The sequence below is a fragment of the Falco cherrug genome, chromosome 4, assembly GCF_023634085.1.
Source record: "Falco cherrug isolate bFalChe1 chromosome 4, bFalChe1.pri, whole genome shotgun sequence".
NCBI classification, from domain to species: domain Eukaryota; kingdom Metazoa; phylum Chordata; class Aves; order Falconiformes; family Falconidae; genus Falco; species Falco cherrug.
In genome coordinates this window covers 69,725,657-70,275,205 of record NC_073700.1, presented here as the reverse complement: position 1 = coordinate 70,275,205, position 549,549 = coordinate 69,725,657, and the positions used below count along the sequence as shown (strand labels likewise).

The window sequence follows — 549,549 nt, the reverse complement described above, 5'->3', positions numbered from 1 at the left end:
TCTGCCTGGCATATATGCCCTTGCACCACCTACTGCTATCGCCTGCCAGCTCTGACCAGGAGGCACATGCTCAGCCTGCTCAGAGCTCTAACCACAAGTCTTCACAGGTCATACAGAAATCACCATCCTCACATGCTCCGAATCCCCTATCCCGATACACTTTCATTCACTGTTTGGGGTTTTTTTTTTTCTTAAAATCTATCACACACCTACAGGAAAGGGGGCTTGACCCTCACAGGTATTCTTCAGTCAGGCAGCCCTCTCCGTCTCCTCACCTTTCCCATCAGGAGAGGGTTGTCTCAGAAAGGAGCATGACTAGGTGTCCCCAGCTGGGCTCCTGTGTTCAGCCAGGTGCTAGTGAAGAAGCCAGCACCTACCTAAGTATGAGGACTTTTAGCTAGGATACCAAATCAAAATGCTCCTCATTTCTGCAAATCTCAGCAAGTAGGAAGAGAACTGGCAAAATACCTGTTCCTTACCTTGTCGCAGCACTCTGCAAACTATCAAGCCGCAACAATGTCTTTCACCACCTCATACCAGCACACTTTTCATACAGTCCCTCTGCTACCTTCTCCTTGTCTCATCCAGGGCACGCTCTCTCTTCTCTTGTCTCTTCCTCAGCTGCTCTCTCTTCATTGGCTCTCAACCACTCAACAGAACCAGGCACACCTGCACCTCATCTACATCAGCCAACTCGCCACCTTTGAAGCCAACCCACAGTTGGCTAACCTATTCCTCTACACTTCCCCCCCCCCTTTTTTTAACATTTCATACCTTATGTTTTTAACAATCATTACAACCTTTTTACAAATAAATTTTTCATACAGTCCTCTATAACTCCTCTACGTTACCTGTCCCCACAGATCAAATACCAGGTCTCGCTGACACCGTCTACAGATCAGACCGAATGCCATGCAAACAAAACAGACCATGGAGCTGACAAAACAAGTGTCCACACACAGATTTGTGTGCAAACCACATTCAGTTTAGTACGTCATATGTACATGGTTGGTGGAGACCAGCTCTTGGTCAACTGGCAAGTTGGTAACTATTACTGACAGAGGAAGCTTGCCTGAGCAGACAGTGTATTTGTTTTACACCTGTAAACATCACTGTATACAAATGGACATTTAGGCTAAGCAACAGCTGGTGCCTCCTCACTTATGCAGCAGGATGACCTGAAGAAAGAGCCTGGTAAGGCCCCAGTTCGGCTTGCGCAGTGTTAATTACAGATATGTAATCATATGAACACACTCATAACTTCAAGGACAGCACCTGGCCTGACTACAGCAATATGTCACCAAGCAAACGGCATAAAGCACCACTCTGCTGTCCTGGAGAACCCAGACACCCAGTTAAGCAATCTTGTTCTGGTTATTCAAATGAAAATGGGGAAAAGAGGAAGGTTTGGCTTTCGCCATGTGTGTAAAATCAGAGTAATGGCACATCACCTTTCAGCGTGGCTGAAGTTTGGAGTAGCATACTGAGAGGTATTTGACTATCCTGCCCCTTAACAATTCTTTGTAAATCTAAAAGTGTTCAGGTGTCTGTGTATACCCACGTGTATGTATCAGTAGGTGAAAAGGGGAAATAGTTTTGTTTTGCAAGTATGACCAATAATCAACTTGGAATATTTTATCACTCCCAGCCCTCCCCACTGTGGGTAGTTTGCACTTCTTCTATTAAAAATACAAATGAATGATGCAGGATTGAGCAGAGAAAAGGGAGTGGGGTAGGTATGGGAGGACTGAGTGGACAAAATGGGTATGAGCTTCTTGAATTAGTTCTTCTGATGGTTGGTTGTTTTGGTTTTTTAGCAATGTTTGACTCTTACTTTCTCTGCTGTATCAGATAGTGGCTGGAACTGGTTGCACAGCAGTCTCGAGTAGTGTGGTGGGGATAAGGCAGAAGTCTCTTAACTGATCCATCTTCTTATAACATTATCACTCGTGAAAAATTATATGGATCAAATGGGTTAAAACGGCCTATTTGACAGCCTTCTTTTCTATTGTTCGTCTTACAGTGCAAGATCGGGGGGAAGGACCATGTTCATTTGGGAATAAATTAATTATCTCTTGAGCTAAGCTAGCTTTTTATCCTCTATATATCAGCTCAGACAGCTATTTTTCACTTTTAAGATCCATCACAGCTTGATCCCACCTTGTGTTTTGTCTCAGACACTCCGATGGTACTGGCCTGTGCTCTGCTAGTAATGTCTGCCTGTGTAAATGTAAGGTCACATTTTCATCAAATACATTTCTGCTTTATCTTGGCCCACAAAAATCAATGAGGAGATCGTCTAAGACTCTGCAAGGCTGCTTAGTTACCCTGCCTCCTCCTGGCCTCACATCGCTCAGTATGCACGTAGAGCAAGAGCTATCTGGTGTACTCTGACAGTTACGCCTGCCGTAATGACACCACTGTTACCTTGTGTTTCATGCATCTGCCAGGGGAATCCATGTGACATTTCTCATCATGTATTTGAGCTTACCACCCATGATGATGCATTTACATGAACTAATTTTATGTCTAAAAACACAGCTGTTGACATTTATGGTGTCATCCCCACATGATGTAAACTACTGGACATTCAGCACCTCTGACCATAAGTTCTTTGGGGCAGGAAACATCATTATCTTCTGTGTCTATGCTACCATCCACACCAGGAGAGATCCCAGCTAAAGGCCCAAAGTGTTATAAGGTCAAGAATAATAGAGTCCAATAATAATGGAAGACACTGTTAAAGAGTATCATAGGCTACAAGAATTTCCTCATGTATCTTCACTGACTTTGTTCCACCATAGGGAATAAAAAGCAGTTGCTTCTCTGAGCTGAATATACTGTGCCAAGCAACTACAGATTTATGTTCTATCCTTCACATCTGAGAAGTTTTTCAACACTGTTATTTCATTAGTTAGTTTCAATGATGATTCTTTTTATCCTATTGTGTTTTTAAATAACCTTTTCATAAACCCTAATTGAGGTTTCTATAGAATTCTTAAGAGATTTTAACATCTTAAATAAACTATTTAAAGATTTCCTTAGTCTTTTTAGCATCTCTACAAGGCAAGTAATTATTCTCAATTTTACTGAGGGAAGACTTGATGAGAAGAATTTAATTGACTTGCTCAAGACTACAAATTAAATTTGCAGCAAAGCCAGAATTAGATTGTGCATGGCTCCTAACAATGTCCAGATCTTCAGACCTTGCTTTTTCTAAAACTTATTTTGGTACTCGATTGTTTGCAGGGGTGAATTATTGAAAGAAAGAAGGTAAAATTAACATGTGCTTTTCCAGCTACGGTATTAAAACCAAAACTAAGCCAACTAGGGCAACTTTGGCACATAGAGAGCAATACTTGACCTCTTTCTCAGAGCAAAGGTGATACGGGCTTGGTTAGGAATTAGCCCACTGTATTCTCTGGCTGCGCTATGTATTGCCACACAGTCTAAAATGAACCGACATTCTTCATGTTCCAGGATAGCTTTAGGTAGAAATGACAGAAGACAGCTTGCTGCCAGTAACTTCTTTGCTTGGGAGGCAGCATGGGTTTTTTGTAAGCGCAGAGAGAAGATAGGAAAGAAGGAGCAGGTTACTCTTATATTACTAGCAGCTTCACACTCCTTTCACCAGAAATCATAATGCCCATTATTTTAGCCATGCATCCACAGAACTGTAGCGATGCTCTTTTCTGTTGCGCCACACTGCAAATCAGTTGGATTCTCTTTTAAACTTGTTGAAAACCTAGTCTTGACTCCGGTCAGAACAAGGAAGGAAGAAGGGAGACTTTTCCCTGAGCAAAAATAGGATTTTGCCATCCCAGAACATCTCCAGCATGAGGTTGAATCAGGAGGCAGGCTGCGTGAGAAGGAACTGAAAAAGTCTCACTTCGGGTTTGTTTTTTTTCTGATTGGTGAGGACTTAGCTTAGTACTCCTAAGTATTTTCTGATCTTCAGTCTTGGTCCTACTGTGTAGAAGAAATTAGTCCTGTCATCACACAACTGAACTGCCTCCTCTTCCATTCACTCCACAACTTCTCCATTTCTCGCACTGGGCAGGGAAATGTTTTAAACCATGCTCCTGTGCCTGTCCCACCTCCTGCTACACCCAAGCGATGAGCTGTGGTAACACTACCCTCTCAGCATGTCATATAATGCTCAGCATCCCATCAGCCTCGTGGATTTCACAGCTCTTTACACTCAAGCCTCTGAGGTAGTGGTGAGCTACATGTCACAGAATAGGAAGCTGAGGGACAGCTGTGGGAAGTGACTCGCCCACAGTCCCCCGGGGCAGGGCAGAGAAATCTGATTACAGAAGGGGTTCTCGAAAGCTCTCCAAGTGTGAGCTGCTGCCAAAATTCACAGAGGCAAAGTAGTTTAAAAGCAAAGCCCTTTATTGAAGAAGTGCCCAGAATTTTTCAAGACTAAAAGAATTTGTCTCAAGGCAGGTGTGCCCATGGGGACTGGTTTTAGTAGCACTGCGGAATGTGTGTGGAAAGGATTGGCATCTTGCCATGGGGCAGAAGAAAGAGAAATTCATGCCCATTATTGCACTCCTTTTTACTGTCTTATCTTTTGTTAGTTTGGGGTTTTTTTCTTTGCTCTGTGGTATCCCTCCTCTCTCCTTCGCAGAAATCCTTTTGTAAAATCCCCTGGGTTCTGGCTTTCTTGACTGCACTCACTCTCACCTTGTGCCTGAACTCTCCCAGTTCCATACCCTCAGTCTGCTTCCCTTGGTGCCAGCGAGATATCAAACACACAGTCCTGCGCCCACATCTGAGTCAGCAGCAACCTGAACATGCTGAAGGTGACTGGGGGGATCTGGCCTGCAGGCTCTGGGGAGGCTGGCAGAGAGCACATCAGCTGTGCTCATCCAGCTCACCTCCTTTGCACACACAGTTTGACAGCATTTACAAAGTAACTTCCAGAAAAACTTGTCAGGGACAGAGGAGCTGCCACAGAAATCAGGAAAAAGAAAATAAGAGTCATCAAGGATGCTCAAGTAGCCTGCTTAGTTCTGGAAACAGAAACTGTGCTGACCTGCCACATCACTGATGCATGGGAAGCAGAAATGTGGACCACAGCCAGGTCATCTTTGCTCAGGTGTCATTTTTAGAAGCTCAGAAGATGGATACAGACATTTTATGATAGGAGGAAGGAACAAGAAAGAATAGCAAAGTATTTTGCACAACTGTTAGGAAGGAGGCAAAGGCAACACAGAGGAAGGTGCTGAAGTCAGAGAGACTACAAGAATGAGTGTTTTCCTTCCAGAAGGAGTCAGCACTGAAGGATGAGGACACAGCTGGTGGACTGAAAGCACGTACATGATGCCAGCTAAAGAGCTAGTTGTGAGCTCTCAGGAATGAGGGAGCTGAGATCAGTGCTCCATGGCACAACAGTCTCTTGCAGACAGTTCTGACAGAGCCATGGGACGCCTATGCATTTTCTTGGATTACTGAAGGAGAAAGCCTTGTGAAGGGCTAGGATCTGAGCAGAGCTAAAAGCAGGTGCTCATGTTTGGGAAGTTCAGGAGATTGACCTGTTAATGAGAATACCAGGTGCAAAATGAACCCTCACACATTCACTGCCCCAGGAATGACCCTATCCCCAATCCAGAAAATGTTCCCTCCCTATTTCAGGCTTTACATTACCTCTTAGTCCTGGGCCTCTCCTGAATGCACTTGGGTATTCACACTTGGGTCCATTATGAGCAAAGGTCATTAAACCTTGTCATGTACTATATGTCTAGCTGGAGTTTCCTCAGGCCCCCAGAGACAGAAAAAAAGGGCCTCCATAGCACTTCTCTTTGGCAATAGCCCAAATAGCCTCTGCCTCTGGGCTTGGTCTGTAAGAAGGGCATTTTCCAAAACTGGATCACATGTAACTTTCTATGACCTTGTAGCTTTCACTTTACTTTTATGAATGAATCTCTATTAAAAGCAGGGGGTAAATGTTTTTCCTTTGTCCCTCTTTCAGTTTACAAATTTGTCTTCTCCTATAGCCAGCTGTTAAAAGATTGGTTCTGCCCCTGCTTTCACCTTTCCTGTTTTATCAGCTGAGACGTCAAACTGAGGGCCTGACCACTTGATGTTAAAGATCCATGGCTCTTTTTGTAAGGCAGTGGCCTGGACAACTCTAGACTCTAAATACAGCCTTGTCTTACAGTTTGAGTTAGCCTCTCACACCCTAAATTGCAAGGCGTCATTCCTTGAGCAATGAACAGCTTCTCTGTCCTAATTCAGCAGCGACAGCACTTAAGCAATAGGTGAAAGAAACTCCATATTTCTGACGTTTGACATCCATGGATGAAAAGGGCCATCTGTAGAAATGCTTATGATGGCTTATTATTTTGGTCCGTTGCTATTCTTATTTCTACTAGCCCTGTGCCAATTCATCTTCTTTTCTGCAAGATTTCACCTTCTTGCTCTATACCTGCCTCAAGAATAGGCAGAAACTTCCAACAAAAAAACATTGCTCAAAACAGAAATAGCAAACGAACGGCTGCAAAGAGACACAGTAAAACTGCTCCACTCTGCCCATGCCGTAGTACTTAACTAAGCTCATTAAGCACCTCTCCACAGATAACTACAGCAGATCAGAGGTGTTCAGCTGTGCTTGTGATGACTTCCCAGCCTGTGGCAACCATAGCAATGGCTTCAGGGACCTACCTGTTATCATAACCGTTCTTCTGGCTGGAGAAGAACAAACGAGACTGTTTGTTGGGACCATGGAGTGGGGGAAGCTTGTGTGTTTTGAGGAGATGTGATGCAGACAGGATGATGAGGTTGGGCTACTCCACAGTAGGAAGACCTCACGGAGTGAGGTGTGGTATAGGGAGTAGGTGGGAATATGAAGTGGAAGATGCAGCATGAAGGGGGTGACATTCTGTCTGAGCAAGGTATCCTGCTCTGTGGAGGTATGCCATATGGTTGGGTGGTTTTGGACAGGGATGGACAGTGACTACTCAGACTCACCTCAGAATACTTTTTTTTTTATTATTTACTTGAATATTCCAGAATATTTTGACAATTTTCCCTCAGGACATGAAGCGGCTGAAATGGCTGCCTTGCAGTGACCTCTAGAGTATGTTTGCTTTCAAACCTGCTGCAACCTTAGATCACCTAGAAAAAACAGCTTCTCCCAAAACAGATTATATAGACCCACTTTCTCTTCTAAGACTGGATTGTGCCATTGCCAGTCTCAAAGTGTTTCTCCACATAATGCCTCAGGTAGGGCACGTATGGAGAAAAGAGGCTTGTTATCTCCAGTTTGCTAGTGCATCAAAGGAAGTTGCAGATGCTCTGTATGGATCTGATCCAATGCTCTTTGAAGTCAGTGAAAACCCTTCCCTCGACCTCTTATTCAGTTCCCCTCTCTCAGTAGCTCTTTATGCAAATCGTAGTCTATTTTGTGTGTCTCTCCAACAAAATCAACATGTTTCTCCCAGGCATATCCCTTTGTGGAAACTGATAGCAAACCTTTCAAAATTCTTCTCGTTCTCTTTTTCTGATGAAGCGTGACTTGAAAGCAGATAAGCACTACCCAAAGCAGGGGAAGAAGCAAGCCATGACCCTACAGACCTGTGGAAGTACCAATTACTGACAGCTATTATCACTCTGACTGCAGTGGGTCTGCTTACCTGGGTAACAGCCAGGAGAAATGGGCCTCAGATAGGGACCTGCTGAAAATCAGACACAATGCAAATGAATGCAGGCCACTTGACAGCAGAAGGTTGTCAGGAAGCCAAAGTGGAAAAAGCTGGCCAAGCCTAAAATGAAATCGACCACATTTGCAAAAATAAGTAAATAAATAAAATCATGGATGGAAGTATAGTGTACAGAAGTCCTAGAAAGCTCAGGATGAAACTGTTTAAAAATGACACTGAAATACACAGCAGAGGCTACAACTAAAAAAATGGGCAGCCCTACTCATGATGACTGGGGTGCAATCTTACCGCTTTGTGCCTTTTAAGATGGCCCTTACGTACGCATGTGCCAACAGCCTCCGCTCTTAACAATTAAAAATCCAGGATATGGATTAAAGCGATAGCAGGTGGCAATCTAATTGCTATCAATCTTCTATCTGAACCTCTCATTTGTCATATAAACTCACCAACAGCTGGCTCTCAACCCTGGTTATCCTCACAGCTATTATACAAGGTTCAAAGGAGGTATGGATGTTGGGTCCTCACCCGCCTGCGGCCAAGGGGAGCAGAGGGGTGCACAGGTGCCGTGCTCTGCAGCAGCAAGATGAAGGGAGCACTGGATAGCCCCCCTTTTCGTTCTTTTCACAGGAGTTGTTCATGGCGGGACTCAACATTCACTATCTGGTACCAGCTTCAGCCTCCACACTGAAACAATATGGGCCAAAGAACTTCCACCTGCCTGGGCCGCAGCCAGGAACCCACAAGCCACTGAGGCAGCAGCACAGCAAATGGGAAGTGCCGTTATTAGCGAGAACTAGCAAGAAAGGAAATTTCCACCGTTTTCAGGGCTGTTTTAGTCATATCGCAATGTTTCAGGCACTGCCGCGCCTTGGCGAGCCCGGTTTTTCGGTGGGGGGGTTAGCCTGCGCCGGTGTGCTGCGCTGTGGAACGGCGGGGAATGGCCACGGCAGCGGCCGGCCAGCACCGATGGGTGTCCCCCGGCGGCCCGGTGTGCCCGCCCGCCGCCTGCCCGCCCAGCGCCGCGCCGGGGCCGCCCGCCAAGCCCCCCCGCCGGGCGCCCGGCGGCAGCGGCAGCGCCATCCCAGGGCCGCCCCTGCCGCGCCGTTCCGCGCGGCGTCACAAGATGGCGGCAGAGCTCCGAGGCCGGGCCCGCGCGGTGCGCGCCGGCTTCTCCCGTGAGGAATCACCAAAACTGGCAGGAGCTGGGGAGCTGGAAAAAGGTGGAATTGTTGCGTTGTGAGTTTTGGGGATGCCTGTGTTCATGTTCAGCAGAATCTCGGTCGATTTTGGCAGGCAGGTACACCGTAGTTTCCTTATGAACAGGTCACGCTTCAGCCCAGGGGTGCGAGGTCTAGGCACGCATTTACTTCTATCCTTGAACGGTCTCTGTGGCGTTGGCCTCCGGAGTTAAAACGGGGAGACCGGCCGTGCCATCTGTGTCTTCTCTGCAGGCGTTTGGGTGGGAGACAGTAACGTGTGGCTTGAAGAGGGGCAAAGCTTGGGAAGGGAGGGAGAAGGGGGAACAAAAGCCAGTGACTCCAGGCTCCCGGAGCTGAGGTGTCAAGGGCAGAGGCGAGTCTCGGGCAGGGGAGGGAGGGAATGAGGCACTCACGGAGGTGAGCAGCTTCAGCAGGAAACGGGGGTTAGTGAGGGAAGAGACTGGGGTCACATCGTCTCTGAGGATGCACTAGAGTGTATAACCCGGGTGCCTTTGTGGCTCAAGCTATCGTTGCTAACATGACACTTCAAAGCAATGGGAATATGTTCCCCAAGTAAACTCAATTTATGTCTGATAGCAGGAAGGACCTGGTGACGCTACAGCCAAAAGTATACCTTAAAATGTATTCTTGCCCCTCAATTGCTATTCCTGAACAATTGTGGACTCCAAGAATCCACAACATAGGGAGGCAGCATCTCTGCCCTCTAAAGAAAGGACAATCCAGTGTGTGAAAAACCAGGCAGAAGCCCTGGGAATGAAGGAGCTGAGCCGTGAAGACCCGCAGAGGATTTGCAATGAATGTTGGCATGGCATAAAGAGGGCAATGAATTCACACGCATTCCCCTAAGCCTTTGTGTGCCAGTGCGCAGAGCCAGCTCTCACTGCCCAGCCCCACAGCCGTAATTAAGGGATTCCCACTTGGCATGAACAGGTGCAGCCCCACCCAAACAACAAGGCTGCAGACAAAAGATTACAAATAAGGGATAAATCCCTCTACTGTACATTGCAGTGGTGATCAGGGACAGGTGGCCTAGGGTAATTTGGGTTCAGTCCTCATGCTGGGGTGGGAAACTGCAGCAACTCATTTGGATCTGAACTATTACATGATAACTCCTTGTGGGCTCTGTTGATGGGGAGGCTGATGGAGACATGGATTTAATCAAATAGACTGTAAGCTACTGGCAGTGGAATTACTCCTACAAATTTCTGACAGCTTGAAAATAAAGGCACAGATGAGGGAGAAGCTGCTTTCTCCAGCTGCCCCTTCCTCACCAGGACTATATGTCATTCATTCGTTCAGCTATAATTGATCGTAAAGATCTTGTACATCAGATGAGCATGAATGTATGCATGCAGTGGATTTACAGTGCTCATGTACGTTTGGGGTGCGCTATGTCCAGAAGAGGTCTTGAACGTTCGGTAATAAAAATGAAGCAGTTGTCATCTGGTGTGATCTTTGATGTTTTCTTAATTTACCGTATTTGTTGTTGCGTGAGACATGTCCTGCCATCAGTGTCCTGTCTGTACATCTAGAGGAAGGTCTTAACACAGCTGAGGGCTGTGGGCAGTTCAGCTGAATTTCCAATATTGCAATCTGTACTTCATGGTGCATCAAAACCTTCTGCCTTGGGTGCATGTGGCTCTGTTAGCACAGATTAGAGTGCCTTGCAAGCTTTTCATGTGGTTATCCTCATAACACCTGAGAGTGAGTGAAGGGCTATTTTCTGCACTTAATAGTTAAGTCTGAGTTATACAACCCTGGATTCCTCTCAATCAACAAAAACACCAAGGCTACGGTTTAATCAGTGCAGGTTCTCTTGGTAATTGTTAAAGAGCTGTAAGCATGTAAAGAGGGCACTACAGATTTCAGGAAGCTTTGGAATAATTAGCTTCCTGCATTGGGTATCTTCAGTAGTGCTGAAAATCAGCCAGAATAAGCATGGGCCAGTCTGGGAGCAAGGCACTTCGGTACTTCAAAACTCTTGCTAGACATTTAAACCATTTAAATGTCAGAATGCCTTGAAAAACATGTAGCTGCCTAGATATTAGTCCTGTAACTTGAAACTAAAAATTTTTGGTTCCTTCTGCTGCCAATGAAACAGGAGTGGCATCTTCAAAGGCCAGCAGACTCCATCTTAAGAAAGCTCTCCTGAGGGTGGTTTGTTAGACCCATCTTTTCCCCTTGATTATTAATAAACAGCTTATACCTAGGAGTGCAGTTACTTTAACATAGATATAGGTGCTCTCTTTTGTTCTAGATGCTCTCAGGTATCCCTTTCCCTCATGAATGGCCTGCGTGGAAGCTCTAGCAGAGCTTCCAGAAAGGTGCAGCTCTCCTGTGGGTCCTGTGTCATATCTGCAAGCCCCAGGAAATGTCTTGGGTGCTATATAGTACTTAACATGATACTAGACCATATGTGTCATACTCCTGCGTGGAAGAAATTGAATCCCTCTCCTAATTAATGTCTTATAGCTTTTGACTGGCTGAAGTTCAAGGCAATGATAACTTACACACTAAGCAACTTGCTTGAGGACATAGATGCCAGAGACATGTGTTTACAAGCCCCAAAAAGAGAAAAGAAGAGGATCCTGGGAAGTATAAATCCATCAGCGTAACCATGATAATGAGAGTCAATTATTAATCAATTTGTAAGCACGTTAAGTGATAAGAAGGCAGTAGAACTCAACATGGATTAATCAAGAACATACCACTTCAAATTAATTCAGTGTCCTTATTTGAAGGACTAACTAGCCAAGTGTGTAAAGAGATAGATGTGATATATATTGACTTTGTTAGCGTCAAAAGCATTACCCTTCTTATAAACAAAACTGTAATGAGATCTAAATGAAATTGGTATTAGAATGAGCACCTAATGTTTGAATCTTACCAAAGCACTCATCTGTGATTCACTGTCAAAGCTGGATGTGCCAGGTGGGGTCCTGCAGGCATCTGTTGTGGCCCCAACGTTTTCAACAATAAACAGGCTACTGGAAAAAAGTACCTCATTCACGTCCTGAGAGCACTGGCTGGGAGAGCCTGGGAGAGGTTGATTTGGAGAGCAGGATCAGGACTCACATTGATCTTCACAGATTGGAGAGCTTGCCTGAAATCAATAAGTTGCACTGTAATAAAGACAAGCACAAAATGCAGTCTTGGGGCAAAAGACAGATCACATGCTTGGTTTGTGAAATGAGGAGTAACTGATAAGGCAGCAATAGTGCAGGCATGGATCAATTGGCTGTTGTGAACCATGCATGAGGTAAAGTGGGATAAAACCTATGCAGAAAAACAAATGTCATTTGGGGATATATTAACAGCAGTGATTTGGGTAAAACAGTGAGGTAATTATTCTGCTCTACTTGGCACTGGTGAGGCTTAGCCTAAGTACAGTGTCCGGTTTTGGACACTATACTTGAAGAAAAGCTACAGGGAAATTAGCAGCAAGCAGCTAAAAATGTTAAGATATTTAAAAAGCGTGCACTGAAGGGATATGGATTTGCTTAGTCTTGGTAAGAGGTCATTGAGAGGAGACATGAAAACAATCCTTATTGTGAGAAAGGTTCTTGCAGAGCAGAATGAACAGTGTTCTCCCATGCCTACTGAAAGGTGAGCATAGAAGAGCTACCAGACCAGGTGAAACAGTACTTTTCATGTGTGGACACTTTCCAAAGAAAATGCAGCATCTCCTTGTGTAGACGGTTTTCATGTCCCTGACTTGGTTAATAATTCACCACAAAGATAAAAGCCTCAGGGCTAAATGGATACAGAGATGTGGTTTTGCAATGCCTAAGTTATAGGTGCTGGGCACCCAGCCCCAAGGCTCCTGGTATGGTGAGAGGCAGATGATGAACAAAGAATGCAAGAGGGAGCCAGCAGGCTCAGTGGGCAGCCAGCAAAAGTAAGGTGTCTACCTCTGGGCTGGAGGAAAACCTAACTGCACTTGGAAGTGGGGGGGGAGACCTCCAGTGGAAATCCTTTCCTGGAACTGAAAACCATGGCAGGTCAGCTCTTCCTAGTTAAAAATCATCAAGATAGTTTTCACATCATATTACAGACAACACTACTCAGCAAAACACCAACCATGTAGGATGTCTGCTCAGGAGAGGCACTTGTAGGGTTAGATGATAGCTGAGGAGAGATTCTTGAGGAACGTGGACCCCTAAGGTGCTTCTAAGTCTCTGGTTTTACTTGCATCTCTAAGTCTTGCACTGCTGTCCAAGACAGGAATCATTAATTTAAAACTCAGCTCTACTAAATAGTATCTAATAATTTTAATAATACAACTTGCTGCTTGGATTATAAAAGCCATTAGACAAATTCATGGAAGAGAAAGAGAGAAGTTTATCAAGAGCTCTTAGACACACAGAAACAGTCTCTGGCAAAAGAAGTCCCTAAGCTCATACCACTGGCACAGGTGGATAAAGGAACTGGATGAACCCATGCCATGGCCCAGAATAGTTTTTCTCTTTGCTTTTATGGACTCAACAGAAAATTTTCGTGAATGGTTTTAGAACACAAGAAGGACACTACTAACAACACCTTACAATCACAGAGCAGGAAGAGCATCCCAGCATGGAGGAGGCTTGAAAAATCATCAGGAGGAAGCCTAGAACTGTGAGTACCAGCGTGGCAAAGAAGGAATGAAATCCAGTGTTAAGAGGTCACACGTTTGGGATGTAGGGTAAGAACGTGTGCTATGGTTGTGGTCACAGTATTCCTTGCCAGATAGTGGAGGAAAAAGACCTTGGGGCACTAGTTAATGACAAAGGAACAGGGCCATGAAAAGGGTAAATACAACCCTTGCAGTACCAAGTGAGGGGTTTTGGCAGAAAGGCAAATGCTGGTGGGAGCTGTGAGGACTCTGCTGGATGGCTGCGTGCAGTTAAGGTTCTGGACTCATATGGAGAAAAGGGCAGGAAAGGTGATTTGGGTGATAAGCAGGGAGTCTAATCCTGAGCTTGCTTTGCTTGCCTTGGGAAAATGAGAGCTGGGAAGGAACATGGTGGCTGTACATAAACCTAAGGGAAAATCCCGTGGACACCTTTCATGGGCAGAAGAGATCAAGGGATGGGGTTAGAAAACAGGAGTCTCTAACCCACAAAAAGGAGCATTGACTGGAAGACTTTATGTAATCTAGAACTGGATGTATTTATGGAAGAGATGATGTAACATGGTTGTTTACTGGAATGAAAAAGTGCCCTGTTGTGTCCATTGGGACAGAACTCTCAGTCGTTGGAAGTCGTCAGGAATAAAAACCCTAAAACCAAGTCACAGCTCCTCCTGCCAGCCGGTGTTAGGGAGCCTTATTACCCCTTTTAAAGCTGTACAGTGTGTCACTAGCACTGTATCACAAGTCATCTGCTTTGCTTTGTTTCAGCTAACCCTTCTGCAGTTATGGTGACGGTCACATACGATTTTTCAAATGAGCGATCATCTGGATCAGCGCAGAGTGTCGTCAGGACCTGGTCTCAAGGAACCATTCCCCCCTCACCGTGAGTGGTTTTGTGTCTTGGAAAACAAGGGACCCCTCCTCAAACGTGCTGCTTTCCTCCGGCGGCCTTGGCCACCAGTCCCCCACGGGGGAGCGGGGAGGGACACCCCGCGGCCGGTACCGCGGCGGGCGGGCGGCGCTGAGCAGGGCTCGCCGGGAACACCCCGCGGGGTGCCGGGGAACCCCGGGGGAGCCAGCCTCTGCTCCCAGGCTGCCCGCGCCTGCTGAGGCGGTCACAGCCCGTGCAGGAGCCTGTTCGCCGCGGGTGCCGGTTGTGTTTCTTGCCGTTTCATTCCGCTGCGATGCCCTAATGGAGTCACTGCGCCCGCCCCATCCAGCAAAACCAGCGCCCACCCGGCATCCCCCACCCCGCACCGTGGCGGCCTTTCCCTCCAGCCGCCCCTCGCCCCGGGCCTGGCCGGGCAGCCCGGCTGGCCCCGCGGCAGGGCACGGCCCGCCCCCCTCGCACCTGAACCACTCCCGCAGGAGAAGCCGAGCGGCAGCCGCGGCCCTGCCGCCGAGCCTTGAACTCGGCCATGTCCGTTGATTTAAATTATATTAGCTTTGAGCCCTTCTATTGTCGGGCCAATTTAGAAGCTGATGAAACAGTAAATTGTTGGTGGAAACGTAGGCAGCTTTGTGCTTTGCCAAGCAGGTGCCTGGCGGTTTCAGTCAAGGATTGGTAAATTTACAAGAGTGCAGTGGACGTGCCCTCCCCGGGCTATTGTGAAATTCAGGGGCGAACAAAGGAGAACGTGAATATTCACACAGCCGCCTTTCAGCGTGTGGCATTGCTCCGCAATGTTTAAAGCGCTGCGCTTTTTTTTTTCTTTTTTTTTTTTTTGTTTAGGGGAAAAAAACCACCAACAACACACACCCCCCAGTCAGAAAGTACCTGTTTGCGTTTTAAAGCACATGGAAATCATCCGTGAGCAACCATATAATTTGATTTGCTAAGCAATCTGCGAGGCGATTGCACATCATTTATAACGTTCATTGAGCATTTTGCTTAATTGTGTCTCTTTTTGTAAAGGAAGCACAGCCCCCTCCCGGCTGCGGCCGGCACAAGTGGCCAGATTCCCATGGACGCGCAGACAACCGCCGGCCTTGCGCGGGGTTTTTCCCAAGCGGAGCCGTCCCCACACGCACGTCTGGGGGGGGCGAGATAAGGGCTCAGGTACGAGCTCCCTGTCTGAACCCCCTAGCTCGCAACCCGCCGCTTCGGCAGGTGCTGCCCGGCCAGGCTGGCGGGTACCCGGCTTTCCTCTCGACGGGGCGGTGCGTCCCCCGGGCGGCGAGCCCCGGGCTCCGCAGGTGCGGGACAGGCCCGGCGGCGGGATAGGGCTGCTTCCCTTTGCCAGCCCCAGGCCCGGGAGAGGCGCTCAGGGCGGGAGACCTGAAAGGGGCACCAGAAGGGGAGGAAAGGCCTTTGATGCGCGACCTAGCTGGAGCCGCGTGTCCCGTCCCGTCCCCCCAAGGTGTTGTGCCGTAGCTGTTCCCGCCTCCGCACGCCGCGCAACGAGCGCGCAGGCCGGCAGCGGGACCGGGAGGCCGCGGGGCGCCTCGGGGCGGGGAGGCACCGGCCGGCGGAGCCGCGTTTAGCGGGACTGGGGCGAACTCCTCGCAGGCGGCAGTCGGCGCAGCTCAGGCCCCTCCATGGAGCGGGAGGCGAAGCTTGGCGGGCACGGGGCTGGGGCTGGGGCTGGCGGCCCCTCCGCTCCGCGGAGAGCGCGCCGGCGGAGGGAAGCCGACCGCACCTTTTGCCGGCCGCGGCCGCCCAGCCGCACCATATAATTTGATTTTCCCCCGTGCCCGCAGATCGATTGCAGCTCATTTGTTACATTCAGCGGCTCCTCGGGGCGGGGGAGGGGGGAGAAGGGCGGGCCGGGGGAGCCGGCGGCACAAGTGTTGGGATTCCCATGGGCTGTGCCTGCTCTCCAGCTTGCCGCGCTGGCACCCCGGCCCGAGCGGCCGACAGAGGGGGGTTTGTAGACACGGTGACCTCCGCGATCTCGGTTTGAAAGAGCCTGAAAGGAGGCTGTTTATGGTGCATTACCAGCCCAGCGCCCAGGTACCAGCTCGGAGGGGAGGGCGCGCAGCCGGGCCGACCCCGGCTGCAGGTGCCTCCTCCTCCGCCGGGCGTGCGAGGGCCCGGGGCCGCCCCGCCGCCTTTGTGGGGCCGCCGCCCCGCCGCGCCGCGCTCGCCCCGGTAGCGACGCCGAGGGGGGAGCGCTTCTCCCCGCCTTACTGATGGGCCTCACGTGGCGGCGGGGGAAGGGGCGGGCTCGCCGTGGCCGAGTGGCAGCGGCCGACGCCGATCCGCCCGCAACTCCCGGGGCCAGTCCCTGCTTCGAGGAGCTGCAGACCTGCCCGGTGTCAGGGGTGCGGTGTGATGCCCTGACGCCCCAGCGAGGCGTGCGGGTCTCCTTCCCTCGCCTTCAGAGCAGGAAAGTTGTATGAAAGTTTATTACCAGGAAACACACAATTCCACAAGATTGCACTAAGCACAGCTTAGTTTAAATTATGCTTTCAGTGGTAAAGAGACTGGAGGAGATGTGGTATTTTTCAATTAAATTAAGTGCCCTTTCAAATCAGGAATTGACGTAGGGTCTAGGGGGGTTTAATCCTTTCCTGATAAAATATCAGCTGCATAGGTTTTTGGGCCAACTCCGGTTCAGCCTTTCAAAAGCCCCCTGCTTCCTTTCCGCATCAAACATTGCATGTCCAAAAGAGTGCAGCACGCCGAAGCAATCCCAGCGGGTTAGCTGGTGGGTTTTAGAGACTTGAAGGAAAAAATGGCCATACTCGGTATTTGCCTCAATGTGATTTTCTGGACTCTTGTTTGGTTAAACACTGACAGTGTGGAGAATGTTGGGTAGTGCCTGCGTAGAGGAAGGGGGAACTCTCACGGCTTGTCTTTCCATGCCTGTGGTTTCATGGCATTGGATCAGCGATAGGAGTTAGGAAAAACATGCAGGTAACATGTAAGTAAGAGATGGATTTTAGGCCTGGATAGGAACTAAACAGGCCTGTGGACCTCGGGGGTCCTGGGGTTTTACTTTAGCTTTAGCTAACAGGCTTCGTTATTCTGGAGTATCACATGAGTTTCCAGCCTAAATGATTCTATGATTCTATGTGTTTGGAGCTACTTCCAAAGACACTGGACTGGGCTGGAAAGGTGGAGTGCAAAGCTCACCCCTGTCACCTGCAGCTCCTCTTCACCTCGGACCCTGCTGCTGCTCGCTTAAGTCCACCTTTTATCCATTTTCCGTCTCCCAACTGTTCAGGGCAAAACGTGGCAGAAAGTAGATGCCAGGGCACGTACGCATGGGAGGCGTTGGAGGTGGCAGCCGGGGATGCTCGGGGGCAGCGAGGCGGGGGACCCGGCTGCCTCTTCCCGCTGGGGGCGAGCGCGGGGCCGCGCTTCCCACGCAGCATCCCCGGGGGCCTCCGCGGGCGTGGAGAGGCAAAGAGGACGAGCGCTGCTGCTTCTGACCGCGGGGCTCGTACCCTGCGTGGGTGTCTTGAGGGAGCCGCTCGCCGCTCCGCCGCCGCTAAGACAGCCAGGAGCGTGGGTTTGCGGACGAAAAAGGTGTTTGTGGGAGGCGGGACAGATCCCTAGGAGGTGCGAAGCCCGCGGGGGCCCGATCCCTTGGGCATGGGCCGCCATGCTGAGCGCCGCCAGCGCTGGGGCACTCAGCCGAGGTTGTCCTGCGCTCCATGCAGAGCATCGGCGGGTGTTGTCTGCGCTTTGCAGCCCCGTCGGGGCGACGGGCTGCTCCCTGCTGCCCGGCCCTGCTGCGGCCCCGGGAGACCCCGAGATGAAACCTGTGAACGGGAAGGGATGGGCGCCGGTGAGCCAGGTGCTCTTCTTGCCTTAGAGAAGTAGAGCCGCTGTGGATTCTCAGCTGTGGTGCGCAGCCCCTCGCCCACGGAGGAGGTCTTTACCGCCTTCCCGAGCCAGGGTCGGGCCCCATCCCTCGCTGAAGGCTTGGTCTTCTCGGGCCGGCGGGTGTACAGCGCCGAGCGGGGTACCCCGGCAGAGGCAGGGCCGGAGGACCTGGCAAGCTCCGGGTGCCCTCGGTGCGGGATGCGCGCCCTCTTCGTGTTCCCCCGGCGGGGGGCGCTGCATGGGCCCACGGAGGGTCGGGAGTGGGGGCTGGTGGGTCAGACCCTGCATGCAGCTCTGCCCTGGCCTCGTGTCCTGCCCCATCTTGGAACCTTTAGCGACTCCACGTCCTCGTGAAAGTGGCTGCTAGCTGTGCTTGTATGCTCATTGACTCTGGAGGGAAGGCGGAGTGCCCCTTGGGGTACCCCCACTGGTTCCTGCCCTCCGGGATGTGAAATAACGAAGTGTCAGGCGCCGGTCATACATTTTCTTTACTGGAGAGTAGTGCGGGGAGGTGTCGTTCCCGTGAGCACGCCGCGGGAAGGGGAGCCGGGTGAGACAGTCGGGCAGGACAAATACTGAAAGAAGAGCGTTTACGACGCAGGCGGTGCTGGCCCAGGTGCGTTCCGTGGCCCGGGCTGCACAGTTACAGGTTCCTGGTTTTCGCAAGTTTCCTTTTCGTAACATCTTAGGCAACCCGAGAGGATCCTTCCCGCGCCTCAGGCGGTTCCTTCGGGCACGGTCCGTACTCATTTCTCAAAGGCAGATGTACAAACATGAAATCATTGGTCTTTAAAGCCACCGTTGCCGCAGGGGCGAGGGCTGAGCTCGGCACAGTAAGGGAATCGCTTCTGCCCCTGAGCTGCGCGTCGGACGGGGCACCGAGCGCCGGGGATCTATAGGGACAGATGTTTCATTGCCTTCGCACCCCAGCGCACACGCGGAGCGCTAGCTGTGCCCGGCGAGGGAGAGAAGGGCTGTACGAGACCGTTCCACCTCCCCTGGGGCGGTGTTCGCAAACTTTCCAACGATCTGCTAGGTCTGAACGGTTTCAAGCCAGGGTCCGAGTGCCCAGACAGTTTGGAAACAGTAGGCACCCAGAACGTCCCTCTGCTTCCCCAGCAGCGCGCTCCCATCATCGAGAACTGCCGGGCAGCCGCGGGAAGACCCACAGCCCCGACGGTGTCGCGAAATGCCCGTCGGTCCTGACGGAACTGCCTCGTGGGGACGGACAGACCGGACAGACTCACTTCCCAGACCACCTGTCTGAGTTTTGTGGCCCGCTGGTGTCGTGCCACCCGCACAGTGTGATATTCACTGCCCAGCGCTGTAGGGCTCACCCTGGCTGTGCGGTCCCAACGTGTGCCGGAGCAAAGCGGGCACCGCCAGCTCAGGGGAACAGGGAAAGAATCTGGGCATGGGCTGGGCTCCCCCTGCCTCTCTGGGCACGTATTGTTCTTAGATCAGCAGTGGAGCTCCTGCTTCTCCCGCTTCATCATCCCCTAAAGCCTTCAGACTTGGCCGTCGGGAAGATGCTTCACCACCACGTTAACCTGGCGCCTGTCTCGCTCCCAGGGACAGAGACAGACCGTGGTCAAAATGCTGCGCTGGCACAAGGCTAGTGGCAGAGGCTTTGGGGAAAAAGAGCCTGTTTCGGGGGAGAGGGTGGGGGTGTGCGTGGGGTTGCCCCCCCTCTGGATCTGGCGGCGCTTGGTCTGTCTGACCTAGGGGAAGTGCTGCCAGGCGGGCCGTGGGTCAGCGTAGGAGTGTGTGTGTGTCTCAAGTGGGTGCGGTGGTGACAGGGACCACTCGACACGGTTTGCTCATCGACTTTGAACTCCCCGGCTCCAAGCAAAGTGTGGCAGGAGCAAGGACTCGCCATTCCTTGCATAATGACTCCTTGGGCATGCAGGAAAGGAACAGAGCCAGCTCAGTAGCCAGGAAATCTCCCTGAAATCACCTCGGTGTTGTTAGGACTTAGGGTTTTGCTTTCTTTTTCTGGGTGTTTCGGAGTAGGAGTGACATGGATCCGAGCGGATGTCATGTGCCAGATTTATACTTGTGCTTCTAGATGCGATGCCTTCACCCGTAGCGTTCGTTCCCCGGCTGCATTCATTGCGCGTAAGGCCATACCGGCCAGGGAGGCAGGAGCTGGCTCATTTGCTCTCGGGAACTGGGATTCTCCAGCCGCAGGCGTGGCCCGGCGTCCCCGGTGCGCCCGGCCGCGGTGCGTGGGACGGTGCTGGGGAAAGATGGACACGCGTCCAGCTGAGCCAGCGGGGACAAGAGAGACCGCGGGTAGAGCTCCTGTCCCCCGGGACCTGCACAGGACTGGGGTGCTACGGGTTGCGGGTGACATAGAACAGGGGCGCGGGGACCGCGCCTCGGCTGAGCAGCGCGACTGCGGGACCGGCTGTGGCTGAGCGGGCGGCTCCTGGCGCCATGGGGATGCGGGAGCAGTCGTGGGCTGCCCTGGGCTACCCAGCCCCTCCAACCCCGGCAACAGCCTCGGGGGCCGGGCACGGCGGGTCCCTGCCCTCCCACCAGCGCCTCACGCCCGGCTGCCCCGGCACAGCCATTTATCTACCCTCCCAGCGCCGGGGAGCTCCAAGGGGCGGACAAGTGATGCTCGCGGTGTAAAGGGGAAGCGCGCCCCCCCGGGGCGGGGAAGGGGAAGCAGCGCGGTTCCCGTGCGGTGCCGAAGCTAGCTGTTCGCTCTCCCAGGTGGGTCCCTCGGGTCGGCGGGGCAGGGTTGCTCAGGAGGAGCGGTCCGGCGGCGAGCGATGCATCTGCCAAGCTGCGGCTCCGCGCCCTGTGCCGCTCGGAGCGGTCCCCACCGAGCCCCGCTGGAAGTGCTGGGAGTGCTGCTGGCAGCGAGCTGGGTGTGAGCCAGCTGCGTGCCCTGGCCGGACAGGATGCCAGCAGCGTCTCTGGGCTGCATGAACACGATCGCGGCCCAGGAGACCGAGGGAAGGGATGATCCCCCGCCCTAGGCACTCCTGAGACCGTATCGAAGTACAGCGGCCGGTGTTGGGACAGCCGGTACAGGAAACACTCTCACGAGGGGCGGAGGGCCAAGGAGGCAGCGGAGGCTGCACGGGGCGGAAAGGCTGCAGGAGCGGGGCTGGCTCAGCCGGGGGCAGAGGCGGTGTCGGGGGCACCTCACAGCACTGCGGGGCTGGGCATCCAGAAGCCCGGCTCTCGGCAGCGGTGTATGGTGCGAGGTTGAGGGACAGTGAGCGTGAATGGAAACAGGAGTCCGGGCGCACGGAGAACCTTTTCCACTGTGAGAAACAGGAGAGGTTCAAACTTTATATCCGTAAGGTATCAACACTTCCTTTAACCGCGAGGTGGCTGAAGTAGCACAGGTTGCCCTGGGAGATTGCGCAGGCTCCATCCATGGAGGTTTTCAGCACCAGACCGGCTAAAACCCTGAGCAACCTGGCTCGGCCTCGCAGCTGCCCGGGCTGCGAGCAGGAGGTGGCACTGGAGCCTTCCTCTGGTCTCTCCCAGCCCGGGTTCTCGCTCCCACTCAGTGGGCAGCACAGCAGGGCCCGCGGGGGTCCCGGCCACGCACGCTGGGCACGGACGTGCTGCGGAGCCCTACGCGGAGGGGAGTGGGAGAGGGGCCTGCGCCGTCTCTCCAGCCGCGGGCAGCCGGGCCGGGCTCTCCCAGCGCGGCGGAGAGTACCGGGCGGTGGTGCCCGCAGCAGGGAGCCGCAGCTGCTGGAGGTCCTCGGCTATCCCGGTCGGCGAACGCTCCCCTGGCCCGCAGCCCCCGCCTCGTCCCCTCATCCCAGTTCTTCCGATCCCGAGGTCCCCGGTCCCTCTCCACGGCTGGGCGTGAACGGGGAGCCGCTTGGCCGTCACATCACCCCTTGGTGCAGAGACTCCCTCAGTTTCCCCGTCGCGGGACGGTGGCAGCGGTCCCCCAGCCACGCGCGGGCGCATTCCTGGCTTCGCGCGAAGGTTTCCTCCTTCCCTTTCTCGTTTTTTCGCGTGGTCCGTCCGCAGGCAGGGCTTTCCAAGGAGCGGTTCTTGCAAAGCTCTTTGTTCCCTCCCGTGACTCACAAGTTTCCCTGCCGTTATCACAGCGTTGTCAGCGGCTTTGAAGTCGAGTCATTTATTTCCCGGAGCTGGCCCTGTCTTGCTGTGCTGATAGAGCGGGGTACGTTTCCATTCGGGGTTTGATCTCTGCCCATGCTGGTGGCACACTGTAAAGTCACTTTCGATAAACCCCGATAGACTCTGCCGGACAAACTGTTGCAGCGCTAATGACAGAGATAATCCTCCCCTAATCTGCCGAGTAATCCATCTCACCCCAGTGAGAATTTTTAAGGCTTTAATCAGTGAGAGTCAGTTAGGGAATTATTAACAGAGCCTCCGCCGAGCGAGCTCGTCCTGAGAGGGCACTGGGAGTGGGAAAAGGAAAAACGCAACAGGGCCCGATGCGGTCGAAATCGACGCACGGCCGGGCGCGAGGAGCTGATGTGATTTATTTTGACGTTACGGTAGAGTTCTCTTCGTTTGTAAATGCCGCAAGAAGCCCCGCGCCACTGATCCACCCGATGCCCGCTCCGACAGCGGCTCTGCCGGCGGCGGGGGCTGGCGGGCCCGAGGGAAGTGCTGGGGGGAAGATCCGCGGGGGTGAGCCCTCCCGAGGCCCGGAGGGAGGCTAAGCCGGTCGCTGCGAGCGCGCGTTTCGGCCAGCGACATGTGGGGAGAAGTGCCGAGGCGGCCCGGGGCCGCTCGCCCGACGTGCGGGGAGCGCCGCTCCGAGCGGCTCCGCGGGCTCCGGGCCCGTCCCTGGAGGGCGAGGCCGGGCGGGGCCGGGCGGGGGGCACTGCTGGGGCCCGCCCGCTCCCCCGCCCCACACCCCCCCCCCGCCTCGGTCCCCGCCGCGGCGCCGCCCCTCGGCCGGCGGGAGCTCCGCGGTGTCCCCCCGACGGGGGAACCCGGCCCCCCTCGCCCGCCCCCCCCCCCCCCGGCGTGCGCTGATTGGCTGGCGGCGGCGGTCAGCGGCACGCGCCCAGGGATGTCGTTATAAGACTCCTCGCGTGCCGGCCCGCCGCGCCAGCCGGCTCCGGCCTCCTCCCCGGAGAGCGGCGGCAGCGGCCCGGCCTCCCGGCCACCCAGGGGCGGGGAGGGCAGGGCAGGGGCGGGGGCCCCGCCGCCGCCGGGGCGGCTCGGCGAGCGGGCCGGCGGGAGCGGCTGCAGGCGTGTCCCGGTGGGGCTGCCCCCCCGCCCCGTCCCGTCTCGTCCTGTCCCGTCCCGTCCCGTCCCGTCCCCGCCGGGGCCGGACGCAGCATGGAGACGGTGCTGCTGGAGCACTTCCCCGGGGGGCTGGACTCCTTCTCCTCGCCCCCCTACTTCGACGAGGAGGACTTCTTCCCTGAGCCGCCCCCGCGGGACGCGCTGGCCGCCGACGGGCTGCTGGAGCCCGACGTGGACTTCCTCAGCCGGCAGCTTCAGGAGTACTACCGCGACGGCGGCGACCCCGAGAGCGGCTACCGCTGCCCGGCGCCGGCCGCCACCTTCCCGCCGTCGCCCGCCTCGCCCGGCTTCGCCTACGAGTGCTGCGGAGCGGCGGGCGCGGCGCTGCTGTCCCCCGGGGGGCGGCTCCAGGCGCTGGGCTCGGCCAAGCGGCGGCGGCGGGTGCGCTCCGAGGCGGAGCTGCAGCAGCTCCGGCAGGCGGCCAACGTGCGGGAGCGGCGGCGGATGCAGTCCATCAACGACGCCTTCGAGGGGCTGCGCTCGCACATCCCCACCCTGCCCTACGAGAAGCGGCTCTCCAAGGTGGACACGCTGCGCCTGGCCATCGGCTACATCAACTTCCTCAGTGAACTGGTGCAGTCCGACCTGCCGCTGCGCAGCGCCAGCAGCGAAAGCCCCAGCCAGCCCAAGAAAATAATCATCTGTCACCGCGGTACAAGTAAGTGGTGGCCCGGCCCGGCCCGGCTCCGCGGTCCGCAGGAATGCCGGCCCCAGCAATAACCCCCTGGCTTTCTCCCCCCTTTCCCCCAGGATCTCCCTCCCCGAGCGACCCCGACTACGGACTCCCCCCTCTGGCCGGTCACTCGCTGTCGTGGACTGATGAAAAGCAACTCAAGGAACAAAACATCATCCGGACAGCCAAAGTGTGGACCCCCGAGGACCCGCGGAAGGTGAACAACAAACCCTCCCTCAACGACATCGAGAACGAGCCCCCCTTCGACTTCGTGGCGTGAGGCGCCGCGCGGGTGGCCCCCGCCCCCGCCCCGCCCTGTACATGCTGTATGTAGAGACCTATATTGTAAATGTAATTTAAGATTCAGACTCTAAGGGCAATCAACTTTATTTATCTATTTATTACGGAGTAGTGATAATGAGGTAGAATCGTCTGTTTTGAATATATAATTTATATAATTTATCCTGATTTTTTTAAGATATGCAATAGGTTTATTCCACCAGCACCTTGGGGAGGGGGCGGGGGAAATGCCAGAACCTGTGAAAATAATTTATTGCCGCACGTGGACTCTTCCTGTGTTTGTTAATAATAAACCCGGATTGTACCTTGTGGAGCGGTGCATTTGTGGGGAGCTGCTTCCGAGAGCCTACGGCATCCCGAGGAAGCCCTGCAGTACCGCGCGGGCCGGTGCCCGGGCGGCGGGGTGAGCCCCGGGGCCGTGCAGCCGGGATCTCGCCCCAGCCAGCCCCCTCCGCCCAGCCGCCCGCCCCGCAGCCCCGCCGCCGCCTCGGGCTGCTCTTATACAGCCGGGGGGGACGACGGACGGACAACGGGACGGGACGAGGACGGGCGGGGGGACACTCTCCCCTTCTCTCCACCCCTTTTGACGTCCTCTCCTGAAGTGCTTCCAACTGATGTCTTTGTCTATCTCTAGGAGGTCCCCTCCTTTCAGTGCCTGTGCTCCGCTTGTGGCTTCCAGCTGAAAGACCCGAATCCCCAAACACCAGCCTTGCGAGGGTGGGGGGGTGTCCTCGCCGTTGCCCCCCGGCCCCGCCGCCACCGGGATGGGCGCGCTACCCGGAGTCGGACAAAGCTGTCCCCAAAAGTGCTGGGGAGGGGGAGCCAGACTGGGGGCCGGGCAGGCTTGCCCCCTGCGGGTGCGTGGCCCCGCGCCTGCCCCCCGCCGGCTGCGCCAGCCTTCCGCGGGCCGCGCCCCGGCCGCGCCTGGGAAACAGCCCCCGCAGCCCTCGCCCTGGGGATGCTGCCGGGGAGGCGGGGGGGGGGGGCGGGAAAGGGCGGGGTGTGTGGAAAAGCCATCGTGCAACTGGTGGCAGAGTCGCTCTGGCAGCCCCAGCTCAGCGTGCCCGGCTGCTGGGGGAGGCGGCTGGGCTGCACCTGCCCGGGGGCGAGGGGAGGGGGCGGCCGGGCCTGGGGGCTGCAAGTGCTACCGGCGAGGGCGGGGGGGAGGGGGGGCGGCCCAGGGCTGGGGCGGGGGGCTCGCCCCGGCGGCGCAGGTGCTGATTTTCCCGTGGCACCCGCGGCTCATCCCCGACGGCTCGGCCCCCGGGAGAGCCCCAGATGCCCGGCCCGGCTCACGGCCGGAGCAGAGCTGTCCCCGCGCGGTGCCCAAGCGGATGGGAACGGCCCGGGTGAGCCAAGGTATAATTATTACTCATCATATACTGTACATCTCTCCCTCTCTCTCATTTTTTTTTTTCAAAGCTGCCGCGAAGTGGGAGCAATATGTTGCATGCATGCTAATTGCATTAACCTAGTTAGACACATTTAGTTCCCTAGCGCGGATGGCATGGATCTATTCCAATAGCAATTAGAGGAGCTACTTACCCACATAAACACGCCGAGGCTGAGTCGGGGAGGGGAGCGGGGAGGGGGGGGGGCTTTGCTTATTTATTCGTTTATTTTTCGAGCGAGCCCCCACTGCCGGCAGGGCTGCTCGGCTGCAAGCCTCGCCCCGTCCAGCGGCGGGCGGGAGGCGGGCGGCACCGGTGTCATTGAACTTAAACAGGGCTCTTTGAGCAAGAAAAAGAGCCGACCTATAATTCGATCTTGTCCTGTATTAGGACCTCATTAAACACAGAAAGTCGCTTTTGCACAAATGCTTCCATCAGGCATGTAATCTCATTACACTCATTAGAAAGTCAAATGTTAGTCGGACTTCAGCTTAATTATAAGTTATGGAAGTGTTGTACCGTTTCCTTCTGTGCATAGCCCCGTCCGTCTCAATTGGCTTTGGCGATGCGGTCCCCCACAATTAAAACACTACAATCATTGTTATATGGCACCTTTTCTTTGCCGTGCCACTTTTTTTGTGATTCAATGCTTCAACACATCCTTTAGTATGGTGCAGATGAAGCGGAAGAGCCGGCCTTCGCATGTAAAACACCAGGGTCTCTATCTTGTCACTCTCCCGTCTTGACTTGGCAAGTCCCTTTAAACGCAATCTTCAAAGAGACTGACAGCTCCTTTTGACTGACTCATCATCCATTCACCCCAGCGCCGCGCCTCTGCGACAAAATCCCGCCGCACAGGGCAGGAGGGAAGTGCCTGTGCAGATCCCGCGGCCCGGAGGGACCCGGCGGGACCCGGCGGCTCCCGCAAGCCCGGCTCGCAGCTTCTGCGGCAGTCCTGGGGGGTTTGCTGGCGGGCAAAACGGCTGGGCGCGGTAGGCCCGCAGCCCGCATTCCTCCCCGCGGCCGCAAGCGGGGGGATCACGGGGATCGCTGTATCTCCCCGCGCTGACCCCCGGCGCGCCCCGGGCAGCGGCGCCCCGCCGCCCCCGTGTCCCGGCCCCGCTCCCGGAACCCCGGCCGTCCGCCTGCCACCCCGCATCGGCTCCCGCGGGGGCCGCTCCTCCGCAGCCGCAGTGCCCCGACGGCTCCGCGGGGGGACGGGGAGGCCCGCCCAAACCCCGGCCCGGCCTGCTCCCCCCACCCCCGCCCCGCATCCTCGCGGGGGCCGGGGGCTGCAAAGTGAGGCACGAGAGAACAAAAGGGAGGGAGATCCCACGTCCCGCTTGGGGGCTGTGGGGGATGTTAGAGGCACTTGCAGGCAGCTCGCTTCCCGCAGGCTGCTGGGGGGGAGGTGCGGGCTCTGGGTGTGCGGGCTGATGCTGTCCTCCAGGGACCAGCGTCATTCGTGATGCTCCAGGTGAAAAGACAATTTAATTGTCCGAAACCAACAATCTCCCATTAAAACATAAACCAACCCAAACGGAAAACAAAAACCCAAACAAAAACCCCAAGGGCAACAAACTCCCCCCCCGCCCCCCCCCCCCCCCCCCCCCCCCCAAGATCAAAAGACCGGAGGCATCAGCCCGCTGGCCGGCGCAGCCAGCGAGGGCTGGGAAGGCGTGCGTGACTCCTGTGCAGCGCGGTGCGCAGGCAGGGGCTGCCGCGGGCACTGTGAACCCGTCCCGCCGCGGTTCCCAGGGCCGCTCATCTGCCGCAGCCGGGCGAGCGCCCTGCGAGGCGCGGGGCGTGAAGCCTCCCCAGCCCGGGATCTCATCCCTCTTTCATTCACGCATCTCTCGCTGGCACCGAGTACCAGCTGCGAGGTCGAATAAACACCAGTTGAGTGTCCCCTGGTAAACCTCCCGCTTTCCAAAGCATCCCGCAGCCGGTGGGAATGGTCCTAAATAACTCCACAACAAACCGCGCTGCCGAGACCTGGAAGCGTGGGCGGGAGGCGATTCCCACGACGGGGCCGGGGTCTGGCCAACAGGTGCTCGGGTTTGGCGGAGGGCGCCGGGGGAGCCCGGGGAGGCAGAGCCTCCGCTGCCAGAAAGCAGCCTGCTCCGGCGCCTCCAGCTTTACATGGCGTGGAAGCCGCAAACAATCGCAATGATATCTTTATTGCTAGGTTCATGTCCTGGGCTATAACATATCAATCCCTGTCGTGGTTCTCTCGGATGCACCTGGTATTTCAAACTTGTTCTTTTTGTGCTTCTGGGTCCTGGACTGCAGCTGCCTAAAGCGAGCAAAGAGAGAGGCCCTTACAATGTGTCCAAGACGTGTTGGCATGGTTTGCTTGTCTTTAATGTACCATTAACTATTGTCTTTACACAATATGGGAACTGTAAAGCATGACATGTGTTATAATAAAACACATTTTCAACGATACACTTGGACTGGGCGCTGGGATGCAAGCAAACAAACAGGCCCAAATCTTGTTTTGTCTCCCTCGCTAAGCCTACTGGCAATTAAACTTAAGACCACTGCTTTCCCCTGATCAGCCAATTAAATTTTATGTCTCCTAATTTTTCACATAGAAAAAAAGTCTCGGTGCCGGCCCCTAAAGACATTGATTTTCTTGCTATCACCTGGCGCTCAGACCTTAGTTCCATTTATCAAGAAGGGAAACGTCAGGCGTTACATAAAGTGACTCTGTTACCATAAGGCTCTCACCATCCTGCCCTATTGTTTTCCCTTGTTAATAACTCATTACCAGGATTTAACAAATCAACCATTACATATGTTTTGTGTCTCCATATTTTGATCCGTACGATTAAGCAGATGTTACGATTGAAAATTGAAAAGTCCAAGGCTACTCTCGTCTGAAAGAAAGAGGGCAGCCTCAAACAACGAGCTAACAATGAGATTCAGAAGATCTTCAGAAAAACATTTACGACCAATAAACAGACTCCAACCTGCTCCATTTCAACCATTGTGCGCCTTGGGGGAATAATTAAGTTGAATAGGAAGAGGTCCGCGGGGTTTTCAATGCCAAGCCCACAGGTGCGGGGTGGCACGATGAATGATCCGCCTGATTTTTGCCAGGCTCAAGGGCCCTTCTCCTGGCCGGGCGCGCAGATACGAAATATTGTCATTTCTTTTAATTCACGGCGTTACTCTCAGGGCGAACAAAGGGGCGGGGGATGAATGGCTCCGGCTGCAGGCGAGGCGCGCCCGGCCGCCGCTGGCCTCGCCGGAGACCGCCCGGCGGGGACGAGTGCGCCGCCGCCGCCGCGCCCGGGGGCCGCCCCGGCGGGCACGGAGGGGTGCCCGGCCCCCCCCCCGCCGCCGCCCGACCCCCCGCGCGGCCCCGCGCCCGCGCGCGCCTCGGCCCCGCACCGCCCCCGCGCCCCGCGCCGCCGAGCGCCTCGCCGCGGGGCCGGACCCCGCGCGGGCGCGCGTGCGCCCCGCCGCTCCCCGCCGCCCCCCGCGCCGCCGCTGCAGCCGGGAGGGGGCGGACGGGGCGGCCCCGCGCCGGGGGTGGCTCCCGGCCGCCGCCCCCGCCCCCGCCCCGCCGCCGTCGGGGCCCCGGCGAGCGACAGCGGGCGGCGGCGGCGGGGCTCTCCCGCCCTCCGACCCGCGTTGCGCATGGAGGTCTCCAAGAGGGGGCCCGGCTGTCGGGCGCCCCCGGGGACCAGGGCGGTGCCGCCCCTGCGCGGCGGCCGCGCCGTGGGCGGCCCCGGGGGGGGCCCCGCGAGGAGCCGCCGCTCCGCGCCGCCGGGCCCCGTCTGGCGGCGGCCCTGCCGGGAGGAGCGGGGCTCCCCCCGGGCGGCCCCTGGGGCGGCGGCGCCGGCGCCGGAGGCAGCGCTCGGCTGCCCGGCCGCGGCCACGGCGCCCGCCCGAGCGGCGCGGGGCTGGCGAGCGGGAGAGCCCCGGGGACGCGCCCGCCCCCCTGCCCACCCCGGCGCCCTCGCCCCCGCCCGGTTCCCCGGCCCGGCGCGGACCCCCGCTTTCCCTGGGCACCTGCTCCGCGCAACCCGCCACGCCCGGCGGCTTGGAGAGGGCAGGGGAGGCCCAGCCCCGCCGCGCCCGTCCCGCTCCGGGCGCCCCGCGGGGCGGCGGCGGGAGGCTCCGGCCGCGCTGCCCGGCCCTGCCCCGCCCGGGCCAGCCGGGCCACGGCCGCCCCGGTCCCCCCGACCCTCGCCGCCCCGGGATGCCCGGCTGGAGCGGCGCGGCCGGAGCCCCGCGGGCCCGAGCCGGGTGAGGGGACTGCCCGCTCCCCGAGGAGAGGCACTGCGGCGGGGTTGCACGGACGGGCGCGTGCCGCTGCCCCCGCCCCGCGCCCCGACGGGGTCCCGAGCCCTGCGCCGCTGCGCGGCGCGGTGAGCAGGCCGGGCGGAGGGGAGCCCTCGGCGGCGGAGCTCAGCACCCGCTGGGCGGGCGGGGGCGGCTTCACATTCAGGGAGATGTCTCCGCCGGGCGCCCTGACGGCTGCCCTACCCCCGGAGCGCACCGGGGGCCGGGGCCGGTTCGGAGCGGCCGCTCGCCGCCCCAACCTCCCGCGCTCCGGCCCCGGGGAGAAGGATGTCCCGGGCGAGAGCCGCCGTCCGTCCCCGGTGTGGACGGCCCCTCCGCGGATGGCGGGCGGGGACGCTCCCCGGGTGAAAACGGGCACCCCCGACCGCGCCGGCCCCCACTCGGGCGAGGCCACGGGGACCTGCCCCTCGCCGCCGGAGCAGGGAGCGGCCCGAGGCGAGACGGGGCGGGCGGGGAGTGCCCGTGCGGGTCTCGGCACTGCTTGGGCAGCCCCGCCGCCGGTGTCTTCGCGCCGACGGAGGTTTGGGAAGAGGGTGAAAGCACGGAGCCCTCGGGACGTGTCAGGAACCTTCGTGCCCGCCGACATGGGGAGCGGCCGCGGGTGCGCCCCGACGGCGCGGCTGGCGGGGCCGAGGATGCGCGGAGCGTCGTGGGCCCCCCTCGGCGGAGCGCAGTCTGCGACACTGACCTTCCTGCGGGGGGGACGGGGACGCGCCTTTCACGGAATTAGCCGCACAGGCGTCTCGCTATGACTTTTGTTCCCCACCACCGCCCGGGACACCGCGCCCGCTCCGCCGCCAGCCCGTCCCGTCCCGTCCCCGACGGCTCTCCCCGTGCCCTGCCCCGACAATGCCGCGAAATGCATCACTGTCACCGGGCGCGGGTGACAGATGAGGCGAAGGCGCGGAGAACTCGCCAAGGTCAAGTTGAAGATGCCGGTGGCAGCGTGGCCGCCGCCAGCACAAGGCCCGGCGCGGGGCCCTGGCGGGGACCCTCCCCGACGTTATATTTTTACCTCTCCCCCTTCCCCTTTTCCCCTCGGCTTTGCCAGGCGTTTCTGCGGGGGCCTGCGGAGGCCGGGGCGCGGCCCGAGGGAACGGGGCGCTGCGCGGTGCTGCGCGGGGGGGCGCGGAGTGCCGGAGCTGCGGGCCCTGGGGGAGGGCGCTGGGCCGGGCCGGGCCGGGCCGGGGAGCTCCGTGCGCGGACACACGCGCGGTCGCCGGCTTCAAATAAATTGCAGAGCGCTCCGGGCTGGGTTCTACCCCGCGCTCAGCTAAAGTTTTCCAAACGGAGTCTGATTAAACAAACACTTCGCCCTTCTTCTGCTCCCGCTCTCCCTCGCTCTGTGATGATTGATATTTTTTATTCAGCCAACTTTTATTTACCTTGCAAAAATGTTGGGGACAAATGTGATAAATTACAGATATGCAAATTTCTTTGAATGGTGTTGTAAGTGTGTCTCGCTGGAGCTGAATAAGTCCTTGCAAGTCGGTCTGCGCGCACTCAGGACCCCAGGGAGCTGATCAAAGCACCCTTTCTCTTTCATCCCCAGTATTCTCCTCCAAACTATTTCGATACAATATGTTTCCATGATGCACTTAATGTGCTAGGGACACAGAACTCATTACAACCTAGCTAGTTCTGCCGACCCCTTTGTTCAGAGGCATAAAGTTAAAAAAAAAGGAGGGGCGGAGGGGGGGAGCGCTGCTAGTTGCCAGCTTTCTGAAATGTTAAAGCATGCGTCATTTTTCACCAGGTCTCGTCTTGATATCCTCAAAAGACAAACTATGAAACCGGCCTCAGCCCTTTCTGGCATTAATTACACTGCTGTCCAGCCGATCTGTTTTTCCTATTATATGCATTTCTCAGCAGGGATTTTTTTTTTTTTTTTGCAAGACTAATGCAGCTGCAAGTCGAAGTATGAATGCGTTTTATCGGTATAGAAAAAAATCAGTGGAAAGGCTGAAAAAGATGTCAAAGTCTATGCTGACGGGTTTTTTTGGTTGCCCCGTATTTGAGTCGGTGGCTTTGGAAAAGAGTTTTGGATCGCTCTGTTACGTTAATTGGTTTTGCCTCGAATTATCAGCTTCTTAAACGAGACAAATCTCAGCCAGAGGCTGCTGAAAGCAGGTTACATGCTTACTGAATGCCGATGCGCGCAACAAATCTTTTCTTGCTGGGGAAACGCTTGCAAGTGTTTGGGGAAATAGCTGGAAATTAGCAGCCCCGGGTTCAGGGCGATCCGTTTCAAACCCACTGCGATGTGGCGGCTGTTTGGGGAAGTGACTCCAGCGGGATGACAGTAAGAAATAAACTCTATTTCAGCGGATGGCGCGTTTGTTTACGGGGTTGATTGGTTGACGGAAATGGCTGGCAGCCAGTTCTGGGAAAGATTCCAGACCTGACTCCGATTAACCCTCTCTGGTGAAACTCTGCTGGAAACCAACTCACCAGCAATTGCCATTAATCTACTTACTAATTAAGCCAATTCATTTCTAAAGGAGAAAAATTCCTTTCTTTGGCCAAACTGATGGGAGGAAATTTGAAAGAAGCGCCAAACTGTGTAACTGTAATTCAGCCAAGGACTGCTAAAACAAGGTGTTGATATATAGCTGGAGATTTAAAACAAGTTTCTAGGGCAACAATCCTTTGGAGACGGTGGTATATAGTGCATAGTAGATGAAGCTCGAATAATGGTGGACTGCAGTGTGCAATTGTACGGACATTGGTTGGAACCAGGACTGCTTTTCCCAATTAAGCCGCTCAAGGCTTTTAGTCCTAATAATTTATCTGCCCCGTTTAAACGTTTTAGCCTTGGGCGACAGCTACAACGAGCATCTCTGCCCGGACCCAGTGAGCACAGTTGTGGAAATAGCGTCGAACTTTTGTCCGACGGTGGCCGCGACACCCCAGCTCCCCTCGCTGCCGGATGCGGGTCAGTCCAAGAGGACACAGGGACACACGCTGCCCTCGCGGCCCCTGCGCCTGCGAGGACCTGCCCGGGGTCCCCGCGGCAGCGCTGCGCCCCGGCGGGGCCGCTCCGCAGGCTCTCAGTGGGGCGGGGGCATATTTTTTTGAGGTGTCATCTTTAGACCAGCAATGTTTAGCTTCTAAACACGCGGTCTAGGCCGGGGAGGCGAGTCCCTGGGAGACCCGAGGACGCGGAAAGCCGGCCCGGAGGGCAGGGTGCTGTTTTCAGGGCAAGCCGCCACCTCTGTCGCTGCCGGAGGCAGGGCACCTGCTAGGTGAGGGAGAGAGGTGACGGGGAGGGGGCTTCGCCCTCTGTCCCGGCACCTGCAGGAGGAGGAGCTGCCCCGGGCCGCTCGCCCCGTCCTCCGGCCCCGCCGCCAGCGTCCCTGCCCGCCCCCGTCCTCGGGGCCCGGCACCAGCCCCGCCAAGGGCACCCGCCGGCGGGGGCAGACCCGGGGCACCTTCGCCCCTCGCTTGTCCCACTCAAACGCCCCCACCCGTGCCCCTCCGCTCTTCCCTCCCCAGAGCCTTTCTCCATCCCGCACCGCTCCCAGAGCAGCCCCGTCGGGGCCGGAGCGCTTTGTGCCGTCGGTGGTGCCACCGGTGACCGGCAGCGCCGGCGCTCCCGAGGCAGCGCCGAGGGGTGTGGGGCCGGTGGCAGGCACAGAGCGGGGCAGAGGCAGGGAAGGGACCGCCCGGTGCCCAGTCGCCGGCCGCAGCGGTCGGCCGGACCGCGCCGCCCGCGCCCGGGCTCGGTGGATGAAGGGCGCAGCCCCCCCGGGTAAATGGCGTGCGAGAGACGACAAATTCAAGGGCACATAGCTCAAAAAAAGTGGAACCGTTCCCTCGTGTTTCGTTGGTTTTTTTTTTTTTTTCTTTTGGGGGTTTGGTTGGGCCTTTTTTTTTTTTTTTTTGGTGCACGGCGGCGGAGGACAATTGCAAGAGTAACAAATTAAGCGTTCAGTGAATCCGTCTCCGGACAAGGCGGCAGTGGTCAAAGCGCTCGGCGGGAGGTGGGAGGATGCTGAGCCCTGGACATGAACAAACCACCCTCCCGGGAAGCAGCAGCCTCGTGTCATTTCACTAAAATGACGAGATCTCGTGAAATACACGGTACCCCAAACGCTGACAGCAGAACTATGAACACAGCTTGGAGAGGAACGGGGACACGATTCCTCCGGCAGCTGATGGCAAAACGTAGTACGTGGCTATAGGTAGCGCGGTACGCGTTCGGATCTCAAGCAAACACCCAACTTCTTCATTTAAGTCTCTCTCTGAGATCATAAAAAATAGGATGCGATATCCTAAAAAGACTAATGACATTTCACAGGTAATGCAATTTAGAAAGAAACACTTCCATGTTTTCTTTTCCAACAATGTGCATTTTTGTAAACTGCTATAAATTGCAATTCAAAAGCCCTGATCTCGCCATCCCCAATCATTTTTTATACTGATCAAATGAATGCAGATACTCCCATTTGGGAGGGGCGACATGACATTTCACTTGGCAGTTCTAAACAGGTCACGGACCTTTCACAGACCCTAAGGCAGTGGGAGGGAGCTCTTTACGAAACCGTGTAACCAAATCAAACCAATGGTTACCCCTTTTCAATACCATTGGAATGGTTTGCACAATGCTATTCACATAGCAGCAGAGAAACTGAAAGGATGGTCATCCAATGGAAATTTCTTTTCTTTTGTTTAAACTTGCAGAGCTAAAAAAAAACCCCTAGAAAACAATTACTTTTTGTATGACAAAAAGATAAACACTTCTACGTACAGCCGTACGTGTACACCACGGCCCTCGGCGCGCCTAGATGTTTATACACATATAGGCACACATCTGTGTGTGTGGATGTACATTTATTGGAGATGTTGCTTTGTTTGAAACCATAGGCACAAAGACACAACATGGCTGCCCTGGAGATGACCTATTGCTTTCAAGTTGCTTGAACACATCAGAATTTCTATTGTTGAGGTTGATTAATTGAAACTGATAAGTTACCATGAATAAAGATTGTTTTTCTGTTTAATGTGGTGGGCCTGATTTGGTAAATGCTTCATTCATGTAGCCTTGCAGTGCAGCATATGGGCAAGATTCATTCAGTATCGCAAACATATACAATTTATTATGCTTGTATGGTCACAACCAAAAGGCCTTTCTATTTTAATGACAAAGTTTGAATGAAAAATTCCATTTAAAGAGTCACTAACATTAAACGCGGGTTTGTAATTTATTCGTGTTGCCGGCTGCCGGGAAATCGAGCGCCTTGGAAAAGCGGCGGCGCGGCGGGCCGAGGGCAGCAGCCGTGCTGCGGGGCCGAGCGGCCGCCTCGGCGGGCCCCGGCCGCCCCACGCGCGACAAGGACGCCCCGCCGCCCCCGCGTGTCACACGCCGCCGGTAAACTTATGGCCGCGTAGCTCCCGCTCCCCCGGCCTGAGCTCGACGGGGCGGATGGTGAGCACCCGCCGCGGTCTCCAGCGCCTCTCCGGGCAAAGCCGCCCACGGGCCCAAGGACGCCGCTGCCCGAGGCGGGAGGTGGCACACCCGGCGTGCCCGCCCGGCTCTGCCCGCGCCGCCGGCGGAGCCGCACCCCGGGAGCAGCGGTGCCCTCCCGGCGCCCTCCCCCGCCGCGCTGCCCGCGCCCCGCTTGCGCTCGGGGGCCGGAGCCACGCCGCGGCACGCGTGGGCGGCCGGGGGGCTCGCCGGGTCCCTGCCGCAGCCCCTCGGAGCGCAGCCGGGAGCCGGCGACGGCAGGGCGGGCGGCGGGGAGGCCCGGCGGGGTGCCCGCGGCCGCCCGGTGCCTCCCGCGGGTCCGCGGACGCCAGGGGACGCGGGTGGCCGCTCTGGCCCCGGGCGCCACCGCGGAGGTGGCTGCTCGTAAAGGGTGCGGGAGAAGCAGAAGGGTTCGTGGTCCCCGTCCAGGCTGGAGCAGGGGGTTGTGCTGGCGCTCAGGGGTGAGGTTACGCGCCGCTGCGGCCAGGGGAGTTTTGCCTCAGCACCTCTAAGCCCAGCCTCGCTCCTTCCCCGCCTCTCGCTGGGTAATCGCTGTTCTCAGTACAGACAGCTCCCAACCTTGACCTCACTGCTTCTCACAAAGCCCGTCTCATTTTCTGCATCCTCTTAAAGTCAAGCAGCTCAAAGCAACAACACAGCCTCACCCAACAGGGGAAAAAAGATGAAACTTGAGATGAAGGTGTGATGAAGGCCTGTCAGGAGCTACTGTGGGGCAAACCAGTACACTGCGGCCTGTGTGGGGAGGGTCTGAGCCTGTTCTTGCCTCTTTGATGGGATTTGTAAAACAACGTTTAACAAAATCAGCGTATTTGACTGTCAAAGTAGAGTTTATGCACCATCACAAATAAGTAATTAAGTATGGGGCTGAAATTCATGAAAAATCCCTTGAAAGAGCTCTTTCAAGCATTTTTTCTAAAAAAATATGACCTCTTAACCTCTTCTTCCTCGATTGACAGAAAAATTTGAAACAGAAACAATGTAATCTATCAAAATAAGTTGTGTTACTTCTGTAAATCAGATATTTATGTTTGAGCTTTCTCTTACTGACAAGCTGTAAAGGCTCACTGTTATTCCAAGGTTTTATCTCTGAGATTCTTGTCTTTTCTGCTCATTAAGAGTCTGTCTACAGATTACAAAGTCAATAGATGCAAACAGCGGACTGTGAGAAAACTCTCCCTGAGTACATAAAAATCAACAGCAGTGGACGCTATACAATGGAAAGCATAGATGTTTTTAGGTGCTCGGCTTTATCATCTTTAAACAAGGAAGAGAGTAAATATTGTGGCAAAGCTTCACCTTCCAGCGTTGCACACTTCCTTTTGCTGTTCCTAAAGGTGGATCTCTAGGCATCATCATTTCTTAATGGCAGATTGAAGTTTAAGTGAAATACAGTTTACAAGTGTTTCGAGTTTTCTACTCATACCTGCAGCGCTAACTACCAGCCCTCCTACCGGGCGGTGCACCTGGACGGGATGACTTTACAGCTACTTTTGCGGATTATCCTGTAGAGGGATGGATGACTGAACTCCGCGGAGCTCTTACACTTCATGGGGAGTCTGGGGGATTCCGGGCCCTGGACAGGTTCCTTCAGTCGCTGAGAGGTGCCTCTAGGTGCAGATTTTCAGTATTTCGTGCCCTAGCAGCCCAAGTTACTATATGCTTATTTTTTTAATGCTGCAATTTGTACACTCCCAATATTCCTCCGTGATCGCACGTTGAAGTGAGACTAAAATAAAAAACAACAACCATCAAACAAACAAACCAAAAACAAACAGGCAAAACTCTCGGCTTCAACTCAACTCACCGAGAGGGCTCTGGGGTACGAGCGGGCTGAGTGCTTTCACACCCCGCACACATCTAAGTCACGCTCCTCTAAATACCTGCGGGCGGTGGTTTGGACCATCTTTAAAACCTGGCAAAAAATAATTTCCCGAAACGTTCTTGTGGACACCAGCAGGTCTGTGGCGGGGAGTTACTCCAGAAGAATCTGACGCCTGCCCCGGCGCGGCGGCTACTGGCCACGGGGACCGGGCACTCGCCCACACGCCTTCAGCGCCGCCCGCCGCCAAGCAGCGGCGAGCGGGGTCCAGGCTTGGGCAGCACATCTACCCATCCCCGGCACGTAAGCAGGGAAAGGCAGCCAAAGCCCAGGAACAGCCTCCCGCTGCCCACGACCGGGCGGCCCTTGCCCGAACCGCTGCCGCGGGCAGCTTGGCGCCGGCACGGGCCGGGCCCGCTCCCGCTCCCGCCCCCGGGCCGGGGACACCGGCGCGGCTCCCGCAGCGGGCTGCCGCCGCACGGCAAGGCCGGGAGCACCAGGCCGCGGCTCCCCGGGCTGCAGCCCGTACCCACCCGGGGCCGGCCGTGCCCCTGGGGCGCGGAGCGTGTCCGCGGTGCCGCAGGGCGGCGGGCGGGGGCCGGGCCTGCGTGGGAGCTGCGGGCGCCCCTTTCCCCGCGGGGCTGGTGCTCGGTCCGACGCTACGAGCGATCGTTTGCAGAGGAAGCGCCCAGCCGGGCTCAGCCGGGCTTTTGAAGGCTCACCTAGGTACATTCTACGTTTACACTAACCCATCGCTCCCTTATTGTACAGAACGCACGCTACAAGAGCACGTAAATGTCAGACCTAAGCGGAACCAACACGTTCTCGTTCCTCCCCAGCCGCATGGTAGACCTGGCAGCTGCCCCGCCAGGCCGGGTCACTCGGCGCGGAGGACGGCAGGCGGCCGCCGGGCGGGTGTGTAACTGCCCGCGCCGGGCCGCTGCCGCCGGCCGCTCCGCTGGCTCTGCCGACCGAACGCTCCCCGGCCACACACCGCGTGTTATGGACACTGCCCCCCGCCCGGCTGTGCGGTGCGTTTCCTCTTCCCGCACACCACCACGCGCTCGCCGCCCGCAAACCGGGAGCAGCCGCCGCTGCCGCCGAGCGCATCGTCACACGTGGGTATGTGTGCCCGGCGAGGCTGCCCTTGCAGCTCACACCTGCAACTACTTTACAAGAATAGCACAGAATTCAAAAAGCTCTATTTGAAAAAAGAAAAGGCTACAGGTAAGTTGGGGGCAGGTGCTGATCTGGAACCTGTCTAGGATAAAGAGGTTTAATATGTCCCCATAGCATTTATAAAATACTTCGTTTTGCAGGACGTTAAAATATATTTTTCTCTTTTATTTTTAAAAAGGGTTGACATTAGACGTCAGAAAATTTAAATAACAACATATTTGTATAGAAATAAATAATCTATATTGAAGCTAATAAAGTGACAATTCTTTTTACTACAGATTCCATTGTACTATTAAACTTGTATGCAGAGTCAGACAATCGGGGGAAGTGATGCAGCGCTTGAATCCCAGATCCAGGAACTTCATGAACAGATAAAGGAAACAGTTCACTTCCTAAAATTTACTTCATTGAGATTATCATACATTACTAGGCCCCTGTGTTTTCATGTCTTTAAGTAATTACTTGTTTTGTTAAATGTCAACGAACTTATTCACAGAAAAAACCTATGCATTAGAGCACTGTGTCATTTTCTTCTTTTAAGAACAATTACCCTAGCTGAAAAAGATCCAAACAATTAACTCACCTGAGATTTACCACAACTAATTCTACCTTAGTATATGCAATTCACTGGATTTATCCACATATGTGTGGATGCAACCAACAGATGATTTCACTGAGGCTTTGATGTGGAGCACTAAAACTGTTCTTACTTCCATACTGTTTGCCAGAGTCACCAAAGCAATGCATTTCACCATTTTAGAAAAGAAATTAACATTCACTTTACTAAGTGAAAGTTTATGAACTGCTGTCAATAATCTTTCCACAAGTTGTCAGCTTGCAATAAAATTGATCAAGGATATTTTAAATAGGAATCATATACCTGAAGCACTTTCTGTTTACATCAGTATTGAGGGCTTCAGTATCCTGAAAAGAAATTCTAGCTTGTTATCCTTGACATAAACCTGATATTCTAAAAATCGATTACATTTATACCCTGTAGATATTTCTTTCTTGAACTGGGGTAGCAGTGTTCCAAGTATATTTCCTTGGAAAGCTTGAACATACTATTTTCAGTTTGGAACTTACCAGTTTTCCTCCCTGAACATCTGATCAGATGATTTGAAGCAAATCAAGTAAACTCCTTCTATTATTGAAAGAGTAAATCCTTGCCCAGTTTTGGACAGACTATCTACTGTGTTTAATAGTTTAAAAATATTATTTCAATAACCCCTATTTTCTGACTGGTACTTACTTATTGCTGTTACTGTAGATATACAAACCCAAGAACTCAAGAGTGGAATGTAGGGAAGCCCTTTCCTCATCCTCGGCTCACAGTTATAAGCTCTGGGAAAGTACATTCTGCTTGGCTTTTTCTGGAAAAGTCTTCAGAGGACTGAGAAGGTGAGGTAGGAGGGCAGGTTGGACCGTAGGGACCTGTATATGCACATGGAAGAAATTAATCTGAAGACAAACAGTTACTGATAACTTTCTTCTTTAGGTGTGTGCTTATGTATATCTGTTCACATGGTTTGTGACTCCAAGCACTGAACCTCCTAAAACTCCATATATCTAGAGAAAGCTCATGCAATCAATATTGAATAAGGACTCTGGAACCGTCCTCCAATGTGCAGCACTGTGTATCAATAATTCAGCAATAACATAGGTGGAAATGGGATGTTCTGCAAAGAAGCCGCTTACACCACTTGAAATCTAACTGTACGTACTGCAACAGCCTAAATGTTCAAAATCTTCAAGAAAGCCTGTGGCAAAAATCCCATGAGAGATGAAAGGCAAGTGTATCTTGCAATTAAAGCTAGGTAGATCAATACTTAAAGTTGGGAAGAGGTAATAGTTTTTTTTTCTTCTTTAAAAACTCTTAATTTTTTTAGTACCTTTTGTGTCTTGTTCATTCCACCAGTGGCAGCATCCATGGCAAGAGAGTGTGTAGGGGTACAAAACAGAAAATGTTATGACCAAATAGACTGGGCGTCTTCTAATAATTCATTCAGATATGGAAGCACAGATGAGGTTTGTTACTACAGAATATTCCACACAGAATTTAACCGTTGTCAAGAAGATACTTTCCAGAGCAGAAGAGTAATTGAAAACATCAAGGATTCCTTCAGAATATCCCATATTCTCTTTGAGGGGAATCTATAGGGCAGACATCACCCAGCAGTATGGGTCTGTACCTGGAATGACAATATATAGCATGGTAATTAGAACAATTATTTCTGTATAGCTTCAATTATGCATGCAGACATTACACTCTACAATCTAATCAACTATTAATGAGAAAGATATCAAGCTCTATGCAGAAGACAAAACATCACATTGGAGGAGTCTTCTGTTGAGTCACAGTTTCGATATACTTCACATAACCAATGAATTTATTCCATGTTTCAATCATTTTAAAGCATCAGGGTTAGTATTGTTTTAAAGTAAATTAATCAAGAATTTTGTTTCTAATAATTTTCTCTAGTTCAGGGAGTATTTTCCTTTTGGTAAAATTGATGCTGCAGTGAATACTTGTTTGCTAACCAATGCCGCCTGCACCCCCTTCTTTGTTTCAGAATTGCTGAAAACAAAAAAAACCAGTGCAACATCAAAGAAAATGAGTCCCTGGAGTGGCATGTAGAAACTCAGTTTGTCAGACCTTGGAAGCATTTTCCAGTAAAAGAATTCAGGTTACAGGAACATTTCCCACTACTGCTTAGTGAAAAACAGTTTGCTTTTTAAAACCAAGAAATCAGAGTATATTAACATGTAGACTGCTATGATGCCAGAGGTGGGTCCTATGAACAGCGGGATCAAGTCATCCTCTTCCCCAGCTGGACACCTTGTGTACTCCACAAAGTTACAAAAGTAACCTGAACTCTTTAACTTTGAACCTTGGTACACATAACATCTAAAATAGCTTAGGGCAGGCATTTACAAGGTATCTATGAATGCTACAAATAGCTTCATATAATATAAACACTGAGCATCATCAGAACAGGATGAGCAGACAAGCTGGTCTTGTTAAGGCAACAGTTGCTTAAGTATGTCAGAAATCGGAGTATTTTCCTTTGTGCTCCATGTTGCCTCACTGAAGCTAGCAACAATTCCTTTAAACCATCAGCAAAAGCTGATAACCTTGTTGCTGAAAGTGTGGTTTCTTTCTACTTCAACAGACTCAATTCAGCTGATCTTCCACTATTTAAAAAAAAAAATTAAATTTTGTTCTTCATTCAGCCAATATTCAGTAAGAATGGTAGGTTCGAAGAATAAAAACAAATCAATATAACTATTCTGTAAGCTGAAATGTGCTTGTGTTTTGTTAAAAGAGAATGGAGATGAATTTTCCATGAATTCTTGATCACATTGAAATGCAATCACATTTATGCTTTGCTATGCTTTGTTTGAAGCCCCATAGCTTCCTTCTTCCCCTGAGACTTTGGTAAGCAAAAGATTGCGAAGACTGTTAAATAATGTTTTGCACTTAGGTATGTGATGGAGTCATAGATTGCACTTGGAAAATCAATCACAGGCTCTCTTATGCCTGGTTTTCCTCTGTTCACCATCAGTGAAAAACTCAGGAGGAAATTACTGTAGTGGTAGAAAGAAGGCAGCAGCCAGTCAAGAAACTCTCCAGACTAGTCCCAAAAAGACTAGTCTCAAAACTACAGTTTGCTGTGCATATTAGAGGTTGAAGAAAGGAGAAAAGGAAGGCAGACAGTTCTCTAGAAGTCCTTTCGCATAGATGAACTGTCTTTTTTTTTTGTTGAGAAAAAAATGATACAGCATTTGGCTCAAATTCCCAGAAACACTGGCAATCACCAAGAAATGTTAGTAACAGTGCCTAGTTGGAGAAATTCCTGCTCGGTAGGTATCTGCAAGGCTTATTATGTATTTGTTAGACAGTCTTTGTAGAGTAAAGGAAATCAGTGTGAAACCTCCAGTCACTGAAGCAATCAGACTTTTATCTGCATATCAAGAACAGAAACCACTTCATTTGCAATGAGTCATAAATACTCAAACATCCCAACCATTCCTACCTACGTAGTCACAATAAAATGTTCTCTTAGAGGCTGCCTCCTGCCTCCAAGCCTTCTGAGTCCTTGTCTTGAATAACTGAATCGAGACAACCATACTTTAACTTAGAATTTGGAAACAAAGAACTCTTTTCCTTGCTCCACACAGACTCTTTGGCTTGAAATCTGGGTCAGATAAAAGTCACCAACAGCATGAATGCTACCACATGTAATAGATCAAGTCCATTTGAATGTAACCACCTCTGCTCTCTTTAATTTAATTTCTTTCTTGGCCTTCTGCATGGGGAACAATTTTACAGACTGACACTGAAATCATGCTCCAAAACCATACAGAGCTAACTTGGCTCTCTGGTCATAGCCTCAGCAAACAGCTGACCAGAAGAAAAAAAAATGATTAATCAGAACGGTAAAGTGCTGTGATGTACAATGTATTATCTCTTTCTTTGTGGTTGTCCTTATCACTACTATTTTTCAATCACAGCACAGCCAACGCTAGCTGTAAACCAGCAAAGATGACTATGTTTCCAGGATCATGAGTGTCCCAGGGACTGAGCCTTGTCAGAACAAACACCGTACCCATGCTGCCTCTAAGTCATTCCAAAATAAAAGTAGCTTTTACATACAGAATCAGAAACAGGACTGGAGAAGAGCTACAGAAGCAGAACACAAGGAGTAGAGCAATGCCCAAGGTAGATGCTTGCATTGGTTAAAGTATACCGCAAGGCCAAAGAGAAATGTTTAAATTATATATTCGTGCATTTAGAGATACAAATGTAGAAAACGTAGCAATTCCCTACATTTATAAAGTCAGTCAGAAATACATATGTGAAGAACTACAAACCATTTCAGAGTGCATACCTGGTTTTAGCCCTAAGAATACACTGGGCTAAAAGGGTGCTACCCAAATGCTTGATATTAAGCACATGTTTTTAAACATCTTGCTGGAGAAGGAATCACAAGGCTTAAGTAAAGAAACTGTGATGTCGTATGTCAAAACAAAATCCCCACTAACCAACATTCTAAGAGACATCGCAAACAGTGTTTTGCTTAATGGTTATTATGCTTTTTATTTTTTAATAGCAGAGATATTGAAAACAAGAGAGGTTAGTATTACAGTTTTGATGCATTACTGTTGAAGTATGGTTTTGATACCCACCCTATAGCACACGTAGAGGCAGAGGTTAATAAAGTTCTTATAATGTTCTTCAAATACATAATTTCATGGTGTATTGAAATGGAATTAAGTTAATCTGTGATTTCTCATAGAGCGAGATGACAGTACCTCAAAACCTTATAAAATCTTACAAGAAAGAGAGAGCTGGAGAAATATGATCATGTTCAACTATACACTAAGCACTAAGAAGAAAAGACTTAAATAGCACAGTAGGTTACTCTGCATCACAAATTTCAGACTCACCATCTTCAATCACTGTCCATTTTTGTTGCATTTGGAACTCTAAGGAAATAATCTTCGTCTTCTTTCTGGTCTTCTGTACACTGGGAATACATTGGGGGCTAGAGGAGAAATATTTTCTTATCAAGGTTGATTAGAAGCTATTGGTTGACTAAATAACTAGAAAGCCAAGTTACAGTTAAGTTCATCTGAATTCCAGGAAAAAGAAATAAAATTAAAACTGTTCTTAGAACAAAGAAACATTATGAAATACAGAAATGAGATTTATATAAACAATTCTAATGCTTAGCTTAGTAATGTGTGCTTGAAGAAAACCCCAAGAGATATTTTAGCTACCAGCATTTAAGCCAAATATAATATGGCCTTAATTCTTGAGAGACTATTTTAGGACCTGACTCAATTTTAATTAAAATAAGCATAAATATTTCTACTGAGTTTTGAGAACTGGAGTTGTTTCATACATGCCCTTTTTGCAGGACAGGACATAATGAATGTAATATTTGCATGCATATTTACATATATATATATATAAAAGATATATATTTCAGACAAATATACACAGACAAGTCAGGATTTGTGTATTTATCTATATCTATACTTACTTGTATTTCTGACCAGCAATTTGTTACAACATGAATAAGGCACATTTCTACCATCTTGCTTAATAAACTAGTTTTATTCATTTCCATAATTTAAAGAAGGTCATGTAATCATGGGTACAGTGAATTTGACTTCTGTTAGAAACAGACACACTAGTGTACTATGTAGACTATTAATACCCGTAATTCTAAGCACTTAAGCATCTAATATTCCTTTTAAATATTTCCACAGTTTTACAGAATTGCTAAGAGATTTTCATGTTCTCTTCTGAGAGAAGCATCTGAAAGTCAATTAATCCTTTGTTATTTTGCAGAGACTTGTTTAGAAAATTGAGAAGAGACACTTCAGGATGCTTTTCACTGAAAATTGTGCTTTATTATCTTTATGCGAGTTGATGGTTAAAATGGAAAACGCATTATTTTTGTAACCTTGGTGTCTTTTCCGTAATTACTTGTAGCAACCTGAACAGTATCTTACTCTTCATTAGCCTTTACTTAAATGTAATTTTTTCCTCACATGAATATCTTCTGGCACTACACTGGCCCCTGGATCCCTGTTATTTTCTGGCATAAATAGTTGTATCATATAGGCTTTTATGTTCGTCTTGCATTAGATATCAGCATTTCAAATAATAATCCCAGTTGAGTGACATGTATTTATTTCTCTTAAAGATTCTACCTGTGTTCACAAACTGGGTATAGAATTCTCCATCACCTGAAGTAATCTGATAATTTATCTGTGGAGGTTGAGGTATTAGGCCTAAAAGGTAACAAGACAAATTAAGCCCTTACCAGTTAGGCAACTGGAGGTGTTCATAGCTTTAGAAACCCACTCATTTCTTATTTAAGTCATTTTGCTAATCCCATTTATTTTAGAACTGGATGAATAAGGCTTATGCTGGCCTTGCTAACCACTGAGATGATACTACTCCAGTTCATATGCTTAGAATTAGGTGGTTAGAATTGCAGACACCTAATTTGATTTTTTTTTTTTTTGTATTGCAGCTGGCTTTAAAACTGAAGCTGGCATGCTTTTCACGAATACTTGTTATTACATGCATTTGAAAACAAACAACTCAGAAAATTTGAATATATTAAAGATTTAAAAAATAAACAATAATATAAAATGCATGTAAATAATCATGATTCACATTGTAGAGAAATGGGAAATTCCATATATGTCTGCAGCAAGTCACTGTCCGATGTCAAGAAACTCCCATTGAAATGGGAGTTCCCAATCTTCCATTATGCAAATGAGAAATGTTGACTCTTGACTATATAAAAGTCTTACCCTATGCTTCACAAAATTGTCAAAAATATTATCATTATTAAGTACAGAACATAATTAAATATTTATGTTTAGAAAAAAATGTTACATACTAAAGTTGAAGGCAAATATAACCCATCTCTGAATCCCTTCATACCTCTTGTATCATTTTCAATACAAACAGGACAAGCCACCTGTAATAGGCTAATTACATACTAAACACATTTCAAGAAAGTGTAGCTTAAGACATATAAGCTGATAAGTGAGAAACCAACATTAATAAAATATTTTAAAAAGGATATAACATTTTGCCTAATTGAATATGGAATTGTCATCACTGTATAATCATTCCTAAATCAGGGGGATATGTTTTAACTTGACCATATCTGAATTGTACATCTTTTACATTGAGAGTTGAATATATTTGCAACAAAATTTGATATATGGTTTCAATCAGGAAAAAAAAAATCAATGGAAGACACCATTTTAATGCAAATCTATGTTTGAACATTTATTATGCTAGTGATGGTAAACTCAAAATGTTTTCAATTTGGCAAGCTCCTTTCTTGTTCATTCTCCCTGGAATTCTTACTATGCTGTCAGAACAGCACAAAATGCGACAAAACACAACTCTATATGAAGGAAATAAATGCAATTTTTCTGTTTAAGATCAACTGCTATGCAACAAATGTATTTTAAACATTTATATCTCCCAATTACGTTTTGCCAAAATAATTTTCTTAAATCCCTCCAAGCACAGTGTAGCGTGTGTCTAACTGAACAGAGACAGAGACAATATGAAGTTGCGCTAACCCATGCCCATCCAAAGGATTGTCTGAAGACATTTCTGAAATCTAGAGCATTTAAATTAAATCCCAAAGGACTTCTGAGTTATTATGGAGCCCTCTCCCCTGATCCAGGAAGTAAGCAGGCTGTGCTAGTCCTGTACCTAGACTAGACTGTATCTTCCCCTGTTTAACTTCCCAGGAAAAAAGGACCCTAATTTCACTCTTGCCTGCTGTACCCACTTGCATAAGAGACAGATGACTTTTTTGTGGTGGCTCTCCCTGCCATGTTAGGACTTAAAATTTGAGTAGCCCACAGAGCGAGTAATACACCAGACCTCATAGTTCCTGATCTCTCTGTCAGGTGGCTACAAGGGGCGACCTACAGTCCAAGTCTGAATTCACAAACTGGCTGAAAAAGTTATCGTTATGGTTCACTCATATTCTGCAGATGGACACTATGTTTACCTAGCGAAGGCACAATGTATGTGCTATATGTATCCACAGATTATGTACACAAGATTGTACTGCATGTGTCCGAGCATATCTGACTTTGACAATCTGCCTCTGTTGGACTTATATTTCATAATTTTTACTATCATATGGCATGAGCTGGCTTCTATGTCTTGTTGTATTAAAAAGGGTTCTTTCAATAGAAACGAAGCATTAAATGAAATAAACCAGTTGTCTTCACTTACTGTCTCACTGAGAGATGTACATTTAAGTGCTAGTAACTGGTGTTGCAGTTTTTTTCTAAGAAGCATCTCATCCTTAATTGCATGCAGAAAAATTGATTGAAAGATTTTAACATTGTTAACCTACATTAACCTGTTCTTAAGAATTAAAATACATAATTAAAAACATACTGAAATGGAATTTCAATTTACATCAAAATAACTATAATGAAGCACACATTTGATTGATATTCACTTGAGAGTTGTAAATATAAGAGACTCTTAAATATAGATGGAGCGTATTAGTTCTGGGTAGCCTCAGCCTATCTCATATGATCATTAATCAGTCGAATTCAAGTTCAGAGCACTGCCACCATCATTATCCACCATCAGTGGCTAATCTTAGGAGACACTCCCATTTAAAACAACATTGAAGGCTGGTAAAAAACATTGAAGGTAAAAAACCACTGCAGCGGAATTCCTCTTATTTAAGAAATCTATCAGTCTATGAATTATTACCCATTGCTCTGTCCAATTAATACATGCATTCATTAAAATTTTGAAAATGAGAAACTTACCTGATTTCACCAGTAATGAATGTGAGGTTTGTCTTTTTTCTCTCCTCACTAAATTCACTAATCTTTGCCTCTTCTCTGACATATTTTCTACAAACTCCTGTGTATTTCCTGTGCATGTAATTTCTATAGGGTATTAGGTACTAGAAGCCTTAAATTCTGTTAATTCTACAGTCCAAAGAGTTCCTTGGGAGTTTATATTAGGGATGCAATGATAAAATTCATTTTAGCAATGAACACCAAGCATATTTGTGAATATGACATCTCTTTTGATTTATGAATATATGTTACATTGTTTAGGAAAAAACCAGATACAGCGTAACAGAGCAAGAATTAACAAATATACTCCAGTTTTAATCTGATTCCATACTACTGAAAATATTGTGATAAACACAAATACAAATAGCAGAAAACAAAAATAAAAGACCAGATTACACCAGAAAAATATAAATAGATGTGTTGATAGTTTGCATTTCTTTAACATACATCTATAGCTGTGTCATAAATAAATAATTTTACACAAGTACCTCAAAGACCGTGATACAGAAGATGGTTAAGATATTGCAATCAATACTCTCCAGTACAACTTCAAAATAGCATTATAAAAAAATGTACTTTTTTTATCTTTTTCAGGCCTCAGGGGAAATAATTAAGCAAACACTATCAGCAAAATTAGGACAAATAACCAGTATGCATTCAGCAATCCATGGGACATATATGCATTAAAATGCCATTAATATATTACATTACATGTATAAGTAAAGTAACAGACCTTATGCAGCAGAAAAACCAGAGGAGTAGAATACACACTTTGAATTTAAAATACCATCCTTTTCCTGCCTGCAAATTTACTGTAACTTTAAGCACAGAGTGCTGATATTTTATCTAATCAATGAAAATTGCTACCTAATTTCTCAAGGCCCAGTTCAAGAGGTAATTTGAACAGCTGTAAAATTTTTCTTCTTTCTTTACAAAGAAAGGTATTACACTGCAGAAAAAAGATCTTTTTAATGAAGGGAATCAAAAAACCTTGAAAAAGATGAAAATTATTGTATCATGTGATAATTCTTCTGAAATAAAAATATGTAATTTGGATTATTTGCCCTTGAATTTGTGAAGAGTGGTAAGTGGCAGTGAAATATAGTCTCTTCTGCTTCATAATCTCCACAGAGTTCAGCTCCAGTTCATTAACAACTAAAAGACTGACAGTCGTGGTTGGTCCTATGTGATTCAGATCATTGATATATATGAAGATTTTAAAGTAAAAAAAACCTTGTATCATAAAGAAGATCTTCATGAAACCCATTTTACATTAACTATCATCTTTCATGGCAATTACAGCAGAATGGATAATGTTATCAGCAATCTTGGAGTACTGGGCTCTGTCTGCAACTGGTTACAAAACCAGAACTTCATGGGCATTTTAGCTACAAACAGTAAATTAAGAAAGATGTAAAGGAAAACTTAAATGGATTTAATTGTTATGAAAAATGAAAGAGAACTGGCATTAGAAGTACTAACTAAACAGATTTACATTCAATATTCTGCAGATATTTTTCAAGTACTTCATTCACCAGGCCGCACAGTCTTTGATGATTTCATGACACATAGAAAGTATTTTGGCCACAAGAGGGCTCACATATTTTATAGTTATTTTTTAAAAATATGAGTATAATAAACAGGCAAAATTCAAGGCAAATATGCGCTGCCCAAATACTCACCTGTTGTTAGTAAATAATTTCCGTGGTTCTTTAATAAACTATCTGAAAAAAATGAAGTAAAAATAAGGATGTTCCCCTAGTCTATTTATATCTCACCATTAATTGGCTTTTCATCAAAATGAATCTGTTTCTATGATGTTACAATGACTAGCGATGTAGAAAATTACAAATTAATCTCTTATTTAAACAAATAATTTTAATGGTCTCTGTTAAAAAAACCCTCCAGTACTTACCTATTCAGGCAATACAGTGTGTACTCATTAAAGTAGACCTGGCAAGAATAATAGAACTTTATTTTTCTACAGAGACTTGCATTATTACTAAAGGCACTGATAATGCTGTCATTATATTATCAACGTAGTGTATTCTCACCATTTTCAGATGAGAAGATAACTTGGGGCCTATTTCAATGAATACTATATTTAATGAGAAACTATCCACTGACCTTAGAAATACTGTATCAGACTAAACAAGCATGAAGTACAATACAGAGCGTTTGTGGTGCAATGAATGTACCTTCATTGCAGTTCACCAGTTGTAGGACAGGAATTACTGACTGCATTTCCACACCTTTGATGAGTGTTGAGGAGATTAAAAAGTGCAGGAAAAAAACTGTCTGAAATACAGCAGAATGTGAAGTTAGTGGGAAATTTTGTTCCTTAAAATTTGGTATCAGTCCAGATGAATTTGACATAATCTTGAGATATGGGGGGGGGTGGTGGGAAGCTTGAAAAGAACGAAATACAGTGTTTACATGATTACATAGGTTCCTTCAGGACTCCATAAATTTGAAGTTAAAGTTTGTCTGATTCATCCCTACAACAGTAGCAAAGATATCACCAAGAACTATTAAAGTCATTTGGCATCTGCCAGGAGGGATCTTCTATTCTGCCATTCCAGGCAACACGCACATGCAAACTACCTCTGGCAATAAACCCTACAGCTTCCACATCTTGTTCCAGACCTTTCAGACTCATTTTCATAGTAGTTCTCAGGTTCATAGTTGGGACTCTGACAACAACATAGTAGGGAAGCTCTGACAGCCCTTGTTAGAATGGAGGCTAACAAGGTTTTCCACCCTATTTGCGTGCTGTGGAGTTCAGTCTTAGTACATCATGTTTCTTCAGACAATGAAGATGCTGAGTGCACTATGTAAGATATGCACTACCAAAATGTTTTGCTGCAAGGAGAAAATCATAGACCTAAGATGTGTTGCACAACTTGCCGTCCACACTGACGTCCAGGGCAGACTGGTTGCATTCATACTGGGCCAGGCTGGATCCTGTGGGGCATGTGTGGATTTTAGATATTCTTAGTCTGTATTTTTCTACCTAAAATAGCCCAGGGCTATGTCATGGCCTATGAGAGAGGTGTTTTTATAGCATGGTGCCAAACACATGTTGCATGTTCTGAGATGTGGCCTGATGTTATGTGGGTATGCCATCTCCTCTGTACTGCCTACAGGAAACAAACTAGCACCAGAACTGCTCTAGGGTTTTGTCTAGAGGAACTGTTTTCTCTATTCCAGAATATGAGTGAAGCAACAGGGACACTCTGGGGCTCGTAAGAGAACCAAGACCCAAAGACAAATGTGAGTATTTACACCATTACAAATTGTTAGTATAGATGTAGTTCCTGGCACATCTGGCTGGCTAAGTGCTACTTGCCCAAGAAACAGCATAAGGCTTTTTCAATGGGCGAGATTTATACTAGGACCAGCTTTAGGCCAGCCAAGAGAACTAATAGCTTTACAAGTTTTTCAATCTCAGTCATGGCAAATCAGAAAGATGTGTCCCAAATCTGTGCTGGAGCTGTGTGACCTAGAAGCACTACAGTTCTGAGTCAGTCTCTATGACTCTCAGCAGAGCTCCATGGGAGCCTCCACGTTCTTTTGCTAGAAATTCTTTGCGTTTGATGATTACAGGGAATTTGTGGGTTTCAACACAGCATTTTCCAGCCAAAGTGTTTCAGAATATAGAGAAGAAAGATGAAGATTTTAGGGAGGATGGATAGAGCAGAGAAGAAAACTGGCTGAGTAAAAGAGTATGGACAAAGGAGAACTGTCATCACATGAGGAACAGAAGAAAGCACTGTCGTTCTGAGACAGAGAAAGTGTAGTGACAGAAAATGGTGAAGTATGAAACAAGGGAGATGAAAACGAATTCTGGGAAAGAGAGGCACTGGGAAAGAAGACAAACAGGTTTAAACCCCCATGTATTAACAGCTTAAAATCTCATTCCAGACTGCCATAAACAAGACATTAAAGAAAATGTAGTCTAACAGCACACAAGTTTTAAGAACTCTGAGTACTATTAACACAATTGTACAAAATTACCTGTCTGAAGTGTTTATCACTGCTACAAACACATTCAGTATATTATTCAGTCTATTAATATCTAATGCCAATTTCTTAAATCTAGCTGTTACATCCTTAAATGCTAATGACTAGGTAACTGAAAAATGTATATCGCTACCTTAATTTTCACAAATGTAATTTTCAAAATTTATAGGTCTAAGTGTTTTATCAATGCAGTCAGTTCAGTAATACTAAACTGTTCTGTAAATCTGGAATTTCTTTTCCCCTATTGTATTACTTTGCTCGGCTTCTTTTCTAAGATAGAAAAAAAAACGTGTAAAGAGAAGATGTTAAATCAGCACAGAGGCTTCTTAAGTCTTCAAAGCCACATCTTAAAAAATTGGCCAGTACCTTTCTGTGGTTTGCCTTTCCTGACCTTTATGTTTCTCCAGTTTCTCAGTTTCAGCAGTCAGGGTTCTTTCAGCAGCTTGCTGCTCAGGTACTACATATGTTATCTGAAACTAAGCAAAACACTGTTTATTTCCTTCATCAACTATGCAAAAACAAATACAAAGTTTTGCTCATACATACTGCTGTTCTTGGAACAAGTTTCCCTGTTTGGGGCTGTTAGCTATTTCCAATATCCTGTTAAAAACTGTAAGGTTTTGTAACCCAAGCCAGTAGTTTGAAGTTGGATAATTTTTTTTTCTCTGTTTCTAAGGGTTGCAACAGTTAGGCAACATTTTGGCAATTAAAAAAAAAAAAAGTACTGTGGATAATTAAATGAAATCTTATCATATGTATATGTGTCTGAACTTCATCTTAGTGCCATTGCCTTAAATGGATGAGGACTCAAGACCTACCATTACAAATTCCCCATGGCAAAACCAGTAGTTTGTGGAAAGTATATGGTCAAGTGATTAGAACAAAGAATTGAACTCCTGAGTCAGACCTAACTCTGATTTTCATGATTATGTCTATACTTGGGGTCCAGGAATGCTTCCTAATCTTTGCTTTTGTGCAGGTGCCCTGCCCCAAATCAGTCCCATGTCAAGTGTAATGCTAGGAAAATCCAGGTACACAGACTAGAAGGGAGCTGTGGCACATTTCCAGTCTGCCTGATCAGATGGAAGTACCTATCCAGGTGCTTACAGAGCATCCATGCCATACAACTTGGACTCAGCCTGTGTGACTTCAGAACCTCGCTTTCCTCTCTGGGAAGCTGATTCCTATTTCTCTCAGGAGAAATGTAATGAGAAATTCTGTAAGGTCCTGGGATAAAGCTGCTACATAAATAGCTAGTACTACCATTACTTTAGCAACTAAAATGTTAAAGATGCAGTAGTTCTGTGAGATCCATAGACTTTAAAAACTCCTGTATATAAACATATATAAAATATATACCCAAATGTATTAGCTTGTGATTATTAAAAAGGCACCTTGTCAGTAAGTTCTGATTTTTAAGATATTTCTGTTTTGTAAGATGTTCCTTTTCCACTTCTTTTTTCTCCTCAGTCATTACTGTTTCAGTCTCACTTTGCATTGGCAGATTGGTCATTGTAACTTCTTTTTCTTCTACTTGCAGTGCTGAAAATTGAAAAATAAAGTCTAATGAGCACACAAACTGGTTTTAGTTTCCTGTAATGTTTTTATCATTCAGGAAAAGAGAGCATCATTGACCAGGCATGCTGTATCAGAAATCTGAAAGAAACTAAACAACCTCAAACCTTCCATTCTCTCTCTGCACAGATTCATATATGCTACTTTTCCAACTGTAAATTATATTCCACAAAGAAAATCTGAAAAAATCCAAAGCTGAGATTCTTATTCAGTTCTCTCCCTAGTCCTTCTGCTTCTTCACACCTCACACAAATACATATTTCCTCTTCCAAGAGACATTTCATCCCTGTTACATTTCCACAGCTTTTCACACACACACACTGGACATGAACCTGGTAAATCAAATACGTTATCCACCCATCTGTTTGAACAGAAATTCCAAGTTTTTCGTAGTGTTTTGTATTGAACCCTAGCCCTATCCAGATCATGTCCTCATTTTGTTTTTTCAGCTGTAGATACATTCCACTTTCTCTCACACACACATGCTGGTAGTTATGTGGCTAGTTCAGAGGTGTAAACACCAGAGTTAAAGAAGAGATAGTATTGCAGACACATTGCAGTATCCGGCCTTTTTAGATAAAGAAAAGTAATTTTATCTACCTACTATGAAAGCTGCAAATGAAATTCACTGTAAATATTAATTACTACTGAATGACTGCAAAACCAGTCACATGGTCAAATTCTCCTTACACACATGGATTTTATATAGATATGTAGATTTCAGTGACAATATACCTGGGTAAGCGGAGAGTTTATAAAAGCAGAATCAGGCCCATTGCAGCTATACACAGAATGGGCTAGATCTCAAGCCATGGGATAATGGCAAAGAACAAAGCAGCTCTAAAGCCAGAACATTTGATTCGCAGCTGCTTGAAATATAAGCATAATAGGGCTTCTGTAACCCTTACTGGTACCCTCATTGACTGCTGGGACATGGCAGGGTAGAAAAGACCATGTCTACAGACTTGCCACAATTAGAAGATCCCCAGCTCTTGGGATGGTCCTGTAAGGAATCAGTGGTATTTCCAAACTGCTGTTCAGTATGGCAGTCCAAAAGAAATGAATGACAGTTGCACTTGTGCTTCCTGTAACATTTGCTGTGAAAAGATGGTGAAACCCTCCCACTTTAAAACTAATGCTAAGGGCAGATAATTTCTAGGCATCAACCGTATCAGTTTTAAATATATAAATTCTCTCCATTATATTTTTTCAGCTCACTCCTTTTCCTCACTGCAAATCATTACCATGTTTTTGATTCGATTGCTTTAGTCCCTTCTGTGTTTTGATATTCTTTCTACTGTGTTTTTATTTACTCCTCTGAAGTCTTTGTCATCACATGTATCTCTCAAAACTATGCTCTTCCTGGATGAAAAGAATGTGGAGATGTGGAAAGCAACCATCAACTGGATTAAAATTCAACTTTTGAAGATCCGTGAGACTTCTGCCCCTTTTCAAAAGCACCTCCAGCTGATTGAAGCCTGTTGTTAATACAGGAGGAGTCTTGATCAATATCTTGATCAGAAAAGTCCATGCTATTTAAACTGCATTTCATATCCTTCAGCTTTAAAACCTCGTAAGATTTTATTCAGTTTTTAATACAAAACTGATAGGAAACACTATACACTAATGTAATAACCATCAGTGCGTTAGTGCATTGAAATTTTTGCTTTTCAGCAGTTGGAAATGTATAATTCTGAGTATTTATTCCTGTTACTCATTCAACTAACTGCAGAATGATGCTCTAAAGTTTGCACCCTCTTTAAGCCGACTGAGGCTAATGAAACAAGTTTCTGCCTGCTCTTGATCAATCCAATGAAACCTGGGTGAAGGGCCTAGAAATTATTGCTTTCTTCCTTCCATTCAATTTAAGTTCTTATGTGCCTTTGATTTTTTACGTTACTGTTGTTCAGAGTAGGACACCAGGGCACCCCATAGCCATAAGCCTATTGAATATTCTCCACTGTGAGCTTCAGCTTTCAACAACTACCCTTGGTACATATGCATGGTCTTCGGACTGCCTCAGCACAGGACCATCTGTCATGATTGCATGGTGCCCCTCCACAACTGGGTCGGATCCTTGCCTGAGGGCATTAGGTTCCAGACAATGCTGGTTTAGATGAACAGTTTGGTTAACACTACAAGGGCCATCTGTTCTACAGGAAATCCTTTCTCTGTGTCATTAATGAAGTGTTCCCAGCACATAACTATATATTTGTCTCCTTATATACACTTTGATGTAATAGGAATTATGACAGCATGTTATTTGCAAATGAATAGTTCGTAAAAATGCCAAATTTCATTGCATAAGTTTGCTTGATACACCTCAGTACAGATGAACACTAACCACATATGTGGCAGAGGAAGTAATTGCTTAGCTAGTGTTTCAGCATGGTTACAGCACCTCAGTACCTCAGGCAATGTAAAGGAACTGAAACTCGCCTTGATTTAAACCTTGCAAATAAACTCTGTTGCTTCCTGGAAAGCAATATATGAGTCCTATTGAACAGGATTCCAAAATTTAAATTTGGTAAGGAATTTGACCTCTGTAGTATAAGATAGGATGCCGTGTATCAGCATGGTGATTATAGAATTACATTTCAGGGAAGACCTTTAATATATTTCAGATACGTAATCAAACACATAATTAATTTTTAGCAAATTAAGCATGTCTAGAATCTAATAACTAAAGTTTTTCGTGTTCACTAAGATCTTCATCCATTGTTCAAACACACTTAGCTTTCAGACACTGTAGCTGTAACTTACTGATTAGGAAAGAGCATTCTGCAACTAATCTTTTGGTAACGTCTCCCTGTCCTGCCAATCTCATTTTCATATTATGAGGTGAAAGTTAGAAATACAACACATCCTACTTATCTCAGTACAAAAAGCTACTTATAGCTATATTACTAACAATATTATTACTACATGTCAAAATATGATTAGATTTCACCCTCAACAAGACTCCTGGTTGCCTAAAAGGTTCTAAAACTAAACACTGTTGGCTGAACAGCCACCAAGGCCTGGAGATGGATGAAGATACAATGGCTTTATAGACTTGCTCAGAGGGCTTGGTAGGTTTTCGCTTATGCCTAATGTAGAAGAGTGTTGTAAATATCAGACACAGTGACCTGTCTGGGAATCTTCCATTTTGGGGAATTTCAGGAATACTCTTTCCTCTGTCCAGAAATTACAATTACTTGAGCCATTTAAAAAAAAATCTAGAACCTTAAGATTTACGTGCTAGCCAAAAGTTACTGTCCTCTTTTTTGGATATAGTCATAGCTTCCACTACTTAAAATATAAGGGGTATCAAAACGGTTTTATAAATATCAGTTCAGATCATATAGAAAATTCACTCATTTTAGTCTACTTAAGCTCAGAAATATTTGGCAAACTTGAATGAGCCTCAACAGTATTAATAGGAGAGGTTTCAACCCTAATAAATTTTTTCCCCATTAATTATGATATTATTATAAAGTTTTGTGATAATAACAAGTAAATCTTGAAAAAGAAATACTAAGGAAGAAAACCATTCAGTGTGTACTAAATATTAGGAGTTAAAGGATGAATTTAGGCAAGTTAGAAAACAGAACGAAAACAAGAAATTGAACTAGAGACATGCGGCTATGAAACAGACTTTGGGGAACTGTGGCAATCTTATTACCTGTGACACTATTTTTGCTATTCTATTGTACCCTTCCCATCATGATATTACTTGGATATGAATTATTTGCTCTAAGTGAAGAAAAGAATAAAAACCACTCAATAAAAAAAACCTCGCCATTGAAAGGACTAGCTAGAATGGTCTAACACACTTTTCCATCTCTAGTCTCCTATTCATGTAATAAACACTATTTCTTATTGCATATATACCCAGTTTTATCAACAGTGCAGTATGCAGTCATCAGCTACCACTGAAACAGAGTATAAACAGATATCCTATTATTTTCAAAACCTTAATCTATAACAAAATGGATTTTCCAGTGTAAATATAATCCCTATTTAGATACATAAAAATTTCTAGAGATGAATGCAGGTGTCCTGCTCCATTTACAAAACAAAATTACACAACCAAACCTGCTGCAGTACAAACACTGAGTAAAATATCAGCTAACACCATATGTGTACTTAATAGTAATTTAATAGTAATTGAAAACTAGTTGAACTTTATTGAACGTGCTGTTGTGTGCTCCTTCAAACCTGCATCCAAAAATTAAAAAACCTATACAGCAGAACCTTCCAATACCATTTAGTGTTTTACTCATTAACAGTAGATTGTATCTTGAAAGCACTTCAGGCCATGCAGTCGCAGGGTTTCTGAGAGGCACCCCCCCCCCCCAGGACCGTAGAGCTATGGGCAGGATTGCTAGGTGAGGCTTGCAGGATCAATACACTACTGATCAGTATCAATACAAATCCATACAGCTCTAATAAATTAATTTTTAATTCACCAGGTTAAAATCCTATTATCTTTGATGTGTCTTAAAGCACAACAGCAATTAAAAAAGGCTGTAGGCCCTAGAAAGGACAACAGTATGAATACTAGTAACATACCAAAACTATGGTTATTATGGATGAGATATTCTTAAAAATTCAGCTAACAAGGAAAAAACCAGATTGTGAAATAGCAGCAGTAAACTGGTCAAAACCAGTATACAGCCAAGGATAATGGAAGACAGAACAGGAGAATCAGGTATTAAAGGAACACAGAAAAATGTAAGCTGTGTTTCAAACTCCTCAAAACATTTCTAACGCAAGAACTAGGCCAGGTAATTTTAAAGGTGAAACTATATTCAAGGGCTCCTTCAGTTCCTCAAGTATATTCAGACAGGTACAGACTTGGTCAATGGATAGTGGATTTTTGATATACTTATAACAGGAAAATTCACAAAATACTAGAAAAAGCAACAGGAAAAAAGAATTTGCAAACACAAAGATTATACCTAATAGAGTTCTGGAAAACCTGAAATTCTTATTTTATCAAATTCTACTAGAACAAAAGAGGAGATCTAAAGATCTGTCCTTAAAAGGACAGAAAAAAAGTTTTGGAGGTAGCGTGGAGGCTGATTTTCTGTTGAAATTTTACGTTGCTACTGAGACTGAAATTTTATGTTGTCGCTGCTGAGATTTTACTGTATCATTAAAGCATTAGGGCAAGTAGACATCTGGGCAAATGTCAAAGCAGTAGTTAAATGATACTGAATCCCTTAAATATTAAATTCTTGATTAAAGAATATTCCTCTATGCCTATAACATTTTTGTGCCATAAGTCTAATAACAAATAGATAATTACTAACTGTATACTAATTTTTTGTTTCAGTAAAAGCAAATACCACTTTTAAACATCACACATATTTCAACTAACCTAGATGTGCTCCAGTTCAGTTTATCTCAGCATATGGCTTGTTCTCACCACATGCCATAGATTTCCAAATCTAACTATGATTAATAGGATATGTCAAATAACTGTTGAAGGAAATCCAGCTTCAAAAAGTGAGGCTGATTAACATATTGATTTAGACATTAACTTCTAAGCACTGACTTTTTTTTTTTCTCCTATTATTTGAAGTTTTAGGAAGATCAGGGATATCAGCAGTGCTTTACTCAAAAAAAGGCATTGTGAAACCTAAATTCAATCTAACCTTAAGGATAATACAACAATTAAAAAAATCCTTTGTTCTTATAATGGTTCACTACATTTATTCAGCTATTAGAATAAAAATATTCTGCAAAAGTTAAAGAATCCACAAATATGTATCTCTCTCTACATTTTTGAGGCAATTACTTTCTAAAACTATTAAAATGTAATTCATAGCAGAAGAGAAATCCAGTTTAACTGTCCTCACACCTTTGGTAAATGACAGGATGTAATAGTAAGTACAGATGACAAATTACATTTTTATTTGGTTATATCACATTCAGAAAACTTATACTATAGTGAGGTTTTAAATAGTTCAAATAACTAATGGAAATTGGTTATAGATTCTTAATTGCTAATCATTCTTATGAAGGAAGAAAGAGCAATTTTTAAAGGCAAACTTTCAAATGCTATTAAAATGTTAAAGCTTTTTTCCTTATTACTCTCACATGTTCTTTACTTAAAGGATTCCAAAGTTGGCAACTGTACAGAAGGACTTACAAGAGTAAATCTTTGGAAAGGAAGGATGACTTCTGTAAAGCAGACCACGCTGTCTCTCCATAAATCAAAGAAGCATTGTTGATCATTCAGGATGAAAAAAGGAAAGCATAAATGGAGAGTTACTCCCTAGACATTAAGAATAACACAAAGACATAAAAATTTCTTACAAAATCAGTTAGGCCACTGGCACTGGAATCCCTTCCCATGGCATTTTAAATGAAGCTAAAATTTCATGAAGGACAAATGAAGGCCTTGAGTGAACTGCTTTGTGGAGTTAGTACATTTACTTGACCATGGGCATATTTTAAAGTGTTTGGGAGATAGATTACTTCTGAAAATTACACTAAGCACTAAAACCACTTAAAAACTTAGTTATGTAGTCATGTATACTTCATTTGCAGACTGTTCTCTATTCCAAAAAACATTTCTTGAGATTTCAACGATTTCTTAATATCCTGAGTACTGACAGCTACAATGTAGTAAGATCACTTTATATATATATTTATGTTTGTCAGATTCCCTTCAGCTGTATATATTTATAATGCATACATTATTGTTCCTTGAAGGCTGGGACAAGTTAAGTGCATACATTCACAAGAATAAGCAACCCTACCTCGTATCAGGTATAAAACCATAGAGGAACTAGAGGATCTCCATGAGAGGTATCTTAGTAATTTCTCAAGAGCCTCCTAGCACCACTTAGGATCCACACACGATTTTCCTGAGAGTTACTAACTCAGATGCCAGCTTTACCCAAATGCCCTAGCAGCATTATAAATTCTGCTTCTATTTCCACAGTCCCTTCAGGATCACATCCTACTTAGTTAATCTTGATGAAGTACAGGAAATATTTTTTACATGTGGATGAACATGATTCTCAGCTTAAGCTTCAGAAAGAAAAGTCTATTCAATACCTGAGCTACCTTTTTTTAAAACTTGCTGTGTGAAGACACTGTTGTAGCACAGTAAGTTGCTGGTCTTCTGCAATACTATGGCCTGTGCATAAGGTAGAATTTGTGCTGCTTTTGGTCTTGAATTATGCCAAATGGTTTTCTGTCTCTGTGATTCATGTAATGTATTTTTTTGGCAAAGCACTGCTGCCTGTGGGAAAAACAAGGATTTGAGGTCTAGTGTTCAAATGTTTTTCAGTATTTTTAGCTATGTATGGGGTAAAATGGTAATAAAGGGATTTATTTCTTCAACCAGACTCAGCCAAACAAACCCAGAGTTATGCTTACTCATAATTACAGCTGTCAGATATGATGCCCTGTGATCTGCCATGCTCATTCTCTCTAGATTAAAGGGCAAGGAACAGTGAGTACATGTTTCAGTTCAAAGGGATAGTGAGTAGAAGATAAGGACCTAGTATAGTAGTGATGTTACTTAACTCCATATAGATTAAATGGAAAAAAAGACTACAAGTGTATAGTTGTAATGAAAGTAGACTTATTAGTGCAGTGTAAGGGAAGTATTTCATTACTCAGTTAAAGCACAAATGTAGGTTTAAGAGAAACCAGTGGAAAAAGAGAAAAACTAGTCTAAGACAAATAAAATAGAGGTATAACACAAGCAGAGCACTTTCCAATACTAGCTAATAAAATCTATATTTTACTTGGAAAATAAAGTTAATTGCATGTTTTTTTCTGTGCCACACCTAGGACACTTTGCACTTTCGTCTTGGTTTCTTCTCTCTTCTGCTGCTGCTAAAAGGAACCACCAAGAGATACGAACAAAACTATAGGCATAAACTTTTGGAAAAAGTCTAATATTAATGAACATTATAGTTTATTGAAAAATTGTATCAAAATGAGAAATGAAGAATTCATCTGTGGATGGTATATTCAAAAGGCACATGACTTTTTCCAGATTTAAAGCTAATTGTATTAGCACTTTGATCTGTGACAGTGAAAAACAGTTCACCATCTGGGGACATAGTAACTAGAAAGAGAAATACTTACACTTTTTCTTCAAAACCTCTGTTGAATATAAGCTGGGACTGTCAAAAACAATAGAAAGTGACAGCAGCTCCTTGGCTTGCACAGAGTTGTAACAAAGCCAGTCATTTCTGTGTTACTGCTCAGCATTGCTCACAAATTTGTACTACTCAAATGACAGGAAAGCAACAATATTGTTTACAGACAATGAAATGAAACTGAATGTTGATAGAATCATTAAAGATGATAAAAGGGGAAAATGTAATGAATTTTTTCCCCTAAGATTTGTTCCAGGATTTCACTATTGATTCAGTTTTGAGTACTTTGCTACTTGATTCTGCTTTGTAATTGTTTATTTTCATCTAACATTGTTACATTTTCCAGGATTTAAACCACTAGGAAATGTCACTTTATATCACTAACATTTTTATTTATTGTCAAAATAAATAAATCAAAATATGCAAATTGTATGGTAACAGAAAATATTACATTATGTAATAATCTTCACAAAATCCTTTAAAAAACTTGTTAAAACTCGAAGATCTTTTGAGAGCTTAAATGTTCAATTCCAATCATATGTCATGACATTTATATTTTCAGATTCAACCTTACTTACAAGTTACTTTTTGCATTCGGTGTTCATTCCTCTTTCTCTTGAGCACTATGTACTCTGAGAGTGTTTTTATTCTCTTGCTTGTCCATCTTTCATTTCCACATTTGTATGCACTCAGAGTACCAACAAGAAGTCTCGGTGAGCAAAGCATTTAAGTTCTCACTGAATCTACTCCTTCCTTGATGTTTCCCCAAGGATAAGCATTCTATTTTCAATGTTATTTCCCATGCAGTGTGCACATTACTACTCTGACTTACCTGAATTAAACGCATTACTGCTGTGCATTACATTCCTTTGTGCTTAATAGTGATTTGTTTGAAAATATGCAATGAAAAGATGAGGCCATAAAACGTTGCATGTTAACTAATATTGGGTATTGCAGAGTAGTCAAGGTATCTTCATCACATTTCACAATTAGTTGTGATGCATGCTCTCTGTGTGTCGGGGCACTTAAAGACCTTAGAACCAACCTCCCAAATATGTTCTAGATGTTTGACAACAGTGTGCTTGATTTTAGAATTAGGAGGAGAGGGAAGAGGGAGGCCAAATCTCACTCAACAGCCTTTGCAAAGATTGGACTCCCATGTACTCATTTGTTTTGAACTCAGACTATTACTACATCCGTGCAAAGAAAGGTTCCCAATTCATCCACAAAGATCTACTTAGATGAAGCATTTCTAGGTAAAAACCAGAACTAACTCTGGAATAATAATAAAAAGAAGTAACATGTCCAATAATTAATATTTATTTAAAAAAAAAATATTTTGAAAACTTATTTTTCTCCTGAAATAATAAAAGCTCTCTAATGTCTTTTGTAATGTCTGTCTAATGTATTTTTAATATACATTAAGGATATATCAAAATTGACTACTTAAGCTTTGATGTTAAATGTCCCACTGGGATTTTTAGAACTATCACAACTCAATTTGTGACTTAAAATGATTTTTCTAGGTGCCTCAGCTATGATCCAGAAGGCAATCTGAGCTGTTTTCATGTTACATATCAGTTCAGAAACAGACTACAAAGCTGAATCAAGCTTCAGTTATATCATCTCACAATAATGCCTTCAAAAGCTTTGGTAAATATACAAATCAGACTGTGTAATTTTTAATGTTAGCTGGGATTCTCTGCTGGCACATTCTTATCCCAAAAGATTTTTCTTGAAAGAGCAAAGTCTATTCCCTGGCCTAAATTTAGACCATCAAATTTTAAAATCTTTTATTTATAATTTCCTAGTTCCAATACAATCTTGCTTACATATTCAGGTTACATAAATTTTCTTAAAATGTGATGAGAATTATAAACCATTTTCATTATGAAGGTGCTTCTTACAATTTATTTAATAGGCAACTTGTTTGTTTTTTGTTTGTTTTTTTTTTTAACCTTCACAAACTGATTTGAAAGACCTACTCTGCAACATTATATTTTGGTTTTTTCTCTAATTTTCAAAAAATGCAGTCCTATAGTACTTAGCCAGACTCACTGAAACTGAAAACTGAGTAAGTACTGCGGGACTGGCCCCCTGTTAAAAAGGCCCAAGGCACATGGTGCTGAGATTAACAAAACAAAGTAAAGCAGCTATGACTTGGCACAAAGTTTGACAAGCTGCAGAAAAGCAAATGTTTAAATAACTGAAGTGGTACTGATTTTCTATTCACAACCTTTTCTCTTCTAAACAGTATCATATTCTTTTCCAGCACATTTAGATTGCAAGTCAAGCTGTGTTTTATTTTTTATTATAATAAACCCAGTCAGTTTACTGTAACAAAGACATACTAGTGGTGATCAGTGTGAAAGCCAGTCCGAAATCAGGCTAGGAAAAAAAAAAAAAAAAGTCAAATGGTAAAATAAAGGACCAGCCGTCTGGAAAGTTCCTGGATCATGTAAAAAGAAAATAAAAGGCAGTGTTCTTATGAGACTAATGCAGAATACAAAAATATTTTAAGACAAAACTCGGCATCATCGCCTATGACATTTGTAAACAGCAGCAGCAAATCCTTTCAAATAATGTTGCATTTATTAAATATTTTCCAAGTCCTTCTAAAAAAAATAGTAGTGTTTTCTTAAAAAAATATTTCTAGTAGCATTGTTTACATCTGTTCCTCTCAAAATACAGTAAGAACAAAATTAAACTGTACTGTATTTTTACTATCTTTTTTCACATGTAAATAAACTTCCCTACTTAAAAAATAAGTTTACTCAATCTATGGGCTATTAAAAGTTTTTTGCATATTTTATTAGATTTGCAGTAAATGATGGTTTGCAAAAAATAATGTATGCATAAATATCTTACCAGATTTTTATCTAATAGTCTTTCATTTTCAAGTTCTGCCTTCATTTGTTCTTGCATTTCAATCAACTCAAATATAAACATGTTAGAATTAATGTTGGATTTCATATCACAAACAGGCATAATTCTCTAAAAATCCTTTCTAATGACAGTCTCCCTGATCAACAGACTACATGTAGATGTATGCATATTTTTGTATTATAACTGCTAACAGATAGACATCTTCACTTTGAGCTAGATAATTCCTTGTGGTTTTTAATAACGTCACAAGAGTCACACATGCAAAGTTCTTTTGACAAGCAAAGTTGAGTGTGATGTCACAGGAGGCAGGCATTTTTCTTCCATTAGAAACAGAAACTTCAGTGACCTAAACTCTCAGGAAAATGGATATTTGTGGAAAGTTGTTACAGTCAAACAGCAGTTGCAGTTCGGAACCATAGAAGCAATGCCACTGTTCTCTTGTAAATTTGTAGAAAGAAGTGCAGACATCTATATTATCTGCAGCAAGTTCTAATGTATCCTTGTGAGGTAAATATTGTCAGGCAAATTACACATCTAGTCTCACCGAGGACAAAGGATCATGCCTAAAGAGCAATTTAAGCAGAATTTCTTTATGAATTCTTGAGAAGTTCCAGAATCAAACTCCCTTAAACAGTTACATTGCATGGCAAAGCTTCCTTGATTCTAATGGGTTTGAGCTGTCTGGGACTTCTGTCAGAGCTACTGTCACTAGGGAGTTGAAAGTTAAACATCTATATTTCTCAGTGTCACCAGGAGCAGAGTTTGTTACTTACCAAATTTGCATTTTGAACATATTTTAAACCAGACAATGCTGAGTACAACACTGACATTAATTTTCTTTCATAAAAATGGAGAAATGCTTCCCTTCAGCATAATAACCTAGAAGCTAGAATGCTCAGCCACAAATCAGGGCAGCCGACATTGTATGCCGCTGGGAGTTTTATGGGGCTTGATTACAATATCCGAAGTCATGGAAAAGTAGCCTAACTACTCCTCTATGATGAGAATAAGCCACCAGTTCTGTTCAAGCTGTGCCATTGGACACAAAGAATATGAAATTCATGAGACTAGATACAGAATACTCATGCATGAGCTTGATGACATACCAAAGCTGTGACTGCATGAGAAAGGGACAACCTTGTGTTTTGACTTGCTAGTTCATTTATGCATTTTACATTAGACCATGAATTTCAAGAAAACAGTATACAAAACATGCCTCCCCCACCCACCCCTAAATCCAAGCAAAAATACTCAGCAAAAATCTGAAGAATGAGAACAAACTATAGAAACGTCCCTTCCTCTATGCTGAGCATCCTAACATGCAGCCTAGAAATTATGGCTCTTCTATGCTTGTTCTCCCTGTATCCAGCTTTAAAGAGAGTATTTTCCCACCAGAACACAGTGTAAACTAGCAATTAAATCATTGGTATATGGAGCTACAGGTTTGAAGGTCCTCAAGTTCAGAGATCAGAACCCTGGGAAATTGTTCCAGTCCTTATGAAAAACTCAGTCCTTGTCATCCCTTATGATGCTTTGAGAGAAATTAGAGAGAACACAGGTAGTGCACAGCTTGGCTGCCTGGGCACAGGAGGAAGATCCAGACTCCAAGTACCACCTACAAGAAACCAATCTGATTTCTAGTTAGTCCATGTAAGAGACAGTGCTTTCAACATGTTTCATCATCATTTACTACTGACTGTGGCCGCTTTGAATCCCATTTTTAAGTGTTAACTTTTCTTTATTCAGTGTATGTTAGGTACTGGTGTCTGTATCAACTTTGTGAACTCCACTTCTGGAGTGAAATGTCCAACTGCTGGGCACTACAGCAGTGTGTGCTTTCATGCCCAGCTCCTCTTTGTAAAGATCAAAGCTTTTTAACCACAGAATTTAAGAACAGAACATCTTTCAATGGGATGGAAGGGGGTGGGGGGTGGAGGAAGAAAATAAATGTATTTTTTTAGAATAGTAGTTTTTCTTTCAGGAATGGAAATACAATTAGACTCATTATCAGAATTAGTATGAGAAGAGGAGTGCTCCAAAGATTTCTCACAGCACTTCTGTCCTACAATTTAGCTCACCTGACAGACTGCAGTGACTGTGAAGGGTTACCTATACAGGTAGCTGTACTGGAGACAGTTTGGCAGGAAGGGGCATGATCCAAATTAACACAAATGTAGCACTTCCAAATCACGTGAGAGGCATACAGAAACAGAAAAGAGTTCCTATGCTGATGCTCAAATCCACTGACTGAGGTCGTACCTATGGGCAGATACTAGATGTAAGACAACGTCCTCCATTATATCGAGATGAAGGGAAGGAAAGGAAAATATAGAGTAAGTTTCAGGAAGATTTTCTTGTGAGTGAAAAGATCAAAAAAATGTACCATTAAAAATACTCTTTCAACTTTGCAAACGAACTAAGAAGAAACGTTCAGTACAGGAACAGATGACTGGCCCTTTCTTTCCAGCATAATGAGACTTCAAACTTAAGTGGGATTCCTGAGCATTGCCAAACCTAGATAGAAAAAGAGAAAAACTAACAGAAGACACATACCTTCTTTGATAGACTACTGCATTAGACAGGCCAATTAATATTCCACTTCTGCTTTTGGATTTCATGTACTGAATCCTAACGAACCTACCCTTTCAATGCTACTGTAAAGATAAGTAGGTATCACGATTTTCGGAGTGGGAAACTTGGTCATAGAAGAGAGATTCATCTAAGGTCACACGGAAACGCAATGAAAGGGATGATTTGAGAAATCCAGTGCCTCAGATCCCACAAAAAATATATATACTTTTTTAAAATATGAATTTGCATGAGAATTTAGTAATTATGGAATAGCTTATAGAAGCATCACTATCACTTCCCTTATATTTCTCCACAAATAAGGGAGTTACCTACAAAACATTTTGGAAATAGGTCACAGAAGGAATGCTTGTTATAGGAAGTTCTGTGTCTATTTCTTAATTTTCAGAATGAGAACTATACGCTGTAGAAAAAAGTCACTTGAGAACTATCACAAGATAGGAAGCCCACTGGAAAGACACCTAGATGTTACCCTGGGAAAACACTGAGGGCTGTCAACCTTTTATTGAGATAATATATTAGTTAACAAACATTGGTGTTGAAGAGTTTTTTTAAGAAGTTGACTTTTATATCTTGTTCAGCTATTGTTTTGCTCTGATAGCATATAAATAATAATTCACATACACTAACAGCTCTACCCAGGAATAGTGGAATGTTTAATAAGTCACAGGTTACAAAAAATAACCATTTTATTTTCTGAAGTTATTAGCTATTCACCTATACAAATCTTTCCCTGCCTTCAGAAGCTTAATGAATGTGTTACTTTTTTTATTAAAGTATTCAATCATTTTACTGTAGTTTACCAAGGTTCAGAATTTTCACTGTGTTTTAACAACATTATGAAATATGACAGGATGAGAAAATCAAAATCACTATATTCATTAAAGGAATACCAATCCATTGTTACTCTACAGTGAGTTATACTACCATAAACCAAAATGTAACATAATTCAAGTTAAAGTAAGTTTTCTAACATTATTTGGACTATACACTTCCATCATTACTGTTCTGCCCAGCGTGTAGTTTACAGAAGTAAAAATTACCGTACCTTTTGAACAGTTGCTCATCTGTGTCCATTTTTGATTGCATTCTTTGAACTTGCTTATCTAAAAACAAGAGGGGAAAGAGAAAACCCATGAAATTATGTGCCTACATTAATGTATTCAAAATGTTTGCTTCAGCTCAGTCTCTAAACCCAGCGGAATGCACCAGGGATGAGAGTCCTGGCAGAACTGTGACCTTCACCACCGCCCTTGACATTCACAGCCTTCTTCCTGCTGTTCAAGCCGGCTGGTCAGATAGAGATGAAGAAGTAAGTTCAAGAGCCAAGTGTGACCGAGTGCCCACAGCTTTTCATTAATACTAATTCTGGACATCCTTGCTGTTAGTCACAGCCAATACAAAGTGTTTTAGCAGGTGGTTCTTTATTGCTCATACAAAACTACCAAAGATAAGAAACACCATTGAATCAGATGATAAACAGGAATCAGGAATACTGTCTGTGTCAAATTCATCTCGCCACTGTTAAAGGTGATACTGGGTCTAATCTATATGGACACAACAAGGCTCAATAGCCAAATTCTACTGTATTGCCATAGTTGCTAGTCCTCCATTAAATATTTCACGCTGGCAATATATGAGAAGTAAGCTGCAGGTAAAGACTGTACATTGTACTTAACACAACCCCCCTCTCCTTTTAAGAACTGTAATAAAGCAAAGGTATTAAAACTAGCGATGGCTTGTTTGAGAGAAACTGATCCCATTAGAAACTTCCACAGAAACACAAAACTAACTACAGGAAGAAATGCACATTCAGATATTTTGCAGAAGCTCAAAAACTACTAGAGAGAGAGAGTAGGTTTTAATACGGTTCCTTTAAGATAAAATAGTAGATCATAATTTAAAAATACAGCCATCTACATATGACACTTTTCTATTTCAGTAACTTTACAGTATGTATCTGTCACAAAATATGAACCCTAGCCACATTGTTAGGCAATATTAGAAGTCTCAAAAGCCACAGCAAATATTCCTTTGTCATAATTTAAAATTATGTAAATATATGCATTAAAATTATAATAAATATGTATTCATTTCTCTACAAATACATACAAAATTAGCATTCAATACCAGAAAAATACAACAGTCCAGAAATAAGTCACCATCCTTCTGAAGCGTGTTAACAATTCCAAGTGACATTTCTTCCATGCCACATTTAAACGAATCATCTTGATCTAACATCAGTTTAAAGCTTTACCTAATAAATAGTTTCTTTTTTCAGAGTGTTTCAGAGCATTTTCGAGACGCGAAATCTCATTGTGCAGTTTAAAAACCTCTTCTTTGAAATCCTCATTCTCTTTTTCAAACATTTTTTTTTTTCATGGTCATCATCTTCAAAGACAACCTGAAAGATTGCTATGCCTTGAATTTATAAGTAAGGAATCGGGGATTTAAATATGCTGCACTGGTATAATATTATACAACACAGTATCATATAATTTCTGAATTCTATTACAGAGTCATAATATGAATAGAAAAAAGTCGAGACTCTAAATAGGTCCCTGCTAGAAGAAAGGCTGCAGTACATTATATACAAAGACCATAACACATGGGGACATTTTATTGACAGGAATAATGCATATCATACTGTTTGTGTGCCCTCATCATTCAGGTCAATTTATTATGGAGGCTGTGTCCAGGAAGGCAGCTGGGGCCTATCCACCCACACTTCCCCCCGTGTTTATGAAGTGCTGTCCGTAACTAGGCAGGCAGGAGAGACTGTGGACAGGCAACACCAGGGGGTTGCAAAGTGCATGGCTAAGGAGGGGGGCTTGTTGCCTTTGTGCCATTTCTCAGTGACAGTGCTGCCAGTGTCATGAGGAGCACATCACATGTCAAAGCGGTGAAGTTTTCAGGCTGGGAGCCGCATGGAGTCCATCAGGCCTTCTGATATCAACACAGTTGGTTTTCTACTTGGTGTCGGAGCCACCCAGAGGCAATTCATATTCTGAACATTAACATGGCTTTGCATGCCTGTCACACATAGACCGTGCAGGGGTTTAATGCTATTGAAGACTACGGTTTAAATCTCTATGCAAACAGTGATTACCTTGTAAGAAGGTTTCAGGATAACATGCAACAAAAGACTTTAAAGTTATAGTTTTAGTAAAGCAAACTCATTTACATTTTTATTATGCGTGTCCTTTGTTTAAATCTTGCCACGTCCATTATGGAAAAGACTTCTTATGCAACTGAAGCTTATTGGGACAGCTACTCTTTTTTTCTTGTTGGTTTCAAAGCTATTGAAAACATTTGAATATATTGTCTTATGGCTGTCTAGATTTTACTGCCACATATTTCTTTTAAAATTATAGAAAAGCTTTCAGAGCTGGCACAGATCTTTATAGTAATACCAGAATATTAAGTAACTCCCCAAACCATTTAAAATATTAACACAAAAGAGAAGATTCAGACAGCAGTTTCTTTGCTTACTAAAGAAAATTTAGGATATTATTTGCTTTGCTTAGAAAAAACATGAACTTTTTTTAAAAAAATGCTTCAAAATAAAAACGTTCAAGAGCTTCAAAAATAAAATTCCATGGTTTTCAAATGGCATGTAAACTTAAAGTATAATGTAATGATGGGTAAAATTTAGTCCATAACTATTTGCTTTCCTCAAAAAAGACGTTTGTGATCTTCAATTTACCAGAACAAGTTATCAATGTGCATAAAATTTTGGCCACAACGTTTTCACTGATTTGATAAGAAATCATGTAAATAAAATCCCAAGTGCTCTGGAAAGTAATCATATTAGTTTGTGGTTCCTCTTCCTTTACTGGAGAAACAGTAGCAGTTTACATAAAGAGCAAGTATGATTAACAAAAATGTTACTTTTAATAATGGAAATTTTTAATAAATTCTAATAACATCCTTCAATAGTATTTCATTTTAAACATTCTTTATGCAGTAACAGATTTAAAATTAATATTCTGAGATAATTATTAGAGTGCATGCTGTTACTGAAAACTTGTTACCAAGTCCTGTGAACAGAGGAGCACACTCTAGGGAAAAAGTAGTGTTAAGACAACAGTGTATGCAATATTTAAGTAATTAGCTAACACTCCGCTCTGGCAGTGGTCAACTCTAAACCACTGCAAAACAAACTCAGAATTTCTAAAGACCTTTTAAGTAACTGTTTCAGCTCTTAATAGGCTTAAGTATTTGTTCCTTTGCTCTGGCTGCATTTGAGCATCAACAGCTGATGCACAAAGAAGAACTTTTACATAAAATAAAAAGAGTTTAATTAATCCTGTGGCTAAGTTTTAAATGGTATCTCAAAAACAAGTGTCATCATAACCTTTTAGTGTGCTAAGGAAAGGATATAAAAAACCACAAAAGACATTTTTTTCCACAAACTTGTGCTTTGCACATTACTTAGCTAACCTTTAGCTCTAGCTCCACCATCTGCCCAAACCAGGAACTGCAAGTAATTAACTATTCAGTCTCCTGCTGCAATGAGGACACTCATTAGCAAAATGAACAAAGGGACAATTTTCTGTAGCTACAGTCATCTGTTACACTTTGAGTGGCAGGTTTTGTAGCAGTGTTCTCTCTACCATCTGCCCACAGCGGCAGCGTTTGGCTTGCTTAAACTAGGGAACTTTTAAGCTGTAAGAAAAAAGGGTTAGAGGTTGGAAGGCGATAATAACACGGCTTATATAGGAGGCTTCAATATTTCTCACCTCTTCTGTTTTATTGCCTTCATTCTAACAGTTTTATTACTTTAAGTAAAAAATATGCACATTTTAATTTTAATAAATTCTATTATGTATTTGCTAAGGTTATGTATTGTAGACTTACAATTACTTTTCTAATAATACTAGACAGATATACATACATAATTTTGGAATATAGCAAACTTCAACTAGATTCATCCAGCTATACTCATAGTATTCTAGCCAAATAGGTAAAGGTGAGAGAATATAGCTATTTATTATGCAGATGAGAAGCATGCATTTCTGTTTGGTACCCTGCAGTATTTAATATACACTCAAAATAATCAATTGGCCTTTTGAATAACAGCTATGATTTTGCACTCTTACTGCAAAGAAATATGATGCCTATTACTGATGCTCTCCTATGACATGAAAGAAGAAAATATCTGAGCATGTTCTAGTTATAATTATAAACTGAAGTTACTGTTGTTGATTTATTGGCAATTTGCCTTGAAAACAAATCCACTCAAAAATCTGTCCCCCAAATTACTATGCACCTTTCAATTTCTAAGCTGTACTTTAGGTATTTACAGTCCCCATTATGTGCACCACAAGAGGGTGCAATTGTACAAGCTGTCATAAAAACAGCTCATTTACAAATACGAGTTTTTAGCTGAAAGGGAAATTATAATTTTGATATTTGTATTTATTGTTATTATCCATAATGTTACATTTGTTTGTTTGTAATTTTCATTCTTCCACAGTTTGTATCTGTACATTTCAAAGAAATGCAGTTTAAGGCTGAACATGGGAACCTCTAGTATGGCCACTGGTTGAATACAAGTATTTACTTCTCAGTCAACCACTGTTACTACACCCGTAACCTTCAATTCAGCTAATGCATATAGGGTTTCCAGGCCTCAAGATTTCAGGAGATCAAGATGCCATCAATCCTTTGACAATATGTTCTAATCACCAATCATTCTCATAGTGGTTTGATACTGTAGCTGCTGTATTTGATTTTGTCATCTATGGAGGTCTTTAAAATGTAACAAAATGTAGACACCAGCCAGGCAGGGACTGGCAAGTTGCTACTGGCCCAAATAGCTCCATTTACCTTTCAAGGCATGTCAGAGCCAGAAAAAAGATTAAAGACAGCATAGCTTTTGGAGGAAAAATAGGCATTTAATTGCAAATTCTGTGCCAGCAGAAAACAGCGAATGTTTGTTTCTGTTTTGTATAAAGGCAGAATTCTGGGAGAAGCAGCTGATCATGACAAACTTTTACTGTATGGATCAGCTAAAGATTGCATAGATACTGAAGTAGTCCTTGAAGTGCAGTGTGAGGATGAAGGGTTAGCAGCCAGTTTAACACTAATTTTTTATTGCAACCAACCTTCTCTACTTTCCCCTTTTTCATCCATTCACAAACATGTATGGGGCAAAGATGAATTAGAGGAGTCTTGTGAATTGTTGTTGAAATGCTTCTTGTGACCTGGAGAGATGCTAAAGTTTTCGTGTACAGTACTTCTTAAAAGAATGCTGTATAGATCCCAAACCCTAGGCAAATAACCCTAAGCCCTCTCCTTGGCAAGGTATCCAGTTTCTGTAATCAAGTTATCTCAAACTATTTGGTAAACAGATTTAAGCTGTGTTTTTCAATTTAGAGTATTGCCTCTTAAAAATGTTTGGACACTTTCTTGTTCACTTCCCTAACTGTGCAGGCTAGCACTAGTACTCACAAGATTCCAGAGGTTAAGTCTAATAATTGAAGGATTCCATCAACCCTTTAAAAAACTGTTGCAAACTATGAGTCTGTGTTCAGTTGCCAGTGTACTCCAACACTCTACCCACCCCCATCCCCACTCCTTTTTTTTTTTCCTAGACACTGAAGCTAGCTTCCCATTCTAGGTATGAGCTGCATTCCTTGCTTCTAGCGGTATAACTAAGAATTTCTTTCAATAGACCCAGTGCATGACAGGTTGTGACAACTGCCATGTACTTCATTACTTACCTATCACTCTGTGTTGCCTACAAGTTTAATCAGCAGTATCTTACATTAATTCCAGGTCACTGGTGAATAATGTGGAACCTTTATTAATTATTACAGAACTTTACTAAACAAAGAACCAAACAAGACCTAAACAATGTTGATTTCTCATTTACAGGTATTTTTTTAAATCTTTCATTGTTGAACAGGAGCTTTGTCCAAAGAAAATGTCTTTATCTGGTTCATAAATTATACAAACTGCAAGACCTGGACAGCATCCCATCTTACCGGAGTTAAAAGGACAAATGGCAATAGCAGATATTTATCCTACAAGCTCCATAGTCTACATAATGTAACTTTGACTGAAGTTCTTGAAGTGAACACTTCACTGCTGTGCCTCCTGGTTTTGCCCTGTAGGCAAAAAGCCTACCTCTACCCAAGGTCTACAACTACAGACTTTTAGGAGCTTCCAACCCCTTTAGTGGAAGATCACAATGCTAATTTTAAGGCATGACATAACTTACCATAGCAAAATAAATACTGCATTTTAAACAGTGCTACTAAATCAAACACCTTGCAAAAGTCTTGTCTTCACAGGTACCATTCAACTAGTATTCTACTGAAATAATGAAATCAGCTTTGTTGGAAAAGATCTATTCTGTATAAAACTTTTAGTGCCATTAGGAAAACCCATATTAAGTTTTCCATTATGTTAACATATCTAACACAAACAGGGCAGCAGCCTCTGGGGTATCCCGGGATCTAAGCTATCTTGGTTTCCTCATCTAAAAATATGTACTCTGTAAACTTGTAAAATCTTTTCTGGAGGTTAATAAATCAGAAAGTATTTATTAACCTGGGATACAAGCACCTTGTTTTACCTCCTCCTATATACAGGACATTCTTTTTTAAATTCCCCCCAAGATTCTCACATCATTAACGATTCTATAATTTTTACCTAAGAGTAAGCTCATACAATTGCAGCCGCTTCCTCTGCTCCCAATACAATAAGATTATTTTGTTTCTAATGGTGCCATTTATAGTTCCTGCCTTGATACACTGTCTATTTTATACCCTTCAAACTCTTCTAATTATATTAATAGCTATATTTTTTCCACATTTGTTGTATGTTGCTTTAATTTTTGTCATTTGCTAATGTCATCCTGCCATGGAACTAAACCAGAACTTTAATAAAAGCTGTTGTCCTTCTTCATTATGAGACTATGGCTTTTTGATCACATAATACTGTTTTCTTAGAGATTTCAGCATTTTTGTTTGTATTATTGTGTTCAGATTGTAAGCCTTGATCAGTTTTCCTCACCAATGTAAATCAAGCTTTTGAAATATTGCATGTATGTGTATAAAAAACCAGCAGCACACACAAATGTGTTCATATACTTACGGCACAAGCCACTAACTTATCTTTAACCTTGGGCTCACCTTGAGTACTGTGTGCTGTTTTGGGGCCCACAGTTTAAGACTCGAATGCATCCAGAGGAAGGCAATAAAGCTGGTGGAAGGGCTGGAAGGAATATCCTGTGAGGAATGGTTAAGGACTGTGGTTTGCCTAGCTTGGAGAAAAGGAGGCTGAGGGGAGACCTCATTGCTCTCTACAGCTTCCTGTGGAGGGGAGGTGGAGAGGGAGGTACTGAGCTCTTCTCCTTGGCATCCTGCGATAGGATGCATGGGAACAGTTCAAAGCTGCACCAGGGGAGGTTCAGACTGGACGTTAGGAAGCATTTCTTTACTGATAGGGTGGTTAAACGCTGGGACAAGCTTTCTAGAGAGGAGGTTGATGCTCCAAGCCTGACAGCATCTAAGAGGCATTTGGACAATCCCTTAATAACATGCTTTAACTTTTGGTCAGCACTGAAGTGGTCAGGCAGTTGGACTAGATGATCACTGTAGGTCCCTTCCAACTGAAAACTACTCTATTCTATTCTCTTCTATCAATTCCTTAGAAAACTATTATCAGCAATAAATAAGAAGGCTGAAAGCAGCATTTAGCTATGCTAATTTAACGAGTTTTGATAGAAACTCTAATTTCCTAAACCTATTTCAGGAAGAAAAAAATTCTAACATTACCACCTGTCTCTTCACATGACATGAAGAAGTGCTTCAAGAGTTACTCATCCTCTTCTCCAGCTTGCTGCTTGTAATAGAACCTGACCTGTGAATTACACTAGCACAAGTTCAGGATAACAAAAGTCTTAATGTACACTTACCAACAATTTCAAAACCAAATTGTTCTCTGATATTGAATACCATTCCTATAATTTTTAATTTTTTTAAACTACTTCATCTTTTCTCTAAAGCTGTTTTAGCCAAAGATTTCAACTTTACAGGTACAGGTCTACCATATTTCAGCATGTCCCTTACAACACATTTCTTGATGGGAATATGACTATGCTATCAATTTGTTAATAAGTTAAGATTGATTGACTTTATTTGATTGATTATTTGATTTTATAGAATTATTTTATAGAATAGAAATATAGAAGGATAAAAATATATTTTGGGGAAACTTATAATTGCTCAGTAAAAGCTGCTATGAGACCCTCTGTACATCCTGTACCAAGGCCAGAAGAATGGGCTGGAATCATTGTTGAAACTTAGGTAATAATTTAGGGTTTGAAAGGTTTCTTTGTATCTGACCAGTCTTCTGTATGTAGAAAGTGTATTGAGATGTCAGAATATGAGATTAATGGGAACTGGGGAGAGTCAACTGGAACAGCTTGTAGTTGCCTGCCAAGAAACCGTGAACTTTAGTAAAAGGTAATTCCGGCAGGGGGAGATCGCGACCACCGACTCATATACCACCTACCCAAATCGTACCCCAGACCCATTTCTAGACCTTTCTAAGCTCTACTGCGCAGAATTGGATATGGGAGGAGAATATTAATGATTCATGGGAAATATTGTGATTATGCATGAATACTTAATGAATATGTATGAATAAGTTTTATATATGGTATCTGATTTTAAGCTTGGTGTGCGTTGATCGTGAGAGGACTCGCTCACGCACCCAGCTGTCAATAAAGAAGTGTCTGCTTATCTACATCACATTGGTGTCGATAAGTTTTTCATTCCGAGATTTCGGTAACACCTATGGCCATATCTCCTCCCTCTTACTTAAATCCTATAATTAGTACAGTCGGTTAACATTTTGTTTTTCTCAACATTCTCTGTCATTTCAAACTAGTGTCATTTGCTTGTAACATAAAAAGCTGGAATACTATTTAGCTTCTCAGTTTGTTATTAATGAGAATCTACAAGTATGATTTTTTTTTTCAAGGCAGAACTCAATTTTTTAGATACAATGCATGCATATATATCAGTATACTGTATCTGGCTCCAGAGTGACCACCAGGTGATAGTTTGGGTGTCTTTACAGTGGGTTTCAAAGCCGCTACAGTGGGTATACACATGCCATTTGGTCAAGAGGCAGAGTCCAAAATATGTATCAAAATCCCTGATGATGCACTAAAGAATTCTGCATTACAGCACTAAAATCTACAGCCACTTCAACTTGTACCCCTAAAAGCTGCAAGACAGTTTAAGTACTGCTGCCAAACTATTTTGAACCCTAATAGCAACAAAATGTTTAACATCTAATTTTCAGTGGAAGTTACAAATGTTTCTTCACAAGCTGCTTTCTGATCCAGCTAGGTGTTCTGAAAGTAATCCCACCAACTCAGAACTTTAAAAGATAGTGAGGAGGTGATTCTGTACCCTTAGAATTCCACAGCCTATTATGATAATGACAAACCTTGTTCACATATAGCCGCCTCCTCTTTTGGGGAAGAAATCTGAGTGATAAAGAATACAATTACAACCTTAGTATATTCACATGGGAGCCTGGACTCAAGCCCCCATTACAGAGAACATTTAAATATACATATTTTCATAAAGTAAAACAGCCTCCCTGGGACTTACTCAAATGAAGCAAAAAAGAAATAAGCCATATCACTGTTGACTGTTGTAGCTAACAGGCTGTTGCAAGATGGAATTACTATCACTTCCTTCCTACGTAGGAATGACTGACCTGGCTTAACGATGCAGTTCTGGAGCAGGTTGCATAGCTGTGAGTTCCAACTGGGGAGAAACAGCTAGTTTTGTCTGAGGGTACATCTAATGCTAGCATAGTTAGATGGCATTTTCAGATGTCATTAGTACTACACATCTCAATGATGCGTAGAGAGCAGAGATGAAAAAGCAATCCAGTATCAGGCTTGGCTAGAACCTCTTTAGAGCCTGTGACTGCTTTTTATCAGCCTAAAGCATATGTGAAGTTTGAAAAAGCATTACAGATTTCTTACGCTTCAGTGAACTGCTGACGAATACAGTTAATTTGGGTAGAAGAAGGATATGTTTATATTTCAGAAGAGATACAAAGATGATATATGGACATATGCGACTGAATTATGTTTCCCATTTGAAGACTACAGACTGAATAAGTAGGAGAGTTCTTAGCCATTATAACTACTCTGTTTGGGTGAGGAAAAAGATTCATAACTGAAAAGGGCTTCTTGTGTCTATTAATGGCCGTACCCAAGTACCTGTCATATTCCATGAACTTCTATTGCAGGAGTTAAGAAAAATAAAAAGAAAGAGGGATTTTGTATTTAATTTTTATATTTTAAGTTAAGATAATCTTCAGTGCATACTCAAAATGCTGATTTAAATGATTAACACCACAATTCTGAGGAAAAAAAGAAAATATTTATTTTAGGAGTAATTTAGAGAGAGTAGGAATGAAGAGAAGCATGAGAAGATGCAATGTACGTACTTTTCTAAGTAGCAGTAGAAACGAGGTGGACCTTCCTGAAACTAAGATGTTAATACATGGAATGAGAATAGTATTGAGAGTAATATTTTATAAAAGTTTTAGAAAACTTTTTGAGTTTATTTTTTGGGATGTTTCTGTTAAGTTTTTACAAAAATATTTTATAAAATATTTTAATTTTACTGAAAAAGAAAGATCAAAAAAGGTAGTACAACTGCCAACTCGCCAGCTCTTGGCCAGATTATCACTGGTATAAATTTGTGTGACATTAATAGAGTACTATAAATTATTCCAGTCAAAATACTTAAAATAGCAAAGGATAATCCCAAATTGCATTCCAGTACCTTCCCAACCTAATGCTTCCTATCAAAATAAATGCACTAGAAATACACTACATTAAATATGTTTAAAGCTTTCCACATTTGAGTAATGAGTTTATGATCTTTTACAAAAACATACCATTTTAGTCCTTCTTTTTTTTTTCTGTCTTCCTGCAATTTTTTCTCCAGATCTTCAACTTTGGACTCTGCCTCATGCAGCTAGTTACGTAAAAGCTTCAGAAGTTTTTCTGGTAAACATGTTGTGTCTTCTCCATTTATGTTGTAATACTTCTATTACAAGAAAAGATTCTTCAGTGAGACTCTTGCATAAACTCCATAACCCTTTTTGAAAGCTACAGAATATTTTTTTGTAATTTGGACACATCATAATGCATATTTTACATTAAAAAGTTCTGTTCCAGTATCAAAAATAGAATTTTACTGTATCTGACATTTCAAATGCTTAAACAAAAGGTGTATTCTATCTCATACATAATCTATAACACTAGAGAATTCAAACACACAACAAAGAAAAAGGAAATGTGGAAAAAATTTCCATATCCTATGTATTTCAAAACTTTCGAATAAAGTATTTAAAAATGTAAGATATAAAATAAGGAGAAAATACAGCATAAGTGGAGAATAAACAAACTATTAAAACATTAACTGCCTTACTGGTATTTATTTGTGCACCTTCTTGATCGCACAAGCAAAGTGTTTAATCGCATTAAAAGATAAAAGAAGAGCACCTACAACGATGATTTACTTGTCATGTAGTAAAAAAATAAAAATAAGACTTTCAAAGAAAAGTATGTGCAGTCTCCCAGTATACAGAAATGTCTCTCAAAGGTGGCGGACTGCCAACAGCTGGCCAGTAGGAAACACTAAGCTCAAAAGTGTGTTTGAGCTCTTCCTTCAGGAGCACCTAGATACCTAGTTCAAATTTCCAAGGTTAGATGATTAAATATTGGTTAACTTCTTTAAAATATTAGTATTAGCAGGAAATACTCTCTGTTGTATAATACATTAACATTTGTAGCACTTGCTGACGAAGTGAAAGAAGTAGGGTTCAATTATTCCTCAGGCACAGTGGAGTCAAACTCAGTTCTCCTTTCCCAGAGCACCCCACCTACTTTACCAGAGCTATACACAGGCCTGGGATGGGGCCAATTTCAACCTGGTTGCTGAATCTGGACCAGAAGAATCCAAAAGTAATGCAAGATCTTCCAATGACAAAGCAAAGCAAAGGGAACCTGACTCCTACAAACCCCTGGTGAGAACACTGCTACCATATGCTCCATGGAATTCATAGGCATTTTTTACCATGGAGTAATTACATGAGCTGGATTTGGGAAAGAAAACTTACCACACACAAAATTAAGTTTGCATTATTCTAGATGGTCTGTGCAGAAGTGCTTGACCACATGTAGACATTCACGTTTTAGCTAGTAACACTTTGCTTTTTTAATAGTCTGTAGAGATTTGGTACATTCAGATGAGTCCAGAGGACAACTCAATTCACCCTTAAGTAGGTATCTAAAATAGATCTGATGAACTGTGTTCTAAAAAATACCCATTTCTCTGCCTTGACTATCAAGAAAGCAAGGTCAGCACAGCTGCATCATAAACATGTGTACAGCAGTGATTAAATGCTACAGGAGATAAACGCCACTCTCTTAATTTTTCTCAGAAGTGACTAGCTCCCAAAAAGGAGTGTTTCAGTATCTAATTTTAAAAGGGAACACAGTTCTTCTTCAAAGAGTCTATATAATCTACAGTGCTTTTAAAATCAACTCTGTTTAAACCATTAAAGTAATTGCTAGGAAGATTCCATAATTCTCATGGGAAAATCCCTGTTTTACACTTGGGTTTGGAGCACAATTTCTTTCTTCAAGTGATGGTGCTACATACATTATTCAGGAATAAAGAAGAACAAATGTATAAAACTAACTTTTTTCACTCTCTGTAAAGTCTTAATAAATCTTGTAGCTACTTTCTTTACAGAGGCTACCCTTTCCTTCAGTGCTAAAACCTAGCTTTTGCCTTCTAATTGCCCACTTTAAGCTATGCAGCATTCTTGAAATGCGTATCATCTTCTGTTACTTGCTCAGTGTTTTCAGCATTCTGATTTCCTCTCACATCTTTTTAAAATTCCTCAGCCTCACAGTTCCTCACATCTTTTCTGTGAACTTTTCTCCTTTGCTTCACATTTCTCTATCCTATTCTCTGAAACATCCACATGATTAATGCTGGTTTGAACTCATTCACAAGTGCACCTGTTCTCCTGTCCCTTCACATGTCTAGGAGATCATTCATTCTGTGGAAACGCATTCTTTTCTCCTTCCAGGGTTCTCTATGATTTTTTATATACTGTATTATACATCAGATGATGTTAATACACTGTACACACTTCCCACTATATATCTCCACTTGACTGTGCTATGTATAAACAACAGTAGAATAATTATAACTAAATATTTTTACCCATCACATTCTCCACAAAGTAAGTGAAGCTTTTTATTATTCTTTTTAATACTGAATTTGTTTTGCCAGGAAGTACAAAATTGCATGCTCCATTTGAATGTGGGGGAAGAAAGATGAAATTTAAGTTCCATGCTTTCTAATTCGGATTATTTTTACTGTTCCAATTACATCCCGAAATCTGTTAATTAGGAACATTTGTAGCACAGTCCCTAGGGGGCAGCAGAAAGCCACCTGGAGTGCCCACCATTGATCATCATTCTGTATTTGGTAACCTGAGTTCAATTACTGAACTTATCAAGACATTTTCATTTTTAATTGAACTAAACAGCATTTTATGTGACTACTATGTTTCTGCCTCCTAACAGACCCAATCACAGACTGTCCATTAAAGCAAGTTCCCTTCTTTTGCTGCAAATTAAAAAAAGTTCATCCCTTCATTTGATTTGACTACCCTCAGTAAGACAGAAAAGTAAGCACTGACTGCTTATTTGGGTCTAATCCTATGCTGCTTGAGTATTTTGTGGTCAAATGTTTTTCACTTGTCAGGAAATTAAAAACTGTGATTTTTGCTTCATCCCACTGGTATCTACTAACATACCTCATTCATATTGTAGTAACTATGATGTCACTAATCTAAAACTATACTCAAGTATGTTAAACTGCATAAGGGGGGAAACAATACCTTAAAAACAATTATATTTTTGTGTTAATTATTTTGTTTCTATTCAATATAGTTTAAATGCTTCGTCTTCATGAAAAATTCAAATACAAAGCTATTCTCTGTAATTAGTTTATAACATGTTAATACGCAGACCAGCAGTCTACTACCACATTAATGATTAAAACCCACCTCAATGCTCTGCAAACAGCCCATGCATCACAACTGTTACTTGTAGCTCTGTTGATTTTGGACCTCTTTCTGCAATGGAACTTCTAACACATTGCTGACAACTTTCATGTGCAATAAAAGGACAGGAGCAATTACAAAACCAAATCAAACCAAACAACTCTTATATAATATAATTCTTTTTCATTTAAGAAAATTAAATGCTATCCAAGCTCTTGGACTTAAAACCAATTATAAGCTCATGTTATTTTTCTATCTTTTTTTTTTCTGCATTGACTTTTTTATTATGTTTTTTTAATGTTCATATCAGAAGCTTGAAAACGACTGAGGCTTTATACATATTTCTCCCTTGTAGTGAGTGCTCACTAGTTGTAACATGATTGCCTAGGAGTGTTAATGCTGGCATGGGCTGTGAGTTACTGCCTAAAGATCACTGGCTCTATATTTGCAAAGAAACACATGGGAAAAGAACTGTAAATAATTTATACACACCAGAAGTGTGCTATGTTTCTTGCTTATTAAAATATTGTCATAAAGTATTTTACTAGAAATAACCACATTTCAATTCAAGTTTTCCTAGATATGGTTGTTAATATGCCAAGTACAATGTAATCCATGTTCTGTTAATTGCAAGTTTGCAAAGACACCTTGGATATGCGCTTTTAAATCTATATTAGCACTTTAAAAAACGTTCTTACTTTCAATACTTTTGTGGATTACTTTTCATTAAGTAAAATATTGTATTACTCTGCAGAAAGAGGGTATGTGAACGAGAACTGGAATCTAGTGAAGATTAACATGTAAGTGAATAGCAATTTTTCTGTTTACCTACTTGTGTAAAAACTCAATGTCTGTCAGTCGATCATTTACATGTTTACAAAGATTTGAAGCCTGCTCTTCAATTTTTTCTTCATATGGTGCTTGAATGATGCTTTCGTAGATGAACAAATCTTGCTGGAGGGAGTGAATGAGCTAAAAATTGAAATCTTAGTATTACTTATTTTCATACACAAAGTAAGCTAGTAAAAATAAAAGCTTTTTCTTTTTAGACTTTTTTCACTATTTTTAGTGGACTTCAGACGATTCCACTACTTTGTTCAAGATGCTGATAGCTAGATTCATTCATCTAAACACAAGCATCTAATGCATTTCTATGCCCTATGGTATCCTCTTTGGTCTTACAACAGCCACTTGGTCACGGGTCATGAAACTGTCAGAACTCACAGTTTCACATCCATACTTTGGACATCTTAAGATGTCAGCAGGAATTTCCATCTGCAGAGTAAAACACCTAAATTTAGGTGTCTACATAAGAACTAGATAAGTTCTGTTACAAGCAATGAAGTCAATAGAACTTGACTCAGTTGCTCATGCACACATGAGTAGTGTTTATTTACTGTTTATTTAGTGCCACAAGAAATGTGGTATGAAAGACATCTTATGCAGGACTGGCATATGTGACCCAGGGCTAAAGGAAACCTGTCCCTCTCTGAAACCAGAGACAGGGCAAGTAGCATATTTTTAGATATTTCAAATGACAACACAGACAGATCTGCACTAACTATATGGGAAGTTTAGATGACCTGCTCAGACAAAGATACCCCCATGAGACACCTACAATGTAGGTTTCTTAATCTGTGAGCTGATTCTCACCCCAAATAACAAGTTAGACTATTAAATAAGGAGAGCCTTCTATGACGAAAACATGAAATATTGCACCATAATGTTCTCTGATGAAATTTACAAGTAATTATATGAAGAAAATGGTAATTACATCTGCAGAACAAAATTATAAAAATGTGCCAAAATAAACATATATTGCCATGTCAGAAGTATCAATGATATCCTTGTAATGTTTCTTGTAAGCACTACTCCATTGTATCACTCCTGTGGATATATAAATTTAAAACTGACATTAAGACAACTGCAACTCATGAAATGGAAGATCTGGATATACAATATTAAGCGTTTTACTTGTCCCAGGCAAGGAAAGCATCTGTTAACTAAAAACTCCCCCTCCAAACCTTCGGTACTGCAATTTTTAAAGACATTTTGATTCAGTATTTGATGGACAGAGAATATTTATGTAGGAAAGATATTTAGCTTTCTCAAAAAATAACTAATTTAGGAACATTAAAGTATCTGCCAGACAGGAACTAGTCCAATTCTGCAAAGGAGACCCATACACGTGTATCAACACAGGTATCAAAATGTAAGCCCAGAAAACTTGTTTATAAATCCTAATTCAACAGTCTGTAAAGTATTATATGGTAAAAAGCATAAAAATGTCTCTATTTTAGCAAGAACTGAGAGAGGAATTGTTAAAGGAAATGCATTCTGCTTGCCAGTGGCTCAGATGAGCAAAATACTCTGAAGTCTTTCAGTGGTGTGAAGTACAATGAGATATTGCTTCCAAAAATAGTACCAAATGCATTTATTTTTAGTTCTATATATACCATCTAAGGACTAAAAAGGAAAGCTTTTTTTTTCTAGGAAATTCACCTTTTTGTGCACATAATTATTTTATATTCTAAAGCACCTTCCTTTGTAATTTCTTACATAGTAAAGGGACAGATAGAAACGCATTTTGACAGAACATATTTCCCTCTGCAGGTCTCTAGAGGCACCCGTCTTCCATCAGTAATTGATAAGGCATTTATGTTAAACAGACAGCACTGTGCCTCTTTATGTACTGCACACTCCCTCCCAAGTTTAAACATCAAATTTCAGTGAGGTGCTGCTTAAAATACACATATAATTGTACAAAAGTAGATAATCTGATTTGGATCCTCTTTCTAATTTTGCTTTTATATGTGATTTGCAGAAGCACTGCACTGTTTAATCTCCTTAATCTGATGTGTGACATCTCCTTAGCTAGACTCATAACTGATATCAGGTAAGTATCAATGGAACTGACAGGCCCAGATTTATTTCCAGACTCTTAGCCACTATTAGATAGGTTTAAACCCTCGGAATTTTCACTTATTATTTTTTGTACATTAAACAATGTTAATCTCTACGTAATTTTCTCTGATTCAGATAGCCAAGTAATCCAGTCTCTAATTCATCTATCAATAGTTGTACATTATTCTATTTTGAAAACAGAAATTATATAATTTAGTTGAAATAGGTATATGAAGACAGAAGAAAAGCCAAAACAGATCCCTTAAGAATTACACAAAACAGACATGACAGCGACAAAAGCACATGTTCTACAGCTTGAGGAAGACTCTGTTATGATACTTTTCTAATTTACCTCGATTAAAGCTTGTATAACAATAGCTAGCTCCTTTAATTCTGCTATTTCTTCGAAATCTAGTTGCATAGCATGATCTGTGCTGTAATGCCCTATTTTTAAGTAATCCGAAATGCGGTCTACAAATCCTGACAGAATTGAAATAAACACTTGCAATATTACAGTACTTGCATTAATCAAGTTAATCAATCTTCTGTAATTATGGAAATTCAGAGGCAAAGTGCCTATCTATTTTTTAATCATTTTACTTGTCTGACTTTTTAAAGATAGATGGGAGTTTAAAAGCATGTAATAAACACTTGTTCCTGTTTGTTTCATGAAGACAAGTTTTTTTATTCAAATAACAAAAGTTAAGAAACACTAAACATTGTACTAAAGAACATAAAAGAAAACACTAAAGAAAAGAATGTCTTTTGTCAGTAAATAGATTACTTCCAGCGTTCTGCACAGAAATATATCAGTCCAGGAGTTCTAGATTTGGTTAGGAGCTGGGTTTTCTGTCTCACTGACTATTTGGATACTATTAACATAGTCTAAAAGACACTCAACATTGTTACATTTTTAATAAAAAATCAGAACATTGAATCACTAAAAGCACATTTTTACTTTGTCAAAATTCTTTTCTGTTAGAAATGGATGGCATCAGAAAATTCTTGCCCCAGTCTACCTAATAAACAGGTCATCCTAACTGGGCAAAGAAGTTTAAAATTTTAATAGCATTCAATCGGAGCTGCTCCAAAGAAAGGCCAATAGAGCTGGGGTTGTGCAGCCTGGAGGAGAAGGCTCTGGGGAGACTTTATTGCATCCTTTCAGTACTTTAAAGGGGGCTTGTAAGAAAGATGGGAACAGACTTCTTAATAGGGCCTGTTGCAATAGAACGAGGGGCAATGGTTTTAAAATAAAATAAGGCAGATTTAGACCAGATATAAGGAAGATATTCTTTACAAAGAAGGTGGAACACTGGAACAGGTTGCCCAGAGAGGTGGTAGATGCCCCATCCCTAGAAACATTCAAGCCAGCTTGGATGGGGCTCTGAGCAACCTGATCTAGTTGAAGATGTCCCTGCTTGACACAGGGGGGTTGGTGACCTTTAAGGTTCCTTCCAACCCAAACTATTCCATGATTCTGTGTGTGAAACTCCTCACTGACGCAGTTGTGATCCCAGCTGTAACGCTGCCCTCTAAGACGCACAGCACAACCAACTCTGAATTACCATGGGCTATGTTAACCTTAATTTAGTGCACAAATAGATTACTTACAATCAAAAGTACAAGTAGATTCTTCCAACACAGAAGAGAGAAGTGTATACAAGATAAAGCCTTGCTCTTGTCAGTCTCTGGAACAGCAGCAAAATACAGCGAATGTTGTTAAATAGGTAAGACAGGTATTTAGGTGAAAGTTGCATGTATAATTGTGGAGTGGCTGGAAGACAACCGACATATTATGAGCAATCCAGACCGAGTGGCCTCATTGTAACAGTAGGCTGCAGCTGTTGCGAAGGACATATGCAAGGCCAAGAGAGACAAAGAAACTGTGTACTGGCAGAGAGATAAGAAAGTTGGACTATTAAGGAAGAGCATACATGGGAAAGAGATAAAGGAGTTGGACTGAAAAATAAGAAAATAGAATGTAGGCGAGGAGCATGGATACCACACTGTGACCAATCATAAGTGCAGGAGAGTGAATAGACAAGCAGCTTTAGCCTATTAGCAATCTAGAAGCAATGTGTGTGCTTTGTGCTAGTGTATAAACTGCTGTGCATCCCTTAATAAAGTGGCACTAACTTGATCACATTGGTCGTGTAAGTTGTGTCTGAGGCTTCTGTGTCATATAATCCCTCCAGGAGCATTACCAAGAGCAAAATTTAGGTGCGTTCGGTTTCATGCTCGAAAGACCCGTGAAACGGGGCCGTTAACGACGCCTGGTATCACCCGAGACCGATCGGGAACCGTCCTCCAGCTGTAAAACTGCAGCTTCACCCTCCTGCAGTTGTACAGCCAGGCGGGGTCTCCACAGAAAGCAACCGTGCCCATACCAGCCCGGGCTCTGACAGCAACCCGCCTCCGCCGAGGGGTGCCTGCGGCGCCGCGGGACGCCGGGCCAGGCCCCGGGCCCCGGGCCCCGAGCCCCCCGCCCGCCGCACCTCAGCGCCCCGCCACCGCCCCTCACCGGCGCTCGGGCTCCGGCTCCTCCAGGCAGCGCCAGCAGCTCCAGCGCCTGCGGGGCCAGGCGGGAGGCCCGGGGCCGCGGGCCGGCAGCCCTCCCTGGCGGGACGCTCACGGCCGGCCGGGCCCGCCCTCCGCCGCGGCGGGACACCGCCCGCGCAGCCATGGCAACGCGCAAGCCCTGCACGCGGCGCCGGCCGGAGCAGCGAGAGGCGACACTTCCGGCCGCGGCGACAGGAAGTGACGCGTGACGCCGGGGCCGGGGTGCGGTACCGCCCGCCACGCCGCGCCTTCTCCGGCGGGGGCGGCGCCTCAGCCCTCCCGCCCCTGCCTGCCCGCGGGACGGAACCGCCGCCGGCCCCGCCGCCAGGCCCCGCTCTTCCGCGGCCCGCAGCGGCGCTGCTGCCGGCAGCAGTTGCTGAGAGGCCGCCCGCCCCGGGGGCATGCCCCGCTGTCCGGTTCAGCCTCGGAAACTCGCCCTTGGGGAGCAGACTGCAGCGTCCCAGGGGCCGGCAGGCAGAACGCTTTTCACAGATTGCTATGTGCTGCCAGGCAGCTGTTACTCCACAAAGAATCTCACTCACTTCTCAATGCTTTTCTCGTGCAACGCGCATTAATCTACTACAGTAACCCCTTCCCCACCTCCAGCCAACTTCCTCACTGTTACAAGGATCCGGCTAACTCAAGCCTATTAAGGCTAGAAGTGCTGATAAGTTGAAAATGCCTGTGGTTAGGTACTCACTGGAGGTTAATTATCTGAGGAGGGTTCGTGGGCTCCAGGTAAATTTTGAGTGCAAGAAAGGTTTTCCCCACACTATGGCATGTTTCAGAGAATATTGCATAGAATGAGGCACCCAAATGCAATGATTCCCACCACACATTGACCATCCTGACCTTCATCCACCTCTCCCTTATCCAGTCTGTTTGAAAACAGAAGTGAGGAGTTCAGATGGGCTGTTGAAGCTACACGAGAATTAAGAAGAATGTGGAGGAAACACAGAATAGCATTTTAGGTGCTGGAGGTAGAAGAAGAGATCTGAGGCAAGTTGATGACTGCAGGCCAGAAGAAGGTGATGTCAGACATAAGTATAAGCCATTATGAGTGGCAGGCATGTTTGCTTTCATTGTAATAACAAACTTAGGCTTTGACATTCCAGTTTTCACATGGTTAGGAGGCAACAGGGTGATATCCAAAAGCTAAGCATAATTTTCTTATAACTGCCCCTTGATAGAAGTCCATCAGAGAGTCTGAACTAGCTGGAAAACCTGTAAAGTTATGATTCTGTCTTTGAATACGCTACTTGATGTGTAGTGCTCTTTCAGCTCAATAGTTATTAGCATTTACACTAAAAATCACTTCAGTGTTGCTTGAACTCAGCTTCCAGCTAGATAGATGGCAAGCATTTAATATCAAACATCACATCAACACGGCACAACTCTATAAATATAGAAGCAAAATAATGTCTTATCTAATACAAACTGTCGGGAGTTTTAAACAGGATGATTGCTTCTAATGGAATTGAATTTTGCTAGGATTGACACCTGTGTCTGTTCAATGTGATACATAATTTTTATGAACCAGGTTACAGACTCAGTTTCCTTTATCCAAAAAGAGTAAAAGACCATTTGCAATATTTGGAGTGATTAGCATGGGTAAAACCATTTCAACTTTTGTGAATCCACAGAAGTGTCAGGGATTCATGTGGCTTACAGAAAAAAGCGGGCCTTTATTTTCAAGAATGAAAGAATTTTTATTAATTGAACCTTTTCTGCATGCTTTAGGTGCTCTCTCTCATTTCATCCAAAGAAGAAATGAGGAAAGCGATACAAACTGCCAAGATAAAATTAAATGCCTGATTTGTTTTCTTCCTTGAGCTCAAGCTGAAAAAGGGATAAAACAGCTATCTCTCTATATTAGTGAAAAGTAATTGGTAAGAAGTTTAAGAAGTTAGATATACTGCAGGAGATAAGTCATCAAGACATTCACAAATATTACCTAAAAGACTATAAAAAGGGAGATTTCATTATTAAGTCACATGTGCTGAGTAATAGTTTAAACTGATACTTGTAACTCAGGTATTCTTTTCAGATATTTTCTTTTGGTTAGAAAAATGGTAAGGGTAATTGAGTGAAAGGCAGAAATTGGCATAAACACACCATTTGTAAAACCTGTCTTTTACATCACCTTCCAACAATGATAATGTAGAGAAGAGTGCATTTTGTTTTGGGAAAAGGTATAATTTGCCATTGGAAACAGAGAAAAAGTTTATGAACATTGGCTGTAGTGTGATGTGGCAAAAACTGCCAAAAAATTGCATCAAAATTTTTATGACATGTAGGGATCAGATTACAGAAGACGACTCATTTTCTTAACCCCATATATTGCTTTGATACATATGAAAGAAGCAAGCTGTATGCATTAGAGAATCTGATCAGAAGATTCACATTTATTTATAAACACCAGAAAACACTGAAAAAATCAACACTTTGTTTATGATATATGTAATTCTGTGTCGGTTGTTTTCTTATTTTTGATTACAGTCTGGTCATAACTATTCTAACTACTATCTTTATGTTAAGTAGCTCCATGCTTCACACCCTAATTACCTACTGCAGTCATAATAACCTTGTTTATTTAGAAATGTCTTTACTGTGTAGCCTGGGCAAGGCCAGCTATTGATTCTTTTGAGATAATAATAAAAAGTTACTTGTTTATAGTTTTCATTTACCAAATTCCCTGAAATGGATTTTATGATTTTTAATTCAGTTAGGAGCTGCTGAAAATGGATTTGGAATAGTTTGGGTGCCACATCTTACAGAATAGTATTTATGTCGTGATAGAATACTGGTTTTAACTCTGCAAAATTAGTTTAGTTGTAATCTTTGAAAACAAGATCCTACTTGCCTCTGACTGGTGTCCTGTCTGTCCAGGAGCATCGCTGTTTTGCTGGCCAGGGCTTCTGCTTTTCATGCGAGGAAGTGTGGCACCACAAGCAACCACAAGGAAGAGACTGGGCTTCTGCATAAGCATGTCCTTCTCACCAGGGGTTCCCATTCAGCTTAGATGAACTTGACCACTAAGGAACTGATGTTTACATTTGCACATAACATCTTTTAAAAACAAGATACCCTTTTATTGCTTAATCAAACCACAGTACTGAGGGTCCATTAAGTTGGAATGGAACAACAAAGCTTCTGTGGCTGTTGTGATGTGTCTCTTCATCTCTTTGGCCTGAAATGTTCCGTTTCAGGGACAGGACAGAATGGGCAACACACAATAAGGCTCTTCCTTTCCAGCTCTCTCAGGTTTTTGCTTCATATTCTAATTGTGATCATTTTACACATTCAGTCGCCTTTGACAAAAGTCATCAAGAGTTAATGTTGGCTCACTAACTTCTGACCAGGTCTCCAAGGTAACCAGATTCATGTACTAACAGTTGTTTCTTCTTACAACCCAGAATCTCTTAGTCCTGTATTTCAGAGAAACAATTTTCTAAGTTAGAGTGGGTCACAATACAAGTATGACAATCATATCCCTACACATTTCCTATTTTTCCTCATTATCTGAGCCATGTTTGTTGACCTAAGAGTAATACAATGTATCTATTTTATTCTCACTGGCTTTGTTGGAAAAAGTGAACAGATCTTTGGGCATATAGATCCTTCTGCAAGTCTGATAAAGCAGCTGCAAACTTCATAAGAGAGTTGCTCTTTGTTTAAACTACATTAATTCCTTGGACAATTTGGAGGAAGAAAAAAGTGTAACCACATTTTCAGAAGAGAGCTGTATTTGCAGGGAGGGAAAATGACAGATTATAAAACCCAAGGAAAGAGAGATACATGGAACAAAGAAGTAGGACAAGACTTGAATGCATATTAAGATCAAAGTCTTTAACTAGCTGTTGCCCTACTGTTATCATTAAACTATAATAGTCCTCACATTCATAGGCCATCCTGATTTCACAATGCTGCTGCTACTATTTTGTTACTAGGATCCTTTCATAAAATTACTTGCAATTATGTCATATCTGAAAGCCAAGGCTGTGAGTCAAGACTAAATTTATTCATTGTCAGTTTGTATCCATTTCTTTTTGGCCAACACTGTCCTTTAACTTAACAAGCTCTTCTCACTGGCTAGCATTTCATCTGTGCTGTATTTACAGAGTTCCCTTCTCAACCTTCCTTAGCTAATGCAAGCCAAGAACAGTTAGTCTTCTCTTGTTAGACAGTCACCGGTGCCCTGATCATTTTAATTCCCCTTTGCTCATGTTCCAGCCAAAATTCAACATCCCTAAGCAACGTTGACCAGAAATGCATATGTATGCCAAATGAAGCCTCACAAGTCCTTTCTACAAGAGATGCTTATTTATTTTGGATATGTTCTCACCTGCTGTGTTCTAGGATCCTTTTTGTCCTTTTGAAAGCTGCATCATATCAGAAACTGCAGTGGTTCTCCAGTTGAATAGCATGTGTGGGTTCTTCTCCTGTCCTGATGGTCTCCCACAGATGAGATTCTGCTAATAACAGAAATACTGACCTGCCACCAGGTGGATGCTCTTTCATTTTGCACTGCTGAATTTCATTTAGTCACATAACCAGTTCTTCCTCTAGTCTTCAAAAGTTTCCCATATGATGCTTCAAAAATCCTCTTTCTTGTAAAAATCCTGCTCAGCTACTGTGAAAATCAGTAGCGCATTAAGTGCTGGTGTAATTAATGAAAATACTAAAGTCGGTCCCAAGATGGGTATTTGAAGAACTCCACTAGCAAGTTTCTTTCAGTGCAACTATTGCTTTAAATTATCTTCAGTTGTCTCTCCTCTAGCCACGCCGATTGCCACCTTTTATTTCCTGTTCTAATCCCTATCTTCATTGGTTTGGTAATGCCTTGGACTATGCAGTGTCAGAAACTTCATTTACATACAGCAAGAGGAGGGATACTAAATTTCCTATAGTTACTTTCTATGAAATTCAGATAGACATGAACAAAAACCTCTGTTCAGTTGAAGGGCCCTGGTCTGATACTGTAACCTGATTCTAGTTAGCATTCCGAGTCTCAATTACTAATTAATGCTTAATTTGCATAAAATTGTGCTTCCATATAAATCACAACTTGAAGAGTATTTATATTTCCATGTAAAGATAATGTAACTCTCACAACTAGTGATTCTTTGTAACAATTGTAATGTTTCAATTACACTGGAATGAGTACTGAAACTCTCAAATTACTAAAATATGATTTAAAGATTTCTATATATGCTCACTCAAAGCATCAGGAACACTACTTTGTATTTCAGGCTAACTAAACTGAGTTAAGATTTTGTTCTAATTGGAGTTTTCGATATAAATCCACTAACTGTAGTGTAGCTGTTTCTGACTTCTTCCAGTGAAAATTACTTCAGATTTGGGATCATTGTTATAAATGCTCTTTTAAATTATCTCTTGCTGTATTAGAACTTGGAAAATGTCAAATCAGAAAAACAATTCTGTATTGTAGATTTAGCTGTGGAAAACTAGGTTAGAAATATTTTAATTATTTGCACAGAGTAGGACATCAGTCAGGATGAATTGATGTCATCTCTGCTCTCTAATGGCTCTACCTGCATTATTTTTTCTTGTTAGACAGTGGAGTTACATAGTTGTGATCTGACCTTGCCCTAACAGTTAGCTCTGTGCTACACAGATGGAAGCAGAGCAGGTTTTTAATTGTGGTGAGGTAAATTGTCTCCCTACATTTCATCAGGGCTAGGACATGACTTGCTGAGCTGGTTACGTAGTACGTAACCACAGCCCTTTCTCACAGGAAGGACTCAGCAGTGGAACAACAAAGCTGGTTAATGGAATTATGTGCTATTCCATGACTCTCAAAGCATGAATGATGAAATGTGGTTTTCTGTGACACTGACTTCTCTGTGTGAAGTGGTGATTCCTCCTTTTACTGCTTACTGATGGCAGAAGGGTGGGGAAAGGTGTGCATTGCAAGGTTGTGGAGAACAGAGGAGATGACACTTCCCATTGAATCAGTCTGTTCCAAAGCCTTTCTGTTGCGAGGCCACACGTAGAAGTGCTGGCTACTTTCTGTCTCACTGCAGTATTTTTTCACTTCAAGAGTAGGCAATATTGCACCTTCTTTTCTACCACAGTTATTTTATGCTTACAGTTTTTATCAAGATTAATCTATTAATAATATTTCCTGTAATTGTGAGTGGTGATTTCCTGCTTCTGGTATTTCTGTATTGCCCACTTTCCCTACCTCCTTCACAGTCTGTCCTCGTCCGAACCCTTTTCTGCTCTTGGTATTAGCCAAAATATCTACTTTCCACAACCCTAAATTTGCCATTAACCAACATGAAAGGGAGAGAAAGTGACTATTTAATTTCCTATAACTGATAACAAAATATAGACATTACAAACACTTTTATATCTTGTAAGGTTTATTAAAATAGGGAAGATAACTCTTTCTAAATGTCATATACATTATAAGACTTGTTTATAGCACATTATTACCACTAGTTTTTTTCAGAGGAAACAGCATTTCAATCCCCTTTTTTTCCCCTGGTTGCACCTTAAGGTTCTATGCACAATGACCACCACAAATGCAGTCTACACTTCTGAGTAGAAATGAGAGACTTGACCTGCGTCACTGCTCACATTTAGAGACTCACTTACCAAGTGGGATACCACCCGACACCTTGAGATATGAGCAAATATCTATATTTATCACTAGCAGCCCTTTTTCCACAAACTCTTGCCACATGATGTCACAGTGTGGGTTACATCTCTAATGACTGGTGCACCCATACAGCGAGTAAGATTTTAATAAGATTTTAACATGACAGTGTAGCAGAAGCTGCAGAACAAAAATGTAAGGCAAAGCTCTCTGACACAGCCCTTGTTTTATGCAGCATATTCACACCTCAGAAGTAAGTGTGGATACACTTACTCTCCTTTTTGTGTTGCTGGTACACTCAGAGCTGCACAAATTAGGTAGTCTAGTTAATACCAACACTTAAGCCATCACAAAGCAGCTGACATCAGGAGAAGAAAAAAGAGACTGGGAGTTGGGGAAGAATTGTTCCTTTTGGCAGTGGTGGTTGGCTGACAGGTCAGTTGGCTCCTGACATCTTTACAGGTTCGTGAACTATACCCTGAATAAGTTATCTATAACTTGGTAATTTTATTAAAGAAATTATATGATATGATGTGATCACCTGCAGGCAACAGAGAGTAAAACTGATGGTACAGGAAGTTCCTTTTAGTTCCAGCTTATGTGTATTTCTTCCCTGTATTGGAAGATCCTTGATACATATTTCTATTTTCTATTTTTAATTTTTGTCCTTGATACACCACTTCAAATTATTAATAAAATTTAAACATTTCATTTTCCAATTATCTACAAAGATCTATTAATTCATTAAATACTTCAGCCAGAAACATCTTTGGCTGAAGCGCTGTTATGCTGGCATAAAAAAAAAGGCAGTGGAAATGCTTATTCAGTGTCATTCAATACATCATTTAAGCTAACTTCTCCCTTCTTTGCTAACAAATATTCCTGGTGATGTAATTAATTTGTTCCTTCTATGTCAATCATTTATCTACTACACATTAAAGTTAAAAGTAGTTCCACTCTCAGGCATCTAGTTTTACGTCAGTGAATACCACTGTTGTTCCACAGCTGTTTCTCTGATCATGGTTTGCCTTCTAAACAATCTAAACAATTCCTGGAATGTGCAGTGTAACCAGTGATAACAGTCACGTCAGGGGAAACTTTAACCACAGAAGATGTTTATGCTTTATTACTACACAGATTGTTTCCAGATCTATTCTGTATTAACCTATAATGAGTGAACCAGAAGCCAGGAACATTAACCTGTGGAAGACAGTGAAAGGCTTCTCTATACTGTGTTCTCCTTGCTTTCCAAACCCCTCTACTGCCTGTGAGGCCACAACATGCATGCAAAAGTAACAGAAGTGGCAAATGCAGGAATATTCTGGAACCAATCAATCTATGTGTTGTGTTTTATCCGCGCCACACTGAGGCAAAGTTTAGCTTTTCCCTGGAATCAACAGCAGCTCTATATGCAGCTCAGGGAAACAGCAAACCCCCATCTTCCGGTAGCAAAAGGCCCTAAAGGCACAAGCACATGCCCCTGGCTTTTACAGATACCCTTGCAATGAAGACATTCAAATTCTTCCTTGATTTTTTTTTTTTTTCCACAAGAACTGGATTCATAGTGCTTGTCCATTGCTCTCTGGAGTAGGCCATGGTTTAGGACATTGCTGTTAAAACCAGATGGCAGACATCTAAGAAAATGACCTTTTAGGTTAGTGCTGATTTCTGGTAACTCCTAGTACGAAAGCTGAAAACTCGCCATGAGATGCTTGTGCTGCAGCAGTTCAATGGGATTTTTGTCATTAATTGTCCAGAGAGACTGGATTCCCCCCAGGCCAAGTGCGTGTGACTAACTCGGGATGCTCACTTACGGAAAATGTTGGTTACGTTACATTGTCAGTATTTAATAACACCACAGGTAAAACACACCAGGGTGAGCTTCTCTTTCCATCTGCTTCATATGGGAGGTAATAAATATGTTAATAGTAATATACTATTAACACTAAGACAGTGGTATAAATGTTTGTTGTCTCTCAGTTACCTAGTAACAGATTTTGTTACCTAGTAACAGATTTTGATTGTATTTTAACCTTATTAGCAATCCTCCTGTGTGCATTTTAACTGAAAATATAGGAAAAACATTGTATCTATTTATAAATGAAAACAGAATACAAGAACAAAATATCTGCTACCATTATGAAAAACTTGGGCATATTTAGCATGTATTTCAGGATACTCTTCGGATTTTTGTTCAGAGATAAACAAGTGTTTTGTCCAGAATATGCTATAGTAGAGAATCAGAATACTAACATGATGGCAATTCGGGTGCACAAAATAAATCTGTTTCTTTCCTCAAATGAAGCACCACAAGCATTGTACCTCATTATAGCTAACAATCAGAATTAAACAGCTGCCCATCTGTTAATGTACCACTGTTCCAAATAACCTATGGTTTTGGAGAGGCAGAACAGTCATTAGTGGGAGCTGCTATAATATCCTAGAAGAAAGAAAATTGCAGTACTGAGTATTCAAAATGCAGCACTCACTTATGACAAAGTGCTCTTAGTCTGCTGGATCCATTTACTATTCTCTTAACAGAAAGAGCTGCCTCTCCCCCACCCCCCTTTTACCAGACTATTTAAGACTCTGAACCCACCATCCTGTAGTCAGCTCTGGCATTTACTAGCAGAGAGAGAAATTCACTATGTAAAACCACAGAGATACCCTTTTAAAACTAAAAAATAGTAGGTAGAAGGGCTAGTGAGCGTGAAGTAGTGTACATCTTTATTGTAATAACAATGAACAAACCCACAATGAACAGCTATTAGCACATTTAAAACCCCCTAGGACGGGGCAAACTTTCAGAGATTTTACATTAAATTAACGATGAATATACTACAACATATTTTAACTTGGAAATATACCTTGTCAAGTTTTTACTAAGAAATAAAACTAGACAGGAATCTTTCCTCTGCTCCAAGCCTTCATTTCAAGGAAAGAAGATTTCAATTTACCACTATTTGATCAATATATATTCCTCTCTAAGCAATGATTAGTCCAGAAATAGACTCACTGACTGATCTCACAAGCTATATTTAAAACAAAGTTCTGAACATTCTGAAATACTCGAGTCACTCTGTAATTTCAGAGCAGTTGTAATACCTTATTCCCCTGTTACAGGCTGCCAGAAATGCTCCTGGCTGATGCCCATCACCACTTGTTCTAAAGATACCAACTTTCTCACTGTAGCAGGTAAGTCAGGACATTTGGGCTTTGATTCATATCTGATACACCTTTTACATTTAAGCTTTGAGGGCAATAATTTTGGATATATATTGACTTTGTAAATTTTTATTAAGAGGTTCCCAATAATGCATGGAATTAGCAGCCATGTTTTATACAGAATAAAAAAGGTAGACATGAAAACTTTTCTCATTAATATCCAGTTTCTAGCCTGAAGGATTTCAGCATCTTCAACATGCAAGTTAGCTGAAGGGATCGGAACATGTTTTCTGGGTAAAAAGAATGAAATTCTGTATTGTGTTGCTGGTAGCCCTGGAATCAGCTGCAATTGAAGGCTGGAAATAGACCCCTGGGCATGGATCCAAAAGACAACCAAGGCTCCAAAGAAACAATTATTTTTGACGTTGCAGTCTGTTGCAGGTGTCTCTTAGTTCTGTCTTTTTAATTAACGTAAATTAAGCAAGGAAAAGAAAATTTTTGGAATATTAAAATCAAGGGGGTTTGTTCAGTTGGTTTTTTAAAGTGCTGCAATCTGTTCAGAATACTATAGCTTTTCTGAAGATATTTTGAGACTGTGGGATGGAATCCAGCAAATTTTTAAAACATCACTTTGAAATTACATATGTTGATACCTTTTTTTTTCCATTTTGGTAGGAATGAAAGGTTGTGTTAACATTTAATCATAGTGTAAACTGGTGTTTCTTGGTCAGCATGCCTGTCAAAACATAATCAAATCCAGTGTGTACAGATAACATCATTATTCATGGTCAAAGGGTTAGATACAACTTTATTTATAACACAGCTAAGGCTAAAAGATATGGCTTAATGTTAAGACACTACAGGCATTAATAAACCAATTAACAATGATCTTTATGAGACCTATATTTTAAATCTGGTCTCTCCTGTTATTATATGATTATTTATAATGTACTTCTTATGTATGCATGCACTACATTTTCCGAAGTAGGATGGCAGGTGGACAAATAGCAGCTTGTGCCAGTGACTGTCAGAAAACTAATGAATATTATTCCTACCCCAGCTGCAAATTATGAATCAGAACACTGATTATATGTAGGCAGAAGTATCGTTTCTTTTCAGCAATAACATGGATACAACGTAGCATCAGTCAGCTGCAGGCAGAACATCCCCAATAATTTGTACTCGATGGTCAAGTCTAAAAATCAAACCGCTTGGCTGACCAACTGTCGCGAGATACGGCTTTCACTGCTTTCTGTGGCAAGCCCCAGGCCGGCCCCGGGAACACCCAACGCAGCGCTCCCCTCCCTGAAGGTTCTGCACCACTTCCCGTTATCAAACGCTTTCACAGCCGCATATTAGAGGTTTGGCACCGCCAGCCCGGCACGGGACACCGGCATTTCCCCCAAAACGCTCCTCAGGCCCAGGACCCCGCTTCCCTCAGCCTCCCCGCGCCGCTCCCCCGGCACCGCCGGCCAGGCAGCGGGCTGAGGCAGACCACGGAAGCCGGCCCCCAACGCGAGAGGCCAGGCGAGGCGAGGCGAGGCCAGGCCAGGCCAAGCCAGCCCAGCCCGGGCCGGGCCGAGCCCACCGCACACCGCTCGGCCCTGCCCGGGGACAGGGGAGAGGACGCCCTCAGGCCCAGACCCCCAGGGCACACAGCAGCGCTCCCACCTCCCTCCCCCCAGCCGCCGCTAGGGTGCCACTAGCCCCACCCCTCCCCGCCACATCCCCTTCCGCCTGAAGGCGGGGCGCGCGGCCAAGCCCCGCCCTCCCACGCATTCCAACGTGCCTTGGCCCTGAAGTAAACACGGGCGCGGCCCCGCCCCCGGGCCCGGCCTCCAGCAGCTTCCAGAAAGGCCTGAGCGGCGCGCCGCGCGGGCCCGCGGGGGGGCCGGGCCGGGGCAGGCGGCGGCGGGGCCGCGCGGAGCTGGTGGCGCAGTCGGAATTGCCGGTGCCGCGGGGCCCGGCCGGCAGCGGGACGAGGGGCGGGGCGGCGCGGGGTGATGCCCTTGTTTATTTTTACCCGGGCGGCTCATCTTCTCCGGCAGCCCCAGCGCGGCCCCCGCCGCAGCTCCCCGCCCCGGCTCCGACGGCGCCGCCTATAAAGCGCCGCCCGCGGGGAGCCGAGGATGCAGCTCTACAGCTCCGTGATCACCCACTACCCAGCGGGCGGGACGGCCGCTGCAGCTGCCGCGGCCTCGCCGAGCGCCGCCGGTGTCTTCAAGGTCTCTCTGTCGCCGGGACCCCCTTCCGCGGAGGCACCGAGCACCGCCGACGCCGCGGGCCCGAGCTCCGCCGCCGAGAGCTCCGCCAAGGACGGCTTCATTCCCGGAGGGGGAAGCAGCAGCAGCAGCGCCGCCGCCATGCCCGCCTTCTCCTCCTGCCTGGAGGTGATGCCGAGCGGCCCCGCCGCGGGCCCCGGCAGCCGGCCGGCGGGCGGCCCGCAGTACAGCTCCTGCGCGCAGGTCACCGTCAGCCGGCGGCGACCGCTGGAGCGGATCGTGCCCATCCGCATCGTGCAGCGAGCCGAGGCGCCCGCCGAGCTGGTGCCGGCCTCGCCGCGCAGCCGCGCCTGGCTGGAGGGCATCCTGGAGAGCATGCGGCAGGCCGGGGGGGACGAGGCCGCCGCCCTGCCGCCGCCCGCCGAGGAGCCCAGCAACCGCAGCCTGCGCCTCAGCGAGCACTGCCAGGCGCTGCAGGCGGCGGCCGCCGGCACCCAGCCCGGGCTGCTCCCCGGCTGTCGCCCCGCGGAGAGGAGCGGCAGCCAGGCGCTGCCCGCCGCCGGCCCCCCGCCCGCGGAGGAGGAGGACGGAGCGGGCCCCGAGCAGCGCCGGGAGGCGGGCGGGCGGCCGGAGCGCAGCGAGAAGCTGGCGCTGTACCTGGCCGAGGTGGAGAAGCAGGACAAGTACCTGCGGCAGAAGGGCCGGTTCCGCTTCCACATCATCCCCGACGGGAACTGCCTCTACCGCGCTGTCTGCAAGGCGGTGTACGGGGACCAGGGGCTGCACAGCGAGCTCCGCGAGCAGACTGTGCACTACATCGCCGACCACCTGGACCACTTCAACCCCATCATCGAGGGTGATGTGGGAGAGTTCCTCATCGGCGCCGCCCAGGACGGGGCCTGGGCCGGCTACCCGGAGCTGCTGGCCATGGGGCAGATGCTGAACGTGAACATCCACCTCACCACGGGCGGCCGGCCTGAGAGCCCCACCGTTTCCACCATGGTTCACTACCTGGGGCCCGAGGACCCCACAAGGCCCAGTATCTGGCTGAGCTGGCTTAGCAACGGGCACTATGATGCCGTGCTGGACCGCGTGTGCCCCAACCCCGAGTACGAGGCGTGGTGCAGACAGACTCAGGTACAGCGCAGACGCGATGAGGAGCTGGCTAAGTCCATGGCGGTGTCCTTGTCCAAGATGTACATCGAGCAGAATGCCTGCTCGTGAGACCACCTGGGCTGCAGGCTGGGAGTTTTGCTGCAGGGACTGAGACAGACAGAAGGTGTGCTGGCTGTGATGGTGATGCCTTAATCCTTAATGAAGCAGCAGCAGCAGCACCCCAGACAGAGAAGGACACTAGATTTTGGGGGATAGATACAAACGTGTTTGTAATATTTTGTTGTAAAAACTTAGCCTCGGATTATTTGCAAGCAGATGCTCCATCTATGTGTCTCCCCTCCCCACTGGCTCTGTTTTCTATAAGAATGTATTTTTTTGCACAATATTTTTAAACTGTTACCTCCATCTTCTACATCTTGCATTGGTATCTGGCTTTCAGCTGTACAGCCAAAAACATTTGTAAACAGTTTTTGTAAATAAGGCTTATGATGTAACAGCTATTTTTGGCTGTGTTTTTTTTACCCATAAACCTTATATTTCTACAAAGTGAAGTTGATGTCAAACTGACCCTCCCTAATTTGATGAAAGCATTGTGGGTATTTTCTTGCAAAACTAAAACAATGGTTTTTGTAAAAGTGCAGCAAAGTATGAACAGACTGCTTTTCAGAACAGTTGCTTTCTCTGCCTGGAGCACAGAACAGGTCCTTTGAGCCAGTTGGAATGCAGCTACACATGAACAGTACAGGGAGCAATTGACTCTTCTGTATTTAATTACTGTTTTGAGTAAACTGGCCTCTTGTTGACTGGTTGGCTTGCCCTCTGCTCCATTTATATTATTTATCTGTAATAACAGAACATTAACTTGCAATAGAATGTTGTGACTGGATAATAGTCTCCTGCTTTGGCAATAATTGCCTTGGCTGCACCTCAGTGTTTGTGTTCTTGTTTCTGGGGTTATGGTGTCTTTTGTGTAAGCCCTGCTTCTTTTTTGGCACTGGTTTTGCACCAACGAATCATTATCTGATCACAACATTTTATTCACTTGATGTTATTTTCTAATCAAGCAATCAGGAATGGTATTCCACATTGTGGTTTAAAAGAATAAAAGTATTTAAACTGAGGTTTGTATGGTTTGCTGGGTCAAACATTTAAATGTTTCCAATCCAAATTCTCTCTTCTACTTTCTGATTAACTTGTTAGATATATTTATTAAGTAATGCAGTTTGTACTTTTTTATTTTGTAATATATTGTGATTTTGGAATTTATACTGTTATTTGTATAATAGGACTATTCACAGCTAAAATGGAATGAATAAAGTCTATAATTTTATTTGTGCTCTTTCTTGTCCACCCTTTGCATTCCTGGTGTGGTGAGGAACTGTGAGTGAATTCCCAGGACCCTTTATTTAGCCTCTCTGCCTTGGTTTACCCAATTAAGAGGCAGGAAGAAGAGGCATGGTACTTCACAAGTGTGACTTTGGTAACTGGGAATCTCCACTCTGCAGCCAGTCCCAAACTTGTTTTACATTTGTGCTGTCACCAGAGCTACCTCGGCAACCCTCTTTTTATTACTAGAATAGAGATAATGTCACAAGGAAATACAGCTTTTTGCTCCCCTTACAAGATGGAAATGCCTTGCAAGTTGTTAAACAGTACTCTGCATGTGTGTGGGCATGCATGTATTTACAAAACTACCCCTAATCTCACTAGGTCATCCTTCAATGACATAAGGGTACTGGGTTAAAGTTGGGGTTAAAAATGAACTAAATAGCTGAAATGGAGCAGTCTTAATTGAGCACACTTGTAATGAAGAGCTGCAGAATTTATTGTGTGTATATTTAATACTGGTTTATGTGATGCAGAGAGTAGATTTAATTAAGTTTATTATGTTATTTCCAAAATACTTGTAAATGCGGGCTATGCACATGATCATGCTTTCCCCTTCATTTAAAGGTCAAATAATACTGGGAAAGACCAGTCTTGCCAGTCCACCTGTTGCTTAACTTTACTGAATCTCTGGAAAGCTGAGTTCTGAGGTGAGAGCAAGGCAGAGATGCAGACATGGGTGTGTTCGTGAGGAACAGAGATAGCCGATGACGAGAACAGCTGCTCAGGTCGTAAGCACAGAAATATTAATACAGCATCACTAAATATCAGTGATGTGCTCGACTGATTAAAAATGTTGTATCCAGACTGCTGAGGTTTCAGGTTAGACATGATGGATTAATTCAAAGTTGTCAATATCTCAAACTTTTTAACTTTTAGGTCTTCTAAAATTAACATTTTCAGCTGTCTCATGAATTGTGCTTACAAATTTTGTGTCTTGTGGCACAAACCTTAGAAACACTCATAGGGTAAGCTAAGCAAAGAAGGATTGAAATAAAGTGTTCACTCTGTAAGATATAATTTATATTAAAATATCAACAAAAAAGTAGTTTTAAAAATGAACAGTGCAGAACCCTGGGATATGTTCTCACAGGATTCCTTAGCAATTCTGATGCTACTGCATGAGTCACAGGGGCATGCAGGTAACGTTAAGGAATTTGAAAAAACTAGGTTACTTGTTGAACTAGTTTGCAAAGACATTGAGGATGTATTGCTGAAGCGTGTAACGAGGCAATTGTTTTTGCAGCTTGCATTACACACTGTGTTTATTCTAAAATGAAATGACAAAAATGGCACGTCAGATGTTTCAGGCACGTGGAAAGTGAAAACTTTTTTTACAGCTCTGGTGGTTAAAGTTCATCTGAGATTTAAGTTCAGATGCAAGCTAGTGGTGTCTTGCTTGAGTAACAGTAGAGGCTGTTTTATGCGGTGATCCCAATGTGGACAAAGCTTTACCAAACTGCTTGTAACATTGTTACTTGCCACCAGCAAAAGCACTAGTAGATAGTTGCAAGTTTTCACTTACTGTTCCCTGTTCAACAATTCCAGTAACAAGGGAAGGACAAATGTTGTCCTTGCGCATTATTTCAGTACCCAAATATTTTAACCTTGGCTAATCACTTGCATAACCCAGCTAATCCTTAGACCTGTCTGGGGACTTTGGTCAACAGACTTTATTATTGTCAACAGGCAATAAGTGAGAAGGGGAGCTTGATTTTCCGTGTTTGGTTGTATGGTCCTTTAAGTCAGGTAGAAAACGCTTTAATTCTTAACTGAGTGAATGTGAACTGGAGTCTGCGGGACCATAAGCTTTGCAATACCATCTTTGCTTGTATTTTATAATACAATTGTGAATTAGTTGACAGGTTGGATGCTTCATTTCAGGAGTTTCTTAGGTTGCCCAGACTATGACATTCTGTCACTAAATGTGCAATGGATATGTTAGAATTTTCAGGTGTATTGAACAGACTCTGTTATACGAGTCAAGGTTTGCAAGAACCAAGTTGGTTTGTATGTACAATGAATGCATCCCAAAATAAGGGTGGTGGGAAACTGGGAAAGGGAAGATTTCTGTAAGTGTTGTTGTTTTGTTGTTGATGACTCTTTGTGCTTAGTAACTTAATTAGTCGCATAAAAGTTGCCTAATGCCAGCTTACTGGGTTTATGTCTCCTTGTGCTTGGCTGGTATATTACGTGTGTACAAGATAAAGGTTACATTAATGTCACTTGTAAATAAAAGTGTATTTCAGTACTCCTTGTACATGTACAAAACCACATGCATCCAAATATTTTTTCTGGCTGCTTTTGCTTTTATTGTGTTGTAATTAGTTGATAGGATTTTTGAGGGTAAAATTCTAATTTTGGTTTAGTGGTTTGTCAGTGTGCACATACAGGGCTTCTGAATCCACGCAAAAAATGATGACGGGTATCTTACAACAGGGACAAATACCTGACATTAACCATTTTTTGCTTATTTTTTGCTTATACTCTTTCATACATATTTAGCAGTTTATTGATATCCATTGATAAGTGTTCCTAAGATGTTGGTGCAAAATAAAAAAAACATCAGCTTTGGTTTTAAAAAGATTGTTACATTTCTGAGTGGCGTGGTTGTATGAAAGTGCGCAGCATGCAGAAAGGTTGTGAGTAATGGTCTGAAAGGACAACAGCTCTGCTAAATGCAAATCTGTGGTCATCAGGACTTTTTTAAAGAAGCAGAAAAATTTTAACTTTGAACTTTTTACTAATATACAGGCTGATTTATGACATGTGCACATGCATTTTAGTTGAAAAGAAGTGGCTTTGATATTTCCTGTTCAATTTTAGTTTATAATCTGTCTTTTTTAAAAGCAAGTTTATAGTATTAATGGATAGAAAGATATAGCAATGCAGTACTATATTGTACTTCAGTCATATTTTTCTGGAGTTAGTATTTAAAATCCTTTTAATACTAGGAAACCTATCCATGGTGTTCAGACTGCAAGTTGATAGAAATAAAACACTGGTAATTTCCAGGATTCTGTTGCACGAGTGATTATTATTCCATCTCCTCATACATTTGTCCTAGTTACTGAATAAAATCAGGCTTCTCTGGAGAAGATGTGAGCATGCAGTTGTAGTGTCGTGATGCACATACACACGTAGAACTGATCTTTCCTGTGTGATCTTAAATTTGGCATTTCCTGCCTGTTTAGTGTGTCTTTTTAAACCATTGTGCTTTTAATGCGTATTTTATTTCCTACAGTTTTTTTACTGGAAGTTGTAGAAAACAAACTGTTATGTCCTTCCTACAAGGCATGGTTAATACTGTTTGAACCCTCAGCACTGTAGCACAGTTAAGCTGTGTGAAGGGCGGCATCTGCAGTGAAGAAGGCTTGTAGGAGGGGAGGGTAGCTGGGAGGAAGGCTGGAGCCGGGAGATGGTTGTAAAGGAGCCTGGGTCATCTTCTATCCTTTTATCTCCCATGTTCACCCACATCCCAAGCATGGGGAGATCCCAGCTCGATGTGATGGGCAGTGGGCCTGTGCTGCTGGGCCAGGGCCAGCATGCATCAGGCTCACTGTGGTTGCTCATAGGTGCTTAGCTGCGAAGTTCTTATCCTGCCAAGCTGCTGGGGGGTGGCAAATGAAAGAAGGGATGCAACACTATCTCAGAAAACACTGAACAAAATTTCACAGGCGAAGACACTGCATTTTTTATTGCCTGTGAACTTTTGTTGCTAAGTATCAATGAGCTAAAGTGTGGTTGAACATCAAAATGGTTTGCAAGGACCAATATAATTTTAAAAATTACAGAAAGCACGTTAGCAGCTTTTTGTGACTCCACTAATGCTTGAGATACCTTTTTAAAAATTAATCCATAGTTTAGTTATCTAGACCACATTATTTTCACAGGTACAAGGATCCAGCATTTTTCCTTCATAAAACTTTTTTTTGCTGAGTATAAAACTTCATTTTTCAGCTATTCAACTAACTAACATTTCTGGGAAAGAAAACACATGGTTTCAGATCTCTGGGTGGGATTTGGAACTTAGTAAGCTGTGTCAATTTAACCTAATATGGCTAAAAGCAATACTTCTTCCCATTGCTGATGCTGTACTCAAGTTTAGATGGCTGCTTTCAGAAATAACATGATCTTTGGAACTCCAGCTGAGCTTCTGTTGATATTTTTTCAGAGAGAGCCTGTCGTCTAAATGTACTCCTTTTGTAAATACAGTACATTTTATATCTAAATTGCCTGTCTTCCATATGACTTAAAGACTGAGCTTTGACTAAGCAATTAAGCAATTAACTAATGTGTTTATATGACTTGTTTGCTTTCCTACCAAACTTCAGCTCCACTGGATTAGGTTACCCACAGGGACTGACCTTGCCTTTTGTGTCTTAAGGTAGGAGTGATGACAAAATTATTGTCTCATTAATTATTGACACAATTCCTATTACTCCTGCAAAACCCTATCTTCAATCTTTTAATTTCATTTAAATTTTTGTTGATTGTCAATTATTTACCCGTTCAAGTTCAACCTTGGGAACTAGTTGTGCTGTAAACCAAAACCTAATTAAATAAGACATTTGAATCAGTTTAGGAGTTGACAGCTGTTTTGCTGCTTATGTATAATTGAGGGAAAGGTGGTACCCAAAATGAAGAGGTTGTGAAAGGACTTGTTTTGCTCTGAAAGATGGTTATATCAGCTTATAGATCAGCATTGTGACTGCTGATCTAAAAGCTTTCCTGTGCTTGCATTTATTATTTCTTTATAAAGAAATAATGTTATCTTACAACATATTACATTTTTGCCAAACTGAGAGTGGAGGCCACAAGAGACTAACACTGGTAGATTAAAAAAGAAAGTAATGTTTTGCTATTAGTACCCAGGAAATAATGACTTTTTTCATTTATTTCCCACCATGTCTAGTATCCAGTGAAAGAAATATTTGGCTTTAGGTTAGGAATGTTTGTACATGTGGCCTGCATCCTTCCTGAACCTGTAAGTTGAATATATGTAGAATAACACCTTTTACTTCAGATTTATGCTTATAAAAGTGATGAATAGGAAGCTTCCTTGGCTAAACAACTCTTTTCTGCACTGTAGAGCATTTAGCACAACAAAGCTGCAATCCCACTGGGACTTTGATGAGAAGCAGTATTACTAACAGCACAGCCTTTGCAGGTATCTGAAAACCTCATATATATTTTTTTTTTTTTGGCATGCAGCTTATCTTACTTATTAGGAAGTAAATATTTATGGATGCTTTCTCAATTAGGTAGCTGTCCTTTTGTATATACTCACAATAATTTATGTAAAACATTTATGTGAATGTGATTCCTAGTAGATTTCCATTTTTCAGCTAGTATTTTACAGCAGTTGCCCTGAAGAGCTCCTGTAACATCTGAAATTGCTAGAAATGGTATCAAACAGTAAAAAATGTAGTTATTTGGTTATGTATTTGATAGCATTTGTATAGTCACTCTCCTCTCCTTGTAGAAGAGTTTTATATAAGTCTGGCCAGAGGCAAACGTGTTGCAAAATGGACAAACAGGACAAATCTGGCCTCTGTTAGGTAAATTAAAGAATCTTTTAATGAGAAATTGTGGAAAACTTGACCAAATATCTTATTGCAAAGGGGACTGTTGGGATACCCTAGTACATATGCTCTTCAAAACACTTCATTGTCACACTGAAATTATTTCAACAAAATCCCAAAAGAACATCATCTTTTACAACAAAATGTTGCCTAAAATGACTGGACAGGATTGCAGTGTTTCTCTAACTGTTCTATCCTGTATGGCATTGTCACAACAAATTTCCTGCTATATTTGCTTCCAGGAGTCCTTCAGATTGTCAGTTAAGTGATAATTAACACATAGGATAACATTTTTCTTTAAACTTGGCAGGCTTGGTGTGTGGAAGTGAGGGGGCAATATGATTCCTGAACTGACTAGCGCTCATCTGCCCATTCATTAGCTTTCTCCAGCTAGCACCACAGCACATTAACTGCTGCCCAAAAGCTCAGTGACATTTAGGTTTATATGCCTATCACAACAGCCTCTGTAATTTCAATTAAGAAACTTGGCAGAGATGCATGGCTAGACCAGAACACCGCCTAACTGATGCAGGTTATATGCCACATTGGGTATTAGTTGTATGCTAACACTTGGAAGTTGTAATGTCTACCTGAAATACACTTCGGCTGCATGGAGGAATCACCAGGCAGTTACAGCATTTGTCTGTGCAGCTGTGTCTTGGGTGATGTCTGATTCCTTTGGGCAGGTTTGACCCAGGTTGTCTGGCCAAGCTGCTGTCCCTTGGAGAAACCAGGCATGTGCCCCCCAGGAGCTGGTGTCCGAGCCCAGCATCTGCTGGCTCAGTGGCTGGGATGGGACAGCTTGGAGAAGGAGCGGGGTCAGAGAGCCCTGAGCTCAGTGGGTCAACACCACTCCTTGAATTCCCCTTTGAAACTGCTGATTCCTGTGGTATTACTTAGTGAGTAAATAGCAATAGAGTAAATAGCAGAGAAAATCTGTTTTTTATTGTTACCTGGAAGCACACATGATATATTGCAGTAGACCCATCCCCACGTGACAAAGAAATGGCTCCAGGTAGGCTGTATTTGTAAGCAACCATGGCATCCATCGTTCCTGAGACGTGAACCTTGGCAGTGGCCTCAGCCTTAACATCTACAGGAAATCATTCTGCCAACTTGGCCTCTAGCCTGTGAGACCAAGTAGGTGGTAGTACATGCTCTACTTCAGTCAAGGGATTGAGTTAATCTTTGCTAAGACTTTTGGTGCTTCCTCAAGCCTTTGAGCTTTATCTCAGTGCTCTCTGGATTGAGCTTTAGCCAGCCAGCAGCTATATAAAATCTCTTTCGGTCACTTGATATTGATAGAGGAGGTAGACAAGAAGCAGGTACTGTCACAGTGTAGGGAAACTTGTGCTCCAGCATCTCTCATTGGTTCTCCTAACAGTGACCTGTATCACTCCTGTCTTGTATGAAGTGTAAGGAAGAAGAAATGATAACACCACTGGAACACGGAATCAGTTGTCTCTCACTACTCACTTAAGATCTCTCAGACAAGAAACTTCAAACCTGTGCCAAGCCAGTTATACTTACTTTTTTCCCTATGAACTATAAATATATATCACTAGGAGTTTATAGCTAGCCATGGAGCCATTTTACAGCTCTGAAAATACTGCAGACATTTGGTCACATGGAGATATTTAGTGGGATGCAATTAGATTTTCTACCAAGTTCAACCCTGGATCCAGATCTATCTGCTGCTCAGGTATTTGTTTCAGTCTGTTTACTACCACCATTATGTATTTGATCCCCCCTAAAATTTAAGAGTTTATTCCCATAGCATATGGAGGAAATATTGCGGATTTCCAGTGACAGTGAATACTATCAAAGCTAGAAAGGAGGGGAGAATAGCACCTTATTGTAGGGAATGTTCCATGACTGCTTAAAACCAAGAAAACAGCTCCCTGAAATCAATTCTTGACATGGACCTTTTAACTTCCAGTCTTCTTTTTCTTTAAGTGAAGTTGTGACATGAAGCCGGATCTTGTGTATAGATCCCTTTTCTGTGCAGATATCTGTAGTGATAGTGGATGAGGAAGGGAAAACACAAGAAAATAAACAGACAAAAATGTTTGCACATGCACTAAAAAGATTAGGAATGGATTTCTATCCTCTCACTACTAAAAAGACTAACACTTGGAAAAAAATCATTTCAGACTGAAAGCCTTCTTTAGAGACCCTTTTTCTTGCTAAACAGTCCTTACACTGAGTGCATGTTTATGCATTTGCTAAATGCTCTGAAGAGAGTGTCAGGACTATGCCGACAAGAACGGCCGTGACGGGTCTGTCCTTGAGGTCACAGCGTAGCGTGCAGGGAAGGCTTGCTTTTCCAGGGCCTGCCCTGTGGGCTTTGCACCTCCCTTATAACTTTGCCTTCATTTCCTTGGCACAAAAAATGCTTTTCACATTTTTTTGCAAAACATTACTGTTTCCAAGCCAGAAATTAAATATGAGTAGAAATCTTGGGAGTCAAATATATTTTAGAAATTTTACATCTGATAAGATTTGATTTATGCGTTGTTTTCAATTTCACAAGCTTTATGGTGTAATTCAAGCACACAGTTGTGAAAAGTAAGTTTGTAAGGAAGTCTTAATTCCACCTTTACAGACTTTTGAAGTAAGTGTTCACAGCTGTCTTAAGTTTGATAAATTGTAAGGGAATTCTGAATGGGAAATATTATGTGAATAGGGTGTTACAAAATCTGTCATTTCTTGTTCTTATGTCCTTCATTGTAGATTTCCAGATTTAATTTCTTAGGGGGAAAACAAGACTTGAGAATGGAGCTTATCTGGGCTCTTTCCTGCTGTGCTGATGGGCCAGCTTGTTCCAGCAGAACCCTGAACCTTGTCACCTGCCTGAAAGAAAAGCCTTTGCCTCTAGTTTTTGCAGACAGGGAATTAAATGCAGAGTCTGTTTACACAAATACTTGAAAGAAGATCTTTGAAGGGGAGAATGTAATAGCCATGGCTCTACAGAGGTTAGCATCATCACCTGTACAGTATTTGAAACGCCATTTCCTGACTTCCTTCTTCCATGCTACCCAGTGAGATGAAGAAAGAAAATTACTCTGCTAGTCTTTTTGGGGCATGGTAGGTCTGCACTGCAAAACAGTGCCGGGTGGAGATGCCTGTTGAGCTCAGCAGAGGCAGTAGCATCGCAATGGCAGCACGGTGCTCGTTAGGTAGGAGGAAAAAGCAGGTCTTTGTAGGAGGGTAGTAGGATCCGGAGCCACATGATTGTTTTGCTGTCTCTCCTGGTGCACACACAGGGTTCTGGGCACTCTGGTGAGGTTCAGCATCAACACTCTAGGTCAGCCTTAAGGTATTCAACTCTGTGGACTAGATTTCAAGGTATTTTAAATTTCTGCAGAGCTGCCATGCAACAATCTTGTAATACCAAGCTGCAATAATTCTATGAGGAGTATGTAGCCCAAGGAGAGTGTTGAAGATACTGTATTACAGACATAAAACTTCCACATATAACAAAATTGCCATTTAAGAGGAAGCTGTGGTGACTATAAGCAGGAAAATGGCATAGCAGTTATAAATAACATAAACCACTTCTCAGCAGTTCTTGTGGAGAATTACATGACAACAGCTCATTTCCAACCTCAAGCTAATATGACTTAGCTGCTTTGCTAGTCCTTGGGACTTCAAGGTCTGGATTGCCACCTCTCAACCCTTCTTGGACCATGCTTATAAGTGCTACGCTACAGCTGCATAGCTCAGAAGGGTGGCTTAGAATAATGAGATGTCCTACAGTCATATTTCTGTGAAACATTTAAACTTTGTTCTGTTTTTTCTGAAGGTTTAGGAGGAAGTTGCCTGTTCCTATATCAGTCCCAAATCTGTTTTCTAAAGATCAAAACGCAGCCCCCGATGCACATGCAAAATAAATTTCTTTGCTCCGGCTATTTGAAAAATATGGTTTTTGCTCCCCATCATCCCAGGCAGGTCTATCTATCCCACCAGTTTGTATTCCCATCTCTGTCTCCTGCATTACCTTCAACTTTGCTCTTACCCTCTCAGTCCCTTCTCCCTCTCCTTCTGCTAACCTATCACCGTCCTCTGATCCCAATGCCTCTGCCCTCTCCCTTGCAGCATGCATCACCCACAGTGGTGATGACCACTTTTCACAGCATCTATCCTAGTAACATTGGATCTAACCCCCCTGACCCACAGAGTGGCAGCTGTTTTTTGAGAGAGCAAAGCAACACTGCTTGTATTAACAGCAACCCCTGTTTTTACTGGTGATATCCTAACAGGAACTAATTCTCTTATTAATGATGGGATCTAGTGGCCCTTTGGAACAAGGCAGTCTTCCTCTTGTTTTCCTGAGGAGGTTAAAGAAATCGCAAGTTTGAATGCAACCACAAGCCTTTGCAGCCCTGCAAATCTCGGAGCTGCTGGCAGCAAGGCTGTTGTGGAGGGCAGGGAGTGGGGCAGAGTGGAGGAGCGGCTGGGGCCAGGGCTGGTTCTGCACAGGCCCTGGCAAAGCTCAGCTCTGTCCTGATCCAGGGACCAGGAGGCTTAGGCAGCAGCAGAATGGTCTGAAGACCATTCTTATTGTGGAACCTGCATTTTCTAAAACTCTTTAGTTCTAAATAACTTCATTTCATTGCATAGTAGCTGGTAACTGCCAAGAACTGTAACAGAGGCTATTTTACCATGGCACTTTGCTCCGCTTGTATTGCCAGAGGGAGCAGAGCTGTAGACATTGCAGACAAATCAGCCCACTGAGAAGGCCACCAGCTACCCCGATGGACCAGATCCCACAGCCTGGTCTGAAAGCAGGCGAGTGAGGCAGCCGAGAGAGCAGAGTGGTTGGTCAGCTTGCTCATCCCTTAGCTATCGCTCCCGGGAAACAAGCGGTCTGACAGGCTATGGTACCTCCCCACCATTTGAAAACATGGTGTTCTGTGAAGTCCATATTACTTTACGGTTTTGAAAAGCTGTGTTAGCTGCAAATTCTTCTGTGTTTGGGCCATCTTGTATTCTACACAGCACCCTATAAAACTGTCACCCTGACTGGGAACTGTAAGTCAAAATCCCTGTGGCAGCACAGCTTTACCCACAGCTTCATCAGTGGCTGTGGCTGTGACAGTTGTGCAGCTGCTCTTGCTCAATTTCTGCATATCAGAGATGCAAGGAACAACTTTCTCACAGCATTAGCACGCCATGATCTACAACTAACAGGCTTTAAGCAGCAGAAAGTACAATAGAGCTGCTATGAGTCATGGTAAATTTGATACATGCACTTTTTTCCCCCCTTATTTTTCTCTGCTTGTAAATTGCTAATTCATGATAGATGTGATTTAAATATTTGACATTTCTGGTTTTCCATTTTGTTAGGCTCCTTTCGCTGTTTTCCTTTAGACTGTAACCCTTTTCTGGCAAACGTGCTTTGCATTTGTTTTTGAGTAGGTACACGTGCATATGTCTATTTATATACTAAAATATAACATTTATTCTCAACATTTTGGTAGGAGAGAAATATAGCATTTACTCCTGCATCTGTAAGTGTTTGCAGATTAAACAGAAACTTACACAACAGATCCAGTTATTAACAGCTCTGCTAAAAACAGTCTTCATAAAAAACAAAAGAAGTATCTTATGTTCAACATTATTATGTTATGTTGTAATTTAATTATGTTATAACAATTAAAATCGGTTTCTGAGGGTAACATTGTAATGCTAGTCTTTCCTTTAAACACAATGATGTCTCTGACAAAATTTCAGTTTAAAAAGAATATCTACATTTCATATAGCTATCATTAAAAACACATTTATTTCAGTGACATTCACAACTTTCAAAGTGAGAGTCTCACCATCCATTTCTCTGCATGTACAGCCCTGGTAGGACCAGTAATGCTGTTTGTACTTTGGCCAAGGCAGAAGACTGTGCCAGCTCTTTGATTAATAGTAATTTGCAAAATAAGTTCCCTTCTCTCAGGCTATTTCATATCACTAATTCGTTTTAATTTGCTCTATGAAAGATTTTATCTCTATCCCAAGTATGATTAGGGATAGAAACACGCTTACAAAGCTTTTTGTCCCTAAATTTATGTGTTGTTTATTGTAGTATCTCTTCAATGCCTTTAAAAAACATAAGATTAAAAATCTCAGGATGTTATTTTGCACTGACAGATGAGATTGACTCTTTTTTGTCTTGCATAACTGGATGAACAGTTTTGTAGGAAAATAACATTACCATCATATGTTCTTCTCTCAAGCAGTAGGAACATAAATAATCTTCAACAGAAATGCCTTTAAAAATAGAAAGGGAGAAGTGTGTTGTGCTGTGTACCTTTGGCTTTCGGTTCTACCACTACAGATACATATTGAAAGGCTGCGATGCTGTGCTATTTTAACCCTGCAGAAAAATTGATCCCCTGTAAATAAGTGTCATGCATATGACTGTGTATCATTGTAATAATAAGTTGTGCTTACTTTTCCAATGTTCAGAACTCTTGTTCCTTGCAGTGCTGAACGTGTAAATAAATGAATCAGACACCTAAATAATGGGAATGAGAGTAATAGTGATGTTGTTCGTGATGTGTCTCATGTTTCATTACCCTTTGCTGTTCATCGCAGGTTTTAGTCAAGCAGAAGTCTAGCTCAGTTGTAAAAGCCAGTGTGAGCTAAGTGTGCTTTTGGCTAAACTTCATTACCTTCCTTCTTCATTGCTTGCAGTAAGCACACCAGAAAAGTTCACCAATCTTGAAAAGAGACACCATCTTAATTTGTTACACATGTCACTACACACAGATGCTTATGATGGAGGAATTCTGTAGCTGCATAAAGAGATTAACAGCTTACATTACAGTTTGAAGTGAGCATTATTAGAGGATTAGAAACCTCTCTTAACGACTAAGATTAAAAGCACTAGCAATCTAAGGTGTTACACTGCTTGATTTGCAAAGATATTGGTAGTGTGGGTGTGCACTTTCTAACCATACACATAGATGTGGTTTTGTTGATGTGGAAAGTGTTATTGGTGCCAGAATCCTAAACACACCCAGAACACTTATTATAAACACACCAAGAACTCCTACTGTTGCTGATAGGGAGAGGATCAAAGTTTAGGTTTACAACACACAGAAAAAATCCCACTGATGTGGTGAACTGTTTTTAAGTACAATGTTTATTTCAACAACAACAGGAATCTACATGGAAAATGTTTTAAAGTTATTTTCAATTGTATGTTAATTAAAGAATGCAATAGACTTACTGAACAGTGTGTTTTTAATACTGTATGTATTCTTCTTAAAGGCCATGATTTTTTTAAAAGCTATATGAAAATGCTTCTTGTAATGTTTGTAAAGTAAAAATTACATCGTAATGTAAGGCTTGTCATGTTTTCAAACTTCTTATTTGTATAGTTAAGACCAAGGAACTCCATTCCTCTCCTGATGGGCAAATGTGTATGGATAATGGCAGTTGTTGTGGCAGTGCATGCAAAAGTTATTGCAACAGGAATCACTCTGAAGAAACCTAACCAGTTTGCAGTGTAAAGCTGGGCCCTTGCACCCAGGTGAGTGGTATATGAGCTCAACATTTTCAATAATCAGTTCTACAATGTAAAAAAGTTTTTACCCCATAACAACACCTCCCTGAAACGATTGCATTTTTCAGAGCTATGGTTTCAATACAAAACTGCACCCCTAACAATTCTATGCTCTTGGTAGCTTGGAACCTGTTCAGAAAAATATAAGGTTTATTACCTATATCAGAAATAAATAATTTCCGGAATTTTTCCCTGTCTTTCCAAGAATTGCCCCTTCAGCTTCCAACATGTCTGTGTCACTTAACTTGCCATTAGGAAAAAAGAATTACCTGCACTGGATGAGTCCAGACTATGCCTCAGCAAAAAAAAAAAAGTAGCACACTTCTATGGTTGTGACAGTCAGGATCCTACATCTGCATTTTGTAAAATAAGAATAGAGGAATAGCAGAATAAGAATATAGGGATAACAGAATAAGAATACAGGAGCAGCTGTATTGATTCAGAGTGAGGGGTCAGCCGCTCCTGGTATTGTCTCTTCTGTAGCAGCTAAAAGCAGACACCTGGAGGAGGACTAAGAACAAGCTGAGCAATGTGATATTTCCCCCTAAAATTTGCCCTACACCTGCCTAAGCACAGCTAAGGTGGGTGTCTGTTGGGTTGGTCTGTTTGGTAACCCCGTCTCTTGTAAGCATGTGTACCCCAAGCAATGGGCAATCTCCCATGAGGTTGCTTGCACCTCCAGCTCCCTTTGGCCATGCAGGGTACCCTTTGCGTGTCTCCTGTCTCACACCATGCACCACATGGCCTCAGGAACGCTGCATGGGTGCAGCTGAACCCAGCTCCCTGTCACCAGCACTTCACACTATCAGGCATTGCCTTCCTGGACCTCCCAGGCCTGATCAAGAAAACCTGTTAAAAAGATGAAGCTGAACCTGCAGAAAAGCAACTACAGCTGTCAATGTAAACAGAGAAAAAGGCTTTCCTTCAGGTTCCACAGGTGATAAATGACCCATCACCCTCGTGTCACTGTAGGAGTTAAATATGTCACCACCTGGCCTTGCCAACACTGTCCTAGAGACTGCAGTTACCTTTTCTTTCAGATCATTAGCCTACCTGACTAAACTCAGAGGAATTTGTTCAGCTTGTATTTAGCTGTGGATATCACTGCTCTGTCTGAGGAGAGGCTCGCATGGCTGCAAGCTTTTCCCCCCTCTGTATCAGTTGGTCTGTGGGAGATTTTCCCCTTCCCACCAACTCGCCCTTTCTCATTGTGCCCTTGGACATTCATCGTAGTAACAACTACTGCCAAGGCAATGGCTGACAAGGGAGTGGAATTGTTTGAATTACTGCTCGCTCTTGGTTTTATTTTTAGGTTGTATTTAGTGTCAGTAGCAAAGTCTGCAGCTTTACTAGCACTGAATCCCAAGCGGAAGTCAAGGCTGTAAGGTTGGGATAACTGGGTAAGTAGGCCAATAAGTAATTACGATAAGAAGGTTAGGATAATTAGTAGCAGCAATAAATGGCCGAAGTTATCCCACTTGAGTTCTCCATTCTACATTTTGTCAGTGATCCTTTTCTTAGGACTAATTATGAGAAATAGCAATAACTTGTTAAACCTGTTGCAATCACTGAAGTTAAAGTTAAATGACAGTGATGGGGAGGGATAACTGTTGTTTGATGTAAAAAAGATAATGTAACTGGTATCAGTAAAGTGGAATATTTTACATTGAGTTATACAGTAGATGGACATTAATGAGCAGTCCAAACCCGATGCAAACAGAAAGATAAGAAAGGTTTAATCAGCAACACATTCAAAGTGACACAAAGAGAACACATCACAGCTGCATATTCTGCTTTCTTGCTATTGCTGAGGTTTTCTTTTCCTGTCTGCATTATTCTAGAAATTAAAGTCAGAAGTAAAGGCTATATCCTTGTCCCAGAGATTCATGTCTGAAGAACTTGTAGCCTGAATTACAGTCTCGTAGCCTGCCAGCTTTTGTTTTCATCTATGTTCATACAAGTCACTAAGCAAGGATTATACTGTAACATTTTCTTTAAAGATAAGGAAAATAGTGATTACTGAGTGTGTTACTACATACATGTTTTTCTGAATATGCTTTAACAAGTTCACTTGCAGCAGGGAAGAGAGGACCAGAGGAGAGAATATTATTGTAACGTGCCCCTCAGCATCTCCTGACTTTGCAGAAGTGCACAATTTTTTTCCCAAAATGAAACAACCAGCTTCTGAGATGGGTCTAAATTTAAAGTTTGCAGACTGGAGGAGGAACTGAGAAATTTTCCTTGATGAAAGGGAAAGTATTGGTGACAAACTGGTGACATGGCACTTCCTCATACTTCACTCTTTGGTCCCCTTGTGATACAGTCATAGTCAAGGCTTGGGGAAGTCCACTTTCTTCCTAACATATTCTTAGTTCTGTTTATTTAAAATACTTTCTTTTTTTCTTGTGATATATTCTGCACAAGAATATATCACTTTATAGGTGCTGGGGATGTGTTGAAGCTTTCAGGAACTGAACAGTACACTTTCTGCAGTTCTTTGTGGAACTTCTGACAGGGCAGGGTAACACTCTGCTGATTCAGCTGCATTACTTGGATTGTGGAGGGCCCCCCGCATTTTTATCTTCCTCTCTCCAAAACTATCTAGTTATGGAAGGTGCATTTCTACATCTGATCTCATTAACATCCACTGGGGTTTCCTTGAACCATAAATGTTGTTGGGCTTCAACTTGAAAACTGAATCTGCATATGCTAGTTTGATTTCAGTAAACATTGTTTGTTGGGGTTTTTTTTCTTCTTCTTTTCATAAAACAGAAACTGCAGGATACATCCAGTTCTCAGAGGGATAATATTTCCAAGAAAAAATTATTCAAACCACAGGTCTTCCTGAATACCTTTTATTTTGCAAGTGTATCTTTCTCTTTGAGAAGACAAATACAAACTCTGCAGGGATATTAGACCTGCCAGAGTAGGAGTAGGCCTGATCTGAATGGTGCATGTCTATATGGGAACAGTTTTCCATAATTTCAGTTTAGCTACAGTCAGTGTTCATCAAGACCTGCAGGGAAGTGTATATGTATGCCTAAACATGACCTCAAATAAATTGGTGGTTTGCATGCCTATACATACTATGTATAGTAATAACATCGGCACTCCTGACAAAGATTGTGTTAGGCACTGTATAAACAGATAACAAAGCCAGTCTGTGCTTTACAGAGCGAGCACAAATGCAAAACAAGTTGTTGCAGATGGATAAAGTAAGCCAGATGATTTTTCTGTGTTCTGAGAAGATTAGAATAATGAAATGAATAGTTCAGTCAAAGAACCAGCCTGCTGCTTGGGGATGCGCTTTATAGCTGATGTTGTGGTATCCACACTGTTGAAAACAAAGCCTGTAAGTAATATGTATCATAAGATGTTTATCCAGGATAATAGCACATATGTGTCCATGCATACACACATATATATGCACACTCATGCACAAATACTCAGGTGCTTATCATAGGTCAAAATATATCACTGACAGTAATTACAAGTTCAGAAATAGCATGACATTTCTTCAACTTAATAGACCCATAAGCAAAGTGAAATACAAGCTTCATATGATCTTTCCTTTTGCCAGATCTCATATTTTTCTGAAGTTTCATCTTAAAAATTCTTCATGTCTTCTGCTTTGTCATGAATCAAAAGGTATCCTGCGTGACTAGTTAAGGAGTGATTCACCTGAATTTTTCATGCCTTGTGGACTACAAAGGATTCAGCAGTGAAATATATTTTACTCAGCTAACCCTTACTCTGAGGTTCATTAAGAGGCTGGTGGGTTTCCAACAGGGCTTGTAAGTTTGCAACATGAACTTGAATTGTGCATCCATAAGGTGTCTCGGCACTTCAGTCTCCCTTGTGCTGTCCTTGCTTCAAAAGCTGGGGTTAGGACCTTTGGCTTCTCTGCTGAAAGCTTCTCTTATGTTCCCATTTAGAACTTTTTGAGAAAAAAAAACATTTTTAAAGAAAGTGTTGAGAAAAACCTCTACATTTTTTTAAAGGAAGCTTTTTCTTCCTTTAAACAAAAAAAGGTAAAGAATACTAAATGAAATTACGTGTTAAATGCTGCCACTCCTTTGTGTAAATAATAAGAAGCTTGGTGGTCATCCTGAACAGCCTAGATGAGGTTTCCAAAATTATTTGAGTCTGCTAGGGAGGAAAGGTAATTAATAATCCTAAGTACTGGTGCTATTGCTTGGACAGACTCTGCTTCTTGCTGGGTGGCTCTGCATATCACTATGGAAATAAACTGTTATAACGGGAGTCTTGTGTACTGTTTGGATGACTCCTCTCTCAGAGACTTGTAATCTTTCAGTAGTGGGATGCTTCACTAACACAAGAGAAGCACACAAGGCAAATCAGCCAGTTTGGAAAGCAGACTCATTTAGTTTGTCACACTTTTGTTTTCAAAAGGTGTTTTTAAAATCTTCAACTTTGAATGGAGAAATGACAACCAGCAGCTGTAATTCTTCCCTAATCTAGTGTGAACTTCATATTTTCCAAGTTGTCCTTGAGCCTGATTCTGCCGACTGTCCCAGTGCCAGCAATACTTTGTTCCATGTACCCACTACATACTTTTGCAGTTCAAAGTCATTATTGTGTGGCTTTGAAAAGTTCAGACAATGGCTGTACGTATTTTAAGCTTCCCTTCCTTGGCTGATTCTTCCTGCATATGCAGATAAGTTCCTGTATGTCACTGAAGGAAGAGATGTTTGAGTATTTGATGGATAGCTGTTAGAAAATTAAATAGCAGAAGCAGTGGTACCGTGGTGGCAGTGGTACTGCAGGGGCAGTGGTAAATAGTTCAAACAGAAGGGAAATGTTGGCTGAAACCCAAACAGTAGGAAAAAGTCTAGACAAACCTGTGTACAAACAAATCTTCTGTGTACAATACTCTTGTGTTACAAGCAGTGCTCGTTTCTGTGAATGCTTTTTCTCTCACTTCTTTGTTATTTTCTTTCCTGTGTTCAGGCTTGCCTTTCCTGCCGTAGCCCACCCCATTGCTGGCCGGAGTGGCTGTGCTCGTGGCCAGGCAGCCCAGAGCGTGGCTCTGCCTGCTGTGCTGGCGGTGGTGCTCCCTGTGTGGCAGCTCCTGGCTGTGCTGTAGCTGCTGTCCGAGCTCCATGGGGCAAATAGTGACCTGGAAGCAAACTGTAGGGATGGATGAGTTGTCAGGAACCCTTGGGAGCTGCCCTGTAACCACCCAGAGGTCCAGGTCCGGGCTTCTACTGAGGCTGGCAAAAAGGGGGGTGCTGCAAACACCGCAAGTGCGATGCCTGGAAGAGCTGCAGAAGCACAACCATGGTGGGTCCAGGAAAGGCAGCGGGAAAGAAGAATGGGATTCTCCAGGTCCAGTGCTCAGTGTAGTCATTTGAATCCTATTGTACGTTGACCTGGGTGACCGTGGAGAGTGGGGACCAGTTAGGAGGGGTAGCTGGGGATGGTATTCCCTTGCTTGGCTGCCCCAAGTCCCGGCATACGGACAGTCAATCCGAGCACCGTAGCTGAGGTGGGCAAGAAAAAAGAAAGATGAGTAGCAGAAAAACCAGGGGAAAAAATACCCTCCTTTTGCTGCTCTCTTCTGATTCCATGATTGATGTTGCCTCTGGGAAACCCGTGACTGACTGAAGCCGTGTGTTGGGCTGAGCAGATCAACCACAGTCAGTGGCTGGGCACTGTGCAATGGAAGTGTAATAGTGACTGCTTTGTGAATTAAACTTGCTTCTTAGAAAGTTTTTTCTTAATGTTGCCAGCGAGAGAGAGAGAGAGACACACACACACACACACACACACATGCACGCACACGCGCGCACACACAGACACACACAAAAGCGCAGCAACCTGGACCTAAGCTAACCACAAAAAAATAATAATTTCTTTATTTTCTTTATTGTGCTTACATATCAAGGGAGGCTAATCCTGATGGGACAGGTGAGGTTTTGGCATGTCAGTTCTATTTAGAGGACTCTGAATTGAAGCCTGTGCATGTTTGCAGACTGAACAAGAATGAAATACTAATCTGGTAATAAAGCCTCTTATTCTAATGTGTACACAAGAGTCATAGTAAAGGTCTGATTACAGAAGGTAGAAGTGTTAAAATAACGTATGATTTAAAATAAAGAAATAGGTTGTTGTATTTACTGGATTTTGCACAGGGAACAGAAAGTACACGAAGCGTATTGTGTGTGAATCTTAATTCGATGGAGGATGATTTCAGGCTGTGCTCTTCAACATGGCCAAGTGTATTTCAACATTTGTGGCATTGCTAACTACCAAAGTTATGATTTGGAGTTTAAAGTTGATGAGTATAAGAAAGAGTTTAAAAAGTACATCATAAAAGATCACATCCATGCAAAATATTTTAATAATCAACAACGTTGTGAGAGGAAAATAATATGTATGACAACTTAATGTGATTTTTGTAACCCAATTACATTTTTAAAGTTTGCATAATGCAGTGAGAGCTCTGCAATCTGCCTCTGCTCAAAAGGTTGCTCAACTCATTATCATCACCATTTCTTCAGTAATAACAATAAAACATTTGTCTTTTATGTACAAAGTGCTGGTAAAAATTGTTGCTGCTACCAAGTGTATATGGAAATGAGATTAGTTTGTTTTTATGTGGTTATGGGCAAATATAAACAAAAATTTTAAACCATAAATGTCAGTATTAACCTTTAGCTTGAAGGTCTCTCTCAGCCTGGAGGGAATGTTGAATAGAAGAGAAAGAAAATTGAAGTAGAATAGAAATTCTTAATAAAATGTCATCTTTAATGTAATAATATTATAATTTAAGACACTAGCAAAGCCATACAAATAAGTTGATATTAACATTAAAGGTCTCTCAAACTTCGCTGCTTAAACAAAAGGCCATTGCAGACACACAGAAGGACTGCATAATGAATTAACATTAAGAAAACTAAGGTCAGTGTCTCAGATTCAGCCAGCCGCTTTCTCCCTTGAAACAAAACCACTCAATAAGCACGAGAACCAAAATAAATCAGGAAACAGAGAACTCAAATTAAGGAAGATATAAGAGGAAACATTTTTTTTTCCACAAAGAAACAACTCCATCTGCAAAAGAAGGCAAACTGTTACACTGCCAGCCTTATTAGCTGTCCATCAGTGCATTATCATCATGCTTAAGAATCCTGCCTCCTAGAATCATTCAGCTACCACAGAGACTCTTCCGGACATTCTTAAGCTGTATGAATCATTAAGCATCGTATTTAAAATCCACAAAATAAAAAAATTACTATTTGAGTTAATTTTTTAATGGAACAGTCAAGGCCTATTAAAGTTATGAGCTCTTAGGGTAATGTAAAATACTCTTTAATAAGCCGCAGCACATTGTGACTCCCTGTTTCATCTGTATTACTTAATGGTCTTAGGTCTTGCTACCATTAGGCTAAATTGAACAAATGATTGGAAACTTTGTTAATTGGGAGGAAAGGGGGAAATGACAATCATTAATCATTAATGATTTTATCTTTCATATTTTCCTTTACAAAAGCATTAGCAGAGTGTACTGGACACTAAGTATCTTTTAATTAGAGAGATAAAGCCATAGCATCATGTTGAAAGAGAGGTGTTTTACCTTGACTTTTGTGAACTTAAGAGTAACAGGGCGTTAAGACAATTTGTGTTAGGAGGACCCTTCTAAAGCTAATATTCTTAAGGCTTTCAGCTGTTCAGCAGTTGTCATGTGTGAACTACTTGCACCAAATTTAATACCAGCTTGCTTGAGATGAAGAAGTTAGCATTAAATGCAAAAATACTACAATGTTTATAAAACATAATCAGTTACCCTTCTTGCAAAAAAGCAGCTTCACTGTGTTTCCTCAACTGATTAAATACATGAGGCTTCCCAGGTTCCTGTAGTAGCTTTAGCTCACAGCAGATGGTAGAAAAAATGGAGGTTGTAACAGAGGTTCAGGAAGGGGAGATTTTGCAACACAACTGATACTGCAAGCACTGCTGTGTATAGTGTTGCATGCACACCAAAGTATTATCAGGATCTGGTTATAGTGATAAAAATCCATCCCCAGTCAATGTCCTGTCTTTTATTGCCTCTCCCAGCAGTGGAGCTGTGCTCTGCCAAACTACGTGCAGAGAATGGCTGCTGTAGAAAGCAGAACAAAGCATTCAGTAGGAAATGAATGATGGAAAATAAATTTCTTCTTGTTCTTAATGATTATTCATTCTTGAGTGCCTTGATTTGGCAGCCTGCCTACTCGTTGTTATTCCACAAGAATGCTGCGTGCTCTGCTCTGTGGGATGGGACAGGGCAGGATGGGGTGGGATGGGTGTTGGAATGGACTTTCTCATCCAGGAGTGCTGGATGCTGTTTTTTCTGCTCCCTCTGATGGCAGCTGCTTTCTACTGCCCACCGCTGTGAGAAGGCAACTTGTGACGTCCAGCTAGATGTCCTGTGGTAGGCTGTCACATTACTTGTGTGATCAGTCATTTAATTTTCCTTGTTTCATATTTCAGCAATGAGACAATGCTAGAAAACTTGTACAGTAATCACCACCTGAATATTTAGACTTCAAGACAGTGGTTCAAACACCTTTCCATTCCAGGAGATGGATCCTCAAATGATAAATGTTCAAATACATGTTTTTATTCATGGTCACTTCCCTGAGAAATGTGCAGTTTGCATGTCTTTCTCAAGAAGTACTGAGCCTGAGAATCAAGTTTAATGTTGTTTTTAATAGAAAGGTCAGTGATGGCTGGCTGTATTTCAGAAATTCCTATGAGAAAGGACTCAGCTTGTCTCTCGACAGAGCTGCAGATGAGCAATGATCCAAGCACAAGAGAGGTCAGTTCAGCTGCCCACGGGGATCAAGATGGCTCAGATAGTAACAGGGATTTGTGAAAAAAAATGAGCTGTGGCTTTCTACAGATCAGTCAGCTAGGCCTGCTGTCTGTGGAGAAAAAAGAACATTATTCAGAGTCTGAGGTTTGGCTGTGGATTTTCTTTAATGGTCATCATTCTTCAGCTACTCTTGAGCACCGGCTGCTGCACTGCTGCTTCATCCACACCTCGATCTCTGCAAGCACTCTTTCTGTCCATCTCTGCTTCACCTGTTGGTCACCAGCAAACTGAATGCCCTCAGCTTAGATTTGGTTTCAGTTCACTCTGAATTTGCTGTGATACTGTTTATAAATTTTCTTTTCCAAATACCCTCAGCTCAGTCCACCTTTTCAGTTGAGGAGTATTTTTATTCCACTTTTTGATTACCTCCACTTATTAGAGGTCTTTTCCCAGCATTTCCTAGTTTTTCCTTTGGGGAACAGGCATCATATTGCCTCATCCCAGAAGGAAGGTATCAGATAGGTGGGAATCTCCTCCTGGGAGGAGGTCTTTGATATATTTTGTTCAGATTAATCCCGTCAACCTCCCACCTTCCCTGCTGTTGCAATATCCTGTTTTGGATTCTAGGCATTAAAGGAACATTAGTTTCAAGTGTTTTGTTCCCAGAAAGGTTTAGATGAACACAAGGGCATGCAAGGTTATGACCTTGCATGTGGTCCTGACAGGAACTGCTAGCTGAAGATGCTAAACTTGCATGGGGAGAGCAGGAACCCAGTGGGTGTTTAGAGAAAAATCTTTCCAGGGGAAAATTGGCTCTTGGAGGGTAAGCAAGTGTTAATAAACTCATCTTTTTGTGGATTACTTTCTGTTCTCCCTTCTCATTTCCCCACCTCTGAAGAAATTTTCTTTCTCTGATTCAGTGGTCATGGAATGCTGTAGGGCAGTGGAAGATAAATCTATTGTGCATTGAAAAGTAGCTAATATTGTATGCCAGCCAGGGAGGTGTTCTGTAGCGTTGGTTTGTCCTATTTGATTTGACCCAGGGACACTTCAGTCAATCAAGCAGTGCATTATCATTTCAAGCTGAGGGAGAGATACACTATTAATCTAAGTGAGCTGCAGTCAGTCTTGACAGGCAGGGGACAAATCCCTAATCAATCTTTTAATCACCCACCTGGGGTGATTTGAATGAAGTCAATTAAGGGATCTTTCATCAGCAGAAAAAGCTGTACTCAGCTGGCTGAGGAAACATATGTAAGTTCTCCTTTGTGCAGATGTCTTTAGAATAAAACTCTGTGGGTGTTTCTTCCCTCATTTATTTAGTGGGGAGTAAGCTGGATGAGAAAGGAAAGGCAAGTGCAGGATCACTGTATAAAGTTTCTAAATAATATAATCACAAATATGTATTTGCAATATAAAGTTTCAAAATAATATAGTCACAACTACATATTTGGAATGAATTTCCTCATTTTCCAGAAGTGTTACCAATATTCCAGAAAATGCCAAACTGTAAAGGAACATAAAAATGGAATATTTATTTTCATTAACCAACTCTATACAGCATTGTGGTCAAATAATTGGGTGAGGTGTTGAAAGGACTTTTGCTATTGTAGATAGTGAAAAAATATATTTTACAGAGATTGACTTTTATAACTTCCTTTTTCTCTCTTGGCTTTTCTGATATAATTTGTTACTAATATTTTGTATTCAAAACTCCTGCCAGAGCTAGTGAAGCACAGGGTGTCCAGAGAAAGCAGAACTTGGCTGCAATTTATAAGCAGAGATATGTTATTTTAACTTGTTGGGATATGCCTTTAAGTTTTGAGCACAAGGTGATTCTTTTCCATTGAATCTTGAATTGTGTGATTTGTTTACTGAGAATTAATATTTACAGATCTTTGAACATGTGACCTATTGTGCAACTGATTTGGTTCTGGAAAAGGTAGGGCCACAGTGTTGTAATCTGTAGTGTTTGTCGTTCCTGTAGTCGTACAGATTTGAAGTTCAAAAGCAGCTTAATCTTAAAACCACCTGACAGTCTACCCACATCATGACTGTGAAAGTGTGATTAAAACTAAAAAATACCTTCTCAGAGCATCCCTAGTGGAGCCTCTATTAGTGAGAGAATAAAATTGCTGAGGAAATTTTCAGGATAAACATGTTAAAACAACTCACCTGTTGTGGTTGCTAGACTTTTTACTTGGTCTTGTTTTAGGAGCTTTGTTAGGCAATTTGAGCTCTTCATTCTTGTTTTAAATATGTCCAGGATTAAACATCTGTCACTTGTACATTGGGAGAGATCAAACCTCTTCAATTCTGTGATAGTGGTTTTTTTCTTCCCCAGCAGAGTCATTTTAGCACTGCATTAGGGACTTAGCGGTAAAGGTTGAGCTGACACTTAAATCATAAACCTTTATTTTTCTCTCTACTTAGATCTTAAATTGAAAAAAATCACCAGCTCCTGGTAATGTTGTCTCCCAGAAGTCTTGAGATAAATTTCAAAAGAAACAAATAAAATCTACTTGAGAGGGACCTGAGGGAGGTGCAGGATTGCAGTGACATTTTCTGTAATCTGCTTTGGCATGCTTTTGGTACTGTCTTGTGTGAGCATCTAAACCCACTTCCTTTCTGAGTTGCAGTTGTCATTGCAAACTGAAGCCCAGAATCATGGGGACACTTTGAGAACCTGACTTGGACACCTGAAAATGAATCACATTGCAGCTGATGTGTGTCAAGCCTGTTGAATGTGAGCCACCTTTACACATCTGGGAAAAAAGAAACAGACCTCTTCTATACAATTGCACCTACATACTTGCTTTTGTGGTGGTTGCTCTGGTCTGAATATGTGAATTTTGGAATAAGAGGTGTAATTTGCTGGTTGCTGCGCATGGTTAGTGGGGTATTAGCTGCTGTTTCAGGTATTGTTTTCCAAAGGAAGGCAGGACCCAGCATACAGGATTTGACTCTGCTTCTGTTGAAACCATAGGAGAAGACAGAGACCACCATGAAGGACAGCTCAGAAATCCCCCACAACTAACAACACACCACAAAGCCCATGGGAGCCATTAGCTGCATGGAGGAAAGGTCAATTAAGGCTTATAAAGGCAAAGTCATTTTTCAGTTCTGGCTTAGCTGTTTCTGCTGTCACTGATTTCAGACAAATTACTTCATAGTTGCACCAAAGTAGGAAGAAAACCAGGAGTTTGCACAGGGGTTCCCATATGCAGGATTTATTGACCTGGAGGAGCCCCAAAGCCAGTGTGTCTCCTCACTCAGGACCACTTTCAGCACAAAGGCTCCCTGAGTGTCCTCAAGCTGTTGGTGTGCCCTCTGCACTCCCTGCAGGGACACGTACCCCATGCCTGGGGGCGGGATGGTGGATCAAAGAGCTGGGCTCCTTTTGCTGTGCCCTGGGTGGATAATGTTCCCAGGCTGCTCTGTAGCAGTGTGACACAAAGCAGAGCAGCCCCAACCTGTCTTTGAGCCTGAACTCAGGTTAGGTCAAAAGCATGTCTTGCAGCATGCAAGTGTCTTGCAGCACCTGTGAATATCTATATGCCCCAGCATGTCCCAGCATCCCACTGAACGGAGATCCCAGTGTGCACTGTCCCTCTGCAAGGTCTGGATTTCCACAGGAAGGTGATGGAACCCTTGGGCCAAAGGGGACCTGAGTTACACCTCACCCCCTTCCCACTGCAGTCTTCTGGGACGTCAGGGCATGGGAGCTCAGATATAGCCACAGCCCCTCACTCCCTCCAGACTCGGGAGATAAAAATGATATTTTAACTTTCACAGGCGTGGTTCTTACAGTCAGAACCCCAACAGGCAAAACCTACATGCTGTAGGGTGTTGCCACCCTCTGTTTGTACAACAGCTCAGATGGCAGCTGCCTTCATGCAGGTTGGGAGAAGAATCACGGGAGCAAAACAGCCTGATTAAACCTTTCTTCTCTTCCAGTCCACAGCAAGTTTTTGAATCCTGAGGAGATGATAATTAATGCAGCTCTTTAAATAGCTATTTGAGAAAAGCAATCCAGGTTGCGTGTAGTAGACACAACTTTAATAAGTATATGGAAACAGATTTACTCTTTAGAAGGAGGTTAAATTTCATTCTTAATTACAAATGTCTGTCTTTTATATAACAATTTTTAATTACAATTCCTTGAAGAATGAATATTCCATAAGGTTGGATAACAAGGCTATGCCTAATTTATGTCATTTAGATGCAAATGATTACTCTGGTGTGTAAGTACCCAAAATCAAGTGAAAGGTAGGCAGATGATGAGGGCATGAATGAGCAATATGAAAAAAAAATAAGTTTTTGATTAGGGTAAAAGTTTACAGGGTTTTGCTCCTCAAAGCCCTTTCTCATGCTAGTCCATTGACTTTACTAGGATGCTCTCACAAGAGCCCACGTCGCTGGGAACATTCCCATGAGAAAATGGGGTTTCAAATTAGTGTAGCTTTTCTATTCTTAAACAACAAAAATCTGAGATGATATGTGCAGCTGACCTAGGATTTTTGGAAAGCAGAATTGCAATAAACCAGTAAGATGCTACATAGGAAACCAAAAGATTAAATAAACCAGGAAAATCTGTGTCAGCAGCACGTAGACTGCTTCAGAACAGTATTTTAGAAACATGGAGTAAATGTATACCACTACCAGAGAAGATTGTTTAAAGGACTGAAAGGAAAAAAAAAAGTTGGCTTGGTCAAACATCAAGGCAATGGAATCTACTAAATGACATCAAAGGCATCTTCTAAAATGTGGAAGTATTATCTGAACAAGGAAAACAGGAAAGAGAAATTGTAGCAAGTAGAGTGTCACACTGCAATAAAAGTAGGGCAGTGAGGATTTAGAGGCACAACCTTGTGAAGGTGTGAAAGCTGATATAAAACCTTCTTGAAAAACATCAAAGGAGGAAGCTGACCAGAAAGTCAACTGGGCCAATAAATGGTGAAGGTGTGGAAAAGGCACCCTGTGAAGACAGGATCTTGCAGCAGAGCTAAAGGATGTGTTTCTTTTAGTGCTGGTTACAGGAGAGACCAGTGAGGCTCCCACTGGAGTCATTCTTTGCGGAAGATGAGACTGAGAAACTCTGATTAGAATAAACCAGTAAACTGAACCTAACCAGTTCCCAGGACCAGAACAAATTCAGGCAGGAGCTTCAGGTGTATTCTGCTGTGAAAGTATGGAAGCACAGCTGTCCAGTTTGAGTTACTGCTTAAAGGACATAACGACAAAAAAATGGAGGGCTGTAAATGGGACACCGGTCTTTAAAAAAGGGATAGAGGAATAATCTGAAAAGTTATGGACTAAGAAGGCTGACATCCGTAACAAAGGCATCTCCAGAAGCTATTGAAAAGGTAGTGGGAGATCGAAGGAGCAGCTTTCCCACTTGTAAGGAGGCTCTTCCCATGGATCCTTGTTTTCATTAATGGCCCAAGACAACAAAACAAGGACCTGATAGCAAAGACACCTCTAAGCACGGGGACATCGGGGCAGCTAGAGTGAAGTGCTTCCCTCTCTCTCACAGATGTTATGCAGCTGGCCTGGGCCAGCTTTGCTACTGTCTCCTCATGCTGCTGGTAAGAAGTTTCATGGATGTAGTTTTAATGTATGCTGATGGGGGCTCTGGGCCTCAGCTCACACTGCTGTGCCCCCCTCCCCCCATTTCGCACTGCACCACACCCAGGAGAGAGGACGGCAGGTGTGGTGCAGTGCGGAGCAGCATGGAGGGCTCCTGCATGGCTTTCAGAAGGACTCTGAAGAGGTGAATAATGAAATGGGTGGCAGTAATGCAGATGATAAACCAGAGTATTTTCTCAGAATAGTCTGATCTGAAGTTAGCCGAGCAGATTAGCACACCGATTAATGAAATGGCGCATGGAATTCAATGTCAATAATTATAAGGTAATGCATACAAGAAAATGCTCATACCTCTAAGTATAAACATAGTCAGCAAGGGATTTAATTCCCTAGTACCACTCAGAAAAGAGGCTTAAGAATTAAAGTGGATAGTTTTCTGAAGGCATCAGTTCAATGGTTGTCAAGAGTCAAAGGCAGATTGAATCAGACAAACTTTTAGGGAAGGGACTCACAACAAACAAGAGCATAAGATTGTGCTCCAGTGCAAAACTGGGATGTATCTGCACTCGAGGGCTGTGGTTGAGGCTCCAGGACCAGGAGTTCCTGTCTGCAAAACCAGAGCGGGGATAATGCCAACCCAGGAGGAGGGTGCTTGGCTGCCTGTAGGGAACAACTTGGAGATTTGGTTTTACATGTATGTCTTTGGGCCTTCATATCACATACTGGATATGTGGCTGATTTCTAACACTGTTAAAATCTGTGGAGCTGATATGTCTGAGGCTCTGTCACAGGAGAAACATGTATGCAGAGTCCCATGACCAGTTTAAATGTAGGTGCTGTTATAAGGAGGGAATACAGAGATAGTCCCCCTCTTGTAGATCAACAGCCCAGTTACACACTCAAACCATGGCCAAGCCTTTTACATGCAATTGCTGCTGAGACCTGGGAAAGTGGCTTTTTGGGGAAACCTTCTCTCCACAGCACATGGTCTTTTGACCTCAGCATGGGATGAGACTTTTTTTGATGTTTCTCTTGCCTTGGGGAGGGAGGGAGGGAGGACAAAGCAGTCTGTCCAGCATGTGCTCATTTCCTCCTCCCATCAGGGTCACAGTCCTGAGCTGTTTGACCTCTGTCAAGAGGGATTAGCTGGGCTACCAAATCCAAGTTAGCAGTGACATTCAAGCGTTTCTTTCACAGACTTCCTGCAGCAAAATTGTATGCTCATTTTATTCTGCTGCTGAGTGCATGCATCTTTCTGTATCTCTCTTTGTATAAATATAATGGGCTTTGCAGGGAACATTTCTCTAATTGCTGTTGCACAGAATACAGACAAATTACACTAAGTCTGTGCTGTATACTTGATATAATATAATGCCATTTTTTTTTTTTATTTTGGCTAGATTATTTTCCTTAATCTAGAGGTTGACTGACTGTGCTTAATTTTTGTATTAGTATCAGTGGTAACCTCTTGCAGAGACATAATAAATAGAGAAATATTAAATTGCTAATAGTCCAAACGGATTAGCTAGGTGAATATAATGTAAAATTGCTGCAATAAGGTAATTCTGTGTGGTGTCTTACATTGTGCTGTTTTACCATTAATGGTCTGCTGTCTGATACTGTGATTGGTACAGAAATAGAACGCTAAGTTATGTTCTGCTGGACAAACATTTACATATTAAAAATGAACACCCCAAACTCTATTACAAGTAAATATATAGCCTATTTTCTCTACTGATAATGAAACAGGCAGTGTCATCGGTTAGTTTGTCCTTTTCTCAGTACTTTAAAATTGTTGCTCATGTTACGCTGCAGCAGGTTTGAATTTTGCAAGCCAGGGACTTTTGTTGAGCCCTTCATCTTCAAAAAGTGCCCTTGAGCTGAGCTTTCAGCTAATCTGTTGAAACCCAGCTTCGATTACATTTTGAGGGATTAGGAGCTGTTTGTGATGTCTGTGGGCACAGCACCAGGCTGTAGCAAGGGTGTAAGTGTGCTGCTGTCTCTGCTCACTGAGGTAGCTGTGTTTTGTGGGCTTTAAATTTGTATAAAAGCTGAAAGGGGTGCAGACCTTTGCTATCCTGCCAAAGTGAGCAGACATGCTCACAGGAGTAAGGACTGCACAGCCTGACTTACCAGCTTTGCACAAACGAGATTCAGTGATGAGACACTTCCATCCATTAGATCATTATTTATTAATATCACCTTGCTGCTAAATTATAAGCAAGAACATATTTATTCTCCATAAAAATGCTAATAAATTCCTCTTGCGCTAATGTAAACACCAGGCAGAAAGCTTTATGTTCCACAGTGACACTTAACATATCAAGGTAACTGTTTTACTGCAGTGTGTTATCTACACTCTGAGCAATCAGGTTTGCCCTGTACTTGTCACTTACTCAGCATTTTGCTATGCTGAATGAACAGGATGTCACTGAAAAACTTGGGAACCTTTAGTGTTTTAAAAGACTTTAGATGGAGGAGCTTAAACTCACCTCTGTATGTTTTCGTATCTGTTCTCGTTTTTTGCCCTGGAGCACCAACATTCATACTTTATTTACAGATCTCAACAGGCTTTGCCTTGTCAAATATTTTGAATTCCATAATGAGGTGTGTAATGTCTCTTACATAAGCTCTGCTTCGTGCTCTCCTAGGAAGCCTTGCCTTTGTGCTTAAATGGATTTGCCTGTGGTCACTTCAATCATTTTGCTTTTTACTGAGAAATTAAAAAAAATGACATTTGGTTTCTCTTCTCCCACCATGTCCTAACTCTGCTGTCGTCCCCCCCCCCCCAAAAAAAAAAAAAAAACCCAAACACCTAACCCAAACAAACCACGACCAACCCCCAAACATCAAAACACCCAAGCAATCACTGCTTCAGATCATCGGTCTGGTTCTTGGGAACTAATATCAGAGATTCCTGTTTTGATAGCAAATATTGTAATGAGGACAGGAAGTATATATCCAAAAATGGACTGTGAGCAAATCACATCTCTTAAGTTGTCAGCCAGGCACTAAATAACGATAACTCTCTCTGTTACTCTATTGATGAGAGTTTGAGGTCAGAAAGGACCTTTTTGAACGGCAGGTCTGAACAGCTGTAGGGCTGTGCCAGAGGCCACAGATAGTTACTTGGTAGCAGCAAGCCTGTACCTTCTCACTGATGCAGGGCCTTTCCCAAAGTTTTCCAACATCAGTGTAAAGGCTCTGGGTGGTGGTGGCTCCCCTTGCAGGCAGCTGGTGTGTGCGAGGGGCAGGGGCTGTGGGCTGGGGGAACGGCACGCGCGGGCTCCATGGCTGGTGTTCAGGCCACCTGTGTGGCACGTGTGTGCTGCAGCCAGCGGGTCTGCCTGATAGGTTTTTCAGCCCACAAATATGGCATTTTTGGCTTTCCCGAAGTAGTTTTCCGTTCAAGCCTTGTCAATATGAAATAGTATTGAAATATATGATCTCAGAAGATGTTGAAATCATGTGCAAATGTGCAAAACTGGTACTACTGAGAGGAAGAGTCACATTCCAAGATGCAAGTGGGCTGAGTTAAAAGTGGATGAATGTCTCCAGCACAAAATGGGTGCACTTATTTGTCTTGGATGAAATCTTCCTTAACACTGTGATACAAGCTGAGCAGTTTCTATGTATGGACTGGCTCTCCATTTCATGTTTTATGAGTTTCCTCCCAGGAAAAGCTGCTCTGGTTGGTTTATTAATGTCTTGTCAGAAAAACAATTGGGAGGATATTAATCTGAAGCTCAAATACCATGTCAATTAGCAGGCAGGGCTTTTGTACTGTGGAGTTCAGAATGTACTTGGCAGAAAAAATGCGAAGAAAACTTTTAGTAATGAGAGCGCCTTAAAGCAGTAGATACAGGCACTTCAGCCTCTTTTCTAAATACGGTCTTAAAATAGTTTGCACCAGATGCCATCGATGAATGACACTTTGTTAATCTCATGTTTTAGATGAAAATATTAGAACAGAACTTCACTTTCATCGGATATTTTGATGACATATTTTGGAGACAGAAACAAATGAGAAGTTGGTTCTATTTTAAAATACAGAGGCAAATGAAGAGAAAGGTCACTCCTGAAAGCTGACAATAGTTAGATGCACCATTTTAAAAGCCCCACCGTGAGTGTGGAACATATTGGTAGTAATATACTGTGGGAGAGTCCTGTTTTATTGGCGGGCAAAAAATCATAACTTCTTCATGCGGTCATCAGTAGCATCCATATGAAGTCATTTTCTTTCAGCACAATGGGATAAAACAGTGCACTTGGGAAACTGTGATGGGGGTTGAAATCCAGGGATGATGGACATGTGTGTCAGGTCCGTCTCACCTGGTGACTTGGCTCTTGCTGCTGGGAGGAAACAACTGAGCCTTGGCAGCTCTTCTGGCAATATGTGCCACATTTGGGGGAAGGGCTTCCATTTTTAGGCTCAGTTTCTAAATGTTTCAATCCATTAGAAGAAGCTGGCTTTGATGCAGTTGCATTAAGGTCTGAACTAACAGTGCCAGAAAACTTTTTCAACCACTTATGCTGGGTAGTGTAGGCATAAAACGCTAGTAAATAGAAATTGCAGTGTGTCACATTCATTTTGTACATGCACATAGCTACCCTAGCTTCAAGGCAGGAGACAACTAAGACATGAATTTCTTAGCTAGAAAAAACAGCCACACCTGCATGAGATTTTAAACCACGGTCTAACTGGCCATGTGTGTACTGCTTTATCAGATTGCTGCCTGGGGACAGACCCAGGAAGGCGTCCCAAGCTGGAGTTCACATGCACATTTCAGACCGTTACGATACTCTCCAAATGCCCCAGCTGTGTCCCCACAAAGCAGCACTGAGTGTCCTTGGGATCTCCTATCCTGCAGTGCTTTCGGCACTATCAGCAGGAGAAATGCTTTCTATGTGACCTACCATGTAGCTGTAACTAAGTGTCCCTGCTTGCCTCTGTTCATGATTGCCAGCAGCAAAAGCAAGGAAAGAGCCTTTCTTTTGCTTGCCTGGATCTCTGGATTCCCAGCTGGTCCCACTGCTTCCCCAGAGCTTGCCCAAGTTTGAAGCAAGTAAGGCGCCACTGGCTGAGCCCCCACCGGGTTCCCTGGGGCCAGGACAGGCAGCAACCCATGCTTTCCTTCTTGCTGTGCTTGTCTTAGGCTCAGTCTTTCCTTAGTTACAGCAGAGGTCCCCAACACCCACACTTGGCAGCACAGCCCCCTTGGGAGATGGGGAAGAAGAGACCCTTCCTGCATGTGTGTTGCAACTGGATTTTTACAGCTCCTTCATGGAACTGAGTCATGAGAGACAATGTGTGTTGCCAAGTGATAATACTTTGGGCAGGACTCAGCCTGGGACACTGAAATTACTCATCTAATGGATGTGTAGATGAGATTTCTAAGCTCCCATTATAGATGGTGAAGAGACAGTCCACACATCTCAGGGGAGGTATGTTCAGCAAAGATGGCGGGGTCTGAAGACCGAGTCTGCTCACAGTGAGCGGCTCTATTCAGTTGTCCTCTTAATAATAGTGATAACTAGTAATTCAGAGATGCCCAAGGCTATCTTAGGCATCTAGGTGGGGCTTGCAGATGTAATACAGGACCTACAGGAGACCTTAGGTCCTCTGGAACAGCAGCTGGAGGCCAGCCAGAAAACTCCGGCACACCTTAATGGTACTGGACACCAATGCTTTGGCAACTGAGTCAAGGCTTGGATCACTACTGACTACAATAGGAACTGAGATGCCCAGCTCACAAATAAAGGTTGGCAATTAGGTGCTTAAATTTAGATACCTCAATCTCAAGCTGAATCCCACTTTGTTTTTGGCAGGAACCAAAACCCATTTTTGCACTCTGAATAAATTTACATCTGTAACACATACGAAACACAGATCAAAGACAGTTGCTCATGGCAAGCTTCCAAACCAGCATCCCCTTGGCACCTCTCTCCTCTGGCTTTAGGAATGGCCAAGCCATGGGGATGCAACCCTTTTCCTTCCCAGCCTCCTTGGAAACCTCTGCAACCCCATACTGAAGCAAAGACAGTATAAGAGATGAGCAGCCTCAAGAGAAATCTCTCTAGATTTGACACTTCACAAAGCATTTTTAATTAGCTGTGTCCCTATAGAGCAGTATTTGGGCATGAACATCATCAGATCATCAAGGAAGGGCACCCTGCACTGCCCTTCCTTCAAAGAAGTGCAGGAGAGAGCCTGGCTGAGGGCAATGCTTGCTCAGTTGACTCACATGGAGCAAGTAACCTCTGCCACCTCCTTTCCCCACAGGTGGGTGACCAACAGGTACTTTCCACCCTTGCCCTTAGTTTTTGGCTGGGGGCATCTGACAGACCTGGCCTCTGCCCACCATGCCAGCATAGGGCTGCGGGAGGACATTCATGCTGCTTCTGAAAGCTCAGAGTGTTGAAGAGGCAGGTCCTCCCATCACTCCAGGGAAGACACGGGCTCTGGCAATGGTCAGCACCGGGCACAAACCTCCCAGTGAGGCTCTGCCATGAGATTTACCTACGAGGCAGGAACTTCTGCTTCCCTTATGTTGTGGCCTTTTAATGGCCATGTGGTCACTGTTGGCCATGGCTAATAATGTATATTAATAATAATGTATTTCACATTCCTTGTAGATTCTATTTATGCACTTGTTAAAAAAAAGAAATTACTATAGTTGCACTGAATTATCTGGGTATAAAATGTGTTGGTACGGAGGACAAGCTCATTCAGTGAACTGTCAAGCTGTACGTGACATTGCCAGTGAAACCAACGCAATGTTATGTTTGTCATAATTGTTTGATAACTCCAGTGTTTGATTCTCTGACAGAAGAACCTGCGTTTGTTATTGCTTATATTCGTTCTTATTATCACAAGAGACATTCAGATCCATATCTTATATACAGCAAACACTGAACCTACCAGATCTGTTTGGGCAAACCCCCTCCTTCTTAACAACATACCAGCTCAGTGTACCCCTCCCTACTCCTACTTACCCATTACCTTCTCAGCAAACAACTGGTTGCCTTGCCAGTCCAGAATGTGGTTGGTTGCAAGGAAGACAACTAACACTGTTGAGAAATGTTTGAGTATTACCTGCTGGACCTGAAGAGCGTTGTGTTTTAGCGATACAAGCTACTATCAAAGAGAAATGCACAGATATGCTTTTGTTCAAGCATTCATTAACAGAAATAGTAGTTCAGAAAATGAAACAATTTGATAAAATTGAGACTGTAAGCAAGAAGGAACTGAAGGTGGCACTGTAGGAACAGATATTCCACTTTTTAGAAAACAGAGATGGTAAGTGCCTGCTTGCTCTTTCTCTTTGCAACAAGGTGAAAAAAAAAAAAAAAAGAGAAGCTTATCAGACACCAGCCATATTTTCCCATACCTTTTCCTCACTTTTTGCTAGTGAATATATATTCCTCTCCCTTGCTCAGAGTGGGAGGGCTCTGAGGAGCGCACCAGGCACTTGGTGTCCTTTCCCGCAGAACAGACGCACTGCACGCCCCGCAGCGCGCAGGCTGCACCGCAGGCAGGGCACCCAGCTGAATGTGGGGAACCACAGCAAGTTTGATGCCAGACTGAGGAGCCATCAGCTACCACACTCTTCTTTCCCAGATGCGTCAGGCCTATGGCAGGATATTTACTTTCCACAGTTCTACCCCTAACGCTCGCTAGAAGGGCACAAGGAGAGGCTTGTCAGAAGCACATCTAAACCAACCAGTCTTTACACAAAAGGCTGAGGGTTACGGCTCACCCCTGCAACTCTTAATTCCAGTCAAGCCTTCAAACTCTCTTTGCCTAAACTAATCATCCTTTTCTTTGCCCCTTTGTTCCTACTCTGCTGTAGGTGGCAGCCGTGCCGGGCTGCAGACAGGAGGGCTTTCCAAGGGCAGCCCCTTCATCCTGTGAGAAATCGTGGCTGTGTTGCAGAGGTTTATGGTTTCAGAAACTATATCCTAGAGCTCCAGAAGTGCCCAGCACCCGCTCTGGGGGCAGACAGCAAAGACAAAATCCTGAATGGCTGCACAACCTGCATAACCGATTTGACCACAGAGTAAATGCTTGGGTTTGAAAATATTACAGGTCAGACGCACTCATCTCAGAAGAAAGCTTGTGGATTGTAACCAGCATCTACATCTACCATAGTGCTGTTTCATAGTACTCAACAGTTTTTAAGACCAAGATCTGCCTTCCCGCTCAGCCACAAGAACCAGACTCCTGTGTTAGGAAGCAGCCAGTGACCTGGGCCGGGAGTCAGCTCCAGTGGTGAGAGCACAGACGTGGGTTTTAATTTCATTTGGATTTGATGCAGCTAGTGGATATTTTTGCTTTGTTTTGGACTTGTTTTGGCTTCTCTGAAGGTTCAGCCTTTTCTGGTCACAACTCTGCTCCTATTGATCTGCAAAATAATGTGGGTTTTGTTTTCTTTTTTTTTTATGAGAGGGACAAAATCATTTATCACTGTAGGCCTAAGAAGACACAGAGGGCTTGGAAAATCAGGAAAGGAACTTTGAAGTGGACTCTGTGGCAGGAGTAGAGTGCAGAGCAGTGCACCAGTGCACTGTGCGTTGAAATGAGACAGACCTTCAAGCAGCGGTAGCTCTAACACAAGTTAGCTGGTGGACATCCAAAAAGTTTAGCAAACTTGTGCATGTGCACACATGCGTATAACACAATGGAATCTCAAGACAACAATATTGTACATTATACATGTATTCAGCATACATTATTTGTTACCAAGATACTACTGAAAAGATGAGAGCTTTCGTATGCATACGCTGGAAACCAAAAAACACAGCTGTTGTGCGGGGGATGTATGATTCTCCTGTGTGCCCCATTTGTGTTGAGCCCAGGATGCTCCATGCCTGTCTCTGTGGACCTGGGAACAGCCAGTGACATCCCCACCAAGGACTGTTGCAAGGTTTCACAAATGCATGAGAATACTGTAACTTCTGCTGCTGAGCAGGGTGTTGTACTTGGAGCCATCTAGGGTGTCTTTGGGCAGAAGCTTTGTTCCAGGACCAAGGGTATGTGAGCGTGCCATGCATCTCAGCCAGGAGGTGAAGCTGTCGTGTGCCATGATGACAACTCAGGTAGAAAGCAGAGTGTTATCCCCAAAGGGGAACTTGCAAGGCACTTTGGAAGATTCTGAAGGTGCATCTGGTTTAACAGACTGATGCCTCCAACTGAGGGGTCTGTTGTGAGGGAGGGGTGTTACTCTGCATACTTCCTTCATGTCGGCATTGCTGCTCTCTGAAGGCCTTCCTCTATAGGAAGGAAAAGGCAGGCTTCTTCCATCACGTTAGTAGGAGAACCAGGAGCTTTCTCCTTCCAAGGCCCGAGGTATGATGGTGTGTGCTCCAGGGAGCTCCCCTTGTCCAAGGAAACATCCAGGTGATGTACTGCAGCCTGACACAGATTTTGGGGCCCTCAGCTTCATCTCTGCTTCTGACACCACAGCGCCCTAGGTCTGAGTGTGCCTGGTCAACGATGAAAGACAATCAAAACAAGCACATGCTGTATATTTGTAGAGATGCCAAGGAAGACTATGTAGGTGGGAATCTGGTATCAGCCTGGATATTGTCCTCTGGGACACTTCTCTCTATCAGTAATTCTCAGTTATAGCCATGATGAGCACATGTGGATCCCAAAATCTTTGTCAGTGAGCTACCACATGAGCCCATGTTTGCTGTCCAGGTGTATTTTAGCTGCCCAGATTATAGCCTCTGTGAAAGTGTTCACATGGGAAATGTGAGGACCACTGTGAGGAGGGACCCATTGTGGCTCATACTCCGTCTTGTGTCGTGTAAGAAATGGGAGATTTGCAAACAACACTTCGGGCATTTGAATTATGAGAAAACAGAAATCCTTTTTATGTCTCTCTTTTGCTCTGTCTGACACACTCCTGTTTAACAAGTCCCATCATCCTCAACAGGAAGCAATTCATATGTCAGTGATAGGATAAAGGCTGGCTGTAAGGTAACAGGTAACATAATCTGCCTCTTGAAGTTCTAGAGAAACAGTCCTTTCTATTTATTTTACTTGACCTGGAAAGAGCAAAGTGCTGTTAAGCCAGTAGGTTTGACTGATTGCAGATATATATCTATACCCAGGAGCCTTGCCTACCAGTAAGTTACTTTCAAGTAAGGATGGCTTTTATTTGCAAGCTTTGTCCTTAATCTAAAGCAATGTGTAATAGAAAGTTAGACCTCAAGTCATAAGCTGCTAACAGTTACAAATAAAGGTAATCTCTGTGAAACAAAACAAGTTACTTGTTCAGATGATTTGTTAAAATAAATTAAAATATAATGTGGTGCTAAGGCTGCTCTTTAGATGCTTTTGAACATTCTCCATTGGTCTCTGTCAGCTGGTGACTTCACTCAGTAGCAATTGATTTTAGGAAGGAGAAAAACACAAATTATTCATTTGGATGTTGCTCTCCCACACATTCACAAGCAACATCTGTCTTTAAGAGCTATAATGTGTCTGAGGCTATGACAGCTCTGCTTTCTCAGGGGAGTGTTTACCACTAACCTGGGGAGCTTGACAATTTATAGAAAATTTTGCAGTATGACAATTATGAGAGAACGCTTACTAGTCTTTAAATCCTGTGTGTTTATTCTGATCATAGATTGAGCAGTGGTGTATTACGCCCTTTGATTTTGAGCCACCTAGTGGTAACATAAATGGGATACGTTTTCTGTGCTTAAGAGTTGTCAGCTATGTACAATTTAATGGGACTAACCAAAGTGAACTGAAACCTCAATGTTTTGTCTTTTTTGCTAAAGAACACTTTGTTTTGGTTAGAAAATGTCAATGTTACCTAATAACAAGGAGCTAAATCATTACTTCAGATCGATCCTGTCAATGGGCTGCTCCAGGACTCTGCTGAGACTGTTTCAAGCCACTTTTCCCTCTGGGAGCCTTTCTGTCCACTGTCCGACTCACCAGGTATTCAAATGATGCTTGGCAGATGTGATGACAGGGTGCACCCAATGCCTCCCTCACCTCACTCCCTGTGCCTTTTCCACCGGTGACCCAGGTCTGCATGGAGAGCCAGGCAGCCTTGGGCTGTATGGCTTTGTGGCTCTCAGGCAGAGGTGGTTTGAGAGTATTGCCCAAAATACCTTTGTGTTGGGGTCAGCAGTGTGAATGGAACCCCCTGCCTCTGATCCTGGGCTTTGCCATGTGCCCTCAGTGCTTGTAGCTAGCTTTCATTCCCCAGAACATTTTTATCTAGTGTATTCTAATATAAAAATCTGATCTTAAAAATAGTATTTTCCAGAATTGAGCAATTTATCTAAATATTATACCATATAACTGAACTAGAATTAGCAGGGAGCATTATATACTCATATATCCATGACAGAGCTGCATTTTCCAGGTCTGTTGTCTGGATGATAATCAATCACATGTCCCTTTTGCACTCGGAGAACCAAAGTTAATTACAGACCTGCCCAGTGGTCTATGAGATACACTCAGCACCTCAGATATACTGTAGCTAATTTTAGGGTTTTCTAAATGGGAACTGTAGATCAAAGTATCTTTCATTTTGCCTGTGTTCTCATGTAATGGTCTCAAGAGCATCTAGATCACTAAATCCTTATTGCTAATCTTGCAGGTTAAAACCCAGTCACCTTTCTTTTCTGTGCTGAATTCTTAAAGCCTGTCTAGTCATTGGCTATTCCCTGATGCCAACATTGCATACATTTTCTTTTATGTTCATATATCTCTCAGTTCCCTGAATATAACTTCCAGATGCTCAGACTATGTAGCACTCCAACCCCCCCCTAAACAACACATTTTATATTCTTGGCTGGATTACCAAAATACGCTTTCAGAGCAATCATAAAAAATAAGCAAAATAGTTCATCCTCTGTTTTTAACATACAGTCTAGAAAAGCAGAGCTCTTCTTTAAAGAGGAGAAAAACCTTTGAATATTATGTCTTTAGTCCTTCCTGAAGGTTAAGATGTTCAAATGATTCCCAGAGCATTAGCAAGGAGAATATACCTTGCCTTCAATTACAGACTTCCCTACCCATTTAGCATTTGTAATTTCTGTGTGATACCTCGATCTTCTGGTATGTCACATTTCTATTTATTTTTCTTCTAAATAGGGCACCGGAAGCAGTGGGCCTTTTAAGCGGAAAGATAGTTACAGGCGGAGTACGGAGAGAGGTGCTTGTTAATTCTTGTTAATTCTGAAAACATGTAGAAAGGATTATAAGAATTTCTTGTGAAGCAGGAAAGGAAGGAAATGTCAGCTGGGACAGGGAAACCACAGGAACAGCTCAGATGGGAAAAGAAATTCAGCCAGATGTTTGTTATCATGTTGAGTGCAATGAAACCAAACATCAGGTTGAGGATGAGCCTGGCCAAGGAGAGGGATTTTCTCTCTTCTGCTGAAGGGCCGGATCCAGAAAAAGATGTGTCTTTTCCAGATTACCGCCTGTGTGGTCTGAAATAAAGCTCAGTGCTCACTGTGCTTTTCCAAGGTCGGAGCAGGACAGCTGGGCTCCAGCTGCCTGCACAGCCAGCAGGCAGTGACGGAGGGAGGTCTGGGGACCACTGCTGGCAGTGCCACCCCCTCCAGCGAGGTGTGCCCTCCTCAGACACCCCTCTGAATGCCCAAGGGAGAGCAGCCGGGCAGCCACTGCGGCCCCTAGATGAGCAGTGCTGTGCCTGGGGGCTGCAGCGCACGACTCCGAGCAGGAGTCTTTCTCCTGACCTCTGCTGCTCCCAGGAGCTTTCCAGCTTTGCAGGGATGATGAGGGAGATGGGGAGAGGTGGGCACGGGAATTGACACCCTGGCTGCTCCCCTGAAGGGGTGGTGTAAACCAGCCCCTCTTCCAGTTCTTATGGAAGAGCTGAGTGTGAAATAGCAAACCCCAGATCACTGGCAGTTAGATCCAGAGAGGGATGTAGGAATGTCATTCAGACGAAAACCCTAAGAATAATCAGGCTCTGCAAGTGACTGAGGAGGACAAGCTCCATCGATTTTCTGTGCTTGTAAGACAAGGCGGCAGTTCTTTAAAACCTGACTTTATCTTTTGCCAGGGTTTGTTGGCTCAGAGGAGACGGGAATTCCTCAACACACCCCTGGGGCAGGCAACGGGATGGAAACATCACTGCCTCCCTGGATGGGAGGTTTTGGAGTCACAGCCATCCCAGGTCTTGTGGCAGAGCAATGGCAGTGGTGGTTCCACCTGGCACAGCTTTGGGGTAAACTCTACCTTGTTCTGACTAAAGAACGTGGGGAGTGTCTGTGTAGAGAAGTGTGCAGTGAACTTGGGCAGGCAGTTATGGATGCAGAGAAGGAAGATAGATCTAGGAGTTTGCCACCTGGCCTCTTTACACACCATGGAGGTGCATGCACGAGAGCCTGAGCCACGACATTTGCTGGGGACCTCCTGGTTTCTCTTTTAGGGCGTTTCAGCAGAGAAGGGCTGGCAGGTTTTTTAGGTAAGCCCTGCCTGATAGAAGTATACTGAAACCACTGGGGCTTTACACCCCTCCTCCAGCCACCTCCTTCCTCCCAGCTGTCCAGGTGTCCCCTGCTGCTCTGCACTGGAGGCAGCAGCGTGAGCTGGTGCACAGACTGGCATGGGTGCTGGGTGAGTCCTGGGCTGGCAGTGGGCAAGGAGATCCATGTGGTACCCATGCTGCTACTGCCACCAGGTCCTAAGAAAACTGTCTGAGCTGCACTCCTTGCCTTTCCATGGCTACAGGGAGAGCCGTAGCCATGGTTTTGCGTGGCACCTTGCTGCGGGGCATGCCTTTGGCTCACAGTAGGCAGCTGAGTGGCACCAAGTTTAACAGGCAAAGCTAGAAAGGGGCAATAGCTGGAATATCAGTCAGAAGTGTGAGACTGGGTCTTCCTGTTCAAGAAAACTGTGTGCTGATAGAAACAACGTAGCAGAAGATGGATTACTTGAGGCAAAGCCATCAAATTGCTGTATCTGCCGGTCCACGCAGATCTGCCTGTAGTTCAGCTGTGTTAGTCCGCAGCCGAGCCTGACCTGTGGCAGAGTTGCTACTGCTGTGCAGCCTGGTAAGGGTGGACGGGTCCTGGACTCGTGCTGGTACCTGTGTAGTGCACCACCCCCGGCTTTGTCAGCTTTGTCATTTCAGGTGTCCTTCTACCCCATATGCATTTGCAGGGCACAGAAAGGTCACTTTCAACAGACTCATGAAGTTTGTCATGCAGGATGCATGCTCAAACCTTTTAGATGCAGCACAACTGCTGGACTGTATCCACCAAGTGACTTCTATTTGGTCATGAATAGAGCTGTACAGACCCTCCAAATGTGTCTAGGCAAGGAATAAAGTTTATATTCCCATGAAAGACTAACACAGACTCATAGGTAGGTATGTATGTATTTATCAATCAAAAAATCACAGTGACACTTCAGATGACATTGTATCACTGGGAGCTCATGTTCAATCAGTTATACACAATGTCCCCTGCAGGGCAATTATTTTCCAGAGAATTTTAATGCATAATACAGGCCACCTTTTTTTACTTCTATTTGTATAATTTTGCTTCGGTCATATTCAGCATGTGTGCTGCCTGAACCACCTGCTTTATAAATCGATCCACCTTGCTCACTCTGCATTACTGACCTGTCCCCTTTCTTTATTCCTCACCAATTTCTCTCAGCAGCAGGATAAACTTTACATTTTCTTCCCAGAGATGATAGTGTACAGCAGCTTTGCAACAAGAGGGAAGGAGCAGCCATGCCAGCCTGTCAGAACCCTGTTTATTAACTGCAGCAGCCAAAAGCCCCCGTAGCTGTAGAAAGGCTGCCTGGCCTTCCCAGCGCTGTGTCAGCAGTAACGCCCACTGTAACCCGTCTCTCACAACTTTACTTTCCCTGCAAAACATTGATAACGATGCTTCAGTTCACGGTCACATTCCCAGCAAAGTGATTAAGCTTAAAAAAAAAAAAAAAAAGGAAGCCCAATTGTTTAAAGAGGGATTGATTTCATAAAGGGAGTTCACACTTTTCTGAATTGCAACTGAAGAACAAAGAGAAAGAAACAAAATAATGTGCAGCTAGTTAAGAAATAGCTTTCAGACTTCATTTGGTTGGGAAATGTTTTAATGTTGCTAGTCATGGTTAGACAATAGGGGCATGACCTGAACATCCTAGGAAAATACCAGCTGCTCTGAAAGAAAAAAATTACAAACATATGGTGAAACCCATAACATGAGGCCTTTAACTTGACAAATTTCACATAAGTTAATTTTGGTGGTAATGTAGTTTCTTAGTTTCTTCCTGGAACGTTTATTTCTTTGCACACTGTTTTTCTAAGTGAGTTACATCCAGGCTTTTCCACTGGGATTCACTGTCTCTGGGGAATGTAATTCAGTTTAATGGGGCTCAGAGTGGTCTCCAAATATGCTGCTCCAACTGTGTCTTGAACGGCACAGTTGTGTCTTTCTCCAAGCTCCCCCTCCCACTCCTCACTGCCTCAGTTTCCAGCCTACAACAAAATCTTACTCCCTTTCTGAAGGGTCTTCCTCCTACCTTAAACATTTTTTAGACTGTTTCCTTCTCAATTATATGTTTATTTCCCTTAAATCAGCCTTCTTCTCCGTTCTCCAGGCAGATGTCTTGAGTCAGCTTTGACTTGGTGTGCTTTTCTCTCAGTTCTGTCTGATGGGATGTGAGTTGCTGTACTGAGACCTGCACCAGCTGCTGCTGTGCTGAAAACTTTTGATCATGGCCACATCACCATGTAACTTAACCATTGCATTTTTCATTTCTGGTTCTCCTAAGTCTTTGGTGTCTAAGGTCTGAGGTTTCTGGGATGCTGCAGCCAGGCTCCTCTTGGTCCTTGAACAATCCTGCTTCCAGCATTGTGAGTGGCTGTCAGTGCATTATTTTGCTTAATATATTACATTAGGTAATTTTGTGTGTCCTTCGTATTTTCTACTGTAGATTAGTGGCTATGTCTGTTGTAGACAGGTCCTGCTCCACAGCACTGTGGTACAGCCTGTGCGACATTAGCCACCAAGTGTTTATTGTATTGGGAACTAAAAGCTGGATTTATGCTGCACTGTTAGAGGTGATACTGTTCCCTCCTGGTTTGGAGGACTTTTATTGCTCTGCTTCTTGTGATCTGTCCTAGCTGAAGTCGCTCCTAGCCTAGCTGGTCCATCAGCACAGGCAATCCCCTTCTTCTGGGAACAAAACCTGCCTCTTTGCTACTGTCCCTGCCTGTAAATTGCACATGGTCACCTGCATGAGAAAATGCATAGCTTTGTAAGTTTGATAACGCAGTTCTTTACATATCTGCCCAGCATTTGTCCTCTGCATAAGGACATGTTGACTGCCTTTTGATATTTTCAAGTCAATCATTGAGATACTGAGTCCATCTATAACTACAATTTTGTTTGGCTTTTCTCCTTTGAAAATTTCGTGGATACTCTATATTCCTTTCCTGCCAAACACATTATTAAGTTACAGAAAAATAAGACAGAAATTGGAGGTCTATGCATAAGAAAGATGGCATAGATCTGTATATAGAATGCCAGTATAAAAGAAAGAGCAGAAGTTCAGAGTAGAAGTTTCTCCCTTGCAGTTTCCTTTATATTATAGTCCAAAGCTGAGGCCAGGAGAGAAATTAACACAAGAAACATGGGATGGATAGGAAAGCAGGTGGGAAAGGCAATGACATGAGAAGCACTGGTCAAGATGAGGCTGGACGGTGACTCTTCCTCTCTTCTGGCCTGCACAGGCCCTGAGATCTGCATGTGATGGGGAAGAGAGATGGCAGCCAGCCCCAGAAGCTGGGATCTGACACTAACACCAGGCTCTCATGGGCCTCTGGGGCTTCCGAACGAAAACAAGAAGTTTAGCAAGCGTCTACCATAAACCTCACTTAATCTCAAACTATTTCTTTCAGCATATGGAGTGCATTAAAAGAGTATAAAACCATTCTCAACGGAGGTTTACTGTGTATTATACAAAAATTGAATTGTCGTAATAGCAACTGCAGCCGACTACCACCTCTAAAGATGTGGCATAAATCTGAGTTTTAGTGCCCCATATAGTAAACACTTAGTGGGTAACATTGCACAGTCTGCACAAACAATGCTATGGAGCAGAGCTTCTCTGCTAAAACAAACACGTTGCCAATGATATACATTAGCAAATAGGAAGACCACACAAAATTACCAAAATTATATATTAAACAAAGCAGACCACTATTAGACATACAAATCTAAGTTGTTGTGAGATGTTTCAGCTATAGCAGCATCATAAAATGATCTTAATAGCCTGTACAGTCATTTGGCTTGATTTAAAAATACACATTCCTTTGACATATATAGGAGTGGTGGACTGTTACAGTAATTACCTTAATCTGGCAATTGCCATAAATAATTCTCCTTTTCAAGGGTTTGAAGATGTTCCAAATAGTGACTCTACTTTGTTCTTACTGTAGCCTTTTTCTAGTTCTACAAGTCAATTATTCAGAATTTAAATGTGTCTAATGAATCTGCTATATAAATTGTATGCAATTGTATATAAATTATTAACTGCTGCTAGAAAGAGGAGAAACAGAAAAAAATGAAGACAACATACAATTGTGGTCATGTCTCATATAATATCTAAGCGTACATTTTGCTGATTTTCCAAATTTGATGTCATTTTCCCACATTAAAAGGAGACCGAGATATCCTGATTCTTCTTGTATTGGACTGTGATAGAGTTAATTTTCTTCACAGTAGCTGGTACGGGGCTGTGCTTTGGATCCGTGCTGAGAGCAGCGCTGATAACGCGGGGCTGTTCTCGTTCCTGCCGAGCAGGGCTTGCGCAGCCCCAAGGGCTTTTCTGCCTCTCACCCCCCACCAGCGAGCGGGCTGGGGGGGCACAGGGGGCTGGGAGGGGGCACAGCCGGGACAGCTGACCCCAGCTGACCGGAGGGACATTCCGTACCACATGGCATCATGCTCAGCATGTAAAGCTGGGGGAAGGAGAAGGAAGGTGGGACATGCGGCACTATGGCATTTGTTTGCCCAAGTAACTGTTACACATGATGGAGCCCGGCTTTTCTGGAGAAGGCTGAACCCCTGCCTGTCCATGGGAAACGGTGAACAAATTCCTTGTTTTGCTTTGCTTGCACATGTGGCTTTCACTTTACTTATTAAACTGTCTTTATCTCAACCTATGAGTTTTCTCACTTTTACTCTTCTGATTCTCTCCCCCGTCCCACCAGGAGGGAGTGAGCGAGCGGCTGCACGGGGCTTAGCTGCTGGCCAGGGTTAAACCATGACAGCAATATGTTTTTAACTTGTGATTTCTGCTGGAAATATACATAAAATCAAACATTCAGGTTTCTTTAAATTAACAAGTAAAGATAAACAGAGAAAAAGATTTTTCTTAGAAGTCTGATCAATGAAAAGAGAAAATATCACTGAATGCTAAGAAGAAAAATGTCGACACACACAATCAATCTTTTTTAATCCAGCAACAACTAAAAATTTCATTAATAGAATAATGAGGTAAAATAAATAAAAAATGTCACAGGGAAGAAATGCTTTAATATGAGGAAGAATCTTGCAATTTCATATCTGCAATACTAGAAACACTCCACTGTGTATGTATGTAGTGATTCTGTAGACTATGAAAACAGTGACTCCTCTGTCATTTATGATCCATAAACTGTAAAGTGAAGTCTTTCTCATTTCTCAGATGATGAGTCATATTCACTGTTTCAGTATTTCAACATCTGAGGTTGTGACCCACTGAAAAAATGTGGAGGAACATTATGAGGACTTGGCTTATAAGGAGGTACCTGAATAAATGAATGAATGAATGAATGAATTTGGAGTTCACACAAATGAATGAGGATCTTCTGAGCGTGGACCTAAGTCATGGGTAGGAGGACCCAACCTACAAAGATAAAAGTGAACATCATAATTACTACAAAGATTTGAGCCAATATTAGAAATAATAGAAGACATTATAACAAATAATCCATTTACTGCTCTGAGGATGACACCGTTCTGGATCTATATGATAAGTTCTTGCATGCTAATACCTGTAAGAAGTTTCTGAGAATGCTCAATCGGAACTAGCTTCTGGGAGCTTAAGTAGACTGGGCAAATATCAGTAAAATTAACCAGTGGAATTTATTCTCTTCTGAAACTTACTATACATTGAAAATAAACCATAATAATAATAATAAAATCCCCACTAAGCAAGAGGAATGGGGAATAGGAAGTTGACTGCAATGTCTTATAAAAGCTGTGTCTGAACTCTTCAACCAGATGTGCCCGGGATGGTTCCTGGGGAAGAGGGCAGTTGCCGTGAAATAGCCCATGTCTCTGCCAAATCCCCCCAGGCCTTGGGGTAAGGTGTCCCACCTGACCTATCTGACAGGAACCAAAGCTGTGCTAACTCCCAAAACGTGTCTAGGGATGGTTTGAGAGAGCAGGAGCTGGCACAGGCCAGCCTTGAGCTGGAGGAAACTCTGACAGCTCCAGTGCCTGGGAATGCTCCCTTGAACTGTTTAACTTCCTGATACTGACATAACGAGAGAGACAGTCCTAAAATAATAGCTGACTATGTGTGTGTATGAGAACTGTAACGAAATCTTGATGTCCAACATTTTTATCATATTTCTAAGTAAATCCTGCTGTCATTCCCTTGAACCACAGTCACCAAGGGCCTGGTCCTACAGATGGGGAGGATGAAGCTCTCAAGAGCAATTAAGCGAGCAGGTATTTGCAGTAATCAAAAAGTGTCAGCAGGATTAATAGCCAGGCACCTCTGCTCACCATGCCAGCACGCTGGCATTGATAAGTCCACTCCTGATCGTGCTAGTACCTATTGTCCCCAGGGACAAGATGTCCGTAGCAAACCAGTGACACACAGACAGCTCAGAGCTGCTGCGTGTCTCCTGCCGAGGCTGCCCGGAGCCCCTGCGCTGCCCGCAGCCCACCCGCCCAGCCCTGCTCCTGCCCACCCTCAGCTCATCCCACCGCTGCTGCAGCGCTCCTGGCGCCAGTCTGGGCAGCCAGTTGCATCTCCGATCACCCACCCTCTGCCTCTGCAGCTGGTTCCTGCTCTCCTGAACTCCCCATTACCCCTCCCTCACCAATTAGTCACGTCCTTCCTCCACGGTGCTTTTTGCCACAGACCAGTTTTCCCTCTGGCTCAGCCCCAGCCCCTTTGGGCAGCCAGTACACTTTTTGCCTTCAGTGTCGAGCCTCAGCCTTTCCAGGATCCTCGTTCCTCCCTTCTTCCTCTGGCCTTCGAGTCATCTCTGCTCCGGCACTGAGAAGCAGGAGAGCCCAGAACACCCATGAAAACCAAATCTGCCTTGGCTGGGTGTGCTGGGGGCTGTGACTCATGCTGAGGCACAGTGCCTTCCCAGTTGCCGAAGCAGCTTGAGTAAGACCAAAGAAAAAGAAATTCTTGGAAACTGTGCTGAGAAAATAAAAGTCTCCACCCAGCAAGAACAAACTGCATTCCACCCCCCACCCCCACCCCCCGCCCAGGAATTTAACAACTGGCAAAATCCAGGCAGATTTATCACAGGCAGAAAAAGTGAGACTCAGAAGCAGGAAAGAGCTGTTGTGTCAAAACACGGTAGTGCCAGATTTGTCTCTTCTGCTGCCAGAAGTTTTAACACTGGTAAAACAACAGATTTCTCCAAGTCTTGTTCCCTGAAATGATAGAAACATTTAGGCAGTAACACTCAAAACAGACAGCCCCAGTAACAAATACAGCCTGAAGCAAAAACCCAGCATAGAAATGTTTTTTAACTGCACGGACACACTTCTGGAAGAAACTGAGAAAAAGCGTATATCGAACTGCCAACCCCACCTGGCATATAAAAACATTCTCATAATGTAGGTTATATGAATTGCCAGATCCAATCCGGTTTGATACTGAGTGGGTTATCTGGTTCAACACTACATTTGAAACATTTATACAAATGTTGGATACTCAATAAAATTCTGTCACTTCTTTTAGCTGATTCTCCCATACCAATGCTGTAACATAGCCTAAAGCAATTGAAATGATTGACTAGCAAAATGTGCTAATAACTTTGATTAGCTTCATTTATTTGCATATAATTATTTGCTAATTTCTCTGCAGTAATTAGGACTGTGGCACATTGCTGACATGACTTTTTTAAATAAGAATGCTTTTAGTAATACTCAAACCTGTTTGTGATTCCAAGTGATGTTTTCGATAAAGAAAAATCACCTTCAGGAAAGATATTTCTGACACAAATATGTACTTCTAGATTTCAAGCAATCATTACAGAGAGGTTTTGCTATGAATGTAGATATTCAAAATCCAGAACACATTTCTCTTGAGGTTATATCTCAGTCAGGATAGATCACTGTTGCCAGTAAGGTAGGAGCTGTTGCCCAGGAAATACAGAAATGATCCAAAGTTCTCCACTCAAAGCCCCAAATAGGTTGGAAGAAAATACTGGCAGACAGTAATGCACTGCTGTATTTCCCCAATAAATGTATTTCAATTTGCTGCTCCACCTGTGGCATTTAAGTAAATTTACTGAGGTTAGTAAATTACTTACTAATTATGCATGTTGCATTTTGGTCAGCAATTCTCCCCGCCAAATCTTTGGTCCTTTTTGGGTGCTACTTATGATCATGCTACTCTAGTGAAAGTATTTAAATGATCTTTTTCTCTTTTGCCATCTTAAATTGCATCTATACTGTGCACTACTGGGTAATAGGCACTGAAATCTTTTTTATAGAGCTAGTCTGGATATTAGCGTCTTATCTCTCATTAACATCAGGTTAGCGTACAATTCAGAACCTGGTTTTGTGCCTATGTCCCTTCGAGACAGAAGAATAAAAGTCAAGGACAAAAAACCTGTTCTGAAAATCATGATTGGGCAAATGTAAACTTTTCTGAATGCTTTGCCAGCCACCTGACAATTTTAAATAGAAGACAGTGAGCAGGTGAAGAAAGCAATCAAAGTCAGCATTAATGCTGCTGCCTAAACAGTTTAGCTGTCTTTGCTCCATTTCTTCCACAGCTATTGCTGACTGTGACTACAGATAAGTTGAACAAGGATGGAGGTCACCAAAACAAGAAATGCCTTAATAATTAAGGGCTCAATATGTTTCACAAATGCACCTTCTTCTGTGTCTGCTGCCAAACAGCTGTGGGTCTGTGATATCTTGTAAAAATAAATTAAGGAACCTGAAAGGCTCTGCTCGTAATCTAAATGTGGAACTGGTGATGCAGAATGAGGATGAAACTACTAATTACTCTCCCCAAGCCCATACTTGCAACATAATCAAATCTGTCCACTGGGGCAATCTGCACTTAATCAATTGAAGTGTGATACAACCTTGCACTTCATGATAACGTGAAGCTAGAACTAAAAAAAGCCCTGTCATTGTTATAAGTGTATTTCCAAGGCACTGAATTATCAGGCTTTGCTCTCCAAAACAAGCCCCTTGACTTTTAATTACCTGCAGTAATGCTGCAAATGTTTGTTAAGGTCTGTGCATAGCTTACAGCTGAGCTTGCCTATGTCAGCAAGTCCTTCCTCTGCTGTCCTGGGACTGGTTTGCTGTTGGGATACCTTCTTTCAGCATGCTTCTCTGTTGTTAAAATGTGAAGTACTCTGCTTGTTTTAATGCAAATGATGACTTACCAAGTAGGGAAATGAAGCATGTTACTTTTTCCACATTGCTGTATCTTAAAGCCTGAAGAAAAGGCTAATCCTGGAAGAGAAAATATTTTTTTTCCTTTTGTAACTGAGACTATTCTGATAGCCAAAAACAAATGTATAATATCAGCAGCCATTTAAATGCTGTGTCTGGACAGATTGCAAAATTTTTTTGGATATGTATTCAGATCTCAGGGGAGCTCCTCTGCCTGTCTCATCAGTTGCTGGTGGTTTGAGAGGCAGGCTTTTCCTCAAAGATTCACTTGTCCTTCAGTTGTGGGGAAGTGAAATAGCATCTGCCTGGGGTTTTTTATGACTTCTACTTCCAGATGAAATGGAAATACAAGGACATGAAAAAGAGAGAAAGGTCTCAGCTTTCTGAATCTGTAACACTTTGGTTAGGAAATTCAGTGAAGAGTCAGTGTCACCTCTTGTTTATTCAGATGTGTGTATGCTGCCCTCATAACTGGTACTCCTACTCCATGCCCATTTCCATATTCCTTTCTAATCAGCATTTGAAACAGTCAAAATATTGGCAGAAAACACTTTGCTTTTGTTTGCCATTTCATTTTAAAAATTATTTAAGTCCCAAACTTAGATTTGGAAATGCTAAGCAAAGAAAAAAATAATTCATAACAATGCTCTATTCTGAAATTCCCAAAACAGAGTTTAAGGATCATTCCTCTCCCTAAAGAGGCTGATAAAGTGGCTGTTTGTTCTGTTCAAAGATTGAAAAGAGAGATCAGACTGGGGCTGCAGGAGGTTGCCTGTGTATGGAAAGTCTCCTGGCCTAATGCTTACAAGTTCCCATCACTCAGGACAGCTGTGGTGTCACCAGCTTGCTTCCCTTTGCTGGGTGCCTGATTTTTCTCCATTTTTGCTCTGGACACCACCCACTGTGGACATGGCTGTTGTCTTGACAAGCTGCAAAGAACAACTTACTTGCGTGTTACTGGCATTTCATCACTCTGAGGGATTCTTCAATACATATTTGTGTTGGTTCTTCATACTGCATCTTTAGTTACACACCTTGGGTTCTGAAGAGAGGAGAGAGGAGCTAATCCGGTACTGTCAGTGGTGGAGAAATGAGGGCTCTGGCAAGAGGAGCAGCTCGGATTGAACCGGCTGTATTTTGCAGAAGGCAAAGTGCGCTGGATGAGTCCTCATCTGCTGTTCCAGGCAGGTAATTACTTGCACCTGTGTAAAGCCAGGGCACAAGCCCCAGTTCTCCCGCTGTACTGTGTCCTGCTCCACATGAACGTACATTACCGCATAAAATGCAAGAGGGAGCATTTGGCCTAATGACTGTGTTTCTGCTGAAAACAAAATCTGTCAAGTGATAAAGACAAAACACTGTACTGAAAAACCTTCACATTTTCTGTGTCAGTTCATTGTGAAGTCTGTCTCATAACGGAAGGAAGGCCACCAGTACGCCACTGCAGAAATGAGCAAACTACGTCAGCCAAGTCCAACACAGCCTGTGCTCTCAGAAAAATATTCTACCAGTAAGCAAAATGTGAACACAAAGACATGACACAAAAAAACTTTTCTCCCTCCTATTTTGTCCTATCACCTTCTGTCAATCTTCAGACAAGCGAAACAATCTTTGCAATCTTTAAAAAAGAATATGATTCCTTGTGTGCTTCCTCCCATTGATCAGGAGGATATTAGAGGAGGTCAGCTGGCTCCTTGACTTTTTGTCAGCAAAAAAAGAACATCAGAATTACAAAAATGTCCATACTCAATCAAGTGTTCATTAGCATTCTGGGGAGTCAGTTCAATTAAAGAAAACTCATATTTTGTCTGCCTCACTAGAGAAATGTGGACTAAAATTGGAATGTAAATGTGGCTGTATTTTATAATGATTTAATGTGACAATCTTCCTATTTGCAAATGGCCCAGCAAAGGGTCACAGTTTAACATCAATTCATAGAGTAAAACGCAAGTGCAAAAACATGTCAGAACAATTTTCAGGATGTTTTTCAATTATCTAGCAAAGGACACATGGAGATTTCTTATATTATTTCATTTTCCTGTGAGACTTTATGTGCTGCCAGTTCTGAACCACTAGTTGTTTGAACTCTTAAATTCCTGTTTGGGAAGTTTGCTAAAATGCTAGCAAGAAGCTCTAGCGAAGTTCCCCTTCATTTCCAAACCACTCCAGTTTCTTCCCACTGATGGGATAAATGGGCTGAGTGTTTTCAGCTGCATCTCAGATAAAGCTAACCAAAATCAGGCCCTTAAGGCTTTGATTTTCAGAGTGCTTGACACCGTAACTGAAGGTAAAGGAGCTGCTGGGGCACTGCATCCCTGAAAACTTGAAACAACACTGTCTTTCTGATGAGGATGGTCCTTGGGTTGTCAAACCTGCCTGGAGAAGGGAACAAGGTAGGATGACTTGGCACATACTGCTTAGAGCAGGTTTATGCTTTAATTCTGTCTGGAATTTGGCTGATCACAATTGAATGGGCTGTACACCCCCCCTGTGCAGTCAGGGTTAAGAAGGTGCTCTAGATACCCAGTGAATAGATAGAGAGGCTCTGCCCCCGTGGGGAGGTCAGGTGGTGGGGAGGTGCCTGGCAGCTGGCCAGTAGCAGCCTGGTTGCTGGCGTTCCCGTTCCCCCTTGCTTGGGGATGGGCTCCTGCGTGCACATGTGTGCGTGTACTGGGCTCCTGTGTGCACAGGGGTCCTGACCTTGTGGCACTGCACATCTCCCAGCCAGGCCCTGCATGCCCACCTATAAGGAAAGCAGCACCTGCTCCATCATGCACCATGCAGGAAGCAACAGAAGCAAAGCAAAGCCAAGGATGTTTTGTAGCTCTTAATTTTGTCTCTGGAAAGACATCGAGAAGTGGTATTCCTGAGGTCTCTTTTTGTTGTTGTTTTGCTTTTAAACCCCTCTAGATTACCCTGTCTTTATCAACCCCCAGGACAACGTGTATGGAGTTTTTTGCCAAGTTCCAATGTAGCCTGGTCTATTTAACAGCAAGATCTTGAAACTCTGTTTTTCAAAGAGCTGAGAACTTTTTTCTGTAGCTGAACATCACACAGAGTGGTGCCAAACGTGTCTCTCGGTCATGTCTGTTACTATGAGACCACTACAAAATCTCAGGCTTCCTGTACCTCTGCCATTGATGTGCCTATTCATAGACACTTTGTTTCTCCCACCTAGGGTTCCAGGAAAGGACCAGGACTCACTGGCATCAATGCCAGCAATTACTACCACCCAGTATCACTGAAGTCAGTGGTAGCAAAGCTGGGTTCAAACTCTGAGCTCCATAACTGGCAGTCTGTGGTTACTGCAAAGTGACAAACCAAGACTTAAACCGCCACCTTAGTATTTGATGTAGATAAAACCAAGGAGTATTGTGACTAAGACGAACATCGTTTGCATTTAAATCAGTATGCCAGGGTCAACACAACTGGCTGTCTTCAGCTGTCATGAAGGCTTGAGGACATGCTATGGTTAGACCTCGTGTTGAAGCACTGCTCCTCTTGTCAATTTGTTCACTTATTTCTTTCATAGCTGATCTTGCAGCTTTCAAGTGCGAAACTTCAAGGTGTCACTGAAAAAATATCATCATTTTCATAGTCCAATGGGGCTCTGTGCTCAGTATGTGTCAGTATGTCCCGAACCAAATAGATTTATTTTATTAGAATAAAACCCAGAAGTTTTTTATTAGCTGTCAGTCTTAGAAGCTGGAGTGTATTGATTAAGCACATGATAAAGTCTAAGCCTGTGCAGCCAAAATATTCATTCAATCTATTATCTTCTCTCTGATAGCAACCAACTGTTCACTGGGATGAGTACAAAGCCAGGGAAGCCATAAAACCCTTCCCCAGCATAATGTTGCAGCTTCTGGTGACCCACGGTTCCTGGGCTACACATTTTTCTTCATATTTAATCTTAGTCTTAATATTTAATAGAGCTGGATGGATTTTTTTTTTTCTTGCCTTGATTTGATTAATCACTGTCTGAAGCCATGGAAACTCTGGTGAAAGCCTATGGGGAGACTTTTCACAGCTGTCTGTGTGTTTTATTTCTGCTCTTTGTTTTGAATTTGCCATCTTCCAACTTCCTTTGATACTTTCTGGTTCTTGCATTAGAAAACACAATGAACACAACTTCCTTTGATACTTTCTGGTTCTTGCATTAGAAAACACAATGAACACAAGGCCCTTATTTATGTTCCCTATATGCTTGTGGTTTCATAGACCTTTCTTATAGCCTTGTTCAGTTACCTCTTTTCAGACTGAAAAAGCTTAAAGCCTAATTATTTAATCATTTCTGATGCAGAAGCCATTTGATACCTCTGCCATTCTGGTATTCCACCTCTGAACCCTTTTTTTCAGACCTGCTATATGCTTTGGGGATGGGTGGACCAGAACTGCCCGCTGTATTCAAGGTGAGGGTGCCCCAAATCTGTGCAGTGTGTGATGACATTCTTTTCCTTGTCTTTTCCTTTCCTAATAACTCCTAACACTCAATTCACTTTTTTATTACTCCTGAGCATTGAGCTGACACTTTCATATACTGCCTATTATATTTCCAAGATCTTATTCCTGAATGATAATGCTAATTCAAAGACTGCCACTGTGTATGTAAAGTTAGGATTGTTTTTCTCATGCATGCTACTTTACATTTATCTACTTTGAATTTCATCTGCCACTTAATCATCCAGTCTGCTTCCTGCAGTTCTCTCTCTCTCTTTTTTCTTTTTTAATGATTACACTAAAGAAACTCTTATCAACAGAAAACATTGCCATCTTACTATTGACCTCCTTTTCCAGGTAATTTAGAAGTGTGTAGGACAGGGCAGACCTATCACATACCCCAATAAGACTCTATTGGTACTGCCCCAGCATTGAGAAAATTGGTTGTTTATTCCTACCCCTCATTTCCTAAACCTTAACTCTTTATTTATCCCTGAAAGGAATCCCTTTCCTACCCTGTGGTAGCACAGGTTTTGAAGTTTTTGGTGAAGGATGTTGTCAAACACTTTTCAGGAATCCTGACAGATTAAATCTCAATTATTATGTGCAGGATGGGGTGGGAATTGCTCGTTCACTGGATCTTCTTGTACATGAACTAGGGGACATTGAAGGATGCTGCCAGAAGGCATACTTAGAACAAAACCAGCAAAGTGAATCTTCATGCAATGTGTAGTTAAGTTTCAAAATTCATTGCCACATGTAACGTGGATAGTATTTGTGGATTCGAGGGACAGACTGGGCCAGTTCACAGGTGACAAATCCATTGGAGGTTACTAAATGCATAGAAACAAAGGCTGCCTAAAGGAGTCCATGAAACTCAAAATGCTTGGAAGCCCTGTACTCATGAGGAGCATTCTGTACATCTGCCCTGGTCATCTTCGCTTTCCCAGGCATTCACTTTTGGAGACAGGTTTCTTAGCAAACCCAGCACAGCCATTCTTTTGCTTTTTTGTGCACATGTTTTTAATTGGATCTCTTCTTGGATGCCTTCAAAGAGCTCTGCCTGGTTTGCAAGGCGTGACTCCCCTTTTTGAAAGCTGCTTCTCCAGGGTACTACACTTTCCCAGTATCTGCTAATTTAGTTCCTACCAATTCCTCCAATACAGTTGTCAAACTAGTAAGTGCTACAGCTCCTAGACTGTAGCTCTCCAGATACACCTTGCAACTGCTAAAAATCTGTCATCACATTTGCCATCCTCCATTCCTGCAGTGCAATGGCAGCTCTAAATGCCTTGCAGCTTTCTTTAGTAGGTCAGCTTTTAAATCATCCGGGCCTGACAATTTGTTACCTTAATTTTGACAATTTCTTCTATAGATTCTTCTAATGAACTCTCTCTAAAATAGTTCTTCTGATGTATCACCTCTGATGTATGAAGAAGGGTTCCAGCCCAGAAATTTCCCTAAATGCCTTCAAGGCTGCAAAAAATCATTTAATTTTCCTCCTTTGCTTTATCTTCTCTGAGAATTCCTTTTGTATTTTGATCAATTAATAGGCCTACAAACTCTATAGCTTCCTGCTCCTGACGTGTTTGAAGAAATGATTAATTATGAGGTTTTTATGCCTTCTGAAAACTGTTCTTCAAACTCTTTTTTACTGGCCTGAAACCAGGAACAAGGGAAGTTTTGCTGAAGGCATTCATTTTGATTTTTTTTTTTGTATTTGTACTTCAGCAAAGAAAGGAAAATTCTTATTGATTTTCATAATCATGCACATATATGGATTTGTAACTGCATATAATTTTACACCAAATTTTTTCCTCTTTTGGCCCTATATATATATTTATTCCAGCAGTTACATACTGTTACCTGCTGTTTTCTGTAACAACATTTTTACATTTTCTCTAACACATCAGTATACACCAAATAACTAGATACCTTTTTTCCTTGTGATTGTGCCAAGTTGCTTCTGGATGGAAAGTGGATTTCAATTTAAATTGCACAAAAGCAGTATTTTAGTGTTCTCTTTCTTTAGCCAAATAAACTGTTCTGATGCCTTTCCATTCATTTGCTTATGCCTGGCTGATTTGCAGCTCACTTTATGCTTAAGCCAGTTGGTTGCTCCATTGTTCTTCTGCAGACACTTTTCCACCCCTGTATTGGCTTCTATCTGCTATTTGCTGTTGAACCTTATGTACTTCTGGTTTGGTACTTGCCCAGTCCCCGGTCAGTATGACTATTTCTGGTCATTAGTATCTCCTTTTTTTGTTCATGTGTTTGTATTTTTGTAAATTTGCCACTCCGTTCAACTTTTGATATAGAGGACGTTGTGAATTAAGATAATTTCTTGACTCTTGTTCTGTCTAAGGATCATGTTGTGGTTGGGCTTCTGTTCTGCCTGCTGATGGCAATAGTTCTGTGTTGTTGTAGAGCTTCACCTTTGTACATGTTGCTTCCTGCCTTACCTGAAATGTTTATATTCCCAGAAACTTTCCCTGTTCATACCTTTATTTCTGCTAATTTCTTGTTATTCACAATGTAAGTAAGTTTCCCAGAATTCCATATTTGCTTTTGGTTATTCGCAGTCATTGAAATATTGCCAAAGTTGGCTTTACTGTTAAAGGATGTTGTCTTCCCTATTACTCCAGGCTTGGGAGGTTTATCTGTATGTGCACAGAAACTGGGAGGAGGGTTAAGTCGGTAGCAAAACATGGGTCTTCATGCTTCAGTGAAGGAACTTCACCTTTCAGTGCCATGAATGTCACAGTGCCCTCTGCCCAGGGCTGCCTTACAGGCCTGTCCATGGGCAGCCCATAAACCTCTGGCAATAGCACATAAACTTGTTACTTTTCACTCCTGTTGCACTCCTTTTTTTACTCCTGATTTTCTCCTGGCTGCCAGCATCTGCCCCCTCACTACAGGACTACCACTTCTAGCTAATTCTAACTCTTTTGAGATACATGTTCCATGAAGTGTCTCGTAAATTTCTATTATTGGAGATCTTGTGCATTTCCAGGATTCTTAATGACATACATTTTTGTGAAGTATATGATTTCCCTTCTCTGAAACCTGTTTGCTCTTAACTACTTGCCTGTGTCTGATTTCATTCACCATAATATCACCTGCATTAACACTTTCTGGCACTGACACTAACAAATACTCTTTTTCTTGTCTTTCAGATTGCCATTCTTTTGGCAGTTTGACAGTAAAACCAGCTTTGACATTAGCAGAAGTAAGGTACCTGGCCTGTTGGGCACATCTAAAATTTTCACCATAATTCTGTAGTTTTAGTTGCCTAAATGTATCTAAGACTTTGGCCCCTACATTTTTCGAATTAGTGAATTCCATATCCTCCCATCTGGTTTTATTTACTTCATTAGAAGGAGAAAACACTAAGCCATTTTTTTTTTCTTAAAAGCAAATGCATCTAATGTAAATAATGAAGTACAGTTTAAATACTTACCTACATTTTCAATTAAGCAATTATGTATTTGCCAATAAAAACCTCAAAACAACTGTGTTAGAAATTAAGCATGGATCTGAGTGTCAGAATGAGATTTCTAACTTTTTTATAGCCACTGGCTGTTGGGATTCTGTTGAACTTCAAGGTTCTTGAGTCAAGATGTTTCTAAAAATAAATTTGGAGAAGTTTAGGGGCGTGCTTTGAAATGTGTGACAAGAGAATGCACTGAAGAAACATTAGTTATACTGCCTTTACTCCTTCCCTTCCACTGCCCGTGGATGTGCTACGCAGAGCTCAGGAGACCTGTGCTTCTATAAAATGACAGGGGGGGATACTGCCCATACAACAGTTCAAGCATTGTTCTGTATGGTCTGAGAATCTCTGCTGGTTGCCTCTTAAGGCTAAGCATGTTTGCTCCTTTGCCTTTGTAACTGGCTATGGAGGAGTGGTTTTGCTTTGCTCAATTGGTAAGCTTAGCGGTGCCTATGCCTGGCAGTAAAAAACTCCCACAATAAACAAAACCTGTTTGAAGGAACTAGCTTTAGTGCTTATCCATTGAGTGTTGATTCAAAACCAAACCAAACTGGTGTAAAACACAATCACCACCTCTGCAAGGCAGACGTTTCAAGGTCAGTCGCTTATCTGAAGCAGGAGAGTGCTGTTGAGCTCCATCTCTCAGAGATGCAGCCCACTTTCATCTTGGCTTGTTGTCCAGCCCCTCTTCTAGTGCTCCTTTCCCCTTTGGAAATCTTTCGCTTGCTCCTAGAGTGCCAACTGTCGGAGCAGCTCAGTCTCAGCTGGGAGACATCTCCTCCTGCCAAGACCCCGCTCAGCATAATGTTTTCTGACAGGGGGAAGCTGCTTGTGACTCCCTCCAGACTTAGCCATGCTGTTCTGCTCATCTGCATAGAGCATCCCATGCAGTCATTTTCAGATTATTAGTTAGCTATTCCTACAGCATGATCATTCTTGGACTGTGGATGAGCTTTCTTTTATTGCTTTGTTCTTCACTGTGTGTGATGCAGCCTGAAAGGTCCAGGGTCCCGTTCACCTGGGATTCGTACAAATCTTTAATGAGAGGCAGTTCCCTGCTATGCAGTTTACCATCTGCAAATGTCTTATGATATACGATGAAAACCAATCTACAGAGTATAAGCAAAAGGATTTAATTGAATGTCATATCTGCAAACGCCAAAGGGCAAAATCCTGGCCTCATGGAAGTCACTGGACAAGCTCCCGTTGGCTTCATCAGCGCCAGGCTTTTACCAAGAGTCTTTGCTGTGCAGGCATTTGTATTCTGTTCATGTTGACCTATTTCAGGTTGAAATTCTGTTTAGCACTGCTCGCTAAGCCATAGGGTTTGCTGGTAAACCTTAACATGTTTCACCAATGCAAGCTGACAAGGGCACGACATCATTAGCCAAGTTTCACATCCTGCTGACCTTGCCATCATGGCTTAATCTGCTGGGGTCTGTCATCCCTAATGGTTTGGTCTGACAGTGCTTCACTGCACTTGTTGTGTATTCACCTGCTGCAGTCTGTTAAGAAAATGTGGATATGCAGGTGGTGTTCTATGTATCCTAAGACATATGAATTATAACAGAGTTTAATGATACTTTAGGTAGTTTGCTGGACTAGCATATTGGCAGTTCTGCTTTGTCTTGTTTTCTGGTATTTGAATTACAGATTTTCAAAGCCTGGTATTATGTGAATTGTGGCACACTGAAATAAGCAGGTTGTGAGAAAACTTGGTATTTCCACTCAGAGGGTGATTTATTATATTTGCACATCTATTGTGTTTGTCTTTCAAATTTTCACACTGTTTTATAGGCATCATTACCCTGATATTTAATTTTAATAGACAGAAACAATGTTTCACACTGACAGGTTTGACCAGAAACCATTGTCTTCACTGGTTCAGCCCCCCTATGCCAGGAGAAGGAAGAGTGAGTGCCACATTTCCAGTATAGAGCTGAAGTATTGCAGGACTGCTCTGCAGATGAAGCTCCAAGCAGCTTACCTTCCACTAGGAAAAACAGGAGCAAGTACCATAAATTCCAGAGCATCATGTGTACTCTTCTCTACATCCCATAAAAAGTTAAAAACAAACCAAACCAACCAACCAAAGAAAACCAGAAAAGAGAAGGATCAGCACCACCTAAACTAAATGATTTGGGCAGCTGGGGGAAAAGAGGGAACATATGGATCTGTACCTCAGGTACTTTGATTTGAAACATCTCTCCACATTCCAAGGTTACCCCCTCTAGTCCTACCCAACAAGCTACATCGTGGGAAGGAGAGTGAGCATTTTACTGCATAAAAGAAGAACTAAGCTTTACAGCTATTTTGCTGAACGTAAATTTATTCCATTAAGAAATTGTCTGTGTGTGGGAGTTACGGCAGAATAAATTTTGGGGGTGAATTTAAAGTGCAACATCCAGTCTGTACTTGCTCCTAGTGTGGATTAAGTTAAACACACAGAGACACTTTCACTATGGATTAAGAATGTCCGCCTGAAGAGTTAGTATGCAATAACTATTCCAAGCTATTTCCACAGGTAGACAAGCCTAAACATCTGATAAATAGGCCTATTACTTTTTCTCTTAACCAATTAAGTACTTATTTTAGAAGGATAAAATGAATTATCACATAACTATTTCACTTCAATATGTCTTACTTAGTACCTTAATGTCAGAAAAGGCAAACTACTGTCCACAGGTTGGAAAGAAAGGTATTAGTGTTTTGCATATACAAGCTTAGAGATGTCTCTTGACCTTATTATCTTTTGGGTGAGGGTTATGATGCATTGTTGTTTTTTCAACACTTCACATTTATTTCACAAAATAAATCACATAATGGACTGTCATAATAGCCCCAGTAGCATGACAGGAAAAAAGAATTGGTAGAGCTACACTTCAGTGCACAGTGAAATAGCTAACAATTTGTTAAATATCCCATGAGTGGATTAAATAGGCATATGATCAGTTATGCGGCTGCCAAGCCACAGCAGGAACCAATTAGAATTCACCAAAAATAATGTAGATGAAAACTGATGAATCTATCAAAACCTAATTAAATTTATGGAAAAAAGCAAACATCTCATTGACAGATGATACAACCAACAGGTTTCTCTGTAAACAGCCTGCAAAGGATGGCTGCTGAAAGCAGCACTGTGCAGTTTAATCCCGTTTGGAGAGCACTGGGTCCTTTCACGTTTAATCTTCCTGTACCAGTTTTGGGTAAATTGGTCCCATAGAAGGGAGTCAGTCACACATGAAGTCATCCAGCAACTTTTAACTATTGTTAATTATTTCATGGCCTGTCTTACGTGAAACACATAAGAGTCTGGGGAGAAGGGATCTGAACGGAGAAGAGAAATGCTGTAGACTGGGAGCTCTTTAAGGATCTGATTTTTTAATCAGGAACTAGAAAAGCTGGGGAATACAGTTGTTGGAGGTAGAGCTCTTTAATCTGGAGGCATATTCTACAGTATAATTTGGGGGCAGGGTATTGTTTTTATTGGGTATTAAGTCAGCAAACGGTGAAGCAAGCCCATGGGGGAACGAGCACGGAGATACCGGTAACAAACCCCAGGAGGCATCAAGGCAAGATGCCCCTAAGTCAGAGCTTTCAGCTCCAGTAAATAGACCGGCTGTCTTCAGAACAGAAAGACGTGGACTTGAATGGTTATTCGCATTGAAACCCTGCAATGAATTTGCCAGGAACAGGGCTGCTGATCATCTTACCCCAGCAATGTCAGGACAGATATTTCTAAAATGTCCCTTACGCTCCAATTTTTTCTCAGATTCCTGCACTGTTCATTCTCCCACTAAACTGTTGTACATTGTGGACTCTAACCTGAGGTTTCTTTTAACTTCAGTTTTCCTAGTGCACTGATGCTTTTGTGCCGTATGTGTTTTGTATGACTAATCAATACAACAAAGATACAGCTGAATATTACTTACGATGTGGATCCCTCCCTCCCCCCCCTCCAGTATTCAGAAGTAAAGCTTTCAGCTGCCAACAGAAGAAAGGTGATATACGCTTCTCCTCTGTACCTGTGCTTCTTTTTGGTGGCCACCTGGGAAAGTGCTAGGACAATGTCTGATTCATCTCTCTTGAAACTGGGAAGTTAGCAATGGCTTTCCTTTTTTCTTTTCCCCAAATTGAAGACAAGTGACCTTAATACAGGTAATATTTTTCCAACCCGAAGAGTCTGAATATTTACAGGCTAGGTATCTAAAAATATCAAAATACAGAAGTGTTTATGTTCTGTCATCACTGCTTTAATATTAACGTTAGCCAGATTCTTGTGTTACATAAAGATGTCTGAATTACCTTGTATAAAATATTCTTACAGTCTAAGGAGACATTTTAAAATAAGCCTGTCTTAATGCATAGATTCATGATACAAAGATCTGTTTACTTTCTTTGAAAAGAAGCAGTCACATGCCTCATTTTTCTGATGTTTCTCTCTTAATATTTAAGTTATTCTTTGAAATGAGGCAAAACTAGAATTGGACTGTAAGATCTGAAGTAATTTAGGTTTTTGAATTAACTTTAATTAAAGTTTAAAAAAAGAAAAAAAGAAAAGGCAAATGGGGAAAATCCCCAACTGCAGATAGGAATCAGGATGGTTTATTCAATCCACTGTTCTGTTTCTTCTAACTAGGAGCTACCTTCCCGATATGAGCACTGGGCTGTGTGATGAGGTCTCAGCACGAACCAGAGGAGTTTCCCTGAGGCTGGTGGCTGTAGGTCAGAGTGAGATGATGCATTTGCTACTGCCACATTTAGCTGTTTGGTTTTTTTTTTGGGGGTGGGGAGTGGGGGATGGAGTGTTTTTGGGTGTCTGTGGGTTTGTTGGTTTTTTTTGAGGGGGTAGGTGGGTTTTTTTTGGGCAGAGGGGTGTTTGTTTGGGGGTGGGGAGGGGCAAAAAGCAGGAGAAGCAGCCCACAGGGCCCTGAGGAGGCACCAAAGGACACGTTGTGGCTTTGGGCACAGTACTTGCTGTTGGTGGCTTCTGTGGTGCTCTGGGGGAGGAGGAGATTTTGAGCATGCCTACCCCGGGCAGCACCATGTGTGTCAGCACAGTGGGCTACAAAAATGACACACTGGGTCATACAAACAGATGATATCCTATGCAGCTTCTCACCATGCTTAAATAGCTGTGTGTGAGCTTCCTGTGGAAACTACCCAGCAGACAAGCTGTGAATGTGTAACACTTTCTCAGCACTTAACAATACACCACCTCAGAGCCAAGGAGGATTGCCAGTTTTCCTCCTTGTTCAGACCAGTCCCAAACCATAAATAAGCACCTTACACTACTGCGAGAAGCACCTCAAGGACCAGGACAAATTGGCTTTTGCTCAGGACATGACAAAATGCAGGAGCACAATCCCTCACTAGTAGTTTCTGACTGGTCAATTTTTTTAGGAGGGCTGGGTAGCCAAGGCTAACAGAAGCATCAGAGATCCTCTGAAAATGGAGCTGTTTGCTCCTGCACCTGACACCCCAAGTTCCTCCTGACTAATCATAGCATCTGTCCAACTCTGTCCAGACGTAAAGGATAGCCTACTTCTCTGTAACAAGGGATTAGATAAAGATTTGATGTGATTATTTTACAGCGCCAAGCTAATTGCTAATGCCTTGTTTTCCTTGATGTATTTTGAATTTCTGAATATATGAAACAGAAATGTCAGACATTTGCATTATTACAACTCAACTGGACCTTAAAATATTTTTTTCACATAAATATGAACTTATAGGACGCTACTAAAAATATGTCGTTTCCAAATCCAAGGGTTAAATTCCATGCTTTGCTCCTAAAGAGTGTGGCTTAGAAGGACTGTAAGAAAACCCTTCTAGACCCCTCTGAAACATTTGAAACCTTTCCTGCTGGGGCTGGTGTGGGGAGGTGAATAAGGGCTAAGGCAGCAACTGAAATATGTTTGTGTCTTGTGGTAGATTTCATATAAGATGCTGCCAATGTGTCTTACATTTATCTCTGGCCAAAATTGTTAATAGTTCTTGAAGACTTTGCAGTTTATCTTGTTAATGTAACCCTCCTATTTTTTAGTATCAGCAAAGTGGATCTCAAAGCAACAACACTACATGCTAATAATATTCAGCTGATGCTTATTAAAAAACATATAGCTTTGTTATCTATTTGCAAAAATAAGCAGGACCAGCTTGGTTACACGCACAAATGTTAATATAGAAAATTTCAAGAAGTCTCCTTGATAGAGGCACTGCATGGTAAGGTATAAGAATGTAATACAGGGCATCTTTAAATGAGATGGAAATTGTTTATTTTTGAAAATTGCTGGATTATACTCCTGATAGGGAGCTTGATTCGTACCCAATAACATCAATAAAACTATAGTCATTGGCTTTGTTGGAAGCACGCTCAAACATTATTTGTTGCTGGTTTTACATCTGCGAATAATTTTGGACTTAATTTTCAAATGTACTAAGCACACTCCCATAAACCATTGATTTCAAGTAACGCTTTGGGTGCTTGGCACTTCAAAAAATGAGGCTTTGTTATCTACACATTCAGTCAAATTGATAATCCACATTGGAAATAATGGACTAAGCAAACAGAATCTGCAAATAAATTGGAAACACTGAACTAGTGTGTCTCCTGATGGCTGTGGAGAGGTGCCTTATCTAACCAGTCTGATCCATTTTTTCACCTTCTCTGACAATGGGCTTCCAGGCGTAGGCTGCCCTGCACAGCAGGAGACTTCTGCTAATGCACTTTATGTCACCCAAAAATATACTCAGTGCTTGAAACAAGCATTATTAATAAACACCGGCACATCTCAGGGGTGGTATTCATCTTAGCATTATCCTTGTATAAATCTTTTTACTCTTTGTGTGATACATTTTCATGATATTAACATTTTTATATGGCTGAAAAGAGAAGAAAATCCCTGAATTTCACTCTGTGAACTCAAATCCTAAAGTGGCCAGTGCAGAAACTGCATAAAATCGGATAATCTAATTACAGAAAGAACTAGATGGGTAACCGAGTTGGCAAAGACACTCAGCTTTTACGTAATTGGCTCAAATACGTTCCAAGTCAGCAGGGTCAGCAAGGCTTTACTGCCTGAAAGTTGCTTTGCAAAACCTGTGAAATAAACTGCTCATCTGTCACGTTAGGGACGTTGCCCACTGCAGGAAAAATACCAACGTGTGTAATGATGGCTGGTATCATGGAAAAACTGTCAGGATTAAAACCAGAGGCAGCCAAATGAGAAATGGGGTTTCAGGTACTTTAAAGGAGCCTAAAAGATCTGGTGTCAAATGATGATTGGCCTCACTACCCTAACGGAACAACCAGTATTTGGACACCTCTATAGAGAGCAATAAACACGTTTTGTTGATTTATATATATAAAAAAATAATATTTCAGCAAAAACGTGTGCATTTTTAATGAACTCTAGATTGGAATAAATATTCCTTATTTTTAATGTTATAGACTGAAGTTCCAAAACCAGCATCTCCAAATATTGCTGAATAATGTCCTAAACCAAACTTTGGGTAAACAATTTCTGTAAGAGCTTTAAATTCTGTATTTTAAAATATGAATAAATCTATTGGTATAATAATAAATGGAGAAATTAGATGGAGGCTTAATAAGGAAAGCTGAAAAGACATGAAGTGTAGAGTAAAGCCATATTTATTTTTCCTGGTTGTTCTGGTATATTAAGCTACAGAGCAGAGAAAAGCTAAGCCCATACTATATCAATAAAGGTTAAATAGAGACAAGTTACCAAGTAACAACAGAGAATAAGTGAGTAAAAGGGATGGAACCTGGCAAAATACAGCAACATGTGTCTTCAAGTTAAAATGAAAGCAAAGCTTTCACGTATGTATAATTTCCCAAAATAGTCTACAATGGTAAAGAGTTTGTCATTGTCTATGTGTAATGTTGGGACAAAAGTTACTTAGAAATGGGTTTTGATTTTCAGAAGTGCATGCAGTGGAGATGTACAACTTTTCAATTTCTTATTGTTGCTTTGCTCTTACTGTACAGAGAAAGGAAGCAAAATCCTTTGAATATTGAATATGCAGCTATAAGTCTTTCTGCAGGCCATTTGGCATCCTTGCAGCTGCGAGGGAATCACATGGAGACCCAGGTAAGTCTGGCTGAAACAGACTGCTCAGCAGGGACTTTGGGACTTCTCCATTTGAGCGCTCCTAAGCTACAGGATCATTTTCCCTCTCGTTTTTGCTGTTGCTGTCCCACACACAGGGATGGGGAAAGTTCAGGTTGGATTTCACTTTGTTGTGTGTCCCATAGAGTAAGAAATAACATTCCTGGGTCCACTGCTTCCCAATGATACAAGGGTGGCCAGGGCTTTAGTTTCCACCAAAATGTGTGATGATGGTAATGAAGAACTGAAGGTATCCTATCGCCTGTAGCAATTACAGCTTTTGTATTGAAGCTTTTACATCAGCGATATCTATTAGGCACAGATCGTTTTAACAGCAGTTATCACCTATATGTAGCCATTGCTTTCCTGTTTCTTACCTGCCTCATATGTTTAACAAAAGCTGTCCATATTTATAAAAGTTCCTGCTGAGAAAGTCCTGCTTAGCCATGACGTGAATAACAACCTCAGACCTGAGTCTGTGCTTGGAACAAATGTTTTCCTTAGTGGAAGTTCTCCTCAGACTAGGTAGCGGATAAGCAATAGAATTCGGACAGATAGGGGTTTTTTTCGGTTTTCTGTAAGAACATCACCTCCTGTTGTGTTATTTTTTTTCTTCCTTCAACAGTAGAAAATATATTTTTAGGGGAAAAGTCACTGAGAGCATCCAAGTAATCTAGCAGGTCACAAAATTCTGAAGAAATGCAGTATTTGCATGATTTTTAGTAGTCCCGTAGGAATGTTTGACTGAATTTGCGATGCACGGTATAGCAACGAATATGTCTGTGTCTGGAAAAGATTTTTAAACGACAGAGTGCTACCCTAGACAACATCAAGGTGAGTTTGCAATCAAAACAGGGGACAGTGCAGTGAATTTTATCCTTTGCAAGATATTCTGTAAGCCAACAGAACATAAACAAGCAGACAAACAGTTATGTCTCTCTCCTTTGTATTAAGCTATGTAGTACCTCTTGGAAGGCCCTGCAGCAAAGGATGATTGATGCACGTAACAGTGAATTTCATCCTGCACCTGGAGGACACGAGCAATTGCTGTGCCTTTGCTCTTCATTTTGTGCAGCACACTGTACTCTTTGCTTCATGCTTTTCAAGTCCTTGAGCATAATCAAAATAGTGCAGGCTGTCTGTAATCCTGAAGTAAAGCAGACAATTTAGAAAATGTTTTCGCATATCCTTTCTTAGCTGATTTTTTCTTTGACCTCAGATTAGTTTGTTTTTTCCTTTAGGCAGCCAACATATTCACATCTAAAAACAAAGACTATACAGCTAAAGTCAGCCCCTTCAACAGGTATAAGAAAGACGGCCCATATTGTCAGACTGAGAAAGATGCTTGACTGGATGGCATAATTTAAAAAAAAGTCTCATTTGCCTGTAATAAAATATTAATTCAATATTTTGCATTAGCTGTTCTTATTTCCCTGTGTGCAGCATTCTTTCATAAAGTTCTGCTATGTTCTTATAACTCTACAGACCTAAGAGGAAAAATATGCCTTCGCAAACTTCTTGCTAATGGAATATTGAAATTACCAGTCAGTCATCTTAAAACCACTGAGTTACAGCACTTTCCTGTTTTCTAAAAACACTGTTTACTCTTTTCCAAATGGCTTTATCTTCTTGTTACATTTTCCATCTTAGCCTGCTCTCCTGTAAAAATAAATAAATAAGTAAAACAATGTGTTGTGGCCAAAGTTTGGGTTTGCATTAGCTGCCTCTGAGAAGCCTGCACAAAGTTTCTATAGTACCAGCACTCGGGTGATATCATTATAATTTCAGTAGGGTTGAGATCGTTGGTGCTTAAAGCTAGGTCACAGTATTATTTATTTATCCATGGCAATTGCTGAATGGCAAAATAAATAAGGTGAGGATTAAAAAGCAGGAAAAAGCTTGTGTGTCATCAGTTTGCCTTGAGAAACCTCATAACCTCTACAGTTTAAAAAGAGCGTGGCATGTATGCAGCGTTTCCATGAAACCTTGTGTGCACAGGGGGGCTATCCCAGATGGCTAAAGTCTTGGCAAAATAATTTGATTTGCCAGGTGACATGGGAGCCATGGCAAGGTAGCCTGGGCATATGAAACTGCTGGAGTTTCTGGTGGTGGGAAAGATTTCTTTTTGTTCCCCCTATCACAGTGTGCTGCTGCAGCTTTCAGCTGGAGGAAGTGTTTTATCTGGGTCCTGATACAACTTTTATTGTGCAGTAAGTTTTAGAGTGGATAGTCTAAATGGTGGGAAACATGGCCTTTGCTGCAAGTTTACAACTGGTTTGTTGGCTGCCTTCTGATTTCAAATGGTATGTTGTTGGGCAGGGATGGTGACCAGACATGCCAGTGCAGTTCTCCAGGCAACAGTACATGTTGCATTTACTGACTTCTGGGGATGAAAAAGTCTAAGAACCAGTATAAACCGCAGACCAATACAATAGAGTATGGTTATTGGAGTGCAAGCCCTGCCTGTGAAGTGTTTCCGCTTTAGCTCCAGGCGTGAACACAATTTAAGAGACATTTTCTGCTTAGAACCTTCTGAGCTACTTCAACATGTAACTATTTGTTTTGGAAGTCTAATCTACATTCTTTTTTTTAGTTTTGAATCATTTCATCACTGTCACCGTTCAAAAGAAAGCATATCATCTTGGCTTTGTGTGTGAATTATGTAGAAACATAGGTTTAGTACTTATTTCCTAATCACATACGCAGTCTTGACATACTTAATTTCTCTCTTTAGCCTTTTGGAAATAACAATCCCTATACACCAAGCAGGTATTGTCAGTATTCATAAACTATTCTGAAATGTTCATCAATAGTTCATCACAGAATATATAAAATTAAGCTCATACCATTAGCCACTTTTACAGGAGTATATTTTTTGGAAGCTCAAAGTGTTGGTTCCATGATTTCATGTTTCTGTGATGGCTCTGCATCTTCAGATGTTTGCTACACAGAGCATTAGCTCAGTTACTTGAAATATAAAACAGAATACTCTATAAATCTAGAAATAAATTTATAAACCCATCATTTTATGCCTGATGTGTCTGTAAGTCAAAAAAGACACCACCAGCTTTAGCATTTTATCACAGGTGCTTCTGTTTTGATGGGAAGTGCTGATCATAATGTCAGAACAATCACATTGGATGAGACCAAAGGCCCGCTCCACTCCACATACTGTCTCTAATGGTTACCAGTGCCAGATAACTATGAAGAAAGTAAATATAAGCAAAAATGTAACCAATTCCTGTCAGTTTAGGGACTTCTGTGCCAAACATTACACCCACAGCGCTATATTCAACAGCCCTCCTTGGATGTTGGTTGTAAAAACTAATTGATTTTTAAAAATATTTGTATTTTAGGCTGTCTGACATTGTCTTACTGAGTGCCTCCATCTCTTTATTTTAAACTTGAAGCTGGATAATTTCAATTGGTGAACTACAGATCTTGAATTATGAGGGAGAGCAAATAAAGATTTCTTATTTTCTATCTCCATATTGCCCATGATTTTAATACTTTGGTGATATCCTGCCAGTTGTCTCTCTTCCAGACTGGAGACTTCTGGTTGTCATAGTTTCTGTTTGCAAGGAAATTGTTCTATTTCCAGTCAGAAGTCCTGCCAAAGGCATAATTCTCTGTGAGATCCCTGTAGGATCGCTGTAGGGTCATTATTACAACTCAGGCTCTACTAGGTTTCAAAGCTTGTGAAGAACCATCTACAAATTTACTCAGCACCTCTAAAATCAAACCATTAAAACCAAAACAGTTAAAAGTGATTTTAGCTTCCTACCAAAAGTCACTTATGGTTAAAAACCCATGGCTAAAAGACATGGCTCTTTCCAGAGGGAAACCAGACGATGTAAGTACGGATTCACATGTTAGGTAGTTCTGGAACTTTTCTTAAACCCTATTGTAGAAGTGAGGAGCGGGTGAGTTTCCTTTTTTTGCATTGTCCTCTATAACCTTGTTTTATATTGAGTCTTTAGCTGTTCTTCCTTCCTTGGCAACAGGTATATAAACAAGAAACACGTAAACCAAACGTATATAAATGACAGACATGTCAACCAAGCGTACATGCACCCTTTCCTTTCAGCCTGGCATCTTGCCTAACCTGCAGAACAGTTCCTTGTCTGTTGCTGCTGCAAAACCATGACTGGCAACGCTTCGGCAGCACCTAACAAGTCTACGGGCCAACAGTTGCTAGTGAAAACAAGGATACATCATTTGTCCCCATCTTCCGACTTTTGCCAGGAAGATGGGCCACTAGGAGCTTTCAACAGCCTACAAAAAATTTTAGTTGATTGTCCAATGTATTCCCCTTATTATTCTTCTCAATTACACATGAACTTCTACTGAAGCCAGCAGCAGAACGCCTGACTTAGCTGGGAAGACTGCTGAGGATATTTGGCTTGCCTTCCTGTTAACGCTATGTGTCATTGTTAATTTCCATTTTATTGAAATGTTATGACTTTCAGCATTTTAATGTAATTTCAGTGGGCAAAGTCCAGTACAGAGTTCAAGCTAAAAGGTCATTTTTATAAGAGCTTTTATTTTCTAATATATTATTCAATATATTTTATTCAAAACCAGAAGATTCCAAGGTCATGAAGCATCAGAAGCCTCTTTTTCTTCTTCAGCAATGCATAGAAAACATGCAAGTAAATTAAACCGTGTAGTGAATGAAACTGAATTGTGATCAAGGGCAGAAAGTGGCCTTGCCCCACTTCAGTGCCAACGTGGGTAGGGTCGTCAGTTTGTTCTCTTTTGGCTAAAGCAAAACCAAAAGAATACTTGGGGTGGGGGAAGGCAAAAAGAAGTTTCAGTTCTTCGAGGGATCCAAAAAGCCCACTTGGTGTTGAAACGAAATACTTAGGGGCTTTTCCCAGCAGAAGCAGAGACAAATGCATATCTGAAATTAGGTTCACAGGGGCAAACCACGAGTCTGTGGCAAACACCCACATTGGAGATATTGATGATAATGGCACTAGAGCTGGTGATCCTCCCCTGGCCCCCCAGCCTGGACTCTCAGCTGACATGTAGAACCCTTTGCTTACAAACCCAGACCTGGGCACTTGCCACAGACTTGACTTTGTGTTTTCCAGCAGTTCACATAGCTGCCCTGGGAAGTGACAGTGTTCCAGGACACCTCATAACTCAGGGAAAAGCTACCATGGGAAACGCTGCAGCACTGGAGACAAGTTTGCTGGATCCCACCTGTCTTGTCCTGGGTGTGAACACTCAAGGAGTTGATTTGCATAGGAATTTGATTATTTTTGAGACCTCTCTCCTGTTTAAAACATCATTGAAATTGGCTGAGTGCTCTGCTACATTCTCTTACAAAACCCTGCGATAGTCTTTGATAAACAGAAGTGTTTTGTGTTTATTTTCTTAATTTGTCTAAAAAACTCTTTTTTCCCCTGCTGCTTGTAGTTTCAAGAAGAATTATGTGCTCCAAGACCGGTGAGAATGTTGCCAGGATGAGACAGTGTCTTGCGGTATTCCTTTCTTTCTAAATGCAGAAAGTTATGAAGGACGTTTTTTCTGCAGAGCTCCCTGAATTAAATCCAGAAAAATATAAATAAAGTCTAAAGATCAGTCCATAAGAAATAAATGAAAATAAGTGCATGCTATAACCATGGAAAATGTAAAAGATCAAATTAAATCCTCATTGATGTGGATGCCAGGTTGTGCTGCAAGGGGGATGAATTTGGCTCAGAAGCCAAACTGCAAGTTCGCAGCCTCCCTGGGGATTTGGTTCTGTTGCAGTAGCTCTGTGTTGCCGTGAATGGTGTTTTCTGGGAACTCTGCCGTCCCTAAGTAATTCTGCAGCAGCACAATCCTATATTTAATCAATTCAGGTATCTTGAAATGCTTCTTCTCCCAGCATGAACGTCACTGCACAGACCTAGAAATCAAGCAAATGTACTTGGTCGCCGTTCACGTAAGTCAGCTATTCCTTTGTAGAAGAACAGAAGGTGGGGCACAGATGCAAGAAAGAATGAAAATATTGTGCCAGACTTTTCTTCCCTTTTGTTACGGGATAAAACTTCGGGGAAGATTTTTGTTTTGGTTTGGTTTTTTAATACTCCCCATCTCGGAAGAGACTCTTGGAAGACAAGAGGGATTATTTAGGCATGTTGTGTTCAGGCTGAACAGTTTTAGAGGTAATGGTAACTTAAAGCAACCTCATGTTTGTCTCAGGAAGACAATAGAGCAATAAAATCAGTGAACGCAGAAGTTTTATGGATATAACATCTACAAAAACACCCTTCATTTCTCATGGTGCGATTTGGAATGAGAACTTTCTTGTAAATGGGATACTTAGTGAAGCACAACACACTCTCACAAGAACACTATCGCAATACCAATTATTTTTTAAAAAGTAAATCTTTGTCTTAGTATGGAGTATCTCCAGCTGATTCAACAGTTTGCTTACTGCTTTCCACTTGTGAATACAGGTGTATCAGTGCCTTGCTGGTTGTAACCATTACAGAAGCTGTATATTAACAGCCACCAGATATCAAATAAATAACTTTACATGAAGACAATGTTGAAAAGGGATTCCTTTTGAAAAATCCCACTGAACAGGGAATACTGAATAGGGTGCTTTTAGCATCTCCAAGACCCTTATTCTGCCTGCAGGAAAAAATATGTTTACTTCAGCAGAAGTACATGAAAAATTAGTGCTTGTCAACAGGTGGAAATGCAGTATTTTCATGTAAGGTATTACTTCACAAGAATTCAGTGAAGACCAGGCATATACTTTCTTAAGATCATCTTAAGTTGATCAATAATGGGTTTGAATTAACCAGGCAAGGTTAATTAACCCAGACAAGGATTTCTTCAGTGCAGTTTCCACCAGTGTAAAAAATATTGTCGCAAGTACATGTTTACAAGGCTGCGGGCTGTAATGTGCTTGTTAGGCCAACAGACAGGGTGCCTTGGTCCTGTACTAAATCTTATGGACATCACTGGGATTTTCCTGGAAGATGAAATAATTTTCCCTGTACAGATCACTGTGTAAGACTGGGACCTGCAGTCCTCCCACTCGTCAAGGCTCGGGGAGCATCCTGTGAGACAGCAGGAGACACTCTGCGGGTGTCAGTGAGAGCAGAAATCACCCAGGACCTCTGTGGGTGCTGTGAAGCAGTACCTCCACAGCAGCATCTCTTCCTGCAGCACGTGGCAGTGTATAGATGGGTGCTTGCAGGGCAGCAGCTCCCTTTCAGCCCCTCGCAGCTTCCTTCTTTCCTTTTTGGAAAGAAATGACAGAGATTTGGTCTCAGCTGGACTGAATAGCTTCCTTTGAAAATGCTGCAGTAGATCATTTCAGCTATTTTTGAATGAAAACATCTGAAACATCGCTAAATGCAAAGGCATTTTTATTTCCTGGTTTATTATAATGATACTGTTAATATTATGATTGCATCCATTACAGAAGTTTCCTTTAAAGCCTCCCCAGTTTGGACTAATCACTGTTTTGTTAGCTGTATAAAAGCACACTCTACTGTAGGAACCTATAGCCCAAGAGGCATTACAAGTAATGGTAATAAACAAGTCCTTAAGATTACTTCAAGTGACAAATTCAAAGCTGGCAAAATGTAGTTAATATTATGATCACGAACTAAAGTACCGTTATTGTAGGTACTGTATTTTACATAAGGGCATATAGGGCATAAAGGTACTTTTATTTCTGGCATGTAAAGCCAAATGCCATTCAAAAATTATTCCTTTCACAAGTATCTTCAGCGGAGGGGCAATAATTTGTGCTAATGCTTGGGAAACCCAATCTGAATGCATTAATTTTGTGGTTTAGCAAGAAATGGGCAGTGTTAGCAAAAGCAAAACTCCATCAAAATAGCCTGACTTCAGGACACCAACAGGAAATTGTAATGAGTATCTTTTGCTGCTAGTGCTTAGTGCTGTTGAGGAGAAGCACAAAACCTCGATAGATTCATGCACCGTAACGACAAACAGTCTTACTAAAAACACAGTTTGTGCGTTTGATTTTCAGGACTGTGATCAGTTCATCATTTAAGGCAATGCTTGGCATTGCTGGAGCTGTTGTATGGGCTGCTGAATCAGAGACACTGGCTCTGCAGCCAGAGCTGTTAGACCTATTTCATGGTCTTGGGCAAATTATTTCACCTTTCTATACTTCTGTTTCCCCTGCCATCTCTTGCCTGTCTTACCTGCTTAGTCTGGACTGCAAATCTCCTAGACAGGCATTCTCTCTCTCTGTGTATGTCCAGCGGAAAGCCCAACTGAGTCTCAGTTCACCTGCAGCCCCTATGCATTGCTACGGTACAAATACAAATACTCATCATCAGCAGAAGTGCAGCCTATCATACTTAGCAAAGACAAAGTCCTGGTAATAAGATTTCCTTCTAAAGCATCTACTCCAAAATCTCATGAGATGGGCAAAATGCCAATTAGTTATTTACTTACATTAGCAAGCATGAAGTTTGGAAGACTATACATTAATGATGTTGCAGCTCTAGCTCATGTCTAAGTGGTATTGTTCAGCTTCATAGAGGCCATTTCCCCCCCAGCATGCTATGCAGACAAGCTACATGCTTCATGACAGAGAGGTCAGGCTCAGACTGTCCGCTTCCCAGACAGAAGTGTGTGCTTGTTGGGAGCAGGAGATGCAGAAAAGCAGAAACCAAAACCATGTTATCAGCTGATTCCATTTCGAAGATCAACTGCAAAATAAAACCACCATCCTCTATCAAAATAAACCAAGGCAACCTCGTGCCTTTGTAATCGGGGTTTCTAAATGCTGCCTGTTTTGAACTTTCTTGCTCTTACTAAAATTTCTCAGATAAGCAAGGTTTACAAAGATGGCAGCTGTTGCAGGAGGTATTGCAAGCTTGGGGAGCTCCTCTCAATGTGGTGCTATGCCACTCAGCATCGAGTCATTTTTGTAAGGGGGAAAAACAACAAGATTAATCTAGTGTATTTCATTTGTACACATTTTTTATGCTTGAGAGACCCTGATGTTTTTGGGTTTTTTTTAAACATGTATGCAGTTGTAGAAAGTTTCTATCATTTCTTATCCTCATTTTCTAGATGGGTGACAGAGTTAACTGCATCCAAGATTAGCTTCTTATTTCAGGGCTCTGTGCATGTTCGGATTTTTGCTCATGATCTTTTTCACAGCTCAACTGGAGCATAAAAGCCCAGTTTGTCCAAACAGGTCTACTAATGCAATGCTGCCACAGAAGATGATGGTCACCTCCCCGCTGATGGATGTACTCCGATGGAAACCACTCAAGCCAGCAGACACTCGGGTGCCCTTAGATAGGAGGAAGGTTTCGGGGGTGCCGGGCCGCTGCCCTGGGGCGAGCCGCTGGCCGGGGACCCCTCCCGCTGCGGAGCCACCCGGGCACTGCGTGCGCGAGGTAAAATGCAGCACGTGTAGGGCTGGTTTGGAGGTCTGTGTCACAGGAGCGACACGAATAAAGTGCTCAGCTTGATGCGGCTATTAGGATGCCTAATAAATATTTATAGCCCCTCACCGGGGAGGTGATTGACAGCACGGGGGCAATCCCCACCCAGCAGCTGCAGGCAAGCAGCCGCCTCGGGGAAAGGGTCCCCGGAGGGGTGCGCGCTGCCTCCGCACTCGCGGAGGGGCGTGGGACAGCCCTGGGCACCCCAGAGGTCCTGCCTTCCCGCCCCGGGTAGGGCTCGCCCCGTCCCCCGCCGGGACGAGCGGCCGCTGGGCTGCGCGGCGGGGCCCGCCCCGCCGGCCCGGCTCCCCCCGTGGGGCGGGGAGGGCGCTGCCGCAGTGACTGCAGTCCCGCGGAGAGCTGCGGAGCCGCCCGCCCCGCCGCAGCCGGGCTGCCTGCAGGTGAACTGAAAGTCGTCGGGCAGAGGGAGGCGGCGGCGGCGGAGGAAGCGTGCAGCCCGCCCTGCGCGCCGCAGCCCGCGGAGGCTCCGCGCCGCCCCCGGCTCTCGGCGGCGGCTGCACCCCGGCGCTGCGCAGCGCTCCGCGCAAGTGAGTGGCACCCGAAGTTTGCCTTCCCGGGGGGGGGGGTGACCTTGGGGCGGCTGCGCCGTGGGCAGGTGGGGCTGAGCAGGGCGGGGGCCGGGCCCGTGGGGCTGCGCCCCCCTCCCGACGGCGCTGCCCGGGCCGCCAGCGAAGTTGGGGAGGCGACGGGCCGGGCGGCGCGGCCGCGGCGGGGAGCGCGGCGGGGAGCGCGGCGGGGAGCGCGGCGGGGAGCGCGGCGGGGAGCGCGGCGGGGAGCGCGGCGGGGAGCGCGGCGGGCCGGGCTGGTTCGCCCGCGCCGCATCGCTTGGCTGGGCTGGCCGGCCCCGTGCGTGCCTCTGCTTGTCTTCCGCTTGTGAGTAAACTTACACGTATGTCAAACTTAGAAGTTACTTATTGGTAGGCATGGAGTACCACAAAAATTACTTTTCCTCCAGAAATATGAAGGGGAGGGGGCGTGGATATTGTGTGCGTTGACTGTAGTCAGAAGCTTTCCGCAACAGAATTACTGTGCTCTTTGGAGGGGAACAGCACCCCCCCGCCACCCCCCCAGCCCTTAAGAACCTGCCGTTTGAGCCCTGCGGCCGAAAGCGTAGCTCCCCAGGGACCTCAGGTGCAGGGTCCCGAAGCCTGGACCCCCTGCCCTGCTCGCAGGGACCCGTGAGGGTGGAAGATGCTCAGTGGGATGTTTTGTGTGTGTCTTTTTTTTTTTTTTTTTTCTTCCGTGTGTTTGCCCTGAGGTATGATGTGCTGTCAGCTGAGGGCCAACTTCTGCTGCTGCTTCTGGAGTTAAAGCAAAACTATTGTTAACTTCCAGAATAGCAGAATTTGGCTTGTTGGTGTTTGGCAAAGTTCAGCCCCTGCATTGGTGAGCATGGGGATGTAAATTTCTCAGAACATTTAAATGTCATCTTTAGTGGTGGTTGGCTGGGTGTTTTTTTGTCTTTTTTTTTTCTTTTTTTGTGTGCGCTGCGGTTTAAAGTCAGTCATTCTTAATTTGCTTTCATTTCTTGTTCTTTTTCTCTCCTGATACGTTCAAAATACTTGTGTGGAGCTCTGCAGATGAGCGTTACGTACTGCCCAGGGAAATCACCCGCAGACTGTTTGCGTGTCTTGGGTTACTCAGGCTGCATGGACAGTAGCTTTTTCTTATTGTAAAAGCATAGTTAGGCTATTAGACAAAGCAGTGCCTAATATCAAATATTAAGATGTAATTTTGTAGACTTTTAGTAAACTGACTTTCTGCAAGTTAGAGGAAAATCAAAACCAATTTATTTTTTTCTTCTGACCTTGTGAACTGTGTGAAGCAAAGCGCAGCGAGTATGCAGTGCGTAGAAGTCTGTATCACCTAACAATGATGTTTTTACACAGTGACCAAGCTAGAAGGTCTCTGACTATATATAACCAGGGCTTGCTTTCTTAACTGTATGTTTACCAAGAAATAAAACCTAATCTTGAATTCCTTTGAAAGCACCCAAACTAATGCATGTGGGAAGTTCTGTGCACTTAGCTGGTCTTGCTGTATGTACGGTGTCCAGGGTGCAGCGTTGATAGTGCACAACTCTTTCTGCAGCCAGAAACTTCCTCTGACTTCGTACTGTGTGTACCTGGAGCTCTGACTGATGTGCACAGGCCCAAAGATTTTTATACAATGTCATAGTTCAGGCCTGCGGGTTTTAGAGAACCTTTATCCACAGATCACTGCAAAATTAGAGGTTTAGTACTTAGTATTTTTAATGCTTCTGTGCCTGGAACTATACTGTTTTTTCCTGTATGGCAGATGAACTACTGTTTTGACAATTTGTTATAGTTTAGACCGGCTGTGTTTTCTGAAGCATTCAATGTACAACAATAAAACTACTGCATTTAGTTATTTTTTTTTTCCCCTGGAATATGCTTCCCCCCTCCTCTGTAGAAGCACTGCCTTTGTATTCCTATTCATCATGGGTTTTGTGTGGGTTTTTTGTTTGTTTTTGTTTGTTTTTGGCTTTTTTTTTTGAACAGATAGATGTTCTGAATAGCTAACTTGCTGCCTACCCGCTTATGCTATTTGAAATTGCAATCTCCTGTTTATTGCTTTGTGATAAATTACTGTTATTTAACTCGTATAACTGTGCTGTTACTCCATACATGTAGCTTTGGGCTTCGGCTATAGGAAGAGGTGGGAAATGTTAGCTTGCCTTTTTTCTGACATATTCCTAAGGAAGCCAGTGCTCTGGTATGGCAGAATTATTTCTTGGGAGAATAAATTCATTCCTCTACGCTGAAGGTTAAAGCTTGGCAGCTCTCTAGTGTGGAGTCTTGTGTAATAGCTGCTGTCTGGGCAGTGGTTTTGTTGGGGCGCAGATGACGTCTAGGCTGCTGTTGGTAATAGTTTGGATTTTGTAAGGTTGCCCTTAATTGAACAGCTCTCTTGTGTTTGACATTTACTGTGACCTCTTGCTGTAAGCAAAGGGAGACAGTTAATGATTTTGAAGCTTGTCTTTCACTCAGAGTTGAAAATGAGATGTTTAGTTCTAGTTCCTGTTCTCTCAGCCATGGTTGAAATTTCACTTTTTTGGTTATCCTATTGCATCCCTATTACACTTAGGATTTTTATATACATCCGGAAAAATTTATGCATGTACTGAGAACCTAGGTACTTAAAGGTTGTTTTGTAGATACAGAAATCTTAAAGATAACAATTATAAAAATAAGCAAGTCTTATGTTGATTAATCAGTTACTGTTTGCAGAGGACTGATAGAAGTTAGAAGCAGTGAAGAAAATGAGGAGAAAGTAGACTATAGGTGGCAAATATGGGACTAAGAAAAAGGACAACACTGAAGCAAGAAGCAGAGGACACAAAGCAAGCTGAAAGGGAGGGAAATGAAGAAAGCTGGGAAAGTGGGGTGGAACTAATGTTAGCTGACAGGGAAAGAGGTAGAATGTGGACTTTCTTTTTCTATTTGATCCGTCACTTACATCCAGTTGTAATGAGTTAACAATCTGATGGAGGATGAAAGGTTATTTTTACTTACCACTCCTTGTGCTGAATCTGTGTTTGGCACTGTTGTGGTAGGCAGAATCTCAAGCCTGTAGAGAGGAACTGTATTGCAGACCCAGCTAGTTATCTTAGTCCGCTTCTGATAACTGATTAATCAGTTTTGTGTACTACCTCAGTACTGGGCTTTTCTGCTCAAGCGGTCCATGTGACTGGTTTGTCATGATACCTGTACGTGTTTGCACCCCAGCAATGGTACCAAAACTGGCAACTTGCGCATTCGAAGGATGGTTGATGGTAACTGCTTTCCCTCATAAATAGCCTGGCTGGAATGCAAATTGCTGACCTGGGGTGAAGGTCTTTCCAGTCCATTGCAATTACTTGGGCCTTTGGACCTCTTCCAAAACAGTGCTTTTCAACTAGGCATTGCTGATTCTTTAATTCTGCAAAAAATAAATTGCTTTTCCTTGAATGTGTTGTGCAGTGGTGCAAAGGGATTTTCTTCTGTCATACCAAACATCTAAATCCTCCTGACTGAAAGAAATGAGGTCCTTGGTCTTGATCCAGTGAAGACGTGCACATAATGCTTGACATGAAGTTTATCTGTAAGTCTCTCTAGATTTGTATTTGTAGATTTGGATTCATTAAAGATGTCTGGGAACTTGTATACATGGTTTATATATGCAAGACTGCTCCTATTTTTTTTTTCTTGACACAGTTGAATAATAGTGTTTCTTCCATTTTTCGTCTAATAGAAGCTGGAATTGGCTATATTCTTGAATGCCTCAGAGTTCATTAAATAATGGGATGATAGTTTTCCAAGCCAGCATGAAATGAAGTAACTATAAACATGTACATAAAAATCAAGAAAAACACTGAGGTATTTGTTGCTAACGCTGAGGTATGCTGCTGGATCTTGGCGTAGTAATGTTATTTGTGCCAGGGTGATGGGTCATGCCAGGAACAGTAACAGGTTCTGTGGCAGGGACAGAATGGATTGGGGCAGTGCAGTGCTCCCTCCAGAAATATCCCTTGATGGATGGTAAAGTTCATGTTTTTTTGATTAAGAGGATATTAAAATGATCAGTTGTTAGCTCTTTTGTTCCAGTTTCCTTGGGTGGGGGAAGTGGAACAAACCCTCTTTTAGCTCCCATTGGAAACCTCTCAGGAAACCCTTGTCTGATTCATTGGAGTATCTCCAAATCACTTGATACGGTGTTTGAGTTTGTGCAGTTTAATGGTAAGTCTGTAAAATCTTGTGGACCCTGGGTGGTTTTTTAGTACAGTGTAGCTTTTGTATTTGTTACTGTATAGCTCCTTTCCTTGTTATCTCTTCCTTCTTCCTGGTAGCATTCTGCATCTTTTTACTTCAGGCCCCAAACTGCCTCTTTCTGAAGTGCAATTTGTATGTTGCCTTTTTTCTTTTTATGCAGTAGAGGCTAAAATCAGTTTGTAGATCTTATGAGGTGCAGGGGAAGCTGTTACTTTTCTATGTCCCTTTTTAGAGCATGGTGAGATGTGAAATGGTGCCTATGTGCAAGTCAGTAGGGATTTGGTTGAGAGCACCATGGGATGGTTGAGGTTGGCAGGCATCTCTGGAGGTAATCTTGTTCGGCCTCCCTGTTCAAGCAGGATCACCTGGAGCTGGTTGTCCAGGTGGCTTCTGAACATCTCCAAGGATGGAGACTCCAGAGGCTCTCTGGGCACCTTGTGCCAATGCTCAGTCAGTACTGCTAAAAAAGATATGAGTTTCTTTGATGTGGAATTGTAGTGGAGTCCTTACAACTTTTGTGACTGGGGATGAATATTATGAAGGATGAAATTTAAACTAACAAAACCCACCACAACAAAAAACTTGTGGTGCTGCTCAGACTCACAAGAGTTGGCATTTTACTCTTCAGCTTGCCTACCTGGTGCTTCCCTTTCATTCAGTCTCTCATGATCTGTATCCCAAAGGAGGATTTCAGTGTTTCTTGTGCTCATGCTCGTTTCCTTCGTAAGGATGGAGCAGGAAGCCCTGCTTGCACTACTGGCTAAAGGACCCCTTAACTCTGGAAGAACGCAATTTAGTCTTGTCAGATTTAGGAGTTATGGACAACATGTGTCCCAACATACATACGTGTGATGCTAGGGCTCACCCAGCTCACGCTGGTGTGTGCTTCATCTTGCTGTTCCCACATTTGGATATGCAGTTCAAACAGACCTCTCCCTAGCTGGAGTCCCAAGTCTCACAGGAGATTTTCTGGGGAGCAAACACAATATGTATTTATTTATTAATTTGCAGTTTGTGATGTGTTCTTAGAATTTAAAAAAAATGTTACAGGTTGTGAAATGTGTCACTGCATGACTAACATTGCAACATTACTCTTTACTTTCCTTAGAATTCACTGAAACTATATTGCATAAATCCAGTCTTGCTGCATAACTAGGGTGTAACGTACATCATCATATGCATGACTGCTTATAATTAGACATTTACTAATTGTGCATAGCTTTCAACCTAGGAAGGTTCTTAAAAGTGAAATGTAGCAGTATTAACTTTTTCTTACAATTGGCTTACTAGTTCCTGTTTAAACCAACTTTTTCTTGCAGTATTGCATAAAATAGAATAATAGAAGATGCTCTACAAGCATGTCAGAGTTCAGCATTATGTTGTTGGATATTGGGATGCCAATGGGGGAAAGCTACAGGGTTCTCCTGGGGTCACATAGAACAGAACATGGACGGTAAGACAGTTAAAACTGCGCATTGCTTTAGTAATGATGAGTCCTACCTTGGAAACTGCATTCTGTTTGGCAAGAGGTCTAAATTATGTGCTTAGGAAATATCTTCTATCTTTTATTGCTATGACTTTGTATGGAGGTTACTTGGAAGTGTTTGCTGGAAAAAGTTTTGTGGAATTATTTGTCTTAATTTTTAAATCCTTAAGGATGGATTATACGTGTTTGTCATTTAGTCATAGAGTATGCAATTAGTACTTTGGCTGAACACTTATTATGCATTTAGCACGGAAATGCTTTCCATTGTAACATTTATTCTAATAAACCACATTTTAGTATGGATAATTCCCTTTTAACATAATTGGAATATGGAGCTAATACTTAGACATCTTCAGTTCTGAGACTGATGGGATAGTTGTAGTATGCTACCGCAATATCAGCGAAGCAGAATTGGAAATAAATGTGAAGGAGTTGTGTATTATAAGTATAACTGTAAGATTTTTGTACTCCATCCAGTCCTGTTTCTAGCAGTCTCATATGTGGTGGCATAGTCATTATAAAGGCTTTAATTGGCTAAAAGCTTGCCAGCTTGCATTTGCCAACTATGCTGATATCATGGCCAAACTTTTCAAGAGCATGTAGTAATCTGCAGTTGGCTGAGAACAGCGGATATAAATAGATGATATGGTGCTGAATTACAATTGATTATTGAAATTCAGCTAGTATGTACTAGATAGCCATAAAAAGGCAACTTTGTTTCCCTAATATGGGACTTCAAGTGAATGCAGTGTCTCTCTCTCTTCTTTTTTTTTTTGGGGGGTTGGGTTTTTTTTTTATTTAGCAAAGTTAATGTTTATCATAAAATCTAGCTCATAGTTTTGTGACTTTTTGCAAACACAAATCTTTTTCTGTTCTTAAAAAGAAAAGAGTTGTGGTCTATCATCTGGTTGGTTTCCAGTAGAAACAGTTCATTATTTTATTTTAGGGTTAGGCAAAAGTTGGATGAAGACTGTATTTTATACATAAATTGCTTTTCAAGCATCTTGCTTCAGAAATCATGTTGGAGAACCGCAGTATCTAGCTGATAGCCCTTTCAGAATTATTTGCATTGCCTCCTCCCAGTAATAAAGAATATTCTGGAACTTTAAAAATGGTAAACCACAAAGTCTTATTAATTGAATCAGTTTTTGCTAATCTGTGTTTTGCTCCATAATAGCGCCTTCCAGAGATTAGAATAACATTGAGATCCAATTGCATGACATGTTGTGGCATGTATTGTAAGGAATCATGGGATAAATCAGGCTGGAAGGGACCTCAGAAGATCTCTAGAGCAGCCCCCTGCTCACAGCAGGGGCAGCTGTGGTATCAGACCAGGTTGCTCAGAGCTTGATCTGGTCACGTCTTGAAAAAATGTAAGGATTGAGCCTGCGCAGCCTCTCAGGGCAAGCTGTGCTGCTCCTTGACTCTCCTCACAGGGAAAATAGCTTTATGGGGTGCATGTTTCTCCAGCCTGCATGATTGGTGTGTGCTTCTGCATTAGATCTTACCTTCATTGTGTTGCCTAACAGGAGGTTTTACAGTTTGATTTTGGAAGAAGAGAGTCAGTTCCCTGATGTAGGGTTTGACCTATGTGCTTGGGCTGTTTCTTATGCATGCAGAGAAGTTGGGTGCCTCAGAATCCAAGCTAAAAAGCTAAAACCCACTTCCTGGGGCAGGAGGTGCTGAGAGTAAGGAAATGCTGCATATGGGTTATGTTTGATACCTAAGCTCCATGGAGACAGGCTGTCGGAGGCAATGCCAAGTATTGGGTGTGCAAGAAGTCCAAAGTCTAGCATTTGCAAAGCAGTACGTGAGGCTGAGATGATGACCTAGTTCCTGAAGCTTTGTGGCTGTGTTGTGCAGCTAGAAAAGCCAACATTTAGTTGTTGACTTACCTCTGCTCCTTTGAAACTTGGGAACTGATTATGAATAGTTTGGGTAATTTTTAGGTCAAAGACAAGCAGGTTAGTTGGAAGTACTTTCAGTAGTGTTTCAAGTTACTTTGTACGTTGCTGCCTTTCAAACTAGCAGTTCTTCTGTAGTAGGTGTCATGTGAATGGTGATCTTGAGCACCTAGTTCCCACTTCCAGCATCACTTGGCATGAAAATGGGAAAGATGCTCAGCAATGCCTCAGTCTAGGTAGATTTAAACCTGCATCTCCTAACCTAGTATCTTAAGTTGCTGAGGGCTATTTATGTGTCTTCTGTTGAAACTCTGCAGCTGGATGGACAAACTTCAACATTCATGGGGGCAGGAAACTATAAAGCTATTTCCAGTTTTTAGTGAGATGATGATGATGAGGAACAGGGGCCGATTGAGCACTGATACCACTGAGCTAGTGCTCACCATTTGGAGATGCAGTCTCTCAGGCTTTATCAGTGCTGCTGTGAAGTTTCTCACTGCTGCTGTATTCACTAATGGCATTAATGATGGATACATCAGCTGTCGGCGTGCTAATAAGCATCATTAACTGTCCTCAAAGCAGCTAAATGACACAGCTGTTGAAAAGGCAGGGGTTGCACGCAGCCTCGTGTCTGAGCTCCTCTCTCAGCTCTAATGGATGGAGCTCACAGAGGGAAAACTTGGGGGCAAAAACTTGGAGGCAGATGAGACTGTGTGAGATTCTTCCTTTTGATGTTTGCCTTAATGTTAACAGAGCACCAGTGTGCACTAGAGTTGTTTGACTGGCGTATTGTTTCGGTGTTTCTGATGTTAGTGTTGAATTGCAATATGATACCTAAAAGTTTCCAAACTATGCAGTAGGCACATTAATTCTCTTTTAACTTGTTTTAACTTTAAAAAGTGTATACCTAACATGAGAAATGTTTCTTCTGTGTCTACCTGACAAAGGTGTCTTCCTTGGTTACTTGTAGGTGCAGATTTACTGGTATGTTAACTCATATTTTACTGGCTTCAAGGTGCTGTCTTGTTAATGCTAAATGTTACCATTTTTCTTGTTAAACTAACTGCCTCTGGTAGGTATTAAGTTCCTATTACTGTACTTTTGTAATTTCATAATGCAAGTCTTATAACCAATTCTTTTATGGGATTCTCTTTATGGTCTCTGGCACAGAACTTGGTCTGTAGATTGCTCAGTAAAGACCAGACCTCTGAATGCTTTATATCATTCACAATAAATTAGACTGTTCACTAGGATCCAGCAGAGCAATTAACTGCTGAGTTGTTTTTTTTTTTTCTTCTAGGAAGGAGCAAACTCTGCTCATGTTTTTGGGAGGGTTGAGAAGCGGCACACTTCTGCTGGGTGGCTGCCGTTGCAGGGCGGTGGGGGCTGGGGGTCTGTGGGGTGGGCGGGAGGTCGGCATCGCTGCCCCTTCCTAGACATGGGGTGCGTGGGCTGGGCGGCTGCCGAGGCCTCGGCCATGGGGGGCTCTGCCCCAGGGGTGGCGGCAAGGGGCTCTGCCCCGTGCCCGGCTGCGCCCCTTGCCACCCTCGGCTGAGCGCACAAGATGGGACTTGTCCTTGGCAGGACATCTGCGCCGTAGCGCTGTCGCTTGTGGGGCCCTGGGGTCAATGCCATTGTATGTGTCCAGCAGAGCTGCAGAGGTTCGGTGGGGCGCTGTGTGCAGGGCAAGAACAAGGGTCCCTTTCTTATGCAGGCTGCGGGCATGGAGCAGGCTTCTGGAGTTGCTGGCAACTTTTCACGAACGATGAAGTTTTACTTTTTTCTTACTAGCTTTGTTTTTATGGCTCACATTTTAAAAATTCTGAACAAATATCTGTAAAGGGCACTGAGGAAGCTGAAAATTATTAAGATTTAAATATATGAAGTATGGTGATGTAAATATTTAAAATCTAATAACATTTTAAAAAATAAAATATTTTTAAAAAAATCTCATTTATTCTTTCCCTCCTTTGGTAGATTGTTCTAGTTGGAGGCAATCCTGAATGGGGTTCTGTTGCTCACCCCCGCAAAGGGAACTCCCATTTTCTGCAAGTGTTTAACTGCTTGTCTGCTCTGTCTTACACAAGAGGAATTCAGTAAAGGTGTTCTTTATCCCAAAGAATTTCAAAGAACAGCAGAGATCTAAACCGTCTAAATTTATAATAGCTTTATGGCTTTTCTGTTTGCTGAAAACAGTTCTTTTCTTGACTAGATTTCTGATTTCAAGGCACCTAGCTAAGTGCAGATGTTCTTGTGCACAGCAACTGATGTACCACTTGTGTACGTGTGTGTGTACGCGACTTACCCATCTGCCTGGGGTGTTAAGTCCCTGGGCTTACACCTGAAGTGGTGTCAAGGGTGCAGAGATGTGTAAGGAACAGCATTTGGATGCTTTCACGTATCCCAAATGGAAGCTGTTCTGCTTTACTCTTCCATTTGCTGGAATTAATTTCAAGTGGAAAGTATGTTAAGAGCAACTTCTGTTTACAGAAGCACGCATCATTGCTGAAGAGACCTGGAAGCATTTTAATCTGCCTGTTGATTTCTCGTGTTTCTATTCCTCTGCCTTTGCTCTGTTGCTGCTGTGTCTGTTTCTGCAGTTTTCTCATTATGTTCCTCCCGTTTGTCCCAGGAAGAGTCCTTGAGCTGTTCCTGCCTGCCTGGGTAGCGTACAGCATGCCCTGTGTTTTGTTCTGCAGCTGTTGGCATCATCTCTGCTTGGCCCACGGATGGGAGGGAAAATGGGCTCTTCCCAGCTTACATTGTGCTATGCAGTTCCATTAGTTACATATCATATAGCATAATGCGGCATAACTTGCCCCTCAGCAGAGTCCCCTTCTCTCAGGGCAGTTCTTGGACCTGCCTCTTGTATGTGCAGTGGCAGATTTTTGCATCATTTGCCCCTTGTGTGAATTCTTGTACTTCAGGGAAGGGGAAGCAAAGAGGGAAAAATACACTTTAGTTTTTCTTTTTCTTTTCTCCTGCTTATTGTGGTGGTGAGTAATCTTCTCCAGATCCCAAATATTAAAACAAAAGCCTGCATCTGGCCCAGACCAAAATCCCGTTCTGGTGCTGGGAAGAGCAGGGTGGGAGGTGATAGCTGGGGCACATGGGCGTTTGGTGAGCACCCTGACTGCAACTTGGTGGGGATATGCTGGCCTCTCCACCTGGCTGCCACACTCAAACCCTTGCACTTTCCAGGGCTTTGCACTGAGAATGGTGTTTCCTTTGGGGAGCCTTAATCTGAGTCTTAAAAATGCATGTGAGCTAATGGGGCAGGAGAGTGAAAAGCAAAATGTGTGAAGGCATTGCAGAGCCATGGAAGAACTGGGCAGCTCATGTTTTCTGAGGTGCACGAAAAAGCTTTAACATTTAGAATTTAATTTTCTTTGATAATCTCCTTATTCACCATTAAATTAGTCTTCAGGTATTCTAACCTGTGTTGTTCATCACCTTTCTTTGCTTTCCGCATCGTGTCATTTAGGAGCAGACTGTGCTGCCCAGTCACAGGAGTATCTTGAGAAGGAGCTGGCTTCTGCCTCTTCTGAAAAGCAAAATCCTGAAATACATTAGTGTTTTTAATGCAAATTTTAAAATAGCTGGACTTTTATTTTTCTTTTGCTTTTTTTTTTTAATATACCTAAATCTCAACATTTTGACCGCAGATTCTCTTATTTGAAATCAATTTTCTGATTTCTGTCTACCTGTTTGTTGGCTATATCAGGAAGTGCTACAATCTAAACAACTGAAGTTAAGAGGTCTGTCTTCTACCAAAAGACTGGTGTTTCGGGTAGGAGACACACAGCATTAAAAAACACAGTTTGATAAATATTTGAGGGGAACAAGCTTCTAGACCTTTTTGAAGGTGAGTGTCTTAGAGGGGAATCAGTTATAGAATGAAAGAGTAATAGGAAGTATATATTACAAATTAAAAAATGTGGGCATATATTTTTTTCCTAAATGAAAAGTTTAATTATAAAAATTACCATGGAGATTCAGAATACAGCATTTTACTCCATTTCATTGAGGTTTATAATTTGTAGTCTTGAAGTTCCAGCACAAGAAGCCATGTCATATAAGAATTTGAATTGTTAAGAAATATTTTCGTCCAGTGGAAAAATCTTCAAATACAAATTATATATTCAGTGTATGTCCTAAATAGAACATGAAAAGGTTCTAAGATGATATCTTAAGAGACAGTAGTCTTCCAGATCACACTCCTTTTTCTGTAGGTAAAGAGATAATTTATGGCTTGTTGATATTAAAGGGATTTGTGGTAATCGGTGTTCCTCACATAAAAGAATGTATAAGCAACATCAACTAATAATGCAGGTCTTTGATTGTCATCTGTAGCTTTACTTTAAACATTATGAGCATTGCTATTTAGCCAGTCTGGGATTAAATTAAATCTCTGAGCTAATTTAAAAACAAACAAACAACACCCCACCCCCCCACCCCCCACCCCCCCCCCCAACAAAAATCTAGAAGAACTGTGGACTGAACGTAAGTTTGGCAGTACAATGTTTTCTTGTCATATGGTATTTAGAAAGCTGAGTTTTCCCAAAGTTGAATCTTTGCATGGTATCGTGTTCCTTTGAAAACTTATTAGGAATGTAAATTAGGTGCATTGCTCAATTTTGCACAAGGGGCTCACCGGAAAAGTAATTCTCAAACCTAGTAGAGTTAGTCTGAAATACTGGGGGTGGTAGACATGTGGCTGGATTTTTTTTTTCTTTTTTCTTTTGCTATTCAGGATCTGTTATTTAAAAATTCACTCTGTAATAAATTCTCCAAATCAGACCTATAAATGTTGTTGGTTGAGCTTGTAATCCTTCACTTCAGTATTTCATTATTACATTTCTCTTTTTTTTTTTTCTTCAATTTCAGAAGCACTGTCTCTGCAAAGACAGGATTCCATGATAATTTATAAACAGAATGTGTGTGTGTGTATATATATGTTTGTAAATGTGTGTGTATATGTATGTATGTAAAATTGAGCTATATGGGTACATATTTCATTTTGTATTTTTATACAAATATATTGACGCTTCAAAAAATTCTTTTGGATTAACAGTCTTATTCATTCAAAGAGTGCAGTTATAAAATGGACAAATATTTTGATGGTCCAGAAACTTTTATTTTTAGGAACTAAATTAAGAATAGTGAGGCTGTAAGAAAGAACTGAACAATCCCTCCATCCTCAGCTCTCTCTGCTTCGGTCCCCTTGAATCTCCTTCGAAAGAGAGCTTGCTGCCTGCAGCACCTTCCTAGCCGAAAGTTAACCGCTTCTTCCTTATTGTGGGTGGTGAGAGATCTTGGTGAGGTCATTTGGGGAGCAAGTCAAGATCCCTGAAGTTGGTTTGTGGAAGACTGCTTGAGCTCCCACCACTGGGGATTGAAGGGTACCCTCAGAATCCCTCTGCCCGAGAGCATAGAGGTGGTTCTGTTCATGTCGTATGTGACTTCTCTGCTTTAAAGTTGAAACTGAGTTCATGTTTATTTCTTTGAAAGTTTCATATTTAAAAATGAAGAGTAATTACCTGTAGTGGCACACTAAATAAACTGCTTTTTTCCTCTTCAGAAACACTTTACCCCTGGAGTATTCAGCAGCGGCAGTGTAAGTCAGTTGCTGTGTTCAGATAATATGATTTCTTTCCTGGCCCTGCTTTCTTGCTGAACTTTTATCTTGCTAAAATGAATATTTTACGATTAAGAACACTTGGTCACATCTGGTACTTCTTGAAAATGGTTGCTTTTCCAAGAATAGCATGCAAACACAAAATCGGAATCGTAAGCAGATGTTTGCTAATATGGCCATAGATAACCTTTCAGCTTCATGCTTAATTTTCATAAATAACCATCTGTAAAGAATGCAGATTAATGGAGAACAGAGATAATCTCTGTCAGTGTTAATATGTTAACTTTACTGTGTTGCTGATGTTGTACTTGTTACTATAAAATAGCATTATTTATTGTATAAAATTGTCAACTGCTGTTTTCAGAAAAGTGACATTTTGTCTTTGCTTTTTTACAACCTGGAAATGCTTGCCTTTTTTTTAAAGAACACAAGGTGACTACCTGGGTCAATGAGATTGCTAATTATGGCTTAATTCTTCCACCCATCTACATGTTGTTTGTCAGAGTGCTGCAGAATGGAGGGAATTTCTGGCTTTTTGTTTGTCTTTGCATTTTCAGTGAGCTTGGCATGGCTTTCGCAGCAGAGCTGGTAAAAGTAGGCATTGGCTCCCTTGACTGCTGACTTCAAAGCAGCACATTTAAGCTTATTTAAAATAAATACAAATAAATCTGTTCATAAGGCAGGCCAGTATCCTTTGGTTCTCTTCTTACATTATTCCCTTTTAAAATTATATTTAATAGTTTTGGATAGTTCAGCTTACAGATGTAGGTGACAGTGGTTTTCCTTCACTGAAAGGTCTGCTGGTCACCACTGGAGCGGGAGGCAAAGGAGTAAGCTGTGCTGCCCACTGCCTGTTCCCTTCTGGAAGGGTCCTTGTCATGGTGGGGCCTCAATTAGTGGCAGAACGTAGTCAGATGCCGTCACAGGGAAGGCATGACATGGGACAATGTCAGAAGTGTCCCTTAAACAGTAGGAGCCATGGTGCCTGGATGCTGTAAGCAGGAGGCAACTGCTACCTGTGTTCTGCTGAGGCACCTGGTATGTCGTGTCTTTAGTGCAGCTCTTGATGGTGGGTTGGGAGTTCAGGATGGGGGTAACTACTTGTGCATCTGAAAAATAAGTGTCGGCAGAGGCAAGTTTGGAAAGCAATGTGAATTACCAAATCTGCTTGCCCAAAGGATGAACCTTGTAAAGGAGAGGTGTGAAGCACATTGGTGTGGTGCTGCCTGGGCCGTGCCACCAGCTGGATCCTGGACTTTTTAGTTTAGAAGCTTTGGAACCTCTCACTTGATAAGAATATTGACATTCCTCAGAAACAGAGCTGCACATGAGCATAGAAACTACCTCTCAGCTTCCAAATTTGTAGATGATGTAAAAAACTGTTTTGGGAAAAATAACACAGAGCTGAGAATTCATTAGTGTTGCTCGCATTATAGTTGAAATACCTTCAAAGAGAAGCTAACAATTAAAATAAGTTCAGAAGCAGAGGAACCTTGCAGGCATTAGAGAAGGGGTGGGTAGAGGCTTATGTGCTAACAAAATATCCCCAGCTAGAATATTATTTTACATCCCCTGTTCTCTAGTTAGTTCCCTTGGTAATTTACAATTGAAAAATAAAATTTACAATTATAGCTGATTAGATATTATGAGTTTTCAACAAAGCATGTTTGTGTTCTGTATGCAATTATTACAGAGTTGCTGGGCACAACTTGGTAGTTGAATTTGCGTTATCTTTTGTGTTCAAGCAATTTAGCCTCTTCTGTTTTGTATGAAGAATGAACTGTGTTGTCCTCAAACTACAGCAGTCTTTGGATAAATGATATTTTATATGATTTTTTAAAAACCAGTTATTCTTTTCCAGCTTTATAATGAAAAATAACCTAATTTAGTCAAGTATAGTCTATACAAAATATTTTGATTATGCCAGTGGTGATTGCGTAGACTGCATTCAGGTTTAAATAAGCAGTGTTGCTCTTCTCCATTTGGAAGACATAAACCCAGCAACACTTTCTGGCTCCTCTTCCTTCTGCTGGTTCACTTACCTGTATGTGTTCAAGTTCAGCCCTTTTAAACATAGATGTGAATCTGTGGTTCTTCTTAATGGATTGTCTGGGCTTGTTCTGAAAAATGCTACTTGTGCATCTTGATGTGGATGTTGGAGGCAATAATAAAGCATCTTTCCAGCGTGGCGCTCTTTCGCTGGGAAACTGAAGCAAGGAGAGGCAGAGGCACTGAGATTCTGCCTTTTGCTTTCTGTTTGGGTAGTTTGAGACTCACTAATGCAGCTACTGGGTTTCAGATGTGACCAGAGATTCCCTGCTGTTAAGCAGTGTTCCTAAAACTACTTTTGCTTTGAAGTTTTGAGAGAGCATAAGCTGCAATCATCAACCTACCAGACTTTGTGAGTATGGACTGTTGGTCTTAAGCTTAGGAAATATCACTTAAATCACTGTCAGATGCAAGTTAAAGAGCAAATTGCATAATTATATCTCAGCCTTCTGGTAGATTCACATTAATTGGTGTACTTTGAATAATGCTTATTGTTTTAAGGTATTATCACCTTGGACCTAAATCACATCAGTTGCATAATCTTTAAACTCATTATTCTTGAATGATGGTAAATAATGTTACTGTTCTTCTAAACTTTCTTGCTTCTAGGTATAACATTTTATTTGAAATGACTAAAAGTAACTTGCCCGTTTCCGGGATTCATTCATTTGTTTTGGTGAAACAAAGCTGATAGTATTACAAATGCAGAGAGCTCACAATTTCTTCAGGCATGTATCAACTCTGCCTTGTGATGAGACAATAAAGGGTAGCTGATACTTCAAAATTCGGATCGTCTGTTTGCTAACAACTCTGCAGGGGATTGCTGCTGGGTTAAAAACGTTTGGTTTTGAGATCAGGGGGTTATTTTCTGGTGTGTATAGCTGTTAAATTGCTCATACTTCCAGCTTTAATTGCATTTTAACAAACAATGTTTGGTTAGTCAACGTTGATGTGTTTTGCAGGGTTTTCAGCTGTGGTGATGCCACAGCTGTGTGTGCTGCCGGTTTCAAAAGCGGCTTCGGCACATTCACTCTTGACTCACTTTTTTTCTGTTTTAGGTTTCCCGAAGCCACAGCTTGCTGGCAGCCACTGTGCTGGGATGCCCCGGCATGCCTCATGGCAGAGCTACCCGGCCGCCCCGCTGGAGCGTGGCGCTCCCCTGTAGGGAGCTGGGTAAGTGTGAAAGCTCGTCCCTGGTGTAGAAAACACTGCCTGCATCTCTCCTGTGTTCGGACACAGTGGTATCTGTGACAAACCTGGCGATATGGGTTGTTTTGATCGGCCCCTTCTAGTGCATCTTACCGTGCTTTCCTGGCTTCATGTACATCGGAAGAAGGTCTGCTAGCTAGTGATGGATGCATGTGTGGCTTTTTTTATTTCTGATGTGCTTGGGAGACAGCTTCCTCTGGAGAGGTGGTTTTGTGTTTGGTAGATGGGGAGGATATAGAGGCAGAGTTAATAGGCGTTGAAAATGTTTCCTAAGATGTGAGTTGTCCCTTCATTGTCCCCCCCCTTTTTTTTTCATATACAAAAGGTAAACGTTGGGGCAGGGAAGATAGGTTAGAGGAGGTGCATCTGAAACATCCTCCAGCTCCCCTCTTTTAAAAATAACGTTTCTTGAAGACTGTTGTGGTTTTCCTGGGTTTTCTGCCATGAACTGTGTTGATTTGTTTCACACACTGTGAGCCCCATCACATCTTCCATGTACTGCTAAAATTTGTTAGGGGATGTTACCTGCTATAAATAATTACTCTCTATGTGGTACTCCGGTTGAATCATTTCGCTTCTGCAAAACTAAGGTGTAGTGGGTAGCTGGGACCTCCTGTCTGACCCTCTAAGAAAGGCATTTGGCTGTGTTTAGTGTCTGAATTGGAACAGGGTCGTTTTTATGATTTTATCAGCGTATAGATCAGTATGTCTGCTAGGGAGCCTTGCTGAGCCACAGCAAATGTGGCTTACAGTTCTCATCTTTGGGCATAAATCTAGGTATTTACGTGTCCAGTGGTTGTGGGTTTATGGATGGTTATCAGCTGTTAGACACAATTGTGGACTTCCAGACCTGGATCCTTATCCTGATAGTCCTGACAAGGAGTCCCAAGGGTCTAAGGGGAGTCTCTAGGAATTAATCCAGCTGTGCTGTGTGTCCAAGGGGGAGGACGATTAAACTACCGATTGGCATCTGAGAGTTTGCTTTAACTGCATGTATGGGCAGGAAGGAGAGATGTATTCAAAATGAAGAAATATTAAATATGGTTTTGTATAACAAAACCCAGTGCAGCTGAATCCTCTTGAACAGTCTGGAGCCTGAATACAGCAGGCAGAGCTGAGAAGAAATTAACCTGTTTTATGTAGATAATACAGGCCAATGCTGGGATGGTTCCTCAGATTTTTGGTTTAGGAAGCTTGTAGATTACTGATGGACTGTTGCCCTTTGGATTTAGTTTAGACTCTGACAAGAATTTATTTTGATTCTCTGAATTCCCTGAGGCCAAATACTTGCTTTTTTGGTCTACCACTGTAGCTGCTTTACTAAGTGCCAGCACATTTATGCAGTGATTGTCATCTATTGTCAGTGTCTGAATTAATGGGGGGAGATGCTGCTGGTTTTGAAAAATAGTCTGATTCTTGGGAAGGGATCTTTTGAAGTCATGCTATTAACCAGTTATTTTCCATCTTGTCCTGTCATCTTGTTTGGAAGAATATGATTGAGAGGGAGAGGCTTTTCTGCCTAGAAGCCCATGAATTCAGAGGGCAGTCTGTTGAGCCTGCCCTGCTTTCCCCTGGAATGGAGACTGCATGGGCGAGGAGTCTGTCTGCACGATCAGGGCTAATAACTTACTTTGTTGAACTGGACCACTTTGGTAGATCTTGATAACTCAGACTGAGGCTGGTTGTTGTGGTGCCAGAGGGGTGGTGCGCTGGGGCAGCTCCTTCGGGAGGACCTGCAGCAGTGGCGGGTGATGGCTGTTGCTGTGAAGCGGTGTGAATTGCTGTGCCGCAATGTGAATTGCTGTGCCACCCGTGTTGAAGTGAAGCAGCTTGTGAAATCATTGTCAGCAGAGCACCACCAATATGCTGGTAACAGTCACTTTAACTTCTGGTCATGTCCTGTTCAGGGAATAACCATGTTGAGGGCCACGTTTGTGCTCTGTGCCCCTGGAGGGATTGCGCTCTTACTTGCCTCTTCGGTAGGTGGTGGCAGCAACCCCTGCTCTTCTCATCTTGAGTTCTGATTGATGGAGTTGCCTTGTCACTGGGTTTTATGAGACTAAACTATCATCATTATCTCAAGTGCTTGAAGCTGTTTCTCTTCATCATGCTTTGCCCTTGTTATTGGCTGCCTTTAGATAGACTGTTTAAATTCACCTTACTGCTATTGCTGTGGTTGTGAGGGCCAGGTGCAGAGTCTATGCAAGACATCTTCCTTGAATCTGAAGTACTACTATTTTTTTTAAGTAGGTTTAGTACTCACAGGTGACCTCCCATTTGGATTTTTGCTATTAACTCAAGCTGGGAGACAGTAAAGCTTTGAAGTGGAGTGTGGGAAGGTGGTGTCTTAGTCTTTCCCTCTAAATCTGATTAATGCCACTCCAACCTTTAGTATCTCCTTTAAACACATCTTTTCCAGATTTTTTTAAATGCTTTCCACAGTTGATTGTTCGGTTCATTTATTTTATTTAGAATAGTGTGGGTTTAATTCAGTAGAAATTTGCCTTATGATTGTTTTTAATGGTGCTGTTACGTGTGAGCACTTTCCAGCGGTAGATTTTTTTTTGGGGGGTGTGAGGTGTGTGTCGGTTGATTCGCATCCAGCCAAGACTGGCATTCATGGCAGGTTGATTCTTGATTATACGAATAAGTGGTTTTTAGCTAGTTCGGCTATACCAAACAAAAGGAATCTGTTAGGCAACCTGATCTCACAATGGAAACAGTTATGTGGCTGGGGCACTGCAGCATACAGTTTGAAGTTCAGTTTGAAGTTTCCCAGTGCTAAGCTGGAGTTTTGCTGCAGCCCACTACGGTGATTTTTAGGAAAAGAAGCCACTGCAGTAGCTGGGTGGCTGGGGGTGAAGGCTGTTGAGCAGCTCAAGTTTTGTCAACTTGGCACTGCTCTACCTCTCCATCTGCCACGCTGCTTCCAGGCTTGTATTTGGAGAATCCTGTAAAAATGAGGAAGTTAAAGGGAATCTTGTGATTGTTTTTTGCTATTTATTGCTGTTACCCTTGCTGCTGGGGATATTCACTACATGTATTTGGCTAGCTGCACTAAATGCTCATCACTTACCAAACCTGCATGTTCAGAAGGTGTTATTGCTTTCACTGCTGTTTTTCAGATTTATTGTTTTTTCCTGGGGACGATGGGGAATGTGTGTGTGTTACTGGGTCACATCATATTTTTCACTTCACGTTTTCCTTCTGAGTCCTTATCGCTGCATACATATTCATGTTGGGTGTTTGTTTTGCAAGTGCCCAACTTGGAAATGGGCTTTCCTTGACAGTGTACATAAGGCACTTGCACCCTGCCTTTCTTATGCCAGTGTGCAAAGCATACCTGATACATAATTTTCACTTTCTCTTAGTCATTTGAATGAGGCAGAGTTCTTTTAATTTACAGATTCTGCCTTTGCCAGTGTGTTGCTCTCGGGACTGTTTTCTCTCCATGATCTTTTGTGTGTGTCTGGGGTGTGTGGTTTCTGCATTTCTTTTCTGCTTTCACCTTCCTTTGGATGTTAATCAAGAGGGAACATCCTAGTTGTATGGCACCCCTCTATCAGCCCATCCCTCCTTTTTATTAATTTTTTTTTTCTTTCTGGGATGACTGTAACCTTTGCCCATCCTGTCATGGGATACTTATATTGCAGATATTCTCGTGAGGTGATTGTACTGCATGGGAGGAAACTGCATGCTGAGGAAATGCTCAGTTTTCTGACCTTTTAAGCTCTACCCTGTTTCTTAAAACATTAATAGAAAAGTATTTGTATGTGCAAACTTGGTCAGTCTGGATTCCTTCACAGACCTGGCAAGTGAAGAGACTTGGCACTGAGAGTATTTCCCGATCTCTGCAGCCATTTGTAAATATATATATATATATTTATGTGATTTTTTTTTTTTAAAGATAAAATCTGCAAAATTATTCTTCTGAAGACTGCAAGATCCTGAGAGATGCAGATGGTCTTTAACAAGAGTACCGCAAGACCCCTTAATACCTTCTTCTGTCCTCCAAGATGTAGTTCTCAGGAGCTCCTGGATCCTGACATGCTGGACACAGCTGTGATGAAGAGTCCCCATATTCTTCCTTATTTTTTCCATGCTGGAACATGGAAAGTATTTTCTACTTACTGTAGCCTCCATTCTGTAGCCCTTAGCACTGCCCTGGTACGTTTTTTGGTGAGAACACAAAGATGTCTATTGTAATTGGAGACATAAATGTGTCTGGTCTCCGAGATGATAGTTCTACACCCTCTTCCCCAAGCTGTGGAAATGCTGTGTCTTCTACTGAAATCCCAGTAAGGAAGCTGTCTACCATTGTATTGTCCTGAGAGGCTGGGCTCCACACTAGCAAAGTCTCTTCGTTCTCCCTTGAAGCTCCCTCCCAGTTTTCTGTCAGCATACCAGCTTCTTTCTGGGTTTTCTGTTTGTTTTGGGGTTTTGGTGTTGGGTTTTTTTTGTTTTGGTGCGTTGGTTTTTTTGGTGTTTTTTTTTTTTTTTTTTTACTCCTAAGATTTTCACCTGCCTCTGGGCTGAAATATTCCTGCAGCTTTTGGGCTTTTAGGAGGGCCCAGGGACCTGCTATGAAGCTGCTAATGGGTTTCCCATTGCTGGCAACAGCTTGGGAGAGATCAGCAGCATCGCTTCACCTCTGCTGATCACTGGGAGTTTCTGCCATGAACTGAGCTGTTGCTAAGGGATTTAGAGATTATTTGGCCTTTGAGTGTTGGGGGCGAGCAATTATATTAAACTTTTTTCTTTAAAATGTCTGGCGAGGTGCAAGGGCTGGAATGCTGTGCTGTTGGTGCCACTTGGGTGCAGGAGAGCATGTGGTGGAGCAGAGTGATGCGCAGGCAGGCAACATGTTTTAAAAGGCAGCAGGTATCAGTCAGCCACCACTGTGAGTGTTTTCTTTTAAAACTAACCTTTGGCATATCCCAGCATTCAAAAAGAGGAAAAAAAAGATTCAGTGCTGGAATTTTGATGATGAGACATAATGTGGGGAAAATATAGCAGTGAAGTTTGTCAGTGCTGTTCAAATACTTTTCTCTGTACCACTTGTACTGCTATCTTAAATAAATTGTTCCTGTGGTATATATCATGGCTACTTTGGATTCAGTATGACATTAGGAGAAATGTCTTCAATACAGGGATTCTGTCTGGCCTAATTTTTTTTTTTTTTTTTTTTTTTGTTAGATTAATCAAGGTTTAAAAAGAATGTGTGAAATATGGTCATTGCTCCAGAATACAACAAAGTGCATGTGAACAATCATCATGGCTGTGCTAGAAAATTCTTGTGTAGATAAAACATGCTTTCTTGGGTTTAGTATGGGTTGGGTTTTTCTTTAGTGTTGTTTTAAAAAGAAAACGCCAAAAAACCACTAACATCCCAAATCAGGTAGTTTTAGAAGGCTTGGCAGCATCTAGACTGTACTGATTATGAGGAGCAGATTATTTTATTTGCTCCGAGGAGAATGTGGTTAGTAGGGACTTTGTCTTGAAAATTACTTTTTTAACACGATGAAAAATGCCTCAGTTATGTGTCACTCTTCCCTGACTGTTATTTGTGATCTTTCATTCCTTTTATTAGTAAATGAGAGGGAAAAACGTGAATAACATCAGGAAATAGATGAAGGCACACTAAACAGTAGTATGAGAACAGTAAGTTAAGCATCTGCTTTTGGTTTTTCTGGGAAATCAAGAAGGAACTGGAACAAAAAACCAGTTAGATTTTTTTTTCCCCCTTGGATTACACTTCTATCTGCTGTCAGGCTTCCCTCTACTCCTTAGAGTTTCTTTCCTCTTCTCCCCCCCTTTTTCTTGAAACAGTTACTCCATTGACATCAAGACTGAAGCCTGCAAAGGCTCCATAGTGACTGAATAATAATAAAGAGCAGAGGTTCCAAATGTTTTGATCTGGGCTTAGTTTTTCTGTTGCATTTGTGCCTGATTTGAGACATGGATGTGACCCTTCCCAGCAGCACGCACCTGCGAGGCTGTCACGCCGGCTGCAGGCGCATGGTGAAGCTGGTGCCTGCAGCTGTACAGGCAGCACTTACTCTTAAGAAATTAATATAAACATGACATGTAGTGAAATATTTTCACAGGTGGAATGGGTCTGTGGCATAATGTAAGGATGTAAACTATAGGATTGTTTAGCCTTTTGCTCAGTCATTTGTTCTTTGGCTCTCCTCCATCCCCTATTTGCACACAGCTTAGGTCTCCTGTTATAGCGGAGTAGTCGATGTGGGGCTTTTCAGCTGCTTGAAGCGTTCCCTAATCCAAACGCGCATCCTGTTTTGGGGGCTACGTTCATGACTGGCAGGGGCTCATGGTTAATCCCAGTCCCTGACCGTGCGGCAGTAAGTAAAGCAGTGCTAAGGGCAATGTAGCAATGTGTAGAAGAATGAAGCTGGGTTAATTAACATTGATAATATACAGCGGTGGGTTGGCCGATGTAGATAAGGTGTAGGTGTGGCTGGTTAAATTAAGTGGTTGAGAGTCAATGAAGAGAGAGCAGCCGAGGAAGAAGCAAGGGAAGAGAGAATACATGCTCTGGATGAGGTGAGACGAGGAGAAGGCAGCAGAGGGGCTGTATGAAGAGTGTGCTGGTATGAGATGGTAAAAGACCTTGTTGCAGCTGGATAGTTTGGAGAGTGCTGCAACAGCAGTGTTTGGAGCCAGGGTGCAAACCTGATACAGCTGCGGTCAGCGATGGGGGACCCCCAAATCCCACTAGTCTCAGTGACGCACTTCCCGATGCCTCCCTTCTCCTGGGGTATGTAGTGGGGTGCTTGTGGCTAGTGGATGTATCGTTTATGGCTTGTGGATCAAGGCTTGGCAGCATGCTATTAGCGGGGACTCTTACAATGTTTCAGTGGTATCATGGAGGTTTATTTACTATTCCAAGCTTGTCACTCCAAATGGGTATTAAATATGAAATAAAAATAGAAAGGTTTTTAAAGCACGAAAGAATTTAAGCAAAACCCATAAATCTGCCTACCGACTTCTGAAGTTTTATTCCTTAAGTATTAAGGGCTAGAAATCTATTGTTTTTTTCATGAACTTTTTGTAAGTAAGTGTGGGTCTTCTGCAAACACCAGACTTCAAGAACTAAGACTCTGAAAGGGCCAGATGATATTGTGAGACTCTGGGGGAAAAAATATGACGCTTATAACACTGTAGATAGCCCCCTTAAAGTACTCCCTCTGCTTCCACATCTCTTTATTCTGGGACATGAAAGAGAAACCTGAGCCAATACAGGATTACAGAACTAGGTTACAAACCTGGAGCTAGACTATTTGTAGTTAAAGCATCAGAAAGTTATTTTATATGCTTATTTTGGTTTAAAAATTTCATGCATTTGGAAAACTCTTTCTCCCCCCATGAGAGTTCTTTCTTTCAAGTAATTAAAGCAAGACTATAAGCAGCAGAGACAATGAAATATAAAAATTCATTGCTGGTTACAAGAATTTGAACCTCATCCATCTGTCATCAAAAAAAAAAAAGCAGCCTTTCAAAAAGCAGATGGTCTTGTAACTAAAACAAATCTGGATTCTGGCATACAGGGTGAGAAATGTGCCTTGTGAGAACAGGGGAAACACTGCACTGGGAACTGTTCATCCTGGTGGAGTGCTCTAGTTGTGAATACCTCTGCTAATGCTATCACACATGACAGCAATCATCAGAGGTCAAAACTAGTAACTTCAATTCTATCTGCAGGCTCCCAAGAAATGAGTATTATGTCTGGAGCACAGCTTTTATGTGCTTTTTCTGAAAGGTGCCATCTCCTAATAGGTATTTATGAGCATTTTGTGGATATTATTAACGAGGGGTTCTGCATAGGAAAGATTTAATCCTAAAGTGGAGATCATGGGTTAGCACTGCAAGAACCTCATTCAAAATAAAACTCTGTATTTGTAGCACTATGCTTATGCGCAATCATTTGCTCTTATGGGTACAGTCTAGCAAGATTCTTAAATTAACAACCTGATTAATAAATAATGCCACCTCTCCATCATTTAATGATACTTTAGGCAAAGGCAATAGCAAACCCACCCCACCCCCCCCAAACTACCTTGCTAGAAGTTTTTTTCTGCCTATTAACTCTTCTGTGTGTTTCATGTAGGTGAAGTTGTAGCTGTATGACTTTATTCAGGACTCATTCTCTCTAGAAATCCCCAAGTCATTGAATCAGCTTCGTTAGATTCATTTGCTGCAATAGATAAGTAAAACTCAGTGCTGCTTGCATGCTTGCCACAGGTACTGTAATCTGTGGCTGATAATTGAAATTCCTAGAGGCTGTGTGTACTTCTTACATGCGGCTTGGACCTGAGTAGCCCAGCACATTATTAAAAACGTTTTTATAGTGACTGACTGTTCACTTGAAATCACATCGAGCCTTCTCTCAGACAGCAGAAATGCTCTCTGTAGTTATTCTAGCCTCTCCATCTAGAGCTATCAGCCTTTTCAATAGTACGTAGTGGGAAATTCTTGAATGCAGTTGAAAAATATAGTAGCTAGCTCAGACACATCCTCATTTACAGTAGGAAGATCATTACGTACTTCAAGTCCAATCTTAGGTCTGTCTTACGTTTCAAAACAGATTAGAAATCTGAAATGTTTCGAGAACTGCACAATTGTTACCTCCTTATGTCCCCAAAAGCAGGAAGATGATTGTGAACAGGAAGGTCATTAGCATCACATGGAGTCTTCCCAGTGGGAGCCTCTTTTCTGCTGTGGAGTACTGGTTTGTGCTGTTGGCTGAGGCAGAAAGGAAGGGTTGCTATGTGTAGTCCTTTGAGATGGGTTTTATGCCCAAAGTGGCAGCACTCACCATGCAAATACAAGAAGAGCAAAACAAAAAATATTTTGCAATGATTGGAGATTATGTGGTTTGGTTTAAGTGAGTCGTCTTCCTTCACCACTGCAGTTACATTGGTACTTTTCTTTGTGTTGTTCTGTCTCCTGCATGGATGCAACATGAATGAAAAAAAACCCCAACTTTGCTAGTCATGGCAAACGGCTTTAAAACAGTCCCCAGGGAAAGGAATATAACTGGCCAACCTGGTAACTCTGTCTTCTGTCTCTTTAGACCAGAAGATGGGAAACCTTGAAATAGTGCTGTGTGTGTAGGGAGGGTTCTTCCAGAGCCCATCAATCTTTTTAATTTTATCCAAGATCCTCAGAATAGTAAGAACTCTTGCAGTCTTGATCCTCATGCATATCCAACGTTACATCTTATGTGAATCTTAAAGTATGTGAGCTTTTAGTCTCACTAAAATATATGAATAAAAGATGTAAATGTTGGTGTGGGCTTTTGTTCTGAAGCACTGGTGATACTGTTCCACAACTATTGTATTGATGTGCTTTAAAAATATTTCCTTTTAATGCATGTAATTACAGTTCACTGACCCACAGACTGAAAGTCCGAGAATGTCATTAGCTTGATAAGTAAAATACTAGAGGGAAGAAGTTCAATTTCAAATCCACTCTCTGCCCTGCTCACAGCACAATTTGAACCTTGGTTTCTCACCTTGGAGAGGTTTGTGTAGAGCTGGGCTGGAGGGTCTTCCTTGACGCTGCACCGTACCGAAGGTGTGTCCTTTGGCATCAGTAACTGCTCTGTTCCAGAAGCTAGGTTGGACTGCTGGGGCACTGCCTGGGACAAGAGGCCTTCCTGTCCCATCCCTGGTCTTAGCAGGGTGTCTGCATCCTAATGCAGAGCCCCAAAGGTGAGGGGGAAGGTGGAGTCCCTGTCCAGGAGCATTCTGTACCGGAGCCTGTGGCATTGTTGTGCCCCCAGTACAGGACCCAGCACTTCTCCCTGCTGAACCTCCTACAACTGGCCTCGGCCCATGGGTTCAACCTGCCCAGACCCCCCTGCAGAGCCTCCTGCCCCCCAGCAGATCAACACTCCCTCATCTTGGTTTATACATGTATATGTTAGATAACTCAGATTTGCTTATTGTCTGTTTTACTACTTTAATATTACATTTGTTTAAATGTTTAGTGTTAGTTAAGATGGATCTTTTTCCTCTTTGGGATGCTTGTACATGTTGAGCTGCTGTGCCGCTTCTTGTAGCGATTCTTTGCTGCTTTGTAGTGGGCAGAAGAGTTGCAGCTGCCCAGGTTACCGCTGCAACACTCAGTTGTGTGACAAAGGCATACTAGGTTTTGTTGAGGACCAGATAATCGGAGAAGCTTGTCTTCTGCCAGGATAGAGCAGCATCCTCCATCTCCTTTGGCTTTGCTGCTAGGACGTCACCGCTGCTGGCTGTGGGAGGGCTGTAGGGTGTGAGGGCAGTGAGCCCCGTAAGGCTGCTGCGGGATGCAGGGGTCAGCCCCAGACAGGCGTTGTAACGCTGGCGTGGCCCCTCTTCCTGGATGCGGACCCTTATCCTTTAGTCACGTCCTTGGCACTCTGCGACAGTGCTTATGCCGAGCAGTGAAGCTACTGAATTCAGAACATGTGGCTGCTGTGATCTGAAAATCACCTCTCCGTCAATCCAGTGTGCCAGTATAAACGTTGCTGTAAGAAGCTATTTTATTTCCATACAACTCTGGGAGTGCCTTTAGAGTGTGTTTCAGTGTTGTATTTTGTGGTCAGTGAGAATGTATTGTGTTTATCAAAACTTATTTATTCAGATCTGCTAATGGATTCGAGAAGAAAATTAATTTTGAAATTCTGTGCCTGTCTTAGACTGATTTATCAACAAGTTTGAATCCAGCTCCCTGTCTGTAGTTGTTCACGCTGCTCAAAGGTGCCTTTGTCAGGCTGTTGATGCAGTAATTTCTTAAAAATATTAGTGGAGAAACTGGGTTTGAAGGGAAGATCAGGCTTATAGTCTTGAGACAGGAGTAGTGAAGGAAGGAATGAAGTAGAAATTCACAGGCATTTTCGCTATCATAAATTTCAGTGAAGTTCTTGAAGGAAAATGAGTTCTAGGTCATGTTTAGAGGGGCAGGGGGGTTCCTCCTTTTTTTAAGAGGAGGAGATTGAAACCTTTTGAAGATCTGTAAAAAGGAATCAGTAAAAGCAGGATGTCCGAGAACCACAGCTCCCGAAGGACCCCATCTCTCATTCTAATTTCTCCATGACATACATTATATTTAAGATCTTTCTGTGTTAAGGGGTCTTTGATGCATCCAAGAGAAATTTTTAGCTGCTAAGTAAATAATACAGAATGTAGTGCTGTTTAGAAATTTTACATCTCTAATATATTTTATAAGGACACCCTTATAGTAAGTATTCAGTGTAAGTTAAATTATGGATTGGGAAATCAGATCCTGCATTAGCAAGCCAAAATTCTGCAAGCTCACGCTTGGCTAAGCCCCAGCCTTTCATGCAAAAGGCAGTTGAAATGGGAGAAAACAAAAGCTGTGGCTGTCTTACAGCAATGGATTAAAATTATCCCACACTGGTGTGGGGAGCAGTGTGGCCATGAGGGAAAGGGTGAATAACTTCAGCTGACTTTAATTTGCCAGAAGCCATCCTGCCCTCTCCTTTAATATTAGCTGTTGGAGAGCTGTGATTAAGTGTTCTCCTTCCTGATACCAGCTCGCTGAAAAGTGGCTGACAGGTGGAAACAGCAGCCAAGCTGCTGCATGTTTTAGAAGGTGTTTGCTGATGCACAGGCATCCCTTGTCAGTACTGCTGATAAGCTCTAATGCAAACTGCCACCCAGAATTTCTTTGGCATCCCAGTGAACAGCCAGATGAATTGTGCTATGCACAATGTGCTAATTGCCACAAATTGGCTACACTTGGATGGGAATGACAGGGTGACTGTGTATGGTGGGGTTTTTTTATAATCTAGTTCTTGTATATAAAGCTTGTACCATTTTTGTTCTAAGAACAGGCATTTAGACCTTTCTGGTACATTGGCAGCAAAGGGAGTTTTCATTAACCTCAGAAATACTGTGGATTAACTACAATACTATATTCAAAGCAATTTTATTTAAAACTAATTGCAAAGTATAAGAAAATGTTCTGGATTACAATACAAGGACCTTTTATATTGTTGAAGTGTTTTTTAAATATTATAGCAAATATTTAATTTTCCCATCAAAGACCTTGTAAAATTATAAGTACCTTCTGTATAGCCAAAAAAGAGCTGGCTTCCAAAAGCTCACAACAGTGTCCCTTTGCATCCCCTCAGAGATGGGTAGGATATCTTCTCATCCTTCTTCTCAGTGGGCAGTGTGTATTGTTTTTTCGTTTTCTACCCTCCCCTGTCCACACGAAAGTATTTATTTAACTGTTAGAACAGTGCAAGCCCACAAGATGGGGGTATAAGGTATCATATACAGAAATGGGGAGGAGAGTGAGTGTATGTGTTCCCTACATGAAGGTATTTAGGAGAACTAAGTCCTGTTGAAGGGGCGAGCTGGGTCACTGTTGAGCTATCTTTAGCAGTGGATGGAGATGCTGTGGTTTCCCTAATGCAGAGGTTGCCCCTGTGGTACCTTCTACATGGTGGTGGTATTGGTGTGGTACCACCCAGCAGCTGCTACCAGGAGTGATGGCAGCGACCCATCAGACTTTGACAACATTCACCTTTAGGCTGCAGGGCAGCTGCTTCTGAACCTATCTTTTCACAGTCTGGACCATAAGGCATGTCTAACACTGTCCAGAGAGGCAGGAATGGAGAAAGGAGACTTGGTTGCTGCTCCTGTACAGCATATAAGCATCCTGGCACAAAACAGGCTGCTTCTGCTTGTCCCAAACTAAGGACACATAAGAAGTGCAGGTTCATGCTAGTATCTGCCTGTCCTTTCCCAGCCAATTTATGATGTTGATCCTAGGACTGTGCCGGGTACACTCATTTCTTTTTGAAATACAAAGCTGTTACCTTTCTGCCTTGCTCCAGCCGCAATTTGGAAAGAAGGACGAGGGAGGTACATAGGTACGGGAGTTGTGAATACAGATGTGATGGCAAGAACATTTCATGGTATTATTCTTTGCTATAGTATATCAAATAATGAAGTGCTCGGTAGTCGTAACACCACCTATCACTGTGCTGGAGGAACTGGCAAAGACTGAGAGAAGAATCCATATTAAGAGAGAACAGTATGTAGGCATTTGGTTTCTGTCCAAGCACCCCAGTAAATGAGGAGAGTGAATAAATAGCAGGGAGAAGTTCCTGTATAGACTTTTAGTCAAATTGGGCTGAATTGCCTTGTCAGTTGGAGGAAAGTGAACAGAGAGGGCAGGAAGTTTGGAGGGATTTGAACAGCACCTAAGGCAGGAAACAGAGAAAGATGTTTAGAGACTGAAAGCTTTGGGTTGGTTGTTTGGTGTTTTTTTTTTTAAAATTTATTGTTATCTTTTATATTCCTCATGGTAATATCCTGGATTGCTCTTTCATCCAGCAGAAGTGATGGTTTCCACTGTAATACTGTGTGAAGCGTGAGATAAATGAGAAAACAGTCTGAAGGAAAGAGTATGTTTATTCTGATTAAGAAAATCAGTGGACTGATTGCCATTCAAATTCCTGAAGCAGAGCTGCATGCACTGCTTATGTACTTTTTTTTTTAAAAAAAACCAACCTTTTTTTAAAAGAATGTATTAAATGTCAGGAAATAATTGTTATATAATCCTTGAAGAATCATGCTCTTTAGAGTTATTTAACTTTTTAGATTTCATCTGTTTTAAATCGCAATGAAACCTTACGTGAATGCATGAAAGTACTTCCACAGGTATCACTGGCTTTCTTATTTATTTAGTGTTTGTTTTTTTTTTTTTTTCTTAATGCAGACTTCCCTTTTTTGGTTTTTGACTTTGGGGTTCAACATAAATAACACACAGATATCAGAGATGCACTCTTAGAATAAACCTGTTTATCAGCTTTCTTGGCTGCTTGATTCTGAATTAACCCTCTGTGGCCTTTTTTTGCAAACACTGCTGAGATGGCTCTGCCAGGTCAGTAGCTGTGGCCCTCCTTTCATGAGCAGTGGGTTGCTCTGTGGGCTGCCATCTGAGCCCCTGCGCATCCTCCTGTTATGATGGACCACGGAGAGAACTGAACCGCTTATGTTTCCACAGTGTGCTTATATCCCTCCCAGCTCTGTGCTTGGTGCCTGTGAGTGGATCTTATGCATGTGGATTTAGCTGCCCAAGTCAGGATTTAATGCAACTGAGATACTGTTGGCCAAATATATTTGAGTTGGGGTTCTAGCTGGGATTTTTTTTCCCTCAGCAGTTACAGAAGTTCCCCTCAGCAGCAGAGGAGATGCTCTGGGGGGCAGTCAAAGCTTGGAGGTTGGTACAGAGAGATCTGGTTTGGGGAAGATGCGGCATTTTTTACTCACACGGTCATAATATTTGGATATTAGAGGGAATTTGCTTCTCCCCTCCAAATTAGGTATCTTGGTCCATGTGGTATCCAAGAGCCGGTATCTTGGTCATGTGCTGGGTCTCTGGTCATAGCTTGTCAGTTCTCCATCGTGTTACAGCATCAGTGCCATCTGTGTACTACAGGCATTTCACCTGTAGGACAAATATTTTCTGACATGTCTTAAAGAGTCATTGGGCTTGAAGTGGGATTGAGGGAGAAATGTAATGTTTCATGAAATGTGGGTGATGGGACTAGATGATTGAATAGTCCCTTCTGCCCTTAACCCCTATGAAATAGTAGAGCTGTTTCACTGAGGGCTTGACTGAGGACTGATTTAGCACCATGCCCCACAGAAGGATATGGCATGCTTTGGAGGCATTTTCCAGGCTAACCAGAAAGATGGAATAATTACCAGTTGCACAAATCATTAGAGGCCTTCTGTGGTATTCAGAGAATACTAAAATAGATGGAATAAAATGGGTCTTGTCCTTTTGTAGCTGCTGAAAGATTGCCAGGAGACTTCCTGAAATAAAACATAACACCACCACCACCCCCCCGCCCCCCCCCGCATCCGTCTTTTCTGCAGCTTTAACTTGTAGATTTATGTTGTCAAAGCTGTACATCACTTTTCCTTTTTGATGAGATTATTTGCTGCTGTTACAATATATCTATATATTTTTAAAGATTTTGGAGGCTTCCAAATTTTTGTACTTTGATCAGATGCCAGAAATAATTAATGATAACTTGCTGCTACTTTACTGTAAAACTAACAAATGCAGGAAGTAATAAATTTTACGTCTGAAATGTCACATTAGCTGGTTAAATTTCACATTAGCAATGAAGTGCATGTTCATTGCAGTGTCCTTCAGAGTGCAGTACAGAGTAAACTGCTTCAAAGCAAAACCAGTATGAAGCGAGGCTTTAGCGTAAGGGGACCCTTCTCCCTTCCTTCTAATGTACGGGGTGATGATGTGTTCTGGGTGTCTGGTGGGAGCTGCAAACTCCTGTCCTAATGGTTCTCACATAAAGCCAGTACTGCTTCCTCAGTTGCAGTGCAGACACAAAAATTCAGGTTTAGGTTATGTAGCCTCCTGTCAGACAGTATTTAAGTTTGGTAATTAACAGTGGTTTAAAACACTTTTTCTCTCAGTGCTGTTTCAGACACAATTTTGCAAGGCCATTTCAATATTTTGATGGTTTTCTTTCAAAAGATTACATTCATGTCTCTTTTTAAAAAAAGATCTTCTGAATGGAGGCCTCTGTGCAATAATATTTACATCTTAAACTGTACAAAAATTTCTACTTCCCCATTAAAGGAAAGGAGAAAGTGCAGATCACTAGGAAGAAGGACTGATTCTATAGGCTTGCTTTATCCTGACGTGAGTTTGCAGAAATTGAATAGCTGCATCAGCCAAAACCAGTTTTTAGTGGAACTGAAGACTCTCTGTCTGCATGAGTTTGGTTGTTTGGGGTTTTTTTTACTTCCTAATGTTCTGCATCTTGCATTGTTTAAATGAAGTCAACCACAAATTTTGCAGGCCTTCTGTTTTCCTGGCTTTGTTCTGTCTGTCTGTCTTTTTAAATTTTTCCTTTTCCTACTGATCTCCTGTGCTGTTCCCAGATGCAACAGAAAGGACTTGTCTTCCTGCTCTTCTGCTGGTTACTGTAACTTGAAGCAAGAGCTGGCCCATTGCATGGGACCCATGGAGGGAGAGGTGGTGGTGAAGTGCTGCATGGAACAGTAACGACTCTGCAAAGGAGCGTGATATCACCTGCAGGTGGCTGCTGGGAATGGCTGTGATGGGGATCTTGAAATGCTTTGTTTGATTATTTTTTTTGTTAACTATTGAGATTTTATCCAGTTGCCTTGTGTTGCTATCTGCAGCTTCGTCTCCAAGTCTTGTGATTGTGGGACATGCAGCCTTAGCTCTTCAAATGCCAGTAATCCCTTTCTTTTGTCATTATTGCAGAAAAACATGAAGATGTGAACCATGAAGGGTGAAATCTCTAAGATCAAAAAATAAAAACCGTCTGAATTTCCTTCTGTAATAACCGTGAATCATCTTTTTCTTGGGTCATGATTTTTTCCCAATGCTTAGGGTTTGGAGCACTGTTCAAAGTCAGTGAACAGCATAAATGTGCTGTGGTGTCTGCTTATTTTGTGACTTGGAAACCTGACTCCTTTAATTTTCAGTGAATAAATAGGTTTATGTAATGAAACTGCATAATGGGAGCTTTTTTCCCACTTGATGGGAAACCATTTTTGTTCCGTCTTGTTGTAGCTGTGACTCTAGCAGAGTCTCAAATGTACATTTTGTATTAGATTTATGATTCTACTTTTAAATTATCTAGTTCAGGTACTCTAAAATAATGTAAGTAGAAAATAGGACGTGTATCAAGTGTATTATTATGCAAAGGATAAAGTAATCTTCTGTGCCATACATCAGCTTTGTAGTCTTGCACCCTACACACGCCAAATCTCAAAGTAAATATTATGAGGTCTGGTCATAATTTTGTTCACATTCTCAAAATGTGTCTGCAGTTTGAACTTTATGCATTCTGAAATGATATTTTTCCAAAGACAGTTTCACTTACAAGCTCTCTAACATGATAAAGACAGGCCTAGTATAAGTTTTGAGAGAAACAAGGTGAAGTGAATTGTTGAAAATTGCTCTGGAAATTACTGTAAATACAATGTAAATGTTACGCAATTCTTGGAACTTTCAATGATCCTGGTCAGCAGATTATCTTTTGATAAAAAGTATCTACTACACTAAACCTGTTTTAAACCCACCAATTTTTTAAAAAAGTGTAGTTTATGTAAAACTATCAGTCTTGTAAATTACTTCTTGTTGCCTAATCTCTCCTTAACTTAGGTACTATGAAGTGCAAGTAATAAGAAGCATGGCTGTATGTCACAGTTAAAGGGCTCTGCTGTTGGTGTGTGTACCCGAGTGAAATGGGAGAGCATTTACCAGTGTTGTCCCTTTCCTCCCTTTTTTTAAATGCATTGATGGGGGGCACATGTAGCACATGATCTGTCTCGCTGGGGCATGAACTAACTTCTGGTTAGCCAAATTCCACGCTGATACGCAATGACAGGAGTTCATCATTAGATCTGTCGGTCTTCTTACCCAGAGCTGATCTTGACCTGATTTCTCTGTGCAATCAATTCATATAAAACCAGATGCCAACAATCTGTATTAACTGTGAATTAAATTCTTATCAAAATGGATTGCCCCAGTTTGTGGTGAAACAAGCAGCCCATGTCTCTTGTTCCAAAAAATGCACCATCTGGCTGATAAAGCTGATTATCCAGAAGTGTTACTAAAAATGTCTGCGTGTCTACACAGAGGAGCAAATAAATTTGCCTTAGGAAGAAAAAAATTTCCTGCTGTTACTTCTGAAAGTTATGCTGATTGATATGGTGATTTGTTGTCCCAGAATGCCTGAAGATGAGGAATTGGTGGGGGGCAGGGGGAGGTTGTTTATGGGATGGGATTTCTTCTCCTGCGGGTACGAGAAGGGCTGTGTTCTGAACCTTGTGTGTGCGCTGTACTTCTAGTCCTCTTGCATTCCAGCAATGCTAACTTTTATAACCATAAAACATAATTATCCCTAAGACATGTATGATACTGTTGTGGGAGCAATTCTGAAGCAAAATGACTATAATATAGTTGAATGAGGAACTCAGATGGTTTCTCTTAAAATTGCAGGGCAGATCATGTTCAAAAAAGAATTAAATATTAAATGAGGGGGAAATACACTGGAGCAGAGCCCAGATTCTAAAAGTAAATGGTTGAAGACTATAACCTGGTTTCCTCAATGAGTATTAATCCAAATTGTGTATAGCAGATATGGTGCTGAGTAATAGTAGTTAAGCTAAGGATCAAGAGTCTAATTTCCTTCACTTCTTTCTAGGAAATACAAGACCTAGTGTTGCATAGCAACAGTCAAAGGTATAGCAGTATTTGCACTTGAAAATGTTTAGTGCTTTGGGAAGCATTGGATGGCTGATGAGATAGGTGGTGAGGAAATGGTATTATTCTCTCTTAGGGTGCTGGTTTAAATTCAGTCTTGATTGTAGTAGCTGAAGATCATTAAGATCTGAATAAGTAGCTAGAGGTCTGCAAAATGAGTGATTGGTCTCAGTCCAGTTTTCAGAGCACCCATATTCACATTTCAAAAACTGTTCCTGTAATTGGCAATGCTGGTGTGCTCTGAAGGCAAAACAGATACGAATAGCTGCGGAGGCAGCCACAGAGCTCCCTGCTTCACAACACTTCTGCCCCATCTTACCGGGCTCCCTGCTCTGGTCGTGTGGCCAAAGGAATTTCTGCTCCTCCTAGCTTATGACTTTTCCCTACGGCTGTGTGGTAAACTTGAAACCACATTCTTTAAATTGCATAGGATTCTGGTATTTTCTTTGCATTTTGTGTTAACTAAGTGTTTTGAATAGAAGATGCTGGCTAGGACTTTTTCAGTCTTCTGAGATCCTTCTAAATTATTTGACATTGAAATTCTTCAGAATCAAATGTGACTTCCCATTAAAGGTAAGAGTGTTCCAGAAATCCACAATCTCTGTGACACCAGTTTTCAGAAGATCTGGGTTATTCTTGCCTGGCACACCTGGAAAGTAGTTGGTCTGAAAACCGGGAGAGCATAAGCAGCAGCAGAGGGGTATAGCTGCTGAAACCACATGACAAGAATTTGGAGTGCCTTAAATGCAGTTTGGTGGTGCTGTTCCTACATTAGCTGTTTATTGCTCAAAATTTAGCAGCCCTTTGTCAGAACAGCTTGTCAGATGCTCAGGAATCGCCTGAGTGCATGCTGTAGCTGGGCTAAGGGTTGTCTGTGCTAGAGTATGAGCAAAAGGCATAAAAACTGGCATCTAACAGCACAGGACAGTCATAAGACTAGTTGCTAGATTTTTTGTGAGCATCTAGTTTTACCTTATTTTACTAGTATTTAATATGCTTTAAAGGATGGGTGTGTAGTAGAAGATCTCCAGGGTAAATCCAGTTTAGCAGAGAAGCGTGGAAGGGTTTGAGGATGTTCTTTACCACATGCAAGTTTCACTCAGTGCTGGTGCTAACTCTTCGTTTTCTTAATTGCCTAAGGTAAGCTTGGTAATGATCTCCATAAGCACATTTATAACGAGAGAGGTCCAGATTTAAGATCTACTGATTTTTAAATAATCACCTAAGAAAATATCCTGTCATTGACTCTAGTTCATTGCTTTAATATAGGAGACCTCAGGACATACCTAAATTAAATGAATGACGGATTTTCAGAACATCTTAAACTATTTTTTCTGTAAAAATGCATCTTTGATTCTTACTACAATTTTTTTAAATTACTGTAATTTCTTGATAAAAAAGGTCTATAACTATTCTATTTCTGTTGCTTTTCCTAAAGGTGAGAAATTATGCCTATGGGATTTGACTGTTAGGGTAGTAGCAGGGGTGAGGGAAGATGTTTATTAGTGAGGTTACTCGTATTAGCCAAGTAAAGAAAGGAAAACCCAACCCACTGGACACTGGTCATGAGGCTAATTCTTGTGTAATAGGGAGTTTTGAAGGTCTGTGGTAGAAAGCTATTCACCATTCTTGAGCTTACCTGTAGTACCTGAACACTATGCCAGCATGTTCAGAAGGTCAGAGGTTTCTGCCTGCTTGTATGTGAAGGGGAAAGGTAACATTCCTAACACAAATCTGGGAATATAGCAGCAGATCCAAAATAGTTTGGAGACTGCACCACCTTGAATATAGTCTCATGAATTTTCCTTATTTTCTCTAGGTACTGCACAAACCATGTGCTTGTGCAGATGTGTTATCTACCTGTTAATTTTAAAATATGTGGATTTAAAATTACATAGAGCAGAAAAGTTCATTTTTCTATCAATAACCTGAGGTTATTTTAAAAGATAGTCCCCTTTTTTTTTTTTTCCTCGTAAGAGCCCAATGGCACTTCTTAAAATCATTTCTTCCCTGAATATTTTATTTTTCTCACATTTTAAAATCATGCAGCAGGCACACATGAAACGTGTTTTGCTGGCAGTGCATGAGAGATTAATGTGGGGCTGGGACAGATGGACTGTGAATGGAAGCAGGTGGTGTCCATAGTTTTTCTTCCTTCCTAAGGAATTCTGCAACAGCCTGTTTTAAAATACGTGAATGATTGTGAACTTACTAATATTTTATGGTACTTGGAACCTAAACAACTTACCATGTATTCTTAAGTATGTTATTTTTTCCAGAGCTTCTACTGTGGTTGTTTTGGTGTTTGGGTTTTTTTTTTCCTTTGGACTGTAAAACTTTTTATGGTGCACTGTTTTAAATATGCTTTGTCCGCCTATTAAATGCGAGACAAGGCAATTTTCAGCTGTGATTTTTAAGAGGGAAGTGATGCCTAAAAAAGAATTTTATAAAATGTTGGAAATGATTTCCCATCCAAAATGTGTGCTTTTTCTTGTGAAGGAAATCTGAGCTTAATCCAAGAGATTGTGGAATTTCTATTACTTTAGTGACACTTGTATCCCCATCAACATGGTTAATTGTGATCTGCTTTTAAATCTCAGGATCTGGTTCAGTTTTCCTTTTTATTTCAGGACCATTCATATAAAAATTGGAAGCTGAAAGGAATGTACCTTATATGTACAGTTAGGGTCAGCATCAGCATGTAAATGCTGAAGGGAGCACCTCTTACTACATGTCGGTGTTTTTGTTTAAAATGTATTAACCTCTGTGATGAGAATTCTGCATCTCCCCTATATTTGGAAAACTAGTCATGTTTACATATATTCCTAAATACAGTTTTGATTTAAGTACTTATTTTAGGTACCTTTGGGCCTGACTTCTAAGTAAACTAGATCCAAAAAGAGACTGAATATTCTGTGTGCCAGTATAGTATCTTGTATACAAAGCAGGTAAGTTGGTGCACAAATCACTTCGTTGTTTTTAACCTTGGCTGAAGAAATTTGGTAGTGCTTCATGACATTTACAATAAAAACTGTTAGACGTGTTTGCAACAACCTGAGGAGATTCATAAAACGCTTTGTTTCTTGGCTGCTACTGTACTTCAGTTGTGTTTTCATGAAGTACCCTAACTTTGAATTAAGTTTTGAAGGAAGCTATTTGGAGCTAGCATTTTTAGGTTTCATGTGTTTTCACCTTTTTCAATCAATTTTGTAGCAGAAGTAGTTCTTGTTTGCCCAGTGTATACCAGGTATTATTTCATGCCTTATATATATATGCACACACATATATATACTTAATTTAACTTTCTATATATAAATGTAACTCAAGCTCTGTTATTTGTAAGGAGAATTTGGTTGTGCATCAATGTATCTGTAGGTGGCTTTCTCGTATGGGACTAGTGCTTAAATATCTAACTCTAGGTCTTCTGAATTTACAGAGTGAAAGGAAGATATTTTCACTGAAATGAGCTACTTCTAAAAGCTAAACAATCCCCTGCTTCTTAGTGCATTAAGCCTATTTGTGAGCTTTAGCACAGAAATAATATTTTTCTTTTTTTTCTACATTCTAAAAAAATAGGTAAAAAGTGATGATAGCTATCCCTTTCTAATTTTGCATGAGTTTTCATATGATTCTATCACAGAAAAGAAAAAAGCTATTATTTTTGCTTTGAAATATGTGCTCATGTTGTTTTTGAAAAATTAAATGCACATATATCAGATGAAAATTACATTTAATCTATTTGGTATTGCAGAAGACTCATATCAATGAATTCCTACTCAGAAAGCTTGTAAGATAAAATATGGTTTTCTTGGTACAATGGTATGTACATATGGTACAAATATGGTACAATTTCTATTAGCAGTCAGCTTAAGAACACACACACCCCTGCCCCCCCCCCCAAAAAAAAAAAACCCAACCCAACCCAAAAACCCACCCAAACAACCAAAACAAACCACCAAAACCCTCAAAACCCTAAACTTCAAACAACCAAAACCACCAGGAATTTGTATGTACTTTTGTTGATCTCTAGCTCGTTATACAGATTATTAACAAGATCTTAATGAAAGATAAGACACATAAAGACCTTGCTAAGCAGTGGCCAGTATTTTAGGGCCCAGCACTGCAAAAGCAGAAGGATGCTTTGGTATACCACATTTCCATTGTGAATTAAAGAGTGTGTGGGACAGAGGGAAGTTTTAAATGTTGTGCATATGAAGTAATCTGTACAAAACACACTAATGAAGGCATTATAACATATTCTGAAAGGTTCTTGACTTGATACATCTCTTGATGCTTCATATCATTAGATATATCGAAATGGCTGAAGTGCGGATTATTGAAAGGCTTTGCATGAGAGAGATTTAGGACCCAAAATACACACTCATGAGCTCTTGGTTGTGTTTCTCAGCATAGGTCTACCTGCCTTCTTGAGGTGTCTGCCACCAATTCAGTGACTGTGGGGTTTGTGTGTACGTACATACGTACACAAGGTTGTTAATATGAAGGTTTATCTAGGATTATGCTTCTAAGAACATCTTCCTCAAAATGAGCTGGGAGTTTTCAGCACTATGCTGTATGTGATTTTTGGTCTTGCCCTTCTGTAAAGGAGCACAGAAAGAGGGAAGATTGAGAAAAGAAACCTCACTTTGAAGTCTATAGGATCGTACAGTTGGTTCTGTCAGTTCTCCGGGGGTGCAAAAGTGGGTAAAGTAGCATGTGAGGCTACTAAAAAGTGGTCTGGATTCCTACTGCCCTCCAACAGCTGGGTCGTGCTCTTTCTCCAGTGCTGCAGAGGCTGGAGATGGCATTTTGAATCTGCACAATAAAAAATTTGTGTATGAACCAAACTTGTTTCCAAAGCCCTGCCTGGATCTGTGCTTATCAAAGCATGGTGCCACCTGCAGCCTGGGCTCCTGGGGCTGGTTCTGCTTTTGGGACGGGGTTCCCTGAATGCAAATGGGAGGGGGTTGTTGGTAAGTTGGAGTCCTTTAAGCATTACAGGGAGCTTACAGAAACATGCAAAGCCTTTGAGGAGCTTTCAGGGCTCTGTCCTGTGAAACCCAAGGGAATTGGTTCTCCCTGTGAATTGTTGCGACATCACACTGGCAGCGTCTCCACCGACGGGGGATTTACTTTACTACCAGGGCTTGATGTTACGTGGGACTTGGCAGGCAATGGTCAGTGCACACCAGAAAGCTGAAAAATCCTCAGCACAAAATCCTGAGGCAAGTGGCAGGCAGGGTGTCAAACTGAGGGATTGAACCATAAAAAGAAGCGAGTAGGTGCCTGTTTCCAAACAGCAGTGCCGTATAAATGGCAGCTCACGGGGGAGTCTGTGAGTGCAAGGATAAAGGGCTGTGGGTGTAAAAACTGGCAGACAGAGAGAAACAGAAGTATGTTGAAACTGTGTAGAGGAAGGAGCATCCTGCTCGTGGGAAGGTGATGGGAAGGGTTGGAACCAACAGGAGGAGGTGGTGGTGAGGGTGGACAGGCCCTCATGGGTCCAGGCATGCTGCAGTTCTTTGTGTGTGTGTGCTGACATTTACAGGCCGCACACCTGATCTTGTGATGTTTATATTTCCTCTAATCCTGCCCTTCAGCATTCAATTCTTCATCCCTCGGCTCTGGGCTGTGCCTCTATGGCTTCTTGCTATAGCTTTCCTTCTGGTTGTGGTTGGCTGCAAAGCAGTGCTCCAGCTGGGTCGCCCTGGCTGAGGTACTCCGCTTAACTTGCGCTAATATCCTCTCCTCATCAGTTTTCTGCTTGGCATAGTGCTTGCCCTCTCCCCAAGCGTGACTGCAGAGATGCTGATTTGGGGCAGATTTTCTGCCTGACCCCTCCTGGTTTTCAAAAAAACAAACAAACAAAAACAACAAAAAAAAAACCAAAAAAAAGAAAAAATGGGAAAAAAATTGTTGGCAAAATGATGTCACAGTTTTGAAGTGAATTCCTGTCTCTGTAGACATCAGAACAAGGCTGTTGGGTGAGTGTAGACAGGGCTCATCCCAGCTGCTGAAGAGGTGGGGCAGAGGCCGATGACTTTTTTCATTGCTCTGACCTCCGCAGTCACTGGCTGACTTCAAATGGATATTTTGTTACCAGATGTTGCAAATAATTAACTGTCTGTAACAAACTACTTGTGGGATTCATAGGAGCATCTACTTTATTTAAGAGCACTGCAAGTGCAGGAGCGGGTATGGCAATGGCAGAGGGGAAAGCATCATCCAGGGTGCTGCTAATGAGTCAAATGAAACAGTTAGCTAGCTCCTTACATTGATCAAAAACTTCCATCATTGTGTACCTCTGTGAGACTTCCTTTGTTTATACTTCAGTTTGCATTTTGGTGAACAACTGACCATATCACACAACCTGAGAAAATTAGAAACCTTTAGCACCCTCTTCAGATGCTTTAAAGAAAGTTGATAAAAGCTTTTGGAGATGGGTCTTGTGGAAGCATAGTCCAGCCAAGCATGAGGTGCCGTAGGGTGGGGAAATCATTCCATCCCAAACAAAGGATTTAATTTTCCAGGCATAAAAAGAACAAGCTTGAATTTGGAACGACGTAGATCAGTTGGCATGGTTATACTTAGTTTGCTGATGTCAGTACTGGAATTCAAAGCCAGTGGAATTATGTGCATGGATATGTGTCTACAATGTTCAGTTCTGTTTAGAGATGGGTTGAAAAGGCTTCCTGGAGAAAAAAGGAACCTGGATTCTCTAAAGTAGAGGTGCTTAAATGGCTTGTTGGGGGAAGGAGGGTCCTGTGGGTGACTTTCTTATTTTTGTTTTGTTTTTACAATGGGAGACCCATGGTGGAGGTGAAGCTCAGGGCTGTGTTTGGTGGGACCGCTGACAGTCATGGGTGTGAGAGGCAGAATACCAGGGCAGTCTCAGCTGGCAGCTCTGGAGCAGCTGTCTGTGTCAGCTGTGCAGGGTGAACAGAGCTGGTTATATACATGTTCAGCAATGTCCTGAGAAGCACTGGACTGTGCCCTAAATTGGGTAATAGTTCCATGGATTAAGGCGAAGGATGAACCATTTCAAATGAGATTTGGCACTAAGTAATGTCTTTCAGATGCGGCAGCACAGTAGCTCTTAATTTGCAGATGAAGGGCCAGCTACTCTTTCCAGTCTGAAGGTGAGTTTCTGCTGACAGGCTGCCATTGTGATCACAGAAGAAACCGCTTAATTTACTAACTCGGAAATGTCTGCCTGGTGCTGGAGTTTTGTCTTTTCCTGTTTCTTTAATCCTTTGAGTAGCAGAGTCGACTGCCTTGATGTGTTCAAGTGTGGTGCACATCCTACAGCTGGAGGGCCAAGGCACCACTGATAATTTTTTCCATCACTTCACATGCAGAACAATTGCTTTCCTTCAGGTTGTTGTTTGCCTGTGACTTGAAAATCATTAAAACTCTCATTTAGAACCTTAATGGCTTTCAGTTCGTCCTAGTATACATGCTGCCTTTTTGAATGGACTGTATTACGTGCACTGAGTGCTTTTTAATATTTTTTTTCCCCCAGATATTTTGAGCACTGTTTCTTCCTCCCTTCAGAGCTATGTGCTATGCACGCGGCTCTAGCACTTGATCTTTTTCTGACATTCAGTAATTTTTAATGCAGTAGTACTTTTACTAAGTACTGAGTACTAAGTTCTCAGCCATTGCAATTCCTTGTTTCAGTCAAACTAGGACCACTTCTGTCACTGTTGCAAATATGTGTGTGTGCACTCTCCCTCTTTTTTTTTAATAAGGCGAATGCATTATTTTAATGAACTTTGCTTTCCTCCATAGTAGTTTGATGAGATAAAATGTATTTTAACTCGTCCACGGTCATATTTTATCTTACTTGAAACTGCTGTTTCTAATAACTGTAGAATCATATGAAGAGTCATTGAAAACTTTACTAAACATTTGTATTTATGCTGCTGAAAAGTTTTTTTTAGTGAATGTTTCACTTTAGCCTCTTTCTGTGAATAGAGAAACACATTTGTGACACTGGTTTTCCGTGCTACTGAAAATAAATATGACTGGTTACTGCCTTCCATTTAGATCTACTTTCCATAGGTCTAAACCATTAATTAATTTTAGTTGTTATTCTAGGAGGGAATATCATAAATTTAAAATTACTTGGAACATTTCTGTGAGGTTTTTTGTTCCTTTTTCCCTTTGTAACATTTCTGGGGAACTTTAAAATGTTAGGGCAAACACCCTGTCACAGCATTTTTCCAGTATAAAGTCTGGAATTTATATGGCAGGTTGACCCTGGCTGGATGCCAGGTGCCCACCAAAGCCACTCTTGTCACTGCCCTCTTCAGCTGGGCAGGGGAGAGAAAATATGACAGAAGGTTTGTGGGTTGAGATAAGAACAGGGAGTGATCACTCACCGGCTACCATCGCAGGCAAAGCAGACCCGACTTGGAGAAATTATTTTGATTTATTACCAATCAAATCAGAGTAATGAGAAATAAAACCTAAATCTTAAAACACCTTCCCCACACCCCTGCTTTCTTCCTAGGCTCAGCTTCACTCCTGATTTCTCTACGTACTCCTGCTGAGCAGCACAGGGGGATGAGAAATGGGTGTTACTGTCAGTCCATCACACGCTGTCTCTGCTGCTCCTTCCCCCTCAGGGGGAGGGCTCCTCACACTCCTTCCCTGCTCCAGCATGGCATCTCTGCCATGGGATGCAGCCCTCTATGGACTTCTCCAACATGAGTCCTTCCCACGTGCTGCTGTTCTTCACTGACTGCTCCAGCGTGGGTCCTTCCTCAGGGTCACAAGTCCTGCCAGCAAACCTGCTCCAGCATGGGCTCCTGTCTCCATGGGTCCCCAGGTCCTGCCAGGCGCTGGCTCCAGCACAGGCTTCCCATGGGGTCACAGCCTTCTTCAGGCATCCCCCTGCTCTGGCGTGGGGTCCTCCATGGGCTGCAGGTGGGGATCTGCCCCACCATGAACCTCCCTGGGCTGAAGGCACAGCTGCCTCACCGTGGGCTTCACCAGGGGCTGCCGGGGAATCTGCTCCGGCACCTGGAGCTGCTGTTCTCACTCCTCTCCTCCAGCTGCTGTTTTGCAGCATTTTTCCCCTCCCCCCCTTCTTAAATACATTATCCCAGAGGCTCTACCACCGTTGCTGATGAGCTTGGCCATGGCCAGCAGTGGGTCCATCTTGGAGCCAGCTGGCATTTGGTCTACTGGACACAGGGGGAGGCTTCTAGGAGCTTCTCGCTGAAGCCACCCCTGTAGCCCCCATTACCAAAACCTTGCAATTCAAACCAAATAAATTTAAAAAAAATAAATAGAACTGTGACAGCTTAATTAATGAGAGACAATAAATAACATCTTTTTTTTTATCCCGGGAATGTTGATCAGGTTTTATTTTTTTTTTAATTGATACTTGTTATTATCTGGCCTGTCCTGTAGGCTCCTGTTCATGAAGCTGCATCACCAGGAAACGGCAGGACATTTGTACATGCTGATGGTAATTTCCAAAGGAGTGTAAATTGGAAACCACTCAACTGTTACCAGCTTAAGTCTGTCTGGCATGTGGCTTGTGGAGTTTCAGAGATACAAGTGCTGGGAGGGTACAGATAAGTTTGGAGCTTAATTTTAAAATAAATATTCTGTGTCAACTGAAGTGCTTGTCTTTTAGCCTGGTGTAAAAGGGAGAATTTGGTTATAAGGAATTATTGGTACTGGCACTTGAATGAGTTCAGTATTTAAATTAGAATTTTTGGGGTGTTACTGTTTGTTCAGTATCCTTGAACAGATCCCTTGCAAGAGCTAGGAAGCAGAAGCAATGTTGACTAGGATTCATTTCTGCATATAATATCCTTCTGCATTCACTGAAGGAAATCCAGTGGAGACAGTCTGTTTTTATAAGTAAATTTTATTTGTGTATTCATTTTTGTAAATTTATTCACAGACTGATTTTTGTAAATTAAGGACACTTTGAAATGTCTGTGCAGGTAAATTGCTATCCATTAAATTGTGATTTATTTTTTTTCCCCATACTGTTTTCCCATGCAGTGTATGTTTTCCTGTGTATGATGAAAATACCTTTGTTCCAGGTGGCATGTTCCACCATAGATTACAGCACAATAACTTCTTCCAAGCACAGGTTGCAACCTTGTGCCTGCTGTCCTCCACACATGGATCTTCTCCGAGGAAAGTTGTTTTAGAAGTGTGGCTCTGTGATTTTGCTGGTGGATGTTGATGGGGCAGAGGGGGGAAACACAGACTTCTAGTACTATGAAGAAAACTTCTACAGTGTCCTCCAGTTGCGTAGGTGAGTAGAGAATCAGCTGTAACCCTCCTTTCATTATTAGGGAAACAATAAGCAAACTGAGTAACATCCTGCCATGGAGTAATTCAGTCTGACTCCTTACAAAAATTGAGGTACTTTATTAACAGTTCGGGTTTGGGTCTAAGTATGTAGGTTTTGTGTCAGCGTTAACCTGTTAACAACAGTTAATTACTTACAATGTTTTCTGTAACCTTACAAGATGTAGGTAGTGCTATGTAATTTAGTTGTCATAATTGTGTTAAATTTCTTGACATTATCTGTCATAAGACTTTGCAGCAAGCAGCGACATAAGTAGCATTTTGCTAATGAACTTTTGAACCTTTGCTAAGACGTGTGAAAAATCCTTAAAAGGTAGAAATAGGAGCATGATAGGAAAGCAACCCACAAATAAGAACAGTAAATTCAAAGTATGAATTCTAGCAAATGTCTGAAGAAGGCACCCTGAGAATGAGAAGTGTAAATATTACTATTTTTTAAAAGAAGATTAACACTACTTGGAACATGAATAGTTGATAAATATGCAAGAGACCCATGGCAAAGTTGGTGAGATGCCTGTATAATGGGCCATAAAAACTGAGCTTTGAACTGGTGGGAACTTGAGAATATTGTTTGGATAATATCTTTAGCTGTTGATCCATGTTAAGAAGGATTAATTTGATTTTATCTATAATAAAAACTGAAGTAGTAAATCCTGGGCAGCCTTTATTTGCTCAGGAGGAAGAGGTAGGGTTGGGGGAGCCACCTGCAACATGTCCTAGTGAAGAAGAGGAGACCTCTCTTATAATTGTAGCTCTTTAAATAGTTGTCTCTGCACAGAGAGTTAATTTCTTCTCTCTTTCCCTAACGCTTTAAACTCTATTTGTACTTACTTTCATAGCATGTCCTGTTGTATGCATGTGAGTGCCTGAACTGCAGGGGTGCCAGTTTTGTTCTCAGGTGGCTCTGCATGGTGTGGATGTGTCCTGGTGATGGAGTGCGTTCCACACTTCTGAAGAGTAACTGTGAAGGAGACCTCTTTCACCTGTAGTCAGTAGCAAGACTTCCATGATGACTTGCTGGGTGTTATGAGAAATTCTTGAAGGAAATAGTGGATTTTCATTTTACTCTGGCTTGTCCCTGCTGGGAGCCCATTCCTGGCTCCTGGGCTGGTAGTGGAGAATGGGGGCTCCCCTCAATGTGCAGCCACTGTTGTGCAAAGCCATGTTTCTTTGTTATGGTGAGTACAACCCAGAGTGAGAGAAACTAACTTGCATCATACATGAGAGAGTTTTTAGACCATTTAATTGTTTTCATGGTTAACAGAATCTCTCTATTGGTCTAACAGAATTTCTCTATTGGTCTACCAGAAATAAGCATCTCACACCATAGTGGTGTTGTAGAAGATCATATATAGGACCTCAGAAATGTCATTGTTCTAAGGTAATGGGAAAAGCTTGAAGTGTCAAGCAGTTTAAAAACCGTCAGCTGAAATACTGTTCAGAGGTGAAGGAGAAATTTGGTTGTTGAAATCAGCTCAGGGGAATCACTGGTCTGTGTGTCTTGGATATAGTTTGTAATAGTTATGTGCACCTTTATAGTAGCAGTTATGCACAGAAGCAGAGTTTCTTATTTCTTGCTCTTTTGGCTACCCCCTGCCTGATGCATGGCTTTTTTAATGACTCACGTTGTTCTCTCCCATCCCATGTTGTGTTTTTCTTACTGCAGTGCTTTGTTACCTAACCCATCAGAATTGATGGAAATACAATGAAGGGGCCAGCAAACGGAAGGCTGCAGGGAGGCGCATGGTGCAGAACAAAGCTTTTAGGCCAAACTTCTCATAATTTGGACTCCTTTTTAGTGTGATTAAGTCCAGATTACTGTTTTCTAAAAGCAGAACTGGAACAAATTGATACTGTTAAACAGCTTGAACTTCCTTATTCTTATATGTAATTTTCATTGTTTCCTAAAATATTAATTTTAGGCCTTGAATAAATAAATAAGACAAAAATCTTTCTGACTCGGTTGCATGTCAGGGTGGGGTTCATTCTCTGCTGAAATAAAGTAATAGTCACTGCAAAACAACTGGCTGCATGAAAGCAGGCACCAAAGAAGGTATTTTACCTCAGAACCATCCCATCCTGGGCTTTCCTGGAGAACTCCAGCCATTCCCATCTGTCTGCTCAAAAGCCTGATTTTTTGCAATCTTTTTGTAAAGTAAGCTAGTCAACCTCCGTTGTCAGGAAAATGAGCTTGGACTATGAGGGAGCTCATCTTGGGGTGCTCTGTGGCCTTTCTTGGCACTCCTCTGCACTGCAGTGAGCTGGGCTGAGTGTCTCCATTTAGCTGCTGTGGTGGAAAACCACTGGTGTCCTAGCTGATGGCAAAGTCCATCGATTGGAGCTCTTGTTTTGGGAAGGTAACAGGCAGAAAGTGCTCCGGTGTTTGAATATATCCCGGGGTTTTTGCTTGATTTACCACGAATTCCAAGGTTTGAGCCTGGAGGTGACAGGGTACGTGTTGTAGTGGTAATGCCCATGTGTCTGAGCAGTCACAATGTTCTTGTTAGTGGTGGGTGGAAAGCAGGAACTCACTGCTGTTCTTTAATCATCCGGAATTGGAGAATCCAACCAGACCTTCATATCACTGAGATAGATAATAAAATGATAGTTATCCTTTGTCATGGGGCCTTGTAGGAGGTTCAGCCAAATCCTTTGGCAGCTTCCCCAAGCTTATTGAATGTGCGTTTGGGTAAGTAATGAGGCCACTAAAACAGCTGGCTCTAGTAAATAGACTTAGATTGAGTTCTCACAAGTTAAAATGAATGGAAAGATAAGTACAAACATGCACGTAAGTAAAGTTTTGGGTTTGGAAAGGACACACTACATTAATCTGATTCCTTAGTTTATCCGTCTGTGTGTTGTGCTGCTTGAATATAAAGTGGCTTGAATATAAAAGTCTCCCCCCCCAAAAAACCCCTTAGATATACTGCATGTCTGGAATGCATATCTGAAGCCAAGGGAGACATTTTGGAGAAAAAAGTGTTGTATTTGAGTGACATTTTAAAATAGAAATAAAAAAAAAATCTCAAAAAAAATATTGGGGGGTAGTTTTGTAATGAATGTGTCAAGGATAAAAAATGTAAGTGCTTGTAATATGGAACTCGGGAAATAAATTTAAAGGAACTAAATACGGTGCTGGAGATAAGCAGGGTACTGGGCTTGCTTAGTGAGTTGTTCTTTATCCAGTTGCCGTAATTGTCTTGGCGCTGTGGCACCCCCAAGGCTTGCGCAGGCATCAGCAAAGCAGATCACACCATGAGGTACAGCTTTGTGTTAGCTCAGACTGGAAAGTGGTCCCGTGGGCTACACCTGGACTAGTAAGCGGGACCAGGGCATAGGTGTGAACACCAGCAGCTGGTTAGGGCTTAGTATGGCCTGGAGCAACCAGCAGTGGCCCCTGCGGCTGACCGGTTGTTCCCAATCAGCAAGAGGTCAAGCTGTTTGGGAGATAAAGGGGCCTGACCTGCGGGTGCTGGGCTTCACCAGCTTCGGAGACAGCAGATGGTCCCTGCCAAAACTGGTGCAGAGGGAAGGGACTTGGTGTGGAGCGGCTGCCATGGTCCACAGGCTGGGTCAGGTCCACTGGCATGGGGCACTTACATGCTCCAGACTAACGCTGAAGAAGTCTGCAGATGTTTCCTTTCTGTCAGCCTTATTTCTGTGGATATGATTTTCTCTTGATGTATACAAGAGCTAATTGAGTCAATGATTTTATTAGCATTAATTGATTTTAAGTGCCTATATCTTTGCGAAACATATTGTGAGTAGTCTGATGGTACAGGAAAAAGGAAATGTTGTAGCGTAATATTCTGAGGTAATTAAATCCTTTATAGAGAACATATGTAGAGATTTAAAAACTATGATTTTTAATGCTTCTCTACAGCTCTACTTTGCTGCCTGCATACTAGCATCTTACGATGCTTCTCCCCTTGTTGCACCAAGCTGTATTGCATCTCTTTTCGCTGTCTCTTCCCTCCCAGTCACTGAATCTCTTGTGTTCTCAGAGTGTCCTTTAACTCTTATCTGAAAATCTATTCACCCAGGAGTCCTAGGCTCTCTAATGCTGTTCACGTGCCAGTTCAGTGTTTGTTTGGGCTTGAAGGTTGTCCTCTGCTTCTGCTCCAGCCATGGTGCCAGGGTCCGGCCCTAGGAGATGCAGTGGCCACTACATGGAAAGTGTAAAAGCAGGTTATAGGTTGCCCTGTGAGGTCGTCTTACCTCCCATGTTTTTTTAAATACATGGTATTTTTAAAACAGAAATGCATTTGCTTCTGGTTTTCATAGGCAAACCACTGTGTATTTTTTGGGATAATTGTGTTTAACAGAAGCTGAAGGACCAGTGGTCACACAGGGCGTTGACCCTGGAAACTTCCGTGTAGGTAGGACAGTAATAAGTTTGCTGTCATTGATGTCCTTGTGAAGGACAGCAAGTCAGGGGCACAGGGATGTCCAAGAAACCCTTTAGAGGGCTGTATATGATAAATGAAGAAAAAGTTAAACTTGATGTATGGCGTAGAGTACCACAGAGGAGCGTAAAAATAGTGGTTGATGTTCCTGATTTTCCCTGTTAGCACACTTTATAACAGGAGTGGCAGCTGTAACCCACTTGTGTGTGGCTTTTTAGGATGCTCCTCTCGTAGCCGGTGCCTGACAGCTGCGTGCCACAATCCCACGCAGCAGGAGAGAGGTGTCTGTGGCACTGTCGGAGGCTCGCTGGGTTGGCTACATTACACCAGCCCCTCCTGAGGTAGATACGGACACTGTTTGCAGTAGTTTAAACCGCCTTATTATGAAATGGCTTTTTTGTTCCTCCCTCCACCTTTCTTCTCTCTTCTTTGAAATTTACTTGTAACAATGATTTATGAGAGTACTGGGCAAACTCTTCTTATGCTTCTGTTGGAGCAGGAGAAGCAAGTAACTTTTATTTTCTTCTCAGTTATCTTTTTACAATAGTTAATTCTAAAAATGGATAAAATCACAAACTCCAGATAGTTGTTGATAAGAATGCCTGATAAAGTAATTCCGTGCATCTGCTGCCAGATAGTCTGGCTCCATAAGTATCACTTTCTTGTACATGGACTTTGAAAAATAAAGCTGAATGACCTCTTGATTTGAGCCTGTAACTGACTTGCTTGGCATTGAGTTATAAAGTAATAATGAAATACCCTCAGATGTACCTCCTAAATAATTCTGAAATGTAAAGCCATTTTCAGATTCCCAAGGAACTGCTCTCTAAGGCTGGGCACCTCGCTGGGAAAGCTGCAAGGGAAGAAGTAACCATCTGAGGAATGAAAAAGCAGAGATCAGCAGACACTCCAAAGCAAGAGTTGGGAAACTAAAGGTAATAAGGAAGGGAAGAGGCAGAGCTTCACCTGAAAAGAAAAAAAGAAAACAACCAAAGAACAGGAGCAGTAACAGGAGAGGGATACTGCGAGAATGACTTTCCTAACCACTCTTCCATAGAAAGAAGAGACAAATTAGTTTATGTGCAAGGAATTATTTCCTAATGATCACTAAAAAGTTGGAAAGACCATTCTAATCAGCATCATAAGTATACAGTAATGGTACTTTCTCGTGTTTTTTATAATGGAAACTAGTCAGATGTTTATGTAATTCACGCTTGTACTGAATTCAGTGTGTTGGGAAGGAATAACTGTGATTTGTTACTGTTCAGAGGTAAGATAATGCATTATCAGTCTTATGTACTAGTCTATCAAACACCCTAATTCTGATTCACGTTTTCAATGTGGTAAAACACGAATATTCAGTCTTCAGTTTTTTTAAAATTTTTTTTTAAGCTTTTAACCTTTTAAGCTTTATTCAATTGAACATTTTTCCCCCTTCTTCTAACCTTTTTTTTTACCTGTCATTACTATCATTTTTGTTTGTGGAGTGGGGAAGGCAATATATTTTTAAATAAGTGTGCTTGTTCCAACATTCATTTTATGTTGTATTGTTACTTCTGTTAAACAAGTCACTTGGATTTACAAGGTTTTCTTGAAACTTTGATACGGTCTTTATGAGATAATTATTCTTTTTTTGTCTTACACAGTAATTAATATCCTAGTTGTCAAGGGTTGGAAAGAAGATTTAAAATATGTATGTTCTTCTCACAGCATACTCTCTCCTATTTTTCCATGTCCTTTCAATGTTTTTTCTTGTTGGGTACAGTTCTGCCTCCTCCCTTTTTTGCCTTTCTTTCTTGGTCCATTTACTTGATCATTGCTGGCTATCTTATGAGCAATCCTATCTTCTGCCTATCTTTTCATTCCCAGGTGGTTACTTCTTCCTTTTCAGTTTCCTTATGAATTTAATTTTGTCTGGATTATAGGAAATGTTAAATGATTTGCTTTCCGGGAGAATTGAGAAATCGGGGTTTTTTTTGAGATGGCTGTGGGCTAGTCTCTTATGGGAGAATGGAAGCTTGGTATCCCCATACACTTAACTTTTGTTGGAAAAAGCACTGTTTGTTACCCGTCCATGGGCAGGAGGGGAATCTGGTGGCAGCAAGTCAGTCTAGTCAAATGAGAGCTTCTTGCAGCAGCACCTTTCAGAGTGGACCATCCTCATTACTGCCTGTAATTCAGAAGTTGGCTGTAAGAGGTGAAGCTAAATTGAAAAAAAAAAAAAAATCGCCTTCTGCTTATTTGACATTATAACTGTTTTACTTTGTTTGCCTGATGTGGGGTAGGGGACAGCAATATAGCTGCTCCATGTGTGGGGCTCTCCCCGGTGGAAGAGCCTCGCTCCAGTTTGTTAGGCGTTCCCTGCCGCCCCGGTGAGCTTTCTCCTGGTCACCCCCAGAAGGTCTCCAGGGTGTCCCTGTTCCGCTGGTCCTGCCCGCTCCCTTCGCTTTTGCACCGGATTTTGTGTGTCAGCTGTGGCCTGTTTTCAGTTTCTCCTTGTGCTGTACAACATGCTCAGTAGTATTTTGTGGCATAGTATTTTGTGCCACTTCTAATTTATTCAGTTGTTTCTGATTATTAGTCAGTGGGAAATGAATCTGTTTCTGCTTTAGATCGTGTGCTTGCTTCAAATTTTTTCAACAGCGTATAGACTTAACATGCTATTCAGCACTGAATATTGCCTAAAAATGTCAGTGGGATTTAATGGTTGTTGTGTCCTAATGGTTTCTATTTTAATCTGTGCCTAGGCTAAAAATAAGTGAGGATTATGATTTTTCTCTTTTTGATTCTTGTTATTTATTCCACACTCCTCAAATTCATTCAGTGATCCAAGAGTCAAGCTGAGTTCATTTCTTCTCATTCAAGAAGGCAAACGTTTCTGAAGAAATGATGTCTTAATTAATAATTGTATTGTACCCAAGTCTTATCAGGTCCTCGGCAGTAACAGTGCAGACCATCTGAGACTAATTTTTACAAAAGAGTAAGTGTTGAAATTTGTGTAGCAAATTTCCTCCCCCCTTCTGCAGCTCACACTGTCACGGCTCTGAGGAGGGGGATGGAGTGCTGTGCCATGCCATGCCGTGCCAACAAGGCTGAGGGCCAGAGAAAGCTGAACTTGTCATGTCGTGTCCCCATTAGAAGATTCCCGAGTAAGCTGTTTTCTCATAGTTACAGCTTCAAAACACAACAGCACTTCAGTTGTGCGCTGAAACAGGGCTGATCAAACCTTAGGTCTTTTTGCATTCTTTTGGACTTCCTAGGTTGGTTTGTTTTTTGTTGTTTTTTTGTTTGGTTTTGGGGGTTTTTTGTGTGTGTTTTTTTTTTTTTAAGGGGAGGGGGGAAAAAAGAAAAGAGAAACTTCTCACTTTTTTTTTCTTTTTTCCTTTGATTTTTTTCTAGTTGAAGTAATAAACTGGCAGACATAATTTTTAAGGCAATTCACTGGGTAATAGGATTTCAGGGTTACTGCTTTTATCCTCCTGGAGAACCAGCGTGCACGCATCTTGGGCTGAATTAAAGCTTTGTGAGGTATGCAGTTTGGTTTTCCAATAAACTAATCCTCTCTGTTGGAAGGGAAGAGAATTGCAACTGAAACTTGGGGAAATACTATTTACTGCATGTATGTTTACTAATAATTTAGTTACATGTCCTACATATCCCACACCATCTAGTGGAAATTTTTTGCATCAACAGTGTGAGGTCACGGACCTGAAGGAATCCAGAGATTTGTGAGTGTGAGATACTCTGAAGAGTGTGAATATGCTTTCCCACAGGTGCTATGTTAAAAGTGTCACATGCATTAATGATGGATTTTTACTCCACCTCCTTGAAAAACACTTGTGATGGCTTATAATTCCAGAAGAGGGAACCTACTGATGAATATTTACCGTTAACATTAAACAGATCCTTGTTGAAGCCCTCATGGACAAACATAAACTGGAAAAGGTAGGGGTGGGGAGAAGAGCCAGGCAAAAGGTTAGAGCCTGTTGTCTTTAAAACCCTGTGAGTTTTGGGTGAGGATTGGCCATGCCGTATCTTCTGATGTTCTGTGATAATTCTTCTGAAGTCTTCAAACCATTTTTATTACACAGGAGGGATGCTGACATGCACGTACTGCAGAATTCATGTAGATGGGCTCGCTGCTGCACGGCATCTCTGGCTGGCGCTCCAGTGTAATAACTCAGGACAGCTGGCAACGTGCACCGCGTTGTTTTCTTGCAGAACGACTTAGGGGAATATTATTTCATCAGCAATAATATAGCCCGTGATTTTTATGAAACTGTCACTGGGTTTCTGGCTCAAAGCGATGGCTAAGTACTTTTCAGTATGTAGCCATCTTAATTAAATTTGGATTTTATCTGAGCAGTCATATTGTTTACTCCATAGGCATGCAGAGAGCACAAGTTGTACATCTGATGCAGTAGAGTATCCTGCCATAGGGGTAGCTATAGTGATACGTTTTAGAAATAGTCACATTTTTCTTGTGTAATAATGGGCGTTTTGGGTTTTTATTTAAAAAAAATGTAAAATAATTTACATTCTGAATTTTGTGACACATTTCTGATACGCTTTTCACCTGTAAAGGTGAAGTGGTTTTGTCAATCTGTGTTGCTGTCAGAATGTAGAAGATGGGCTACTCACTGTGAAGATCCGAACAGTTAATTCCCTCTGTTCTGAAATTTGGAAGTTTAGTTTGACTTCAGATTGTTTTCTGAAAATTTAATCTTCCTATAAACAGAGAGAAAAAACCAATGTACTCAATTTGAGGAAAGGAGTGACTGCTCTGTTTTGTGCAGTACGGGAGATGCGGGATAGGCACTTGGTGGTTGTGGATCAGTGATACTCTTATTCATGCTTTTGTCATAACAATACAGTTTCTCTTCATGTATCTTCAGCTTTTCTATTCATGTACAATTTCTTCCTCCAAAGCTATTAAAGTAAGTGTAGAGTTGCTAGTGGTCTGAAAAGTAGCTTATGTATTTGTTGCTGCTTTGACATACAGCTTTATTTCTTGTGATGACAGTATATGTGCATTTTATTAGCTAAGCGTTAAGCAAGAATGTTTTGGATGACCGCAAATGAATTTTGGCCACATAAGGAGGATATAGATTAAAATCACCGCTCCCCGACAAATGCCAGACATACGAAAAGAGCTGACCGAGCTAAAACAAGGGAGCTGTCCTGCTTGTGCATATTATATAGCTGCAGTGTTTTCTCTCTTGCTCCATGCCAAAGCAGGACGCTGCTGGAAATGTGCAATGCAATGACCTCAGTCTTCTGGCTTGAGAAGACATGTAGCCCCTTGAGGCATTTGGAGGTTACTGTGTCAAACCACTCTCCTGTCCTGTCACCAGACACATGCCCCCCATCACAACAGGCATGTTAGGTCCTACCGGTGGATTCAGCATTTGTGTGCCATCCTGCCTTGTGTCTGGATGTGCAAGTGCAAGGGAATACCTGTGTATTTGTTCTTACACTATGGAAATCTTTGGTTGGGGTGGGTGGAGATGTGTCTTTAGCACAGGTTTTTGAGCCTGGGTTAGTTGTTCTAGGGACTGCATCCAGCCTGGGTACGTGTAATGGTGCAGCAGGGATACAGTGATGAATGCTGTCCTGCGCTTCATCCCAGGACAAGAGACAGAAACGCTTTTGCTTTGCCAGCTGCAGCCAGCTGGTATGGTGGCATTGGTTAGGAAGGGGCGACTCCTGAGAAAGCTTTTTGGGCGGTCTCTGATTCAAGCATAGAGCCTCTGGCCAGCAGCAATGGTGACCCTTCACATCTGACTTGAGGAAGCCACTTCTCTCTTGAATAATCGCTTTGTCATCTTCTTGGATATAACATAGGCGGTGGGACTTAGCTGCAATTGCAAAAGTAGCAATGAGAGCTGGCTTTATATGGAGAAGACAGGAGGAACAGCGACACTTAGACTGAATTTAAGATCAGATTTTATAATCCTGGAATTTCTGATTTTTTCAAATTGACTTTTACTTTGTTGTGCTTTGGAACATGAATTACTCGTTATCCTTTAACGTCACCCAAGTGAGCATTTTAACTTACGAAATTCCTGTTACCGGTAACGTTCTTCATGAGTGATGCCTTTGGTTCTTCTTCCTGAGTGTTGTAGCTTAGACGTGTAGCATTTTTTGTCATAGGTCCTGGGTTTGGCATAGTGTTCGGAGTTGTATACGTGCTTTGAGTTAGGTGAGTAGGCGGTGTGTGATCTCCTCTTGGCTGGACATGTGGGCTGCTTGAGATGGACTCAGTAGCTCAAGTAGTCTCTTCTGATGGTAGAATATGGTCATACTGGACTCCATGCTGCAGAGTGGCTTTGTTGTTAAGTCTACTTGTGTGTGTAGTTCAGAGAAAGATGAACTACCCTTTTTATAGCTCTGTATTAGAAAGCCTGGTTTCTTACATGGCTAGTATGAAGGTGAGCCATGTGGAAAAGACCAAGAAAACAAAACCATCAATTCAACAGTAAACCAGTTAGGTATTTCCGAAATATGAAATACAGTTTATTAAGCAGGGGTTTTATACCATCTGTGGGTTTAACAGGCTCTGTTTTAATACACTTTAAGCCAAGAATGTGTCCGATTGGCAAAGTGTGCTGACTTTTGGGGTCTGCCGGTGCTTATTTGAAGATGCAACTTTCTGATATTGAGGGAGAAGACGCTGACTTGCAGGAAGGGCAGTCCCTGGTAAGCAATTGCTAAAATGGAGACCTGCCTGAAGTGGTGGAGGCTGTAACAAGTATACTCTGCTGGACATACCTAGATACATCTTTCCAAGTGTTGTGCACTACTGGTAGAGAAATAGTGGTGAGGACTCACACACACGTAGACATTACAGTACAGACATTACCTGTCCTCAAATTTGGATTTTGTTTTGAAGAAGAGTCCTCTCTGCTCTGAACAGCCTGAGCTGAGAATGGAAGAAGAAATATAAAAAAATAAAGTGATAGTTGCAACTTGATCATTCTCCAAATAACAGCTGTTGTCTCCTCCCGTAGCACTAGCAGAATTCATTTGTAGAAGGCAAGCCCAGCTGTAACCCAGGTCTGTGTATAGATATTAGCTTGAAGAATAAGAAAAGCTTTAGGAGGTTAGGAAGGGATCTCGCACACACTGGCTGTGGCAGAAAATCTACAGGACACTACAATGAAAACATTGATGTTAGGATTGAGGGATGTGGGGACAAGGCAGATAGAAACTTGCACTTATACTATGACATCTTTTGGGTTTCTGAAGTGGAAAAATGGGGTTACACTTTTTCTTTACTCTCTAAGCTAAAGGATTTTGAGTCCTATAACTGGGAGAATTGAAAAACCCTGAATGTAAGTTTCAAATTTGTTACCTTTAAAAAAAAAAAATATATATATACATACACACACAATTTTTATGTATATATAAGTTTACCTGGCAGCATGTCTGTGGACTTCATTTTCTTTTTCTAAATAAGACTTGTACTTCCCAGAGAATTTTCTATTTTGCCATGTATTTTCTCAACAGAGGTTTCTGAAGAAAATTAGTGTTGGGAAAAAATGTGCTAACCACAGGCTTCAAAATGCAACAGCTTGGTGGAAATGAAGCTGCCTGTACTTTGATTTCCATATCTGAACTTGTGCTCTGGATGTGGAATTGTCACCTTCTGGCAACGGAGTGATTTAGTGGGGTGAGAATATGGGGGAGGGGGTTTCTTTTTCATGTTTCTTCCCTTTAGAAACATAGCTTAGTTCCTGAGAGTTATTAATCTCATTCCTCACAAAAGAAGAATAGGGTTTATCCCATGGTTTTTCTGAGCATGGCTCATTTTTTCCTCTGATAATGTTGACAACAGACCTGCAATTTAATATTTGTAATGGTAAGCTAAGTTGTGTTTTGCTGTGTGCTACCTATTTCTTCTGTCATGAAATAGAGATGAAGATCTATTTCTTTTTGAAGAAGTTGATAGTACCAGTATAAGGAAAGTTTTTTCTGACTCACATCAAAATCTCAGAAAACTGTTTTTCAGGAGATTTTATTTTGCTTGTTTCTGTCTCTCAACTCACTGTCACACAAACACAAGTGTAAAATTTTCTACATTTACATTTTGTAGCACTCCAAAAAACGTGCTTTTTACCTCCTCACGCAACCCCCGGCCATTCCCCGTTGAAAGCTCAATTAATCTCTGTTTTGTGTACTGTGATGTCTCGGAGTCTGTCATGAGCATCTGTGGGATGGAAAAGGTCTGTCAAAAGATAGAGTAGATGGTCTCAAAGGGCTCGGAGCTTTCTGCCTCCAACACATTCTCCTGGTCATGCGTTGGCCAAGGCTGGCTGTAGCCATGTGTCCCAGACCGCAGGCAGGGAGTTGGGCCGTGCTCTGGGGTTTTTAATCTGGTGTTGGAAGGTTCCTGTGTAAAACAATCATGCTCTTCAGCATTTATTAGTCCCTTCTGAACACGTAATAATAAACTCTTGCTTAGTTTTTATTGGGCACCTCTTGCTATAGATCTAAAATGACCTAATTTCTAAAATTGCCCCCTGAATTTGAAACTGAGAGTGGTGCTTTCATGTGGTGAAGCTAATTTCCAGCAGAGATCTGGCTGCTGTAGCCTGTGACTCTGCTGGCTGCAATGTCTGTTCCCTGAATTCTGAAACATCCACGTGGGGGTTCCCCAGTGCCTCGGGGGCCGCTTCTGGGCAGGGAACTTTGGAAAGTTTGTGGCTGTCTGCAGACTGGCAAAGCCTTGTGAGACCTGCATGTTTTAACAGTTCTGGCTAGTGAGATTTGTTGTTAATACGGACATTGATCCACTCGATAGCTATTTTTGTTTCATAATAAACTGCAGTTAAAAAGTCAGTGTTTAGTGATGGAAGAGTGAAGAGTTTGAGGGAGAAATTCAGAAGCATGAAGTTCTTCTGAAGGTGAGTAGCTGGATGTCCCTGTTAATAGCCTCATTTTAGACTGATTTCTAGTTTCAATATATGTTACCTCGAAACATATCATACTTTTCTGCCACTTCAGGGAATACACAAATTGTGAATCTGTAGGTGCTGATTTACAGAGAGTGAAATGCCATGCATTTGTTACACAACCTTGGTGTCTCACACATTCATCTATGGAGGGAAAAGCAATTGACTTCTCATTTCCCGTGTTTCACATTCTTTTATGAAGCAGAAAGAAGCTTGTGATGAACTGTTACAACATCTTGTTTAATGCATATATAAAATCATTTTGCTGAAAGTTTAGGCCAGTAAATGTTTCAAGGATGGTTAGCTACAAGTTGTGTCGGCATCAGTCAGTAGTTTTGTGACACACAGAAATATTTTTGACCTCGATGATGGGCATAAGAGACTTTACCATTGTTTTAGCTTCCTGGGCTTTTTCACCAGGTTCAGTAGTTGTTTGGGAGCTGATCAGTCTGCACAGAACTGCTAACGGGTGAAAGTAAAAGTTAGATTGCTTTTCTGGAGAGAGCTATTTATACATGCAGGTATGGCTGTGCCTCGGCTTGCTCAGATCAGATTACTTGCTGGATAACTCTGGCTTTGCAAAACAAATTTGTTGGAGGTCAAGGTGGGTGAGAGTGATTTACTGTAGGTAGGGAGTGAAGGTGATGTATGCTGTCCGTTCTGTCCACGTGGCAGCTTGTGTCATGCCTGGTGATTCCACTGCTTGTAATAGCTGGGGGGTGTACTTGTATTCTTTGCAGGATTATTTCTCCTAGTTTTATCTTCACATGCTTTCTCTGCAGGAAAGGCACAGAAGAAAAGGTTTCTAAGTGAGTTAATACATTGCATGGATAGCTGAAATGAAATCCACTGTTGTAAAGCCTGTTTTGTTGTGCTCTTCCTCTGACCCTGTGATACATCTGATGTGTCTCTACCTTGTTTATTTCTGAGCAAATATAGATTTAATTTATATTGTGGATCTAGTTATGGTCATGTATCGCTTTTTGCTGCTTATAAGCCCACGTGTGCCACCTCCTTGGTCTGAGTTGAACCACTCAGCTGCAGGACGTCCTGTAGTGAACTCGGTGGGGAACATACATTTTATATGAGTTGTCTGTTAAACATTTTAAATAATTAATGCGCAGGAAGAGTGCTAAGAGTTGTGTATGCTAGTGATCAGGGCAGGCGTAGGAGAACCAGGGGTGCTTGCTCCCTGGGTTCAGGAAGGGAGATGGGTTTGTTTCCTGCAGAACCCAAGGGTGCTGCAGCCACTGAACAGCCACCCACAAAACAGCCACCCACAAAGGATGGAGACAGGGCGGGTGTCGTGGATGCTGCTGTGATCTCCTGCTTGCTGCTGCTTTGGGACCAGTTGTCCAGTGGATGAGGTTAACAGGACCTCCTGCACTGGGCTCTGTAGGGATGGTTATGGAGCAAGTCTGCATTTGGGAATTTGTCCAGCACTCGGGAGAGAGGGCTCTGAGCAGCTCTGCAGCCAGGAGGTTGAGCAAAATGGCAAGGGGGCTTCACATACTTATGTGCTTGTCAGTAATTACTTACCTAGGGCTTTCATTGCTGGCCAGTGTTCGTTATTTTTGTGCTGGAGCTCCGTGTCAGTGGTTGTCACTGCTTTCCTCGCTGGGTATTTTCCAGCAATCTCTTTAAAAGTTGTAGCTGGTTTTCGTTTTCTTCTTCCCATTCATTTATTAGTTCAAACTAAAGTATAAATAAATAAATACTAACAGTTAATCAACTGCTAGTTCATTGTTAACATTTGAGAATATTTACATGGAAGATGGAAATATGTATCCCTCTACCAACAGGAAAGAAATTGATAGAGCTCCTGCTGTGAAAGAAATAACTGGGGAGAAAAATGTTAAAGCTTACTAGTCATGCTAATTAGGTCAAAGAATCCTCCTGTAGTGCATTAAGTTATCTGTTACCTTCTTAATAGAATTTAATGTGAAAAAGTTTAAGAATAGGAAACATTAGAATCTTCGTCCATTCAAAGGGTAAGGAAATCAATTGGATGTAAAAAATTAGTTTGGACAAATTTAATTTAATCAGTAATCTTATGAAAAGAAGCAATACTGTTCTGGTAGTTATAACGCAAATAATTGTGGATTTTGTCTCAAGGGAATATTTTACTCTACTTTAAATATTTGTGAGCGTTAATGTTTTGTTTCTAAGTTTGTGACCTTTTAATTGCATTACACAACAGCATTAATGTTTACTCAATGTCCACTTTGAATCAGCTGTGTTCTAATGGAGAAAGGATTCTACTGCATATATGGGAATAAAACTAAATCTCATAATTTAATTTTCAGAACCAAACAGTTAACCCTTGAATGATGTTAGCTATAGCTAGGTTTGGCATACAGTCGAGAACAGTAACCTGACTTAAGGAAAATAAAACCTCAAAGTATGAAGTGCAGAAATATCTAATTTGTCTGATTACCACACCTGTATTACTCAACCTGTCTTCTGCTAAAAATGATACATTATCACTGAATGTATAAAAAAATAGTATTTATTCCTACAGTTTACCTCTATTTTATTAACTTAAGTTGAAGTAATCTTACGTGGGACAAAAATTGTGGCTGTCTAGGGCTAGAATCCATATTTCATTTACTATGTTTTCCTATTTATGTTTCCCGAAAGCAGACAAGATAATTTTAAATGTGATTCTGCACTGTACCTGAAGAAGTAATGTTAATTCTCACTTAGTGATTTCATTGACCTCAATAGGTTTAAATATATGGCAAAGGATGCGTTTTGGCTTTGCAAATCAAACATGGCCATGAATTCTATTCATTACTATAGTACAAATCCGGAATTTATAGGTTAAAATTATACTGATGCTCTTTGGAGCTGGATGGGATCTTGGCTGTTAATTTGGTTTATGACTGACTGGAATCCAGCTCAGTCTTCTGTCTTGATGTGGTACAAAGTTATAGAAACGTCTCTTTCATCAAAGTTAGCAGATAAACGCAGGAAACAGATGGGAGATTGTCATGTGCTTGTTGCATGGTTTTGGAGAAGGAACAGGTATTATTACTCATACAGGATTTCTGTGTTTGTGGAATTCACAGCAGCACTACGTAGAAACCTGGGTGCGTGGGTCTTCTGCTCAGCTCCAACTCTGGGCAGTTTTTCCAGGACATCACCAGTCCCTGCTTGCTGCAAAGAGGACCTCCATGCCAGCCACCCGGAGGCATGCCTGGGAGCTGGCTTCATGCTGAGTCAGAAACCACTCAGAAGAAGCAGTGCTAACCCTTGTCTGAAGAGGTTGTTCTTGAGGGAGCTAGAGCAAGTCTTCCAGCTCAGGCAAGATGCAATATGCCCTTGAATATATTTCTTCTGTTACCTTGAGTGACCTCTGTTGGCATGGTCATCTTAGATCATACTCAGGCTTTACATCAATAGAGAACTTTGAAGTATTTGGTGGTCATGCACTGCCTTAAAAGCATAAGGAGTTGCAAGTGTGGTCCTGGTGAAAGTGGGTGCTGCATAATCTCCTAATTTAACCAAGAAATACACAAGAGTGCCTGACAGCAGCTGCAGCTATCTTTCACAGCAGTATTTTCATTCCTACCAGAATTCTAACCCAAAATTATGTCTTGATTGTAAATGTCAATAATTTTACAGATCTTAATGTTAAATGGCCAGACTCTCTCCCAGGTACAGCAAGCCTGGCCAGGCAGTTGTGGTTCACCGTGTTATTTTGAAATAAATATGCAAATTCAGTGAAAAACAGATGCAGGAGGCAGTTTTCTTTTTTTTTAGTATTCTTGTACTATATGTCAAAGAAGCAATTCCCATTTTTATCAGTTTGTAAAGAAGATAAAAATGAAGGCAAAAGAACCCTGCTGAACTAGTTGTACTACACAAAAACATTCAGTTCCCTTTTGACACCCAGATGTTCAGTGTAATTCTGCAGTTCGTTTTCTGGGAGGGGAAGAAAAAAAGTAGTGCATAGCTTTTTTTGTGGTTGCAGATTTCTTTCCCTTACTGAAGCAGTGAGACATGTAATGGCTGTCATTTTTAATAAGATGATGCTGAATAAGGGTAAAAGAAGTTGAAAAAAATTACTCCTGTAAAACTTGATACAATTTTATAATTAATGTGACAAAATGCAATTTTTTTCATTTCTGAAATACTTTACAATAATCTTAATGGAGGTGGAGTGTTAGACAGTTTAAATATATAATAATGGAGAAGATTCTTCCTAATAGCAATTTAGGAAAGTGCTTAGGGAAAAAAGTGTTGAGGGAAGAAGGTGTTACAAAATTATTGATAGAACATTTGGAGAAAAGCACTGGTTTTCTACAAATGAAAAGGAGCAATGACTTTGTTAGTTGTGGAAAGATAATGCCAAATAGGAAAAATATAAAAGCACCTTCCCTCCATTGGTATTATACACCCAAACAACTAGGAAAACTCTTTAAGAGCCTCTAAGGAGCACTGTAGATAACATTTTAAACCTTGCTTAACCTTACCCCTGAAGACTTGTCAGGATAGTGACACAGTTTAGGAAGCTGCCTCAGGACATCTTAGGAAAATTACAGGCATTCAGTTGTAAACTAAACTGTTAAAAGCGATTTTAACTTGTCAAGTGGGAGAACACTTAGGCACCCACAGCTTTGTTAAGTGTGGTGGCTAGGTTAGGCAAAAGAAGTGGTTTTAGCTAGGGGCAGGGAAGTGGAAGAGGAGGTGCTAATGTAATTTAAAAAATAATTATTTTTTGATAGGAAATAATCGTGAATTATCAGGAAGTTTTCAACACAGCAGAACAGCCCTGCGATTTCTTTTAAGATATTCCAGTTGGCTTTTGTTTTTCTTAGGAAATTATACCTGCCAAAACTGTCAGATAGCTACACTGTTTACAGTGTATATCTGGGCAGAGGAAAATTTCACTTTCCCCTCCTGAAGCAGAAACCTGGAGTAGGCGTATATGAAAAGTCCATTTTTGTGCACTTGTCAACCGTTGCAGCTTATACTGCTCTGAAAAACAAAGATGATGTGTTTAGGATTGACAGAAATCACTTACAAATGTATGAATGAGAGTTTAATAAATATTTAATACAAGGGTGTTTTCTAACAGGAATATAATTATAAATTAGAATCCTAATCAGAAGATGCTGGGTGCATTTTGTGCTCTTGTAGTTCATGGCCAACTGCTAAAGAAGGGGGAAGCACCACTGGTAGCTGTTTTGGAGGGTAAAGAAATTATATTTAAAGGGTGGCAGTGAACTTGAAGGGTAATGTTTACTTTTAGCTGCTTTTCTAAAAAAAAAAAGATTAACGCATTTCCTGTGTCTGAGTCTTTTTGCCTGTTTTGAGTTTGTAATAATGTTTTATTGATGATATATATATATATGTTTGTGTAGGTATTTTTTTCTGTATCAAAATATCTCACCATTAGTAAAATGTGCATAAATTCCAGTTTACAGTGTAAAAGAACCAAACCCATTAAAAAAAAAAAAAAAAAAGAGGGAAAACTACATCAATTCCAGTGAGCCCTGAAGTCTTAACGTTTGAATATTCAAGCAGATTGGATGTTCTGAAGAGCTGTCAGTACTTCACAGCTATGGATGCCAAAGCAATTATGTTTGCAAACCTTGAGATGCATCAGTCTGTTTTTTTACCCTCTGACTTGGGAGCAGGGAAGCAATTTGGCTGAATATTTAGGTAATTAATGTTGAAATTAGCTCCAACTTCTGAATTTTAAGAGGTTTATAAAACTATAACCAGATATAAATGAACTTTCTGGCACTTTTGAAAGAATCCCATTTTCTGAATCAGGCATTAGCTTCCAATCAGCAGAAGTTGGACTGCAAAATGGGGGTGAAGGTAAAAGCAGGGCTCTGACAATCCTGCCCCTGCCTGAGCTCAGAGCTGTTGTGGGGCATGAAATTCTGGAGCTCCTGCCCCAAAGTCCTGCTGACAGCACCTGGGACCTTGCAGCTTAGGGACAAAGTGAATGGTAGGGTCCAGGGAAGATTGCTTGGGAGATGGAAATTTTCTGACCAGTATTCACTTTGTTTCTTACTCTGCCCTCCCTTTGGAGATAAACTGCTCTCTCTTAGGTGTCTTCTCCAATGTTGACATGGGTTGTTTGAGTTAAAGCTTTGTAAAAACATCCCATCTGTTGGCCTCTGTCCTCCAGGAAGTGGGATCAGGTGCCAGGCGGGTTTGGGCTGGATCTCACTCAAGAGGGGAGGTGGCAAGGCATGACTGTGGGAAGGGGTTTGTGTTCAGTCGTGTCAAAATGCTTCTAGTATTTTATTTTGAGAAAGAACTGAAGGTTTGTAAAAGTTTACATCTTCCAGAACCTAGAAGGAAAAGTTGCAACATGACAGAAGGTGTACATCTACAGTCAAGGCTTTGTTATTGTTGAATTTCAAAGCCCTACTGCACGCAACAGAGAGGCAGGGTCTTTAGAGGAAGGTTAAAATATATGCGTAGGTAGAATTTTAGCCAAAACACCAAAATGTGAGCTACTACTCATTCTGGCTTTACCATAAGTGATGTGAATGGTGAGGTCCTGCAAGGGTGTCTCAGTCAGTTTCCTAGTTATGAATTGCATTCTCCGTTTTTTTTTTTTAGTCTGATGATGAACTGATGTCCAGGAACAATTTAAAAATAAATACTGAGACATTAAAAATTGAATTAATTTGATGGTTGACTTCCAGTCAGTTGCAGCAAGGAGCTATTGCATCATTAGAGAAGACAAAGATCTTGTCAGAATGGTTATTACTCTCAAAATTTCAGATTCTGTGTTGTTGAAAAGGTGCTCCCCTCCCATGCAGGTTTTTAAGCTGGAAACACTTGAAAGCTCCATTCAACACTTGCTCACCTAACATTTGTCTTATGAATGATTGTACGGCAAGAGAAACCTTTACTAAGCTTGCTGAGGAGTTTGCTGTCAATACAGGCTGCCTTAGATGATGTGTAGCAGTCTGGGTGTGAGTAGGTTAAGCAGAGGTTGATGGAAAGCAGCTTAATTCAAGTGTTATCTCTGATTTCCACTGAAATAAGAAGGCTGTAAGTGGGAGTAATTTGCACATTGGGGAGAGTAGAAGGAAGAATGTCCACTGAGCCTAGACAGATCCTCACACTCATTTTCCTCCTCTTTGAGTATTCCATGACATAACTCGCATCAGCTGAGGTGAGGTGTTTAAGATGGTCACGCACGGCAAGTTGTATGGACGCCTTGAGCCATACAGCCGAGCAGTCAGGGTGTCCCGGGAGGAACGGTGGGGCAGGTCAAGCTCCTGCACCAACACCCTGTGGTGCTGGTAGGCCAAGGCTGTGAGCTGCCTTGGGGCACCCTCTGGTGTGCTCTAAACCACCAAGGTCTGGGAATGCATTCACCCAAAGCTAGAAAGGGGTGTTTGTCCAGAGTAGCATTCCTGAAGTATGATCTTGATACATGGGTTAGTTGCCTGTAACGTTTAAACCCCAGTAAGCAACCAAGTACCTACCATATAGTCTGTCATACTTCCCACCCCTCCCCGCCTTGGTGGCATGGGGAGGAGAATCATGAAAAGGTAAAACCTGTGGGTTGACTTAAAAACAGTTTGATAACATGAGTAAAGTAAAAAAAAAAACCCCAAACAAACCAAATGTGTGTGTCCGCCCCCCCCCTCCCCCAAGTAATAATTGTAATGAAGAGGAGAAAGAGAAGAATAAAATCCCAAAGGGACAAAACCACAAACAAGCAATGCACAGCGCAGCAGCGCACCACTTGCTGACTGGTGCCCAGCCAGTCCCCCAGCAGTGATCAGCAGCCCCCAGCCAGCTCCCCCCAGTTCATACACTGCATATGATGGTCTGTGGTATGGAACATCCCTTTGGCTGGTTCAGGTCAGCTGTCCTGGCTCTGCTCCCTCCCAGCTTGCTGTGCAGAGCATGGGAAACTGTAAAGTCCTTGTCTTAGTATAAGCACTACTTAGTGACAACTAAAACATCAGTTTATCAACATTATTTTCATGCTAAATCCAAAACACAGCACTGCGCCATCTACTAAGAAGAAAATCAACTCTATCCCAGCTGAAACCAGGACAGTGCCTTGTAACGTCCTGTGAAGGGGGCTTCACATTTCCTTGTATTGGCTTTTAAGACTGTAAGTTAGATTTTAATGTATTAGTGCTAAAGGCTTGGTAAGTGGGTAAGTAGATCTATACCTAAGGAATTAAGTGTCATTTGATTGCAGAGCTTACTACTATTAAATACACGCTTTATGGTTTAGCTATTTTGGAGTTTAAACATAGATGTTCTTAGAAATAATTTCAACTCTTTATTTCTAATAGTAATTTCTCCTTTTATCATTTAGACAGTTCTGAGTGTCTGTAGTATTTTCGCAACAAAGTCTAATCACGTTGCTTTTAGGTATGTATAGTCCCTGGTGGTTTTTGTCTTCTTTTGATTTTGTTTTCTTTTAATAGAACTAAACCAGTGCAGTACAAGTCTTATTTGCCTGCTGGCTCTTTCAGTTCAGGAGCTCATGAAATATGGCTGTGAATTACATGGAGATCTTTTGACATTGATCAGCAAGGAAGGGATTAATACCATCACATTTATTATCATCAATGATATAAAGAATGATCTCAATCTGATCGTTTGGGCTCAAACAAGCCTTGCAGGAAACACTGCCCATTCTGATCCTCTCTCATAGCTGGTTCCTAAGGTAACTCAGAAAGGTGATGATCCTCATATGAGAAACAGAGAAGGTATTTCTGCTTTTCTACTCAACCTCACAAATCACTTAGCAGCAATTGGTGAAACATTCTGGTGCAGAGAAGCCATTCATAATTTTTGAGGGATGAAGGTTTACACAGTTCAGGCTTACATTGTTTTAACATACTATACAGCACTGGTGACAGTGGAGACAAATGACCATTTATTTATTGTTCTGCTTTTTCCATTATCCCATGGCCAAAATAAACCATAGGCTCTGGTGGCCAATATGTTATTTCCTCAGTACTAGAGCTGCAAGTCCCAGGCAAACTTTTTACATGGATATGATGTGATCTTCTAAGATGCCCAAGTGAATTGTGCTATTTAGTTGATTTTTTTTTTCCTTTTAATCTCATTAGAGGCTTTTTGTTTGAAAGCAGGGCACACAGAACTAAAATAAACCAGGCATTGATACTAGGCTTGGACTTCATAGATTTAGAGGCTAGTATGTTTGAGTTTTGGAAGGATGGAGAAAATTTCAGACAAATTTTGAGTACAGGTTTTGAAAGAAGTACTTGAAAAATGTAAAAAAACTTGGACCATTTTTAGAGAAGGGTGTTAGTATACAACAGCTCTGAACAAAGTGATTAATGATTAAAATACAGAACAAGCTGTCAGTATTGGCAAAATAGACATATGGCTGCAAGTAGATTAGACATTATTTATGCAGTATACAATTATACTTTTCTGGTGGATTGTGTTTGTTTTATTTGCAGTTTGATTTAAATTTTTCTTTCCAAGTTCAAGACAGTGAAAGTTTGACTTCTGTGCTTAAGTGAGCTCTGGTGATTTAAGGTTTTATTCCCATTTCTGCTGGGCACTTCCTGCATAACCTTGGGAAAGTAATTTCATCGTGGTGTAATTTTAGTTCCTCGCTGAGTTCTTAAGGGTAGTAATGTAACATCTGTAGCTGATACCCTATTCTGTTTAGGTGTAGGTGTTGCCTGTAGATACCTATATCTAAACATAAATTAATTATGCAATAGAAAATGGAAGTCCATTTTGGCAAACAATACTTGCTGAAGAACAAGTCTGTATATGTCTCACAGTTTTATATGATGATATATAATGTTATAAGTAACCTGATTGCATTTATGAGAAATACTGTGGAAGGGTATTTTGAATGTTTTTTGTTTGATCAGAAAAATTCTGATTAATCCTTATCATTGATGATAGAAATTATATGTGGAATTTGTCAGTGCTGCATGCAAAACGTACCCTATAATGATTTTTTAATATTTTAGTTTATTCCAAAATACCTGTGATCCACCAGACTATAAGCTTACAAAATCATAATTAATTTCAGTCAAGGAATAAGCACAATTTCCTTTTGTAACATTTGGCTTTACACGAGTGGGCAGTTATACCTCTGAAATCTGAGAGACTGTGATTGATGTGAAGCAACAAAGAATAACATATTGAATACTGTTACATTGAGAGGTATTAATAATGCATGTAAATCACTTGCAATTTTCTGAAGGCTCAATTCCTTTCCTATCTAGAAGGAGGGAAAGAACAGAGATTTACGGTATTGGCAGGAATAAGTGGTAGATGGTGCTTGTAGGACCCTGCTCTGAGTGGAATTGCACATGATGGATTTTTCCAATTCTGGATTTTGTGCTGATTCTGTTGCGTACTAGGAACTGATCTTCAAGAAGGAAGGGGGGCTCGTTTCTAAGTAGAAAAATACCTGGGTGATGCTGTATGGAGTTTCAGGAGTGAAGAACCACATAGAGAAGCACAGATTGGTGCACATGGCTCTGTCACTTGGAACCTTTCCTGTTATACTCCAAAAGTTCCCTTTGAGCCTCAGAAGTGAGGTGATGTTATATGGCAAAGAGACGCAGTAAGAAATCACAGATCAGGGGACAGAGTGCTGTTAGGGCTGTCTGGTGGAGCCAATATAATCTGCATAGGTTTTCAGTATTATCTGAATATTGTTAGTCTCCCCACATGCAGCAGCATGCTTGGAAATTGCTGCTGGTGATTTCCAAGGGATCTGTGATTTATTTCTGACCACAGCAAACTTCTGTCATCCCTGTCGCACACCATAGCTTGGTTCTGCAAAGTGCAGCATCGCAGTGATCCAGGTAGACGGTCCTTCCTGAGTGTGTGTGTTTTGAATTACCCGATGTTTTCAGTCAATTTTATGTGGAAAAAAGAACAAGGATGAGGCTTTTGGTCAGTGCAGCTATGGTGCAGGAGGTCAGGGTGGCATCCTAGCCTGGTAGATGTCAGAAGAGTTTTCCGCATCTTGCTGTATGCAGTGAGGTAGGACGTGAGTTTACTTCATTGGTATCTGGAACTGAATTAGTGATCCAGGGATAGTACTGCTAAAAAGTTGTCTTCATAATTGTCTTATACCAACTTCAATCAAAATCTGTATATTATCCAAACCTGTTATAAACAATTCATAAAAATTGAGGGATGGGATTTTTTTTTGTTAAGGAGTTATGGGTGTGGATTCCTTGTAAAGGATTTTTTTATTGCTCCTTTTAAATGGCCCTTTTATTTTTCTTCTCCTAATTTAAACCCGAACTTTTCTTTTTGCAAGTGGTTTAAATACATATCGTTCTAATGATTTTTTTTTTTTCTGGAAACATATTGTCATAGAACAGCCATGCATTAACAGTGCTTATTTACAGCCTATAGGAGGCTAAGTGCCTGGAGGGAAAGGTTTCTTAGTTCTATATTTATGGTGTTTTATTTACATCTGTGTAACAAAAAAAACCCATGCAGTGTATATTTTCTGGTCATATGTATTATTTAAAAACATTTGTAAGCATGTTGCCACAACAGAAGCGTATGACGTGCCTTCCATTTGCTGACATACCCTTCAAGGTACGAACCAGTTTGGTGAAGGGGCTGGGCTGTCATTGCTGGAAGTTGCTACATCCCGGTGAGGGGTGAGGCAAGCAGGAGCGTCTCTGCTTCCTCCCCTAATGTGTCTGTGCATGCTTCCTCCTGTTGTTCTCTCCCTGATTTGGATTCTAGCTGATAAGAGCTGCGGAGTTTCTCTTGGGGTATCTCCAAAGGTAACATTTGAAAAGTTTCGGTAAGTGCGTGGCATGTTTCAGCCTGTTCATGTTTAAGGTTTTTTTTATCTTCTGGAATGCCAGTGGTGGTCAGTAGCAATCTGGGTCAATTGGGTACTCTTTTTGATAAAGGTAGGCAAAGGTGGTGGAGTAAAGATTTACTGCATGCTTTAAATTGTTGATAGGCATCAAAACTACCCAGAACTCCTCTTATTTCCTATAAGGGTCTGGATAATAACAGTGTGCAGGGTGGGAGGCTTATATTGCCAGGGAAAGGTGCAGCTTTTACTAGTTCCCGCCAGTCTGCAAACAGATTTCCTCTGGTTTACTTAAAATACAGGAGGAGCTGTATGGAGAAATCCATTTAACTGTCCTTTTTAAATCAGAAGCGATACAGAGATTTATCTGCACCAGATAAGCTGTTGCTGCTACAGTACAAATACCTGAATAATAATAATGGCTTTGTGGCAAGAAGGAACTGCGGTACTGGGATTATTTCTTCTGCGGTGGCTGGTAACTTCTGATTTTTTGAGCTAGCTCAGGGTTTCAAGCTAGGAGAGCTCGGGTTTTGAGCTAGCAGAGCTCAGGGTTTTGAGCAACAGAAGCTGTGTTACTGCTGGGCCTGTTGTACTGGTTTTGGATGGCAACACCTGGGGCTGGCTCTGGACGGACTCTGCGCTGGTCCCGGTGGGTGGCAAATGTTTTTTAGTCTGTGGATATTACTTTTGGCAGGTCTTCTTTCTGGAGTAGTTCTGATTTTGGCTGCTTGTATTCTAAAACATTTGGAATTCTTGAACAGAGAAACAATAATGGTTCATATACTATTCTGAAGGAATTAGATGGAAAGAACTACCAGACTTCCCTCTGCAGATGGATTATAATGTTTGCAGATGGTTTAGGTAATTTTGCCCCAGTCAGAAGCAGCAAGCTGGGAATGAAGTAAAAGGTAGGCAGCATGCTTTCCATTTGCTCTCATAGGGGATTTGTTGAAGTAGGAGACAGGGAGTGATAGAGCTGTTGGACAAACAGCATGGCATATTTCTTGTTATTGCTACAGGAATAAGTTTGGAGAAAGCAATAGTTTGGTGGTTTTTTTCATGCTGCTTTCTCCCGGAAAATGTAATTTGGTCAAAATCATGTTTCCCTGCTGGAAAAATCAGATTTCCGTGATGCTTTGGGGTTTTTTTTTGGTAGGTGGGGGACCAGTGAGCAGGGAGACAGGAGCAGTGTCCTGTTGTGCTGAAAACACCAGGTGCAAGGTGGTATGTTTCTATATTTGTATTGACTTTTATTTTGAGTGTATGCACCTTGACTCTAAAATCAACTGAAATAAAACCTTCAGTTTTACCATACACAATGATTTAATTTACCTGAAATCCCTTTTAATTATTCTGTCTTTTGCTCAGAAAACCCTACTTTCATTAATCCTGATTTGGAATGTTGTTGCTTTTAAAAAAAAAAAAAAAAAGAGAAGAAAATGGAATTTTCCACTGAGATGAATCCCAGTCCTAGAAAATCTTTCATCTTCTCTGTATTGTTCTAGTGTTGAAATAATTAAGTGCATGGTTGATTTATGTCTTTAGTATTATCAGGCTAAGTGCAGACTGCATTATATTCTAATAAGGTAGTAATTATCCTTTTGTATTTGTTCTGATCCCCACCTGGGATGGGCATATCAAAATGTTCCATATGACTATATAATGTCATATCTAAGCCACACCCTTCTTGAATTTTGTTTTGTGGACATGTGCCAATGTATTAAACTTGCTGATTTAGAAGTTCTTGATCCCTGCTGAAGACCTTGGAGCTGTGCATCACCCCAGTATCAAGTGCATGTCATCAGCTGTTGGAAGGATTTATACTCCATAGGCTTATTTTGTAGGTACTTTATTTGGTGGATACCTTTAATGGGTCCAGATTAGTGACGCTGGGAGAGGTGCACTGTATTTGTGACAGCAGACCCAAACACTAGTTACTTTGGAATACTTAACTCTTTTGGAGTTAATTATCTTGTACACAGAATTCTTGGGGTTTTGGGTTTTTTTGGTCTTTGGGCGGTTTCTGTGCACTGCCTTAGACCCTGGCACAACAGTGGGCCTTGTGTCCAAATACTGCCACGTTAGTTGTGGAACAGTGATTATGGATGGGAGACTGCTAAACCAGAGTTGCAGTCTGGAGCTGAGAAAAGTAGATGCTTGGACTCTTGTCTATCCCTTTCATGCTGCTGCCTGTAGTTATCTGCTGAAGAACAGTGTGAGACAGTAGCCACGAGGCACAGATCAGATGTAGAAACACAAAGGACTGGAAAAGAGCTGTGGAAACATAAGAGGTTGGTATTACAAAAGAGGCCAGAAATACACACACACACCCCCTTTTTTTTTTTTTTCTTTTATTTTTGTTTTTTTTATTTATTTATTTTCTGGGGGCTGACAATTGCAAATTCTGCTTGGAACTGAGTTTGCTGCTGAAGTGTGGGATTTGTCCAGTGTAGGAATAAGCAATACACTGTGCCTTGAGAACAGCACTTTAAAAACTGAAGCACTTTGCCAGTGGATCAGATGGGAATTCTGAAACTTTAGACAACTAAGGTCCAAGCCTGTGTGGTGCTAAGCACCTGTGATAAAAACACAGTCACTTGAAACTGAGGGTCTTCAGCATCTTGTGGAAAGAGATCTGAAGTTAGGCACCTCTCTTCAGTGTCAGCATAAGTCTCTCTGAAGTTTTCTTTTTAAAAAACAATTCTTAAATTCTTGCTGGTAACCAGTAGTCTTAAGCCAAACCATTATGCTTTCAAGTCAATGTGCAAGTATAAAAGAGTAATGATAGTTTTGCCAAATAAAACTGGGGGAAAACCCATCAGACCGCCACTAAAGTAGTAATCTCACTGATGAGTAGGTAGGAGTTACGGTCATAAATTGTGCTGCTGTCCGTATTGGAATTTTTGCCAAAGATTTTCTAAGTTTGGCCCCCTGAAAACCAGACATAGGCTGTATTTGTATCTGGATGAATCTGGATAAAGAAGCGGTTTGCATCATATCCTTGGTGTATTTGAAATGTTATCCCTTGAAAATTACTGGGCCTATCTATACTTTAAGCTTTCTTCTTGTTGGCTTGTGCAATCAACACTTATTTTGTGCACTTCCAGATTCTCCCCTCTCTCTACCAATTTCCATCCTCTATTGATTTTCTCTTCTTTCTTGCTTCCATTTTCTTTCTGCTCTTTGCTTCCCTTTCCATTAGTTCCAAGTCACATGGCTACCTAAAGCAACGGAAGTCTAATGTTGATGCTTTGCTCCTTTCAGTTCAGCGATACCCTTGCGTGTCTCCTGGTGGTTGCCTCTCTTCTTTCAAACCTTAGTAGCAATTTAGACCAATCTTAAGTCTATGATGACGGAAACGGCGTACCTGTGAGCCACAGCTGCTGTGTGGGGCAGCAGAGCATCCTACTCCCATGCAGGCTGCAGTCAGCTGGTTTTGCTGTTTTTCCCCCAGAATTTGGCCTAACAGTTTCATGCTCTTAACTACTTGCTCTGACTATAATAAAATGCTCACAGATAACATGTTAGTGAACATTAGTAATTTTTCCCTCTGAATGTTGCCCATTTTCATTTAAAGCTGATGGTTCACAAATACCCAAGGAGAGACACCAGTGTATCCTGAATTAGCGCAATGCACAATGCTGGTGTTCTTGACCGGACAACTCATCCACTTGACTGTTGATGAATCGCATTTTCAGTCTGGCCTGTGTGTATTTGTATTTGTCATTGTGTTTATCTATCCGTTAGCCTGCTGTGGCACTGTTGATTCTGAGCAATAATTTGCTGAGCTTAAATAACCCCAGTATTGAACTTTCTGACCAGTATTATTAAATGCTGGCAGGATTGGTCAAGGAGAAAAAAAAACCTGTTCTTGACAAACTGCCCTGATGGTATTGAACAGACTAAAATTAGCCCTGTCATTCTTCTTCTTGCTTTCAGGCATCTCAGGGTAATTATAATTGGCAAAGCCAGACAAGCTATACCTCGAATAAGCTGAGGTTTTAATGCAATTTTTTTGATGATTTGCCTTTCTCTCCAAGTGAAACAAAGACAGTAAAGATCAAGTTAATGGTTGCTTTTCCTAACAGACTGCATCTCAGGTAAACAATGAACCAGTGGTAAATTAAAGGCAAATATTCAAGCAGAATAAAATAATAATAATCAAAAAGTGGAGTAGATGGCAAACGCAGCTGATGCTAAGGAGAGTTGGGTCTAGTCCCACTTCTGATGTTTTGGTTAGTTAAAAGCTGTGATTATGTTCCACATGAACTGCAACTTCATATATGCATTTTGCATTTATTAACTATGTTACGAAGATGATACAGACAGAGACAGAACTGTTATGGAGGATTTGGAATGGAACAAGCATGCTAATGAGCCTATACAAAAATGCATCTATTAACCAGATGGTGGGTTACATTGGCATTAGCTTCTGCTTACCATCTGTTTAATCCTCAGAAAGAGGCAGGAAAGGAGCTGGAAGTGGTGTAGAGGAATATAATGGTGTAGTAACCTTCACAATATGTCCTGAATGTTGCTTTTCTTAAGTAGTTAGAGTGAACTACCGATTTCTTGTAGTGGCGGTGGGTACCAGAATACTGTGAATTCTGTAAGTTTATCCAGTGCTCAGTTCTCCCCTGCATCCCCGCCATTCCCTGTAAAAGGAAGACAAGCAGTCCCTCATCGTAAGCAAAACACCATCGTTCAAAGCAAGTTACACGTGAAAAAAACTGCCTTTGGACCACCAAACGATGTGTATCACTGGGAGAAAAAAGATAAAGGTCCTGAATTTGGAGAGAGAAAGACCTTAAGGTCAATAGTCCAATCACCACCTCAAAAAAAAAATTTTTTAAAATTCAGTTTGCAGTCTTAAACTTCCCAAATTATGCTGTGACAAAGTCAGGAAAAATAATTACCAAAAGTGGTATTGGCAGAGGTCTGTATTTTAGGCTGAAACTAGAAAACTGAATTGATTAACATTGTCTTTATGCAAAGGCACTTGAATCTTACAGTTTATTTTTGCTTGTTCACTAGAGGGTAGCAGAGGGAGCAAGTGAGAGCATTTCAGCACAGCTTGTGCTCAGTAGAAATGAATCTTTTGCTACTGTCTGTATTCTTAGACAAATCAGGTGCCCTTCAGGCTCCTTGGCAGAGCAGAAAGGGTACATTTGATGCTGTAAGTGTAAACCAACAGCATAAAACTTAAGAGCGTTCTTAATGTGATTTGATACAATTCTAAATAATTCCAGATTTTAGAATTGTTAATAATTGTAATTTTTTTAAGCTTATAAATATAAGCATTTTCAAGGTGTATATTTTTCAGGAAGAACTATTTCGGGGGGGCTATGTTGTGCATAGGGGACACTGCCAAATTTATGTAGGCAGGTAATTTTAAAATAATACCTGGACCTTAGAAGGTTACTACTCTTCTAGTCTGTGTTTGTACACATTCCACTGAAATAAAACACCTGCAGTGCAGAATTTCCTGCTGCCACCACATTAAATACCTGACAAAACAAACTTATATTGTGCAACAATAATAGAGATCTTGTTGCATGTCTATCATCTGCCTGAAAATTCAACAGATTTCAGTATGAGTTACATATACCCTTTCTGGGTTACAGATCTCCAGCAGAATATCATGAGAAGAGTTTCAGAAAGCTGTGCTGAAGTGTGGCCATCTACTCTTAACAGCATTAGTAGACAAGGCAAAGATGTTGCCCTATAGCAATACACTCCTGTCATCAATATTTATTGCAGTGTTCACTCTCTGGCATTTGAGATAGATTTTAAAGTTACGCAGTTTTATGAGGTGTTCTTAAAAGTAATACTTAACTGGCTGAGGTTGATGTCACTATGTTAGAAATCATTCTTTTTTTTTCCAAAATAATTCATATTGTGGTTTGCCTTGATTTGCCTGTGATGTTGTAAAAATTGGATCAGGAAAAACCTGCTTAAATTTTTTTGCCCATCTTTGTTGTGGGTAATCTATTGGGCATATAATAATAAAAAGGGACATTTCATTAAGTAGTGGGACTATTTGCAAACAACAGGGACCATTTGAAGTATTGCTTATTTCCCAAATAGCACTTAAGGTCCAAAGAAATGCCTTTTTCTAATTTGTTTACATTGTGCTTGTAAAAGAAGAGTATGGACTGAAAATCTGTGTAGCCATCCTCCCTTCCCCCTTCCTGTCCCCATACACATGCAGACGTGAGATGTCCCCTGGTGTGCCCACTGCCCTTGCAACCTTTGAAGCTTTTGTATGTGCCTTTGTGCCAGCCCTCCATTGCAGATGGAGAGGCGGGGGTGGGGAGTGAGTGGGTGGGGGTGTAGTGGCTTCATAGGTGTTGCCCAGCTTGATGTTCCACCCATCAAGTGGTTTCTGTAGGGAAAAAAAAATATTTGAGAAACCTTTGGATGGCTCATCCCATTGCATTAAAACCTTTCTCAGTTTCTACCCCACTTCTGGTCTGAATTCCACAAAGAGACTGAAATCCACAGAGGGGATTCATAAATGTGGTCCTTATTAAATATTATGGAAAACAAAAAGGAGAGCATGTTGATGTAGAGAACCATCCTCCTTGTTTTGCTGATTCAGATACTTCATGATTAAACATTTAGAAACCAAAACTGAAATATGAACTCACTTTGTACGCTGTGTAAGAAATTAAATATGATCCTTTTCATCAAATTGAATTACCACATCAGTCTTCAAAGACTTCGGAGGCTTTGGAAGCTTCATGTTGCAGCACAGCAGACAGATGTCCTGCCTAGGGTTGGAACTTTATTGTGTTTCACTTGTGTGATGGATCATGACTATGCTCGGTTCTTATACCTCTGTTATAGAAGGCCTTTTGGACTTTGATTCATACTGGGGAGTGTAAATAATAGAACTGCTCCTGATGAGCTCCAGTGAGAGGGAGCCATCAGACAAGCAAACACCCAGATAATACCTACCTGAAATCTAGACTGGAATTAGCTGCAAAACCAGTTATATTGCCCATTTTCAATGAGTTCTTATGCATTTTTATGAATTCTTTTAAGACAACTTTTACAAAAAATTATACAAAATCATGATATTAGTTTTTATAGATATACCCCTAGGTATTTGTCTTTACTGTAAAGCTGCTCATGGGATTTGAATAGCAGTTCTGAGACTGCCACTCCACCACAGCCGTAAATAGTGCAGTCTTAAGCAACTTCTTACTACTTGTTCCTTCATCACAAGAGGCTCACATCTGCTTTTCCCCAATTGCTTTAAGTCTGTGGTTTTCAGCTCCTCCTTCTTCTCCCATCCAGTCCGCAGATTTCTGTATGGCAAATGTACAGGAACCTGCCGACTCTGTGTTTGCTGGTCTTCTCTGAGGGTGAGAGGAGCCCTAATACCTCCCATTAGTGTACCTGTTCAAAAAATGTAAGCAGCTGTGACGTGTTGGTAATAAGCACTCACTTAGTGGGTGCTCATCTTGAATTGGGTAGGTTTAAGACTTTCCTGGTCCCTGTGTCTGCGGTCGTGTGTAGTATTCCAATTAAAAATAACTGGTTCATATTTGTTCAGGATCCTGTTAGCAGTTGTACAACATGTACATGTACAAATGCTGTCTACCCCATGCCCCAAAACAGCATGAGCACCCGTCTCTCCCAGTGCCAGAACTTTGATATCTCAACCACTTTGGTGTTCGGGGCTGTAGTGATTTGGGGAATCTCTGTTAGGAATATTACCACCTGCCTCTGTTCGTGTTTTATGGTCTTCCATCCATTCACCCTGTGCTTTTTGCCCAGAATTTGCTAAAAGCACCAAGCTGCTGTGTTTTCAGTCCTGTCACCTGGGTTCTGAAACCCTTCAAGTAGGCTGAAACACCCTCCATTTCTTTGCCTTCTCAGTGGTTTTTCTACACAGAAGTTTGTTTGCATCTATTGTTTAAGGACAACTTTTTCCAGAAAGGGCTGCAGAATACTTTGCCGTTGTTATGCATGCCACAATAATATCACCTAGATGACGTTAGGACCATTGGCCATTGGAGCTTTAAACTGCACTGCTCCTGAGGTTTGGGATTCCCGTTTCTGTAGTGTTAGCCCTCTGGCGAGTCTGCCAGTTTTTCTCCAGAAGTTTCCAACAGATGTTGTCTCAGTATAGGGGGAAAAAGGAGCCTCACCTTCATAACCAAAGGGCAGCTCATGTAGATAAATGGACCAGTCTACTGTAAGTATTAAATAGATTTTATGCAGTATTGAAGTACTGAACAGAGATGAAGTAGAAATGTAATGATTTCTCATCAACTTTGCTTATTTATCTCATCTGTTTTTTCCTTTTGTTATATCCTTTTTCACTGGTCGGTGTGCGTTGAGTTATTTTTGAGATTGGGCTTGCTTGTCTATTTATGTTAGAAAATGCCAATCATTTTCTTGATACTATCAAATCATAAGTAATAATTGTGTGATTCAATGTGCATAGCATATGCATACCAATATTTAACAATTTTACGAATTTTCTTACACCGTATGAGCCCCCAGAGTATTTTACATTCATTTAGGCTGCTTCAGTTCCTGTGCTTGATGTAATTGAACTGGACTATTAAATATTTTTTTTTAGCTAATCAACCTTGATAACCTCTCATTAATAAAAAAACTTACTAAATGATAAATTTTTGCAATAATGGACTTATTATTCAAGAAGCTAATGAAAATAATAGTTTGGAAGGTACAAAGCCATCTACAAATTTACAGTTTGTGTAAGCATAGCCTAGGATATGGAAAAGTTTCAGAAAAGATGGAAATGTTTTGAAAGTAGAACGACCATGCAAAACCACACAGGGATACAAACGGCAAGTGTGCGCATTATTTCCATGAGCCATTCAACTAATTTTTGCTCAGCGCCAAACCTTGCATCACTGTTATTTCTACCTGCAAATGTATGCTAACCTTGCTGGCTTGAGAAATATCTTTGCCTTTCCCTCTCCCCAATACATTGGTGACATGGAAACACCACATCTCTCCCTTTCTGTGTATCAGTTCATCAGAGATGCGCAAAGTCTGATAAAATTGCATGGTGGATTTCAGCCTCCTTTGTGATACAGTGATAGAACTGATGCCATTTGCTAAATATTTTGATGCCTGCTCCCGTGATTATCCTCTCTGCATGACTGTGTACTTATACGGGGGGAGAATGGTGTAGAGGTAAAGCCAGGATTAATCCTGTCACGATGGTGCCCAGCTCTTGCTGCTGACTTTGTGCCAGTGTGAGGCACTAGCTGTGACCCTTCTCTCCCTCCTCCATCTTTTTGTTCCCCCCAAAATTGTCTTCTGTAAACTTCCTCCATGGCAAGGTACAAGTTACATTGGATTGTAAGGAAGAGGAAAAGAGAACCTTAGCTGCACAAACCTCTTTACCCTTTCTTAGCCTTACCCACGAGAAACTACAGCAAGTTACTTTCAAAGGGTGTTATGTATTTACTTGACATGGGTAGGATCTTGTGTAAATTTAATACACAGACACAGGTACGTGGTCACGCATATCCAGCCTCATGTCTGAGGTGCCTGCTCCAGCTTGCTGAAGTTCCCTTTGTTTTGATCCCTTGTTACAGTGTGACTGAGTAATCTTACAAAAAATTATCCAAAGCCCTGGAGTTTAAAATAGTCCCATTGCATTGCTTTAGGTGAATATAGATACGCCCTGGATATAGGCATCCTAGGGAAACTAGGACAGTGTGCTTGGTGAGTGTGTGCTTCCATGTAGTGTCTAGAAACTGAGTTTGGACACTTAATTGATACCAGTAATGTAACAGATTATTTCAATATTTAATCTTTGAGCATGTTAATAATAAAACCTGCATATACTGTGATCTATGAGTGCCTTTATCATTCACTGTTAAGGCCTTTTTCTCTCTCCCCCACTTATGTTTTTGGTTAAGAAGAAATGTGGGTTTTAAATCTAGCAGCTGATTTCATATAGTCTACATAAATGAGAGTTATGAAAGCACAGTGTGTTTAGCGAGGGGAGGCCTGTGCTGACCTGCCTCCCTGAGGACAAGGAGCATTCTGGATGCCATTCCACAATCTTTCATTTTTATTGGATATTTGGAATAACTTCATTGAGAAGTTACTGGCCTTTGTTATGGATTTTAAGGCTATGACCTATGAGGGATGGAGGCAGCATGGATTGTCCGCAGGGTGCCTGGGGATTTTAATAATTTAAAATGTTTAATATATCCTAGCTGTCAGGAATGTCTAGGGAAGGGAAGTCACCCTTACCAGAAGTGCTTTCTGTGCAGCCCTGGAAGCCCTTATTCAATGGGGATGAGAGAATATTTTGACCATTTTGGTTTTTTTAATCTTCCTTGTACTTATGCATGGGGAAAGTATATTCGGCACATTGTAAGCACTGATTTTCCCAGTAAGAAAAACAAGACAGCATCAAATGAAGCTGCACAACGGACTCCAATCCCTGGGGTTAGATCAGGAAAGTCCCCTTTGTATCTAAAGGGAAAGGGGGTATTTAGGTGCAGCCTTGCCTGCTTTGTCTCAGTTGGGCATGCAAAACCATAGGATTAGCGGATGCAGTTTAAGTGGCCTCACGCTGGAAGTGGCACAATAGTTTGTTGGTGCATAACTTGTGTCAGTTGACCTGGTCGCTGGTGCCTCGGTGCTAATGCCCAGACAGAGGAGTCAGCAGTCACTTTCACTGTGTCTGCTTTGTAAGAACAGTCAGGGGAATAAAGCAAATGCCCAGCGGAGATTAAATCTATACGCATTGAGTCTTCATTTGCAAAGTCCTAACGGTAGTGGTAGAAGCAGGAGGGGGAATGACAGGTTTTTACAGAGTTATTCATCCTCTTTTGCTGAGGAGAAAGGTAAAATGCAGTCTCAGGAACTTTGCATCTTGCTGGATGGTTTCTCATTCTTATACGAATCTGGTTGATTAATAGGGAATGTGGGCAGCGACAGCTTTCTGGTGCACCTTCTGCCTGCCAAAGCCCTGATATGTGAGTACACGATGTGCAGAGCTTCCACATCAGCTCAGAGTTTCAGCAGTAATTTGTTTTCAGTATCTCAAGGTAGAGCTAAATATATTAATGATTTTAATTTTTCCTGAATATTTCTGAATCCGGCCCTCATTTATCTTAATGATTTGTTGAACCTTCGGTAAGTTTTTGAGTAACTGTGTAGATTAGAGAAGCCTCAAGAGAGGTAAGGCAGTTAACTTCATGGAAACTTCGTGGAGTTTGGACACATGAGTTATTTATGCTGCTTTGGAAGTCTAATTGGCAGCACTACTTGTTATTTTTCTGTTTTCAAAAGAAGCACAAAGTAACACTGGTAAGTTTTATGTATTTGTGTTTTGTGCAAGATGCTGTATTGAGTGGTCTCTTGGGGTCTGTGTTGCTGCTTTGACTGCTACGCCGCAACAAAGAAACTGCTTAATAATGTTAATTCAGTGTTTTGATCGGAAATACTTTTTGTTTGTTTGTTTGTTTCCCAACAAGAATGAGCTTCTTCCTATGTTTCCTTGTAGTCCTCTTGTAGCATTAGGGGCTCCTTTGTTCTTTTCTGTTCTCGCTTGGGAACTACCCCAGTTTCAGCGGCAAGGCGGACTGCTTGCCAAGCCAGCTCCTCTTCGGCTGAGCTCTGGTACCGCAGACCAGCTTTGAGTGCGAGACGAGGGAGCTGCTGTGTGACGGCGGGCGAAGGCACAGCAAGCAGCAGGAGCAAAAATGAACTTTTTAAGGCTGTGTTTGAAAATCTGCTGTTTGAATATGCCAACAGATAGGATGCATCCAGAGAAGCAGCAAATACATTTCTTTAGATTATTATTCACAGTTGGCTTTAGCAGAAGGTTGTGCTCTATAGACTGTTTTCAGAGGTTACCTGTTGACAGTATGGATGACGTTTATGAATAAGTACAGTGAGTGTAGGGGAAAAACAGCAGTGATATTTGAAACATGCATTATTTTTCAGCGCTTTTTATTAGAGTGGGTCCTCTTCTTTCTCCTCAGCTTTCCCGCTGCCTTCTCAGCCCCGCAGAGGCATCCCTCCTCATTGCTGCCAGCAGCATGGGGAGGGCAGCAACTCCACCTACAAAGGGGATACAGCAGGGCCTTTGATCTCAGTCTGGGGGGCATAAGGAAAACATTGACGAGAAGTATCCAAGCAAAGACTTGAAAGAGGTTGCTGGCCATAAAAAGGAGGTAGGGAGAGGAACTGGAAGAGAATTTACTCAGAAAAAGAAACAAACTCAGCCAGCTCTGAGCCCTTCTGTGTAACCTGGCTTCAGTGAACTTCCCATCTGCAAGATCTCCTTCCCGTTATGAGGAGATTAGAAAGTAATTAGTGAGTGTGCATGTGGGTTTTGGGGAAAGAGAGAAATAGACAGGGATCCAACCTGTTATGCTCTTCCTTGCATGGGATTTTCAGACATTTAAGGGACCAATAAAATACTATAGACACTGTTCAGTGTCATCATTAGTGCTCTGTGCCTTCAATAAACCCTTGGGCAAGTCTAATCCACTCTTTTTTTTAGGCTTTAGGCATTCTCACATTTTTGTTCTTAGGAGCTGATCATTCTTATTGAACAAACATTGTTTATAATTATTTACATGCACTTTTATTTCTAAAGCAAAGCGTTAAAACTTGCTTGTAAATAGGGATAACGTTATACTTCCTTTTAAGTACAACTCAGTATTTCCTGTAACTTGTGCTAGGCTTACAGGAAGCAAATATTTGTACCTGTTACATGTGCAAGTGCAAGAAGCAGTTAAAAAAAATGACAATGGTGGGCAGCAGCTTTTTTACTTTTTGAAGAGGAAAGCCTCTGATTAGTTTATTTCAGAATAAGTTTTTCAAGAAAGCAAAAGATTTAAAGTTAAAGCAAAGTGCTTTATACTTCTTTAAAAGTGTTTGACCAGATCTGGTAATCTGATGTGATGACTGCTTGGAATGCTGGGGCTATATATCTATGTCTATGTCTGTATCTATATCTGGGGCTATATTATTTATATATTTTTTAAAAAATAGTATTAATATCATTACAACAGCAGAATTCAGTAAAAATCCCTGATGCAACCATTAAAGATATGTTAACATAGTATATATGCAGATATATTTGGCAAAGATTAATGGTGTTTCTCTAGTCTACTCTTGAAGTGCTCTTAAGTTTCAGAAAGTACTTCATGACTGGGTTGATACCTAGTTCATGTTGTAAATTAAGTCACTGGAATATAGATACCAGCAGTTCATGTTTACATCTTGAATGACTTGGTGTCAAAACAGTTTCAGAAAAATGTCCCTTAAAAAAAAAAAAAAGAGAGAGGAAAAAATAGCGGTATCAGGTCAGTTGTGTGCATCAACTGTAGCAGCCTCACGTAGTCTATGCCAATAGCCCCCTGCACAGAGGCTGCTGCTTATCTTCAGGAAAAGGAAAAATGACTTCAGATAATGGATGAAAAAAGATGGCATGAGGCTTCATGAGTCCCATAAATCTTCATGTGAAAAGCCTCCCTAGCAATGGCACAGCTTTTTTAGATGCAGTTCTAAAATGTTCTAAATAGGTCACCAATTGTTTATATTTTGGCACAGTTAACTGAAGGCAGTAGTTTGAGATCTTAGTTGTGCCTTTACTGATGACACTAACAGTTCTGATAGTAAAGATAGTAAATTTTATCAGGTAAGCCCGATTTAGGAAGTGTTCAAGAATGTAAATTTTAGTTTCTTCCAGCACTTTTCTTTAAAACTAAGAAAACAGTTTTAAACAACCCACTGAATTGGGATTTTGGGTATGTTTTACTTTCAAAGTTAGACATCTAGTGTTTAGCACTCATCTCATATACCAAATGTTATCTATTTCTATGAATCCCAAGGACTGGCAATTATTCTGTTACTTTCTGAGTAAAAGAAAGTAGTGTGAAATTATTTTAAACAATGCAAAAATAATAATAAAAATACCAATTTACACTTGATTATGCCTTATTTGATGCTAGCCTGCCAGCAGGCTAAAATCACGTAGCAGAAGTTGAGGTCATATGAAGTGTTCACCTATGTGAAGTAAAAGCATACTTAAAAACATCAAATAACTTTGTGCATCAGGACTGAGTGGTTGAAACCTCTCCAAAATTGAGTTCTTAAGACCTCTCTGAATGAAGTTCTCATCATGAATCCCTGGGGCTGGTGAAAGTTTTATCAATGGTTTTTAGGGATTTTGGGGCACCCTTGGTGTCCTGTGGTGAAGCTGCTCAATGCCGAGCATCTCAGGCGAGCAGAGTTGCAACAACATGGTCAGTTCCTTGGAAGAGACCCCAGCATTATCTGTGTTAATAAGCAGGATTCACTCTGCTGTCACAAAAAAGGAGAATTTTTTACCCTTTTAACTTTGGATTGTAACAAAAAACACATTTTGATTGAGAGAACTAGGAGTTGAATGCCATTTACTGAATGAAATTATACCTTGCATCTGTCTGTTCAAATATATACATTTTAATTTCCTGATTCAAATTGCTTGGGCCAGACTCTGCGTCTGACAGGTAACAAACAGAACAGAACCATTCAGCATCTTTTGAGGATTGGTCCTGTATATTTGTCTGTCTTTTAACATAGAAATCAGAGCTGTGCCACACTGAAGTGCATAAATGGTACTTTCCATTGCTGTTAACAGTGTACTTTAATTACTGTAATGGATTGTGTCTGCATTTTCCAGCGCTAGGGTTCTTATTTGTTGTGTTTAAGTATGTATTTAATACAAGGATACAAATATTTGCAATGTATTAAGCTTTAGATTTGCAAAATATTTGGAAACAAATGTAAGTAGACATAAAAGATTGCAGTATAAAATAAATAAAAAAATGAGTAAAATATGTTAAGGTTCTCCAGTGAGCTTATGCCTCATCAGTGCCATTCCTGAGGCTCGGGGGACCTGCAGTGATTCCTCACTTGCATTAGGGATACAGAAATTCTACCAGAAGAGTAAAGGAGATTAAACAGGAGATGAAGCAAGAACTCATTTTATTTTGCGACAATGTTTTTTAGCAAAACCCTGGTTTTATCTGTGCATTGGAGAAAACTTTTTCATCTCTGCTTCTCTATGATTTGCTTTCAATAAACTGCAGATAAACGTTGCAAATAACTCAGTGCATACCACTGTATGGGGGAAGTGCTTCTTAGATTATTTTTTTTTTTGTCCTTCAGCCATCATTCACGTTCCCAATTCATGTGAATTTAATACAGGACTATTTACTTATAAATTTGTGGGATAAAGGTTTTTTAAGGTGTTTTGTAAAACAAATACTAACAGAAATTGAAAGCAAGGCTTGGGTAGATGTTAGAAACCACTAGGTTTGCAGCATCGCTCTTCTCTTTCCCTCTCTAAAGAACTATTTCATTATTTGATGCAGACTGTAATTAGTTCACCCAGAGACCTTGTCTCAGCATGTCCCACAGTGTGTTGGTGAAATCTTGGTCTGGTTGGTTTGGGCTGTGGGTTCAGGTAGGACCTGGCAGAGAAGGATATTTGAACCTACCTCTCATGCCTCCTGCACTGCTCATGGTCTGGGGCTTTGTGGTAGAGACAGGGCATTGTTGCAGATGAAATAGCTGGTGTGCATGGAGAAAAGGCTGGTGCACATGGAGGAAAGGCTTGTGTAAGCACCTCCTCTCTCTTATTCTGCATCTGCTGGCTTAGACTTGTCCTCTCTGAGCATGCTGGTGTCTGCGGGTTCTGCCCTTCACAAGTGGAGTTTCCTTCCTTGCTGTGAAGTGACCTTAGGCGTCTTCACTAGGTGTGGAGAAGACAGGTGCAGTAACGCCCAGCGCTAGGATCTCACCCTCCTCTGAAGCTGAATGTAGGGCTAATAAGCACTAGGTCATTGTGCTTTTCCCAGCAAATGAACGAGCAGATCTGGACTCTAACTGAAGAAGCATGTGGGAGTCTCTTGTATTTATTGAGTTGAATGGTGAGATTTAAAAAAAAATCCCCCACTATTTACTGTTAACAGATTACCTTTTATAATAGCTAATCCTTTTGTAGGTTGTGTTGATGCTTTAGAGTTGCGTGTTAGCTCCTTATTTTAAAAAAGTATTATTTAGCAGTTCACTTGCATATGATGAAGGTTTGTGGTTGGCTGCCGTGCAAAAGGGGTTGTTGATAAGCCGTTTTCTCTACCATGTGTAAATAGGTATGTGATGAACTAGTTCAGGTAGTGATTAAGACTGAGTTACTTAGGCACCGAGGCATGTAAACACAAGGTGAAAAAATGAGAATTTTGGAGAGAGTTTTCTTGGTTTTTCTTATTGAGGTGGGGTTTTTTTGTTTGTTTGATTTTAAGATCAATGTCTATAAATTACATATTCAACGCAAAAATTGAAATTCAGGAATGAAGGTAGGAACTGTTATTTTGACATGACTACATTGCCTCACTAGTCCTCTTACATATTATATCCATTAGTGAATCAAAGGGATTTTTTTGGGGGGGCGTGAAGTGAAAAATGAAACAATTTTACTTTCCTCTTTTTGGATTCCTGTAGTTATATATCTTGTTTTCAGTAGAAAATGTAAAAATATCTTGGTCCAATTAACTAATTGTATGCTTCTGCTCTGAAAAATCAGTCTAAAATCTGCAGTAAAAAAATAATAAATCAATGTTTTATTTATAGGGATTTTAATCAACATTCTTAGTGATCTAGAAAAGGGTGCAAGCAGTCAGTTTCTGTGGCTAAAGTAGTTCAGAGGCCCTCAGCTTTATATATATTAAAAAAAAATTTCCCCACAAGGCAGTTATGATATAGCACACATTAATTTTGTGTGACCAGGGATAAATAACACTAACATCTGTTCCAGATGTTAAAATAGCTAAAACTTAAAATATGGGTGAGGCACTGTGACTCAGCTGTGACTCAGCTCTCCTGGGGCTGCATGGGCATCCCGTGGGATGGCATCTAGTCTCTTATTTGGGTGTATCATCTAGGCACTGCATCACCAAAATTTTGGATGCCTTTTCCAGGAGGCTGATCCACTCCCATCCAGCTCAGCATAACTACCTGCGTTCCCTGGGCAGTTGTTGGAGATCTGTATCTCTACAGACATGCAATGAGAATTGGGCCTCCTTGCCTTAGGCGTTTGCTTTGATATGTCAACTGTATGAGGAGCACAAATACCTCGAGTGGTCCATACAGTTTAACTTGTATGAATGCCTGCCTGCCACATCTTGTGCAAGCATCTCAGCCAAGGGAGGATGAAGTTGTAAGCACTGTCCGCTCCTTGAGTTGGGGCCACTCTGCAGCCAAGAACTCAACCGTAATGGAACAACCAAATGTGGAACCAGGTTTCAAAGTAGGGATTGGAGTGTCTATCTGTCTGGTTGGCCACTGTTTCTGAGACAGTTCTTGCTTTTAAAATGCTTATCCAGTCATCAAAAGTGTAAAATGCCTACGTGTGCTTCCATCATTGCTGCCGCTACTGCAGCCTTGGCCACATTAATTTTTCAGCATTTTTAAATGAATTAAGCTGGTTGCTGGAGTCTGCATGTCTTGGAGCACATCTGATCAGCAGATGCCTATCTACTATAAACAAATGTGTGGATAATTAAGGTTAACGCACAGGGACCTTTTCCTAGAAACGTTAAGTAAGGAGTCAGCCTACTGAGTTTTAGTGCCTAGAATTTAGGTTGTTCTGGATAATAAGTGAATTATATCTGTCCTACAACTTAAGTAGGTTTTAAGTTTCACCTTTGTATTTTATTTCCTTGGCACTTTGTCTTTCTGCTACCTCCAGGCTCCCTGAGGAGCTCTTAGCATATGGTGACCTTGTGGCTTCACCTCTCTCACCAGCAAGTTACCATCACTCCCACCTCTTCTCACTGAAAGCTGAAATAATTGTATGCTTCAACTGGTACTATCTAGAGTTTTGTCAAACAGGATATTTCCTTTTTTTTTTTTTTTTTTTTAATGCAAGGGATAGTCAAATGAGGCACATCTCGGAGACATTTCTGAGCTGATATTCCTGGCTTCACTGGCATCTGTCAAGGAAGGGTTGGTTACGCCTTTTGTCTTGGCCTTGGCGGTGTTACCTGTTACCATAAGTATGTGTGGGAAGGACTGAAAAGGGGAAAATGGCAGGATAGGAAAAAGGGATTTTCTGTTGAGCGAATATCAGAGCTGACAAATGGACATCGCTTGAATTGCACACAACCTGTTGTGTCTCTTATCTTCTTTTCTCACCAGCATGTGCTGAGAGTGTTCAGGAAAATTAATTGCCTTTCCCCATTATTAACTACTTTGTTGTCATATGGGGGCAGTGTTACCAGGTCATGGCAAGTAAAGTAGTAGAGCTGGCAGACTTCTTTCAAATTGGAAGAACGCAAGAAGAGAAGCAGCAGCAGAGTGTGGGTGTTCCTGCTCTGCAGATGCTTCTGGTTTTCCTGCACTGATGCCCACAGACACTAAAACCAACATCACAGAGAAACGAATAAAGTGTGTGTGCCTCCATGCTTGTTCAACAGCCAAGGGCGCATGTAGTACAATCGTTCAAAGTTATTTATTTTGTGATTCACTGAAAAAAAAAGTATTTTGTTAGTTGAGGCTAACATTACTTGCTGTAAAGTTACAGTTTCAATTGTGAAACATTTATAATGTATTGACATATACATATTAGTAAAAGTAATAGTCTGAAGCATCAGATTTTGGAGTGATACTTACATATTGTGCCTGAAGAGTCACCTAAATTGATAATATATTAGTTGAAATAGCAGACCCTGATGTGTGGATCACTCTTAGGATGTGTATTTTTGTGTTAGGGTCTGTGAACAATATGATGTATTATTTCCTGAAGTCTCAGCAATAAAGTTTCATCATTGTTAACCATGAATTGTAAAACTTATTTCAAGAGTAAGGTGTATATTTGATCAGTTGTATGTGCTTACTTTTTATAAATAATATTAACTTTAAAAAGGTATAATGTAAATATATTTTATGGGGAAATAGGTTATGAGCAAAGCTAGGATCTGGTTATCAAATAGTCTTTTAGCTAGATAATATGCCAGAGTATCAATCTGACAAAAAGCTGAGTAGAAAAAGTGAGATTTAGTTTGTAGAGATGTAGTTTGCAAGATTTTGTCCATCTCCAAGCAAAGAGAGGCCAGATCAGACATCAGGTCTGTGGTAATGAAGTTTTGTTCAATTCATTTGCAATCATTTCTCGTTTATAGTAGCCTGGAACTAAAAAAGCTTAGGAGAGGAAAGTATTTTTAAAGAAAAATTGCATTTCAGACAAAGTGAGAAATTAGTACATAGGAACTATTATAGGGAGGAATGGAGGGAGGAAAGGGGAGTCTTTTAAAATAGTAATAAAAAAATAATGAAGTGAGGCCCACAAAAATACGCCATTTGAAGCACAATGCTAACTAAATTATTACGGACAGCAGAGACTGGGACAAAGGAGTAAAATTGCCACTGTTTTTTTTATACCTTAGTTAAGGAAAATAACCATAAATATCCCCAGTAGCATTACTGCCTATTTAAAACCCACTTGATATCTGCAGTAAAAAAACCAATGCATAGATGGATTTCCCTGCCTTGGCTCTGCAGGTGAAATTTATGGTGTAAACACACGTGGGTGTTACAGAAAACTAGTTTTGTCTTACGCAGTCTCATGAGTGAGTGTATAGAGACTGCGATGATGCTAAAGTCATAATTTCTGAGTTGTTAGCGTATTCCCCTTTGGATATTGTTGGACTACTAATCAGCAGCTTGTGTCGTAAGAACTTTTCAAGGATGATGTAGCTACGATTGATTTACTGGTATAACAAGGTACAAATACATTATGTTTAACAAATATTCCAGTATTTTAAAATATAAAATATTAGTAAACCAGAGAATAAAAAATCCACTCCACAAACCCTATACCAGAGTTCACTAAACAAGGTTATTAAGTTAATATTTTCAGTTTCTGTCTTGATGCTTTCAAAAGTAGCATCTAGTTCATCACCCTTTGGACAAACTCTCTTGGTACTGAAGATTGCTCATTAAAAGCAAACCTTTTGCTTCTGCATTTCAAAAAGCCAGAGAATTCAGTCATTTGTTTCAGGACAGGGATATTTTTAACTTCACAGGCCAGGAGTTGCTAGCTTTGTTGACAGGCTACAAAAAGACGCCCTAGCAGTATCGGAGATCTGTCTGTGGATGGTGAGATGGCTCCTGCCTGAGCACCGCAGTGCTAGCACAGGTGGCATCCCAGGGCGGCTCAAGCTCTGTTCCCTTGGCCGTCCATTAACATCCAGCTTTGCTGGTCCTGCTGCAGACTTTTTTCTTTAGGTATCCTAAACTATATCCACCATTATTTATTCTTCCGATCTATTAGATTATTTGAATTCAAATTATGAAGGGAATTCCTGGGCAAATGTTGGCCTCCACTTTGAAACTACATTGAAAATAATAAAACACCTCTGTAAAAACAACCTTGGGGAAAATTGCCAGCTGTATTAAAGAATCAGTTGAATTTATTTCCCAAAACACAGGGCACTTTGTGGATACTTCCTTCAACCACAACCAACTTGAAAGGGAGAGAGACTTTATTCATGGGAATGTAGGTCAGTCAGCAGAACAAAACCCTTTTTTATCCACAAAGGCCCCATATTTGACAGTCTGTGTGTAATGATTGCATGTGGACAAAACAAGCTAAACAAGTTATAAAACTTGGAGGAAAACCAGCTAGACAGTCTAGGTCCAGTGAGTGCCTCTGATTCACTTTGAGGTGGTCTCCAGAGCCTCTACTACAAAAAAGAGCGCTCGTTCAGCACGCCTGCAGCATCTTCCCCTGGCTCCCAGGCCAGTGGCCAGCCACCTCACGTGTTCCAGCTGTGTCTGGGCTCAGCACAGGGCAGGACCATTTCACCTCCAAGGCGGCTGCTGAGGGGAGAGCCCAGAGGCAGCCAGCTCACGGGGCTGGGACACGGGGCAGGCGTGCTCGACTCCAATTTCCCATTTGCTCTCCATCTCTGAGAAGTAACAACTTTATCTTAATGAGGATAATGAGGCAAGTCGAAGTATTTGAAGATGGCAGTGATGTGACCCAAGAGATGGGAGAAGATGAGCTGCCACATATTTCTTGATGACTGTTTTTTAGGAGGGGAGTGAAGGGAACTGGGAAGGTGAAGGCTGTGTTAATGTGGGGCAAGGCATGAATGGAATTGAAAAGGTTGTGTGAGTATCATAATTCAACTGGCTAAACTGTGTTATGTTGCTTCTAAAGGTCTGTCTTAGCCCCATGGTGCTTTTTCGTGTTCTCCATGATAGATGACTCCATCCCATTAAATCTCATTTGAGTGAGCTCTTCCAAAAAGTCTCCCTCTGCTGCTTCTGAAAAATGTGATTTACACCCGAAGGGCAGTGTTTTCAGAAAGACTTTTTTTTTCTTGTAAAAATACTCTTCTCTTGGCCAGTTTTGCATGTCACTGCATTCAAATCCAGTGATTTATCCAACAATAGATAGATATTACTGCTCTGTAAAGTGTGCTATGAAAAAGGCGCCATGTAAAATGACATATAAATATGTATTTACACACTGTTCTGTAAACTTGCCCTCATTCTAGAGTAACTTCTAGACTTAATCTAACTGGACAAGAGCTACTGTTAATGGTTGTGTGTCACATGCTGTGCCTTTTGTGACAGAATACACGCGTGATGTACTGAGATATGCCTCTAGGACTGCTGCGCTTTTCCTTAGCAGGTCACGGCAACGTCCTGTGAGCTAATGGACAGCAAATAGATGAGAAAATGTATGAAACTCATGTGAATCTGCAAAGTGACAACTCTGTTCATCCTACCCCATCTCAGACATTATTCCCTGCTGCTCTCAATGAATTGTGCCAATTTAAAGGGCAGTTTTGTGGTACTAGGATAATGTCAATGTGATGATATCTTCCACTGAAAGCTTTGGCAACAAAATCTTAACATGTCTTTAGCTAGTACTCTCCCAATGTTATGGTTGGGTTATTCCCTGCTTTTTCATTCTTTCTTTTTTCCCCTCAAATTATGTATAAATTAAAAAAAAACACCTCATAAATCTAATGCATTATGGCCAGTCTTCATTCATGTGTATTTCAGTGGGTCTGTTCTACTCAAGGTGAGAAATGTTAACATTTCCAAAAGGTGAGCAAAAAATGATGATGAAGGGAAAGAAGACCTTTTTTATTTACCCTTTGGTTAAGCTTCATCTTCTGAAAAACCTCTAAGTGCATTTGTAAATGCAAGTATGTGATGCCCAGGTGTTACTGTTGGTGATATCTAACATGTTAAGAAACATCTATTAGAAATTCATTTTTTTAATCATGTGCAACTACAATGATAGATTGTAATCTACGAACAGGAGTATTATACAACCCTTTTAAATTTATGACATCAATTACAGCAACTCTAGTCTTAGCCCGTTTGAAATACTTGATGCAATCGGTAGATCATGACTAAAGAAATGAAAGAAATGAGTGAGTTCTCTTTTCCCCCCTTGAACTTACGTGAAACAATTGCTACGTTCCCTTGCATGCCAGGCAAGGCTTTACAAGTTCTTGTAGACCGTAAGTAAATGAATATGTGGCTGAGATGGTGCCTCGGGGCTAATGCTCCTGTAATGATAAACCTGAGCAAGGAACAAAGCAGCCTGTCAAAAACAGCATTCATTGTTAGATGTTGATGCTTGAAGGCTGGAAGGGATGGGTTGCCTGAGGAGTGATAAAAATGACAGTGTTCACAAGAAGACACATTAAGTAGTGTAAAATTGTAGAGGAATGAAGCTGGGTTAATTAATATTGATAACATACAGCTGTGGGCTGGCTTCAGGGGCAGGGGGTTGCCTGATGTGGATAATGTGCAGCTGTGGCTGCTTCTGTTAAGGGGCTGGGCAGCCAATGAAGAGGGAGCAGCTGAGGAAGAAGCAGAGAGAGTGAAAGTGTGTTCTGGATGAGGAGAGACTAGGAGAAGGTAGCAGAGGGACTGGTGTGAAGAGTAGGTTGGTATGTGATGGTAAAAGACCTTGTTGCAGGTTGATAGTTTGGAGAGTGCTGCGACGTCAAATGACTACATATTTCAATGTAGGAAATTGCACTAATGCAACTTTAAGGTTGCACAGTTAAAAATTGTAACAATTCAAGGCATATTAAAGTTAAGTGTCCCACAGCAAAATCGGTTCAGGTTCCCCATGTGCCTGTTTTATGGCCCTGTGTGCATTCAGTAGTACAAATAGTAGCCTAACCTACCCTGCATCAGGTTATGTGCAAGAGGCAAAGCAGGAGTGTAAAATTATACAAGAGCACAGCAGAGAATGCAGCTTTAGCAACCTTTTATGTTTCTTGCTGTAGCAATTAAACAATAAATGTCCCATTACTATATTAACATCGTTTTAGCTTGTCTAATATCCTGCTTCTTCTAAAGCAAAAGAAAGTGATTGCTGCTTTCCAGGAAGAAAGTGATATTTTTTTTTTTTAAATAACAAGTGGTTATCTCTGGACAGTGTTCAACCATTATTGCTCCACAGTTAGTGATGGTGTTGCAGTACTGTTCTCCTGCCTACCCCATCTGAGAGGTTGCACTCCAAATTCATTTAATGGTGGATTCCCTCAACGTGTGCACTGTAACTGGGGGGCCCTTCCTCATTTTGGTGGTCTAGACTTGAACCCTTTGCAATTGCTTCCCTTTTTGTGATGACAAAGGTGAAAGGAAAACCCGTATCTACCTCTGGCTTTGCCTTCCAGGCTGGGAAGAGCATTGCAGGCTGAATCCTGGGCTCCCCTCATAGCTTGCCAGCCTCATGGTGTGGCCAGGTTCAGCCTCAACCACTGAAGCTTTTATGGAGCAGGAGTCAGGCTTAAACTTGAATAAAGGCTTCCAGACCGGAGGGCGATCTGTCAGGGTCTTTGAAATGTCTGGAAAAACCACTGTCCTACAGACTCTGCATAGAGTTTTCTGACATAGCTTGTACTTGGATCTCCCTTTGTTTCTTGCCTACACCTGACAACTGCTGTGCCTTCATTTGTTTTGTGCCCCAAAGCCACCATTTTTCCTCCTGAAATGTTTCTGTCCATTTGCTGTGTATTTTCAAAGCATTTGACCACTTAAATCAGGTATTTCATGTCCTACAAGGGCTTCTGGAGAACTTAATTTGTGCTTCTGCGTTTTGGATGATGGAGTACAGGGCCTCTGTGAAGCCTCTGCTCCATGGATGAAGTGTAGGCTGTAGGTGATATACAAGTAATTTTCTCTGCTTTCTCAGTCAACAAACATTTCCAGCTTCTACAAAGCTTCCCTCAAAACTCTATTACTAAGACGCGTATTTCTCTTGAGTTGTATAAACTGTATTTGAACTATGTATTTAAAAAAAAAAGTTTGATTCTAATTCTTGAAACAGGTTTTGATGGTTGTTCGCTGTGCCGAGAGGTAGAGTTATTTTGCTTCTATCTGAAGTTTTTCAGAAGTAGTCTATAAATGTTTCTTTTTCTACTCAAGTGTTGCGCCTTCAACATAAATCATGTGTATTTGTAAATGTAATTGTTCAGGGGGGATTGCTCTTGGCAAAACTGAGAGTCTCATTCTTGTGCCAGAAAGATGTCTGCTGAGATAAAACGTTGGGTTGGGTAGGTATGTTAAAACTGGTTATGCATCTTTGATAAAGAAGCTGTTGTGTTCTTTTAGACTAGACAGCTCTAAGCAAACACTCCTGGATGTTGAGACAGGCAATTCTGCTTTGATCCATTTTTTGCCCTCCCTGCAAGGCTGCTTTGAACCCAGACACTAACCACGTCCCTGTGCAGCCACGCAGGGGAGGAGGACGGCACGGGTGCATGTGGCTGGCAGATGGGGACGATTGGGTGGCTTCTCTCTTGGGACAAAAATGCTGCATCTGTCTTTCTTTTTGATGATTCTTTTTACCTGAATGGTGTAAAATTGCAGATACACAAATTCAAATACCTGGGTAAAAGTGCTAAATGGAAATTTCATTTTAATTTCGTGGAGAAGTATGGAGGTAAAGTTTAACTTCTCTAGAGACTAATTTTTTAGGAAATTGCATACAATATCTCTTCAGTGAAAAGCAACTTTTTCTACAGTATGCTCATTTTTTTATAATGTGAAGAGGTTGATAGCATGACTTGTGTCGTGAAATTAAGTACTAATTTAATCATTTGTTCTTTGTGGCCTGTAGCTGAAATGTAGTTTAATTTCAATGACAAACTTCAGACTTCTATTTTATCCAAGGCATTTTCAATTAAATTGGAGCATTCAAAGAATAGGAAGAAAAGAAATACAGGTGCTTGACTTAATCTCATTGGTTAATAGTTTATTCTGGAAGGTTGATGAAGCAGGCTCTTCCCTGGGTTCTGTTTGGAAAGAGACGAAGTGCTGTGGTTGATGATAGAAGCTTCTACAGATTGTCCTATCTTTCTGTTACATGTCTTTATGCCTGATTGCTTAGGAGGTAAACCTTACGTCTCCCATGAATAGATACATTTCACCACTTACGTCAGTTCTGGCATTTAATGTCAATACTTTCCCTCCTATACGAAGATCTATTTAGTGCCATTTCTTTTCTCTGGTCTTTGTGTTGTGAACCTGGGTTCTGCTTAATCACGTACATAACAGAGAGTCAAACGTTTGGAGTTTGCTTTGGGTTCTTACCCTTTGATGTAATGCATAAATTTTGTTTTTACTCACCAAGATGCAGCAAACCCAAATATAATATTTTACTAGAATTAGTGGGGATTGTTGACCTACTGCCTGGGATTGCCATGGAGAAACCCTTCTCTGGAGTTTTTCACTCTTTTACCAAGTGATACACAGTTGTGGTTCTAAACCAAACATGGAGTTTTGTTCCTGAGAGGCTGTGAGTGATGATAACTCCCACATCTACTTGAAGACCACAGGTCCCATCCCAGGTGATCCCGGAGACACCACCAGGATGGTAGGAAAGCTTCTGCATTTCACTGCGTACCACATTGCCCTAACTGCATCCTCTTGGGAGAAGCGTTAAGTGTCTCTAATTATAGTAGCAGGAGGTGGTAACCTCTTTCTTGTTCTGTTTGACTTCATGAAGCTGTGGACTGTGCTGGTGTTCAGTGGAACACAACGACCAGACACCCTCTGCAGGTCTGGCAAGAAATAGCTGGTAGTTGTGGTGCTGTCCTTCCTAAGGAGAGGTTGCTGCTCAGCCTTGGAGGGTCTCCTGCGGCGTTAGCCCTTAATGAGTTGAAGAGCTGCAGGGGAAGCTCATTAATGAAGTTGATGAGATGGAAGTGAGTCCCCGGTTTCTGGAAGCCCTCCATCAGTGTGGTTGTCTTCCTGGCTGCTGCTTGGAATAAACATAACGTGATGGTGTTGGGAGTATTGCCACCCGTCCCCCTGCCCCTCTCTGAAAGGCCAGAAAGATGAATTGTCGCAACAGGTGCTGCCAGAAATTGGTATCCTGCTGTCCTGGGTGCAGAAGGGAGATGCAGCTGTTGAAATGCAGGGAAGCCTGCTGGAGGAGCCAGAAATTAGGCTAGCTGATGGTGAGATGGTCCTCTGGCATTCACAGGTTTGCTGTCTAATAGAGGAATGCGGAGGAGGGTGGTTTGTGTTAAATGTCACTTCGTGAACACTGTGATTAAAGTGCTTATACTGGAAGTGAGATTTTGGTGAAATGCTTTTCAACCCACCTCCTCTAAATTAAATGCTTTAGGAATTAAGTAATTAGGGTATTCAGAAATCAGTGGAAGTGTCAGTCTGTGCCATTCTCTGCTGCCAGGACTGCTTCTGTATTTTACATTTAATAATTAACAGACTACAAGTCTATTCCTTTATTTCACTTCAGGTTCATGAAACTTCGAATCCAGACAAGCCAAACGTGAGAGGTTTTTGAAATAAGCTAGAAATGTTCACGTACGCTATCCATCTAGATATTAATGCTATTCATATTCCTATTGTATTGGTGGCTCTGACATATATGAGTGTTTCTCACAGCTGTGCTTCTCCATTTCATTCTGGCTGAGAAGTAATGAAGGTAAGAAGGAAAACAATGCTGTTCTTAGCGGGCAGGTTTGGAGCCCTTGGTATTGATGAGTTGTCCTTGGGGCTGGTGTGAGCGTGATTGCTTGCGTGGATAGGGCCTCCTCAGTCTGGGCAGCGGTTCCAGGATTTATCCCTAGAAGGTGGATGAGCTTGGCTAGGAGAAGCAGTAAGTTCTGAGGGGTGTTGCAGAGGAGTATAAAAGGATTTTGATATTTTATGTGCCTAGGTTAACAGATGGCAGATGCAGTGGAGTACACATTAATGTAGAATAAATAATGAATCTTAGAGAAAAGAATAAGAGGAAACATCTGCTGAATTGAAACATGATGTATCATATTGACCGAGAGAAGAAGAGCAAGTTACCATGGAGAAATTCTCAAAACACGCAATTTGAAGAGCAAAAAGCCCTGCTACTGCAATTGTTTTGTTTTGTTAGAACACAGAATGTTCATCTAGGGGTTTATCATTCCTGTGCAGGAACATATGTGTTAGTTTACTGGTTTAAAGAGACGCCCCTCATGTGGACACAGAGTTGTAGAGCCTGCACAGCTATACCCCGCTGCCCCCCAAGGGCGTGTTTCTGAGAAATGTGACAGTAATTCAACAGAGTGAAGCAACTCTTCCCATCTGACTTAACGTAGCAGAAGTGGGATGGTGCAAGGGCTTAAGAAATACACAGCTTCATGTGTAGGGGCAGGATCTAGTAACTTGCTCTGTTGAATCCTTTTGCATGAACATATAAATGAGCCGATTTCTGGCAATGCTGCTTCGCAGTAACTGGGGAGGGACTGATTTTATTATAAGCAAGCAAATTGCTTGAGTCTTTAGTTTGGTGAAAATGTTGCTTCCTGGGGAAGCAATCTTCTGGTTCCTTCCAGCGCTGCTTATTGTTGTATACATGTTGGCAAATTTTAATTGTTTCTTGGTGTTTCTATTTTCAGATTGTGAAGTGAAAGGTAGGATTGTTATGGTTGGCAGGTTCAATCTCTCCCCTTTCTATTACTGTATTTAAATATCAGTGCTGTAGCTGGCTCTATGCAAGGTAAATGAAAAAGGGTCAATTTCCATCGTGCAAATCCTATGAACTAACAACAGAAATACTGGTGAAAAGCTTTTTTATTTTTGAGCCTTAATGTTTTGTTTTGTTTTAGGAATATTAAATCAAATACATTTAATACAATTCCATTTAATGTTAAACTTGCATGTTAGCCTGGAGAAGGTATGTATAAACTCATAAATGCTCTACAGCTGTATATTGCTATACAAATTTGAGTAGTGATGTTAATATGGTGTTTCAATTCTAATATTTGTCAGAAAGACAATATCAATATTTTTAACCTTGTGTCCGGAAACTGTACTTACTTGCATTTGCAGAATAAATGATCCAGAAATCAGTGAGACTGTGTTATACTGACTGTGTGTATTTTATAAAGATACACTGACAGGGATTCTGAGATTCCGGTCTCATTTTTTTGCATTTTAAAAATAAATTGAATGATGTGACATTTCCATTAGTATACCACTAATTATTGCAGTTCCAATACTTAGGTGCTTCTGGGAAAGTGCCATAGGATGGAAGGGAGATTTCCTGGATTAAGTCCAGTGTGTTGCAGTGCAGGACAGCAGCACAGTGGAGGGGTCCACACAGCGTTCATTTGTGATACACGTTCACTCAATGACAGGACCAAGTACCTACAAAACTGAAAGGTGTTAAGATGACCTTGGTAAGTCAAATGAAAATATGAAGTTGTCTGCAGAGCTAAAGATACCAAATAATTCTGGGACAGAGCTACTGTTGGCAGAAGTATTTAAAAGTGCTTGTTTTAGCGGTTCTTTCCTGCCTTTGGCTTAAAATAAAACCAGGAATTAGTTTTTAAAGAAATGAAAAATATCACGACACCACTACAATAGCCAGAGAAATTTGCATCTCACTTCCTAGGTCCTCTCCAGTCTGCCCCCTGGACCAGGTCAATGAGGAAACACAGTTGTTCGACAAACATATTCTTACCCCCTGCCTTTGCAATTGTTGGTTTTTTCCTACTATCAGGTTTGCTTCTGACTGGTTCCCTTATGCTTAGGCAGAATTTGGATGTTGCAATACCAATCTTTCTTCTTTCTTGAAAGCTTAATGTAAATTAATTTCTTCATTTGGTCTTCTAACAAAAGAAATACCATTAGCTGCAAAGCTATTCACTGTTATCGCTGTAATTTTATGGGCTGTTGCAATTCTGCTATCTAATTTGACACATTTCAAAAAATAGGAACCTGGTACAAAAAAAGGGATATGGTTTAAAAAAAAAGTGAAAATTGCTGGAAAACTTGCTATCGAATCACTGTCATGTTTACTTGTCTGTAAAGTGTCCACTTAAAAGAAGATCAGCAAGCAAGCAAACAAATGTCTGGGATGTCATTAATAATAAACATGCATGAGCATTGGACTTAACATTTAAAGAAAGTAGGCACTTTATGGTATTGGGACAAGAAAAAAAGAAATAAAACTAGAGAAACAATATGCTTGGAGAAAGCCAAGCTAAATGCAGTGGAAACTGAAAGTTAAAAATAGTAGGCTTCTCTGTATTATGAATGTTATCATGGTTAATAAATATTCTGACAGAAATACTAGAAGGCAGTATAGGTTCTGCTGAAAGTTGTGAAGTTTTCCTTGGAAAGCAGGATTTGAAACTCTTTGCATTACGGTAAAAGTAAGAATTTTCATGGGTTACTACAGACCCCATAAAATGAGTTTCCACCAAATGTTATTCTATTTTGAACTGTTAATGTATGTGAATTATTGGCAGCTGTGACCTAACGATTATGCCATCTTTCCTTATTTACATTTCCTGCCTGATGTAAAATCTCAGCAGTTATTGTATATCATTTAGCCTTTTTTAGTGCTTTATATTTCACATCCAAGTCACAAGAAAAATATTTAAATTGGCATTACAGAATATTCCTGTAGCACAACGTTTGAATATTCCTGTAACACAAAAATGTTTGCTGATTGAATGTAGAGAAGAGTGACTAAGACAAAGCAGTTGTTTTAAAATATCCCTTTTAATGTAAAAGACATGCATTTACATTTTTTAAATGTTGTGTTATTTGGGTAATTCATTTTGTCATGTGGCTGTAAGTTGGTTAGTTGAAGACCAAGTTGCTTTTGACATGGTCTGTGTGTATGTACAAAGTGTATTTTGTAAGTGTATATGTGCATTGCAGCAAATGTGATAAATAGCACAAGGTATATACGTACTTGTATGGTTTTGGCAGCTTCACTTGCAGTGTTTAGGCCACTAGGCTTATATTTCACATTCCAGATATCAGAATGGCTTCAAAGAACTGCTAATTATAAAACAAGCCAAACCCCTGCTTGCTTTGATAGGTATTTGAGAAATGGCTATGCACTCCTTTTCCGGAGGAGAAACCCTGTAATTCAAAGTGCCTGAGCTGGTGCGGCAGGTTGGCAGCAGACCCAGGAACTGGGGTTTGTAGTGCCCTGGTCACTGGTGCCGAGGCCAGGCTGCCCATGGGGCATGGGCTGCCAGCACAGCCCCCCGCCCTGCCCTCTGTAGGCATGGAATGCACTGAAGCCAGGATTATTTATTCCGGCAGCAGACACTTATTCTCAGTCACTGTCTTTTTCCGGAGATTCTCCTTTACTCCATCATCTGCAGCAAATTCAAAAATTTCATTCATATAATGGGAGTCAGGCCATGGCTGCCTGAATAAGCTGTGTTGCTGGTGTAACTGGAAAGAGAAACAGGTTTGTATTCAGTAAAACGTATCACAGTATTTCCATATAGATATTTTTATCTTCTTTTTTTAGGGGCTCCAAACCATTTGCTAAAATGCAGATGGCCTAATTATACCTCAGTAAGGAGCTGGAGAGTTGCTATCAGGTGAAGTAACTCAGTCGTAAGGTAGCTACTTTACTTTATTGATACTTTGCTTAAGTCAATTAAGGTGTGCTTAAAATTAGGAAAGCTAAATATTTGGCTATAAGTGAAAAAGGTGTGGGTTTTTTGATCGCCTAGTGCTTTCATTTCCATGATCAATTTAAACAAGGGTTACACTGGTGAGTTTTATCTTATACTGTGAAGCTCAGTGTCTCAAAAGATCAGGCTTGTTGTTACATAAATTTATTCTTGTTTTGCTACCTGGATTTTGAAAGGGGGGGAAAAACTGTAGGAAAGTTAGGTAGAGCCTAAACCTCAAGTTAGGTAGTGGATGAAAAACATTACGCATAAATACATTATTTTTATGCCCAATGTGACATTTTACCATTCAACCATTGAAAGGCATATTAAATGAAAACCTCTGAATGTGTGCAAAAATATTTGCAGTTAGAAGGTACTGATAACATTCACATATTTAAATAGTCGGTGTTTTTAATGTATCAAGCTTTGGTCAGGGCTTAGAGATACAAGATCTGCTTTTGGTACTGCTACTGACCTTCAGTGAGATTTTGACCAGCCCTTGCTCCTGTTCCTTTCCCTGTAACTTTAGGTTTCATACAAAGGATAATGTCTCTGCGTCAAATGGTTGACCTTCAGCATGTCCAATAGAAAACCATCCCAGTCTTGACTGGAACTTCACTGCCGTGTGAAAACACACATTGTTATTAGCCTTAGAGAAGTTCCTGAAGCTGATTTCGGGTTTAAAGGAGGAAATGCCTCCATACACTTCCTTTTGGAAGTTAAAAGATTGTTGTACATAAGCTTTAAAGCCAGCAGTGTCTGGGAGCACAATCACTCACATTTCAAATAATTAATTAACGTTCCTCTTTACTGCATTCGGTGCCCATATACAGAGGCAGCTCGTGCCACAGCCCAAGGATTTTAATGACATTACAATAAAAGTGTCCTTGACTTGATCAGGCGGTTTTACTCAGGTGTCCGTTCTAGGAGCTTGCCGGGTTGGCAGGCTCCTGCCACCCCCTTTGCAGGAGCTCTTCCCAGTGCTGCTTCAGTGCAAGGCCACATGTGGCTCCAAAAAGGCCACAAAAGTCCCTTTGGAAATGGGGGGGCAGCTGATTTGGGAATTTCCCTTCTACCTGTGCTTGTCCCCCAGTTTCATTTTTCTAGTGCCGAGCATAAACCAACCCTACTGCATGAGGCTGTTATGCTGGAGCCTGGTGTGTGATGGCATTAACCTGGGAGCTAGGCACTCCCTGTGCAGGCATGCAGTGAGTAACAGGCCCACCTTCTAGGGCTCAAAAAATACTTGGTGCCTATTTAGGATTTTGCTGTCTTCAGTCTGGTGCCAGAAATTCCCCAGCATAAGGCAAAATTAAATTGAAGAGTATTAAACATTGCATTGCTGTGCTGCTGGTGGTGCAGCAGTCTCCGTGCTTTTGCAGATGGTGACACCTAGACAGGCATTACATAGTTGTGTGGATGAAACCTATATCTCAGATTTTAATGGGGTTGCAGTAAAGGAAGTCTGTCACTTAAAAGCTGTTTAAAATATGTTTGGAGAGGATAAATTGTGGTTTGCGTACACTTTTTATGAGATGTTTTGGCTGCCAGAACCTGCTTCTACTGTGGCCTTAGTTGCTTCAGGCTTTGTCCCGAATACAGTTGTCGGCACTTCAGACAAGTGCTGCATGCTGTGTAGTGAGTCAAATGAGAAATGGTCCTCAAATTAGCTAGGACACAGGGTTTTTTGCAGCATGGATAATCAAAATGTTGGATTCTCATCCTAGTAACAAGCTAGTAGCATAACTTGTTTCCGTCTGTCACTTCTGTGTTATACTGGTATTCTGGGGGATGATCTCCTGTGTTTCAGTTGTGCATCCTCTGCAGAGCAGCAGCCCATGCATCTGTAGGCTCAGCTCAGCAGAGCCAGCTGCCATGCCCTTCTGCTGGAGCCATGGAGGCGAATCCCTGTGGTTGTGTTTTCCCAGAAAAAACACACAGTAGGTAATTTTTGTGCATTTTAATCCAATGCTTCATCATCATCTACCCAGGAAGATTGCAGGAGTGTTTACTGTCTTGTTAGAGCTGTAGTAATTTTCACTGGCTTTGAAATACTACTTATTTTTTGTAGGACCAGATATTTACTCTGATAACCGCTTCTTTCAGTGTCTTAGTTTTGAAGGTGTTAGTCTTAATTTTTGACTGCAGAAGATGATGAGACATAGTTATTTCCCTGTGTTACCTATCTAATTTCAGAATCCCCAGTGGGTTTCTGTCTTGCAGGATGTCAGGCTATTTCTTTCTTCAGTTGCCCTCTAAACTTCCTCTCTGACGTTGCTGGAGAGGCTTTGGGATCATTTCCGTCAGGAGTTTAGGTAACACATGCTCAGTGGTTGTTCTTTTCAGTGCTGCTGTTAGAAACCTTCATCTGATAGAGGTTAGAAACTTATTTTTAGAGATGTAGGCCTGACCTAAAGGCAAAATATAGAAATCAGTAGAGCTCAAAATTGTCTTTGCTGCTTTTGCCAGTTGTCTGCAGGTGCCACAATCCCTGCATTTCGCTGGTTTGCGGGGGGTCAGAGCGCTGGGTCTGACGAACTCATTGCTACCCTGTGAGAGGCTGCTTGCGAGGACAGAACGGAGCCGGTGGGGAGAGGGACAAAAGGACAGCATGAGGTGCAAGCCTGCTCGTGAGCATGGAGCCTGCACCTTCAATCTGTGGGTTGGCTGCTTGCCTAGCTGGTAACTTAGGCCAAGACAGCCTAACCTTTGGAGGCATGTGAACTGTCTTCAGATTTTGGGGGTTTCCACTTTGCCCTGCTGACACCTCCCCAGCGCCAGGGCGGCTGCTCCCCTTTGCTGGGTGTCCCCGGGGGGGGTGCCAGGGTGGACTGACGCTTGCCCTGGGCTGCCCAACGCTGAGGTAAGCTTTTAGCAGTGCAGCACTCTGTGGCTTGAAAGTGATTACATTTTTGGCAGAAACAGGGTATTTAAGGTTAATTTGGGACCCAAATCATTAGTAGTAGTGTTGCAGTGAGATAGTGTTTGTGGGGAAAGTGGTACTTTTCAAAGTTACCACAGCGCTACATGAAGGGGAGGGGGAATCACTGGCATTACTGAGCAGCTCCTAGACTTCAGGCTTTTTTTTTTTTTTTTTTAAATTGGTTCTAACATCCTAAGTAGGTCAGTGCATATTTTGAACATTTCACAAAATACTAGAGCTCTTAAAGCCTGATTAGGAGAGGTTACTAAATGCTTGCTTTCAACGTTTGCTCCTTCGTTAAATGCGTAATTTTTTAGTCCGTGTTCTTTGTATCTTAATATTGCTTTGTTGCATGTGGAACAGACTTTTTTTAAAAATCTAAATAGCTTGGAATTTTTTTGTTTGCTTTGTATTTTTGATGTGATGGCTTTCAATATTGGCATAATTTTTTTATAGAGTGAAGCTTTCTATTGTTTCATCATTTCTGTTTCATAATATTTTGTCTTTTAAAAATGTCCATTAAATGTAATGACTTTGCTTTACTTATTCCCTCTATTGGACTGCTGAGACTCATATGATATTTTCCTTTTCTGTTTTCCTTTTTGGACATTGCCTGTCTTTAGAAGAGTATCTTTCATGCCTGACAGCTGCCTTTGCTCTCTTTCTTACACTGTCTTTTGGAGCTTGGAGACTGTGGAGACCTATCAGACTGCTTTTCTTGTTTGGGTTTGGGATTTTTTTACTGTCATGCTGTGCTTTTACTCTTGCCTTGCTTATATGGCATCTTCATAGAGTGTCCCGGCATGTGCAATTATTTTAGTCTTTTAATCACTCTCTTAGGTCTTCTTTTAGCTAACTTCCCTGTTTTTATATAATTCCTCACTTCAACAAGTAAACCAAGGACAGGTTCTGCACAGGGAGACAAGCATTTTCTTCAATGCTGTGTTGAGCAGCAGCTACTGCAGGTGGAGAGGAAGAGCTGGGCTTGCCAAGGGAAGTGGGAATGCACTGTGCAAAGAGGAGTGGGATCGGAGAGTTGAACAAGTAGCAGTAGAAAGTATCAAGTTCAAATTATTTCAAAAAATACAGGGTGTTTTAGCCTTTATGGGAAGGGAGAGAAAGATGGAGAGAAATCAAAAGTGGATTTGGAGAAGGGAAAAGTTGATAAAGACACTATGTCTGTTACAGTGTGGATGGATGCGATGTGGGAGCTATAGGAATATGTTGTCATCCCTGCTGATACAGAACCACTGGTAAGACTTCGATGCAAACAGATGGGCTTCCTCATAGCAGTTGCCCTGAATCTAAGCTTTACATAGTATGTCTGCACACAACCTTATTTATATTTGTCGTGAAGGGAAGAGCAAGAAGTATTTGCATGGCCCAGGTTAGTAAAGGGATCCTTACACTTGAATTCTCATCCCTGCATGAAATGCTGTTGGTCTGACTCTAGAGTTGTAGAAACTTGGAGTCCTCTGGTCTGAAAGCCCACGAGGGGAAAAAAAAAAGTGTATGAGTAACATATATACTTTCATAATATTTATACAGCTGTAAGAGTTTTACTTTACTTAAAAATTTCAGCAACTGCATGTAATCCAGAAATATTTCCATCACCCTTTTGAACACGAACTTAAGGTGTTGTAAGTGAAAGTCCAACAATCTTACCCCAAAGCCCATGCACATAACACGTGTTGTATTGTGTTGATAAATCTGAACACCTGTTCCTTATTACTACCATTATTTTTTCTTTCTGAATAGTATTTACTTTGCTGCCTTAAAACTGATAGAATGAGCAGCAGAACAGCATCAATCTGTATTCCTGAAAGATAGGACAGACATATTGTAGCTGCAGATGTTACGAAAGTTTGACAAAAAATGTCTGATAACTTCGGTAGTGTTCAAGGTCATAGAACAAAAATTTCTCACATACTGTAGGAACTTGGCTTTAACCTCTGAGTCGTAAAATAGAAGCTGTAAAACAAGTCTGTGAAATATAGTAGAACATTGTTTTCAACTGACAATTCATTTTGTAGGTACTGAAGTAGACTCAGCTGTGTATCAGTTCATTCCTGGGGAGAGGGAAAGTGTATGGTCAGCATAGACTGATGTCTTTTCATGAGGAAAGGTTTTTATTCCATTAGTACAGTAGGTTGTTGAAATAATAAAATATGTACTCTTCACCTCTTATTTTCATTTCCTGATGTATGATAGCTTGAACTGCTGTTGAGTAAAATTTGCGGTAAATGTTCTTTCTTGTGCTCATTTGATATAGTTCACACTCCATTAATGTCCTGATAGAGAGAAGGACATTACTGCGTAACTTTTTATTTTCCTGTACCTCTGAGATGACTTTGGGACACCATACTGTGACTGCAGATGACTGCAGAACATCACACAGGTTTCAGGTAGTGTCAGTGCAGTGGGATGGATCCTGCAGTGCTATACACAGACTCCTAATAAATCCAATAATCAAATGCTGAATTAATTGTTTTGTTTAATATTTTAATCATTGGCTTATAGCTAAATTTATCTCAGCGTGTGCACACTTACTGGAGCATTCACACTGTGAATGCCATTCTGGTTCTGGCAATTACTTTAGCTAAGCACATCTGCAGCCCCCCTGTTTAAAACAAATTATGTCACATTGTTAGAAAACCCAACCAACCAAAAAAAAAAAACCCAAAACAAGAACCCAGCAAAAATCACCTGTCCATGACATTGCAATAGAAAAGTATTTTCTGTAAAAACAGAATTTATTTTGTCTTATTTCAGGTTGTTTCATGCAGTTAAATATTCTTTATTTTTCAGATTAAGCATTTTTTGCATGTTTGTTTTTAGTCATTTCTTCAGCAGCAGATTATATGGAGGCAGTGTTTGTATTTGAAAATTTGTCTCTTACACAGGTAGGACAAAGCTAGACTAAGTCACCTGATGGAGAGCAGATACTGAATACAAAATTAGTTTGAATACAAACAATTGTTAAAGAGGTAAAGATCTCAAGACAGATACTAAAGGAGCTGTCTGGGTGGAAAAGATAAGGTGACATAGATCACTTTAGTGAGCGTTTCAGCTGAAATTTGGAATTGGAGTGCCTAAACTTGGCACCAAGGAACCTGAATGCTTTTCATTCTTTTTAACTGAAATTAAAATAGAAACTGGGGGGAAGGGGGTGTTGCCTGACAGGGTTGTGTTTATCAATCTAAATACGTGGCCTGTCAGAAACAATAAGTATTTGCAGATCCCTTTGAGGTCACTGGGAGTTGAGTGTTAAGCAACCTTTTAAATCTACCCTGAGTGTCTGTGACAGAGTGCATGAGCCTTGGGGCTGGTGGCGTAAGGAAAGGGTTAATTAACCAAATCTCAGTGGAGGGGCCCTAGCAGTTTATTCTTATCAGAGGATCTGCAGGGGTATTGGGTAGGATCTGTGGGTGTCTGTGACTCTCTCCAGTCTCTGTCAAGTGAAACAGAGGAAAAGGGAGTAAAATGAGGCTGGAAGGAGTCTGGCTGTTACTGGGGAGGCTGAGATCAAGCAAACTCAGGGACAGCATTGCCCACATTATTTATCTCATTATTTAACTTAGTCTTTAAATGGTCATCACTCTGTTACAATAACAAGGGGCTTAGTATCTGCAATAAAGTGTTCCACAGCATCACATTGGCCATCAGACTGTATTTTATTCCTTTGATTCCTTTGTGATTTGAGTAGTGCAAGATGAGCTGCGTGTGCTCAGAGGAGACTTGAACTGATGCTATTATGACCCTTTGCTGTTTTGCCGTTTTTTAAAACTGACTTTAAGGTACAGAGGCTGCAGACCAGTGCCAAACTGGGCTCCTTATCATCTGTTTGATCCTGAAGCAATGTGTAGAAAGTGTTTATTGTCTGCAAAACAAACCATAGAAACAGGCAAACCCTTGTGTGAGGTACCTGTGCTATTGTAATGTTTGAGTGTGGGTAATATAAGCAGATTTCATCCCCAAGGTATGAGTTCTGGCAACAATTCTGCAGTAACAACACTATTGGTAAGAGCTGCTGGTTTCCAAGAAGAGTAAGAGGGGGGGCAAATAAGGAGCTGTAAGTTAGTTTTTGCGTTGCTAATAAATGTTTTCATTTCAATTGTTCTTAAAAGTATTTTCTAGGATTTGTATTTTTCTAATGTCCTATTCTTATTCTGACATTCCTAATGTCATTTTACAACAAGCTACTCTTAATCAGATTTGAGAGTCCTGAAAATCAGATACCAGTATTTTTGGTAGACAAAACATGAGATATTTTTTGCTTGTGATTTAAGCTGGGTTTTAGCTGATGTATTTGAAGACTGACCTGAGTCAACCCCTGTAGGAATAAGTCAGAAGGTTCTGATGTGGGTTTTGGGTCGGATTGTGCTCAAGATCATCTAATTGTGTAAATTGGGAGCCTAAGAAGCCTCGGTTCATGTTAGCAGTCATCTGAAGAAGAGATGAGACTGTCTCAACACCTCACGGAGCACTGTAGCTTTTGACTAACTGTTTACTTGGCACCTTTCTGAGTCTGCCCAGTGTGAAGCACTGTGAAGGAGGGACAACATCTCCATCAGTTTTCTTGATTGTGTTCCAGTTCCTGTTCAGTTAGTTCAGAAAACATCAAGATTTTGCAAACTTACTTGTCTTGACTTGTGTCAGTTTTTCAACCTTATTCCTTAAAACCCAGCCAAACAAACTGAGGAGGTATCCCAGCCTCTTACTCATGTGACACAAAAGCAAAGACATGTGCAATGAATGCCTGAACTGTTGTTGAGGGAGGGTGTCCTAAGCAATGTGTCATGGACATGCTCATGAGACTCAGGGTAACAACTTAGAACATACTCAGGATAAGTCACTTTAAAGGCTGTGGAGGCTGTAAAGAAAGCTTTTATATGACTTCAGGGGTGTGACTGAACTGTTAGATGGGAATGTGGTTTGATCTTGCACTAAAGATGAGCTGCAAATTTTGTTAATGAACAGAACATTGCGTGAAACTTCTGAAGACGGTAACGGACTATGCAGACACCTCTAACTGATCTATGGCTTCTTTGTCATTATCTTAGATTTCTATGCACTTCACAGGGATAGGTAAGAAATAGAAGGTGATGTCCTGATTTTTTAGAAGCAACTTTCTGAGTGATCAGGAGATGGGGCAGACCGCCAATTTGAGCCAGTTTTATCAAGTAAAAACTCAGTATTTGTTATGCCTAATTTCATTCCATATATACAATGATATGTTTGCTTTCCTCTCTGGAAATTTTACTTTTTCATTATTTACTCATGAGGAAAAGTAAATTAATTGGTGCTTCTTGACAGCCTCCTGGATTTTGAATACTTGCATTTAACTTGCAGTTCATATATTCTTCATGATTTGAAATGTTTCACAGTACTTCTACTTCCTTGCTCTCCTTTTTGTTTTGTCTCTCTGCTGTAGGAAAAATTCCACCAGTTTTATCTGGTGTGATCTTTTAGGAAGCTTCAGTCTCTTGAGTCGTTCTTTAAATTGTTTAGTAAACAAAAAGTGTTGAATTGTATTTGGGTGAAAATTTCTTTTCCTCTTATTTTTGTATAATACAGAATTGCATTTTGCACAATATGGTACTATCTAGAAATGGTAGGTATAAAGTAGGCAGCCTCAAAGTGAATGGTGCATTTGCTGAGACTGCAGATTTTGAGTCCATGCTAATGAAATAACTGCTGTCCTGGGGCACATTCCTCCCCTTTCCGTGACAGTCTTTACTTTTCCTTTCCTTTGGAACATCTCAAAAAATGTAGCTCTTTCTTCTTGCTGTACCAACTCCAGAGACTTTCACTTGCTCAGAAATTCTTGTGTGTTCTGGAAGTTGACAGGCTCTTACTTGGATGTATCTGGCTACATGTTTTTAGTAGTGGTGCTGTGTTGTGACTCATCCATCTTCCACCACAGTAGCACAGACCAGACCCCCATGCGAGCAGTGTAGTTGGTGGGAATGACAAGCTGGTAGCATGCGTTCGGTCCTGTTTCCATCAGAGCACTGGGGTCAGAGTAGCACTAGCTTGGCTCAAACTGAGTGTCACTTGTTTCTCCAACCTTCCCATATGGCATTTATTGTGAAAAAGGGTTTAAATGACCATGTATGTAAGATGTTGCTGAGCAGCCACGTGGAATATGTCAAACCACTAGGAAAATGACCATTTTTCATAAGATTAATAATGCCAAAAAAGGAAGTGCAGGCTTTGTGATTGAAGACAGCTGTTTAGTGGGGAAACATAATCCTGGGGACAGCTTATAGGAGCTGAGTGTAGCTCTGGTTTGTCAGCATGGCCTCTACAGCAGTTCGTTGTGGAACGGGGGCAATGTTCTTGCCTAAAGTCACGATGCTAAACTTGCGGAGTGTTTTTATTGTCAATGTTATTCCTAGTGACCTGGTGAAAAAGGAAAGGGTGCATATGAAGTAACAAGAAGTGGTTGGACACACCGGATCTTGCTGGTTTGCTGCTGCCCTGATTACACAGAAAGCAGTCTGCAAACTTGTGGCAGGAGCCTCGTGCCCTTCTGTCTGTCCTGGACTTGTAAGGAGCCCTTTTTGAAAGGGAAGTGAAAAATCTGAAGAACTTTGAGAGTGCCTCATATCAGAGGAAAACATACACTTCAGCTCCATACCCTAAAGTACTGGCTCATAGGTTTACTTGCAATTACAGCATTGTATATTTTACTGAGGTGACTGGTAAATGTACATTTCAGGCAATGATCTATCAGTATGCTTCTGTCTGTCTACTGTTTGCTGACAGCTGAAGAACAGAGTAAAAACCCCAGAGGTACATAAGCTTTGTGCAGAGTTCTGCATGTAATACCACAAAGTAGATCCAAATTCTGTGGGTCTATATTTGTGCACATATGTGTGTTAAATAGGAATAAATGAGACAGTGAATTAATACAGTGTTCATAATGATATTTTTATGTTACCTTTATTGTATGTCTCCTTGTAGTCTTGCATGATTTTCATTTTGCTGCAGAATTTAACAGTCTAGAGACTGTTGTCTGTGTAGAATAAGACAGAGTATTTTCAGTTGGAAGGGACCTGCAATGATCATCTAGTCCAGCTGCCTGACCACTTCAGGGCTGACCAAAAGTTAAAACATGTTATTAAGAGCATTATCCGAATGCCTTTTAAACAATGACAGGCTTGGGGCATTGACCACCTCTCTAGGAAGCCTGTCACAGTGTTTGATCACCCTCTCAGTAAAGAAATGCTTCCTAATGTCCATTCTAAACCTCCCCTGCTGCAGCTTTGAACTGTTCCCATGCATCCTATCATGGGATACCAAGGAGAAGAGCTCAGTACCTCCCTCTCCACCTCTCCTCTGCAACATTGCTCCCTCCACCTTCCCTCCACAGGAAGCTGTAGAGAGCAATGAGGTCTCCCCTCAGATTCCTTTTCTCCAAACTAGACAAACCCACAGTCCTTAACCACTCCTCATAGGCCATTCCTGTGTAGAGAAAGCATGTATGGTTTGTGGCAGTCAGTGAGACTGCAAAGTTTAAATCATGGTATTTCATGGTGGATTTAGGGAGCAGACTGATGTTATATGTAACTTGATGAAAGTACCGTCTGTGGAGAAAACAGGGGTCCTATTGCCCTTATCTGAGTAGTCCTCCAGCTTCCCTTGTGGTGCATCTGGTGCTCGTGTGGATTCAAGGTAAATCAGTTAGACCAGCCAGGCTGGTGGGAAGGCGGCCACCAAGAGAGGGATCTAATGTTTTGTGGCTTGCTTTGAAGGTCAGATGCAATGTCTGGGTCTGTCTTGGAGGAAGGAGAGAAATCAGATTTTGCTTTTCAACATTCACCATTTACACTGTGAAGTATATGTAATGCAAAACTTCACGGTTACAAAAGGAACAACATACTTATGCACTGATTTGTTGTCCAAATGTTACCCTCTGAGTAAAGGAACTATAACCCTCCTTCCTGCTCCATTGAATGCAGTTGTTCAGCCACATCTGGTGGTAGTGGTCAGTTCCAAGGTAGGGAATTTGACATTATCTGTCATGCTTGCAGTTTAATTTGAGAATTAAGTAAATAAGCTCCATTTGATCTTCATTTTTTTCTTTTTTTTTTTTGGTTAAGTTGTTATGATAATCATATCTTACCACATTTTTACTGTCAGATATATACCTATATATATATACGCTTTGAAAGCTTCTTATACTACATAGTTCAGCAAGGCATTTGTAAAACTTGCACAGTCAAACCACGAAACATATAAAGGTTCAAAGCACTTGTGCTTCTATGCTGCTGGCAAAATAAGAATAGCTCTTCAATAAATTCTATAGAGAACTACTGTTTTATGAAAGAGATTCTTGTGGTTCTGTGGAAAAAAATGTCCTACATATTACAGAAATCACAACTAATTTAATATATCAGAGTTCCATTTGAAGCAAAATATTAGCTTTTAAAAAAATCTACCCGTTTATGAGTTCTGAGTGATAGCTGTTTCCTCCTCAATAGCAGTTCTTTTCTCACACTTATACATAAAACAAGGAAGTTGGAACAGTTCAGATCAGATGGTCAGCTTAAAAACCCAGCTCATCCCCCAGTAATGCCAAAGACACAAACACAAAAAACTATTTGTCATCTGGTATCTGATACTGGTCTAGCAGAATTGTGTAATAGGAGTCTTTCCTCTAACAGTAAAGGCCTCATTTTGAAATCTTTTTGAAATTACTTTAATATGCAATGCATTTAAATAAGGCCATAAATAATGGAAGATCTGGTTTCAGAAAAAATAAAAATAGTCATATAAAATTAGTTTAAGTACAGCCTTATTTTATATATGGTTTAGAAAATTTTTTGGATTTTTTTAAGAACTGTGATTCACTCAATTGGAGTATTCATAAGACTCTTATTTAACACAGACAGGAGATATATCAGGTGCTGGACCAAAGACGGAAGAAAAATATCTGTAATTAATATAGCTAAAATGGATACCAAATAGTTCTCTTAGTAAAAAGATTTATGATTTTTTCTTAGAGCTTGAAATTTGCTTCCTTATTGGCTGTTGACATGTTTAAGTCTACACTCTAGCCTTGAAATACCTCTGAAAATACATAACTGTGTGAGTGCTGGTTCTGGGCAGTGCTTATTTGTTCGTCCTCTCCAGCTCTCCTACAGCTTTCATGCTTACTGCTACGATAGCTCCATTGAAGACTGATTTCTTATGTCACCTTTAGATTAAATGAAAAAGTTACATAATAGTAACTGCATAAATTACCCAAATGGAAAAGTGGTTTGTCCCTTACTTCTGCTTGCCCTTTCAGAAGTTTTTGGTCAGGTGGAATTTCTGCCCTACCAAAATCAATAGTAAAAATGTGCACCTACTTGCTTTTTTTTTGGGGGGGGGAAGAAACCTTTCCCTGGCCTAATTTTTCATTTCTGCTATTTTGCTTATCTATCTGTCATTATCATAGCAGACACATTTTTGCTCATTTTATTGAGGTCTGTAGCCCATACAAAGGCAGGTATTTATGCCTGACCAACCTGTCTTCTGTGGCAGAGTGACAGGATTTGGGGACAAGGGCATAGCCATGAACGTTGTTTATCTTATTGTCAGCTAGGCTTTCTGCACAGTCTCTGGCAGTATGTTTTTGTCTTCAAGCTGGGCCTCAGTCTGGGTGGCAGAGCAATGGTGGGTAGTGGTTAGTGCTTCGCTCTGCTTGGAGGCTGGTGGCAGGGTCCTGCATGGGACTTGTGTTTAACTTGCCCATCGGATGCCTAGACGAGGTGACAGGGAGCCCCCTCATCGAGTTCAGAAAGGGTGCCCAGCTGGGGACACCTGGGGGACAGCGCTGCCATCCAGAGGGACCGGACCAGGCCAGAGGGATGGGCCTGAGAGGAACCTGAGGAGGTTCAGCAGCAGCAAACAGCCCCTGGGGGGGAGAAGGCCCTTGCCACGCCCCAGGCCCTGGTGGCAGCAAGTGACAGCAATGCCCTAGGCCCCACGGACAGAGGCATGGCCAGGAGATCGAGGGGAGGAATCAGTGCCCCCTGTTTAGCACTCATTAAGCCTCATCTAGATGCTGTCTGGTTTTGGGCCCGCCGGCACAGGAAGCAGGCCCAGGAACCACAGGGCCACCGAGGTGGCGGGGGCTGGAGCAGCTGCCCCGGGTGGAGAGGCTGCAGGAGCAGGGCCAGCCTGGCCAGGAGCAGAGGCAGCTTGGGGGGACCTTGCAGGAGCCTTTAGGTCACAGTGAGGAGGTGACTGCTGCTTGCAACAGTATGTGGTGAGTGTTCGAGAGACAATGGACAGAAGTTTAAACGAAGGAGGTTCAGGGCGGGTATAAGACAACCTTTTTCACCCTGAGAAGGGTGAAGTGGCAGCACAGGTTGCCCTGGGAGCTTGTGCGTGCTCAGTCTGTGGAGGTTTTCAAAGCCTGCGCAACCTGGCCTGACCTTCCCGCTGCCCCTGCTGTCAGCAGGAGATTTTGCTTGGTGAAGGATTTCCTGTATCTCTAGTCTTTGTGCCCTGCTCTTTGGTGAAGGTTCAACTTTATTTCTTCTTCTCTGTGCCTTTAGCATCTCAGGTTCTTGCAAGGTCTTCAGCACCACTGCCACCCAGTTCGTGAACCCTTTTGCAGCTGAGATGGTGAGAGGTTGGCTGCACATTTGCAGTCCAGGCATTCATGAATAATCTCCACCTATCTTTCACAGTTCACTGTCTTTTTTAAGTCTGAGTGGTGTTACATGTTATCTTAAAAGTTACATCAAAGCTTTAAAGTGTATGTAGAATCAATTTAAATGAAGAGTCATGGGTTTTTTTCTTATCATTGATTGATGTGTTGCTGTGATACAGTAATGGCATAACTGGCTAAACACAAAGAGCTTCCACAAAACAAAGAAGGTATCTAGCATCTAACATGGGGTGCTGCCAACCCTGGTACCATCAAAGACTTGCTGTTGCTTTTTACTAAGCTTGAAGTTAATGAAAAGTTAATGCATTGTAATTAAGGACTGAAGGAACTCAAGATTCTTTATTGAAGTTCCTGAATTCTGCTTGGTGAATAACAGTAGTCGATAAATGCAAACATATTGATTTATCCTTTATCCTAATTGCTATTCTGTGAATGAAATGGGCATTTCCCCTCTAAATTAATTAAAGAACAGTTTTGAGGGTTTGATTAACTGTTCTTTGAATTTTTCATGTGTCTAAAATGAAACATGTGACAATTATGCAACTTCAAAAAAATTTCTTCTATGTAGTGTAAACTACAGAGGCATACATTGACTCGGCAACCCACTATTAGCTTGCAAATTGAAAGACTTATGGCTGGAAAAAGCCAGCTGCACCTGTTGTTTTTGCTGAACAAATCACCCTGAAGTACACCGTCACTGCAGCCTGCCACTCTGTCATTTGTGTTGCTAGGAAAGTTTTTTCTCATCAGTAGTATATAGCTTTTAGAAACGAGTAAAACCACACTGTTCCCTGAAGTCCAACTGGTATATTTATGATTTTAATAGGGTCTTATGGAGCACTGGTAAAATAACACCCTTTGATTAATGAATAATATTAGCTATAAAGAAAAATGTCTTAAATAAGGTTTCAGGGTGTGGTGTGGTGGTTTGTGGTTTTTTTGTTTTTTTTTTTCAACTCTGACAGAGCTGGTCTGAGATTTGTGCTTTGCAGATTGCGTGTGTCCATTAGCCCCATGTTGAAATTTGACCTTGTTTTTTCATAGTAACCAAAATAAAAAGATTATCCAATTATAAGCTTTCTGGAAATAATGGATTGTAATCACAACTGTGGTCAAGGAGCCTTAAGGAGATTACATTTGGGTGTCACCTGAGCATAGTTTTAAGTGAATCTTATGCTGACCTGGGCTGGTCCTGAGGGTTGTCTAGGCTAGGCCTGTGCTTCATCAGGGATGGAGGGGTCAAGGGAGCCTCTTCTGTAATGCTCTGTCAGGCATTTGGAAAGGGGGGAGAGGGCTGAAGCTGCTCCATGAAGAAAATCGCCAGCGCAACTACTTGCATTCATGTTAGCGGGCAGATGGGCATCTCTCTCGCATTTCCACAGAGCCCATTTCTGTAAAAGCTTATCATCATATATTCTTTCCTACTTGGATATATGCCTAATGTGGTACAGTCATGATAATTGGCAGAATTTGCCCCCTTTTTCTTTTATCCTCATCTCTGCCCTCTGACTGCTGAATCTTTGCTTCTTTCCCCTCTCCTCTGCCCCAAATTGCCTCTCTGTTGCCAGCAGCTTCCCCAGGCTGTCCCAGGGGACTGCTCTGTGTGGGTGCTTGCCAGGCTTCCTCACCATCACATCTCAAGTGCACCTGAAGGGTGATAGATATAACCCTGCAAACTGCAAGGCTTCCTTTTTGACAGGCTTTGTAGCCTGTTTAGCACAGTAAAACTTGATGCTCAGTCTAATAAAGAATAATCAGAGCAGCAGCTCTAACTGCAGAGACAGAGATGGGACCAAGGCTGATGTATAGTATAACAGCTGCTGTAAGATAAATATGCCATAGTGCACTTGGGAAGTATAGGATTAAGTCCTGAATCTGGACAAGACTCGTCTTATATGGTTAGGGTCTACTGAATTAAAATTACCTGTGGAATTACGTTTGAGTGTAGAACCCTAAACAGGTGGATTTAATCGCTAGAATGAAATTGGTGTGGCTAAGGGGTAAGTGACTGTGATCTTATTAGCTGCAGAATAGACCAACAGAGGTAGTTGCTGCTAGTATAAGATGGCTAATTTGTGCTGTAGAAGATTGTGGGGAAGCTTGGGAGGAAAAGTTTAGGCCGAAAATGTTCCAAACCATTGTTAAAGAAATATTTTTCTTTTTTTCTGTTGTATAATATTGCTCTTCTGAAGTATTAGGATGTGTGTCATACTACTTGGCAAGTGACTGAGAAAGGGATTATTTTATTTGGTTGGAGACATCGCCATATGTGAAAGGTATATTGATTAAGGGCCTCATCTTTAGACCTGGAAAGGTTACTTGCTTGAAGATAGCTTTGCGGTCACTGCCTCCATTTTTACGGTATTTTATGGCTGTTAGTATTGCAGCATTGTTATATGTGTAGGAAAAGGCAGTAGTCTTCTTTAGGTTCATGTATTATCTGGGAGCTATTTGAATTCCCAGTTGCAAAACTTAATGTTGACATGGGAGTGAATCCTTTACAAACTGGTCTTTAAAGGCCAGCAGAGATGGAAAAGACCCATTTAATTCTAATGTTAAATATGGAAGTTACTCAGATCCTATTCTTCCCCCTCAAAGGTGTCTTTATTGAGGTGAGAAATCTGATTTTCTTGACCCAAGTTATTCCAGACTTCTCCCCCATACAGACCTTTTCACTGAAAGGCAATTTAAAGGCTATTAAAATGAAGGACATCATGAAGGGTTGCTCTCAGAATTTATAACATTAATTTTTAATAGCTTCTGAATTATTCTGTTTATTTTATGGTTGTATAATAACATGGTAGATTTGGTGGTCATATTTCAGGGCAGGGAATTTGGGTCAGACTTGCTGAAGCCTCCCTGGTAACAGATTGGTGCCTGTTAATAGCACAGGAGGGCTTACTGGAGGGGAATTATCATCCTCCTTCCCATTCTTCTTTTTGCCTATTTTCTTTCTGTCTGTTTTGGTTTGTATGTGTTTTTAAGTACATGTCTGTTTGCTCTTTATGTAGCAGTCCTTATATAGCATCATTTTTATTTTAACCCTGTAAGATCAATAAAGAATGTATTGAAGTTAAATTTTTGTTTTGATTAACACATCAGTACAAATGAAACAACTTTGAACAACGGTATATTTTTAGCTCATTTAGCCATTACAGCCAACCATTATAGCATCAAGAACAACAGTCACATCACAGAACACTGTCTGGTAAAGCGTAGTAAATAATGTGCTCTTTGGGACATAAAGTATGCATTCAAAACATAGTTTTACCAGTTTCCTTCATGGTTCTAGGTGGAAATGCTAGTCATGCGGTGTCCTCTTTATTTTAACTTGTGTTAACCTGCCTTCACAAATGGCCATTGAGCTTTCTTTCAAAGGAGATTTTGTGTTTATATATTGCACTTGGCATGGTTACTAGTTTAGTGTTCCATGCAGAAAATAGTTTGGGGTTGTTAGCAACATACTTCACAGGCCCTTACGTTTTAATGGTAGGGTTATTGGTTCTTTTCAAGGTTTTTCTTGGCTGGAAAGATGACTGTTTCAGCTTTCTTTGCTTCATTGCCATCTACTATTGTCTGTTGTTTGATCACTGTGTTGGATTTTTCCCTTTATTTTTCTGATGAGCAATACCTAATGATGGAGGCTGGAGGAGCCATCAGGGTAACCTGGACACCACCCCAAATATATGCCAGAAATAAAGAAAACAGCAGTTGCTGCATTCCTAAAGCATGCTCTGTGCTGCAGCTTTTTCAGACTTAAGTGTTGGTAATTGGGACCATTTGTTGTCATTTATGTAAATAAGGTAATGAATCATCAAATATGCAAAGCAGGATATTAAGTCATCTGCATAAAATCTCCAGATTTCAGAACATTTAGTCTCTACAAGTATGGTTAGATTGAAACCAGGAAATATCTTTCCAGATGGCTTAAGCACATGAGGATGCACTGCCTGAGTTTTTTAGGGGAGTAGTGGTAAATTGAGATTACCTGAACTATCATCTTATATAGCTATATAAACACAAATAAATTTAGTTTGAGATTTCTTTATTGTTGTTTTAACAAACATGTTCATCTCTCCAGGGCTGCTCAGACAGCAAGGGATTGAGTAGCTGACTGTCTAGACCATTTACTCAAACCCTTGCAGTCAGCATTATGGTACGCTTGTTACAGTGCTGTACCGACAGTAATGACAGAAGGGATCGAATTCAACACCAGTCACTTGAAATTTTGACACTGAAGAGAACCTCATGCATCATGTATGTTGTATTGAGTTAAGTAACACAGTGCAAAAAGTAGAGCCTGCTGTAGTGTGATGATGCGCATCTGAAATGGGACTCACAGGGAAGAGACTTTTTCTTCTTTTCTGTGGTGGTCAAAAAGACACATGCAAAAATACAACTCTCACGTTTTCTCACTTTGCCTCTCCCCAAACACTGGAAAAGCACAAAAATCACAGATGACTGATCAGATTAGTTTCTTGAAATATTCATTAATGGGGTCTTTGAAAAAAATTGCATCTCACAAATAGACAAATACATTTTTGTTCTAGTGTTGGCTAAGTCACCAGTCCCAGGGCTGCTTCTAAGAAAAGGACACTGAATTGGTGAAATGCTCTCTTTCTGTGCCTGTTTGGAGTTTTGGCAGTGACTGGCTAATTATTTTTGCTTTTTAAAAAAAGCTTCAAAATGAATTCTGGTCTGAGTTATTATTTTTCTGTATCTGCCTTTTCTGCCATCCCATTTCCATAGACTTGTGGAGTTTTTCTTTACATCCAAGGTCTGTGGTGCAAAAAAGACTGTAATACTCCAGCCCAGAGTGCCAGAGCTAAGGCTGCCCCAGACAGCTATTCCTTCTCACCACCGTCTTCAGAGAATGGCCATTATCTTCCTGTTGTTCTCTTTTCTTTGTAGTTTGCCTCCTTCTTATGAGAGCATGGATGGCAGTACCCGGTCAGGTGTGTTATTGATGGGACTTTGCTGGAAGAGGAGTAGTTAAAATTCTTCCATATATATCCTCCATAGCAGTGGATTACCTTCACAACTGAAGTTTGTCCTCCTTTCAGTCAGTTCTTTTACTTGCTTTTCCTATTTTTTTCTTCCCACGTGAGTGGTGTAGAACCTCAGGATAAAAGAGGAATATTGACACGGTGAAAATGGTTTATCTATGCTTTGCCCATATGGGCAGGATTCTGCCAATCAAGGATTGTGTTTGTCTCCTGGCATATACAGTCTGTTCTTGTTTCCTACCTGTTTTCTGTTCATTCCAAAATTTCATTCAAACCATCATATGGGCTGATTTTCTGTAAGGCATATTTTACCTTCTGTAAAACTTTAAGCTCTCTGTGTTGTATTTTTGATGTGTTAGAACTCTTTAAAAGGTTATTCTTTTACTAAGAAGTGGTCATTTGAAAACAATGATGCAAAAAGCTAGGGCTGCAGCAATGCTAAAACAAATCAGCAAGTAACATCTGAAACTAACATTTTCTCCAGAGTAAAATGTCAGTATAGTGTTTCTATTCCTTCCCCTTTTTATAGTGGCATTAAAGACTAAGCCAGCCATAGTTTTACTTACATAATTTCAGAAGAGATTTTGAAACTTGGACACTTTTCTCTTTTATTAAAAAACTACTAATGCTATAAATTTGACAAAAGGTAATTTTTGTGCACATCTTTAAAATACCTTAAGAGTCTAATGTGAAATAACTGCAGATGTGGAAGGCAGTATTCTTATGTTATTTAACAGTGAAGTAATACTGGTAATGATCCACTGTGATTTATAGCTAAGGGGTATTCCTTTAGGAACATATTGAGCCTAAGTTCTTATCTGATTTGATTAAAACATCAGAACAAGTGAAACAACTTTGAACCAAGACTATATAAATTTTAGCTCTTTTAGTCATTAGAGCCAACCAGTTTAGCACCAAGAACAGCCAAATCACAGAACACTGTTTGGTAGAGTTTAGTAATAATTTACATATGGAATAAATCTTTGAATTTTGTATTCTTCTGTGAGTAGTTGATATATAGAAAAAGATCATATTCTGAAAAAAAAGTATTTGTTACGAGTTGTGTGGGCAGCTGCTTGCAGCTGATTGCTCCTTCTGGAATTGTTTAGTGATTAACTTCATCTCATCAGGATAATGTACCCAAGCCTGCCATCACAGTTGGCACCAATTGGAAATCTTAGCAACAGTCTTGGCAAACAGTTCAAACGTTACTGGCTGTGTTTGCACGCAGATGCCCTGCTGCTTTGTTCTTCTGTACCATCCATTCATGAGTAGATGTAGTTACGTCTGTGCAAGTACACTTAGACTCGTATAACCCTTCAGGTGGGGAACAGAACCAAGTGCAGTCATCAAAAGGCACCCTCAGGACAGAACCACTAGACGAGGGATAGCAGCGATGTAACTGAAAAACCATAAGCATGATACAGTTCAACATCTGTAGACACTTCATTGGTAGGCCACAGACCTGTGTACTAAGGTAAGTACAGGACGTTGTAGGTCTGGAACCAAAGCAGAAATGATAGATTAATAAAGAAAATTCATTCTGCCCTTACTGATGGTATTTCTGTTTTGAGGCTGAATAAGGTGTTCAGATTCCACAGCTGTTACCATCTTCTATCTTTAAGAAAGGTTTTGCTATGGTTTAATTTTCTAAAACTTGAAGAAAAGGAATGAAACCAGACCTGAAGGGGTTTTTTTCTGATTTTGATTTTTTTTTTTTTAAAGTCTTGGAGCTGAGATTAAATTTTTATTGCTGAGTAGTAAATCTCTGGAACAGGGTTTCCTGATAGAAATGACAACTCTGCTTTAATTACAGCATCTTCTAGGCAGCTGTTATATTACAGCAGGACCCTTAACAATTTTTTTCTTTTTAAAACCATATTAAAGAGTAACATGACTTGCTCTAATTACAGCTTGCTTTCTGTTGGGGGGGCCTCACCTGTCATTGAATGACTGACTAGGTTCCTTTTGTATGGCTTATTTTTCCAGGAAGAATGTTTTTAGATTTGTGTGAAATGTTTTAAAATGAGTCTCAATATATTGAACATGAAGCACCTTCTTCTGTATTATGCAACTATTTCAGAAATCATATATGGAAAAATAAAGCACTGGCACATAGTTCTAAGAAGGCTTTAACATCTGCAAAATTAACTTGTCACTAATTTTGCATGCTTCAGTTACTAGAAAATGTACCTCTCTGAAGCACTAAACTTTTTTTTGTTACATTACATACCTATCTGTGACTTGCATCTGAAATTGTTTTCATCACTGATCTTGTTCTTTTGGTGCCTATACATTTATTTCTCATTTCATGCTGAAAATGTTACGCCATCTGGCTACTTGCTCAATTTTGTAAAGAGAAGACTTCATTAATTTACGGTTTTAACTTCTGCACCTGCAACTTCCATTTACTGGTATAGCAGTTGTTGCTTCTCAATAGTTTAGAAGCAGTCTGCTGGAGTTGAAATATTTGTGTATACATGTGTCTCTCTCTTTAGATAGTTGCAGGCCAAAACATGGAAGGGAATTTGGTGAGGCTGAGAAAGCACCACATCCTAAACTGTGTGGCATCAATTTTTCCTGGTTCACAGACAAGGGATCTTTTTTCCTCCCCAGCTCTTTCTGTGTGAATGTAAACTAGAACTTCGTGGGTGCCCAAAAAAGGAAATTTCAAGCTTTGCAAATGCTTTGCTTGAATTAATAACATCTCTAGTCGTGTTTCTTTTATCCCAGGGGGCACAAATGTTGCTTAAGTTAATAGCAGTATAATAATCTATTTAATATGCTATGGTAAAAATGCCTTCTGTTAGTTAACTCTTAACAAATTCTTGTTGTCATAGTTAAGCAGTAGTTTATTTTCTAGGGAGGAAAGAGGAGACACTCGTTTTGGAAAATAGGACATTGCTTTAAACTGTGTATGGAAAGTGTATGGTATTCTAAAAATATTACTTGGTTTTGTACATAATATGATTATTCAAAAGTGTAGACTGCACTGTTGGTCATTTAATACTAATTTCTGCTGTGCGAGGCAGTGATGGGGAGTTTATTCATTGACCCAAAGCACTAGAAAACTTCCCACAGCACTTCACGAAAACCTGACAAACTGAATTGCTTTTTGCGTAATGTTATGTTGCATCGATATGATGTCTCTACCTAGCTGAAGTTGGCTCTCTGAAATCTAAACAAAGAGGGGTTGGGTTTGTTTTTGTTTTGTTTTGTGGGTTTTTTTTTTAAAGCAGTTCAAAAGAGTACCTTGGGGCTTCAGAAAGCCTGAGATATGATGAAAGACTTGCTGCCTGGGGAGCCTCCTTGGGAACCTGCAGTGGAGGGAGTGGGATGGCAGGGAGGGGCCTGACCCACAGCTGGGGGATCCCAGGGCTTCCAGGGAGCTGGAGTGGGGAGAGGACCTGTGCAGTCAGGATGTGGGTGATGGGGAGCTGGCAGCAACCCTGGGCTGCATGCTCTTGTGCTGTTTGAGTGAAGTGATTTACTGTGCCTACATCCAGCCTGAAACACAATCAACCTGGGCTTATGTTTTGGGGTGGGTTTTTTGCCAAGTTTGACACTCACGGCTGGAATCAGCAGCTTCACATCTCAGAGCCTTTAAAACAAACCAACAAGACCTTTTTTGGGAACACCATGTCACAGACTGCAAGAGGCTAAAAGGAAGTAACCGATCTGAAAGGAAGCAAATCTTCCCAGAAACGGCAACCAGGCATGGGATAGTTTAATTGCTGGGACTTCAGAGAAAGAAGGTTGGGCATCTGGTGTTGGACAGATGTAAAGATATTTAAGCTTCCAGATTATGAATAGGCTCTGAATGTATTTCATTATACAGAATGACAGAACAGGGTGAGAATGCACTTCTGGAGCTCACCTAGTCCAATCCCCTGCTCAGGCAGGCTCAGCTACAGTGGGCTGATCAGGGCCATGCCTGGTGGGGTGTTGGTTATCTCCAAGGATGGAGGCTTCATGACCTTTCTGGTCAACCTGTGCAAGTGTCTGACCAGCTTTACTGTGTAAAGAGCTTTTTCTTCTGTTCTTTGTTTCCTGTATTTCACTGTATGTCCGTTGCCCCTTGTCCTGTTGCTGAGCACTATGAGAAGAGCCTGGCTCCATCCCCGTTCATCCCCACATCAGATATTTATGCACATGGATAAGATGCCCCGAGTCTTCTCTCTGCTAGCCTGAGTAGTCCCAGCTCTTTCAGCCTCTCCTCACATGACATAATGTCATTAGGCTATTTAGGCACCAGGATATTACTGAAAATGGTTATCTTTGGCTGGAGTGTTCTGGGACTTTCCTGTGTTTGAGAAGCATGTTTGACTCACTTCATTTCTGCATGTTTGTGTCTCTGCTGTGAGACAAAGGGCTTCTTCCTTGTAAAAAATGAATGTCGATCAGGATGTTGCTGCTGTCTCACAGTGCAGAGGCGTCACCTTGGTGTCTCAGTGGACAAGACATAGGGGGCACGCTTTTCCTATCAGAAGCAGATGGATGAATGTATCTCTTTTCCCATCTTTTCTTGCTGTGTTGCTGTAGAGTAGAGAGCACCTTGGGAAAAACTTGAATTCATTACGTCCTTGCTTTGCTTAGAAATGAAATTATTTTAAGTTTACAGGTAACGTGACCATCTGGTTAGACTCCTGTTTCACAGATGAGGCTGCTCTTTCCAAGAGCACCCTCTGCTAAGGGTGCTCAGTTTGGGTGAATATGCATTGTGCAGTAATCTCATTAGGACTTCACCTTAGCAGTATTGATATGAAAACAAAACCACCGTTGTTTACGTTGTCAGTCAGAGCTGGATTTAATATCAGGATTCTCCTGTGTTTCGGAGAATTAAAGTATGTCCATGTAGTATCAAAGGTATTATCGTCACTGCTCAAAAACTCTTTAAGCACAGAGTATTCACATTTGGTGAAGAAATCATAGTGGAAGATCTTCAAAATAACTGTTTGCAGAACAGTCTGAGATCTTTAGAGGGAATGACTACTTCTTAGACTTGGTACCACTGAGCTCTCATGTACTTACTGGCTTTCACTTTTTCTCCTCCTTCTTCACTCATTCCTCACTCCAGTTGGACGATTAACTGGCCATTCATCTTGTTTCACTTCTGTTCCTGTTCTCCATCTTATTCTGCATGACCTGCTGTGCCTGAGCACTGCTAATCAGCCCGGAGTTACTCTCCTGTCTGTCAAGTTCCTCCTTGAGAGCTGAAGTCTTCCCACTCACTTAAAGCTCCTACTGTGCTGATAAAATAATATGCAGTATTATTGATATTATGGCAAGGCTTGCTGTATTCCACTTAATCTGTCTTATTCTTGATGGGGCAACAAAGCAATAGACAGCATGTGTTATGGAGGAAGCATAAACAATTACATTTTTAATGTGGGACTCTTGAAAAAAATATGGAAATAAAATGCAAAAATATTTTACCGCATTGCACAATTGCCATCTCAGAAAATAAGGAATGTCTGCAATAGTAACATTTTGCTTGTTTGCCTGTTAAGCATTTCTCCTAAATAACTATTAGTACTTTAGCTCTGGTAGTATTGATTAGCTTATGTTTGTTCTAGCTTTGAAATAACATGGCCCCTCATATTCTGTTATTGGTATAGCATGCTGGTTGCCTGGGATATTGAGGAATAAATTTTAAAATTCAGCGTGAAGATTTTACTGTAACTGTAGCTATGATGTCTTCTCTAGTATCACTGTTTTTTTTCTTTAGGAGTTGTTTGCAAGATCACGGTGGATGGAATTTTCTTTTCATGTGACCAAATACCCTGTGTCTTGGCAGCATTCACAAGCTCAAGGCTGGCAGAGAAAGTTAGGCAGGCTTTCCTAGGCATTTTCAAAGAAAAGCACCCAGGAACTGAGTTTTTAAATAATGTAGCCTGAGGTCAGGATTTTTTTCTATGGAGAGTCAGTAAAGAACATGGGGTTTTGTAGTGTGCAAGAAGCCGGGGAGGGGGTGTGTGTTGGTGTGTATATATATATATACACCAGCGAAAGAGGAAAGTATAACGGGCAATACTCTGTGCAGTGTTATTTCCTAAGTAATGGCAGTTAATAGTAAGGGATTTATGCCTTTTTTCAAAAAGAGATGATATTCACTGTCAAACTTTCATTTGTTTTGGTGAGTTAGAAAATACAGTGGTGGGAGAATATGCATCATGCAATCCAGTTTAAGCTTGCACCGTGCTGAAGTCGGAGACAAATAGATTCTTGACATCAGGCATTTACTGTATAGTGCCGAAGCGGTGTGGTTTTGGCAAACAGTGAAGAAATCTGAAAAAAAAACAAGAAAGCATTTGTTCAAGAGAGAGGGTTGGGAGAGGAATGCGGGAAGGTCTCGCATGCAGAGGTAACCCTGCGCCTGGGTGGTTTTTCACATTGTACCTGTGTAGGTGGGGTATTCCCCTCCTGCTCTGGTGCTGCCCAGCGCCTCTTCAGTGCACGCTGGGAGCTTGAGACAGTCCTTGGAAGAGCATCTGCTCCCCATGCTGTGGTTGGACTCAGTGCTGGAGCAGAGTCATCTGTTTTACCCCAGCACACATTTACATTCCACAGGTCCGGGAAACTGTCTGCGTGACCACCCAACGCCTGGTGTTTAAAACTGATCGGACTGGCAGCACAGCACTTCACATCCAGCTGCGCTGCACACACAAACTCCCCAGCCTCTGTGCTGGAAAGTGAGCTGGGAAGGATTTTTTTAGAAATTGCTTTTGGAGCAGGTACATTTCTGCACAGGCAGAATGTCCAAACCCTCTCGCTTGGCTCGACCTTTGTCAGCTAATACAGCTCCTAAATCGCCTTTGTCTAGGAAAGAAGATTTTAACAGCCGAGCACGAAAAATTAGGCTAGGTGAAAAGATTTTGAGAGCTGGCAGCGAAGGAAACCTGGTTAAACAGCATCAGCAAGAGCAGGTGGAAATCACAGAAGGGCTTGTGCCACGGAGGGCTCCTTTCCTGAAAGGTAACCAGTTATTTCATGCTGCAAAAGAAATAATTGCATTTGCAGTTATTACCTTTTTAATAAACCCCAAACATCAATTATTGTAGAATAGGGTGTGTGTGTGTGTGTGTGTGTGTATGTGTGTTGTTTCTAAATGACAGATTTTGGTACATAAAGCATTTGTTTTGAAAATAAAAGGACTCAGAACATTTTTGTTGTTCATTTGTGGCTGGGTGCTGTATATACAAGCTAAAAATACTGGGCTGTCAAAGTGGTAAATCACAATCTTTTACAGTCTAAATGTGACCCTGTATCATGAAGCTTTATTTGAAATGATAATTTGAAATTATTAGCAAGCTTGAGAAAGATTAAATAACGTGAGAAAATAGACATCAGTGCAGGCACAGAATCTCATTCAACATTGCAAGTAAAACTCCTGTTTGTGGGTCCTAACAAGGCAGCTGTGAGTTGATTTCTTGTATAAAAACTAAACAGATCAAGTGTATTTGGAAAGGCTTATATGTTTTCAGAATGCAAACAAATGTGGAGGATAACGTAAGATTACAACCTACTTTCACTGATCTGTTGAGCAATAAGCTGCAGGAACATTACCATTGCCTCTTTTAACTTAGTTTTTGTGACAATACTCCTTAGAACTGTGTTTAAAAGTAGCCATTTAATCTGCACGGTGAAAAATAAGGGTAAGTTGCCATTCCATTAGGAAATAAAAGTAGTAGTATTCTAATTAGACTTTTTATCGGTTTTATATTTATGAATGAGAAGCAGAATCCTTTTAGTCCAGAATGCCCCTCTGTCCTAAATCCATAGGAAAAAGAAGTGTAAATTGTAGACTTTTGTAACTTGAAACTGTGTATTTTCATTTCAAACACATGGCACCAAGGTCACAGTTTTTATTCCTGGCTGAATAAGGTTTAAAAGATTATTTTTTTCCCCTGCAGTATGACTTTTATTATTTCACAAAGAAGGGAGAAGTGATGACACCTAATCTTACTCAGGGAGATGGATGATCTGTTTGTTTCTGCAAAGGAAACTGGGTCTGAAGCACTTTATTAAAGGCAGAAGAGAGCAAATAGAAAAACTGGAGGTGGGAGGGCTTAAACTTCTGGTCTCACTCACAGAACATTTTGCTTATTTAGCGATGTAACGTGGAAACTAATTTTTGATCTTGTGATGTATGCAAGAAATTAAAACCTTTATTCCAAGAAAAAGCAGATGTATGAATTTTTCTGCCCTGGTAATCAAATATTTATTGTTGTTATAGTAAATTATGTTTCCCAGTCAAGTTTTTAAAATGTGAAAGCTTTCATAGAAAACCCTGTAACAGTTCTTTTCCCACCAAGTGAAAGGTTTTTAAACAGTGGTTTGTCCCCTTTGTGTTCCCTTATTTATTTGGTGCCATGTGAAAAGGAAGTTACAAGGGATTTACAGAATAGCAAGTGTGTCCTTTTAAGGGATGTGGTTTTTATGGACCTCTCAGGGCCTGCTTTTACTTATTTTATTTAAATGGTTTTGGGCTATATAATGCTTCACAACTGAAAACAAGGGTTACACTCACTGTTTAGTGTTCTAGGTGAGATTTGTCTAAAAGAAAAACCTAGTGGCTATCAGTACTACTGCAACCTGGCATGTGCTTTTAGTATTTATAGCATTATGCTTAGTTGTCTGGAGCATGAATTAATCCCTGTTATGTACTGGCTCTCTGCATTGAGATGATTTGTATACATTAGGCAAGATGTAACTGTGAATTGTTTTTGCAAGAGATGTTGAAGAACAAATATTGATACTTCTGAAGAGTGTGTTATAAGGGTGATGGAAATGCAGAGTGTGTGGCTTTTCTCTGAAAATGGGACTGGCTGGATGGCCCCAGTGGAGTCCAAGTGTTGGCCAGAGTGATTTGGAAGATGTTTTGTGAGAAGCAGGTGCAGAGCTGGATGGTGGAGGGGTGGCAGATACAGCAGAAGCCAAAAGAAATAGTGAAAGTGAAAAGAGCCCCAGGGCAGTGCACTGGGTACAAGGCTGAGAATCACAAGACAGTGTGAGCAGCACCAAAGGGTGTTCATGTGGTCTTGAAGAGGAGAAGAGGGGAAGTGGGAGAGGTGCCAGAGGGCTGAAAGTGATGGCTGAAAGAGGGAGCATAGTGAGGGGAAGCTGAGAGCTCCCGTGGGAAGAGGACTGGGGCTTGGAGGAGAAAAGAATAGTAAAGGAGAGCTGGATTTTAGGAATGGGTGGATCAAAGGGGCTGGGATGGGGAAGTGGGATCAGGAGGCTCTGTCAGGTGGAGAGTGGGGTCCTGAACAACCTGACGTGGAAGAGGGGGATCTGTTTGACCAGCCTTCATCTGTTGTCATGTAATGTCAGTGAAACCGTGTGGCCCCATGTGTGTGTTACCTCTTAAAATCCTGCTCCATGCACAAGAAGTCAACCTGTGAGTGCTGGACTAGTTCCTACTTACATGTCTTCATGAGCAATATGATGGCATTTCTGGTTTCTTTGAAATTCTTTTAAATTACAACCAAAGAGATAACATGCATGAATGGTGTCAACAGATAGCAATCCAGCAAAGCTCAGTGCTGAACAGATAGAAAATCCAAAACTGCCGTTACAATTTTAATGGACTGCAAGGCATGATGAGTCATTTTAATTATGATTATATGTTCGCTTTTTTCCTACAGGTTTCCTTTCCTGCGTTGTGCATGGGATAAATTGTACTTAACTGATAAGTTAGATTGTATAGGCAGGGAGGCAGCTTGCAGAAGAGAGGAAAGTAGTCCTTACAGATAAAGCCACCAAAAGCTGTAGTGGATCTCTCTCTGCCTCTGCCACAGAGGTCTGTGTGCTATTGGACATACTGCCTCAGCTTTCACAGGGGAATGCTGGCTGTGTGGATTTGCTTTTCCTTTTAGTTTTTAGATGTGCAAGTCTGAGACCATGGGTTCTGATGTGCAGTGTTGAACACACATTACAGTAATTGAAGTCAGTGTCAGCTGTGATTTTATTGCATGAAGTACTGTCTAATACAAAGGACTCAAGAAGGTCATCTTGTACTTATCTGTTACCCTTCACCTGAACTTAATGAATGTCTTTGACCATAATTTCTCTGGATGCCAGCATCTCATCTTGCTAAGAAAAGGAGAAAGGGGTAGAACAAGATGCTCACTTTACAGGGACTGTTGTGAGAGTGGCATTTCACAAATATTTGCCTACTGTAATACAGTAATGAGGAATACTGAGGCCCAGGCTACAAAATTTGTTGCTTGGTCTTCAGACCAAGGTCTGACAAGCACGTGGTATGTAAACCTCAAGTCCACATCCAGAACAGTTAAGATGAAACATTTGTCACTGTATGTGCGAAATGAGTCCTATTTATTTTGTGCGGAGAACAAGATGATGGCCCATATGAAGGACAGGGGGTGTGCAGCAGGCAAGGAAAGACTGTACTGCAGGGCATGTGCATGTGGCTTGGGAAACAGGGTGGCAGAGGCATTCTTTTTGGCATTTCCCATCTGGCAAATGACTATCTTTGCAAACTCAACATGATTTTAGGATTTGCTGATTTGAAGTAAAAATGGACATTTTTCATTTTTCAGTTTGTCTTTCAAGACTGAATCAATTAAAATACGATTTTTTTTCACCTCTGGGATGTGTTATTGATAGGAGAGCTTTATGAATTTCTGTCACCCTTGCTTTTCTCCAAGAAAAGCAGAGAATATACTAATGACTGTCTTTTCAATTTCCTTTCTCTGTCCTATTTTATTGAGTTTTGATATTTGCTTTATTATTTGGCTTCACATCATTTCACTTCGCTTTATTTTTCACTCTATTTTTTACATTAGATTTTCCTCCCTGGTTTCGCCTCTGCACTTTACTTTGCAGACTGTGGTAATTGCAATTCAAGGCTAATACTTCTAGAGTAAAACTCTTGGTGTCTCATATTCACTTGGATCCAAAACCAGACAAAAACCTGTTTGCCCCATTCCTAGTTATTAGATAGGGGCCAAAGGACTTCAGGGATATAGTGAGATTCATATCTGTGGGCTCTTCATGCAAAACAAGCAATAACAGCTCCATAGAAAGTCAAATTATAATTTCCCCATTTATTTTCATGACAGCCTCCAACATAACAAAGACTATATCATCCATATGTGTATTACTAGTTATCCCCAAGTTTGTTATGGTTTTTAAATAAAGAAGTATAGAATCATGGGCAAAGTTTGGAAATTATTCTTTCTGACATTCAAGTAATGTCTGTGGAACGTTTAAGGCCAAGAACTTTTAACTGTCACAAACTTCCATTTCACAGCATTTCCTGACAGAGGGGTACCTACAAATACAGAACGCACGTAGGGGTTAGCCTTCCAAGCAAGTTCATTGTTAAAAGAATAGCAAAGCAAAGAATGTTTGTATTTAGCTGACAGTATTTTTGTTTTCTCTCATCAAGACAGCAAACACAGATCTTATGAGTACTTATATATACAAATGTTCATTATCTCAGATTTAATGCTAGCTGTCGTCTTTACTGCCAGTATGTATTTTTTGCTTTTAAAATGCAGGTTTAACTGTGATCTTAAAATAATTAAAAAACCAGAAAATGTACTGTCTTGCAGTAGTCTGAAAAACTATAATGAAACTAGGACTGGTATCAGATGTGTGCATCCTAATATGGTTAATTGCTCAAGATTTTGAGCTCGAGACACATAGCTTTGCAAATCAATATGGAATGCATTATTTCATTTTAGTATATTAGTATTAGAAATGAAGAAAAAACATGGACTGTTATCAAAATACAAAAGAAATTTAGATAAAAACGTTTCAAGCTGAAAAAGAACATTATTAAAATAACTCCTGGAATTTACAGTTGCATTGCAGAAGTGGGGGTCAGGTATGAGACAGTAGACGTTCCATCATCGCCTGTGTACATTTATTTCTATAGCTGTTGAGGTATGACTTCACCTGGAGGATGAATAGGGCAACTGAACATGGTTCCTTCCAATTAAGATTATGCAGTATATAAACTGGAGTTACGGTTATATTGAAAAGTGAATGTTTGGACATTTGTTTAGGTAAGGAATGATAGGCCAACCTCTGTTCTTACTTGCTGCGAGATCGTGACTGAGACCCAAGCATAAAGTATACTTTAGCTTTTTTTAAAGCACAGTTTCCTGCAAAAATTAGTCATGTCAAAACACCCTGGCAGGCTTTCCTTCATCGGTAACCTTTTTGCCCATTATCTGAATTTGTGCAATTATGGTGGAGAGGTAAGTGTCTCAAAAATGCTGCATTTCTATGATATACTGTATACACTGTATGCTGTATAGAATACTCTGTCCTGTACCTGTCAAATAGTACATGTCTATATTTTTCTATATTTTTGTGGGAAATTGCCAGCTGGGTGGAGAAGGCAGATCTCATTGATACCATGTTCAGGAAAAAGCTGTAGTGCATGCTCCACTCTTCTTACACATCAGAGTTCATGGGTGGGTGAGACCTCATGAAAGCCATACCCCAGGGACAACCTCGTGTTGTAGCTCATGACTTGGACAATTCACCAGGCAGGCAAATTCAGACTGTGGAGGAGATTGTATGAATTCTAATGGGGAATTTGGAGCTGAATGCATGCTGCAACCTAAGTATAATTCAGTTAGCAAAGTCAGTAGTCAATTAGAAAAAAAATAAAAAAATCATTGGAAACCAAGGTAAAGTAGTTGCACTGCTTACATAACTACTTTTCAGTTGCAGAAGTATATCCAGTTTGAATTCTCTTCCTTTGGAACTTGGCAGGATTGGAAGGAGAATACCATACATCCTCTTGAAAAGCTCAGGATCTTCTGTTTCTTATACTAGAAAAATTAATAATAGGGGATGGGGAAAAAAACCTCCACCAATTCCCCTCACAACTCAAGAGAAGCTTAAACCATCTAGATGAGGGAATTTTGGAGAGGCTACAATTTTGGGGGAAATTAGGGAAAATCTTTTTTAAGATTGATTTTTCTTTAAACTGTGTCTCTCTGAAACCAGCCAGAGGTTTTGAAGTTTAGAATAAATTAAGGAAATGAATAGGTGGCACAGATTTTAGGTACTTAAATGTTCCTGGTTAATAGATCCTTGTTCCATAACAAATCAATCACTTTGCCATATGTAGGATGTAAGTGTGTATTTCATACGGAGTATATAGCTTTTTATATATATACAAAATTTATAGTGGTTTAAGAGTGTAGTGCAATACCTAAGTGCCACAGCTGAATTGGAACCATAGTATTTCAGTATTAGAGGTTTCAATGGATCCCAGTCGAACAGTACCGTATAAATGTGGACTAATTTTGCAAAATTTGGATGAGAAGGCTCAGAAATATTAGTCCCACTGTCAAACCTGCCTCAAGTCTGGTTGTTTGGGCAAAACACTTTTTCTGTCCAGAACTGACCCTATAAATATAACATGTTTAATTTTTGAGTGTGTCCTGTTATCTATACAAGAGCTAGGGTTTTGAATTGAAACCATAACTTTCAGATTTATGCCCGTATTCAATGTTGTGGATATTCTAGCAGATCAAAATGTTACTTGTGAGTTCAGTTTTAGTAAGTTTATTTGTATGATATCAAGACAGGAGTTGTTCTACAGTTGAGAGATTCTTGTTTAAGAGTTCAAAGAATGTCATGCAAATGTGATAAAAAGAAATAGCAATGCCCATGTATTTAATATCCCTTGTACTTGATATACTTGCGTATCTTTTCTTTTTTGGTGGATGGACTAGTATTCTTCTAGGCTGAAAGTCAGCTCCTATCTTTTGTTGTTGTTCTTGCCTGCTAGTTAAGTGATAAGATTGATAGAACTTTCTTTATCCAAATTCCCTTTATTATTTGAAGCCCTACTGCATGGGTTTGAAAACCAATGTGAAAACTGTAGAAGAGACTTTGGTTAAGGGTGCCTGTTGTATGGCAGGATTACCCAAGCAGCACCACAGCTGTGGATGGCTGTTAGAAATTGGTATCGGGCAGGGTCAAAACTTTTCAGATCAGTTTCTCGGGGAGGTGCCAATTCCCTTTCAGTCTAAGCAATCAATTTGAAACAATTTGAGTTTTCTTTGTATGATCTTTCCTAGCATTTGGATTCTGAGTAATCTCAGATGACTCAAAGTCTCTTGGTGAAAACAGGCCCTGGTATTGATAAACAAAACAGTGAGTTTGATGGAAATGTCAGTATCACTGAGCTTCTGAAGTTACTCAGGTTAGCTCACATCTCTGCTGAAGTGGGATTTACAAAGCTGGACATGGTACTCCACCACTGAGTGCAGTGGATGGATTACATTACATTTCTTGCAGACAAATATTTGTAAATCCTAGTCTAAGTACAGGTTTTTGCCCTATGGCATGGTAATGTTTTAAGCTTCTGATATATTCCTAGAGTCGTTTTTGCTGTTAATCATCTTTTAAGTCTTCTAGGCATTTAGAGCATTTTGCCTACCCCAGAAAGATGATCATCCTAGCTGATCTTAATGCCTAAATCCTTTCTTGTATGTTAATGATAGATACAACATTGGCCCTTTTCAAATCTTCTGGTATTTCACCCATTCTGAGTGAATTCAGATAAATATTAAGAACACAGAAATTTTCATCAGTTAGTTCCTGGAGTGCCCTAGGATGAGATTCATGAGACCCAGCACACTGTCTGGTTTTATTCCTTCTCTATTTAGATTTTGTTGCCGGTATTAATTACAAAAGACACATGGTCACAGCTGACCCTCTTGGTGAAGTCTGATATTAGAATATGAGAAAGGCACTAAAAATTCAGCTTTCCCCATGCCATTTGTTAAAAACTGTCTTTTCCCATTGAGTAATGGATCCATCTTTCCTTTGCCCTTCCTCTGACTACTCAGGCATTTATGCAATAAATAGTCACGCAGGCCTGCTGCTCATTTTAAGCAAAGGGAAGAGACTGAGGGCCCAGTCATGATTTCACCTTATTTTCTCTCTCTGAAATAAAATGAAGCAGTCGTCAGTGCTGCATTTAAAAAAAAAATAAAAGAAGAAAAGGCAAAGCTCCAAAATCAAAACATCTGGAATGCACAGTGACCTGGCTGGACATATCCAGGGTATTGATATATCTGGATACTTAAGAACAAAGTTGTAGTGTTACTGGGGAATGCGTGTCTTATGATGGCTGTCTGTGGCTGACGTAGGCTGCGGTTGTGTCCTGGTTTAAATAACAATTATCTCGAGCCTGATACTTTGAACAGGCTAATGTATTTACTGCAGCTCAGACACATGGGAAGTTTCCTGGGTAGTGAAAACTTTGGAGAGAGACCTCCTCAACATTCTGTCTTCCAAAACTCAGATTTATCTGCAGCATCAACATGTGAGATAGAGAGATTTAATTCAGTTGTTTGAAACCAAACTTTGTAAGCACCTCTTGTTGGAAGACACAGGAAAAGAGATTTAGCCAGAGAAGGTGCAGCTCTGCTGTGTGAGGTGCAGGCACTGCCTGGCTACCACACAAGTTTCAAAGAGCTGTCCTGCCTGGCTACATCTTTGCCACGACCTTGCAGAGCCTGAGCTGGCAAGTAGGACCTGGAACATGCATCACCTCTTTTTGAGGCTGCAGATTTATCTTTTGGCGATGATGTTCTGCCTGGCTGGAGATATTCCTTCTCTCCCATTACGTATGGTTGTGAGTACCCGGTGATTAGGACCTGTCTCCCTTTCAAATCTCAGTTTCATTAGGGCAGAGGATAGATACCAAGCATAGCGTTGGTGTGGGTGATCAAATAACACCTAAAGGGTTTAAAATTAATCCAGTGGTTTGAGACAGAAGTCTATCCTCCCCTAAAAACATTTCCAACACAAGCCCTGTGCTGCCCTATCATTATTTTTGTGACACAGATTTCTCAATGAAGCCATGAGTGCATGATCAATGACCTTATACACATGCTGGACGTTCCAGGCCATGTTAAAATCATGCATTCAGTTCATGCACTAGCCATGTAAACTCACGTTATACTTGGACATTTTCCAGACTGCTCATCTCACTGAGCAGTTTGCTTTTTGTACTGACCACATGCACATCATTTGTAATTAACTGAAGCTCATCTGCCACCTTTCTGTGTATGCCATTGTTACACAGTACACGGTTATGTGATCCAATTTACCTCTCTGCTGATTTACCTCTTATATTACCATTTGACTGGAGTCCAGGTAATTATGCTTCCTGTTCTTCAAGCCTGAATAGCTGAGGTATCACTTTGAATGCCAGCCTTGACCTCAGAGGTACCTACTGACCTCTTCCTTTGCAGGGCTTAGTAGCTCACAGCCCTGCGTTCTGCAATGGTTTGTGCTGTCCACAGTTGGACAAGAGGCTTGATGTGGGGGAGAGCTGCAGCTTTTGGGCAAACTAGACTACTGACATAAGAAGATATGTGTACGTAACCTCAGAAGTCCTTCAGGTTCAAGGAAATTGTTCAAATTGTATTGCCTTGAATGTTGGTTAAAATAAGTAATTCTGGCACCAAAACATCCTTTATACACTTGTGTAATGCTTATACATGAGTATGTGGCGTGTACACAAGTCATCCACCTGCAGCTGGAGTAAACAAATGCAGCTCCCGGGGAAGTTTCTGGGAGACACGGTAGTGATATTAATTGCCATGTAGATATCAGGTTGGAGTTAGCTGGTTAGGAGATGATTTTAAGTAGAAAACCAGTATACTAGAACATACCTGCTGATGACTAAGCATGTAAGATACATAACTGACAAAGCAAGTGGATGTTCTGTGCACTGCTTGAAGTGCAGAGAGGAAAACCTTCTCCTGGCCACTTGTGATGTGTAAACAGAATTGGTTTTGTATATCCACTGAATGCAGAGTATTCCAAGCTAAGAGGCTTATTAATTTATGTGCAAGCTACATGAGTTGTAGGACACAGCTCAGCTTGGTTCTTGAGTTAAGTACAGGACCCGCAAAGTCAAAGGATCAGAGGCTGCAGTGAGTTTTCACTCTTACTTTTTATTCTGCTCCAGAAAGTTTCTGCTATGTTAATCTCCCACATAACACAGTGGAAGTAAAAGGTAAATGGAGGACACTGAAATAGCTCTGGAATGATCTTAAATATTGAAATATGATTTTTTTGTGTTCTCAAGCTTTCTGTCTACAAGATGAATACCAAAAGTTCACTATTTTCTTCTTGAAAGTTTGCAGAATGGCTGCATACCTAATAAAGAAATCAAATTGAGAGGTTTTTACTGTATATAAAGTTAAACAGTGACCTGCTAATTTCAGCTGAAAAATAATGTTTTCCTGCTGCCTGAGGAAATGTATTTAAATGAACCTTATTGTCTTCATTTTATAGTTTGTTGTTTGTTTGTTTTTTCAGTAATACCATCAGTCTGATGCATGTTAAGTAAATAGAAGTGCAAACAATACTTGTGCCAGGTAAGCTAGTTCTGTATTTTTAGAGGAGGTCAGAGGCTTATCAATCATACAGGTACTTCTGGAAAGATATCTCTGTTTAAATGCTGCTATGCCCTTACACAATCAAAAGGATAGCAAAGAGATGTTTAACTGATGCATACTTTTGGGTTTTTTTCCATGCTCTTACAAATTAGTCTTTGCTAGAATATTGTGGCACAGTTTTGGAGAGATATTGTAATTAACCCACTACCATGCTTGTTGTCTTCACAACTGGTGAAATTAGGGAACAGTCATACTTGGCATCAGGGCAGCTGTTGCTAGTTAGCTGTATGGTTTATAGCAGACAAAACAATTGCTTCCTGCTTGACTGGCAAGTTATTTTAACACAGTGTAAATTAAAGATTTCAATGGTATTCCTAACTGCATTAAATCCCCTTGGGTGCCTTACTGACATGACCTCCTTGACCATAATGCTGATCTTGTTGCTTGTTCTGGGGGTGTTAAGGGTTTCTCTCTGGTCCAGTATGCCATGAAGCTATGCCCTGAAATCATCTAGGAGCTTCATTTAGCAATATCCTCCTGTTTCAAGGACTCGGGGCTGATGGTAATAGCCTTGATCTCTCCTTTTACTCATGTGCTAAATCTATACTATGGATCCAGAGATAAAAATGGCTGCCTTTAGTCATCTTTTATTTAGTTATTCCTGTTCAGCCTTGCATGAAAACTGTAATTTTTCAAGAAGTCAAAGTGGACTGCATTTTCTTTTTTTGATCAGCTAATCACTGAAAATGCAGAAAATCGTCTTTTGTCAAAATGGGAAGTGTGCTTGCTTAGAGGACATTAAAAGCAGGTACAGATCTACTCACAGTTTGGATCAGCTTCCACACATATGTTTGCTGTGGCTGCCATGAAGATATGGATGAAGGTAGAAGGGGCTGACCTGCAGGCAGTGTCAATATGGAATTGCAATCTGCTCATTGCCAGGTCTGAGGATCCATGGTCAAAAGATGCATTTGAAAACCATGTGCTTCAATATGTGAAGATACAGACACAGCCTGTGTAGACAGAACAGTGAGGACTCCCTCACCTTAGCATGCGCTGGGGTGCCTTAGGGGGAATGGGACTCCAGCAGTCACAAGGTGGTAAGTGAAGGGCTCTGTAATGGAAGGGAATGAGGTGTATGTCAGGAAACTTTAGAAGCTGAATCCTGACTGAGTCAGAATTGGTGGCAAAATGTTTCTTTTCACCATACTGATATATGGTTAAAAATACTTGAAGCCTTTGTAAAGGATTCTGAAGTTTTTAAATGAAAGCTGATACACATGAAGACAACACTATTGATACTTTCAATGGAAAAAAATCAAATAAACATCTGATAACACTTGTGTTGGTAAAAATACTGTATAAAATATCTTTTAAATTACTACAAAATTACTCCTACAGGAATTGATGCAAATACATTTTTAGTCTTCAGTGATTTTCTAAAGAACACATTCAGTAACATCAAAACCGGTTCTAACTACTTAATCTCTGATTTTCTGAATTATGAGAAAAATTAAATGTTCACTTTTTCCAAGGATTGAAAGAAGTATGTCTGAGCCCTGGGCTTTTCTCTTTCACTTTTACTTCAGCTCACTGCAACTGGACTTAAAACAGACTTGAAGTAAACAAAGCAAGCACCTTCACCATTTATTATATTGGGTCATCTTAGCACAGGCAAGTCTTGTAAAATCACTGGTGTGTTTAAGCCCTGGCAGCTAGGGAGAGGTAAGCAAGGTATTTGTACATTTTTTTAGAAGGGGAGTGCTATGAAACTGTCAGAGCCCTTCTCAGTTTCAAAAACAGCAAGAAAACCAAAGAAAACATTGGGGTTTGAATGATGGAGTATGAATTGCATCCTGCCTGCATTGGTAATAAACATTATCATAAACGTTGTTAATTATCAGACAATTTTACTAAACCCAAGTGATGTGTATTCAGCAGTTCTATTAAGTGGCCACTGTCAGTATTCATAGATAGGTGGATTTCAGGTTTTTGATGTATCTTGATGTATGGGACCAACGAACTCTAAGGAGGGGAAGAAAAGCAACTTGCACTAGCTAATTTAACTGATTACTCAGCTGTTCACTAACCAGGAAAATTTTTGGACTCAGTATACAGGCAACACAGAGTCTTTAGGCTTTGTTTGATAGTGAACAAGAATTTTGGTTTCTCCTAGCCTTAAAAAAATATTTTACAGCAGGAGTAATGCAATTCCTTATTCATCTGTCTGTTTTGGCTCTCACCTTCATCAGTCCATAACCAGAGTTGGGGTACCCTTCATTTGCCATTAGCAGGCAGCCTGAGTGCTCAGTTGCTGTGTGTAATTAGCACTGTTTCAGCCCTTCTGTGAGATCAGGAGCTGGGGAGCATGTTTGCTTGTCCAGTCATCTCCTGATGGCTGCACGCACCCATTTCACCGGCTGAGGGATGCAAGGGCTTGTTTCTGTGTTGTGTCCCATCGGCACCAGTGAGTTATGTTTGCAGCCTGTCCAGCTTGCCACAGTTTCATCTGCGCAATTGATGAGCTGCAAGGTTGAGCTATGATGAGGACACTAATGCTTTATTGGATACAGGTGTGTACGTAATGATAGTAAATAACATTGACCAGGAACATACCAGGATGCTCAAAGTGTCACAATAATACAACACATTCTGGATTAGGATGTATTTACTGTCTGTAACATTAGTTTTTAAAATTCCAGCTTGGTTAATCTAACAGTATGACTGTATATTTTGAAAGATTTCCTCTTAATATGGTAATGTGAGTATTACCTTTCAAAGGTTCTGTTATTTCTTTCACCCTGTTTACAATGTTTGACTCCAAAGAAAACCTTTTTAACTGTTTCTGCAGTTTATAAAGAAATGTGTCCGCTTATTAGAGCCAGACATGTCATTTGTTAAAGGAATTGCATCCTGTGAGGCATCCTGGAGAACGTTCCTTTAATCTTCTAAAAACTGCTACAGCTAAATAACACTCAGTCTCCCTGAGTTTACTTAATGAATGTTGTAATGCTGATTTAAAAATAAATAGAAATTTGGAAAAAGCATGTTCCTCCCCTGCTATGCTGAAGTACTGGTATTTTCAGTATGGTGCAAGATGCCTTATAAATGTTGTATCTGGACAATTCAGCATAATGCATCTAAAGACCACTCTTCTGGTTTCTTGAAAGTCTCCTTGTAAATCTCTACTCCCTGAGAAGTCATTATGGAGGGCATTTCCCTGCCTCCCCCTAGTCTGCTAATAGCAAAGTAGCAAAGCAAAAGTTGTAACTCATTAAATGAAATTCAACTGTTGTTTAATGCCTGCGAAATGTCATTGTAGATGTAGGACTTTATGATAAGCAACTTGAGGGAAAAAACCCCAACCAAACCTTGAGTTTTGCCCTGGAAGGTGATAGGCAGCTTTAATTATAAGCAAAAATACAATTTCACTTCAATGAGAAAGCCATGTAGGCCACATAAATATATTGACTGTCTTATTATCTTGTGGGCTGTCTGTGGCACTTTCATCTGAAGATAAAATGGTGTTCCTGGGGCCAGCAAGGAGAACAGTATGTTTTCTTTCAGAACTACTCCTTGGCTTGGAGCAGAGCACTAGAGAAATGCATGTTCTGACAATGACTTCCTAGTCAGCTGGGTTGGTTTCATCCTGTCTCCCCCGAAACCCAAATGAAAATGAGGAGTGGGAGCTATGGGATTTGCTGAAAGAGTACTTGTGGTAGGTCATAGGATGTATATGGAGCAGGCTGCCATAAAGTTGGGATGTGAGGTGTCAGGGTGTCTGGAAGAGGAGCTGATGGGCTGCACTGTTTTCATTTAAGTGGGTGTTCTGAAACTACATGAGTATCTGTGGTACTTCTGTAGGCATTCACAGCACTTCAGTGGTTGTTAGATCCAGATGCAGCATTAAAGCTCCCAAGAATCAAACCAGTATTAAACATTTTCTGTGGGCTTGTGTTTAGAAGAATACAGACAAAAAGATGTTTAAAGGAACAGGGAATAATTTTTGAAAGATCAGTGGAATGGTGGCCCTCGTGCATCCCAGGTGAGCAGTTTGTGATACACCCAAACTTAATTCCTCATCTGTGTGATGGGAGCTGTTTTTCTTCTGACTCTTGCAGGACTGTAAAGGTCTGCCCAAAGCCTGGCATTCATTGTGGAATGGATCATCTTTAGTAAGGTATAAATGTCTGGGAATTGAATCAGGGTGGGGATAAGTTCAGCTTAAACTAAAGTTATCAAAATATATAAAACAGTGGGCTGGTAAGACGTATTTCACAGGAAAATCCAGTGGCTCTAGCGGTACACCAGTAAGGGCTGCCAACTTAAGGTGTTCAGAAGCTATTCATTAGAGACCCCAAAATTATTAAACTGCTGAAGGTTTATAATATTTTGAAAAACGTACATGTTGGTTTCTTCATTATTTGCTCTCTGATTTGGAGGTTTTGCTATGCCTACTTGAGAATACCATACATGTAATTCAAGCATGATATGCAGAAGCTTACTTTAAAATCAATAGGAAGCTGATATCTAGCATAATCACACAGCTTACAAGTTTAAGCTTGAAGAAAAATGCCAGATCCTTTAAGGCTCAGGAAGAATCACAGGAAATTCTTAGTACTGTAACAGAGCAAAACCAGAAAATGCATGGCTACATTCACTAAAATATTCTACTTGCATTTTGACTATGCATTTAGCAAGAACAAATTTTCCATAAATAAATTCTAATGTTTTGTAGTTTTGTTTGTACTGTTTGTACTGTTCTGTCTGATGTAATTTGTATAATGCAGATTTTTTCAACATATTTAAATATAGAACATACTTGAATGTAGCTGAGTGTATGCTGAAGCCATTGCTCTTGGGACATATGAGCCCAGATAGATGCAAGAATTAGTATTTTTAGTTCGGTTGATCAAAATGGCATGGAAATCTGAGAGGAGTTTTACTTTGGATAGTAAGTAGTAGAAAGTGTGACTGTTTCGGAAAAGGTAAAATAATACCTAGAATCAGGCAGTATAGATTTTCTTTCTTAGCCTTACTTTGAGAAACCTGGAGGGTGAGGCACTACCATACATTTGCAAGTGTAACCTGAGCTGGACAGTTGTTCCGGGTGATGGAGTAATAGGTGGTTTTGCTGGAAAGTTACACAGGATTATTGAAGATAATTGCTAAGTAGATAAGGGGCAATATCTAGGACTCCAAAGAAAATAACTGTAGAAAGAAGCCAAAGAATTATTAAGGTTTTAGGGAAACAAGAGATGGGAGAAGGCTTTGGGATCATACAGCTAATTACATCTGATAAAAGTCTGGACTGTATTGAAGGGATAGTTTGAGATCTGGGTTACTTTATGACAGTACCAATAAACGACAGTAATTGGACTCAGAGACAGCATGATGAAAAAGAGAAGTAAAGAGGATAGAAATTTTTGGCTGGGCTGTGCATCTGTTGTGATGGTATTGTTAATGCATTAAAATGTTAATACTTACTGTATATTAATAGACCCATTTTTTAAAATTATTCAGTGTTGTTCTCTCCTGTTGACAGCATTTTAGGTGCATTAAATTACATAAGAAAAAACCCAAAAATCTAAGCACAGGCATTTAGCTGAGTTCTTGCCTGTCAGATGGATGTCTAATACAAATCAAAGCACCAGTTTGGTTTACATTGTGATTATTACGGATTACTTGCAAATTACAGATGAGAACACCTAAGGTGTTCCAGAGAGCAAAACGCTTGCTGCTTGCAAGGGTACGAGATACCTGAATCTGAAAAGAAACCAGAGAGGAATGGGAGAAGTCCTTAGGAATGCGGTTTTGAGCAGTGAGTGACTTTGTGCAATGCCAGTTACAGTAGATCCAGAGTGACAGTAAAAAGATGATGAGTGGCACAGGTGAGATGATCTCCAGTAAATCTGGTCAGCCTCTAGAGAAGACACATGAAGACATGAGAAGCTTGTGAAATGAACTGTGCAATGAAGAAAGTTTGGGGCAGTTTCTTATTACATGTCAGTAACAAAATAAGGTTATTGTCAGTGAGTGGACAATATGCAGCTTCCTCATTTTATGGGATTGATGTGAATAGTTTTAAACTGATGAAATGGGATACATGAGAAAGTACGAGAGAGACCTGTGTGATGCCTGCACAAGCCTTGAGGGCACAGGGAAATTAAAACTGGATAAATGAGACTAAGAGGTGGATAAAGGAACAACATTATTAGGTAATAGCTAGCAAGAAAAATCAAGTCTCGCTGTTGGTAAAAATTGTGACGTGAAGATATAGTTAGTGAAAGGATCCCACTTTATCTGGCTGGGAGTTTGTGTGAGGTCAGTGTGAACTGTGGAAGCATTGGTGCGTCAGTGAAAAGATCCAGGCAGGTGCATGGAAGCCTGAGGGCTGTCTATGCCAAAGGGATCAGAGGCATTACCCAAAAAATGGCAGTGTGTCCAGGAAGGCTGGTGTTGACAAGTAGATTCATTTGAGTGTCTCTGCACATTAAAGGCATAAAGCTTTGAGAAAGGGAAGATGGGATAAAATAGAACCTCTTAGAATAAAAAATATGTGGAAGAAAAACTAAGATAAAAGCTCTGCTGAAGTAGTGTTACAGTCAAGCCAAAGGTAGACAGGAATAAGGACAGGGAGAGAACAACTTAGAAACCACCACAGGTGCGTAAGGTTTCCAAATATTTGAGAAGTTGCAGACTTAATCTGGAATAAAAAGTGTAGAGACTACTGTGTAAAGCAGGCATGAATACCCTCTTTAGTCAGAGGTTCAAAAAATGCTGGAATTAGTATAAATGCATGACTGATATACATTCCCCGTATTTCACTGGATAAATAATCCTTCTGAAATAGTATTAAGCACATGCAGGGAGTCTGTAAGAAATGGAAAGAGGATTGACCAATACAGAGAGCTGTATCTTAAAAATCAGAAAACAGGGGAATGAATTGTAAATTTTTAAGAATCCATCTATTAAAAAAATTAAAATTATAAAAAAATAAGAATGGAAGTGCAGTTGGTGTAAAAAGATGAAAGTGTTGAGATTAGCAGTGATATAGATGGATAGGTTTTAGATGTGATAGGTGGCGTTCCTCATATTTTAATGATGCTATCAAACCTGGGACAAATGCAGAGGGCAGCTAATAGGAATGATTACGCAGAAATGGAAATTCTCACCTCCAGGGGGAAGCAAAACTTAAATTATGTAATTGTTTAAATCAGAAGACTATAATCCACATCCAGGAACTTGCATAACATAACTGTAATTCCAACAGCAAGTACTTTTAATAACTATATCACATCAGGAATTGGTATTACCTGGGGGAATAAATTAAAAATAGTACTTAAATTGGAAAAAATGACTCAGTTAAAGAGCATTAGTTTAAAGAAGGAATAAGCAGATGACACAAAACATGATAAATGAGTTAAAATACAGTGTAGGATCTCCACAAGAAAATCATGCTGTACTATGCTGGTATCTTTAATTGAAAAGATAGCTTTGCTAATTCTCTAAGCAAAAGAAGTAATCCTATATCAAATCCATATGGACTTCAACAAAATACTGTGTCATCTGCTGTGTAGAGATTTGTTAACATAGGAATTCAGAATGAGTTATAGGAGAGGAAAGAGGATGAAACAATTAACTAGAGCAAAACTGGAGCTGGAGGGCAAGTTGGAGGTCACCAAAAGAGTTCCCAAGGACTGACTATGGGATCAGTCTAACATAATGTTTCCATGATTGGTTGTACCACAAAAGCAACAATATTTAAAAAAATATATCTTGATGACACATGTTATCAGAAGTATTATGCTGAAGACTGGAGTTTCATGTAGAAGAAATGGGATGAGCACAGGAACTAGAAAAATAGTGCAAGTGGGCTGCTGTCAAAAGTGGAGAGTTGTGCAGCTGGGGGCTCCTACTAGGGTTGTGGGGAGTGAGGGGACAGACACTGGAGTGGTAATCACAAAATAATTGAGACATCAGAGTGATACATTTTTGGAAAATTGAGAGATTTGATTGTAGCATAGATCACCTAACACCTGGCAGTGTTAGGAAGTATGTTTTCAATGCAAGGAAGCCTTATTGCTGTTTTGTATAAGGTATGTGTAAAGTATAATGCAGAAAAATCTATGCCAATGTGATCGTAAGTACTTAAGAAAAGTGAATTCAAACCAGATTAGGTGCCAAGGCAGGTTTCTGAAATGCCTTGGGAAATGGAGAGACTATTTTATGAGGGGAGATTAAAATCCTTGCTTTGTCTGACTCTGTAAAAAAGACAATTTAGAGGAAATATAATTGCTTTCTCACACATAGGAGGATTTGTACATAAAAGATAATATTAGCACAAAAAGAAATAATTACAAACTGATCTTCAGAATCTGTGGAGTGGAAATTTAGGCAGCTTCCAAATATGAAGCATGGTGGGACAAGGCACCTGACTAATTTCAGATGAAGCTGTGTTGATTCATGACAAAATTTTATATGATGTACTGTCTACAGTGAATGGCTTTGGTAATAAAAAGGATTTATCTTCCCAGAAAGAGAGACACTGGGAAGATGGGGAGGTGTCATGGTTTAACCGCAGCTGGCAACTAAGCTACCACGCAGCCACTTGCTCGCTCCCCTCACCCAGAGGGATGGGGAGGAGAATCAGAAGGAAACTTAAAACTCAGGGAGGGGTTGAGATAAGAACAATTTAATAGGTAAAGCAAAAGCTGTGCATGCACGCCAAGCAAAACAAGGAATTCATTCACTGCTTCCCATGGGCAGGCAGGTGTTCAGCCATCCCCGGGAAAGCCAGGCTCCATCACATGTAACGGTTACTCGGGAAGACAAATGCCATAATGCCAGATGTTCCCCCCCCCCCCCCCCCCCCCCCCCTTCCTCCTTCTTCCCCCAGTTTATATAGCAACATGACATCATATGGTATGGAATATCCCTCTGGATACTTCAGCTCACCTGCCCTGTTTCCCCTCCCAGTTTCCTGTGCCCCTCCAGCCCTCTCACTGGCAGGGCCCAAGGAACTGAAAAGTCCTTGATTTAGTATAAACATCACCCAGCAACAACCAAAAACATCAGTGTGCTATCAGGGTTGTTCTCACATCAGAGCCAAAATGCACCACTGTACTTGCTACTAAGCAGAAAACTAACTCTATCCCAGCTGAAACCAGGACAGTAGGAAAGAGTGCTTAAAATAGTACTGGTGCGGTGATGTTCTTGTAAAATAAGAAATTCACGTGGTTTTGATTCAGAAGGGAGGAAAAACCTCATGTATTTCTGATGTCTCCAAAAAATACACATCCAAATTGCTTTTTAAACAGCAGTTTGCTTGTCTGGGGAGGCTTATCCTAATGTGGCCCCTTTCTACTATGTGGATAGTTTTGTTAAAATAAAACCTATTTGTATTTCTAAATATTTTTAAAACGTTTTTTCTACTTTATTTGGTAAAAGTGATTGTTACGCTGTACCACTGAAAAAAGCAAAACTACACTGCAGCTGGCATTGCACTAAATTTTTCACATAAAACCTTGATATGTGCCAAGTGTGACTGTGTTTTACTGTATGTTTATAACAGTAATTATTTTTGATGTTAGCTTTCTGCAGTAAAACACAATTTCTTGCAACTTATGGGAAGCATAAACTTTATGGCTCTCATATTTAGTATAGAGAAGAAAATCCCACAGCAAATGAGTAGTTAGTGTCTTGTATTAATATTTCTGTGATTAGTATGAGTAGTTGAGCTGATTATTTTTATAGCCTGATTAAAAAAATAGAATGGAATAAATAGGCTTAGTGCAGTGCTGTGTAATGTAATCCTCATGGCAGCAAAAAAGAAGGAAAGGTTTCTGCTAGAAATGGTGTTTGGTCTAGCTCAGTAATGCAGTCTTTCCTTCAATGCACAGAAAAAAATATTGGCAGCCTTAGGCTATGTTTCGTATAATGTCACTTCAGTTATTCAGGGGTTTTGGGCTTCCTTTTTCAGCTTGAAGGAATTAAGTCACATTGAGATGGGAAAGATCCATATCTGAAATAGCGTAAATTGTTGAGTTTGTGAAATGTGTAAGTCATAACTATGGGAACAAACCCAAATCTTTAACTTTGATGACGTGCTGTGTGCTTTCTCCCTCTGCCAAAATATTTGTCCTCAGAGGTGATACATGGTGGAAGCCTTCTAAAGCCTTCTAAAGGTAAAGATAATGACACAGTGATGTGTTCCTGGGACTAGAGTATCGGGTTCAGTGTTTTGCTTGTTTGTTTTTTTCTCGATTTTTTTTTTCAAGTAAATGATGATAATTTATACAGACTTATCAAGTTTAGTGAATAAATGAATCCCAGGAAAATGTTAGGCTGTTGCTCATAGCCTTGTTTAGAAGAGTGAGCATTTTCAGAAGAGCAGGATGATTCCTGCCTGGAGGGTGGCATTTGTGACTGCTTCCATGGGGTGGGGAGCCAGCTGTGAGCTCCTTGCCTTGCTATGCTGCTTTTATCCTGGTATTTTCTCTGCAGGCGGGTAGTCCTGCATCACACACAGTTGCCTTTTGAATTTTGGCTATGTCAATGCAATTGCATTGCTGTCAGCTCAGTTATAGTGGTGTAGCTGAGAAGGGAATCTGGTGTAGAGCTCTGGCGAGGGGAGGATGCTCTGACACCTGCTGGCTTGGCCCTGCTGCCCAGCAGCAGCAGCAGCATCCCTGCTGAGCTGGGCACCGCTAGGCAGGGAAGTGACCCGTGTGCAAGGCAAGTGCTCAACCCCTGGAGAGGTGCAGAACTTGATGGAGCATTGTCCTTGATTCACACTATTCTCAGACTTTCTGCAAGGCTGCCTGCAGGTGTGAACATGGGGAGGCTTTTCTCTGGCAGGCAATGATGAGTCACCAGTGGAAACCACTGCAGGTGAGAGTCTGCCTATTTCAGGAGTTACAAACAATAAACCAGTTAAGAAATCTAGGTGGAACAGGAATGGGCCCACTATGAAGCTAAGCTCTGCAAGTTTGTGATCTCTCAGTGAATCTTTTCCCTCAATATTTTTTTTTTTTAATATTCAGCCATCTCTGCATTTCGTAACTAAACATGTTGGTGGTTTTGTGTTATTTCCTGCTTAGACATAACTAGGGCATGCGGAGGATCTTGGAGAAGATCTAAGATAGATATCATCTGAGATTTCTATCCTCAGTTTGCAGACCATACTGCGGAACAAAATCTGAATATTCATTTTGAACTTTTGGGGGTTGTTTATCCAAACTATTTGAAATTCGCCAATCATTATCAAAGCTTAAATCTTCTCTTTGCTTCAATTACTGAAAAAGATTGCAAATTCTACTTGGGAGAGTAGTCAGTATGGGGAAATGTACTAAATAGCTCCAACTTTGAAAGTGGAACAGTTCAAGTTACATGTTCTATTTTTTGTTTTAAAAGACCCCTAAAGGGATGGAGAAAGGACATCTAAGGATTTACATTTTCTTTTTGGAATTTATAAATAGAGGCGATCCTGCCTTGGCAAACTGTAATAGCCAGCTTTGCTATTTGCTTGTTTATTTGAGCAATGATAAAGTTACATAACTTTTCTTTAGCTACTACACTTGTTGATGTAAGCCGTCAGTTCCTGTCTTTTATGGCTGGATTTACAGCTTTCCCATTTTTGTCTACTTCCTATATATGAATTACGTAGGCTTCCCATATTAGAATTACATGGTCTTTGCCCCTGAACAACTGAGCCTCAAGAGCAGAATGTCGTATCAGTGGAGCACCCAATTCAGCATCACCCTGTGAAAATAGGTTTGTATAATAAAATTTGTGGTTGCACATGTCACAAGCTGTCAAAGTTTGTCTTTTATTAAAGATTTAAAAGTCTTATTTCTATTCACTGTTGCCATAGGGTTTTTTTCATCTTACTCTCTTATCCTGCCTCCATCCTCCCTCAGCTTTCTCACCTATTATTCTTCCCACTGTAAAAGGTTTTTATTTCCCCTTGCTGCAGTGCTGCATCTGGCTTCAGTTTTTGTTGTTCTTCCTGTTCTCTGCACATGGTTGTATTTCTATCATTAGTGTTTACCCTACGTTTTTTTGTGGTATGGACCACTCTCTGTGTTTGGATGCATTGAGAATGCGTGAACACAGTCCTGAGGGTGAAAAGTTAAAGCTTCTTTGATGGCCAAGTCTGTAACTATAAAAATAATGCAGTCAAGTTAAGTGCCGTGGAGGCCAGAAGACCACATCATTCTTAAAATAAGGGGTGGGGAGGCTTGCCCGGTTTCCCCCTGCCATTGTATACTATAAAGTTGTTTGCTCTTGAGAGCAATCTAAATGGCTGGATGGATTTTGTCTGTGGCCCAGGTTTGGGCAATAAAGGAGCAGAGGAGCACTTGTGTGACAAAGGAAGCTGGTGGTAGGGAAAGAAACCTTTGAAAAAATCAGAGTGGAGGGCGTTTGCCTGATTCCTCAAAGAAAAATTACTGATTCTTGTACACAGTAGGATGCTGATACAGGACAGTAGAATGAGCCCCTTCAGGACAGAAGCATGGAGCCCTCTTTGGAAGGGTTTCCATTGCACTGCACCATGAATTGGAAGGCAGGCAAGGAGCAGTTTTTCCCCCTAGTTTGTATAACTGCATTTGAAGGACAGGCCTTTGCATGTAATTTCAACTCTGTTCAAAATATAAGGGAAAGGCATTTAATACTGAGTCAAAATGAGTGGTAGAAATTTCCTATATTTTCAAATGGCCAGGCTAATATTGCAGACTAGAGAATGGGGAAAAAAAACCCATAAAAGTATGACAATGCCTGCAGAAGGCGCTTTTTTTTTTTTTAAAGAGGAATTGTTTTGTTTGCTTTCTGAGATTTCAGCTGCATCAATATGACAGACCATGTTACTTAGGGATTAGAATTATTTCTGCGCTGGGCTGTGTGCAGCTCTGCTTTTGCATGGAAGAGAAATGCACCTATATGCCAGAGCAGGCAGCGCCCTTTCTGTTTGCAAAATGAAACGTTGTTTCCAGAAGCAGAAACATATTTGTGGTGGGAGGGGAAAAAACCATTAATCCTTTCAAGAATTAATTTTCCAGACCATGCTTTTGCAAGGTACCGGGTGTGTAAACTGAAGCTGCTTATCTTAGATAAGGGTAGAGGGGAAGGACAGATGTTTGTGGACAGGAAAGAAGAGAAACAAACAGCTAAGCACAGACTCTAGGTGCAACACAAGTATATTTATGTTTTTCTATAAACTGAAATGTGATTAGAAAGATGACGAAGTTGTGAATGTGAAAAATGTTAGAAGGTAGAAAATGCCCCTTTGGCCTTAGGGATGAGCATCGAATATAGGACTGGGCGATGGTATGGCAAGGCAGCGAGCGCACCCCTCCGTTGCTGGGCTCATGCTCTGGATGCCTGCAAACGGACATCCCAAACAAGTCGATTCCTCACCCCTTGAATCTGTGCCTCAGTGGGGAGGCTGCAGCAGGAAATCCTTTAGCACACACAACTTCAGAGCCTGTTTCATTTTCCTTCAGATGTCGTCACACTGCTGTAACATAACTTGAGCTTGGTGATGATAAGTGTCAGTGGGAGTCCAAGGAACCTGTTCAAAGGCTCAGGGTGATTCTGCTGGGTTAATTTTTTTATCCATTAGAAAGAAATGTATTTTTAATTAAAACCTTTTTATTTTATTTTTTTAAGCTAGAATGGGGTATGATGAGAAATGAAGTTCAAAAGATTTCACTATCCCCTAAGGAAAAAGACCCACAAAATAACTCTCAGATGTTTTATTATTTGTTTACTTGTTTACTAACTGGAAACTCTGGATTATTTTCACAAGACAATTACAAGTAAGTACTTCTTCTGTGGACTTCTGCTACTGTAAATAAGATGTGAAATACTTTCCCTGTACAGGAAATAATTATTTTACTGATTCATTAGTTTACTTGTGTTTTGTTTACTGAACTTGTTTTCACTTTTCTTATGATGAAAATGAGTAAGTTCCTTCAATCTGTCTATATACGTGTATTCTTATTTTTTTATTAGTGACTTTTTTTTTTTTGTATGGGCTGTAAGCAGCTATCTGAACCAAAATATTTTATCCTGAAGTTCTGTTCCAATCATTCATGAGTAATTTCTTTCCACTTTTTTTTCTAAGTAGGTGATTAGAGGAATAGGCACGTACTGGTAGTTTTTTAATTATTTTGGCTTACAGTAAAATAAAATTCCATTTAAAAGGAAAATGTGTTTAATGTGTCATTGAATAAGACTGTAGCTATCTCAAGATAATGGTCTAAATTTTACTTGCAGCTGTATCCATCAAACACAAAGTAGAAAAGCAACGTGAAAAATTAGAGTAATAAAAGAGCAGGTACTTCGCTTTAGTGAGAGACTGTGTGTGACCTGCCTTGGTGAATATTAAGAGAAAATTGCCTTCCTGCAACTACTTAACATTAGTGTGGTGTGTTAGCACCATCAAACCAATCCAAAACAATAGACATTTGGGCAAGGAATTTTTTTTTTTATTAATTATTAATTTATTTTAGTATGACTGTGAACTCATATGTGTATTTTTTAAAGTAAGCTGTCTTTGGTGTTGATAGAAAAAAATCACTTGCCTTTTTACAGCTTTTGATTTTCTTGATGTTCCAGCTCCTGGAATCCTAAAAGTGGATTTAAACCTCTGAACTCAGGAAAAGAGAAAAGAATCTTGACATTAGAGTTACAAAAAACCACCCCCCCACCCCCCCAAAAAAAACCCCAAACAAACAACAACAACCCAGAAACAAACAAAAAAGCCCACCAACCAAAAACCTCTGGAAACGTTACTTCCCTGTAATTTAAATGCTCAAAATCCAAAAATCAATGAAGAGTCCAAAATTTATTTTGGATTTCACTAAGGATGAGAACAGGGATGTGCTAAACTCAAGAACTTCTTAGCTCTTTAGGTTCAAAATACCACAGAGTATTTTTAAAAGCTTCTACTCTGTCTCCTTCTCACACCTCCCAAGGAGGATGTGGAATTGTAATAAAATCTCTGTGATAACTGGCAGAAGATATAGCTCTGAGTAGCTTTAATCCTGTTCTTTGAATTCATACAAAGCAGCTAGCTATTTGTCTTTTCATTTTTCATGTTGTCTTTTTACCTTCACTAAACACACCACTGAGCAGCTTCACATCAGATCTATGTGTGAGGAAAACCACAGCCTTTCTAAGAGGCAGTGTCAATTGTGGCTGGGAGGGTCTGGGGGAGGAGAAGGAGCCATCCTGTCAACTTGTCTTACCTTGCTTATCTTCCCTTTGAAATGTCATCAGCTTTGCTTCTCACCATTCCTCTGACGGCTGGGGAGGAAGGAGATGCCATCCTCTTCACAAGTTGTCATGATGCCTGGTGCCTGTCACATGTAACATGGCAAAGACAGGCAGAGCCTGCAGTATGGTGGGGCCTGGGGGCTGTGGTGATGGACGTGGTTTCAGCCTGGCCCCGAGGAGTCCCCCAAGCCCAGCTGAGCCTGCTCTTTCAGCGAAGTGCCGCAGTGCCACCACTCCTGGCAGTGGGGCTTCAAAAACTGGGGTTCTTTTTCCCCAAGTGGGTATTTTCTTCATAAAATATGAGCAAATTATTAAGTGCTCCCAAATTCAGCCACAATTACTTGTTAGGTATAAAGAAAGGAGACTGAGTTAAGATTTCTGTAGGAGGGAGCTTTTAAGAGAAAAGTTTGGCTTCTTCCTGTGCTTGGCCCATAGCCAACCACTTTTGGTGATGCTCAGGTTAGGAAGCACAAGGCCACTTCTCCCCTCCTTCCCCCTGCCTCCTGGTGCTGTGCTGGGGTGAGATGGGGCAGGAGCTATTCCAGCTCCTTACCAGGACCCAGATCCCCAGGGCAGAGCAGGGGGTGCAGAGGTGCTGGGGATGTGCCTATCACCTTGGCTCGTGGCCCCATTAGGTGGGTTGACATCACTGAGGGTAAAGGATGTAGGGATATGCTGGGGAGAAAAAAGGGCTGCAAAAGAGTGATGTTCCCACTGTACTGGAGGAGGAATAAGCTCCACTGATTTTTTTTTTGCCAGACCCTGTGTAGGGAAGAGTTGTGGTTCCTGCCGGGGCATGGGAGCTGCTGTAGCCATGTGTGCAAATGGGATCCCACTGCAGACATGTTGCTGTCGGAGCTGGTTACATGGGGACGGTTACTGTCCAGCCAGTGACTTCGTGTTGGTAAGGTCCAACTGAGAGCTAGTCAGCCGAGGATTTATTTCTGTTGTTTTTATTATTAGTTTAGTTTTTCACTGGATGTGTTCCTTCAGCCAGCTGTCTGAGCAACCGCAGAGGTGGGTGGGAGTGGGGAGGTGCCAGACAGGGGCAAATGCTGGGCTCAGTGATGCCACGGGCCTCACTGGGACATGAAGGGAGGCAGGGATGGTGGAACAAAGAAGGTCTGCTGTTCCTCAACAAGGACTTTGCTCCAGCATGTCCCAAATCCCTCCCCAAAGGTCCTTCTGAGTGGCTGTAAGACCCTCTTATAATTTGAAAATGCCGCCTTCTCTGTGATGCATCGCTCGTGCTACAGGTTTCATAATGTCATCATCCTTGTCACAGATGGAATATTTTACAAAGTATCTGTCTATAATATAAGAAATACTCTAAACATCACCATTGTGCTGCATTTGAAATGTAGAAATGAAAATATAATTTGAAAGGTAAAGCTGTTGCCTCTGCTGGGTTTATAGCATACTGTCAATGGGAGTTGTTAACCCTAAAAGCTCCTTGGAGCAGGTCATTCACTGTAGGGAAAAATGATGGAATAGGATTAAGGATTAATAAAATGTTACAAATTGGATTTTTTACAGCTATAGCAGACCATTATTTTTCAGTTTCTGTAATAAATGATTTAAAATAGAATGGTAACTCAAACTGTTGCAAAATAAATCTGCATGTTAAATCCGACTTTTGTTGTGGTTGAGGCAGTCAGTCTGCACGATCAGAGCACAGATGCTGAGTCCTATTCTTTCCTTAATTGAGAATTGCTGTTACAGATACTTGACAGTGGTTCATAGTGGCAATAATCCCTTTTGAAAATGGTTGTTATTCTAGTTCATAAGTAGCTTGCCAGGGCATTAACCCCAGCTTCACCTCTGATGGTTAGGAAAAGAATCTGGTAGTAGCTGGTGGTGATGTTTAGTGATTTCCTACTAGATGATTGCCAAAGTAACAATGCAAGAAAACATAACTTTTAAAATATTTTACATTACCTTTGGTTAGAAGGAAGATGTGGGCTGTGAAAAATACTGTAACTCTCATTGTTCAAAATGAAAATCCGTTGCTTACTGAGAGTGCTGACTTAAAAATTCTTGCACGTCTTTTGTTGATCTTGCATGCTGATGCACACGACCTGCTAATGCGATGCTTGGCTTTCCATACAGAGCCATTCATCCATGTTATATGTGAATGAAGCTTCCTGGTTTGTACATGTGCTGTGTCACATTCCTCTGGTTTTCTAACAAAGCTTTTAATTGGTATGCTGTGACTAATGAGCATGAAGTCCCAGAGGAAATGGAGCAGAATTTTCCATTATCCACCAAGATGAGTTTCAAGCACATAGATTATCAGGGCTTGAACTCCAGGATAAACCAGGGTCAAAGGCTCCAAGTATAATGGAACATTGTATCTGAATATTTTGCTTCAATAACATTAAATTAGTAGTTTCTCAGCAAAACTGCATTGTCTGTCTGATGGCATTGTGCAAACTGTAACTGGCAGTTTGCTTGGACATCAGATCGAATCCCTGACCCTTCATCGTTAAAGTTCCCATAACACTTGAGTGCTGATGTCCTGCCTTCATTCCGGTTTGGGTAATGATGTGTTGCATACTTCTGTGGGATAAATCTCTTTTTGGTTTCAAGCAGAGAACTTGCTCCTCAATCTTCGTCTGAAAAACTGTTGTACAGTGTTGCTGACACAGGATTGCTGCCATATGGTGTACCAGAAGTGGTTGCATTTTTGTGGGGAGTAAGAGCTCTGCCTCAGACTTGAGCATGTTCAGGACCACTTTGCTTTTGAGATTAGATGAGATTGGATGTAGTGAGACCAGCATACCTATAGGCTACATCTGCCAAGTAGAGCAAAGAAATTATCTTCTGTGCCTTACATTCAGCACACCTACTAAGTGTCCCCAACAGGCACAATATCAAAGAAAATTTAAATTAACTTAAAAAAATAAAAAGATATATTGCCACTGGAATTGGTGAGGAAAATTACAACTAGCTTTCCAATAAAGTATATGGAATATTTTTTTTACCAATTCACTGTTTTAGTATTTAACCCAATTTACTTTTAATTGTTCCCTCCTTTCTGAAAGAGTCTCAGTGTGAATTATGTTTTGCAGTGAAACCACCAACCCAGAAAAAGAAAAAAAAGGTTAATTTTTGTTTTCTTTTGTTTTTAAAAGGTTAGTTTCAGCAGGATCAGTTCCCTAAGCTGTCATGGTTCAGTGTGTGGCTGTGCAGAATTTTGTGGGGCCAGAGACTGGAAGTGGGTGGCTGAGAAAAGAAGGGATGTCTTCTTGCAGTGACATTACCACCTCATGCCAGGTTAAAGTTCATGAAACTATGGCTTATGTCTTGGGAGTCCAGAATTACAAAAAATATCAAAAAACTAGTTTCTTGTCCATGTTGAAGATCCTCTATTGCAGAAAAACACCGTGGTGCTGGGTGGGGACAAGCTGTGTGGGGTAGGTTGGTCTTTCTCGTGCAGGTGGCTCCTCACTTCCCTAGCAGCTGTGGCTGTGCGAAAGCAGCCTTTGGTTTACTGCCCTTACACGGCCGGTTTGCTTGATTTCCTCCTCTGGAAGGGTGGTTGCCTTTTGGTGGGCTCTTGTTGACCCTTTCCATTACCATCCTGTGAGAAAGTTACCAGGGGTGCTGTCAGTCTGCATCGTCACCTCTCGTGCTTGGTGTGCATGTGCCCAGTTTCTCTGGGCAGTGGATGTGTACGTGACACAGTGTGAAACGCAGTCAGGCAGTACGCAAGGAGTGCTGTGCATCTTTTTGGAAACAATAAGGGATTTGATGCTTCAGCAGTATGTCAGCCAGTTATTTCACCATACAGAATCGTTTCCTTTTCTTTGTATATTAAAGAAAAAGAAAGGAAATCCTATATAAGCACTGTATTAATAGAATATTAATGTTGTATTATTAGATTCAAAGGTTAGCAAATGCAAACCAAGAGCAATGAATACATTGTGTATTCAGATCGGGATACATTCCCTTTGTCTCCTGTTAGGATGGGGTTTACACTTCCTCTGTAATCGGGAGTTCTGTGTGCACTATTAACTGTGGATAGCTGTAAATAATTGCCTGTCCTGTTCTTACGGTCACATGTAGCCAGGGGACAACCCAACTGTGCGCAAAAGCGTGGTAACTATTATTGCTTTAAAGTCTAATGAGAAGGGAAAAGGGAGAGGAGTTTAAAGGTGTTGGATATACATTTGCAATGCAGGTAAGGGAGAAAAGATGATGTGCTCTGGTGTGGCATGGAGTCCATCCATTTACTCATCCAGGTCACTGTACTTAAGGTACTAAAACCAAGGGAGTTGCTGTGAAGGTCGGTCCTGTCTTTTCATTTGATAGATTCTGTGAAACTCAGAGCGTGGATGTCCGTTGTACTCAGTGACCCTAGAAGTATTGCAAAATAAGCCATAGCTTTCACCTGTAGAACACCTGACTTGCGGCAATGCAGAGCGCCTCGGCAACCCTGGGGCCAGTCATGCCGCTGCAGCCCTTCTGGGCTGGCATGGAGGGATGGTGCCAGGGGCTGCTGGAGCTCCCCAGCCCATGTACCTGGCCTTAGGGCTGCCCTGAAGTTCTGGCATCTTGCTTTTGTTTAGGGGTCCACAGCTGGAGGGAGGACTCCTGTGTCCAGTCCCATCCGCTTGTTGTCCCAGACAGCAGCAGTGTGGAATCATACTCACAGATTTGCTAGTTTCCAACTCAAAAACCAGCTCAGTTTTCATACTTGCTGTGCATATTGGAAAGATGTTGGATTCATCCCTCCTTATCCAGAATCGTAGCATTCCTGCTGTGTGAAGAGCATTTGCCTTTACCACTTGAAGCATTTCCTGTACTGCAAGGGTGGAAATGGTTATGGCCCGCCTGTTTCTCTGTGTAGGGCTTCTGTTTTTTTGACCCCATGTGCTGTCATGACAATCTGGAGAAGTCGCTTGTGTGTTTTTGTTTTCATGAGGGTGAGAGGGAAGCAATTAAAAGCATGGTTTGGGACCCATCCCTTAATGACCCACATGAAAAGCATTACCCAGGAAAAGCTCCAACCTTGTGCCTTTAGAAAAAGAAACATGTTTGCCCACCAACTTCAACAGGTACCCAAACGCACAAAAGCCTTGAAGAATTGTCAGGCAACAGCAAGAATCTCAAAAACTGCTCTTCACAGATCCCACAGCTGTATTTCCCATAAAATTAAAAACAAGTCTTACACTTTTTTGCAAATGGGATTTTGGCAGCTGTATAGAAATTACCTTTTTCCAGTCAGTAGTTCAGCTGTTCATAGAGGTGTGTATTGTGTAATACCAGTTCTTAAAATAAATGCTAATATATGCTAGACGTCTAATATTTTCACATTGGTATTGTTGGATTTTTTTTTTTTCATTAAAAGCTTTAGAACTTTCTTCTGGATTTTAAACACATTTTAAGGAACTATAAAGCCATAACCTTTAATATTCTTACCTGCTTTGCAAAATGAGGGCAATGGCATTTGTTTTTATAGTGTTTTGAGAGATATTCTTATCCTGGTAAAATACAGCACACTAGTTAATCTGGAGCTTCACTAAGCAAATGTAGAAGTTAAACTTTTTAAAAGACAGAAACACTCGAATTTTTAACATCTCTCTGAAATAAGATGCCATCTACTGCTTTATAGTGCTTAGTTTGTTGGAAAGACCAGAAGTACAACCGTTATTGACTTAGTCCTGTGCTGACTGTAAATTCACACAAAGAAGAGCAATTTAACATGTGCCTGACCTTTTAGAGTGTGAAATGAAGAAATGCACTGTTAAGGTTACCGGAGTGTGGCAGGATGTTTAATCAGCTTCTTTGCTTTAAAGAACAGTAGGAAGGAGATGATGTATTAAAGATGATAGCTTCTTGTAGATTTTAACTTGTAATGCCAGGATCTGAGTACAATAGCAGATTAAATCTCTGTAGGGGAACTTCCTACTGGACTTTCTATTTTTAGATGTTTGCTGCTGCTTCTTCCTTCACTTCTCACTAGTTGTCTTTTGCTGCCTTGAAGTCTTGAGTTGCTTTCTCTGAGATCTGCTTCCAAACTCTGATAATGTATTTCTGTGTAGAGCAATCTTTTTTTCTCAGTTTTGTAGTAAAAGGCAAAAGAAGACTGCATAAGTGGAGCCATGCATTTTCTGATTGCATTTTAGTGCACACATAAGGTAAATTCATGCCTTTGAGCACTAAATATTTGCAACACTCTTAGCATGTGTGTAACAGCACTGCAGACTTCCATGTAACAATAATAAATCAACTCAAATTTAGTTTTGCAGCTGGGTAGGTAGGATAGTGCAGTGTCCTGTGCATTTAGCTTGTCCCTTATGTTTGGAAACCTCCCTGTAGCTGTGAGTGCCTCCTCTGAGGCATGCACACATCCATAACTCAGACGGCTTCACCTGGCTGTCTTTTCTTTCTGACCAATGCTGACTGGTTCCAGAATAGCTCTGTATTTTAGGAGCTGCATTCTTTTTCTATACTATGTCTGTGCCCGTTCTTGAGAGATTAATTTTCAATAGGAGTTCTGATTCTAATCCATCTCAGACCTGGCACAGCTGGGGTTATGATATTAATTTTAATTACAACCAGACATTCTTCCTCTTCTCCACTCTTCAGCCTCAGGATGTTGTGGTTCTGTGCATCAACATTCACACCCACCCTTTCTATTATTTTTTCAGGGGTCCCATCTCTTCCATTTCACTGTCTTTCAAAGGTCCATTTTTGTGTCCTTTCTGCCTTTCTATCCTAATTCAGGTAATGTGTATGCATTTTCCAGAATTTTCAGTAGCCACTTACTTATCTGTAATTTTTAGATCATACATTTACTAGGGAGCTCTGATTTTATGCCAGTTAATGTTCCTTATTTTTAATAGGGTATATTAACACAGTAAAACAATTATGATATTACAGAAATATCCTCCTAATACTCTTGTACTTTTAGAAGGATGCTTTTCTTTTTCACTGTAATGAATTTTCATTTTACTGGCTTTATATGAATCACATTCCCAGTCTTCTGTCTCTGCAATGTTTTGTTCTACTTCAGCTGTCACCAGTCAAAAGTGGCATTTGGCTTTTGCTTGCTCTTGAACAGATTGGTGGAGCTCTCTTTATTCTATTCTAGTGGGCTCTCAAATTGCAAGTTATTTACTTCCTTACTTTGTCAAAAGTCCTCCAAGTACTGTTTAGCTCCTGTATCGTTTAATAGTGGCTGTATTTTGTCCTTGTCTGTTGTGGGCACGCAGCCAGATCAGAGCAAGAATTTAAGTCAAATGACTCTAAAAAGCTTGTAATCCTAGAAACCTCCTTTTGAGGACACAGGAGTGAATGTTGTCACTGACATTCAGGAGTGTTTGTTATGCTGAGTCTCTAGCTCTAATCAATGCCCATGTCTCTAGCATCAGATCTACTCTCTGCCTCTTGCAACGCCGAACAGTCCAGCACAGGTGGTGAGATAGTGATAGGTGACAGCATCCACCCATGGTGCTTTTTAAGTGCCTTAAATCCAAGAGAACAACCTTAGCACCTGCGTCTTGTCCTGTGGTTTAAATCTGCTCTTGGGCTCGAGAAGCTCCAGGTACTGTGCTGTCACCGCAGAACTAGCATAAGCACACATGGTTTTGTCACTGGGCTCTCCTTTGTGTTAATTTGTCCATGGCTTCCCCTTGCTGGGGTGGTGCCCTGGCTGCTGGGTTGCAGGCTAGCAGAGAAGGGATAACTCCCGCTGTTCCTGCTGTCATTGGACCACCACAGCCAGGAGCACGGGGTCAGAGGTCCAAGAAGTGAGGAAGAGTGGTGAGATCACTGCATGTTGGATATGGGAAAGCCTTTTCCCTGCTGTAACTTCTAAGTATCTGTTGGGTCCCTCTTGGATCTGGCTCAGGTTGTCTGGAAGATGGAATTAAATCTGCATAAAAATTTTGCTCTCTGTGTCATAAGGATTGTCAAAACCAGAAACGGAAGCATTAGTTTATTAGTTTTAAGAATGGTGGAACCCAGGTAAAAGCATTAGGGCATGATTGGAACAAGTCTCCCCAATGATAGTGGCATATTACCCCCCCAGAGTACCCTTATGAAATGCATTCCGGTGGGTTATTTAAGGGACTGTTCTTGAGAAGTGCAAGGTTACATCTTCAAGATATCTCTGTAGCAGCTGTGGCAAAACACACGTGCACAGCTGTAGCAGGTTGTCAGCGGTTACACCCATACTTTCTAGAAGGGAATTAAGGCAAAACAGGGACACACAAAGTTTTTTGGAAGCTGGGATGAAACTTCTGAGTCTCCATTTGTGCTGCAGCTCATAAGCCTTGCAACAGCTGCTTCTGTCCACCTACGCCCTGGTGTGTCCAGGGTGACTGACTGAGGAGGCTTCAGTCAGTAATAGTCTTCATTAAAAAGAAGTCTTAGCAGCAGCAAACAAACCTTCTGTAACTTCATAATCAGAGATGACATGATGAGTAAAGTGAGGATACAGAAAAGAGCATTACAGAAATTTCATTCACTGCTAAATAGCAATTTCATGTAAACTGTGGATGCAGCTCAGTCCTGCCGCTACCCTCCTTCCATCTCTCTTCCAAGCAGAGGCATATCTGTAGGTGTGGGAAGGGTAACTGCGCTCTCTTTACTCCCCAAGGGTGCTTTCTGGGCATTGTAAAATGAGATACCAATTTTGCAGGGACCTAAGTAACGTGCGACAGGCCCTATGGAGCTTGGGACCCTGCTTTGGGAACCAATGTCTTGCATTTTAAATGTGAAATCAAGATAGCATCTGTTAGCATTTAGTCTGTATTTGGATGAACCTGGATTTTGGTATGGAAACCTAATTATTCTTAGATGACACTCCTCTTTCTCATATGAAATAAAAATCAGCATCAGCTGAATGGATCTATAACAAATTTTATTGATGTTTTGGGAGGTACAAGCATTGTCAGTGTTAATTTAAGTATTGTCACATGCTTTCCCAGGACAGGATTTCAGTATATTGGTGCGTTTTCATACCTTCTGCCTATATGGTAGGAGCACTTACTGCTGATCAGATGGCAGGTAGCCATGAGCCATCAAATGCCTCTCTCTGCATTTCTCCCAGAAGGATGGTCAGTTTTATTTCCCTACTTCCTAATGGAGGATTTCTTTGCCAGAATACTTCTGGAAGTATCTTGCCTGTATTTCTTCATTTCAATTTCAGCTCTTTTCCTTTGTCACATTGACCCCAATGCTGTTCTTTCTGGATTTTCTGCACGCTTTGTTTTTCCATGTTTCCGTTTTCAGTTTGTGGTAGTTTTTTTGCACTGATGGACCATCTGCCCATAATTTGCATTTCTCTATTGTGAAAAGCCATTTTGTTACATTGAAGCTTTGAGTCAGGGATGAATTCCAGTTTAATCTGTTATTCTCAAAAATGACTTTTGGTCATCTAACTTTGATGCCTGAATGAGCAACCTGGGCTCCTGATAGAGCAAATAAACCTCTGTAGAGAAGTCCAGAGCATTGTGGTCTTCCTGATCATGGATCAGATTGTCCTGAGTTGATTAGGGGCAGGGGAAGGTATGTCCTCAGGCAGGACTTGCTTTGTCTTTTGCTTTTCATGGAAGGTGATGTTTCTGCTGTGCTGTTACGATTCTTCTGTCTCATATGTAATTATTCAAAGACTAGAATCTAGCCACTAGATCATGGTTTCTCTGTTTCTCAAGTCTACAGCTAGGTCAGTAGAAGGTAAGAGACTGATAAATCTGGGAGTGGCATGATGTATTGAGGATACCTGTGATTACCCATCCAGTACTACCGAAAATCTTGCAGAGAACTTTTTTTTTGTCAACATAGTCTCCATAAAAGAGTCCTGGAAAGGTTGTGTCAAGGCTGAAGTGCTGATAGCATAGCAGAGCTTTCAAGCTTCATCATCAGATCCCAGGGCAAAGGCACAGGTTACACAGGGATGACTCTAGCCTTCCACCCTTCTTAAGATTGTAAGTGATGTTGAGGCTGCTTTAGCTGGGGCTGCAGCACCAGCCTCTCTTTGCCAAAATCTCTTAACGATACAGAAGGATCCTTAAGAGGGAATCTCACAAGCTGTTGTGCAAAGCCCCTTTCCTCAGCCTTTAAGAAAGGAGAGGATCTGGTCCAGGCTGAGGAAATGGAGACAGAGAACACTGCGTCTTTAAAAAGAACCAAAACTCAAACAAACCCCAAAACCAAAGGACCCTTCTGTTTTCTCAGTTGCTGAACTCACCAATCTGACAAGTGGGCTAATGCCCACCTTGCATCATTGCTCTAGACAATAGTGATCTCAGGGTGTAGCATATGGTTTAGCTATTGATTTGGCTTCCATTTAATGGAGATCTTCAAAACAAGATTGTTCCATGCTGTGCAGTCTACATTTATACAGCCACTCAGCAAATATTTTGCCTTTTCCTTACCTGCTAATGACAGCTGCTTCGAATATAGTTGTCAGGAGGCTGTTACCACCTGAACCTTTTTGTTCTTTGTTTTCTGACTGTTGGCCCTATCATGTGGGGTCAGTTCCTAGATTTTGCCAGGCTGTGTGGGGCTGATGTAGAAATTTTCATTTCACGTTCATGACAAAGGCAATCCGTCCACTGTTGCCCTCCATGAAGTGTCACTGGTTTATTTACAAGATTGGCTTATAAAAATACACATACAGAGTGAGTGAAAACTTGTTTCCTTACAAGTGATCTTAACACAGAGCTTTCCGGACTTGAAAGGCCAGGCAAGTAAGCATTATGCTATGATTTAGGTTTCTGCAGTAGGAAGTTTTTTAAAACGGCACATGTAGATCTTCTTTCTTAAATGGCTGTGTTGACCTTTAATATAGTGGTAGCCAAAATTTTGGGGAGAGGGGGTTGGTTGTTTGGGTTTTTTAGTTGTTCCTGCCTGTAGATTGAGAGTTGCTTCCTTTTGCTGTTGAAGGCTGAGGCTGGAAAGGAAGACTTACTGCAATCTATTTCAAGAATAGTCTGAGGAGGAGGAAATTCCCTTCTTGTTGCGAATAGTCGGTGCAGAACGCTCTGCTGGAGGAGAATAGTTCAGTAAGTTAAAAAAAAAATTATATGAAGTTTTTATTTCATGCATATTGTTACTATCTAGAAATTTCATTATCTGTATTGGAAACATAGTATGTTTTATTCTCTTTGTTAAGGGATGGGGAGCTGTGGGTGTTGTGTGTAGCTTTGAACTCGGTAAATGTGGTGACATAGCAAGGGTGAAATGTTCGGTTAGAAAAGAAAACAGTAGCAGATCAGCTACTGCTTGTAAGCCTAAACTGATGAGGTACCTCTGAGAGACATTAGCAGTGCATTTTATTATCCAGGAGCTTGGATTAAGAGAGAGAGGTAATTTTGCCCATCCATGCATCTGTAACTTTTTTATCTTTTCACATTTCAGGTTGCTTTAGGGTACTTTCACCAACAATTTAGAATCAAGAGCCTTGTTTAAATATCAATAGCACGGTAATCCAAACCTCCCTCAAGGCACAGCTAGGTATCCTGGGTGAGGGTATTAGAGAGAGTGTTTGTCTAGATGCATTTCTGTTTCACTTTAATCGAAAGTAGAGAGGTGTTCAAGGAATGCCTAATTCTGTGCTTCATCCAAAGTGTGCGCCGTCGTGCTGAAAGCAGCCGGCACCGCAGGCTGTGGGCTGCGGACCTGGGTACGGAGCCGAGGTGCAAGCCCTGGTGCGCTTCCGTGACACGGTGGAGGCGCTGCTGTTGCAGCGGGGTGTGTGTGGGGGTTGTGCGCTGAAGTAGAGTGGGACCTCAGAAGTCCCCTTGCCCCCTGCTCACCCCCCCGGGGCTGGCTCAGGGAGGAGGCAGCTTGGGAGAAGTGAGGCAAAGCCCAGGATCTTAGCCAGGTCTGGCACGGTCCGTACCTCCCTGCCTGCGCCTCGGCTGTTAGTAAGAAACTCGTCTTCATCGCACTGGCTGGGAATCCACTGCTGCTTATGGGCCCCTTGTAGGAGCTGTTACACAAATGCCGAAGAGGTTCTGCACCCCAAAAGTCTTAAACTGTTGAAAACTCACGTTTGTTCTCCTTTTGCCAGCCCTAGGAACTGAAGTTTGGTAAACAAATGACTGACTTAAACTTCAGTGCAGCAGAACTCAAAAGAAAATAATCAACAAAATAAATTTTTAAAAAGCCGGAGATGGAAGAAACATCTTCCACCAGGTAATGTATCAAAGTAATCTCTGCAACTCCTTTCAAGCCAAAAATATTGCTGCACATGTGAAGTCAGTTTGTTTGTGAAGCTGCTTGTATACCCCAGCGTGCCAGCCTCACACACTGTCCCTGTCACATACATACTAGCCTTTGAGAAGAGACATATATATTCCAGCACTGAGTGTCTCATCCCATCCCATGTTCTGCTTTGGAACTTGACCAGGTCAGACTTGTTTTCACTTTTATCTTCCACAGACAGTATCACCTGCTTTGGATTTCTTAAAGTTCTCTGTTAAATGTGCGTGCATGAATGTGAAACTACTAATGTCCATTTCATTCATGCATCTGTTTAAGAAGATTATTACTACTTTTAAGTGAAAATTAAATATTTAACTGGGAGAGGATTTCTGCAATCCATTTAAAAGAATCAATTATTATGTTACAAGTAGAAGCCTGAAACCCATACCAGAACTCAGTGGACCATTTTACCACAGGTTGTACAGGAAATTCTTGTACCTCTTGGTAACAGTTTATAATGTAACTGATGATGAGCAACATAGAGAGGGAGAGACTTGCTGTGAAACATACAGGTGTATCTTTATGTGTTTGTACATACAGGTGTATGTATGGGATAGTTCTATAGTTTAATTGTGAATAATTTGAGAATGTCAGATTGTCTTCCAGCCTATCTATACAAATTTATAAAATTGTTGAAAAGTGTCAAATAACTAAAGGTTGCACCATTTTCCTTACTTCACTTTCTTTTTCTGTAGCTTTAGGCTTTTGTATTTCTTGCAAGTGAAAGCTCAGATCTCAACTTTTAAACTATATCTTAGACAAATTTCAGGAATTCACGTGCCTTAATTTTTATCCTGCTGTTGGAAAACCTGAAAGAAAATTGGTAATTCATCTGTAAAACATGTTGGGTGTTTTTAGTGTATTTCAGGTATTCAGAAATTGTATAGTTAACTCTTCCTTTAAATAGAACTGCATCCATTGTCATTTCAAGTGCTGAGAAGTGGCATTGTAAGGTAATTCTTTTTGTACTTGTAAACAAGCTTCCATATGACAGTACTTCGAAAATGTTTTTAAATTATTCTACATCTGTGTCTGATGTTAAAAGCATTAAAAATCAGCCCAAAAACAAGTCCTCCTAACAGCCTCAAAATGCCGAATATGTATACACTGTAGATATTCAAAACTGCCTATCTTTAATTTAAATAGCAAACATAAAACATAAATGCCCCCCTAAGCTTTCCCCACAAGCTTTACTGCTTTATAGACTTCTCTGCCAAACTTCTTTGGTCTTGTTTACAGTTTTCATGCCTGGGCAGAGGCAGTTGTTCCCTTCCACACTCTGAGCAGAGCTATTTGGATGTCACCTTTTCTGCAGGGTCACACACCCATGATGCTTGCTGCAACGCCCAGAGCACCCAGTGCCACACACCTTTGCACCTTCTTTAGTTGACCCTTGCCACCCTGCACCAGGGCTGGCACAGACAGAACTGTGGAGGTACCGTGGCACTGCAGAAAGAACCACAGCGGCCAGAACCGACCTGTCTGTGGTGCAAAACCATGGGGTTTAATTTAGTGTTGGGGAAGCAGCCAGATGGGGATGATGGTTGCAGTGATCTGTAAACAGGGTCTGCAAAACACCTCTGGAGAGCAGGCTGGCCACATGGCTATGTGGTGGTGAGGTAGCAGAAATCATGACCTGGTACCCGGATTGAGTGGTTGAGGGTTTGTGCAAGGTATGTGGTAGTGTGAAGGGGCTTGCACTGAATTTGTATAAGGGTGGTAGAAGCTGTTAGGGCTCAGCAGCTGAGTATTGGTAAATTAAACCAGTGGCAGGCTGAGAGAGACGAGGTCAGCAAAGCCAATACTGTTTTAAAACTTAAGTCAGTGCATAGGGTTCACTAAAAAAGAAACCTTCGTTACATTTTCATTTTTTACCTAATTTGTGTTCAGAAATATAACATTGTAAATGAAGTATGGTGTCTTTTTAGGAGGCAGTAAGGCCTCGTGTATAAAAGAGAAGTTAAAACACATTAGTAAGGTTACGTATATGTGGGAATCGCCTTGTGCAGGTATTACCAAGCTACATTAAATTTTACCTTGACAATTTAGTTTTGGCCAAAAAAACATAATGTATTGGGATTTCAGGGGGTTTAAGTCAAAGTCAACAGAATTTTTAGGTTGTACTTTTGCAGCAAATTGTGATTATTTTTTTTTTTACAGACTCATGAGGTTCAGCATGGTGAGAGGAAATTAATACATCACTGGAAACTGTGTGAAAATAAGGTTTACTTATTGTTTGGATTTAAATTTATTTCTGTGCTTATTGATTAATTTAAAGTGTAGGAATAAAAATTACTAGGTTATATTACAGTGGCTAAATCTTGACAATAGTTCTGTAGGAAACAGACCATGTAAATGCAAAATCAGAAGAGTGTGTTTTCCTAAAGTGGTACCATATGTTAGTTGATTAACAAGTTGTAGGACTATTAGAAGATCTTGGCTGCTGGTAAGAAGGAGCATCTGTTTTCCAAGTCTTTTATCCAATATGTGTGAAGACTGCCAAGTCAAGTTTAAGGTTCCTTTTTCTTCTTTTTTTCTTCTTCTTCTTTTTTTTTTTTTTTTTTTTTTTTTGGGTGGGGGGTATATCAGCTTTAAATTCCTTGGTATTTTTCTTTCCATAAGCATCACTAATGCATTCTTTGGGTTTAAATCTAACCCCATCCCTGTGAAGAAAATGCAGTAATGTTAAGAAGTAATGCAGAATGTCCCATGTGCAGGCATTTTATATGAGCAGTTCAAAATTCTTCCAGCATCACAGCTTGTATTTGGTGTAAGGCTTTATGTTTTGGTTTTATCTTCAACCAGACACCAATCCCAGTAACTAAAGGGCAATTATGAACACTGAGTTTTCCTTCAAAACTTAGCAGTTCACATTGATGTCATTGCAGTGAGTGTGCAAAGTGCCAAGTGTGTATGCCTATATAAATCATCAGTGTAACTATGAAAACAAGTGTCATGAGTTTTTACAGAGTAAAATGTACCATCTTCCATTTAAGAACTATTTTGAGATCTTAAGTAGAGTTTAAGTGGTTAATCAGTCTTATTATACTGGCTTGCAGCTGATTTTCTTGTGGTCTAGCCAGTTTTGGGGCTGTGGTGAGAGCCAACAGTCTGAGGCTTCACCCTGAAGACAAATGAAGTCTTAGGGAAAGACTGGAGATTTTAAGTTGTTTCATGCCTGCCTTATAGAGAACTTCTGCTCTTCTGTGTTCAAGATCACAATCTGAGGTTTCCCAAACAGCATCTAAGAATAACTTTACCTTTTCTTATCCAGGCCTGAAAAAGTTACTGGACTTTTCTCTAAGATGGGGATCTTACTTTAGCAATCTGCTTTGACATGACTTCAGGCTCAGGTTTGTGCACAGCACTTTGCTCAGTTACCTGGGAGGAAAAGGTTGCCCACTGCCCACCAATACCAGTCACAGGGAGTGCATAGGATGTGCTTCGGCATGTTCCTCTTCTGTGTTGTTGAGAATGAAAGGCAAATTAAAATTTTAAAAAGAGCCTTTTTTTTAAAAAAAAAAAAAAAAAGTGGTTTGCATGTTGCTAATTTCTAATATCTCTATTGGCAAAGTCCAATTTCTCTGTTCATCTATTTCCCCATACTTTCATTACAAGGCTGTAATTCGAAGCTGTGAATAACATTTTGAAACAATGGGTGGAGATCAACCTATTTTCTCAGTGCTTTGGGACTTTCCGTGGTAGGAAGCTGTTTGTTTAGTTCTGCAAAAATTGCATGTATTTCATTGGCAGGACATTGAGCATAGCCCTCTGATGACCACGAAGTGAAAAGCCAGGACAAGCCTTAAAGTGAAGTAGCAAGACAGGAAGCAATTTCCTCTCCTTCTGCTGGGCTGTGTGCTTTAAGGGACAGCAGCTTCAATGTCTGCAGGAGTTGGATGCTCACTTTCCCTGTAGGTAATCTCGCTGACGCTGGAGAGCCTTCAGCTGTTGTAAACCCCCAGCCCAGCTCTCTGCCTCTTATCAGTCCAACTATGCACTCTGTCCAGCTACCAACAGCTTGAAATCTCAACCTTTTAACTATGCCTTCATCTCTACGTTCTGCCATAGCTTTTCTTCATGTGTTTTCCAGCGGGGCCTATATGGGGCAAAGTAAGGTATGTTGTCAGCAATATGTGTTGAATATGATGAGCCAAGAGATGAGAGAACATACAGCTAAGCAGGCAGTCACAGTGTGCACGTGTGTTTGCGTGAGAGGAAGAAGTGTTACCTTCTGTGCATGGTGCCATATGCTACGCAGACCTGAGGTCCCAGTGCTGCTCAGTAGAGCCTGGTGTGGATGCCGCGATGTGTCTACATGGATGGAGGTCAAAGTGTAGAAGGAAGTGCTGTCTGCAACTCTTCTGGCACAGCCACAGCAACCACTCATGAAGTGTTATGGACAGAAGTTTTAAGAGCAGGCTTCATGCTTCGGTTTTCAAAGCTTGGCCAGGAGTCATGCAACATCTCCATCTGGTAAGGGATTGCAAACAGAAAAGTAGTGCAAGGGAAAGACAGACAGACCTCAGCCTTGTAAAACAGCATTTTATGGTGGTGAGAGTCTCCTTAGAATATTCTCTGGATTGGATTGTTTTGTTTCAAGGAGGTGTTTAAGAAACTGATTGTCTAGACTGCTGGCAGCAAAACAGTATGACAAAAAGTGTTGGGAAAAAATAGAAATAGGAAAGGGAGCCTAAAGTTTAGGATTAAATATGTGCTTGGCTTTTGAGGAAAACAGTCTACGTTGGAATCACTTGCTGTCTAAAATATCATGGAAATGTTAAAAAGAGTATTAAAAGATATTTCCATGTATAGACAGTACATGTTTTTCCAAATAAAAAATTAATTTTATTTTATTCTTAGAACTATTTAAGGAAGTGTGATAGCATCCAAAAAGCCATATGGGCAGATGTTTCCAGGAGACCACCACTACCGCCTATGGAGAGCTGCCCACTGAGCAATCAGTGCGCTCTTCTGCCTGTGTGTGTCACCTCCTCGAACATTGGCCCTGTATGTGCTGGGCATTTAATGTGTATGCTGCTTTACAGACATGGAGACATGTCTCAGGAGACTAATTCACCCCACCTTAAAATAGGTGTCTAGAATGAGTGGGATGAGTAACCTTCAACAGGTTCCTGTTCCACGCCAGCGGTGAATTGCTTACCCTAGCTGCTTGTATTTTTGATGACTGAAACTAGGTGAGGTGCAGCAGGTTGGCTGCCCTTCAGAAGAAGGAAGCTCTGGGATTCTTTGGTGGTATCTAAGGAGAAGTTACATCAGCTAGAAAATAGCACTCTTGTTTTCTCATATTTGCAGTGTCAATATTGCAGATGGGTGTAAAACAACTCTAGAACAACCAGTGCTTCTGCCAGCCTGCAGCCACCTTTGCAGGTCTGCAGGGGCCCTGGTCTCCAACAGAGGACACATCTGGCTGCTCTGTCCAAACAGCAGTATGCAGTAAGTTTGCTTATGCAAGGTGTTGTGAACTGTGTGCTCCACACCCATGAAGCTTTTGTGTCTTTTCTTAACCACTTAAGATTTTCTGGGTCAAAGAGTTACTGAGCTACATCACTGTATATCATGTCATCTGTGCATCACTTTGAAAAACTGTATTTAATCATGCAAATAAAATGTTTACAAAGAGTATTCCCCAACATTCCCCAGCAGCTCCCTGTTACTGCAGTAGCTCCCAGTGCATGACACTCCTTACTAGTCTAATATGTTTCTGCAGTTAACACAGAAGTACATAATCTCAGGTATGAAACTGCCATTGCTTTCCTGCAAGTTTGATAATTCAGTAAGAACTGCTTTCTAAAGTACTTGAAAATCTAATGAGATTCTGGATAGGCCTCTTTCAAGTCAGCCAGTCATAACATTCCTTGAGAAATTGCTAGTAAAAAGTTTTTTACTGTGCATAGCTGCTTAATAAAAGGTGTATTATTCTTTGCCCTTGAAAAATCTCCTAACAAAAAAAAAAAAAAAAAGAAACAGTAAAAGCAAATTTCCAAAGAACTACGGGGACAAAACATCAAATGCCTTCCTGGAGAGGTTGTGTGTGCTACTGTAGACAGATATTCAGATTTAATGCTTCTAAATGAGCAGATTGCCAATGATCCTACTGCTGCCAGATCCCAGCACTATGCTGTGGAATACTGTGCACTGATCTGCACAGCCTTGCCTGCCCTTACCCTGGGTCCCACATCCCAGAAAGATGGGGAAGGTTGAGGGAGGCTTGGTGCCACCCTGTACTTCAGCCGGAGTCATGCTGTCCTCCAGAGTGGCTGCTCGGTAGTGTGGAGTTAATGAGGGAGAAAAGATGATCTCAGCCCCCTTAAGCTGTATAGATCCCTTGTTCAAAAGGTTTAATAATGTTCTGACACTTGGTGGTAGCCAGAGCTTCGGATGCTGATGCCATGTAAGATTTACCCTGCATTGTCCACCACCTCTGTGGAATAGCTGAAGCACTGCAAATTCATTCTCTAGCTTCCACTACACTAACTTTCCTGTGTAGACAAATGTTTAAGGCCATTTTTAGAACAGATGAGATGATACGACTTAACATATTGTATGCCATTCATTCTCTCCCGTATCCTCGTGCCAGGAGGAGATTTTTGTACGATTCTCACTACACAGCAGAGTATTTTGATTAGGTCTGGGGTTGTTATTTTTCTGTTGTAATGTAAGTGCTTCTATTTCTTTTTGTTTAGCACATATGACAAAATGTTACTGTCAGCATTAGGGCTTCTTGTACCTTGTCAAGTGTCAGAGTAGTTGTAGCAGGTCAGACCAGACATCCAGCCCGACAACCTGTCTCAAATGGTGATGGTTACCTAGGGAAGGGTACAGGATCAAGGAAGGTATGTAGTGAATAATTCTGGAATATCCTCCGAGCTCCCAGCAGTATTTGATTAAGAGATTACTTAAAGGAAACAGAGGATTATGTCCTTTTTTTAACAGTGCTCAATGGAATTTTTTTTCCATTAACTTGACGGGTTTTATTTTTTTTTAAATCTTGTATACTCAGCAACTGCAGTGTCCTACAGCAAGAAGTTCCCCAGCTTATCAGCACTTCTACAGTGCTCTGTGAAATTAATATTCAGATCTATGTATTTCTGAATCATTAACCTACTTGTTTCGTTTGATGACCCTACAGTCTGTATTGAGAGAGACAATGAACAGTCTTTCCCGATTCAGCTTCTTTCTGTCACTCATGTTTATAGGCGTCAAACAGACATTTGGGTCATCTGTTTTGAGAATGGAGAGTCCTACATAGTTTAGTTGTTCCTTATACAGAAACTGTTCCATAACTTTGATCATCTATGCCACCTTTTTCTTAACGTTTCTATTTCTGCTCTATCTTTTTTGACCTGGAGTTAATTAAAACTGCATGCAATACTAAAAATGTGGGTAGGCTGTGGATTTGTACAGTAGCATAATGATATTGTCTGTTCTTGTTCACTATTCTTTTCCTAGCATTTTCTAATATCTATTTGGTCTTTTAATCACTAGTCCGCACTGAGGTGAAATTTTCATAAAACACTTATAACCTCAAACTCTCCTTTTGAGTGATAATAGTCTGTTGAAAGTCAATGTGTATCACTTTACATTTATCTACATGGGATTTCATCTGTCACTTTACTGCCTAGTCAGTGAATCTTGTGAAGTCTCTTCTTCGTAATCAGCCCTTGTCTTCACTGAATATTGTAATGTTCTCAGCAAGCTCTGCCACCTCACTTACGCCCTCTTTTTCAGCTCACTAAGGTTGAGAGGGGCCTGGACCAATGCATTCTCTGTGATGCAACTGGTAATCTCCATCCCCTAGGAAATCTGGCTTTTGTTCCAACGGGGTCTTTCCTGTCATTATTCAGTTTTTTATTGAGTGGAGGATCTCCCTTCTTTGTTTCTTTACCAAGGGATATTGCTGCATCCCCTGTGGAAATCTAAGGGAACCGTGTCTGCTGGCTGTCACATGTCTGTTCTCTCACTGGGTTGGGAAATAAAAATGCAGTTCTTGCTTCTGCTTTCTTTGACCCATATGATCTTGTGTTTCAGGTTCTCTCTGCAACATTAAATTATTAATTTCACAGGACCACATGTGGGTTTTGCTCCTTGCCTAACATGCGGTCCACATGGAACGTGTCATGAGTCCTACTGGGGAGTGGCATACACTACTTTCTGAAGTCAGGGGGAAGTGTTTATGGGTCTTAATTTAGCTCCATCAGCAAAAGAAAATTACAAGCAATAGTGCCTCTGTGGCTGAATTTGTGGTTTATTGAAAACTGTGGCAGAGCCCACAAGATGAGGAGAGAAAACAATGTCTGATTTTAAATTTCAGCTGTTGGCTGCAGCTGCAGTTTTCAGAAAGCTTTTCAGCCTGATTCTTGCCCCATTTTCTTCTACCTTCCTTTTGCTGTAAAAGGAAGCTGAATTGCAACACTGAAGACTCCATGACTTAGTTTTTTTAGTACAAACAACTTAGACTTTAAATGGCATGGCTTTGAGCATAGGCTTTATCAGATGTACGTTATTTAAGAAGGGGCTGAAGATACAAAAAAGTTTAATTCTTTTTTTAAAAGTCTGAATGTATAGCAACGTATTAGATGTTTTTAAAAAAGTAGACTGTGAATGATTTAAGCTGTCTGCAAGGGCCTGAGTTTTTGTGTTTATTTTTATTGAGATGTCACTCCTTCGACAAACTAACAGCCTCAGAATTCACAGTTACCTATCATGTATTGAATAAAGCTGCTATATTCTTAAAACCTGTGACAACTTCTGCAAGATTAAGGGGAATTAGTTTTCAATCAAATAAAGAATCCCTGTGTCAGGGCAGTCCCATGCTGATGAAGACAGCTGAGGAACTGAAAACATGCTACCTTTCAGCAGCTGAGGCCTTATTCATGTCTTGGAAACACTCCTGAGATTTGCATGGAGCTATGAAGAAGAGGTATTTAGTGATGATTTCAAAAGTACTACCACAGTCTTAATGTCCGTGACTAAAATAAAGTACAGTGTAAGACAGTGTTGAAAAAGGACTTCATGCTGCCCAGGAGGCCTGGTGTGGCCTTGTCCTTGAGAGGAATATTTCTCAGATTCTTAACTCAGAAGACCACCCGGTCTTTTCCTTGCAGGGTGGAGAAAGCAAACAAATTACCTTCTGTGATGGTGGGGAAAAGAAAGTGATTGATTATTACTGCCTGTAGCATTTTAGCCCCTAACTGTGGAATTCAGACTGTATTTTCTGGCTGCATTTAGGCACTTCTTTAGGAAACTATTCAGATTTGGTTTAGGTGTTCCAAGTGATGTCAGACTTGTAAAGCACTCTGTCCTAATTTCCATTCTGCAGACCATCTTCTGCACTTAGGTTTACTCCCATAGTCCTGGGTAGAGAATAGCTCTGGATAGAGCTGCTCTACCAGGATCCAGCTATTCTTGATTTGAGCTCTTAGGGCAAGACTCCTTGCAAAAAAGCAGACTAAAAGCACTGAATGAATACTGCTCATGGGTTGTAAACTCATCCTTTGCTTACCCAGTGCCCTCATCCATGGGCATTCCTGTGTTACTCTGTGCTGTGAGAGAGGATTTATAGGAGCTTATAAAACTTAAAATGGAGGCATGTAAGTAAGATTGTTATCTTGTTTCAAAGAGGTTTTGATACTTCTTTCCTTCCAGCACTTTGCCCAGAATTTCTTCCAACTGGTAAAAGGATTTAGATATCATTCCAGCTGAAGTCTTGAAGTACTATCTTTTAATGGCAGATGTAGAGCAAAAAGGCAAAAGAGGGGAAAAAAGTGGGAATTTATCACTGGACCTTGTTATGTTTTATGTTAATTATGAATGATTAAGGCAATAGTATGAAAATCATAAATAAAATTTAATAAATCACAGAATTACACTTCCAGGTGAGTCTTGGAAATCAGAGTATTGGAGTATATGCGTATGCAGTAAAAGCTATGTTACCAGTTAGTATTTAATAACCTTTTCCTTTGGAGTAAAGAAAACCTGTCATTGTCACTACCTTTACTGCCTGTTCCCTATCCTCAGCTATGCTGCGTGTAAAGGCATATGCTATATTATGTGACATACACAGATATCTCAGTGCAGACTTGCAGTTTGTGAAGGGAGGTAACAAATACAGTGTCATTTTGTGTTGTCAGTGGAGAGCTCACCTGTGAGTCATCACGTTCTTTGAAAAGTTTTTGTAGGAAATACAAAACATTTGGAATGAAATTGTCTTGGGTTATGTATTTATTCATGAGAGAGACAGAGGCATTGCCTCTGAATAAGCTTAAACATCGTATGACACCTTTCTGTGCTGACGTTGCTGCTTCTTGCGTTCACCCCAGGCAATTCTGTGTCCTTCTTGGAGCCTGATGAGATGGATCATTGTTACTTCTTCTCCCTTTTTATCTTCTGCAAAAGTGTTGCACAGAAGGAGAAGACCTCCCCTTGTAGGAGAAATCGGGTATGACACCAGAGTCATGTCACTGTGGCTCGCGTGGTGCTTGGACGTTCTGCCCTTGCCAAACCCAAAGCATGCTCTCCCTTTTTGGGAAGAGGTGGCTGTGGCCACGGGCTCCCTGTCCCAGCTGGGAAGTGCACCAGCCTGACACCCCTTTCCCTGGGAGCTCTGTGCTGTTGTGCAGCATCCAGCCACACCAGTGTTTTCAGAGGTAAGCTTAGGTCATGTACTCCTTTATTACTGTTAGTATATTAAGTTCAGAAGAATGGGCTCTGATAATCCTGCTAGCTGTACTGCAAGGAGAAGATGGGAATACTAGAAAGAAAGTGAAGAGAGGCAAAGACTTGTTTTCCAAGGTGAAAACCTGACACTGAGGTATAATGGAAGTCTTCAGGAGCTCAGCTGAGGCAAGTGATTGAGGAGGAGGCTTTGAGATGGCTTTCTCACCAAGCACAGGCCCTACGGCACTGGTGGGTCTGGCAGACAAAGGGGGAGAGTAAGTCCGATCGCTGGAAACTGAAGTTAAGTCAGCTTTATCCTAAGGAAACAGGAGGCAATTCCTTAGCACTGAGGGTGGTTAAACATCAGTCAATTAACTATAACATAGTCTGTGAAATGAGAGTGGGGATATTTGCAAAAGCCATGTTAGCCCAGGTGCAGCGAAAAAGCCTGTATTTACGGGGGTGGTTGTTGCAGGGTGGATGGTTCTGGCAGTCCTGATGTGGTTTGCCTGATCCATCAGCTCCATTGCCCACCTTTGTGGGTCTGTGTGCTGAAATGCTCTTAAATAACACACTTGTTGCACTGGCAGCTCGGTATTAAAGACAGTGATTATAATCAACTGTCAAGCTTCAGCTTTTCAGCTGGTAATGTGCAGTGCTCAGGAGGGTTTGCCTCCATGCACATTGGACTAGGTATGTTTTGAGGTGTTTTTCTTTTTCCCGTCACTCTTTTTTCATGCCTAAGAGACTGACTGCGCTGGAGAGAGTGACTGGATGTGTGCACCACAGCTCTGAAGTTAGGATAGTTTTGGGGTTTTTTTAAGGTGGATGTCTGATCTGGGAAATTAAAGGCAGAGGAAGGAGCTTTTCTTGGGGTTAAGTCAGCTGGGAGCTTGATGTCCTTCACTTTTTTGTGCTGATCATCAGGGTAGATCTCATCACATGTGTGGTGGGGTTTGAAACAAATGCTAGTGCAGATGCAGCATTGTTCTCCTGAGATCAGTAATGTCTTCTTCACCTCATTTAAGTGTTTGGCCTTTGTGTGAGGACCCCATATCAAATTTAATGACTTGTGATAGATGGGAAGTCAGACAAGATAATCAAATGGTCCCTGTCCCTAAAGCTATGAAATCCTAAATACTGAAGAGTGAATTAATAAGTGTGCATCCCAGCAGAACAGATTGGGCAGGCCTGAGAAAGAACAGGAGCACCGCTGCTGTCAGCTCTGATTGCTTTCTTACTAATCAACTGTCTTAATGATAGCATCAGCATGGTTTGGGAAGGTCAGAGAGGCACTTTTTAAGGAAGGGGCTGTACATACACTGTTGGAGAGGTCATTGATATGTTTACAGGTTGGAAGTCCTACACGAGCCCTCTGCTTTGACATCTGCCTTCAGGAGCTGGTGCTCTACAAGGAGTAGAAACAAAAGGTTCACAAACCACAACCTGTGTCCATCCATACTGGGTTAGAAATCAGATCCACATGGAAACAAAGCTGTAAGAATTTACTCTAGTTGTCTTTACGTCTTTTCAGACATTCAGATTGCTGTTTGCTGTGTATAGTATTACCTTTGTGGCAAGAGACAGGGAGAAACTAGTAAGAACAATTAAAAATGCCCAGCCCAATAAGTCACAGTGGTGCTGATCTCTCCTGTGATTTTAGTCTGAGTCTTAGAAAAAAATCTAGTTCTTGCCAGTGACACTGTGGAGAAAAGTCAAATATATGCCCAGAGATTAATAAAATGAATAGTGTTCCCAAAAAAGTGACTTTTCAAGAAAGATCATCATCATGAATTGTGTGGATTGGCAACACTGGTACCATTGTGTTAATTTGTAATCATTATTTGCTAATTATTTTACTTAAACCATTCTCCTGTTGATAAGTAAGTAGTTACGGTAATCACAACATAATGTGAACTATTGTATTAATTCAGGACACAGGCTCCATCAAAGTACACTTTGTATTTGCTATTAACTGAAGCAGTCACATGACAATCTTATAAACTCCATGTGTACTTGGTAAGAGATGAAATAAATGATCTCTTATGATTCTTTTAAAGTGTAATTGTACTTTGCAGAGAGCAACTCTCGATGCCTTTGATCACTAAAGCATGCTGCTTCATACATTTACAACCAGATCCTGCAGACATCCATGAAACCAGCAATAGTCAGTGTTTCAGGCATTAAGTCTGTTCTTCTGGCACTGCTAAAAAGTTGGACCAATTTGAATCCAAACCCTCACCAGAGCTCTGTTTGAGTAAAGTCATCCAAAAGGGAACTTATCAAAACCAAAATGCTTTACACCAGGGAGAAATGGAATTTGAATGTAGAGCAGATGGACTTAGAAGTGACCTTCTCCTCTCCCTTTCTTCCACCTCCCTCAGAAACAATTCCCTGCACTTTCCTTCCCACCCACGTATTGCTTTTTATTTGATTAAACTCTAGTGATTGAAATTTCCACGATGTAAGGCACATTTTCCTTTCACAGAGTTATTTGTTTGGTACCTTACAAAAGCAGATGTTCATATTCTCTATTTCTGTGTTTGCAGGCTGATCTCATTCCTTACCATAGGTGATTCTGTATGGGAAGTGTGATGTGTGAAGGGCTGGCCAGGTTGGCAGGCACAAGGAGGAGCTGCAGCATGTCCAGGGGCTTCAGCTCAAAGTTGGCTGTGCTGGTGGCAATGTACCAATATTAATGTTAGCTTGGTACGGTGGGATGACATCAATGGAGGGGGTGTGTGTGTGTAAAAAGTCTTAAATAAGGTGTTGCATTGGACGAGTCAGAAACATGCATACTGTAATTAAGCACATTTAGCTCTGTTCCATCTTACCTTGAGTGGTGGGAAAGGAAGTCATGTTAAAGTGTATCTAGAGTTAGCTTTGTTGGGATTGTCCCAAATTAGAGGGGGAAATAAATTTATGAGAGAGAAGATTCACCTTTTTCTAAACACACACCACCACCACCACCACCCTTGAATGTTAGTACTTCTTTGTGATGACCATAGTCCTTTTTCTCAGTTTGATTTAGGACATGCACAAGTGGTTCACTGCTTTCAGACCTTAACATTTATTTAAAAAATTGGAGGGAGGAGGAAGAGAACAAGAACAAAACTTGGAAAAGAGAAAACCTAACATATTCAACATGATGTAGGTGTCCAGGCGTGAGTTGTGAGCTTGAGAAAAATGTTGTTTGGAGTGAATGAAGGATGGATGCTCTGTTACTTGGAGATGCATAAGGCACTCAACAGCACAGTGCTTGTCAGTGGGAGGTGGGCTGGGACACTGCATCCTGCGTCATACCTGAGAGCTTGGCAGTGCCAAGTGGCAGGTGATTATAGATGCTCTCCAGAGCTCCATTTGAAATGGAATTGGAAAGATGAATGTATCACCTGAGTATCTCATGTTCAACCTCTTAGTGACTTTTTAATAGTTGTTTTAGTGATTAAGGCTGGTGGTGGCTCTTGGTACCGCTGTCAGTCTCTGAACTTCTCTGAAGAGCTGAAACCTGTAGGTCTGACAGCACACGATGAAATTCTGTTATGGAGATGTGTAGAGAAGCTCATACTCAGTTTTCCTTCTTGCTTCAGCTGGAGTGTTACCATTTCACTCCCTGGACTAATTTTTCCTCACAAGTATGAGAGTTCTTAATGGAACTGGAGTGTATGGAGTATAAATACTGAAACTCTCCACAGATTTTTTAACAGCGAAGGTAATTTCATTATAAATAATCCCAGAGGTTTTATTAGATTGTTTGTCTTTGTAAATCTTAAAATCAAGTTCAGATGTTTTAATCTAACCACTGAATAGTTTAACCACTATCCTTGCCTTAGAAATAGGACCCAGTTCATTAAAATCCCTTGCTAAGCAGATGAGACCAAATGATCATAAAGCCCCCCTCTACATCTTAAAAATCTGCAGATCCTTGTTGTACAGTACCAAATCAGTAGACAATTAATTTTAAAATAGTGTAAACCTCTTTTCCCCTAAGATCTACTTGCATGGATTTGTGTTGATAGAACTAGGAGATTTTTTTCATTTTGCTTGTACAAGCTAGCAGCTAATATTGTATCATCTTTGGTGATACACTATCTGAACATAGTTCTTTAGTTTTAGGAGTGAGTCTATTTTAAGCATTGAGAGACCACGCCAAGGATTGCAGTGAACTTGCTGAGCACAAACGAGAATAGACGTGCTCAAATGAATTGCAGCACTGAAGCTGCTCTTTGCTGGCCAAGGCGGAAATCAGTTTCACCACCCTCAGTGTTGTTTTTCCATAGTTTGTTAACGTTACTTTCTCTATTTCAAATCTGACCAGACCTGGTGGAGCATCCTCTTGATGCTCCCCTCCTCCAAGGCAGGCCCAGATGATCGCTGCCTGTGTAATGGCTTGGAGAGGTGCTGCAGTGTGACCCACCAGAGTGTTTGTAATTCCTCCCAGACTTCTGCCTCACCCCGCCAGGTCTAATATTTGCATCTGGACTATAGCAGGGTAGTGTCGGGTTGGTTCCTGCGTAGAGCATTCATGATGTTTTTCTCAGTGGCTGCATGGTTTCACATGGACATTGAGACAGATCTTTAATTATGGGATGCTGCTTCTGATTTAACTATTAATAATTAACTTCCCAATTTTTTAGTTGTGAGTAATTGCTAGATCATGGAGTCATTGTTTTATATTATAAATTTGACTAATTAAATGCAGCCAGCATTTGTTAATTGTTCCTTTTATGCACATGCTAAACCCAGAAGTGTTTAAGTCGCTCTGGGACATTAATTTTAAACACAATTAAAACAGCATATCCTGTTAGCAATTATTCTCTGTGCATTGTTTTGATATTGATGGGTCCAGATCTGAGCACAGTAATTAAAAGGAACCACTGTTATTGTTGATCCCACAGATAAACAAATGCTGATTGCGTGCTATGAACTGGTTAATCAAGTTTATTTAACTTGTCCTTAGTGATTCATCCCAGTGACTATGCTGGGGAGTACTTTATTTGAGCCTAATAGCATAATGGTTCTGGCTGCCTCCAGTTTCTCAGCTGCTAAAGGAGTTTCACTAATCCTTTTAAATAGACATAGGTGACATCTTAAGGAATAGCATTACTACTTACATTCATTAAATCCAGTTTGGGACCCAAGGACTTCTCCCTTAAAGAGAGGACGTGTTTTGAGACCTTGCTGTCCCAATTGTTCCCTGTCCAAAGCAGCAGCAGAGATGATTATGTTTCTTGTGAGGCTGGGTGGGGCTCTTTTGTTTATTTTGATTTTGATGGTACATGTTTAGTCTCACCTTTTGCCAGTGCTCTTTAAAACTGTTCAAAAGACTGCTTCTGCAGCCACAGAAGTTCTGCTAAGGGGATACCCACTTTTCAAGTCACACGTCTGCAACCAAATAAGCAGTCTCTCTTGGATGATCTCTGCATTTTGGGGGTCCATGTTGCTCAGACCGTTTAGTAGCATCAGCAATATCATTTACTGTCAGTCTCAGCAGTGGGAGCATCCTGGTGTGGCCATTAAAGCAAAAATTTCAGACTAGGTTAGCACCATCCCGAGGGGCACCTTCTGCTCAGTGGGACCCATCAGTGGGGAAGTTGAGAGACCAACTCTCTGACTTGTGCTCTTTGCTGTGGAAACTAAATGGTGCTGGCTGAAATTAAATATATTTTAATTTTAATGAAGTTGGGTTTTTTTTTCTCCTTAAACTAATTTTCTAGTTTTTTTCCCCCAACGTGGATGGAGATAAAGCCTCCTAAGGGGCTAGAGTGCATTGATTTTGATCTTATAAGGCCCTTGGTACAAACTGTACTGATTTTTAGAGCTAACCCTTTTTTTGGTATAAGGCTGCAAAAGCATCTTCCTTTTAAGCATTTGTAGGCGAGTATGTATTGTGCTTTCCACTGTTATTTCAGGGTAAGGTCTTTTTAAATGCCTTTAGTTTCCCAACTCTTAGTTTCTGAGCCCTGTGCATAGCAAATGTCTTGGTACAGCTTTCATCTTGCTACTCCAGGCAATTGCATTGGCTTTGTTTTCCAATCAAGGGTTTCAGAGTTATTTTCTATTGCAGTTGGTGATGTTCAGTGATCACTATTCCTGTAAGAGCCCCCTTCTCCTTCCAGCTGGCTGTGAATATAAGTTGCAAGAGGCTCATTGCGCTTGTCCAGACTCTGGAAGACCTCAATCTTAAAGGCACATTCCTCCATATTGCAAAAGGCAACATCAGATAAGCGTGATGGCTGGCCATCACTTCTCCTCCTAAAATAGTCCCCAATCAGAATGAGCAGGAGTAACCCAAGGCCAGTAAAAACACTCCTATAAATACAATGTGTATCACACTGTTTTCTTTACATTGCAGGGCAACTATAGGAGTATTCTGTTGGGAGCACTGTACTGCAGACCTTAAATAGTGCTGCTAATGTTTAGATTGTATTTTCATCTCTTCTCTGTTTTCCATGCCAGGTTTCTGGGACCTTTGCCAGGTTCCAAGACCATATAGAATGAATTGTTAAAAAGGAAAATAAATATTTCTTAAGTGCTGGAGAATATGTATGTCTGATCTAATGAACAATAATTTTGTTCATTTATCAATTGTTAATTGTAATATACTCAAATGGCTTTCTTGCCTGGAAAGGGGAGGATTGGGGCATGAGGAGAGTGATCCTCCTTGAGCTTCTGTACTGAATTTATGTATACACAAAACATTTCTGCATTCAATAATCCAAACAGACGGGATGACATTTCTGCCAGATAGAGATGTAGAAGGAACCATAAGGGAATTTTCCTAGCCTGTGTGGACTGGGTGGTTGAGAGGTCATTGCAAGCAATTTAGCTGATGTTATATTGAAGTCAAGAGTTGAAGGAAGCTTGGAAGGCCAGATTACGCTAGGTTTGTTTAAAAAGACATCCAAGATGCTAACTGTTATCTGGCGTTGCAGTACAAGGTCGATTTAAATGAGAAATTGCGTATTTCTATTGATATCTCAATTATGCTTTGTTCTTGACTTAATTCAGAAGTTGTCAGTGGATAAACTTTCCGGTCTCGAGGCTGTAACTCAACACTGAGTTTGTTCTACCATCTCTGGCTCTGCGCTATGATTTCGATAGACGAATTTGGTCTGATATTCTCCACTAAATCAACACATGTGGCATCTGCTGCAGTCTGTGGGATTTGATCTCATCCTTCTCAGCTGCGTTATTTTTTGCCTCGCAGCCCGGTGGATCTGCTGGTTCCCATGCAGGCTTCCGGCCTCCGACCCGCCAAGAGAGAATTAGTTTTGGGTTTCTGTACGCTTTGCTACTGAGGCTTCAAAATCCCTCTTAACCCAAGTCCCTGCTTACATATTGCTACCATTCATTTGTATTGGCTTCAGTAAAGTTGAATTCCTGTATCTTGATTTTTCCCTAATTCGTTCTCTGAGCAGCTTGAAAGAATTCAACAGAAAACAAAACCTCAAAGCGCTTATATAATGAATTACTTTTAAACGAGACGCTAAAACAGACAGAGGAGCATTTATCAGGAATGTTTGTGGGCTTGGTGGTTACGAGCTTAAAAAAATATTCTGTGGAAAGCCTTTTGTCCCATGACGGAGATTTAAAAGGCTGCGGATTCGGATTCCAGCAGAGACTCAGGCCTGTAATCACGTTTGAAATGTTCCCTTTCATAAGGCTGCGCGGCTGCCGCGGGAAGCGGCCCGGCTAGGGGCTGCCTGCAGCGGAGCCCATCACCTGTTGGGGCCCAGGGCGCGGGGGCGCGTCCGCCCGCTGCCCACCGCCCACCGCCCGCCGCCCACTGCCGCGGCAGCAGCCCGGGGCCGGCCCGGCGGGCATGCGGGGCGCCGCGGGGGGCTCGCCGCGGGAGGGGAGAGCTGCCTTTCTCCTCCCCGAGGCTGGCGCTGACAGCCCGGGCGCAGCGGCTTCCAAGTTGGAGAGGGGAGCCTGTGCGGTAGGCAGGGACAATGGAGGAAAATGAAAGCCAGAAACTTGAGCTGTGCATGGCTTGCTCCACAGACAGCAGGCAGATGAAGGGTAAGTAAGGGAGTCGGGCGAAGATGGAGTCACATTTAAACGTGCCCTCGCTGCCGCTTTTTAGAACTGGAGGCAGAGTGCATGGGGGAGAAAAGCATGTCTTTCTCGTGCTAATGGCTCTGCAGTTTTCCCTACTGCTCCGACTCGGTGAGGCTAACTTTCTCCTCAGAGAGATCCCTGCCGACCCTTTGGAGCAGGGAGCGTGCTGCATTGCTGTCACGGTTTGCAGGACGCTGCCTGGCGCGGAGGGTGCAGCTCCCGCGAGGGGGCCCGAAATCATGGCACGTTCCCTTTAAATGCGCTGCGTGCCTCGCCTAGGGCAGAGAGATAGCACTTCTTTCGTAAAAGTAGGTCTGGGCTCATCTTTTCCTCGGGGTGGCTTTTAGAAGAGGGAGATTCACGGCAGATTGTCACAGGGTTAGTTGACTTTGTGTGAAATCGGTGGGTTTGTTTTGGAGCAAAGCCAAGAAATTGCAAGCGTGGTTTTCACGGCGGGTCAGCTGTGGTGCGTTGCTCGATGTATTTTGCCTAAAAGTGAAGGAAAACTTTCCTGGGGAATTCTTCGTGGGCTATTCCACGTGGTGCATAACGTTCAGGTAGCATGGCAAACACCTAATCTAATCTCTGTCTGTTATGGTATTTGTGGAGCACCTGTGAACATTCCCGGTTCGTGTGTATTGTATTCCTCCTCATAGGCACCTCAAAAGAAGTTGTGTTACTGTGCTGCTGTGAAAGAAATAGCGCATGGTCGGGTACATGTGGTTTTTTTTTAAAAAAAAAAAAAGACACAAGTTTGCAAGTATGTAATACCAGAAAGTAGTTAATAGAGAGCTTGGGAGGAAAAAATACTCTTCTTGGCAGTTCATTAATTGCCTGGTGCCCTTCTAAATATTTTTTAAAGTTAAAAGACTGGAAAGTGCAAGTCACGTGCATCTGTGTCTGTATATATTTATGTGTAGTGGGATGGAAATCTTCACTTAAAGGATGTGTCAGAATAGGAGAAAAAACCACCTTCAGTAACATACTTCTGTACAAATCGTATGAAGCTGCCTGAAAACATGTGGAGCTAGAAAAACAGAGGTCTGACTGGATCAATCCTATGATTCCCCAAAACTTTGAATGCTCATAACCAAATGCAGTAGTTTTGGCCCATATCCAGAATTTACGTTTGAAAGTTCCTTGGAAAGAGAGCAAATTGTAAAGACAGTAGAGGAAATTAGAAAGATTCCAAATAATCTCAAACCTATTGCTAGCATAAATATAATGGAGGTGAGTTTGACTCACACTGTAAAAATTGTAGTCTTTTTTTAAACACTTAAGTATTGCATGTGGTTTGCTTTAAGGCTCAGTTTCATAGCACCAATACGGTTCAGGTCCATACTTGTACTTTTCTGAAATTATTCTGAAAATGTTCCTCTCTCATGTCACCTCGGTTGCAAACGAAGACTATTAAAATCTTCACATTTAAAATAATGAAGCAAAGTGACTTTCCTGACCTTTGTATACTTCATGGAGGGTGTGACTTAGAACTGCGTACCACGGCGTGTTGAAGGACTTTTTTATCTTCTTTTTCTTTTCCTTTTTTTTCCCTTTTTTACTTTTTATTTTTTAATTTCTAGCTTAATAGCAATCAATCCTTCATGATAATCTTCCTGATAATCCTGGGCACACTGTTCTACACTGCAGACCTGGGCCTTTCCTGTAGTTACATCCACTATAGTAATGGGTGATGTTAAGAAATCTTGAAATTTGTTTTCAGATTGGAGAAGCAACTCAAGTGTCAGGGTTACTCAAGACTTTGGATAGCCCAAGTCCTCCCCTGTCAATCAGCTAGTTTTCCTTTTTGTTGCCCTCTAGACTTGCTACTTTGTTGAACAGAAAGACCTTCAGCTTTTAGCTTCTGGATATGCGGGAAGGAGAAAGGGAGAAAAGCTTATCGTGCACCTCTGTGTTTTCCGTTGGCTTCTCTTGACTCCTTTTCCAAGGAGGGTACTTGCATAATTTATCCTTTTGCTACTCTTCACTCTCTTCTGGGAACCACCACATGATCCTTCACACATTGCACAGTTATCTGTGGGGGTTGATTTTTAGGCCTATTATCTTCACTTGGAAGATACGGGAACTTTGCCCACGCTGTTATTGAGCAACTCCAGTATCCAGAAAAGCTCCCTCCATTTCTCCTCCCTGTAGCAGTGGCCCACACAGCAGCTGTGGAGCTTATGTGCCGTGAGCTACACAGGGGGGATTTCACTGTCCCGCTTTCAACCTTGCCATCAAAGTCATTTATCGCTAGCTAGGAAGTGGCTAGGGAAGATTTTTTTCAGCAATTACTGGGGGAAAGACCCATACTCAAACATGACAGCGAGTGTGGTTTGCAAAGAAAGTCACGTGCTGCTGTGTGCTGTAATGCTGCGGGATCCTGCTAAATGCCCAGGTCAGCTCGATGGCAAGACTAGCAATTAGTTCGCATAGTTTACATTCCTTTCTTTTCACTGGTATTTATACAGTATTTTCCAAATAGATGAAAGAAAAATAAGATAATTTGTAATCTTTCTAATATAGAATGAGAAAAGAATGTTATTTTTGATTCCTTCTCAAGGTTTCACCCAATAACAATTAGTGGTAAAACACTTTACTTGATATGCCTCTTTATGTTCCAAATAATGAACTTTTTTCTTAAACTATTGAAATGACCCAAGTGCAGAGTAGGGAGAGGTTTTGCATGAGAATATTTAGGACCCAAAATACACATTCATGAGCTCTTCGTTGTGTTTGCCAGTGTAGGTTTACCTGCCTTCTTGAGGAAGTGCCTGCCACCAATTCAGTGATTGAAAATGCTGCTGTGACCATACTTTAAGGGTTTATACCAAATTGCTGCACTCAGTCACCCACGCTCATGCTGACTGCCTCGATCTCCAAGGAAATCCCTTATTTATGTCTGCCGCCTTTGTTCCAGCAGCCTCAGGAATATAACCTCCGGGCTCTCAGTGCAACAAATTAAAGATGGTAAATTTCAGCCAGCCCTATTCCACCTCTTTTTTTCCTCCCATGTAAAATCCATTGAAATGACCGTGAAGCTTTCAGAAACTATTTTGACTGAGTGTATCTGGAGTAGCCACACTTAAATTATTGCCAGCAAAACTCCTTTTTGCCACTTTTCTCAAACAAGCTGAGTGCACCTGGTGGTTGGTGCTCTGAATTTTCAGTCATCAGTGAGGCTGGATGTTTTTTAATTGGGTTGTGTTTGGAAAAGTTGAGTGTGTGTGTGTACATGTGAGGCTGCTGCTCTGAAGGTTTAACCATGACTGTGCTTCTAAGAAGGTCTTGGAAGGTGCTGTGGAGATCAGAGATGGCGTTTTGAATCTGTGTGAGAATCTGCGTAAAACTTCCCTGTGAACCAAACCTGTTTCCAAAGCCCTGCCTGGATCTGTGCTTATCAAAGCATGGTGCCACCTGCAGCCTGGGCTCCTGGGGCTGGTTCTGCTTTTGGGACGGGGTTCCCTGAATGCAAATGGGAGGGGGTTGTTGGTAAATTGGAGTCCTTTAAGCATTACAGGGAGCTTACAGAAACATGCAAAGCCTTTGAGGCGCTTTCAGGGCTCTGTCCTGTGAAACCCAAGGGAATTGGTTCTCCCTGTGAATTGTTGCGACATCACACTGGCAGCGTCTCCACCGACGGGGGATTTACTTTACTACCAGGGCTTGATGTTACGTGGGACTTGGCAGGCAATGGTCAGTGCACACCAGAAAGCTGAAAAATCCTCAGCACAAAATCCTGAGGCAAGTGGCAGGCAGGGTGTCAAACTGAGGGATTGAACCATAAAAAGAAGCGAGTAGGTGCCTGTTTCCAAACAGCAGTGCCGTATAAATGGCAGCTCACCGGGGAGACGGTCGCTGGTGGGATAAAGGGCTCCGAGGTGAAAAGTGTCTGCTGGAGAGGAGTAGAGACGTATTAAAAATCCATAGAGGAAGGAGTTTCCAGCTCCTGGGGAGGTGCTGTAAAGGGTTAATGCTCACAGGGGCGGGTGGGGCTGCCCAAAGATGAGGAAGGCTGCATCAGGCTCGGAGAGGCCTTTTCAGTGCTTCTGGGTTTTGGTGTTTTGTTTTTTTTTTTTCCCTTTGCTGACAAGAGAGGGAGGGATTTTTCAAAGGTATTAGGTAACAAGGCTCCAGACCACACTTTTTCATGCACCAGAGGGTTCGTATTACACAGTTACCTGAAGATAAGCCAGCACTTACATACCCTCCGTGTCTGCGTATCTCTTTACAAATGTTATCGTGGTCTTTGGCCTTAAAGTAGATTTTAAAGTTGTAAAATTTATCTGACTGGGGTTTTTTTTCTTTTTATATCATGCAAAACTTGGTTTTATTCTGTTTCTTAAGAAACGGTTTATTGAAAAAGTGATGTAGTATTTTCCAGCCCGCTGTCCTGAGACATATAAAATCCAAGGGAGATCCATGAAATTTAAAACCAGACCACAGTCAGAAATCAGGAAAAAAAGCCTCCAAAACCCTCTTACTGTTTCATAGGTGTTTCAGAGCATGTTGAAAACACACTGGAAAAAGATTAAGGATTACAAATCTGCTTTGTCCAAGGAATTTTATCAGTTGCTATCCTTAAGGATACTAGTTACCTAGATACTAGGGCTATTAAGTGTACTGGAGCCTATTGAAGAAACCCATTTCTTCTGTGTAAAGCGTCCTGTAGATTTTAAAGGTCAGGGAGTAAGGGCCCTGTCAGATCTTCTTTTCAAGTTGCGTAGTGGTAAAGATGAAATAAAAGGGACATCTGCTTCAATGATACTCACTTTTCTGTGAGGCAATGCTGAAGTTGTGTGTTAAAAGTATGTAAGTACTGTGCATAGCTTATATAAGTGATTATTTCCAGGCCACTTCTTACAACGTGTATATGACTAATGATGCAGAACATGCCGTTGAACACTACCATACTTTTAAGAGAATCTAGCTTTTATTTCGATTATTTTCTTTTTCTTATTAATGTGAATGTTGGGATTAAGTTCTTATAATACACTGGGATTTGGTTTTTTTTTTCAGACCAGGCAAAAACCAGTTTGCATGTAACATCACTAGATGATGCAGAATGTCTCCGATCTAAAGAGCTCCTTTCGACCCCGAACAGTCACACTTCCTCTAATTCAAAGTCCACCCGCAACATCCCTCGAAGACATACAGTAGGTGGGCCTCGCAGTTCCAAAGAAATATTGGGAATGCAAACCTCGGAAATGGATAGGAAGAGAGAGGCTTTTCTTGAGCATCTGAAACAGAAATATCCCCACCATGCTACAGCAATAATGGGACACCAGGAGAGACTGAGAGATCAGGTATGAAAGTCAAATTCATATCTTGCTTTTTGTTAAACGGACCTTATAACTCCTACAAAACTGGGTGTTACCTCATTACAAAAGGTGAGAATGTAACAAAGCATGAAACAGATTTTTTTTTTGATGCAGCCTAAGATTTAGTTACTCCCTTGAAATTCACAGAAACAATAATAAAAATGAAACTATTCAATATTACCTTAGAATTGTTTGTTGAAACTGACATTTTTTAAGAGCTTTTCATTTTCTTAGAGTATTCACAGAGAAGGGGGTGAAGGTGAGACTCTTGATCTTAGTATATGGGTCTCTATCTACTTTTCACAGCTGAAGGGAAAATACGGAACAGCTGTTAATTTCTGTTACACTTTCCATATTAGTGCCACTGCCCAGAAGAAAAGAAAATATCTGTGGAGTGTTTCTGTGTGGCTAAGATGGCTTTGTTACCCTTTAATTTGCTTTCTTTTATATTTTTGAGTCTTGTAATACAAACAGAATGGACTTACCCACAGGTATCTGCCTCTTCCAAGCTGTTTTGACATCCACATTGGTCTTGTCAGCAGTGTACCTTAAGGTGGTTTGCTTTTCACCTGCCTCCAATTGCTTTTCAGCAGCAAAAAGTATGTGTAGGGTCAGAGGAGATGTGACATGCTGATGTATTTCTAAGAGCAGGTGGAGGCTGCTGACACTTCAACCTTCTCAATTCAAGGAATGCCATGCAAGGATCCTTTCACAGCCTAACTCTGGGCTCTGGTTTTGGGTGCATTATTAGAGTTTAATATGTTCAGCTTTACAGACAATCTACCTTCTATTCCATAATTCATTTTTTTTAATCAACCAGCAGAATTTAGAGTTCAGGCTCAAAAATCTTATGCCCATTACTCTCAATTTAACAAATGATTGACAGCAAACCTTTTATAAAAGGTTTTTTTCTCAATGTTTTATAGGTATTTCAGCACTAACAGTAAATTAATTGTAAGTAAGGAATAAAACAAGTTGGAAAAATATTGTGCTCTGTTATGGCAGTTCTTACTGAACTCCCAGCCTCTTTTGAAGCCTTCCGAACCTTTGGAGATCAGACCATTGTTACAGGTTGGAAAGACACTAATTTGGTAACTTCCCCCCTACAACTTTTGACAAGGTCTCTAAAGATCCCAGGTGCTATCAGTCACCTCAGCACACAAATGCTAGAATCCATGCGTATCCAGCTAAAATAGCTGCAAGACTTCAGCTCTAATGAAGATGATCTATTCCTTATTTTGAAACAGCTTTCCTCCTTTCCTTTGAAAGTCTTGATTTTTATTTTTTTTTCCCCACTTATCTCTTCCATGAACTTTAGTGACTGTGTGGAATGTGCTGGGTGGTGGATAAAGATAGCATACAAATTAAATAAAGGGGGTGGCAGGGGGGTGAAATCCAAAGATTAGATCTTTTGGAGTCATGTAAATATTTAGTTCCAGTGTTGCAGACACTGCAAACCCAGTTTGAACAGCCTACAGCATTACACCCTACACATTTTGTAATTTGAGCCTTTTCTGAAGGCAATAAATTACAGAAGGAATGCAGTAACTGTTCCTGCTGTTTGTTTAAAATGTGTCATCCTTGCTAATTTATTGAGGGTAGAATTCATGCAAATGTCTCCTGCTTCTATTTTTTGATGATTAGACATATGTATTGTATGTAATGAGTTTTTAAGTAATTTTAAACCAAAATAACTTTAAAATTACTGCGAGAGTATCAAACTATCTTTCTTGGGATTCAGAAAGACTGAAGCCTCAATTCATTCAGCATAACTTAAAAAAAAAAAGATAAACTGAACAGAAGCCACATTAATAACATGCAGAAATGAGTTATACTAGTTGTAAGAAATTTGCTTAGCTGAAATGTAATGTGTCAACAGTGTGGCTCATCAGGTGCAGTAAGATTATTATGGTCATGGCATTATAGTTCAGAGGGGTTTTTCTTACCAGTTGTGTCTATGTGTGCACACACATGTATCTATTTTGTGTGTGTGTGTGTGTGTATATGTATCTCTGTGTGTAGCTACACATCTATATTATATGCACACAGCTCCGTGTGTGTGTATATATATGTGTATGTATAATGCATGCTTACTTAGCTGCTCCATGAATAAGACCATAATGCAGTTTTGCTTTGGAGGGTGCATATGTTTAGCATACATACTTCTTTTTCCCCCCTTCTATATGTATGTGTGTAGCAGTGGTATAAAGACAAACTGCATCCATGTGTAGTAGGTTTGTGTGTGTAACATACAGATTTTGTATGTGATATATATATATATATATATATATAAGATGTATGGGAAGACATGAATGAAAATGTCATGATTTATTTTCCAGGTTCCTTTCCTCCCTTCTTACTTCTCCAGCTGCTCCCAGATCTGGAAAATGGCAACATTATACATGGTGGAAATTTCCCCACTGTGGGAGATTTATCAAGGATAGTAGCTGATGCAACACCATTTTCTAATCTCTGTGTCAAATGGTGCAGCTGGAACATAAAACATCCCAATATTTACAGTCAGGAGGTAGTCCCTTGGATATCATATAATTTGTCTTCCAGGTTGCTCTAAACCCTGTCAGGTCCATAACCAGCAAAAATGGGCCATAAAATCAAGATTGGTAATTGTCTCTCTTTTTGTGGACTTTCTTCTCTTGTGGGTTTTAAGCAGCAGTATCTGAGTTTGGCAAACTGACCCCTGGTTTGCAGAAAGTAAACATCAGGAAAAAAAATATTTGATGTTGTCAGATCATACTGTATGGCCTCCACCAGCAAGGTCAGCTCTGAGTGTTGTCCGTATCTTCCACTACATATTAATGGTTTCCTCCAGGCTTCGTTTATTCAGATAAATCCCTCCCTTGGACGTGCCTCCTGAGGACCCTTTCTACTCTTGATAACCTGCCACAAATCAGAAGTACAATCATGGCCAGGTAAAATGCTGGTGGGGATTACTGATGGTTAACAAACATGGTGACCTGAAACCTCCCAGCTGTGCACACAGATCATCCCTCCTTCACCCCACACGTTTTTTGCCTTGTTTGTGTTGTGGTATCTTATTTTGGAAAGGAAAGCTCGCAAAGACAAGAGCTGTCTTTATTTGCACGAGGGCCTCGGGATAGTGATGCAAGGCAAATAACCTGCAGCTAAACTGCTCTTCGTGCTAAACTGGGGGGTGAGTTTACAGCAGCTGGGGTGGTGCAGGCGTGCCATGCCTTGTGCACCCCAGAAGAACCACAGGGGAATGCAGCATCCCACAGCCACAGCTCTTGGCAGCGGGCCCCCACACTGCAGGTTTTCCCCCTTGCAAGACAGCCCTGCAGCCAGGCACCAGAGCTCCTGGAAAGCCGAGGAACAAAATTTTCTTTTATCGGTAATGCGACTTTCTGCAGGAGCTTTGGATACCTTGCTTCTGCCAAGGCTCTCTTGTCTGTGTTAATGAAAGCAAGGTGCTAATGTAATCTCTAGGAAAGTTAGAAAGAAAAAAGAGAAAAGAAGGAGGAAAACAATCTTGATCTTTTGAAGTTTGAGATGGTGTGAATCATCTGCTGCTGAGCTCTGGCAGGACATGATCACTGGCTTAGGTGGGGTTGACTCTGGTCAGCAGAGGAGGAAAGAGAACTAACAACTTAAAAGCTGGGCAAATGGCCGAAAGGGTGAAAAAGAGTTAGCATTTAAGAGGTTAAAATGCTAACCTGGCTATGGAAGGGGAGGGGGTAATCCCTGCAGTGAACCTGTTTTACAAGTCACTTTGCTAAAAAAAAACTTTCTGAGGGGCAGAGAGCAAAAATGTGTGTACAGGTTTTTCAGATATGGAGCTGATGAGCATGTCTTAAGAAAATGAGCTGGAAGGTGTTTGCCATAGCTTTCTTTTGTTGTTGTTTGACTAGGAAATACACCGGGAGATGTGGAAGGGTCAGGAACAGCTCTGGTGTTTTAGCCAGTGATCTGTGAAGACCACATTTATTGGGAAGTGAAATTAGATTTCCATCAATTTAAAAAAAAAAACCACACGCTTCTGGTGCCTGTGCAAGTCTGAGTGCCTAGAAAATGGTGGTTGAGGGTTTTTTTATTATGTTCAGTTAGGTCTGAACATGACAGGTAACTCTGGCATCTGAGAAGGTGTGGTTAAGGTTACCATGGAGATCCATGATGTCATGCTTGATAGAGCATGTCAAGACAGCTAATCTAACATGTAGATGTTCAAAAAGTCCCATAGGCCAGAACTAAGCTTTATGCAAATAACAAAGTTACGCTGCAAAAGGGCGAAAGAAAATACGGCTGAGATATGGCGTGCGTTTTACCTGGCAGCTTGAAAGGATTATATCAGGCTTCATCATAAACTGAAACTTTTGGAACTAAAGGAAGAGGATTTCAGACCATCTCTGGCCTCACCTGTGGAATCTCACATTTCGGTAAATAAGCCTCTTTCTCTTTCTGCCCTTGCTGTAAAAAAATGCCTTTGAAATCATGGAGTTTGCTTCACCACGTTGCTCCTCCTGGCAGCAGGGCTAAATCAATAAAGCAAGTTTTCTGGCATGGCATGTTCTTTTTTCTCTTTCAAAAATGAGTTCTTTATTGAATGAACTGAGAATTCAGAATTATTTGAAAGGCATTGTAATGTATTATGTTGATTATATGAATCATGCTGCAAAAATGTCCTAGGTAGTGTTTTGGAGGAGAAACTAAGAATGGAGACACTGTATTTATTTGTAGATTATTGCCAGATGTCTCTCCTTTAACTGTTAAAATAGAACCCTAAAATTACAACAGCATTTATTCCAGGATTTGATATCTGCAGAAATACCGAAGCTTGCTCTTTTTTTTAAATGGATCATAGCATCAATTGGTTAAACTGACTTCGAGTATGTGCTTAAATATCATAAGGTAACACTGGGGCATTTCTTAATAGTTTTTTTTCTTGGGTAAAAGTACATTAGTAAAGAGTAAACACATTTGGAGGTAAAAGTCCAGCAGTAGAAAGGCTATTGGGACTTTTGGGTCTTAGGTATAAACAAAAAGGGACATTTTCAGTCCCTCTGGAGAGGGAGTAAAATCCCTGGGTTCTTAGCTGGAACCACTTTTATACTTATATCAGTCACAACAGATCGAGTAAACATCAGTACTTAAGGGAGAGTCCCCTTCCGCGCTGTCACTGCTGTGATATGGTAAGGAAAAGCAGGGTTAGGACTACAAAGTTTAGTTGGTTCAAATCACTCGGTATGAAAAGGGTTAGACTGAGGTGGGAAAGGCTGGGTGTTTGCAGTAGTTAATGTCTGAGCTTAAAAATGTGAAAAGAGAAAAATCTTAGGTTCTGCCTAAAGACGCCCGAGAAATGTAAACTTGAGAGAAACTTCAGTTCAACGTAAATCCTCTGTAGGATTTAGGGAATAAGGAGGCCGCAGAGTATGGTAAGCACATTATCTAATTCCAGGTGAAAAAACAGGGTATAAAGGTTTTCTGATGTTCTGCATTGCTTGATCAAGCAACACTAAATAAACTCTTTTTTTGGAACATTTATTGATTATTAAAGTGAATGGATTGAAAAGAGTACGAAGTGAAGAAATCACTAGGTTTTTTTGGTCACAGCTCCTTTGCTTTACTCCTAGTTATATCTTGAAACTAAGCCAGTAATGGAAATATTTTAGAATTAATTTCAGGTTAACCTTTCTCCCAAAGTCTGAGTGATAATTATTTAGTACTAGGATATGTACAAATGACAGTGTGTCAAATTAACTAGCATATTTTGCATTCATTACACTATTGCTGGTTGATGCCATGGAGTTGGTTAGGGAGAAGTTGATTTAGTATTAATATTGTGTGAATATTGTTCTGGTGTGTACCCATTAAAAAAGAGAGTTTAAAAATTACATTTAATTTTAAAATGTACACAGTGTATGTGAAGAATGTGATTTTACTCTGGATATATGTTGCTGCAGACTTTTCTAGTTGAGAAAATCCATTTTGTTGAATTACTACTTGGTTCACATCCTGTTCTATATAATGTGTTATCAAAAAATGCCTATTTTTATCTGAGAGGTCGGTGTCATACAGCTAGAACTTGCTGTTTTGTCAGCATAGGCTGTAGGTATTTGTTCAGGGAAAAAAAAGTTTCAGAAGTTGTTTCAGGAGATTTCTGTGTGTTCTTGCCTCTTCTCTGCCAATGGGTACTACCTCCCTGCCCAAATGAGACAGCAGTTCCCCCTCCTCCCTGGATAATCTTTAAGCCCAACAGAACACATTACGCATTGGGGAAGGGAGGATTGTCCCCAGCATGCACATGTGTCCCCTGTCTCACCATTGGGTACAACAATTCATTGCTTTCCAGTGCCGCTGTATGTTAAAGGCCACTGCTCTTATTTTACGTTTTTAAAAGCACCTAAGAAAAGCTACAAAAATGAACATAGGAAACATGATTGCAAGCTTAAAGCTCTGCTGATTCCAAGGCCTTAAGCTTTTGTTTATGGAAGGACATGAGGTGGCATGTCCATTTGTTTTGAGTTGAAACATGCTTTTTAGCCCCCAGATAATGCTGTGATTGCAAGATATTTATAAATAGCTCAATAGATAAATGAACAAAGAGCTAGTTCATTAGCAAAGTAAAGTGGATTTACTTTGTATTCACTATAAGTGAAAATATTGAGGAAGAAGAGTAATATTCCTAGTAGAATGTCTCAGTGGAAAGTCTTTCAATTTTACTCTTCAGTTTAAAAAAGTAAGGCAACGTGTTAAGGCATATATTAACTACTAGCCCTAAGGTATCTGTGGGAGTAAGTGGAGTTTAACCAGAGCGGTAATACTTGCTTTGATAAACGTAAGGTTTTAATTTATATCTATCAGTTAAAAGCAATAATAATAAAAAAAATCTGTTCTTTTCAAAAAGCAAACAAAACAAAGCTGCAAAAAGGCTAATAAAGTAGTTCCTTTTCTTTTTCCTTCCCTCACCCCATGCAAATCACACACCAGCGCAGTTACTTTGCCCCAGCAGGATTAGTAGCTTCTCTTCTGTGGCAACGCCTCTGCATTTTAAGTAGCATGTATTGTTTGTAACTCAGAAGTCCCAGGTAGTTGTTACATGCTTACCTTTGTTCATGTGATTTTTTAATGTATTATTTTTCTAATCTATTTTATGATGAAAACTATTTTTAGAATCCTTTGTATTCAGCTGACTGAATCAATGCCACAGTAATCTTGTTGAGTCCAGGACTCTGGTGTCCCTTAAAGCACAGTTTGGGTAGCTGCATTCAAGAGAGTTGCCCATGGAAACCTCTCCCAGTTATTGTAGACACCTGAGATTCCTTAGGTTTCAGAAATTTAAGCTTTTCTGGTCAGAAATATATCCTGAGGCATTTGTACATGTGTTTTTGCACATACTCAGTTTAGTCCTGGTGCTTTCTGGGTTGTCTCTGTAGATGATGGCCAGAAACTGCACCAAAGCAGTCTGCGGGACTTCATGTGGTGGATGGGTTCAGTGCAATACTTCTTCGGCAGTGGTGGTGAGGAGAGCCTGCGTTCTGTGCATTGGCCTGGAAGCATCCACCCCTGTGGCAGAGGCACATCCTGCCTCTCCTGAACCTGTGCTAGGTGCCTGCCTTCCTCTGGGGATGCTTGGAGGCGTTTGGGGTAGGCAAACCCTACATTCTCCCTTTTGAAGTCAAGCCACTGGGCAATGACCTGTGACAGGGTTTGGTCCCATAGCCTTGTGATTAGCTCCTCAGAGCAGCTGCTGAATGAGCCTCATCACAGGACTGTGAAATTGAGCTCCTGTCTTCATGCTCGCCCTGGCCATGAGGACCTTGTGTTCCTTTCTTATTGGCAGCAAAGTTTCAGGAGTCAGTGACAGAGCCCTGGCCCCGTGTTGCTTTAGGCTGGTTATTAGGGTGCTCTGCCCAGAGATGGAGACATGGCTGTAGAACTTCCTTCAGACTTAGGCAACCAGAAAGCCAGTTCTTCTTTTCCTATCCTGCAGAAGTAGATTGGTGTATGAAGGGTGCTTTGCCACTGCTTCCTCTTCCAACTCTACTTTTAAACCAAAGCACCTCAGGTTGCCGTGCTTCATGCCCAGCTCAGGGGTGAACAGCATGGGAGATATCCTCAGAGTACCGAGGCTTGTCAGTGACCCCAAAGTTCATTTCAAGCCCCTTACTCACTCACGAGAGCCCAAGAAGTTTGTGACAGAAGTGAAAATGAAGATGCCACCTTTGGCTGTGCTGGTTTTGAGCAGGCATTGTCCGTAGTTCTGGAGGTGTGTTCCTGAAGGTGTGAGGATCACTCCTTCAGTAGATGAGGAGCGTCACAGGCAGTGTTGGGTGAGGGCAGCAGATTGTGCTGGTGGTAGAGCTGATGTTACAGTGTAGCTTCAATGGTCATTGGTCAGGGTGTCCTTCTGTAGCCTGTGATTAGCCTCAGTATTTATGAATATTTGCTGTGTCTCAAGATCATTTCCTTGAAAATGGTTGTGAATGTACTTGGGTTGTTCTCTTTTCAGCTGAATAGTCCCGTTAGCTTCCCACTGGGAATGTTCTTGTGCCCTTTGCACATTGTCACTTGGGAGGAGAGCATGTATTTATGTCAGTCATGAGAAAAATAAATGTACCTCTGGACCATTGCTGCTGCATTACAGCACTATTCAGTTGTTTTTCAAACAAAGCAGACTGCACCGAAGTCACCTGATTAACTGTCTTGGTTTAACCATAAACCCTGGGATTTAAATCTCTTTTCTGAGCTCATGTAAAGAGAACAAGAGTAAGACAAGCAAATCTCTTACCAACATATTTTCCAATTTCCTTTCTCTTCAAATGAGTTGAGTCCACTAGGAGGAACAGTGCTGTTGCTAAAATTGCAGTCAACACCTGTCACTGACAGCAGCCACCGAGAAGTGTGTTTTTAACGTTCACCCAATCATGGTAATTTTGCCACTTCAGTAAATCCAGAATCTGGTGGTATTAAGTTTTGCATCTTGGCACATCAAGCCAACACAGGTACTTCTGGTTGGTGGAGATTGTTTTGAAGGGTCTTTTTTTTTTTTCGGTTTTGTGGGGTTTTTTTTTCATTAATTTGTACCTTTTGTATTACTGCGTTTTATGTGGTCTCTTGTGCTGTGGATTATAGTGATGCCATTCATTCACTGGGAAATTGCTGTCTTAGTAAACACTGAGTGTTGTCATTTGTTTAAGTTTAGGAAAGGTTTTCACTGGCTGATAATACTCTGCCATAGGTGCGCCTAACAAAAAAAAAAAAAAAGAAAATTGAAATCAGTTGTTAAGAAAAGGAGTAGAGAAGCTATTCCCTTAGGTTAAGTCTGAAATCCAGAATAACCAATAATAAATATGTTTTTTACCATGGCTTCTGCTGTGGGTTCTTAAGGAGGTTCTAACAACCTCTCAGAAGGTGGATGTTGGATTATTGGCCGTGTACATCATGTACATTCTGATCTTTACTAGTTACAGGTTACTTTGTCCCACATCTTGAGATTTATTTTATCTTCCAAAATTATGTTCTTGCTAGTTGTAAGACTGGATCTTCTTGATAGCTGCATGAATGTCCAGTTCTGTTTTGGTTTGCTAAATTCTTGACCATGTTAATGTCTCATGACTGTAAATTCCAGAGTTCAGCTATGTTTTAAGAATATTTCAGCCTCTAAGGGGTTTACATTTCTTACATATACTTTTAATAGACTGTCTCCATGCTCTTACATTGATTTCATTCTAAATAGAAAAACTAATTGTAATTCAGTTTCAGCCAACACTAAGTGTTTTTTCAGTCTGGAGGGAGATGTCTGTTCCAAGGAGGGAGGAAGGCAGCAAGAGGAAGAAGTAAACAGTGAAAAACCAAAGAATTAATTTTTTCTTTATTTATTTGAAAGAAGTTGAGTCTCATTTTAAGTTTTACATGATATATTCACTTCCAAATACACTTAGTGCCAGATGAATAAGCAGAGACCTTTCCAGTTTGCACCTATTTTGTGGGTACGTGGGTGTCTAAAGTCTGGAAACAGAGCTGCTCTCAATGTCTATGTATGAGCTTTGGGCTTTCTTCCACTGTGCTTTGAAAGTGTAACTTTAGCTGCATTTATTCATTTGTAGCCCTATTTTTAGTAACAAAATACTATACATCAGACTGTTGTAATTAGTAAGAAATTACTTACAGAAGGAACAAATATTTGACTTTGATTAGAATCAGTAAGAAGAAATGTCACTTATTTCCCATTGGCTGAGTAAATAAATAGTTGTACAACACTGGTTCATTTAAATAAGAGTAAATATTATTTGGAAGGAAGAGTTATTAGTTAGCATAATGTAAAAAATTAATGAATATAGCATAAATACAACATAAACAGTTCCATTAAAAATGTGTACCTGAAAAGCAAGGACATTCATACAATTTCCTATAGATCCTAAATCCCTGTTTTATTTCCTGGTTTTTTTTTACAGAGAAATTATAATTTCCCTAAATTCTTGATCTAAGTTATATTTTTCCCTAGAAGTCTTTAAAAAAGAAACCATTCCAAAACTTCCCAAATGTGTTCCAATTTCACTCTTTCATTATGCGTATCATGGATTCTTTATTTTTTAAAAAAGCTATTTTATATTAAAATTGCTTAATAGCTTTGCATTAAAAAAACAACATTGTGTCCATATCTACTACTCAGGGGTGTGGGACAACCTCGGTATTCCTCTGTTCTTAGACTGGAATCACCATGGTAAGGCAGGTACCATTTGCCAGTAACTGCTGGAAGTATTTCGGGGCTTTTTACTGAGAATCACTATTGTTACAATTGTTTTTTAGCTGCTAATCTAAGATGCCATCTTTTTGGCTAATACTAAGTCCAGCACTTGGGGTACAGGCAGGATGGTGCCTTCTGCCAGCCCCCGGCATGCTCCTGTGTGGGCAAGTGAGGCCGAGAAGGGTCTCTGTGCTGTGCAGCCAGGGACTGTCTCTGTTTTACCACAGGCAATTAGGATGGTGTCTGTCCCAATTTCAGTGAAAACACGTGATAGCAACAGCCTCAAAAGCTTTATGTAAATCCATGGAGAACGTCTCCCTTCTGAGCATCGCGAAAGGATTGGGTGGGATGGAGCGAAGAGGTGCAGGTCACAGGATGGTTTTCTTGGTCCTCATGGAGCTGGTATTGATGTCGGTAACAACGTTGCTGCTGACCGGAGTACAGTTGGCTCAAGCCCCTAGCAGGTTGTCTGACCAGCGTGCTCTTCCTCTGATATCAGATGTGAGTATTTAATTTCTGGCTCATGTGTACTTCCCTTCTATTTTATTTTTACCAAGTGTTTTCCACACCGGATGTTGTAGCAGGTGCCTTCCCACATGGGTAGGCCCTGCGGGCACCTGCTGCTGCTGCTCCCCGGCACGCTGGGCTCTCGCAGCTCCCTTGCCCCCGGCAGCTGACGGGCACTGCTGTGAAGGCAGGGCTCCTGGCCACAGTGTCCTAATCCGGTCCTCAACAACTGCGTTAATCCCATACTGAGCCTGGGACCCTACTGCAAGCAGGAGTCAGGTTTCTTCCCAAGGCTGATGAATAGCTTTCAGTAACGCAGGACCATTGTGGAGGTCACGTATGATACTTGGTTGTTGCTGTAGCTTAATTCCACAAGAGGTTTCGCCGTAGCATTAACTATTTATATTGCTTTGATTGCACTTTTTACATCTGTCTTTTTACTGTGCATGTTTTACCCTCTTTCTTAATTGCTAAATCGTGACCTCCTTGGTCACGGGTATTAATCCTGTCACAAAAGGGTAGTTCTAGCCCATGTGCAAATGTGTATTTGTTCAATCCCCACCCGTATGCAAGCATGCAACCATGAGAAACCAGTATTTTTTTTATATATGAGTCATTCATACACCCGGACGTGTAATGAAATCTCACATCAGATGAAGCTCTGCTGTATGTGCACACCTATAGAAAATCTGCACCGGGAGGAAGAGGGACGTGTGCTGCTCCTGGGTCTGTCGCTCCATGTTGATAGCAGTCTGCTACCGAGGGGATGGATTTTGAGAAGGAGGTTACCTCTCATGCCCCTGTGGCACAACCAAGAAGAAAAAGGAGCCTCTCAGCTCTTTGCTGCTCCTCTGGTGCCTCTTCTGCAAGCCAGGTACAGCTGTGATAAAGAGCCAGGGCTTTCTTCTGTGGTGCTTGTGTAAGAGTTAGTAGAAGCTTCTGGATGGTTCTTTTTTCCAAAAGACAGCTCCCTGTAAGGAGGAATGGCCTTAAGTGTTCATTATTATTATCCTATTGTTTATACTATATAGACTATATATTGTCAACTGTACGTTGCTGGGTTGAGTTTGCAAGGTGCAAAAAACCTTTAGGTCACTTGAGTAGTTAACAGACATTTTTGAGAGGGAGGCTGACAGTCTACAGAAGAAAGGCTTCCCTTGAACCACGTTAAAATACAACTTGATTTCATCTCATGGTTTCAAAATTTGTCGTATACTGTCCAAAACCCAAGATGCTTTCTTCTCTAATTATAAAGAGTGTTTATATGTAAGGTTTAATCTACTTACTGGAAGTTTTCCAGGGCTCTGGAGTAACTGCTACTTTGTGGGCCTCTTCTGAATTGAAGGGTTGGAAAACAGTAGGCTTCTACTCCGAAGATACTTGGATAGTGAAGATGAGTGAGCTACTTTTTTTCCATGCCTTCTCTTGCTTCTGCTGTAATATTTTGGGTTTAAGACATTTTATTTTTTTTTCCCCTCCCTCATGCTGTGACAGCAGGTATTGCTTTGTTTTAAAGAAACTGTGAACTCACAAGTTCAGTCTTGTTTCTGCATGACTTAAACATCAGAGATGTTATTTTGCCAAGAATTGTTCCACTTATAATACACTAGACAGATTTCTTTGTGGCTGTTTGAACAAAGCCAGCTTGAAATTTAGGGAAACTTTTAATAGTTTATAAAGGAGAACTGAGGAAATAAGAAAAGTTCACAAGTACTCAAACAGGTACTTGTGAGATGCTTCTTATGTTGGGTGGTTGTTGTGGTTTTTTTAAATGTGCTTTTGTGAATTTCTCACAATACCTATAAGCGATGTATATTACTAGAGAGTGAATGGGTTGGGCTTTTTGTGATATATCACAGCTATGTGATTTTAGTTGTAGAAACTGGAGCAAATAATTCTGAACTGATACCAGAAAAATTTTCTGTTTAAGGCCATCACTCTCTGTGAAGATTGTTTTTCCTGAGGAGGTATATATAACCTTTTAGATTAGATTTACTTGCTGTGTAGCATTTTAAACACAGCAGACTAAAACTAATGCAGGGTTAAACCTAGAGATGTATTGAGTCGCCTGGCAAAACAAGGGCAGCTTAGATAACCATTCAGTAGCTTATTGTGGTATGATAAACATGGAATTCTAGGTATTTTCTACAATAAAAGAACTTATGTGTTCTTTTGATCTGTGCTTTCTGCTGCTGCTTGTCAGACTTCCCTGGATACTGCCAAAATGTCTCTGCTTTTGTCATTGTCTGTCTTTTTTTTATTAAATTTTTTTTAATTTTTATTTTAGGGTCACACTATTAGATTTTGAGGGCAGAACAGCTTTTCTAGCTTCCCCTGAAAAAAGCAGTCAGACAAAAGTTATCAAGCCTTTCAAGTGCGGTTTGTCTAGCCACTGCTGCTTTGTTTTTGGCTTGTCTTCCCTGTGGTTTGAAAACTTTCTTGAATGTCTGGGTTCTGTGATCTTTCAGAGGTCTTTTAAAATGCAGTCATCATTTCACAATGTTCACTCTGCCTTCAAGTAGTTCCAGTGGAGATGAAGGCGATGATCTGGTTTTACTTACCTCAGTATATGGCAAGGACCTATGTTTGGAAACATAAGCTTACATACTGTTTTACTGCTCATTTAACTAAAACAGCCAGCCTGATTTCATATTGATATTTCTGCCGGCCCACAAAATCACCTGCATTTCTTCACCCAAGTTCAGCAAAGTAACTGAGTCTGGTGGTGTCCTGTTGCAATAGGCAGATTTAATTTATTTTATCTGAAATCTGAGAGGGAGGGAAAGTGGAGTAAGAGTTATGTGGGGAAGAAAAGCCTTGATTAGCGGTGGAAAATATTTCACCTTGAGTCAGTTCTAGGTGTGTTGGGTATTGCACTTAAGAGCAGAACCATTGAAATCCTTTTGAAAACTAATGACTGGCACAGACTGCAGAGTTAACAGTATATTGTGATATTATGCTCAACAAAACCACATAGTTTGTCTTTTACATGACTAGACTGCCTTGGTTCACAAATAAAGAGATACTATCCAATTTTCTTGTTAATAAGACAGGTAAGCAGTCATAACCATAGCTCTGCTATTTGATCATTTAAAGTTCAGGCACCAAGAAGCATTGCAAAGAACAAATCTGCGCAGCCCCACAGCCCAGTGATACCTCTTATCTCTTCTGTCACTTTGCTGTCTTCTAAGAGGAGGATCAACCAGTTGTTTCTTATCTAAGCCCCTGCTTCAGACGTAGAGGCATGATGCTCACATAAACCCCATGGAAGTGAAACTGGTTGTCAGCATTGAAATAAAGGCACTGTTTTTCCCCACTGCCTTTCCTAAAAGCTCTATATAAGTACATGACAAGGTAGATGGTGTGTAATAACCAAGTTTTTCCTAGTGGAAGGTCTCAATAAGTAGGAATATATAAACATGAAACTGCCTTCACCATCCCAGGTGGGTGTTTGGGTTAACTGCTGTTCATTGTAGATGATTTCAAAAGCATCTGGTTAAATTGTTAATACAAGTGTTGTTTTTCAGCCGTATTGTTTGACTGATAATATGATTGCAATTTGCTTCTGTGAGTCCAAAGTGCACTGATCAAAAGAAAAGTGATGCTGAGATCTGGAGATATTGTGGGAGTTGTACTTCTTTTCCTCATCCTAATCCAAAAAGGCACGATGGAAACAAGTCAATAATTTGTCATATTGAAAAAATTCTTAAATAAATACTGTACTATGAGCTCTGTTTGACTTGAAGGAGAATAGTTACTACACCTTCACTTAAAAGAGAGGGAGATATTCCTTCTTATCAGTACAGCTATTTCTTTCCTGCCAGATTGTGCTGGTCAGAAAGGATAAGGGGTAAGATCACAGGCCGTATGACAGTGCCTTTCCCCTCCTTTTTTATAATTAGCAGTCTGAGAGTCAACAGGACAAAATCTGTATTTGTTTCTCATACACATTGCTGTGCCACTTTACCTGAAAGCAGCGCAGTCTTAATCTAAGTAGTTTTGTACAGTTAAAGATTTGTGGATACTGTTTCACACGCCAAGAAACTTCAGAATTTTGTTCAGCTGCAGTATCAGACAAACAAAATGAAAGCAAGTCATGATGCAGTTGTTTTGCTTTTTCTTTCTTTTGCAGGGTACTTTTTTGTCTTCCCTCCTTCATTACAGTCTGCCACAAATAATTTGTAGAGTACAGTGACCTTTACAAAAAGACTAGTAGTAGCAAGTGCTTAGGGATCACTGTCTTGATAGCTGGAAAGAGAAGTTTATTGTAGCATCCAGGAAATTATCTAAAGAGTGAAATATCAAAAACATACAAATTCTTCCCAACCTCAACCCCCTGTAGAGGAGCCAGTGGTGTACTAGCCTCCAGCATGGCTGGACCATTGGAACATGTCATCTGGCATGGTTTTAGTCCTGGGAAATAGCTGGTCAGTGATACCAGTATAGTTTCTATGCATCCTCCTGGAAAACTGAAATCAGAGATGTGATTTACCTGCAGACACAGGCAGAGGAAGGCCATCATCTGGATGCTTCCCTGAAGAGGTTTTAAGGAGAATGATCAGGGTGCCTGGAGACCTGCTGCCCCTTGGGACTAGCAGAGGGAGGAGTAGGTGACATTTAACATTTGAAGAAATCCGTGGATTGCTCCAGAGGTCTGTAATAAAGTGTTCTCGTCCTGGTTTGCCAACTTAAGTTTAACAAAACTTTGAGTTTGGTTGCTTAACCTTATTTTATATTTTTTGTAAATTTGTGGTGAAATGAGTTCATTTGGGAGGAGGTAAATATAGCTAGGAGTCAAAATTTTCCATACAGAGGAATGCTAAATGTGGTTATCTCTCACAGTAGTTGATGGGAATATGTCAAAAGGCAACTTTTATAGAAATGTAGCTTTTTACTGGCATCTGGACTTTGGTGAAGAAATTCGCTCTGCCTAGGCTGCCAACAATTGCATTGCAATCTTTTACCATAAGAGTTTGACATACTGTCCTGTTAGGTACACAGTATCTTGTTACAAAATACGCTGCTGGTGGTTAGAAGCATGCAGCTGTCTGCAGAGTCACTTTTTGGTGGTAAAGAGAGGACCCAATTAATGATTATGAGCATGGTGTAAATACAAGAGATATTTAAGGTAAGCGTTCGATATACTGCAATACTACATGGGTCAAACTTTTCACATATAAGAGCTCAAAAGAAGATACCGAGTTAGTATTGAGCAAACTAGCAGTGGCATTACAAACCTACAAGACCAAATGACTTTGTATACTTTTGTCTTAGCTTTTGAAGATTTTAATGGTGAATGAATTAACTGCATTTGAACAAGCACGTGATTGTGTGTCATAGCAAAGCCTAAGTTGGAAAGGACTTCTGGAGGGCATCTGAACTGCTGTAGAAAGCAGAAACTTAGATTAGGTTATCCACACCCTGTCAAGCTGAGCCTTGAATACTCCCAGTGGAGATTCCATCACTTCCCCAGATGAGATTTCCAGGAATGGGGTAAGCTGTACCTGGAAAATACTGAGTCTGGAAGGGATGTAAGAATCTTCTGAAATGCAAGTTCACAAGAGTTCCTAATGTGACGCTATCCTAGAAGCAGGAGTTATTTTCCAGGAAGAAAGTGATTAGGACTCAACCATAGCCTGGGTGTGTATGGTCCCAGGAATGCGTGCTGTAGTTTCAGACTCAGTGTTGTTGAAGAGACATTGAACCATGGGAGCGTTGCAAAAGAAAGTCACCCAGAATGGTTTGAGATCTGATGAAACTATTTCTCTCTGAGAACAATGATGATTTTTATCTGTTGACCCTATCAAAAAGAGAGCCTCCTTGATGAAGAAATGTCTTTTGAAGCAGGAGAAAATATACTGCTTTTATATTGGCTTTTTAGAAGAGCAGTGAAAATCATAACACAAACTAAAGGTTATAGCTGGAGAGTTGGGCAGATTCAAATCAGGAGTAATGCACAGCATTTTTCACAGTAGAAATGATTCATTATTCTGACAAATTATCAAGGGAAGCAAGAGGTTCTTCATCTCTCTAAATCTTTGAACTATGACAGGTTGCTTTTCTAGCTGATATGCTTTAGTCAAACAAAAGTTACTGATGAATAGGCCTAACTGGCAGAGATTTATTGGCTCCTTCTTGGCCTTGGTTATGCAATTGAGGCTTTTGGTTATTCATGCAATTTTAGTGTTTCAAGGACTGTTCATACGGAACTGAGTTTGACCCAGCTGCTTTTGAATATAGCACTGTAACAAGGATGGGCTATTTCAGAAATAAATAATTGCTTTAGTATTTAGAAATTTAGATTAAATTAAAATTTAAGATACAAGTAAGAGTTTTAAGTGAAATATTACAAGAAAAAGAATCAGAATGAATAGACTTAGGGTAAACAGAATTTAATATTTATAATTAGAATAATAATATACATTTTCTTGGTATCCCAGTCAGGGTACCAGTATATAGCTATCATAAAAAAGGACAAGAAAGGCCCGAGTGATCACTGCCTCAAAAATTTCCCAGACTTAAGATAGCCTTAATTCAGAGGAATTTTCTACTTTGACCAAAACTTTTAATTTCTCCTTAGCTATTCCTTGGGAAAATTCTTGCGTAGATCAATAAAATCTTTGGCGACGTTAGAGATCTCAGGACTGGGCCACTCTGAAATTGTTACTTTGTAAGGTACCACCAAAATCCCCCATTGCTTCATGAACTATTGCTTACAAGTAATGGATCTGGTTACAGTGAATTTTTCTGAACATTGACAAAACTACAATACATTTTAAAGCAATCAAGAAATAATTTACAACCAAGTTATTCTGGGGCATGGTGGGATAAGGAAGAGACCAAAAAAGACCTTCAATGGAGCAGTGTTCAACAATGCATAGATGTATACATGAAAACGGGACATCGCACTGTGCTGATAGTTATTTGCTGGCACAGCAGAATGAGAAATGGGGGAGTGTCTGGAGGAAGAAAGTGATAGAAATCAGAATGAGTTTTCTGAGGGAGAATGAGGAACTTCTGTTAGGACTCGAGCAAGAAACAAGAAAAGGACAAATGCTATGTTTGTTAAAGTAGTATGGGAAATCTTTAAGCAGAAAATAATTCTTGAGATGCTCTTATAATCATAGCATTACATACCAAAAGGAAGGGAAGCAATGTATTGCACATGTAGTGTTACAGGCTGGAGGCATAGATCTTGCTGAAAGGCATACACAATTTTAGAAGGGGTTAAGTGAACTGCTGTGCTGCAGAGCAGATTGCAGCAGGAGAGGAGCATTGTGAACCCAGTGACAGGCGAACGCTGCACAAAGCTGCTGGTGCTGAGGAGCTTAATTCTAGTGGCTGGGAAGGATGCCCTGAACGATGTGCAGGACGTCTGTATGTCTGTGCCTGGGGAAATTAGGTTGTGCATAGCCCAGCTGGAGGTGATAAATTGGTAATATTTTCAGTTGTAAAGTTGCTATACAGTTCTGATTGCTTTCTGTAATGCCTCTTTCCTTGTTTCTCCTATTAGATCTTACTTCTGTTTTGAGCAAAATCAAATTTGTAATAGAAGCTGATAATAGCCTAAGTTTAAGGAAAAAAAAAGTTGTCTTTGTCCAATTGATACTTGGTATAGTCTAGAGAGTCTGCATTCATAAATATCCTGTTATTGCATTAAACCATAGCAAGCTTGACAGTAATAAGTAGAACTGAATTTTCCCCATGCCCTGGTGTTGGACCTTCCAAGTTTGTGTGGGTGCCTCCAAAGAGGTTTGCAATTTCCTTGTCATCTGCATTGCCTCTGCAAAATAAGCAGAGAAGTTAATCTCCAGGCTCCTTTGCTGGTGTTCAAAGGAGGTGATGAATTTTTAAAAAAGAAATACTGTTACCAAGAATTTAGAAAGACATTTTCCTGGGTTTTACCTGACATTTCAGCCTGAATGAATCAATTCAATTAAGAGGAAGAATCAATCTCAACTTTGTCCCAGCCTTAGTATGTACCTTTTTAAACTTTAATTTGCTTTCTTTTTTTTTTTTTTAAAAAAAAAGTTCTTTGTTTTAATGATACTTTCTGGTTCTGGAAGCAGAATTTCTGAATTGGTACGAAGAAATTTTCTTCTCAGCCAAAAGCAGGAATACTGGAATGCTTTGAAAGTGCATCTTTTCATGAAGAGTACTTATTTTAATATAGCGCCTGTGCAAATTTGGATCAGTTTCAGGTGAAGAATCTGCCACACGATATTTAAAAAGATGAATTAAGAACTAAGGCTGTGAACTCATATGGGAGTTAATTCACTAACATGAAGAAACTTAGTTTAACTAAGTATTTACCAGCTCTGTTACCAAAATGTCATTCCTTAGGCCCCCCTAAAAAGAAGCAACTTTGAATGGAAATTTTCTGAAGAATAAACATTCATCTGGAAAACAGAAAATAATGTGATCTAGAGCATTTCTTCATACTGAAAGTATGTTAAATTCCCTGTAACATTCATTTCAACCAGTAGTTCCTTTTTTAAAGGAAAAAATATTTTGTTATATAAACCCGAAGTCTAATGTACATGTCAGTTTTTATTAAAGTGTTTTTACTTGTCCATCTGACATGAAATGAATAATTTAAAGGAACACAGAGTGTCCAGAGAAAGTGCTAATGAGAAGTGTACTTTTTATTAGAGTTCTTGGTGGGGCTGAATATTATTTGGCACAGGCTTTTTGAGTTTTGCTAACAACTACAGCACACCTGTAGGATGTTAGTGGTGGAGTCAACCAATTAATTACTCAAAAAAAACCCCAACAACCCAACACCCTGCTGTGTGTTCTGCGGTCCTGGGTTTTTCTCTCTCTGCTTCCCTGAGTTTGGGCCTTGTTCTCTATGAAGTCTCCAGGCAGTGTTCAGACCTTTGTGGCTGATGAGGAATGTGCTTCCGATGTCTTATGCTGTGTCATCATTATTTCTGTCTGCGGTTCCCAGGCTGTGGATTGCTAGTTTCATGTAAGTACTGCGAATAACACTGAGCTGATGGAGCACCTTTAAAATTTCATGTTAACTAGCATGAGACAGACGGACTGAGGTTGTAAAGCTCCTTGAAAAGCACGCTGGAGTGCAAAATTGTTTTTTCTTCCATCCCCTTGACTCTGTTGCTGTTACAGAGGTAGCACAATCTCGCTAACCATCCTCTCCACCTGTGCTTTGTTCCACCACTTGATGAAGCCTCAATTTCATCATCTCTGGAGGCTTCTGACTGTTTCTGCATGGTCTGTAGGGATCAACGTTGTGTGGTGCGTCCTTTCTTTCCAGAACCTGTGTTTGGCTTGCACGGCTCTCTCCTGCCATGGAGCACTGAAGCGAGGCCAACATTTGAATGCACGCTACCAATTTTTTCTCTGAAAAGCAAGCACGTTGTGTATTTGAATTAACACAATCTCATTTCTGTATAGAAATTGTACTTTTAAGCTATTTCCTTCATAAAGTTTGAAAGGATTCCTGCCTCCCCTTGCTGTGGCTAGGCTGGAGAGCCCAGGGCGGGAGGGATGGCTGTGAGAGCGCAGGTGAGCCTGGCGAAGTGGTGGGGGCAGCCTGTGGACCTGTGTCCTCAGCTGAGTGCAGCTGGGCAGCAGTGACCTGCACCGTCCAAGGTCAGTGGTATCACTGCACGACTTTTCCCAGAGGAAAGCTTTCTCCCACAGCATATTTGTGGAAGTCTTTTGTGTTCAGGCTTGGAGAAGAGGGAATTTTTGCCCTCTGTTTATGCTAAGGGAGCATATTTACAGTTGTTGCCAGTGAAGCATTTTGCACAGCATAATGCTACTTAGATAATAAGATGCTAAGATGAGGACATCGGAGTTCATACCACTTTTAAAGTTCATGTAATTCTTTAAAATACTGAAAATGTTACTTGATGAAATGTCTGTGTGCTGTTGTGTCACAAGAGTGAAACAATAGCATATTTTACTTGAGGCCTTGAAAATATTTTCCTCTTTCTAATAAGATTGAAAAACCTTTCCAGCTGTTTGCCTGGAAAGTTGGCAAGAGGCAGGCTGAAGGGCAGTTCTAGAGTTTTACTATTTAAGTTAATGTTTGTACCTGGATGGAGAGACATTATTTACTCAACTGTGCAGAAGGAAATCACAACTGTGGGAAACAAATCTTAGAATGTGTTTGCTTTTAATTGTTTTCTTCACTGAAAGTTGAGGAAACTCATTGTCCTGAATTAAAATAAACATAAAAATGTCAGTCAATATCATAATAAAAAAAAAAAGCCAAGACATGTTCCACCACACCTACTACTGATGGAGAATTTGAGAGATCTGTATTATAGTATGTGCTGTTTCTTGATAATCAAGGCAGCCATTGTTTTAGAAAAAAATATTCAAACCCATTTTCTGCTATGGGTTGCAGTCCATGCACATCCGAGAGTTAGGGATTTAAGTTGTATGAGTTAAAGAGAATTTGACATTGTCACACAAGGATTTTAATAGCATTTTTTATGTTCCTTAAAAGTTGTGACCAGCTTTATATCCAGTTTTAAATATGTAGGAAAGCAGCTTCTATTACAGATACTACTTTGCTTTGTGAAGCGAGCTGATGGGCCATGTCATAAAGGCTTTGTCTGCAAAATAAAAGGAAAAATAGAACAAAATCCCACTCAGAACTGAGTCAAAGGTGGCTGTTCAGGGCTCTGAGCACAACAGGGATGCCTTTAGATGGTAAGAAAGGTGTCCACCTGCCACCTTCAAACACTTCTTGTCCCTGGGAAAGATAATTTTTGTCTTAGGTCTTCATCCAAGGTCAGTAGGTAACTCTTGAAAGTGTGTTTCAGCAATGTTTGTGCAGTGAGGGTTAAGGGCACTGCCCAAGGGGCCTTCCCAGCACACCCCCGTGAGCAAAGCATTGCAGGTGGGGTTTTAACTTGTTCCTCTGTCTATGCACGTAAGCCATAAGCTCTGACTAGACGGCAGGAATTACTCTAGTGAAAGGAAATTGCCAGGTGATTTAAAGCCAGTATGTCCAACTCTACCCAATTTCCTTGCGTCGGTACTGCAAGATGAGGTAGAGGGGTCATGGCCAGCGCTGTCACTGTCTGGTGGTCTGTGGCTGCCAGCAGCTTCTCGGGGACAGCGGGGGCTTAGAAAACCCATGGGCTACTCACAGTTGTACCAGGGAGGTCAAGAGTTTATTACAGGAGCACAGAGATAGTTACCTCCCTACTCAATTCCTTAAATCCGGCCAGATCTGTGATTTGTGTAAGTTGGGTCATGATAATAATATCTGAAAAGCTCAGATACTGGGTCACTGAGGCAGAGTAGTTATATTTGAAAGGCACCCAAGTTAAATGGGATGAGAACAGTATAAAGACCTTGGAACTAACAGATCTGAAAATATCCTTCAGGATTTGTGCTGGAAACAGGACAGGGTGATTTTGCTTTTTTATTAAAAAACAGAAAAGAAAACAGATGGGAGACATCTCAGAGTTGTGTCTTCCTAATGTGAAGCACCAAATGGTATTTTTTCTGTTTTTCATTTTGAACATGGGGGTGGAGATAGATTAATGGGTTTTGTTTTAGCCTCCAGTTCTTACATGTCTTTCACTTGAAAACAGTGTTTTTCTCCTCCTTTATACCAGATGTTACACTCTGGAGAATAATTTCTTATATTTTCCAAGTTCAGTGAACTGCCTTGTATTTTAATGATGTTGATTAGGAAATGTACTGGTTCATAACCAATGATGTACCTAAGGCTGTTTATAGACTGCAGTACGGGATCCATCACAACTGAAATGGCTTAGGAGGATGAAACATGATCCTTTTGGACAGCTGTGTACTTGCACTGAGGAGGGACAATCAAAAGAGGAAGCATGACACTGGTTTTTTTACATTATGAGAAGTTTGGGAGTTTGCAGTTATTTAAACAGTTCTTCAGGATTTACAGGATCTGAATGAACCCCAGGTAGCAGGGCAGCACTCAGTAAGTTCAGGTCGTTGTCGACCTGCTTAAGCTATTATGTTAAGATAATTTAGATTATATTTGCGAGCTTATTTTTTTTGCTTTTACAAGAATGGCTTGGTGAAATACAAACAATTTCCTGATGGATTTCTTTTGTTTTTTCTTTGTGGACAGGGTGTAGCACTAGGCATTTCTCTGAAATTCTCAGTTCCATTTCCAAGTATTATTTCCAGCAAACTAATTGTGAGAGATTATTTACTATTACTCACTCCACTGCACTTTTTTCTTTGTGTTGCAACATGTTTCTCTGTTTGCTTCTTCCAGTTTCTTTCATGTGCCAGTTAAGCCCTGAACAAGCCGCTTGAATAAGTTTGTCCCTTAAGATTGTCTGCCTTTAAAACCCTCTTGCCGACTGACACATTCCTCTGTGAGATCTGTGTGTACCATGGCATCTTCGTGGACTAATGCAGTGCAGCTGCATGGCTAGTTAGCACAAGCAATCTTGCTAATTAATAGAGGCTCCATTGAGAGAGTGGAATCTACAATTCCGTACTCACCCTGAAGGAGCTATCAAACATGGATCAGATGACGTGTCTTAAAAATGCCCACTGATTTTTAGAGGAATCCAGAGTGACAAGCTCAGCTGTGACAATCTACAATGTGGGTGTCATGGGTTAGCATTAAGGAAGATCAGTATTTGAATAATTTTGTCTTCTATAAAATTTTAATTAGTGGAGTTAGTGCATTACCATCCTTTACCTGTTTTTCTTACAGTTTGAGCTCTGTGGGGAAGAGGCCATCTGACTTCTTGTTTGCCAGGTGCTTAATACATAGTGGATACTGTCATGATGTTAGTTAATTAGGGTAATAACAATTTTTAGAGCATGGGGTCAAGGCTGACAAAACCACAAGTGTTACAGGGCAACACAAGGGCTGCAAAACTCAGTTCAAAATTCAGAATTCTTACTGCAAGATCCTGTCCTGTTTCACAAAGAATATTGAGATACCCAAAGATCTTTTAGAAAAAATGACAATTTTTAAACAGCTGCATCAATCAGGTTACAAATAGAAAGCATTAAGCACTGTGGAATGGTGCATTTCCTTCATAAAGCGATACCATTGTGGCAGTAAAAACCAGCAGAAGGAGGAAGAGGAATATGGTTGGGTACTTCAAATAGGAGGATATATAAAATGTCACACAGGGCATAGAATCAAATAGTAGCTGGGAAGGATGCCAGAAAGACTTGTGGTTTCAGTTCTGAAGTGCTTTTAGTTACATGTCCTTTTTTTTTCTTGTATGGCCTTTCCTTCAAGGGCTTCTCATGTAGTTGTTTATTAGTAAACAGCTGCTTGCAATGAAAGATGATTATTTTATAGCCATAGTGGTTTCTGCTAGATGTGTTTGTTGACTGGGGACTGGTTGCACTTCTGTTTGTTCTAATATAATCCAGATAAGAATATGTAAGTATTCTTAAACTGGGCACATAACTCACAGAAAAGCTACATAAAGACCAGGTGACAGCCATGTTTATACATAGAACTTTTAACCTTCAGAAATCCTTAAAGTAATTCATTAAAGTGTACTAAAATACACATGGTCATATGAAAGCTTTTATATATGTATATAAAAATATGATTACTATCTGTATTATCTGCCCATATATTATATGTGTGTGTATATATACATAGAAAAATGATTAAAAACCTGTTTATTGAGCTTTCCCTATGAGGTAGGTGCTTGAGAACGTTGTGAAGTAAGATGCTCGATATTTAGATACAAAGTGTCAGATTGCTGGTGTTGTCAGTTGGTGTCTTGTTTGTTCAAACTGTTTAAAAGATGGAATTTACTAGGTAATTGTAGCTGAGTACCTAATATAAATCTTTCAGTTGGAGTGGTTTTGTCCAGTGTGGAGTTGAAATGGGATTGAAATCTGGGAGCTTAACATTTTGTATAGACTTGAAGCTTGCTAAATAGATGAAAGATGCCAAGCTATTACATTACTCATGTTGATCATCTCAGTGTGTTCTTACAGCTTTGAATAATCAGGAAAATAATGTCTCTAGGATGTGGGAAATATAATTTAACAGAAACAGGTCACCATAGCTTCATTTCATTTGTTTTATTGAGGTACAGGGGATAGTGGATATAGTAACCTACAAGAATGAGCTTCTAGAAACATCATAATTAGACTATTATATCCTATTCTGTAGATTTTTTAAAAAAATGTTTTGGTGTTTTGAAGTGAAAATTTGTATTTTTTGCCTTATGCCTCTGTAAGATGAGCTACGTAATGACTCTAGGGATATGTCTCAAAATGATTGACAATTGGTAATTGCTAAAGGCCAAGTGTAAAGAACTGCAAAATGACTTGATGTTAAAATGACAGGTGAGGTTCAATTTAAATAACTGTAAAATGTACCACATAAGGAAGACTGATCTTAACTTCATGCATAAAATGGTAAGCACTGAGCTGAGCATTACCACTCAGGAATAAGATCTGGATGTTATTATGAATCCATGGAAATGTCAATGCAGTGTTCAGTAACAATCAAAACCACATATATGATGTTTGTAGTTATTAGAAAAAGAGAAAAGAGAACAAGACAGAGAGTATCACCTACCGCTGTAAATTCATGGGGAATCTGTAGTGTGTGCAGTTCAGGTGTCTCCAACACCAAAAAGGTGTAATAGAACTGAGGATGAGGTTTAGAGAAGGACACTAATGATCAAAGTTAGGGAGTGGCTCCAGAGACCAGTCGGCACAGTAAGAGATGAAATGACTGAGTGACGTGTGATGTAGGGGAGGAACAGGCAAGCTACAGTGCTGCAGATTTCTAGGGTCTGGGAGAGAGTTTTAGGGTAGCATCACTATTTGCATCTCTGTTTTTAACTTCTTCCCTGGGTATGTATTTCAAGGTGGTGGTGGAAACCAGGCTACTGGAGTAGGTGGACCTTTGGTCTGGTCCTTCTTATTCCTGCAATAATCTCTAGGTCACAGTAACTCCTGGGTGGCTAGGATGAAGTACAACGTAACATCAGGAGAAATAATAGGTTTGGGGAGGAAAGTGAGGACTTTGCCATTTAAGTCCCCTGCTGTAAGCACAGAGCCCAGAGTGTCTCCAGCTCTCCAGATCTCACCAGGCTGTCTTTCTCCAATTGCTCCCCAATATCCTGCTTTGAATAGTTTTTCTTCTCTCCAGAAGATTGTTTTCTTGTCAGTTATTTCTCCTCTAGCATGCTATTGTTTCAATTTTTTTGAGGATGCTTGTGTCGCACTGAGTCAAAGTCTCATCTACTTAGTGACACGTAGCTTATATCATCTTACATATGACCTTTGACTTTGCCCTGATAAATTGAGCTTGAGCTTGGGAGACTTAAATGTCAGAAGGCCCAAGCAGGTCAGAGCAGCAGAAGAGCAGAAGTTGAAGTTGGCTATACTATTAAAATTGTGCGTTACTATACCTAGGTGCTCTTACCTTTAAATAAACGCTGTTGACTAAAAATTTGCACTTTGTCTTGAAAAAATTGCGCAAGTGATAAATGAAATCATTAGATAGAAGGCTTAGAGAATGAATTACTTTTTATTTCAGCTTATTTATCCTCTTGCTGACATTTGTTGTACATTTAGTCAATACTTCATCTCGTTTGGTTGATTTTTTTCAGGAGAAAACACAACTGTAAATCCACAGCTGTAGATAGGTAACTCAGTAGTTGCAAACCACTTATCTTTTGTTTACATCTTTTGGAAGAGGAGGTGTCTTGGTACTGATTCAGAAAGGGGACTGTATTTGTGTAAGTAATTACAAATTCAGTTTAGAATAAGTTAACATTACTTAATGTACATTTTTATTGCTAATAGGATTTGATGGTCTGACTTCTGTTTCTCCCCTAAGAATGCATACATATGCAAGAGAAAATTTACTTTGTAATACATTTATCTAAATACTCTGACTGTTCATTAAGATTGTTATCCACATGTGAGCTGTGTATATATTTGGATACTTGTTTATGGGGGTAAAGACCTTTCTTTCTGGGATATGCTTTTAGTGCTTCTCTGCTGTTTTTTAGCACTTAAGTTGCTTTATGTTGTTTTGATCCCAAAAGGTCATTGAAACCCAAATGAACTGGGCAAAGAATCTGGTTGTGAGCTATGATCTCTCTCTTTCTATGGGCTTACTCATGAACTAAATATCCCTTTGATAGTGGTTAGTAAGAGAAGCATGTGGACTTTAAATCTGTAGAAATTACTATAGCTAAAGAGCAGAAAGAATAAATTCATGTTTTATGGTCTGCTTACTCATGAATAACTTCGCCTGAGATATCTGATTTGTAAACCTGGAGAACAAGGAAAAGAGTGTGTCTGAGCTGCTTTTGAGGTTTTGTGGCCAAGTGCCTTTCTGGTTTCCTTTCCTGGAGGTTTTGTGGCCAGCAGGGAGTAAGTAGGGTTTTTGGCTCTTAGTGATCAAGAACATTGTGTCAAACCTTAAAAAAGATGAAAATATGTAAAATTGACAGTAGTCTGGTATATAGCTTAGTTAGATCATAATTCTGGCTCTTTTTCTTTGCATGTAATTACATGCAGAAGTCGACAGTTTTCAGCTGTGTTTAAATTGTTGCTTGCTACTTGAACATAATAAGCTACATGCAAAGTTGATTCTTGGTATGAGCCTCACATGGTTTCTTCTAGTTCCAAGTTGAAAACAGGGTCTGCTGTTGAGCACACTCTAATAGTAACTTTCTTGCCTCCATGAGGCTCTTGAACTGATGCTTTCTAACTCCGGAGCAGCTTTTCCCTGAGATGCCTCAGAAGAAATATCAACCAAAGAAGGTTTTTCTGAGATTTATAGAGAAAGTGCAGTAAGATGTGAGGGAGAAAGAAAATAATTAATCGGTTTTTAAAAATGAAAAGAATTCCTTCCTGTTCCAGGTTTTGGATATCTTGTCCAAGCTCTTGTGAATGTTGCTACTGAAGTGCACTGTTCATGCATGTATGCATCATCTTATTTCCAGCACTGTTTAATCACCAACACTAAAGCTCCAATCTCACTCCAGGGACAAGCAACATCCTTCTGGCTAGGTTTTATTAGATTAACAGAAAGAAGGAAGACTTACTACTCACATTGCCAGTGAGGCAGAGGTATTTCTCATTTCTAGCATGCAATGAAGGGAGCACATTCCTCTGTTGTCCTTTTGCAAGACCTTTTGGGGCCTTGTGGACTTGCAGTTTCCTCCTTCAGCAGTGGCTGCAGCCCTTAACTGCATGGCTGCCATCACTTTCGTCAACACACTTCTCCCACTATATAAACCATAAAGCTCATCACAGAAGGGGCTAAGCTAGATCAAGTTTAACAAATTCAGTGGCACGGAGTGAGGAGTGTTTTGGACAGAAATGTAGGCTCAGAGGGCAGGAATGGAAAGACAGCCAGGTTTAAAATTGCTCTCGTCCTCCTGTCCTGAAAACAAAGGTGCCCTGTGACCTGCTGTTAGTGGCTGTTATTCTGAATAGTTCCTCTGGGAAAAAGAGGAGCAGAGGACAGGGACAGGCTGCCTCACTTTGTTCTTGGCTCCTCAGTAAGAGGCTAAGGCTCAAACCAGTCCATCAGCCACATAATGTTGCTGGAGGAGCAGGTCTCTGGGGAACAAGTCTTGTGAAAAAAGGCAGAAGACAGACATGCAGTAATTGACGCATTAAATTGTACAGAGGGGGAGTTATAAAAGTTTTTTACTTTATATTTTTTTAACAGACTTTATTCATGGGAAAGTCTTTGTAGTAAAGAAAATAGGCAGAGGATGCAGCTTAGACTGGGATACTTCACTGCACAAAGGGAAATTCCTCCTCTGTGCAGTAGGAAATGCCATAAATGCATTCCTTCTGAGGTGTAACCATTTTACACAGCAAACGCAAACCCAAACTTTTCAGGAAAAACATGAGCCTTCAAACAGAATCCATGGTTAAAACAATTTAAATTAAATCCTTTTCTAGCAGCAGAAAAACCACAGCCTGGCTGCACTGTGTGGGTCATTGGCTAGTTCCTCAGGCAGCTCTCAAAGGTGTTTTGTCTTTGTCCTCTGAGCGTTTGCAAGGTGAAATCACACCATGTCCTGTGGCTTTGCTAGCTTTGCAGTTTGCAGGGTGTAAATGTGAAGTCAGATGATTTGATCCAAAAAGAGAGGCTTGAGCATACTTCTGCATATTGCTGTGATCTGGGATGAAGCGAGTAAACCTATTTGTTACCTGCTAATGTTGGAAACAGAAAGGCCTTTTGTTTCCACCCTGCAATTACTCCAAGTGAGAAACTTGAGTTATGCATCCTTATTGTCTCACTGGCTGCCTTTGGAGCAGTGCTGAGCAGTGGTTATGAAAGTGTGCCCAGCATTTACTCCTGTCACATCCGATTTGCAAATCTGTGTGCCAGAATGGCAGGTCGGTGCATCCCTGCCCTGGCGTGAACACCCCTGTTCCTTCTCCTCTGCAGCTGCTGGTGGGAGCCTTTCTAGAGCATGCCTTCATCTGAGGAAGGATGCAGGCACTGAAGTGATAGTATGTGCAACAGAAGCACAAATGGGGATGAATAAATATAGCAGGCAGGCAAGCTCTGTCACGCAGGCCTGTGACAGGGAACTTAGCATTTCCTTTTCTTCAAGAGTCGTACATCTGGTGGAAGCGGCTGTACATGACACTGCTGCATTTGCTGGTCCTATCCTCCTGTTTGTCTGCACATCTCATCCTGGTGTGAATATTCCTTAGTCTGGGAAAGCATTGGTCTTCTAAAGAGGAAATTTGGTGTCTCTTCTCTTCCTAAGTTTTTGTAAAGGACAGTATTGCTGAGTGCAAATCCAGCATCTTGGTTTCCACTTTTGTAGAGATGCTGATGCAGACCTGAGAAGGTGCTCTCACTTGCCACAAAGGTGGCTGGAAGGATTTGGAAGCTGATTGATCGATCTCTCTCACTCTCATAGATACAGCGACCAAGGTGTGCTGTCCTGCCCCTGGTGTTTAGAGTTTAAGATCTACTCTTCTTTTGCAGCCATGTTTGAGATAGCACACTCAGCTGCTACACAGATCAGCTCTGTCCCTGATAGTGACATGTGGTTTGGGAGGATGCTAGGCAGAGAACACAAGGTTGCTTCCTCCTCTTTTGGGGTTCTTGTTCACTAAAAGATCACAAGATTGGCTTAAATATGCTTTAGCCTGTCATGGACCATGTGGAAATGAAGAGGAATACCAGAACACTGACAGCGTTAGGCTGAGAGAAGTAGAAGATACTTATTCACACCCTTAGCTTAACAAGTAAATCTGTTAAGAAAAAAAAAAAACAGGACATCACTTACTGGTGATCTTGGAAGCCGGTAGAATGAAGGAGGGGGTTCTGCCTTCAAACTGGGCAAGTCCTCAAACATATTAGCATCTGATGGCCATGAGAAGCTTTTTCCACTGTGCCTTAGACTGCTCCACACTAGTTAAAAACACATCTCGGCTTTCCCTGGAGCCATTTCAGTCAGATCTCCCCACACTGTCCTCCTCAACCAAATTTAAGAAGTTAACTCACCTTGAGAGAATCCCAGGGGGAAGATGGATGGCCAGTAATCTACTTTAAAAAAATGCAGAGACAAAGACCAGGCAGTTTTGGACTTTTTTGCCCAAGGACTCCAAGGGAGTGGCAGCAAAGGCAGGAGCTGGGGCTGCTCCACAACCCAGGGGAGCACCGCAACATTAGCAAAGCAGCTCCATGGGACCATCAGCTCCATCGGCATGAAAAATCCTCTCCATCTCCTGCTGCTGTGTCTGTCTCACCAGAGGGATGATGCAGCCTGGGAGCAAGACTCAAAGTAAGCCTGGGTTTTCCGACCAGGGCCAGTGCTGTGGCAAGGAAGAGGCCAGCTGGTCAGCCTTGTCACAGCCCTTTCAGATCTTACACAAAGGTTTGTAATTACATTTGGGTTGGATTTGAATAATACACGAAAAGCCAAGTCTATGATCATGTCTTTAAATACAGCAACTGCTCTGCTTTTCTGGTTTAATGAGGATTGTGTGAATCAAAAATACCTTACTCATCTGCAAAAAAGCTTAGTCCCAGCAAATCGTGGCTTTAATTACAGGAAATAATCATAAACTACTTTATATGCAATTAAAGACACTTTCTTTTGGAGATATTTTTGTAATTTGTATTTTTTCCTAAAACCAATTATCCAAAATATTATACTCTTTCATGCCTGCAGTGCAACTTTGACTTGCATATAAATTGATCTTTTGAAATGAAACTTTCTTTATGTATAATTGAAACATAAGACTATTTCACCTTTATCTAGTTAATTGTTTAATAGGTCAGATTACAGCTGCTGGTTAGTAGTAGCAGCTAAAAGTTCTATGCTACGGCTTACTTGCTTAGATAATTGTATTAATTTAGAATGTAAATTATCACAATTACAATGGCATTTTTTAAAATGTCAACATCTTATATGTTAATATCTAATCAGCCTTTAATCAAACTCTGAAACTGTTTGAAACAGAAAATACCTTTCACGCGGAAATTTAATATAATGGTGGTCCAGAGCTCGTTAGTTTCATGGGAAGGCCAATGTTGGATTTGGACCATACTTATAATTTTATCCATCTATTGAAACAGAAGAACAGCATTCAAATTCAGACTGAACAGCGTTGGGGCACAGAGCTTTCCCAGGCAGCTACAAACAAGTAATGGACTGTATTATTTCGCAGCAGTGGTGGACTTGAACGCTAGGGAAAATATGTCCTGAAGGATATGTGCCCCCACGGTAGCTACAACCCATGATGTGGGAAGAAGAGAAAGGAAGAAGTTTTGTTTTCTTGTCCTCCAAGTGACAGTTCAGGGAAGATCCTTTACCCATAATGATTATCTGTGACTCAGGAACAGAAAATAAGCAAACATCCAGGAAAATGTTGGCATCATCCTTTCTGTTTAGCAGCTGGGATGAGGAGCTGTGCTGCTTTCAGTCTGGGCTCAGGCCGAGGCCCCACCAATATTTGCAGTCCTGCCTGACTCTGGCAGGGGGCTTATGTCCCTAACGGGCAGTGGGTCGCGTTTCCTAACTTAGCTGTCTGCTTTAACGAGAGACATCACCCCAAAGAGGGAAGGGCATGGAGGCTGTCTTGGGAACTCACGGGCTGAGGGGGAACAAGCAGCACATCTTGAAAAAAAACGGTATCCCTTACCAGAGAGCTTTGATATTTGAGGCATTTGATTGTTCTCTGTAAATTTATTTGATGGATGAAGAAGAAGGGCACAAAGGGCCTAGTTGAAGGAGAGTGCTGGCATAAGGCCAGATGGCGTGTGTTGGCTTGGGTGAATTGAGGCAAGAGGTTCTTGCTTGCTAGAGTAGCTGGAATGCCATCCTGGAGCAGTGCAAGCGAAGAGGTTGCTTCCAAAAATCAGTTGCCTCTGATGCCTGATTGCCTACAAGGAACAGATGTGATAATCCTGCAAAAGTTTTTATGCCTGTGTGCTCTCATGACCTTTACAGCAGAGCCGTCCCAGTGCCATTCTTTTTAGTAAATACATGACTGGCTTATTGAGAGGATATGGTTGGATGATGGCAAAGCCATTACAGTTTTCTAGAGGCTGCCTTGGGAAATGTTCTCCCTCAAAACCCAGTCTGCCCATGAAGCAGATTCCATGGGGCCGTGTTGCCCTACCAGCTGGTGCCATCACCAAAGTGCTGGTGTCAGCATGGGGCTCAGCCACCTGAGCAGGCACGGGTTCACACCCCTCCATGAGTACTGCACACAGTTTTGATCAGTCCTGATCTGAAATGCAATCTGGGGAATTTACAGAATCTTTTTAATTCAGCTGTCAAAACTATGCAAACTTAATTATAGGCTGGATTTGGCATAACAGCTTAGATGGTGTTTTCCCTCAGCATTTGTATTTGCTGTTGAAAACACTTCAGCCCATAAATCTTTGCAGATAATGCTGATAGGGAAAATCACTAACAAAACATAGTTTTACAGGTTGTTTTAGGTGAATTTTCCATCAACTTCATGTGTCTGTACCATATCATTATATTCTTTTCTCAGCCATTAACTTCTGCTGTGAAGCATGAGATACCGGATTCCTTTTGGCTTTATCGTTCACATCTGTCGCCCTTGCACACATGCCTGGATAGCATGCCTCAGCCTGTGGGGTGCCAGGCAGCCCGCAGATGGGGCGCAGAGGTGGAGGACCCCACGGTGAGGAGCGGAGGTCCCTGTGGCAGCCAGGGCAGAGGCAGGCATGGGGGGACAGGGCAAACTCGAGACAGCAGCATTAAGAACCAAGAGACAGGAGGTGGCTCCCGGTGGCTCTCTCGGTACTTGGTATGAGGAATACCATGAATGCCAGTGGGTAACAGTATCTAGTTAAGGAAATGAGAGCTCTCCGGATTTTACTTTCCTAAAGGCAAATGGCTATGAAAATGTATCTGTTGAAGGAGAAAGGCATAGGCCTCACTGAAGCATGTAAGTGCCAGTTGGGAGATGAGGGTATCCAGGGCCACTGGATTCTTCTTTTGTGACCTTGGGCCAGCCATTTATCCAATAAGTATAAATCAGCTGTTTCCATTAATGTTTACTGCAGCAAGGCTAACTTAAGGTAAAATTGCACGTTATGTCTATACTGATCTAACAACCTACTATCCTTCTTTTCCTCTTTTCCCACATGTTGGTTAAAGGTTCACTGAAACAGGAGGATATTAACCTTGGTGTTGGGGAAGAAGGGTAGAAGACATTGTTTCCCGTTATGCATAGGGACAGAGATGGGGATATGTGGTTGGGATGGGGGCAGGAGAACTGAGGAGGACCCCTCACCCTCTTCCAGCTGTGCTAAACTGTTAGATCAGCTGACCCATAAATACGTGTCTTCAGCCTTAGATTAGTTTGGGATGTAATCCTTCATCTTTGCCTTTCCCAAGGAGTCACTACTGAAGCTCTTTTACTAATAGCAAAAATATTTATTCAGGTAGCCATTTGTTTCACTTGTCCCTACAGAGATACATGAGTAGATCTCATTTAAGTAAATGAGTGCTGCACACCTAATTAGAGACAGTTAAGTCCACAGTCCTGTGCCAAAATGCTACATTATGGACTAAAATTCATGGGAAATTAATACAGTCACAATTTATGTGCTATGTTTAAATCAGACTTTCACAATTAAATGAAAGTCAATACACCCAATAAAACCCTGTAATCCAGGCTGTAATAATAAATCTCATGCTGGTATCCTAGTGCAGATAAGGGTGAAATTGTAAGTGCATTGACATTAATGTCATAGTGCCTCTTGACTTCAATAGATCCAGAATTTCTTTGGTAATGTGCTTAGTGTTTTAATTTACTAACAAAGTCAGTTGTTTGGGATTTCCTGTTTCCCCCATAGCCACCGATGATGCTATCAGCTCCAGGGACAATACTCAAATGTACTCAGCTGGACTTCTCTGTCAGCATCAGCCACCTTCTCTTTTTTCATCTGCCTCTCAAAACTTTCTTGCTGACCTGTCTGCAGTAGACAACCTCATCAGGTGCCCTGGCTTATTTTGCTTTTAGACTTGTTTCCTAAGAGGAGCAAGCTTATATGATTGATTATGTGTCTTTTTGTCTGCAAAACTGTCTTGGACAATTTTATTAGATTTTGAAAGGAGAATAGCCATCCTAAAGGTCACTGGGTAGGGGAGGCAACCCCAGGTGAGCATCCTACACTGCCCCAAGCCTGCCTTGGAAGGGGAACAGAGGCAGCAGTGCAGGCAGCTGACTGCACGCAATACATTTTTCCAGACTAACTACAGCAGGGTTCTTTCCTTCCTCAGTGGGAATGGTGGAGGAGGTGTGGGTGGGTTTTGCACTGTTACTGTGGGTAGGTGAGGAGGGCTTAGGGGACAAAGGGCAAAAGCAAAAGGCAAAACAAGCTTCAGAGTTGTCCACTTTGCAGAAGTCTTCCCCTCCTCCCCAACAGTTTTACTTCATGTGACTTCAACTCCTTCCACTGAACGGTGGCAAGACGATCTTTGCTGAGGTGGCTGGTTACATTTATTTAAGAGGTGTTTAGTGGTGGCAAATCCATAACAATTTATTTGCAACTTCTTCTGAACCTTGCAAAAGGCATATGAGTTGCATTTGCACTAGTTGATGGAAGCAAGTGAAGAAAAAATAGTTTGTAAGTTAAGTAATAATTATTAGTATACAGCAATAAAACTTAGAAGATGCTTATTGGAGAAAATTAATTTGTATTATCCCATATTACCTTACCATACATAAATAGTAATTCATTTAATGTCATTGGAGATATAAACCAATATGGAAATCTGCATAAATACTCCAAAAATATAATTTTTACAGCTTTTGTGCTCAAGTATTGCCATTGGATTGGAAAGGAATATCTGGTATTGTGTTGGTTTAGCTGTAGCTTAAAGCTGGGGCTTATGCTGGGAAAAAGGTAAGGTGTATGTTCTGTCTGTACCTTCTTTTATTCCCTGTGTACCCACATATTCTCATTGCCTTCAAAAGTATTTGCAGATGTGCGAGAGGCACAAAACTGGCTACTAATGGGCTGACTACTTCCTCACATCGGTCTTGAAGAGTTTAACTACTCCTTTATAGTGACTTTTTCGTTCATTCTACAGTTTTTCCTGGTCTTACCTAAAGATCTCATTTTGCAGGCTTCTGTACCTGTGTTTATCTTTGAAGGCACCAGTATTATAGGTTGTTAGACAGGTTTCTTAAAGTTAAGCCTATGTGTGTTTCTGCAAATTTTGAGGAGAGACAGGGAGACATTGAGCGGACATCTGAATAACAAATACCTTTATTTTCAGTAAAGGTGAGAAGTGAAATGTCCCTTTAGAAGGTTGTGGACAGGTTTCATGGACAGTAAATGCACTGAGTACTGATCTATGAGAACATTTTTGTCTGCTAGATCAGAGCATAAATATGTTTATTCTTATATATCACAGTAATGAGGGCAGTACAGTGGCAAGCAGACACCTGGCTGACCAGCAGGTTGAAGGAGTGAGAAGAAAATTCATAGTTCTTTGGTCTTGTAAACCAAGCTTCTGGTTGTAGTGCACCTGAAATTAGGGTAGGAAAGAAGGACGTACTGGGAGTAATCAGAAATTACAGTAGAATGTTACTGGTGAAAAGGAGAAGTCAATTACAATGTTTACTCCCTTATTATTTTCTCTTCTATAAGGGAGTCTTTCTTTTCCATTTGGTGGGTAGGATTCACCTGTAGCCTAGTTTGCTTACAGGGCCCCACCCCTCCAATCTGCATGTTAGGGGAAGGGTCCTACATACAGTTGTTCCCAAGCAAAGGCTTTGCTGCTTGCAAGCAGCAGAGAGAGTTATTTAATGCTTATATGATGCCTCCTCTAGAGGCAAGCTCCTGCCTCTAAGGTCTTTCTTCCTGTTCATTATTTAATACCTGTTTTATTTGGGGCGCACACACACAAAAAAAACCAAGCCAACACAAAGAGAAATGGGCACTGTTCTCCACTTCAACAATTTCTGCCTTGCAGATATGTGGGGAATAGTTTCTTTTCCACAAAAAGAGTAGCCAGGGGCCTTTTAGCCAATTACTGCATCGATGTATAGGCCACAGCAAAAGAGGGATTACTTCTGCAATGAACATTAACCATTGCTGTGACACACAAATGGACCTCTTTGTATTTTATCTACTATGATATTCTAAGGAAATGAGAAGTCTTGAAAAGACAAAGCCCTAGTGATAATGAGTTATCACCACACAGTTATTATCAAGAACGTTTTCTTTTTACACTAATACGTGTTAGAGAAGAGGCATGTCCCTTGTTTGCCTTGGAAGGAAAACCATTCAAGTTTACTCTTGTCAGGTTTCTGGGAAGAATAAAACTTTGTTATTGCTTGTGAAAGAAAGCTGACCTAGTCGAACCTAGCCCCCACCAGCTGTCTTCCTGGAAGCTGCATGCGGTCATGGCTGTTGTCATGTCTGAGGTTTGTCTAATTCCACCTTCAGCTCCTTGTTGGGTTCAGCTGCTGGTGCTGGCAGTCAATCGTGTGTTTGTTAGCTCCAGTAAAGTTACCTTATCTGCAATTAATCAAACAGGGTAAAAAAAAAAAAAGTTGGACTTTGGTGTTTAGTCACCAATATAGAAATTACCTATAAAGCAAGAGTTCTTTTGGCAATGAACTGCAGCAGTTCTCCTGTAGAAGCTTCTAAACCTGGAAGTGGAAGGCACTATTTAGTGCCCACTGTGGCCCTGAGGTAAGGTTGTTTTAAAGTATATCCCTGTTCATGGCCTGATGTCCTTCATGCTGTATTTAGAGTAGACTGACCATAGATAGAAGCTGATGTAGATACAGTTAATTGCAAATAGACCATATACTTAAATTTGTATATGATAACAGCTGCAGAGGGAATTTGTAAATAGCTATTCACTGTCACTTCTGCATTAATCTTGTTTTCACGCAAAACCCTGTAATCATGTTTTGTGCATCAGTCAGTGAGTTTTCACTGAAAGCAGCCAGATGTGTAAGGACCTTTGTGGTAGTGCTGTGCTCCAGAGTCACTATTACAAGAATGGAGCCATCTGTTTGAAGACTCTTGCAACCTCTTTGAGAGTTTCAAGCATGAAACTACATTTCTGTCCAGTGAAACTATGGAGTAAACCATCAAGAGCCTTTGTAGTGTTACACTGTAGTATGCACTCAAAGTGTAGTGTTACACTAAAAAGTAGTGTAAAACTACTACTTTCTAGTGTCAGCATGCTGCAAAAAATAATCACAGCATATAAATTAGCATATAAGCTTTCCAGAATTGCATATGATGAGTTTTAGTTTCAACTTAGTTAACAACATGGATAAGGGGACATAACCTGTTTAAGTATCTAAGTAACTTTGTCTCCATCTACTTTTAATGTGGATGCTCTCAGCTGCTTGTGAGTGCTATGTATAAAGCTTTTATGTACTGTAGGAGTTGTTTTAAGCATCTCAGTATGCCCAGCAGCCTTTACAACAAACAAGAAGAACCTAAATGAAAACAGGAAATTTCTTAATCTCTGATAAGGGATTGTTTGAATTTTTTTCTGAGGAAAAAAGACAAATTCATAAGAAGCTTGTGCCACTTACAAGCCTAGCAAAACAACACATTGGGATTCTAAAGCTAATTGGAAAGCAGATATTAGTAATTGTTCTAGTGTCATGAACAAAGGCACATAAAAATTGTCAAAAAAGGAGTGCAAATAACTTTGTGAAGCTTTACAAAAGCTTTATAAAAATAGACCAGATACTGCATTATCTGCATATGCTAGCACAGAGGATCGAAAGAACTACAGAAGCAGAAGCTCTGAGATTCTTCCAGATGTGTGAAGTAATACCTTGCATTGTTGTGTGGGCAAGGCTGTTTTTCTTGGCTATAATCTAGGAAGGATTTTGTATGTTATCATCAATTAATTAGAACTTGAATAACAGTTCTTGGATATAATCATCATAATCTGTTCCTGTTGGGGAGGGAAAGAAGGACAAGTTCATTATAAAATAGTTTTCTGAAAAAATATGTGTAACTTACTTGCTTAGAACAGCTCATCAGTTAGGTGGATTTTTTTCCGTTGAGTGATTCATAATTGTATGGTCTGCTTTAAGAGTTCCTAACTCAATGATACTGCAGTATTGACCTCTTTGTACTGTACTACTTGGTAGCTTGTGTCTGCTTTGAGTTCCATACTGAAATGGAGTAATTGAACATGTCAGACTGTCCAACAAAAAAAAAAAATGGGTAAAGTAAAATTGATTGCAATGTGTTCTCCATATTGTATACCTGCCTTAAGAAATTACTTTTTACAGGTCTTTGGAACACAGTGTACCTGCAGCTCACATGCATTCATATATATGTTTATGTCCATTTATAAATGTTTTTTACATGTGTCAATATATATCAGAACTTACCTTCCTCTTGCCCTGTGATTGTGATCATTCTTGCATATGTGAGGATGTTAAGTAGTAACACCTTGTTGAACCTCCAGGCAGTCATGCCAGGTGGTGTTTGTTAGTTCTCAATTTGGGAATCTGAAAGGTGAGACATCTTTCAAATAGTGAAGTGGATAAACTGGAGCTTTTGCAGAAAAACCATTTTTTGCCTTTTTCTGGATAAAAACTGAGAAGGTAAATTTCTAATATGTGGGGATGAAAGAAATGCAAATTTGTGAGCAAGAGGGATGAGAGAGGTGCATGTATTGTCATTTGCAATATATGGAATATCAAATGTAATAGGAATTACTTATGTTTCTTTGCTTGCTTTTTTCTTCTTTCTTTTTTTTTCTTAATGAAGGAAAAAGCCATGATTTATGTAAAAAATATTACATGAACTATATATCTCTCTGCCCAAAGAGACTGAAATTCCTTAGTTTCACAGCAGTTAGCAACTTCTAACTGATGGCTCCACTTGCAACCATTTTTTCCCAGTTGCACCTAAACACAAACATAATCTTCATTCTGATTTGGCAGCATTTTCAATAACTTAAAAGAAGTTTCAACAAGCCACTTAGTTCCTCCAAACCAATGTGTTAACATGTTTTTTTAAGTAGCTGACAGTGTAACAGTCATCAGAAAGACATCCAGTGAATTTCTTGGTCTTTAGATGAGGTTCTTAGTGCATGAAGGTTTTGTGGTGCACAATGCTGTGGGGTTGTTCCATAATTACCTTCTTTTAATCGGTTTTGGTCCATTGCGTTTCAGATTCAGAAGCATTTACATTGTTCTGCTGTGAATCATAGTGCTTCATTATGGCATTTGCACTGACAGTTAGGGGAGAGATGTGCCGAAAGTCCCTAGGCTACATCAACATTTTCAAACTCCCACATGCTTCTTCCTGTTTTTATTAGGATCTCCTCGAAGTTGCTCACACACCCTCTTTCAAATTGTTCTTCATAACTTAAGTCCATCACGTTTCCTGTACAGAACTCACAAATGACTGGGCAGCCAGTATGCTAAGTGCTACCTTACTGACGTGACCATAATGTTATGTGGTTTTTTGTTCTTGCAACCTTTTTGCATATCATGTTTTCTCTTTGACCATATATTTTGATTATTGTGGCTTTGGAGTGGATTTTGCTGCCTTCTTCAAGCTTTGCAATGTCTGTGTACAGCAGCTTGCACGATGAAAGCTAATCCCCAGCTGGGGACCATCCCTAACAGTGCAGTACAAATACATTATATTTCAACATTTTTGGTTTTATTTTTGTTGCTATTTCTCAGTTCCTATTTGGCATATGAGTTTTACAGTGATTTTCTGGCTATTTTAAGCTGTTTATTTGGGGGAAACATAATTCAGTGTTTTACAAATAATCCACTAGACAGCATAGGAAACAAATCCTTGTATATATGGATTTGATAAAGGGGTTGATTTGTAGCACGTCTCTATACACAGTACATGGTAAGCTACTTGAAAGGTAAGATGTGTGAATTGCTACACATCTTTAGCATTGCAAAACATTGAACTGAAGAGCTGGGCTAGCCTGCTTGTTTGCTTTCCCATGTTGAAGTGGTAACTGCCTACCATTACTGTGTCTTACTGCATTTTTTTTTGTAAAAAAGAGACAAAAGCGTTTTTGCTACTCTGTATGCCTCACAGAGCAGGAAAAGTAAGACATCACTTAAAGTGGCTATTGTGCTGGAGGTTTCTGGAATGTTTGGCATTGTGTGTTCAACTTTGGCATTTTGTCATCAAAAACTGGAGCAGAGCACAGGCTCTCAAATATGCAGTCAGGCCTCTTGAGCTCCTGTAAAAATAAGCTGGCAAAGAACCCCCTCTAATAAAATGCTGATGCTGGAAAAGATACACAGTCATCACTTCGTTACGCTACTTTTCTCAGCACATCTCATTTATTTCCGAAAGTAAGAGAGAGGGAGATGATTACCAGATAAGCAAGATTCATGATGAGGTGCAATCCCGGCCTCACTTGAGAGAGGGGACAGCTCAGCCACTGGGTTGTCCTTTGAGCCATGAAATGTCCCAGCGACCTGATCAGGTCACAGGTTTCAGTAGTTGTTAACTTGCCTTTTAGACAAGACAGTTGTTTGTTCTCTCTGTGCTTTTATGATGTCCATTGTTTAGCAGTGTATATGGGCCTTATGATTTTTAGTTTGGGCTTTTAATTAGTCTGTAGCCAGTCAAAATGCCCCCCTGGAGGCTTCCGCAGCTGGAGCGCACTGGGCGGGCAAGGGGAGGCTTCTGGTGTGAGGGGCGTTGGGGCATTGCACTGCTGATGGTAACATGGGTGGCAACAGTGCTGCAGAGAGGGGATGTTCTGCTTACTGGTACTGTTATTTTTGCTGGTAATTTTTCTCAGGATGGTTCACTTATAATTTTTGACTGAACTGTATTTCTTGATTCCAAATCTGTATAACTGCTGTGCTCTTGCTTTCAAAAGCAACTGTGTGTTTTTAATATGTACTCTGTGGGATGCCTGTGTAGGATAGTTGAAGGAGAAAACAGGAGTAATGACAGTCTGGAAAAGTAAAGTAACACTGTACTTAATTATTTAATTCATAAATTACAGTTGTAGTTAAATAATTGGATTCTCCTGTTAGACTCTTTAGAGTCTATGTATCACAGTTTGCTAACAGTGACAGTAGAACTTTCCTGAATACAAATAAAAGGTAAGGGTAGAGAAACTTCTTTTAAAACAAACACTTGGGCAGTGCTGAAAATGGCAACTCCAGCAATGTTACAGAAGTTGCAGTATCTTTCCCATCATACCACACTGGCATGTGGGAGGCTGCAATAAAAAAAATACTGACTCGAGAATCAAGATAAGTTGGTAGAGGTGGGAGTCATTGGAGAGACCATGTGTGGCAGACCACGTACTAACAAAGCTATATTCCAAATACTCTTGTGTGTGATACTGATCAGGTAGGTTCAGAAGAAACATAAGTTTTTATGAAACCGCTCCTGTTGGAAGGTACTTACCCTGTTTTCTGTTTCCAAATGAAATGCTCTTGTACTGTCTCCCTCACTTCTCTGGCCAGCTCTGCTGGGCACCCATTGCTGCCTTGGAAGGCAAGTCCCAAAGCTGGGAGACTAAGACTGCCTTGAGTGAAGGGAGAACTCAAATAATAATTGTCTTTCCTCATTCAGGGAGTAGCACTTGTTAAACTGCACAGCTTTAAATAAGGAGGCAAAAGTACTTCTGATCATCTGTAGTGACAGCCAGTCTTTATCTTTTCTTTGTGCTGTTCAGTTATTGGGGAAATACTTAACTGCAAGCAGCTTACGTGTTTCTGAAGCATCTCTTTCTGATCATGTATTGTTTTGCCTCTTCAGTTCTGAAAAATCTACAAAAAAGTGCTCTATCATGGAAAAAAATTATTACTGGGTTTCCTACCAGTAATGTGTTCTATGTATTTTAATAGACATGACCAATGTCAGCTGTTTGCTAAGTTAAATACCTGTTGTTTTACAGGGCGTTGAGCAACATGGTTTGCATATAGTCCCTGCTGCTCATGTAAGCAGCTCCAGGGATTTTTTTTGAACTTGTATCTTTTTTAAGGTCCTTGAGCTGGGCTATCTTAAGCTCGGCTATCTTAAGCTCACTGGAGTACAGCACGTCCTGAGTGCTGCACTCTCCTCGTCATGTCTCAGAATTGTTCTGGGTGTGCATAGACACCTCCTCTCTCATCTCTCATGGCTTCTTCTGCACAAGCTGTTTTTTGTAGCCAGCTTTCTTCATCCTAACTTCTGGAACAGCCTCTAGCGTTGAAGCAGAGACCAGGACTCAGTCTACAAAGCTCTACTAAATGAAGTTTTGAGTTGGCATCCAAAGATTGTGACACTGTATTTCTGATCGTGGCCAGATGTTAGTTACCCTTTATCCTCTGTGGACAAGGTTCTGGTATCCCAGCTGTGTTTGCAGAGCAGGGGGAGCCATGGATCCCTTTCCTTCGGGTCCCAAAGCTCCATGAGAGGGAAGAAGGCTCTTGTGAAGCTTCAGTTTGCTGTACATGAACTGCCACTGGAACATTTTTAGGGGTCTGTAAAAAGAAATTCCTCAAGTTAGACAGTTTCAAAACTTAGAGTGGTTTTGGCTTGTTAGCAATGAGTGAGATGAAACACAGAAATTTCTAACATTTTCACTCCCTTCATCCTCTCTGTAGGAGCCCAGCAGGCAGGATGTACAGTGATTTGGAAATTTCTGTGTTGAGTTCCTATAACAGCTGAGTCAGCTCCAGATTTCTCATGGCTGTGTTTTTAGCTCTGATACATAGATGGTTATAGGACTGTGGACTGCCAGTGATGATAAAAACAAATATATATTTGTGGCAATTAGACATTGATGTATCTGGAGCGAAGCGGTACTGTTGTTGGCAGGATTACAAGAGCTGGGTTGCTTGGAGATTTAATGTTCTCATTGTGGCTGTTGTAGAGCAAGACTGAAAGCTCATAAAACTGAAGGCAAAGCGTATCAACAGGCCAATTAAACACAGCGTGTATCATGGATACAGATGTTTGTGAGCTATACTGCTTACACTGTAATCATTATTTTTGACCTTTTAGCATGAACTCTGTTGATTCCCCATCACTTTTTTATTCAGGATAGTCTGTTGGAGAAAACACTGTCAGACATGACTTCATACACTCCCTGACTTTAGTTGAATTTCTGCAGTCCTACTGCTTTAAACCAACTCAGTTTTACTGGAATGATGCAGGGGACAGAACAAGCCAAATTTTCCTTTCTGTGGTTTTCACTATGTAGGTCATCTAAAAAGATGAATATGTGGTTTTCCCAACAAGCATCCTTTTCCCCTTTGGTTTCATTACTAAAGTGGCGTTTGAGTGGATGATTATTGTGTCTGGTTGAGTGGCATTTGCTTTAATTACATATTTGCAGGTGGCACTGTCTTTTTTTGTCAGGATATAGGAGAAGGTCTAAGGATTTTTTCTGTTAATGATGCAGCCGCTGGAACAGCGGCAAGATAACTCAATCTGCAAGCACAAGGCTGTTAAAACCTGGATAACTTGAGACATCTACATTCAAAACAAATCTCTCTTTGCGTCATCAGTGCCTGACTGATTTCTAATAAAGTCAAGCTTTAGCTCTTCTTTTGGTCTGTTTGCATAGAGGCTTGTTTGCATGATGCAGATGCAATGCAAATACCTGTTTAACTTCACTGTGCCATTTCCATTAGACTCGGTATAATTTTGCATCACAAAAACTGATTCAAACCTATGCAGGGCTTTATTTTGCAGTAGAAAGCTGCTAAGCCCAACTGGTGAGGAGCATTCTTAGTTGCTGTGAATTAAAGAGAAAATACACAGATTTGGAGGTTCTGTTGATTACTTTTTTGTATGTGTCACTAGTTCTCGCCAAAACCAAACTCAACCAGAAAGGTGGTGCCCTGATACTGCTTGAGAAGGTTGATATGGTCCTGCACGTCAAATTGTAATCACAACGAAACCCATACTGGTCAACTGGCAGCTGACCTAGCATCCTTCTTTATGATGTATTTTCTCTCTGTGTTCAGTGGAATGCACAACTTCTACATTATTAAAAGCAGTTAGTCAAATACCTTTAAATGGCTTTAAACAATATTCTTGAAAAACACAAATAATTTGTTGGCCTTTGATCCATTTATTGCTAAACACCTTAGTTAAACTGCAAGCCACTATATCCTGTACTTTTTCCATTATCATTTTTTTAATACCATGGCAACCAGACCTAGTAATAACTAACACAGAAAATGATGAGCAAATTTCAGTTCTTAAAGCCCTCTTTTATAATATGAATTAAGGCTCTTCCAGTCCTTCTGATTTTTGTTCTGCTGAAGTCCCAACTCTTTCTGCCGATTAATATCAGAGTTTCACCTTCAGAAACATAACCTAATATTAAAAAATGTGCATCTGTACATTGTAGGACCAAACTGATTGCTTTAATAGCTTTTTTCCCCCGTCTCACATGCTTTTTTTCTTCTGAATTGAAATGTACTCTATTATCAGAAATTTCTCTTAGGTATCCATATTACCTGATCAAGTCACTTTTTCATACTATTTTGGACAAAGCCTTCAGGGAGAACTTCTCTGGTATCTTCCATACATCAGAATTTTATAGCTCTTTTCTGAATATGCTCAAGTTTTTCAACATTACTTTTGAAATACACACACCAGAACTAACCTCACATTATTTTTATGGTCCTGTCAGAGCCATATAGAGGAGTAATGCTGCTTTCCTACTGTTACTTCAAATTCCCTTCATATATTGTATTCATTGGTTACATCATAGCATTGGGAGTTTATGGTCTGTTGTCGCTTTTGTTTTTTTTAAACGATTACCTTAAAGATTGTCATTTGTCAGTGGCAGAACCAGCAAAGGTCTCCCAAATTTCCTGAACTTAGTTATGCAACATGGGAAAAAATTCAACTTATTTAGTCTTTATTTAGCTTTTTAATTAGCTCTTTAGATTGCTAAAGCTGTTTACATTAATAAGCAAAACTCTTTAACTGATGGCAAGGCATATCAATAATCATATAATCAGTAATGTAATTTGATTTCCTTAAGGTTTTTGACAGTTGTCACAGGCAATAAAGAACTGCAGTCCTACGATATCCCTGTAGAGTGGGAAGGAGGTACTGTTTCATTTTGAAGTGGGGAAGCAGGCATAAATTTGTCAGTGGTCAGAGTGCTGATATACCTCTACTGTACTCTTTTACCGAGTCCACAACCTGTTAGTTCATCCTTCTTGGGCTGCTTAGGAGAATAAATGTTTTATACTTAATGTCACTCCATCATGATGTTATTCTGAAAGTGCTTCTTTATGGGTGGGGATCATACATGTTTTTAGAGCAGTTGTGTGCAGGTTAGTGGTCTCTTACCAGCGCATGAAATGCACCATAGCAGCATGAATTGCATAGTGCAGCAGATCTGCATTCTTTGGCACATGGAGCAGATAATACTGCTGATGTCCAGACCTACTTACTGTCTTCGTAATCCTGTATTACTTCACTAATAGCTTACGAGGCAAATGTTTTAAGTGCTTATTGTTACCTATTCTCCTTTTATCTCATTATTTATAGAGCAACTGTTAGGGCTGTGGAACTATATATTTTTTCTTTTTTGGAAATTAAGATCAAGCGACAGAAGATGAAGACTTCCAAGTGTGCACTTACGAGTTTGTTCCCAGCAACTGTTTTGTCTCCTGTGGTTTGCTCCTGGCCCTCCTTCAACTCAGCATTCCCTGATCAGTAGAGCCTGCTGTGCTCCAGCGCCTGAGCTCCTACAACACCTCCATGTTCTCACTGAGAACAAATCTGAGAATTGTCAGACCCTGATAGACAGGTGTTCTCCAACCCTTAGAAGTCAAGTCTACTAAAGCATCTTTTATGGTGGAGAACAGACACTAAATATTTCACAGGACTTGCTCAATCTTGTGACTTCTTTTTCTCTCTGCTATAAAGATAGGGGGCTCAGATCAAGTTTCACAGCGTGGGACCTGCACCATGGAAACTTTTGTACTACAAGGAAAAGCTCACCTAGTAGTTACACTAAAAGAGTAACTGTTTTAGGAACTTTGGGTACTTTTGTTGGGCCAGATGCTGTGCATCTCCTGGGGAGCAGGTGGTCCTCTTTGCAGTATGTGTGTTTTGCTTCCTTTTGTACCTGCAGAGGGTTTGTGCTCAAGTTTATTTGATGTTTTGACCTTTCCCGATCACCCAGCGCTGTACCAAAGAACTCTTTGGGTTGTTTCTTGTTCTGCTTGGGTGACCAGTTGTTCCTCTGATCGCAGCTGATTCCCTGGAGCCCACTTTGGACTGCAATCCCTCATCTCACCTGGAAGGGGATTGCCCCTTTCTCCCCTTCCCCGTCCCCAGTGGACAGCCAGATTTACCTTGCAGCCTGGATTGGTCCTTTGTGCCTGCCCTGCCTGGAAGCAAAGGCAGACATAATAGGAGCTGTTCAGGCAGGTGGAGCTGCAGAGATGCTGGTGCCAGTCCTGGAGAAGCTGAAGGGATCCTGATCTGAGTGGTCTTGTTCTGAGCTGCAGTTTCAGTCCCTCTGCTTTCCCCACTGCCTCTTTGCCAGTGCAAGGCAGAATGAGTGGGTGCCCTGCTGCCTGCCCCCACCACATGGCATGGCCTGCTGCTACCAAAGAGCAGAGCCAAAGATTTTCTGCAGCTCGGGGAGAATCCAGCGTGGCCTCCCCAAGCCTCCTCTTCATTACTCATGCCAACCCACCACCCCAGGGCAAGCCTTGTGATCTCATGCAGCCCCCAGGCTGCATTTTCTGAGGTCCCATTTGCTAAGAGAAGTAAAGGGTCTTTGTAAATTATTTTTTGGGGCTGTTTTCTTTTCCTTCAGAACATACATCAGTCTCTAGATATCTAGAAACTAGGGTCCCATCCAAAAACTTAAATTAGTGCCCTGACCAAGCCTGTGTCCTCACCCAGTGGTCAGCCCCTTGGCTCGGCAGGTCTGGTGTTAGATGCAGCCCTCAGGTCAGGTGCCAGGTGAGGATCTTGCCTTCTGCCATCCAGAGAGCTGGTGATCCACTGCTACAAGAGACTGTTAAAGGAGATAGTAATAAGCATTTTGGCTAGGGAGTGTTTGTTTACCCTGCCCTCCTGCTGTATATCCATGATCATAAGGTTCCTAATTTTTTTTTAATTTTAAAGTGTAATTGGCAGAGTTGTTCTAAGGCATCTTCTCTTGGACAGTGCCCGAGCATTTGCAGAGGGGAATGCTGCTTGCTGTGTGGCCCTTTCATGCTTGTAGTCACTGCCATGCTATGGTGTCATTACCCAGTGTTTATTTTAAATGTCTGAAGTCCAGAGCTATGCTGGTATGTTAACCCACCACCTTTGTGTAGTCTGGAAATGTTAAAACTATAAATTATTATAAACAAAGTGCCTTTGGGGGAGCTTATATATTGTGGTTATTTAAGTAGTGCTATAGATTTCTGCCTTAGTGTAGTGCTTGTAGAATGTATATGTGATCAGAGAAATACTCCACAGTTCACTGAAGAACAAAGGTATATTTAACAGAAGATGTATTTCTACTGAATATATGCTTTTTTAATTAGGATTTTAACTTAAAAAAATAATTTCAACTTGCTTTGTCTGCTCTCCATATGTAGCTATCTCAGCTAAAACCCATTGCTAAAGGTTTAATTGAATGACTGCCATAGTATAAATACATAATTTATGTATATGTACACTTCTCATTCTGATAGCTTCCAAAAAATAGCTAAGTGACCATTAGAATGATTTAACAAGAAAAGTATTTTTAAGCGTTTCATGAGATGTTGGTTCTCCTACATAAAATACAGCATGCTGGAACTAATTTTCATTGCATGTTTATGGTTAATGGTCAAAAATTTTCGGTCTGTGCAGAACCATTTCCATACCACTGACCCATCTGTTTAAAGAGACCTTGTCTTGAATAATACATGATATTTGGTCATTGAGGAAGAACTCCCACAGTTCAATGTATACTCAGTGCATCCTTGAAATACTTAGTCCTTGAGTTTGAAAGGTTCAGTGTTGCAGTCTCTGGGCATCTTTAGCCCTCAATGAATATTTTGCCAGAACAGATAAAGTGCATGCCAAGTAAACTGCCATAGTTTCCAGCCACAGCCATGAGGAACAAAGTGAATTAATTCTGAAGCCTAAAATTTCTAGGCAGAAGTAATAAAGCTTCTCTTTGTTGAGGTTTTAGATGCTGCTTTGTTCTCATATGCCCTGGTGAAAAAAATGTGTGTCTTTTAAAAATATATTTTACAGACATTTAATCTTGGTTGCATCTAATGTCTTTCAATATTTTTAAAAGAAATTCCATGTGGATGAGTTATTTATGTGTTTAGCTTTTATTTTCCATTATGTATTTTAATAGATTCCAGATCTCATCCATATTGTAATGGCTTCTGAGTTACGGAGCAACACAATTTACTGGGTTAAATATCCATTTTTCTTGCCTCTCTGACATGAAAGTGTGATAGACCTATACAATAAATTGTTAACACATTTGTGAGCTTGAAAGTCCATATCGTCACCCTCACTGTCTGCATACAGACTCCACCAGACATAAGGAGACCCCAGTGCACTTCAGCACACCTGGAAGCATCGTGTTATTCCTAGTATTCAGGTTAACGTGCTTGTAAGACAATATGATTAAAGGCTGCAAATGGAGAAGTGTTCAGACTTGAATTCTTTGTAAACTCATTTCCCTCAACCAACATGTTGAAGCACATGTACAGCGTAATTTTATAGATTTGTCTGAGACTTTGGGGTATGAAGTATGTGAGGTGATGGAAAAAAGAAGAGATAACCCAAACTGTTCTGTTTGCCTTCCTCCTCCCCATCCTCTCTTCCCCAACATTTATTTCTTTCCTTTTTCTTTTTTCTTTTTTTTTTTTTTTTTCCTTATAGCTAGTTTTATTTGAGTTTCTGGGGAAAGCAAGTGTTAGGGGACAGAACAGCGCAGAGAGTGGATCTTAGCTTTTAGCATTTTGGAATTGCCACCATGAATCCCTGGTTTGGTTTTTTTTTGGTTGGGTTTTTTTTCCCCTGTTCTCAGAGTGTAAGCTCCAGGAATTGAAATACAGCATTCTGCATTCAAGAATTATTCCATAGAAGATGTGATGGAGCCTATAATTAAACACTTGTGCACACATAGCAGTATTGGAAGAATAAATTTGGTGCCTGTCTCTCCAAAAATGGTTGAAAACCGTAAATCATGTATAGAATAGATAATCACAGATATAACAGACTGTAGCTGCATCTGCTGATTATTTTCTCCTCAACCTCTTGTGTACAATTAAGAATTCAGATTTAACAGCTGGGAATGATTTTGAAACGTTGATCTGAAGCAGAAAGTTCTATTCAGAAACTTTCAGCAGTTCTTTTATCTTCCCCGTTCATTATTTTTTTCTGGAATAGGTTAAAAAAGATAGTACTTGACCTGCTCTGCATTAAGATAGAAAAGAGATCATTATAAACTCAGATATGGATTTATGCTTAATGATCCGTCTTCTTATGTGGCTGAGTTTAGCGGCAGACAGACTGAATATCTGTCAACAGGCTAAACTTTCTTTGGTCAAGAAACTCTGTTAATATTTTATTTTCCTAGTTCAGCAGGGAGATGTTTTTCAAAGGTTTCTTGTTGATAGTTGTGGCAAAGAAACTAGGGTATAAAGCTCAAAGTGAATGCTTGTCAAGTTAAAGTTAGAGATGATACACAAGTGAAAACTATAGAAAAGTGGAGGGTGGATATTAATGCAGCCACACATCATTAAATACACTGATTAGTGTAGAGTTCTATGTATAAGTATACCAGTATGCTGAGCAGATAAATCTGTGTGGACCATGTCCACATACAAAATTCCCACAGAAAGGTCTCATGTCTGTCACCATGCTCCACATGCATGTGAACTCAAAACGTTTGGCATTTAGGGTGTCAAAAGCAGCTGTTCCAGCTTTAGGACTGAGGGTTTATATGTTTATATTTTGTTTTATGTTTTTGTATTCTGCCAGTAAAATGTCTTTAATTGGCCAACAAGCAGGTACTGGATCTATTATCTGAATATGTATGCAGCACTTTCTTTATGATAACAGATACTCAGAGATCTTTCCTTAGTCTAGTAATGTGAATTATGCGTATTACTATTTTTTCTTTAACATGGTAGAGAATTACTATGTTGGACCCAGTTAATCAATTAGTCCTTCTAGAAATGGGAAAAAACCAAATTGCATTTTTGGTAGAGGTATGCCCTAACAGGGAGCACTTAGGGCATGGTTAGTGCAGGAGCAAATACGGAGAACTTTATTCTCCTTAGACACCTACAGTAGCGGTATACGTTTTACTTCCAAATATTTTCTTCTCTGGTACCTGTTCTTTCAGGTTGGGCATTTCCAGTTTCTTTGCAATGAAACAACAAATTTTATTTTTAAAAAAATCCCAAGTCTTACCATATTGTTTGCAGATTGGGTCCAGGAAATATGTCTGAAGTCTGATCACCCTGCACAGTCTGAGATGTGAAAATAGTTTGATTAGAAAATGTGTCATGTTTTTCATTTTTGAAAGATAACCTGCTTTATCAGCCAAAGAACCGTTATCTTTTTAGAGTCAGTATTCTAAAATTTATAGATTTATCTGTCTTTATTTTGTTGTTGTTGTTCGGTTTGGTTTGTTGGGGTTTTTTAAATTTATTTCATTAGAGCACTATGACCAGACCTAATATGTTTTCATTTCCCCCCCCCCCCCCCCCTCTTTTCTTCTATTTTTAAGTGACAGAATTATGCCTCCTTCTCTAAGCTGGTCTTGTACTTACGGTATCTGGTCTAAGGAGTTTACTTGCACAGACTGCTGTTCAAGTTAGGGGAGTTTCTTCCTACAGCCTTTGTGGTTTGGGTTTTTACATAATTTTTACATTTTTTTTACACAATTTTACTAGCTGAACACTAAGACTAAAAAGACTGTTTCAATATTAATTGAAACACCTAGTATTCCATAAAATTAGCACAGAATGGAGGAGATGTGATCAACTCTACTTATTTTTCCAGGCTGGTCACTAATTTTCGGTGCGTCCAGTAATTATGGGAAGTTTTGCTTGTGACAGCTTGTGATATTTACTGGGGTTGCAGCTGGAAGAAAACAGTAAAATCAGTAAGTGGGGAAGGTTTGCGGATGGTACAAGATGGGGAAATAGTCAACAATTAGTATGTTCTTAGTACAAAATGATCTGCATCAACTGATGAACTCAACACAATAATGCAATTTCCAGCGCAGCCAGATGTCAAGACATACATCCAGGAGCAAAGAACATAGGTCATGCAGGATCCTGAGGACTCAGGCCTGCAAAGCACTGACACAAGAAGAAACTGGGAGCTGTCATTAGGTACTCAACTCACGACCGCCCGGTAGGACTTGGGGTGGGAGAGCCTGCCTGGCCTTGGGGTTTGTAGGAACAGGGAGCTCACGAGTAATGCTAGGAAGACTACACAGCTTACCCACATGGAATTGAAGGAGTTATTCCTGAAAGTTTTTTTTCTAGTTCTGCTTTCTCAAATTAAAAAAGAGGGCTTAATGGGGAAGACCCAGAAAAGCCTTCTAGTTAACAGCCTGAGATTATTCATCAGAGTAAGCAGGAGTTACCAGCTTTAGTCAAGATCCAAAACATCTGGAAGTTAAAACAAGATGTGTGTTGTTTGGAGTCTGTGTTTTCACATGAGGAAAACTAGCCTCTGGAATAGCTAGCTTAAAGGGGGGTGAGGAGTTCTCTGGCACTGATTTGTCTCCTTTTCTTTCTTTTTTCAGTTCAAGGTAGGTTTTTTGTTTGTTGTTTTTGGTTGGGGTTTTTTTGTGTCTGTGTTTTGATTTTTTTTGTAGTTTTTTTTCTTTTTTTTTTTTTTTTTTGGTAAGATGTGCTTTATTCTAACAAATTCATTTGGATTAGCCCCATTGCCTGGGTTCAGCCTAATGTGTTCCTCTTAATCTTAGTTTGTGTGGTTTAATTTTCAGGAGGAATGTGAGCTTTTCTAATTTTTATCGATTTAAATAATTGGGAAATCTATAATAAAAGTTTGTGGGATACTAGCTTTTCTGCTTTTCTTTTATACTTGGGGATGAAAACTTTCCAATAATAGGGTAGCAGACTGGAGAAATAGTCTTATGAACAAAGAACTGTTGAACTCTTTGAATTAAAATAAAAGCAGTGTTACTCTCCACCTTAATCAATAGAAGGGGCTGTTAGGGCCATAGGGGTTTTGTATTTCTTTTTTGTTTACAGATTTACAAAGAGAATTTTCAAAAGTTGTCTTCAGGTCTTCCTTCAGAGTGCAGTTGAAATGTAATTGTCAGAGATATATTGGAGAAGAAGGAGCATGGGAAAGAAGAGAGCAGTGATGATGGTTATCAAATAATATATTTTTATATGGCAGGAAGAAAGTGATTACTGAAAGGTTAGCCCAGATTATTATTCATGAGTTTTCTGAGCTTTTAAACAAATTGTTGTGCAAATATTTGTAACCTCATCTTTTTCTCTCTCTCAGAAGGTGTTCAGATCCCCACATGTGCGATAGATCAAGCGCACTTCCAAAAATAGGCACGTTGTTTGTGCTTGCAGTTCCAGATGATCTTGTTATGGCAACCGAGTCTCTGTGAGGAGCTGTCTGTGGGCTGGATGGATGGATCCTTTTCCACACAGTTCCTCTTACGGCCGGGAGCTGCTACTGTACTGCGGAACAGCCCTCTCCTTTTTGGGTGCAGTGCTTTGGTTTCAAAGCCAAATGCAATTAAGTCATCCTGATTAGATCATTAGGGCCTTCAGTGAAATCTGCTCAGTAACATGCCTGAACTTTCACTGTGGTTCCAAATGAATAATTTTTTGGTATTTGACTTTGCTTTGAAATGTGGAGCGCTCTTTGCCCGAAGGGGTATCTGGTTTTGTATAAACATGGAAGGTTTCTGACCATTTGAGGGACACAGTGCAGAGTAATTCAGCCGTGCTAACGATCTGAAGTATTTCAGCAATATTATTAACAGAATGTTCTGTATCTGCTTCATCTTTTGAAAATTTTACAAATCAGGGGGCTTCCTCACAAACACATCTGGTAGAGCTTGCCAGGCAGAACTAGCTGAGACTGCTCCTTCCTATATAATGCTATATATGACCCCATGTACATGCAGCACCAGGCATAAAGTTTTTAACACCATCTCCTCCCCAGATGCCCTGCTCCTATGGTATGCCATATCCCATCAGAGTGGTAACTGACTGCTGCAAAACATTGGATGTTGAATATTCTCAGGGTGACAGCTGGCATGGGGTCATCGTTCACCAGCAAAGGTGAATCCTTAGAGAAAATACCAATTTGCTTTGAAAATTAGGGTCGCTTTCACATGCTGAGTGCCATTGGGGGACTTTTCTGTGGCAAGCCTCTCGACATAGTGGTCTATGGGAATGTGACGTTTTTACTTTTCGTGTCTTCACAGTATTGTAGGGGTAAGACATGGCCCTAAGAATCACCAGCTGAAGAAAAAACAGGGAGGAGTATGAAGGTAATAACGGGTGATGAAAATATAGATATAAAATTGTGAAGACAAAATATACAGAAGAAATCCCCTAAACATTTGACACCACCAGCTGTGCTTCCACCTACTTGAAAGTATTTGGATTGTTTCTTGTGAGCACTCCGGCTTTGTTTTTGTTTGTTGGTTTTCAATGCTAGAAATTCAGAGAGATTTACCTCGGGATTAATCACTGCTCAGCATCAGTTAGGCTAGCAGACTTTGACTGCTTGACAATATTTGAGAACCAAAACGTGTCTCTGTTTGAGTTCATGTACATTGTTATTGTTACTACCTAGGCTCTGGTTTAGTAAATAGTAAGCAGGTGGTTTTTTCTTCCCTAAGATCTGAATGATTTTTGGCAGATTGGGCCTGTCTTGTTTGGTCCTGGATAAGGCAAGCAGTTACAGCTGAAGCATAAATAGCATGATGGGATCTACATGCTTTATTTAGCAAGTAAATTAAGGTATATTAGTGTAAGAACTCTTTGTCAGAAGTGAAACAGTTGCTGAAAATTCAAAGTAAAGGCTGGTAATAGTCCAAATTATTACTTTTATTCCCCATGGCATCAAACTAAATAATTGATAGTTAACACCATTTTGGTGACTCTTGTTTTAGAAGCCAGACTGTAAAAAGCTACTTATTTTCAAGCTTTTGTTTAAGTTCCAAGCTTTTGTTTGCAGTTTATAGAAATACAACAGTTAGTGCTTTAGATTTTACATCAGCTCTGTGCCACTGAATTCAACTAAATAGCTGACTTCTTCCTTCCAGCAAAATTTGTACTTCACAGCATCATTTTTGTGTGCTTTTCTGAACCACTCCAGTTAACATAAGAAAATAAAGAAAAGGAACGATAGCCTGAAACATAGTTGGCAAACATTTTATACTTTAATACTGAAATGTGTTTCTTTTGCCAGTAAGTTTACTAAAATTTCACTTGTTTGAAACTACAGTGCCTTAAGAAAGCTATAGTACTTGCTAGGGAGGTCATATTTATTAAACAGAAAATAGCAATTGGAAAAGAGATGAAGCATGGGCTGTTGCTTTAGAAATTAGTCTATGAATTGGCCAATTTTCAGCTGTAAGGAGGTCTAGAAGGATTTTACTCCATTTCTGCCTCCTAGCTTTTTTTTCCCAGTAACACACTGATAAAAGGTTTCTTGTGAGGCTTCTGTTTTTCCAATAGACAGAGGAAATGTAAAATGCCTCTGGGTGTTTTCTTGGTTCTAATGAGTTAAGCCTGGTCCGGAAAGAATACACGCAAAATGGAGAGATAAAATTTGGAAACGTGTTTTGCGGCTAATATAGGATATTGTGAAATAGCAGATTCAGGCATTAGGAATGTAGCACTTTGAGGTGGTAGGTTGTGACTGTACTTGCAGCAATTTGCATAGCATTTTCTGGAGGTCTTTATCAGTTTACTTTTATTGCTATTTCATGTCCTATGATAAAGAAGTGGAAGACTCCCTTCTGGCAAAGAAAATAGTCTTTGCAAATTATGCTGCCCAAAGGACAAGTTGCCCTCCCTGATCTCGCTATTCCTAACCCACCGTAAAGATTTTTAAGTTACACAGTTACTGGTTTTCCTTTCTTTGTGCTGTCATCAGTTTTGATTATGGAAGAAATGTGCTTTATCTTACCCAAAAAGAGCAGATACTTGGAAGAATTTATCAAGTGTTATAATACGTTGTGTTTGTACTTTTGAAATACTACTATATTATTCCTTTTAGCCAAAAAGGCAAGTACTAAAAACACTCAGATAATTCATAGGGCATATGTGAAGGCTAGGTATGATTTGTCAGATGTTCTTAGCTATGACCCATGCACGGTTTGTGGGAGTTGAGAGAGAACGAGAGAGACCGGCCTGGCTCTTCACATGAGTTAATTGAATGAGCCTAAATCTATTCTGTATGTTGCCATATAGTATTTTCCCATATGAACAATTGCAACATTTGATGCAGGCAGTGCATGCAAATGGAGTTGAGGAGATGCCATCACAGGAGCCATGACTGGAAGAGCTGCTGTGCTATGAGCCAGCAGTCCTTGTTTCACTTGATGATCTGCCCTGCACACCATGAATCAGGTAGTTTGAGAGCTAGCAAAAATTGCTGCTTGGAGACTCTCCTACAGTTTTAAACATATGCAACTCTATAGGTGACAGCCTGCAGGTGAAGGGTGTACAGCTGGAGATGTGTTCCCCCACTGCTCATAGCCTTCTTCAAACTGCCCAGCGTGGGGCAATTTAGGAGAGCTCTGTAGCCACTTTAACTGATCTGAGTCATAACGTGGCTTTTATGGCCTTGGCTTCAAGGAACTGAGGATGTTCAAAGTGGCCAATAGCTACTTGCCTTCCTCATCCCTGCAGCTGAAATCAGGCGTGGTCCAGAATTTGAGAGCTCATCTGAAAAGCGGTTCGTTCACCTTGTGAAGGTTAATGCTTAGTAGAGTTTGTTTGTTTGTCTCTTTGCTTGCTTGGGGTATACATTTGATGAAATAACAGGAGTTTGCAAACTGTTTTACCAGTTACTTGGACCACACTGTTAACGTACCTTTCTCAGTCCTTGTGCAACAAATAGTGTAGCTGGTGTTGCAGACTACAATTAGCTGGTATCTATCATAGATACTCAGAGGGAAGTTTTCAAAGGGTAAGTACCGTTTTGTTCCGTTCCCTTCCCCCCACTCCCCCCTTAAAATGCTCTCTAATAAGGACTCATTCTAGAGCATACACTGTTGTTATTTGTCTAGTATTTACTAAGGCATAGAAAGAGAGTCGCCCGCTTTCAGATTATTTTTTGTTCCAAGTTTCTGTTAAGTGTTTTGTGTAAACAGGACATGCAGGCTCTATTAACTAGATTGAAAGGGTTCATGATGAGAGAGTGTCTTTCCAAATTTGCATTATCTACAAAATGCTTTTAAAGACGTATATTTTTTCTTGTACTCTTAGGCCACACAAACATATTTTTTAAATTTCCATTTGCTTTTCAGGCAAGAAAAAAGAAGAATATCTAGCTAATTTAGAAATATATTTTTCTGGATGTTCATCACATGTGGTTTTTCTCCTTGATTTATTCAACTGTCTGCCTTTCATTACTCTTGGTAGAACAATTTCAGTTTTCCGTTTACACAGAAATTATCTCTGTGATCTTCAGCGTAAGCAGTACTGCTGGGGAGCTCTATCTGTCCTTATCAGTCAAACATTTCCTAAAGAAGGGTCTGTCTTTTTAATATTTTTTTTGGTAGAGTTTTAAACCATTCATTTATAAATCATATAATCTGATTCTGAGTTGGCTCTGTGCCTACAAACAAGTGGCGACATGCATTTAAACTTCACACCTTTTGAGTTCTCAGCAAATTCTGTCCTAACAGTCCTAACCATTTAGAACCCAGAATTCATCCCTAAGAATTTTGCTAAAAGCTTTCAATTTTCTGGACAGGCAGATTTAAATGAAATTCATAAAAAAGTAATAGATATTAGGAAGGAATCCAAACCATTATTTATAAAATCAATGAACAGTCCCTGTCACATCCCAGAGGGGTCTGTGGAATCATACATTTCTTGAATTACACCAGTGAATCAGAAGAGACATCTAGGTATTGCTGCTACTGGGTTCTTTTGCTGTGCCCTACTTTCTTCTGTTAGATGTCCGGCAAAAAGATATATGACATGAAATAACTTATTAATAGCTTCTGAAATAATCAAATTATTATTTCTTTTTAGAACTCAGTGTTCCTTCAGAAAAAGGAAACGTAATTTTATTTCTTTCAGCAGTGTTGTACAGCTTACGCCCTTGCCTTATTGGATACTATCAAAATTACTAGCCATTTATTTAGTTCCTGAGATAAGCAGAACTGAAAGCTCAGTCAGTGCATGTCAGAGCTGATATGATCATCTGCTGGATTTTTTTTTTCCACTTGGCTTCTTACACTACCTAACCTTCAGTGAACTCCCTTTAACATCTGCTTTCACAGAATTCTCCTTACTCCACCTTCATTGTCAGATTGGGTTTTCTGTTTGATTTTTAGAAATAGAGAAATAATGATGCTTCTGGGAATTTCAGTAACTAGAGAAAATGACTGATGATGGGATCTCCTTTAAGAGGGTTGAAGGGATATTTGGATAATGCAGTCAATGTGAATACAAGTCTGGAATATTTTCATGTCTCCATAAGAACTTAGAATTCCCTCTTGAATTACTCAGATCAGAATATCTTTTCAAGTTCTTTTCAAGTTTTTGAATTACTTTTGCCCAGAACCTTCAGGATTAAAAAAAAAAACCAACAACCAAACCAAAAAACACAAGTTCCTCAGTCTCTCTTCTGCAGCAGTCTGCTGAAAGTATGCTGTAGTATGGAATATTTGTCATACATTTATTATCTGCAAGATAAACTATCTTTGCATCTCCTTTCTGTGTGGATGGGAATAAGAGCTCTGTTTTCTAGCTAGTCAGCCTGGAGGTTATTCATGATACCAATTATACCTGTGTCATCAGTTTTTGTTGTGAACAGTATGTTGAGTAGTGTAATGCTGCTGAGTAGATCTCAGGGTCATCATCTCTCTCAATCAGAACTGATGCAAGTTGCAAGCAAGAAGATAATCTTTTGAGGACACTGAAGGGAAAAATGCACTTCTACAACACACACTAAGATTCTGTAACCTACCATGCAAAGAATTTTTCTTACTAACTGTTACATCAGAGAATAGGAGGTCTTGATATTGGGAAACAGAGAATATGCATTTCACGGCTGTTTGGAGAATAAAGATTTATTTCTATCCAAGAAAAATAAGCAAATGAATGACGAGGAACAAAGGAAAAAAAAAGAATGTAAGTATTGCTCCATGGCCAAAATAGGAATTATTTTCTAGTTTCCAAGATAACACCAAGACAAAGCAGGCAAAAACTACCCTAGAATGTCTGCAGAGTCTTATTAACACATTTATTTTCACAAGGTTAGGCACCTTCACCCATGTCCAGGCACATATAAAAAGGATCACTGCCAGTGTGTTTTGCTTTATAAGTAATTTCCTATGGAATCACTTGTTGGAAACTGAATTATTCTCAGAAAATTCCAGAAAGAACAATACGTTAGAAACCATTCTTTCTTCACTTTGAACCTTTCAAATTAATTTTTAAGGCTTAGAGACACTAAAAGAAGGTGACACTGTAGGGATGAAATCCTGGCCCTCTTTTAATGCCTGTAGCAAAACACATTCCATGAGCTTCTACAGAGGCAGGATTCCTGTTGCATGCATACCTGCAAATCGTGAGACACATGCTTGCAATAGTTTCAGTAAGCAGGCAAATCGATAATGCTCAAATACAAACCTACATTGTGTTCTGGTTACAGTATTTATTGGCTAGTGAAGACTGTGCCATGTAGTTAAAGAGACTGAGACACAGCTTTTTCAAATATTTGTGTATTTGTTTGAACAGATGATACTGTCTTTTGCTGAATTTAGGGGAGGGAAGGCACTGAGGAACGTGAGGTCATTGAATGTTCATGCAAGAGCTGAAGAAACTATGTACTGCTCATCTGGTTTTGTCGACTAAAGATTACTTCATTTTGAAGGTTTAACCTTTGATTTGGTAAATTTTCAGCAGTGCTAAGAATACTAATGCATATGTGCTAAATAAAAAGTAAATCAGCAGAGAAAATTCAGATGTGCATACTCTTTTCACTGCATCTCCCTGTGATATCCAGAAGATACATCTATTAGCTCATATTAGGCTTGCTTTCTCTTAAGTTTTGATACTTTGTCGTTATGAGTGGTGCTAGCGCTGTAACTGTAAAGCTTTTTGATGAACAAAGATGTTAAAAAGGAAAGATCCCAACTTGGGAAATGTATTGTTGTCTTCAAATGCTTATACAAGATTTTAGACAGACATCTGTAGCACATAAGAATATTTAATTGCACATGCCCTTCTGCGTGAATGTGCTATATCCCCTCCCCCAGTTTCTCCTCTGAAAAACCCTAAAATATATTGCAAATTATTATCCACTGGCACGGGGCCTGCACCCCTTACAAGTTGGAAACCATTTTACATGCTGTAAATTCTTTTCAGTTTTAAAGCCCTGTGTTGGCTTGTGAACAATGATGACATCAGCTCTTGAAATCCAACTCTAGTTCGATTCCCTGTTCTGTAACGCTTATAAAGCCAGTAGCATCCATCTATTGTTTCCAAATGGATATACTCGAACTGACATTTCTGATTAATGAGCTGACATTAGGGTTTGTTTATTATTGGTTTTACATTGTATCCCTTAAATGTGAGTAGTTAATTTTAAGAAGTAGTTTTTGCATATGTAGGAAAACGTATTGCAATGAGGACATTTGAACAATACATAATATTTTAATGTATCTATATAAAAATCTGAAATTGAAATTAATATTTAAATGTCCTTATCAATGAAAACTTAGTGTTGTTTTCCAATAATGATGTCAAGATAATTTTCTATAGCTTAATGTTGGCTGGTGTTAATTAGCCCCTAGTATCATAGCAGTGATATCTGATTGTATCCAAACCAGGATTCACTCAGGACCTTGTGGAATCTCACCGTTTGTGTATAGCATTATATGTGCTTAATATTTATTTATCTCACTAATATGAGATAACTGTTATTATGAGATAATAAGACTGACTTGTTCAGCTGGATTCCACTCTAATTACTCTACACCTATTTGAGTATAAGCTGGTATATGCTGCACAAAGGCATTTCTGAGCTCATATCTCTCTTGTAATTGTGTAGATGACAGGCATGTGTTTAAGAAAGGGTGGAAGGTAATAAATTCAGTTAATAATAAGACAGATAGGCTTCTTATGTTTGATGTAGTTCAAAGTTTTAGGTGTTTTAAGAGAAATTCTAAGAGGCTGTGGTTAACAGAACCTCACTACTGTGCTGAGACTGATCCTTACAGGAGGTTAACAGCAAACTTAATGTGGTGTATAAATGTGATACTCTTCTATAGCAGTTTTCCCTGCAGAGCGTTGGAAACTGTTCATGAGTTAATTATTGCAGAAGCCTTGTAAGGTAGATGGGTACTATGAATTCTGTTGTATATGAAGGGCCAAGGACAGGAAAAGTAGTTTTGTAAAGACTGAGATGGGAACCAAACTCTTGGACCATGGAAAGCTCTAATTGGACCTTTGTGGGCCTACTAAGACAAGAATTTACCTTTGTGGGCCTACTATGACAAGAATTTAGAAAAAAATATTTTTTTTTAAAGATACTGGATTTTTGTGGGGGAGAGCATTAGAGTACCTTTGGAATATTACTGCTGTATGCAGTTTAAAGTGAACATAACCAAATTTATTCACCCATTTCTCTGTGTTCAAGGGAATTCTGATTTAGAGGAATTTAGAGAAAAAGGAAAGTTTTCTAAAATGCTTTAATATATCAAGAAATAATTGGTATAGAGAACACTCACCAAGGAACAGGATAGCCTCTACAGTTCTGTATTGATTTGTCTTACCCAGATTGTCCTCAATGGGTATTCTTTAAATTGTTTCTGCTCTGCAAGCTGTTTTCTTAAAGGAAATTAGGCCCACTGAAGCACATAAATGAAGCAGCTTATGGCTTTCCATAAGAGCTGAGCACAAGAGCAGGCTACTGGGTGCACTCCCCTAGCATCCTGACGTAGGCAGGTACTATACTGCATGAGCTCCTTTCTAAAGTTGTCTAGGGCAGTAGTTAAAATGATGGTTCTTTGGCAGAGACCTGCAGTTCCCATCATTTGGAGTTGTGGTGTTTAAGTTATTAGAAAATCTGTCCATTAATGTTGTTTTTCCTTACAGAGGAAAATAGCAGAAAGGTGGAACAGGATGTGTATACAGCCACATTTTTTGTTATGCTCTCTTCTGAGCAATTACCATAGATTTATTTTTTTTTTTGGGGGGTGGGGGGGGGGTGGGGGGTGGTGTGGCAGGGGAGCAACTCCTGTATAACCTTCTCATTTTTATAGGAAATAATCCAAATTTTGATCAATTTGAGTAACTTTTATAAGGCTTAATTGGATGAACTGACCATGGCCTAGAAAATAAGGTAATTTAATCAATAGTGAAGGCTCAAATTAAGTCTAAAAGAAAGAACTTATATAAAAGAAACATTACAATTAAATCTGAGCAATAGAAGATGACAAGGCCATGTGTTTTTCTGCATTTTGGAGGATGTTGTTCTCAGTAGACCATCAGTTGTCATTGCATACACCATACTGTGCTTTTCAGTGATTGTTATTGTATGAATAACCAGGTCAGCCAGTTGTTTAAATAAAGCTGAGAGAAAAATACCACAGAAAAATGAGGGAGAGGAAAGCTGTATTCTTTAAACATCGTATTTTCTCTGTTACTTAATTTTGAAAATACTGGAGACAGCTCATGAAAATTTCCTATTTCCTTCTTAGGTCATCCTTGTTTCTTTATTCCTTTATAAAGATTTTTAATAGGTTTTTGGTTTTTATCTTCAGCAATATATTGTGATTCCAAGAGGAGATGATAACAATAGGAGAAAGGGAATGAAAAATGGGAGAGACTATTGGAAGCAAAGATACCGTGTTTGTCTAATTGTCCCCAGCTCTATCTGTGGGACAGATACAGAAAAAATGGTGGACAATATTCTTGCCACTTGACTTAGTAAAGCTTGGTGTCTGAGTCCATATTTAAACTGCCAGTTATTTCAGATATTACATGTCCATAGCTGAACCCCCCTAATTGAACCACTAATTCAATATTGCTCTGTTCCCTGCAAATCTTACCAGAATTAGTAGGAGGCACAGTGAGGTACCTCCTTGTACACCTCATTAGGCAACCAATTTTGAGATCTTCGGCCAGCCTTTTTTCAGTCTTCCATGTCTGTACAATATATGCTTTTCGCATACAGAATTTAGCTTCACAGAAGAGTGATGTTTCAGATTCACAGATTACCTTAGAGAAACCAGACCCAACCATCATTTTTTTCTCCAGCCTGCACCAACCAGTCTGGGTTTGCATGTTGCATTGCACAGCGATACTTAAATAATGCAGCTGGGGACAGACAAATCATAATTTCTTTTGTTATTATTTTATTTTATTTTTAATTAATTTACTAATTTATTTTACTTATTTTCTTGCTTGCTTTTGTGTGAAATGTGGAAACCAAAGAGTCTGGTGAGCATTCACCACTGTAGATGATAGGGCCCAAGAACAACCAGATGATCAGTTTAAGCCTAACTTTGTTAATGAAAATAGTCTCGTGGACTTCTTAAATGATAATTCTTAATTATGTGCTTAATTATATACCTTTAAGCATAAATCCATGATGCAGCCAAGACTGAAAAACACAGTATGCTGCAGGATCTTGCTTAAAACCCCCTAAACTTCTAAATCATCTACGGTGAACAAAGTGTTTTTCCTTGATACTGCACATGAGGTGTAGTATATGTGCTTAGACAGTGCAAAAATACGGAGTTTCAGCATAGCATCTCCATGTGGGTGGAGAGGCAGCAGAAGGGGGAAGGCTATTTGCCCCTGGAGAACTACTGAACCTCTTGAATACCAGACTATTTTTTACTTTAAAGGTGTAACTATTTCATCTCTAAAAAAAGTGCAATTTAGAATGTGATCTGGATTCCCTTGAGATGTTTTAAGATTTGTGTAGTTCTAGTTGTTTGATTTCAATGTTTAGGAAATACCATATGCAATTATATAAAATATTATCTTAGCTTTAATCCTCACTAATATTAATTGAAGCACAAGTTTTTAGGAATTTTTTTTTAAAACCTGAGAAAAAGACAAAACCAACAATGAAGAGGAGATCCTTCTTCACTTTTTTGTTGTTTGGAAATAAAAAAAACCCAAACCTTTGCCAAGTTAACACATTTCATTTTCAGCTGTAATGTTCAATGATTTGGAACCAAAGAACATACATAGTTTGAGGGATGCTGTAGATGTGGAGTGTGCTGGAAAACGTAAATTCTGAAACATAAGAAGCCCTAATGTTTTGTGCAGACCTCTTCCTTTGTTCTCATCTCTCTGACTGCATTCCTGGTTTACATTTCACTGGTCTTTTTGTTTCTGTGCTTCCTTTTGAGCCATTTGTCATTGACCATCTCTGTGTTTTCTTGCAGCTACTTAAATGCTGTCTTGCAGATTGCTTGCAGGTGAACCTGTACATTGACTGTATTTTCATGTGATAAGACTTCACCCTTTCCCTTCTTTGGCAGACACTTGTGTGCTTAAAATTTCTGTTGGAAGAACCTCTTTGGCCTGAACCCAACTGACTTACCATCCTGCCTTTTTCCCATCCCAGCATTGTTGAGAAACATCACTTTTTCACATCCTCCCTACAAAACCATTGTGCGCAGGAAATAGGCAGTTGATCCTCATTTCCTTCCTTCAGTTTCAAGCTGTGTAAGAGGACTTATGAGTCAGCATCTCTTTTAGTTGTGTATCATCATCTACATACTCATCTCTAGCCCTTTGTGTTTTCAGTGTTGTTTCCCTCCAGCGTCTGCTGATTGCATGTCTCTGCAGGATCTCACCCAGAGACTGTAAGCCTAGGGAACGCTAATTGGCATTGTATGTCCTGGCTAACCCAGCTTTGCTTCATACCATACCCATACATTTGTCTGATTTTAGCTCTCCTTGTCTCAGCAGCTGTGTCATCTTCCTGGGTGACCCATGATAAATGTGATGCGTTCAATGTATTCTGCCTTTGTAAGGGTTTCCCTTTTGAAATCCATGAGAAACATAAATTAAGGGTGTATTACACAGACTGAAAAAAGAGGAAAGCTGAACATGCTCCTTGATTTCTCCACTTTCACAGCACTACCAGTACCTCAGTGAAAAGGCACTTTGGCTTGTATCATCACTGCCAGCAAGAACAGCAGTGCTGTATTCATGCAGTGGGAGCACACTGCGCTCCTAGCATCCTCCTGTGACATTACTTCAGACTGACTCAGGGGGACAGATGTCGCCGACTAAATCATCAACACAAATGTCTCGGGCATCTGTGTTTTCCTTTGAAGACTTAGAATTTCAGTGTTCAACAGGCCTGATCCTGCTTAAAATGGTGAATGCTTTCCTGTGAGCTGCTTAGCAAGCAGCTCCTGCAAGGCAGACTTACAGTTCATTCACCCTTGTTTTGAAGGCCCTGGGATAATGACTAATACAGCCACTCAGCCCCAAGATATTAATACTTGTCCTCCCTAAGTTACTGCACGCTAATCCTTTAGGTACTACCTTACAAGTGGAATTTACCAGACTTTTCTTACGACTTCATTTGATGACATTCAGAGCACGTTCCTGGCAACTTTGCTTTCTTCTATGACTCTTACCTTTCTACACCTTTTTGCAGGGCCACCACTCACTCAGTTTAGGTTTAAAGTTCAAAAGCAACAAGCCTGGCAGCTCTTTCCTTTATCTCTGGTACCTTTCTCATTACAATAAAGACTGGCGCCTGCAATTATTTTTTTTCCATGTAACAGCCCATCCCACTCGCCATTAGCAAGGCTCTGCAATCCTTCTAGTAGTTGCATGTTGTGTCCCAGCCCTGATTTCCACTCTCCTCCTTGGCCTCTTAACATTTTCCACTTTTTTCCAGAGACAATTACTTAGGCTTTTTTGTTGATTTTTTCCATATTACCTTTATATGTCTACCTGCCTGTATTAATCTGTTTCTTTGCATGCCAGTCCAACGTGGACAAGAGTTGGTATCTCTTGTGTTCTGGTTATGTGCTTTCACATCTCATGAAGACTTAACACTAGTTTCAACAGCAGCCTCTGTGCACTGAGGGTGTTTGTAACAGACAGTGCAAATCCCTGTCATTCTTCCAGCTCATTGGGTCAGGCCCACTTCTTATAGGTTGTTCTCATTTGTTCAAGCTGGTCAAGTAATGTTCATTCAAGCCAGCTAGAGATCTGCACTCTCATATACGGGAATAAAATCAGAGGCTCTGTACAACTCCATTTAGGAGGAGGCATGGGATCCTATCTACTGGCCAGCAGAGGTTGCTCAGAGCATGTTAGTTGAGTGTTCTGCACTCTACAGCTCTCTGTTTCTTAGTAAATTAAGTCCAGGGTCTTTTAATCTGTGGCATTTGCTACAACATCCTGTTTCACCCCTCATACTGGGTATTGGCTCTGATACCTCATCCCTCTGGAACAATGCTAGACCCAGCAAGGGAAGTAGGAGATGGGGGATTGTCCCAGGAACCTGTCCCTAGGGTGGACGAGATTGCAGCCCTTGCTGCATTTGGAAATTGCAAAGTTGTCCTTGAATTCATTTCCCATCATTGTGGACTATATATATCTATATGCATGCCCACAGATGGAAAAAAATTAATATTCCCCTACAACCTAGGAGGAAAGGAAGAAATAGATCATTATTGTTTTCCCTCTTTAAATACCTTTGAGGTCATAGAGTGCTGATGAAGGCGTCAGTGTGGTGTTGAGTTTGGAAAGGAGTATAGAAAGTTAAGGAATATTTTGTAAAGTTCCAAAGGAAGCCATGCTTCAGGTTTGGATGCAGACCCAAATGTCTTCAAATTTCATTCATCATAAGATCTTTATGTGGGCTGCAGTAATAGTCTGGATAATATTTCTCCCATATTGGTGTGTCTGGATCCTCTTTAGGTGATCTGAAGTTGGCTATATAATACTGTAGAGGCCTTACTTGCCTCCTTGTACTACCTTATGTGGGAACTGGTGAAGCCTGCTGCTGCACTGCTGCTGTTCTGTATTTGTGCGTGGTTCTTTTTTTTTTTTTCTTGCAAGACTGTGTTTATTCAGGGAATGCTAACTCTTAGTCCTGTATCACATCTGTATGATTTCAGATCAACTCCTGTAAGAGGAGGGAGAGACTTCTGGATCTAGGTGAACTAGTTTTGTATTTTTAACTGCAAATTGTCATTAATCTACTTTAAAATAAATACTGTGTTATTGTATGAGGAGGGGGAGAGGTAAGGATACAGACAACATTTTCCCCGGATTGAGGGTGGGAAGTGTTGCTGGTTTCGTCAGCCTTCCCCACTTCCTCACCTGCCCTTAGGTCAGGATTGATATTTCACTTCCTTTGGGAGTAGGAAAGTCCAGAGAAAAGCAGCACAGTTCTAACTCCCCATGAGGTGACAGGATCTGAGGAAACTAAGTAACTCAAGTTGATGCTATGCAATGGCTTCAGGGAGGGCAACTATTGGGCTCTGAATGGTGCTGTGATGCAGAGTAGTCTCTGTTCCAAAGCGTGGTCTTGATATGTAATGATGCCTGAATATCAAGCAAACGTGCAGCGTGAATTTTTTCTTTGGAAGTCTCATGCATTTGGCAGTGAGGTGCGATGTAGTCTTTAGAGAATCCATAACTTTTTTTCTTTTTACTCAGGAGAATAGTTTAATTAAAGGGCAAATAGAACTTCTCAGGCTTACATGTTTGGGGTGGTGACATTATAAAACCATGAAAAAACATCAGTATTACTGAGACATTAGCAAGAGACTGTTTTGTCTTTGTGGTTTGGAATTGGAATTTATCCAGTTGTTGCCGGAAGGCTACATTTAATTTGTACTGTGTTTGCATAAATAGCTTATTTGTAAAAATCGCATTTTACTTGAACAATTCTAAATGATGCATTTATCATAGGGAGAAAAATGATCTATTGTTCTCTTTAAATAAATGGTACTGCCCTTCCAAAGTATCCAATCGACAAAAACATGAAAAAACACAGCATAGTTACACATTGCTTATCTCATCCCTGGAATCAGCTCTCATATGCTCATATCCTCTGGGTTTATAAAATTCAAAAGATTCTTCGAATTACTGTCTTAATTATTATGTTGGCATTATAATTACTGGCTAAATAAGATTTCTTAACAATGACATCCTTGTTATCAAAGTAGTTCCATTTCTTTGCCTGGCATGAATAGCTGCATGCTCTGAACGGGGCAGCAGCAGTTGTGAGAGCCTGACTCTGGCTGAAGGAGGAATCGATTGCTCAGAGAAGGTTGTTCAGAGCACTATATAAAATCTTTTACCCCTACCTCCACCCCACAGGCAAATGAAGATTAAGGAAAATATAGGACCTCTCCCTAAAAGGACTCAAACAGCAGTAGGCAATTTCCCCTCCAATTTGCATGTCATTCATGTGTTGGAGGGAAAAAACGTTCAAGGGGTTTTTTTGGCCTTTAAACTTCTTTTAGCACATTTTCACATTCTATGTGCTTTAAAATCAGATGTAGAATAGTAAAGTGATGTGACTGCAGAACACTTTTTAATCATACCATAGTTTTTTCTTTTATTCTTTTGAAAGTTCTGTTTAATCAAGAGTAATACAGTATTTCTAAGTTCTGCTTGAAGGATTCCACGTCTCTGTAGTAAGTGTGATACCAACACAGAAGTGTAATGGCTGCTGCTAACTCCAGCCAAGAGTTGTATCATTTCTTAGGAAGAATGCATATTTTGCTGTTTCTTGCCAGATATGGTTGCTTGTCAGATATATATTTGAATCTGTGTGGCTCAGCTCTCTGCCATTAACTCTTATCTTAGAAGAACATTCTCCATTTCTTTGACACACCATCACATCTAGCATATCTGAACAGAGTCCAACAAGGGTCCTGAGAGTATTGCTTATTATGTATGGACAGAGCATATTGGTCCCTGGCACATATGCCTTTCCTTCATTATTTTTCAGTGACCTCTCTCCGCCTCTCCTCCTCTCCTCTTCCTTTACTCAGTATACTTTCAGTACGTACAGGTTATTCTCTTTTAATTTCTATTGTTCTCCTTTTTCTTTTCCTGTTAACAATTATCTCTCCCCCTTCCTTTCTTTTCTCTCTTTGATCCACAGGTTTTGCAGTGCATGTTGGTCTCCCTTCATTCAGAACTTGACATTCAAAGGTACTTGATGAAAATTGAATCCTCTCAGAGAGTTAGTACTGTACTTTCTTTTTTCTGCACTCTGCTGTGGATTGAGATTGTTACCCTTTAATTGTGTGTGTCTTGCTCCACAACTAGTGTTCTCAAATAAATATGGATCTGCATGCTTTTTCCCTCTGTATTTCACGGTAGTGAAGTGTCATCTGTTAGATTAATTGAACATGGGAGTGTGATGCATGTGCATCCTTTGACATTTTTTTAATTCTGAATTTTCCTTTAATGGCATGATAGACACGAAGTCCACACTCTTTGATACTTTGAAATCCACTAAAATTCAGTGGGAGGTCTTAGTTAAATAAATGATCCCTACCAGCTGTCCCAGTTCGAACTTTATTTATGTATTTATACATACTTGGAACTGGCTTAAGGGGTAAAAGTCTTGCTGCAACGTTAAGGACAGCTCTGTGGTTCAGCAGTAAATGTTTTTGTATTTGACATGCCTTAGTTGCAACTAACAAAACAACTTGCAAAATGTTGTTAAATGTACAGTGTGCACCTGTGAAGTCACCTGTAGCTCACCTTTCGTCCTATCAAGCTCCTTTTCCTTTTCTATATGGCTTGTAACGCCACATAGAATGGATGTCTACCACAATTGCTTTTTTCCCCACCCAGGCAGTGCATGCGCACATGCCTTTCAGATGCGTATGTAAAAGGTGCCCCTGCATGGTTTCTACTGTAGTCAAAAGTGCCGTTGCAAAAGCACCAAGATAACAGGCTCTGCAGGCGAGGAATGAGGCCTTGGAGCACTTGGAGCGCACAGTGGCTTGTTTGCACCTGATTTGTCACTTCCCAGCTGGTTTTGTTTCCGCTTACAGGATTTAAGTAGGCCAATAAACATGCCGACCACAGGGAAGGGTGGGAGAGGCAGAGGTGTGGAGAGCAGCAAGGCTTCTTGCTCCCTCACCAAGGAGATGGCCTCGAGGGAGGGAAAAAGAAGGAAAAGGGCACAGTGACAAGTTGGAAGAGATGAGCTGGAGAAGCTCGTCTCTTCCACAGGCATCTCTCTTGCAGCAGCCCCCTAACTTTCCATGCTGGAGCAACAAGCTCTGATAAGCACTTCATCACACGTTTACTTCCATGAGCAGAGGCTATAAATAAGTCACTGGTGTGGGTGTGCTGCTGCTGGAGGCAGCTCTGCCTCCCACTTGCTTTTCCTGGGTGTTTGTTCTTGCTGGGTGCTGGCAGTGCCCACCAGCTGCTGGCACGGCCCCCAGGGTGGGTGGCTCACACCCTGCCCCGAAGACCTTGCTCCCACTCACTAGCCTTAGTGTTGATGGCTCTTTTTTCAGTTATTTTTAAAATAGCACGTTAATTAAGAAGTCCTTAGCTCGTAGAAACACAGAAAAACAGGTTTTTCCAGGACCGCTGCATCATGTTACTTTGCTTTGGGAAACAGACACCACAAAAACAGACCTTTCTCCTATTTTCCTTAGGGACATGTGTGGGAGAACAGGGATGGGTAGATAATAATTTTCTTGAATCAGAACACACTGTCCCCTAGGTACATTTAGGCATCTGGTATATATTCCTTCTCGCAGCCCCCACCCCTCCTTTTTGCATGTGGTTTTAAGCATGTAAAGATCTTTCCCCTTTAATCAGCATAATGACAGTTTTTTGTTTAAATCATCCCTTTTAATCTTCGGAGTTCTCATGATGGTTTTGGGGATTGTGTAGGTAGGAGTTACCTCACCCGCTGCTGATGAAACACAGCCATCTCCCGGATGAAACAAGGGGTCATGCTGGCTCGTGAATACTTCACAGTAGGGTTTTTAGGAGGGAAAAGAGAAATCGCTTCCAACTGAAACTGCCACAAGATTTTAATTAAGACAAATGTTGATGTCCAGCTGGAATTTATGGATAACTTATTTAAACAAAGTAATAATAAACTGAAGCTATGATGCAAGAATATGACAGAGACTGTGAAAGAACAGATTTTGCTGTGAGCAAAATTGATGGAGCCATAGCAGCCTTTGCAGGGGAAAATAGTTAGGTGGTCAGTCACTTTTTAAATTTGGCTATCACATATAAATAAATACCTCATGTCATAAAGCAATAGAATAAAGCAGTGTGTTACTGATTTTATTTTAAAATGAAAGATTTCTTTCATTCGGTGTGATTTTTCTCATTACCAGTGGGTGACTGTTAATTTGGTCTATCATTTTACTTCAGTTTCTACCTTAAAATTTCAGACTGGTGTTCGTAGAAAGAGAAAACTTTGGATTTGGACAGAAACACACTGAGAAGTATTTTTACACTTTAAGGTGGATGGCTTGGGTTTTTCTGACATTTCATGTATTCCAAAGAGATGCCACAGCATGTTGCATATTTTAGTCTGGACTTGTCTGGACCAATTAAGTTGCTCTTAGACGGGCTGCTGAGTTCCTTGGGGCAACATTTTCAAATGCAAGTTCCTGCAATTAAACATATGAATAAGAGGTCTGGCAGCGTAAGTGCTGAGCACCTACAGCTTTTATTGCTTCTAATGAATATCTTTATTGTAAACACACAGCTTTCCTGAAAAACAGGCTTAAATTTGTCTAGGCGCTTACAGTTAGAAACCAAAGTTTGAAAATGTTGCTTCATGTCAGTCAGTTTCATGAAAATTTTTTATACTAACTCTGGGGATCACCCTGCTGAAGAGCGAGCCATGGTCCTGTGAAGGGCAAGCAGGAGTCAGCAGCCTGTGGATGTCCTGCTTGATGATTCACAGTACTCAGGATTAAAAGAAATGGGTTTTGGCAGCTTGCCATAGCAGGGAGCATGCAGCTGGCCACCAACAGGAGCTAGCAAGGCTCCTGGGAAAACATGCAGATTTTTAGGGTGATTTTAATATGATTCCAGCCTAAAATATGGCAGATAAATTCTGACACATCATTAGATATGTTTTTTTTCGCTAGGTGAAAGAAACGGGGATCAGCATCAGTAAATAACAGAGTGGTGGTAAAGATCCTGTCATAAGGAGGGAGGAGTTTTGCCTTCAGATAAATTCACAGAATGGAGGACAATAACCACTTGGCATGGTGTCCTGAGCCTGCCATAGCAATAGGCTCTGGTAAGGCACGGCTGTGACCGAGCGTTACCAGGTTTTAATGCAGCACCTTCCTGTAGCAGCTGGTGCCACTGGCTGAGTTTTCTTCCCCTATTTCTCATTCATGCTGGAAAGGAAGGGGAGCGCTTGCTTTTACCTTACTTGGGAAAATTCTTCTGGGTCTGTTTTCTCCCGTCCTCAGAGCATGAAAAGATCTGCACTGGTGCTGTGCCTCAGGTTCGTGTACACTGAATGCTTTGCTTTGCTTAATTACTGTGCTGCAGGTGGCCTGGGGAGGGCTCTGTGATTTTGCTCTGCTTGCATTGCTCCTGTGGTGTGTATGGTGAGCTCAGGCTTCCCTCAGGACAGCTGGTGGCAGGAGGCAGCCAGTGGTGCCTCAGCCAAGGCGGGAGCTCGGGCAGCATCCAACGGGAACATGCCTCGCTCAGGGAGGCTACAGGCAAGTGAGGTGGCTTGGTTCGGTGCTGGGGGTTGTGGGTAACCATGGCTCAGGCACTGTCTTTCTCCTTATCAAGGAGGAAAGGCTTCTGGCCATTCATACCATAAAAATTAAGGTTGCCACCAAACTGAGAGTGCTTGTGAGCAAGGACCAGCTATGTAAGTCGTCATAGATTCAACAGAAAACTGTGAAACATTTGTGTTCAAAATACAGAAATAAAAGCAGGAGACACCCGTAGCACATGAGCAGGCATCAGGGAGCAGCGTAACTCCTACAGAGTCTGCACAGTGTTGAGTGGGCAGTTATCCTCCTGCTCTCTTCAGCTCTTGAGAGCACAGATGCTAGCGTGCGCCTGCTCCTGGTATGGTACCATTTCCAACTGCTGGTGTCTGAAAGCAAGATGCCATAGATTTTTGTCTCTCATAATGGCATAATAACACACAGAGAACAGTGAGGTTGTAACGAAAGATGGTTTTATGTTGCATTCAGCTGCTGGATCATCTCCCTGCCCCCAGTTCCCCCAGTGACAGAGAGCATCCAAATACATCCATTGCAAAGATGCAATATGCACTTCAGCTTATATAGATATGTATAAGCTTTTAACTTCTCTGAGAAAGTGCTAGGGAAAAGATTGTTACAATAAATGGTTAAAAGTAAGAAAATGTGGGTAGTATTCACTTTCTCTCCAAAAGCAACATGTCACTAATAGCATGTCCAGACAAGTAAAACACTGTAGTTGTGTTAATATGGGACCCCAAAGACTCTGTCTTTGGAAAAAGCATATCCTTCCTTCAGACAACCATAATTTGGATCTGAGACAAATGTGAAGAAGAAATATTATTGTTGCAGTAATAAGAGCTCATTTGCTGGGACAATATTTCAGAATGGATAAACTCATTGTACATTAAACACAGCCTGTTTATATGCATATTTGCAGTCTATCACATATCCTTTAGCTATCTTCGGCACAAGTCACAGGACAAACAGTTTTTCTGAAGGTCAAGAAAAGCAAGTTTCCATTTTTCTTTTAACTTTTCTTCTTTATTTGAAATGTCAAGAAGACTCAAATGGAGGGGGTTTGTTGCCTACGCGAGGTGTGTTCTTTAGAATACATGCTAGGAAAGAGTTATTTTACTAGCGCTTTATTATTTTTTGATGTCTTTGTTTACTATTTGTACTCTGCCAGGAGTGCTAACATCTTCGAAGAAATGTATGATAAGGTTCTTCTCTTAAAGAGAGACGCTTCTGTCAAAATAAAGGCTAAGGAAGTACCTGGAGACAGGAAATAAAAAGTGTGAATTGATCAAGAGATGAAGTTAAATCCTTCAGGTCATGGGATTTTTTTCTTAGTTCTTTTTTGTTTATGAAAATGTGTGAAGCAAATTTGCAGGAGAGATTTTTTAATTTTTTTAAAAAGAAAGAAAGCAAAAGGTTTCAGTTGTATAGATTAGTATGGAAAATAACTGGAAATGAGCATAGGAGGATGGTATGAAGAGCAGAGCCGTAAAACCGGGTGGAACAAAAAGGTAAGAGGATTAGTAGAGGCAAACAGGAGCAGAGGGCCAGAGGCAGAAGCATGCATGCAACTTGATGAACACCTCTGGTCCCCCATGACTGCTTATTACAGTGGCGTCTCTGCAGTATTTAACTTTTCCTTATTCAGGTACTTTCTGATTTCACACCCAGTTATCTGAAATTTTTTGCATTCAAAGAGCCTTGCACTTTTTTCTGAGTCAGTGGAAGAGCTAAAGCAGATACAGTACAAGTGCACGCTTTGAACAAGCTGTAACAGACAGACAACAGTCGCAAGGCATGGTAACCACAGTTTTAATTCTTGTTGGAACTCCTAAGAGTAGCTGGAAGATACTGGATCTTTTGTAACAGCTATCTCCACGTGTTATACTTAAATTTATACCCAGAAAAGGTTACAAGGATCTATATCATTGTAAATAAAATACTATGTCCTAAATCTGAAAGCACTGTGCAATTACATCAAAGTTTTCACCAGAATTGTTCACCCTTCTTTTGGTCTTTCCTTTCTGCTGAGCTTCTTACCCAAGGACTAGCATAGGCAAGATTTTTTTTTAGAGAAGTCTTGAAGGAGGTTCAGCTGGCTGAAAAATCAAGGCTATTGCACAAAGAAACATGCCGGGGGATGTCTCCTAACCTACTGGGTGGGTGGAAGGACCATGGCTGAGGAAGTTGTAACCTAACAAGTACTGGCACAGGGGAAAAGAGAGACCCACTGCCTAGTTCTGAACCTTCCTGTGTTTTCTGGCATTTATCCCAGAAGCGTGGCATGGAAACTGCTGGTGTTTCCTGGGGTTTGTACGCCTATGTGAAGTATCTGTTTACAAATGTTTTCATTTTGGATAGTGCTACTGCTTAGTGGGCATGTCTTGAGTTTTCTTCTCTGTTAGGTATATTATGTTGTTTACCCGTTGCTATATAGATTAAATATAGATACATTAAAAAGGCAGCCACCCAGGCACAGTAATGTCCCTGTTCATGGCTTTCGCTGGATTTATGCAGCATGCAGCTACGGTGCCATCCCAACTCTTGGAGCAGCAGTCTGCGCTGCAACTCTAGCTGGGTTCAGATGGGTCCTGAAATATGGGCTCTGTGGTAAATATTTATTTTGTAAATGCTTATACTCTGTGATAGTTCCTGAAAAGTACTTAAAAGGGACACTTCCTGAAATATTGTCTGAAGCTTGTGAATATTTTTAAAGTATGTTAGCGAACATTATATGAAAAAATATATATGGTACTACTTATTAATTATTTCTTTGCCATCTGTCTTATTTATTTGATGTTGGAATCAACACACTGAATAATTATTATAAGGGTTGTATAGTGCTGAAGGTTTTGGCCCTGCTTTCTTTAACTATCTTTACAAGTCCTCATAGGTTATGGCTCCATAAATGTTGCTTGTCTTCTCCCTACTTCATGGGCTGGTTTTCCTAAGAAGTACTGCCTGGGAACCCCCTTAATAATTAAGTAGCATCATGCCAATAATAAAAATGCTTTCCTATTAAATATGCACTCATATCTCTCGGTTACTTTAATAACCCACTATTGTTACTGTGTTTGAGGATTTTTTTTATAATCTGTTTAAAATTCAGAATTACACCTGAAATGCAAAGTTTGAAGCCTTCCATAAACAAGATGTGTGTATATAGTGAATCTCATTCATAGCTTGCATTGGTTTTACGTTTGTATTACTCCACTTACTAGAGTGGAACTGCTGTGGATTTGCACTGGTGTATGTTAAGAGGAGGACTGGTCTTCATGTCTGAACAGAACCTGTGAAGTGCCTCTGCCTTGCTTCAGGAGGCTCCAGTGTGCCTCCGGAGGCTGCAGTACCTGGGGTGAGGAATGAGGGCTGCCAAAAAGGGTCTGTTTTAGTGTGATGGGTTGACCTTGGCTAGGCACCAAATGCCCACCAAGGTGCTCTATCACTCCTTCTCCTCAGCAGAACAGCAGGGGGAGAAAATACGATGGGAAAAAAATCATGGGTCAAGATAAAGGCAATTTAATAAAATAAAACCAAAGGCTGTGCACGGAAGCAAATGAAAACACAAGTTTTGTTCTATATCTCCTATTAGCGGGTGATGTCTAGCCACTTCCCATGAAATTGGACTTCAGTACGCGTAGTGTTTGCTCCAGAAGACAAACATCATAATAACAAATGCCCTACCTTGCCCTCCTTTCCCTTAGCTTTTATTGCTGAACAGATATTATATGGTATGGAATATCCCTTTGGTCACTTTGGGTCAGCTGTCCTGGCTGTGTCCCCTCCCCAGACCTTGCCCACCCCCCAGCCCACTGGTGAGGGGGGAATGTTGGAGAGACAGCCTTGATGCTGTGCTGCACTGCTCAGTAGCAAGACACTGATGTGTTATCAGCAACTTTCTATCTACCAATACGAAGCACAGCAATATGAGGTCTGCTGTGGGGAAAATTAAGTCCATCTCAGCCAGATCCAATACATTTAGTCACAGTAATGATGGCAGCGTTATTCAGGGGGGATCTGAGATGCTGTATATTAGGTCCCAAAGAATTGCCCCAGGGACAACCAAAGAAACACAGAATTGCTGAGGCTGGCTCTATCTGTGCATTGACAGGACATGCTGGGCAACTGCACAGCTAAAGCTGGGTCTGTTGCTTCTGGTAATGAAGTATCTCCTTACTGCTTAAATATGCACCTTTTCATATGTATCTATATACTGTATACATGCAATTATATCTCTCAAATGACATCTGGGGATTCAAATGAAACAAAGATAAGCAAAAGTAAAGCAAAATAATCCTGATTTATATTATCAGATTTTTTTTTTCTTAAAGAAACAAAAGCAGTCCGTTTCCCAACAAACTCTGAAGTTAAAGACTTTTTGCAGGTTGATTTAATTGCTTTTTTTTTCATCTTGTTTTATTTTTAGTTATGGTTTTCTATAAAGTGAGAATTATGTGCCTTCCAGCTCTCTATCAATGGATATATATAGATAAGTTATTAATCAGTACAAGGAACTACAAAGCTGTAATGACTTGGCTTGGTAGTACTTCTGTAATGTGCCCATGTAAATAAAATACTTCAGCAGTGATGGCTCCCAGGCCATTTTGGAAAGTTGAATGAAGAAGTACTGAGTAATCAAATTCTTTCTCTGCATTCGCAGGTCACTTGTCACGTCTGTCAATTTTCAGGCACAAGTCCCTTTATTTACAACCGGCAGCCTAGTGCTGACCATGTCAGAGCACTTCAAAGCATACCTGTGTTTGCTGAGAACAAATGTTGTTAGCTTTAAGTCCTGCAAATACTCAGTACTCTTCAAAATTTCACTGTAGGACGTTGGATAATACCTAATATTTTAATATTAGCATTTCAAAAGTAAAAATTTCTGGAGGATTTAGCTTTCTTGTGAAGTATTTCTAATTTATTGTAGTTCGTGAGCAACTGCACAACTTGGCAACAACAGGCCTCTACAGCCAGCTAATGAAAATCTAATAAAAGTTAAAGTTCTTCATACATTCAAGGTCACATAGGGAATATTATGTGAATTATATTATTGCTGAACTGAGCTCACCTCATTTCACTTGAAAAACCACTGAAGGAACCAGATGTCAGCAAGATAAGTCATCTTGGCTTTCCAGAAAGAAGCAAAATCTTTCCTGGGTCTTGACAGCATCTTCAGACCAAGAGTTGAAGTTGATTTTAATACAGGGGATTTTTGATGTACTAGCATTTGACCTTAAATGATAGGGAAGCGGAAAGCTTATGTGTTTTATGACATTGTGCCTGGTGCTGATTATAGGCCTTTCTGAAGTTCATATTTACATACTGGTTTTGGTACAGATTAAGATTGCTTTGCCTTGAATTTCAGCTTCTACAGTGTCTGTTCCAGTTTGTTGTGATACAGTTTGCTTGAGAGACTGGAAAATCGTTCTTCCAGAGTAGTAGTAACATGTGGCTGGGGGAATTTCACTGAACAGTGTTGAGTATACTTCTTAAAGCAATCCTTCTTTGTAGAAAGCACTTATGATGTTACTTACAGTTAGCAAAAAAACGTTCAGGACGTTGTGTCTCCTGTTGAGTGTGGTTTTGTTAGACAGATCTTACCATGAAAAGTCAGTAGAAGTGCATAAATACAACCGTTTCTTTCCTCTTCTGAGAGAGTCAGCTTTTTCCAGATACTGTATTTAGCAGTTTACTACTGTGATTGCCCAGTAAAAAATACTTAGTTTGGTCAGTTAATGAAGACATTTCTGATTGATGCTAATGCAGTGAAAAGTAAATACTTGTTTGTGATTTCTGCTAGAAATGTTGGATGGCTATTTTGGCTTTGCTATATGTCCTGTACCTTTCAGTTGGCACAGCAGAATATACTGAGGTTGATAGCTTACAACTGCATCACAGCATTTCTTTTCAGAGGATTTTTCTTAGCAGACTTGTCGACATGAAGGCGGGGGGAGGGGGAAGAGAGAGAGTGTGTGTGTGTGTGTGTAGATGCCTATGCTATAGTGGTTGTTTGAGCAGCAAGGAATGGCATTACCATACATCTCCTCAGCATATGTCTTATCCTCAGGGCCTTGTTAACAACTAAATTTGCAGTGTGGATGTGCAACCATAAAAACCATAGCAGAATACCTAAGGACACTTTTCCCAAATAACCTACGCAGAAGTGACCTTCAGCATACCAGTATTTGAAGAAGTTTGGACTTTTTCCTTCTTCTCATTGTTTTTTCCCCCAATATTCCAGTTTCAGTAGACCAATAATGCAATATTCTGTTTTCCAGACAAGAAGCCCAAAGCCGTCTCAGAGCCCACAGCCCCATTTGGGTGACCAGACAGAACACCTCTCTGAAGCATCTGCTGATTCCTTAGAGGCCATGTCTGAGGGTGATTCTCCAACCCCCTTTTCAAGGGGCAGCCGTACGCGGGCAAGTCTTCCTGTGGTGCGGTCCGCAAACCAAACAAAGGAAAGATCACTGGGTAAGACCCTGCTTCGGTCCTCCTCCTCCTCTCTGCTCTTAGCCTGCGTTTTCCATTTGTGCATTTAAAATAGTTCGTAAATAGTTTGAGGTTAAAAAGTAAAGACTTTGGTAGCACATTATTTTTAATGTTGGGTTGTTCTTTGGAAGTGAGCTCGGTATGGCGTGCTGGGTAACTTAGGGCAATGGCAAAATTATTTTCATAAGATCTGAAAGTGTGCTGGGAACATGGTAGACAAGGAGAAAGATGCACACCCTGACATGAAATGCTGGCTTAATGGTTAAAACCCGGTATTGCAAATACTTTTTACCAAGCCTGCATACCATGTGGCAGTGAACTTAATACAAGATTGCACCCTCATTTTCAGACAGGAGACACAGGCTTTTTCACTGTCATCTCTTCAAAGCCAGACATAGTTGGAAGAAACCTAGAGATTGCCTAACAGATCCAGTTCTTAGTGAAAAGATTTGGTGTTTGCATGGCAGTGGCTTTCCAGGCAGAGGATTTGAATGGATATGCTGACGGAGATGCCCTTTACTTTGGGGTGCTGCCCTTCCATCTGCACAGTGATGCGAGTGATATGTCAGTGCAGGTGGATGGCTCGGCTTCCTGCGTTCTTCCCATATCTCAGGGTTGAATTAAACTCAGCTGTGAACCAGTGCTCCTTTTATGATGGTGGATTTTGTCCCAGAGACTGCTTTCCGCTGATGGATGGTATGAGTAAAGGCTGTTTTTTTGAGGAAAGACACCAGAGGGCAGTTAAACTGCTGTGAAAAGGCGGTGTAACTTGCATGTGGATTGCTGAGGAAGGCAGCTTTTTGCTCCGAGGTAATAAACTGAAATGCTGCTTTCCTGTAGACTCATCTCCCAACATACAGAGTGACATAAACTGAAGGCTGAGCTGCAAATCATACCATGCTTGTAAGCTTGTCATGGTGGTTTACTCGTTCCTCAACAATCTAAGACAGTTTCTGTCAAGAGTATTATGATACCTGACAAACACAACAAAAGAGAAGAAAACAGGGCTGGAAGGGGTCCCTGCTCCATCCGGAGCTGGCAAGTGTGGAGCAGCGGGGTTGGGGACAAGGGGCTGATTCTGGCCTGTGTCAGCTCACAGACTGGCAGCGCTGCTTTCTCAAAGCCGGTTGGGCCACCAATATGTTGGGCTCTTTGGGGAGAAATGTTGAAGAGTCCAACGTGGAAAAGACTGTTTGGTGTAGAGGTGTTTTTGAGAGCAAGTGTGTAGCACATTTATGTTTACTATGCATGCAGAGGATGCATCTCTGTCTATATGTCACTGCTGGCTAGCGTGTCCTCCGAATGGCTTGTTTTACCCTGAGATTTTCTGGAAAACATGTATTTGCTTCAATGTGATGTCAGGTGGATTAGGCCTGTGCAGGTCCATGTGCAACTTGCAGTCCAGCCTCACCACATGGGTTTCGTCTGCCACCCCAGGCCACATAGGGCATCTCAGCTCTGAACTTCTGTTTCAGATGTGGCCTAAGAATCAATAAATACCTTTTGGAAGGCTTTTCATTGGCATCAAAAGGGGTGGCCTGTTATGCAGCAGTGCTTTGGGCAATGTTTTCTCCCGCAAAAGCTGAGCTAGAAACAACTTTATTGTTGTCAGTTTATACATCTAAAAAGAATACAACTGCCTTGTTTCTGAAAAAGACTTCAGTGCTCATCGCTACAAATAAACGTGGTAACAGGAACATAGGAAGTGCTGTACTGGATTAGACAAGAGTCTGCCTGGCCCTGTAGTTTGTCTCCAAGAAGGACCATAGGCAGCTAATCTAGACAAGAGTGAGAACAGGGTCAGGATTGTGTGCGCATGATCCTTCCCTCAAGTGCTCTCCCAGCCTCAAGCTATCTTCAGCTTAGGGATTTCCTGGTTATGGTTTCTGCCTGTATAATAAACTTCAAGAGATGTCTCCTCCAGGTATTTGTTCAGTCTCCCTTTGAACCCATGTAAATTTTTCACTTCTGCAACAGTGCATCTGTGACTTTGGCAGCAAGTTTCTGTTGGTTTACTGCCCAACCATTGCTTTTCTCTTGCTTTGTTTTGTGTTTGCTTATCTACTCTAGAGTTATGCAGTCTTGTCCTTGTGTTGGAAGTGACAGCAAACATCAGATAGCTATCTGCTCCCCTTGGGACATGTCTGATCCTGTAGGCCTGTCATTTCCCTCAGGTCATCTCTTCTCTAGGCTGTGAAGTGCTGCTGTAATCACTTATTCCTCATCCAGAAACTGTCCTGGACATTTGATTATCATTGTTGCCCTTCTTTGCATTTTTTCCAGTTTGACAGTATACTTGCTGAGACGAGAGGACCAGAAGGTCACTGTTAAGTAGTCTACTTTTAAACCCTGTTTTTTAGCATCTGTTGCATCTATTGAAATGTGTTGTCCAGGTCCTAATGCAGGACAGTCACATGAAAATGTACTATTTTATTTAACGGCCAGGCTTTCAGACCCTGCAAGGCATCCTATCTCAGCCTGTCTTTCGTATGCTAGAGGCAAGACCCTGGCTTATCCCAGCACGAACAGGCAAAATGCAGGGATGGGGGGTAGAAGGAAGTAGTATGAAGCATTTCAGTTGAGAGTTTTTAGATTTGAAACTGGAGCAAAATAAGACTTTTCTCTCCTGTATTGCAGGAGGGGTCACAGCTATGTGTGTGGCTTAAGGGATCATCATGCTAGCCAAATAGGAGGTAATATATATTGTCACCACCCCGCAATCTGTCATTTTCAAGTTGTTCCAGGAGCTATTAGTAGCAAATATTTTGTCTTAAAAGATAGTCTACAAATTATTCTAAAATAGTTCACGTTTAGATTATTATTCTTCAATGTGTTTCTTTTATAATATGTCCTTTTCAGTCTTTTCTGCCAGTGTGTTCTAACACCACCATGAGCTATGTTCTGAAATTCAACTTTTGAGACATTGCAGACTGTGGCCCTGTTAACAATGTTTTTACTTCCAGCAGTATGAGGGGAGTGATTATTTTTAAAAAACAGGAAACTGTTTATAACTTCAATTTTAAAAGCATCATGAAAATATTTCTGTTCACATGATTTTAAACGAGATATGTGTAATCACCTCCCTTTCCATCTCTATTAATGTTTCAATTTAATCTATTTTAAATACAAATTATGTTTTGATCCTCAGCCAACAATTTCAGTGAGGAAAATGACCAACTTTTTTTTGACTTTTTATTAATTTTAAAATTAATATCGCAATGCTGCTGTTTTAAAAAACTGTTTTCTTTCTGAGATTCTAATTCTTCTGTAGGTTTCTATTTTGCTAAACTACATATGAGTCAGTTTGTTTTTAAATTGCGGTCTGAATTAACATGGAGCCTGAGAAGGAATAGTGGTAATGCATTTTGGCTACCCCAGCATCATGGTTTTGTCAGTCAGGACTAATTCAATAGGACATTGTATTCATGTGGAGTCTACCCCGAACACAGTATTCCAGTTGTGGGCCCATTTAAAATTTCAGCCACAGTTTTCAAAATGAAGGTATTCCTTGGCTAAGAGGTCCATCAGAAATCAGCCTTCTTCTCATCAATCTGCAGCCTGGAGACAAAGTGAGATATTAAAATAAATTAATTCACTGTGCAAGAGAAAATTAAATGTATTTTTAAATATCTATTTGAAAGCTGGGATATTTTCCAGTGTGATAACTGTGGGAAAAAATTATCTAGCGAAACTGTCAGAGTGAGAATCAGCTGAAATCTGGAAAGTGCTCGAAAGCTTTCAACAAACTTCACTTGTGATTTGCCTGGAGGAAGCAGAACCTGACAAGCGCCCAGCGAGGTTGCACGGGCAGCCAGCCTGTGCCTGCGCTGCAGCTCGCTGCTGTCACTGCTCTGGGACCTCCACGGCAAAAGGAAGACTGGAAAATATTTTCACTTGTACTCTCTCATGTGGCACATCTGTACAGACGAGGGGCCTGATCCTTGGTAAGGGCAGGCACCTGGTATCCTGTGCAGTGACTGAGCGGTGGGGATGGTTGATGCGATTGGTTGCAGCCCCGAAGGGCAGGGTGTGATTACAGCCTCTGAATGTGGTAACAGCTGCAGGTGCTGCTGCACGATTGGGCTGTAACATGCGGGGCTGGATTAAGGAAGAATATGGTGCAAGGAGAGATTTCTATAAATGCACAAGGATTTGCGTTTGAGAAGTTACTGAGGAGGATGGAGCTTTATAGCTTGAGGGTTGCAAACACCTTCCCTGGGTGTCCCAGCCAGGGTGCCTGGCCACTCCAGTCCAGATGAATAAGGAGCAGAGGCTGACCGGGCTCTTTGCTGGTAAACCTGTGCCTAAAAATAGGTGCCATGGGAAGGGCTCTGCAGAAATGTCTGATCCTGCCAGCATTTACATTTTATTTGCATTTGGAGGGATTACTTATGGGAGTAAAATTACACAAATGCTTAAGGATTGGCATGAGGAGGGTCTCAAACAATCATGGAGTACTCAGAATACTATTTGTTAGCTCCCCAACCCCAAGCTTTAGCAGGCACGGATTTTAGTGTTTGGTTAATTAGTTTGCTGCCACCTTCCATGGAAATACTGTTACTGATTATAGTAGTAACACCTGGATCTTGTGTAGCATTTCTTGCAGGTGTTTCTCAAAGCAAGTTGGGGCTGTAGTTAAATTTAACACATAGGAAAACTTCTGTGGTGAGAGAGACAGACTTGGTTGTTGTCATGCAGCAGTAGAAATAACTCTCTATACATGTGTATGCAATGAACTGTAAGACTTACACAGAAAAACACAAATGTTAAAGATAGACATAAATTATATTGGTGGTGATTAATTGTTGTGTACTATTTATGAGCTAGAAATTAAAATAGGCATTAGTTGAATCAGGAAGAAGGTGTGTGAACGCTCACAGACATTATGAGATGCATGTGATTTGTTACCAGTGGCATTATCCTCTCCAGTTCCTATAGGCATGATTCAAGCCTAATGAAGTCAGCAGGATATTCAGTGTAATTCATGAGAGAGGAACTCCCTGGGAACTGCATTTCAAGTTAAGGCTGGGTACAGCTTTAATGTATTCAGTCATCTTAAAGAAATTTCCCCTATCTTGTCTTTTTACAGTGTATGCAAAGCAGCCAACATGCAAAAAGTCATGTAAATATTTGCTGTCATGGTCAGATACATTAACATGGGCTGGCAGGTTTATAGGAGAAACAGCCTGAAACAACTAGTTCCAATTATTGAATTGAAACACAGACCCTAGGAAATTATAATATTCTAAGGTAGCAGCAGTTTTCCTGTCCAGATTTCTAGAATGTATCTTCTTTCACATTTCTTCAAATTATAGCTGAAGTTTTTGGATTTGGAAAGAAAAAAACCTACACCACTTACCTGAAATATTTTGCATCCAAAGAGCAAAAGTAGGTAAACAATCATATTGACATATCATGGTACTTAAGAGTTTTTTCTGTTTCATTTATTGTCCCTACATGATTTGTGAAGGACAGCTATATGGAACAGTGAAATATGGGCCTTCCCAGGCTAGTACTCATGCACTCAATTATTGTTTACTCAACAGATTCTTCCTTCTAAAAGAGAATGTCTTGTGTGTACCTGAAAAAAAAAAAACTTCCAAGAAGCAGGGTCTTGTTTAGTACATACTGTCTCAACAGAAGCACATTCTGTCTGCCACTAAAAAGCTGATAAGCAGTATATTTTAGGTGCTGTGTCACACTGGAGCTGAATTTGACTCCATTGCAACAGCCAGTATCAGCGTGGATCCAATGGGTTCATTGCAGTGATACTGGAGTAGATGATATGGAGTGTGCTAAATATAACCATTGGCTATACAAGTCTGTATCGATCACTGCTATATCTGTAAATTTTTTTTGAATGCAATCTTTATTATTTGCACTGCAGTAAAACTAAAGGACCTTGACTAAAAATGGGACCTCACCATGTTCGGTAATATACACAGTGAGAAAATACTCCTGCTGCAGGACCTTGCAACATGAATAAGCCAGAATGAAAATAAAGGGAGAGGTAGAGTAATTAGGGTTCAAAATGATAAATGGAATAAAACTACGTCAAGGTGGCAGTGGCTTTCCTCTTTACCCAATATCATGGCTGCACAGAAGGTGCAATGTCTTAGTCCTGTGCTACCACCACTTCTTATTCTGATTTAGCAGAGCAATTTGAGCTTTCAGTAGTTGGTGCCTGTTGGAAGAGGGATCTGGCTGCTGGAATAGCTTCTACAGGCCAAACTACCCCTCAGAGGAAAGGTAGGAGGCCAGATGGAGCTGTTCTGTGCATTGTGTCTGGTGCAGGAGCTATCACTTGGACAAATTTGGTCTAATTTTCATGTTAAGTAAAATTTGTAAGTCTACCTCTAATACAGTAAGTTACACAAATGCCAAACCCTTCCATTTGCATGTGAGCAGGCAAAGAAAAAAGCGTATTGCAATTCCATCCGTTGCAAGAAGTGCAAGGTTTTGGCTGAGTGGAGAACAGGAGAGCCTGTCCCTCAGCACTGTGTATTTAGGATTTGCTGCCAGTGCTGACAGCAGATCCCTGAATTGAGGGCAGCTCTTGGATTTAGTCATTGTTCCCAATACTATTTCTATATTTAGGTAGTGATTCTAATGCATAGTTACTATGCTGGGCCTGAGTTCAGGTTTCTGTTCTCAAAGGGGAATACTGTAATCTGTGGTATCATATAAGGCTTGTTTTTGTGCTCATTCTCTCTCCCTCTTTTGCATTTTTGGCTATAGAGTAGCCCGATTTAAACAGGGTAAGAGGATAATCACTGTATCAGAGGCTTGCTCATAGCTTGCTGATTGGGACAACCCGGGAAATGGTCTGAGCAACTCTCAAGATGGGAGCCCTTCTGGATAAATTCTTAACTGCTCAACTTTTTCATAGAAGACAGGCACTTGGTACCATTGCTTCTACCCAGTCCCTTTCCATGATGAGTAAACCGTCTGTGGGTATGAGGGCAGAGCAATGGGTGGTGTTTATCTTTGCTTTAGCAAGGCCTTTCACGTGTCTCATAGCCTTCCTGAAGCCACATAGGGGAGATACGGGTGGCCTTCAAGTGAGTAGCGCTTAATGCTTTCGGGTCTAACAGGCAGCTGGTTTTCGGTGGTCTTCCTTAGGGGTGGAATCTGGGCCAGTACTTTTTAACATCATCAACTTGGCTGTTGGGAGAGCTTTTAACATGCTGGAGGATCAGCCAGCCACTCACTGGTACCCCGGTGAGCCAGAGGAGTGGGCTAGCAGGAACTTCATGAAGTCCACAGAGGCAAATGTAGTCTATCAGGCAGGGACAGAATGGCCCTGAGCGGCAACGTAGGCAGGGACAGACTGGCTTGGGAGCAGCTTTGCAGAAAGGACTTTGGGTCTGACAACAAGGTGATTATGTGTGCCCTTGACAACAGTGACAATTGAGTAGCTGGCTATAGGAAAAATTTAGCTGGCAGGTTGAGGGCAGTGGTTATTCCCCTTTCTCAGCATTTGTGAGGTTGCACAGGCAGTATTAGGTCCAGTAAAGAGATAATGACAAACTGGAATGAGCTCAGCAAATGGCCTTTTGGCATTCCTCTCCTTAAGCATGCTAGATAAGGTCATGGGTCCAAGATCCTGTTTGATGTAGGCCTTAACATAAAGTCAAGCTGCTTGTTAGAGCCCATGCAGGTGGATTCCTGATGTGATGCTGTAACCAGCTGTGCTTATACATGCCGATGGCTCAACCTCTAAACTTGCTACTGACAGTAGTAGTGAACTCTCTAGAAATGAAATAACCTCAGAAGTATTAAAGAGAATTTCTACAGTAAATACAGAAAATTTGGTAAATGGAGCAAAACTACAAAGTCATGTGTGGCCTAGGTGATTAATGATCCATGGCTATGAGGTCACATTCTACCCTTGAATGCATCACTTCTACATGGTTCAGTACTAAAATACAGGTTTTATAAAAACAGTCAGCATTCAAGTAATGTGTGTTTGATACAGCTGATTTATATAGGAAGGAAATACAATTGGGTAGGCGCGCTCTCTCTCTCTCTCTGTTTATTCAAGAGGAAGAACATGTATTCCAGTAAATTTAATTTAGGTTTTCTTGTCTTTTTTTGCTGTTGCGTCCTTAAAAGTTACCAACAAAAATGCCCCTATGTAAAATACTTGCTTGCAGTGTCCATAAATTCTTAACATGTCTATGTAGTCATTGGCAGATACGTCCTCTGAAATTGGACTAGTCCGCTTGGTACCCTTGGCTGGGAGCCAGGTAGGCATGGCTTACTGGCTTCTTCAGAGGCGAGTGACTCAGCTTCTGGTGGGCAAAAGCAGCACAGCTGCAAGAGCCTGATTAGGCAAGTTCTGTGCTGTTCGTGTGCAGTTCTCGTTCTCTCATTTTACTACGCTAAATTGGTGAATGTGAACTGGAGTAAATGCAGCATGGCAGAAGCTATGGGCCCTCTGAAAAATAGCTCTGGTACACTTGAAATTTCTGAGTCAGAAATGTCACTAAGTTGCTCAGTTATCATTTTGTATTATTTTGTCATTAACTACCATAGGATTTTTCTGTTCTTCCAAGTTTAGTGGCATCGTTTTGTTGGTTAGGGTTATGAAAAAGTCTTGCTGCTCAGTTGGACTATTCTGGCAAGAGCAAGGGTATAGATGCAATTACTGTCCAAAAGTCATCCTGCCAGAACACTGTTTTTCACCTGGGGAACTGGGTTAAACTGAAATGTTCCCTCACACTCTCTAGATGATAGAAGTAACCGTCTACACTTGATGGACTTGCTGACATAGGTGCATGGACAAAGTTGTCTTTTGTCAATAGGCTGTTTCATAGGTTTTATCTGCAATCAGGTAGTACAAATAACAGTTTAGGTAGAAAAAATTGTCCATTTCCTTTTGGTTTTTTGCCTTTTCGTAGCCAGCTAAATGTATCCTTTTGTAGAAAAGGTTAGTATTTGAGTGACAGTTAAAAATATTTCTCGTAACACTTTGGTAGAAATTTTATGTCACTACTGAATTTTCCATGTGTTTTTTCATTAAGTAACAAATCTATTGCAGAATTACAGAAAGTCATTGTAAATAGCAGAAAAGGATGAAACAATAAGTAGTAGTACTGGACTAAATTAAACAGTTCCTGTTTTTACTGAAATTGTTATCAAACAACTGAATACCTTGAGCAAAGCTCTTCAGGCTATTCTGGAAGAAAATTATATAAAATTAGTAATTGTTTTTATTTCATTAAAAGATCTACTTTTTGATTCTTTTAGTACTTGAAGACAGTTAAAATATATTTATAGATATTTGCTGAATGTGGAGGGCAGATTATCAGCAGGGAGTAGCTAATAGAAGCTAGTACAAGAGCTTCAAGCTAGAAATACCACAGGGATCATGGCAATGACCTCAGACTAGTCGAAAATATGTGTGGTGAAATAGGAGAGTCAAGTCTTCAGGGTGTGGAAAGGAAGAACTGCATGTTGAGGAATTTCTTCCACACTGCAAGAATAGTTACTGCAATAAACTTGTGTCTGCATAACTCTTGTAGAATTTGGTGATGAGGACACCAACTATGTGCTGTCTCCGCCTATCTGATAGCTGGGGGCAGGAGGCAGGGGCAGAAAACAATATGGTCCTATGCCGCCCTTACAGTCTTATGTATTACAATTTCCTCAAACAAAAATCAGAGAAAAACTGGAAGGATCTTGGCATTTTTGTAAATTGTAAACTGGATTTTGATGAAATGCTTGGCAGCTTTTATTGTTATCCCCTCTGGATTGTCCTGAATTGTCCCAGCAAAAATAGTTACCATCAATATTTTGAAAGTTATCCTTAGTTTTTAAAACTGATGCAAGTCTGAACTTGATTCAACATAAATACGAGGAAGAAAAAAAGGGTGCATTTTCTCACTTTTGCTTGTTATCATTGCTGATGACTTCAGCAAGAGGGAATGTGCAGGCAGAGCCAGTGACTCAATGGACGTAAGGTTGGAAGATCAAGCTAAACCGGCATGAAAAGACAAAGATTGTCCATCATCTCAAAAAGATATGGTTAACTGATGGTTAGGTAAAGAGTGAAAGAAATCTGACGACCAACCTCTAACTCAACATTGTGTTACTTAATTTACTTTACAAAACATAGCTCAGCTTGATTTCTGGTAGTTCTTACCACTTTTCCTCAGCGTTTCTTCACCTCAAGATGTAACTTCCTTTGCTAGTTTACCTAATTTTCCATTCCTTATATATCCTGTACTTATTCCTAATATACTTTTTGGATATTATTATTCATCTAACAAGGTCTGAAGGCCTCCTGTGCATATTCTCCCCTGTTTGTTATACCTAGCTTTGTACCTTTGGTTTAAAGACATTTCAGAGCTTCTGATGCATCCAAGTTTTGATTGTTGTAGTCCAACCAGCTTTACTAATTACTTTCAAATTGGACATGAAGTTTCCAGAGGATACATAGAGTGGCTGCATTGGAAGGGAGTAGCAGTGCCTTGTTCATGCCAGTGGTTTCTGGTTCTGTGGGAAGGTTTCTGTACTCCAGCACAGAAGCATCCCCCATCAGCCAAATACAGATATTATCATCAGTTAATGCTTCTCTTCAGATGGGAGCCCATGGATTAAGGTGTTGCCAAATGTCAGTAAGATTTTTCAGTGCAGAAATTGGCAAATGTCTTGCCTATACAGAGTCCTGTAGCTTCACAGGAAAGAAGCTCGTGAACTCCAGTGTAAGCTTTGACTATTTTATTTCATAACACTGAGGAGTTATTTAACACCTCTGCCTCAGTTTTCTCTTCTTTATTATGAGAAGAGAATTATGAGAGGATTATGTGAGAAGCAGTATTTTCCGTTTAAAATTCATTGTGTGAGAGAATTAAGTGATATTTGTAAAGGTCACAGAAGATGACTGTCATGTTTGTGAACTTCTTGATTTGTCAGTTATTTAACTTTTCCTTGCTGTTTTGTGGTTCCATGTTTTTCTTTCTTAAATAACCAGCTTGTAAGGATAATTCCTGTTCTGTAAATAAAAGCACATTGTGATTAAAGCTCATCTAAGCTGCCCAGCACTGAGACCACTGTTGGCCATATAACCTCGATAACGTGGTGCTTAGTCCAGGTTAGGTCAGCACTCTGTGTTAGATGGAGGTGCTGAGAGATGTGACCTGGGTGGTGTCATGCCACCTGCATAACATTAGCTTTTGCCATAAGGAGTAAACCTTTATGAATTGGAACTAAGGAGTTATGATCTTACTGGTATGGGTACAGGGCTGAGCCATTTTGGTCATGCAGCTCCTTGCTCTAAAGCCAGCCTGGACCCCGTGAGTTCAGGTATGGTTCACCGTTACACCATGTGGGCATGTCCTCGGCTGCCAAGTGGGTTTTACAGCCCAGCAGCAGTAACTGAGCTGAGCACCTTGTCACGTGTCTGCTGCCTCTGTGTGAGCTGCATCCACAGCATGGGCAGCCCTCGGAGCTGTGCCAGCTGGATTAAAGGTGCAGGGTGGCTGCTCTGTGCGCCCTCTGAACCCAGCACTGATGGGTTTAGCTTGTGCAGGAGGCAATGCCTATGTAGATCAGGTTAACAAAGTACCTTTCATTGCACTGTGTTGCATTTTCTGTAGACCATCCCTGAGAGAAATGACATAGTAAGTCCTTCTGTCACTGATCCTTGGTAACGGGGGAGCAGCAAGTCTTTTGTTTTTGAAAGAGCTGTGTATGCAGGGAAGGAAGGGGTGATCATGTGGTGTGTTGGCATGATCATCATCAGATCTGGGTTTTATGCTTGTAAACCTTTCTTTGAAGATGTCCTTTCACCTCTTGGGTGTTTAATTTCCCCTACTATAAAACATACCTTTCTGTTGACAGGAATGTTGTGAAGCAATTTGTAAAGAGGTTTAAGTTTCTAAGTCCTGGCTTACACATAAATGTTTTTTTTTGTATGGCCTGTGTTTAATGCCATGGCCTGTTGCCCATAGGGTAAAGAAAAATGAGAATTTCCAGAAGTATTTCTGAAACTACCAGCATGTTGAAGGGGAAGGCTGAATATCGGTTTGCCTTGTAGCTGTAGGAAAGCCCAGGGCTGGCAGTATCCAGGAGCACCTAGGAGTGGTAGCTGCGGTGTTGTGTGACTTGCACTTTCAGAACAGTTGCATGGTGTAGTTTCATCATTCACACTGATATTCATACCTGTCTTCATAGAGTAGCAGAGCATTTCGTAGTCCTGTTTTTGTGTTTTATGAAACTTGGCACAATCTTTATGTTTCAGGTAAATCCATTGTAATAGAAGCAGAAGTGCAAGTGGGACTTCAGCATACATGGAGACATTAACACCCATTGTGCTTAACTTTCTTTCCAGCAGCTTTGCTGGTACATGGGCTGGCCCTAACAACAGCCGTGCCTGAGTTATATTCTGTTTCTTCTAACTTTAATTCTCCATGGGAGTAATTTTTTAGCTGAAGGTAAAACAAACCTTGGAACTCCAGCAACTTCCATGAGGTTGGACCTGTGGGTATTGCTGCTGTTCAGAGTTTAAGCTGGGCAATGAGTGGGAGAAAAACAATGTCAATGACTTAAAATAATGGATTTTGAGTCTATTTTGTGATGCCAAAACAGGATTTTTAGAAGTAAGCAGTTTTGTCAAATAGGAAATGCCCTAAAGCATTGCTATATCATGATACAGATCAGACAACTCAAGAGAAAAGGCAATAGTTTTTTTAAGGGCATGTGATTCAAGGGAGAGTAAGGAAAAAAGAATTTATTATCTTTGAAAATGTCTTTTCCCCGTACAGTGAGATTGTGGCCAAAACATTTCTCTGACTTGTATGTTAAAGCTGTCTATTTTAAGGCATGATCTTTTTGGATAACATGCATCTTTGCTTTGAAAATCCAAGACCCAAAGACAACTGTAATTTTGTTTTGGATCAATATTTTGTGGGAGTATTGGAAGACAGGCAGAGTCAAGGCTGTTCTGAAATGATTTAGACTTGTGTATAAGGAAGATCTTTCAACTCTACCATTTCTTTTGTGTTAATGGTTTCAGGATCTTAATATTCAGCATGTTGTACTGATCTGAAATGGAGAAATAGCATTTTCGGCATTCTGTGATAACTTTTAAATGGGGCAGAAGAGACAGTCACACAGAACTGCAAAGCTGATACACAAAGTTTATATATTTAGCCAAAAGAATCTTTTTTTGCCATTTAATCCGAGAAAGTTTCAAATGCCAAAATATAGAAGGTTCCTTATGTTCTTCCTGAGAACTGAAAGCTGTCATCAAAAATGAGTATGTTTTGGATAAATCTTGGAACAGTGAAATAAATGCAATCATTAAAAACATGTGTACTTAAATTTTTTTACAAATATAGTTGGTTTCTGAATTCTAAAGCATGTTTAACTGCATAGACTATTTGAATAAGCACTAGAAAGCAAATTTTACCTAGAAGAACATAAATAATGTCTCAAATTGAAATACTAAAAAAAGAAAAATACTTTAATAACTCATTAAATATTGGCATTAAAATAAAATTCTTAGGAAAATTTTCCTCAGTCTTTGAAAGAAAACTAGTTACTTTTAAGTCTGATTTTTTTCCAGTGAAAGGGAAATGGAAGTTTGTAGTAGGATTCGTAAAGTGTCTGATTGCAATCTTAAAGAAGTGATATCAGCTCTTGATAATAGTAGGAAAATGAAGGTAACAGCTCCATTTTATAAAAGCAGCTTAATGTTAAATAATGGTTAGGTAATGTTGAGTAGTCTGTTTAGTATTAAGAAAAATTAACATCTTCCTTCCCTAAGTACAAACACAATTATCTATTCACTGATAGCAGGAGCATCTGACTATGTATGTGTTCATTCCTCTATAGCAATTATGGACAGCATAGGAACAAAAGTACTAAAGACTAAGGGGAAAGTAGGGCTCATCTTAGATTAAAATGCCTTCTCTTCTTTTCATTAAATACCTCTGTATTCTAGGACCTTAGCTTTTCCCATTGTGTTTTCTCAGTGTTTGTATCCCAGCACCATAAACTGCCCATCCCATTGCTGGTGACTTTCAAGTGAATCATAGAATCATTTAGATTGGAAAAGACCTTTGAGATCATCAAGTCCAACCATTAACCCAGGACTGCCAAGTCCACCACTAAACCATGCTGCTAAGCACTGCATCTACACAATTTTTAAATACCTCCAGGGGTGGCGATTCCACCACAACAAATGATAAAATAAGCAAGACACAAGGGCAGTGAAAATCTGTTTTGTGATTTGTGGGGATTTGATGATGACTGATGGTAACTACATTGAGGACCTTTGTTCCCAGCCCCCCTGTTTGTATTGGCCATGGGAGAACAACATACACTGCATCCACACTGCATTTACTGTGGTGAATTCAGTTTGTGTAAAATACTCTGCCTAGTTCTAGCCTGCTTGTGTTCGTTATTGGTAGATGCAAAGGCATGGCAGCACAGAATCTGCTTGGGTCCCAAAGACTGCCTGAAAATATAATCAAGACTTTTAGCAGTTAGTTCAGCCTGAATGCTGTCCTTCTACCATTGTGCCACTAGCAACATCCAAACTGGGTGGTATAAAACTTGTCTTGATTGTATGTATATACATGAGCTGCAGTGAATTCAGTGTAGATGTTTCTGTAATAGGTAGTTCTTAAGCAGATCTGATACTGTTTTCCAAGTACTTTCCAATGGCTAGATAGCTGCCGAGCCATTTACAAAGCATTTAGCTGTGGTCGTGCCTCTCAGGCAGCTGGTGGAAATAGACTTCAGTGATATTTCACTGTCTTTTCTACATTCTTTTCCCCTCCATTCTGGGCTGCTAAATGTTGGCAAAGTGGATGCACCAATATATCTTGGGAGCCACTGAGCTGGAAAGCAGTTAGCAGAAAAGGGTCCAGGGATCCTGGTGGATACCAAGCTGAACATGAGCCAGCAATGTAATGTGCCCTTGCAAGCAAAGACAGCCAGTGGTATCCTGGGCTGCATTAGACAGAGCATTGCCAGCAGGTCAAGGGAGGTGATCCTTCCCCTCTGCTCAGCACTGGTAAGGCCACATCTGAAGTGCCGTGTCCAGTTCTGGGCTCCTTGGTACAAGAGAGACATGGACATACTGCAAACAGTCCCGTGAAGGGCCGCAAGGATGATTAACCTGACTGGACCGTTTCTGCTATGAGGAAAGGCTGAGAGAACTGGACGTGCTCAGCTTTGAGAAGGCTCAAGGAGAGGGATCTCATCAGTGCGTAAAATTCCCTGAGGGGAAGGTGCAAAGAAGACAGAGCCAGACTCTTATCAGTGATGCCCAGTGATAGGACCAGAGACAGTGGGCACCAACTGAAATATGAGGTTCCCTCTGAACATCAGGAAACACTTCACTGTGAGGGCGAGTGAGCACTGGCACAGGTTTCCCAGAGAGGCTATGGAATATCCTTCCTTGGAGATATTCAAAAGCTGGACATAGTCCTGGGCAAGTGGCTGTTGGAATCCCTGCCTGAGTGGGGGGTTTGGACCAGATGACCTCCAGAGGTGCCTTCCAACCTCAGCTGTTCTGTGATTCTGTGGTGTGCCATTTTACTGTCTTTTTATACCACCGCAGAAGCTATACCTGCTCCATCTCTTACAGATAGCAAGAGAGTAAAGGTGTTTCTTCCTGACACAATGTGGTGTTGTACAGAGACACCTGAGATGGCTCAGAAAGAGCACAGTGTGCTTTCAGCAGTCCATGCTCAGGCAGGACATCTGTGCCTTGAGTATGGATTGGGTATGTGTGCTCAACTGGGCTTAACCGTTCCCGTTTCCTCTGTATCCAAAGTAGTTCAGCTGAGCATTTGTCTCTGCATCTGCTCCCTAGCGCTGTAGACCCCAGGACATGTCTTAGTTTGGTTGCAGTCCTGTGGCAGCCTGTTTCCTGCTGTGCAGGTCCTAATAAGCCTTCCCACATTAGAAACACTCACAAGAAGACCTTTTGGTCTTCTTTGGTCTTGACCATGTCAGGCCTGGCATGGTCAGAGCTAGTCAATCCCATCAAGTCCAGTTTGATTTTTTGCTGTTGATTGAAATGGCTTTTCTCAGTGCTTCAGTCCTTGGAGGGTTTTGTAGCTTGGGATGGCATGGGACTGGGCTGTAGCAAAGCTAATGAGTCACACTCATTCTGCAGGACCAGCCAGTGGAGTACATGTGCCCACTGGTTATGCAGGAATCAGCATAGGTCTGGCAGGGCCAACACAGGCATTGTTGAAGAGGTACGTAGTAGCTCTTCACCGAGTCCCTGGTCTGTATTATCCATGCTTTTTCCATTATTGAGCATCTCACAGCCTCCCATTCCCTGAAAATGGAGTTAGTTATAGCAGAATGCTCTTCTTTTTGTCTTGAGTGAATAAGATGTCCATATTTTGCAATTCAGCATCTACGATTACTCATGTTTCTCCTCGAGTGCTAAGGATGACTATTAACAGTGCTGTGAAACTGAAAGGATCCAGAATTGTTCTTGTTTTTGTGTGAGTCCTGCTAGGAGCTTCACCTGGGGCTTTATACTATATAATGCCAGCAAACTGAATTGTGAATATAAAATTCCTAGTGCCAAAATGGGAATCTGGTTTTGGTTTTGGTGGTGGTTATTTTGTTGTTGGTTTTTGTGGGGGGGGGTTTGTTTGATTTTTTTTTTTTTTTTGGGGGGTGGTGGTGGTGGGGAGCAGGGTATAAGTGTGAGACTAAAATGCAAAATTTATGTTTAAGGAAAACTGAGTGTTATGAAAGGATGATGTTCTTCCTCAACCACTTTAAAAAATGTACCTTGTGATTTACCAACACCCACTGCAGAGCAGACTTGGTGTGTTTGGGATTTTCTATTAGCCTTCTTAAGGTAAACTTCTGATTTGTCCAAGTGAAGATCAGTAAAAGGCTTCTCAGCAAAGTGCAGTACTGGGGCAAGCATATTTACCAAGGCACAACCATACCACTGTTTTACGCTCTATTCCGATGGTGTGTTGAAAAGGAGAATGTTGTATGTGCTTTGTGAGTAAGGAATGTGATTTGATTTTTCTCTTCTCATTATGGGCTTTGTCTGCGTTCCACATGGACTTTGAAACCCAGATCATTACTACACACTTCAGGATATGTAACTTGCTATTATATTTTGCTCGTAGGTGTTTTATATCTTCAGTATGGAGATGAAACAAAGCAGTTGAGGATGCCGAATGAAATCACAAGCACAGACACAATTCGTGCTCTTTTTGTAAGTGCCTTCCCTCAGCAACTGACGATGAAAATGCTGGAATCGCCCAGTGTGGCCATTTACATCAAGGATGAGAGCAGAAACATATACTATGAATTGTGTGATGTGAGGTAAGTAAACATGGAATTACAGCTGTTGGGTTTTGTTTTGGTTTTTTGTGGTGCACTTACGGAATAAAAAGGAGTGGAGTTGATAAGTATCTGACAGATAGTGGCTTGACACATAAAGGCATGTTCAGTGGTATCTGAGTAATATGGGAGGTCTGGTCTGACACTGCCTTCAGCTGTAGGTGCAGTATCTGTTGCACAAGCCATTGATAAATGGCATACCTTGTTCAAATATTCATATAATACACGCAGGTTCACATACTTAATATTTTATTGAGTTTTAAATGAGACATAAATATTTAAAATACAGAACACAAAATAAACATTTACAGAAAACCTGTTTTTTTTCTTTGCTGGTAGCACAAAGCCTGATCCTTGTCAGCCTGAAGTTACAAATATGAATGCCACAGATGTCCTGACAACAGTGCCAATTGTGCATCATCTAACACTGCCAAAGATCTGTGGCACTGGTGACTGCTGCTGCAGCAGCCTCATCACCTTCCTGGTTTATGTCAGGATGCAGCAATTAATGCAGTCACTTCCCTTCACTAATTCAGACCGTGGTCAACAAGTGATCTGACTAACATCTGGGTGCACCTTTCTATTCTTTATTTTGTCCTGATGTCTGTGCTCTTTGAGCAGAAGGACCAGGGTTCTCAGGATCCCTAGAAAGTCCCAAATCATGCAGCAAAAAAGCTTTCAGGCACACCTCAGCCATGTTACACTGTAAAACTGCAAGGAGGTATGGTGGGCCTGTGTGCAGTCCTTTTCATAAGAAGCTCCATGATAAAAAGAACGGACAGAGGAGCGTAAGAAGATGAAGGAGAAAGCAGAGAAGGTGTTCACTCTCTGCCAGTCTGCCACTAGTGCAGGAAAATAATGTGAAAGTAAGAGAAGTGAATTGTCCGCTGCTGCCTTGTTTCTTCTGGAGATCCTGTGGGTCGGGTGCTTCTCCATATCATCTTGTAGTTAAAAGAGCAAGCTGGAGCTTTTCTAACCTTGCTACTTCCAGTTCCCCCATTCCTCTTCTTAGTCCTTGGACAGCACTGCACTCCATTTTCTCTTGTGTCTTGTTGTCCTCAGGCAGTCTATCCAGTGTCTTGTCATTAGCCAGCCTCTTGGATTTCAGTTTCTGGTTTTTTATCTTCCTTGCTTTGAAGACTCCCACACCCCTGTTTGACCACTGTAATGCCTATGTTAAGACCCATCTGATTTTTCGCATCATCATCATTCACCGTGGGCTCAAGTTTCTTACACATCAAACAGTCTGTTCACAAGATCAGATCAGCTGATTAAACCAAGATAGGGGTTACTATGTCTCTGTTGCCAAGTGCATCATTGTGACCATCATCTGGCCCATCGGCTCATTCTGTCTCACTTTATCCCTCCATCTTCCCTTGAGTTTCAGACTAACAGTTTATGACTGCATCTCCTCCCTGCCCCTGAGAATGTTGTTGTTGATTATCTTAATACCACTCCACCTTTTTTTCCCTTGCTCCCATTGCAGGCGTCACTCTGCCAGTCTCAGGCCTGGCTCAATCCCAACATCTGCTTCCTTTTTTCCTATGCCTGTATTGTAGAGCATTTCTAGAGGAAATCCCATGACCCAGCTGACTTCCTCCACGACAAAATTCCCTTCTTCAGTTTTGCCACCCTTCTCACTAAGGAAACGTCAGCAATTCCAGCTTAATGAAGTCCAAAGTATGCACTACTGGCTGCATTTTCACTGCCTTTGAATAATTTCCACAGCAATTTCTCCATTTCTGTTCCATACTCTCCACAAGATCTTGCCCATGTCTCCCCTCAGAGATGAAATTTTTCTCTCCTTTGCTTGCCATGTCTTCCTTCTATTCTTCTCTTTCTTCCTTGTCTTAAACAAAGGTGTTGCAGTCAACTCTTCAAGTTCTTCACCTCCCTTGGAGGCTGTCTCATGTTCTGCTGTGCCTCGTATCCCTTGCTTTGTTTTTTTATTAACTTATAACTCTTTTAAAGTGCCTACTTCTAGACTGCAAACGTGTTCCTGTGCCTCCCAACAAAACTGTCCCTGAACACAACATACGTTTCCACTTCCCACCCCGTCACCTTTATCTCTTGCACTGAGCAGCCACTACAACTGTTGGCTGGAGTTTTACTCTCCTCATTCTGTCATTTCCAACCTGTCTGGGATTTTATTTTTCTAATTCCAACTCATCTTTTGTTCCCTGCTGTGCCATTGCAATTGTCAGTCACCAAGTAGCCATCTTTTGTGAATGCCCTTTTTCTCTGAGATCTCTCATGTACTTTTGATTTCTTCTTGAAACTTGACCTTCCTTTGTTTCAGTGGCTGTTCTTTCCTGACTTCTTCCTGTCTCTCTTCTCTCCTTTCACGTATCATTTGAAAGGTCCTTGTCTCAAACATTGATTTTCTGTTGTGTTTTTCCAGGACTTTGTCCTCCTTCCTTTTCTTTGTCTGTACCCGTCTCCATCATCTTATCCATATGAATTAGTTGAATTATCAGTTACCTGGGTGACTCTCTCATTTATTTTTCTGTCGCTCCTTTAGGATGTGATTCGTCTGACCAAATGGAGAATTTTGTATCCCCATTTTGAGCTGGTTGTGAATAATCCTATAAAATTGTCTGATAAATTATACACGCCAGAGAACCTAGCTGTTGATGTCTTCCCTGTGCACGTCTGTAGTTGGATGACATGAATCCTACCTCTTCCGTCCAAAGAAAAACATTAATCTTCTCTTTTAATATTGTCTCATTAGTTTCAGCCTAGTGTATTCTCCTTCATTAGGCCATCACACTCCTTCCCCTTTTCTTTCTTTGTGGTGTTTTTTTTTAATCACTGGGAGCAAAGCACTATCTTTCTACTTAAGCGCATAACCTGGTCCTTTTATTAAAATGATTCAGGGCTCTGCATGCAATGTAGGTCTCAGATTTTTTTCTGTGTAACAGCCCTATGATGCAGCCTTTCCTTTCCCACCACACAGTAAAAAAACACTCTGCTAATTCATCAGCTTTCTAATAGCAACTGGTCTTTTCTCAGCAGCTGGCAACAGGTTTGCTCTTACCCATTCCAACAAAGAAACAGGGATCATTCTCCTAGTTCAACAAGCAGACTGTTTCACATGCATTTTTTTTATTTGTCCTCTGGCTGTATCTTTTCCATCTCATTAAATATAAACTACTTGTCTTCATTACGAGGGCTCCTCCAAGCCCACTTCAATGCTACTTTTCATTTCTTCTTCAGTTCCAAGTGCCATCTGCTTCCACTGGGTGAATAATGCCAACTTTCATTCTACATGTCTTTAATTTTCAAACAAGTGCCTTCATGCTCTCTCTTGGGCAGCCCTGTAACACCCTTGGAAGATGTCCTCACAGGCATCCACAAAGCCACTGCGTTGGTCTCCTTCCCCCTCTCTCTGTTGCACTGCCTACTCAGAGCATGCCCGTGGTTTCAGGATCCATTTATTGCTCCTCTGGCTGGAAAGACTATGGTCTTCTCATTTCTTTTTGTTCCCTCATCTTTCTACAGCTATCCTCGTCTTTTGTGTCTTATATTCACCTTGTAAGCTGGTGACGAGGTTGTATTCCTGGCGTATCTATACAGCACACATAGATCAATGAAGCCTTTGAACATGCCAATAGCATCTGGGAGCTACAGTAATGCAAATAATATAATAATAAAAGTACAGTAATATACAGCTGTTATCAGTAATGTTTATCTTAGAATAGCAACATGAGGTGAAACAGAATTCACTTCAGAGATCAAATGCCTTCTATTACGGTGCTTTGCCTTGCAGCAATGTTTTACTTTGAAGTGTCATGTTTCTACAAGAAATATTTATGAAGAATGCTTTTAAAACAAACTCCAGTTAGTTGAGGTATCATCTCATAGCCATCAGACAGAAAAGACAGCAGATAAAATGTATTTAAATGAATAATATGCTGTTTCTAGAAGTGAAGATGAGAGAGCTTGCTTTGTATTGAAAAGAGCATGTTTCCAAGTCTGAGGCAGAAAACGGTAACTGAGAGTCCCAGTGCAAGTCTCAAAGAGAAAGGGTCACGTTTGCAAGATGGAAAACAGTTTATGTTACCATAAATAATTGAAGAACTTGAACTTGCCACAAGGTAGCTATTTTCCTATGTAGTCTACAAGTAAACACTCATAAATACTAAACTTCTCATCAGCCCTACAGTTCTGAAACAGAAGGCACTGATCTGTCTCTTAAACCTGTGGGGCTTCTTTAATAACTCCTTGACATCTACAACAGCAGCACAAGTTCTGACTAGCTACCCATTCAAAGCAATCACTGATTGTAAGATGACATTGTAAGAAAGAAATTGGATCTGCCCAAGAATCCTTTCCTTTGTTTTTAAATGATAATCCCAGTGATTAAGATCAGTTCACTAGACTTGTAGCTGCACCTGGGAGAAAGGAATTCAGTCACATGTGTAAGTGAATTCTCTAGAGATCACTAATGGGAAATGAAAGGAGTTGCAGCTTTGAAAGGATGTAAGCGTAGATAGGAGGCTTTGCTACTGAAATCAACTTGCTAAGAAATCAGCAGAACTCAGTGCAAGTGTCTAAGCCATAAAATTATTAGAAGGTAAGTTTTGAAACAAAATAGAGAACTACTGACATCTAACACTTTCCTAAATGCAGTAGTTGAAAAATTAATCTGATCAATGACAAAGTGTTAGGTCCAAATTAAACAAAAATAGTCTCTTAGGACTTCCTATCTAAACCATTTCTGTGGTAGCTTTCATCAAACCTTTTGCTTGTTTATTTGTTTTTGTAATTCCTATTTTTTCTCTTAAAAACCTGTCTTTATTATAGATAAAGTTTAGAGGAGGGATTTATCTGCTACTTAATTTTTAGCTTTTGTAGATTTCTTCTCAGGTTTGTGAACAAGCTGATAATTAGAATTGCCTCAAGAATAATTGCAGTTAGAAAGACTGCTTTTCTTTTGATATTGCTGCTTAGAATAGCAAAAATTCACGTGGGCTGAGTACACAATAAACCATGTAAATATTAACTAAATCCTTTTGAGTGCCGTGTAAATATTGAAGCTCTATTGTCTACAAAGTGTTTTCACTCTATGGCAGGATCTTGAAAGAAACTTAACACTATCTATTTTTTATGGGTGTGGAGTTATAGCAAAAGAATGAATACTTCCCATGGGAAAGAGAATCAAAGTAGGCTTTTGTTTGTTTGTGTGTGTCTAAGTTATGGCATTTAGGTTTTTCTTATAGATCGGCTGCAGACCTACTATGTCTGTTACCTGAGAAACTTTTGGACAACAAAGTAAATAAAACTACTTTCATCTGTTATCACTGCTGATTCTTTTGGTTCCAGGAATATTCAAGACCGATCTTTCCTTAAAGTTTACAACAAAGATCCTGCACACGCATTTAATCACACTTCCAGAGCTGTAAATGGAGACATAAGGGTAAGTACTAATGCTGCATGTATATTCCTCTTTCCAACAGCTTTTATGTTAAAAGCTTAAATTCTTAATTGTAATATGTACACAACAATTCATAAAACTGAAGGTGTATGTAAGACACACATACAGGAGAGGGAATTGATAATGCTTGCCGTAATGTTTCTTAACTGCTTTGCTTTTTCCAATTACTTGCCCTGAGCATTAACTTGTTTTGTTCTTGTTTACTAGCATTAAAGCACGTGAATCAAAACATAGCTTTAATTACTTATTTTGGGACACAGATAGTGTTTAGAGTTTAGACCGCTTCTTTTTTCATGTTTCCAAGCCCTTTACAGCAAAGTATGGCATGGTGTTAGTTTGCTCCAGCAAGGCTTCAGCATGGACTGTTTTGCAGTGGCTGAGCAGATGTGCTTGAAGTCTGTTGAAACACTTTGTAAGTTACCTTCTCAAACAGGAAATTCTGATAAATACCCATTGTGGTGTAAATGGGTTTATCTTTTTCTAAAATTTGCTGCCTATACTTATCAAGGACTAGTATATTTGCATTTTCAAGTGAACATTTTGTATTGGGAAACTACAGAGAAGGCATTTGAAACATATTTGATTTCGCTTTGCCACCGTCTGTATCTTTTGCTGGACTTATCTCCCACCTTGATGCCGAGGGGCGGGAGATGCAGCTGTGGGGCACCTCTTCCATGGTGTTACCCACAGCTAGTGTTGAAGCAGCAGGTGGTGGTGGTAAGATTACACCTCATCTCCTCTCCACCCATCCTAGTCTGTCCCCAGGAAACAGTGCAACCAAATGAGCTTGATGGGGCCAGAAGGGAATGTCGCTACTGTTCTCCCTGCTTTGTGGCTTTTATGTATGCTCCAAAGCTTATTCAACTGTGTGGCAAATTTCCTGTGAAGTAATTTGCTTAATTGTACATTTGCTTCTTCGTTTCATTATCAATTCTGAGCATGTCTCACTGCTTTGTTATTAATATTTCTTGTAAGCACTTCTGCTGTTTCAACAGTTTAGGGCCTCATTATTTTAGAAAGATCGCAATAGTTTGTTTACAGGCACTATTGTCAACCACCTCTCATTTATGTACTTCAATTATAAAATGGTCCTTTTGATAGGTCAGAAATCTAATTACCTTATTATTCACACTGCTGCATGCACAACATGAGAGAGCAAATAGATGCACGTCAAAGGGCTGACATGATAGTTTTTAGTGTCTTCTTTAAGGTCCTGAAATTCTTCAATCCTACTTATATTCCTGCAGCAGTAACTGGATGTATCCAACACATTCATATTCAAAGGCATGACATGCTATCATTGTGCCTTATGACGTTAACTCATTTAACAATTGCAGGTGGCTTTATAAAGTTATGCTGTACTGTTCTTCCATGTGCAACAGATGCTGAATGTATCTACTGTGGCTTTGTGTGCTCTAGACCTGTTTTCAGATGTGGTTAACTACTGTGTTAGCTACATTTATTTGGCCTTCTTCCTAACAGTTGTTTTGAACACAGGTGCTGCTTCTGTGCAAAAACTATAATAATTTGTATTGATTTTTAAAAAATACTGTGTTGTACAAAAGATATGCACTCTTGACACCTCCTGATTATGGCTGAAATACTTCTCTTTGGCCATAACTCAAAACCAATGGTGACAGAGATGACCTCTGCAGAAGTGGTGGTGGTTTCATGGTAGAATATTTTATTTTCCTCTGCTGAAATGTCAAAGATGCCATTTTGAAATTCTGTGCATCCAAAAAACCAGCTATTTTCTCATTTGGCTTTTCCTTTGCATTGGCAAATTTCTTGTCTTCCTGGTCTGAGAGGTGAAGTCAGATCCTGGATGTTCATAGGGGCTTTGTGGAGAAACATGCAAAAAGTCTTCCCTTTGATCTACGTGAACTTCTGCACTTCAGAGTTATGAGTGAGGAAACGTGATTTCTTGAGCTCCAGAAGTAATGATATGTGTTTGTCTAAGGATGTGTGTCTTCTGGTTGGGTTCTTCCTTGCGCAGCAACACTTAGATCCTAATGCAGGCTTATCCCAAAGTAGAGGATTGTAATAAGACTCTGATGCTCAGCATCTGGAGTCTGAAAAGCTGGAGCACACACTGCAACTTTTCCTTTATTCAGCAGAAGTACTGTAGGGTTTTCTTGTGGATCTCTTCTTTGGCAGAATTTTTAGGGACATAGTAGTCTAATGGTTTCTACCTTTTGGTTAAATCTGGTTGAAATTTGCTTGCAGATTCATAGGTTATTAGGTCAGGGGAGATAACCACTAATAAACAAAATAAAATAGATAAAAATAAAAATAGATAGATTATCTATCCCTCTTTTCTTAGCAAACCAGATTAAAGGGGGTGGAAATGCAGGGAGACTTAAGTGAGAAACATATACATTTTATGTACTGGTATTGTATGGTACCCAAAAGATTGTGAAAAACCTTTGCTTCTCATCTGTCCTTTTATGTTTGTGCGTCTCTGCCTTGGGTGAATTGACGTTCTTCAGTTTCATGTGAGAGATGAGTGCTAAATTCACTGCGGTGGGAAGTGGCGAGTAACTTCTAAACACTGTGCTCTGCATCATGGTTAACTGTTTCAGAAAACCTACAGAAAAGCAGCATATTGTCAGACTGGTTGAAAGAACAGTATTTAGAGTATTATGAATTAGCCATTGTGAGTACATTTTTCCATGGTGATACTGTGAGTGTGGTTGTATCTCCTGCCATATGTGAGTTAAAGCTTTGTTTTTCTGAGGTTTGGGAAAGTTTTGCCTTTACAGAATTTTCTACTGTTTGCCTTCTTGTCCCTTTGGAACCTTTATCCCTGGGTTTGATGATGTTCAGGCTTCTATTCTTGTGATTTATAATCATTTCCATGTAACAGACCCAAAATCATCTCAGAAAATAATGTTAGCTGCCAGCTTGGACACCTGTTTTAACTACCAAACAGATGTGAAACCTGTATAAGAATTGGCAGTAACACTTGAAGTATTAAGTATTACCCATATGGACAAGAAGACTCAAAATGTGCAAGAAGAATGTGGGCTCTGTGAATTTCAGATCTCCTATCAAACCACTGAGTTTTTGTGTCCATTAATTCTTCCTGGTCTCCTCTCTGCTTCATGCATTTTTGTGAATGGGTTGTATTTGAGAAAAGGGATTTTGCTCGGGGTCTAAGCAAGTTCTAAAGGGCAGTTTTTCTTGAAATCCTTTGGAGTGCCTTGCTTGCTTGCTGATGCTATACTGTGGCCTTTTACACCTTGAAGAGTGTGATTTGTTTGACAGGTTTGCCACGTTGAATACTGTTCAAGCAAGAAGTAGCCACATACTGCTGTGTCACTGAATGTTTGTGTTTGTGCTCTTCCTTTTTTGATTATTCCCTTCCCAAACTGTATGCTGAAAATCTGTAGCAGCTGTTTTCTTTGGAAAAATGTTTCTTCACATTGTTGCATTTCATCCATTTCTTCCTTTGCCTGAGCTTTTTATGTTTATCAGTCCTTTCTAGCCCCCTGTGCAACAATACTTTCTTTTGACAAAATAATGTCTAATGTCCAAATGTTTAGATGGTCGTCTTATTCTCTGTGGCGTTGTTTTGAATTCCAGCGTACGTGCACATACACAGCCATGCTGGTCTGTGCTGTTAGAATGAACATTTGTCATTTGCATAGATTCAAAGGGGAAAAGGCCACCTCAGAGTTACTGGGTGAGGGTCGGGGTTGCCTTGCTTCTCACCTTCAGCAGCGGTGTATAGATTGAACGTCAGCAGATGACACTAAAGAACTGATGGCAGATTTTTGTATGTTGCTGAATGAATTGAATTTCTTTGGAAGTGTCACAGCTCCTTTTATCCAGGGCTGTGAGCCCCTGATGACTCCAAGTGGAAGCGATTCCCCCACCAAATATGCACAGCATATTTTCTGTCCTCATTCCCTACACCCTCCTTTTATGGAGTGCCTGAAAGGGGAAGAATTCTAAGTTATAATCGCCCCCTTTTGTCATTGCAATGTGTCTGTGTTTCTGGTGACAGAGTTGGATAGTAATAATGTTGGTTGATGCAGTGATTTATTCTGGGCTTCATCTGCCCCCCAGTTTTGAGAATCAAGAGGGAATTTTTACTTTGTAACAGACTGGTGGCTATTTTGCTTGGCAGTCTTTCTCTTTCCAACCACCTGCCCTCAGGTCTGTGGGTTACACTTTGTTTTAAAACGTCCTAGACCCACCATGTTTTTCTTTAATTCCCTGACTTGCACAAGCCCTTGGCAGGTCAGCGCTTTATCCCAAACCGCCTGGGTGGGTGAGGCCAGAATATCCAAAGAATGCTTGTTGTGGCTGCTGTTGTATCGAGCTACACTTTGAGGTGTTTTGGAATTTTTTTGAGAGACAGTTTCTCCAAGAAGGAATAATTAGGGCAAGTTGAGTCAGAGCTGAGTTTGGGTAGTAGGGAGTACCTGGAAACTCACATTTTCTGGGAGTTAGAATGGCAAAAAGGTGATGACATTCTTGGCAGTGATGGGGGTTTGGGCTGCCAAAGTGGGAGGAGATGCGTTAAAATGAGACAGACATTTGATAAGCTGGGTAAACTGTTGTGCTGATTAGCTTTTATTAATAAAATTGTGCACTAGCAACTTTTCATTTTTCCCTGAAAGTGCCTGGCTAGCAGGTTGCTACCATTTTAACTCTCTAGAGTTATATGGAATGTGTGAGCTTCAAAAAACCCTATAAGTGCTAAAAACCCTCAGACAACTCCCCAAGAATTTAAAGTGTCCAAGGAGCCTGAAATTTAGTGCTGGTTTGAAGGAAAGATAGATAATAAAAGCAGGATCATCCCTCTGTGTTCTTAATGTACCTGAAAACATACATCCAGCTTCTTTGAGATGTTTAACTTCTATTCATTGGACTGTTTGTGATTTTAACATCAATAAACATAAAGGCTGCAAATGCTGCCAAAATTACATTTGTTCATTGCATTCTCTGGCTTTTAAAAAAAAAAAAAAAAAAAAAAAAAAGGCAGCTTCTCAAACTACGTAGAGGTATTTAGAACAAAAGTATTCATTGGAAAAGAATTCAAGCAATAAATTGGATGAACACGTTTTAGTGCTAGGATGCCTATAGGACAGCATTTATATAAGTTGCCATGTGTTTGCCTTACTGATCCTATTACTATAAAACTTTGTTTTCTTTTGGGAGGAAAAAGAAAAAAGGAAAAGCAAACGCTAATACCTCTATTATCTGATAGAGACCTTCCAAATGATACAAATCTCATCTTTCCTGCTGTTTTGCTGTCTGCCTTTTCTAATGCTCTTTTTGTCATTGAGAGGTTACGACAACATGAGCCATATTGTATTTATAAACATCACGTGTTTCCTTGATATGACTTGCAGTGTCTGCCAAACAGAACACATGGAAGAAACATTTCTCATTAGCTCAGCATTGGTTTTGGTTATACTGATTTCCGGGACAGGAAAAATGCCTTCCTTACTCAGATTTAACTTTCATACAGTAAAAAGAAAGCCTCTGAGTGTCCGTGAAATCTCTTGAACAGAGACGCTGCAGCTCCTTTAGCCCACATACTTTGTCTGAGGAAAAGAGAAAAAGCAGTTTATTTTAAAGAGAAGATGTAATGGCATGTATTGATGAAACTAATTCTGAATTAAAATACCTGCCAAAGTTGTCTAGAAACGGAATTCACCAAGAGATGTAAGGTAAGATGATGCTTATAAATAATGAAAGATATCTAATTTCTTTTCTTCTATTTCTTCTTCTTTTTTTTTCCACCAAACTTAAGAAGATATTTTCAGATTAACTGGGAATTTAAATCAGAACAACGAAAGCTGTTTCTTCTTCCTTGAGCCATATGAGAAAATAAATGTTTAATTGTAAATCACCAAACTACTCTCAGATTTTATGTCTAGTTTCAAACCTACATATTAAACATAAACAGTTACTTGCCAACTTGCCATAACAAATCTTGCTGAGATTTGAGCAAAATATATAAAAGAAGTCTCTGATTTTCTGGATTTTTTATTTTTTTACTGATATGGATTTTACTGCCTTTGCTTTGAATGGGCTGTCAGTAGTTGCCAATTATTTATGCAACTATAGAGCTGCAGACACTGAGAAGTGGCTGTATCAAATCAGACTGTGGTGAAAGACTGTAAATGTACCTGTTCTCTGTCATTCATATATCCTTTGAGACATGATACCTGCTGCTGTGTAAAGTCTAAATTAGTGGGAAAGTGGATAGAATTTTAAGGAAAAAATAATTTTGTAGCTACATGTAAAACAATATTTAAATTTAAAATGTTGTCTGGCAAAAAGTTGGTCTGTTTAAAGATACAGGTCCTGAGTTACAGTTGCATGGATGCTGCATTGTGGCTTTTTTAATACAATGACTGTGTAGATCCTATTACTATACCAACATTTAAAAACATATAATTTTTAAAAATTTTCAAATAATGAGGACACATTTAAAGTTTCTATCAAGCTGGCTATTGAAAGTGTCATGTTCTTGATAGTAAGCTGTTCAAGGAACATGAGCTTGCCACACCTGTGCAGTAATCTTCCAGTTAGTTTAAGCGGAGTGTCATATGGTAGATATCACAAACCAGTTACCTGGAAACCTCCAGAGAGTTTCATCTGTGGAAACAGATCAACTTGCAACCACAGTATAGTTGTTTTAGTGCAGTTTTAGGGGGAGAGTTCTTTATTTCACACTAACAGGCCTGTATTGAAGCTAGCCTGCCTTTCATGTTGAGATTTGCTTAGAGCTTGCCCTGGAGCTGATGAAGTTACTTAATGAAAACATATGATCTGTCTTGTGTGATGGTCTCTTCAGCCCCTTGTTAAAATGAGCAGTCTTACCTCTCGAGTAAGTCTGAGGTTCTCAGGCAAAACTTTTGCTGTGTTCAGTGGGAGCTTGCCCTGCATAAAAACATAAGGATTGGATCCGAGTCCATTTTTATTGTCTACTAGTTTCTGGTTTTATTCTCACTCCACCTCTTTTTACATAATGTTTCCTTGTTCCAGGTCTGTAGAAGTTTTAATCTGCCTTTTCTTAACCCTCACCCCGCCCCCGTTGGCTTGAAATTCCTAAGTAGCTGGAGGAGTCAGATGTTGCCAGAGCTCCCTGAACACATTGACAGATGATAAAAATGCTCATGGCTGTGACCTTCCTTCTTAGGAGGGGAGGTCCTCCTTTACCTCCTTTGTAAACCAGGTAGCTTATCTGAATTCCTGCAGTCCTGTAAGCCAAAGTCCAACCCAGCATTATGACTTCCAGTTAGCTTTCTGAATGAGCTGTTACTCAAACAGGGGTTAAAAATCACTTTGTGGAGGTGGATGTTTTGGTACCACTTTGGTCCTAGAACCCAAGTGAAGCAGAAGCAATATTTTTTCTTCTTCAAATCTGCCATTTGCTTGTCATTCAGGACTTTAGCTTTCCCAGGAAGTTTTTCACAAATCCAAAATGTGAGACTTCATGATCATGACCCAAATTCTCTGCTTTCCACTGAGTCTTCACTTCAGTCTATTAGTAGTTACCTGCCTCTAGATAAGAGTAATAAATACTAAAGAAAATAATTCTGTCCCTATCTGTTTTTTAACAAAGAGGTATCAACCAGTACCTGCGTTTAGGAGAACACAGCTACATATTGGAGTACCTTGATTCTTCTGCATGTTGGATTGTACTTTTTCTAACAATGGCTCTGGAAAACTAATCAGACTTCTGAAAATATAAGCAGTAAAAATGTCTTTTCTTGGATACATGTTAAGATCTGGGTTTGAAAAAATCCAGAACTGGCAAAGGCAAGACAGTTGCAAATATCAGCAGGCAACATGAGAAATGACGTGATGCTGAAATTATTTTTGTGTGTGAATATATGCCTTTCTTACATCATTGCAAACTAGAACTCGTGTGACTAAGTGAAAAGACTAAAAGGCTGTGTTGGGTAAAGGGCTAGTCCCTCAGTCACTTAATATTTACTATAGATAGCATGGCCTTAGGATAAACTAGGTTGTTTACTTCAGCCATGCTGACCAATTTGTGTATATTTTTGGATCAAAGGAAGTAAAATGAAAAGAAAATGTAGGGCTCAAACAGTACAGGAAGAAGTTTGTGATTTAAGAAGGCTCTTGAGGCACTGGTAGCATCTCTAATGTTGCAGAAGATGTACTTATAACTGCAGATACTGCTGGGCCTTATAGCTATCAGATGCAGTGCGGATTGGGCACTTACTTTACAAAATCCAGTCGTATACAAGGTCTTCATGACTGTTTCTCCTGCTGATAGTACAGAGTCCAAAACTCAGCACTGCAACTTATTTCTTTTGATTTGCAATGGCCTTACATCAGACGTAAAAGCTGGCTACAGGTGTAAACATGCTGCTTAGGTCTTTTACCTATCAGCTCTGTTTTATAACAATTTTATATTATTTACTTCCAAACCTATTCCATATATCTGTAATAGTTCTGTTTTGACTCAGTTGTTTGGTAGTGCTGCATAAGACCAAGGGTTATGCCTTTCTTTATGTTCATTTAACCATATCATCTTGTTCAGTTTTATTTGGCTTCAGTACAGTGAGAAGAGATACAAATAGGAACAAAAATAAGAGCTGAGTCGTTAGTACAGCGAATCAGAAAGCCGTGTATTTATTTTGATTTATGAGTGCAGTTACTAACAGTACTTCTTTTTTTAAAGAGCAGAAATCTGATATACAGCATATTTAAACCAAACAAAAATTCTGATCTGTACCAGAACTGTACATGTTTGAAACTATTCCTTTTTTTGAAAAAAAAAAAAAAAAAAAAGAGATGACCCCATCAGTTCAGAGGAAGTGCTGAAATTGAGACTGGTCTGAAGGGTTTGGCTCCCTGCATTGCTGGTGGCTGTCTATGTCATGCACATGATGTGCTTGATCTCTTCAAGGAGAATGGGGAAAGGGGAGGAAATACTTGCTGCATCTTCATGAATTACATGACTCCTGTTTGTTCTCAGAAAATTCTATCTGAAAAGCAGCTGTGGAAAAGCAAAAGAAACAAACAGCTGGTTTGAAAGCAGAAGAAACAGTTGGTTTGAATGCAGCACTACTAGTTATGAGGGGTATCACAATGTTAGCTTTTAAAAAAAATATCAGTAACAGCTTTTATATGTTCAGTCCAAACAGTCTAATAGCTTATGGGATGGGTGGGCCATGCTATACTGATGAGATAAATGTGGATATTGGCAAACCAATGATGTAATTATGTAAATCCGACCTTTTTAGGATTGAAATGTGTTATGTTTCACTGTGTTTATATTTTTGTCATTTGTGATAACACCCTGAAAAATCTTGGCTGAAATGCCAAGAGGTTTCTTAGTCTACTCACTACACCATTCTGTCTGGAGAATACACTAAGGAAGCATTGAAGAATAAAGCATGAGAGATTTATTAACTTCCTTCTGCTTAATTGGATAATTTTAACAGTGATTTTTAACTCTCACATTCCATTTGTTTGTAGGAAATTAAATGCACTCATAAATATGCATAAATGAGTGCCTGTTCACTGATCTGGATGTTTGTCTTGCCAGTCAGGAATAAAGTAATACAGGCTGGTAGCAGGGAGATAGCTCAAAAAATGAAATATTGCTGGAGGAATAAACCTCCACACAGAGGCACTATGTTTTCAGTAAGGCCAATGAAAAATGTGCTGCATCTCATGCATCATTTTGCTCAGATCGCCTAAAGCGTGGCTAGACTCGAAGCTCTCATAAGACTGCTCTGGGTCAGGCTCTACATGGCCTTGTGCTCCCTTCCCTTCCAACCAGAGTTCATCCAGTGTGTCGCCAAAGTTGTCTCACTGACAGCTAATCTGTGACAATGTCAACTAGGGAGTGTCAACAGGTTCAGTACAGGTGTAACCAGGCTAGTCTAAATATAGAGCCTGCTCTTCTAGCTAGATTTAAGATGATGCACGTTGTAAGCTCAGCATTTTATGGCAAGAAGTGTAATACTGCTATCTCCTTATTTTTCTGTTGGATTCTTGTTTTACACCTGAAGAAGGGTGGTCTTAGTCTAGGAATGGGAAGGGCCGTTGGACATTATGATGGCCAAAGAACTTTTGATGTGCAGGTGTGCTTGGGGTCATAAGTCTGTGTGTTCAGGCATTTGATAACAAGATGGAATTGATACGGGGAAAAGTTATCTGAGAAGTAAGGGCTGCATGCAGAAGACGCCTCACCACTTGTCAGAGCTTGGTGATGATTTCATCAAACCAGAATTTCTGTTGTCCCCCACTAATGACCAAATGTGCACAAAGGACAACAGCCACCTCAGCGTTCTCTCTTAGCACTCAGTCCCACTGCATGTCAAGTATCAGAGGTGCTGCACTACGGCCTGACTTGTAGAGAGCTGTTATTTTCTGCAGTCTGAAGCTGTTCTGAACCTCAGCTACATCTTCAGTGGGAATGGCTGAACTAAGTGCTAGGTTTCAAAATCCATTTGTAGCTTTAAAGTGTATCTCAAATATCTTTGCTTTGAATATGAGAATGGATTGCAAAGGCAAGTGATGGCTGTAGCTTCTTTGCCCATGTCCTCAAGCATTCATGGGTTGCTCCAGCTGGCATTTACCTGAAGGGCTGTGCTCACTGCTTTCATAAAAATGACCCTCATGTTCTGACCACCCCTGCCAAAAAACCCAAAAAAACTTGGAATATTAAACCAAACTGAAGAAGGTTATGCTGGATGTATTTTCTTCTTTCTGTTTCCTCTTCTCCTTCCTTTCTTCCTCTCCCTCTCCCTCCCATGCCTGCTATGCTAAACTATGGCATTGTAATAACAAGAACTAATGCAAAATTTTCTAACCTTGAAGAAAAATTGCATTAGTTCATGTTTTTCCACTCTTACTGTGTTTTCTCATTCTTTCATTGAATTTTGTGTTGAATTTCCCTTCATATGCTATGGTGTCTTTAACTCTTCTTTTTCTCATTGATTCCTCACCTCCTAGCTTAAGTCTCCTATTTTTGTTTCTTTGTCATTTTTTTTGTTTCTTTGTCATTTTATTATCCCTTTCTTGTTTACCTATTTAGTTCTCAGCACTCCATCTCCAATATTACCCTCTTTCATCGCTGGCCTCTTCCACAAACTCCTATTACTGTCCCTTTACCCTGTGTCATTCCCTTTTTGGTTTGTTTTGTTTTGTTTTGTCTTTCTTCCTCCTTTTTTTTTTTTTTTTTTTTTGTGTGTGTGTCTGTAGTTTTACACTCAGAATGCCCTATTACCTTCCCATATAATAATTCTTTACCTACTCTATCTTTTCCAAGTGTCACAGAATCATGGAATCTTCTAGGTTGGATAAGACCTTTAAAATCATGGAGTCCAAGTCATGAGTTATGTATTAGTTAAATGTTTGCAGCATATTACTCTTGCTATTTTTAATTCATATTTCTGCATTACATGTGGACTAAGCTGGAAAAATTTCATGCCACAAACTCAGTCTTCTACATTTAGGCTTTAAAAGTTTAGGCATAAGTAAACATGCTAGTGGTAGGACAGAGGAAGAGAAGAAGGAAAAGTGGAGGTGCTTCTGTATTGGTCTCTTGATAAATAAATAATATTTATTACCAGCTTCAGGCTAGAGACCCTTAATTCTTAGCTGAGTCAAACAGGAACCATAGACCAGGTTCAGTCCAAGGTGGATCACAGCAAGCAGCAGCTGCAGTGAAGCTGCCATTATCCCTTCTAGTTATAGTATCATCTTGACTTATAACGAAGGGGGAAAAAAAAAAAAGGAAAAAAATAAGATGAAAACCAGAGCAGAGAGTGAGCTAAATGAAAAGACATGTGGACTGGCTCACTATAGAGAATTAGGAAAAAAATCTAATCCTTATAAGCTTAGGGTAGAAATTGCCACCCACTGCAGTCAGTGGTGAGAGGCTGGGAACGCCAAGGGACGGTTTGTCCCACCTGGCTGTAGAGGGAATGAGCTGACTCTGGAGGGTGCCTGGCCGACTGTCTTTTAATGCAATGTTAGGTTAGACAAATCCTCAATACAGAGCAGTGGTGCTGTCTTAACTTTTGAGAGGTGCTTAATACATATATGTCTGTGATACATACTATGATACTTTCCTATAGCTAGGAAAATGTCTTTGTTTAAATCAGTACAGAAATGAAGGGGAAGCATGAGGTTTAAATTACAGGGTAGAGAGACACACTGCAGACCTGACGTAATAGTTCAGTTTTGCAGAACCTTCTTCATACAGCTCCAGTGAGAGTTGGCTATATTTGCTCTAGTAAACTTAAAATAAATTTTGAGAGGCTTGTAGAGTTTCCAGCACAAGGTTTCCTACTTGTACTTGCTTGCCTTTAATTTTTTTAATTCCTAAAAATCTAAAATTCCTGATTATGTTGATCTGCCATCACCAGAGAATAGGCCAAAAACGTACTGCTGGTATGCAAAACATATGTATGTATGTATATGTAATGTTAATATACATGTTAAAATGAAGCACTGTTCTCCTGAAGCTCAGATGCTCACTTGTGTGCTCATTCAAATGCTTTATGTACAGGTTGCTCCACACTGCAAGCTCCAGCTGTTCTACCGAGTGTGCTGCTTTGCCAGCAGTGATGCTGCAGAGCTGCCTCTCCCCTTTGTAGTGGTTTGTTGTAGCTCATAGCTGTGTGCTCTGTGGTGTGGGAGGGCTGCTTGTTTGTTTGTTAGCATTTTTTTAAGAGCTAGGGAGTTTGGAATAAGCATAAAAGAACTTTATGGTACTTATGTCTACCCCAAGTGTTTCACTGCATGCCTTCAGAATCAGTAAACAGAGGGAATTACAAATAGTATGTATGTTTAAGAGGAGATGGTGTAGTCTGTACATAATACTGAATCCAGTATGTGTCAGGCAGCCAGAACTGTTCTGTTCCCTCTCGATTGTCTGGCTTGGCCTCTCAAATTCAAAGACCTTCTGTAGGACTTTCAGTCCTCAGGGAAACACCACACAAATCCTTGTAGGTATAGATATGGATAGTGGGCTGGAGAGCTGACGTGGGAAAGTTGAGGCCAATTTGAAAGAGTTATTCAGGGTCATGAAGAGCAGTGTGGAGTGCGGGGTGGGACCAGCACAGCACCGCACCTCCGTGTTCCCTTGGTGCCTTTGTCAAGGACAGCAGCTTGGGGGTCTGTGTTCTGCTGCCTCGTTTTTGTCATGGGGAAGCAGCTGAGACTGAGATCAGGATTGGATACGACCACTTTTTTCTTCCTCTGCTGAATGTTTGGAGGCAAAACGAGGGGTCGATCTCTCTTCTTTCACTGCAGAAAGTGGATAACCACGCTGAGAGGTTTCTGTCACGGCGCTAGCCTAAGCAGAGGGAAGAGAGATGCTGATGGTGGTTCTCCAGCTGCCTTCAAGAGTGTTGTGTATCAGAGGCTGCAGAGTTAAGAGATCCTGCAGACAACTCTGTGCGTAGATCTTTGTCCTCCTACACTGTTGGTGTCTTGGATCAGAATTAGAAGCTGGGTGATCTGTAGGACTGGTGAAGTGGCATGAGACCTTGGCAAAAAAAAAAATCACTCAAAAACCCCAACCCCAAGAAAACAGGAAAAAATGATGTTTCTTTTGTAATACAGCTGTAAAAGCCATCACCAGGAAACTGCCTTCCCATTTAGGTTCTGCTGGACTGAACTAACTTGCTGCATTTAGGCAAAACCCCATTGACTCCCTCACAAGCTTTGCTCCAGAGTGCTGAGAACAAAACCAAGTCCTGAGTTAGTGACAAGCAGTCCAGCCTGTAAGTGCTTCCCTGTTTTCTGTCAAGGAAATGGTTGTTTACAGCAGTACAAGGCATTAACTGCTTAATTATTTCCATCCATGAAAGTATTATTAAGGGAATAGGAACCAAAAGAACTGTTATCAGGAACAGAAAGAACTTTGATCAGCAGTCAAGCATTAAGTTATGTCTATGCCACATGTGTATACCCCACAGTAGACTTCAAAATACTCTCTGGCTTTATAATTGTTTTACTCATGTTGTGTCTCTAACATTTTTTTTCTGCTTAAAAATGAGAGAAGTAAACAAAAAATAAATTGTGATGGGCAAATTGGTCCAACGGGTCAGCATTGTTAATAACAGTGAAGGAAGTAGGATGACTGGTGATTTAGTTCAGTGGTAACTTGGGCCTATCATTAACATAGACATTAACATAGATTTTAAAGAAATAGGCTAACCTAAACTTCCAGGCTGGATCTCAGTGAAGCATGAAGTGTTGCGCCTGTTAGGGGCATGCCCTTTGTTTATAGAGGGGGTTAAACAGAAAAAGAACTCTTTGTTCTGTACAGTACGTTATAAACAAATATATGGCAAGTAATTAGACATGGGATAATACATGGCAAGTTCGACAAGGCTTGAGGGCTCTGATAAAGTAATTGAAATGGAAAGTGATGCTTGAATGGTTTGTATGCATTGTTAGAACCTACAGATTAAATTACAGCCTTGGTAATGATCTATCTGTGCAGTATTTATGACGCTGTGCCTGCCTGATGTGTTTTAAAATTAAAAGAAGATTCATTCCTCTCATGAAAAACTTTTTGTATGCATCAGATGTACTTGAAGACTTGTGCGTATAGTGCCAGATGTATGGAGAGCTAGTTATAGTATGTCTGATGTTCTGGGATATACTTTATCATGCTAGAGTCCAATTACTGAAAATGTGCATCCTACCAGCTTGCAGTTCATTGCAGAGGAACTGCAGTGAAATATAGTGGTCTTTTTATCCTGCATATTAGCATAATAATGTGATTTCTCACTGCAGGTTTGTTAGCCTGTAAGGAAGAACAGGGATGGAAGAATATGCTCTACAACTCCTGGAAAGCATGTGTGGCATAAAAGTATACTAGGATAATTTGCTTGTATTTTTTACTCTTGATGTTTTTGAGCCTGGTTGGTCAGCAAACCTAAGCAGCTTTTTAACTAGGTCAAGTATATACATCCATTCATTAAAAGGGGATGCTTGACTGGTTAGTTAAACCTGCCAAATATAAACCAGATGCTTCAATGGTAAATACTGCTTTACTGCTATACTGCGAGAAACAAGCCTTGACTGATTAAATTTAAAATAAAAATAAATAGGTTTAAAATTGTTTCTGTGCCGTAATAATACTTTATTATCGTTCTATTGCAAATACTTAATAAAAATAATATTTTAAAATACTTTACAGTGAAACTGAAAACTAAACATTTAAGAAAAAATAAATATTTTTTACATTTCTGAAAAGGCTCTTTATATTACACTATGTATCAATTTTGTGAAGTTCTGGTCAAGACTAATAATGGCATACAAATTTACAATGTACATTACAAATCAGAATACATAGCTGCTGCCTGCAAAGTGGGAGGACTTCTCTGCAGTTGGGCTGGGTGGAACACCTGGATTTTTAGTTTTGGCTACCAGATCTGCTCAGATCTTTGTCCTGTTACTTAAATGCTCTGTGTCAGATTGCCCTTTTGTAGTGGAAGTGAACGATGCCTCCCTCCCTAATGACTGAGAGACTTAGAGCAGTACTGTGAAATAGAAATGTTACTCCAGTAAGGTCCCATTATACCTGGCTCTTCACAGCAGTATTAGCTCATGGTTGTGTGCTTCAATTGTATTTTTATTCTTTTCAGTGCCAGTCATGATGATATAGGCAATTTTTTACTTGCATAAAAACAAAAACAGAACAAAAAAAAACCCCAAACCAACAGCAAAAAAGCCACCCCACCCCCAAACCAGAAAATAACTGCAGGACTGGGAAGTGGTTGTGTTGTGAGATTTTCCCCTATGATATTTAATTGCTGTCTCTTTTAGACTGTAAATACTGTATTTTTAAGACGACATTTTCTATATTCTGTGATCTTTTGGGGTGAGGGAATGGAAGGGAGGAAAGCATCCTGTCTTTTCTAATATCTTTTTTTACATATGCCTTCTCTATTGTGCCCTTTAAAACAAACACACACCAAAAAGACTAATCATAAGGCTAGTGTGGTGTGCTGCAGTGATAACAATGAGATTGATTTATGGGGGCCCCAAAGTTCAGGTTGGCCAAGCGGCTCAGGTGCCTGGTTAATGAGTAGACAGCCTCCTCCACGGGAGGGGCTTGCTCTTCCTTCTACAAAATGTCACTACCAATCGGAGTATGTGAAAAGCTTCTAAGGTTTATAACTGCTGTGTTTTTTTCTAGAATTGTATGTACTGGGTTTGCTAAATAATTAGAGGTTTTCACCTGTTGGGGAGTTAATGTGTGTGTGTGCTTTGAAATGCGCTCTCTTACCTAAACAGAGGTTACTCACTATTTTATTTATGGCTTTCCCCTTTGTGAGTCTCTCTTGTGCTTCATCCCATAATGTTAGTCTCTTTCTATACATCTTATAGGCACACATTAAAAAATGGTTGAGCGATTGAATCACATAGTGTTGCACAGTTTGTGACTGGGTGACATGCCAAGGAGGTTATTTAGTGACTAATTTTGAAGGGGAGGAGAAATTGCAGGCTTGTCATGTGGAAAAGTACTTCAGTCTATTGAAGCAGCGTTACTTAGATGACCGGGTAAAGCAAGATGGCCTGCCCCTGTTGTGAGCAGAGGGAACAAGGAACATTTTACTGTTTCAAAACCTTTTCTCAGAAGGCAAGGATATGCAAAATATTATGCCGTAGACTGAGGATTTAGATTCAAGGCTGAAAACAAAAGTGCTTTATTAGAAGAAGTGGAACCAAATGTTCATCTCACTGCTGTAGCCATACAAGTGATTTCCTCAAGTAACAGTAAGTGGTTTTAATTATTTCAGAGCAAAAATGTTATCAAAGATTGTTTTATTTGTCTGTAGATAACAATGTTGTTTAAAAGGATAATAAGAGTTGTTAGTGTGTTTAATTGTAGAAACAAATACTCAGTATCCTCAGGATAGCTGAAAAAAATTAAGCCTGAAAGAGCAGGCTGTGTAGATTTGGTCTGAAACTCCTCTTTGCTTGTTCATGATCCATCTTCAGTATGCACGTTGACTTAAAGGCAAGGTGAAGCAATCAAACATTATTTTTGATATTACCATTAAATTTGTTTTGTGGTTAGCTTAGAATTTTATGGATCTGTTTTACATTCAGTAAAAAGTGAACTAGGTATTCTTTGTTTTCCCCATGGGAGCTTTAGAATATGGTATGAATTAAGTTTATATGTAGTCAGGGATATAAAAGGACATACTGAGATGTAAAATACCTTGAGGTAAAACATTTGGATTGCTGTAGGGACTAGGTTCATGCACAAGTGTGCATTAAAGATACAGGTATGAAATAAGGGGCAATAATGTTAAGAATATGTTTGATGCCCTATGGCATGGAAAGGGTAGTGATGCTGTGGCCGAGTTTCAGGTCAGTGTATGGGCAGTTACAATACAGTATCCTAAAAATTCTGCTCTTGAGGATGAAGTAATCCTTATGCCTTTGTGTACACCTGCATAACTGGCAGAAAGTTACAGAGACTGGATGTCGCAGTGATAGTATGGTGATGACACCCGATTAAGGTTCACTTGATGCCCTCTTTCTGGAGGGTCATGTTTATGTGCTCTAAATTCCACCTCCTGGGATAGTGAACATCATTTTCTGGTTCTCCTATTTGGTCCATGTCAGCTTCTAGCCAGCTGAGCACTACAAACACAGCAGCTGGAGGACTGGGTGGGTTCACCATCACTTGCCATCATAGGCTCATCCTAACAAACATCTTGTATTGGCTGATTGCAGCATTGTTGATGAAGGGAAAGGAAAACCGTAGAATTAAGAGCGTAAATTGAAGAAATAAAACCCAGTGATTCTGTCGCTGTATCCATATATGTCCAATTAAGCATTGTGCTCTGGTATACTCAGTGACTAGACCCAGAAAATTAGTTTCATAGGTGTTCTGAGTTTTTAGCTCAACTCTCCATTCGCCATAATACAGAGATTTTACAGCTGTACCAAATGTACCAAAACTTTGCAAAAGGAGGTGTAGAACTGAAACCTAAATGCTTGCTAAGAATGGGAAGTTAATTATAATAAATGCTGAGCTTTCTGAGAGGGTTCTGCAACTCTTTGTCTGGAAAATTATCCAGGAAAAAACAATGGAAATATGTGGGACATATTAAGAACGGCTAGCCAGGCCTTGGAGTTCCCCATTCATGGGAAGTTTGAACATTCATAATCACTTTTATTTTACCAGCATGTGGTTCCCATAATGAAAAACGATTGTGAACCCTGGCAGCTCCTCGAGCCTTGTAGTGTGGGGCCAGACTCAGCTGAGGCCAGGTCTCCAACTTAGCCTAGGTCAACTCTTTCATGGTATGAACTCTCTCTTCTGGACATCAGCGGGCTCATTCTTAGCCAGAATTGCCTAATAAACTTCTAGTCTGGAAGCACTGCTGAGGAACGATGGATGTTGAAACCCCCGGTATGTCTTCCTACTTGGTCTAAAAGGTCACCCCAAAGCTACCAAGTACCTGCTGTTCTGCAGAGACCACAAAAGAGCTTACCCCAGGGCAGACTCTAACCAAGTTTCCCCAGATCTATAAATCTGGAAAGCCAGAGCTCTAGAGCACTCCAGGGATGTCTGATAAAAAATAATGTCACTGACTGAAATCTGCTGGGTGGGGGGGGGGGGTCCAACTTTTTCCTTTACTGATGTTTTTACCAAATGTTTCAGCGCTTTTGGATTAGCGTTGTCTGCTGGAAGTATTTTTCATTGGGAAGTTCCTGACCAGAAAAAGCTAAAAATTATGCTAATGTGTTTGCAGTTGTCAGATATGGCATAGGGCAGCTGCAGGTACCTGCAGCTGCCAGCAGCCTCTTTTTTTTTTTTTTTTTTTTTTCCTGTAATGACCCAATAGAATGGGGAAATTTATAGGAATTAAAGACATACTGTGAGAAGGCAGGAACAGACAAATGTGAAAACCTCTCAGTGATGTTGGTTAGCATAAGGATTTGGCTTCAGACAGATTGTCATGGTACAGATACTTTAAAAATTTCATTTCCAGACTGTTTACCAATTCTGTAATTTTCACGTGAACTATTTTTTATTGTAGATTACATAATTCCAGAAATACTAAAACATTTATGACAGGTTTTTTGCAAAAGTGGATTTGTGCTTTCAGCTGTCCAAACCCAGCCTAAATGACAGAAGTAGTATCATATAGTGCAACTACTGATTAAACTGAACTTTTTGGACAACTAGTGTGGTAAAGTCAATTCATTTTTATGAGGGAAGAACAAACTAATGGATTGTATTGTTGTTGAGTTTGGGATTCTTTGATTAATTCTTTCCTGATCAGAAAAGTTAAGGATTGCCTCATTTTTTAGAGGATTTTCTTAAGGTAAGCAGTTTCCATAAAAGGTCTCTTTACAGATGGATGAATTTGTCGGTAGCTTTTTCATCAAAGAAGCTCTTGATAAAATTATTTTCAGGTGTCCTCTGTTTACTGTTGGGTGAGCCAGCTTGAGGAGCATAGGTGCAGTTTCCTCAGAGAAATGTAGGGTGTCAACAGGAGAGTAAGAAAAGTAATAGCTTCACATCCCTGAGAGGTGATTAATTGGACTCTGCTGGCAACTCCAGGGTGTCTCGGAGAGGGTGCATGGATAAGCTCTGTCTAGGGAACATGCTCCATGTAGGTATTTTGGCAGGCTGAAATCCTTGGGGCAAAGTGAGTTGCTGTGTTGTGTATTGATGTAGAGGAGGCCTGGGAGAGCAATGGGAAGGGCTGCCAGGTCAGACACTCTGGCCTACTTCTCCTTTTGCCTGTGTTTTGCCATGAGATGTTAGTAGATAATGGCGTGAATCAGGCTGTACTTCTGGTACCAGCTGCATGATGAGGTGAAGGGTTGCGGTGGTGCCGATCAGTCAGTGGTAGGCTCAGTGCTTAGTGCTAGTTGGCATTGCCCAGGTGTGTGTGCAGGCATGGCTCCGCATGCCCTGTCTGGTGTGTGCCGCAGCGGTGAATGATGTGTTGAAGGTAACTGGGGAGACAAGTGAGGATGTTTTTTTCATTGTGAGATGCCCATACTGGGACAGACAGCTAGAGTGACCTATGGGGTAGGACAGCTGTAGCAAATTTAAAGATCGGCATAGTGTTGTATTAGTCCTGATCATGGATGACAAGACAGATTGAACTGCAGAAATCACCAGCTGTTGAACCACTGTATGGCTGTTTGCTCTTCGCTATCCATAAGACTTATGATACCACAAAGCTGTCCTCCTTTCATGCCATGCTATTTGAAAGGCCGGGAGCTGCCACAAGCTTTGTATTCTGCTGTATGCAGAGGCACTGGGTCTGACCGCCCTTTATGTGAGCTACCAGGGACAAGACTCTTTGTATAGTCATCCGTCTGGGTGGATGGATAGCTGGTTTGCTATCTTTCTGCATACAGTCATATCCAAAATATAGCAAATTGAGTATGCCAACTAGTTCTGAAATAAAGAACATAACTGGTTTTATTGATGTTCAGTCTTTAGTATATAAAGACACTCTTCAATGTCTCTATTGCTCTGTTTCAAAAAAAATTCCAAATCCATATCTTACAGACATAAGTGTTGTTAGACTGATCAAAACCTCCACAGCAGATGTCTAAACATGGTGTGATCATTTTTACTACAGGAAGTGAAAGATTCTCAGTGATGTCTTTTCCCCTCAAATGTTTTATACAGAAATTGTTGCTAGCCATTTGCCATATTTTAACCTAAGGATTGACATGACAAGTTTATTTTTCAAGGATGTAAAGTCTACAGGCAGTGAGAACAAGGAAGACCTATGTGCTAAAGAAAACCACACCCTCAGGCAAACATATTACATGGCTTTAGTTGAAAAGCACATGATCCTATGCTTGCACTGAAAATCATCCTTTTGCCCTCAAAGAAACTGGCTGCGACAGCATTTAGTATTTAGAGGCTCAGATAAGCCCGGTATCCTCTTTCTCTGTCCCTGAGTCATGCAGTTGAAGTCCAAGAACATGTGGCTCAAGGCAGCCTGCATATTAAGAGTATGTGTTTTTATTAAGCAACATGGAGATTTGTGGTGGAGGACAGAGGAAAAGCAGAACAGAGAGCTGGGTATGTATGAGAGAGAGTAGTGTGCCTTGAATATCACACAAAAGACGCGTAGATGAGAAGCAAGAAGAGACTATCATTCACATTTTTAAAGTTGCCATTGGCAAAGAATCTGGAGATTTTTGAGTAGAGAGAAAAGTAGTCAGGGAAAATGTCAACCAGGTGGCAGAAGACAGCGTCGCCCAGCCGGTAAGGCTGCCTGGCTCTAGGTTACCAGCTCATGCCCCTGCCCAACCCACGTGCCTGGGTGCACCTGCCCTGGGCACCCTGCGCTCTGTGGCTCTGGCTGCTCACCCTTCAGCACACTCCACCCAGGGGCTGAGTCATGGCTTAAAATAGAAAGTGAACTTTTCAGGAAGGGGCTGTCTGCCTGGGCGTTTGTGCCCTGCCCAGCCCGATGGGGTCTTGATTCAGGCTATTCCAAGTGCTATTTTAAAGCAAAAATAAATAGCATTGTATATATGTCAGTTCTCAGGCACAGGATTTTAGGTGACAGCTCAGCCCCGTATTTGAACTCCTAATTTCTGTCTTAAAGTATGGTAGTATATTAAGGTGGAAAATAGAAACTTTTCTTTGACTTATGAGAAATGAATGAGCATATACTGGAATATGAAGCCCAGAAGTTAGGGGAAATTAAACCTGTTGCTTTCAAAGCTTCCCATGTAAATGTTCTGCTCTCTACAGTATAACATTGGAATTTTCTGTCCCTGCAGCCCAGCGTATCCCAGTGTCTGTGAGTTCTGTGCTAGATACTGTTGCAGCTGTTGTAGCTTTAGCTGAAGTAACTAAACAGGGCGTGGTATAGCTTATACAGTAGAAACCAAGAAGGATTTTCTTTCGCCAGGCTCTTTTCTCAGGACAAAACATCTGTGGCTGCCTGTTCCTGAAGGCATGATCCCAAAGCTGCTCAAGTCACTAGGAGTCTTTTTGTTTTGCTGGCCCAGGTCCAGAGTCTGAACACACAGTAAAGCTCAGTAAGTTACACCGTTTCTTCAAACCAGTAGAAAACTATGTTAAATGCCCACTAGTAATTTTATTAATACTTTTTAGTTACATTTTATTTTAATTTCCAGACTACAGTAATCCTCTGTGCAAATGAAAAAATTATTCCATGTTCCCCTTTGGCTTGACGACTTTTGTCTGGTTCATTTATGACCCATCCCAGTGCACTCCTTTGTTCTGCTACACTTATTTATTATTGCTGCTGCCACAATCAGGTTATCTGCTTTCTTCTTTCTGATACCTGATACTCCAGGCTTTTGATCTCTGGCCCTGGGGAACGTCATTTGTAATTCCCAAGTGTGGATCCTGCTGTGATAAGAACAGCTATTGTTTACATACCACCATCACAGTGCCCTTACCAGTGGAAAAACCTGTGGTAGGGCAGGAATAGAATTTCTTGCTTCATCAGCCATGGATCACTGTAACTGCAGTGAATCCAGTCACGTTGTCAAACCAAGGAATGAGAGGGTAGAAAAATGGTGAATATTTTAGATCAGCAGCTTCCACTGCATATTAGGGTGCTCTGTAACTTTAAGAATGTGTAGTTGGATTTGGTGATGCTCAGTTTTCTACAGTTCCTTAGAAGTGATGGAGAGGGAAACTGAAATTGCCAACACAAGTTTTAGAAGCTATAATTTTTTTCTTGTGTAATTGGTGGAACCCAGCGGGGTTTTTCATCTCCTTGTTTATCCCCCTTACCCTAACGGCACCAGAGCAGGCACATGATGCTTGCTAGAGGGAGAACTTCTGTGTCTGTCATTGACAGTGTTCAGCCATCTAGAGAGGTCATTGCTGTGCAGGGCGCTACAGTCTCAGAAGCACATGTATTCACTGCAGATTTTTGTCAAGGTCTGTGTTAACAAAGCACTAATGCGTTCGTATGGAAGTTTTCCCTTTCTTTTCCTTGCCTCCTCATTCCTTACTGCTAGCAGTTACTGCTGCTGCTTACAAAACTATGACTTAGGAAACTCAAAACTTTCTGAGTGCCTGCTCCACAAACTGTCTGAAGCACTGTTATCTTTGCAAAGGAGGAAACCCATGGCGCATTTTATAGGGCCAAACTGTTTCCATGCAACTTGACCATGTGACAGTCAATAAATGTTTGTGTGTGTTGTTCTGCTATGCTTTGTGTAATAAAGACCACATCAAGTTATTAGCAAAAGGCTAAATCCTGCACTGAAGCAGTGGCCAAATTAGTTGTAATATTTATTTTTCTTGTCTAAGGACTTCAGGTCTGTCTGTGGTGCCAGAGCATTTTCTTCCTGGTTTGGAATCAGTGAACTCTAGCCTGTGTGTCTGATCAATAAGCTGTTTAAGGCTGTCACTGACTACAAGTACTTAAAACATCTGGCACTGAAACCCCTAATTTCAGCTTCAGTAGCTGTGAATATCAGATTAGGTTAAAATGGTATTTGTGTAAGTAAAAACATTTTTTAAATTCTCATATTCCTTTAACATACAGCCCATTTTATTGCTGTTTATAGTTACTTTAGGCACTGAGGTCCCAAAGTGTTTTATTTATGCAGATGATAAATGATTTGTTCTTGAGTGTCTGGTTTTTTCCCCTTTTTTTCTGTAGATGTCAAGGTTGTCACAGCCCACATCACGTTTTGCTCATTTAGTAGTTTTATTATTATATGTTTTTCCTTTTCTTTCCAGATGCAGAGGGAAATTGCTTATACAGGCCGAGATGGCCCAAGTGCTTCCCGCCCTGGATCTGCCACGCACGCTCCGCACGCAATGCCCAGCTCTCCGCCTTCCACCCCCGTGCCCCACTCCATGCCTCCCTCTCCGTCCAGGATTCCCTACGGTGGGGGCCGGCCCATGGGTGTGCCAGGCAATGCCACCATCCCCAGGGACCGGCTCTCCAGCATGCCAGCCTCGCGCTCGATATCGCCCAGCCCAAGCGCCATTTTGGAGAGACGGGACGTGAAGCCAGATGAGGACATGAGTAACAAAAACCTTGCCCTGATCCGAAATGAAGGTCTGTACGGTGACCCCTACTTGTTTCACGAGGGAAGGATGAGTGTGGCTGCACCTCACTCCGGACACCCCCTTGATGTCCCCGATCACATTGTAGCCTACCATCGCAGTGCCATGAGGTCATCAAGCACTTACTGCAACCCCTCTATGCAGCCTGAAATGCTGGAGCAGTCCTTGTACAGACAAAAGTCACGGAAGTACCCAGAGAGCCATTTGCCCACTCTCGGCTCTAAAACGCCTCCCGCCTCACCCCACAGGGTGGCCGACATGAGAATGATCGATATTCATCCTCACCATAGCACTCACATTCCGCCCCACACCATCCAGCCTGACAGGTCTTCCCCCAGCCGCCAGTCCTTCAAGAAGGAGCCGGGATTGCCTGTGTTTGTGGATGCGAAAGCACGGAGCGCCCTTGGCCTGCCAGGCATGGCCGAGGCGGTGCCCTCTCTGGTTGACAAGCAGGCTTTTGGCTACGGGTCACCTGCGATGCCCAAGGACAAGGAGACAAGGTAAGGCAGAGCTGGGGCTTAATTTATGCAAATGAGAAATGCTCCTAATCTGCACATTTTGTGTCGTTTAACAGCTAGGGGACAATGTAACGTGTAGGAGGCTGCTGCACTGGGCTGCAGTGTTTATTAGCCGTCTGTCAAGGTAGTTAGTAATTTAAAGGAGATGCGACACCACCCGTTATTAATCTGAAAGTATTGTCAACCCATGATGAATCCCTAGTTATTTTCATTTGTGTAAATTTCAGTCATTGGGAAAAATATAATAAAATAAAATGATTAACTAGGATTTTTCTTTCCAGACAACCAGATCATGTTACAAGAACAAATGATGTTCTGTTCCTGCTAATAAGGGAGTATATTTCACCCCTGTTAAGAATGACACTCTGATATTACAATTTTGGTTCTTTATGGAGTGGAGTTTTTCTCATCTAGTGTTAGGAAATGGGAAGAATTTATCATTACTGTCTTATCTCCTGTAAAACATGAATTTGCATAAAAATGGGACAGTTGTTTATAATAATGTTCCTCAAGGGGAAAGTGCTGAGAAGAGCAAGTCTGTCCCAGGGAAGAAATTGAATCATGAATGGTGTTCCCAGTGATTTTTCCAGCATCACAAATAGTTGGTGACCTGACTGTTGTTAACTTTGTGCACTGACAATGATGACAATGATCTCTCCTGTCTTTTTAAGGACCAGATTTACACAAAGAGGTCTGTGAAGGCTTCTCTTGCCATAGACCCTGCCCTAGGCAAGAAAAATCATTATGCTGCCAGTTGGTTGCTATGTATTTGTATGAGTTGCGCTAATCTCTAGCGTATTGTTTGTGCTGTTAACTTTTATAGAGCTCTTTAGGGAAGTGAGGATGAATAGCTGGAAAATGCTGAGCTCACGGAGGCCAAAGGTAACTGCTGACTGCCTTAACCACTGGGGAGATGCAGAGCTTCATATAGCCCCCAAACTTCTCTTCCACCCGAGCAACTTGCTCAACAATTAGTAACCTCTGACCAAGCTTGGTGAGAAAAAAGAACGTGCTGTGAGGTCCATTGGTGGGGAGAAAATGGAGGATGGAAGAAAATCAGCCATTCACAAAAATTACAGGCTTATAGCTTGGTAGTTATGTTGACACAAGAGTATGAGTTAGGGCTCATATTACAATCTAGGATCAGTGAAACCTGATTTGTGTCTTATTTATTTCCAAGGAAAAGATGCAGGAACCTGAAATTTCATTTCAGGCTTTCATTATTACAACTAGGAAATAATTTGACATTTGCCAATTCTAATCCAAGAGATAGTTTTCAGATCAAGAATTTTGCAAGGGTCATGTTCAGGGGGTTGATAGTAAGGGAGGACACCCAACAACTTTCTATTCTGTGGAGCTTTTTCTCTCCTCTCTGGGCCTCTCATCTGTTCACTCAGCTACACATATAGGCACAAGGCTATATGTTTGTGAATATATGAAGGGCAGCTATACAGATAGTTTTGCAGCTCTTTCAGGGGAGCTTTGCACCAGGAGTTTTAGTCCTGGCCCCAGAATATATTTACAGTGATGAAAATAGCATTTGCATAATTACACTTCCAAATAAATACACAACCTTAAAATTCAGCATGGTGTGTGTTAGTCACATGACATTGAAAAAATAATTCTGAAAGCTGCTTTTATGGGTCGTGATGGTTTTTTAACCTTGAGAAAGTGTGACTTTTAAAAAATAATTATAAATACCAGATGCAATTCATGCAAATTGGTGTTTTCTAACCACTGCGATATTGACAGTTGGGTTTGAGTTCTACAGTCACAAGATGCTCTAAGCCTTATTTTAGCTTTGTAATAATTCCATAAACTTTGAAAGCAAACACTGTTGAGATTGTACTAAACTAAACAAGGAATGCTAAGAGTATCCAGGCTGAGGTGCTCTTTTCCTGCTTCAGGAGGGGCTGAATTGTTACAAAGTTGTTATGAACACCTGAAGCTGAGGTATATAATGGCAGAAAGGAAAGGTCTCCCATACTGTGTTGTGTAGGACTTACAGTTTGCACCCATAAGCAGTACAGCGTGGCTTGCTTCTGTGAGTAAGAATATTTTGGGACTGGAGAGATGGGCCTGAATTTGTCCTCTTCCAGGCAAGGTAAAATGAGGTGTGCTCTATCATGCACATGATGGCACTTAATTGTTTGATATGTTGAAGTATGGATGGACTCTTCATGCATTAGGAAAAAACGGTCAGACTCTGTAAAGCCATGGACAATGGGAGGTGCCTTCAGCAATGCACTGAGAATTGGATAAGAAAGGTGGACTTTGCAGGTACACCCTCTCAGACACTTTCCACAGGGCCAAAATTTTCTTTTGTGAAAGATGTTGAGTAACCACACAGAAAAAGATGAATGCAAATGACCAATACAGGATGGACAAAAGGTGAACTGTACTTCGGCTTCCTTCTGTTGGAGGAACTGTTTGTAGGAAGATGAGATGCAGGCTTTTAGATAAAAGTTGTCAAATAGTATCACAGCTGGCAGTGCTTCAGAGCTTCCCTTTTCCCTTTAACTTTCAAGCTGTAGAAAGTTTGAGTTTAACCTTATTCTTAGAAGACTGAAATATTCACCTGTGTGTATCTTTCCCTTGGGAGGAGAGCAGAATACAGAAGAGTTCTGCTGGTCTTTGCTTCACAGCCTTTCAGGATATCCATTCTGCTGTTTTGGGGCAACTTTGGGGTAAAGTCTATTTGGGAAAGATAACCTATTCCTGTTTCCTTTCTTTTCCCAGTCAGATAAAAAAAAATAATCTAATATTTCTAGTGAAATGTTTCTTTCATAGGGTAATACAGAAAGAAATGTATTTTTCCCAGTCTCTGCCCCTCTGGTTTTTTTTACTTATACAGACTTCACTTGGGGTTTAACTATATATGAAGTCACTGAAAATCTTTCTCCGGCATAGTGTGCTAATTAGTTTGTGGTGCCAGATTTGGTATTTGAGTAAATCTGTTATGGATGATGAACACAGCCTAGGGTCGGATGGGAACGTGAATGAAGAGTTAGTTACACAGACCAGTTCTAGTTTGTCTCTGCAAAGTATGTTCCCAGTGATGTGAATACTGAAGATGCCCCCAGGAAAGGGAAGGAACATGCAAGTCATGCTTAAATAGCATTGCTGTGAGAAGTGGGTACCAATTCAGCAATACCTGAATACGCTGTACCCTGCTTGGGATTAATTCCAATTAATTGCAGTAGAGGGGATGACAGGAAACCTCAGTGAAGCTATAAGGAAGAAATCTGGTGATGAAATCTGTTGTCTCAGTGCACAGTCCCCAGAGAAGCAAGGGCTTGTTCTGCTTCTGCTGAATTTGGGCAGCAGCATGCTAAGGCAGGGCCCCAGTGCCTGGACATACCTGGGGCCGGGGCTGTGGATCAGGCTGCCGGGGAGGACAGGGCTGGTGAGCAGCCTGTGCCTGCTCTGCTGGCCGAAGTCTGTGACGAGGCACGGCCAAGTCTGATGGAGAGGCCTGCTAGAGCCAGGAGTCGCTGCTGACCTTGCCCCCTCCTTTCCTCCCCCACCACGCTACCACCTCTTGAGTCTCCTGGCATTCATAAGGACAACAATGTGAAACAACGCCTGTCTGCTCAGGCTGATAAAATAGCCATTTCTTTCCCAGCAGCTGTAGAAGGGACCCTCCCTGCCCTTCCTGGGTGGTGGAGAGATGGAGACTTATCTGGGAAATTAACCTGGGAACAGAGACGGGGTTTGGCCTTCTTGTGCGGCCACTGCCAGCAAAGAGGCACCAGTGCGTTTTGTTCTGCCTGACCCTCACCCCTAGTGCTCTGTGTCCTGGCCTGCCCTGTCCGGGGGGGGGGGGGGGCCCGGCCTGCCCTGTGTCACCAGAGTGCCGCTCTGCCCCGTGCCCTGGGGGCCCCGGCCTGCCCCGTGTCACCAGACTGTCGGCTTGTCCCCTGCCCTGGGCGCCCCGGCTTGCTCTGTGTCACCAGAGTGTCAGCTTGTCCCCTGCCCTGGGCACCCCGGGTTGCCCTGTGTCACCAGAGTGCCGCCCTGCCTCATGCCCTGGGTGCCCTGGCCTGCCCTGTGTCACCAGAGTGCCGCTCTGCCCCATGCCCTGGGTGCCCTGGTCTGCCCCGTGTCACCAGACTGTCGGCTTGTCCCCTGCCCTGGGCGCCCCGGCTTGCTCTGTGTCACCAGAGTGTCAGCTTGTCCCCTGCCCTGGGCACCCCGGGTTGCCCTGTGTCACCAGAGTGCCGCCCTGCCTCATGCCCTGGGTGCCCTGGCCTGCCCTGTGTCACCAGAGTGCCGCTCTGCCCCATGCCCTGGGTGCCCTGGTCTGCCCCGTGTCACCAGAGTGCCACTCTGCCCCGTGCCCTGGGCGCCCCGGGCTGCCCGTGTCACCAGACTGTCGGCTTGTCCCCTGCCCTGGGCACCCCGGGTTGCCCTGTGTCACCAGAGTGACGCTCTGCCCTGTGCCCTGGGCACCTCGGCCTGCCCTGTGTCACCAGAGTGCTGGCCTGTCCTGTGCCCTGGGCACCCCGGGCTGCCTGGTGTGGGAAGGGGTGACAGGGCAAGCCGTTCCCTCCACCTTCCCTCTCCACGACAAGGAGCACAGCGAGAGGTAGAGACTATAATATCGAGAACCAAGACTGTACGACTGTCATAGCGGTGCTGGCATCCCTGATAGCCCCCGCCCTGGCACAGGCTGAGGAGAGCATTTGTTCTCTGCCTCCAGAGCAGGGGTTGCTCCAGCCGTTCATAGGGAAGCTGGAGGGGAAGGGGGCCTGCAGAGCCCATCGCTGCCCCGCGGGCCATGCAGCGGGAGGCCGGGCTGGGCCACCAGCTCTCCAGCCACGCCAGCCCAGGGCACAGCCCTGCTGCAGGGATGGCCAGGTCCCTCCCTGCCCACACTGTAGCACGCTGCCTCCCACTGCCTTCAGTCAGACCGCCGGGTCTGCAAAACTCTGGTCATTTTATTTAATGCCTAAAAGGTGCCTCCTTTGAGACACCTGTTTTTGAAATGTTTTGTGCTAATGGCCATAACGACTCTGGGTATTCCAGTGAAACGCTTACAGGAAAAATCCTGCCTTGTCTTTAACAGGAGTAGCTCCAGAGCACATGTAGATTCTTCACATTCTTAATTCTTTTACCATATGAAAAAACAATGTGCTCTGTGCAATTGATTCCAGTATTTCATTCGTTTTTCGTCGTCTTCTATCTCTGTAACATCCCTTTCCCTCTTAACAGCATATTTTCCTAGATTTCATGGCAAGGGACAAGATCAGTTTTGTGTTGCCGTAATCTCTTTTGAAGCAGAAGATTGTTTCCAGATTATTGAATGTGGCATGGAAAAAACATCATATTTATGAATTGGTAAAACAGATAGACTTCCAATTGAGTTAGTTCCAGGAAGGTTTTGCGATGATTATCTGGGGAAAAAAAAATGTTTTCATTATTAAGTGTCAAAAATGCTGCATTAAAGTTTTTTAGGATATATTTATCCCAGGGTTTTAGTACTTGTTTTTGTTCCAAAGGTTACTGTGGCCTGCACCAGTTTCTTATTTTAAAACTTATAATAGTGGAAATTCTGTAACATATTTCTTGGTTTGAAATGAATTAGGTCAGATTCACTAGTCTTCTCATCACCATTCAAAATACCTTTCAACGTGAAGACAGAAAAGTAAGACGCGCATGCTGTATTAAATTGCAGTAAGAACACATCTGTTGGCTGGGAACTGACTGAGCACTCTCTTCCCTCCTTGTCTGTTAGCATCTCATTACTTGTATTGCTGCCCTGTTTTCTCCATGTCTGGGTGTCTTGGAGTCTCTCCTGGCTATGGTATCTGCGTGCTGTCCCAGAAAACCTCTATTTCATTCGCTGAATGTGAATGAAATAATAAGCCTGGATAATCTGGCTGGTTACAGGCTGGGCTGGTTACTTGCCTTGTATCGTATCAGCTTGCTTTTGCCTGGTAGTGGTACCTACCTTTAAGTTTATATGGCCTTTATCGATTGGCGTTATTGCTTTGGTCACCAAACAGCAACTGGAGCTGGGGGTGGCAGGAGCCTGGCTGTTCCCATGTACCCAGGATACCGCAGTGGTGATGGATGGCCCCAGTAGCAGGTTGAGTCTGGGGCTGCATGTCTGTCCCATCTTCTTTCATCAGTCATTGCTGCTGGTCTTGGTCACTTGCTTTTTGAAAAGTTTTGTTCACAGTCATCTTCCAAAATCACAGCCCCCTGTTGGTGTTTGCTCTTGTGTGTCTCCCCAGTCACATAACTGCTGGCATATAGGGACAAATTTTCAGAAGGACCTGTCTGAGGTCCCATATTGATGTGTGTCTGCGTTGTGTTGTGTGATTGACATACTGACATGTGAAAGTAGGCACCTGTGTGATCAGAAGGCTATTTTGGAGCCTGCCGAGGAGGTTGCCTGGTACCAGACATGCATTTATGTAAATACATGCATTTATGTAAAAAGGTAAACACAGAAATGTTAGCCTTCGTATCCAAAAAAAGTCATTGTTGTTGTTTAGTGGCCTTTGGTATCTATGGAAAACACTGACCACACCTATTACAGTCCTTCATCTCTTTTCTTCTGCTTTTTAGGAATTTCTCAGGATATATGTGTGAAAACAAATCTGTTTTTCGGTAACGTTACTGTACAGTCTGCATTTGGTGTCCTGTGCCTGTCTGTCACATTGCTGTCCTTTCCAAAGCAGACAGTTCTGATGTCAAGTGCAAAGGATTTGGTCTGGGATGGTGTCAGTTTGGGCAGATTAAATGCTTCGCAGACAAAAATCCTGGGTTTGGGAAAAGTAAGAATAAGTAACAAGAAATGCAAAGTCTTTAATCATGAAACCTCATATACAGGCAAAACTATTGGCCCAGTGTAGGTAAATGAGAAAATACATGTAATGCTGAAAATTATTTTCACTAGTTCCAAGAGGTATTAGCTATTGTTCTAGGTGCCTGTCTCATGAGATCATTAGAAGTCTATTATCTGGGTGGTTGGTTGTTTTGTTCTTTTTTAACCAAACAGATGTCTTTTTTATTGTCTGTTACCATGCCAAAGCTGCCCAAACCAAGATGCGGTAAGCTGCTGCAACAAGGTATATGCAAACTGGTACCCATGGGCCTTTGCACAAACTCTGTAGTGTCTTTCCAGTCCTGTGGTAATCATTCACCTAGAAAAACAAGTCTGAAAGCAACTATATCTGGCTTTAACAAATGGTTCTCTTGTCTTACAGAGAGAGGATACAAGCCATGGAGAAACAGATTGCCAGTTTAACTGGTCTTGTTCAGTCTGCGCTTTTTAAAGGGCCAAATACAAGTAATAGCAAAGATGCTTCTAGGTAAAAAAAGAATTCATTAAATCTGTTTCTCTGTAATGATTTCAGTAATCAATCAACAAAAATAATATTTGAATGTAATAGTAAAAAAACCTGAATGCTGAATCATTTTTAAATATCTTTATCATCCCCATGAGAATGCTAGGCAGAGAGGAAGAATATGCCAAATGCTAGATGGAGATTAACTGCTTTACTCTTCTGTGTTTTAAAAAGAATTAATGTAGCTACATCTCTGTGCTTTCTACTACTTATACGCCGTTCCTTGCTTAACTTGTATTAAAAGCTGATTTAAAAAAAAAAACCACCAACAAACATCTGACAAGCTACTGGTGATTTAAATTAAAAATATATGTTAGACAAGGCCATTTAATCTGCTGATTAAAAACTTCATTACAGTTTTAATGTTAGTAAATTAAAATTACGATTTTTTTTTTATTACTTAGTGAGAAGATGATGTTGAAAATTGTGTCCAGCAAGAGCAGCGCTGACACTGCAGGTAAGATAATTTACTTTTAATATACAAATTATTCAGATATATGAATAGCTGTAATGTTACTACCATCCCAGCTAATGGAAATATCAAATCAAATTTACTTAAACTCCTATAGCTGTACTGTGAGAACTGAAGTTTAAGTTCAGGATACGGGAGATGACCACATCTTTGTTAAGAGAGGAATTTCTGTACAGGTTGAGGTGGTCTTTGGAATGAATTTCACACCTGCACTGAATGGTTTAAATGAGATACAGAGTCTCTGCATATGGTGAATTTTCCACCTATTGTATATGTCTGTCATTAACCCCAGATGTATCCAGATTGCTGTAGAAGGCTAAATATTTCATTCCTGTTCTGGTTACCTGACCATATCTCTAAGGTTCTTCTGTCAGTAGGATGCTATGGATGTAATAACACTAAGGAATTCAGCAGTCGGCAAGATAGCACTTTCCCTAATTAAGCTGTATTGATCTGTTACTAATTAGTATCACACACCTAAACTGTTCTGAGCAAGCATCAATTATCAAGCCAGTAAGAGTTGGTCTTATTTTAGCTTCCCACTTGGAGAAGCTGTTAAGTGTTTAAAAGATAGAGTTAAGGCTGTTGTGAAAGACGACCTCCATGTGGTTGAAGCTCTTTGTGTATGAGCTGCTGCTGGAGGTGTCTGCATGGTGTTCGTCTGTTTATACACCTCCTTTTCACCCTTTGTCATGCACCGAATGCAAATAAAGGCAGTTCCCTACTTCCTGGTAATGCTGTTCCCACAGGGAGGTCTGTGCTCCGGCAGGTAGTGCATCACACACATTTATTAGCAAATATATTATGCTCTTAAGCAGCCTTTCTGCTGGAGATGTTAGTTCACGTTCAGGATTCCTGTTTATCTGGAATTGCAGTATGTCCTCCTAACCGACAGAAATCAAACCAGGCCTGGAAACTAGAAATTGTTAAAGTCGTGGTGCTGGAGCTTTGCTCCCAAGCCACTCTCTGGTCCTATTCCAACTCTTCCCTTCCTGCTGGCCCCTGGATGGAGGAAAGCAATACTTAAGGCTGTAAAGAAATAAGTTGTAATTTATCAGTTTCAGGCAACTTACTGAATAGTCCATCATTTTTCAAAACAGCTGCAAAATGCTCTTAGTCTTTTCCCTATTTCATTGTCATTATACACTGAAAATGTGTGGTATTTCCCACTTGCACAGGCCTCATCTTGTGCAGTACATATGTACATACATACTTATACCTATGAAACCATCAAAACCTGCACACACGTTGCCTTGTGTTCCTCTTTGTATTGTATTGCTGTTCAGCCTTTCTGCTTTCCCTGTGTTTGTACTAATCCAGATAAATACTTCAGGGGGGCACTGAGTTGGAGGTCCTAGTCTAAGTGGGCCCTGCTCTGAATGGGAGTTTGGACTAGATGACCTCCAGAGGTCCCTTTCAACCTAACTTACTCAGTGGTTTGTGTGTACGTGTGTGAATGTGTTCTCAGTGAAATGAGAAACGGAATAATATTCATTGGGAAAATGGCTCTACACAAGGCAAAGATGAGTACTCCTTGGTGTGGAAGTGACGCCCAGCCCATGAGAATAGCATGGTTCATCTGACCAGCAACTGTTGCCTGCTGCTGTCGTTCCCAGAGATTCTGCACTCACTACCTGATTGTATGACTGAACGCATGTCCCTGAAATGGCAAAATTGAATCTTAACAGCTGCCTGTCCAAGCGTGGGGGGGTGGAGGGTGGGGCATGTAATTTACTGGCCAAAGACCAGATAAGCATCTGTCACGTACTGACAGAGACATTGACTTTATCGTGAGACACAGGTAGGGCAGTGGGGCAGCCATGAAGCCAGTTGTCTGCGAGGATCCCTATTGGTGCTATGAACTGTAGCGGTAACTCCAGCATTTGCATCTCTAAATCCTGTCCTTCCAGCATGACTCAGCCACAAAATTAAATTGTTGCAGTAAGGGAAACAAGGTGTGGTGCTGACCCCAATATACTACAGTATTGTAACCCACATCAGCTATTACTGAAGACTGCTGTGTAATAGAATAGTCCTGTATAATAGAATATTTTGCTTTTGAAATTGTGCATGACAGGGTCTAAGAAGTCAATGCAGTCCCTGCTTACTTGAAAATTAGGCAATCTTCCAGAATATGCTATGCAATGTTTCTCCTTTTTGTATATATGCTTGGGTTTAAACATGCCAGCAACATCTAGAAACACTTCTGCTGACTGCTGTTTTGTTCTTCAATTCACCCTAATCCTTATTAAGTATAGCCATTTAGACAGTCAACTCTCCTAGTATACAATTCCACTTGACAACTGTGCACTGAGATACCAGTTTTAGCAATTTCAAAGTCTATTTGAAAGAAAAAGTGATATAAAATGTTGATTGAGCAGTCCTTTCTAGAGCACTGGTAAGCAGAAACATGAATTGCTTCCCATCCTGAACAATAAAACATCTGTGCAGAATAAAATTGACTCATCAGTGTTGAACCAACATAGTATTTTATAGTGTGTTTCAATGATAGGATACTTTCATGCAAAAAATAGAGAATTAGCTCACGTGGGAAGAGAAAGAAACCAAAATTTCTAAATCCTAGATAACTCTATATAGCTAGATTGTGAATACTCTCGTATTTCATATAAACTAAATTTTTGTATTTAACGTTTTTGCTTTGCCAGTCTATAGCAGATTCTTCAGCCTCAAATATTGAAGAGCCTAAATAAAAATGCTTTTTCACTGGTGAAAATGAGCCTGTTACAAGCATGCGTGTCTGCATTTCTTATGTTTTGTTGCTTTAGGCTCAGTTCTTTCATGGGAGGTGGGTTCAAAGAGCAGTAACCCTCCACAGGGTCTGCCTATGTCTCTTCTGCTAATGCTAGGAGAAATCCCACAACTGAATCTTTATAACCTTCTTCAATTCATCAAAAGTGAACAGCATCAAGGGACTTTTCACTTAGGAACAGACATGTGAGTAAAACCAAACTATACTAGGAAGACTCTCCTTGAGATCACAAAAATACATGCTGAGAAATGCTCATCTCCTCTCTTTTCTATTACATTTTTCTTCATCAAGTGGTGAAATTTATAGATTAAACCCTGGATTCATTGATCAAATTGAGATCAGTTGTATCATGGATTACCAAAAAAAGAAGTAGTTCTTTGCTAGTTGCTGCCTTGTTGGAAGAGGAGGAAGGAGATTTCCATATTTCCTGAAAAGGGATCAGGGAGTACCTCTTTCTGCACTAACACCACCAGTACAAACCAAGAGAGGGAGGTGGCAGCAGGGAGAAGTATTACACATGCAGGCCTTGGACTTGATTCCTTGCTCTTTGTGAACTCTCTTGTCATCTGTGCATATCTGCATGCCTTTTTCACATGCATGACTCTTGCTGTGGTGATCTGCAAATTAAGAACAATGTTCGTATCTGCTTGCCTATCTCAGATTCAAAGATACATCATGCCAGTCTTTGACAACATTTGCAGGTAAAACATGATTCTGAATTCATTCTGGATCAATGAGGTGAAGTTGAACACTAATATATATATAATATCTTTTTCTTTTATGGGTGGTTTAGTGACTGGTCGTAACAGCTGCTTAATGATGGAACTGCAACCTTATGTTTGCATTTGCCTATTTGTTTAGTGGATTCTAACTGGAGGGAAAGAGAACTAAGTAACTGTCAAATGTCTCCCCCAATGATGCTTGAAAGTGTTGTGGCTCTTTAATAAGGAGATGAGTAATTTGTGAAGAAGCATTGCTGAGTATCTTCTGATGGCCTTTTTTTCTAGCCTGCTTCAAAATAAATCTTAGAGTTTTAGAAAGAAAAAAAAAATTAGAAAATTGAAGCAGTGTCTTTGCAACCGTAGCGAAGATCAGGTGTAGAAGTTGTGTCCCTTACATTCCTGAGTCTGGGCAAATAGCAAATTTCCCCCCTTCCTGCATGTCAGTTCTCTTTGTATGTTAAAAATGACAGCTTATTTCATTATTCTTTGTAAAAAAAGTTAACATTTGTTTTCCATCCAGAGTATTAGGAAATTATGGAGGGTTTTTGCATTCAGGTCCCCTTACCTAGCTCCAGCAAGGGTTTATTTAAAAACCTGAGAGCCAGTGCTGTTTCTTTCCCTTCAATCCATCTGGCTGCACATCTAATCGCAAAGCTACAGCCTGGGACTATTTCCAAAAGCAAGCTATACTACCTAGATGAAGCAGCCCCTCATTCAGCTGCCCTTTTATTCCATTTTGATGAAAATATGTATCTCTGAGAAATCAGCTGCTGATCCTTACTGCGCTCCCATGCTCACTTGATGTCTGTGGTTGTCTTTCACACCCTCGGGAGTCCCACATTGTGCTTCACAGGCTCTGAGCACACTGTAGCAGGGACACCGTGGCAGCTGAGAGTACCTAACAGCGGCAAGAGGTGGCCGAGGAAGCAGAGGAGGAGGAGAGCTGCTTTGCAGGGAGTCAGAGACATTTATTGCTTACAGGAGCAGATCACAGTCCATCTACACTAAAAGGAAAGCAGGCACCCCTTCCTGAGAAAATATGTGAATTGACTGAGGTCCAGCATGGGGGGAGAGACTGATGGGGACTGATTCATGCTTTGGCTGCATCATCGCAGTGTTGGGGGCTGAGGTTTTGGAGCTTTTGCTTGAGGCAAAGAATAGGAGAAAGGTAGATGTGTTTTCAAAAATAGTCCAGATTTGTGGCTAGGGATCAGAAATCTTGGAGGCTTACCCACATTTTTCAGACTCTCTGGTGGTTTCTGTCTGTAGGGTTTATGAACTAAATCTCCTTTTTTAAAATAAAATGCAAAAAATAGTGCATGTGGGAGGGAAATAGATGCTTGACTGTAGGAAAAACTGTGGTATACGTGTAGACAGGTAAGTATTAGCATATATTAGACTGAAGCATGAAGTGGGTACAGAATGGCAGTGAACAAGGACTGTTTATTCCTTGAGTGTTGCTTTCTGTTAAGCAACTCTTTGAAAGTCAAGAGAGCATTGAATCATACTGGAATATAGCAAAAATGTGCAGCAGCGTGCTCAGCAGTGAAATGAAAAGTGCCGTTGTTGAAGCACCAAGCAGACCTAGCTGGAGCGTGTTTAGGTAAGGTATAGCATTACAACGGCCAGCAGCCGGCTAGAACAGCTTTTTGTTCGAGCGTGTCTCTGGAAGCCTATGGCATGGCATGCCTATATAGCGTGGGTGCAGCCAGGGGGCCCTGTGCTTCTACTGACAGGAATTGCAAATGTAGGTAAAGCAAGAAACATGATTCCTCAGAAACTTTTGGCCTATTTTTAAATAAAAGTAGTCTGGTGTAATTTTCATCCTTTAAAGGTGTTTCCTCCAGGTGAATTTTGCAAAGGCTATGTTTGAGGTATCCACACCTGTTGGCAGAGGGATAACAATGTGTTGTTATGCTAAGCTGTACTCAGGCACATTTGGAGACTTTACTGGTTGAAAAGACTACTAGGAATGAGTGGATGAGGATAAAATGCTCTCAGGATTCATACTAATTCCAGCCAGAAAAATGTGTCGTGCCCTTTGGAGCACCGAAAATTTGCCTTCAACAGGCAAAGAAAAACTGACAACACTAGTTTCTGTTTGATTTCATTGAACTTGATAGAATGTGTGCTTGTGGGAACAAATGCTGACCAAAATCACTGTGCAGATCCATTGATGAGTTATGTTCTGTTTCCTCAGTTTTTTAGTGATAGAGAAGGAAGAAATGAGTTGAGGAATGACATGATAATAGAATCATTTAGGCTGGAAAAGACCTTTAAGATCATAGAGTCTAACTGTTAACCTAACACTGCCAAGTCCACCACTGAACTATGCCCCCAAGTGCCACATCTGCATGTATTTTAAATACCTTCAGGGATGGTGGCTCAACCACTTCCCTGGGCAGCCTGTTCCAGGCTGGATAACCCGTTTGGTGAAGAAATTTTTCCTAACATACAATCTAAACTTCCCCTGGTGCAACTTGAGGCTGTTTCTTCTCGTCCTATCATTTATTACTTGGGAGACAAGACTGACACCCACCTCATTTCATGTGTAGAGAGCAATAAGGTGCTACCTGAGCCTCCTTTCCTCCAGACTGAAAACCCCAGTTCCCTCAGCCACTCCTCATAAGACCTGTGCTCTAGACCCTTCACCAGTTTCATTGCTCTTCTTTGGACACACTCCAGCACTTCAGTGTCTTTCTTGTAGTGAGGGGCTGATGATGCAGTAGTTCAGAGAGCAGCAGACACCTGAGCCATCTCAGCCTGAGGGGCAAGGTGGATCTGGCACTGTGATCGGAAGAGTATGCAGAGCTTCATAGTGCTTAGAAAATTAAGTGTGCCCTACTGATGGTCTTTCATTTTGCCTGTTGATGGTAAGAGAGGAAGGGACACATTAGAAAGAAAATTTGAAGAATATGGGTGTTTGAGTGCAAGTTGCTGGAAGAAGCTATACCATGACCGTTAGCTGATCAGCTGGATTTTGCTTGTACCCTGTAAATAAAGCTTCTTCCCGGGTACTTGAGATTGAAAAGAACAAGCTTGACATTGGTGCTGTGTGGACGAACAGCATTATTTAACAAAGAAAGTCTTGTGAGGACACTGATGGTTATTCTCAGGAGTGTGGCTCAGCTCGCTTCCTTGTGTTATGCTGTATTCCTTTGAAAACACAACCCTGAATAAATTACATACTAAAGAGGAATGGGTGGATGCAACGGCTGGAAAGCAGTTCTCTGCTACACCATTGTTTCAATGATCCTGGTTTTATACAGTAGCTGTTGGACACAACTGACAGAAATAATGCAATTGTACTTTAAGCAGCAAAGCAAGATTCTCTTTAGAAACCTTTTCCCCACACTTGGCAGTTTGACGGATGTCTCTCCAGTGATAATTAATCAACAAATACAGAGTTCAGGAGTGCTGTGAATTTGCGTCAACTTGGTCTCAGATGGCTCCTGGGAGGACAATCCCAAAGCTCCTTTCAGCACCAGTTTGATTTGTGGCTGTTTTGTGTAATCTGAAGTTACAGATTATCTCATCTCCACTACTTGTGGGAGGAAGCAGTCTTGTGGTAATGCAGTGCTCTGATATGGCTGAGGTTCTAGCAGAGATACACTCTAATATTGTACAGTTTTCCCTCAAAATACATTTGTTAAGGCGGTGCCAGTACCCTGTTAATACTGACCATTGGCAGCTGTATTTTTCTTTTCTTGTCCCTCTATGTGAAATACATGTGGATTCAGTGGGCAGAGGAAGGATCATGTTTGCACTTTCTCTGCTGGTGAGCTCAACCTGTGCTGCTGCTTATTGCAGGCGCTGCTAACATATCTGGGGGGAAGAACGCGTTGGCAACTGTGGAATCAGCTGTCATCCATCACACTGCTGGAGCCCCGTCAATGCAAGTCAGCCTGCATGGAATGAAACGCAGTGTGTCAGATCTGCGGCTGCAGCTGCATCAGATGAAGCAGCTACAGGTATGCTTATCTTGGTAATATTGGGAAAGTGAGTTGTCAGCAAATGCTCTTTCCCTTTCCCTTTGTACATGAATGATTCTCAGTAGCAGAGTTTTAGCAAAGAGAAGACCTAAGTATTACAGACACAAAAGCATATTCTGCCCTAGCATATACCACTTGCATAGTCCAAGAGGTATGAGAATTGGCTCAGTTTAACTGTTGCTGCTTAGATATTGAGAAAAATCTTCATTTCTAGCTTTTTTTGATGACTCTAGACATTAAAGCAGTATTTATATTACAATAATATTAAGTCTGTGATTACAGTTTGGACCCTGCTATGCTTTGGGCTGTATAAACATGTCAGAAGAGCTATGTTGCTTCTCCATACTGTTTACAGTTGAGACAGTTTTTAAGTTCCTGAATAAACAACTTTGATGTCAGGAAGCCCAAATGTAGCTGAGGATCTGTAGATACGCTTTAAGCCAGAGTCTGAGCCCTGAATTTACAGAACCCAGAAGAATAGCCAAGTTGAACAGCAAGGAGAACCAAAAGTTGCTACAGAGGTTTGCGGTGCCCTACTTATATTCACATTTTACCAGTACCTTCCTAACACAGACCACACCTCAAAACCTGCAAGAAACAGTAAGAACACTGAAGAGTTAACCAAAATGTTCTGTTGACACATACCATCATGCTGCAATACCTGTTGTTCATCTCAGACACTGTGAAAATAAGCATATGCAGCTGTACAGATCCTCAGCCCTTCATTTAACTGGAAACTGAAGAGCACTCTGTATTGTCTCAGAGGATGTAAAAGGAGGTAAAGCAATGTCTTGTAAGACAAAGTGGACAGCAGGGGAAACTTCAACACTCTGCCAGTCCTCCTTGTCTGGAAAGTGACATCACATGTTTGATATTGTAGGACTGCAGCTACTGCTGTTAAAACCAAAGTGTTTTGAATATGGGAATGGTACTATGTCAGTCTCCTTTGAGTTGCTGATCAATTTTAGAACAGAATAATGATAATACAGATCAGAATTCAGAGCACATTTTGCCTTCACTTCCTTAACTAAAAGAAATTGAATTGTGAACCGGTCATAGGGTAAGGCAGCAGAAGGGTGAGGTAAACATCAGGATGAAAAAAATGTGGCTAAGACTGAAGATCATAGAATCCTAGAGTCATGGAATCATTTAGTTTGGAAAAGACTCTCAAGGTCTTCAAGTCCAACTGTTAACCCAGGATTGCCAAGTCCATCACTAAAATCACGTCCCCAAGCACTGCATCTACGCATTTTTTAAACACCTCCAGGGATGGTGATTCCACATGCACATGCTGTGACAAGGTCCTGCAATGAAGGTAACAAAGAGATGGCAGAAGGTTTTTGGAGCAAATCGTTGTGTCAGCCAGGTGACCTCTGCCCTGTGATACAGGACCCATGTATTTATGTTTTCAGTTTAGGATGAGTATGTTCCTATAGCAAATGTATCTTTCAAAAGCTCTTCTCAGCAGTGCTGCCTATATGCCAGCCATCATCGTCCACAACTAATTTCAAGACTCTGGCTTGGTATCTCTGCCCTGGCACATTACGTGTAAGTGTGTGGTCTTTCAGATTTGTACCACAAACCCTCTGTCCTTCTGTAACCCTATGTGCCAAATGCAGCTCTTGGCAAATGCCTGTGGTCTGGCCACCAGCTGTGCTTGGCATGTGGCATCATAAAATGGAATGGATGTCGCAGTGCTGCGCTGGAGGCAGTGAGCACATTGTTCTCCCAGGGCCTGCTCACTGAGGAAGTGGCGTTTTCCCACCTGCATCTTGTCTCCGTGGCCGTGCCCAGAGTGGTAACCTTGCTTTTGATCAAATATAGCATTATGGCACACAGGAGTGAAGAACCTTGTGCCATCTGCACAAATCAGTGCTGCCAAGGAAGTCTTGAGAAGGAAAAAGGGGCATATCCCAGGTGTGCTCATTAACTCTGGCTGGCTTCCCTTATTTCAGAAATGACAGCAAATTTGGTGCATCATGCCAGTAGGAAGTGGTCAAATTTGTGATAGTCGGATGGAAGAACGTGTAGCTCAAGGGAGACTTCTGTATATTACATATAAATTACATACATGAGAGTGAGGTTTTGTCATGGCTTTTCTGACTGGGCAGAATTACTTTGAAAAAGAGGTCACAGTTTGTAGGGCAGCAAGTGAAACGGGTAGTGGTTTAAAATGAAGTGTTGAAACATCACACTTCTAACAAAAAAAATGTGTGCTGTGTTTTTTGGAAAATAATTCTAAGTAAAAGGGAAAATTATTTTTCTGTTTTTCCAAATTGTTTGCATAGTATGTTTGACAGTACTTCATATTTTTCACTTTCACTGTTTCTCCTGGGCTGGCAGTCAGTTCGTTCCTGTTTGTGTGAATTGTTTGTACAGTGACAGACTAAAAGAAACACTTCCAAAGAACTGACAAAGATGATTGCACAGGAACATAAGTTGGCAGGATAACTAAGAAATAGGAACAAGGCATAAAACTATATTTAATACTGTCTGTGGTTCAGTTTTCAATTGATGTTATCACTGTAAGTTCTTACTCATTTGCTTAATAGAATCAGAGAAACACATGACGGAAAAGACCTGTTCATTCATGTAGCCTTTGTCTGTGCTGGCAAAACCCTCTTTTTAAACTGTATCCAGCAGCAATTGATTCAGATTTATTGATTCACACACCAGTTAAGTGTATGTGTTACCAGATGCATCCAAAAAGTTAAGACTGTTTCAGTCTGGTTGGATTTTAACCAGAGATTCTGAAAATAAAGACATTTGCATCATGGATGTTGCTAGAGGTTAGATACACTTCTTGCTGCTACACTAGCATCTTCCTTAAGCACTCTGATTTTCAGAGATACTCAAGAAAGACCAGTTTCATGGTGCCATGGAGTTTTCCTCATTGCAAAAGATAGGTTATAACCCAGACTGTGTCCTGGATGCATTTGTTGGTAGGACTGGAGCCCATGACGAGCTCAGTGGAGTTGTTCAGTCTGCACTCCCAGATGATGAGAACTCTTCGTGGCGGGTTTGAACCAAGCCTTAGAGTACATGTCCTCATCAGCTTATACGTATATTGGAATCTTTTGTCTATTCCTTCCTTTCTTTAATTGAACACATTTTAAGAAAAAGCAGTTAGATATGATTGAGTGTTAGGAACATGTGTGCATGCATGCTTTTGCTTCAGCTGCTATTATTTGCAGGGAAATGAGTGCTGCAGAAAGGATAGAAAATGGTATAATAATACTGTCATAAATGGTATATGATACTCAGTCTCACAAGTGTAACTTTGAATTAGAAATTCAAATATGTTTTGAGCTGCATTATAGAATTGGTGAGACTATGTTTAATCCACGTATGGCAACAAACTTCAGGAATTAGATAATTAGATTCTACAGAGAAACTGAGCTGCAGGCAGGCAATCTCTGTTTGTGGCTGTGCACTGTAGTGTGTGGGAGGTGGGTGGCCCAAAAGCCTCTCCCAGCAGGGACTGGGAGGCTCCCACTGGACAGGTCATGTTTGTCTCCTAATGAGAGGCAGAGCTATGGACTAATACTGGGTTTTCCAGTTACCTGTCTCATAGATAATAATTGATTCAAAGTGAACTAAACTGTTTATTAGCTTATTCTTGAAGTGGGTGCCAGACGTGGTGCTGCTGTGCTTGTGAGAGAGGGATGATAGATAATGGCTGGAGCAGTAGCCAAACAGGAGGGACAAGGTAGGTACCTGGAGAGACTGGTGAGGCTGGGAGCGAGAGCCAAAGGTAGGGAATGTAGGAGAGGATGCTAGAATTCTAAAAAAGTGTGTTAAATTTCTTTCTGTTTGATTGCTGCTTGAAGTTGTAAGTCAGTTAACTCTAATAAGCAAGAAATTGTCATTTGGTGGTGACAAGAAAGCCTGCATTGCTTTTCCTTAGCTTTGGGCACTTGACTTTGGAATCTGAACACTGTTTAACAAAGTATCTTTTCACCTGTGAATGTCTGATTGTTTACTTGGCTTGTTTTCAAGCAAACTTAAAAATACAAAAAATTCTGCTCTGTGGAACAAGTCTGACAGATCCATAAAACTTCTTCCACTTGAGGCAGTGCAGTAACTAGCAGAGGCAGTTTGAGGGATAAATGGGATGTTCACTTTGCCAGGGGGTCTCAGATCTGATACCTGCTGTCAGAAGAAAGGTAAGAATCAAGTTCAACATGGAGGTAAATGTGCTGTAGCAGCCAGAGACTGCCTGCTCTTCCTCAGGCACAGCTCTTCCCTTCTGCTCCTGTTCACCCTGCCTCATGTTGTCCTTTGGCAGGTGATTGTTACCCCTCTCCCCTGGTTGTTACCCCTCTCCCCTGGTTCCTTCTCTTCTGTCGCTGCACCCATCTGTACCTCTCCCTTCTCATCTTCTGTCCCTGTTCCCCAAGCATGAACAAACCAAGTTTTCCAGAACTACCCAAGCATTGCATGAATTTTCTTAGAAATGACAAAAACATCTCTGATACCAAGGTGAGTAATTTCCCAGACTTCAAGAGCTCACTCCAAACACTGAGGTTTGTGAGAGTCCTCAACATACAAACTTTTTGAAATTTTGTTGAGTTATATTTTTATTCCCTAATCTTTTTATCAGAATTGGATGAACTTTTATGACTGAAACTTTCTAGTACTGTTTAAGCACTTCATCGTACATGGAAGTGACAAGCACCTTTGCTGTAGGTGTCACTACAATAAATATAGATCTCCTAGATACATCCATAATAGGGAAAAAAGTGTACCTGTCATTGCACAGCCTCTCACACACACACATACTCAATTTTGCTATTACTAGGAGTCACTGTTACCCGCTGAGGAACATGGAGGACTTAAATTCTGGACACCTGAGACTGAAGTCAGACTCTGTTACTGACCTTCTCACTGACCTCGGAGCAGTTGTTGCACATATCCCAAGTCACTTCCCCGTGTCAAATTTCCCCACTTTTTAAAGAACTGTGAATAAACTGTATGACTGAAGTGTTACATGCTCGTTCACTCATTTATTCATTGATTTATGTTTTCCTTTTTGAAAATATGGCACTATGAAAGAGATATGTGTCTCGGATAGCTGTGCTGGCCTTGCTGTAAGAGATTTTAATTTATGAAATCCAAACATTAATCCCATAGTGGAGAAAAATACACATACGCATTGTCTTCAGAAGAATCCAGTCTGGTATAAAGCAGCTGACAACGTTTATAAATCTGTGCTGTTTCAAATGTTTTCCAGTGTAATTTTTTTCCCCTAACTGCTAACACTTATCTTCAGCTGAGTTTTGAGCTAACACCTCCTGCTTGTCACAGCTCAGACACCTCCCCTGCTGCCCTCCCCGCACTCTTTCAGTGAAGTGTTCCCTTCCCTCTCATCACAGTTGTGTCTCTGGAGAAGGCAGTCAGGCACGAGGACTGAAGAGGCAGGAGGGGACAGTTGAGTTTGTTCCTCTGATTCCCATACTGATTGGAAAGAATGACCTGGGCAAAGGTGCTTTTTGCCTTTTTTTTTTTTTTTTTTCTCTGATTCCCATGAATGCTCTTAAATGAACTTCAAAAGAAGTCTTGTTGCATTGTACTCTTTTGTAGGTAACCCATTTTTATGATTCTTCATATTAGGCAGTGGTTTTACTTTGTATGTTAAATGTGATTTGGCTGTAAGCCTGGATGTTTAGTTGACAGCTGACGGTTCGATTGCTAGTTTTAAAGCTGGAACTTTGTCTCCCAATTGACACAGGTGTTTTTTAAGATCTTACAGTATGAGATGGCTGCTGGGCTAACAGAGGTATGTTCATGTTGCCTGTACCCTAAAGCTGTGACTAGATGGAGCCCAGCTTAGCACTTCGAATCTTACGATTTGTGGAATAGACTTCCACAGGTTTGGTTTGTGTGAGTGTGGGGCACAGCTGCTCTAGGGCTAGCCGCAGAAGAGTACAGTCTAGTCTGCTTTCTTAGTTGTTTTGCTCTGCAAACTTTGTATCAGTAAGAAAATTAATGCTTTAGGTGTACCTAACATAAGGCTAAGACAAGAAAGAAGGTGTGACTTTTACAATTCTCAGAAAATTACCATATTATGAAGGGGTTTTTTTGGTGAGTAAGGGAGGTTCTATGTGTTGCAGGTAAGTTGTATGTCTGTACCAAATTACACCGAATGGCATAATCCTTCCTCTGCCACTTGAGAGACTGAAAAATTCCATTCTGAGAACAGCAGTGCGTTCCAGCCTTGACATTAATGTGTAGGATTATCCACTAGGCACGTATAGGCAGTGCGATGCATAAGCTTATGAGATAGGCACAAAGTGGAAGCGAAGCTTCCGGCATTCTCATGAGGCATGATTAATTCTTAATTCATGCTGGACTGAGCAGGATAAAGAGGCCACAATCCTTGCAGAAGTTATGCACTAAAGGTGGTGTACAGATCCCAACATCTTTTGTTCATCAGCTTGCAACTGGAAGTTAGATATATACATTAGAAGTTAATCAGATTTAGGCTTTTCTCACCCCTAACACTTCCTCATGGAATCACGTTTATAGGTAAAGTTGGAGAAGGTAAATGCCCTCTTCTTGCTGTAGGGCTGTGTTTATCCCAACCTGTTTCTGAGCTCTGCAATGTATTCTGTTACCAGGGATGTCAGTCGAGCAGGAAAAATTGAAGTTGATTTCTTTTGTGCAACAGCTGCAGAACCAGGAGATGCTGAGGGCAATGGTGAAGAAAGCAGAGCTGGAAATCAATGGCAAAATGATTGAAACAATGAAGAGGCTTGAAGATCCTGTGCAACGACAGCGCAACCTGGTGGAACAAGAACGGCAGAAATACCTCAACGAGGAGGAAAAGATTGTAAAGAAGTTATGGTGGGTTGAGAAACCTCTTAGAATTTGTTGCTTTTGCCTGCCTTTTTTTTTTTTTTTCCTATAAAGTACTAGCTTTCACCGCTCTCTTCCTGCACCTGTTCTAGCCGTGTTTCCTTGCACTCATATTGGCTGTAAAACTGTGTCTGTGTTGTACAAATCCGTGGGTGAGGCCCACCAGTACAGAGGTTCAGCCTCTTGAGAAGTCCCCTGTAAAGGAACAGATGACTGTAAGGACTGTGACCACTTTCATCTTCTGAAAGCCTCTCCCTACCCTAGCTCTCCCCTTCAGCTTTATGGGTTACACTTTTGGGAAGGAGGGAAGAATTTCCTTGAGAACAAATGGGTGCAAGGGAAGGTAAAGAGTTTGGCTTTAAGTAAAAAATCAGTTTTCAATAGTAAGTACTTAGGCTATTGCATGAAAGAGGTAGAGGAAACTCAAATATATAGAGAACTGAAGTTTAATTGCAGTCAGCAATGCCAGTCTCTGTCTAAAATTTACTCACTGGAATTTCCATATACTTAACTGCAGATAAAATTACTTTTCTTTTTTTGTTGTTGTTGTGTCAAGGCTCTTTGTAAGACTCGTTTTCCCCAAAACGTTGGCCTACCAAGACTGATGGGATCCAGTTATTTGTTTTAGTCCATGTTCAGAGTCAGCAGGAGGCAAGATGAAGCTGAAATCAATGAACAATGTAACTAGTTCTAATACTCACATTTGTAAGATGCTATATAACTAATTATTTCTCATTATTGCATTTAGTTCACACCTGAAGAATTGCTCCATAATAGAAACTTTGTAGTCAGCTTGTCTTTGGAAATGATGACTGAAGAGCCATAGGAGTACAGTTGGCAGCTGAGGGGAGTAAATCTTTCCTGTTGATCAATGTGTTGTCAGATGAGTAAGATTTGTAAATAAAGATGGTACATCTGTGAAGACAAAGTAGAGTGTTACTAAGGGAGTGTATGTTTTCTGTGAGGAGAAGTTGAATGTGTGGTAACAGTCCATGCTAGTGTATATAATCCTCTCAGCTGGTTTGTAGTCTTAAATAACATTGTGTTGCAGTCTTAAGTAATTGCCCTCCTGTTTATCACTTTATTTCTATGTACCTCATTGCCTAGTTTCTAGATTGTTTGTTCTCTGTGAGAGAACCATTTGTGTGATGGCTGTTTATCGCGTTGCCTCATAAAATGGATACTGAGTGAGGTCAAGTGCAAATGGCAGTAGTTGTTACAGATGCTCATTTAGGATACCACTTTGATTGCAATATGGTTCTGTTTGATCAGTGTTTGGAATTTTTTCTGTTCACAGTGTTTCTGCTGCTTCTGTGCTACTTCAATTGTTAATTTACAGGGAAATGTCTTAGATCATTCATAGGCTGTAATGTTAGCTCAACCCTTTTAGAGACATGCTAGAAAAAAAACACTTAAATCACAAAAAAATATTTTTCATCAGTTGTGTCCAGCGAGATTTCTTTGTCACATATTTGCGTGTTTGCAGGATCAGAGCCCCCCAAAAAACCCACATCTGACAACAATGCTTTAAGTTCAAGAGCTGATGGCTGTTGATAATGAGGAACATACATCACGAAGTTACACATCAAATGTCACTGGCAGTATTCAGACAAAAGTTAACATTCTATATAGGCACTTTTAAATAAGCTGATCCCAGTGCAGATGTATAAAAAATGCAAAGCAACAGGGCAAAAAATTTACTATTTCTTAGTATTTCAACTGTTGCCTTCTTGACCTTTCCTAAATCGTAGGACTAAAGCAGTAGACTGACTCATGTAAGACAAGGGAGCTTAAGGATTTCTGCAATACTTACGAAAGTGCACTTACTACTCTGAAATGCTAAATCTCAGCTTAAAAAGCTCTCCTTGTTGCAATTCTGAAGATTATCACTGGGAAATAAAGAAATAAACATATTGGTGGTTTCATGTTGCGAAGAGCAGAAATGTCAGTGTACATTTCAGAGCAAGTTTTCTGTTGAGCAGAAAACCGTTTGTGGTGGTGCCTACAGAAGCGTGCCCATGTGTGTCGCAGCTGTAACAGGATTACAGTTCAGAGCTATCTAATGAAATCTAAGGAACACTGTTAAACATAGCATTTATGCACACTTGTAACAGCCAAATACACATGTAGAATTAACTGGGTAGTTTATTTTCTATCTAGTCTTCTGGTTCAACATTAAGAGATGTCATACATGACACTTTTTGGGTTGTTGATACTGGCCTTAATATTTACCAGACCAGGGACAAATTATGATGATATGACACATTGACTAATGAAGTATTTATGTTGTGAGGAGCATGTTACAGGTATGACAACTATATGCCGTAGATTATTGTAAGCACTTTAATAGTGGGGGTTTTATAAGTACAGTATTTAAATTATAGCTATATCCTATCTGTCTAACTGGACATAGTAAGTTACAATTCATGTTTTTGTTAGGAAAAGTATCACACTTTTTTATAAGAATAACCATGCTCAGCAACAAAAAAACTCCACATTTAGCAGTCTTGGAGAGCCACTAGTAGCGGATACTTGGGAAAGTATGTAAGAAAATGACAAAACGTGCAGAGCACATCTCCTTGCTTTTAAGTATTTGTAGCTCAGGGATTTTCCAAGTCAGAGATGGTACCTTCATATGCAGAAGTTCTGCATGGATTGTTTACTTTTCATGAACTTAGACATTTTTTTAAATTTATGTAAACTTCATTGTGTACAGCATCTAGGCACAATGAATTCTAGAGTAATTCTTTTTTGGGTAGAAATAACTTCTTTTTATTTGTTTTTGAATCTTTCATCTGTTGATCAGTCCCCAGACTCTTAAATCATGTACAGCAGAATATTCGTCCTTATCATGCTAGTCATGATGTTATAGATGCTTCCCCGCTCCCTTTCCACTCCCTTTTCCCCCAACTCATGCCCTTTCCAACATGAAAAGTCCTAGTCTGCTTAGTTACTCCTCTTGTAGAAGGCTTTCTGTATATTCTGTCACCCTGTTGCCTTTCTCTGTGCCCTTTCTAGCTCTAGTGTACATCTGTGAGATGGGGATGGGTAGAGAGGAGAGCCCTACAAGAGCTATATTGGATGTGGGCACACCATGACTTCATGCAGTGGCATTGTGATGGTCTCCCTGTCCTTATGTTCCACATGAACTTTCCATTACAAATCCAACATCTCACTCACAACGGATGATTATCAGTTAAAAGTTCATCACTGTGTATAAAAACTTAGGGGTTTGGAAGGGTGTTGGTTTTAGGTGGTGTTGGTTTTGTTTTTATTTCTCCTCTGCTCACGAGCATTACTTTACATTTATTAGGAGTTAATTTAGCCTTTGGGTTTTTCCTGGTCAGTTTCAGGTGCTCCACCTGCAGCCCACAGCGGTCACCTTTCATTTTCATCCCCCTGTATAATATAATACCTTTTTGAGATCTTTTTACTATCCTGTTGATTCTCTTTTCTGAATAATGTATAATATGTTGAAAAGCACCAGCCCTAGCACCAATCCCTGTGGAACCCACTAGCAAACTACATTCATTGAGCTGTTCATTGCTCCCTTCCCTTTACTTCCAGTATTTTATCCATGAAAGAATTTCCTCTCTTATCCCATGGCAACATTGCTTTCTTGAAAGCTTTTGTTCAAATAGCTTGCTGAAAGCCTTTTGGGCTATAGTTTGTCCCATGCTGTTGTTGTTCCCTTGTGGATTTGTGAGACTTAGCTTCTCTTTACAGAAAACACATTAATTCATCCCTAATGCAGCATATTTATTCATTGGTCCACTAATTCTTTATTGTTTATTCTTTGTTTTAGTATCTATCAATTACAGCAGTCTAGGTGTCAGTTCTCTGGATAGCCCCATCCAAGTTCTAAAAATGTATTTGTATCATCTATGATACTTTCCACTACCCTGGTGCCAAAGCTAATCAAGAAGGTAAATGCTTTGCATTAATAGTTCAACTGTTTCACCCTTGAGTTACTGTTGAACTCCAGGGCAAATACCACCTGGCCTGGGTGATTTGTTACTATTAATTTTGTCAGTTTGATTTGTAACCTGCTCTACTGATACTATAGTCTGAGATAGATCTTCTGATGCTTTTTTGCCCAAATGAAGATCTCAGTGTAAGAGTGTGCCTCAGTTCCCCTGTAAAAAACAGAGATGCAGAAAAATCATTTATCTTGTATTCACCTTCTGAAACTACATTAATGTGACTTGTTAATTGGGTTTGCTTAGTCCAATCTATAAAGCCAAGTCGTTTTCCCAGTTACAGAAAACAAATGCTGGAGACTGCTAGAGCTGTTTCAGACTTCGGCTCCTGAGGGCTGAAGTTTCTTTTCCCTTGTAGTTAGCAGCATGAGGCTGTGTAATATGGTATCCCCTGAGTAATTTCAGGATCAGTTGTGTTGTTTGGTAGTAGCACTGTATGGAATCAAAGGGGGTTTATGATGACCCTTCTATTTCTGCTCAAAGAACAAAGGGGAAGGAAAGCTGTTGCCAGCTACCTAGAAGTATTTCCTTTATCCCTACATTTCCAACAATCGTAACATTGTTCTGTGTTTGTTCCTTTCTCTTCGTTCCACCCATGAACAAATTTAAGCTTCTGCCCTTACCTTTTTTGTTGCCTGGTGGATGTGAATATCTGAGAAGCTGCTTGTCCAGTGCTGATCTACAACTGGGAGGGGTGATACCCTATGATTCCCAAAGTAGCACTGCCTAGCCTGAGTGCTGGTATTAGGGCATTAAGAGTAGGCAGGATGCATGACTTTTAGAGCACCGTTCTGAAAGGCAGGAGCCTTTGCATTGTAGTGAGTGACAGAAAGCCGAATCCTTTTTCCAGCTACTTCCTAGACTGTCTGTGCCCTTTATTAAAAAGGCAGACAAGACACAGAGACAGCAGGTATCTGCATTATTTCAGCCTCTTCCACTGGAAAAAAAATACCCTGAGAAACGTTCCCTTGCTGCCATCGTGTGGTCCAATGGATTGTTCCCTGCAAGCATGCTTGTGCTAGTGGAAATCATGGCTCCCCCAGCTTTCTCAAGGCAGAATCTTTGGGAGAAGTGGTCTTAATATGGGAACAGGATAATTTACCTCCATTTATTTGTGATCTGTTCAGAAGCAACTTATCATGCAACTTTTGCATCATAACAACTTAATGCAAAATTGTTTTATAGTTTCTAAAGTTCTTAGTCTTTGGACTGACATGAACTCTGCTATGTGCACTTGATGTTTGGATCCTGGTACTATTTCTGTTTCTCTGTATATCAGAAGTACTATCATATTGCCATTTATTGTTCTGTGTGACTGTGCTTCCACTTCAAATTGACCTAAATGCAGAGTGGTGCTGCAAGGAATTGTCTCCTTTTTATCCTGTTACTGGCTGCCTACTCCTCTCTTTTTGTCCCCATGTCACCTGTTCACTGAGGTAGATCTAGGAAGTGACCTGGCTGAAAAAAAGTAATTTTCTGCTGGATCTGCATGACAGTGCTGGCACAAGGGAAGTATGTGGAAATGCAAGACCTGCAGCTGGTGCAGAAGGCAGCCTTCCTCTACCACTTTTCAGGCAGTCAGCCCATACCTTGGCTCTCTTACAGTAATTGCAAAACTACTACCTCAGTGGATGTAAGAAATGAGGCCCAAAATCAGTTTAAAATGAGTAGCTGATTTGTCAGTTCAGTTTGCTTTACATTGTTTTCTACTATGCAATTAAACTGTTTCTCAGAATAGTCCTGTTAGTAAATTTGGTGCCTTAATAGAGGTGGATTTCTTTAGAATAAATATTCAAGAGATGATCCTTTTAAAGTTTCCACATGGGTGTTTTCATTGTTGCGCATAATGCATTTCAGGGCTTTTTGAGAATTTTTTAAGCCTCTGTGTATAAACTCCAGCTAAAGCAATGTGGTCTCAATCTTAAGTGGAAATAAAGTGGCACCCCGAAAACAAAGTTTCTGTGTCTGAAGGATTATGCAACTTTATGTGAAGTGTGGAAAAACTGGAAAAATATTGGGAAAGGTGATAAGGAAGCACCAGATGGAACTGAAGGAAGTATGGGACGGCACTGGTTGGAAAAAACATCTGAAGTGATCGATTCTTGAATCTAAATGTTGAGTGAGAGCTGCACACAGTGCACACTTGCTGTTTCATTCTAGCTATTGGTAGAAACGGGACCCTGTATCCTGTCTAGCAGAACCTGGCAGATAAACAAGATTGCATCAAGGGGCCATTAGTGCCAGTTTTGGGAATGTTACTTCACTGTTGGCCATTCCTTTGCGTGTCATCAGCAATGAGAAAATGCAAGGTGCAAACCAGTACTGGATGTAGTGGTACAGTGCATCTGTACCCTCCTAGGATTTGCATCCCCAGAAGGCTGGCAGTTAGATGTGTTTCGCCACCCCACCTGCCCCTTGTAGCGCAGCTGCCCTGAGGTTAATGTGCACTGGGCATGTGCAGCCATCAGAGAAATCAATGACTTGGGCTAGTTACAAGCCTGTTCCTATGCAGGAGTGTCCAGCATCCTCTCCTCCTCTCATGACACCCTGCTGTTTTTTCAGCCTGTGGTGTCAGATTTAAAGATGCCACCATTAAGGTTTCTGGTTTGGTTTAGTTTAGTCCATTCATTTACATATATTTGGTTGTGAATGTGAAAGTCCCACTTACATTTTATGTCCACTTTTTTTGTTTTGCCAGTGAGCTGGAGGCGTTTGTTGAAGACTTGAAGAGGGACTCCACTGCTTCCAGCAAGACAGTTACACTGAAAGATGTTGAAGATGGAGCCTTTCTTTTGCGTCAAGTGGGGGAAGCTGTTGCAACTCTGAAAGGTATGTACTTTTCCTTTTTACTTCTAGTTCTTTTAACCACAGTGGCTGGGAACAGTTTTGCCTTTGATCTGTGAGCATTGACTTTCACTTCCAAAAAGACTTAAAGTTGGGATTAAGGAGTTTATTGCATGGCCCCTGGAGAGAGGTAGACACTCAGCTATTTGACATTCACCCCATCACCCATTTCTCCCCAGGGCTTTTTTCATTTCCTCTTGAGCTTCACAGTTCTTGTCTTTGCAGGAGAGTTCCCAACATTGCAGAATAAAATGCGTGCAATCCTCCGGATCGAGGTAGAAGCTGTGAGGTTCCTAAAGGAAGAGCCACACAAGCTAGACAGCTTGCTGAAACGTGTGCGCAGCATGACTGATATCCTTACCATGCTCAGGAGGTGATTTTTTTTTCTTCTTTATTTTTCTTCAAAACTAAAGAATTTCCTCAAGGAGGGCTGGAACAGCTTTCAGGTTTGGTTTCTCCTCCTCTCCCCAGGCAATTTTGAGAAATGCAACTTGCTTGCAGTATTTTAGAGATTCTTCCTGAATACAGAGTCTTTCCTGTGCAATGGTTCTGTTCTGACCAACAGCCCCAGTCATCAAGATCTTCTGTTCGAAATCAGCTCCCTCTGAACTCAACACTTCCAGATTTGGGAAGTGCCTAGATGGGAAAGCTTACAAAGTGGCATCAGTCCCATATCTGAGCTAATTAACTCTTGGCATTTACAGTAATCTAAGCTAACAGAAATATTCTCTGACACTGAAACATGCATCCCCAAAAATGTAGCAGTAAGAAATAAAACAGAAAAACAATTCTAAATGGATAAAAATATCCTAAACCTTCTGAAAGAAAGAAATAGTTTTCAATGTGCTTGCTTCAATTAATGCAAGTTCTTTATTCTGTTTTTATTTTAAGGAAGATGTGTTAGAGAAGGTTGAAATAGTAGGTAAAATTTGTGTCCACTAAGTGCCAGTGTTTAGCTGTGTTTGTCAGAATATATGAGCAGCAAGTGACTGCTGATTTATATGAGGCAATAGGCATTGGATTTAATTCCTACTCAAAACCAGTGAATCAGGCCAAACTGTTAGTGGTGGTCCCAATTTTACTTCAGTTACAAGAAAATGTAAGTTATAAGCCTATTGTCGCTACCATTATTCTAAGGAATGCAGGGTTGTCATTGTTTCCATATATCCTGGAGCATATGTAAAATGGATTTGCCAGTATTGGCAGAGGGGATAAAATTTTATGTAATAGGTCTTCTAAGAGCCGTCACTTATTTTTCCATGTAGATAAACATCTACATCCTTTCGTACTAGTTTCCTTTTCTTAAACATGACTATAGTTATTTCATGTCTCACTCTGTTTGGGAAAAAAACCAGTAAGTTATGCATGCCAGATTTTTACCAAAAGTAAATTTTTGCAGCAAAATTACGTATTAAGCCTCATAAAGGCTGTTTCAGTAATGGAAAAACTGATGCCATGTGATGGCTAGCTACACTCCAAAGCTCAGCCATTTCACAGCTAGCTGCCAGAAATAATAGATTCTTACATCCTCAGCTCATCCTACCCCAAACTCTTGACAGACAAGACCTTTGTGAAGTATCATTTAAGGCCTTTGTTTTGGCAATTTGCCAGACTGCTGCCTGTCATTCTATGTAACTACGTCTTTCTGTGCTCATAGTCCAGGGACATCTTGTTTAGCTAGACTCAGTGTATAAAATTTAAGTAAACTGATTTCCATTTTCCCTCTAAAATCAACTCACTGTAACTCGTGGCTTGGTAAAAAAAAGTGCCAGTACATCTGTGAAGGTTTGTAAACATTTTAAAAGGCAAAAACATCCTAATTACAGCAGCCTCTTTAAAACTCTGAGTGCCTGACTGAAAGAAAGCTATAAAATCACACAACTGAGAGCATTAGGAAGAAAAATCACCATTTTGATATTTTTGATACAGGTACTTTTCCCTTGCAAATAGTTTATTGTTAAGTATTGCTCATGACTCACCTGTATGCTAACCATGTGCCACGCTGTTGCCTTCAATTTGGCTGGGCAGACATGTTACAGAAGGACTGCTGAGGGGTGTGGATCCATCCCAAGCTGTGCAATCCTCTGCTATGGAAAAGGCCACTGCAGCTGATGCTCTGAAAAACCAGGAGGATCTCAAGCATGCCCAGGGACATGCACAGCAAAACCTCACAGCGATCACATCAGAGTCCCAGGTGTCATCAGTCAAGTCAGAAGTCATCCCCTTCTCCACAATGACGGTCCATCATGTGCAGAGCTCTCCTGTTGTCATCCATCAGTCTCAGCACTCATCAGCCCTGGTCAACCATGCCCAGGGTTCACCTACTGCAGCCAGCCACAGCGAAGGTGTGCCGGTGGGTGGCCACCCCTCAGCCACCCCGCCAGCCCCCCTGCAAGAGCCCGCAATGGGATCCCAGCCCACACAAGCCACGCCAGCACCACAGGTCTCTGTCAATGGCACCACCATGCAAAGTCTTTTCATTGAGGAAATTCACAGTGCAAGTACCAGAAACCGAGCTGTATCGATTGAGGTACGGTGTATTCTACTCAACCAGTTGTCCTGTCTTTGGGTCTGAGCTCCCAGTCTCACCCTTGAGACTGCAGGTGGGATTTTTCAAATGCATTCTGGGGATTTATATGCTTAACCCCTAACTACACCGTGCATTTCTGAAGATACCCTCTGATTTTAAGTGTAACAGGATAATAACATGAAACTGAAATGAGTAACTGTGGTTTTTGAATAACCTTTATATATATATATATATATATAAATTATTCTTTTTAAGAATACTTCATCTTTGAACAATGACATATGATCATATGGCAACACTTGCATTAGTGGATTTCATTCACTCTTTAAATCTCTGTATCCTTCGTTATGGAAAAGTAAAAGTAAAAAAGTGTGAAGTTCCAGTGGTTTCACACAGAGATATTGAGAAAACCTACAAGTGAGCTCTCATGTCTTATTACAGACATGAACTTTAATCACCAGTGTGATATAGTAGGGCAGTGACCCAGATTTAAATTTTGCCTTTGTGCCTTTAGTGAGCAGTGGCTGCTGTCAGTCTGTGTGTTTGTGCAGTATCCAGCACAATGGAAGTCAGAACCAGTGTATGATTAGTGTTAATATATTTCCTCTAGTTGCTGACTAGAACTGCAGTATCTACCCATATTGACCTATAATGATTTGATTACACATGGATTTTTTTTAAGTGATCACAACAGGAATCAGAGAAATAAATAGATGCTTTACTGTCTTTATCTAGAAAGCTGAAAAGAAATGGGAAGAGAAAAGACAAAACCTTGATCACTATAATGGAAAGGAATTTGAAAAGCTCTTGGAAGAGGCCCAGGCCAATATAATGAAGTCAATTCCTAACTTGGAGATGCCTCCCCAGCCAGCAGCCCTGCCTAAAGGGGATGCAGTGGAAAAGCTGGAAGTCTCAGGTAAGGTTCACTAGAGTGAATAGTGCTAAAGAATTGCGTATCTGGAAAAGAGAGGTTCTTTTTCCTACTTCTGGAATGGTTTCAGATTACAGATTTCTGTGTTCTTGACCATACCTGTAAGTATGATCCTGAGGAATAATGCAGGTCCTGCAGACAGGATGCAGTGATTTTGCAGATGCCAGTGTGGGTAACCAGCTGAACATGGATTTCCCCATTTTGGAACTGAGAGAGTTTGTCCTCTGGAGATGAAGACTCCTCACAAGCAAGAGAGTAAGAGTACACCTTGCTTTTGAGGGAAATGAGAGTATCTGTATACTGTATCTATATATATGTAGTATACTGTGTTCAGTTTTGCACTTAAAAGTTTGGCATTACAGAGAGAGCGCTCTGGAAAGAACCACAAAGAGTTTGAGCACAAATGATCTTACCATCAGAAACCTAAAAAGCCCTTTTTGTAGACTAATTTGTTATCAAAAGAAGATCAAGACTTGCCTGAGGTTTCTGAGAGTAAGAATGCCTTTTAATTCTGCAGAACAAGTTCCAACAATTTGAAGCTGAAGGTAGAAAAAGCCGCATTAAAAATTAGCTGTCAAATTTTAACAGAGTAACTAATCACTGCAGTTTAATTATGAACATACAAGATTCTCTGCCACTTCAAATCTTTAAGCAATACTATGTTTCTTTCCTAAAGGCTGCTCAGGCACAAAGTCTGTGTGTGATGCAAGACCTGCTTAAAGAAATCCTTGAATCTGTATGGGTGGAAAGTCATACTATTTGGTCTTAATGATCCTGCTGACTTCATACTCTTAAACTATAAATACAACCAATGTTTTGGTTGAGTCCCTCAGAGGTCTGAAAATGAACTGTGATGCTGCATAACAGAGTTGTCATGCAGAAGTGGATAGATACGTAGGAATGAATGAGAGTGTCTTTCACAGTAAGCATTCTGGCTATCCACGGCTATGATATAGATATAGTGAGTTTCAAGTTAACATGAGTCAGACTGTGACCCTGTAGCAAAAAAAGAGGCAAACATCATAACGAGATGAACAGGAATATCTCCAAGACACATGAATCTGCTCAGCAGTGATGAACTCTTAACATAGAGTTCATTACATAATCAGTGTTCTGGATTTCAAGGAAGGACTGAATAAATAGTAGGGGGTCAAGAGGTCAGTGATGATAATGACCAGAGCTCTAAAACCCCCCATGATCTCTGGGGAACAAAAAAAGAATCAGAGAATCATAGAATGGTTTGGGTTGGAAGGGATCTGAAATATCATCTAGTTCCAACCCCTCTGCCATGGCCAGGGACACCTTCCACCAGACCAGGTTGCTCAAAGCCCCATCCTGCCTGGCCTTGAGCACTGCCAGGGATGGGGCATCCACAGCTTCTCCGGGCAACCTGTGCCAGTGCCTCACCACTCTCATAGTGAAGAATTTCTTCCTAATATCTAAAGAATTGCTTTTGTTTAGTATGAGGAAGTGAAGGCTGAGGAAGGACAAAGCATCTCTGAATATATTAAAATCTGCTTAAAAAAACAAAAGACTAACTTCCTTTATGTGGGTAGAACAGCAGTAGAAGTTGGCAGTTGCAACCAGGAAGATTCAGGTTAGGTATTAGGGAAAAACCTCATAATGACAAGGAAAGTGAAGCACTGAAGAAAGCTGTATGAGGCAACGATGAGGATGTAAGCTGTCCATTAGTGGAGAGAATGGCTTAGCCTAACATTGATCAAGAATTATATAGGTAGAGCTACTTTGTGGGAGCAGGATGATGGGGTATCCTTCCAGTGGTATCCCTTTCACAATTCTAACATACAAATCCATGCCTAAATTTCTTCAAAGAGGAACAAAGATGCCTCAGCCAAACCTTGCATTTACCTCATTAGCCAAGCATGACTCAGCTGCAAAATTCTTACCCAGCTACTTAAGCAATAGTCCATCTGGCTCAGCAGTCTGTCTGACAGAGGGAATGGGAGATACTGTGTGTGGGCAGCACAGGACCTGGCCACCTTCTGCAGTCTGCTAGTACTCCCCCGGCACCCCTAGTCAGTATTAGAGGGAATATCCCAACCTCTTCCTTTTCATATCCATTATGAACCTTTTATCCAGTAATTCCTCTATACCTGCCTATACCTTTGCATCCCCCCTGCTGTGGCAGCAAGCTCCCCATCTTGTGAAGGGGCTTTCCTTCATCTATTGTAAACTGATCTCATACTGGCTTCACTGAGTTCCCCTTAGTTCTGATGTTCTGCAATTTGGCAAACAGCAGCTCTGCATCCTTGTAATTATGGTTTATAAATCATGAAGGCAGTGGATAAACCTTGATCATATGCTGGAGGTGTCAGCCTGCCCCACAGGCTCCAAACAGCAAACTTGCAGCCTTTCTGGTCCCTCCATCTAGGCCAGCTGCTCTCTCCCCAGGCTAGTTTCAGTTGCCCTTCTCTAACTCCACTGTGTCTTTCTGGAGCTGTGGAGACCAGAGCTGCATGCTGTACTCAAGGTGTTGGCGTGCCAGAGCTGTAAATAGCTGCAAAACAGTGCCCTGGGGCTTGCGTAGATGAATTCATACAGAACCTGAGAGGAGTGTTTTCAGATCTAGCATTTTGTTCCAGGTGCACCTTTAACAACGACAAGTTGTGGCTTGTTGGATGTTTCACAACATACACATTTAATATAAATTCTATTGAACCTTGTAAAATAACTTCAGAATTCTGGCATCGTTCAGTGAGGTTACTGGCTATCAACACAAGTGTAATGTGTGGCATAAATAGAAGAAGTCAGTGAAAATAATTACCATATGGGTGCAGTGAGCTGTGACATCTTAAAAAGTGCAGAGCACAGTAACAGAGAAGTTTTGAAACTCATATAGTTAACTAATCCACTTCTAGAATACAGTTTTGCACAGTGTGTAGCCAGCAGATTTAAGGAGGAATTTGATGAGATTGAGAGTTTGCCTTCTGTTGTGCATAATGAATCCTGTAATAGTAACATAAATAAGGGAACAGCAAAACTTTTCCTTAATAATTGATTAAATATCTCACATGCCGCCCAACTCTTCTGTGATTCAAGATTAAAATTTCACTATCAGTCTGCTGTAGACCAGAAAACAGAGCAACATAAGGAAAGAGACACCACCTACCTACTAATGTAGTACATGACATTTTGGACATAAATTAGCAGAATCTCTGTTGGCTTTGCTGCAGATCCTGTTACCAGAATATGTTGTCTCAGCCATTCTCCACACAGAATCCAATCAAGAAACTCTTTTCTTTTCTCCCTGCAAAGCACAAGCCAGAGTAAAATTGCACACTTTACACAGTTCTTTAAAACTCATCTTCGTGATCAAGATTGTTCAGTGAAAAATGTGGGGGGTGTCTCTAGCATGTGTCTTAGAAATTGGGCTACTTCGTCTCTCTTTGCCTTTGTATGTGAGATGCCCTGATTTTAGCAAGTGCTGAGTGATCAGTATCTTCCATTAAAGACAGTTTGCTTATCTGACTACAAAGGCTGCCTCAAGGCAGGCATTATTTTTTTGAGATCTTTTTAAGACCTGTTGGATTTTTTTGGTGCAAGTAGAAATTTGTATGGTGTGAGAAATTAATTCCAGTCTGTCTGTGTCTGTTAAAGAATGCTTCGGTTCAGGGAAACAGCTGGCGATGAACAGCTCCCATTTTGTTCACAGAAGTGCTGAGCACTTTGGCACCAAAGGTACCAGCTCCTGCTGGTAGAAGTACCTCAGATGTCACTAAAACCGAGTAGTGTGTATTAACCAAAGTGGTCTAATGTAAAGTGCATCTGGAAAGTCACTCTTCTTGCAGTCCTGCAAGTGCCAGATAACCAGGGAGGGAGATAATACAACAGAGCATTTCTTTAAGCTTAAGCAGCTTCAAAGAACATTTGAACTAAGAAGGGAACAAAGGTGAGGCCGGGTCAGACAAGAGCTCCATCCAGCCCCAGGGGCCAGCCGATGTGTCAGAGGAGCCTGACACAGCCCCAGGAGTGGGCAGTTATGCAATAACTTGCCCAGGGGGAACACTTAGCCCTAAACAGCTGGGTAATCCCAAAAGCAGGAGGTTTTATCTTTCTGGATTATATTTATTCCAGCTCTTTATGTAACACTGAGTAGCTGCAGAAAGGTCATTCTCTCAGTCTTGAAAACAAGCATTGTAAACACCAGTGTGAAAATGGTGGCTGTTGGCATGTTTGATGCTTAGCCTGTGACCAGAAACACATAGGGACAGGTCATGAGCAGAGCAATGCTGTTTCTGGAAAAAATGCCATCCAGTAGCAGTGGGGAAGAGGAAGTGACAGCTGGAGGGGAAGCATCATGGCAGGGGAATGCCAGTTTGAGAAACTGATCTCTTGGAAGACCCTCCTTGGAAAGCAAGGGCTGGCTTTGCTCAGCTGTTCTATTTGGTATTTGAATCTTCATGGGTTAGCAAAATATATATAGGGCTCTTATGTGATAATTCAAAGGCAAAACTGTGCATTTCTGAAATAGTAGTAAAGTGAAAACACATGCTGCCTTACCTTAGAAAAGGAGCAAGTGCAGCTGCCCCTGCTCTGGGGTGAGAAGACTTACTGAACTACAGAGGTGGCATGTCTAGAGCAGTGTTTACATTTTCCCTCTCAGCCTTTTTTTGAACTATAAGATGGACAAAACTCTTCAGCACCTCTCCTAGCACCTTGCTGGTGACGTGCGGAATTAGACTCTGTCACTCGAAAGTTATAAAGTAGGTATGTTTATTGCACGCAGATGCACGGGGATCGCTCCTCCACAAGCGTGCATGCCTGAAGTGAAAAACCATCTCACATTTATACAATAAAACAAATGAATATTCAATTAACGTCTATACATATTCGTTACCTAAACCCCCGCTTCTTCGTATGTCAATTAGCTTATCAGTCCTTTGCCTGGAATGTGGTGGTCTTGCAGGTTTGTAGGTGATTCATGTTCTTGTGACCATCCGATCTTCTCCAGCAAGGAGACTTAGCACTCCCTCCCTCTAGATAGCACTGGAATATCTCTCATCCTTTTCTCATTCTTTTTTAAAATAGCCCCTTTGTTAGAGGAAGAAGGGCAGGCGTCTCCTCAAAACTGTAGTCATCTCCTCAAAGCTGTGTGCCTATGTGACCAGACACCGCACCCATGACCAGTCACCATACCCACATTCCTGAGCAGACATATACAGTCACAGTTGGTGTCCATTGTCCCCATTTCACACTGTTTTCTCCATATCACTGGCAGTACCTCCCAGGCAGAGCAGAAATGTGTGCTGGTTGCTTCAGGATTGCTGAGAACAATGAGAAGCCTCCAGGTCCAGAGAAGTCTTGCTAGTATGATCCACGTCAGTGGCTGTACTTTCAAAGGATACCACAGGGCACTATCTGTAACCAGGTACCCAGCTGAACCTGCATCTTACAAGCTTCTTTACAAGGGATTGATTTACAAGTGTGTGCTCTGCTATCACACTTAACACAACAAGGGCTGAAACCCAGCCACAGTAGTATGGATGACATGAGTTTTCCTGAAAATTTCTGGGTGACATGAGCCAGTTTCTCTGTACAAGTGCAGCACCGTTTACTTTCATTCAAGGTAGTTCCATCTGAATCCCAGATGGGTTTCTATTAATATCTGTTCAGCAGCAGGACCTCTGAAGACATTTTTTTTCCTTTCCAGTTGAGGCAGGGATGAATAACTTTTTTCCTTTCCTTCACCTATGCTCACTTTGTGCTGCTCTGTTTACTTGCAGAAGAAATTCCTGATGGGGAACAGGATAGTGACAAGCTGACCAAGTCTCCACCTCCTCCACCTCCACGGCGCAGTTACCTGCCAGGATCAGGACTAACCACAACGAGATCAGGAGATGTCATCTATGCAGCCAGAAAAGAGGCTGCTGCTGTCAAGGTTTGATGATTCAGACTCTAGGCAATCAGACTGTTGAGTGGTTGGCACAGAGAAACATTCCCAGGCTTGGGCTGTGTCTGTAAACCACAAAATAAGTTGAGACAGAGCTGTGTCCTGGAAAGCTACTGAAACTGCCTACTGGGAAACACTGCTGTTAGGCCAAATGAACGAGTGAGATTTGATCAGTTCTGTTCACAGGAGTCTTGCTGCTCTTATCTTCTAGCAGTATAGAAGGCAAGTCACAGGCTGCTTTCATTTAGAGTGGTAAGAAGATTAAAAATAAAAAGCATGACTTACACAGATGGGGAAGATCAGCTTGGATTTGAGAGCGTTTTTACAGAACTGTTGCAAATTAGTTTGGGCTTCCTTTCCCTATCTGTTCTGTTCTCTGAAGAAAGTAGAGGGAAGTCCAGGTTAGGAAGCTTTTTAATCTGTGAACATGCTATCACATCAGCAATATTGGTTGCTTTTGAACTGATGATTTAGCAGTCTCCTTAAAAAGGAACACAGAACTTGCAACAGGGGAATTGCATAGTGTTAAATTTTCTGTTTGCTTTGCATCAGGAAGGCTCAACTATATTGTCTGTCTTTGCTTTCTCATCCCCTTGTAGGAATGTAGTGAAGATGCTGGGCAAACAGCGCAGTCCAAAGCCCCTAAAGAGGATCAGGCATTGTCTCGGAGCGCAGGGCATGCTGTAGCATCAGCTGCAAAAGACGAAGAGGAAGAGGAAGGAGACAAAATAATGGCAGAATTACAGGTATGCCTTTTGAGTTTCATGTGAAGACGCTTGTGCCCGATACCACTTTTAGGGCATCAGGACAATTTCCAGCTCAGAACATGATGGAAAGTAGAACTCCCGGTCTCACCAGGTCCCACTTTATTGCACTAGGTGGTACACGTTTTGTAAGCACCACCCAATTTTTGTTAAAGAGGTCTGGAGCTGAGACAGCGATCAAGCAAGCAGTGCTTGCCACTGGAGGCTCTTACACATGTAGATGGGTTAAATAAAGTATCAGTGTGCATCTGGTGGTGTTAGCCCTGGCCTAGCATTTCTCGCTTAGTACCAGACCAGCAAGGTGCTGAGGGTCCATCATTCATGTTAATATTGGTTGGAACAGAGAATATGGAGTCTGCTCCTTGGCGGGGGGCTGGGGGGGTCTTTGCTCACTTGTCCTGTGCTATGGTACAGCGTTTCCTGGAGTGTTTGAACATTGAAACATTTGCTGTTCCCTGCTGTGTAACTGGTACATTACTCTGCCAGTGGCATAGAAATAGTCTTCTCTTGCTAGTCCTTCACTTCATAGCGCATGGGCTGGTTTAGTTCAGTGATGGTGATCCTGCAGTAAAAGCCAAGTATTCCAGCTACCACCAGTGAGCTCCAGCTTCCCGGGGGCTCCCTCTGTCCGTGTTCATGCCCATACAAGGAAAGGAGATATGGATCAACTTAACTGGCCGTAACTTCTGATGCTGGGGTGTTTCAGAGCACTGTCATGACATGAGATGATCCCTGCTGTCCACCTGCCAAAAGGTGGGTTTGGTGCTGCCCAGGGAGCGTTTGCAGCACAGGACGTGTGGATATTAAGCAGTAACTGTTACATGGCATGGGTGCAGGCTGCCCCTTTGCTCGGCTCTCACCCACAAGTGCTTCAGACAGCTGGTTTGCAGGGAGTGAGAGCAGTGGTTGACCCTTATTCCCTGTTTGTGTGCCAGTGCGACAGGAGAGCTGGGGACAGTGAAACTTGTCACATCGTCTCCTGTCTCTAGGAAAGGAACCCAGCTGCCTTGCAACTGGTGACAATGAAGTGGAGGTTAAGGTCTGGAAAAGGGGGCTGAGGGGATCTAAGGGGGAGAAATAGGCATGGTAGCTCAACAGGGAATGAGTGTTTAAATGCTAGTTTTGGGGACAAGCAAGGCTAATTTTAAACCAATACCAAAATAACAGGTGTATTGTGGAAGGTTGACAGAGTACCATGTTTTAGAAAGGGCAGACTGCTTGATACAGGAGTTACAGACTCATTAGTCTGGTATCAGTCACAGGCAGAACAATGGAAAATCAGGGACAGGATTCAATCAGTGAAGAACTAAGGACAGATGTAAACAGTTATGCTGGTAAACACAGCGTAATGGAACACAGATCTGTCAAAGCAAACAACACTCTTTGATCAGGTAACAGGTCTGACTGCTTAAACTGAATTGTATATCTGTAAACATTTTTGTAAATCATTTGATCAAACACTTCGATAAAAATCTGGCACCACAGAGAATACAAAAAAATCCCTCTATCATAGGACAACTGAGAGCTGTCTGGCTCTGGAAGTGCTGCCCTTGATACAAATGTTTATAGTCAGGTCCCGTAGGGATCAGTTACAGGCCCGGTGTCACTCTGTATTTTCATCAATAGCCTGGAAATACATTTTAAATCCCTACTGTTTAAATCAGCTTAATTCAAACGAGTGAAGTATGAAAACAGGGAAATGATAGCAATCACTTAATGGTCATAATACATTTACTGAAATAAGAAGTCCATATGAAGAAAATAAAAATACAGGCCAGATCACAACTTCATGTCTTGGAAGAATCAGGAGTTGCACTAACAAGTTGACAGGAGCTCCCAGGTCAGTGCTGTTGCCACAAAGTTAGTGTCTGCTTTGGGTGTATAGATGTGAGAACAGGGAGTGGTTTTATCTCTGTGTACAGGACCAGTGAGATCAGCACCGGGCTGCTGCACCCATGAGTAAGTTAGCCATGTGTCCCCCATTTGTAAAGGCTGTTAAGAATACGAAGGTTGAGAATAGATTTCAGTACAATGTGGAGATACTTTCATGGGAAATACCTTTTTAAACTAGCAGAAAAAGGCATAATAGTAATCAGCGGCTGTAGCACAAACTGTATTTGGACACTGTTACAGATAATTTGGAGCAAAGGTGATAAATAAACAAATCACCAAGGGAAACAGTGGATTCTTCCTCACTTAAAGTCTGAAGGACTTAATAGGATGCCTTTGTAGATGGCATGCCTAACTCAAAAATGTATCACTGGTCTGGGGAAAGTCCATATCCTGTATTATGAGGAGTGAGACTACTTCTTCGAATAGTTCCATGTCGTCTTAGGTACTCTGGTCTATACACACATACAAATAGGAAAACCAGAAGAAACTCGACACCCTGATTTTTGCACTGGATTTTTTTATTGTTGTTACTTTTCTGATTTTACAGAATATGCAATGCACACGAGGCATACAATATTTAAAGAACAGGCCTGATTCTAACCTGTAATCAGGGCTATTAATTTCATGAGAGTTGCCAGAAATTACATAATTACCCTAATACATGGTATAAGAATATAATCTTGCACGTCATGGTGTGTTTGACTCCTGTAAGCACTCCTCCCTTATTCCTCTGGCTGGCAGATGTCCTGCCTGTACATCTCACTGAAGGCAGACCATGCCAGTAGAGGCCTGCAGAAATTCTGGTGATGCACACTTGCAGCCAGCACTGCACAGTGGTGGCAGTGACAGTTCTTCTCCTCTGGATCTGGGAGCCAGTTGGATAGAGAAACCCAAAGGAAACTGGAAGAGGGTAGCAAGATAAAGGGCTGAAAAGTTGGGGCCGTGCCCTGGGGGGTACACATGGTGGGAGGCCAGTGGTCCACAAGCCCATATGGCAAAGAAAAACACGTCTCCAAGTCTAAAGTTTTAATAACAGTTTGTGTGGAGAGAGGTGGAATTACATAGCTCTCGCCTAACTCTTAGCCACTAGGAAGTAGGTAGTGTCGCAAGCCCAGAGTTTGTCATGGGCTTCCTACTTAAGTTTGCGTAGTTCATAGCATCTCTGTGTGCCTTCATCTCCGCATCTGTAAAAATAGAAATCAAGGTTATCTCCCTGCAAGGAACTTGATCTCAGCGTGATGAGTTAAGAGTGCAGTCTTGGAAGACTGGAGAGGATGTCCTATTTCTCTTAGTCTGATAGTCTAAAATCTCTATTATCTCATGACCATGTATTGTTGAGCTGTGAATGTCAAAACCAAATGCTCTCTTTGTAGTTGGTCATCTCCAGACATTTCTGTGTAAAAGCTCTTGGTCTCCTGATAACCTGCAGTATTTATTTCCTAGGCTTTCCAGAAGTGCTCTTTTATGGATGTAAACTCAAACAGTCATGCTGAACAGTCCAGAAATGATACACATGTTAAAGAAATAAGGCCTGGGACTTTAATGCATCACAAGGAAAAGAAGGTAACAAGTGGCATTTGTAAACATGCCACCCGGTCTTGGCATAACCTTCTTTCCTTCAAAACTAATCTTTTATCTTGTGTCCTGTTCTCTCTAACCCCCACCCACCACTGCCCAGTGGTTTCCTTCCTATTATCTCACTATGGCTCAGAAACACTTATATGGAACGTTTTATCGATCTACATTATGTGTCTTAATCAGCAGTTATACGGTAGTGGCATGAAGTTTTACGATTCTGTGAAATCAAAATTAAGAGGATCCATCAGTTTCTGCCAAAGAGATGCTTGTACTCCTTAGAACATCCTTCCAGTGCTGTTCTGGCAATGGATGGTGAAGCATCTCTCCTAAGCCTTGTTCTTGTCTTGAGAATCAGTGGTTCCTCTCAGTCTCAAGAGCCACTTTAGAGAATTTCTGCTTTAGTTTGTTTTATTTGTTGGTCCCAGAAAAAGTTATTAGATATTCAGAAATCCTATTCAGTTTATTGGAAGAAAGAGTCAAGGTGCATGGGCTGAGTCTGCCCTTATTCTGAAAGTTAATGCTCAAGATTCACTCTTCAGTCACGGGCCTTTGAAGAGGTGCCGTGTGTGGAGTTATAGCCACGTCAAGGGGGGTTCACAGCTGTGTCTGGACTGGAGTTGCCAGCTGAGCTGATTGGCCTTAGTGGGCAGGCAATGTGCAGGGTGAAGAAAAGGACAATCTCCGCCTTTGCAGACCTCTCTTTCCAGTTTAAGAATAACGAATTGAATCATTGCTGGGTTTAGGCGGTCATGCAGGCATGACAACTTGTCAGCCAAGTGCCAGTTTGCAGTGAAGGGGGGGGTGTAGGGGGAAGAAGACAGCTCTTCAGCACAGCATTTCAACTTTGTCATGCGTTTTGCGTGTATATGCAAATTGCACATAGGAGTAATAGCTCCCCAAGGATTTTATAGGAGACGCTGAACTTCAACATCATTTAACAGAGGCAGGGAGAGAAGAAATTGCTTTGCCACGTCCCTGAGGCAGAGAAGAACTCAGCTGCCCTAACCACAGTGAGCTGCATCTGCACAGGGTGCTGCAGCTGTAAAGCACAAGGTGACACCTAGATGGTGGTATCTGATATATTATTAGCGTCAAAATCCATACCCCGCCCCGCAGGTACTGCTGCCAGGTCAGGGCATTGCACGCAAGGACTTGGCTTGGAGTTGCGCAAACAGCAGTTCTGGTCTAAAGCTGCAGACACCTGGCTACAAGTTCATGGGTGTGAGTAAAAGGGAAAAAATGTTTTGTTGTGGAATGTATGACAGCGTTACGGAGGAAAAAAAAAGCGTGACTGTATCTCTATTCATCCTTATTGCTGCTGGTGTCAGAATGAGATTGTATTGTTGCATGGAAAACACTCAAGATGCTGCACGTCCTGCAGCACAAATGTTTCTTTGAAAGGTGCTGCCAAGTAATTGCCATAAACTGCTGTTTATTGGAATAACACAGAGTCCAGGAAATTAAGGCTAATGAGATTTGGTTTTGTCATCTGACTTGACAGAGTGCTTATTGGCTTTAAATATGGAGCCTTGTGGTTGTGATAAACTCACAGAGGAAATGAGTTTTGTTGTGGTTTTATTTTTTAGTAGAAAGGCAGCAGTTCCTAAAATTACGTATATTGTACAATGGCACTATGAGATGTTGCACTGATGGAACGAGAAGAGGAACTTGCTAAAAAAGATACAGAGAAACAGGACCTCGGTGACCGAGTCAGCACATGGACAGGCAACAAGCGCCATTACGTGGCCTGGCCTAATTCTGGGAGGTGTGACATGTAATGGGACTGGGAGGCGCTTACCACTTAGCGAGTCTGGGCCTGAGCTGATCACAGGCCCTGGTGTTTTGTTCTTACACTCAGCACGAAGTGCAGACAGTGTCAGCCTGCCCACTGATGCCTCACTGGCGGTGGCCGGTTTGCATGATAGCTCCTCCTTATTTAGAAATATGGGGGGTGTCAGGGTGCCTGTGGGGCAGCCTTCTTACTGCCCGTACACCTTAGCAGAGACGAACTGGGAATCTTGTCCATCACTGACTTTCTCACTCCAGTGTTTTGATTGTGTACAAAGTTTTCCTGTGTAAAATCCTCAGACAGTATGTAAGAGAACATCACAAGATGTAGAAACTACACCTTGTGAACCTCTGTATGCCTGACGATTACTGACCTGTGGATTACTGTTCTGAGCTGGGAGAGCAAGTCTCCTGGCTGGTCTTGATGCTCATAGAGGTATAATCTGGCCTTCTGGTGCGCTAGGAGTCAGCTTGTAGTCTCAAGCAATATCAGCAGTAATGCTTTTGGCTCACTGCCTTCATGCGCTCGAGGCCAGATTTATTTCCTTCTTGGTGAGCCATCTTTTGACTGTAGATTTCTTTCTTGCTCGTTCATAGGCATGGTGTCTCTTCAGGTCATTCCCTCACCCTGAAGATTGGTGTTTATCCTAAGCTGTCACTAGCACTTAACAAACCAAGCCTGGTATTATGAAACAGTATCTCCAGGGGACCTCATTTGAAAATGAAGAAAAAAGTCCCCTTAAATTTGCATTGTTGGGAATATACAATTTTTGAGCTAGTGGAAGACCTCTCTGTGTGATGTTTGCAATTGCTTCTATAAATGAATGTAGCTCAGTGTTTCATTCTGCACTTCCACGGTTGCTGCAGGGTGCCGCTGGTAATTTCGAAGGAATATTTTTAAGCTGCAGCAAGGATTTAGAAATGCTCAGGCTGTGATGATATTAACTGTGATGGAGCAGCGCTGCTCAGGTGTGAGCAACATTAGAAGCAGCAATATGTTGTGACTTGAAAATCAGCGTTTACGGGTACAAAACTTCCTTTCAGGGCTAGCCAGCCTCTTGCATTTGGCTCTCTGGTGAGCTAGTGAGCCGTAGTGCCCTGCTGTCAGCCCTTCCACATCAGGCTCCCTTTGATGTGGCCCAGCAGAACTTACTCAAATACCATGAATCTTTACAACTTCAATCTTATACAAACTAGGGTTTGGGTTTTCTTAGCTGGAAAGTGAACGGGTCAAGGTAGCACTGCATTGGAAATAAGGTAATGAGTGTGCTTTTGCATATTCTGGAGGCCTTGTTAAAACAGGAGCCCTGGGTAACAACCCATGCTGGCCACATGCATAGCACAGAGCAGTAACATCATGCACTGTTCTGCCAGAATTTGGAATTTTGCCCCGAAGAAAGACAGGAATCAGATGACAACCTCAGACATGCCTCGGCAGCAGTAAACAGAGTGGTGAGTTCACAAGGTCTGCACTTCCCCTGAGAATATGGTGATTAATTTGGGGAAAAAACCCGTCCTGTAAAGGTAACAGCCCTGAATAACTAAGTAATCCGACTTTCCCCCTTAGGTGTATGGGGCTACAACAGGATCTCCCACAGATAGTGACCATCCTAAAGAGAAGAGGGAAGGGAAAACTGAAGAGGAATTGGGTTCTGATTCATCCAGCACAGCTGACAGTAAAATTGGCTTTTCAATGAATGACAGTCCTACATGTAGCAAGGGTTTGTTTGTAGACAGTAGAGACTATTCTAAGGAAAACCTTCAGAATATGACCAGAAACCTGTCTGGTGTGAGTTTGCCAGAGGATGACAAACGAAGAGGGGCTCAAGATATTTTAGGATCTCATTTTCCAGCTGTTGAAACTGGAAAACAAAAGCCAAACTATAGACTATCGCGAGATGCACACCAGGGCCTGCCGCCCGGTGAAGCCTTGCAGAGCACAGGCAAGCATATTCCCGTCAGCAGCGTTGCCCCTCTCATGAGGCACACGCAGGAGGCTGTGGGGCCTCAACCTTCCTTGCAGGAGCAAGAAGCTTCTGCAGTCAACTACAATCAGGTTGTGCTAAGACCCAAAGTGTCCAGAAGTAACGGTGTGAACAGCATGGAAGAGATGGACTCTCCTGCTAGCTCTCCAAGTGAGGACAACTCACCCACAGAAAACATCGCCTTCATGATTACTAAAACAGCTGTCCAGGTCCTCTCGAGTGGGGAAGTTCACGATATAGTCAGCCGGAAAGGCGGAGATGTGCAAACGGTGAACATTGACGCGAGGAAGGATGTGGCGTTGGAGAAGGGTATCCCAGAAAATGCAGACAGCGAAGAGCCAGTGGTGTGTTTGGACAAAAAACCCGTCATCATCATTTTTGATGAACCGATGGATATTAGGTCAGCATATAAACGACTTTCTACAATTTTTGAGGAATGTGATGAGGAACTGGAGAAAATGATGACAGATGAAAAGATAGAAGAGGAAGAGGAGGAGGAAGAAAATGAAGCACATGAGATCTCTGAGAGCCAGAAGGAAAAGCCACCAGTAGTTAGTGACAGCAAAGCAATCACAGAGTATTCAGCAGCTCACAGTCTCAACGAGCAGTACGTATTTAACCTTCAGTCTTCCTCTGACTCTGCAGAAACCAGACCTCCTGCAGAGGAGGAAAGCGCAAAGGCAAATTTTAACAAATACCGTCAGATCTATGGGCTAAACACAGAAACAAACTTGGACTCTGCCGATCAGTTTGGAAGCAGGCAGGATTCTAAGAAAAAATTCAAGTTCAAATTCCCTAAAAAGCAGCTGGCTGCTCTGACGCAGGCGATACGGACAGGAACCAAGACTGGGAAGAAGACGTTGCAGGTTGTGGTCTATGAAGAAGAGGAGGAAGATGGGGCCCTGAAGCAGCACAAGGAAGCAAAGAGATTTGAAATCAGTAGGTCTCAGCCCGAGGACAGTGACAAGAGTCCTTCTGGGAAGCAAGAGGGGCCACCTGGAGCTGCAGTGTCCCTGTCTAGGACCGATGAAATTCGACAGAGTACATACCGAACGCTAGACAGCCTTGAGCAAACTATAAAGCAGTTGGAAAACACCATCAGTGAAATGAGTCCAAAATCTATCCCTGAAAACACATACAGCTCTGAGGGAAGCACTGTCCCCTCCTCTGCCCAGATAGTACCAGAGACCCCACCCCGAGAGCTTGTAGTGCTGGATGAGAGCCTTGCTGGTGTAGAGCCCCCTCCGTCAATCCCAGCCACTTCACGTAAGGTACCTTAGTCCGAGAAATCAAACCTCCAGCCGCTTTCTAAAACCTGCAATAATCACCATTAAACAAGAGGGTCTTGTGATTTGTTTGCTTCCTTTCAGGTGGCTTGTTTGGGCTCCCCACAAGGTGTCTAACAGCTAATAGACCATTGGGGGGGGTTTGTTTCGTTTTTTTAATCTTTGCTGCTGATTGGTGATGGGCAAATGCAGGGGAGCTGGGTCGAATAATCTGCTGTGTGAGATGACAAGCGTCACTGACATGAAATCCAGGCTGATCAGTAGCTGAGCGGTTTTCTCCATTTGGTTCTGGAAATTAACACCTGCGGTGTGAAGCTCCTGAACTTTCCCTGCATGTAGTACTGTGGCTTTTTTTTTTGGCGCATGGTGTGCACTCTCCTCTTCAAGCACACCGGTACTGACCATGCCCTCCCCTTGTCTCCCCCCCCCCGCCCCTCCACTCATTTCCACAGGGCTCCAGCGCTGCCTCCCAGACAAGCCGGATGCCAGTCCCCATGGCTTCAAAAACTAGACAAGGAAGCACGGAGAAAGCAGGCAAACAGCACAAGCTGCAGGATCCGCGCCAGTACAGACAGGTAGTTTTACCCTAAACCCGGTGTTTGGATGGACATTTCGTGTTGTTTGTTTATTTAAAAACTCCAGTAACTGACTGAGATTATACCAAATAACGGATGCCTGACTTTCGAGTGAGGTCTAACTGGACGTCCTGGATCCTGGGGGCATGACAGTATCATCTACTGATCTTTTTCACCATGCTTGTGCATGCATGTCTGCAATAAAACACCTGCTGCTCTTTTTTTTTTTTTTTTAACCGTGGTATTCAGCTGTAATTTTAATGTTGACTACATTAATGTTTTACTTTCCCTTCGGTAAATGTGGCGGTTCCTTAGGAGAGCTGGGAACGCTTCTGTTCAGAGAGTCTTTACAGGAAGCCTTGGACACTAACCTGTTGGTGTAATGGGTGGCAGTAGATGCACGCTAACTCGCCGGCCAGACACGTCTATTCACACGTTAATAACCCAGAAGCATGGCCAATGTAGTGACTGGTCTGTAACCCCTAGATTGCACCTTCTCACAGGAGCTGCGTTGGCTTTCTCGCTTTTATGCGCTCTCGGTTGGGCACTCTGGGTTTTCTACCAGGTCCAGTCCACAGCTGCAAGACTCAGCTCAGGCCTCCAACTCTTAGTTCTTACTCTCGGTAGGGCTGTTTTCCCAGGTCCTGTTGGTTTATCGTGTTACTGGCTTTCTGACAAACTGTCTCCTGCCATCTTTATTTGCAGGCTAATGGAAGTGCTAAGAAAGCTGGTGGGGACTATAAGGCTACTTCCCCTACCCTACCTGCTTCTAAGATCCCAGCCTTTTCTCCCACTTCTGGGAAAAGCAGCTCAGCACCTGCTTCTAGCGGTGACAGCTCTAACCCTCTAAATCCACCTACTAAAACCTCCATTCCTTCCTCTAACCTCGGTCCTCAGACAGGTCGCATAACTTACTCTACCTCCCTCATCCCCTCTGTCTCTAACGGCTCCTCCAAGTTTCAGAGCCCCACTTACCCAGGGAAAGGTCACCATCTCTCATTCTCACTACAGACTCAAAACGGCCGGCCACCCCCTCCTTCCTCCTCTACCTCTCCCCCCTCCTCTACCTCTCCCACTTCACTGAACCAAGGTATGAAGAGCATCAGGACAATCCACACACCTAGCTTCACCAGCTACAAGGCGCAGAACGGAAATGCGGGCAAGTCCACCCCATCCACAGCCAAGGAGCCATCCTAAAGGCTAAGCACAGCGCACGTGCGAGTTCACCAAGGCTTTCTGTTCATTTCCAAAGAATCCGCAGCCAATGTTTTAACCGGGGAGTGTAACCGTTTTGCTGTATTGCGGGAGGCTTAATACTAATCATGTGCTAAATACTGAATTACTACACTAGACTAGAGTGAAGCTTTTTGGAAAACTCTTGTTGCTGTTGTAATGATAAAAGAGCGTTTTCTTCCTATAGGCAGCACCTCTTAACGAAAAAGTGTGAAGGTGTGTGAGTGAACTTGACTGCGTGTGCACGGCAGTGTACTGAGCGTGGGAAGATGTATGGTTAAAAATTTAGTAAGTTGTTTTGTATAAAGCTATTTTTCATTATGGGGACTAGAAGTGAACAGAGATATACTAAAGTGTGATTATACACAACTGTAAAACTGAAACTAAAATATTTTTCTTTTATTTTGGTGTTATTTAGCTTTGTTACAGATTTCTATTTTTGTCAACAAATGTCATGGTTCCTTTCGAGATCTTTTTGCCAAAACATTTTGATACTATTGTAATGTACATTTGAAAGTAGTATGCTGGACAGTAAACCTCTGCACAAGAAACAGAATAAGACTGGTCTTAGTGTGTATGAGGCAACTCAACCTATTGCACTGCCATTCAGATTATATTTAAGAATTTGCCAGCCAAGAAAAAGAAATAATAAATTGTTTTACACATATAGGTAGTTGCTGATTACTTTTTTTCCTAGCTAAATCCACCCTTTTTCCTTCAGTTTTATTTTAGTGAAACCTGGTAGCCCATTAATGTATTGCATTGTGGATTTTAAAATGTACACTTCAGTACTGCTCTGTATACTGGCAAACTTTTGTACATACCTATAAATATCTATAAATAAATAAATACTGTATGTGGCTGGGCACATAGAGTAGTTTTACCACACCAAAGTTAATTTTTATGCATGCTTACAAAGATATATGGGAAGGGGTTGAAAAAGATCGGTATCAGTCAAATAGGAAAAAAAGCAAGAAGCTTGCATAGCTCATGGTTTTGTAAATAAATCTATTTGTATAACACCGTAATGTAACATACAGAACTATGATAAGCAAAGATCTTCACAAAAATAAAGGGCTGCATGCTTATGTATTTGTATTTCGTCACTAATAACTTTTATAATGGATTCAGTTAGCTGTTAAGCTGTTTGCCTGAGAGCATTAAACCATCAGGAAAAAAACCGACTTTATTTTCTCCAGATTAAAAGCATATCTAAGTATTAATTTTAAAATGGGGTCTTTCATATTTACCCGGACAAAAGCTAATTGCTGAAACTACAGGTTAGAAAACTAGCAAGACAAAAACCCAAACACCCAACCTTTGGCTGACTGACTGAGGTATCATCTCTTCCACCTTTAAATATTCTTTGTTCTATTCCTCCCTATGAAACAGTTCCTTTGCAGGACCATTCGAAGGCTGAGCCCTCAGATGGTGCATTCCTTGCAGCAGGAGTAATTAAAGAATGTAAATGTTAACTCATACCTCATAAGCAGGACGTAGAGACTAGTTCCAGCAGGATCATGCCGAGCGCCATCCCTGCCACTGGCACAGCAGGCAAGGGCCCCAGGCGTGTGCAGAACACGGGGGCTTCAGCGGCGGGCTGCGAGCTGAGCCCGGGACAAGCTGGGGGGCTCCCAAAGCGTAAGGTGCAGTTCAGAGCGCTCGTGCTGAACCGCTGGAGTGAAGCCAGTTCCCTTCCAGCCGGTGCAGAAAAGAGGTGGCTCCGAAGCCTGGTCTGGGAGCAGCTGATTTAGGTAGGAAGAACCTGTCAAAAACTTCTCTCACACTGCACAGCCTGCACCACGCACTTCCCCAGGGCGTGTTCTGCTTCCCCAGGTGCCGAGTACATTACTCCCTTGCTCTCAAGGTAACAAGCCTGATCCGGTGCCGCATCTCGTTACCAGGCAGGGCTATCGCATGTCCCCACACAGGCTGCAGAGAGCACCAGGAGGCTGGGTGCCGTGCTCCTGCTCCATGGCGCACAGCAAAGTAAGCTCAAGCTGGTGGATGGACATACGAGGTTTTGTTCATAAACTGTCAGACCGACATCCCCCAGGGATCTGATCCTTACCGAAAAACAGCAGCTCGCCATACCTGATCCTCTCCAGCTCCACGCGAGCTGTGCCCCACGGCGCGGCCAGGCAGGGTCCCTGACGGCAGACCTCGGCCCTGGCCCTGGCCCTCCTCCCCCTGCAGCGCTGCAGCACGCACCCCGGGGCAGCGGCTCGGCACTGCTCCTGCTGCCGCTTCTGACGGCCTCCTCAAAGAGGTTACAGCAGCACGTTCTCTGCAGCTGTGTGGATTTAAACACTGACAGCAGTTGTATAAATAACCAACCATCCCCGCTCCGTCCCTGGGCACGCAGGGGGCAGAAAGGCAGTGCTGTACACGACAGGCAATTCTTGTCTGCGGTGGTGAACGGGTAGACCGGGGCGCGAACACAACACCCACCTGTGGCCCCAGCTACACGCCCTCCCAGCAGCCACCAAGTCCTGCGCCCCTCCGTGTGGCATCCTCAGTGCTGGCGTGTGGCACCCACCAGGACCCCAGCCACAGGCTCAGACAGCACCTTCCCCTGCGCAGGCACCGCTGCTGGCACCGTGTCGAGTCAGGTGGCACTCATCCCCTCCACGTCCTGCTTGTACAGCGACGGAGCTGCTGGACTTCACGGGCACAGAAGGGCTGCGTGTAGGCTGCAGCTCAGCACCAGGTGTGCTTTTCAACACTGGGCAGAGTGTTCAGAAAAAAAAAATCAAGTCTGTAAATAAATCCCTTAACCACAGAAGGAAACGGCACAGTCTAGGGATTAAAATGTGACATTTCTCACTGCAAACCAGTTATGAGGAGGCAGTTCTGGTGGAGGTGACAGCAGCCCAAGCTGGGGACAAGAGCCACTGGGCAGCACCCGCAGCAGCACGGGACTTGGTGCTAACAGAGCAGCCCTCAGCCCCCAGCTGGCAAGGGGCCACCTGCGCTCTCCACATCAGCCTGTGTTCAAACAGGGGACCTGCAGAAAAGCCACCCACCCTCCTCACTGTCCCCAGGGTGCTCCGGCCCAGGCAATTCCAGATCAAGCTCTCACCAGCTCTTGGGCAGTTTAAAAGACAACAGCGGCTCTTCAGCAAGGGAGAACCCAGGAGGGCAGCACTCCCCCAGGGTACCAGGCCTGCTACCTGCTGCGCCTGCAGCCAAGTCTATTTGGCGAGCGGCCATCAAGTCTCTTTAGGTTGCAGTGACCCCAGGGGTTCACGTGTGATGGGACCTCGCTGCTCCAAAAACTTAGTGAAGCAGCTCACCAGTCCCCTTCCAGGGGGAAGGAGCTGGGAGGTGAGCAGGACCTTCCTGCTGCCTGTTGTAGTCTGAGCCAGCACTGGACTTCATAGCAGGGCAAGTGCCATCCCTCTGTGCCAGCTGACCCCAACTATGGGCACTACAGCAAAAATGCAGCAACACGCACCCAGCGCCTGAGCTGGGCAGGCCACAGTTCTGGGAAGGCGAAAGAGGATGCACAGAGCAGGGAAGAGGAGGTATGTGCAGGACATTTCTGCCTACCAACATCCAGAGCCAAAATCCATCTGATCCCCACTAAGAGGCAGCTCTTCCTGCGCGCTTAAAAACTTACAGGTTTGGTAACAGATTATTAAGGCAGATTTTTACGGTCTCATGACTGTGAGCCACAGGTCTGTGCACCGCTTGCGGCAGGTCTGGTTTAAGTCATCCCTCTCCCAGCCACGCATCAGCCTACACCCTTTGCACAGGCTGGCACAATCGCTTGGTCGCTGTCTAAATGGGGACAGCGTAATGACCTGGCTTTGAAAACAAGAGCACAGCTTCTTGTAGCAGATGAGGCTACATTTCAAACGCTTTTGTCCTGCCTAGACAAAGCAGAGAGAGATTCTTCTCTGATGCTGCAGACAGGAAGAGACCCTTATGTGCAGCTCAGCAAAGGATTTTCCTTCAGCTCTGCAACAGCACAAAGGAAGTTAAGAAACCGTCTGGATGGTGGCCGTGACTTAATTCCACATTTTCAGTGCTGTGAATGATACTAATGGGGACCATAACAAGCCCTTTAAAGTCTTAAAAAGCAGTCACACAGCTCATCTTCCAGCTACCAAATTCCAGAAAAGTGATTTCAAACTAAACCACCGATCCCCACTGAAACGGGAACTGCTGTTTGGAACCATTAAAAAACCGGGACCCACCACTGCTACCAGCACAGTTCATCCTTTCATTTCCCCATCAGATGTCAGCTTAGACCTGTTCCTAATGACCTGCAGCTACACAGCTCCAAGCAGTCCTCAGACCAAAAGTATTCTCCAAGCCAGTTTGAATCCTTCCGATGAGTATAAAACCAAATAAATGGGCACAAATATAAAACGTTAAAGAATTCTGCGTAAACATAAAGTACGCCCCTTTTAACCATAAGCATGATCAAAACCCAACCAGCCCCAGCCCGGAGCACCCGCTCTGGCTGCGCCTGCCTGAGCCAGGGCAGGAGTAGGCAATCCCCAGAGGTCCCTGCCCACCTCAACTGCTCTGCGCTCCGTGGAGCTCCCCATGGCACTGAATCCAGCTTCCAGAGGAAATACTGGTACTAACAGCATTCACCTCAGGGCAAGCTACTGCACACATCACACATGCGTTCCCCTTCCTGCAGCAAGAAGAGGAGGAGGGGAATAAATAAATAAACAAACAAGAAAAAAAGCACCACAGGGCATAGCAATTGCTCCTAAAAATGTCTGTCACCTCTACTGCCGCGCTGGCTGGAATTTAGAATCTGGGCAGTCTTCAAAGAGCAGGAAAAGCATCAGCGTCTGCCCAGCTTCAGATACACCGCCACATGCCACATTCTCCAGTACTCTCCTCTCCCTGACGCGCCCGAGATCGCTCCCTGCATCTGGCAGGGGATTCAGCGATTCAGTCAAGCGCTTCCCCGCCTCCCTCCCACTCTGCCTGCCAGGTTATCCCAAACCCCATTTACATGGAGCGGGCAAGGCAGCGGTGGTCTGAACTGCCATAATCCCTTTCTTACACCCCTGAAGATATCCCCGACTTTTGTCCAAGCTCCTCCTGCAACTGCAGCTTCCGTGCTGCCAGTGCAGCAGCAGACTATACCACGGAGGTGGCTGAGCCCTTAAGTTTGCACCTGTAGCACTGTCGGCCAAAACACCTCCTCTTTTGTGGAGTTTAAAGTTCCTGATTTTTCAAAAGATCTTGTGTTCTATCCCAGTCAACACAATAAAAGTTCTATGTTGTCGAGCATGAGTTGGCAGCCATGCATCTAGATTCAGGAGTTAAAATCATCAGTTATCTATAAACACAAGAAAATGAAAATTAACCTGATCCATCAAAACGGCTGTCAGAGTAAGATGCAGACCTGCAGGACCCCTTATGTACCTCTGTAGTATAATGCTTCATTGAGAAGACCCCTGTGACTTACTGTGGATGCTCAGCACACTCTAACAAGCTTCTGAGACTAAGGATGGGACAAAAATACACCTCCTGTAAAAGACAATGGGTATGTGCTGATGAATAGCATTACAGAGACATCACAACACCAAATTCTGAAATCCCTTGTTCAAATACACTTCACTATTAGGACTGAAACAAAAATCATCCTCCCTCACTCTGTGATTCACCATAGCCATTCTTCCTCACACCGCGCACAGAAATGCTGCTAATACATCAGCGTGCTGTTTGCTTGGGGGGCAGGGAGGGCAGGGACAGGGGACATTTTAGTTTGCAAGACCAGAAGAACATCATTCATTTTTACATGAACTGGTACTAGATGCACACAATTATGTGGTGAGAACTTCCACAGATCTCAACTGCCATATCTGATGCTTCTTCACAGCCGATTTTTTTATAATGATTTCTCTCAAGGATCAAAACCACAACAGATAAAAGCATGGGACTATTACAGTCACTTTGGAAAGAAATGCAGTCTGCTTAACAACACGTCAGCCTACACATCCTACTCACTATAATTCCTTCTCTTCACAGTAACAGGACACGCGTAAATTTTTGTGTGCTCATGATGTTCATTGCTCATTTATCACCGATACAGGTATAA

At 41.7% G+C, this 549,549-nt stretch overlaps 3 protein-coding genes and 1 pseudogene across 22 annotated transcripts; 3 read left to right on the top strand and 1 right to left on the bottom strand.

The window, feature by feature from the left end:
- Window positions 1–23,412: 23,412 nt before the first annotated feature.
- PTF1A (pancreas associated transcription factor 1a) lies at window positions 23,413–24,577 on the top strand. The gene is made up of 2 exons (XM_055709505.1): window positions 23,413–24,199; window positions 24,292–24,577. Exons 1-2 carry the CDS (start codon window positions 23,575–23,577, stop codon window positions 24,492–24,494), a joined length of 828 nt encoding a protein of 275 aa, XP_055565480.1. The 5' UTR covers window positions 23,413–23,574; the 3' UTR covers window positions 24,495–24,577.
- Window positions 24,578–38,858: 14,281 nt separating this feature from the next.
- On the bottom strand, window positions 38,859–88,286 carry LOC129735880 (uncharacterized; annotated as a pseudogene). The gene is made up of 12 exons (XR_008731791.1): window positions 87,846–88,286; window positions 85,677–85,904; window positions 83,249–83,392; window positions 82,424–82,492; window positions 79,229–79,380; window positions 69,526–69,683; window positions 68,323–68,385; window positions 64,673–64,798; window positions 52,485–52,588; window positions 52,332–52,388; window positions 44,160–47,596; window positions 38,859–40,900 (listed from the first exon to the last, which is right to left on the bottom strand). The product of XR_008731791.1 is annotated as an uncharacterized LOC129735880 (transcript).
- An 11,226-nt stretch (window positions 88,287–99,512) lies between these two features.
- Window positions 99,513–102,341, top strand: OTUD1 (OTU deubiquitinase 1). The gene has a single exon (XM_014276337.3). It carries the CDS (start codon window positions 99,803–99,805, stop codon window positions 101,117–101,119), a length of 1,317 nt encoding a protein of 438 aa, XP_014131812.2. The 5' UTR covers window positions 99,513–99,802; the 3' UTR covers window positions 101,120–102,341.
- A 76,129-nt stretch (window positions 102,342–178,470) lies between these two features.
- KIAA1217 (KIAA1217 ortholog) lies at window positions 178,471–544,568 on the top strand. Of its 19 annotated transcripts, XM_027799350.2 has the most exons (23): window positions 342,215–342,331; window positions 343,342–343,466; window positions 347,289–347,449; window positions 367,296–367,582; window positions 446,452–446,647; window positions 463,792–463,990; window positions 469,334–469,427; window positions 493,156–493,988; window positions 501,224–501,328; window positions 501,769–501,821; window positions 509,139–509,299; window positions 515,991–516,166; window positions 522,857–522,987; window positions 523,228–523,375; window positions 525,031–525,532; window positions 526,268–526,448; window positions 532,208–532,362; window positions 532,974–533,120; window positions 536,475–536,594; window positions 539,772–539,849; window positions 539,965–541,653; window positions 542,121–542,243; window positions 542,949–544,568. In XM_027799350.2, exons 4-23 carry the CDS (start codon window positions 367,469–367,471, stop codon window positions 543,438–543,440), a joined length of 5,697 nt encoding a protein of 1,898 aa, XP_027655151.2. In that variant the 5' UTR covers window positions 342,215–342,331; window positions 343,342–343,466; window positions 347,289–347,449; window positions 367,296–367,468; the 3' UTR covers window positions 543,441–544,568. The 19 variants fall into 19 exon arrangements, 17 of the variants coding, with proteins under 17 accessions (XP_055564232.1, XP_055564233.1, XP_055564235.1 ...); XM_055708257.1 differs by lacking the exons at window positions 342,215–342,331; window positions 343,342–343,466; window positions 347,289–347,449 and adding exons at window positions 178,471–178,689; window positions 195,070–195,184; XM_055708258.1 differs by lacking the exons at window positions 342,215–342,331; window positions 343,342–343,466; window positions 347,289–347,449 and adding exons at window positions 329,532–329,851; window positions 332,073–332,217.
- Window positions 544,569–549,549: the final 4,981 nt, after the last annotated feature.

Bases quoted from the DNA above. Each gene is read 5' to 3' on its own strand.
- PTF1A (XM_055709505.1), top strand. From the start codon at position 23,575: ATGGAGACGGTGCTGCTGGAGCACTTCCCCGGGGGGCTGGACTCCTTC. The intron at 24,200-24,291 runs GTAAGTGGTGGC...CCTTTCCCCCAG, and splicing joins CATCTGTCACCGCGGTACAA to GATCTCCCTCCCCGAGCGAC.
- OTUD1 (XM_014276337.3), top strand. From the start codon at position 99,803: ATGCAGCTCTACAGCTCCGTGATCACCCACTACCCAGCGGGCGGGACG.
- KIAA1217 (XM_027799311.2), top strand. From the start codon at position 362,171: ATGGAGGAAAATGAAAGCCAGAAACTTGAGCTGTGCATGGCTTGCTCC. The intron at 509,300-515,990 runs GTATGCTTATCT...TTTGTGCAACAG, and splicing joins ATCAGATGAAGCAGCTACAG to CTGCAGAACCAGGAGATGCT. The intron at 532,363-532,973 runs GTTTGATGATTC...ATCCCCTTGTAG, and splicing joins AAGAGGCTGCTGCTGTCAAG to GAATGTAGTGAAGATGCTGG.